Genomic DNA, 576716 nt, shown 5'->3' with positions numbered 1-576716 from the left:
AATAATGAGAACTGACAATCGATAGATAGATGATAGATAGATAGATAGATAGATAGACAGATGATAGATAGATAGATAGATAGATAGAGGAAAGAAAGGAGGAAGGAAAGTGGGAGGAAGGAAGGAAGGAAGGAAGGAAGGAAGGAAGGAAGGAAGGAAGGAAGGAAGGGGAAAGGGAGGAAGGGAAGAAGGAAGGGAAGGAGGGAGGGAGAGAGGGAGGAACACAAGTGATAAAGAAAAGGAACCACATGTTATCCAAGGCTGAATCTGGTTCAATAGTATACAGGTGCTCCTGTATTATTCTTGCAACTTTTCTGTAAGTTTGAAATTACTTCTGGATAAAATGTTGAAAGAGAGAGTGATTGATGGTCAAGCATTTGCACCCAAATGCCTCATGTGAAGTCAGAGGGTCAGCACTCCCTGCTTAGCAAGGCGTTGTGTTAGGGAAAGCCCCGTGGAGACACCAGGGCAGGCTCCACAGAGGACCCCACGAGTGAAAAAGGCAGAGTGGCCTCCGTGGCGGCCATATTGTGGGTCGGGCAGCAGCCACAGGTGAGATGTGAAGGTTCCCGATGGAGCAGGCCAGCTGGCCTCCCAGAACCACGTCTGTGCTCATAGAAGCCATGAAAGCCAAGCCCTGAGGGGAGGAATAGCCCAGCAGGATCCTCGCCTATTCTTTCCCAGGCCAGGAGACACCACCAGATAGCTCAGCCAGCATCACCCTCCTTCTGAGGTCCCATCTAACCAAAGGGCCTCATCGGCCACCCAATCATCCAAGCAGGAAACCTAGCCCCGAGCCCTGGGCCCTCTTCTCCCTGCCTCTACACCCAAGCACCAGCCCATCAGTCCCTCTCATTCTCCAATATGCAGCTGCCTGGCTGACATTTTTGCCTAATCTTATCTCAAACACAACAGGCGCAGAAGCGAATCCTTGGTTTCCTCCTGGATCTGGATCTCTCCCTGTTTTCCTCATTGATATTAATGCCTAAAAGCTGGGAATAATTCTCTGGGTTGTTTTTGTTGTTGTTGTTATATTGCTTTGTTCTATTTCTGATAAAATTTACTTACAATAAAATGCACAGATCATAAGTGTTAAATTTTATATATATTTTTAAGTGTATTTATTTACTTTGAGAGAGGGAGAGCATGAGCAGGGGAGGGGCAGAGAGAGAGGGACAGAGAATCTCAAGCAGCTCAGAGCAGAGCCTGATGACACAGGGTCCCATCCCATGAACAACCTGAGCCAAAATCAAGAGTTAGATGCTTAACTGACTAACCCACTTGGGTTAGTCACACACACATATATATATGTGTGTGTGTGTGTGTAGTATATAATATATAATATTCATTTAATTAATCTCTATACCCAACATGGGTTTCAACTCACAACCCCAAGATCAAGAGTCACTTGCTCTTCTGACTGAGCCAGCCGGGCATCCCAAATTTAATGTATTTTAATGTCTGCATACACCTGTATAAGCAACATCTCAGTCAAGGAATATTTCCAACACTCCATTAAGATCCCTCATCTTTCCTTCCAATACATCTTTGATTTTCAAATGTTAAACCAGCCTTGAATTCCTGTAGTAAATTATACTTAATCATGATGATGGGATTCGATTTGCTAATATTTTGTTAAGTATTGTGATAAGTTGAAGAATGGTCCCCAAAGAGGTCCATATTCTAATCCCTGGAACCTGCAAAAGGGACTTTGAAGATATGAGTAAAGTTAAAGATTCTGACCTGGAGAGATCATCCTGAATTGTCTGGGTGGGCTCTAAATGTAATCACAAGGGTCCTTATAAGAGGGAGGCAGAGGGAGATTTCACCCCCACAAGACAGGGAGATGTCACCACAAAGCAAGATGCTGCATGGCTGAGTGACTTTGAACGCAGAAGTAAGGGGCAAGGAAGGTAGTCTAGAAGCTGGAAAAGAAAAGCACATAGATTCTCCCCTTGAGCTCAGGGGAGTTTGGCTCTGCTGATACCTTGATTTCAGCCCAGTGAAACTGATTTCCTACTTCTGACTTCCAAGACTATAAGACAATATGTGTCTTGTTTTAAGCCATCAAGTCTGTGGTGATTTGTTACAGCATGAATAAGAAACAAATACGAGAATACTTCATTTAAAAAAAATTTTTAAAGTAATCTCTACACCCAAGGTGGGGCTCAAACTCATAACCCCAAGACCCAGAGTTTCACACTCTTCCAACTGAACCAGCCAGGACCCCACAAATATAAGAATTTTTATGTCTAAATTCATAAGGAATATTGGTCTATAATTTTCTTTTTCCCTCACACCTTTGTCAGATGTTGTATCAGGGTCATTCTGGCTTCAAGAAACAAGTTAGAAAGTAATTCCTGTTCCTCTGTTTTCTGAGTTTGTATCAAATTAGTTTTGTTTCCTTTCTTCATTGTGTTATGGAATTCACCAGTGAAACCTTCTTGACCCAGAGGGATTTTTTGTATGTGTGAAATAATGTTAAAATTATGAATATAATGTGTGACAGATACAGGGTTTATTTTCTATTTCTTAATGAGTCCATTTGGATAAGGCATATTTTCCAAGGAATTTGTTCATTTCCTCTGAGTTGTCAAACTTATTGGCACAGCGTTGTTTATAATGTTTCCCTTTTTATTCTTTTAATGTCTGTAGGATACACAGTGTTATGTCTTTTGTCCTTTCTCATAGTGATAATTTGTTCTCTTTTTCCCTTGATCATTTTTGTTAGGAGCTTATCAATTTTATTTATCTGGTCAAAGAACTTCTTTTCTTAAGAACTTAGCTTCTTCAGGAGAACACTTAGGTCATTGATTTTAAAACTTTCTTTTTTCTAATATATGTTTCTAATTTTTTTAAGTTTTTACTTATTTATTATTTTATTTATTTATGATTTCTCAGGCTCCATACATGGAGCCTGACGCAGGGCTCAGTCTCACAACCATGAGATCATGACCTGAGCCCAAATTAAGAGTTGGACGCTTAACGGACTGAGCCACCCAGGCGCCCCTGAGTTTCTAATGTTTTTAATAGAAATCTCCTTCTAAGTACTGGTTTAGCTTCATCCCACATTTTTTGATGCTTTTTTTCATTATTAAGTTAAAAATGTTGTTGGGTTTCCCTCGTGTTTATTTTTCTTTGACCTATAGGTTATTGGTTATTTACAAGGATGCTATATATCCAACACTTGGACAATTTTCTAGGGTTTTTCGTTTTGGGGGTTTGGGGTTTTTTTCTTTTCCCTCCTAATTAAATTCTGTTGTTATCAAAAAACATATTCTATAGGATTTCGATCTTTTGAAATCAATTGAGACTTATCTCATGGTCTAGCAAACGCATCTAGCTTTGTGAACGTTTCATATGCACTTAGGAACAACGTATATTACGCAAACTGCTCAGGCTGGAATCCAGGTCTGCTACTTACTAGCCGTGTGAGTGAAGCATTTAACTTCTCTGAGCCTCGGTTTCTCCAAAGACAAAATGGGAATACATGATGATATTACTGATCTAAAAGGGCTGTGGTGAGAATGAGCTAGAAAGCTTTGAGCACACTGCTGTTCTCCACCTCTCACTACTGTTGCGACCATAATCTTTGTTACTCTTGTGATTACATTGTTGCAATCCTCTCGAATTGAGCTTCTGAGGTTGCTATTAGACCCTGTCCCCAGGAGAGGACTTTCCAGTGGATTATTTGACAGTCACAGCATTGTTCTCTCCAGGATGATTATTCTCACCCTTTTGACTAAATTGGGTGCTTTAAGTCTCACCCAGAGGATATTGTGGACGGAGGCATCAGCCCCACCGGATTCTTGGAACCACAGCGGTGCACCGGGTGCAGACAGGCGAGGTTTGCGGGGCTGACCAGCCTTCTAGGAACACCTGAATTCTCATAGCACAACTTTCTCATTCCTGAGTTCTGTGATTTGCTACTCTGGGGTGGCCCAGAGGGCGTGGCTGTGGCTAATGATCTCTGGGGAGGGCACACAGACTGGAGGTCTGAAGTGCTTGCATGTTAGAAGGAGGCTGTGAGTTCTTTTCACTTGTGCCAGATGATCTGTCTGTAACATCGTGGGCCGTGAACCTTCTCTTTCAAAATGGCTTATCCACGGCTCCATTGCCTTCTAGCATTTGAAGCATCAGAAGAGAAATCTGAGCCTACACCTCTTCTTGTTCCTTGAGATGTAAGTCTTAATTTTCTTCCTAGTAGCTTAAGAAATTTTTTTTCAGGGCGCCTGCGTGGCTCAGTCAGTTAAGTGTCCGACTTCGGCTCAGGTCATGATCTCACGGTCCGTGGGTTCGAGCCCCGTGTCGGGCTCTTGTGCTGACAGCTCAGAGCCTGGAGCCGGCTTCAGATTCCATGTCTCCCTCTCTCTCTGCCCCTTCCCCACTCACGCTCTGTCTGTCTCTCTCTCTCTCTCTCAAAAATAAACATTAAAAAAAATAATAATTTTTTTTTAAAAGAAATTTTTTTTCATAATTTAATTCCAAAGGCTTTGCAGTGTAGGAGTATCCTTCCTGATTGGTTGATTATCACTTCTGAATGATTTTTTTTTTTAATTGACACACACAGCTCTTTAGCTGGGAAATCTTTTTCTGAGACTGTATTTGATCACTACTTCTACACTTTCACTCATCCAGAAATTATTTCTGTGTTCCAGGCACTGGGAATACAACAGTGAAGAGATTCTAAGAGAAACCGTCACTAAGCAAGTGAAAACAATGGACCAGGGCTCCGGGCAGCTGCGGGCAGTGTTATGGAGAATAATAAAGCAGCCTGAAGGGGGTGGGAGGAGGCAGTGGGCAGGGAAGGCCGGACATGGGGGGATTTCGGCAAAAGCTCCTTCCTTCCTTAGGAATATCTATTCCAGCTCATGATGAAATTGGCTCTGTTCTCTGCCCTCAACATGCAGTCTACTCATTTTTTATCATCTGCATCTATTTTCTCCCCTTTTTTCAGCATCCTGGGCAAACTTGCCAGGTTGGTCCTCAAAGCCATCAGTCCCATTGCTGTCCCAGTCCCCTGTGCCCTTTACTGCCCCCGGGGGAGGACTGTAATTCTCCAAGTGCCTTCCTCCTGCCTTCACCTGCCTTCTCCTGCACCTCGACCTCAGGCACAGACCCTCCCTGCCTCCAGGTTTCCTGCTCTTGTCTTATGGAGGCCGTGTCCCCCTGCATCATCATCTTGACCCTGCTAGGCAGTTTGCTGAGATTTTACTCTGACCATCGCCACGAACCATTTTCAGGAAGCTTCTTCCTCAGAGTCGTCAGAATGATTTTGACTTTCTCTCACTCTGCAGTATTTTTCCACTGGCCCCTTCTAGAAGCCTGCCCTCCTCAGCTCACCCTTAGATGTGGGTTTTGAAGTCCCTGTGTGTCCCCTTCAGTGATGGTCACTGGATAGAGCACTCCCCTTGCCCTGCTCTGTCCGATGGGCTGCAGGGCTGGCGAATCCCCCTGGGGCTGGCTGGCTGGTGTAGGTGAGGGACAAGGTGCCCCGTCCTTGCCCTGGATGCTCGGACAGCAGGACAGTTCTGTCTGGAGGCTCTCCATGCCTCACGCCATCACACCAAACAGATGGAGCCCATGGAAACTCTCAGGGGCCAGAAAGCGTTGCCGCCATGGTTCCTACCTCTGCCCTGAAACTAACGCTCTACTGGTGGGAGAGAATTTGGAGGGGCAGATAATTGCACAAAACCACAGACTGTTCTGCCTTGAAGTTTCTCTCCTCAGAGCCCCCAGAAGCCCCACAGCTGGAGAGGTTATTTATGTTAACCTCCTATTTAGAAATTAAGCTCCGATTTGGAAATTAAGGATTGTAATTTAGCATTAACCCAGATGTCAAGATATAATGAGACACTCTGTGGGGGAAATTGAATTCCATATTGCCAAAGACCCATTTTATTTATAATAACCAGCCACTCACATCATGCCAATATTGATGGATCATATGTTTAAAATTTTGATAGCTCATTCATTTCTATAATTACATTTATTTCAAATTAAATAAGTCTCGCACACCCTTGATATACAAAGAGACAAAATTAATTTGTGGATCAGAATTAATCTGCCATTCAACCCCCCAGAACTGTCCTTTCTGGAAGCCCTTGGAGAACTACATTCTGCCATTTCACAGCAGATGATTTGCATATGAACCACTTTTAACCTGGAAGGGCCTTCATCCTTGGGCTGGGAGGGAAGTGTCATTGGGTAGGGGTGGAGTTGCTCATCACTGGGCTCAGACACAAAGATGGGGACACTGGCCAACAGAGCTGATCTGCCCGGAAAACAGCAAAAGCAACCACAGGGCAGCTGACTGGTTTTGCAGGGGAAGGTGTGAACATCAGCATTTGTCCCCAGCCCACTAGTTATTGGTGAGTGACCTTGAACAGGACTCCTACAACTGCCCTTTCCCAAGCGGGGGGGTAGGGATGCCCACTACGTCCTGCCTGCCCACACCCCTTGCCCGGCCACCACTGGCTTAGCCAAGAATGGAGTCTGATCAAACGGGGCCGATCAGATGGGCATGGAGACCTTAAACAGCTGGGCCATGTGGGTGGTGTTGAGGGATTTAAACATACTTCTGGCCAGGTCAGCCAAAGTCAATGTCATGGGGACTATAGGGAAGCAGGTCCACAGACAGAAAAGAGTCACCTTGCAGACCCAGGCAGGAGCAGAGGCAGGCTGACCAAAGAGAGAAAAAGAGTGGAGTTTGTTCCTTCTTGATTCTCTGTCACTGGTTCCCGGGGGCATCAGTTCTCCTTAATTTCCCATGGTCCCAGCTTGCCTCTCTGCATTTGCTCAGTTCCCTCTCCTTGCAGCTAGGAGCCAGTGACACGTTTCTACTCTGCGCTAAGTCCCAGATTCAGGGTAGTGGCCTCTGCCTCCGTGAACTCATCATCTAGTGCAAGACCCATAATGGCTGCTACACAGTATTCTCGGGCTACGGCCCACCGTGTCCTCTGCTTGTCCCCGTTGGGATTACAGAGGCTCTCTGAACTCCCCGGCTGTCATCTGCAACGTGGACCTAACACAGTCCTGGCAGGAGGCATGTGACGATAAGGATAGTGGGTATGAAACAGCAACTTACTCCTGGTGCAGAACAGGTACTCTGTAAGTGAAAAAAAAAAAAAAAGAGAGACATTTGGGGAGGGGTAACGTGAGACAGAGACTGCCCTGAATCTGGGAGAGCTGAGGGCGGGAAGGTAAAATGCTTCCTCTGTGCAGGCAGGCCTAAAAGAAGTGAGCCGTGGAGGGCCTGGCATGACAGTTGAGTGTGGGAAAGAGTGGCAGGGCCGCGGGGAAGGTCCTGCCTGTGGAGCGGCATGCAAAGGCCCCAAGGTTTTCGCGGGCAGGTTAACTGTAAGGGCAGGCCCGGGGGACCCGTCAGGGGTCTCAGGTGCAAAAAGCACAGAGAGGTGCCCAGGAGACGCGGTGAGGGCTCGGCTCTATCCCAGGCCTGGAGTGGGGGGTCAGGTCGGAGTCCACGGACTGTGGCGAAGCGCTGGATAGGACGAGGCCCATTTTGGTCCTGGTCAGGTTCAAGCCAGATGACCTCTGAGAAGTGGAAATATCTTTACTCAGGACATTGGCTTAACATCCTCTCCTTCCCAAAACTCATCCTGGTCCCAGGGGTGGGGGTGCTCTGAATTGATGAAGTGTTAGACCCCCCAGGTGGCTAAGAAATCACTAATGGTGAGTCAGCAAGTAACTACGATCTGTCAAACAGAATGGGGGCTCAGCATCCGAAATTAAGTTAAGTGATGCAGACTGGGGATCTGCTTTTATGTACTTGAATCTGTTAGCATGAAATGTAGCCCTTGGAATCTGTATTTCAGGATAATGAGTGTCCCTAGACAGCACTGGGGAATGATGTTCAGCAGGGGAACCCTCCACAGGGGCACAGGACTGTCTTCAAAGGGTTACAGTTGGCACAGGGCAAAGGGAATTCATGCTGCCTTTTCAAAGGACCAAGGTGTTAGTAGTTATGGGAGCCGGTTTTAGCTCAGGCTGTGAAGAAAACGGTTCCTGGCCACTGGGCTGTCCGCCACTGGCTGGGTGGTCCCCCCATTGGGGGATGACCATGAGTTAGGGGCTGCAAAGAAGAAAGGCACCTGTTATGCAAAAGTTTGGGCAAAAGAATTTGTAAGGTTCTCTTGTAATTTAGGGATGGACAGTGGCTTACACTGGGCTGCCGTCCTTGGTGGGGCTCTAGAATGAAAAGGGGTGAACAAAATCCAAGGCCAGACCCTGGGGACTTCCCATGACAAATATGAAAAAGTTCAAATCACCTCAGGACCCTGAGGCCCTGTAGGAATGGGGGCGCAGAGCAGCAGGCCGGTGGGGAGAGGAAGTAACATTCCTTCTTTAGCTCTTGCAATCTCCACGATAATCCAGTGATGGGCGGAGGGATCATCCTGATTTTACAGACAATGGAACCCATTCAGTGGGAGTCGTGAACGCACCTAAGGTTACACAAGTAATGAACAGCAGAATCAAAATGAAATCCCATCCCTCCTGCCCTTCCGAAACATTCCAGACCTCTTTAAACAACCTGAGTTCCTGGGGCACCTGGGTGGCGCAGTCGGTTAAGCGTCCGACTTCAGCCAGGTCACGATCTCGCGGTCCGTGAGTTCGAGCCCCGCGTTGGGCTCTGGGCTGATGGCTCGGAGCCTGGAGCCTGTTTCCGATTCTGTGTCTCCCTCTCTCTCTGCCCCTCCCCCGTTCATGCTCTGTCTCTCTCTGTCCCAAAAATAAATAAATGTTGAAAAAAAAAATTTTTAAAACTTCCCTTTTGCCTTTGAATTAACTTGGTTCCTTGATCAAAAATTAATTGAAAAGTGGGACACCTGGGTGGTTCAGTTGGTTAAGCGTCTGACTTCGGCTCAGGTCATGATCTCACGGCTTGTGGGTTCAAGCCCCACGTCAGGGTCTGTGCTGACAGCTCAGAGCTTGGAGCCTGCTTCAGATTCTGTGTCTCCCTCTCTCTCTGCCCCTCCCCCGTTCATGCTCTGTCTCTCTCTGTCCCAAAAATAAATAAAAACGTTGAAAAAAAAAATTAAAAAAAAAAATAATAAAAATAAACAACCTGAGTTCCAAAAAAGAAAACGTCAGAAAACCAAACGTTTAAAATCTCTTGATTACATTCCGTGGACTTCAAAGAGAATTCTGTGTATGCATCAGCGCAGATAAAGCCTCAGCCGGCGACAGGCAAACGCCCAATTGTTTTTGGCAGGTTTCTGCAGCACCCGGAACGGGGCTCTCTGCGTCTTTCCTCCCCAGGAGTCTCCTGCGCCAGGACTGGGACGCAGGGGATGGGGCATTGGGGACCTCTCGCCTAGCATGCACTGTCTCAGCCGGCAGTTGATCTGGGGCCCCTGCTTGTGCCCCCGGGCGGCTCAACCTGTGATGAGGTCGTCCATCTGGGCTGACCCAGTGGCTTACTTACCCACTAAGGCACTTGGTGCTGTTCCTTAGAGATGCCGCTTAAAAGTCGGTGCTCCCAGAACGTTCCATGCACTGTAGACTCCAGGTGAATGTTGCCTATGAATTCCAGAGGGAAGAAAGCAGCAGAATCTAGGATGCATTGCCCACAGGGGTCAAGCAGAGAGCCCTGGGGGTGTCCAGGGGGCCCACGCGAACGGCAGATCCGGGGTCTCTCAGGGTCACCCAGACACTCTGAATTGGCTTTGTCCAATTCTGCAGGGAAGCAGCCGTAGCTTCAAACAATTAGATGACAAAAGTCCTCCTCCGTGTCTCACAGCATCCACTATTAACGGTGATAAAAACCAGGCATCAAAAAGGTCCCTCCCTGGATGGACACACCACAACAGTTTTGTGAGCCCAGACTCTCACCACGGACAGAAGGAAAAGTCCTGTCCTATATTACAGGCCCCAGGCAGGCGGAGGTCCTGGGAAATGATGTGACAACAGGGTTAACGTGGAACTTGTCACAAGCAACTTGGCACAGGTCTTATGTCCTTGGTTTCTAGCACCTTCCCCAAAGGCAGTACTTCTGAAAACAGGTGTCAGGTAGGGTACTTTTCAGCTATAAGAGAAACTCCAGCTCCATCTGAGTGAGACTTGTTGGAGCCCATACGGCACAGGCCCCAGTACAGCCGAACCCGGATGTGCGTCGGTCCCCAGCACAGAAAAGCCCAGCTATTTCCTTGCGGACACTTTTCCTTCCGCGGAGGCAGCTTCAGCCTTGTTGCTCTGTTACCTAGGGCTGCTGTAACAAATGATCACGAGTGGGGCGGCTCAAAATAACAGAGATTTAGTCTTTCATAGACTGGAGGCGAGAGCTGGGCAGCCAAGGCGTTGGAAGGGGCATGCTCCTCTGTGACCCTCCTTTCCTCGCCCCTTCCAGCTGCTGCTGGCGGCAGTCCTTGCAGCCCCGTGCTTGTAGCTGCACCTTCCCCACCTCCGCCTCCGTCATCCCTGTGTGATCTTTTCGTTTTTTTAAGTTTTTTTTAATGTTCATTTATTTTTGAGAGAGAGAGAGAGAGAGACAGAACACGAGCAGAGGAGGAGCAGAGAGAGAGGGAGACACAGAATCCAAAGCGGGCTCCAGGCTCCGAGCTGTCAGCACAGAGCCCGATGCGGGGCTGGAACCCACGAACCGCGAGATCATGACCTGAGCTGAAGTTGGTCGCTTAACCGACTGAGCCACCCAGGCACCACCCCTCCCCACCCCACCGTGTAATCTTTTCTTTTTTTTTTTTTAAGGTTTATTTTTTTTATTTTTTTTATTTTTGAGACAGAGAAAGACAGAGCATGAACGGGGGAGAGGCAGAGAGAGAGGGAGACACAGAATCGGAAGCAGGCTCCAGGCTCCGAGCCATCAGCCCAGAGCCCGACGCGGGGCTCGAACTCACGGAGCGCGAGATCGTGACCTGAGCTGAAGTCGGACGCTTAACCGACTGAGCCACCCAGGCGCCCCAACCGTGTAATCTTTTCTTATGAGGACATCAGTGATATTGGATTCAGGGCCCACTCTAATCCAATATGATCTCATCTTAACTTATGTCATCTGTAAAAACCCTATTTTCCAACAACATTCTGGGGTTCCAGGGGAACAAGAACTGGAGAGGGGACACTGTTTGCCTGCCCCCCTCCGGCCACCTGTCCCTCTCCAGCCGCCCGCCCTTTGAGATACAAGACAGCTGTAATAGCAAATGGGAACATAGGTCCCGGGTGACATCCGGGTCTCTCTGCTGACTGTGGAGCAAAAGCTCTAGGGTGGATATTCGGGGTGTGCTCCTCAAGCCCCCTTGGATCCTCTGCACTGATTCCCTGCCTTTCCTCTTAACGGTCTACACCTAACGCTCTTTGTAGAGCTTTGCCCTCGGGCCACTGGAAAGGTTCTGGCAAGGACTGGAGACACTTGAGAGTTGACATTCCCAGGGGGCCTTTGCCAAATTCCTTTGCCAAAAATTGCCTCGTGTGTTTTGGAAACCCGGCTCCGCTCGCTTCAGGTGCAACGTGACTTGTGTACTCGGACCTCCCCTGTAGAACCAGCTCCCTTCTGCGGGACCAGGCTGAAATCTCAGCCTGGTGTGGCTTCCCCATTCCCTCACCATCTCCCCAGCAGGCACTTCCTTAATTCGGCGCTTGAACATGAATCCTTCTTTCACAGTCTGTGTCTGGGTAGAGTTGCCGGGTTCAGCAAGCAAAGATACAGTTAATAATAGTAACAATAAGATAAATATTAATAAGTAAAATGAAAATATATAAAAGCTCAGGGAAATCTGAATTTCACCAAACAACAAATAATTTTTTTAGTATAAGTGTGTCCCATGAAATATTTGGGACATACTTACACTTATAAATTATCTGTTGTCCACCTGAAACTTAAACTTATTTAGGGGTCTTGCCTTGGGCAATCCTACTTCTGGGGAGTGTAATTTAAGACAAACGTTACTCTGATTGGACCAACCTAGGACACGATCTCGTTTTTGGAACCAAATCACTGTAACGGAAGGGATAGGACAGCAAGGATTTGCTTAGACCCGTCTGGGCCCAACCCTGTATCTGGGGGTGACATTAAGTCCACCCAAACTTTGAGGTTGATTGCTCCACATTGGGGGTGGGGGGGCGGTGGATGTTGAGGAGACAACCACAGAAACTATTACTAATGGTAACTAAGTAGTTTCCATTATTCGAGGTCATCAATGTCTGTAATAACATCATGGCGAACACTAAACTATTGAACACAGAACCGTTGCTTCTAGGGGCAAATACAGGACAGATTTCTTGTGAGCCTCTTGTCCCAAAATGTTGTCAACCGATCAATGCATAACCTTGTTCTATGCGTGCTTCTCTTTAAGCATTCTCTTATTTAATATCTACTGCCGACTCACGAACACCTCACAGTCCACAGCACCGTAGCTCACACCTGCATGAAGCTTACCTAACACATGAATTTTCTCTGCCCAGGAGCACCAGATAGCACTTCAGCACTACCCTTGGAGGCCGTTTGAAACTGTGAAATCACCACAAACCAAACCAAACAAACCAAGAACAAACCCACAAAAACGTGGGAAATGTGGCATTAAATAGATCACAGCAGGGACACTTGCTTACGGGATGAGAGCCCAAGCAGAAGGCAGGGTCACCTTGTCCAACTTCAGTTGGGAAGGTGCATATGGAGCCACTCAAATTTCTGCCAATCTGCACATGTCTCCAAATGAGCATGAAAGCACCGCGAGCATTGATTTGGGGGTTAGAAATAAATTTTAGTTGAGTTCACAGAGACAGAAGCCGCAAATAGCGGTGACCCTCTGGCCTGCAAAGATCCGTGAATGGCTGTGTTTGCAGAGCACTTCCGGTGCCGGCTTCAAACAGACTCGTATTACATTTACCTTTCGGAGAATCCCCTCCCACAAAAATAGAGGGGCTGGCTAGATAAATACAGAACTTGCAAAAACAGCGTCCTGCAAGGAATTCTGTTTGCCTAGCTATGAACACGCAACCTTTCCTTACTATGTAACCAGAGCAGCCAGTCACGTACTTACAGCGTGACTGCAAATAATTGGTACAAGCCATCATATTTGCCCGGCTATTTAGAACCTGTGTGATGTGAGATTCCTGAACTCGGCCCCGTGGCCACGTTAATCTGTAAATAGAGCTGCTTGCTTTTGAGAGCCAGGGGAAAGCCGTGCCCTAAGCCACTTTACATGACGCTGTTCGTATTTACACAGCCATCTGCTATAAGCCCTTCTCACACATCCACAGTCCTCGCTAGACTGTTTAACCAAGTGCCATTATTGTAAGTGTTGGGAAGGGATCATCCACCAAAGCCTTTACTTATCTCTTGAAAAGTTTTTTCTTTCAGATTGACCGTTTGCCCCCAAACAATCAAAACCTCAAAAAGTTCTCCCCGGCTAGAGCTGGCGGTCTCCTCCCCCAAAGGCTCCAGTCAGCTGTCCATCTTTTTTCCCAGGCACCAGAAGGGTAGGTTGCCAGATTTGGAGGGCCAGGGGCGGCACGATCTGATATTTTCATGGCAGGCTTCCTGCAGTAGGGTATCCATAATTCTTCATTTTCCCCGATTTTTAATTTGAATTCCATTGTGTTAAAGTTATTTTAACTTTTACCAAAATTATACATGTGTACAGTTTCTGAATCAACTATTACTTAAAGGTTTCTTCAGTGGTCTTCTAAGCCTCCTCCCAACCCCTATAAGGCAATGGCGTTTGTTTCTTAACACTCTTAGTGTTTCTTCTGGCGTTGGCAGCCTTAGTGCTTATGATATGATTCCACCGAATTTCTTTTTTTCTTTTTTCTTTTTTTTTTTAACTTTTATTTATTTTTGAGAGTCAGCGAGAGACAGAGTGTGAGCGGAGAAAGGGTAGAGAGAGAGGGAGACACAGAATCCACGTCAGGCTCCAGGCTCTGGGCTGTCAGCACAGAGCCCGACGTGGGGCTTGAACTCACAAACTGTGAGATCGTGACCTGAGCCAAAGTTGGACACTTAACTGATTGAGCCACCCAGGCACCCCCCACCTAATTTCTTGATTGATCCCTTTTAGTATTGGTTGTTGATTTCCTGTTAGGATAGCTAAGTTTTAGCTCTCTTCTACCCCACTGAGAATCCCTCCACATTTCCTCAATGTAATTATATATTTTTCCTGGTTAGGTTAATGGTTGTTATTTATATCATGATAACCCTGTAAATATTATTTGTTACTCAGCAATGATTTTGTTTCCTTTCTTGAACATCTTTTATTTTTCTTTCATTATTAACATATTTTTTCACTAGCTTAATTTTCTATGGGTTTATTCCTGTTTGGTTTTTTTTTTTTTTCATATACCCCACAGGCCTGTCATATGCCAGTTAATTTATTTATTTGTTTGTTTATTTATTTATTTATTTATTTATTTTGAATTTATTTATTTATTTTGAGAGAGAGAGAGAGCGTGTGCATGCAAGCAGGGAGGGGCAGAGAGAGGAGAGACAGAATCCCAAGTAGGCTCTGTGCTTGTGCAGAACCTGACGTGGGACTTGAACTCACGAACTGTGAGGTCCTGACCTCAGCTGAGATCAAAAGTCAGACGCTTAACCAACTGAACCACCCAGGCACCCTCAATATATTTCTTTTCAAACCTCAAGCCCAGTTCTAACATTCCCTTTCTACTTGGACCAGTCATCCTCCAGGCATCCCCTCAGCTGTCATCCTGAGACATCCCCTTCTCCACCCTCCTGTTTTGTAGAGCCTATCATTTCCTCATTCTCAGCCTAGACTCTTCTTTTGCCAAAGCACATCCTCTGTCAGTTTCCTTTGAAAGGGTGGCTGGGAGCTGAATTTTATGATGTCTTCAGGGATGACAATAATTGTGCCTTCACACTTAAATGGTCACTTAGCTGGGTATAGAATTCCAGGTTGAGAATATATTTCTTTCAGAATGTTGAAGCCACCATTCCATTTTCTTCAAGGATAAGGTGTTGCACTGAGTGGCCCAATGCAAGTCACATTCCCGGGTGTTTGACCTGGGGTTTTAATCTGGAAGTTCCAAGAGTCTTCTCTCTTGTCCTTAAGGATCATGGATTCGCTCTTTTCGTTGTCCAGGTGAGAAGGCAGGGGCCCAGAGAGGAAGACTTTCCATGCTATGCCCAGCCTGGATTAATGCAGACTTCCTCCCTACAGGTGTTCTGTGCCACCCTACCCTCCCTAGACATCTCCTGCCTCGGTCTCACCTGCTGGCATTTTGCAGCTGGGGTTCCAGCCTTGGGAACAATATCTTGCCACCTTGGAAGCTATTTTATAGAGCATGAGGCCAGGTCAGTAGGCACATTCCAAAGAACAAGGAGTGTGAAAGCAATGTCAGCAGGAAGGTGAAGGTACTGGAAGCTGAGTCCCAGGCAGGGCCTGACCTGAGCCTCCCAAGGGCTGAGAAAATTGCCCCACCATGGTATAGCCCCAGGCAGCATGTCCAGACTGGATTATAGTCCCCAGAATGCCCTTTGTAGTGTACTTCTGGTTACATTGAGCCACCAAGGGAAATTGTATCAGAGGCTGGATGGGGACAATAGTCACACTGTAGCACTTACACACCTTTTCCCAATTATTCAATCATACATCCATCCAAGTGCTGCTGTGAAAAGATTTTGCACTTATGAGTAAAGTCCCAAGACAGTTGACTCTGATTGTTGACCTTAAATTAATCACAAGGGAGATTTTCCTGGGTGGGCCTGACTTAATCAGTTAAAGGCCCTTTGGAGGACTTAGGCTTTCCCTGAGCCAAGAGACTCTAAACCATAGCAGGGTCTACAGTTGCTTTCCATTCCCCTGGGTCCTCCCTCCTGACCCTTGCCTGGGACCACAAGCTTCAGCTGGTATCTGTGGGCTCCAGCCGCCTCTCATCAGCCCTTCCTGACTACCTGCCTCTGCACTTCAGACTTGCTCAGGCAGCCCCCACCATGGAGCATATAGAATCTGCTTCAGTTCTGCGTCTTGAGCCCCAAGGATACTTCGGTGAAGGATCAGCGTCCGGTATTCCCCTGGCAACTGGGGTGCTGCTGTGCTCACGACTCCATTGTATGGCTTGGTCCTCAGGGGAACGTCAGGTGGGGGTGTCTCCCTGGGACTAGGCTCAGCAATGACCCAGGACACTGGTTCTCAGACTGTGGTCCCAGCCCACCCACACCAGCATCATCTGGGAACTTGTAAGAAATGCACCCATTTCCAGACACTCAGGTTTGAAAACTATCACTCCCCGGGGAAACCTGGATGGCCTGCCCTCTTTGATCTTGGTTCAGGTGCTCAGGGAAAAGAGGGGCACTAGGCCCACGTGGGTGAAGCCAACTAGACTGGCCGGGCTGGATACACTCTCAGCCCCTCATTCCTATCCAGGACTGGGCCCAGGGATCTGCCCCCAGAATCTTGTCCTTACAGGCACAAAATTGTAAATGGGGCTCCGGCTCTGGGGGTCAAACCTGACCCTGGCTCTTCCAGTGTGAGCAGGTGCACGCTATAGTTCTCAGAACCAGACCCAGCCAGTGGCGTCATCATCTGGCCAGCCTCTCCAGCCTCTCAGCCACCCACCCTGTTCTAGTCACATTGTCCTGCTAAACCCTGAGCCCCTTCCATCAGGGGGCCTTCTCACACGCTGCCTCCCTGCCTGGGGGCTCCCCATTCCACTCCCTTCACCTGGGCACTCCCATTCACCTTCCCTCCCAGCCAAATCGCACTCTTCCAGGTGATGGAAACCATCCTCCGTGATGCATTCTCATGGCGTCCTGTGCGTTTTCACAGGGCACACCACAGCATGGAATTCTACATTTATTATATGGTCTCGAATGTCTTACTTTGGTTAACAGCTATCTTCCCATTGAGTCGACCCATGAAGACGGAGGCAGTATTGGCCAGCTCATGAGAACTCCCCCCTGCCCACTGCAGGCCCTGGCACCCTGGGAAGCATTTCTTGAACCGTGAGATCACGACCTGAGCCGAAATCAAGAGTCGGATGCTTAACCCACTGAGCCACCAAGGCTCCCCCCTCGTGTTGTTGAGGAGGAAAGTGGGGCTGATGAAGTCCATCCTGCAGGGCTACTCTGAGGATTAAGTGAGAGCCAGTCCCCTGCCCTGCATGTGGCCTCAGTGGGTACTCGAGAACAGCAGCAGGTGGTGCGGGTGGTGGACCCTCAGCTAATGTCCACCCTGGGCCACCTTCCCCTGTGCCTGTCTCTCAGCTGCCCAAATTGCCTGCTTCTCCATTTGCCTCCACCACCCACGTGTGAGCTCCTCTGGCACAGGATCTCTTCCTTCATTGCTCCCTCATCCCACGTCGGGGTACGGGGCGGGCACAGAGGGACCCTCCGTGTCCCAGGTGGGGGTCCCCAGAAGCAGGCCCTGGGACCAGGGCTCCGGAGCAGGGATTAATTGAGAACCGCTCCCAAGAGAAACCAGTGGGGATGCCAGACAAGGAGGGCAGGGAAGGAGGCGGAGTCAGGGTAGAGCTTCACCCTGGAGTGTGAACTAGGCCACAGACTGTCCCAACCTGAAGCCACGGATTTGGGCTTTCCTTCCATCCATTGGCTAAGGGCAGGAAGGCCGGCTAGGGGGTCAGCTCCCAGGCACTTTGATTCTCTGCATTGGAGCCAAGGGACTCCAGGGGGCTGACAACAGGCCGTCTGCCCAGGAAGATTTGCACGTGCAGGTTGTAAATACAAGAGTACATAGCAGGGGTGGGGGTGGGTCCTGAATGCTAAAAGGACTCCAAGGGGACTGGTAGAGCGCAAGTCCTCCCGCCACAGCAGAAATTCAGCAAAATTTCCTCACGCTTTCCCGAATGTTTGCCCTGAACGCAGAAGGGTCTCTTGAAGACAGCAAAGCGACAGCACTCTTTCCGATGCTTCTGCAGATGTGGACGTGGCCAACAGAAGGGCAAGTCCCACGGGGGTGTCTGCGAGTCAGCCTGGAGCCCTGACAGCCTCCAGTGGGGACGTCTGCTCACCCTGAGGTCCAGCCCGACTTCTGGGTCGTGGCAGGTGCGCGAGGCGAAGGGCTAAGACCGACCTCCCCACCCCCGCACGGGCTGAGAACTGACCACTGCTGCTTAGGTGAGAGAAGGCTTGGCAGAACCTTCTCCAAGTGAGAGGGTGGAAAAAGCCAGATGGAAAGTCCTGACTTGGCCAATTAATACAAGCAGCAGGAAAATCCCTAAATTGGTTCCATAACAACCAACCTCTGTTCCCAGGTCCACAGGAAGGCAGAAAAAATGCATCCCACGTGAAGGAAAATTGAAGTGTGCCCAAAAGTTCATCAATACTTTTCTGTCTTCCCTCGCCAGGTTCCCGGCTAAAATTGTTAGAACATGCCTCTCTTTTTAAGCGAGGTAATTTGATGCGGGCAATAATAATCATAAATATTCATGGTTTTGCCTTAACATTAGGATAACATCTGTTTCCAAACATCTGCAATCTGTTTTCAATGCTTCAGTAAAATGTAAATTAGCTATAACTAATACAATAAAGCACTAATGGGGATAATGATAATGAAAGATGCCCATTAAGGCGGGAGTCCAGCTTCGTCTCCAATGGCCAGTTTTCTGGAGTTCTCCAGAACTTTGCTTAACACCGTCGGAAACTTCCTTCAAGTGAAAGGGGCTTTGAAAACCCTCTGCTGGCCCCTCTGCTTTGCTCCCTAAACCAGGAAGCATTTGGCCGGCCGGGGTCCTTTCTGTGCCTCACCCCTCTTCGGCGGATGCACACAGATATTTCTAGAAGTCATGTCCACCTGGGCAGGTCCTGTGCACAGAACCCTCCACTTCCTGCAGAAGCAGGGGCAGCCTCTTGGCCTGCAAGCCAGACTTGTGCTCCTGCCGCCTCCCACCACCCTCAGTTCCTCCAAGTCCCCTGAATACCCCCCTCCCTCTTATTTGCCCCACTACCATTTGGTTCTTGGTGCTACTACACAGAGAGCACCCACAACACTGAGGGAGAAGGCCAACTGGCGAAGTATAAAATGGACCCGGGAGATGAATGGGGCGTTCACAGAAGAAATCTTAATAGCCGATAATATCACTCTCACTAGTCATAATTAAAAAGCAAATGAAATCAATGACGAAAAATAAATAATACTATGATTAGGCAAAACAACTAAGTTGCAAAAACAATTTGCGTAAGATGATCCTGCTCTTATTTAAAAATATATTTAGGGATGCCTGAGTGGCTCAGTCAGTTAAGCGTCCGATTTCAACTCAAGTCATGATCTCATGGTTCTTGAGTTCGAGCCCCGCATCGGGCTCCCGGCTGTCAGCACAGAGCCTGCTGCGTATCCTCTGTCCCCCTCGATCTCTGCCCCTCCCCTGCTTGCTCTCTGTCTCCCTCAAAATAAATCAATAAACTTAAAAATATATATGTTTATATACTGGGGAGAAAACTCTGGGGAAAATATAGATGCAAATGCATCTCTTACGAGATTCAACTGTTAACCAAACTGTGGAGAGTGACCTTTGGAACACAAGATTGGACGAGTTGTCTTTGTTTTGTTTTTTGAATTTGTTACGAGGAAGATGCATTGTATTGTATTTTTTATTTTATTTTTTTATTTAAAAAAAATTTTTTTAACGTTTATTTATTTTTGAGACAGAGAGAGACAGAGCATGAACAGGGGAGGGTCAGAGAGAGAGGAAGACACAGAATCTGAAACAGGCTCCAGGCTCTGAGCTGTCAGCACAGAGCCCAACACGGGGCTCGAACTCACGGACTGCGAGATCGTGACCTGAGCCGAAGTCGGACGCTTAACCGACTGAGCCACCCAGGCGCCCTTGTATTGTATTTTTTAAAGCACACCCACTTACTCATTGCAAAAGGGGAAATAGTAACTTGACGGTGGACCAGTCTGGAGGGTATCATCCTAACCAAGTTATCAAAATGAACGTCGCCTTCAATGGGACACACTGACAGCACGTGCCTCCTGATAGGATGCACTCGGAAGGACACAGCCTCCTTGCTGCGGGATTCCTGACAAAATGTTGAACTACAGGGAAACGTCAGACAAACTCAGGTTAAGGAAAATTCTACCAAATAACTAGCCTGTGCTTCTCAGAGATGATCATGTTATGAAATGCATTACTGTCCCAGGTTAAACTAACGAGATGAGACACAAGGTCCTGGATTTTCTTTTTTTTTTCTTAATTTTTTTTTTAACGTTTATTTATTTTTGAGACACAGAGAGACAGAGCATGAATGGGGGAGTATCAGAGAGAGAGGCAGACACAGAATCCGAAACAGGCTCCAGGCTCTGAGCCGTCAGCACAGAGCCCGACGCGGGGTTCGAACTCAGGGACCGTGAGATCATGACCTGAGCCGAAGTCGGACGCTTAACCGACTGAGCCACCCAGGCGCCCCATGGTCCTGGATTTTCAATCGCTGTCATGGACATTTCGGGAGGGGGGCATTGGTAAAATCTGAATAACTTTCATAGATTATATGATAATATTCCATCCATGTTAATTTCCTGATTTTGATGATGGTTCTGTGATGATGCCAAAAAAAAAAAAAGTCTTTGTGTTTAGGAATACACACGATCCATTTCTTTGGAGAGAGAGAACCTTAACCTTCATGCTATGGCAGGGAACAGCCGTAAACATGCAAGGCCACCCAACTGGCAAGGTTCACACATGTGTAGACCCAGGGGAGCAGGCTTGATGATCATCCCTTCACCCAGTGAGAGTCTGAGGAAGAGGGGTGAGGAGGAGACCCCAGAAGGGAGGAGGCAGGACTGCAGGAAGTGAGGAGAGAGTGGGGAGGGCCAGGAAAGGGGGGGTTGCTGAGGGATGGCCCACCCCCAGCCCCCAAGGGTTCCGAAGACAAAACTCAAAACTTGCAGCGTCTTTGGCTCAGTCACCCAGACACACGCTGAACGTGTGCTTCAGGGAAAGACGCATGCAGCACCCAGAACGGACGGTTAGCCCTGGCCTGAGCAGATAGGGCAGCACCTGACCCTCTTCCCCATGGATGACCACCCAGCCCTTGCCTCACCTTCATCCCCTGCAGGTGGCTAGAGATACTACTCATAAGACCAGAGAAAAAAGGGCTCCCCACGCCCTTATCCGCACCCCACCCCCTCAACACACAGAGCACAAACACCATGCCATGCAGGCGGCCGTAGAAGAGACATGTGGCCCCAAGAACATCAACCCCAATGTGATGAAGGGTCCCCCAGTGTCTGGGAAACAACAGTGCCTGGGAAGATTAGTTGATTTTGCTGTTGGATGGCTTGGAAGGGTTTGTGGCACTGGAGCTAGAGTTTCCCAGGGTGAGAGGAGAAATACTCCTTTCTCTTCCTTCCCTGCTGGGAAAAAAGATTGTCACCCACCTAGCCTGCTCCCCCCAAGTGGGCTTCCTCCCTGCTCATGGGGATAAGCCCCCAGGAGATGCCCGAGCTGCAGGCCCCCGGCCCAGCCTGCGTATACTGCTAAGGGCTTCTCCCCTGTGTCGATTACGGGGGACCCGTGCACAGGACGGGACAGGGCCAATAATGCCCCGTGGGCAAGGTGGAGCCCTTGCGGGTGTGCGGTCTCTCTCACAGCCTGGCTGCTGTCTGGGAAATGTTCCTGCCCCATAAATGCCGCTACACTTTACAGGGAGGCACTGGGGCCAATGGGAATCAGCAATCCCGGGCCCTGGACCCCATTCCACAGAGAGCTGTCTGTTGCATATATGCTGGCTTTCTCCGCCTCGATTTAACTTTAGAACAATGGGGGTTTTACAAGTTAACAAATAACTGCTTAACTCACCTGACAGCTCCATGGTGGGGGTGGCAGAAGACCACAGCCTCCCAGGATGTCGGGATGGCTTCGAGTGCCCTCTTTGTACCCGTAGAAGGTCAAGTGTGTGGTTTATACTTGACTCACTTGATGCAGGATCGGAGATTCGTTCCCGAGTCGTGGGATTTTCCATGCAGTGGGTACCCGCTGGTCATTGTTTCTTGGTCACCCGGGAGCCCCCAGGCTCCTAAATCAGACTCCCCAGTGGGACACTGCTGTCCCCATCTTCACCAAGCCTGACGTGGACAGGTGTGGTGGTGCAGGGCATGTTGGGCCATGGACCGGCCTCCCCTTTGGCAGGACAGCTGGGAATGTGAACCCCAGGACCATTTTTAGGCGCAGGGCAGGACTCACCTCTCAGCTTTCCATTTTAACCTCGAGGGGGGACTCAGACCCCCTTGGCACAGCGTTACCTGAGAACCGCCTGTGTTGGAGTCACTGGCCACTCTGCAAATGGTTAAACTTGGATCTAGCTTTTGTCCGCTGCAAAGGTCTGTTTCCCACTGTGGACATCCTTTCTCAGCCTCCCCTGGGGACACTGTAGTCACCACATGCAAGAAGGACTGAGCAAGCGGGAGGTGGAGGATGTTCAGACCCCCTTTCTCGGACTCTCCTCCCAGGGTCCTGTCCCTGACAGCTCTTTGAGGGGCTTCCACTCTGACCCCTGGCACTAGGGACCCTGGGGGCTGAGGGCCCTTGGCTAGCCAAGTCCTTCTAAGTGGCAGCTGGAGTGAAGGGTGGCCTTGGCTTTGGCCCAGCTGCTGAGCCCCTAGAGGCCAGTTCTTGACCCTCTCAGGCCTCACATTCCCCCCAGGCTCCCATGGGTTAAAGTGTCATGGTGGCCAGCAGTTTCTGACACATTCTGGAAGCTCGACAACCCCTTTTCTACCTCTTGTCTTACCACCTGTTCTGGCCGAGATTCCCCAAAGCAGTAAAGATGATGTTAGGAGAGTCAACTCTTTCCCTCAGTTATAGTGGTTAGTAAGTGCAAATATGTTTGCAATTGGTCCAGTATTGCATGTTTGAATTTTAATTTTTTTTAAATTTTTATTTACTTAGAGACAGAGTGCAAGCAGGGGAGGGGCAGAGAGAGAAGAAGACATAGAATCTGAAGCAGGCTCCAGGCTCTGAGCTGTCAGCACAGAGCCCGATGTGGGGCTTGAACTCAAGAACCGTGAGATCATGACCTGAGCCAAAGTCGGATGCTCAACTGACAGAGCCACCCGGGCGCCCCATGCATGTTTGAATTTTGAATGATGTAATTCACTATTGAAACTTATAGTCACTAAGGACAGTTTTTTACAATTTCATTTTATTTATTTAATTTCTTTATTAAAATTATTTATTCATTTATCTTGAGACAGAGAGAGAGCAGTGCCAGGACGAGTTGGGGAGGGGCAGACAGACAATCCCAAGCAGGCTCCACACTGCCAGCACAGAGCCGATGCGGGGCTCGAACACACGAACCGTGAGATCATGACCTGAGCCAAAGTCAAGAGTCAGACGCTTAACCTTCTGAGCCACCCCAGCGCCCCGAGGACAGTTTTGTTTTTTTTTAATGTTTATTTATTTTTTGAGAGAGAGACAGAGTGTGAGTGGGGGAGGGGCAGAGTGAGAGGGAGACACAGAATCTGAAACAGGCTCCAGGCTCTGAGCTGTCGGCACAGAGCCCGACGCGGGGCTCGAACTCACGGACCGTGAGATCATGACCGGAGCCGAAGTCGGACGCTCAACCGACTGAGCCACCCAGGCGCCCCATCGAGGACAGTTTTTTAAATGGCAGAAAGAAGCGATTTAGTGAATGTTCCGCATAGGCATTACCAGCACGCCACGAGGTGTACATACTTCTTAGTCACTTTACCTGCATGAGTCATAAAGTCGGCCTTTGGTTTCTGTTCAGCTGTGGCAGGTGTGAGCAAAATACCCCTGGCTCTCCGACATCTGTACTTAATCGCTGTTCGGAACCCCTATTCCTCTGTTGGTGAACATGTAAGTTCAGTCCATTCGGGATCCCCGGTCCCTTTTCTGGGGCGCCGCCAGCCCACTCTGGCCTCGGCAGCGACATCCTGATCCTGGCTGCTGCCCAGCCTCTTGGAAGGCCCATTCCACAGCGACTGCCTTGTCCTTCTCCCACAGCAGGAAACAACACTGCTCCCCCGTCGCCTGGGCTCAGGAAAGCTCTGCGGGCTCGTGCCGAGCCCATCTGCCCACGCAGATATCCTGAGTAGCCTCTTCCCTGGGGCCTGGTCACCTCCCTGGAGCTCTGCCTGGGAAAGGAAACTCGGTGGTCATTAGCTCTGATCCCCAGAAGTTTCCAGTTCTTCTATGCACAAGGCAGGGTTGTACTTCTCTGCCCTCTTGAAACCAGGGGTGGCTTATGACTTGCTTTGGCCAGTGAAAAGTGACAAGTGACAAGTGTCAGATTGCAATTTGTTAAGCTTCTCTTTTCCTCTAGGGCTGTGCAGACTAGTGTGCTGGTGGCTGTTTGGATGGTGCTTCTCCATCCACCGGGGACCTGGGCAGGGTCTCCGGGCTAGGACCCGGTGTGAGAAGACACAAGGAGAGCTCCCAGTCTGCCCACAATGGAAGTGGAGTGACAGTGAGGACTTTACCTCATCTGGTCAAGCCAATGAGATTTGGAACTGCTCGTTACACTAGCAAAGCCTACGTATCCTGACTACTATAGGGCCACAAATTTCCTCTGCTCTTAACCTTCCAGATCAACCTGGGGTCGACCAGCCCCACTGCTGAGCCAAAGGGAACAGGGCAAAGGGAGTCAGGGATTCCTGCCTCCTCTGGGACTCCTGCCCTCCCAACCCGGGGGTTTCCCTCTGAGGACACCCAGCTTCTTACTGGTCTCTACTGTCCTCTTATCCTTCTCTGAGGCAGAGTAGGGGAAGAGAGGAAGAGGAAGGCCAGGGTAACAGTGAAATGGAGAACAGGGAACAGGGAGAGGGGTTGGAATAGAGGAGGGGGAGGCTGGATAATGACTCCAAAGAGATGTCTATGTCCTAATCCCTGAACCTGTGAATATGTTGCCTTAGGCAAAAGGGCCTTTGCAGGTGTGATTAAGTTAAGCTTTTTGAGACCCAGAGATCATCCTGGGTCACCTGGGTGGGCCAGATGCGGCCACTAGGGTTCCTGTAAGAGGGAAGCAGGAGGGCCAGTCAGAATAGGAGATAGGATGATTGGAGCAGAGGTCACCCTGGGGGACTTTGCAGGGGAAGAAGGGACCACAGACACAGGCAGCCATAAGAGGCTGGAAAAATCAAGGAAACCGATTTTCCCCTGAAGCCTCCAGAAGGAATGCAGCCCTGCCTACACTTTGATTTCAGCCCCGTGAGTTTGATGTCAGCCCCGTGAGATCCAAGCTGGATACCTCACCTACAGAAATGTAAATAACAAATGTGTGCTGTGCAAGGTGCCTGGTTTACGGTAATTTGTCACAGCAGCAATGGGAAACACTCTTGGTTGCCAGCTCAATATTGTCCTGTCCTCTATGCGGGCCGGGTAGGGTCACTGGGGTTGGCTTCATACAAGCCCAGCTGTGGTTTGCCCGGATGGACTCTGCTCCCAGTAAGCCACACCACTCCCTCTTGTTTGGTTTCTTCTCCTGGCATTCCAGGCTTCTGGACCCCTGTATCTTCTTCAGACTGAGGATCTGCCTACTTGTGTGGAAAGCCCAGATGAACTACTTCCTTGGCTTCTGCTTCCCCTCCTGTCTCTTCCTTCTCTTTTAGTTCCAACACCCCAGCCACTCCAGAAGGAGAGACCCTTCCTGCGACCCGAGCCTCAAGAATGTCATCCCCTCTTCAGTGTTTTCTACCTCCTTTGCTGTCTTCTACCTCTGGGCCTATCCAGACCCGACTGGATCCAGCCTCCAACAGAGCGAAGAAGTCGGGGTCCCAAGCTTGACCTTTCTGGGCCCTTCTAGGAGTGCACTGTCCAATATGGTAGTCACTCCCCCCATGGCCATGTACATTTCATTCTAAATGAATGAAAAGTCAAAACTCAGTTACCCAGTCACACTAACCACATGTCAAAGGCGTGATAGCCACACTGGGCTAGTGGCCACTGCACTACACAGAACTGATAGGAAAATTTCCATCATTGCAAGAAGTTCCACTGGACAGGCTGCCCTAAGACATTCTCCTTTCCCTTGCGTGCAGTTACAGCCTTGCTCAGGTTAGGGAAAGGAGCACTGATTTCCATTTACATGTAAGTCTGAGGAAGTCTTAGTTTTACTTTCCTCCTCCTTGGAGTATGTGCATTTTCTGCTCCTCTCTGTTGAGCAAATGGATTTTTCTAGCCCATGAAAACGGGGTTCCAATGCATAGGGGGCAGCCATGGACCTCAGCATCCATGTCTTCCTCCTTGAAAGTGTCTTCTCTTACTGAACGGATTGAAAGCTTAAACTACATTTCTCAGATTCCCTTGCAATTGGAGTCCTGGATTTGAAAATAGGCTCTTTCAGGGGCGCTTGAGTGGCTCAGTGGGTTAAGTGTCTGACTTCGGCTCAGGTCATGATGTCGCAGTCTGTGGGTTGGAGCCCCGCGTCGGGCTCTGTGCTGACAGCTCGGAGCCTGGAGCCTGCTTCAGATTCTGTGTCTCCCTCTCGCTCTGCCCCACCCGTTCCCCCACTCATGCTCTGTCTCTCTCTCTCTCTCAAAAATAAATAATAAACATTAAAAAAAACACACAAAAGAAAAGTGGAGGCCATCTTCCTAAAGCTTTGGGCTTTCTCTTCCGGCACAAGAAAGACCAGGGTCCAGCCTCCAGCTTCACTGTGTTGAGAGGCGGCGGTATCAGTGGCCAGATTCAGCATTCCAAAGCCCAGCCACCAGCTTCACGGGTCCCAGGGCAGCTGTCTCCATGACCATTGCTTAGGCAGTAGGGGTAGTGCTACCCTCCCAACCCCAGCTTTCTGGTCCCCGGATCGCAGCCAGGACAGTGTGTTTCTGGAATAACTTCCTGTTCTGTGGTGTGGTAGGCATCCCTGGGGACCCAGGCTGGAACCTCCTCTACCCCTTCAAAGGACTTTGTGAATCTTTATTTCCCTGTATTAAATCCCTTTCTGCTTAAACCACCTAGCATGGTTTCTGTTCCCTGCTCTAAACTCTAACTATTTCAGCAAGGAGCCACAGAACAGCCGGAACAGGTCATTCTAAATCAGAATGACCGCCTGGGCATCTCTAAAATAGAAGTTGCCATGATCCCACTGATTTGTCCTGGAAGTAGCAGTTCCTGCCCTCAATCGCCGTTGCTCTGCACAGCTGGCCCAGCGGACACCTGCCTTCATTTTATGCAATGGTTTTACATCCCAGCTCTTCAGAATTCTGGAACACCAGAATACAGGGGTCAAGGAGCCCAGACAACTTCAAACTGGCTGGCTAAAACAACAGGATTTTTTGTGTTTTGTTTTGTTTGGTTTTGTTTTTTTTTTTTTTTTTTTTTTTAAGCTACATTCAACACAGTAGAGTTGCAAGGTCAAAGGTTATGTCGGAAACATGATGTCGAAAGTACATAAAATCAGGGGCACCTGAGTGGCTCAGTCAGTTAAGCATCTGAGTCTTGGTCTCAGCTCAGGTCATGGTCTCACCGTTCGTGAGATGGAGCCCCGCATCAAGCCCTGGCCTGAGAGCACAGAGCCTGCTTGGGATTCTCTCTCCCTCTTTCTCTGCCCCTCTTTCCCATTCATTCCCCCCTCTCTCGCGCTAAATAAACAAAGAAACTTTAAAAGTACATAAAATCAGCCACATAAAATTGTGAAACACGAGTCACAGTTAAACTGGATCTGCAGAAATGGAAAACATGACAATTTTTTTCATCAAGATGGGAAAACCGCAGAAAGGCTGGGCGCTGCCGTCCGCGGGTGTCCCGCCACCTGTGACCATGGCGTCCTGCTGCTCTGTCGGCACCGTCTCGTTCTCTGCTGTCGATACTCTGTGGCTTTGGCTGCCTTGCCTGACATGCACCTGACCCTGCATCCGGACTTCAGTGATTCCGGCACAGTGAATTGTCCTTTCTTCCCAAGGAGCAGCAATTACTTGAAAATCACGTCCCCACAGGTGCACTTGTATCCCCGTGGCAAACTCTTCGCAGTAAAGATTGCCAAGACCTATGCCCATTTGACTTTCGCGCTTGCTTAGTGAATGCTTAGTGGAGACCGTTGTACTGTTGCAGGTTATAGAGTGACCCCCCCACCACTGTGCTGAAAATGTATGTTGGATTCTACAACCCCCAGTATCTCCAAATGTAGCCTTATTTGGAAATAGGGTCATTGCAGATGTAATTAGTTAAGATGAAGGCACATGAGGGCGGGGGGAGGGTGGGTCCATGTCTAATAGGACAAGCATCACATGAAAGTGACCATGTAAAGTCAGACATGCAGGGAGAGTGCCAAGGTAAAGTCAGAGATGGGAAGGATGAGACTATAAGCCAAGGAACATCAAAGCTTACTGGCAACCACCAGAAGCTGGGAAGACACAAGACAGGTCTTTCAGAGGGAGCGTGGCCCTCTTGGCGTGGCTGGGGCAGGAAGGTCTGGCTGTAGGAGGAGAGCATGACAGCCTGATTTGGGGGAGCTTGGGTAATGTCCCATGGGCAATGTGGAGCCCTCAGAGTGCTGTGATCACATTTCTGTTTATGGGCCACGCTGGCCACGATGTGGATGGCGGATGGGAAGACGAACAAAGTAGGACATCTGGGTGGGAGGTCATGGACGCCAGCCCGAGTCCAGGAGAGAAGCCTGGGCTGGAGACCAATCTGGCCATCAACAGCGGTGGCCAGGGGCGGCCAGGACCTCAGCTTGGGCCCCGGGAAGGAAGTAAAGGAGGCTTCGGGGAATCCATGCAAAGGGGGTCATGACAGAGTGGGGCCTGGAGGACCATCTCCCCAAACTGGAGGAAAGGAGCGAGAGAGCCTTGGTGGGGGTCTCAGAGGAAGACACTCAAAGGCTGGGCGCTCCGCAGTGGCCAGTAGGCCCTGGTCAACCTGGCCCTGACGTCCCTGTGGGCAGCCCTTGCTTCTTGGGCAGGAGCCTAGGGACAAGGGCAGCCAAGGCAGTCCCCAGCGTCAGGGATGGGCTCGGGCCTGGAGGAAACAGACGCCCACCTTCTTGGGCCTGCTTTTCGTTCGGTGCCACCATAAATTGCCTGGAGCAGCCCCCACATCCCCCGCCCCGGCTGCTGTTTTGCAGTCGGGGTGTATCAGTCATGATAAGACATTACTTAAAGCAGTGGTGACGGGGCCTAATCAGTCTTGTGAAATATAGACTTCTCCCCACACGGCGGGCAGGGCCGACATTAATACACATTTATGCAAAGCAAGAGCTGTAGCTGTCGGGGGCTAATCTTTACAAGTATGATAAATGATGTTTATTTTCCATGATGGAACGAAACACCCCAGCCGACAGTAATTGTAATAAAAAGGACAGATCAACTTCTATAAAGTGATTGAATTACCCTTCGATTGCATTAATGTCCACACTCGGTTGTGTCACTGGCTTCCTCGAGGTTCCGAGGACAGCGAGCAGGACAATTTCCCCTTCAAATCAGTGCCTGCCCTTCACCCGGGCTGCTGGGGCAAAGGGGCTGCCTGTCGGGAGTGTGGGCTTGGTCTCCTCCAGCCCAGACCTTTATCTCCTCGTGTGTGAGGAAACTGAGCTAAGGGAGCGCAGCGACAAGCGTCAGCCTGGGAAGCCTACGAGTGGTCGGGACGGAGTGACCCGCATGGCTGGGCTTTTGGCGCGGTCCACCAAGGTGTTACGTCCGATTCTCCCATGGCCCTGAAGGGGTTATGATTATTCTGTCTTTGCAGGTGAGGAGTAGGGACTCAGAAAGGTTAAGTGACTTGGCCAAGGTCACACAGCTAGAATGTCTCCCAGATGGTGCTCACACCGTGTTGAAGGCACTGTTATGGAAGGATCTCAGGGGATCCCTGGCTCCAGATCTTCCTCTGATGTGTTTCCGGGTCCCTGCCCGGCTCCACCGTGACCCAGAGGACTGGAGTGTCAGGCTGGGAAGAGTCTAGACACCGGGAGGCTTGACCAGAGATGCTGGTTACCATCTTCCGCCATCACGGCCTAGGGGAATGCATGGTGTTAACAAGTAGATGGATTGGAATCTGTCTTGGATCCCTTTCTTCTCATCTGTCTTATCTTCTACCCACTTCCCAGAGTTGGTGGCCAGTTCGGTGAGAACAGGGTCCCATGAAGTCTCAGCTGGGTCATCCCCTGACTCATACATCTCTTGGGAGGTCCAATGACCCTGTGGGGATGAGGGCTGTCAGTGACCCCCAAGGAAAGGAAAACGGCATCCCTGACCTATCATCCAAGGGATCTTTTCATAAAGTACATTGCTCTTCTCATTCACTCGCCTTAAGCCTCCAATGGCCTCTGTTGAATTCGGAATAAAATGCCAGATCCTTAACCCACACAGGTTTTCCCCCAGGTATATTCAATGTCATTCAAGCTACACAAATGGCAATCTCACAGGGGCCCGTTGAATAAGACTTTGTCCTGACCGAGCCTGGTTCTGGGTGATCCCTACTTACCCCTCACCATAGCCCGTTATGGGTGGGGAAACTGAGGCTTGGAGAGGGCAGAGCCTTTGCCAGTTCCCCTGGAGCTGGTTAGTGACAGAGTCAGGCTTCAAAGCCAGAGCAGTGGCACTACAGCCTGGAGTGGGGTCTGCAGTGTGCAGATCCAGGGGGCCTGGGGAAGCACGCTGGGGGGACAATGGGCCACCCCACCAGGAGACTCGGTCCCCAGTACTGCTGGGTGGTGCTTCTCCAAAGTGAGCATGCTTCAGAATCGCCTGGGGGCTGGTGAAAACACAGACCCGTGTGGTCTGTGCAGACCTCGGAATATTATTCAACCATATACCAAGGAATCTAGCTCTGATGCGTGTTGCAACATAGGCGAACCCCGGAAACCACGATGCCACGTGAAAGAAGCCAGACACACAAGGCCACACACTGTATAATTCCATTTACATAAGATATCCAGAACGAGCAAATGTATGGAGATGGCAAGTATTGACTTGTGGCTGCAGGGTTTGGGGCAGGGAGGGGGGATTGGGAAGTAACTGCTTGTAAGCGTGACTTTTCCTCTGTACATCCTTCCTTCCTTCTTCCTTCCGCTTAACCAGCTGAGCCACCCAGGCACCTCCAGAAGTACCATTTCTTTTTTCTTTTTAAATTCTTTTTAATGTTTATTTTTAAGAGAGACAGAGAGTGAATGGGGGAGGGAGAGAGGGAGACACAGAATCTGAAGCAGGCTCCAGGCTCCGAGCTGTCAGCACAGAGCCTGGATGTGGGCCTCGAACTCACGGATCGTGAGATCACGAGATCATGACCTGGGTGCTTAACTGACTGAGCCACCCAGGCGCCTCCAGAAGTACCATTTCTAACACGCTCCCAGGTGCTGCTGGTGCCCGGACCACACTCTGAGGACTGCCCGGGAGGTAACGCACAAGCTCTGGGTGGCCCCGGGGCTTGGGGGAGCCTCAGACGGGGGCCATCTGCTTGCAGACTACAGGACAGCCCGATGACATTACGTTCATGGAGGTTATCGTTCCCTTCACGCCAATCATTTGGGGTCTGGCGCTCATTCCCCTTTCAAGTTTCCAATTTGTGTCCATGTTCAGAGTTTGCTACTTGTTTGGAACATCCCTCATATTTCAGCTAAAAAACAACCGTCTTTCACAGGAGTGTTTTAAAAACAGGATTGCCTGTTCGTAGCTCTGATTTGGGATCTGCTCCTCTCCACCTGGAAGTCAGTGGGAGGCGGGAAGGTGCTGGAGAGAGAGGTGGAGTGAGGGCCTGGGGGCGTGTGTGTGGCAGAGCCCTGGACCCCCCCACTCTCTTCACCTATCGGCCCCTCTGGCCTTGACTCAGCTCCCAGCTTCAAGCCCAGGGACGCTCTGAGTGATACCACAGCCCCCACCCCTCTGCCTGGAGATGATTCGGTCAACATCATCCTCAAACCTGGGCCGGTCTGGGCTTCGCCTCCACCTTTTTTTGTAAGTCAGTCGGTCAGAGGGCATCCTCGACTGTGCTTTCTCTAGAACCTCCCTAGCCAACCCACCACCACTGCTGGCAAATTTCTTTACTCCCCTCACCTCCCACCAGGACTGAGGTGAGAGAGCCTTCCCACGCCCTCTGAATCTGCCCTTGCCCTCCTGTGGTTCTCTACCCCACCGCCAGCAAATCCCATCACGCTTCCCTTGTACCTACAGTAACGACCAACATCTTACAACATCCTGTCGGGCTCCGCTGCCTCCCTGCTTCCCATGAACCTGGCCTTCTTTCCATCAGGCTCCAGCTGGCCCCAGGGCCTTGGCCCAGACTGCTCCCTTTTCCTGGACCCTCACTTCCCACTCCGGCTGCCCCCCCACCCGGGTAACCCTCCACATCTTCCAGACTGTCGCTTTGTCGGGAACTCCCTCCCTGACCCAGACAAGGCCAGACCCCTTCCAAACTGTCCCAGAACAGGGACACTCTCCTTCGTCGCACTTGTCCCGGTCTGCAATTATCCTCGGACGTGTGTGTTTGTTTAAAGTCCGGCTCGCTTTCCTCCCTGGAGGATCCAAAGGCCAAGACAGTGAGCAGTTCCCCTGCTGTTGCATCAGCGCCCCCCTCCGCTCCGAAAATGCCCCCGGGAACAATGAATGATGGACTTCTTGTCGTCTTCTGAGAGGACAGGTGCTTTGCCACAGAATAATATTGAGTATTTAAAAATATTTTTGGTGCCTGAGTTTTTGCCCCACGTGTGTGCACGCTGTGGGCGTGTCCACACACCCGCATGCCTCTCCTGACCCTTAGGCGGAGATGAGACAGCGTGAACAAGCATCCTAGGCATCCAGCCCTGGACGCATGAGCCTGTGGAGGACAGAGATGGTGAGGATTCTTCTCGTTCCTGCATTCCAAGGGGGAGGGCCCTCTGTTTACTTGGGATCAGCCTGGCCCCTGGCACCCAATGAGACCAACCACCCAGTCAGGCTTTCGAAGGCCCCTTCGCCTTCGTTCCTGGCTGCCTGCACACGGACAGAGCACCCCCTCATCAGACTCTTCCCCACCTCTTCTCGGGCAGGAGGAAGGAAAACTCAACCCTTCCCCTCTTCAACTGAGAAGGGGGAGCCCTCACCCTGACTGCGCCCCCCCCCCCCGCCTCCTGTGGTCAGACAGGCCTGCAGATGACCTTCAAAGACTATGCAGACACAGAAAATCTACACAAAGCCCGCTGTTCTGCCCTCACCCGTGCTGTGCCCCAGGAGTATCATCAGCCTTCCACCCCGGCACTGCCCTTGGGGCTGTGGCCGGCAACATGGTGCCACTAAGCCTCTGGCCGTGTCTTTGCTGTAGGTAACGGCCACGTATAGCTCATGTCTTTAGGAAGGGGGTGCATCAGTGACCACCCCTGAGGCTCCCAATTCTGGGTGCGGAATTTAACATTTAGCCACATGGAAGATAGGAAGATGCTAACGTTCTGTCTATTTCCGAAATTCTCCTCTGAGCATCTTATGCATCACATGGATTCATGCAACAGACTCATAAGGCAACATGGTACCCGGCACTGTGCCCTTGGCCTCAGAGAGAGACACACAAGAGGACAATGGGATGTCCATCCAGGAGGCTATCGGAGGGAGCCCAAGGCGGCGGCTTGTGACTGCCACCAGAGGTTATTAGGAAAGGCGCCTAGAGGAGGGCAGCCAGAGCTATGTCTGGGGGGTGGCTGAGAGGGCCTGGCAGAGGGAATGGGCGGGCGACAAGGAAAGGTATTCCTGGGCGAAGAACACGGACCCAAAGGCACAGAGCGGGGCTTGCCCGGGGCTTTCCGGAGCAGAGGTGGTGGCAAAGCCTCCAAGCCACCCCACCAAAGCCCTTGAACTCCCAGGAACCACCAGCAGATGTTCGTCCGTGGGCGGGGAGCGAGAGGACTGGAGCCATTTGCCAGGGCGGCGTGTCCGGAATAAATCTCGGGCGACGCTGCAGGGGCCCAGTGCTCCTGGACCCGCGCCAGGATGGGGGGTGGGGGATGGGGAGCGGGGAGAAAGGAGTCTAATAGGTTGTTGTTAATTATTATTATTACTTTTTATTAGGAGGCCCGGCTGCCCAGACCATAAGGACGTGTGCCCCTACCTCTGCTGGAGCATCATTAGGGGAACATATTCAGGTGAGACTAATGAGGTTGGCTTAGGTAAGGACCGGAAATAAGCCGGGGCGCCTCTGGCTGGTGCAGAGAGGTTTCAGGCCACACTTTTATTTTGTGGCGGCGTATTGCTGCAAGCTGAGGTTCCTGTTAATGTGCCCCAGCCACCTCTGGGCTTTGGGCTCTGAAATGCTACAATTTATTATGATTATCAGGGCCGTGATGTGGGGAGGCTGTTTGGAATTTCCACCCTGATAATGAGGAAGGCTGGCCATGCCATTCTCGGGGGCCATTTTCCCTCAGCAGTGCAGGAAGAAGGTAGTCCTGGCCTCGTGCTACCCTCACACATCCCCCGGGGAGTGCATGTGGGAGCCACAGTGAGGTCTGCGAAATCCCTTCTCTCTTCTCCATGTGGCTGGACCTCTATCCAAACAAGGTGTCACCCAGCCCAGTCCAGCCCATCCAAAGAAAAGGAACTTCTGTCCTGAATGAAGACTTAAACAGCTATGGAACAAGACCACTACCTTCCTTTGAAAACCCTGCTCTACCCCCGCCTCCTACAAGAAGCCTTCCCTGATACGTGCACCCATTAGCATCCATCCTCTCTGTTCTCAATACCTGTATGCAGGGTGGCCCTGGTCCTACTTTACTGTCATTTTCTTGTCACGTATCAGTTTTTCTGAACAAAAGCAGGGTAGTGTGAGAATAAGCAGCACATTGAGGGTCTTTTCACAAGAAGTTCTCTGTGGGGCTGAGCAGGGAACCCTCCGGGGGGCTAGAATCTTCCCATGTCTCCCTGATCCACCCTTAGCCTTGCTCTGTCCTATGGGGTCAACCTCAGTGGGCTCTCTCACCATCCAGCTTTATTTGGCTTCGGGCAATGGCGAGCCCAGGCATGTGATGCGAGAGAGGCAGAAGGAGGACGCCAGGTGTTAATTCCCCCCTGCTCCCTTCACTGGGGATTGCTTCAGGCTACGATTCAGTGCAACTCTCCCTCTTTGGGTTTTTTTGCCTCTTTAGTCGGAGGGTGTAACAGCCCTCCTGTTGTGAGTCCTGGCATTTGCACTGGCCTTGGGGTACCTCTCAACTTCCCACACCCGTGTCGCCAGTCCCACTTTTACACCCTCTCTGATCATCCCAGTGTGGGCATGTCAATGCATCCATGCTGCGGGACAGGAGAATGGGGTGGCAGGAGAGAGATATGGGGTGGCAGGGCGAGGATTGGACTGGAGATGGCCCACTTGGACCAGTTGTAGTTTGGAATTCCGGGACATCGTGTCCTGAAGATTACTCCAAAGCTACCTCCTGGATTAGCAGAGGGAGAGTGCTGTGATCGATTAGTAATGCCTGCCGTGAGAGCAACGGCAGGGAGTAGTAACATGCGGGCTATGTATCCTACTACCCCCAGGACTGATCCCAGAGAGCTTCGAGCTGCAGGAAAAGGGCCTCGGATTTTATCCTCTAAGCTTTGGTGGAAGGGAAGGGAAGTGTCACTGAAGTCATTTTGAATAGAGAAGCACAATCTCAGTATTTGTGTCTCCGGTGGCCTGACCTGAGCAGTGGACAGATGGGAGAACAGCAAGACGGCCACTGCAATGGACACAAGGGAGTGAGAAAAAGGGAAATGCATAGAATGGAGAGATGGGGAGATATATTGGAGGGGGAGAGAGATTTTGAAGGCAAATTCTTAGGGCTTGATGGCTTACAACTTTCAGGGTTGAAAAAGAAAAAGATTGGGATGAATCCTGTAACCAGGATACAGGGATACTGGACCTCACCCAGTATGATGCTCTTATTGTCTTAGAAGAAACCCTGAGCCCTAACCACATTTTGACAAATGGGGGCTGGGGTGGACTGGTGGGCACTAGCTGGCCAGTAATGAGGCACCTCTAATTGGGAACATGGTGGTGGCACCATCTGGCTTCTAGGAGTGAGTGACAGCAGGGGGAGGGGCGGCAGCTGGCCAGGAAGGGGTGAGGGGTGTGCACATGCCACACAGGTGTCTCGGGTCTCTCTCCCTCAGGGCCAGTGTGGAAGCTACTCCAGGAGCCCCGTACCTCCAGTGACACCACTCTGTCCTTGTCCCCTTAAGCCTGGTCTCCCCAGGGCTGGTTTCCTGATTGCATTTTTTTTCCTCCTAATTTTAAAATTCACATCTGCTCATTGTAGAAAATTAGAAAACCGCAGCTCACTGTTAAGAGGAAAAGAAAAACCACTCTAACCCCACCTGCAGAGAGAGTGCTGGGTAGAGTTGGTATATTCCCTCCAGACTCTTTCCTTTATCCTTTCCTTTTCTGCTTTTCTTTTTTCAGTTTGTGCGATGGAGAGACCCCCTCTGGCCACCACCTTGAGTCTGCAGGAAACGGCTTGGCACTTTGGGCTGTCACTCAGCTCAGTGTGGGTTCTCAGCTTCCCCCAACCCCTGGATGGTGCCCTAGTTCTGGATCTCACCCAGCACTAGGGTGTGGTGAGTGGAGAGTGCTGTTGAAGGCCCCTGAGTCACCTGTCACTTACGTTTGTGCGCATAAGGAACCCTGGAGAGAGACCGGGGCTCTGCTTCTGCACGGACATCTCCTGGATATGGGGATCTTGCTGTGTTTGGAAACCGGCGCCTGTGGAACATTCCTTAGAGGCCCCCGGATGTGACCACTGGAGGGCCCTCCCTGATGTCTGGGGCCTTCCCTGGGGCCTCTGGGTCCCCCCCATCCAGCCCAGGTCCAGAATCTCCCCCTTGTTTGAGAGGAGCCCCTCCCAGCCACCTGCTTCTCCCTGCCCCATGCTCTACCCTGTCCCCTCCTGATGGACTTGGAGGGCCCTGAAATCCAGAGGCTAAATCACTCGTAACCAGAAACTAGTTCCTCCTATCCCAGGGGCAGGGAGGCTAAGCCCAAAATCCTCCCAGGAGGTGAAGGAAGATATTCTGGCAAAGAAAGGGAAAATGAAAAAACAACATCATAAATAAGTCTTCATCATAAAGCAATCCAAGCAGTTGTGCCCCAACCAATGCAGACACGTGGGATTTTCTGACAAAATCAGGATGATAATGTACATGCTCGACGGCGTCTCAGTTTTTCACTCAACGCTACACTACGGGCGTTTTCTCACGTCGCTTGAAAATGTGATTTTTGACGGCAGTTCCTAAGGTTAATTTAGTAAATGAACTGGAACCAGGGGGTTCTGTGGGTTAAAGATCCGTCACGGATGTGTGCAGACTTACATCAGTCACCGATCTCCTTCATTGCCCCGCCCCAATCTCACTCCCCCCACCCTGCCACTCCCTCGCTCAAGAAGCTGCTATGGCTCCCTATTTTTATCACATCGAGTCTAAACTCTGGTTTCAAACCGTGCAAGCCCCTTCTCTTCTCTGCTACCCATCCCTCTCTCGGGGACATCAGTGCCCTGAAACATTCAACCCTGTTTCCTTCTCTTTCCAGCAACCTCCTCCACCCCACCCCCACCCATTCCAGATACTCCACCTCTCCCTCTGCTGAGGTGTCTGCTGAGGATGCAAATCGCTGGGGTCCTTGGGGAAATGGTGGGTTCCTGGGGGGACGGGGCCCCCTCCTCTCGCTGAGCCTTGAGGCCAGGCCCCTTCAGGGGTGGGTGGGCTTGGGTCTGATGACAAAGTCCGTGAAAGTAGCATCTCTCCCAGGAAGGGCTGTGTTCCCTGCTGGCCTCAGGCCTCCCGGGCCTGGTCAAGACTGTTTTGCTGTCCAGGGCCAGCCAGGAGCTGACCCCCAGCACCACCTGCCTGGGGGTCCTGGGTTGGCAGAATGGGAAACTCGGCCTCAGGTTCTGACTTCTCACCTCAAAGAAGAATCTGTCACCGTGTGGGAGATTCTGAGGGAAGGTTCTGCTCCAGACTTGAGGTGGGGGGGGGGGGGTCCTGGCTCCACCCTTCCCCAAGATATGCCATCTTCCAGAGCAAGAAGGAAAGAGGGGTGAAGGTGCCCTCACCTCACGCCAAGCACCCCCAGTCCCGAGAGCAGCTGGATTTGTCCCTAAATCTTTCACCCAAAGTGCTCTTTCTGTACTGGCTCTGCTGGGGTTCAAGGTTAGCCCTGGAACCTTCCTGAATTCCCAATGTGGTTCTGAAAGCCAACGTCAAAGCCACAGTGAACTCAAAGCGGTTTTTCCGAAGTCTGTTTGAAATTGGATCCTGAGAGAATGATTGTTAGTTACAAGGACAGGGTCCTACAGAACCAGGAGGGGTGGTGACAGGGGTCCAGCAACTAGCCCACCAGCGCCCCCTGGCGAGAGAGAGCAGGCAGGGTTGTCGTGCGGAGCAGGGATGGCCTGCAGCGGGGTCGGGGGCAGGGGGGTCCGGGTGGCACGTCTCTGGGCTTCCCTGCCCTCACTCTGAATTGCATCCCAGAGGCTGCAAAACCCTCCACTCACTTCCGGTGGCTCACCCGTCCTCTGCACCTCATAGACAAGAAAAACGAGGCCTGGCAGGAAAGCTGCCTGTCCCTGGTCACAGTGGACCCTTCCAGAGCGGACCCCGCTGCCGTGTCCCTTGACCCTCACCGCAGCCTGAAGGGGAAGAGCTCTGAGAAGGGCCTTGCCGGAGCCAGATGGCTGAGAGTCACGACACCAGCAGCCTAGACTGTGCAACTTCAGAAGTTCTGAGATTTAACTGGGCAGCCACGGATGAAGCAGAGTCCTGATGCCAAGTGAGGGAAAGGGGAGCATTCAGGGCAGGCTTCCTGGAGGAGGGTGGCTGATCTGCGCTTGGCAGGATGGGAAGCATCGGGACCATGGGCAATATTCTGGGGGAGAGGGGGTCAAGAGGCAGTGCCTGAAAAAATAAATTTCTGTCTTGGGCTTTAGAAAAGGCAATGGATGAGGCGCCTGGGTGGCTCAGTGGGTTGAGCGTCCAACTTCAGCTCAGGTCATGATCTCACAGTTCGTGGGTTCGAGCCCCACATCGGGCTCTGTGCTGACAGCTCGGAGCCTGGAGCCTGCTTCGGATTCTGTGTCTCCCTCTCTCTCTCCCTTCCCCTGCGTGCACTCTGTCTCTCTCTCTCTCTCTCAAAAATAAATAATAAACATTAAAAAATGGGGTTTTTTTTTAAAGAAAAAAAAGGCAATCCATGACTGAAGAAAGTCAGTCCCAGGTCAAAGATTTTCTTTTTTAAATTATAATAGTATATTATTCTTAACCCATTTGTGCTGGGGTTCCCAAGACCACCCTCCTCAGGCTAGATGATTTAATAGTAGAACTTAGCATACTTATGGCTAAGATTTTTTTTTTTAAACAGCAAGAGGGTACAGAGCAAATCAACAAAGGGAGAAGGTGCATGGAGTGAAGTCCAGAGGAAACCAGATAAGCCTCCTAGAGCCTCTCCCAGTGGAGCCACACAGGACATGCTTAACTCCCCTGCAACGAGTTATGACAACGTATTTGAAACCCTTTCCACCAGGGAAGCTCCTTAGAATCTCAGTGCCAGGGTTTTACTGGGTCAGTCGATGGAGGCACCTCCGCCTGGCACAACCTCAAATTCCAGCCTCCCTGGAGAGAGACAAGGGGGGGCTCTGCATAGACCACATTGTTGTACAAATAGTCCAGACACAGTGAGCCTCTCGCATCATTTAGGAAGTGGTGGGAACCCCCCCGCCCCCCGGTTTCTAAACAATTGCTACTTACTTTTTTTTTTTTTTTTAGTGTTTACTTATTTTTGAGAGACAGAGAGAGACAGAGAGAGAGCATGAGTGGGGGAGGAACAGAGAGAGAGGGCGACACAGAATCCAAAGCAGGCTCCAGGCTCTGAGCTGTCAGCACAGAGTCCGATGCAGGGCCTGAACTCACAAACCGCGAGATCATGAACTGAGCCGAAGTCGGTCGCTCAACCGACTGAGCCACCCAGGCACCCCAATTGCTACTTACTCTTACGTGATTCCAGAGTATTTGCCATTAGATAAATAGCAAACCTCTAGACACTGGCTTTCTTGATTCCCCCCTGCCTTGCTGGCTATTCCCTTTGGATCTCCTTTGCTGGTGGCTCCCACCTCCTTGACCCCTAAATGTTGGGGACCCCCAAGGCTCAGCCTCCCGACTTCCTTCCATCCTGGGGGCTTTAAATACCATCCATCATATGAGCAGATGATGCCTTCCCTTCAGTCCTCCCGGCCCCGCAGGTGGATGTCAGATTGGCATCTGGACCCTAACATAACTTTGTTACTCCGCCCCCTCATCTCTCTCCCACCCCTTCAGATCCCCATCTCTGTCTGTGGAATCACCACCCACCCAGACACCAAGCCACACGCTGGAGCTGTCTGGGCATCGCCCTCCTTCCGTCGCATCAGGGCCGCTTGCAGTTCCTCTCACTGTTCTCAGCCCGTGTCCAAGTCCCAGCCACTGCCTCTGGCCCAGATGGCTGTGCTGACCTTTCTGGTCCCTCTGCCTGCTCTCCTGTCCCCTTCCAGACCATGGTGCACACGACAGCTAGAGGGAGCTCTCCAAAATGTGCCTCACTGGCTGTCTTCTGGCATCCGTCCCCTGGCAAGGCTGATGTGACCTAGCCCCGCCTGCCTCTCTGGAGTCCCCTTCTACCGGTGTCCCCTTGCTCGTTCTGCTTCAGCCAGCCGGGCCTTCTTCTGCAAGCACCACGCTCATCCGACCCCAGCACCTCAGGGTTTGCTGTTTCCTTGCTCTGCAGATGTGGACTGCCACCTTCTTGGGCAGCTGTGGAAGCAGGCTGGAGACTATGGCTGCTGTGCCTGGGGCTTGGGTCTGGAAGCAGGACAGGCCCAGGGAAGGGAAGATAGGGAAGATGGCTTGAGCCGGTGGCGGGGGGGGGGGGGGGGGGGAGGGCGGTAGCAAGCACACACGGAACTGGACAGGCTGAGCCGGAACCACCCGAGGGGGAAGACCCGACCCCGAGCCCATGTGTCCCCGCCTCTGTGCCTGCATCTCTGAGGCTGAGCTAACCTGCCGGGGAAGCCGGTGCCTTCTTCGTGGAGCTAACCACACACTCTACCCAGGAGTCTAGAAGGCTCGGGGAGGGTCTGGCTTGTCCCAGCACCGAGTCCGTTCCCTGCAGATCAGCCACACCCACGAGTGTCAGAGCGGGCGCCTTGTGTCCCACGCTGCCTTCCGAGGGTCAGAAGGGTACGGCTGCTTCTCCCTGTTCACCTACCCATCGCCTGCAAACTCCAATCGGAGCTCTGCAGGGAAGGGAATTCCAGAAACCCAAGTGCCAGCTGAGCTAAGGAGACCGGATACAAATCTGCCGTGTCACCGCAGAACCTGACACTGTGCCTCACCCCCGGGGCTGCACGGGGGCTGTGGGCACAGGTCCTGTCGTCTTGAGGGAACCTGTCATCCCTGGGAAGAAGGACAAGTCAAGAGACAAGTAAAACACCACTCAATACAACTTGGGGAAGTGTGGACAAGAGTGCCTGTGGACCTGAGGAGAGCTTGTCTCTGGAAGGGCCCCCGGGGAGGGACATCCGAGCTGGATGTGGGAGCGTAGAGAGGCTGACCGGGCAGGGCCAGCGTCCTGGGGGACCGGACACCGGAGGCAATGCCCAGGACCTACACTTCCGGACAAGGGACGGATGGGTTGGATCGGGCCCCTCGACGACCCCTGCCTCGAAAGGGCAGAAGGGAGGTGGGTCGACCGGCAGGCTTTGGGGGTGAGACTGACCTGGGACAGCACCACTAGGAGTGATCCTTGACCTCGCCGAGCCTCACATTCCTATCTGAAAAATGGGGTTGTTGGAGGAATCTGGGACAATCTATGTATAAATACTGCACTGCCCCCACCCCTCCTACCCCAATGTCAGGTATTCCTAAAATTGACGCTCTCATTATTATACCCCGAAAAATCCGAGAGGAAGAGGAGATTTCCCGTCTTCCCAGCAGGCACAGCTTCCCTTGAACTTGGAAATGCTCCCTCGGGAGCACGGAGGGGGTGGGGCTCAAGGTCTGCAGGGACACAAACAGGGCCTTCCTTCCAGGGACTCCTCCGACCCCTATTCCAATCCTGTCCTCAGCACCTCATTCCCCACGAGGGCCTGCAGCCGGCTCCTGCCATCTGCCGTGATTTATAGAAAAGAGGCCGTGATTAATCAGCCAGTCAGCGCCCAGTGCAGCCATTTTCTTTCATTTACCTGCCCCCTGACCCCCAACACAGTCCCAGGCAGCGCTGGGCAAGTATATTAATCATGCACTTTAAAAATATTTAAAGGAGGAGCTGGGCCTGGAGCAGAGTCTCCTTTAATGGACTCGTTTTCAGCACAGGGTGAGTATGCTAATTAGGAGATAAAACAAACTGGCTGTTTGAAATGCAAATGAGCTGGTGGGAGCGCTTCTGGTCCCTTCCTTCCTTGCTGCCTGCTTGGAAGGCTAAATCTTACTTCTCCCGGCCACTTCCCGCCATCAATTGCTAACCAAAAAAGATAGCGGTGAATTCGAACGCTGAGAGGTGCTGGGTCTTGCTTCCTCCCCACCCTTCTTCCTCCGTTAGCAACAAGGAGGAGAGAAGTCTCCTACCCGCCTGTGTGTGGAGAAACCCAAGCCAGGAGAGAAGAACAGCCCCCCCCCGCCCCAGCCCCCTCCCGCAGGTCCCCCTCTCCTTTCCATCTGTCTTTGCCTGGATCTGGGTTTCCCAACTTGTCTCCCGCCTGCCTGCCTTCCTGCCCAGTTACACCCTCTTCGTTCTGCAAAAGCGGCCAGTGCCGGCCTCCCAGACACAAATCTGAACATTTCCCGACTTCCAGCCTTTCCAGTGACCTCAGTGACCCCTCCTGCCCGCCACCAAGCCGAAACTCTGCCTCCAGTCTGGCCTCCCCGTGCCCACTCCAGCAGCACCCTGGCATGCTGCGCCCCCCCTCTAGTGTTCCTGCTTCCCCCACCCCTGCTCATCCTCAGGACTTAGGGCAAGCGTCACCTGCTCAGGGAAGCCCTCTCAGATCTCCTCCTTTTGCCTTTGTGGTCTCTGGATATGACACCTGTCTTGAGCCTGGCAAAGCACCTCTGTTCATGTATTTGTCGCCAACCCCCAGAACTGCGGGCTCCTTGGCACGGAAGCTCTTCCCTCCCACCATGCCCCACGCCTGCTGCCACCAACCTGGCATTTAGTAAAATCATATTGAATTGGGAGGTCCAGGGGCTCTCTCTATCCAGAGACAGGCCCTGGAGAAGCAGACAGGCACCTGCAGATACTTGGACTCCAAGTCTATCCCTGCCGATCGGGCAGGTCCCACTACAAGTGTCTGTTCTTCTAGAAGACAAGAAGAGCAACCCTGCGCCCCCAAGCACGGTCCAGACACAGCTTGTGCACATGCTCTGCTCTGCCTCCTGGTCAGCACAGGTGTGGAGCCTCCCTCTGTGGCCCTGCCTGGGCAGCCCTGCCCGTTGCCCTCCTCCCCCTCCCCACCCCAACTGCTCAGAATCTGGCCTCTGCCTCCCTGCGCACAGCTGAAGGATGCCCAGTAAGCATGTTAGGGTGTGTCGGGGCGCCTGGGTGACCCAGTCGGTTGAGCGTCCGACTCTTGATTTTAGCTCAGTCATTGCTGCAGTCACAGCTCAAAAGCTGACAGAGCCAACGGCTGCAGACTGTTGGGTAAGCCCAGTGCTCATACGTGGGCGGTGCTCTTTCTCGAAGGGGTCCCCGAGCAGCCCCTCCTCTGGGGTCTTAGCCTTAGTTCCCCTGAGAGCAGGTCCTGAGACAACAGCCGGTGCAGGGAGCTGGAAGGTAGGGAGAGCCAAGAGCAGAATTATCAATATTATCAATTATCAGCCAATGAATTATCAAGCTGGCCACCCCTCAGTGACCGGTGCTTGAGTCTGAGACACCCTGAAGAGCATCTCAAGATGCATCTCGGAACCAGCGCCTGGGGATGAAGGAGGGACGATCCAGCCAGCCGCTTCTGCCCCCACCAGACAAGGGTGGCCCGATGGGTATTAACCTCCCCCACATTTCCAGGGGGTTCAGGCTTGGGTGCGGAGCCTTTTTGCCAACCCCTTGCCCCATGTAGACCAGAGGCCAGGTGTTGTCCAATGGTACCTGTGTAAAGGTGGCCAAAGCAGGAAGGCACTGGTCACTGTGGCAGACAGGGGTGGGGGACAGCTGGTTGGCTAGGGCCAGGGGCAGCGAAAGTTTGTTTTGAGACCCTATTAAATTTGAGGGGCTTATATAAACATCCAAGAGGAGGAATCACATAAAGATGGATATTTACTAATCTCTAGTTCAAGGAGATTCCAGCTCAGGAGACATAAGTTTGGGAGCCTTCGGTTCATGGACCGCATGAAAAGACACTGACTGGATGAGCAGACATGACAAGTGCACTTGAGGGGAGAAAAGAGATGCATCCAGACTGAGCCCTAAGAACTCCCTCAAGGCTGGGAGATAAGGAGGACAAGCAAAGGAGACAAGAAAGCCAGGAGAGCAGCAGACCTGGTGGTAGGGGTCCAGAGGGAGGGTCTTAGATGGGGGCGCAGATAGTGCAGCCGCTTTAATAGTAGTCAAAGTGGAGGCTCTGCCCGGCCAGTTGACCTTTGGTGGTGGAGAGGTTGTCTCCCTCCAATTGCTCTCTTCTCAGTGTAATGAGAAGCAAAGCCATTAGCTGAGAATTTGGAGAAGGGAGAGTCTGGTGGGGGTGGAAGAGACAGTGAAGAGGAAAACATCTGCAGAATAAGGTGGGTGGTGGACGCTTTGGGGTTTCTCTTTTAATCAGCCTGAGTGTGTGCATGTGCGTACATGGACGTGTGTCCATCCCAAGGTCTCTCAGCTGTTTGGGCACACTTGTGAGTTCCCACAGGGTGTATGTGTGTCTGGATGAGGAGGGCAGGGTTAGAAGGTCATTCCCAGGTTGGAGGGGGGCAGGGTGCAGGTAGGGTGGTATAATGAGGCTGAGGGATGCAGTTCCGTTCGATAGAGAGAATCTAGGGAGGTATCTAATCGCAGCTGTGCTTCTCACTGACACAAGTCACTTTCACCTCTTTGTGCCTCAGTCTCCTCACCTGGAAAAGTCACGTGCTGGGCTGGTTGGGTCTGTTTCCACCTTTGCATGTCTAGGAGACCAAATGGTCAAATGCTGTCCTAGCTCTGATCATAAACAGTGCTGACTGTAACTGCCCTGGAGCTATTCACCCGGAGCATTTTGGGGAAGGGGGGGTGGCAGGGAGTGATTATGGCCGCAAAGCTCCAACTTGCACGAACTGACAAGACACCACCAAGCACAAAGGCGGTGGCTTTCTTGACTCCTCACTGAAAGGCTCCCGCAGCTCCAGAAGGCAGCACACCCACCAGCTAACGGCTCATTCTCCCCGGAATGGGGGCACGGCGGGCCCTGGCCGGTGAGCCATTTGTCTGATTAAGGCCAATATTGGAAAAGATGACTTCAGTCTGCACACTGCATTTTCCCCCGGCTGCTCACGAGTCCGGTGGGATGACCATCCGGGTGCTGTTCGTTGAGCGTCCACACAACCCAGTGCCGGGCACACGGCAGGTGTTCGGTGCCCGATCACTTAACCACCGAACAAGGACCAGGTGTCTGGGGGGTGACGCTGTGGAGCTCCCAGCTTTGTCTCTCTCCTTCTCTCTCTCTTCTCCCCTTCTCTGATCTTTGTAAGTACCTCCCGCCCCATCCCTCTGATAAATGGCCAGGCTCCTCTTGTGGAAGGAGGGGCATTTTCAGGGCACTGCAGCGAGCTCCATGGAGCCTTGTTCTGCCTGACACCTTTATTAATCGCTGGGCCGGGAAGATAAACAGCTTGTTAATTAAATTTGCAGATGTTGCTAAATTAGGAGGTGGTGTGCTTGTTCAGTCCTGGGAAGATAGAATGGTCCCACACTGGGCCTTGGAAAGGTCACTCCGGGCTGGGGCCGGGACAAGGGTGGTTAAGCTGAGTGGATAATAGTAATCACAATGGCCAGCATTTGCTGAGCACTTACTCTGTGCCAGTCACTGCGTGAGCCAGGAATTGGGGGTCTGGGTCCCATCTACATGCTGGGGGCCTTGAGCAAGTGTCTTCCCTCCTTCCAGGCTTGATTTGCTCATCTCTGCAAGCTGGGATCCTTCCAGCTGTGGCATTCATGCCTAGGTGCTCTGGTCCTCACCAAGTGCAGGGGGAGGCATCATGTTCCAGGGTAGGGGACGATCAGCACCCTCTGGCCCAGCAGAAAGCTCCCCAAGTGAGCCTCTGGTGGGAAGTGGCAGTCAGGGTACCTGGCTTTGGTGTGGGAACCTGGGGGCTCTGATGGGCTTGGGGAGGGTTGAAGACTGGGGGTCTGTGGCTGTTTGTAGGAGTGTGGAGGTCTAGAGGTCTGTGAGTCTGGGAGATAAGGAGAGATCTGGGGCGTCTGATAGTTCTCAAGAAACTGGAGTCTGCAGAGTCCGGAAAGGTCTGAAGACAGCGGACAGTGTGTAAGGGTTTTCAGAGTCTAGGTTTCTGAGGATCTGGGAAGTGAGGAGGGTCTGGGAGGCACGGAAGGCGGTCTGAGGATTGGGGGTTGAGAATGCTGGAGGTGCTGGGGGTCTGGAAGATCTGGTCTGAGGATTTGTGTCTGGGGTGGGGTGTGGAAGTTATCGACCCCTGGGCTGTCTGAGGGTGAGAGTCTCAAGGGTCTGGGCCCTGGGGTGGTTTGAAATTTGGGGATCTAGTGCCTAGGATGTCAGAGGGTCGGGGGGTGTCCAGAATTTAGGGACGTGGGGTCCGGGGAGACATATCGGGCCTGAAATCTCAGATACTCTTGGGGATCCTGGAAAGTCTGAGCTCTGGAAAAGCGAAGATCTGGGGGTCTGGCGTGAAGATCCACTAGTGCTGAAAGCCTAATGTGGCCCAATACCGCCACCCAGTGCACCTGCCTCCACATTACAGTCAGAAAAAGCAGACCGGGAGCTTCTCCGATCCTCCTGGAATCCCTCCTCCCTTTCAAAGCCTGGAACGTCCCGGGAGTTCACAGCACAGGGAGGAGGGAAGCGAGCAGATCTGTAGGTTTACAAACGCGTGGTGTTCTGCCCTGCTCAGCGGTGGGGAGTGCGTCCGTCTGGCTCACCGCTGTGACCCCAACACGCAGAACAGTGCCGGGCACACGGCATACGGGTCTGTTGAGCAGGGGGAAATGGCATTTTAAAGGTAGTTCACCTGACAAGGGCAAGGCTGACACACACCTGCATGTGTGCCCCACACACACACAACCCCAGCAGCTAACATCTGCGAAACTCTCTCCCATCACCCCTGTAAGCAGCCCTGTGACGTGGGTGCTATCATTAGCTCCTCTTACAGGGGAGGCAAGTGGGACTCTGGTGTTGTTAACCCAGGAGAACTGCACCGTTCAGTGCCGTGGCCGCTGGCCAGGTGTGACCGGCCCACGCAGAGACGAGCTCAAGGTGCAGGAGACACATCCGATCCCAGGGACTTACTATCAAAACTGTAAAGTGTCTCGTTAACAACTGTTAATGGCGATTGTTGCACGTTGAAATGACCACGTTTTGGACATGCTCAGTTAAATCAAATATATTCCAGAAACTAATTTTACCAGTTCGTTTTTTTTCTTTTTAAACCATGAGCGCCAGAAAGTATGAGACATGTGTAGCTGGCATCCTACTTGTTCTGGACAGCACTGGTCACCGATGGATCAGATTCAAGGTCCCCCGCAGGTGGGTGGATGGGCATGCAAATGGCCCCAGGGCACAGGTGTAAAGTGCCTTGTGAGGAACCTGGCACTGACAGGTGAGCAATGAAGTCTACCTCCGCTTCATTTTCTCTCCCTCTCTCCTTACCTAGGCCTTGAGGACAGGTAGAGCGATGGGTAAGGGCAAGCCATTCCAGGCAAAGATGCTGGATGTGGGAATGTGTATGACCCTCCACGGTGAGGGGACACTTCCCTTAGGTGAAGAGTAATGCTGGGCGTCTGGGCGGGTGGGGCAGTAGGGGTGAAAGATGCCTCGAGGCCTTGTCTGCTTTCCGGGCAAATGACAATAATGAGCTCGGGCTGCATCACAGGGGGGCCACCTGCTAGGTGCTTGGGGCCTCCATGCTTGACCCTGTTTGACCCTGGATGAGTGAGCCCCAGCTCCCACTGCTAGGTCCACAGTGCGAGCCGCTGGCCTTCAGGGAGGGGTCTAAATGCTTCGGATCTTAGTTGTTGCCCTAACATTCTGCCCTGATTAAGAACAGCCCTGGGGAGGGGCGCCGGGGTGGCTCAGTCGGTTAAGCGTCTGACTTCGGCTCAGGTCACGATCTCACGGTTTGTGGGTTGGAGCCCTGCATCGGGCTCTGTGCTGATGGCTCAGAGCCTGGAGCCTGCTTTGGATTCTGTGTCTTCCTCTCTGTCTCTGCTCCTTCCTTGCTTGCACTCTGTCTCTCTCTCCCTCTCAAAAATAAACAAACATTAAAAATTTTTTAATTAGGGGCGCCTGGGTGGCTCAGTCGGTTAAGCGTCCGACTTCAGCTCAGGTCATGATCTCGCGCTCCATGAGTTCGAGCCCCGCGTCGGGCTCTGGGCTGATGGCTCGGAGCCTGAAGCCTGCTTCCGATTCTGTGTCTCCCTCTCTCTCTGCCCCTCCCCCGTTCATGCTCTGTCTCTCTCTGTCTCAAAAATAAATAAACGTTAAAAAAAATTTTTTTTTAATTTTTTTTAATTAAAAAAAAAACTGGAGATAGTGCCTATTGCCATGTCCCCAGGGTGTTTGCATCCAGTTGAGTTCATGAGTTCAGAGCCTATGGCCCTGAGCTCAACTCATGTGAACATGACAAGTCTTAGTTCAAATCCCTCTCCCCTGTACAGGACCTGGGCCTCTGCCCTCCAAACACCGGGATGAAGGCAAACCTTGGTTGTGTCTTGGGACGGCTAATGGGCCAGCGGGAGGAGACAGGACCTGTAAGCCGGGACCATCCCACAGTGTGATCTGGGCTGTGATAGGGTCACACTTAGGGCATGTGGAAGAGAGGGGGATGGGACTTGGGGCACTTGAGGGAGACGGTCCCCCTTAAGCGAGGCAACGCCAGAGCAAGAATATGCAATCAAGGAGAGGCTGGGAGAGGCAACAGTGTGAGCAAAGAATCACTTGGAATCACACAGCAGAGCGCGGCTGGGAGTTTGCACCAGCTAATGGAGCAGGGTGCAGTCACAGCCCTCATCCCCCTGTCTCCCGAGGTGAAGAGGGAGGGACGCCTGGGGGGACAGCTGGGGCTGCCCTGTGGCCCTCTAGCACACGTGTCCCAGCCTTCCTTTCCCCTCATCCTGCCTGCCACCTCTAAGTTTCCTCCTATGGGAACAAATCCTCAGGCTTGTACTCAGAAATGTATTTAGAAGGACCTGCTTTCTGCGGAGGCCCAAAGCCCCCCCGCCTCCCGGTCCCCCCGGATTGACAGGGAAGGCCGTATTTCAGAGGAGTGGGGCCAGCAGCCATCTCTCTGTCACACAGGACAGACTGGGGATGGCGGATGATTAAATTTCTATGGGTGTAAAGTGTAAAATGCAAGTTAATTTCCTGCAGGAAAGGAAATCCTTGACACTTCAGCCAGATGATGAGTAGGGCTCTAAATCCCAGAGAGGAGGGAGGCGGGGAGTGTGAGCTATGGCCGGCTCGGCAGGCAGCGTGCCGGTGGAGAATTATTGCTCCCTCGGCCCGGGGTCGTGGCCCAACACAGACTTTTCAAAAGGTGGGACACGTGGGCCGAGCAGCAGGCAGGAGATGCTGGTGTCAGAGACCCACGCGTCACCCCCACCCCCCCTTATTTCAACCAACGGCAGCTGTCATTGGCATGGCCTCCACGAGATGAAGTGACTTATCCAAGATGCCGCGTTGGCTCCAAACGGTGGAAAAGGAAACGGCTGGATTTTCCCGGGTGCAGGAGGCGTGAGGGGGATATAACAGCACATCGATCCTACGTGAAAATATTTGGGAGGAAAAAAACCCTATTTTAAGAACTGGTGCGCGTGCACGTGCTGCAGACGTTTTAAAAATTGCTCTTCAGGGGCGCCTGGGTGGCGCAGTCGGTTAAGCGTCCGACTTCAGCCAGGTCACGATCTCGCGGTCTGTGAGTTCGAGCCCCGCGTCGGGCTCTGGGCTGATGGCTCAGAGCCTGGAGCCTGTTTCCGATTCTGTGTCTCCCTCTCTCTCTGCCCCTCCCCCGTTCATGCTCTGTCTCTCTCTGTCCCAAAAATAAAAATAAACGTTGAAAAAAAATTGCTCTTCAGAGGAAAACACAGTATTTTCCTCGCACAGAGATGGTGCACAGAATTCTCAGGTCGCGAAGGGGAGGGGAGGGGCGGAGGGAGAGAGAGAACCTTATAAGCCCAGGAGGAAGGTACTCAGGGGCTCAGAGAAGTTAAATAGTTTGCCTAAAGTTGCTCAGCCAGTAAATGACAGAGCTGGGGTTTGAACCCGTGTCCGTCTGACTCTGAGGCTGGAGCTCTTCCTTTACCAAGGGCACTCTGTCCCCAGAGTCAAGATCAGAGCAAAGATCTCTGGACGCATGGGCTTTCTGCAACGCAGTCATTTACCAAAATGTAATGCAATTGTACGTGTCACCCCTCCTCTTGCCACCCGGGGGCCAGCCTGGCAATGTCAGCAGGATCTCTGAGGAAAACAAAAGCCAAAGCAAGTTGCAGAGAGCAAATGCAATTCCGTTTTTTCTCCTTTTAGCAAAGCAGCCAAAACTGTGCTGACAGCACCACTGGCCCGTGTGCAAGGCTCTCTCGGGCCACGCCGACCCCTTGCCCTGCTTCAGCCACGACAAAAGGCCACGGCTGAACACCTTGTTGGTGGGGTTGAGTTGAGAGCAGGCCACAGATCCCCCCCCCCACCCCGAAATAAGGAAATGATGCCAGGATGGAGGGAATTATTTTCCAAGATCTCTTCTTAGAATTCTGCGGTGGGTCCCCAGTTTCTGTTAGAAGCAGCGTCCCCCCTCTGGCTGAGGGGCCTGGGGAGAGAAGTGGGGACAGTGGGGCTCGGGGTGGGGGGGGGGAGAGCGGGCGGAGCTGGGGAAAGGCCAGGAGGGAAGGTCTCCGAGTGAGACCCGTTCTGCTCCCCTCGTTTGGAACAAGGCTGAAGCAGGGAAAGGGCATGCATGGAAGGGAGCAAAGGGGAGCCAGGAGGGAGGAGAAGCTTCGCGCAGGAGAGGCAACAGCCACTCCTTAGGGACATACCTTCTGGCCAGCACTGTCCTGACCACCTCTCCCCAGAACGTGTGATGGGTTATCCCCATGTTACAGCTCAGAGTCCTGGGAGTCAGGAAGATGAGTGTCAAGGCCACGCAGCTGGCAGATGATCGAGGGGGGTGGGACGGGTGAGGCCCAGGTCTGAGCACGGTGCCCCCGCAGCCTCTGGCGTCCTCGCAGGCCCTGCCTGGGGCCCCCCGGAGCAGCCCAGCTCCCAAAGGCATGATTTGCTCTCCCTGATGCGGCCCGTCCCTGGCTACTGCTGACAGTGCAGATCAGACCTGGTGAGATGGGGGAAACAATGAGCCCACTCTGGGGGGCGGGCTTGTACAGACGAAACAGCCAGGCAGCATTTCCCCCACATACAAGGGCACATGTCAAATACGCAGTCCCGTTCCTGGTCCCGGGGGGTTGGGGGTCGACGGCTGGGGAGGCCTGGGAACCGGAATTGTACCACACGGGACGGCTGTCCTCCTGGCCAGAGCTGGGGCCACCCCTGGAGGGGACACCCTAACTTCCAAACACATTCATGTCCGCGGGGGCATCTTGATGGGTTACCGGCACCCACGGCCACGTGGGGGGTCATGCTCCAGGCCTCCAAGGCATGCGCAGGCGTGGGCAAGGCCCGAGGTCCACTGAGGTCTGCTGCGGCTGCCTGTGTCGGGGGCCACGGCTGAGCACCCTCTCAGGTGAGCGCCACACAGGAGGGGTTGACTCAGACACAAGCAGGGTGACAGAGAGCCACTGCATCCTGCCTCTTCTCTGCTACCTTCCAGGTTGCGGTCTTCAACCAAGCAAGGGTGTGAGGCTTTCTCTTCCCCTGCGGTCAGTTCTTTCCAGAAAATTCCTCAGGCCTTTATGCAAGTGGATCCTTGGTGAGCATTTTAAACACCTCAGAACATCTCCAAACCCGAAGAGGAAGGATACACAGAAAGCTGAAACTAGGTCTCCTGGTTCCAACCTCTCTCTCTCCTATCCCATCATCAGACAACCTGATGGGCCTCCTGCCAAGGTGGGAGCTGCCCGGGCCAGAGCTGGCCGCCCAGAAAGCCCCAGGCTCTAACTATCCTGTTCTGAGGCTGGGGTCTGGGGTAGAGGGCTTGAGAAAGGAGCACTCCACAGTGGTGAGGGGCCCCGTGAGGCTTGGGCATCAAGACCAGGGCTAAGGGGCACCTGGGTGGCTCAGTCGGTTAAGTGTCTGACTTCGGCTCAGGTCACGATCTCACAGTTAGTCAAGACCCGCGTCGGGATCTGTGCTGACGGCTTGGAGCCTGGAGCTGCTTTGGATTCTGTGTCTCCCTCTCACTCTGCCCTCTCCACGCCCCACCCACACCCCCGCACTCTGTCCCTCTACCTCTCTCAAAAAAAATTTTTTTAATAAAAAACACAGGGCAGAATTATGACTTCCAAGGGCCCCAGTCAATTTAAATAAGAAACGTTGTGTTTGGGGCGCCTGGGTGGCTCAGTCGGTTAAGCGACTTCGGCTCAGGTCATGATCTCGCGGTTCATAAGTTCAAGCCCCGTGTCGGGCTCTGTGCTGACAGCTCAGAACCTGGAGCCTGTTTCAGATTCTGTGTCTCCCTCTCACTCTGCCCTCTCCACACCCCACCCACACTCCTGCACTCTGTCCCTCTACCTCTCTCAAAAAAAATTTTTTTAATAAAAAACACAGGGCAGAATTATGACTTCCAAAGGCCCCAGTCAATTTAAATAAGAAACGTTGTGTTTTAAGACTGCACTGGCATAAATGTGAACAAAATCCAGGCTTGATTCATTAGTATATATTCATTATTAGTGCACTTTTCCCTCTGATTTAAGATACATTAAACTTGGGGCCCCTGGGTGGCTCAGTCAGTTAAGCGTCCGACTTCAGCTCAGGTCACAATCTCGCAGTTTGTGAGTTCGCTCCCCTCGTTGGGCTCTGGGCTGACGGCTTGGAGCCTGGGGCCTGCTTCGGATTCTGTGTCTCCCTCTCTTTCTGCCCCTCCCCCGCTCACGTTCTCTCTCTCTCTCTCTCTCTCTCTCTCTCTCAAAAATAAATAAACATTAATAACTAAATAATAAACAAATAAAATACATTAAAAGTTAAATGTTAAACACTTTTAGGGACCCCTAGAAGTGCCCTGACCCTCAGCCAGCTAGGACCCCAAGTGACGAGGGGCAGGAACCCGAGGTGGCAGGACAAGTCTGTGCTGGTTCCTTGGGCACCTGGCTGGGGCCACAGCCCCGCCGTGTGGCAGGTGCGGCCTGGGTGCATTTCTTACCCTCTCTGGGCCTCTGACTTTGTGAAGTAGGACTCATTACACCCACTGGACAGTTGAGGGTGGAGGTGACGGGAGGGGCTGGGGACACAGGTGGGCTCGAGAACTCCTAGGACCCTTCCCAGCACCCTGTAGAGGGAGAAAGTGAGCCGATGGCGAGAACGTTCTTTCCCTACGTGCCTTGGCAAGCCGGGGTGAGTAGGTGGCTCCTGACAGGGTGGACAGGCACACCCCAGGGACCGTCAGCTGTGGCAGCGGCAGTGCCCTCCGCAGATGTCTGCGTCACTGTTTGCTCCCCCTGGCCACCCCTCGGCAGCCCTGGGGGGCTCCCCGGGGTCTGCCCGGCTCTTAGCCAGATTGCAGGCCGTTGTAGCTTCATTCATCACGCTGCCCACGACACGGGCTCTCCGGGCCACTCAGGCGAGAGGCCCCAAGTCAGGTGCATGTGGGAGGCTGAGTCAGGCTTCTAACGCTGCCTCCACAGGGATGGCCTCTGGACCAAGGAGGCCAGGCTCAGGGATCTGTTTATGCCCCGGACCTCCGTGCCCAGGCCAGGGGCCTCTCTGCCCCTCTTCAGGAGCCTGGAGCCTGGGCAGGACCACGCTCACCAGAGGCAGGAACGGTTAGGGGGTCCTGCCGGAGGATGCAGTGAGACTTGAGTGAGGAGGAGGGGCTGTTGCCGGGGCAACAGGAGTATGTCCCCACCCCCCGGGCGGGGCTCCATCAATAAATGCGCAGGGAGGGCCTCCAGGGGGGGGGGGGGGGTGAGGCTGGGTCGTGCCCCTCAGCAGGCTTGCGTATGGGCAGAAACTGAGGACAGAAGAAACCGGCCGGTTGGAAAGCAGGGATCAAACAGAGGGGCTGAGACAGCCAATAAGCTGATAATAATAATGATGATGATGATAGGATTAAGAGAAATAACAGTAATAGTCACTGTTTATGCATTCTGCAGCATTTGCCAAGTGTGTATTAGGCACATGGCACATTTTCTCTCGTTTAGTCCTGATACTAATAACTCGATAAGCAGGAGGTTCATTAGCGTGTCTAATGCCAGAAGCGGGGCTCTAGGGAGGCTGCTTGTGCCCCTGTCCCTAAATGCTGCCCCCCATCCCCCCCGTCCCATGGCCTCTGGATCTCCGGAGATAGAGGGAAGGAAGGCGGGAGAGAAGGGGCCAGGACAGCAGGGAGATGGGACGGTAGAGAAAAGAGAAAGGGAGAGAGAGAGTTGCAGTGGCTTCAGGGGGGGGCAGGTGGTACATCACCAGATGCTGCAGGGGAACCGAGAGGGTGACAGAGAGGAGTGGCAGGGGGCCGTGAGGGCACAGGTGCCCACCCCATCGTAATCATCCCCAGATCGGCCTCCAGCTCAAGGTGGAGGGAGCCCGGTAGAGGCGGGAGGGCGATGCTCACACCAACGTCCTGCTCAGCGCCCAGGTGAGACAGCACGGAGGGGGGAAGGCAGAGGAGACCTGGCCCCGGACCCTCCCGACGGCCCCCCACCCCCATCTACAGTGCCACAGATGCCGGCACCCTGCCCACATGCGGGAAGGGGAATGAAGGTGAACTCTTACCGAACATCAGACGCAGAAATTAACCCAAAGACCTAAAACCAAAAAACTGTGAAGAAAACATACGGCAAAATCTTCACAACATTGCTGTTGGAAATGACCTCTTAGATGTGACACCAAAGGCCCAGGCAACAAAAGGGGGGAAAAACAGACAAAAGGGACTTTGTGAAAATTTTAAACTTTTACGCATCAAAAGACAATAGCAACAAGATGCAAAGCAACCCGCAGAATGAGAGAAAATATCTGCAAATCATGCGTCTGATAAGGGATTAACATCCTGAACACACAGAGAACTCCCAAACTCCAAACTGGGCAAAAGACTTGAACAGGCATTTCTCCAAAGAAGACATGCAAATGGCCAACAGAGACAGGAAGAGATGCTCACGGTCCCTCATCCTCAGGGAAATGCAAATCCAAACCACAGTGGGATACCTCCTCGCACCCACGAGGATGGCTACCAGCAAGAAACAAAACAGAAAATAAGAAGTGTTGGAGAGGATGTGGAGAAACTGGACCCCTTGTGCGCCCACTGCTGGTGGGAATGCAAACTGGCGCAGCCACTCTGGAAAATAGTACGGAGGCTCCTCAAAAGGTGAGAGATAGGACGACCCTACAAGCCAGCAGACCCACTTCTTGTATGTACCTGAAAGAACGGAAGGCAGGGTCTTGAAGAGATATTTGCACACCCATGTTCACAAGAGCCTTATTCACAGTAGGAAGCGAAGGAAGCAACCCAAGTGTGCACCGACAGATGAATGGATACACAAAACGTTGTATACACATATGATGGAATATTACTCAGCCTTACAAAGGAAGGAAGTTCTGACACATGCCACGGCATGGGTGAGCCTTGAGGATGTTATGCTGAGTGAAATGAGCCAGTCTTAATAAAACAACAACTGTATGGTTCCACTTATATGAGGTACTTAGAGTACTCAAATTCGTAGAGACAGAAGGAAAATGGCGATTGCCAGGGGGCTGGGGGAGGGAGAATGCGGAGTTATTTACTTAATGGAGCAGAGTTTCACCTTCACGAGACGTAAGGAGCTCTGGAGAAGGGTGGTGGGGGTGGTGGCACAACATTCTGAATGTATTTAAAACCACTGAACTGTGCATTTAAAAATGGTGAAGATAGTCAATTTTATGTAATGTGCATTTTGCCACAATAAAAACGTTGGAGGGGAAAAATTGGGTCATGGGGTCTAACAGTTCTGAGGGCGAAAAAGGGACAGACCGCTTCCCCCTCAAAACTGAGCAGTCGGGGCGCCTGGGTGGCTCAGTGGGTTCAGCGCCTGACTCTTGATTTCTGCTCAGGTCATGATCTCGCAGTTCGTGAGTTCAAGCCCCATGTTGGGCTCTGTGCTGACAGCGCTGAGCCTGCTTGGGATTCTCTCTCTCCCTTTCTCTCTCTTCCCCTCCCTGCATGCACTCTCTCTCTCTCTCTCTCTCTCAAAAATAAACATTAAAACAAAACAAAACAATAATTGAGCAGTAGCCACAAGGTAGGAGCAGAAACAGTGACAAGTAAATACATATCACAAGAGGAATCCCACCCAGAGGATCCCCAGGGAACAGAATAAAGGAGAAATCAGATAAATAGTCCTTCATATTTAAAAAATTAAAGACAGCATGGCTTTTTAGAAGGAAAAAAAAATTTATCTTTCAAATAGATGCGAAAGAGATTGGAGCGGAGATACAAAGTTACATCAGCAGGAGGGAAAGCATGAGCTAGAATAGCTCAGGAAAGAAACAGAAGAGAAAAATAAAGTTATCAAAGAGATAAAAGCGGGGCGCCTGGGTGGTTCGGTCGGTTAAGCGACCCACTTTGGCTCAGGTCATGATCTCGAGGTTTGTAAGTTTAAGCCTCGTGTCAGCTCTGTGCTGACAGCTTAGAGCCTGGAGCCTGCTTCAGATTCTGTGTCTGCCTTTCTCTCTGCCCCTCCCCTGCTCAAGCTCTGTCTCTCTCTGTCTCTCAATAACAAACAAATGTTAAAAGAATTTTTTTAAATAAAAAATAAAAAAGGGGTAAAAGCCAGACATACACAAAAAACCACATTAGAAGCTAAAAAGGGGATCGTGTACAATAAAGCAGACAAGAACAGAGGAATAGGAGTGATTGTGGAGAGGGGCGCCTGGGTGGCTCAGTCGGTTAGGCGTCCGACTTCAGCTCGGGTCACGATCGACTTCAGCTCGGGTCACCATCTCGCGGTCTGTGAGTTCGAGCCCCAGGTCAGGCTCTGGGCTGACAGCTCAGAGCCTGGAGCCTGCTTCCGATTCTGTGTCTCCCTCTCTCTCTGCCCCTCCCCCGTTCATGCTCTGTCTCTCTCTGTCTCAAAAATAAATAAACGTTAAAAATTTTTTTTTTTTTAAAAGGAAGTGATTGTGGAGAAAGTTAATAAATAGAAAGGGATGATTCTTCTGAAAAAGAAAACAGTAAAGGAATTTAAAAACCCAGTAAAATGTTAACAGAAGAAAGCCTTCCTGAAATGCGGCAAGGTTGAAATTACATAGCAAAAACATGTTATATCACATCCCAGTAAAAATTACAGCGATCAACCCAAAACACGTCCCGATGAGTTTGTTGGGCATGAAGTGCTGACCCTAAGTCTGTTCAGGAGGGGACACCCGTCTCCTGTCCCCTCAGGCGGGGGCGGCGAGTGGGGACCTGGGCTCGCCAGCCTCACACTCCCCAGAGCCTCGTTCAGGGCCTGACGTCCTGAGGGGTAAAATGTGACCAAGAACTTCGCACTCAGACCAGGTGTCCTCCGAGTATAAAGACACAGGGCAGACGTCTGCAGATATGCAAGAACTCAGAGTACGGTGCCCAGGAGGCTTCTTGTACCAGAAAGTTTACTGGATTGAAAATTCTGCCATCCAAGGGATGAATCACGATGAATTCTAGAACCGAGAGGCTTTGGTAGGAACACTGTGGTGTGTAGTAAGTAATTTAACTTTGCCCTGAAAGAGGTGATCCGTCAGCTGGAGTATCGGGACGGATAGGAGTGTCCTTGTTTGCCCGGGAGTCTTGGGTCACGCTGGAGCGTTTAACAATGTGACTTCCAGTAGAGAATGGCCATATATGATGGTCGTGGTGGGAGGGGAGCTGGCCATGCTGGGACGCCAGCAGTGTGATGGGAAGGGGATGGTGTTGGGGGCACACCCGGGGGCTGGACAGGAGACTGAACAGGCCACAAAGGCGATTGGTCATTCCTATATAATGGAGCCACAAACTGAACCCCGAGGCTGAGGAGCTTCCCTGTTTGTCAGTACGCCTGTGCTTTGTCACGTGTCGCTGCTGGGGAGGCAAGTCGTCCTGACCCCACAGGGAGAAGACAACAGAACTCCCACATGGGCTGCCTCTCGACCTTGCCCCAGGTTTTCCTTTCCTTGGCTCACGTTAGTCTGTGCCCACGCATAGACGTGGAGGGTGACGGCTGTCCGTGAGTCTTTCTGGCAAATTATCAAGCCTGAGGGTGGTTTGGGGAAACACCCCCCAAACTCACTGATGCTGGAAGGGGGGCTGGTCCTCCGTGTGGACTGTGATCCCCCAACAACACGGTTGTTGTGACTGTGTAACTCTTCAAGTGGAGCAAAGGTTGAATACGCTTCAGTACAAAAGTAGGACTTACATTTGGGACAAAAATTCCAATGCCAATACCTAGGCATGAAGACTAAAATAAGACCAACATGATTTTCAGTGTAAGGAAGCTGAATGTGTAAGGACGCCAGGGACCCCCAAGGACCAACAGCTAAGCGGTGGCTGAAAGCAAAGTGGCAAGTGATCCCCAAAGCTGAGGGCTGCCCTGGGGCATCTGGAAATACCTGAAACCCACAGCCACTGCTTCTAACAACCATACAGAAGAGAGGAGGCCGGACCCTGAGCCCAGGTAGACACGATGGAGAGTCAGGACTGAAACTTCTGGAAGAAGCTAGACTCCTCAAAGAGCTATGCCCTCAATGAATGGTGCCATAGAAAAGGAAACGTGTTCTGGCCACCGCTTTGTGTAAAGGAGACAGGAAGTGAGGGGAAAGAGGACAAGAAGAGGAGGAGAGATTGTGCCCCTCCCCTCCGCCAATTTAAATATGGAAACTCATGGTCACAGGGATTTGGGGTCTGAGTTTACACTCCTCGAACAATATCCAAGCTGAGAATTATTTTAGTGTGTTTCCAAGATGGCAGCCATCCCAAGGCTCCCGGTAGAAATGAACAGAAACGTCTACAGACCCCCCGACCCAGATTCCACAGACCGAATACAAACTCCCAGGGAAAAGAGGCCCAAACATGAAGAAATGATCGATCACGGGCAACTGTCAGCAGAAGCAGCGCCTGTTAGAATTACACCACCAAACACTTGGCAAAGTGGAATTATCAGGAACAGAATAACAAGTCACGTGTTTTCAATGTTCACAGAAACAAAGGGAGAAATCGAGCGTACAATCAGGGAACACAACGTGATCAAAAAGGACCAGATTTCACAACTGACTACAACGTCTCTAAATGAAAATATAATTATTAAACTCGTACAAGCCAGAAATGGTTTAAACATCAGATGGGCCACATCTGCAAAAGAATTAGTGAGTTGGGGGGTGGGGGGTGGAAGAAATTACCCATAATGCAGCTCAGAGAGACAAAGAGATGGAAAATAAGTCAGGATTCCTTGGGGGCTCCCACTTGGAAAAGAGCTGGATCCCGGAGAAGGATAGTGTGGACAGAACCCAGCAATGCTCCCTCTGCCCATGGAGGCCCTCTCCTTCCATCTTTGAGAGGGAATAGGGGATAAGTTGGGGGCGGGGGAGGAGACTGGTCTCTGCGATATGAAGCTCACATTTCCCCTTAAAATTCTCAGCGTGTCTGTCTTCCAGAAATTCCCCTAAACCTAAGCCTTTTTGGAAGAGATTCTGTTTCCAGTCTGTTCCATATGGGCAAATCACTTCCCAGATTTGTCTGTACCATAACCAGGTCTCTAAGGGCGCTGTCAGCTCCAATATTCTATTACTTCATAGCAGTCTGAGATAATGGACCCCAGATGTGCCCCACTAGCTTGATCTCTATACTCAGAGAGTCAGAGATCAAAATATGCTTAGAAAGAGCGCTGCCAACTTCTTTCTATCCAAAATGTCACCACAGAGCCTGAACTTCCACCATTAGAGAATCATTTCTTTGGAGATGAACACAGCCACACTTAGATTCTAATAGAAAATTTTCATTCTCCTATAGCTTGGGAAAGAGATAAATAATAATCAAAGCTGGCGTCAATCATGATGCCTCAGCGTGAGTTATTGTAGCAGATTTTTCTATCATCTGAGATGGGTTTGATGGTGGGAGGAAGGAGGTAAATGTGGCGGGTCAGTCACACTTCGGGACGATGGGAGGCCTGGCTCAGTCCAGCGGCGCAGGAGAAGCAAGTTTGGAAGAGAAATGTGACACGGCCTCGGTGGACCTGCCCTTGTGGTACCTTCCCCTCTACCACTGGCTGGGAACAACCCAGCCTGTCTGGCCAGCAGGTGGCAGTATAGGGCTGAAAATGAATGGCTCTGCTGGATTTCACGGGTCTGAGTTCACCTGGCTTCTTTCTAGGGTGACCTCGGTGTTCCTTTTAGAGAAGGGGACCACAGGTACCAGATAGCCAGATATGGGATACGCTGCGCAGGCCTCTGTGGCTCTGACCCTCAGCTCTTGGAAGGCGGGCATGGTAGTGGACCAGGGTGCCAAACTGTGGCACCCTGTGGGAGGGGTGTCCTGCCTGATTTGGGGGAGGGCCACTGTGAAGACGAAAGGAGATCTTAAGGGTATAAATGTTCTATAAACTTCTTGGGGCTGCTCCCTGGTGAGGGCATCACAGGGGGCCAGACCGTTCCACAAGTGGGAGACCGAGGCTGAGGTGGAGAGGGTCGGTCGGGCTGGGTGGGGGTGTCAGTGCAGCAGAGAGCATCGTGAGGCAGGTGGAGCCCCAGGACCCCAGCTCCCTGGGGGGAGGGGTGCAGGGGGACAGCTTGCCCCGGGGAACCAGCCTGAGGCTGGCTGACTCTCTAAGTCTCCTTTCTGAGACCGGCCAAATGGTTGTGACCCCTGCGTGGGCAGTCCGCTCCCCCCACCTTGGGCCACATCCGCATCCCACATGTCTGGCTCTGGAGTTACACAGGGCAGCCACCCTTGCCCCCACCTGCCCCAGGTAGCCCCCTTGATCAGGGGAGGAAAGTGAGATGCTCAAAGCAAACGCGTCTGAGGACACCTGCCCCTTCCCCCGGGAAGCCAGCAGAGGCTCCAGCCTGAAGCCAGCACGCAGGGCCAGCTGACTGGCTGGGCTCAGCCAAAGGGGGTAGGGGACTTGTTCTCCCCTATCGCATTAAAAATCCCCCCCACCCCCCCACCCCCACCGCCGCCTCACCTTGAGGAATTAGGTCTGTGACCTCATGCAGTGCCTTCCAAACACAGCTTCTCGTAGGATCTCTGGCCACTTATTAAACATTCATATTCCAGGGCCCTTCCTGGACTGGCTGAGGTGCACAGTCCGGGGGACAGTGGGCTTCAGTGTGTCCAGTAGCCCCCCCAGCCAGGAGGCGGAGGGAGAGATGGAGGCCGGAGCTTCTGGAGAGGTTTCTGGGCCACATAATTTAACAGAGAGGACCTAACAGGAAAAAAAAAAAGAAGGTGGGCAGGTGAACAAGTAGCCGGACTCAGCCCTACGGCTCCTTCCACCTCTGGACATTCCTACTCTTCACCTCGGATGCCCTCCCTGCCTTTTCCAGCGGCCTGGGAGGAAGCTGAAGCTCGCCAAGCCCCGGGACTCTGCTAACCCCCGGGGTCAGGTTGCTTGTCCGGGGCCCTTTTTCTAACCCAAAGGGTGATTGTGGTAGGGCAGAATGGCCCCCAAAGATTTCCATGCCCTAATCCCCGGAATAGGTTCCCTTGCACGGCAAAAGGGACTTTGTGCATGTAATTGAATTAAGGGTCTTGAGGTAGAGAGGACGCTGGACCATCCTGGAGGCCCAGTGTCACCACACAAAGGCCCTAATGAGAGGGACATGGGGGTCAGAGTTGGGAAGAGGGACTGGGACAGAGACAGAGAGGAGTTGAAGATGTGAGCAGTCAGGAGGCAAGGGATGCTTGTGGTTCTAGAAGCTGGAAAAGGCAAGGAATTGGGTGCTGTCCTAGATCCTCCGGGAACAGGGTAGCCCTGCAGACGCCTCGACTGAGCCCAGTGGGACTTCCGCTGTCAAGAATTGTAAGAGAATACGGGGCGCCTGGATGGCTCAGTCGGTTGAGCGTCCGACCTCAGCTCAGGTCATGATCTCACGGTTCGTGAGTTCGAGCCCCGCGTCGGGCTCTGTGCTGACGGCTCGGAGCCTGGAGCCTGCTTCGGATTCTGCGTCTCCCTCTCTCTCTGCCCCTCCCCCACTCGCACTCTGCCTCTCCCTCAAGGAAATAAATAAACATTAAAAAAAAAAAAAAGAATTGTACGAGAATAAATTTGTGTTGTTCCATGCCAGTAGGTTTGCGGTAATATGCTACAGCAGCCCCCGGAGAACGCCCTTCGCTTCTAGTCCTATTTTGTCCATTGGGACCCAAGTTCCCCGGGCTCTCTGGAAACAGATCTTGAGAAGACGGACGTCCCCAGGATCCCAGACCCCATTTCTGCCCTCGGTGCTGAGGCCCATGGGGCATTTTGTGGAGCGGTCCTTTGATTTCCTCCTGCAACCTATTTGCGGAATTGTCCGCTCCGTCACCCAACCTGGGGGGCTCCGGGTTCGCGCTTAAGGAACTGTTAACGACGGCATCACGGTGGTGGTTTCCGCTCTCAGCTGCAATGATGAGTCCATGGCTTGCAATGTTCTGCAACTTGTTTGAATCACTTACTTGTTCCGGAGTCAGTTTCATTTCCAAGGAGCCTCTGAATGAAGGGGGGCGTGAGCGTGCTCGAAGAGGCTTCCCGGACGGAGTGGTCAGCAAGGTTTGGCCCTTCTGCCACAAGGCAGCCGCGGGAGGGAAGAGCGTGGGCAGAGGGACCAGCCGGGAGGGGGACTGGCACCCTGGACAGCTGTGAGGGGCCTGTGGGCATGGCCTGAGTGACGGATGTCTCAGCGCTACCCCTCAGAAGCTCTACCCCTCCCTCTCGTGCGTCTGCCGTGCCTGAGACACATCCTTCAGCACCAGACAGAACAGCAGCCTTGATAAAAGCCCCTCTTTGAAGTCAGGCTGATCAGATTCAACCCCAGACCGTGTCGTTTGCCGGTGACCTCAGGCAAGGGAATTAAACTCCCAGAGCCCGGGTCCTCATTATACTTTCTTGGAAAAGCAGGCAAATCCCTCTTTCCCTTCCCGAGAACTGGAAATTTAGTCCCGCCCTTTCAGAAAGGGCTTATGATCGCAGAGGGAGGTGCATGAAAAGCAGCTGGGACAGTTCTCTGAGATCACCCCAGCCTCTTAGTCTACAGATGACACCGGGGACAGCATCAGCGTAAGCTCAGGCGGATGACAGAGAGCAGCGCCCTGCTGCCGAGAACTTCTCCGCCAGGCTCCTGGGGCCCTCTGCTGGCCGTGTCAGGAAGGCGGCTACTGCTGGAGGTTTAGATCAGGGTTTGATGGGGGCACTGCCCAATGGTCCTTACTCTGGACAGAGTCCTGGGATGACCGACTGCGGTAAGAAATAAGGATCTGTACTCCACTGGCACCCACAGTGTCTATCCCGCAGAGCAGGGGTCCTGGCCCCTCAGATTCCCCTGCCTTCTCTCCAGGCCATCTCCCACAGCATCCTAACCCGGCTTCCAGAAGTACGTATACTGGGAGGTGGGTGTGTGGCACAGGGTGGGGGCCTGCCCCTCCCCCACTCCAATCTCAGTGCCCTGTAATCAGTCGGCTTAGCCTTTGGGGCTCGGTGTAACCAGGGCGGCTCCTGCTCAGAGGGAAGTGATTTGAAAATCAAATTGGTGGGGCCAGAACATTCCATTCCTGAGCTGGGCACTTTCCAACCAGGGCATGCAAATGAGCTGTCTGCAGCATAATGGCCCTTGGAAGGATGGTCTGGGGCACTGCCGGGCGAGATGGAACAGCCCTTGGCAGGAACACCAACCTGACATTTCCTAGCTGCTGTGACAAATGCCAATGACCAGGGCCTCTTCTGCTCGACCACAGAGAGCAAGCATTTATGGAGCACTGACTGTGTGCTGTACATTTATTTATGTCACTTACTCTTGCTGATCAGACTGGATTTAGCATTCTATTTTACAGATGAGTGAACGAGGTTCAGAGAGGTTCAGGCGATGGCCCACGGCAACACTGCTTTGGTGGAAGCCCAGCGTGTCCGGCTCCAAGGCTGGCATCTGCCACCTGCCTGCAGAGTTCCACCCTCTGCCTGCTTCCGCCTGTCTCCGCCATCCTGCCGCATCTCACTCCTAATCCTCCCAGATGTCCCCCCCTCCCCCTCGGTCCTAATCTCGCTTGTCTCGACATCTCCCCGAGTCCCCAGTTCCCACACAGCAAACCTCCCTGATGGACGGGCACTGCTGAGACACCTTCCTAGCTCTCCATCCGTAAAACTCACCCCACTCTGCCAGTCCTGCCCCTGCGGACTGTGCCCTCCCTTCCCCCGGAGCCCCACCTGAGGGGTGCATCGGTACCAGCTTAGCGGGTGGTCCCTGGGCCATATGTTGCAGGTGCACGGCCAACACTGTTGCCTTTTCCTGAGGAGGTGGGGGAGCAGGGCAGCTCGGTGGGGTGAGACCCTCTCACCCCCCGTCCAGGAGCCGTCATGCTAACGTGTGCTCAGAGCAACCGTGATGCGTCTCAGCGTCAGGCGGGGATACGGATAGAAAGTTGGTGCTACCTCCAGGGGTTTACGTGGCATAGCCTGTTCCCAAGGGGAGGCCCCGGGGACTCCGGGGGCAGGGTTTATAGGCGTTTCTCTGGCCCCAGGAGCCCTGCAGTACTGTGGGTCCGTGAGAAGCGAGGCTCTTTAAAATCTGTGTTTGGAGAGTCACAGGGCAAACCAGGAACTCGGTTTTCTAACAAATGAGCAGCACAGACTTTCTCCTTCTCTCGTGCCCACGCTCACAGGGCACAGGTTTGCAGCCCGGGCAGCACGGTCCCCCAGGCGTCAGCCAGCCCTAAGGCAACAATCAGGGGTTGTTACCTCTGAACAAAGCTGTTCGCCACTGCTTTACCGGCCAATCCGGGAAAGGGGGAGCCAGCTGTCACGAGGAGGGTAAGGGAGTGCTAAAGCCAGAGATGTCACTGTGCATTCAGCTGCACTCCAGGCAGGAGAGCCAACAGGGTCAGCAGGTGCATGAGGGTCTGGGCACCCGGGGCAGGGGGGGTGTGCTTGGACCAGGGTGCAGCTGGATGCAATGTGGGGCTGCTGTCCAGGAGCCCCGGCCTGGGTTTTGTCAAAGCAGAACAGAAACAATTCAAGGACGCACTGAACAGCCACAGTGCCAACCATCTGCTTCCTTGGGCCCTGGTGCTGTTTTCTCTAGATTCTGCTGAAGCCATTCGGTACTTTGGCAAATGCAGAGCAGAGGCGTACGACGTCTTGTTGACTCCGGGCCTCCAGACGCAGAGGTGGACATGTGCTGTGATGGAGAAGGAGTCACCTCCAGGAACCAGCAGAGCACATCAGGACGAGGCCGAGGAAGCCAGCCTCGGCCCTGCTGGTCACTGTGGCAGCCCGTGGCCATGACTTCTATTTTCTTTCTGCATCCTGCTTTCCCAGGCTGTCATGTTTGACCTCATGGTCTTTAAGGTTTACGCTAGTTGTAAAGTTCTGTGATTTGGGGAATCACTGAGAAGCAGAGAGAAGGTGATAATCGATGGAACAGGGGTCAAAAATCTGGTGTTTTCTGTGATGACATCCCAAATCCTGTGCTCTACAGGAGGCCAAACAACAATACCCGCTGGCCAGAGGATTTGTCCAGATCTTAGGGGAGCTGGGAATAGACTCTACACCCAGAAGCAAGTGAATGGTTTGTGGGTGGGCCGGTCTGCTTGGCTCTCTGACAGGCGGTCAGAGCCCGAGCCTCCCCACAATGTTGGTGGGTAAGGAGCAGGGGGATGAGGACAAGGTCTTCGGATTCAGGGAGTTGCCCAGAGCTGAAAGACCAGGAATAACCACATCTCTCATCATTCCTGGAAAACTTAGCATGATGGAGCCCTCCATTTTTATTTTTTATTTTTTTTTCAAAGTTTATTTATTTCTGACAGAGAGAAACGGGGCGGGGGGAGTGTGAGCTAGGGAGGGGCAGAGAGAGAGGGAGACACAGAATCCGAAGCAGGCTCCAGGCTCTGAGCTGTCCGCACAGAGCCCGACGCAGGGCTCCAACTCACGAACCGTGAGATCATGACCTGGGCTGAAGTCGGATGCTTAACCGACTGAGCCACCCAGGCCCCCCGAATTTTTAGTGAAAAAACAAAACAAACCAAAAACCAAAAATGTGTAATGGAGGTAGCTGTAGCCAAGATACATTTGGAACACCTGGACCACCTTCAAAGCCCTTGATCTGTTCCAGGCTGTTCCACAATGTCAGGTATTCACAAGTCTCTCTTTGATACGTTCTTCAACCAACCCTGACCTCCAGGAGCCTGTCCCTGGCAAAACGTACACACACACACACACACACACACACACACATACACACACACCAAAATACAGGAAGCCTTGAGTTACCCCAGATGAATGTTCTAAATCACTGTGATCTCCTTTTTACCTAAATTACCCAAATGATTAAATTAGCCATGGAATGCAATGCTTCGGTGGCTCAGTCGGTTGAGCGTCTGACTCATGATTTCAGCTCAGGTCATGATCCCAGGGTCATGGGATGAAACCCCGTGTCAGACCTTATGCTGACAGTGAACTTGCTTGAGGTTCTCTCTCTCTCTCTCTCTCTCTCTCTCCTCCCCCCTCTGTCTCTCCTTTGCCCCTCTCCCCTGCTCATGCTCTCTATCTAAAAGAAATTTTAAAAATAAATAAATAGGCTATGGGAAATTTAGTAATTCCTCTGCCAAGTGAAAGACTCAGAAAATTATCCCTGGGACTAATAACATTTGTAAAAAGAGTAAACTTGAAACAATGCTTTGGCAATAATTAGGGGTAAGCAACGAGGAGCCCGCGAATCAACATTTGGAATATGTCCTTCCCGTTCTTTGATGCAAAAAGGGATGGGTCTCTTTCTCTTCCAGGCTGATCTTCTTTTTCCAAAGCCAACTGTAAGATAAACTCATGCCAGCAGCTTCGGGAGTATCTTCCTCGGTCGCTCAGTGTGTACACGTGTGTGTGCACGTGGCGACACGAGTGGATGTGCACGTGTGTTTACACTTAATCCCGATTCGAAGTCATGGCCCATTAATAATGTCTGACTGCACAACTAAGGAGCCACTAAATATTATGCTATTTATAAGTAATCTGTTGCCCAAGGCATTGAGCTACTTAATGAAGCCTTGAATTAATGTGTAACTTAAGAAATAGATCATTCCACAAATATAGGCTACCAGAAGCATAATTTAAGCTGTTCTATTGAGCTCACTACTCAGATGGGTGCAAGAGAAGGCACATAAATAAAAGGTCTGGAGTCAGGCATTGTGCAAATCACTTTGAATGCATCATCTCTTTTGCTTATCGTAATAGCCCAGTAAGAGAGACACTGCCAATATTCCCATTTTACGGACACAGAAACTGAGGCTTAGGGGCTCCTAGGTGACTCAGTCAGTTAAGCATCCAACTCTTGATTTCAGCCCAGGTCATTATCTCACGGTCCGTGAGACTGAGCCCCGTTTCCAGCTGTGTGCTCACAGTGCAGAACCTGCTTGGGATTCTCTCTCTCTCTCTTTCTCTCTCTCAAAATAAACAAGTAACCATTTTTTAAAAAAGAAACTGAGGCTTAGAAAGACCACGGTCATGCGGTGGGATTGAAATCTGAGGGCCTCCAACTCTTATAATAACTGGATAACGCATCTCTGGGCGGAAGGAGGGAGGCGAGGAAAAGAGCCAGTGTATAGCCTAGAATGTCAGCTGATGTGTCCAAATGCAAGGATGGAGTTTGCTTGAGAGGCTGATGCTCACTGGCTGGAGAACGCAGCCATAAAGGTGAAACTGGGGACAACCATGCAGGTGTCATGGCAAAGGCATTAGGAGAGACAGAGACAGAGAGAGAGAGATCACCGAGCGCCCAGCAAGCTGCCACTGATGACTGAGCTTTCTAAACATTGAGGTCTGGTAGCTGGAGTGACCAGCGGTGACATGAGGAAAGCCCAGCTCAGGAACTTCTTGGGGAATGTGTGTGTCCAGAGGACGTCCAAGCCAGACCCATAAGCGTGTGTTTGGATACTTAATCAGGGACATCCTCCCACGTTCAGCGGACCTGAGACCAGGGTCCCACGGTGAGGCTGACCCTCCGTGCAGGGAGAGCTGAGCCTCACCCACAGTCACTCCCATGACCTGGACGACGCAGAGAGAAGCTCTGTTCCGTGGGCCTCTGTTGCTTCCCTGTCACCCGCGGTCACCTATACAGCCCGAGAGTGAGTTCTGCCCAACCGTCTCCCTAATGCAAGGCTGGAGGTCTTGAAAGCGGACGTGTGCCCAGAGAACATCTGAAAGCCACGCCAGAGGTTGTGGGTGGGTAATGGAGTGTCAGGGACACGCCTGTGGATGGGTGGGTGAGAGCCTGCTTTACTATTCGGGACACTCTGGTCTCTGCTCCTCATTCTCCTGCACATCCTAGACTCACCCAACAGAGCTGGCATGGGGCTCAGGGATGCAACCCCCTCCAGGAGAGTGGGCCCACAGATCCACTGGCTGATGACAGAGCAGACTAAAGTTCAGCTCTCTTATTACTGGCGTGTGACCCTTCTTCCCCATTCGACCCATTTAGCCAGGCACTTGCCACACGGTCGGCACCGCCTTCTTACTTGGTGAGGTTGAAAGCTGAAGTCAAGCATACCCCAAGACAGAGGGGTCCATCAGTAGAGGACTCAGAAGAGACCCTTGTTTATTTAGGACTAGACTGCAGACTACCTTCTGGATTCTGGAGCACCTGTAGCCTCAGGTGACCGAGTGGTTCTAGAGTCTCGAATCTAGAGTTAGGGAGGACACTCCGGGGAAAGGGGCTGGCTTCCTGGATGGGGTGCCCCACCCGTTCCTCTTAGCTGCAGGTGGCAATTCCGGGCCTGGCAAGGGCTTTGGGAACTGTCCAGCCCACAGTCTCCTGAACTCCAGGGGCAGCCACCTCACCTAAGTGAGCTGGGCCAGAGGATGGCCTGCGGCTATTGAGTCTGAGACCTGACTGGAGAGGGAGTGAGTGGAAGGAGGAGGCACCAGGCTGGTGGCCTCAGACATCTGACCTCTAAGCTTTTGCATTCCTGATGGTTGGTTAATTAAAAATAAGCCCCAGGGCTTAAGGAGGCCCACGGTGAGCTGGGAACAGACTCCAGGTTTCAGACCAAAGTAATACAAAAGGGATAGATTGCTCGAGTACCTTCTATTATAGATGTGAACTTGGAGGCCCTGAAAGGGACAGTGACTAACTCATGGTCACAAAACTAGTTAAGAGTGTGGCCAGGAGCCCGACCTCATCCCCACCATAGCCCACTCTCTACAGGCAGTAGTTAGTATTGTAGTAAGACCCAGGTATTTTTACTACTAGCTTCTAGCATCGTCTTTCTGTATCATCATCTCATCTTAATAATGTTATTTAATATGTACCAACACCTGTTTTTAGTGCTTTACACTTATTATCTAGCCCTTTTAATGCTCTCAAAAATCCTAAGAGGCATGAAACAGGGGCACAGGAAGGAGAAGAGATGTCCCCACATTTGGCAGCGGGAGGACTGGATCCAGGAGCAGGTGGTCTAACTCTGGAGCCACTCTCGGCCGCTGCGCTGTGCGGCCTCTTCAAAAATCTGCTTGAAGGGCCATGGTGCACACTTGTGTTTTTATATTTGCAGAGAGTGAAAGAAAGAAAGAAAGAAAGAAAGAAAGAAAGAAAGAAAAGAAAGAAAGAATTTGGGGGAAGGGACGTTGGTGGAAGGTCTTAAGTATTCACCTGAAAGTTTAGCTTCTGAGCTCCTCAGTAAGAGAGTCCTTGAAAGGCAGACAACACCCATCTTGCACAGGGAGATCTCCCCAGCTTTGGACACCCGAGGTCTTTGGGGGCAGTTTCTCTTAGCTACCAAGTCTCCTGCCCCCTTTACCCCCACACAGGGATCCCCAAGTGTGACTCTGCTGGCTGTCCTCCCCAGACAATACTCCTGAGTTAGCAGAGGCTTTCAGGGAAGCGAAAAAGGCTCCTCTTTGCCTACAGATGAAAACTGGCCATGTGTTAATAATTGTCACAGTTGGGGGGGGGGATGTGGCTCAGTCACTGAAGTGTCCCACTTTGGCTCAGGTCATGATGTCATGGTTTGTGAGTTCAAGCCCCGCATCGGGCTCTGCACTGACAGTGTGGAGCCTGCCTGGGATTTTCTCTCTCCCCCTTTCTCTCTGTCCCTCCCCCACTTGCTCTCTCTCTCTCTCAAAATAAATAAATAAGCTTAAAAAAATTGTTGCAGTGGAGTGATGGCTACATCAGGTTTTTTATTATTCTACTTTACATTTCTATATTTTAAAATTTTCCATAATAAAAGGTTTTCTTAAAATACAATAAAACATGCCTTGTCCTCAGGAAAATGCCAAGGAGTGAACTCTAGCTTGGAAGTAGAAAGGTCTGCATGATGGGCAACTGGGGAAGCTGAGTCAGGTAGTGTCTGTAAGGATGCTTTCTTTCTTTTTCTTTTTTTAATTTTTTAACGTTTATTTATTTTTGAGACAGAGAGAGACAGAGCATGAATGGGGGAGGGGCAGAGAGAGAGGGAGACACAGAATCGGAAGCAGGCTCCAGGCTCTGAGCCATCAGCCCAGAGCCCGATGCGGGACTCGAACTCACTGACCGCGAGATCGTGACCTGAGCTGAAGTCGGACGCTCAACCGACTGAGCCACCCAGGCACCCCAGTAAGGATGCTTTCTGATGCAAGGCAATAAGAGGTCTCTTAGGTCCACTCAAGTGACCACTGCACTCCATTTCCCCCAGTACATCCTGATGGATGCCCATGGCCCATGGAATGCATGTAACTAATCAGGTACCCCCTTGGAGTCAGCAAACTGTGGCCTGAAGATCAAATTTGGCCCGCCGCCTATTTTGGTCAATAAAGTTTTCTTGAAACACAGTCATGCTCAGCTATGTACATATTGGCTATGGCTGCTTTCTCACTACAGTGGCAGAGTTAAGAAATTGTTATAGAGACCACATGGCCCACAAAGGACAAAATATTTGCTTTGTGACCCTTATTAAAAAAAAGTATCCTGGAGTGTTCTAGAACTTCATGTACTTCTGCTCTTATCAGCTGAGTTGTACGCATGCCAATCAGTTGTATCTGGCTCCAAATTTGTTTGCGCTAATTATATTTATTATTGTAAGTGTATATAATTTAAGTAAATAGTGTATAGATCAATGAGATCAAACCAACAAGCCAGCCAGGTGCCCCTAGATCAATGAAATAAGAGTGTGGAAAGAAAGTATTATTGCTATAAAAATTACATTAAATGTCATGGAAAGGCACATTAAATGCAAGTCACTGAAACCAACTGGTTTTACAAAGAGAGTAAATGCAAGAGAGTTTTACAAATCTGGGTTAAGGGAGGGGCGCCTGGGTGGCGCAGTCAGTTAAGCGTCCGACTTCAGCCAGGTCATGATCTCGCGGTCAGTGAGTTCGAGCCCCGCGTCGGGCTCTGGGCTGATGGCTCAGAGCCTGGAGCCTGTTTCCGATTCTGTGTCTCCCTCTCTCTCTGCCCCTCCCCCGTTCATGCTCTGTCTCTCTCTGTCCCAAAAATAAATAAACGTTGAAAAAAAAATTTAAAAAAAAACAAATCTGGGTTAGGGGAATTTCACTAATCTAGAATGATTTTGCATTCAAAGAGCTTTGCAAACACCTTTAAAGATCACTCCGAGGACATTGACACCCGGAAATTGTAGACAATGTCTTCTCCGTGTGGTTTACGTGTGAAAGATAACCCACATCGAAGAAAGGCCTTAGCCCTACATCAAAATATTGGAAAATAAAGACGTGTCTGCCGTTTGAAAGTTACATTAAAAGTTTAAGGAAAACATTCATGCATGTGGTTTTCGAAACATGTTTTATGGATCCCTACTTGAGCTTTTTCAAATTGGTCCAATTTCTAATCCCAATAGCATCAGGTAAGACAGCTTATCCTATAACAGAAAACCCAACCTCAGATTGCTTTAAAAGCAGGGGTCTTCTTTCAAATAATTCTGTAATTTCCACCTACCCATTGGTTCCCCTTCAAGCCTGGAGTTGTCTGCATCTGAGGGAACAGGGTGGCAGGGGGTGGGGTGGAAGGGGTACCTTGCAGAGGTGTGGACACCTGTGTTCTCCAGGCTCCAAGGAACTAGGGCAGGGGTGGCAGGTTGTGGAGGTGGCTGGAGTGAACAGAAGATTACTTACACTGAGCAAATAGTTAATGGATTGAGCACGTAAGTAAATATATTGAGGATATGGGAACCATATCTCTGAGTTACAAACGTGGGAACAGGGAAGGATGGAAAGAACCCTGAGGAGTTGGCATGGCATTGGAAGTACGATGTGAACTCCCAGGCTTATAAGTCCATTTACCAGATAGATGTAGAAATAGTTGTAGATATATGCATATGGGCATATCGATGTAGGCGTATGTTCACCAAGAGACCTGAGAAGCCGTGACCCCTTGGTGGCAATGAGCACACCCAGCATACAGAATACCACCTTCAGAACACAACCTACAAACGACAATGGAAACCATGACGCCATGTTGATACAAGTCAATAAACACATACATGAGTACATTGGAATGGGGAGAGGTCTTCCTTGCAAGAAAACGCAATTAATGGAAGTAGGGGGGGCTTATAGAAATAATCGCCACCTGGCAGTCACCATAGTGATAGCTGATACGGGGAGGAGCCGTAATGGATCGGAAGGCTGGCTGGTAGAAGTATGACGAAGAACAGTATATTGGCATGATACTGGACTGTCTCCCAACAACGTGCTAGTCAAATACAGAGCAACAACGTCGACGTTATTGTGGAGAAACCCGGCAGACACCAGCTTGACCAGATGATGAAGGCTGACATCTCTAGGAGCCAGTGGGTCGACATGCGTGCTTCCTGGTGTGAGGCCCTGAGAAGTTGTCCGGTACGTCTTTCGTTCCTGAACACCAAGGCTGCAGGCTGGGGTGTGGACATGTGCAAACACTGTGTGAACCGAGGGGGAGGTCATCCTACAGGATGAGCCATACTCTTTAAAACTCTCAAGGCAAGGGAGGCAGAGAAAGGTGGAAGACCTATCTCAGATGGAAGGAGACTGTGGAGACGGAACAACTAAATACAGTGGCTCATCTTGACTTGGATCCTGGACCAAAAATGCATCATGACTAATAGAATTTTTCCCAGAAATGCAGGGAATGGGCAAGATTGATATAAGTAAAAGTCTAAAACCACATAGAAGAACATTGGAAGACCTGAATAAGTGGAAACTTCAATGTTGTAGGATAGGAAGATCCCAATGGGTAAAGACATCGTCTCTTCCCAAATCAATCTATGTGTTTATAAATGTAATTCTAGTCAAAACATCAACAGGATTTTTAACGAGGTTTGACAAGATTACTCTTTTAAAGTTCATCTGAATTAGAAATGAATGAGGACGATAAAGCCAACTTTGAAAAAGAATAATAATCAGAAGGTATGTGAAACACCATTTATCAAAACATATGAAAGGTAAGTAACTAGGGGCACCTGGGTGGCTCCATTGGTTGAGCATATGACTCTTGATTTCAGCTCAGTTCATGATCCCAGGGTCATGGGATTGAGCCCTGCTTCCGGCTCTGAGTAGAGTGTGGAGCCTACTTGAGATTTTCTCTCTCTGTCTCTCTCTCTCTCCCCTCCCTCTGTCCCTCCCCCCCCACCACACACACACACTCTCTCTCTCAAATAAAATTTTTAAAAAAGATACTCTCTCTCCCTCTCCCTCTGCCCCTCCCTTTCTCTCTCTCTCTCTCTCTCTCTCTCTCTCTTTCAAAAAGATAAGTAACTAAAATATTGAGAGGTGCCTGGGTGGCTCAGTCGGTTAACTGTCTGACTTCGGCTCAGGTCATGGTCTCACCATTCATGAGTTCGAGTCCCACACTGGGCTCTGTGCTGACAGCTTAGAGCCTGGAGCCTGCTTTGGATTCTGTCTCTCTCTCTCTCTCTCTCTCTCTCTCTCTCTCTGCCTCTTTTCCACTTGTGCACTCTCTCTCTCTCTCTCAAGAATAAACATTAAAAAATTTTTAAATAAATAAAATAAAATAAAATAAAATATTGAAGTATTCATCAGGAACAGTCAAGTCATTCAATGAATCACAATGGAGTACAGAAATAAACTGATGATTAAAATATTCATTCATCCAACAAATGTTTGTTGAATACCTATTACATGTCAGCACTGTCCTCCAGGCAGGTGGTGTAGGAATAAACACAATGAATAATATCCTTGCCTTCTTGTTGGGAGACACAAACAATGAGTGAATGACGAGTGCTTTTACAAGATGGCAGATGGAGATGGGTATGGTGGAACCAGGATGGTGACAGTGGAGGTAGGTGGCCAGAAGTGGTCAGATCCTGGGTGTATTTTGAGCCAGCAAGATATGCTCATTGGTGTTGGTGTCCAGTCTGTGAGAGAGAGGAATCAAGAATGAGGCCCAGGTTTGGGGCTTAGGCACTAGAAGAGTGGAGTACCTATCTACTGAGATGGGGGTATTTGGGAGGAATGGTGGGGGGAGTTCATGAGTTTGCTTCTGGTCCCTTGATGGAGACACTCAACAATCATCCCAAAGAGTACCTCCAATAGGTAGTTGGGTATATGGACATAGAATGAGGTGGAAGTCTTGGGCTACAGGTATCGATGCGGATGTCAGTCAGTATAGAAATACTATTAAAACCCAGAGGATGGAAGGTCATGGAGAGGGTGTAGGCAGAGATGAGAAGGACGAAGCCCTGGGCCCTCCCACCTCAAGCAGACAGGAAGATGAGGGGGTAATGAGTGAAGGACGTTGTGAAGGAGTGGCCTGTGCAGAGAGAGGAAACTAGGTGTCCCGGAGCAAGGGAAGTATCTCAAGAAGGAGGGAGAAGTCCATGATCGTGGGATTTAGCCTAGTGTCTGTGGTCTACATACAAACATGCTCAGAGGGGCCCACGGCAACTGCCGGATAGTGGGAGAGAGGAAAACTACGGGGAAGGATTAGCTTTCTACATCACATTCCATTTCCTCTATTAAAAAAGAGCTCTGAAGCAAATATGGTTAAAATTGTACTTACTATCGATCTTGGTATTGGATTCATGACTGACTTATATTATTTCCTTTTTAAAAATATCTTTAAGGGGTGCCTGGGTGGCTCAGTTGGCTAAGCATCAACTTCAGCTCAGGTTATGATCTTGTGTCCAGGGGTTCGAGCCCCGCATCAGGCTCTGTGCTGACAGTTCAGAACCTGGAGCCTGCTTCGGATTCTGTGTCTCCCTCTCTCTCTCTGCCCCTCCCCCACTCACACTCTGTCTCTCTCTCTCTCTCGAAAAATAAATCAACATTGGGGCGCCTGGGTGGCTCAGTCGGTTAAGCGTCCGACTTCAGCTCAGGTCACGATCTCGCGGTCCGTGGGTTCGAGCCCCGCGTCGGGCTCTGGGCTGATGGCTCGGAGCCTGGAGCCTGCTTCCGATTCTGTGTCTCCCTCTCTCTCTCTGCCCCTCTCCCGTTCATGCTCTGTCTCTCTCTGTCTCAAAAATAAAAATAAAAGGTTAAAAAAAATTAAAAAAAAATAAATCAACATTAAAAAAATTAAAAAAAAGAAATAACCTAAATGTCCATAAACAAGGGAATTGATAAATTATGGCGTATACACCCTGAGAAAGATGTTAATTAGTCGTGTGTGTGTGTGTGTGTGTGTGTGTGTGTGTGCGAATTGATAGAAGCCATCTGGAAGGATCCACACTTAACTCCGGACAATGCTTATCTTTGGAAGGGGATTGATCAAGGTGAAGAAGTAGAGGGAGGAGAAAGAGGCATTTTTACTCTATATTTTGTATGCCCTCCAATAGGGTTTAATTTTCTTACATAGAAAGCATGCTTATGTAATACATACATAATCTTTTAAACAATTGAAAAAATCAATAGGTCGCTGCTGGGTGAGGCTGGAGAGAGTTCCTACTGACCAGGCCAGGGAGCTGAGGGTCTGGGAGAAGCCAGGTCCATGGGGTCTGGGAGGCAGCTTTAGTCTGGCATTTCAGAGCTGGAAAGGCCTGGGGTCCTTTGCCGGTACAGAAATGCAGCTAAAACACACAGACTGCAGCCTCTTGAGGTCAGGCCTGTGCCAGGCAGTTTCATAGACATGAGCCGGTACAGTCAACCCCAGCCAGCAAGGGAGACGTTCTCTTTCCACTTCCAAGATGAAGGCCCTGAAGCTCTCGGGGCTAACCCAGGGGAAAGCGGCAGAGTCAGCTTGGACTGGGGTCCCAGGCTGGGAGGAGAGAACCCAGGCGGCAAACCCTCCTGGGACGGTGGCCTTGCCTAGCTCTGGGACCACAAAGCTGGAGCCCGGCAGCACCCGGACACTTCTGTCGCCCGGAAGTGTGGCGACACGGTACGGGCCAGGGGCGATTAGGGGCACTCGTGTCCAGTGTTCAAGGACAGGTGTGGATTTCCCGGGATCACGTTTGTCCCAAGGCCTGATGATGATTTGAGTAGTGTCAGCATTAGGGTGCATGTGTGGGGTGAGTGGGTGAGGGTGGGGGACCCTTTAATGCAAACCTTTTGAAAGAGGGGGCCAAAGGACAAAAGGGGAAAAGTCAAGGAGAGCCCCAGGCTAGGTCGGTCCTGTGAGTCCCCACCACCCACAGTCCTGGGAAAGATCCACTAAGGTCACAGCCTCCGTCTGGGGCCCCTCCCTGCCAGAATTCTGTCCCAAAGAGGCAGCTGAGTCATCCCTAAACAGCAGCAACCCTGGGGAACCCTCAGCCAAGCTGACACCCAGCTCTGGGGCTCCTCGTCCATTGTGGCTCCCACGTTCCCATCGGTCACCCCTGCGTGGCCCCTGTATGTGCTGGTGTCCTCACCAGGCCGCTGACCAGAAGCGGAGGCTATGGAGTGAGGATGCCCAGGCCTGAATCTGCTCCACTTACCCGTGGACCTCAGTTTCCTCACCTGTAACAAGAAGTTTATAGCAGCTGCCCAGTAGGCAGGAGAGGGGTTGAGCAAGTTTATGGTCGTAGAGTGTGGAATGAGGTGCTTGGCAAATGTGTGCCCAGATTACCCCCACGGAATGGGGCTGGGTAGGGACATCCCAGCTGCGAGGTTCACCCGTTCGTCTGCAGAACAAAGCTCTAACCTCTCCAGGTGGTTGAGGATGGGGGACGAGGCTGGTGGTCCTCAGCCTGCAAACGAGGGGTCGGGAACGTTCCCAGGTCCTGGTGCAGATGCCCAGGTGCCCTGGGCAGCTCACCTTCCCGGGGGCCTCCTTTTCCCTGAATCGGGCAGCAGCCTGGAGGAGCCCATGCAACGGTGGGTCAGAACAGAGGATCTTTGAGCATGAGACACTCAGGCACACCGTCCCCATCAGCACAGACTTAGCCTGGGGAGCAGGACCTCGGGACCTCTCCGCAGAGGCTTCTAGCCTTGCCTGGTGGGAAGGGACACAGTCGCCCTGTGCTGGGGGTTACTGAAGCTCGCAGTCAGGGCACCCGGCCACCAGGAAGGTGAAATCACAAATGCCTACATCTTTCCTGCCAGGACTGTAGCCTCTGGAAAGCCCGGCCCTTGGTCTCCTGGCCTCTGTTCAACTCTGACCCTGAGCTGCCTTAATGGTCGAGTCAAGGTCCCGAGGCAGACTTTAAGGTTTCTCGCTCTCTCTCAGCCTTTCTCTCTCCTTCCCTCCCTCTGCGTCTCTTTCCCTCTCTCTTGCAGAGGAATTGGGGGGAAGTGGAATGCAGATAGATCCTAACACAAAATGGGAAGGCTAAATACTTTTAATCAGCTGGAAAGACACTCACCATAAGGGGCTGGCCCCAAAGCAGCCAACTGTGGATGCTGTTCCAGAATGCTTCCGTGTCTGGATTAACCGCTGGGTGTTTTCCCCCAGATGCCTCCCCCGGGTCTGTCCTCCACCTGGTCACAGGCACCCATCCCCCAGCGGGTGGGCTCCCCGTCGTGACAGGCCACAGGTCGTGTCACCATCGTCTCAGAGCTCACCTGAGTGTTCCCGCGGCGTGTCCCAGGGGCTCTCTGCTCCCTGCCCTGCTCTGTCTCTCCTCACCTAAAAATGACAAGCTCGCCTCGGAAATCTTGTCCTCAGTGTCCTGCCAGCCTGGGGCCGGACAACTTAGGGTTCATTTCCCTCCCCAGCCGCCACCAACCAGGGCATCATTGCAGGAGGGGGTGGCAGGCCCTGTGCTGGAGACTAGATATAGAATAGATCGAGCTAGCTAAGGAGGAAAGATATACTGGGGGGAAGCTTTCCAGAAGAACGTCCACGTGCATTTAAGAAGGGTTTGAGGGGCGCCTGGGTGGCGCAGTCGGTTAAGCGTCCGACTTCAGCCAGGCCACGATCTCGCGGTCCGGGAGTTCGAGCCCCGCGTCAGGCTCTGGGCTGACGGCTCGGAGCCTGGAGCCTGTTTCCGATTCTGTGTCTCCCTCTCTCTCTGCTCCTCCCCCGTTCATGCTCTGTCTCTCTCTGTCCCAAAAATAAATAAACGTTGAAAAAAAAAATTTAAAAAAGAAGGGTTTGAGCACACGGGCACATTTTAATTGCCCAAACAGGGACAGAGGTTTCGCTTGGTAGGGTCCAGGGTCATCTGGGGTGCCACAGGTGAGCTCAGTTTGAATCAGATCAGTGAACCTTTGCTGAACTGCCGTGAGGCACCCGGACTTGGGGGATTACCAGAGAAGGGCACCTCCCCGACCTGACATTCATAAGAATGACCCGGAACGTGAGATTTCCCCTCTCCAAGTTCTGGTGAGCTGTAACATTACCCAAACGGGGCCAGTCTCTTAGTTAAAGAGAACTAGGTTGTGGGGCGATCTCATTTCATTGTTGTTTATTACAGTAATGCCGGTAGGTGTCTGAGAAGATGTAGTCCCCGGGCCCCTTCTCCCTGCCAGTTCTCCCCAAGACAGTCCGCTTCCAACTGTACTGCTTTGCATCGGTCCCTCCTGGCCTGGGTTCCCTCCACTTGCGTCCCCACCCCCGGCCCCATCTCCACCTTCTACCCCGCTCTTTGCTCCAGGAGGCTGAGCAGGCTGACCTCTGGGTCAGTGACCGCTGGGGTCTGTGGCCACCGTCCCCGAGCCCCCTGGCTTCAGGGGGGCCTGGCCAGTCAGGAGCCCCATAGAACTGTGCAAGGGGGAACAGAGAGGTGGGCGATTACTTCCCTGGCCCCTCCCCGCCCGTCCTGGGTCGAGACGGGGGCTCCTGGTTGAAGCTGGTGGTAGGTGCATGGGTTCCTTCTGTGGTTCTTTCCACCTGCAGGTGCACTTGAACCTTTCCATAATGAAACACTGACATGCTTTTCAGTCATCTTCAAGACCGATGAAAACGTTCGTGATAGGGGCGCCTGGGTGGCTCAGTCAGTCAAGCATCCGACTTCGGCTCGGGTCATGATCTGGCGGTTCGTGAGTTCAAGCCCCTCGTCAGGCTCTGAGCTGACAGCTCAGAGCCTGGAGCCTGCTTCAGATTCTGTGTCTCCCTCTCTCTGCCCCTCCCCAGCTTGCATTCTGGCTGTCTCTCAAAAATAAATAAACATCAAAAATAAATGAGTAAACAAATAAAAAAGAAACCTCGCAGGATAAAATAATCCATGAGAAAAGCAAAATGCAAAATCGTATGTGCGTTGTGATCCCAAATGTGTGTGTGCGTGTGTGTGTGTGTGTGTGTGTCTACCCGCACAGGTGTGGAAAGATCTGGAATGAATGTTAATTCGACAAAGCTTGTCCCTGGGTGACGGGCTGATCATTTTTGTTTCCTTCTCTTACTTCTCAGTATTTCTCAAGGTTTCTAAAATGAGCGCGTACGATTTGTGCAATCAGAAAAGGGGTCGATATTCAAATGTTTAAAGTGTAATATGGCTAAACCAAGCAGCTGGGGCAGGCGATGCTCGGGTGACAGTGAGGCTGGGGGTCCTGGCAGCTGAGCCTGGGCCAGGCAGGATGGAGATGGGGACAAGGGCAGGAGTGTCTGTACCCACGGAAAGCAGAAGCAGCCAGACAGGTACCACGGCGCCCTTAGGGCTCTCTGGTTCCTCTTCCACTGGTGGATGCCAACCCCAGGAAGCCCAGCCCGTGCAAGCCCAGCCACCCTCCATGCCCTCGGCCTGGCCCTGCCCAGCTACCTTGGCCCTGTCTCAAAGGCCGGGTGCCAGGGGAGGTGAGCCAGGTGTCAGAGGCACAGCCTGTGTCTGGGGGAGGGTGGCAGAGAGGTACGTCATCCGGCTTCTCTGGGCTGGGATCTGGTTTCACCACCTGACCCCACCACAGAGGGCTCTGGGGCAGGAGTGTGGCAAGCTGTGCCAACCAGGCCCGGCCAGTAGAGCGCCACACCCTTGCCCTGGCCGGGAGGGCAGACACGATGACTGCCTCGTTGCTGAGGACCCAACATGTGCGAGCTGCATCCCACCAGAAAGGCAAGGATCTCTGTGTCCATTTTACCCATAAGGGAATAGAGGCAAAGAGTGCCACCTACTTGGTAAAAGTCCTCCAGTGCTTCCTTGCTGCCCTCGGGGTGGGTCCAAGCCCCTTCCCTTGGGTCCTGCCTTCACCCACACCCCACGTTTCTGCCACACTGAAATGTTCACAGTCTTTCCACCCACTTATCTCTAGCCCTGTGCTTCTTAAGGTTTCCCTTCACTCTGTTGGCCCTCCCTGCATTCCCACATCATCACCTCCTCTGGGAAGCCTCCCCTGATGGGCTTTAGCTATTGGAGCAACTCCCATGAGACCAGTGTTCATCTGTGCACAGCCCTGATTGTGTGTTGCAGGCATCCCTTCATGTCACTACCCCCTACTGTCCCTGACTGTGAACTCCCTGAGGGCAGAGTAGGGGTCAGGGCCACCACACAGAATCTGTCCTCCAGGAACCACCCAGAGGTTCCTGTTCAACTGTGTACAGTGTCCCTGGCCTGGGTCCTACTCATCTCTGGGCCCAGCACAGAGATCTCTGTGAATGAATGAATGAATGAATGGGTGGGGAGTGAGAGAGTTGCCCAGGGTCTCCCGGCGGTAATGGCACAGCCAGTGTTTCATCTCTGGCTTGAGGGACTCCAGATCTCATGCTTGGCACCCTTGCTGGAGGCTTGGCGACACGGGCATATCCAGGTGCTGAGCCACAGTGGGTCCAGAGGCCTGAGCCCTGCCCAAGATGGGCCTGTGACCGGGGCAGACTGCTGGGCCTCCCAGGGGATGAGCACCCAGCTGGGAGGGACGTGCTGCTGGACAAGGAGCAAGGCTGAAGTGACTCTTGCAGAACGCCTTGTTCCCACATAGATCTAGAATGTTCCATGATGGTGAGTTCCCTCCTCATTCTTACATCATGAAGGCAATTATTCCCTGATCCATTGGTTGAACACACATTACCAGCTTTCCCCCCCCCCCCCCCAAAAAAAAAGCGTGGGCTTTTCGACCTTTTATACACATACAAGGAAGTGTCCTCGTCGGATTTAGGTGACCATTTTTCTTTTTAGTTCTGGTTCATTTTCAGCCACCTATCCCTATTTTGAGCTGTAATTGTAAAACATTCAAAACAAAATGTCTGCCAACATGGATTTGATTTAAGGAATTGGACTGAGTTTCAAACAAGCACGTAGGATGTTTCGTTGCAGGGCGGTGTGTGCGTGTGTGTGTGTGTGTGTGTGTGTGTGCTCATGGGCCACAAGGTGTGAACAATAATTTCTCTGGGTAGCTTTCTCTGTACCCTGACCGTCTCTCATGCTTTCCTTGCTAGTTGATATTTTCTGTTCTCAGAAACGATCATGGAGCCCTCCAGTATTAAGAGAAAAATAATGAAAGAAGTATATACAAGCACATCTGTCCAGCCAGCACCCCTTTTCTGACCTGAGGCTGCCCCTAGCACCCAATGGCCCCTGGGCCCCAGGCTGACCCCCTTCCCTCTATGTGTTACTCTGTGCGACCCTCACAAAGTGCAAATGTCTGATCATATCTTTCTTCTGCTATAAAATTCTCAATGGGTGGCTCTGCCCACAGAGCAAAGTCTGATCCCCCTTGTGTGGCAGACAGGCCTTTTGCAGACCATCCCTTCCCATTCCCAAGCTCCGGATCTCACCCCCACGGCCCAGGCTCTGACTGGAACATTGCAGACTCTTTCTGTCACCAGGCCTTTTATACACAGGGCTCTCTTTGCTGGAGCTATTTTCCTGCCCTGGCACTTGCCCTCCTTCTGTCTTCAGCAACCAGCTCCTGATCCTGCAGATCTTGGGCAAGGCGTCCCTTCTGTCACGAGGCCACACCAACCCTGGGTGCTCCCCCAGCCACTGCAGCCCATCCATGCCGCCGTGTGTAACCCAAATCACTCATCCGTGCTTCCTGGTTTGGAGTGTGAGGGTCCCACCCATCCTTCCGCGTGCTGCCACTCCTCATGCACAAAACCTGCCCTAGAGAAGATGCTCATCAAAGTGTGGCTGGTGAATTAGTAACAAATTGCTAGAATGCATTAGCCTGAATCCTGCCCAAGTCCCTGTACCTCTACAGATGTTTTCTCAGCTCTTTTTGTCCCTGGTGATCTTGCCTTCTTCTGAACTTTTATAGAAACTATTGAAACACTGCTTATTTAACCCTTGTCCTATACAACCTGACATTCTTTCTTTATTTATTCTTTAATATTTTTTTTGTCCTCCTACATCCCTTAATGGTTGGGTATCACCTATAATAATTTTTTAGGTTTATTTATTTATTTTGAGAGAGAGAGAGAGAGAGAGAGAGAGAGAGAATGCAAGCAGGGGAAGGGCAGAGAGCAAGAGAGAAAGAGAATCCCAAACAAGCTCCACACTGACAGAGTGGAGCCTGATGCGGGACTTGATCCCACGAACTGTGAGATCATGATCTGAGTTGAAATCAAGAGTCAGAGGCTCAATCAACTGAGTCACCCAGGTGCCTCTCACCCATAATAATTCTTAAAAATAAATCTTAATACTTTGGTGCATCAAAGGACCCTATCAAGAATGCAAAAGACGACCCAAAGAATAGGAAAAAGTATTTGCAGATCATATTTCTGGTACGTTCTACCATCCAGCATATGTCAAGAACTCTTCAAATTTTTTTTTTAATTTTTTTTTTCAACGTTTATTTATTTTTGGGACAGAGAGAGACAGAGCATGAACGGGCGAGGGGCAGAGAGAGAGGGAGACACAGAATCGGAAACAGGCTCCAGGCTCTGAGCCATCAGCCCAGAGCCCGACGCGGGGCTCAAACTCACGGACCGCGAGATCGTGACCTGGCTGAAGTCGGACGCTTAACCGACTGCGCCACCCAGGCGCCCCAAGAACTCTTCAAATTTAATAGTAAAAAAGACAACACAAATAAAAATGAGCAAAGAGTTTGAACAGACATTCCCCCAAAGAATATCTACAAATGTCCAATAAGTACATAAAAATAGGCTCAACATCCTTAGTCATTAGGAAATGCAATTCAAAACGATAATGAGATAATTTCATATCCACTAGGATGACTTTAATCAAAAAGGTGGACAATAGCAAGTGTTGTCAAGGATGTGAAGAAATTGGAAAATTTGTACGTTATTGGTGAGAATACAAAATGGTGCAGCCACTGTGGAAAAAAATTTGGTGGCTCCTCAAGTTAAACCGTATGACCCAGAAATTCCATGTGCGTGTACATACCCAGCTGAAATGACAACAATGTGTCAAATCTGAATGTGTTCAAATCTGAATGTACATAAATGTTCGTAGTAGCATTATTTGTAGCAGCCCAAAATGGAAATAATACAAATGTCTGTCAACTGATGAACGGAATGTGGTATGTCCATACAATGGAATATTATTCAGCCATAAAAAAGAAGGACGTACCGATACATGTTACAACATAGATAAACCTTGAAAACAAGATTCTAAGTGACAGAAGGGAGACACAAAAGGCCACATATGGTGTAATCACATTTATATGAGACGTCCAGAATACGCCAATCCATAGGGACAGAAAGCAGATTAGTGGTTGCTAAGGACTGGGGGAGGGGAGGAATCGGGGAGTGGCTGCTAGTGGACAGGAGGTTCTTTCTGGGGTGATGAAAATGGTGTAGAATTAGATGATAATGAAGGCCACACACTATATGAATGTACTAAGAGCCACTGAATGGTACAACCTTAAAATGTTTTAAATGGTGAATTTTATGTTATGTGGCTTTCACTTCAATATAAAAATACATTGGGAGCCCCCGGGAGGTTCAGTCGGTTAAGCGTCTGACTTCAGCTCAGGTCATGATCTCACGGTTTGTGGGTTCAAGCCCCATCTCAGGCTCTGAGCTGTCCGCTCAGAGCCTGGAGCCTGCTTCGGATTCTGTGTCTCCCTCTCGCTCTGCCCTTCCCCCGCTCCCGCTCTGTCTCTCTCTGTCTCTCAAAATGAATAAACATTAAATATATATATATATATGCATGTGTGTATATGTGTGTGTGTGTGTATGTGTGTGTATGTGTATATATGTATATCATATTAGAAAAAATTAATACATTTAAAAATAAAAACCTGAGCACCGTAATCCAGTCTAGAAAGTCAGGGCCTGGAGGAGGAGAGCAGGATTAGTAGAATGGCTACATAAATCAATGGAACCAAACAAGGAGCCAGAACAAGCCCGTGCCCATTAGCCAACGGGGTGCCTGAGGGAAGGGCTTTCGCACCGCTGAGGGAGCAGGTGGACCAGTGAATGGCACTGGGGCAAGCAGCCACCTGTATTTGAAAACGCCACTACCCCCCATTCATGAAATTAAATTCAGATATGCAAATGAGTTAAGAAAAACCAAGCTTCGAAACCAATAGAAGAAAACATCGGAGTATATGTTCACATTCTTGCAGCGGGGAAGCCTTTGGCAGGAAGGCATACCAACCAGAAGCCACAAAAAAAATAAATTAATTCAATAAAACAAACAAAAACAAAACAAAAACAAAACAGACATATTTCACTGCATCAAAGTTGAAATTTCTGGGTGAAGGGGGTCTAACGGTACAAACTTCCAGTTATAAGATAAATAAGTCATGGGGATGTAACGTACCGCACGGTGGCTATAATTAATCATACCGCACTGCATATTTAGAAGTAGCTAGAACATGGGGCACCTGGGTGGCTCAGTCGGTTACCTGGTCGGCTCTTGATTCCAGCTCAGGTCATGATCTCACGGTTTGTCGGACTGAGTCCTGTGTCAGGCTCTGTGCTGACAGCACGGAGCCCACTTTGGATTCTCTCTCACCCTCTCTCTCTATCCCTGCCCTGCTCGTGCTCTGTCCCCCTCCCCTCCCTCTCCCTCTCTCAAAATAAATAAATAAACTTAAAAACATGAAAGAAGCTCCAAGAGTACATCTTGAAAGTTCTCATCATGAAAAAAAAAATTGTAACTATATATACGGTGACAGATGTTAGCTAGATTTATCGTGGTGATCATTTTGCAATATTTACTTACATTGTATACCTGAAGCTAATATAATGTTATGTCAACTCTACCTTAAAAAAAAAAAAAAAACAGGGGCGCCTGGGTGGCGCAGTCGGTTAAGCGTCTGACTTCAGCCAGGTCACGATCTCGCGGTCCGTGAGTTCGAGCCCCGCGTCGGGCTCTGGGCTGATGGCTCAGAGCCTGGAGCCTGTTTCCGATTCTGTGTCTCCCTCTCTCTCTGCCCCTCCCCCGTTCATGCTCTGCCTCTCTCTGTCCCAAAAATAAATAAATGTTGAAAAAAAAAATTTAAAAAAAAAAAACCAAAAAAAAACAAACCCTGAAACGTCTGGGTGCCAAAAAACCCACCATAACCAAAGTTTGATAAATTATAAAAAATGTTAAAAGACTAAGGGGAATTAGTTTACATATAGAATTAATATCCAGAATATGTGAATAACGCCTATAAGTCCACAACAATAACAGAAGACCACCAACCCAACAAAAAACGAACCAAGAATATGAACCACAATGAGCAAAATAGGAGAACATCTGACAAGAGACTCTTCCTCACTAGCAACCTGGTGAGCACCACAGTGCGATACGGTGTCCTTCATGTGAGATGCACAGAAATTAGCAAGCGTGGGGACCCCAAGCACGAAGACGATGTGGAAACGGACGATCTTATGCCCTGCGCGTGGGGCGTGTAAACAGCTACGACCACACTGGGAGGCGATTTGGCGAGATGACTTTCAAATCTCAAATCTCACCTACCGTGACCTAACTCTTCCATTTCGTGACACATACCGATCAGAAGCACTTTTTCTTGCATGCAGGGGGGTCTAGACACACTTGCTTATGACAGCATCATACACATATTTTTTAATGTTTATTTATTTTTGAGACAGAGACGGAGTGTGAGCGGGGGAGGAGCAGAGAGAGAGGGAGACACAGAATCAGCAGCAGGATCCAGGCTCTGAGCCGTCAGCCCAGAGCCCCACTCGGGGCTCAAACTCACAAACCGTGAGATCACCACCTGAGCCGAAGTCAGACACCTAAGCAACTGAGCCACCCAGGCGCCCCGAGACTGCATGATATATTTTTTAATGTTTATTTATTTTTGAGAGAGAGAAAGAATGTGAGTGGGTAGGAGGGGCACAGATAGAGGGAGAGAGAGGATCTGAGGTGGGGCTCGGATGAGTTCCATGCGGGGCTCGAACTCAAGAACTGAGCGACCGCGACCTGAGCCGAAGCCAGATGCTCAACCGACTGGGCCACCCAGGCGCCCCCATATGACAGCGTTATTTATAACAGCAAAAGCAGGAGACACAAGCTAAATGTCGCAGATAGGGGACTGGCCTAATAAATTATAAAATCGTGCAATGAAATCACACACTCCATTAAAGACACTGACGTAGCTCCTCTGCCTTCACAAGGGCAGGGCTCCAGAACATGCTGCTAGATAAAAAGCAAGTCACATAGTGAGACCTCCACGATTATACCACCTGCGAGGGCACGAGGTTACCCGCGACGACGATGCACTTTCTCAGACGTGTGTGCGTGAACATGAATTAGAAAAACAAATGAAAACCAGGAAAATATAAATAAGACACAGAAGTCAGGGCTGGTGGGGGGCATAAGAAATCGAAACATAAAACCCCGGGTCACAGTGATCTATGAAGTTATCGTAGTTGAAATTCGTATTTTGTTCCGGGCTTCCTGGCAGGCCCAGGGGAAAACAGAGATGCGTCCTGACATATCCCTGATTGTCAGAAAGGAGAACACCGCCTGGCATGGTTAGGGATTTTCTCATATGGTAGGTTTTAGCTTTCTAAACCAAACTAACACGGAATATCCTAAGTTTAGCCTTCTGTTACCTGCCGGGCCTGGGGTGGTGGGGAGAGGAGGCGGGGGCTGAGCTCCCACTGGGGCACCGCGCGCGTTTGTCAAGGGTTATGACGACTCTGATGAGTGAGAGACGCTCCTAGGTGGCTGCAAAAGCACCCGTAAACCGTCTGGGCTGAAACAGAACCGCAAAATTCTGTGACCTGCTGTTGGTTAAGTCTGGGTTCTATCACTCAGATGCTGCCCCCAGAGGCATAAGTCCGACCCCAGGGTCCAACCCAAACCCCCAGGTCACAGGCTGGGTAAGCCAGCCTAGGGTTTGTCTCCCTTTCCAGCCCTTCCAAACCCTCCATGGTAATTCATAGAAATCCCACGTAAGCTGTGTACACAGGCTTGGGGCCATGTTTGCCTCCCCGTATCAGCGGGACAAAGCTCAGAGAGGTGAAGCAACCTCCCCCACGTTACACAGTTGGCTGCACCAGCGTGAAGACCATAGACCCAGTGTCGTGACTCTTTGTGCTGCCCAACCCAACACCCTATAGACCAGATTCGACTATAAACTAAGCCTATGATTTGTCAGCAAGGTCCTAAGACACCCTATGTCCAAGTGAGTCTTTTCTTCACAGTCTTCACGTGGGAGGCAAAGCATTTCTCCCACACGGAGATTTTCAGATCGAGAGTGGAAGTGACTTTGGGAAATGACCCAAAACACCCCAAACCGAATGGGGCAAATGGCGCGGACAATCACTCAGAGATTGCTGTTTATTTTTACCTGGCTCTCGCTGCAAATGGATTTGAGGTGATTTTTTTTTTAAGAAAATATGAAGTGGGTAAATGGTCAGAGGGGGAAACGAACGTTTCAGCTGAAACGGGGCACAGCCCTAAGAGGCACGTGCTGTCGTGCCAGAAGTGGGCTCCATATGTAATCCTGAGCTTCCTAGTGGCCAAAGCAAAGAAGGAAAATGGTCAGCTTCAAGGCGCTCAGATTTCACAAGACATAAACAAGTTGATTGTCCAGATGTATGGGCTTGTCTGACTTTGAGGTCTGAAGGCAAGTTCTCTTATGGTTCCAAATAAAGTGGGTCTCATGGGATGAAGGGACAATATCCTGACAACATCCCCACAATAGTGAGGTTTCTGAAGCTCCTTTTTTAAAAATACGTTTTAATGTTTATTATTTATTCTTGAAAGAGAGAGACAGAGAGACAGAGCATGAGCAGGGGAGGGGCAAAGAGAGAGGGAAACACAGAATCCAAAGCAGGCTCCAGGCTCTGAGCTATCAACACTGAGCCCGACGCGGGCTCGAACCCACGAACCGTGAGATCATGATCCAATCTGAAGTCAGATGCTTAACTGACTGAGCCAACCCCTGAAGCTCCTTTTTATTTTTTTTTATTTTTTTTTCAACATTTATTTATTTTTGGGACAGAGAGAGACAGAGCATGAACGGGGGAGGGGCAGAGAGAGAGGGAGACACAGAATTGGAAACAGGCTCCAGGCTGATGAGCCCAGAGCCTGACACGGGGCTCGAACTCACAGACCGCGAGATCGTGACCTGGCTGAAGTCGGACGCTTAACCGACTGCGCCACCCAGGCGCCCCTGAAGCTCCTTTTTAAATAGCGCTCTCAAATCACTCAGTTGGTATCTCATCAAAAGGTAATTCAGTAAACTCACTCATCGAGGGTGGTGGGGAGGGCAGTCTGGGTAATACTGGTTTGTCACAAACAAGATGTGGTGATAAAGGAAGGAGCCCACGGATGCATGCCGACATTTGCTCCCGAAGAAGACCCAGGACAGTGAGTGTGACAGACACTTCTGGAGGCAGTATTGTCTTACCCATGGAGGAAGGACGGTGTGCATTTGGATGAGACGGGTCTGCTGTGTTTCTTTCAGAAAGGAAAAGAAACAAAAGGTCTTGGTTTGTATGACTCTGTGTCTTGTGTCTGGACAAGTGCCTCTCATGGTCGCTGCCCCCAAGGAACTTCAGGCTGTGTTGACCCAGGCGTCCTGGAGCGGTGAAAAACTCCTGTCTCAAAGTCCATCAGACCTGGGCGTGAACCCTAGGGCTGCAGGTCTGCGGCTTGGACAGGTTACTCTGCACCCGAATGTCCTCCTCTGGAGACTGCAGACTGGTAACAAAAATTCTTGCTCTGCAGGTTGTCTGGGGGGCCTAGAGATGGAGCCCAGCAACGCGCTGGTTCGTTAAGGACACCGAGACATGTGTCACAGAAGGACAGGAGATTGCATTGTGAATCTGGGGAGCCCTGGCTCGTGTCCCTGGCGTGGGTACAAAACACTCTTCCTGAACCAGATCCTAAACTCAGTCCCTAGGATTCTTCAGGTCCTCCCAGGCCCTACCAGGAACCAGCTCTTTGAGACCTGCAAGTTTCTTAGCGGTCAAGGGCCTGCCTGCCCAGACGGACGGGCTTGGGAAGGAATTTTAATTAAAGAGCATTAACATTTTTCTCCCACTTCTTGAGGATTTGCTTTGAGAGTTGGGAGGAATGTTATCTCTAATAAGAAAGTAGGGCCCCTTGGGGCGCCTGGGTGGCGCAGTCGGTTAAGCGTCCGACTTCAGCCAGGTCGCGATCTCGCGGTCCGTGGGTTCGAGCCCCGCGTCAGGCTCTGGGCTGATGGCTCAGAGCCTGGAGCCTGTTTCCGATTCTGTGTCTCCCTCTCTCTCTGCCCCTCCCCCGTTCATGCTCTGTCTCTCTCTGTCCCAAAAATAAATAAACGTTGAAAAAAAAAAAAAAAGAAAGTAGGGCCCCTGAATGAACAGAGCCCCCTTGCTTGGAGGGATCCTTGTTAAATGCTAGGCTTGCATACATGTACCCGGCCAGTCCCTGCACCCCATTTCCGAGCTGAAGTTGTTAGAGCCATCGGCTCAGGTCCCCCAAGAGCTAGCCTCTGGGAGCTATGGTTGGAAAATCCCAGTCTGCAGGGCCTATGGGTTTAATTTTTGAGACTTCTGTTTATAACTAACCCGCTGCGAATACTCAGGGTGCTTACTACAAGTCTGCACCACACTTGTCCCAATTTTACACATGAGGAAACTGAGGCACGCCCGCAGCCCAAGACTCAAGTCCAGGCAGGTGACTAGAGGGCCCTGTGCTGACCTGAGCACTCGCACTGGTGTTGGGTCCTGGGGGGTGCACTTCCGCGAATACGAGTGGGTCACGGCCATCAAGCAGATGAGCTGGGCTCAAGCCCTGCTCTGCCCCCTCCCAGAACTCGGGCCCTCCGTCCCTCCCACCCTGCTGATACCTTACGTGGCTACTTAAATTTAAATGAAATGAAATGAAATGAAAATTTCAGTTCTTCAGCCATACCAGCCACATTGCCTGTGTTCTGTCACTACATCGGGCTACCCCGTCAGACAGTGGAGATGCAAAACACTTCCGTCATTGTAGAAAGTTCTGTTGGATAGCCCTGGCTAGAGCGTTATGTCTTTCCGGCTGCTGGGGGAGGTCGGCGGGCTCGGTGCGCAAGCTCTTGGGAATTGGGGGAAGGGAACACACCTCCAGATGCACCGGCAGGTCAGGCTGTGGAACCCTAGGCGCATCGGGGCCTCCCCAGGCTGCTACCTTCCTGCCCTGAGTCAGGCTCGCCCTCTAAGCCCGTGCTTGCTCTCCCTCCCCCAGAGAGGTCAGAGGTGAGCACCTGGTTCCAGCAATACAAGGTCAGCAGTTTCCAGTCAAGCAGGTCTAGGCTGGGCCTCCTGTTTGCAGAACTCAGTGACCCCTGTGGCCCCACGGCCAGCCGGGCCTCCACCCTCTAGAGGCGGCCGGACATCCCAGCCCACCACATCGACTCCATCTGCCTATCTGGGACCCTCCTCTCTCTTCCCAGCCAGAAATCTGAAGCCAATAGCCAGGCCGGCAGCCCTCCCCCACGCTGCCCAGAGAGCGTCAGCATTTGCCTGTGCTAGAGGCCGGCAGAGGCCTCTGCTCCCGTAAAGGCCTTCACCTCCCACGTACACAGGTGTGCATGTGTGGGTGTGCATGCGTGTGCACATATGTGTCTCTGTGGGTGTCTATGCGTGTGTGAGTGCATCCGCGCACGTGCGCTGTGTGTGTTTCTGTGTGTGCACATGTGTGTCTGGGCCTGTATTGCCCTGAGCTGCGGCTGCGGGGGGCCGAGGACCCTCCCCTTCCTCCCCAGTGCTCATTGATGACGGGGAGAGCGTCTGCGTTCCCAGCCCAGGCCAGCAAGCTAGGACTTTAGAGGCTTCATGGAAGAATCCCCAGCATGTGAGAGATGATAATCCTGAACTCGGGCCCCGCTTGGTCACTCACCAAGGCTTAGTTTTGTGCCCTGTGAAATGAGGACAGCAAACGCACCCACCGCCTCTCGCCACGATTAAAGCTCTCAGCATGGTCCTCGGCACGTGGCTCGTGCTCAGGTAATTCTTAGCAACGTTGCCCTCTAAGATCGTAAACACGGCAGAACGTTCCATCACCAAGCTCCTACTGCGAATAGGAGCTCTGCGGGGCATTTGATATACATCGCCTCCTTGGATGACCCCTGCTCCGTAAGAGGTAACATGCTGTTCCTCCCATCAGGCCAACAAGGAGCCAGAAGCCAGAGAGGTTAACTGAGTGGGCTCATAGCCATGTGGCTGTCTGACCGCCCACCCCCAGCCCTGCCTCTCCCCGCTTCCCTGGAAGCATCAGGGGCCAGGGAAGGGAGAGCCCCGAGAGGGAAGAAACAGAGAGGTGACCGCCAAGGACACGGGCTGGAATTCAGGGTTCAGGTGTTCCTTTCTCAGCTCTGTGACCACCATGGAGCGCCTACTGTATACCAGGCTCCCTGGACTCCCTGCAGGGGTGGAGGGAAAAAAAGAATAAGATCCTCCAGATTGCCCCAGGAAGGTCACTGCTGAGAAGAAAAGGCAGTGGGAGACGGCCAGGACAGTCACTTGCGGCCAGCGGTGTCTCTCCATGGGCCGTGGAGGCCGACAGCAAGGACACCTGCCCGGCCTGCCATGGAAGAGGGACGAGGAGCAGGAGAGCCAGGGCCGGCCAGAGGGAGTGCGCTTCTAGGACTCGAGGGCTCCAACGACCCTTCCTCTGTTAAAAGACTCCCTACCTGTCTGCTACCCAGGACCCGGATTCTACCGCTTGAGACTCATCCATGCCTTAAGGGTGGGGAATTCTGTCTCTGATGGCTCCTGTCTCTCTAAAAGGCGACTGCCTTACAGAGTTGGAGCCACCAACGAGGGACAAGGCCTTGGGGAGAGGTGGCCCGTCCTGTGAGCAGAGCAATGGACCCCGAGAGAGTGGCACACTGGATGGATATGTTTTGGTGAGACGTGGGGGCAGGGGGGCGGGGGATGGTGGGCCATGCCAGCCGGGGGGGCTGAGCCCAGGAGTAGGAGCCCAGGGAGATGGGCCACAATGACCCACCAGACAGCTGCCTGGGGCAGCTGGGCAACACCGGCAGGCCTACCAGTGAGCACAATGACTTCATTTTCAGATTATTATTATTATTTAAACACGGAAAAATGAAGAAAGACAAAAGGAGTTTATTTTGGCAACTTGACTTTCACCTTCGGGACAGTCGTGGCCTAGGGTTTTCCCCCAGCATTTTGTTCCCCCTGGATCTTGGGCATCGCTTGGGGCGGGGGGGGGGGGGGGGGGGGGGAGGGGCGGTGGCGCGAGGAAGGGGCAGGGGCAGGTGAGACTGGGCGCAGGGGAGGGTAAAGTCACATGGACGCTTGTTTTGCTACAAGAGGCCAAATAACCGGGGTGGCTGATTTGTTTTCAGTGCACTACATGGTGGACTGAAATACTGCTTTGGGTTTTTTTTTTTTCTTCCTTTTGTTTGCTGTGATTCCTGGTGTAAAAACACTTTGAGCCCTGGCTCTGTCTTCACCGTGTGGTGTGGCCTTAAGCAACAAGTGTTCCTCTCTGAGCCTCATGTCATAGCATGTGCACAGTGAGGGCTAGCTTGCACATCATGCGGCCCGGCCCTGCAGGATCCTGGGGTGGATGGCCTGCACCTGCCCAGGGTCGGCCCACCTCCACGCCCTGAGCACATGCTTTCTTTCCCATCTTCTCACCTTCAATGAACACATTTCCCAAGGCTTATCCCCAGCACCCTTTTCCTTGGAGAGCTGTCCTGGATCCCTCTGGCGGTTCGCAATCCCTGTAACTCTATGGCGTGGGGCCACATTTTGCAAACAGGATTTTTGCAGAGGAGAGGATTTGAACCCTGCCCTGTCGCTTACCCGCTGTCCGTTCTCAGGCCAGTCACCCACCCTCTGTTAGCACCTGTCCTTTCATCTAAGGGCTGGGGGAACTGTCATCGCCATGAAGTGGTGTGGTAAGTCTCCAGGCAGTTCTGGTACAGCCTAGCCCACCAGCAAATGTAAATGTCAGCTCCCGTGAACATCGTTCCCCCACCTGCCTGTCATCGCTCTGATGGGCCTGTGTTATCCCCGGAAGTTCCTGGGGCAGCAACCGTGTCTCCTCATAGCCCTAGATCGATGAGAATTCTTCAGGAGGCCCAGTGCCTTCTCCAAAGGCTGCAGGCGTATTTGGCCAGGACTCAGCAGAGGCAAGCTGAGGCCCCCTGGGCACAGCATTTAGGGAGGCACCCATCCAGGTTCATGCAAGCACAAGGTGGGCCTCACTTGTCCCACCTGAGGCCCTGTCCTGCATTTGGGACCTGAACAAGGAGATGCAGCCATCTGTCCTGGTCGTTCACTTTGGCTCTGTCCCTGGAGGAAAGGGGGCTTTCCCTTGTGAAACGAGGGTGTGGGTCCCTCTGCTCATTCATCCATCAGCGGGACTGGTGGACCTTTAGAGCAGGCTCTGTGTAGTCTTATTCTCCCCCAAAACTGGAGCAGACCCTGCATACAGTAGGTGCTTAATAGAGGCTGAGACAAATGCATGGATGAATACCCACTCAACTATGCTTATATCCATCCGTCCATCTACCCATCCACCCAGAGCACATGGCAGAAATGCCTGACCATGTGCAGAGCACTGTTCTGGGAGCCCACAGAGAGAGAAGGCAGCCCCTCACAGCCCTCTCGGTCCCTCAGAGCAAATATGAGTGTGAGTGTGTGTTGCAAAGAGTAAGGGTGCAAGTGAGAGAGAGAGAGAGAGAGAGAGAGAGAGAGTGTGTGTGTGTGTGTGTGTGTGTGTGTATCTTGACCCCCTCCTCCACTGCCCTACAGAAAAGTGACCTGACAGCCAGGGGCCCTGCCATTGTCCAGCCCAGCAGATCCCAGCAGGGAACAGGGCAAGGCCACATCTCACACAGAGGAATTTCTCCATAAATTAAGAGTACCCGGCAGTGGGGCCTGGACAGAGACAGTTCTTTATCTGTGCCGAACATCTGTGAGGAACGCCTTCGTGTGAGTAGTCAGGCTTCAGCCTCCAAGGACTAAAGGTTTGTGAGAGGGAAGCTGGGCCGGTCCCCACGGATGGGGAGAGCTGTGATGGCTTTCTCCCGGCCTGGCCCCTGGCCAGACTTCATCACTGTGAACTCAGTCTCAGCAAAGCCACGCAGAGGCTGACCGTAGGGCAGAGGCCACCTCAGCCTATAATCAGGCTGCGTGTCTGATTGGAATCCCCTACGGCAATGAAACAGAGGACCGGCAAGGCCAATGCAAAGCTGTGTAATGATAATGACAAATTCTAGCACCAGCTATATTAACGGAGTGTCTACTATGTGCTAGGCACTGGGCTGAGTTCTGCCTACACCCTTCTCTCATTCAATCCAAAAACACCCATACAAGTCAGGTACTGTTGCCATACCCGTTTTACAGAGGAAGAGACTGAGGTTCAGAATGGAACTCATCCTCTCCAAGCCTCAGTTGCTTCCCCTGGAAAGAGAAACTATGATACCTTTTCAGAGGGGCTGATGCAAGAGTCTGGGAGGATCACACAGCGGTTTTAAGTACACTTAGCTCGGGGCGCCTGGGTGGCTCAGCGGGTTGAGCGTCCAACTTCGGCTCGGGTCATGATCTCACGGTCCGTGGGTTCAAGCCTCACGTCGGGCTCTGTGCTGACAGCTCAGAGCCTGGAGCCTGCTTCAGATTCTGCGTCTCTCGCTCTCTCTGCCCCTCCCCCGCTCACACTCTGTCTCGCTCTGTCTCTTAAAACTAAATAAAAATAAACATTAAAAAAATAATAAAATAAAATAAAATAAATGCACTTAGCTCAGCATCAGCATCAGCTTCCACAAAGCCAGAGTAAGTCAAGGGGTGACACGCAACGAGTGTAACTAACCCATGCCACGCAGCCGGCCGCCCTCCCCTGCGCCCTACGAGGTAGGCACTGCTACCGTCCTCGGTCCCAGAGGAGGAAACTGAGGCTCAGAGACACTAGGTAGCATCCCTCCCACAACAATATCAAGTGGCCTGCCAGGATTCAGAGCCACAGTAAATTCTGTGACTGCCTTGCTGTTTACTGTTAGAGTTACAGGCTGGGGATGGGGCGTGCTGCCCTGGGACGCAAGCAGCTTTGAGTTCAGACCCCAACTCCACCGCTGACAACCTGCAGGATTGTGAGCAGGGGTGGGGAGAAAAAAAACCTCTCTGAGCCTCAGTTTCCTCATTTGTCAACTGGGGCTCAGACATGACCCCGGGGAGGGCTGTGAGGACTGAGTGAAACACTGGGGACTGAGCGAATGTGCCCAACAGAGGGTCCAAAACATTGGCACGCTGAATCTGTCGGCACGAAGTCTCACCGTATGGAGCGGGAGCCACTTAGGGGGCTTAACTGGGTGAGGTTTACTTTTCCCCCCACGTCAAGAAGTCTAGAGGTGGGTAACCCAGGGCCAACACAGTGGCCCCACGCACTGTTGGAATGCGCTTTTCTTCTCTGCCACCCTTAGCGTGTAGCCTTCCCCGTCCTGCTGGGAGGACGGCTGCCCCATCTCTGCCCATGGCAGCAGTCCCAGATGGGGCAAGTGGGGAAGGGTGGAGGAGCTAATGGGTGTGTACCAGCCGGCCAGCCCCCTTGCGACACGAACACAAGAATTTACCCAAATGTCCCCCGCCCCCCAGCAGCACCCCCCCTGCTTACCACTGGCCAGACCTAAGTCATGTGATCACTCCTAGCTGCAAGGGTGTCCGGGAAGCGGAGAATGCCCCAAACCGAGCCCAGGTTCTGATGGAGAGGAGGAGGGAGAACGGGCCTAGGGGCACCCAGCTATCCTGACCACCCAGATAGCCAGGCAGGGCAGCCCCTCGCCCTTCTCTTCCGGGCACCCTCACACCTGCAGATCAAGTTTTCCTCTGGCAGGAGCCTGGTTATTATGAACATCCAGACCTGGCTATCTTGGTTGGCCTTGATTTTCATTCAGAAAACACCTGCTGCCCCAGAATCCAAACACGTGGGAAATCCAAATAGCCAGACACACTCCCTTTCCCAGCACATTCCAGTTGTCATATCGTGTTTGACTTTTCAGAAATGTCAGGGTGACGTGCCGCCAGGTGCTGGAATCCTGGGTGTCCCCTTATTTCCCGACACCATGGTCCACAGTGAAATCATGTAGAGCTGAGGACTTACAAAGCTTGAAGAGCCCTCTGAATGACCGAGAAAGCTTACAATTAGGGTCATCACAGCGGTAAGACTGCAACTCTGTGCCCCGGTGTCCTGGCTCTTCGCAAAGCCTTTCCAAAGAGATCATCTCGAGACCTGGGAGTCTGAGAGGTGTAGGGCTTCAGAGGCCCCAGGCTAGACTCAGGGCATTTTATCCAGTCCCAAGAAGGTTGCTTCAAAGAAACCGAGGCTCAGGGAGGTAAACACATTTTTCCACAGCTATCGTGTTAGAGAATGGAGGAGTCAGGATTCAAACCCGGGTTGTCAACACAACACTCCTCTTCCCTCTGTCCTAAAAAAACTCCTGAGCTTCCGGATCAACATTCGCATTGGACACACGGGGACACTGAGGCCCACAGGTGGGAGGTGATTTGGCCAGACACAAAGCCTGCTTGACAAAAACTTTGGGGCCAAAGAGCTTTGATAGGTTTCTTGTCGCTTCAGTAATTTTGATTTCTTTTAAAAGAAAGGAGAAGAAGGAAGGAGTGAGATGGTAGGTTCTGGGTCTTGCATCATCGTATTGCTGCATAGAAAAGAAAAATTGCTTTTCTTCTGCCTGGATTGGACTTCTCCCAAAGTGCCTCATGCTTACTTCTTCACTTCCTGGAATTTGCCTCCTAAAATGGCGGCCCTCTCCAAGTCATTTCCTGTTTATTGTCTTCCTAGCACCTAGAACTAAAGTGTTGATGTGCTATATTTGTGTTTACATGTTCCTCATTTTCTCTCAAACCGGGATGGGAGCCCCACCAGGAGCTCCATTTTCTGCTGTTTCTCCATTGCCTGGAACAGTGCCTGGCCCAGAGGAGACCCTCAAAAAATATATTGGTCAAGGGAAAGAATGGAATTTTATCCACCCAGTGAAAATCCTGTGCCTTTACCAGAATAATCGATGGCCAACACAGTGATGTCTGCAGTTTACTAAATTTCCTTGGACTGGTGACTGGTTCTAAAGCTGTGAGAAATTGCACAAAATATTTAGCTACAAATATGTAGATGTAAGACAACTGTCTTGAGGTAGTTTACTTCTTTTCTTTTTTTAAAATTCATTTGTTTATTTTGAGAGAGAGAGAGAGAGAGAGAGAGAGCAAGTGGGGGAGGGGCAGAAAGAGAATTCCCAGCAGGCTTTGCCTTATCAGCACAGTGCCTGCCTCGGAGCTCAATCCCGTGATCTGGGATCATGATCTGAGCCAAAATCAAGACTCAGACATTTAACTGACTGAGCCACCTAGGCGCCCCTTATTTCTATTATTTGAAGTTAAATTTCTGCACTTTGGACATTTTTCTCAGAATTGTGCTAGAAGGGGCTCTTACCAGCTCTTCTGTCTACATCAGGCAAAGTCTAAACACATTTTTGGTTGCTTCAACTGAGGCAGGGGTACTACCGGCAGCTAGTAGGTAGAGGTCAGAGTTGCTATCAAATGCTCTACCGTGCACCAGACAGCCCCACAACAAAGAATGATCTGGCCCCACATGTCAATAATACAGCAGTTAAGAAACCCTGTTCTACATAATCTTATGAGAGTCTTACTGAATCTTTGGTGAAAAAAGTCAGACTCAGACGTATTCATGAATAAATGCATGAATGTTTATTTGGCCCTGGCTCTATGCCAAGAACTGTGCCAGGTATTGGGGAAGATACTAAAAAAGTAAAAAGTAAAATATAATTTCATGTATTTTACCCTTGATACGTTCATCAATGCCCTATCTGGCCAGAGAGCTGAAGTCAGATCTTTCTCTCTCTGCATTAGCTTTCTGTCTGGATGAGAAAGTGGTATTTAGCTTTCTGGATGCAGAAGCCCCAACGTTTTCCTTTAAAATGCTTTCTAAGGAGCCACCTGGGTGGCTCAGTCAGTTAAGCGTCCCAACTTCTGATTTCGGCACGGGTCATGATCTTGCAGTTCGTGAGTTGGAGCCCCACATCGAGCTCTGGGCTGACAGTGTGGAGCCTGCTTGGGACTCTCTCTCTCCCTCTCTCTCTCTCTCTCTCTGCCCCTCCTGACTCGGGCTTGGTCTCTCCAAAAATAAATAAACAAGCATTTAAAAACATAAGATAAAATACTTTCTACCGGCATTATTCATGGGCTTTATTCTACCTCCATTACCAGGTCCAGCCATCTTGAAAAATGGCAGACACAATGGTAATACCTCAGTGTAGCTGTAATGAGTGGTATTATTGTTCCCAACTGTCCACACCTCCCATGTCAATTCCCTTTGTCCTTTGCCTTACAGTCGCTCCACTACAGAAAGGGTATGTTTCTGCCCCCCACTGTTGGTAGATTTGGCCCCATGCTCTGGCTAATGGCGCGTTAACATATAGGATGCAAGCAGTAGTTCTCAATGTGTCTGTGAAATTGAGCTTGTCCTCTAGCACTTCTGAAATCACCATGAAAGGCTGATCCAAAACGAATGGGAGACCTAATCCGACCCTCAGCTTAGAGCCAAGTCCAGCCAGCCTACAGTCTGGGCAAAGCCACAGCCAAGCTCACCCCAAGTCAGCTGAACCCTAATCAAGCATAGAACTGTGGCCATGAGACTAAATGCTTGTTTTAAGCCACTAAGTTTTGTGTTTTTCGTTTTGCTGTTGTTTTAAACAAGATAGAAGTTAATTTTTCTCACAGAAGAAGTCTAGGGATGGGTAGTATGGGGCTAATACAGTGATGCCATCCGGACCCACATTCCTATGTTTCTGTCCTCAACACTTATTTATATTTTTAAGATCACTTCATGGTCCAAAAAGGCTGCTGGAGATACAGCCAACAAGTTTGCATTCCATCTTGTGGCTGTGCCACAGCTGGTCAGTCATTCCATTGTTGAAGGGCATCTGGTTGTTTCCAGAACTTGGTGATTGTGAACAGAGCTGCTGTAAACGTTCACGTCCGGGTTTCTGGGTGAACAGTTTCCATCTCTCCAGGGTAATGAGTAGGACCATTGGGTCATGTGGTAAATGTATGTCTAACTTTTTAAGAAACTGCTGAGCTGTTTTCCACGGTGGGTGTACCATTTTGCACTCCCACCAGTAATGGAGGAGAGTCCTAGTTCCAGAGAGAAAAAGGTTATGTCGTATTTCTGCTAAGGTAGACTTTCCAGAAGCCCCACATGACATTTAGCCTTACATCTCATTGGCCAGAACTTATTCTATGTCCATAACTATCCGTTAGAGAATGGATAGTTATGGCTTCATCTATAAAAGGGGAATCATAACACCTTTCTTGATGCTTCTTGGGGGAACCAGAGATCGGGCATTATTCTAGTGATAATAGTGGCTGAACATTGGGAAAGCTAAGTACTTGTCACTCATGATAATCCTTAAATCCTTGAACAACTTCACATTCAATCTATTTTTTCCTATAAGAAAGCTAAAAATTAAAAGAGTTAGTAAATAATCAAGCTCAAATTTGAACTCAGATGGTTTGACTCCAGAGTCTTGCTTTCCACCTGCATTTCCATACCGCCTACGGAAGCTGGGAACTACTGATTGACAGATAAAAAACAACTTCGCGGTACACACCTATTAGATTGGCTAAAACAAAACAAAACATAACAAAACAAAAAAAACAAGTGCTGGCACAGATGCAGAGAAACGAGGACTCTCCTCCATTACTGGTGGGAGTGCAAAATGGTACACCCACCGTGGAAAACAGCTCGGCAGTTTCTTAAAAAGTTAGACATACATTTACCACATGACCCAATGGTCCTACTCATTACCCTGGAGAGATGGAAACTGTTCACCCAGAAACCCGGACGTGAACGTTTACAGCAGCTCTATTCACAATCACCAAGTTCTGGAAACAACCAGATGCCCTTCAACAATGGAATGACCGACCAGCTGTGGCACAGCCACAAGATGGAATGAATACTACTCAGCAATAAAAGGGAACAAACCACTGACAAATGCAGGAACATCAGTGAATCTGTCGTGCATTATGCTAGAAAGATAAAAGAAGCCAGACTCAAAAGGCTACATACTGGATGACTCAATGTATATGACATTTTGGAAAAGGCTAAGTTATAGGGTCAGAAATCAGATGCGTTGTCAGGGCTATGCTGGGGGAAGAGTTTGACTATAGAGAGGCATGAAAAACTTTTTGGGTTGACAAAAATATTCTGTATCTTGATTGTGGTGGTGGTGGCTACATAAAACTTAGCAAACCACACACACACACACACACACACACACACACACACAAAAGGGCAAATTTTATTAAATTATGGCTCAATTAAAAAATTAAAACTTCACACATATAGTCTCATTCAAATACCCCCAGAGAGGGGCTCCTGGGTGGCTCAGTCGGTTAAGCAACTAATTTCAGTTCAGGTCACCATCTCACAGCTCTCGAGTTCGAGCCCTGCATCCAGCTCTGTGCTGACAGGTCAGAGCCTGGATCCTGCTTTGGATTCTCTGTCTCCCTCTCTCTCTGCCCCTCCCCTGCTCATGCTCTTTCTCTCCCTCTCTCAAAAATAAATAAACGTTAAAAAAATTTTTTTTAATTTTCAAACACTCCAGAGATCATGTGAGTCAGCAACTGTGTTTTAAGTTTATTTTATTTATTTTGAGAGAGAGAGCATGTGTGTGAGTGGGGGAGGGGCAGAGAGAGAAGGAGAGAGAGAATCCCAGGCAGCCTCCTCACGGCCAGCACAGAGCCTCACACAGGGCTCGATCTCACAACCACAAGATCATGACCTGGGGGCGGAAACCAAGAGTCGGATGTTCAACCCGCTGAGCCACCCAGGTGCCACATCGCTGGGTTGTTTTAATTCAACAGGTAAGGAAACAGAAGCTCAGAGGGATTGAGGCTGGGGTCATTCAGCTGGCCAGGGGGTCAGGTCCTCTGGCTCCCAACATGTAGCTCTCCGGTCTCGGTAAGTGGCAGCAGCCATTGTCATCAGGCACCGTATCACAGCCAGTAGAAGACGCCCAGATGTACAGGGCAGGCCCCAGGCTCAGGGACGCTCCTGCCAACCCCTGCCTGCACCCACGCTGTCTGACTTGCCAGTTCAAACATGATCCAGAAAATGGACCGACCACCCCACTTAGAGCCCCGGCGCTGGGCCCTGCCACCCCTGGGACCCACTGGTCGCAGCTGTCCTCTGTGGCTGGTGAGAGGTGATTGTCCATTTGAGTGTCTGTCCTCTGGTTCACTGAAGGACAACCAGGCACAAGGCTTGTTTTGTGCCCTAAAAGCAGCATCCTTTAAGCACGGGGAGGGGCCGCTGCTTCAAGCGTTGTGTTTAGTGGCAACAAGGGACCTGCACGAGCAGTTCCCCTGAGAGGAGGGCCCCCAATGTCAAGGCCAAACGGCAGAATGAAGAAATGGAAACAGGAAGGGCTCTGGGTCGGAAAGCAAACACAGCAGTTACGTGAAACGTCACCAGCAAAAGCTGTGTGGAGTGGCTACAAACGTACGAAAATACTTTAAAGAGCGGGACGGCAAGGCGTGAAGTCCTAGATGTGCTCAGGGGTGTGCGTGGCACAGGGTTGCCAGCCACAGACCTGATGCATCTCAGCCCTTCCTTTGCCCGCTGACTTGGGCGCATGGACTGGCCTTTGGAGCGGCTCCAAGGAAGGTGCCAGATGGCGCACGTGAGGTGCTCAGCAAAGACCCGTATACTGACCAGGCGTTTGCTGAGGGTCTGCCACGGGCCAGGTGCTCATCTACGGGTGCCGGTGACTCAGTGAACCAAGCACACAGGAGTTTACAATGCAGCGGGGAAAACAAGTCACTGAAAACCACCAATCGAATGAATGTCAGGTGCGGTTGGATGCTGGGAGGGCAAGGGGAAGGCGGTGTTCTGGACCCGGGGGTCCGGGAAGGCTATCCAGAGATGACGTTGGGGATGCGGCAGAGGAGCCCGACGCGCGGCTGGGTGTGTAAGGGGATTCCAGGCCAAGAGAACAGGAAGTCGGGGTGTGCTTGGCGTGTTTGAGGACCCGCAGAGAGAGTGAATGGTGAAGCTGGAGCAGAGAGGTGGGAGAGATGAAGTCTGAGATCGTAATGGACCTTATAGGTCATGGGAGGATTTGGGATTTTGTGCCAAGAGAGCTGGGGAGACACGGAAGCGTCTTGAGCAAGAGACCGACACTGGCTGTTGGTTGCAGGGCGATGAGGCGCTGAGCAGAGCTTCTGAACGTCAGTTCTACTGAGACCTTGGGCCGGATGAGTCTTTGTGGGGGGCTCCCCTGTGCCTTCTACAACGTTTAGAAGCATCCCAGGCCTCTACCGGCACTAGATGCCAGAAGCACCCTTTCCCCTGGTTTTGACAACCAAAAAATGTCTACACACTTTGGCCAGGGTCCCCTGGTGGACAGAGCGCCCGGCTGAGATGCAGTGCAATAATGGGACAGGGAGGAAGCAGACGGTGAAGACAGTCTCCTTGTCCAGGCAGGAGACAGGCACTAGTCTGGGAGCTGGGGACGTAGTAAGTGGTTGATGTTTGGGGATTTGATGCCAGACAGGGGCACACAGTTCACCCCCTTCAACTAGCTGTCCGAAGTTGTGTCTAAATAGAAACTTAGGGACTAAGAATTGGGGGCATTTTGCAGTTTTGCAGAAGAGGAGTTGTATGTTTGTGTGGGTATAGAAAAGTTTAAAAGGAAACACAAGAGGGGCACCCGGGTGGTTCAGTCGGTTAAGCATCTGAGTCTTGATTTCGGCTCAAGTCATGGTCTCACCGTTCATGAGTTCGAGCCCCGCATGAGGCTCTGTGCTGGTAGCGTGGAGCCTGCTTGGGATTCTCTGTCTCCCTTGCTCTCTGCCCCTCCCCGCCCCCTCTCTCTCTCTCTTTCAAAAATAAATAAATGTTAAAAACAAGGGGGGGGGCGTGCCTGGGTGGCTCAGTCAGTTGAGCAACCGACTTTGGCTCAGGTCATGATCTCATGGTTTGTGAGTTCGAGCCCCACATCGGACTCTGTGCTGACAGCTCAGAGCCTGCCACCTGCTTCTGATTCTCTGTCTCCCTCTTTCTCTGCCCCTCCCTCACTCATGCTCTGTCTCTGTCTCCGAAATAAATAAACATAAAAAAAATTAAAAAAAGGAAATAAGAAACTATTACCAATGTTGCCTTTGGAGGGAGGACGGGATGAGAGGGAGACCAGGTATGACCTTCAGCTCTATCTAAATCTTCACTTTATATACACATCTTCCTCTTAGAATGGGGCCATGTCCCAATAAACCCATCCTAAGCTGAAAATATCCAAGTTGAAAATGCATTTAATCCACCTTCCCTACTGACCATGATAGTTCAGCCTTGCCTACCTCACATGTGCTCAGAAGACTTACACAAGCTCACAGTTGGACAAAGTCAGCTAACACAAAGCCTATTTATAATACAGCGTAGACTCTCTCAGGTACCTTACAGACCACGTACCGGAAGTGAAAATCAGAATGGCTGTCTCGGTAAAACGGTTGTAAGTGTATCAGTTGTTGACCCTTGTGATTGGGTAGCTTCCCAGCATGACGAGAGAGCATCATAGTGATCGTAGTGTGTGTAACCAGCCCAAGAAAAGATCAAATTCAAAATCTGAGGTACAGTTTCTATTGAATGGGGATCACTTTTGTACCATTGTAAAGTCAAAAAAACCGTAAGTCAGACCATTGTAGGTTGGACACGATCTGTATACACACACACATATATATGTTAAGTAAAAACAATTTTTATATTATATATTATATGACTCCATTTATATAGCATTTTCTTTTTTTTTTTTTAATTTTTTTTTCAACATTTATTTATTTTGGGGACAGACAGAGACAGAGCATGAACGGGAGAGGGGCAGAGAGAGAGGGAGACACAGAATCGGAAACAGGCTCCAGGCTCTGAGCCACCAGCCCAGAGCCCGACGTGGGGCTCGAACTCACGGACCGCGAGATCGTGACCTGGCTGAAGTCGGACGCTTAACCGACTGCGCCACCCAGGCGCCCCTATATAGCATTTTCAAAATGGCACGATTATAGTGATGGAAAGCCAAGAAACGGTTGCCAGGGGCGAGGGATGCAGACAGGGAGGCAGGGAGGTAGACGGCGTGTGGCCACACAGATGGAACAGTTCTGGATCTTGATGGCGGGGGTTACATGAACCTATACTTGTGGTAAAATTGCATAGATACACAGAGTCATGCACACACAGTCGCATCACATACACAGTATGCAAAAATGGTGCGATCTGACAGATCGGTCAAGTTGTGACCACGTCGATTTCCCAGCTTGGAGAACATCCTACAGTTATGTGAGATGTTGTCATTGGGGAAAACTGGGTGAAGGTGTCTCTGCAATATCCCATGAATCTATAATTATTTCAAAATAAAATTTGTTTTGTAAAACAAAATTTTTTTTAAAACAATTTTTAAAATTTGTTTTTTAAAACAAAGGTCTTGTCTTGTCCATTGGAGTGAGCTTCCAGGGGACAGAACGCCACAACAAAGCCTCGCCCGGGCTGGCCACACAACGAACAATGGAAAGGATTAGATGAAATGAAAAATAGGGGTCTGACATGAAAAGATGCCCAACGTCACTCGTCATCAGGGAAATACAAATCAAAACCGCGCTGAGATACCTCTTCACGACGGTCAGAGTGGCTAAAATGAACAACTCAGGAAACAACAGTTGCTGGCGAGGATGTGGAGAAACGGGAACCCTCTTGCTCTGGTGCTGGGAATGCAAACTGGTGCAGCCGCTCTGGAAAACAGTGTGGAGGTTCCTCAAAAAATTAAAATAGAGCTACCCTATGACCCAGCAATAGCACTGCTAGGAATTTATCCAAGGGATACAGGAGTACTGATGCATAGGGGCACTTGTACCCCAATGTTTAGAGCAGCGCTTTCAACAATAGCCAAATTATGGAAAGAGCCTAAATGTCCATCAACTGATGAATGGATAAAGAAGATGTGGTTTGGGGCGCCTGGGTGGCTCAGTCGGTTGAGCGTCCAACTTCGGCTCGGGTCACGATCTCATGGTTCACGAGTTCGAGCTCCATGTCGGGCTCTGTGCTGACAGCTCAGAGCCTGGAGCCTGCTTTGGATTCTGTATCTCCCTCTCTCTCTGCTCCTCCCCTGCTCATGCTCTGTCTCTCTCTCTCTCAAAAATAAATAAAGATTTAAAAAATTTAAAAAAAAGTAGATGTGGTTTATATCTACAATGGAACACTGCTTGGCAATGAGAAAGAATGGAACCCTGCCATTTGCAGCAACGTGGATGGAACTGGAAGGTATTACGCTGAGTCAGTCAGAGAAAGACAGATATCATATGCTTTCACTCATATGTGGAACTTGAGAAACTTAACAGAAGACCAAGGGAGAAGGGAAGGGGAAAAAATAGTTACAAAGAAAGAAGGAGGCAAACCACAAGAGACTCTTAAATACAGAGAACAAACAGGGTTGATACAGGGGGTTGGGGAGAGGGGAGAATGGGTGACGGGCTTGGAGGAGGGCACTTGTTGGGATGAGCACTGGGTGTTGTAGGTAAGTGATGAATGACGAGAATCTATCCCCAAACCAAGAGCACACTGTATACACTGTATGTTAGCCAACTTGACAAGAGATTATATTAGAAATTAATTAATTAATTAATTAAATTCCAAAAAAAAAGAAAAATAGGGGTGTGAATAGCTCTGAGCTACGCATGTAAGCTGCTGCTTGCATTTCGGCTTCAACGGCCAAGGGCATTTTTGGTGACAGGTGCTCAGTTCTGGCCTGAACGGCACTGGTGAATGGGGTCGGGATACGAAGCGATGATAAAGGAAGACAACGACCAGCACGTCCCCACAGGGGCCAAGGGCCCTGCCGCCGCGGTGGTCGTGGGAGCGGCTAGAACTCCCAGAGGATGAGCAAGGGCTGGCGGAGGTCAGGGCACCTGTGTGTGGTCGTTCATTGCTGGACCAAGGGCTCTGCACTCCACTCTTTCCCCTGCTCAGAAACTAACGGGCAGTAAGGTCGTGATGAGTCATAGAGCAGAGGGGGCCGACAGTCCGGACGACCCTGGCTGAGCCCTCAGGGCTGCGCTAATGGCACCCTCTCCAAGGTGGCAGGAGGGCCTGGAGAAGAGCCAGCCCCATGCTCCAGGGAGGCGAACAGGAAAGGGGGAACACTCCACGGAGGACAGAAGGAGAGCGGGGGTGCGCACCCTGGCCACCCTTTGGGCGTCGAGAGGCCTCGAGCTCTTCTGCCAGGGAAGGGACCAGAGGGCATTGTCAGCTGCACCCCCCAGCTCACACCCCCTGCAGGGGGAAGCGAGAGCACTGAGCGGTCGGCCACCCCGGGGCCGGGGTCAGGCAGTAACAGCTGACCCGTGGCTTCTCTGAGTTTCCTGACCTCGCGGGGGACAACGTGCTCAGTCACCTCAAGGGAAGTAAGTGTGCCTGCACCGTGGAGAGAGAGCTGCCACGACCACTGTTCAAGGACAGCCTCACCCAAGGCCATGGCCGCGGAGACCAGCTTCGTCCGCGTTCCGCCGCCTCCCCCGTGTGCCCCCCGGGCCCGCATGCAAGGGGAGCACTAGAGAGCAGGGGGTGCCCAGAAACAGTGGGGCCTCCAGCAGCTTTGTGGGCTTTTGTTTCCTCCCTGGCCACTGGCATTTATTGCACTGCCCCTTGCCAGGCTGTGTCCACGCCAGGGTGCCCAGCCTGTCCCTGAGTCCTCATGCCATACCTCTGAAGCAGGCACCCGTGTTTGCCCATTACACACACGAGGACACTACGTGACCTGCACAGCTTCCCGCACCCGTAAGAGGAGGCCAGGATTCTAGCACAGGCTTGTCTGATTCCAGCATCCCGGCTTTAACCACCAGCACTCCCTGCCCCGCGGCATTGTCCCGAGGGGGGACTGTGATAACACCAGAGCTTCGAGGAATCCGAAGGACACGTCTGGACCTCCAGACCACGGTAACACCCCACCGCTGCTGGGCGGGAATCCCAGGTCTCCATGCTCAAAGAGAACGAAGCCCTTCCCGTCCCTCCAGGTCAGGCTCAATCCCACCTCCTCCAGGAAGCCTTCCTTGACTTTTCTGGCTCAGGTGACCTCATCCTTCTCTCAATGCTTCAGAATGCCCGCTTGTCTGGCCCCTTCACCTAATGTCTTATCCCCCCATCAGAGAGGCAGGCCGGGGTGAGGATGAGGTCTGCCCCCAGAGCCAGACTGCCTGACTTCAAATGGGAGGATGTTTAAGATTCTAAGCACAGAGTTTGGCAGGGAGGGGGGAGGGACTCAGTAAACACCAGACATTAAACATCATTCCAAATATACATATATATACGTGTACATATACATAATTATATATATTTAATTAGAAATATATATTTAATTAGAAATAGACATATTTAATTATATATATTTAATTACATATATACTTAATTTCTTTAGCCCTAAATGTGTACATTTATATGTTTATGTACTGTATATTAACAAGAAAACAGGCATTACCTTAGAAGATAACTTTATGGGGTGTCTGGGTGGCTCAACTAAATGTCCTACTCTTGATTTTGACTCAGGCCATGATCTCGGGGTTCATGAGTTCAAGCCCCAAGGTAGGCTCTGCACTGACCATGTGGAGCCTGCTTGGGATTCTCTCTCTCTCTCTCTCTCTCTCCGCCCCTCCCCTGCTTGCTCTCTCTCTCTCTCTCTCTCTCTCAAAATAAATAAATAAACTTAAAAAAAGTTTTAATTAAAAAAAAAGAAAATAACCTTATATGGGATTATGTGTAACTTCTTCGTACTCCTCTGTATTTTGCAAATTATTAAATCAACGTTATGACTTTGATGTTCAGGGTGTGGGGGTGGGGAGGGGTGGAAATGAAGTAAAGAGGAATTAACGAATTAAAGCAACGTCATGTTTGCGGCAAACAAGTGCTTCCCTAAGAAATGCATTCACTGAGCACCCTCCAGGTGCTCCTTGGAGGTGCCAGGGAGCCGGAAACAAGCAGTACCTGGCCCTCACCCAGGGAGCCCAGAGGCAGAGGATCCCCAGCCTGACCAACCCGGGAGTAATTCTTCCCGGACGCATACAACCTGCCAAGTGTCCTGAGAACCCCAGGAGGTGCACAGGCTTATGAAATGCAGCCCGTGCCCTGAACACATTTGCAACTGAATAACACCTTGAAACTGCTTCTGCCAACCTCCAGAACCGCCCAGAACCCTAACCAGGGAGCCGAAACCTGCCGGCCACTTTGTCTCCAGTTCTCCAGCCTCGCAGTAGCTCCTGGCTCTCACTGCTTCAGCGTTTATTAGGGGCCTATTAGCCGAATACACGGCTAAGCCCTTCAGACTTTCCCCTGGAACCTTTTGCAACAGCATGTCCCCCTTTTACAGATGGTGCCACTGAGGTTGAGAGAGCTGGTGAAGGGCTAGGACTGAGATGCACGTGGCTGTTGACTGACCCGTCCAACAGTCCCTGCAGCCGAAAAGGTAGGTGTAGGCCTGACGCTCTCACCAGCTGGCCCCACCCCAGGCCTTCTAGCAGTCCTAGAAAAGCCACACAGAATGGAGAGGCAGCCCCCTCCTTTGCCCTCTGGGCCCCCACCCTCGCTAAACATGTTTTCTTTCGCTCTGGGAATGGAGTCTGGCTACTCCCTCCTCCTGCCTATTTCTTAATCTTTCTTTACAAGGATTCTTGAGTTAATTAACAGCCCTGATGTGGCTCTTCCGGGAAAGGAACACAAGGTGTGTGTGTGTGTGTGTGTGTGTGTGTGTGTGTGTGTGTGTTTAAAGACCAGAAAGAAAAGGAACAAAATGTAAGTGGTTTTAGAGTCCAAGGTAAGACTCTAGAAAGCCCCTTTGGAATAAGGAAAACTGGAACACATTTGCTTTCTTGGTCCATGAAAATAGTAGGTGGGAGGAGAGACCGAGGGGAAAATGTTGACCTTACTATACTCCCTCCTCTAGCTCAGGAACCATCCATGGCTCCCTATTGCCTGGTTATCAAAGACCAGGAAGCATCTGTTTCTTTTACCCACTCACTCCAGTTCTTTCTCCCAGCTCCCTTGAGAGACCCCCTCTGCAGGTGCAGACACACACCCACACAGCTTGTGTTATTTCCATGTGCCGGGAATTCTCAACAATGTCAGCAGTGAAATACTCCTCTCAACTTGGGCAGACCGGACCCACCACCCTGCCCCTTTGGTATTTGCCATTTCCTGTCACTGCGCCTTTATTCAAGCATACTCCCTGCCCAAGGCCAGTGCCTTGAGTCGTTCCCCCATCACTCAGAATCTTTAGAGTTATGTTTCCCAACCTGTGGTCCATGGACCACCTGCACCGGAATCCCTTGGGAGGGCCGAGGGGAACAAAATGCAAATTCCAGGGCCCTGGCCTAGACCTATCACAGCAGGCTCTCTGGAGGTGGGAGGCCTAGCATCTGCATTTTACTAAGCGCCCTTAGAGGACTTACATACAAAATAGTTTCCACTGACCCTTCCCCAGAGCCTCTCCGCTTGCCCAACAAAAATGCCCCATTCCCCTTGTGACTGTACTCGGAAATCCTCAGGGCACAGGCAGGGAACAGGCAAGCTTTTGTCTTGGGAGCCTGTCAATCTATCCTTGCTTCATTTCTTAAGCTTTATATACCCCCTGAGTCTTTGCTCTGTCTTGGAAATGCCTTTCTCACTGTTTCCTTCTTCAGTGGTATTGCATTCTCCAGTTACAGAATGAGAGACCTTGTCCTCTAAGGATTTGGGGGAATTTTCAGCATGTGGGAACAGAGGGGGAGAGAGAGTTTGAAAAAGAAAGGGCCTTCCAGCCCCTAAAATCAACAGCTACGTATGCTGGTCTCAGACAGTACATATGCTTGTACTTGCTGAAGCTATTGTAAATAACTGTGTCTTGATTGATGCATTAATGTAATCAGGTTATAATAACCAAATACTGGTGGCTGGTGGTTTAAAAAAACAGAAATTTGGGGCGCCTGAGCAGCTTAGTTGGTTAAATGTCCTGACGCTTGATCTCAGCTCAAGTCCTGATCTCAGGGTCATGAGTTCAAGTCCCATGTTGGGCTCTGTGCTGGGCGTGAAGCCTACTTTTTTAAAAAAAAAAAAAGTCCACAAGTGTATCTGCTCATAGTTCTAGCGGCTGGAAGCCCACAATCAAGGTGTGAGAGGGTTGGTTTCTCCCGAAGCCTCTGTCCTTATCTTGCAGAAGGGAACCTTCTCGGTGTGTCCTCACACAGTCTTTCCTCTGGGCACGTGCATCACCGGTGTGTCTTATTATTATTATGGACACCACTCCTACGGGATAAGGGACCCACCCTTCTGACCCCATTTAACCTTAATTATCTCTTGAAAGCCCTATCTCCAAATACAATCACACTGGGGATTAGGGTTTCAACATATGAACTTTGGGGCAAACACCAGTCTGCAAATAACAAGTTATAACAGCAAAAGACTGGAGAGAATTCAGATGTTGATCAGGAGGGGACAGTTGGCATAAACGAGAACATGCTGTTGTAAGCTGGAATGAGGAAGATTTCTATAGACCGTTAGGGAGGGATCTCTAAGATACGTTGTTCAGTGAAAGAAGCAGCCCAAAGTGTGTATGTTATGCTACCCTTTCATTAAGAAAAAAGGGGGATGCTAAATGTGTATGTGTGTGTGTGTGTTTGCCTCTATACAGAAAATAATGAAAAGAAAAAGCATACGTTTAGAAATGGCTGCCCATAGTGGAGGGAGGGAGGGAACAAAGTGAAAGAGATATGAGAAGTCAGCCTTTGAACATTCTTCGTCTTCAGGTTTGAGTATGAAACCATCAAAAAAAGCACTTCCATGATTAAGACACAAAATTGAATAAATAAAAGAACAACCCCCCAAATTAAAATGAAGGAGACCAACTTGTATTTAGCTGGTGACATCACCACACAGAGAGAAACTATTTCCAATGGTATTAAAGCTTGGTAACTTAACACACCTTCTTAGTGGGATACAACCTGAGGGCAAAAAGAAATGCCCCCCAACATCTTAAATGAGTTTTGGTCATCATAATAATGTCATTCTTCTGAGCCCACTGTGTGTGTAATAAAGGATAAATCAAATGAGTAACTATGCTGGAGTTCTCAATGCTGAGATTTTCAGAATGGTTAAAAGAAATCACAGAGGAAGACCACCGAAGTTTTAAGACTCTGGTCTAGAAGTTGAATTGGAAATATCAGTATGAATTTATGATGTATCGTATCTTTTTTTTAAAGTATATATTTTCTAGTTTTGTCCACTAAAAAGACCTGGAAATGTGAATAGTCCAGTACAACGAGCACCCCCTAGATCCAGATTGTGGTGTCTCAATACCATTTCCCACGAAAAGCAACCAGGATTCTCTATAGAAATGAACAATTCTATGTCGAGTCAAGAGATGTGCAATAAACTTGGAACATCCTTTCATATAGATACAGTAAGCTGCCAAAGATTAATAGAGTATACCGAAAGGACTCAGGAACCCATTCCAGTAACTTCTATTGGCCAGAGATGGTTTAATTTGGACATCCAGAAAGACAGTAACTATCATGAATTGAAATAAGTCAAATATGTTTAAATCAACCGGATCATAATATTATTAAACACACACACACACATGCACACAAACTCAGTGGTTACTTTTGGAAGATGCTAGGAAGCCAAATCATGGTAACTGATACATAAAGGGGAGGCATCAACATTTACTTGCTTTTACAGCCAGGATCTCAAAGTAACCATATGGCTGATGAGGGGACTCTTCTCTTTATAGAAGCAGTCCAGCTAAGAAGGAATGATAGAATTCAAGCATAACTCTTTTGCAAACTAAGGAATTAGTAGATCTAGGCAATGAGCATCATTAGCTGCCAACATGACAAAAGATACCCAGCTAGCCTTGCCAAAAATCCTAATCAACCCAGAAGATCTCACGACCAGTTCAGAGCCAATATAAGAGACAGAGGGATACATTAAATAATACCATGAGGCTGAAAAGAGAACGATCGCATTAAAGGAAACTCAATAGTGTATGCCATCTGATTTCCTCAACGAAAGAGTATAAGAAAATTAAAGATGAAGGAAGAACTTATAAATCAAAAGAAGCTTACGTGAAAAATCGATCTTCATATAAGGCCTCTATTTGGATCCTGACTTATAAAAACACACTTAGGTCTGCGTGGGTGGCTCAGTCGGTTCAGCGTCTGACTTCACCTCAGGTCATGATCTCGCAGTTTGTGAGTTCGAGCCCCACATCGGGCTCTATGCTGACAGCTTGGAGCCTGGAGCCTGCTTTGGATTCTCTCTCTCTCTCTCTCTCTCTCTCTCTCGAAAATAAATAAACATTTTTAAAAAACAAGCCACACACTTAAAATTTTTATATGACAATCAGGGAAATGCAAACACAGGCTAAGAGTTTGATTATATTAAATAATTGTTTTTAGTCTTTTTAAGGTGATAATAGCATTGTGTTTACTATTTTTTGTAAGAGCCCCTTTTTATGGACACACGGTAAAAATATTTACGATGAAGTGATATGATGTGTAATGTTTGCTCCAAAAAATACAGAAAAAGATTTTTCAAACATACAGGAAACTACAGAGAATACAAGTTCTACCTTCTGGGCACCTGGGTGGCTCAGTTTGGTTAAGCGTCTGACTTCAGCTAAGGTCATGATCTCATGGTTCATGGGTTTGGGCCCCACATTGGGCTCTCAGCTGTCAGCACAGAGCCTACTTCAGATCCTCTGCCCCCTCTCTCTCTGCCCCTCCCCTGTTAGCACTCTCTTTCTCAAAAAAAAAAAAAAAAAAACTTTTTTTAAACAAAAGTTCCACCTTCAACAATTAAAAATACAATCTTTTTTTAAATATCCCTGCCACTTCAGGTTAAAAAATGGGGTGCCTGTATGGCTCAGTCAGTTAAGTGTCTGCCTTTGGCTCGGGTTACAATCTCATGGCTCATGAGTTTGACCCCTGCATCAGGCTCCGTGCTGTTAGCACGGAGCCTGCTTGGGATTCTCTCTCTCCTCTCTCTCCTTCCTCCTCTCTCCTCTCTCTGCCCCTACCCTACCCTGCTTGTGCGCATTCTCTCTCAAAATAAATAAACTTTAAAAAAACTAATAAATAAATAAATAAATATCCCTGCCCCTTCAGGTTAAAAATCTATCTCTGCTCATTGAAAACTTGTTTAACAAATTCTTTTCTAATGTCTGTGCCTTATACCCTCAGTGCGACTGTGAACATGGCCCGGGGACTTTCTCTCTGTCCTCCACATTGGAGTCTAGCAAGGTATCATTATCCTCTTTAGGAGAGGAAACAGAAACTCAGAGATACAAAGTCATTTGCCCAGAGTCACACAGCAAGGGACCCAAAAGCCAGGATCTGAAGCCAGGTCGGCCTTGTCCCATGGCTGGTGCTCCTAGCACAATATCCAGATGCATGTGAGAGAGGGGAACAGTGAGGAAGACAAAGAAGGTTCCAGAAAAGCTGGGTGCTACTGTAGATCAGCCTGGGAGGCAAGAGTCCTGGAGGCTGCAGTCCTGGGTCTTCACTGCGGCCAGTGCCTCAGCTACAAGTCACGCTGGTGGCCCCATCTCGGGCAAGGGTCTCTGTAGCTCTGTGCCTGCAACTCCTGCGTGATCTTGACCCAGTCACCGTTCCCCTTCTGAGCTTCAAGTTCCTCAGGTGTAAGCAGGACCAGACGGGTAGTTTCCTGAAGTGCTATTTCCACAGAGACATTTTCTCCGACAATTTTCCTCAGCACCCCCAGTATCTAAACAAGGGAAGGAAGCTGATCTGGTAGCAGCAGGGGGTACATCCTGACACCTGGCAATTCTGCCTCCCTCCACCCCTCCCCACCCCACCCCTACCACCAGGAAACCCAGACGCAGTGAGGGGGGCTGGCCATCCCACCAGCTATGGGCTTGAGCTACCTTTTTTTTTTTTAAGATTTTATTTTTAGGAGGTGCCTGGGTGGCTCAGTCAGCTGAGCATCTGACTCTTGATCTCAGCTCAGGTCTTGATCTCCAGGTCGTGAGTTCAAGCCCCACAGTGGGCTCCACGCTGGGTGTGACACGTACTTAAAAAAAAAAAAAAGATTTTTTTTTTCAGTTCTCTATTCCTTTTTTTTATTTTTAAGAGAGAGAGAGCACAAGCTGGGGATAAGGACAGGGGGAGGAGAGAGAGAGAGAGAGAGAGAGAGAATCTTAAGCAGGCTCCACACTCAGCAAGGAGCCCAACGTGGGGTTCAATCCCATGACCTGGGATCATAACCTGAGCTGAAATCAAGACTCAGCCGTTCAATCAACTGAGCCAACCAGCTTCCCCCTCAAAACTTTTATTTTTAAATAATGTCTGTACCCAGCACGGGGCTCGAACTCACAACCCCGAGATCAAGAGTCGCACGCTCCACCAACTGAGCCAGCCAGGCGCCCCTGAGCTACTTTTACGTAAACGTTAAGAAGCGCAGTTCCGTCAAGTTGGAGATTCTGGCCACCTCCTGGGGAGTCTCCACGTGACAGAGGAAGTAGCTGGGGCACAGAGGGGTGAGTGCATTTATCTGGGACCCCCAGCTCAGGCTGCTGTCTTCCCCCGGCTGTATCCACCCTGACTCAACCTCTTTACCTCTGAGCCTTCTCTTCTGGTGGGCCTAGCTAGTCCCCGATGATTGTGTGTTTTCCTGGCACTCATAGCCCATAACAAATCCTTTCAGCAAGCTGCTCAGTTAATGATTGAGCTCTCAGCCTGGCGCAGGGGTTCTGGAATATAATCGGAGGCGAGCTGGCAGCGGGAGGGGCAGAGTGGGGCCTGTTCCTCTATAGGCCACCTGGCTGCTGTTCCCAGGGGTCCTGTCTCCAGAATGGAGTTTGCTTGGCCAGCCCCGCCCCCCCCCGCCCCCCCCCCCCCCCGACAGAGAATGTTGCAGAATACACGCCACCCCCATCCCCAACCCTCCGGTCCCCGGACCCTGCATCAGCCTGGGTGGCTCAGCCCCAGCATGAAGGACAGGTGCAGCCTGAGCACGCTTTTACTGAACCCCCCTTCCTTCTCCCTCCCCTGAGCCCAAATAGGTGCCTGAATGCTTCAGTATCCTCAAGTACTTTACCCACGAGAGTAGGCAAAATCGAGAAGTCAGTGGTCGTATTGACTGGTTGGGAAACCAGAGCCACTGTATGTAGGACCAAAGCCCGGAGAGCACCTCCAGGAAGAGACAGGAAGGACTCCAAAGGCCTCGGCGTGCCAACCGCTGTGCTGAAATTCTACCGCCCCGTGTTCTTTCCGTTGGGCAGATTAATCCCTCTCACGGGGGTCAGACTTAACACGCAGGCACTCAAGGCACTGGGTTACGTGGTTTACATGACTTTTCACCTTTCGATGTACTTCTCACAGCATCTCTATTAGGTAGATGCATTTATTAGCTTCACAGGTAAAACCCTGAACTTAAGAAGTTAGGGCACCCCATGGGCAAGAGGGAGGGCTGGATTCGGACCTCCAGTTCTGGCTCCAGAGGAGATACGGCCATGGTTTTCAAACTGTGACCCTCGGGGTTCCAGAGGGGATGAAGCGGGAAAAACATGCAAGGGGGGAGAGCTCTGGGCTCCTGCCCTGCCTCGGCTATCAAACTCCCGCTTGTTCTGTTTTACTTACTGGAGTTTGACAAAGATTTCATCTGAGGCAAATATCTTGGGATAACCTCTCCTCTGGCCTCACCCCCTTAGTGACTCAGGTAGAGAAGTGGCCTGGCCTGGGGACACCCTGCCCACCGTGCCAGGGCTCTGGTCCCGCCTGGGTCTTCTTTCAGTGACCCTCCCCAAAGTCTCAAAGACTGGACACGCTCCCCACTGGGTTGGCCGTTTGCTGAGCCCCCAGGGTACCTGCAGAACGCCTGCACCCAGTGACACAGTGGAGGAAAGGTAGGAGTGTTTCCAAACAGAGACATAGGTCAGGCCCGGGGATGAAGCAGGCAGCTCTCTCTGCCCTGTGTAGTGGCCAGCAGCCAGGTCGGAAGGTAACGTCTCCGCCTGAGGAGGAAATCTCAGTATCTGCCCCCCCGGGTCTCCTTCCTCCGTGAATTTCCGACATTAAGCACCACGTGCAGCGCAAGCCAGGCGCCCTACGCCTACATGCTGAATTGCTCTTGGAGAGCACTCACGTTTCCTAGCACAGCTAGTGTGACCCGGGGCTAGGGGGCTTTTTACCTACCCGGTCGGTCGTATTAACTGCAGCCCAAGAGTGTTGGATCGTCATTGTCATGACGCTTTCGGACCAGCATTTTATCCTCATGAAATGTTAGGACAGTATTTGCTGCTCACAAGGCAGGCCCTGGCTGTAAGCAATCACAGACTCCTTAGGCGTAGCCAGGAGTGGTCATCGATACAAGCTCTGAGAAAGTGTGCCAAGAAATCGCACTTTTGGCAGACCGTCACCGGGTTAAGTGTTCCCCGCTGGGCTGGGCCACCTACCTTCTGGCACGTGAGGGTCCCCATCCATACAGTGCCTTGGTGCCAAGAGCTTGCAGCCAAGGAGGCCACGTACTGACTGTTCTGAGAGATTAATTCAAGACAGTGAGCATTGCTGAGCGCTTACTGCGTGCATGGTTCTGCGGAGGACAGCTGTCTGTCCCAGACGGAAAACAAACATCACAGCGAGGAACCAAAGCACGAAATAAGCTGGTTTTGAAGATCCCCAGATACCGTGCAGAGATAGAGCAGGGCGGTATGAAGGAGGATGCTCTCGTGGGGTGCACATTAGAGGGGGTATTTGGGGAGGGTCCCTGAGGAGGTGGCGGGTGAGCACGGAACACAATGACACGGGGAGATCAAGCACATCCAGACTGGAAGATGAGCAGTCCATGCAGAGGAAGAGCAAAGGCCCTGGGGTAGAGGCGAGCTTGGCATGTGCAAGAGGCAGGAAACAACCAGGGTGCCGCAGTGGGTGGGGGAGAAGATGGGAAGAGATGTGGTCAGGACGCAGCCCACACCGCAAAGGGCCTTCTCTCCCACTGCAGGACATCTGGGTCCTATTCCGAGTGCAGCTGGAGGCCACTGAAGCAGAGGAGTGCCAAGGTCCGACTGACACTTTAGATCTGCTGCGCTCATGGGTATCGACCACCTGATGTGTAGCTGGTCCGCGGTGAGATGTGCTGCACTATCTCAAAGGCTTAGCACAAAAAGAAGGAAGACGTCTCATTGCATATATTCATTACATGTTGAATTAACAATACTTTGGATATATTAGGTTAAATAAAATATACTGCTAAGCTCACTTATACCTGTTTGCTTTCCCTTTTGGGGCGCCTCTAGAAAACTTTAAATGGCACACACAGCTCACGTTCCATGTGCCTTGGCCCGCGCCGCCCCGTGGAAGACCGACCCTACAGGCAAGAGCCGAAGGCAGGGTAGCGCACGCTTTGAAGCCAGAGCCGATCGGACTTCAGTCGGATTGAATGTAGGAATGCGGCTACAGCTAGGGGGGCGGTGGGAGACGGGGCTAAGGAAAGCGGTTTTTGTTTTCATTTTTGAGAGAGAGAGCGGGCGCATGAGCACTTGTGCACAATCGGGGAAGAGGCAGAGAGAGAGAGAGAGAGAACCTTAAGCAGGCTCCACGTTGGACTCAGGGCTGGACCTCACGACCCTGGAATCACGACTTGAGCCAAAATCAAGAGTCGGACGCTTAACCAGCTGAGCCACCCAGGGGCCCCAGGGAAGGCATTTTTAGAGACAAGCGACAATAAGGCGTGTTTGTGTGTTTGCAGGATGGTGCAACGTTGACAATGAAATCACTAATGTTGGAGAAAGAGGGAAGAGTACGGGGGCAGAGAGGGGTTACGGAGGCCAGAGGGGGTGGGACCCAGGCCCCGCGCGGAGGGCTTGGCCTCACGCAGGGCAGGGCGGAAACTCCGGAGCACCCAAAGGAAGGCAGAGCGCAAACCCTGTTCTGGGGGCCGGAGGAACCAGGAGAGCAGGGATGGGTTGGCGATCAGCAGTTTAGTAGTGACACGAGCCCTTAGTTTCCCACCAGTGTGGGGCGCTGTGCTCTTTACCGCCAACATCTGCAGAACCCTCCCACAGGTGGGGACATCCACAGGGTATGTTCTCCAGCGTCTCTTCCTCAGCCACAGCACCCCTGACTCCCTTCCGTGTGGCTCAATGGTTCCTGAATGTGCCTGTGACTGAGCCTGGCCGGTCAAAACCCACACCCCTCTGGCCGCCGTGATTGATGGGCTCGTGGGTGGGCATTTAACCCAAGCTGGGCCAATGAGCCCCGGCTGGAACATCCCCTGAGCTGGCTGCGGGTCAGCTGCCGCTGGCCACCCGAGCCATCACCTGGGCAGAGTCCCCCTGCAGATAAAATTGGGAAGTAGGAGAGCAAAGCAGAGACAGGCAGACAGAGAGATGTGCCTTGATAATGAGCCTCTGGATCGAGTCACAGCCGAAGACTGAAGGCCCTTGGGATTTCCCAGCTGTATCACCCCATAAATGCCACCCTTTGCTTGAATGAGCTTGAGCTGGATTTCTGTCGAGTGCGACCAAAGGACTCCCGACAAAGACAATGATTCTAATGAGGCTGATGGTGTTTGTCCCCATTTCACAGATGGGACAACTGAGGCTTAGAGAGACTCAGATGGCCAATAACCCAAACCAGCCAAGTGAGAAACTAAAGCTCAAAGCTGCAACAGTTGGGCCTAGCGAGTCACCATCCCGATCAGGTGAGATAGGAGGCGTCTTCAGGGCCCCACGCTGTCCCCTTGTTCCTCTGCCTCACCCCGGTCTTTCCCCACGTGCTCCTGCGTGTCGCCGTGTGGTGTGCCCCACCGTCCTGGGGACTGCAGGTGACGCACTCTTCTTTTGAGGCAGCTGTGTCTGTGTCTGTCACCTTACCACACCTGATTAAGAGAAAATCCAGAGGACATTCTAAGTAAGCAGTGCACACTGGCGGGCAGGGCAGTCCCCGCCGTGGGAACGGCTGGTACAAACCCGGAAAGGAGACAGAGCGGAGTCGATCGCTTGGGGGGTGGGGGGGGGCATCGAAGCACGTGCTGGAAGCTGAGGCAGGACAGGAAAGTCCTGCGTCCCAAGGAGAGGAGCCTGGCCCTCGTGGGCCCTGTGGGGAGCCCCTGGAAGGACGTGGGGCTGGGGGTGATGCAGCCTGGTGTCCCCACCACCCTGTCTGAACCACGACCCCTCCTGCATGCTCCCCCTTGCCTTTTCTTCCCTTCCTGGCCCCTGATCACTTTAAACTGTCTCTCACGCAATTATGGTTCATTCATTTAGCTCACTTACCATTTTCCCTCCCTCCTAGAATGCGAGACCCACAGGATCTCTTTGTTCTCTGCAGAATCCCTCATGCTTAGAACAGCGCTGACGCATGGCACGTACCTGGCAAAACACGTGTTGAATGAGTGAATGACGGGTGCTAGAAATCTCCAGCCTACAGCCTTGTGAAGCCTAAAAGTGGGGTGGCCTGGGAGGTCAAGGGCATCTGGGGGCGTAGAATTGTCCCCTCTGTCATGGGGCGATGTGTCCCCTGAGCATCCAATCTTACTATGGCCACATTCATGCAGTTTTCTTTTTATTTATTTTTTTTAATTTTTTTTTAATGTTTATTTATTTTTTTGAGACAGAGAGAGACAGAGCATGAACGGGGGAGGGGCAGAGAGAGAGGGAGACACAGAATCGGAAGCAGGCTCCAGGCTCTGAGCCATCAGCCCAGAGCCCGACGCGAGGCTTGAACTCACGAACCGTGAGATCGTGACCTGAGCCGAAGTCGGACGCTCAACCGACTGAGCCACCCAGGAGCCCCGGAGTTTTCTTTTTAAAGCATCGTTTTGCTTAATTCCTCTGAATTCACAGCATTAGCTCCCAGGTAGGAAAATCGAAGGCAGAAGTCAAGTGGATGGTGAAATTTAAGTTTGGAAAAAAAAAAAAAAAAAGTCCTCGGGCTTCTTCCCAGTGTCCCCAGCCCAGGGACAGACCCCTCCACAGAGACCCATGGGGGGATTCTGGAATTCCCACTTTCAAGTGGGGACAGAGAGAGCTCAGAGAGGGACAGGGGCTTAACTGGGGCCACATGGTTAGGAAAGAGACCTGCCGGGGTCACAGGCATGGTCCCAAGCCCGCTTCTCCCCTCCTCTCCTAGACATCAGACCCTGGGCTCTGCTCCGTCACCGATGGCTGGCTGAGTGACTGCACGCTGGACACCATCTTCCCTGTATTTTGTCTCCCGTGGAAAATGACAAGATAGCACCGGTTCCTTCCCCGGGTCCCTCAGATCCGGTGGCAAAAGCAATCAGCCTGTGACAGCTGTCCTAGCACAGAGGACAACCCAGCTTGGGGTCAGCGGGATCAGTGTGGGACTGCTACCTAGGGGCTGGATGACCACTCTGAGTTTCCGTTTCCTCGTCTGCTAAAAGGGGCAAAGAGACCAGATCTATAGGACTGTTGTGGTGGTTGGGTACAATATTGTACATAAAGTAGCTTGCATGGTGCCTGTCACGGCACCAGTGGTGACCTCCATACTAATTATTACTACTGATGTATTTATTCTCACTATTGCAGGTGGCGGGGCGGACAAGGTCAAAGGGCAGAAACTGGAAACCCTTGTACCCATTTTCCCTCCAAATCCACCTGTAGCATGGGGTCCCCACAGCCCCCAGAGCCTCTCCGCTGCTGGCTGGGTCCCCATTCACTTTTTCCAATGGCAGGGTCTGAGAGCTGACTCTGGGAATCTCGTTTATAAACACAGTAGCTAGTTTTCTAAAGGAAATATTGCCGTTGGTTGTTCAAATAAACCTGCCTGGTTGGGTGATGGGACAGAGGAGAAGGGTGGGGGCCAGAGAGAGAAACGTGAGAAGCAGGAAGTGACGGAGAAAAGGCTGCGGCGGAGGCAGGGGAGGTCAAGGCTGGGAGAAGAGCGGAGACACAGAAGGACGTAGGGCGGGCAACAGAGAGGCTGTCGGGCTGGCGGAAGACAGGAGGCAGCGGAAAAAGACAGGGAGGCCGGGAGATGGACCCCGGGCAGACCCAAGGCCAGCCAGAGGGAGGGGTGAGGGCCGGACCCTGCAGCAGCAGGCAGGGTGGGTCCTGCTTCACGCCAGGCCAGTTTGGTCCAGCCAGGCCCCACAGGCCCTCTGCTCTATCAGAGTCGTCAATCTGTGGCCAGGTGAGCTGAGGGAAATGAGCCTTGAACACGTTATTCTGGGTAGGAACAAATACCCTCTCGGGCAGCCTGTTCTCCGAGGGTGGCCTGGGTGGCGAGGGGGTGCAGGGGCCGGGTCTGCCCAAACCCTCGGGTGCAGCTTCATGGGGGCTCTGCCGAGCCAGAATGGTCCCTGTGAGTAGGGCTGGGTCCTCAGCCAGGTGTAGGGCCCGGGGGATCCTCTGCGGTCAAAGACACAGAGGGTCAGGCCCTGGGAGGGGAGAAAAATGTGTCCTGCTCAATCCTGGGTGGGAGCCTCCATGGGACCTGACAGGACCAGGCTGGAGGGTGAAGGGACAGCCCCTCACGCCCCTCCTAGTCAGGGGCCACAGCCCACTGCCCTGACTCCAGAACGAGGCCGTCTTCCTTACTGTACTCCAACCACAGGGCCAGGGCTGTGTCGGTACAGAATCACAAGACAGAACACGCCAGCCCGAAAATCAACCTGGTACTTCTCTCTTGAGCAGCACGAAGGCATATGACTCAACGCCCCCATCCCTTCCTGCTCTGCTTTCCGAGGCCTTCCCCAAGGTTTCTGGGAATTTCTCCGAGGTCGGTCCCCGCCAACGTGAGCTCTGGCTCCAAACGCCCCTCCCACGGTTCCGTTTTGTGACCGGCACCCACCTCCCGATGCGTGACACGCACGAGGACCCCGGGTGCGGGCTCAGCCCGCCCCAAACCAAAAGGGGGCAGCTGGCACAAGAGAGACTCTGGAGGTGGGGAGGGGCCCAGAGGACCCAGAGGGGGAACGGCTTCGCAGGGCCTAGTGCTGCGCTAAAGAGCCCGCCAGTCTCCCCTCCACCAGGAGAGCATCCCTGCCGCTCTATCCCACGCTGGCCTCAGGCCCATGCCACCCAGGCCCCTCCTGGCTCTCCCCGGTCCGTCTCAGTCCCTTCCAGCCCCTGCTCTGGTCTCGATGCAGCAAGACACGTCCCTTAACCCCACCCACCCGTCTTGGAAAGAAGCCGAAACCTCCTTCCACACAGAATCCCCACTATGGCCGGTCTGCAAGGCTTGGTTCCAGAAGGCAGGTACCTCACAGAAGGCGAGCTCTTGAGGCAGATTCTGAGCCGGAGTCTGGCGCGTCTGGGAGCGGTATGAAGGAGAAGGCCTGTAGCAGCCTGCAGCCCGTGCAGCCCCAACCCCGCACCTGGGGCCTTCAGTCTTGTCAGTTCCTGTCCCTCCTGATCCTGCGGCCAGAGCAGGGTCTCTGACATACAAGCCATGACCCTCCCTCACATGTGACCTGCGGTGGCTCCCCAGTGCTCTTCAGGAGGCTCCTTTGGGGAGGAGCCCTGGGGTCTGACTGGACCTCTCCACTTCCCTCATGTGCCCTGATCTTGCAGCACCTGAGGCTTTTGCAGATGTGGTTCCTTTGGCCAGGAGCACCGTTCCCCATCTCCGTGAGCTGCCTCCTCCCACGCACACAGGAACTGCTCCCTGACAACACTCCCTGCCCGGCTTCCCCGGGATCTCTCCCATTCATCGCAAATGGCTCTGGTGGCAAAGCGCAGTGACCCAGAGCCTGGACCCAAAAGTCCTAGAGGGGCTCACGGCCTCTTTCAGAATCGTCATTCCATTTGTAAAAACCAAGATGTTACATGATTCTTTTTCCAGACTCTATTTTCTCCGTGTTTCCCTTTACATTCGGGGAGTCTATACGGGGTCAGAAGTGCCTGGGTTGAATCTGGTCCTGACTCTTCCCAGGCAAGAAGTTTCCCTGACTCTTTAGCTTCTCAGTCTCTGAAGGGTCTGGGTTTCCTCACGTGTAACATGAGGAGAAACCATTCTCGCAGGTGCGGTGAGGTGCGAGAAGTGTGCGTGTAGCCCCTGGCACTGGGCTGGGCACTCACAAATGCTTGATCAATGGAGCCCTCGTCCTCTATCTTGACTTTGATGCAACAAGAACAATGTACCAGCTTTGGCCAGGCAGCCATCTTGTGTAAACAAAACACAATGTAAGGCACTTGAATTTGCCCTGGGAAAGAACCACCTGTTCTCTGTGTGGGCTGGGAAGGAGAGACCTGGGTGGAGAGGGGGGAAGGAGAATGAAGTGAGGAGAAGGAGCCTGGTTTCTAGAGTTCCGCACGGGTAAAAGATGCCACAAATGTAGCAGCTGGAACTCAGGGACCAGACAGAAGGTTCTGGTGCGATCCGCTTTTCGAACATCAGAGAGGCACCGCATGAGCTGAGAGCAGCCCACCCAAGTGCCTGCTCTGAGCGGCTCCCCGACTTTTCCCTGAAAGCTGTGGTTTCTCCTCTCCCACCCCTTCCAGCCCCAAGCCTCGTCTGGAGTTCCCACCCTGGATTCTCTGAAGGACCCCTTGCCTCTTGGCCCTGATGGACACACACACCCTGTCTCTCTCTCTCTCTCTCTCTCTCTCTCTCTCTCTCTCTTTCTCTCCCTCATTCACCCATGGACATTTACTGAACACCCTCCAGCACATGCTCCTAGGGAAGACCAAGCCCATGTTTAAGATGCTCACTCATGGCAGGAGGTGTCCTCAGAAGCTGATGCTGGAGAAAGCATGTGACACACCGCATTGCCCAGCTGCCCAGGAAGTGCCCCACGGGACACCTTCACCAGCGGAGAGGAGGAGGCTTCCCTGAAGGAGGCAACGCTGAGCCAAGTCTTAGGACAGGAGGCGCTCTCAGGAGAGAACTAAGTGGGAAGAGTATACAGGTGGCAGCGACAGCCTGGGCAGGCACAGAGGAGGTGATGGGAGGTGGATGGGAGAGTCCAGAGTCCTGGAAAGTAAAGACGGGCAGGCGGTGGTGAGAGCCAGGTGGGAGAGGAGAGCTTAGCCTCCAGCACGATGTCTGGGGGCTGTGTCAGAACATGGGGACTCTCTCCAGGAAGCAGGAGGGGCCCCTGCAGGTAACAGCAGAGGCTGAGACTCCCTTAAGCTTTCTTTTTAGGAAGAACACCTTGGCCACCAAGCGTGAAGGAAAATTCGAGAAGGACAGGTTCATTCCACAAACACCTAGATACTGCTCATGCCCATTGGAAACACAAAAATGAATACTTCCCTGGGCATCTTCTAGTCTTTAAATACAGCATAAACAATTTCCTCTACACTTGCCTCCCAATGCCCAAGACACTCTCTCTTTTCAGCTTAATGCACCTGCCCGGTGCTTGCAGCCTACTGGGGAAGACAGATATGCCCACGGAGTATAGTACAGTGGAACGATGTTCCGAAGTCATGCACCAGGGAGGGTGTGTGACAACGAGCACATCCAAGGAAAGCATCACCACTCAACCAGAATGGGGTCAGTGGAAAGAAAACGGGTGATGAAATAATATCTTGTGAGTCTCTATTATGCTGTGAGTCCAAAGTGGAATTCCCGCCTTGAAAGAGTTTCTAGCCTCGTTGTAAATATATGTACAATTGTTTATTTATGATTATATAGGATATATAATGGTTTACTCAGAATCATGTAATAGAAAATTTCTACTTACATTAAATATATATGATTTTTAAGCTGTATGATTCCATTTATATAAAATTCTTGAAATGCAAACTAAAATGTAGAGACAGAAAACAGCTTACTGGTCACCGAAGGACAAGGATGGGCAGGGAGAGGGCAAGGGAGAGATTATAAAAGGTCATGGGGACACTACGGGAGGGTATGGGTATGCTCACTGTCCTGATTATGGTGATGGTTTCGTGGGGGTCTACATATGTCAAAATTTATCAAATTGCAGACTCTAAATATTTTTGGTTTATTGTATATCAATAATTCCCTCAATACAGCTGTTAGTCAGGAAGATCATTGCCACAGGAAAGCCATCTCCCAGGGAGCTTCCGGGATACAGAGAAGTTCTACTCCTTGACATGAGTGGGAGTTGCACAGATGTTCTTTTGATGTGCCAAGGTTCTGTATTTTATCATTTCCTCTCCATTTCAGGACTTTCTTTGGCCATTCTTTTAGTGTAGATCTGCAGGTAACAAATTACCAGTTTTCCTTCATCCAAGAATGTCTCGATTTTTCCCTTCACTCCTGAAGGATATTTTCACTGGAGGTAAAATGCTAAATCGACAAAAATTCTAAATCAGCAGATCTTTTCTTTTGGTACATGAAAAAATGTTATATCATTTCCTCTGACCTTCATTTTTTTTCTCTTTCTTTTTGAAATAAAGTTGGTTTTTTAATGAGAAATTCACTGCTATTTAATTTTTTTAATTTAAAAATATAGTGTTGGTTCTCCCAGCTCTCAAGACTTTTTCTTTGCCTTTAGTTTTCTGGAGTTCGATCATGGGGCTTAGCGTGGGCTTCTTTGGTTTTATCATCTTTGATTCACTCAGCTGCTTGAATCTGCAGATTTACATGTTTTGCCAAATTTGGTAGAATTTCAGCTGCTATGTATTCTTTTATTTTATCCGTTCCACGCATTTTTCTCTCCTCTCAGAGACTGTGATCACATGTAAGGTTTTTTGTTATCGTTGTACAAGTCCCTGAGGCTCTGTTCTCTCTTTTCCTTTTCCTTTTTCAGTCTAAATTCTCTCTGCTATTCAGATTGAGTGATTTCTGTTTCTCCACCTTTATGTTCACTGGTTCTTTCCTCTGTTCTCTCCATTTTGCTGTGAAACTAATCCCAACTTCTTCAGGTCAATGAGTTTATCGCACACTTCTAAAATCACTATTTGTGAGATGTTTTTCTTTGCTGAGACCTCATTTTTGTATTTAAGTGTGTTTTTAATTGCTTGTTGAAACATCTCTATGATGGCTGTTTTGGGGTTTTTTTTTTAATTTTTTTTAACGTTTATTTATTTTTGAGACAGAGAGAGACAGAGCATGAACGGGGGAGGGTCAGAGAGAGAGGGAGACACAGAATCTGAAACAGGCTCCAGGCTCCGAGCGGTCAGCACAGAGCCCGACGTAGGGCTCGAACTCACAGACCACGAGATCATGACCTGAGCCAAAGTCGGACGCTTAACCAACTGAGCCACCCAGGCGCCCCAATGATGGCTGTTTTTAAAACCCTCTTCAGATAAGGGGTGCCTGGGTGGCTCAGTCAGTTAAGCGTCCGACTTCAGCTCAGGTCATGATCTTGTGGTTTGTGAGTTCAAACCCCGCGTCAGGCTCTGTGCTGACAGCTCAGAGCCTGGAGCCTGCTTCAGATTCTGTGTCTCTCTCTGCTCCTCCCCTATTCATACTCTGTCTCTCAATAATAAATTAATGATAAGAAAATTTTTTAGACCCTTTTCAGATAATTCCAACATCTCTGCCATCTCCATTTTGGTATCTGTTGATCTTTTTTTCATTCAAGGTGATATTTTCCAGGATTTTGCAATAATAAGGGATGTTTTATTGTACTCTTAGCATTTGAGTCATTATATTAGGATACTCTAGTTCCTATTTAAATTTTCTGTTTTAGCTGGCTTCCTCTGACATCTCTCCAGGGAAGAAAAGGGTCAGGGAAAGAATACCACCCATCACTGCCAGGTGGGGACAGAAACTCTGGCACCCTAGAAAAAAGGGGAGCCGTTTACTGCTAAATGGGGCTGGAAGGTCAGGCTCCCCATGAAACCTCTTCTGACACCACCCTGATGAGGAAGAGAGGGACAAACCATTACTGCTCCCAACATGATCAGTATGGCCTTTGCTGAAGGAGATGGGGAAGGGACCATGGTGTGTAATTTTTCTCCGGTGTTTGACTGGAGTTGGAGGGTTGTCGTCTAAAAGTTTTCTGTTGTTGGAATGCTTAGACGGCTCAGTTTGTTAAGCGTCCTACTCCCAATTTTGGTTCAGGTTGTGATCTCATGGTTCGTGGGATTGAGCCCCCAATCCAGCTCCACATTGAGAGTGGAGCCTGCTTGGGATTCTCTCTCTGTCTCTCTGTCTCTCTCTCTCTCTCCCTCTCAACCCCTCTCCCCAGCTCGCACACTTTCTCTTTCTCTCAAAATAAGTAAATAAACATTTAAAAATAATAATGAATAAAATGAAAGTTTCCTGTTGCCAGACCGCCCCATTCCTGGTCTTCAAGCTATATAGAACAGGCTTTTGTTGCATTTTTTTTTGTCTGTGCTTCTTAGCATTTTGGGGTGCTGGCAGAGCCAGGGTATATTAGACAAACAAACGAACAACACATCTGGGGACTCACTGCTGTCATTCCTTGGGTCCCAAGGTCCCTGGCTAGTGTAACTTGTACCTTCCTTTTCTCCACCTTTCAGAATCCTCTTAGGTTTGTCTGATGTATAATGCCCAAGGTTTTTAGCTGTACTTAGTGGGAGGAACATGAAGAAGTGCTGACGGGAAATATATTCCATGTGTGAGACAACATCTTTTTTGCCTTGTCCTAGACCTTCTGCATAGTTAAGTGTTTTCCATTTCCTTTTCTCACCTCACACTTTGATACATTCCTTATTTCGCCAGTCATCAGAGACATTGATGGTAGGAGGCAAAGACAGGGAGAACTTGTTTGCAGTTTGTTAAAAAAAAAAAAAAATGGTACCCGCAACTAAACCCCAGCCTTTCAGTACCCCCGAGTTGCCTGGGAGAAAAACAAATCCCAAACCCACATGAGTGGTGGCTCCGTGACACCTGCTTGTTTTCACTTGAAAATCCACTATCCCTTTTTGTCCAAGACGGTGTGTAGATCCAAAACCCATCTTCCTGCTTGAAGTGGGGAGGGTATGCAGAAATATGTGATGGTGTCATTAAATCTTGAAGAAAATAGGCCATTGAAAAGATTTACCTCAGCATGCTCGGCCAAGTCTTTGCTGGGTCGGCCTTTAGCAGGTGCAAGCCTTTGGGCTGTCTGGCATGGAGAAGCAGTGATGCCTTTTGTGAGCTTAGCTGCTTGGCTTCTGAACTCCGGCTGGCCCAGTTGGTCTGCAGAGTGGGGGCCTTGGAGCCCGCCCAGATGCCCCCTCACCACCCTGTTCCTTGTCTCAGCATGCCCTGGCGTGACGGAGAGAGAGCTTGCTCTGGCCTCATGCTGGCTGGGGTGTAAAACCCCATGAGGGTCCTTACTAGCTAATGTGACTTTGACCACAGTCTCTAAACTCAACCTCTGTTACTCCCTCTATAAAATGGAATAACAGAAGCTAACTTATGGAATTGTCGTAAGGGGTAGAAACGGTATGTGACGTTTCTGGTGTGTAATTTCTATTTGACGTACGTCAGCTGTTATTATCATAGAGAATTCTAGTGTAAGTGAAAGTCCTCCAGTGTCAATATTTTACACACCTTGAGAAGTGCACGTGTATGCATGTGTATGTGTGTGCACGTGCGTGTGTGTGTGCACTGATGGGTGGATGGCTATGTTTTCCAGCTGGGATGGTACCTGAAATACACATCTTGCATAAAACTACGAACTTCGCGTAGGTTCTATTCCTGAGCTGCTACTCCCCTCCCACCACCCTCCATAGAACCTTGAGGCGGCCAATTTTGTGACGAGGTTATATTGTCCTTGTTTTTTCCACATTCTACATTTAAGATGCTTAAAATGTCTTATGCCAAAGGAACTTTCTAATCTCATAGCTCAAAGCCAGGCACAGAGACACAGAGGCATGTTAAAAGGACTTCTTCAAGCTGAGGGTAAGCACTAATGGAGTATAGTTCTTAGCCACTTGTGGATTAAATGGTAAGCAGAAGAATTAACATATAAATAAGACTTCTCTGTCTTTATGACCACACTAATATCACTTTTTCCATTCACTTTTCTTAGGTGAGCTGTGAAGTTCCTGGGTACTATCATTTTGATGAAACAGTCCATCTGAGTTTAACTGTGGATTATCTTTGGAGTCTATGTCATTTGGCCTTAAGAAGATTAAACAGGGGCGCCTGGGTGGCTCAGTCTGTTAAGCGTCCGACTTCGGCTCAGGTCATGATCTCACGGTCCGTGGGTTCGAGCCCCGCATCGGGCTCTGTGCTGACAGCTCAGAGCCTGGAGCCCGTTTCAGATTCTGTGTCTCCCTCTCTCTCTGCCCCTCCCCTGTTCATGCTCTGTCTCTCTCTGTCTCAAAAATAAATAAACGTTAAAAAAAAAATTAAAAAAAAAGAAAAAAAAAGAAAATGAAGATTAAACAATTCATGGGGCACCTGGGTGGCTCAGTTGGTTAGTGGTTGACTTCGGCTCAGGTCATGATCCATGGTTCCTGGGTTCGAGCCCCATATCGGGCTCTGTACTGACAGCTTAGAGCCTGAAGCCGGCTTTGGATTCTGTGTCTCCCCCTCTCTCTCGCCCCTCCCCTGCTTCTTCTTCTCTCTCTCTCTCTCTCTCAAAAATAAATAAACATAAAAAATTAAAAAGCAGAAGACGACTGAACCATTCAGTCATATCCACAAAGTCTAGGGATGGCAAATAGGTTTTATCCCACATGCCAACTCCCGTTGATTTGGAATGGCTGCCTGGAGGCGGATACTAATCCAGGCCTAGCTGGGAAAAAGAGCGGTAATTGATCAGCCATGTCTGCAATGGGCTGAAAACGGAGGAGTGCTGAGCGTGCTAGGTATTTGCAATTCCTGCATACTAGAGCAGGGGTTGGCACACCTAAAATAGTAAACATTTTAGGTTTGTAGGCTAAATACAATCTCTGTCGTGCAGCCTTCTACCTCCTCCTTCTCTTTTTCGTCCTCTTCTTTTTTAAAATACAGCACTCATTTTATTTTTTAAATTTTTTTTTTCAACGTTTTTATTTATTTTTGGGACAGACAGAGACAGAGCATGAACGGGGGAGGGGCAGAGAGAGAGGGAGACACAGAATCGGAAACAGGCTTCAGGCTCCGAGCCATCAGCCCAGAGCCTGACGCGGGGCTCGAACTCACGGACCGTGAGATCGTGACCTGGCTGAAGTCGGACGCTTAACCGACTGCGCCACCCAGGCGCCCCTAAAATACAGCACTCATTTTAAAGCACACAAGCCATTTGAGCCTGTGGGACACACACACACAGACCACGTCCTAGAGCGGGCCCACAGGCTACAGTTTGCCAGCGTCTGCACTCGAAGCTCAAACACTGCACTATGATTCATATCCCTCACTACGCAACTATAACTACCTTTCCAGCACATACTCTGGTCAGAATTGCTTTCCCTGTGAACATATAACCCAAAGGAAACCAGTATAAATGTCTAATATCTAGCTTGTTCTTTATACAAAGCAATTCTTTTAAAAAGTGATATAAATATTGAGAAATTGACGTCGACCAAAGATAAAATTATAGAGCAAGTCTTAAAGCAGTGTAACATTGATACACCAATACCATTCAGTTGATCTAAACTTTTATCAATTTCTCTATTTATGAATGTTATAGGTATCTTTCTTTGATGCAAGAAAAAAACTGTGTACTTCTTCACTCATTCTTGCTTTGAGTTTGTCCACTGTTTTTTTTTTTTTTTTTAATGTGTGTTTATTTTTAAGAGAGAAAGAGCACAAGCAGGGGAGGGGCAGAGAGAGAGGAAGACACAGAATCCCAAGCAGGCTCCAGGCTCTGAGCTGTCAGCAGAGAGCCCAACATGGGGCTCGAACTCACGAATTGTGAGATCATGACCTGAGCAGAAGTCAGACGCTGAAACTAAGTCACCCAGGTGCCCCGGGTTTGTCCACCATAGTTGGTTTCTGTCTGTTTTGGTTATAGCTTTACAGACCTTTTGGCATCTTAGTGACAGCAGTTTGCTGACATGAAATGTCACTTGAAAAACCCCATTTAGCTCAAAGATTTTTTTTTATCTCTTCTAAATTCTTCCAAAAAGAAGCTTGTCTTTCTGTGGTTTTTTTTCCCCCACACTCATAATTAGAATAGAAAAAAGAAATTCTATGGTTTAGGGGATAGTCCACAGTTTACAATTCTCCATGACTCACTTTCTAATCAATGAAAATAGTATAAATATGTAACTTATACCTATATAAATAATTCCTCAGCTGAGCAAATTACTGGATATAGAGTATTCTCATTATTTCAGACTTCATGTCTGATCTGCTTCCTGTTCACCCTTAACCTTGATTTGTGCTCAAACGCTGAGCTACATAGAAAGATATCTCTAGGAGGAAAGAAAGAGAAAGAAAGAAAGAAAGAAAGAAAGAAAGAAAGAAAGAAAGAAAGAAAAAAGAGGAAGAAAGAAAGAAAGAAAGAAAGAAAGAAAGAAAGAAAGAAAGATCTCTCATGGGTTATCTCCAAACAGTGTTATTTACCACCCCCCCAAAAAAAATTCTGCCCCAAACTATAGGTCAACGTTTTTTGCTTTTTCAGTCCTGAACTATAAATAGCCCTTTCCAGTTTTTTTGAACAAGTGAGTTCTGGAAATTGGAGCTAAATCATGGAGGCCCTCAAAAGTACAGTGAGGAGAGTGTACTTTATCTATGGGCAGTGGATTATTTGGGTTTTTTTAGTGTTGAGTTGTATAAGTTCTTTATATATCTTGGATATTAATCCCTTATCAGACATATCGTTTGCAGATATTTTCTCCCATTCAGTCAGTTGGTTGCCTTTTCATTTTGTTGATAGTTTCCTTCACTGTGCAAAAGCATTTTATTTTGGAATAGTCCCTATAGTTTATTTTTGCTTTTGTTTCCCTTGCCCGAAGACACATACCTAGAAAAATGTGGCCATGGCTGATGTCAAATGGATTACGTAGGTCCTAAATCACATTTAGGTCCTTAATCCACTTTGAGTTTATTTTTGTGTATGGTATTAGAAAGTGGTCCAGATTACTCAGCACCATTATAGACAATAGACTGCCTTTTCCCTATCGAATAGTCTTGCCTCCTCTGTGTTGATTAATTCTATGCTCAGTCTTTCCAAAATTTAGCCATTCTAGGGTGCCTGGGTGGCTCAGTTGGTTAAGTGCCCAACTCGATTTCAGCTCAAGTCATGATCTCACAGTTCAAGAGCCCCTGCATCGGGCTCTGCACTGACAGTGGGGAGCCTGCTTGGGATTCTCTCTCTCCTCTCTCTGCCTTTCTCTCTGTCTCTCTCAAAACTAAAAATTAAGGGGCGCCTGGGTGGCGCAGTCGGTTAAGCGTCCGACTTCAGCCAGGTCACGATCTCGCGGTCCGGGAGTTCGAGCCCCGCGTCAGGCTCTGGGCTGATGGCTCAGAGCCTGGAGCCTGTTTCCGATTCTGTGTCTCCCTCTCTCTCTGCCCCTCCCCCATTCATGCTCTGTCTCTCTCTGTCCCAAAAATAAATAAACGTTGAAAAAAAAAATTTTTTTAAATAAAAAAAAAAAATAAAATAAAACCTAAAAATTAAAAAAATTTTTTAAATGAAACAAAATAAAATGGAGCCATTCTAATAGGTGAGAAGCAACGACTCATTATGGTTTTTATTTGTATTCCCCTAAAGCCTAGTGATGTTGAGCATCTTTTCACGTAATTGTTTGCCATTCATAGATACGTATTTTTTTTGGTGAAGTGTCTATTTCAATCTTATGCCTATCTTTTTTAATTGGGTTGTCTGGTTTTCTTATTATAGAGTTTTTCAATATAGTCATATATTCCTCAATATATAAATAGCTCTTTACATATTCTAAGTTCTTTATTAAATATATGCTTTTGCAAAGATTTTTTTTCTCCCAGTCTGTGGCTTGTCTTTGGTTCTCTGAAAGTGTCATACAAAAGACAGAGCTTTTTTAATTCTTGTGAAGTCCAATATATTAATTTATTTTTTTTCTTTTCCTCATGCAACATACTTCCGGTGTCATATCAAAGAAATCTTTAACCCAATGTCACAAAGACTTTCTTTTATGATTTCTGCTAGAAGTTTTATATTTTGTAACAATTTTACAAACAGGTGATGTTTGTGATCCACCTTAAGTTCAGTTCAAATACGGTTTAGGATTATGACTCATCCTGGGTGAATTTTTATGTATAGTGTGAGGTGTGAATCAAAGTCGATTTTTTCACATATGGATATCTCATTGTTGTAGCATTATTTGAGGCAGGAACTATCCTTTCTGCACTGAACTTCCTCGGCATATTTGTCCCCGATCAATTGTCCATATATTTGTGGGTTTATTCATGGGCTCTCCCTTCTGTTCCGTTTATCTGTTTGTCTCTCCTGAGAGCGGTACCACACTGCCTCGATCAGGAGTCTAAAAACGGTGGCCGATGGGCCAGGATCACAAATTGTTGATGCTTTAAAGTCATTCTTCTCCCACTGGTGTCTTTCCATCTGTGTTTCCAAAGAAGTAAATTACAAGGAGCCATGGACCACTTGCCATAAGCCCAAGGGTTGTGGTTTCTGCCTGCTGTGAACTTGGGGCTTTGACTTGGGCTGCACTCACCAAGTGAGACAAAGCCATACCCCAGAGGAGGGCCCCATCCGTGAGCAAAGCCCTCCTGCCAGCTGCCTCCCCAGCATGCTATTCCTGCACCCATGTCTGAAACCATATTCATCGTTCATGGTGAGCTCTACTGTGACCACCACCAGGAAGCCCTCTTTGACCTAAAGCTGGCTGAGGCGCCCCTCTCCTGTGCCCCATTCGATCCCAGCACTCACTGCACTGCATGATGATATGACAATGAGAATCTCCAAGTAGACAGAGAACTCTGTGACAACAGGAACAGGTCTCCATACACTTTGTGGCCCCCACACCTAGCATGGACCCAGCCCAGAACAAGCAGCAGAAAAGCTTTACTGGGTAGCTTGGTAATGAAATGAATGGAGGAATAAATGGCAGAGGTTGGCCTCTGGGTTTCCTGCTTCGTCCTATGCCTCCATCAATTTCCTATGGCTCTGAGCAACTTACCCATCTAATCCAACTATGTCCCTCGGACCTGATCCAGCCCTTTGTATGGTAGAAGGGAAAACCAAACAGTCGCTGGTTTCAGGGAAGTGACTAGAGTCCATGGGTGACTTTTTCCCTGTTCTTCTGGGAATGCCGAAGCAATAATGTCCTGACCATCAACTCGCCTCTGTAAAGTAACCTTGGCTTTTCTCCCTCCCCTTCCAAGGATGAGGGTTTCATAATGATGGGAGGGGGGTGGGGAGAGGGTCTATGATTTGTTCCCATCTGGAACAGTAAAAGAGGAGTAGCCGCTGGCCAGTGTTATGGCCAGCATCTCATTGTAGCCCTGAACCCCTATACATAGGTAAGAAGGAGAAAACTATGGCACACGGAGTCAAGTCACTTGCCTAAGGTCACCCGGAAGCTCAGGGAAGGATGCCACTAGAACCCTCTAATCTAAGACTCCTGGCCTATGGGCCGTGGACCTGGCAATGAGGTGGTATAAGCAGACACACCTGTAGCACTGGGGGAGGCTCTCCTCGTGAAGGAGTAGCTCAGAGGACCTGCACTTGACCTAGGAATCCATATTAACTTCCCCCAATGGTCTCCGTTCCGCATAACATCACACGCATTCACTTGGTGCCACCGTTTCCAACCAAAGCAGTTGAATGCTATTTTTTTTAATTGTTTTAATGTTTATTTATTTTTGAGAAAGAGAGAGAGTGTGAGTGGGGGAGGAGCAGAGAGAGAGAGAGAGGGAGACACAGAATCTGAAGCAGGTTCCAGGCTCTAAGCTGTCAGCACAGAGCCCGATGCAAGGCTCGAACTCACAAACCTTGAGATCATGACCTAAGCTGAAGTCGGACGCTTACCGACTGAGCCACCCAGGCGCCCCAGTTGAATGCTATTTTTGGTGAATAGGTATAAATTCATGTTTTTAAAAAACTGCATATTATGCTTTTTTTAATTTCATTATGTATTCTATCAAACCATGTATTCCAGAAGCCCAGCTGTTATCCTGGTCCTTGACATTTTGTTGATGTTCTTAATGGGGGTTTTCCCCCTACCTGGTGAAATTGTAACCTTCCAGGGTCGAGACCCGAGAGGGACTGTGCCCTGGGGTTTGTAGTTCGGTTTTCTTTCATCACGTCTGCCATACTAAGGAGTACTGAGTGTTGTGTGTAAGTGATGAATCGCTGAATTCTACTCCTGAAACTAATATTACTCTCTATGTTAACTCACTGGAATTTAAATAAAAATTTGAAATGAAAAAAGACATCATGTCTGCAAAAGGCATGCTGATCTGAGACTGGGGTTAAGCACTCCTAGTTTTGCCCTCCGTAGTGGAGACGGAAGGGGGTTCCAAGGGCACAGGGCACCTCCTCTGCCCCACCCCACCCCCCACGGAGGGCCAGACAGACTGTGCCCGGGCAATGCCTAGCACCCCAGTCCTGCTCCCCCAGCCCTGCCAATTCATGCATCAGGAAAACCACAGACTTGAGCCCTTTCCACTTTCTGGTGGTTCAAGCACCCTGGCTAAGGGCCTATCCTCACCTGCTTGGTTCCACCAGGCTGTCACCGAACCCCCGGGGAGCCGTCAGGATGCATCACGCTTGGTACTCCATTGCTGGGCCCTGCTCTGGAAGGTGAAGGGCCAAGGATGGATTGAGTTCGGGCCCCGAAAAGGATTTCTAGATTGTCCGAAGGACAACACGGAGCCCTGCTGCCACACTGTGCCCAGATCCAAACCTTCTGGGGCACTGGGGCACACAGCAAGACGGCAGGACATGGCAGTGGGGAAAGGGGTTTGTGGGTTGACATGGACGAGTCCCTTAACCTCTCTGAACCCCAATCTCCCTTTCCGAAAGCGGAGATGATAACATACCTAATGAGCTTAATGAGCCTCAGTAAATACTAAAGAAAAACATTAAAGTGCCAGGCCCCATGTCTGCTGTATGGCCGTCTCTGCTCTGACACCTGTTCCCTAGGCCTTCCTTTGCAGAACACACGCCAGATGTGTCCTCCTCTACTGGGCCCACTCAGCCACATTCCTGCTGGGGGGGTGGGGGGAGAGGGCCTCCAGAGGCAATAGGGACATAGAGGGGACTGCGGAGCCAGAAATGAGGACGGCAGGTGTGTGTGTGTGCATGTGTGTGTGCTCATGTGTGTAAAGGGGACGCCAGCCTACAGGATGCAGATTCAAGGGCTCAAAAGAGTTTCTGCCCCAGATTCTGTCATTCTTTTGAGCTAAGCAACCTTTTTAAAATGCGAATGTCCTCGGGAGAGCTAACAAATTGAGTCCCTCATGCTCTAATGTGAAAGTTTGTGCTGTTTTTAAGGGTTTCATCACCCTATGAGCGACGAAGTGGAGGGAGACAAGGGAGACATCAGGGTTGGGGGCAGGGAGGGAAAGGTCCAGGTGACAGGGGGTGGGGTACTGGAAGAAGAGAAGCAGGGCTGACCTTACAGGTGGCACTCGGGTGGAGGGGTGGGAATCCGGGGTAGTTTTTCCCCAGGAGATGTGATCAGGAAGGGTTTCACAGAGTAGACACCCCCTCCCCCGCCAAGCCTGGAAAAATGAGTGCCAGCAGGTGGCTTGGAGCCATGTGTAAACTGAGAGCTGCTCTCTGAACTTCTAGCACTTCTCTGGCAAGAGCAGCCGCAGGATGGCCCCAGAGCACATGCCTGCTCGCTGGAAGTCAGAGAGATGCCTGGACAGAGGGTGGATGGACCCCAGCGAAATCCCCTAGAAGGGGGTTGGCTGGGCTCCCCTCACACCAGCTTCCATGGGCCTTTGGACACGGCACTCGTTCCCTCAGGGCCCTCGCGAGGCTCTTGCTTCCTCTGCCCACCTGATCCTTCCAGCTCATTCCTGGACTCTTTTAGGTCTCAGCTCAAATGTCACCTCTTCAAAGAGACCATCCTGGTTCTTCTCCACATAAAACAAACTCCTTCTCTCGTCAAAGTGTTCACGGCTCTGCTGTAATTTGTAGGTAGGGATTTGTTTGCTTGTGGGGGGATCGTATTTCTGGGGTACTCACCAAGGCCCAGTGAAGAACAGGTCCAGGGAAGGTCTTGGGGAGTTGAAGAGGCATAGAGCCCACGGACAGAGCCCCAAGAGAGCAGCCGGGCCTGCTGGGCAGAAGGCAGACCCAGGGCCCCTGCAATATAAGTTGTCCATGAAGCTACATAAGCCTCCTAGAACCCAGTCATGACCCTGGGGGGTGGGGGTGGGAGGGAACCCCAACTAACCGCGATCATTAAACATTTGCTCTCCCGATGAAATGAAGTCTCAAAATAGAAATTGAGGTAAATTATAGAAAACTAAAGTTACAGTTTTTGCACCCCTGGGATTGAGTTCAGAATTCATGCCTGTCTCATTTCCTTACTCGGCCACGGTCTGTATCCTGCACTTTGACTCTAAGTTCCATAAAAGCAGAGAAGCTGCTCCCTTTATAACGACTGTATTTCCAGGGGTGCCCGGGTGGCTCAGTTGGTTAAGCATCTCTTGATTTAGGCTCAGGTCACGATCTCAAGGTTCATGAGATCGAGCCCCACATCTGGCTGTGTGCCGACAGTGTGAAGCCTGCTTGGGATCCTCTCTCTCCCTCTCTCTCCTGCCCCTCCCCTCCTCTCTCTCTTTCTCTCTCTCAAAATAAATAAATAAATAAACTTTTAAAAATGACTGTATTTCCGGGGCAAGCTCTGTGCCTGGCACCTAATACGCACAGTAAATGTGGGCAGGGGGCAGTTTGGGAGGGGACGAGCACCAGCGGCTCCCTCCTCTGCCAAACCCACCCCCCAGGGCAGGTCCCTTGGGACAAGTACCCCTTCCCTCGGCACTGGGGGCAGGCATGTCTGAACCCCCCTCCAGACCTGTTTCCTGGGAAGCTGCCACCGGGGGTTGCCCCGCCGTGGTGCCTGAGGCCTCTGAGAGGCAGGTGACAGCTTGGGCTAAGCTGATCTCTTTGTTCCCAGCATCCAGACAGGCTGAGCAGATGCTTGGCAATCAGCACTGCCAGGTTGGGCCTGCCAGAACAGGGGGCCGACGCTGAGCCAGGGAATGTGTCAGGAGATTCCGGGACTGGGGGAGCACAAAGAGAGCACTCCCAGGTCTGCGGGGAGCATGCCCGAGCCCCAAGTCCACATGTCGGGCCGTGCTGCCCAAGAGCTCCTGCCAAGGGCGGGAACTGACAGAAGCGGCCTAGGTCTGCCCCAGTGCTTCCTGGGAAATAAGCAAAGCGGTCCTAAAGACAGCCAGTACATGTAGAAGTTTGGGTGCTAGAGTGGAGAGCTCACGGTCCACCAGCCCTGAGACTTGAGGCAGGTGTCTCAGGCTCTCTGAGCCTCCATTGGCTCACAGCCAGAATGCTACCCTTCTCTCCTCTGCCTGCGCAGCTCGTCACCGTGTGGCCTCATTGGCCCCCTGTCCCCTGGTGAATCGGGCCGGAAGGGCCGGACCCACGGTGTACCAAGCATGAGTGAAGGCTTGTTTGGGTGGTTGAATATATACCTTGTGAGAGTGGGCGGTCTGCACCTACTATACCACATCCCTTCCGACCACAAGTCAGTCTTAACTCTACGGGCCACCGCTTAATGTCACCATTAGCCCTTATGTTAAGGGGTCCCCTGTCATCCTGGTTGTCTGAAACTCATTCCTTGAGAGACTTCTCAGGCAGGGCTCATGCGAATTATAGTTTCTGAGTTCCTACGAATGCCTGACAGTTCATGGTCTTTATAGTTGAAGGTCACTCGGGAAAGAAAGAAAATCCTTAGCTCACATATTATTCCTTTCAATATAAATATGTTTATCTAATGGCTTATGCTCATGAAATGCTTCCGACAAAATGTCTGGTGCCAACCTCACTTCTTTCCCTTAGAGAAGTGCTGCCTGACAGAACTTTCTGTGATGATGTAAGCTTTCTAGAATCTACGCTGTCCAGCGTGGTAGCCACCAACTACGGGTGCTCGCTGAGCACTGAAAACATGAGAGGAGTTGAATATTTTATTTTATTTTATTATTTTTTTTATTTTTATTTATTTTTTTTTTTTAGACAGGCAGAGACAGCATGAGCAGGGAGGGTCAGAGAGAGGGAGACACAGAATCCGAAACAGGCTCAGGCTCTGAGCTGTCAGCACAGAGCCCGACGCGGGGCTCGAACTCACGGACCGCGAGATCATGACCTGAGCCAAAGTCGGCCGCCCAACCAACTGAGCCACCCAGGCGCCCCTATTTTATTTTATTTTAAATAGCTACATGAGACTAGCCAACTCCCCCACTGGACATTGCAGCCTTAGACTGAGTGATTCCCAAATGACTTTTTCTTTAAAATCTACCAATTTTGTGTTTCAAAAGGATTCAAAGGCCAACCTGAATTAGATCCCACGTGGGACAATTTGAACATGATGTTGCCTCCCACGAATCATCATTAGGTGGCGAATTTTTCCCGAATTGCTGTGCGGCCCCGAAGAAAGACAAACATCACCAGGATTCCTGAGTGTGTTTCCTGAGCCATCCATCTCCAATCCAGTTTGGGGTGGAGGTTGAGCAGGAAACAGTCCCACCTGGTCCCAGAGTGGGCAAGGAGTGTCTACCTGAGGAGGAAGACGCCAGAGGCATAACTTTTACTTGGACAATCACCGTTTTAGAGGGAAGAAAGGTCTTCAAGAGTAAGAACGACTTCTTGCCCAACTTTGTACCCCAGATATTTTATACAGAAAATGGCACATCTAAGATGTTACATAAATGCTTATTAAGTTGAACTCAAATGTAAGGGCAGAACCATATGTTTATCCCTACTAAATTTAATCTCATTAGCTTTTGCTCTTAATTACTGTCTATTGAGGAGCTCATTGAATTTACATTCTATCATCCATTTTGTATTCCTAGGGCCAACCAGCCTTGTGACACACGCAGAGCTCACAAGCGTGCACATATACTAATCTCATCCCACTCATTGAAACGTAAAGAGCAGGAAGGGTGGGGGTGGTTCCCCGGGGTGGCTCAGTCGGTTAAGCAACCAACTCTTGATTTTGGCTCAGGTCGTGATCTGAAGGTTTGTGAGTCTGAGCCCCGCATCGGCTCTGTGTTGACAGTGAGGAGCCTGCTAGGGATTCTGTCTCCTTCTCTCTCTCTCTGCCCCTCCCCCACTCTCTCTCTCTCTCTCTCTCTCTCTCAAATTAAATAAAAATAAACTTAAAAAAAAAAAAGCAGGAAACGGACAAAGACAAAACATGGGTATGGTCTACCTACAGAGATGTCCCTCAGAATTTTCCCCAAGCCATTAGTCACACTTGCCTGAGCCGGGCCGTGACTCGTTTATATCTCCACCCAATCGTCAAGTAACAAAGATCACCGCTAACACATACCGAGCACCTGCTAGGTGTTGGGCAGTACGCTGGGTATTTTACACCAGTGTGATTATTCTATCCTCAAAATAATCCTATAACCTGCAAACAGAGTTAAATGTCTAAGAACAGAGTCTCCGAAATCAAACTACCTAGGTTCAAATCCCAGCTAGACCATTAACCAGTCCCATGACCGGGCACAAGTACTAACCCCTCTAGGTTCGGTTCCCAATTTCCTCCTCTATGAAAGCAAAGGATTAGCTGTACTAACCTCATTATACTTGCCGTGAGACAAAATCAGATCAGACAGATAACGTGCCTACCACAGGCTCCGGCTGGTGGTGTATGTCTAATACACAGAAGGTACTGGTTTGTTTTTTTTTTTCCTAAAAAATGTTTTTAACGTTTATTTATTTTTGAGACAGAGAGAGACAGAGCATGAACGGGGGAAGGTCAGAGAGAGAGGGAGACACAGAATCAGAAGCAGGCTCCAGGCTCTGAGCCATCATCAGCCCAGAGCCCGACGCGGGGCTTGAACTCACGGACCGCGAGATCGTGACCTGAGCCGAAGTCGGACGCTTAACCGACTGAGCCACCCAGGCGCCCCCAGAAGGTACTGGTTTTATCCTTACTCGGAGGAAACCGGAGGGTCATAGACATTGAGTAACTCGCCAAGGACATACAGCTAGAGAGTGGCATCCTCCTGGCACTTCTGTCTCCATCTTGTCCACAAGGAGACCATGAGTGATTTTTACCACAGTGTGGTTCCTATATGCTTTGTCTTCTACATTTCCTTGCTCACCAGGAAATTAAGAAGGAGGCTCAGAGAACTTTCCTTCTGGGTTATTCATCTTTTTTTTTTTTTTTTTTTCACCTAGCCTATGAGACCTGGACATCAGAACAGAAGAATGACCAGAACCAAGATGGGGTCATAAATATGCAGCAAATGAGTAGAGCAAGTAAATGGGTGAATGAAGAAATGGACGATTAATCTGAACACTGCAAAGCTGTCCAAAGCCCAGACCCTCGATGATGTGGGCTGTGGCCTGGCATGGTGACAACTTTCATTGCTACGGACATCCTGGGGAATTGTGTCCTCTGCTCCTTAGGAAGTTTGACTGTTCACGTGACACATGGGGACATTTCCAGTGCTAGAATCTATAACCATAAAACATTTTTAAAGTCCAATCAACAATCATCTCTGCTGTATATAAACATGCCAGGAAGGAAAATGACCGCCCGGGGACCCTGGCTATAAAAACCAGGGCCACCCCTCGCTGCTGCCTCCTGCTCGGGGGCCTGGCCCAGCTCTGTCAAGTCCCATGGCTCTGTCATGCACTGAGACTTTATGGGAATGACTCAGATTCTCATCCCTTGCCTAGAACCAACATTGCTGAAAGATTTAAGTCCTCACCCTTGAACCCAACTGTGTCAAACTGCAGTATTTATTTACCTACTGGCTGCTGGGGAAATCCAAGATCAGTGTGTCCCTTCATCTTTTTTTTTTTACCACCCGTCAAGGGGTGGAAATCCAAGGATAGGGAAGAATCATCTTCCGTAGTAAGTAACCCAGCTCCCGAGAGCTGCCCATAGCTCCAGCCCCTTCTTTCTTCATGCTGCCCTGATCACACTTTATGCTGTACAAGCCCCCCTAGCTGTGGGTGCCCCAAGACGCCACACGGCTGGCCAAGCCCACGCTCCATGAGGAGTCGCTCCCTACACTCTGCCTCATTTCTTAAATATTTAGTTCAGATTTTCTTTACTTCTGTGGGTGTTTACAAAACGTCCATTAAAAAGTTGGGCTTTGGGACGCCTGGGTGGCTCAGTCGGTTAAGTGTCCGACTTCGGCTCAGGTTATGATCTCACGGTTCATGAGTTTGAGCCCCGCGTCCAGCTCTGGGCTGACAGCTCAGGGCCTGGAGCCCATTTCGGATTCTGTGTCTCCCTCTGTCTGCCCCTCTGCAGCTTGCACTCTGTCTCTCGCATTGTCTCAAAAACAAATAAACATTAAAATAATTTTTTTTTTAATAACATAGACGGTAGAGAAATACAGATTTAGTTAGCAGGGACCCTGCCTGGGCTCCAAACCCCCTTCCAGGAGCCTCACCCCCACCCCTGTCCCCTTTCCCGGACCAGTCCCAGCGAGAGGAGCTGGCCTGTGCACAGCCGAAGGCCCATGTCTCCCTCCATCTGGGTAGGGGTCAAGCCTACTCCCAGGCCCTGGGAAGTACATATTTTTATGCCCATTTTACAGATGACAAATGCAAGGCTTATGGGGATCACACAACTACTCAGAGCCCCAAATTTCATAAGTGGCAGGACCTGGACCCTATTCCCTGCCCACCACCATGGCCCGCCCCAGGAGGTGTTGGGTGGGAGCTACACCAGAGTGAAATGCAGCGTTCCTGCCCCCTGGGGTGTGCAGCCCCGTCGAGGGGAAAACTTTTTGTTTGCCTGGAACAGTTGGTATCAGGGAAAGGAAACGTGTGTGCGTTGAGCACAAACAACAGAAACACAATTCTGCCTGCCGGGGAGCTCAGAATCAGCAGGAAATTGGGAGAACAAAGCTCAAGAAAGGGGCAGAGCTAAGGGAGGCCAAGAGCAAACAGTATGGCCAAGTCACACCCCCGGGTCCCCTGGGCAAGGTCTACCCCCAGCACGGCCTCTGGACACTGCTGCGGGGAGTGAAGTGCAGCTCTCCCTCTGCGTAATGTTACCACTTCAGATTCTGAGCCCTGCGTGGGAGAATCCTTTTCGTCGAGCCTGGGTCCATCTGCCCAGGAATGGGGTGATAGAATGTCTGCCCCCTTCTGCTTCTGCAGTGAGGGGCTTATCTGCTGATACTCATGTAATGGGGGCCTTACTCTCAGAGAAGGAGGGGGTAGCTTTGCAGGACAGTCCCCTCCCAGCCTAGTAACCAATACCCCTGCACTGCTTAAGAGCTTAAAGAGCGGAGTAGATGACACGAGGTCTAGAAGCTTCCAGGAGGGGCCACGATGAGGGCTGGAAGAACTCCAGAGGGCTTCATGGAAGAGGTGTGTTTTGCCATTGGCCTCTAAGCACAGAGCAGCCACGGCCCCTGCTCTGTCCGTGGTGCTCGGCCTGACCTGGGCAGCCGCCTTGCAGGTGGTCCTCGGAGAGCGGCCAGAGCCCGCGTCGTCGCATCACCGTCGCCATCCCTGGCCCCCAGCACGGTGCCGAGAGCCAGGCGTGGACATCCTCCAGTTCTCCCAGCTATCTTGCCGCCTAGCTTCACTTAGCTCCATTCTGCAGGTAGGGAAGCTGAAAGGTAGAGAGAGAACGTGCCTCGTACGGGGCAGGCCAGTGTCTGACCCGTCTGACCCGCACTCCTCGCCCCAAGCTGGAAGCCTCCCAGCACGACTGGAAAAGTAGCAGGAACACTTTGCATCTCGTTGCTGCTAGATGACGTTCCCGGGAATCATTCTTTCTTTCATGCCAACCCTAGGAGACAACGCGGGCCACCTATTATTACTCTCTTGAGCAGTCGAGGAACCCAAGGCCAAGGTCAGCCAGCTTTCAAGGACTAGAGTGTGGGTCAGGTCTGGTGCCGGCTCTCCGCCCTGATCCAGCCTGGTAACTTCCTTAAGCTCCGTGACTCTGCTGTGGGAGCTGGGAGGGGGTAAGGGGGGGGTGGAGCCAGCCGGGGAACAGATCCCATTAAGCTGTGTCCATCGCATGAGGTAAGCCCACACCTAGCCATTCCCCAGAACACAGCGGTCGAAAGTGCAGAGAGAACATTTGTCTGGAAGAACAATGGGTATTGATTACTCTGGCAATTGCGGCTGGCACGCTCCGAGGCGGTTTGGTCTGGGGTTTGGGGTGGTTTTTCTTGGATGCTGAAGCCCAGTTATTCATCATTCTTGCTCTACCTGGGCCCCCAGGCTGTCTGAGGACCCAGTGGGAACGGCTCCACAGCGCGGGACCTGTGCTGTGGCACGTCCTCTATCCTCCTGGGAGCGACTGGGGTCACTGCACTGGCTGGGCTGAGGTTGGCCTGACATCCGTCCTGAAGACTGGGACAGGGGCCTGGACACTGTGAGCTGTGATGCCCCAGCCATGGAGATGGGGGGCATCCTTCTTCATACTGGAGCACACATCCCTGAGAACGTTCTAGAGAGGGCTGTGTTCATGCTCCATTTCCTGTGACATGTCCCTCTAAATACTTTCCCTCTCCCTCTCTCTCTCGCCCCCCGCCACACACACACGTGGACTCTACATACACACCCCGGGCCAGGCCACCCCTCCACCACGGTGATCACCTCGGTGGTCTGGGAGTCAGGTGATCTCGAGCACGTGTGGCTTCAGCCAGCCCTGCATGACGCATCGACCACGTTGCACCCCCTCAGACCCTCTGGCTCTCACCTGCCTCTTGCTCCAGCCACCTGGGTACCTCTGCAGGGACCAGCTCTGTCTTCTTGCCCAGCTGCTTCTTGCCCCCCTGGCCCGGGGGACGGCACAGTCACAACCTGAAAGATGGGATGCAGGCGTGTGTGGGTCGGTTCTGCTCCCTCCCCTGGGATGGGTTTTCCTCAGAGCCGGGCCCGGGAGCCCGCTGTCAACCCCGTGTTCTCCGTCTCTCCCGCTTCACGCCCTGTGCCTCGCCCCGTCCCCCTGGAGTCACACTCCCTAACACTCTGCTTCGGTGGACCCAGGTCCACAACAGTGGGGCTGAGAACTTCACAGGCCTCTGTTCTGTGATCCGGGAAGGATGTTCTTTTAGGGAAAACTGCCGAGGCCTGGGTCTTACTCATCTCACCGCTGGCTTGCCTCCCTGCCTGCTTTACTCACTGGGTAACTGAGTCTCGCTGACCTTCATTCTTTCCTCTGTAAAATGGACTGAGCCCTTGCAGAATTTCTCCAAGGATGAAACGAAACAACACATACAATGCACTCTGTGCAACGCCTGGTGTCCAGCAGGGGCTCGGTGATTGAAACACAAATGAACAAAAACAACCCTGGGCTTGAACAGAGCACGGAGCGGCCTTGGCTGGAAGCAGGGCCCCCGGGAATTTTCCAGCTGTCCCTCAGGAGGCGCTGCCTCGCTGCCTGGCCATGAAGGCACAGGGACCCACGTCCACCCAGATCTCACACACACTCCAACCTCGCCTCCCTCCTTTGCAAACCCCCAGGTCCAGTGTTCGCAGGCTGGATACCGCACGCCCTGGGTAGTGAGCCCAGAACCGGGGCCAAGATTCCGGCGGGCGCTCAAGATCAACAAACTTCAGGTTTCCTGGTTGAGGTCATGCACGTACAACATGTTCCCTCTTTCCAGAAGCGGGGAGGAGCGCCAGAACCCAGCCTTCACGCCTCTCTGTCACCCTGACCCTGTTCCCACCCCTCAGCCCTCGGTTTCCCCTCAGCTGCTCAGCGGGCTGATACCCCTAAAACGGAGCTCGGAGCAGAGGCAGTTAGTGAAGCAGCCCCCACCCGAGCACGACAGGCTCCAGGGATAACCATCTGCTCGCCCAGTGCTTCCACTCCGCACCTGAGTCAGCCTGTGACCCGGGAGTCACACGGCCCCTGGGGACTTGGCTCTCAGGGGACCTCTGACAGCATCCCCCTCACGTCCAGCTGTCCCGGAGGTCAAGGCAGGGTTAGGAGAGGGAGAGGCTGACAGCAAAGAAGCAGGGGGAGCGAGGACCTATCTACAGGAGGCAAGTGTGCACGGCCAGATTGCCACGCACGGGCACTGGAGGTCGCCCAACCCTACCGTCTAGAACCACTAGCCCAGGATGGTCCCTGCATCGGCTACAAATTCAGCCCTGCCTACACATATGCTCCTAGCAATCTTCCCACCCTCCCAGTTCTCCCCGCCGACTTGCTTAGCGCATGTGAGGGCCTGGGAGCTGGGGCTGCTGTTTGTCACATCCTCTGTGGCACCCCCTCTTGCAGGCATTCCACAGGTGTGCCAAGGCCCGAGCTCATTCACCCTCCACAAGTCCCCAGGATGACGCTCCAGAACATAACTCACATCAGGGTGATCCTTCACTCAAAATCCTTCCAGCCTCCCCAGGCTTTCAGGATAAAGTCTCCAAGACGCCTTGTGTTAGCCTCCTTTGCTCTGCTACCTTACCATCTCTGTGCCCACTCTACAGAGTTCCCCCAACGCTGTACCATGCTCTCTCATGTGGACCTTGGCTCATTCTGTTTCTTCTCACTACAATGCTCATCTTTCAAGACTGGGACTTCTTCCTTAGGAAACCTTCTTACCTGCCCAGGCTGGGAAGGGTGTCTTCCTCAGGGCCCCACACAACCTGGGCTCTTTACTGTCTTCTGATACCCATACCTGCTCACTATTCTGATTCCATCTCTTGTCTGACTTCCTTGAAGACAGTCTCAATGTCTCTTTCATCCTTTGTAGGCTCAGCAAAGTTCCAGAATATAGTAGACCTCAAAAAATGTTTGAGATGGATGGATGAATGGATGGATGAATGGACAGATGGATGGGTGGATGGATGGATGGATGAGTAGATGAATGAGTGGATGGATGGATGGGTGGATGGGTGGTAGATGGATGGATGAGTGGATGGATGGATGGATGGATGAGTGGATGGATGGATGAGTGGATGGACGGATGGATGGATGGGTGGATGGATGGATGGGTGGATGGATGGATGGATGAGTGGATGGATGAGTGGATGGATGGATGAATGGATGAGTTGATGGATGGATGAATGGATGGATGGATGGATGGGAGGATGGATGGATGAGTGGATAGATGAGTGGATGGATGAGTGTATGGATGGATGGTTGGATTGATGGATGGATGGATGGATGGATGGATGGATGAGTGGATGAGTGGATGTATGGATGAGTAGATGAGTGGATGGATGGATGGATAGATGGATAAGTGGATGGATGGATGGATGGATGGATGGATGGATAGATGGATGGATAGATGGATGGATGGATGGATGGTTGGATGGATGGATGGATGGATGAGTGGATGAGTGGATGTATGGATGAGTGGATGAATGGATGGATGGATGGATGGATGGATGGATGGATGGATAAGTGGATGAGTGGATGAGTGGATGGATGGATGAGTGGATGGATGGATGGATGGATGGATGAGTGGATGGATGAGTGGATGTATGGATGAGTGGATGAGTGGATGGATGGATGGATGAGTGGATAGATGAGTGGATGAGTGGATGTATGGATGGATAGATGGATGGATGGATGGATGGATGGATGGATGAGTGGATGAGTGGATGTATGGATGAGTAGATGAGTGGATGGATGGATGGATAGATGGATAAGTGGATGGATGGATGGATGGATGGATAGATGGATGGATAGATGGATGGATGGATGGATGGTTGGATGGATGGATGGATGGATGGATGAGTGGATGGATGGGTGGAAGGATGGATGGATGGATGGATGGATGAGTGGATGGATGGATGGATGGATGGATGAGTGGATGGATGGGTGGATGGATGGATGGATGAATGGATGGATTAGTGGCTGGCTGGATGGATGGATGAGTGGATGGATGGGTGGAAGGATGGATGGATGGTTGGATGGATGGATGGATGGATGAGTGGATGAGTGGATGTATGGATGAGTGGATGGATGGATGGATGGATGGATGAGTGGATGGATGGATGGATGGATGAGTGGATGGATGGATGGATGGATGAGTGGGGGTGAACAGATGGATAAATGGATGGATGAAGGATGAATACCTATAAGCAGCAAAAGGTCCAAAGTTTGTTTACATCCTCCACAATCAATAGAAACATGAAAAATAATTAGATTAAATTGAATTGAAAAGTTGCCACCAGGGGGAGGGTTTTGCCCTTGGGATGCTGACTTTATTTCCTGTATTCACTAAGTCAGCATTTATTGCCAGTCTCCTGGGTGCCCAAAGGAGGAAGAAAGCCCATCACGTGGAAGATCAGGGTCCTGCCTGCAGGAAGTTGTCGTCATCACCAAACAGACTAGACACATGTGGGAGTAACTCACAAGAGACGGTCAGCCCCGCACTGAACAGGTGCATGAGGTATGGCCAAGGAGGGGTGGTTGGAGGGGGTCCGAGGAGGTGACCCCAGGTCCGCTCTATGGTGAGCAAAGTCCTGTAAAACTCTGACTCCAGCTTCCACGTCTCTTGAGATGGACACCAACGTGACCCCAACTTTGCAGCTGACCCTCTCACTCTGGCTCTCGTATTACCCTCAATCTACACTTTGCCCTTATCTGGGAGACTAATGTGGCCCTGATCCGAGCTTGGACCGAACCCTAACTGGGTCCGGCGGGAACCCAGACCTCAGTCTTTACCCACATGGAGGGCTCAAGAAGCCCTCGTGTGACAACTAACCGAATTGAACTCAGAGACTCGGAGACAAAGGCTCCGGCAAAGGCAGAGCAGATTCCAAGAGCGGTTCCACTGTAGCAAGCCCACCTGCAGCCCTGAGCACGGCCCAGGGCCCTATGCCGGTGACTCGGGTCACTGGGAGAGGCACAGCCTTGTGTGGGACCCCCCAGAACCTGGGGTCACTTACAGTGTCCGGGAGCAGAGGAGAACAACTGGACTCTGTCCTCTGGGCCAAGCCCCAAACTGGATACTCTGGAATGAAGCACATTCAGACCTTGCCCTCAAGGACACAACTCCCATTGGGAAGGCAGGGTTTGGTACTTCCTTCATTCAACATCTATTGCACATCCTCTGTAGTCTCCAAGCTCACAGGGTAAGTGTCCCACAGCCCAATGGGTTGGAAACCTGATTTAGGGGACACTCCATTTGCATGTCTGAGAAGGGACTCACATGTGTAAATGTTCAGGCTGATGCATGGCATGGGCACTGCTGGCATTCGCCTCTGTGACACTCCCTTTCTGAGTGGTGGTGATAGAAACATTTCTTCTTTAGATGTTGTAGCCATTAGGAGAGCATCCGGCTTCAAATACTTTGCAAGCCTTTCCCTTTATGCTTATCGACTCGTGGTGGCAAAATGGCTGCTGCCACTCAAGCCTCACAGCCGCATTCCAGTCAGAAAGGATAAGGGGCCAAAAGTTTCTTCCCGGCAAAACTTTGCCCTTCCCTCGGGACTTTCAGCCATCTGCTGGGCTCTGGAGCCCAGGGGAGGGGAGATTGAACAATTGAGTAATTTCATTTTTGTAAAGGAAAGCAAGGAGAAGTGGTGGGGGATGGAGGCTGGGCAGTGTCTGTCAAGGATGGGTTATAACTTTCCATCAGAGTGCAGCAGAGCTGGCTGGTCTGGGAGCTGTGTGTCCTCTTCAAGGGACTGTGTTCTTCTCCCTGATCTATGCTGTCAACCTCACATCTAAGCACTCACAAGCTGGTCTGCTCCCGCATTTTTTTTTAACATGTATTTATTTTTGATGGAGAGAGAGAGAGAGAGAGAGAGAGAGAGAGAAAGACAGAGTGCAAGCAGGGGAGGGGCAGAGAGAGAGAGGAGACACAGAATCCGAAGCAGGCTCCGGGCTCTGATCTATTAGCACAGAGCCCAACGTGGTGCTCGAACCCACAAACTGCGAGATCATGACCTGAGCTGAAGTCAGACGTTTAACCGACTGAGCCACCCGGGCGCCCCTCGTTTTTAAGGCTTCGTTGGGGGTACCACATTAGGGATCTCAGATACTTAAGACCTCTGCTCCGGGCAGGCACCCTGCTCTGCTCTGGGGATGCATGCCAAGGCAGGTGTCAGTCTCCCTCCCTCAGAGCTCGCCCTGGGGCTCTCCAGAAACGGTGCTAACAGTCCTAATGCCTGCATTTGGTCTCTCGGTCTGCAAAGTCCCTGCTGCTGCTCAGCCTGGGCACATCCACCCACCCTTCTCCACTCGCTCAGGTCTACCTCCTCCATGAAGCCTTCCAGGATAGCTCCACTCCTTCCCCAAACTCCTCCTCGGGCCCCTCACAGCTCTGCCCCTCCTCAAGACACAGAGGGTCTGCCCCGCTGCCCTGAATCTCACGTTCATGGGCCTCCCTCAGTAGAATGCGAGTGACGGGCAGAACTCAAGGCCCCACATATCATCTGCTCGGACCAGCTAGCATTTCCTTCAGTGTCTCCAGGAGCACAGACCCAGCCAGGCAAACACTCCTCCTGACCAGCTCCCCGGTGTCTGTCCCCATACAGCCTGTGTCCTCACCTCAGGGTGATATGAGAAGGCCGGGGTCTCTAGCAATTTCTCTTCCGCCCTTGGGAGACAGGGCAGGACCAGCCATCCCTCAGTCTGGGTGCCCCCGGCTGACCTCTGCTGCCAGCCCCGAGAGACCGAGAGACGTGCCTAAGGCCAGGCGTGGGCTTGCCCCCTCTCTTTCCCTCCTCCAAACCCCTTCCAGTGGAGAGAAACAGCATGGACGCATGCGTGAACCCGGGCAGAGAAGGCACGGCCAGGTGTTCAGGGGAGCCAAGGTGATGGGGCAAAGGAGCCAGGGAGGGTGTCTCAGAAAAGTGAGGGGTATCTCGCTGGGGTCAAGGGCGTCTGGTGAAACCTGTCCCCAGTCTCTCTCACATCAGTTTGCCACTCCGCCCTCAATGTGCCCCACAGAGCCTCCTACTGGCCACCCTCTCCCCGGCTGATGTCCTCGGCCTAAGGGGCGGTCCAGTTCCATGCAGGGTGGCCTCTCCCCCGTCTCTGTGCTGGCGCTCGTTCCCCTCTCCTCTCCCCAAGCAGATGTCTGACTTCCCTGGTAGGACGGCCTCTAATTCAGACTCTCAGATCGAAGCAGCAAGTCCCAAGATGTTCGTGGCGCACTGGCGTTGGTGAGTTGCCAGTAGGGGAAGAATAAATTTGGCGAACGTTGGCTAACGCGGGGTGGAAGAGGTTCTTCACTGCGGACCTTCTCAGAGCCTCAGTGTGCTCTGGCATGGGATGACTCTTGCCCAGGAAGATCCCACAGGCAGCGTTTCCCAAACTCACTGAAACACGGGGGACACCTGTGGGTCTGGAGAACTCACTCACTCACTCATTCAACAAGCGTGTCTGTCCCTTGCTGGGCACCGGGATGAGGCAGCAAACAAAAAAGGCAGGCGTGGCCCTGCCCTCGCTGGGTTTTCATTCCAGTGGGGACAGGCCTAACTGCACTTCGTTCATTTACTCACTCGATGCCCACTGAGTGCACCTCAGTCCTCAATCCAGCGCCAGACCCCGGAGGCAGAGATGAATCAGCCCGGACGGCTGCCCTCCGGAGTTCTGGAATTAGCTGACCTAAGAGCCTCTCCCTGGTGCGAGGTCTAGGAGGCATGGTGTTTTGCAAAGGAGGCTTCAAGTCTTTTTCCCTAATCCAAGCCACCCTCACAACCACCGCCCCCCCCTTCCATTCCTGAATAAATCCACCCTTCACACACTCCTTGAGTCCCTCCGGCGTCCCCACTGGTCTGGGGACAGCACAACAGAGATCTGGTGTCCGGCCTGGAGCCCAGCCACAGTGGTGAGGGAGTATTTGCCCACAGCATCCTGGATAGCCTGGTAGTGTTTCCTGCTGTGTAGCCCCCCAGCCTGGCCCCTCGGGGCTCTGGGGAGCCCCTTAATCCCTCTAACCAGGTTAGGTGCTTACAACCAAGAACCTGTGGCAGGCCAGACTGCTGGAGGCAGACTCTGGGTCAGAGAGCAGCATGCAGGACTTATTAGGGAGTGCCCTGGGGATCCATATGGGGTGGGGAGGGAAGCCAACGGGGGGCGGGCAGAGGGAGAAGCTAGGCTGTGCCGCGGTCTCGGTGGAGGGCCTCAGCCCGTCCCACAGGCAGCTTGGGAGCTCTCCTGAGAAAGGCAGTGTCAGGAGAGGCTGGAAGTTCCCAGCACTCAGGGACCAAGCCTTCCATCTTGAGTCAGGCTCGTGCCAGCGTCCCCTACAAACCCTGCCGGCAAGAAGCAGGACGCTAGCGGGAACAACACCAGCTTTGGAGCTGGCCAGGCCTGAAGCACCGTCCAGGCTCTGCTTCCGCAGCTTAACCCCCTGGGGCAAGCGGCCCCCTGTAGGACCTTCAGGCTTTGGTGAGGTTAGCCTGTGACGGTGTTTAGTGGAAGGCTTCCTGGAGGAGGGGACGCCGGAGCTAGGTGGTGAGGGAAGTGGAGGGAAGGGTAGGAAGCTGCCCCTGGAGGAGGAGGTTCCTTGGAGGCCCGAGGGAGCTCAGGGAAGGCCCCGTGGCTCTCTGTGGCTGCAGTGGAGGGAGGGGAGAGGTTAGAGGCGAGGCTGGGCAGTGAGCAGGGGCCGGGTCACAGCGAGCAGGAGGGGCAGGCGAGGGAAGGCTGGCCTCACCCCACCCCCAGGAAAGGGCTGCGGATGTTTTTACAGCCTCGTCATAGATTCCATGTTTGCCAGACTGCTCCAAACAGCTCAGCTGCATCAGTTCCCCAGACCTTCACGGACTGCTCAGAGGCACGGACTCCCACCTCCTCCACTTTACAGAGGAGAAAACTGAGACACAGAAGGGCCAAGTCCGTTGTCCAAGGTCGACACAGCTAGCGAGTGGCCCCAGGCTGTCTGGCTCCAGAGTGCACGCTCTTAACCTCCACCCCGCTCATCACAGAAGCATCTTTGAGTGGTGGTGGGGGGGGGGGGGGCCGAGCTGCGTCCTCTGACCTTGATTCTGCTTGATCCCCAGGGCACGCACCTCCCCGCTGCCAGCAGGTGACAATGCCGCCGACCCAGCCCTCCAAACCAAAGCCCTCAACTCTGCAAACCCTCAGAGGCGGCTTGTCTTCCAGGGATAGTGTAGCCTATGCCGAGCCCCGGGGGACGGGCCGCAGGCCAGGGACACGATTTGGCTCCAGAACATCAGTGAGCAATTTGCAACACCTTCAAACCTCCTAGAGCAGCCAAGAGAGGCAGGTGATGTGCAAGCCTGCAGGAGGATGGCCGGTGTCGGGTTACCCCGGGTGGGGTGGCAGAGGAAAGGCCCCGGCAGGAGGGAGGGCGGCCGACCCCCACCCTCTGCCGGCGCACCCCCCTTCTCCCGCATGCGGAGCACCGCCTCGGGTCCCCACATCTAGGTGCTCAGGGCCTCTGGGCTCCTGTCTACCAACTCCTTCAGTTCCCAGCTCCTGCCTCTCCCCTCCTCAGCCTCCGTCACTCCACGTGCAGTGGGCTTCTCCGCCCGACGAGAGCGCACACTCAAGCGGGGAGGCTGGCCGAGGCCTGGCCTGCCGGGCGCACACTGACCGGGCTCCCTGAGCAGGTGCCGCGGGTCATGACAGTGGCCGCGTTGAAGCCCTCGTGTAAGACGGCTGATACTTCCCGTGCACGCCAGGCACTGTAGCGGCTTCATGTCCCTTACGGCTTCCACAAGCGTCTAGGCAACCCCTACTCAGCACCGTGTACCCTGGCAAGCGTGCCCAGGTAGGTCAGACCCGGGGCTGTCCCCGGCAGACGGGAGCCCACCCAGCAGCCAGAGCAGAAGAGTGAACACTCACCACTCCCACCCCAGCCTGCAAGGTGTGGGCTGCTATTCCCACTCTGGAGACTTAAAACTGAGGCCCGGAGAGGTCAAGCCACTCGCCCAGGCTCACACGTCAGCCCCGGTAGGATCCGAACGTGGTTCTGAATAACTCCAAGTCGTGGGCCCAGGCTGGGAGCATGGCAGGCTGAGAGGGGACGGTGCCAGCGGCCAGACAGGTAGAGGGGAGGCGACACGGAAGGCAGGCCGCGTGAGCGGGGTGATGACTCACTGGGAGACACTGTCGCGGTTACACAACAGGCCCAGCTCGTGCCAGACACGCACTCTCACTCACTTTTTCCCTTTCCTTGCCTGTCCTTCCACTCCCTGATCCCCGGGCTCTTGGAGGACATTCTATTCTTGCTGAACTTCTTACTAACAGGGCAACCTGGTTCTCCTGTGGACAGAGGGCCTCAGGCGACTGGGATCATGGGCTCCAGGACCCCGCCTCCGCAGGACCCGAGAGAGACCGACTAGAGTGCACATGGAGCCCAAATCTGCAGGGGTCCCTGGTGCTTCTCGGGTCAAGTTCAACCCACCCTCACCTGAGTCCCGGGCCTGCACGAGGGATCCATCAGGCTTGCTGTTCTAAAGTTTGGTCTCCACCAGCCCTCCCCGGGGCTCAGCACAGAAGCGCCACAAACACTTCTCTACACACGGCCCAGGTCCACGGCCACGGCCACGGCCGCCCGCATTGCTGTCGCAATTGCTTAATGTTGATCTTTGTACCGTGGTTATGTCAAAGAACGCCCTTGCTTTTAGGAAATACGTACTGGAGTATTGGAAGTGAAAGGGCATCGTATCTGCAACTTATTCGGACACATTTTAGACAAAATTTGAGAGAGAGAGAGAGAGAGAGATAGGTAGATGATAGATGATAGGTGACAGATATGGGGGAAGGGAGAGGGAGAGAAAGCAAAAGTAAAATATTACTATTTTAAGGAATATGAGGGAAGGATATTAAGCACTGTACTAATTGTGCAACTTTTCTGTAGGTCTAAAATTGTTTCTTTAAAAATGCAGAAATAAGGGCCCCTGGGTCAGGCAGTTAAGCAAGTTAATCAAGCAACTTCGGCTCAGGCCACAATCTCACAGTTTGTGAGTCTGAACCCCATGTCTGAACCCCACTTGGGATCCTCTGTCCCCCTCTCTCTGGCCCTCCCTCGCTCGTGGTCTCTCTCTCTCTCTCTCAAAAATAAAAATAAACATTAAAAATAATAATAAATCAGGGCGCCTGGGTGGCTCAGTCGGTTAAGCGTCCGACTTCAGCTCAGGTCACGATCTCGCGGTCCGCGAGTTTGAGCCCCACGTCGGGCTCTGGGCTGATGGCTCAGAGCCTGGAGCCTGCTTCCGATTCTGTGTCTCCCTCTCTCTCTGACCCTCCGCCGTTCATGCTGTGTCTCTCTCTGTCTCAAAAATAAATAAACGTTAAAAAAAAAATTAAAAAATAATAATAATAATAAATAAATAAATAAAATGCAAAAACTAAGTTAAAAACCCAGTAGCTTTAAACCTCATCTGCAGAAAACAGCCCCGACTGTGGTGGCCGGGACCCAACCTCAGTCCTTTCCCTACCTCTTCGTGTTCCCTGTCATACTTCACTGTGACTGTCTGTTTCCCATATCAGACAGTTGAGCGCCTGGGAGACAGGGGCAGTGACTAACTCACATCTGTGATCCAAATGATGTGCGTGTCGCAGGCACTAGGCTCAGGGCCCTGAAAATTACTGGAGCAGGATGGGACATATCGGTCTTCAGAGCTCACAATCGTGCAGGAAAAGGAGAGGAGAGTGTGAGCCCCGCTGGTAGGGGTGAGCCGGGTCCTGAACCTCCGGGCCACCCCTCCCCTGCCACTGACCCACTGGCGGCTGACTCCCACGAGCCTGGGGCCAAGCTCTCCAAGACCTTAATGTCCCTCCAGGGAAGCCAAAAGGGAACAAGCAAGAGTAAAAGGCCAGGCAGCTGGGAGCCAGGGGCTAAAGGTAGGATGTCGGGCAGGGCTCTCAGTGTCTCTGTAAGATAGTGTTGCAGCAGGTGTGACATGGGAGGTTGACCAGTGGAGAGATGGAGTGTCAGAGACACTCGGAGAAGCCCAGGCTTGTCACCCTGTCACTCAGTCCTTGTTCTTCACAGAGCATCTGCCCATCTGGGCTCTCCTCACATACAGGCAATACAGCAGTGGGCGAAACACAGTTCATGCCCTCCGCCTTCCCATGTCCTGCTGCGGGAGACAGTCAGTCCCGTACAACTGCAGGGGTCTACAGTGTATCTGGCCCTCTTTGGTATGGTGAAGCATAGGACAGAAAGAGTGAGGGATTGGAAGGGGGCGGTGTGTTCCTGCGCGAAGTCATGGGGGAAGCCCTCTCTGCTCGGTGGCCTGCAGGGGGCACTATTCCCACGAGCCCTGCCTGTGGGCCCTGAGGGAATAGGGCAGAGCTGTGCAGATACTGGGAGGAAGATCTTCCCAGGTGGGAACAGCAAGTGCAAAGGCCCTGAGGCCAAACAGCATTCCAGAAACAGCCCAAGAAGGCCATGAGGCGGGAACAGGAAAAAGGGGAGGACGGGAAAGATGCTGACATTAGAGACACCATGAATCTCGTGAGGGAGACCTAGAGTCCTAGGAGGGTTTCAGTAACACGATGGGACTTACAGTTTTAGAAGGATCATTCTGGCTGCTTCACGGAGGATGAACTGTAGTGGAGGGTGGGAGCAGGGACACCCGTCAGGAGGGGACTGCAGCAACCCAGGGCAAGATGATGCTGTTGGTCAAGGCCACATCACGGCTCTTACAGGCCCCTTCCTCCATTAAATAAATTTTTAATTATATTTTAGGACTACTTGGTATAAAGATAAATATATATTATATATTCATTATTATTATATTCATGTTTTCTTGTTGATTTCAGAAGAAATTGAAATTATAAACGCCTGGGTGGCTCAGTCAATTAAGCGTCCGACGCTTTATTTAGCCTCAGGTCATGATCTCACGGTTTCTGAGATCAAGTCCCTCGTTGGGCTCTGTGCTGACAGCAAGGAGCATACTTAAGATTCTCTCTCTACCTCTCCCTCTCCTGCTTGTGCTCTTTATCTCTCTCTCTCTCAAAAAAAAAAATTTTTTTTAATTAAATTAATAAAAATAAAAAGAAGATAGGAAAGCAAGCTGGTGCAACCACTCTGGAAAACAGTATGGAGGTTCCTCAAAAAACTAAAAATAGAAATACCCTACGACCCAACAATTGCACTACTAGGCATTTGTCTAAGGAATACAGGTGTGCTGTTTCGAAGGGACACGTGCACCCCCATGTTTATAGCAGCACTATCAACAATAGCCAAAGTATGGAAAGAGCCCAAATGTCCATCGATGGATGAATGGATAGAGAAGATGTGGTATATATATAAGGGAGTATTACTCGGCAATCAAAAAAGAATGAAATCTTGCCATGTGGATGGAACTGGAGGGTATTATGCTAAGGGAAATTAGACAGTCAGAGAAAGACAAAAATCATGTGACTTCACTCATATGAGGACTTGAAGAGACAAAACAGATGAACATAAGGGAAACAAAAATAATATAAAGACAGGGAGGGGGGCAAAAGAGAAGAGACTCATAAATATGGAGAACAAGCAGAGGGTTACTGGAGAGGGGTGTGGGAGGGGGGATGGGCTAAATGGGGAAGGGGCACGAAGGAATCTACTCCTGAAATCATTGTTGCACTATATGCTAACTTATTTGGATGTAAATTTTTTTTTTAATTTTTTTTTCAATGTTTATTTATTTTTGGGACAGAGAGAGACAGAGCATGAACGGGGGAGGGGCAGAGAGAGAGGGAGACACAGAATCGGAAACAGGCTCCAGGCTCTGAGCCATCAGCCCAGAGCCCGACGTGGGGCTCGAACTCACGGACCGCGAGATCGTGACCTGGCTGAAGTCGGACGCTTAACCGACTGCGCCACCCAGGCGCCCCTGGATGTAAATTTTTAAAAATAAAAAATTAGGGGCGGTTAAGCGTCCGACGCTTAACCGACTGCGCCACCCAGGCGCCCCTGGATGTAAATTTTTAAAAATAAAAAATTAGGGGCGGTTAAGCGTCCGACTTCAGCCAGGTCACGATCTCGCGGTCCGTGAGTTCGAGCCCCGCGTCGGGCTCTGGGCTGATGGCTCAGAGCCTGGAGCCTGTTTCCGATTCTGTGTCTCCCTCTCTCTCTGCCCCTCCCCCGTTCATGCTCTGTCTCTCTCTGTCCCAAAAATAAATAAAAAAAAAAAAACGTTGAAAAAAAATTTTTTTTTAAAAAATAAAAAATTAAATTATAAATAAATAAATAAATAAATAAATAAAATAAAAATTAAAACATCTTTGTGGGTCTTTGGTGCTGTGCCCATCATGCCTAGTGGAAACATTAGCCTGGGAGCAAGTGGGCAGATTTGGGATGTAAAAGAGTCCAGGCAGACCCCTTTCTGACCCTTTTCTTGCCCCTGGCTCCAAGTTGTCCTGGAAGGTCACCACGGAGACAGGAGCAGGCGTTTCCTGGACCCAGGACAGCACCTGGCAGGGAGGTCCCATCCCTCTCCGCAAGCCCACGAAAAGCCCACTTTTGCCCACGCTTCTGGAGCCGCCCTGAGCACTTCTCTGCTCCTCGCCATCGAAGGACTTAGCCAATCCTAAGACAGGGCGCGAAGTTTAGAGACAGGGACGCTAGACCAGAGTTTCAAAGAGCACCTCATGAGAGAGGGGGGACTCGGAGTGGCCCTTGAAGGAGGAGGAAGACATGGACAGACGGTGTGTAAAAGGAGAATTGTCCACCAGAAGGTGTCACGGGGGAAACAGTCCGCTTGCCCCAGGGGCCGAGAGAAAATGACTCCTCGGTGGGATCTGGCCCGAGCCGGTGGTGGGATAACAGCCCTCAGCAGGGACACTGGGCCCGATCCTCCCCTCAAGTGGCCACCAGGGAGCCTCCCCAGCCTCCTGTTAAAGGCACCACACCCTTGTCAGGAGGGAAGTCACACGGGCCTTCGGCCACCGGTGCAATTTGACACCCCAGCCCCCATGAAGAGGAAGCAGCCTTGGTTAAAGGCCAGAGGGGGTCTTAGTGGCACAGCCCCGTGACCACTCCACACCCTGCAGGACTGTCTTCTTCCCCCAGTCACCCCACTGTTACCACCACGAAACACAAGCTCTCTGGTCGGCCCCAGGGTCACAGCCAAGGTCAGCTATAAGCATGGTGCTTTCCTCAGTGGACCACCCGGTGCTGGCCTAAGTCCCTTCATCAGATCATCATGCAGGGATTAGGGTTCAAAGCTGGGACGAAGGAAAGTGAGTCAGAGACCTCTGTTCCAATTCTGACGCTCCAGGTTTGGTGGCCTCGAATGACCCTTAGAACTTGGTCGCCTCCATGCAAAAACGGGCCTGAGGATATCTGCTTTGCAGGGTCTCCAAAATGAGCATGAGCCATGTTGACTCCCAGTACCTAGCCCGGCGCCAGGCACACGGAGCCTTGCGACAGATGAGAGCCATTTTCATTTCCGGGAGATTTACTGCAGTGGTTCTTTGGTTGGCTATTTTCCATCACTTTCTTCCACTACTCCGGGAGCCCTCTGAGGGATGATGCCTCACTTTTCCTGCCCCCCGCCAAGTGCCAAGCATGCTTCTGTCACAGTTTAAGGGCCCTGTGTCTGTTGCATGGATGTCCTTACGAGTATGCCCATCACCCCCAGTCTGCAAACTGGCACTTGCATGGGGCAGTTTCCAGGGGAGACTAACTCCGTCCATCTGACCCTGGGTTGTATCAGTCTTGCCTTGGCTCTGCCCTGCACCTCTTGCTGGGCCCTGGACCCTGGTGGTCGGCCTCTCAGGGTCTCACCCCAGGCCCGGCTTCTCGTTCGCCAGGACCACGCCTGAGTGCTGCTGGGCGAGGCAGGGAGGCAGGTGCATGGCCCTGTGAGGACGCGGTCTCTGGACAAGCTGCAAACCTACAGCCCGTCACGGGGCAAGCCAGGAGAATGTGGGAGGCAGGGAACTGGCCAGCAGGAGGGTGGGGAGTGAAGTCCTGACACTCTCCTGATAACTGACCTTTTTTCTCCTCTGTTTTCTCACCCGGAAAATGGGTGTAATAATACCCACCTCGTAAAGCCTTTGTGAGAGTTTTCTGAGAGAATGAAGCACAGGGCCTGGCACACAGTAGGCCCTCAAGAAACAGCAGTGCCCTGATGTTTCTTTGCAAAAGTTGCACGTGACAGGGTGTGGTGGGTACTGACGAGCCCCCAGGTTCCCCTTCAGGAAGAAAGACTCTGTCCTCAGGCTGCTGGGGGGGAGGGGTGCCCTCCACTGTCCCTGTGAGGACTGTCCCCTTCCAAGTCACACCCCTCCTGCCCCTCCTTCAAGTGACTGACTGATTGGCAGGGTATATAAAGGCCTGGCCCCCTCACCCCATGGGGAGACAACTCAAATGTGCCCGTGGAGGCCCCCACTGAGACTACAGGCAGCCCAGCTTCTCCCGTCCCTGCTTTCCAGGGTTGACCTCAAGAACATTCCTATTAAATGTCCTGCATGAGAATCACTGTCCCAGAATCTGCTTCCCTGGGAACCCAGACCTTCCAAAGTCCAAACTCTGAACGTATATAAGGAAAAAAAAATTAGGTGGGCTTTGCTACATTACGAAAGACTCCCTTCACTCTCCCAAAGAGCTAACCCATCATAGGCTTTCCCCTCTTTTTAAGTTTATTTATGTCTGAGAGAAAGAGTGCACACACGTGCGAGCTGGGGGAGGGGCAGAGAGAGAGAGGGAGACAGAGGATCCAAAGCAGGGTCCGCACTGAGAGCGGAGAGCCGGATGCGGGGCTCGAATTCACGAACAACCGTGAGATCAGGACCCGAGCGGAAGTCAGACGCTTAACCAACTCAGCCACCCAGGCGTCGCTCAGCGGTTTCCCTTAAATGGTGGGTTCCCCCGATGCCTTTAAAGGAGCGCTTGATTGACTGGCATTCCATTTGACCTCAGCAACGGGGATACTGCTAGAAGTGAGAGGGATCCAGATTAATCTGCAGAACCAGAGGGGTCAAACTGAGCGGGGGGGATTGCTCTGGAGAGCTGGTCAGCTGCCTTCACCCGCTGGGGCTTCTGGGTGTCAGGGCTTCACTGTGGAGAGAGATCCATGGGCCATTCTCCTGCTGTGTCCAGGCCCTGGGTTGTTGCGGGAGCACCTGGAACGTGGGACTGAATGAGACCACTCCCTGTGCTCCAGGGGCTCTCGGCGCAGTGGGCGCCCCGCCTGGGTTTGGAGGCCGTCAGGAGTCCTCCCTGCAGCCAGCGAGGGGACTGGAGAGGTTAAGCCCAGAGTGAAGTTGGGGTTTGGACACTCGGGAGGCCTGCAGAAAGGAAAAGCAGTCCTGCGCAAGGGAGCCACGCCGTGGGGCCCTGTCCACGCAAGCATGCCGCCGCGTGCTTTTCCGATGGCGTCGCAGTGAAACCAGGCAACCACCCCGGGGGGTGGGTGTGATTCTTTTTATTCTACGGACTCAGAAGCCAAGGCCCGGGGGCAAAGTCAGGGCCAGGTCTGCCCGAGCCCTTCCAGCTGGCCAGGTGCGGCTGGCCCCCCCACCCCCCGATTCAGGCCCTGCACGGAGCTCCCGTGCCAGCGGGTGGCCGGGGAAGCCGAAGGGTGGCTTCTGCTCCCACCCATCGTGAGGCCTCCTCTCTTTTCAAAGCTGTCGGCCGGAGCGGCTTAGATGGGGAAGAACAGGGGAGGCTGCCAGGGTGTGGGCTGGCGACGGGGAAGTGGTAGGAACACGGACCTGAAACCAAGCACTGCCAACACGGGTGTGCAGAGGAGAGGCGGAAGGGTCTCCGGATCCACACGCGCTGTCCCCCACGGCTGGCGGCTCTCCCAGCAGTTGCGGGGGGTGGAGAGAGCCCTTTCGCGGGTGGCATGATTCATTTACTCTCTCTTTCACACCTATTTTATTGTGAAATGTAATACGCACACAGAGAAGGGCACGGAACACACAGCTCAAGGACTTATCACAAAGCGAACCCAGCTCATCAAGTCACAGCCCGGGGCAGGAAATGGAGCGCTGTGGTCCCTCAGAACCAGCCCCAAACTTGAATCCTCTCCCACTGCCCTTCCCTGCCCCCACCCCAGAGTTACTCCGAATTCAGGGCAATCACCTCCTTGCCTTCCTCTCCATGCAATGTTACCACCTAACCATCCCGAAACACTGCTTAGGTGTCCCTGCTTTGTGACGCCACGAAGTCAGGCAGCGGGCTTTCTTTCTGGTTTCTTCCATTCACCGTCATGTCTGAGACGCAGGGGTGCGGTCACGTGCCGGTTACTGAAAGCTCTTTACCGACGTGCGCATCTAGAGCTCCGGTTAAACGTCTCTCTAGAGCCAGGCTGGCTGGCTTCCAGTCCCAGCCCCACCGCGTCCCCATGGCAAGCCACCTAGCCTCCCGCGCCTGGGCGACCCATCTGAAATGTTGTAAACAGGCTGAGGCACGACCCGTGCACTGGCCTGGCACAAGAGAGTGCCACCCAACTGAAGATTTCCACAACTGGGTTTGCGTCCAGGCTCCACTGTTTCCAATTGAGTTTTGAACAAGGTACGTATTTTCACCGAGATTCATCTTCTCCTACGTAAAAATAGTGATAACTAGTATTCACTTTGCAGGATGGTTTGCAGAATTACGGATGGCAATTCTGGGTAAAAATAGGCACACGGTAAACATCGCTTCTTACAAGCTGTGAACATCCCAATCTCATGTTACATAGACCATGTTACTTATAAAGCAATCACTTGTGGGGTGCCTGGGGGGCTCAGTCAGTTGAGGGTCCGGCTCTCTTGGTTTTATGTCGGGTCATGATCCCAGGGTCACGGGATCAAGCCCTGCATTCGGCTCTGCACTGAGTGTGGAGGCTGTTTAAGATTCTCTTTCTCTCTCTCTCCCCCTCTGTCCCTGTACCTTGCTCACTCTCTCTCTCTAAAAAAAAAGGGGGGGGTGGGAGAATAAAAATAAAGCAACCACCTGTAAGAGGAACCTTTTCTCCCCTTATGTGCAAAAGCGTGATGCTACAAGATGGTACCATAGCATCTCGCTTGGGCCACATTCTCTGCAAAAGTGCTCTTGGCCCCTGACCCTTTCCCTGGGCTTAAGGGAAATGGGAGGAAAAGGTCTGCTGCTCTCGGGGGAGCCCTGGACCCGAGCAGCTGTCCCAAGTCCTGAACTAGCAGCAGCCTCCTAGGGGCCTCTGGGTTCTGCCTACGCCCTCGGGATTCCCCTACCTCAGAGTGCAAGGGTGTCCACTAAAACCGTTACAAAACTCTTCGTGCTCTGCAAGCTTTGCCTTTTCAAACCAACCCAGCAGGATCAGAAAGGGCATCTCTCTGTAAGCACATGCACCAGTGTTAGAAAGAAAGACAGAAGGCGACATCTCCCAGACAAGGCCGGCACACCAGGAATTGTGGGCAGGAGGTGGCTGGTGGCATGTGGGGTGGGACTCTTGAATCTCTCAGGCTTTCCCCAGTTGGCCTCCTTTCCCTTCTAGGCCACCTTGTCAAGGCCAAGGTACCTCCTAATTTAGAGGCCAGCTACCCTGGGGATGGCTATGTCCCTGCTCCCTGGCCTAACCATGACCCCCGGGTCTGTCCTGGCCATGATGCCCCTTTGAAGTCCAAGTGTTAAGAATCCTGCCCAGGTAGAAATCAACTTTAAAATACAGAGAACAGGAGCACCTGGGTGGCTCAGTCGGTTTACCTTCCGACTTCAGCTCAGGTCATGATCTTGTGGTTCATGGGTTCGAGTTCCACGTGAGGCTCTGTGCTGACAGCTCAGAGCCTGGATCCTGCTTTGGATTCTGTGTCTCCCTCTCTCTCTGTCTCTCCCCCACTCGCACTCTGTCTCTGTCCCTCAAAAAAATGAATAAATGTTAAAAAAAATTTTTTTTAATTATAAACAAAATACAGAGAACAGGAGCAAGAATGAATAAACAAACATACAAACAAACAAACAAACAATAATAAATAAAATAGAGTAAAATAAAATAAATTTAACATACTCACTTAAACGTGAATGCTCCGTAACTGTATTGTTGAGTCTTTTTACAACTTCACCCATGGATCAAGATCCCACTGACTTAGAGAAATAAAACTTGCCCTCAGATCCCCAAATGTCCCTCTTGGTCCTGTGTCACCGCTGGATCCCAAAGAGGACAGGCTGGAGGGGACAGGCTTGGGTCATTTTCCTTCAACTGGAGACCCGCAACATGGGCCCCCCCACAGTGAAAACTAGCTTCACTCGAGCACTTTCTGCTCAAATCCCTCAATGGTCACCGCACAGCTAGTCAGGCCACTGGTCTTGAGCACGGGCCGTGTCCCTGATGGGAGAGATGGTGTGAAAAAGCAGAAGCCCCGGCTATGCAGCCAGGAACCCCGCGTTTGGGGCATCGGCCCACACTTTCTGGCTGAGCATCTAGCCACAGCGTGTCGACATGTCAGCCTGAGGTCTGTCCTTGGAGAACAAGGACAGTAACCCTCACTCACGGGTGCTGCAAGCGTTAAATGGCCAGTGCCCACAATGTGCCCAGTGAGGTACCTGAACCATGGTGCGTGCATTCAGCAAGCAGTGGTGACAAATGACTGTAACAGAGACTCTCCCATCCCCAATACGCCTGGGGGAAGGGCCTGAATTTAAGGGCAGAGCCCTGGCCGGGGTAACACGGGCACCTGGGTTCCTTCCCAGTCTGGATGAGCCACCGGATCACCAGGGGACCTCGGCATGTCGCTTCCTTGTCGTGGGCCTCAAGTTCCCCAGCAGCAGCAGCAGCACAGAGGCTAGACATGCTCTGAGATTTTCACACTCGGCACCTTACACCTGGGCCTCCTCAGAGCCCCCATCATGGTCTGTGGCCCCCGGCCACCTGCAGGGCAGCTCTTAGTTTGGGACACATTGCCACATACTATTTCCTTTAATGAAGGCTTTGGGGGGACCGTTTGCAGACCACTGGCATGGGCCATGTCCAGGGTTGCCCACAGCATTGCCTCGAGGGCCGTGTTCCCCACGGTCTGGCTGGGATTGGGCCCCACGGTGCCGTAGCCATCAGGCCGGGGCAGTGTCCTCCCCACCGCGTCTTCTGTGCCAGAGACAGTTGGGACTGAAGCAAGCCGGGTGCCTCGTTCCCGCCTCACAGTGGGCCCTGTGTGCCACCGGCCACACCCGGCCTCTGTTTTGTACACAAACACCCTTGATGGGACATTGGGAACCTGCAGGCAGATTTCAGCTTTCCAACAACAATGCCTTTTTTTTCTTAAAGGCACCGCAGAACGCTCTCGGGTTGGGGAGGCGAGTAGAGGCTGTAAGAGGGTCTGGGGGACATGGGGCTCCTCTCAGTGACCACGTCTCCCCTCCGACTGCACATGGTAGCAGAGGGGGGCGTCCCCTGCTCCACCCCATCCAACAGAGTGCCTGGTACATGGTACCATGGGCTCAGATTGCTGGCTAAGAAAACAAAATGAATGAATGAATGTTGATGCAGCCCACTTCAACCTGTCTTTTTTAATGTTAATTTACTTATTTTGAGAGAGAGTGTGTGTTCGTGAGCAGGGGAGGGGCAGAGGGAGAGAGACAATCTCAAGCAAGCTCCACACTGTCAGCACAGAACCCGACACGGGGCTCGATCCCACAAACCCTGAGATGATGACTTGAACTGAAGTCAAGAGTCGGACGCTTAACCGACTGAGCCACCCAGGCATCCCTCAACCTATTTTTGTGAGCCTATGTCTCCACTAAGGCAGAATCCAGTAGTAGTTGAACGCTGACTTGAGTCAAAACATCTGGGTTCAGGGGCTCCTGGGCGGCTCTGTCAGTTGAGCGTCTGACTCCTGCTTTTGACTCAGGTCGTGATCTCGCAGTTGGTGAGATTGAGCCCGCGTCGAATCCCAAATTGCGTTCTGCGTCAACAGCACGGAGACTGCTTGAGATTCTCTCTCTCTTCCTCCCACTCTGCCCCTCCCCTGCTTGCTCGCAATAAATAAATAAGCAAACTTAAAAAAAAAAAATCTGGATTCCGATTCTTTCTTGGGCAAAGGAAATGAACCTCTCCTGGCCTCAGTTTCCTCCTTCGTACGGTAGGGTCAGTGAGGGCTGACCCGGAATAGGGCTGTTGGGTGCATTGGTATCTACAAACTCCAGATGATGAGGGTGGGGCGGGCTGAGGACAACGTGAAAGCCGGCGCCCCCCCCCCCCCACCCCCCCACCAGCCAGGTGGGATGTGTGTGATATTCCTCAGGCTCTCCTAGCTGCCCAAGGACAAAGGAGAGGAAAGAAAACAAATGACCAACTGATAGAGATCACAGTCATACAGGACACGGTCTCCATCAGTTTACAAATGTCCTGGTTAATGACAAGAAAAAGGCAATCTTATCAACAGCCTAATCTCCAGAAACCTATAGACTCAGTTTCCTGGAGCCCCAACATCACCCCTCAATAGTGATGTGGGGAACAAGGGCAAGAAGGGAGTCGCAGGGAAAATTAAATTTCTTCATAACCTGCAGCCCATTGACAGATACTTGAGGCAAATACAGACTGTGACATTTCTCCAGGAACCCCCTGCTGTCCTAATGTTAATGCCTTACTAGAGGGGAAACAACCTTGGCTTGACCATAGCAAGGCCTCAGGTATCTTCGGAGTCCTCCTTAGGATATCCACGTCCTTCTGGAGATTTCCCACTTGACTCTACCTCCCCAACTTCATAGCATAAAACCAACCACACACATATCCCAGTGCAGCTCTTTCTGCCCACGGGTCCTGTGCCTGCGCTTTAATAAGATCACCTTTTTTTCACCAAAGACGTCTTCAAGAATCCTTTCTTGGTCATCGGCTGCGGACCCCCCACCGTCACCCCAAAACCTCATCTCTGAGAGCTGTGTGCCCCCAGGGCACGTAGATTGTGTGTGCCCCCAGGGCACGTAGTCCTGTGGTGGCTGGATTCTTCGGGAGCCTCAGCTTTCAGGCAGGTAAGGAGTGTCTTAAGGAACACACGCGCACACACACACACACACATACACACATACACACACCTCTCCATAGCAGTGTATTCTGGATCCTGTGTATTCAGCAGCCTGTGAGCCCTCTGGCACGTGGCAGGTACCCAGCGGGAGGGCCCCTGCCAGGCCCTGGCCATGTTCACGCACCCAGGGTCCCTTTGCCACGCACTCCGTACTTTGCCCGGTTCCCTACTCTCCCACCCAAATTCGCCTGTCCCCTGTCCCCTGCCACCGTAGCCCTGTTCTCAGGGCGCTGAGCTAACAAACTAATCTGAAGTCCTGGTAAGAAGGCACAGCCGCTGGCTCCCTGCCCGGTACAGGCACTCTTTCACGAGCGCCTCCGCTCCCACTCCCTTGCTGGCCAATCCCCTATCATTTACTCACCTGACAAACACAGCTGGAGTGGCTTCTCCGGGCCAGGGCCCAGGCTGGACTTCAGAGTGGCGACGGTCAGGCAGACCCACCTCTGTCCTCCAGGAGTTCTGCCCAGTGAGAGGGGCGGACTGACAAACGGACAGTTCAGCCTCTTGGTTACTTGGTTATGGGAGCTCAGAGGATGAGCAGGGCTGGTGAGCTCTGTGACCTGTTGGAGCCAGGAAAGAGCTGCGTCCGCAGAAGGAATGAAGGGAGTGGGGAGGGAGGGAGAGCTGGAGGGAGCAAAGGAGAGGTAGGGGGAGGGAAGGAGGGAGGGAAGGAAGGAAGGAAGAAAGGGAGGAAGGAAGAGAGGGAGGGAGGGAGGGAGGGAAGGAAGGAAGGAAGGAAGGAAGGAAGGAAGGAAGGAAGAGAGGGAGGGAGGGAAGGAAGGAAGAGAGGAGGGAGGAGGAAGGAAGGAAGGAAGGAGGAAAGAAGGAAGGAGGGAGGGAGGGAGGAAGAAAGGGAGGGAAGAAGGAAGGAGGGAGGGAGGAAGGAAGGAGGGAGGGAGGAAAGGAAGGAAGGAGGGAAGGGGAGGAGAAGGGGGGAGGAAGGCGAAGGGACGGAGGGAGAGAGGAAGGAAGGAAGGAAGGAGGGGAGGGAGGGAGGGAGGAAGGAAGGAAGGAAGGAAGGAAGGAAGGAAGGAAGGGAGGGGGGAGGGAGGGAGGGAGGGAGGAAGGAAGGGAAGGAGGGGGGGGGGGGGGAAGGAAGAAAGGGGGGGGGGAAGGAGGGAGGGGGGGAGGAAGGAGGGAGGGAAGAAGGAAGGAGGGAAGAAGGAAGGAAGAAAGGGAGGGAAGAAGGAAGGAGGGAGGGAGGTAGGAAGGAGGGAGGGAAGAAGGAAGGAGGGAAGAAGGAAGGAAGAAAGGGAGGGAAGAAGGAAGGAGGGAGGGAGGAAGGAAGGAGGGAGGGAGGAAAGGAAGGAAGGAGGAAGGGGAGGGGAAGGGGAGAGGGAAGGAGGAAGGGACGGAGGGAGAGAGGAAAGAAGGAAGGAAGGAAGGAGGGAGGGAGGAAGGAAGAGAAGGAAGGAGGGGAGGGAGGGAGGGAGGGAGGGAAGGAAGGATGGAAGGAAGAAAGGAAAGAAGGAAGGAAGGAAGGAAGGAAGGAAGGAAGGAAGGAAGGAAGAAGGGAGAGAGGGAGAGAGGGAGGAAGGAAGGAAGGAAGGAAGGAAGGAAGGAAGGAAGGAAGGGAAGAAGGAAGGAGGGAGGGAGGGAAGAAGGAAGGAGGGAGGGAGGAAGGGAAGGAAGGAGGAAGGGGAGGGGAAGGGGGGAGGGAAGGAGGAAGGGACGGAGGGAGAGAGGAAAGAAGGAAGGAAGGAGGGAGGGAGGAAGGAAGAGAAGGAAGGAGGGGAGGGAGGGAGGGAGGGAAGGAAGGAAGGAAGGAAGGAAGGATGGAAGGAAGGATGGAAGGAAGGAAGGAAGGAAGGAAGGAAGGAAAGAAGGAAGGAAGGAAGGAAGGGAGGAAGGAAGGAAGAAGGGAGAGAGGGAGGGAGGGAGGAAGGAAGGAAGGGAAGAAGGAAGGAGGGAGGGAGGGAGGAAGGAAGGAGGGAGGGAAGAAGGAAGGAGGGAGGGAGGAAGGGAAGGAAGGAGGAAGGGGAGGGGAAGGGGGGAGGGAAGGAAGAAGGGACGGAGGGAGAGAGGAAAGAAGGAAGGAAGGAGGGAGGGAGGGAGGGAGGGAGGAAGGAAGGAAGGAAGGAAGGAAGGAAGGAAGGAAGGAAGGAGGGAAGGAGGGAAGGAAGGAGGGAGGGAAGGGCAGGAAGTTGTCTGGTTTCCCTCCATCCACCTTTTTCCACTCTGGACGTGTTTGAGGCCCAGCCCCCGCCCCGCTCCAGATCAGCCTCTATGATGATCAGATATTCCAATAGCCGCCTTCTGCTCGATAAGCTCCTCCAGATAACCCCTTTCCCTTGTAATTGAGTTTAAATATTGATCCACCCAATCAAGGCAGGTTAATATACAACCCAGCTGAGCTCTGGAAACCTCCTAGCCACCAGGCTCCCTTCCCTGGAGTAAAGGGATGAGGGGCTGGGGCAGGGAGGCACGGGGGCCACGGCCTTCCGTGGAAAGCACGTGTGGCCCTGGGCTTACACTGGGGAGTATCTAATCCTGGCTCTACCCAGATGGGCCGAGTGTCCCTGGCAAGTCCGAGGACTCTCCCCTGGCCTCCATGAGGGCGCCCGCAGCACAGAAGCCCCAGTAACTGCCCTTCCCTGCTGAGGACCGAGGACAGAGGTGCTTCGGGAAGTGTAAACTGCTCTGGCCACCGAAGGAGGCAGAGGCAAAGCCAACTCTCCACCGCCGTCCTCCGCTGGGAGAATATGTCCACACCCCCCCCTGGGGATTCTGTGTTACGGGCCCTTGGCTGACTCCCTCGGGCTCCTGGAAGTTTGGTCCTTGGGAGTCAGTCTCCTACAGCCTACCCTGTTGTGACACACTCCCGGTGGAATCTCCAGCCTGCAGGACAGAGGCCCAGACACCGGGCGCCCCCACCCCCACTGCTGGCTTCATCTGGTCTCCCATGTGGGCTGCCACAGCCAAGGACGTGCGGGCAGCCGCAGCTCGGGACCTCGGGCTCAGGGCTGCTGGGTGTGGCCGCCGTGCCTGGCCCAGAGCGCACAGTGGGGTCGGGGAGCCAGCAGCCTGCACCCGGGAGGCCCCGCTGCCTCCCCCGAAGGCCGAATCAACAGGTTGCAGAACCAAAATCAGCTTCCTTTACGGTAGGACGGGAGGGTCCCACGGCTGACTGACGGCACCCCTCAAGGCTCTAGACGACCTTCCCATCAGCTGACCCTAACCTTCCCCAGTCCCCCTGACCCCACCACCCACCCTTAGCTCACACCTGGGTCTGCATCTCGAATGACTCATTTCCCCTCCTGGATGTTTCTTCAAGAGAGCAAGTTCCTCCAGGCCGTGGTTCTCCAAGCACAGTCCTCTGCCCGCCAACAGCCCGCTTCTGGGAGCCAGTTAGATATGCACATTCTCAGACCCCAGCTCAAACCTCTGCTAGGTTTCAGAGGTGGGCGTGGGGCCCAACAGTCTGTTAAACAAACCCTCTGGGTGATTCTGATGCTGTTTGAGGACCACAGCGGCTCACCCCGATGCCTGAAAATGGGGCTTCTAGCGGGACTCATCCTGGAAGCTTCATGCCCACTGCAAGGCCATCAGAATGTTTGCTGGAAGCAGACCAGCTTCCGGCGTGGTTCTGCGTGGGAAGGCAGCTGGGCCACAGGCTGTGCCGCAGGACGTTTTCTGACCAGTCCCCATCTATTTCTACTCCAGCCCTCCATGATGTCATTCTCCTTTGGATCCTGGAAAACACCCAGCTGTTTCCCCCTCCCCCCCACCCCGGGAAGCTGCTCCTGGGTTCTGTTGGGAACCTTCTTCTGTGTGACCCGGCTCATTCTCACGGCTCCCCACGCATGGTCTCGAGGCAGGTGACATTTCCGGGTCACAGATGAGAAGATCGGTTTGGGGAGGTTGACGAGCTTGCTCTCCATCATGTAACCCCACGGTTCCACGCCACCATCAGCCCCCCGCCACGCACACCCTGTGCACAGAGAAGCCGGGAGAAGGGGACTTTACCGGAGTGTGGCGGGGAGCGGAACGGTGACCCCTGGGTTTGGGAGGCAGGAGGCTCCGACAGGCAGCAGCCCCGGGGCAGTGGGGGGTTAAGGACACAGCACATGTACACGATTGCATGGAGCCCCGGGGGACAGGTCAGCTTGGGAGAGGTGTTGGCCCGGCGTGGAGAAATGAGAACCCCCGTTTGCTGCAGGCGGGAATATAAAGTGTGGAGCCACCGTGGGCACAGTAGGACCACAAGACCGGCAAATCCACCTCTGGTGTCTATCCAGAAGCCGAGGCAGACTCAAACGGACACCTGCCTGCCTGTGTCCACAGTGGCAGGATTCATGAACGGCCAACAGGTGGCAGCAGCCCAGGTGCCCACGGACGGATGAAGGGATCAACACAATGTGGCGTGTACATATGGCGGAGTACTACCCACCCTTAAAAAAGGGGAGCCTGTTTAGGGGCGCCTGGGGCGCTCAGTCGGTTGAGCGTCCAACTTCGGCTCGGGTCATGATCTCCAGTTCTTGAGTTCGAGCCCCACGTCGGGCTCTGTGCCGACAGCTCGGAGCCTGGAGCCTGCTTCGGAGTCTGTGTCTCCCTCTCTCTCTGCCCCTCCCCTGCTCGTGCTCTCTGTCTCTGTCTCAAAAATAAACATTCAAAAATAAAAATTTTAAAAATAATGAATTAAAAAAAAAAAAAGGAAACCTGTCTCGTGCTGCAATGTGGATGGACCTTGAAGATACTATGCAGGAGTGAAATAAGCCAGTCACAAGGGACAAATAAATACTATCTATATGATTCTACTCGCGTGCAGTACCTGGAACAGTCACAGTCATGGGGACAAAGTGGAACAGTGGTTACAGGGCGCTGCGTGGGGGAAAGGGTACAGTTTCAACTGAGGAAGACGAAACGGTCCTTGGAGTTGGAAGGTGGGGGTGGTCGTACTTGATGCTACTGACCTGTGCACTTCAACATGGTTAAGATGGCAAATTTCGTGCTATTCTGCATTTGACCACAATTTTAAAAGAGAGAAAGAGACTGCAGGCCTGAGCCACAGGGGTTTCTTACAAATGAGTTTTATTTGCATTCTGACCCAAGCACAGATCCCACAGGCAGATTTCTCATCTGCACAATGGTTCAGTAACAAGTGCAAAATATGCTTTATTCCAGGTACAAAAAACAATGTGGCAGTATGACAACTTCCGACTCGATGCCCACCTCCCCACGACCCATCACACCCACTTGACCCATCCAAAGCCCACGCCACCCCAATAGACTCCCGCCACCTTTGGGAAAGGGTCACCCAATCTGGAGAACGCTGGGGAAGTTACATCTTAAGAAAGAATCACATTACATACAGGAACATTCGAGGACACAGTCATCAAGTTTTTACCCAGCATAAAGGTAATAAAAGGGGAGGGTTGGGAGGGGGGGGAGGGGGCACACAAAACAATCCCCTTCTCTTGTAACAACCAAGCCCCGCAAATGTTTCCCCACCGTCCAGAACGCACCAAGCCCGGTGATGCAGTCTCAGGATGAAAGCTAGCGCTGGGGAAGGAGCTAGCCCCCCAAATCTGGCGTGTGAGAACGTGGGGTGTGGATGTGGGACCCAGACTCGGATTCTCATCCTGGCTCAGTCCACCAGCAGCTGTAGGACCCTGGGCCGGCATCTGATCTGTCTTGATTTCCTCACCTGCAAAGCTGGGTCACAGCGGCCTCAGAGCAGAGTGGGAAGGATGGAAAGGGACAATGGCAAGAGTGGTGAGCTCGATGCCTGACCCAGGAGAGACCAGACAGCATCTGCCACTACTGTGTTGGCATTGCTGCTAACGGGAGGCTGAATGCAGCGTCTGGCCGCTGCACCTAGAGTGAGAAGCAAGGGGCCCATGAAGACCAGAGTCACCCCCCAGGAAGACAGACCCCAGCATTTGGGACTCAGCCCATAAGGTTAGCTGTTGGCCGCACTCCAGCTTCTCCTGGGGGCAGAACCAGAAGTCCAGGCCCATAGAACCCTTCCTCGGAGCCAGAGAGTGGCCTCTCTCTGTCACCAAGCTGAGGCTCCCACAAGCAGTTCCCTCGGTTTGAAAAAAGAGCAGAACGTGCAGGGAGAAACTTGCGGGACCCAGAGAAGCCAAGAGGTCCTCAAGGCGCCAGTTGGAGGTGAAGGTCAGGCTGTGAGCTCCAGGATAGGAAAGCTCCAGTGACCTCAGTCAGGAGGCCACCGCCCTCCACAGCTTGCCGACCTGTTAATACCAGCAAAGGACCCTTCGACACACACGGCCCTCTGACACCAAGCCCTGGCACGTGCCCAGGGTGCAAAGGCCCACCAGGTCTCCAGGAGCAGGCCAGCGGCCAGGAAGAGGAAGGAAAACCCAGACGGCTGGGGTGAACCCTTCACAAGCGAGGGAGCGACAGGCAGGGGAGACCAGCACTGCTCAGCCAAACACATCTCTTGCCTCAAAGCTCAAAACAAGTTAAGTACTTTTTATTGTTACTATTGTCTGAGAGTCCTTACTTAATGGGATTTCCGGTGGGGACAGAAAGCAACAGAAAGCTTGACCTCCTCAGTGGGTTGGCAAAGTTTTTCCATAAAGGGCTAGATGAGTCAGCTGCCCTGCACAGAGCAGCAAACCCACCTCTCCAAGAGCCACTGCTCGGGGACGTTGCCCCTAGACGGCCACTAAAGCAGGAGGGGCATGGCAGGTCTAGCGCTGGGCCACTGGCCAGGGTGCCACCACTCAGAGCTACTGGCTGTCCCCCACGGGAGGAGGGGGAAGGATGGTACGAGAGAAGGCTTCGCAGAGAGGTCTGGAGAACTCAGAGGAGGCTTCAAGGAGCTCGCAGGGTGCCCTGGGTGGGGGGCCTGACCAGCACCTTGCTGCTCGCAGACCCACTGCCCTGCCCCCAGGGGGTAAAGGGAGTCCAACCATCTCCTCCCAGCCGGCCTGACTGATGGTATCATACAGAACATGTGACCGTGAGGCAGCTGTGTGGCAGACCGACTCCATGAGCCCTGTTTCGGGGGTCCTTGTCAGAGGTCAGCTGCCGGCACTGCTCCCCTCCCCGGAAGAGGTGGACTTAGGGTGTGCATTCCCCCCAAGTAGGGCAACTTTACCCCTGACCGGTTCCATCAGAATCTGAACCAGGGTGCCACACAGGATCTAAAAGCAAGAGCATCAACCCCCACATCCAGCTGAGCTGAGAATATCCAGAGCTGCACTCAGGCCAGATACAGGGGCGAGGAGAGGGACCCACGTGTGCACATGCGCGCGAGTGCACGCGCGCGCGCACACACACACACACACACACACACGCGCGCGCGTGCACGCATCGGTAGTGTAGACGTGGCGCTGGCCAGCACAGAGTCTGGGCTCAGGCTGCCGGGGAACCCTTCTTAAAGAGGCGCACACAGGGGCGCCTGGGTGGCGCAGTCGGTTAAGCGTCCGACTTCAGCCAGGTCACTTCAGCCAGGTCACGATCTCGCGGTCCGTGAGTTCGAGCCCCGCGTCAGGCTCTGGGCTGATGGCTCGGAGCCTGGAGCCTGTTTCCGATTCTGTGTCTCCCTCTCTCTCTGCCCCTCCCCCGTTCATGCTCTGTCTCTCTCTGTCCCCAAAATAAATAAACGTTGAAAAAAAAAATTTAATAAAAAAAAAAAAGACACGCACACAGCGGCCTGAGCAGGAGCACTGGTGGTGCCCTGTGCGACCAGGATGCGTGCCCCGACCCGTTACTGGCCCGCCGAGGACTTCACGTAGGGGACAAAGGGAAAGCCCTGCCGCCCTTCACATTCACCTCACGACGGAGCCGCCCACGACTCCAGACAGGCAGACACTCAGGCCAAGCGAGGGTCTGGGGGCCCTGGCTCCCGCCCCCCTGCGCCTTCCACTTCTTCCTGCACCTCGGGCACTGTCATGCCACCACCCTCACCCCTCATGCTCTGCTCTTTCACCTTCCTAGAGCCTCCGGGCTCACTCCCTCTGCTCCACCAACAACAGCACAGGTTTTCCATTTTCCTCATCAACTCGTTAATGATTTTCAGAGCTTAGGTCACTCAGGCCAGGCCCCGGAGCCACACTGGACTTGGAAACTTGTGACACACTGCTCGGCCAGCCCCAGTGTGCTCCCAGTGAACCCCCCTCTAGGTTCAAGCTCTTCCCAAGGGGCCACAAGCTGCCCGGGGAAGGAGGTCTGTAGGGACGCTGTCTGGCCTTTGCTTAGGACCCGAAGCCCCAGGCTTCAAGCTCCCTCCCCTATCCTGCTCTTTCCATCCGTCCCTTTTTCCCTGAGAATCCTATTGTTCTCCCTCTGTGTCGTCAAGTTAAAGGTGCAACCTGGTAAACAGGAAAAGATTTATCACAACCCTGCAAATGGAAAAAGAAACGTGATGGCCTAAGAATAAGGACCTCAACTCGAAGCTTCTGGTTCAAGATGGTGGACTGAGCACTTGAGGAGATCCTTTCTGTCTTCGGGGGGGGGGGGGGGCACCTTTAAAAACTGCTGCTGCCGTGGAGAAGCCACAGCCTAGAATCATGGGTGGGGGGGGCCTGTGGGTACAGTTCCGGGAGGGGCTGCCCCACCCCCCAGGCCCAGGTCCTAGCCTCAGAGCCCTTGGGAAAGAGAGTGGACAGGAGTGGGAAGCTATGGCTTCTCTGCTTTGAAATGAAAAAAATAAAATGGACAGCTAGCTCATCTGAGTTCCAAGGAAGGAGGACAAGCTGTCGAAACCAAGCAGCTGAAACATTTTAGTGCCAAATTAAGAAGCGTATTTATTTCCTACTTCTTTGCAAGCTACAAGACTCCACTAGAACCACAGGGAGAAAGTGAAAGGGGCATCTGGATGGCTCAGGCAGTGGGGCCTTGGTCTCGGGGTCATGAGTTCGAGCCCCACGTTGGGTGTAGATATTAAAAATAAAATCTTTTAAAAAAGGAGAAGGTTAAAAACAAACAAACACAGACAGCAGTGGGGGGTTCCAGAAAATGGAAGCTTCCACTAACAGCAAACTTAAGGTAACAGATCTTTATCAGACCCCCATTTGGAACTAAATAAAAAGGAGTCTGCCACAATTAAATAATTAAAATCGAGGCTGTCATCGCTTGGCCTAGGGAGTGGCATCACTTAGGTCTAGTGACTGACAGACCCCTTGAAAGGCTGGAAGTCAGAAGACCAAAGGTCTAGTCCTGACTCTTGTGACCTTGGGCAAATTATTCCACTTCCTTGTGGCTCACTGTCCTCAAAAAAGGAAATGACTGGTCCTGACTTTCCCCTAGGACTAATGTGTGGAGTTAGAACATGCACCAAGAAAGGCCACCGAGTATCAGAGCACAATATGACCCCGTCCTGTTGAGGTTAAGGGGGAGTAAGGGTGAGACACTCAGAGGAGAACAGAAAGCCCGTTATAAAAATGGCGGAGCCAGACATGGGCTGGGGACGGGAGAGGAGGTCAACCACTCGTGCTGGAACAACTGGGTGCCCACAGGCAAAAGAGTGATGCTGGACCTCTACTCACACCATGTACAGAAATTAACTTCAAATGAATCAAAGGCCACTACTGAGCTCAAACTATGAAAATTCTTAAAAAGAAACATAGGTACAAATTTTCTTGAACTTGGATTACACCATGGTTTTTCAGATAGGGCACAAAAAGCACAAGCAAGGAAAGTAGGGGATCTTGGACATCATCGAAATTAAAAACTTTTGTGCTGTGAAGGACATCATAAGAAGGTGAAGACAATCCACAGAATGGGAGAAAAGTTTTACAGATCACAGAGCTGACAAAGGACCTGTATCTAGAATATACAAAGAACTGATGCAACTCAGCAATAAAAAAAGACCAGTGACCCAAATAGAAATGGGCAAAGGATCTAAACAGGTATTTCTCCAAAGAAGACATAGAAATGGCCAATAAGCACATGAAAAGATGGTCAACATCAGTAGTCCCTGGGGAAATGCAAATCAAAACCACGGTGAGATACCACTTGACACCCATTAGAGAATGTTCTAATCAAAAAGCAGCAAGTGTTGGTGAGGCTGTTGAAAAACGAGCCCTCCTACACTGCTGGTGGGAGGCTAAAATGGTGCCACTGCTTTGGAAAACAATCTGGAAGTTTCTCAAAAAGTTAAACATAGAGTTCCGTAGGACCCAGCAACGCCAGGGTATACGCCCTGGCGAAAGGTGTATGTAGGGTATACATCCTAGGTATATACCCAAATGAAATGAAAACATTATGTACGCAAAAACCTGTACAAATATGTTCGTAGCAGCATCATTCGAAACAGCCGAAAAGTAGAAACTCGCGTATCAATCGGCTAATGAGTGGATAAACAAACTGTGACACATCTATCCAGAGAATGAAATACTACTCAACTATAGAAAGGACTGAAGTATGAATACATGTTCAACACAGATGCCCCAGAAAACATTACGCGAGAGAAAAAAAAAAAAAAAAAAAGCCAGTAACAAAAGGCCACTCACTGTAATTCCATATCCATGAAATGTCCAGAATAAGTAAATCTACATGGAAAGGAGACTTGTGGTTGCCTAAAACAAGGGGAGCTGGGGGGAAAGTGGGAGGGTGATCGCTAAAAGAAACAGGGTTTCTTTTGGGGGTGAGAAAAATGTCCTAAAATTGAATGTGCTGATTCTGTGAATTTACTAAGAACCATAGAGCGGTATGCTCTGAATGGGTACACTGTATTGAATGTGAATTATATCTCAATAAAGCTGTTACCTGCTCCCGCCCCCTCCCCCAAAACAGGAAAGGAATCAGGAGCCTGTTTTACTCTGTAGGAACACCATACCACCTGTGGTCCCAACATAACTCTTACTTAGAGAGCCCCTTTCACCCTGAGAAGTGTCTTGATTTATATAATGAGTTTATATCATCGCCCTGTCACTGTGTGTTATCAGGCAGATGGCTCTGCCCCTCTAGGTTTCATTTTCCCCAACTGGAAAGCAAGGTCTACCCAGTTCGGATCATCTTTGACCCCAGCGCTATAATCTCCTAAAGCTCTGCTTTAGAAGTTGTAAACTCCTGCTCCATTGATCATAGGGCTTCTCAATGCTCTGAAAGTTAAACCTAAGTTAGCGAAGAGTATAGATCACTGCGTGCCGGGAAACAGACGCAAGACAAAGCCTAATTGCTGAGTTTACTGGTTACTGATAATCAGAGTTCCCCAGAATTAAGCCACTAACAAACGTGATCCGACCACTCCAATGCAGGCAAAATGCCCTAAACACTCCCTCCATGCATGAAAAAAGACAAACATTTAAATTGGGGCCGCACAGAAAAGATGAACCCTAGGAAACTTGTTAAGTTTGGCAGTCGTCAGCCAAGGTCTTCTTTAAATGGGACCTGGTTAAGTCCATCCAACAGGGCCTGCTATCATGACCATCAAGGTCATCTGATCATACAGCCGAATACTCATTTCCTAATCTTCCTTACCCATGATTGCTTAGGGCATAAAATTACATAAAAGGGGCTCAAGCAAAATATCATTCTGTTCTCATCCCTTTCATACTCGTGAGAACGTACCTGAAAAATAGTTGTTCTATCCTCTCCTTCTTCCTTCCAAGGGCACAGACCTAGGTCTACGTGGCCAGTCCTACACAAGCATCGTGGTGTCTACCTCACCAATGCAGAGACAGGAGCCCATTGCTGGGCACTGCAAAAGCAGGTCCTTAGAAACGGAGTCAAGGTGAAAGCAGCAGAAGGCACAGAGAAAGTCCCCTTCCCACCGATCCATCCAAGAAGCAGAAAGACAGATGCCCACCAGGGTCGCTGAGAAGGGGAACCAACACGAAGACAGAACACTGGCAAGCCACCTACATCCAGTCAGCAGTCCTGGTCACGGAGCCGGTTTCCAGAAAAGGTGAAGGTCGGGGGGAGGCACAGCCTTCCCGGGAGGCAGGGGAATGGTCAGAAGGCACCGAGACACTCAGTGAACTGGCCTCCAACTAGGGAGCAAGGGGTTTCAGAGAAGATGGCCCTGCCATTTGCCTCTTTAAGATAGCAGGGCTGGGAAAAGAACGAGGAACATTCAAAAGCTGGAGGCCAAGAGGAAGGGAGAGAGGAGCCGCTGGCTTTCCGTACACCAGAGACTGCATCCGCAGGGTTCTGCTGGTTCGTGGGCTGTGATCTTCCTGGACTGGGCCAAGTCCCTCCCAGCCACAGCCCGCCAGGGGAGGCTGCGGCGTAGAGTGGTGCGGTTTCTACATCCGAGGGAATCCACTGGGCTGTGGGGTGGGGGCCGTACTTCACACGCTGGACTTTCACTCAGAGGCCACATTTCAGGATGACGTGGTAGCCATCATTGCTCTCAGCTGCAAATAGAAACACTGGACATTTCACAGGAAGAAGGGCAAGACAGCATGACCTTGGGGAAGGAGGGAGGGCACGGTACGGGTGTACCGGCAGGAGTCCCGCCACGGATATTGGCTCCAAACAGATGCATAGAGCAAAGGGTGCTAACAAAACCAGGCATTTTAACACATGTTTCATGGCAATGAGCCTTTCTACTACAGCCCTGGGCCCAAGGACTGAAGGCTCTATGTCCAAGAAGGCTTTGAACAAACTGTGGTTTTCGGGGTGTTATGGCCCCCAGCTCTCTGAAGGCAGCTGCTGGCTAGATCCAGAGAACAGGGGGGAAAGGAATGGCCCTGTCAGAGTCCAGAGTCTGTGACCCGGTCATAGGGCATTCATTCTGATATACTTCATACATTCACCTGCCCCGGGCCTAAGGAGGGTCACAGCTAGTCTTTCTGTCTCCTGGCACACGAGTTCCTTCTCAGACACCTTCCCCAAGTGGAACCTTCATGTCCCACCCCAGCCCCAGATCCCTGATCCCTGATCCACCAGGCCTACAGGCTGAGTGAGGGAGTTCATGGAGAACACATCTCCTGGCAAGGATTTCCCCTTCAGAACAGACTATGGGGGCCAATCTCAATAGTTCTCGCATTTCCAGGGCAAGGCTTCACAGGAAGTCTGCGTTCCTTTTCCCCAGATGATGTCCCCAGATAACGCTGTCTCCAGGGACCCACCACGCAGGCAGGCCCCACTCACCCTATTACCCAGAGAGGAGGCAGGGGGCACAGCCAGGAGAAGGGGTGAGGGGGCTTTACCTTTCAAGGTACTGAGGATAAAACAAGACTCATCCTGGAAATTCTGCACCATCTGAAAGGCAAAAGACAGACCATGTCCCTTCAACAAGGACTTCCTAATATGAAAAGCCTCAGGGACACAGAGCTAAGCCACCACAGCTGGCGGAAATGACGGTCACTGTGTTTGCACAAATGCAGGAGAACGGTTCCACTAACACTTACTAAGGAAACATGAAACAAGATAAATGTACAAAATGATTACCATTTTAAGTAACAAAAACTGAACAGAAAGGACAGAAAGGAGCCTGGCAGGGAAGCAAAATGTGCACATTTAATACAGAACTACATGTTTGTTTGCTTTCGTTTTGCGTTCTCCTAGTTACTTGGTCCTCCAATCCCTACAGTGGCCACATTACAGAAGCGTGTGTGTGTATAATAGCAACAACGACAAAAAAATTACAGTGCTTAAAAAAAAAAAAAAATACCTTGGTGATTGGTAGCCTCCGTATATCAGAGTCCCAGGAGGACCAATATAAACACAGCGCCACCCCCTATGTGTACAAAGTGGCAGGAATGGAAGCATTACTCAGCCAAGTCTCTCCAGTTCTCATTCTGATTAACTACCAAGTGACCTTGGGCAAGTCAACCTTTTTCCTGCTGGTCTCCATGCCCTATCTGTAAAATGGGGCCGTTTCCATAACAGAAGAACAGAACCAGGGTGTAGAACAATGGAAACTGGCACCCGCTGCTGGTGGAGTGTTCAGCCATATGACCGCTTTATGAAACTTGCCCGCAGGATCTAGGACATTCCTCCTACAGGCTGGGGTTCTAGATAAACTCCGGCACGTGGACACACAAAGCGCACCTGAGAATGTTTAGAGCAGCGCTGTCTGTTAACTAGAGGGGGCGCCTGGCTGGCTCCGTGGGAGGAGCATGGGACTCTTGATCTCAGGGTCATGAGTTCGTGCCCCACGTTGGGTGTGGAGATTGTTTAAACAAAAACTTAAAAGAAACTGCTAACTGGAGACCGTGCCTGTGTCAGTCAGCAGAAGCACGAACAAACTGTGGCCTAATCATGCTACACCATTCAGTGCACCACTGGCCTCCAGCAGCATCTGACCTGTGTGAAATCTCAAAAATATACAGGGAATCGGGGCGCCTGCGTGGCTCAGTCGGTTAAGCGTCCGACTCCGGCTCCGGTCATGATCTCACGGTTCATGAGTTCAAGCCCCACGTCGGGCTGTGTGCTGACAGCTCAGAGCCTGGAGCCTGCTTCGGATTCTGTGCCTCCCTCTCTCTCTGCCCCTCCCCTGCTTGCACTCTGTCTCTCTCTTTCTCAAAAATAAATAAAAATTCAAAAAAAATTTTTTAAATATACAGGGAAATGAAAGAAAGTCACGGAAAAATATGCTATTATTCCACCTATATCAAGTTTTAAAATAGGCAAAATTAAATATGTTGAGGAGGAACAAAGGAGCGATTAACACAAAATTCAGACCAGCAGGTGGAGGGATGGAGTGGAACAGGAAAGGAGCCCACAAAGGGGCTAACACAATATGGCACTAACCTGAGTGCAGGTATCGGGCACTTAAGCATACATCTGCCATATTTCACAATATCAACAGAAAGAATATTAAAAATATACTTAAACATACCCCCAACAGACATAGACTAGCCAACACGATGGCAAAACCCCTTTCCAAATTAAAAAACTCAAGCTACATTTTATTGCCCCCCAAATCCTGCAAATCCATCCACCTGTCGACCCCTGCCCCTCCCTGCAGGGCCTAATGATGCATGAAGTACATTTATTCTATACTACTGGCCTGTGCCCTCTAGGACTCTTGGCGGCCCAGCCACTTGGGCATGCAAAGCCCTAAGCAGAGCCCACTTGGGCTTAATCAGTAACTCCCTTGTTTAATTAAGTGCCCTTGCACCTCAGGGGCTGGCTCCGCGGCTGGCCAGGCTGCCTCCAGCACTCTGGCAATTAAGAACCAAAGGTTTCCAATTGATTCAGGGTTAAGAGGCAAGGAGACTTCAGGGGAATAAGAATCGCCTACTTAGCTGAGGTAGCTTTTGAGTTCTGTTCTCTGCTTCACTTGCTTAACTGCTCACTCTGGAGGGCACAGGGCAAGCTGGGGAAGGAACTTCCTGCAGGGACCCGTGAAATTGCAAGGGTTCCGCACATTCTTGGCTTTTGTCTTCACCAAAGAAATTCATTGTGAAATGCAAAGTGACACATTTTCCGTGCCACTACAGCAGTCCATCGCTCAGGGTGTCTCAACCTTCCTGGCTACTCTAAAGTTAGTGCTCAAGTCGGGAACTCTGGGCTTCATCTTATCTGTGAAATGGGGGTGCAAAAATAGCTGCACTGGATTTGAACGTAATGACACGGAAGGAGTTCTGAACCGGTGACAAAGACAGCAAGTTGCAGAAAATGTACAGCTGGACCTTTGGGATGTGCGCGTGTGTGTGTGTGTGTGTGTGTGTGTGTGTGTGTGTGTGTGTGTTAAAGATTTTATTATTTTTAAGAAATCTCCACACCCAACATGGGACTTGAACTCACAACCCCGAGATCAAGAGCTGCGTGCTCCACTGAGCCAGCCAGGCGTCCATCTTTGTCATGTGTTTTTAAAACCCACACCTACACAACCTACACAACGCTCGGGCACATGACGGACGCTCGCACAAAACGTCGTCTGGCAGAATCCCTTCCAAGCTAACATAAACTCTGCTAGGAAAAGAGTGGGGAAGATAAGGACCCTTCACATTTGCCTCCAGCTGGTTTACACTTTTTAAATTTTTTTTAATGTTTGTTTATATTTGAGGTGGGGGGAGAGTGGGGGAGTGACAGAGAGAGAGGGAGACACAGAATCCGAAGCAGGCTCCAGGCTCTGAGCCATCAGCATAGAGCCTGATGCCGGGCTCGAACCCACAAACCGTGAGATCATGACCTAAGCCAAAGTCAGACGCTTAACCGACTGAGCCACCCAGGCGCCCCGATTTACACTTCCTGACTTATACTAATTGTGAATTGCTTTTGAGTTCAAAAGGAAGGCAATCGCTGCCCCCTTGCCAACCTCCAGGACCAAACTGCCATGAAATGGGGGGCTCTCACCACCCCTATCTGGGGTCTCCTGGTGCCTGATGCTATTTTCTCATTTTATCCTTACTCCAACCTCCTTGGTGGGTATACTTATCCCCATTTTACAGATGTGTAAACTGAGGCTCACAGAGGTTACGTAAATTTGCCCCGGGTCACTCCGCTCCTGGCAGCAAGGTCCAGGTGGGGACGCGCATCCAATCCCAAAGCCCACATCTGCTCTGCACTCCCAGCCACCATTCGGGTGCCATGTCACCTACAGTCCTCTCCAGATGCTTTCAGAGTTCTCACAGGGGGCTGAGGGGGCTCCCCCTGCCCCCATTAGCCCAACTGTGTTTATAAAGGCCTCATTTCAGGGGAGGTGGCACAGCCTGTTGTCTACGAGCTGGGCTCTACAGCCAGACACCAGGGTTCCCATCCCCTTACCAGCTGTGAGACCTGGGGCAATTACTCAGCCTCTCTGTGCCTCCAGTTTCCCATTTATGAAATGGGATCATTTTACCCACTTCACAGGAAGCTGTTGGGATTACACGAATCACTACACGGGCACTTAGAACAGTAAGCAGCAGATAAATACCGACACTCCTTACTGTTATTATCAAGAGGAGGGACCGGGATAGAACAGGCCTGAAAGCTCTGTTCTGCCGTGTGCAGGAATGCCTAAACATCCCGGCAAACCAGTTTAATTAATAACCCCCTCCTTAGCCGTGAGTGCGATCAGATCACCGTGTGCCCTCTGCCAGCGGCCGCTTGGGCCGTGTACAGGTCTGTGCGGCCAAGGACAGACCCAGGAAGGCTGCGGCGCCTCCACCATTCAGCACAGGAGGGCTCCGTTCTCTCACACGACCTGCATCCTCCTCTCCATCACCCAGCCCCCTGGGACCGCCACCCACCCTCCTCCCAACTTCTTCCAGCCCTGACCGTAAGCACCCTGAGGGCAGGGGTGCAGTCTGTGCCGTGGCTCCTGCATGGCGCCTGGCTGAGGATGGGGCCTGGAGTGGATACTAGAGAACTATTTAGAGCCACAGAACTCTCTCCCCCTGCATTCCGGGTGCAGTCAAGGGCATGTGGCACGCGGATGAGACTTAGCGGCCATCTCTGGATGGAAGTCATCCCCAAGCCCCAGGGGGTGCCTCCCCGCAGCCCCAAGACCCGGGCCACAAGTCGGGGCTGGGCAGCGCTCACCTCGTTGCTGACCACCACGTGGATGCCGGTGGGGCCCTGCCGATAGACTCGGTGGATGTGCTGGGGGGAGATGCTGTACAGGTTGGCAATCTTCTCAACCAGCTCCAAGGTGGTCAGCTCCTCCAGGAAGATGGCGTGGTACACTGCAGGGTGAGGGACAGGGCCTTCTGTAGAACACACGCCTGCTTTCTAAGGAGCCCACCCCTGTGCCCACCCCCCATCAGTCACTGGGTTGTAAGGATGCCCATGCCCAGACTGATTCGCCAGGACCTGGCTGGAACAGGCACAAAGCCCCTGCACGGCCCAGTGACAGGGGAACCGCAGCGAGGCTATGGGTCCTCATTCCCGTACCCGTCTCTCCTGGGGGGATCTTCCATAGAATGTAGAATTCCTGCGTCTGCCCCACACCCAGTGACACCCATTTAGGGTTGGGAGCTAGAGCGAGAACAGCTGGCACAACTCTGTATTTTAACAAGCTTCCAGTGATTCTGACGTGCGGCCAGACATGCACCCTCGCAGGAGAGAGGAGAAATCCTGTGTCCCCTTTCCTTCCTTTCTGTTGCACAGAGGGGCCACTGGATGCCTTTGGGGGAGCAAAGAGCAGGATTTAAGGATAACTGCCACTTGACAGCAGGCGAGTCTCGTCCTTGCCCTTCCCCGCAGCACAAATACTACTCGGCTCCAGCACTGTGACCACAAAGGGAAGGGGGGTGCTGGGAGTGTCACCAGCCCGCTGGAAGACAGCAGTGACCCCGAGGCTGGAAACGCTTCCTTATTCGAAACCCAAACCAGCCAGGCAGGCGCCAATTCTGGGCTCCCTGCGGTGGACTACACGCTCAGGGGTGAGGGGAAGGGTGCACAACCAGATTAGAGGTTCCCAAACTCCTACCTCAACCGAGGAACCCTTGGTTCCAGAAAGTCTGATCAGAGATCCCATTCTTTCAAAAGCGTGTGTGCGTGCACGTGCAAACGCACACACCTCGGCTCCCCCTGAAGGGGTGCCAGCCGGGCAACAGATCCGCCGTCCCAGGACGTCAGACAGGCCGACTGGCCGTCCGACTCCGCAGAGGAGGTGGCCGCTGTGTGCTGCCCCTTCCCGTGCAGACAGCAGCTCCAAATGCCAGCCTCTCTCATGGGAGTCCTTTTTATAACACTTCTAACCTACCTGTGTTTCTTTCCAACGTCAGAACCTGCTCCACTTTTTCTGAGTTCACTCTGCCAACAAATCAGGCTGGCCACAAACACCCAGACGGCTCGCAGGCCAGCACCCTGTGCTGTAACCTTTTGTCGCTGGCCTTGCCTGCCCCCAGCTGAGTGTGGTGCCCACCAGGAGTGCTTGGAGCGGCTGACAGGATCAGTGGGACACTCCCCTGAACGCCTCCCAAGCCACTTCTCATCCGGGGTCTGGTGGGGGCAGCCTGGGGAAGCACGAGGCTCTAGAGTAGGCAATCCCAGGTTCAAATCCCAACTCGGCCACATGAGAAACAAGGCCGCGAACGATCTCTACACGTCCCAGAGCCTCGGGGCACGTGCAGGGTCAGCTCCACGAGCTGAAATCCATCCTTCACAGGCTGACAGTTGCAAAGCAGGGGGAGGAGCCAGACATCCTCCAGAAGCATACAGGCGCCAGACCCAGGGCTCAGAAGCCAGTTCCTGGGGTCCAACTGTTTGGGTTCTGGCTCTGCCTTGTACGACGCTGTCGTTTTGGGGCAGTTACCCACTCTGTGCCTCAGGGTCCCCCACAGTGAGACAACGTTCCCAACAGTTCCTACTAGAAGCAAATAAGTGAGCACACGGAGCCCTTTGGACAGGGCCAGAGCGATCTGGAGGGACCCACAGAGGCACACAGGGTGCTCCCTTGCTCCCTGCAGACACACACAGAGCACAGACTCTACTGACACTGGCAAGCGCCCAGAAGCAAAGCGCTTCCCCTTCCCTGCCTCGTCTCGCTGAAACCGCACGCCCTGGGGGTTGGGTTGCTGTCTCTATTTCACACATGTGGAAGCTGCGGCACAGGCCCTGGTACCCTGCCCGAGGCCACACGGCCAACAGGCCACACGGCCGGCACTGGGCCTGACCTCAGCCGTGTCCTCTCACCAAACTGCCTCCAGACTAGACTGCCGACCGGAAAGAGCCACGTGCCCCTGAGGTGCTCCTCAGCCCTCGTGCGGCCACCAAACCACACGGGAAAGACTTATCCAGCTGGGGGAAACCACAGGAGGCCACACTGCGGGAATATGGCCACTGAGTGTCACCTGTCACCAGCCTGGGAGCCAGAAGGCCCCACTCCCAATACCACAAGTGGCTAAGTGGCTCTGGGGGAACACACCCCCTCCCTGGGCCTGTTCCCCAGGTAGGAAGGAAATAAGCTGGACCACACGTTCTGCGGGATGACCTCCACCTTAAAACATTTCGATCCCAGGAGGAAGTTGAACAAAAACTCCTCCTGCACGAAGCCGGAGTGAGATGGGTTCAGTGGCAACGTTCTCTGCAAGAGGACTCAGGCTGCTGCTACATCTTCCTGTTACTCTGCCAACCCCTATAATCGGCCCTGGGTTGGGGAGGGGTGCCCACAACTCACCACACAGACTGCTGTCCCCACCGCCATCCCGCTTCTGCTGCAGGGGCGCTCGGTTCTGCTCCAGCTCTTGACAGACGTAAATGGTCATCTTCGGCCTCACATTCCTGGCAGGAGCAGAGGAAATAAATAGCGGGGAGGGGGGAGGGGGAGGGGGAGGGGGAGGAGGACCAGGCTCTGTTGTTCCGGAACGTTCCAGCATGCAGGGGCCCATACTTGTGCTGGGCCTCTACGGCTGCACGCGGGCTCGCCTGCAGGCAGGAGGTCCCACAACAGGCCATGAGGGCACTCTGCCCAGAACACGAGGCTCAAGACACAAGGCGTTTTTCAGGGTGGTAACAAGCGCAAACACCTTCTCTGGCTTTCCAGAACTCAACATGCCCACCGCCTTCCATCCTCACACACCCAGCGAGCTGGAACCTCATTTTACAGAGGAGGAAACTGAGGCTCACAGGGATGAAGGCTTTAACCCCGTTGTAAAACCCGTAAGAGGCAGATCAGATCTGAGATTCACACCCCGGCTCTCTCCCTCCCTCTAAAACTGGGCTGTTCACGTGTGAAAGTTAAATGAAATTTAAAAGTCACACGCTCAGTCGCATTAGCCTGAAACCAGGCACTCCACGGCCACACGAGGCCGGGGCTGCCGTACTGAGCGGCGAGGCCCAGAACGCTTCTGCCGCAGTAGGTGGCTCCCTCAGACCCAGCCCCGCCCTCCAGTCTGCCCAGAGAACCAGGCGCTGCGGCATGAGGCTGAGTAGCCAATCTAGGCCTCCCTCTGGGAGGAGGCAGCTGGAAACCCAGGACCATGCAAGCCGCTGGGCACCCAGGGAGAGGCTGAGGGGCTGACATCCAGAGCCAAGGCTCGTGCCAAAAGAGAGAGAGCGAGAGAGAGAGAGAAAGGGGAGGGGCCTCCGGGCAAGATGAGCAGCGGCCGGCCGGCACAGCCCCGCCCCACTCCCCATGACCCTGATTCCCCCCTCAAAGGGCCTCCTTCTGCACCTGCCCCCTGAGGAGCCCTGTCCCTACCAGCCAGCCCGCCGGGATGGGGCCTCCTACCACCCCCTGTATCCAGCTGGACACTGACACCCACCGGCCTTTGATGGCATTAAAGAGCCGGATCCCATCGGCAGGGCCACAGATCTGGACCAAATCGTCTCGAGACATCTTAAGCAAGTCAGCACCTACGTAGGTAAATGAGGCCGCTCGTTAGTGGGACATACAGAAAAGGTTCCCTCCCTGGGCACCTGCAGATGCTGCGCCATGGGCGGGGAGACAGGGAAGAGTCTGCCTCATCCTCAGGGAGCATCAGACATTCCAGGGAGAAAGAAACAGCAAAAAGATAAACATCAGAAAACCACCGCACAAGAGAGGAGTAGTGTTCTCAAAACTCGGCAGAACAACTGGGCATCTATGAGAGCTGAGAGGTCCTCACAGCCTGTGCCTGCCTGCCGCTCCCTCCACACCGTTCACTGTCACGTAACATATGGGCATGGCACCCAGCACGGGACGCCGGTCGCACATGCACTTGCCTGAATACAAAAGTACATGGCTCGCCCAAGGTGGCCGCTCTGAAGGCACCCGTGTTCCCGGCGCACAGATCAAGAGGCAGAATGCTCCCATCCCCCACAGGCCCCTCGTGCCAGCCAGCCCCCCTCCCTGCCAATGGGGAACTGCTGTCCTGATTTCTCACAGGCAGGAGTTTTGCGTGCGTCTTTGAAACTGACATAAGTGGAACTGAGTCGGCTGTGTCTTCCGATGTCTGCTCCTCCCTCCAAGCTCTACTTAAGGGCTCGTTCATGCTGTTTGTGGTTATACATCATTCATGCCCTTTCTTAGACATTACTGGTTGGGTGCATACACCACACTCACGTGTCCCTTCTGCCGACAGGCACTGGGCGTGCTCCCAGTTGGGAGCGATTATGAATAAGGTCTATGAACATCCTCGTCTGCAGATACAGTCTCTTCCTCAAAGCTCAAGGAGTCCTCTACAGGCTTGTGCCCATGTGGACTCTCCGAGGCACAAGTATGCTATGAGCCTTCTGCTGAAAACCGGCCAACACCCACATGGCCAGGAGTGACAATATCCATATTCCCCTTTTCCTGCCACAGTTAAGATACAGTTTCAGGTGTATTTCTGTAGGCACAATGGCTCCCCGACACGGAGTAAAAGCCAAACTCCCTCCACTCTTCTACCAGGCCCCTCAGTACCTCTCTGACCTCACCTCCTTCCCCAGTTCCCTTGGCCCCAGTCACCTGGGTGCTCTGCTCTGTGGTCACACCAGTCAGGCATCCACCTTGTGGCCTCTGCACTTTCACCCCGCTTGGAAATTTCACTGCCCCCCTCCCCACTTGGCTCACGTCCCTCCCTTGGCCCAGCCTCTGCTCAAGGGCACTTCTCTGGTTCTGCACTGACTCGAAGCTGCAAGGAACCCTGAGGACAACGTCCCTGTCCCACCGTCCTCGTACTTGCCCCCCAGCACAGAGGAAGGTCTTAACAGAAGCTGGGCTGAAAGATGACCACGTGCGGTGCTCCTTCCACTGCCACAGATGCCCTTGGGGGTCGCTCCTCTAGTTCTGGCCAAAACTCTCCTCTCCCCGTCACTCTGAGCTGACTCGGCTTGGTGGCAATGTTCACTGCTCACTCTACCCTTACACCCCACAGCCCTGGCTCTGGGTCTCTAACAGCCCTGTCAGCAAGGGCTTCAACAACCATTTAGAGAAGGAAGGACCAGATTCCCCTTCTCACCTGTGGCTTCACCACCATCTCACAGTTCGTGGCTCTGGAGACCGTGTGACCGACAGGCAGCATTACCAGGAAGGCTTGCTGAGTATGCAGCGGCCTCGTTTGCCTGGCCAAGGGGGCCCTTCCAGGTAGACTAGAGCCCGCCCCATGGGACCCACATGGTCCACTCTAACAGCCACCCTCGACTGGAAGCTTCTAGGGGCAGGATGTCCTAATTTAGCACTTGGCCCAGGGTCGGCAAATGTGAGTGAGTGACCAATATGCTGGGTCCCCAGGACAAAACCACGGCCCTGCAGGCACAGCGGGAGAGTCCTGGAAGGTAACTAGCTTTGTTAAGTGTTTCTAAGATCTAAGACGTGGGTCTTAAAAACAACATAGGGGCACCTAGGTGGCTCGGTTAAGCATCTGACTTCGGCTCAGGTCACGATCTCATGGTTCATGGGTTTGAGCCCCACGTCGGGCTCTATGCTGACAGCTCAGAGCCTGGAGCCTGCTTCAGATTCTGTGCCTCCTTCTCTCTCTCTGCCCCTACCCTGCTCGCACTCTGTCTCTCCCTCTCTCAAAAATAAATAAACGTTTACAAAAACATTTTTTTAATAAATAAATAAATTTTAAAAAATAAAAAATAGCGGCGCCTGGGTGGCTCAGTCGGTTGAGCATCCGACTTCGGCGCAGGTCATGATCTCGCAGTTCATGAGTTCAAGCCCCACGTTGTGCTCTGTGCTGACAGCTCGGAGCCTGGAGCCTGCTTCGGATTCTGTGTCTCCCTCTCTCTGCCCCTTTCCCGCTCATGCTCTCTCTTTCAAAAATGAATAAACGTTAAGGGAAAAAAAAAATTAAAAATAGATAGATAGATAGATAGATAGATAGATAGATAGAACGAACACAGAGATGCTCTCACCCGAGAAGCTGGCAAAGAGCCGGCAAAACTGTGAGAATCTGTTTCGGTGCAGCCACTGCTGGGCGTCCTGGATCGAGGCCGATGGAAGCAGGTGCTGCAGGCAGAGAGAAGGGGCCTTGAAATGACCAGGCAGGGTCTACCCAGGGACACGCGGCCAGAGAGCCTGGTTGCAGACACTTACATCATTGCCCAAGGGCAGGGTCTCCACTGGGTGGGTCGGAGAGCTGTTCCTGCAAAGGAAGAGAACAGGTCATAAGGCGTGAGGATGCCTTCCGGGACACAGGAAGGTCCCCAGGCCAGGCCTCTCACCTCCCCTCAGGTATGGTGTTGGCTGCAAATGCAGCAGGGCGTCCAGAATTTCCCAGGTCAGAGAGTGTAGGCAGTAACCACCTGCACAGCCCCTCAAAATCCCTGACCAACCGTTCAGGGTAGACACGATGTTCTGGCTGGCAACACAGCCGGGCCAGCGATAACCCCTCCACCCCAAGCTCAGGGTCTGTTTGCATCCGATTCTCTCCCACACCATTTCCACCCCAGCCTCAGCCCCAGGGAAGGACACCTGCCCTAAAAGCCCCAGACACGACTCTGCACAGTGACTTGGTGCCTGGACAGCGGCAGCTAAACACTTCTCTCTGCGGAGACAGGACAGGGCTGGGGGCTCCCCAGGGAGGCATCCTGCAGTGAACGACAGCCACCCCGGGACGTCCGTCCACGAGGAAAACAGTCTCATCATTGGAGGCACACCGACCTCCTTTCAAGGGCTTGCTACAGAGAAGGCACAGACCTAAATATCTGGATTTTTTTTTTTAATTTTTTTTTCAATGTTTATTTATTTTTGAGACAGAGGAAGATAGAGCTTGAACGGGGGAGGGCCAGAGACAGAGGGAGACACAGAATCTGAAACAGGCTCCAGGCTCTGAGCTGTCAGCACAGAGCCCAACGAGGGGCTCTAACTCACAGACCGCAAGATCATGACCTGAGCAGAAGCCGGACGCTTAACCGACTGAGCCACCCAGGCACCCCTAAATATCTGGATTTTTAAGTTGAGAGAAAAATACACTTTATTTTTTTTTTAAGTTTATTTATTTTGAGAGAGAGCACAAGCAGGGGAGGAGCAGAGAGAGAAAGGGAGAGAAAGGGAGAGAGAGAGAGGGAGAGAGAGAGAACGAACCCCAAGCAGGCTCCATACCGTCAGCGTGGAGCCTGACACAAGACTCGATCTCACAAACCATGAGATCACGACCTGAGTCAAAACCAAGAGTCGGACCCTTAAGTGACTGAGCCACCCAGGCACCCCAAGAGAGAGATACATTTTAAAATGACCCTCCCTGAGTGGGAGAGAGCCAAAGCATAAGAGACTGTTAAAAACTGAGAACAAACTGAGGGTTGATGGGGGGTGGGAGGGAGGGGAGGGTGGGTGATGGGTATTGAGGAGGGCACCTTTTGGGATGAGCACTGGGTGTTGTATGGAAACCAATTTGTCAATAAATTTCATATATATATATATATATATATATAAAAAATAAAATAAAATAAAAGTTGGTTGAAAAGTGAAAAAAAATAAAAATAAAAATAAAATGACCCTCCCAGAGGTGCCTGGGTGGCTCAGTTGGTTAAGCATCCATCTTCGGCTCAGGTTATGATCTCGCGGTTCGCGAGTTCAAGCCCCCCGTCGGGCTCTGTACTAACAGCTTAGACCCAAGAGCCTGCTTCGAATTCTGTGTCTCCCTCTCTCTCTGCCCCTCCCCCATTTGCAGGCATGCGCTCTCTCTCTCTCTCTCAAAAATAAGCATTAAAAAAAATTTTTAATGATAAAATGATAAGTTTCAATTTGTGTGTACCTTATCACAGTAACAATGAAAAAAAGGCCCTTGCAGGGATGACCCTCAGACCAGTCATCGGTAACAACAGCTACGCTTTGTCACGTGTCTTTGAGGCCCGGGGCACCTTACACACGTTCCCCTGACCCTGCATGGAATCCTGACTCCCTTGGTAGTGGGGACAGCAAGACTGAGGGAGGTTAAGGAACTGCCCCCACAAAAGGTGGGATTTAACACACGGTCCGCCTGATTCTGAACATGACATCTTTTCTATGCCCCCCCCCAGCCCCCCTCACCTTGTGAAATCAAGTTCATAGACACTCTTGTGTGACAAGCACGAGTTTTGAGGCATCCCAGGTTCCACGCCCACATCTCCCCCTGCCCCCAGGAACAGGATCAAGATGTGCACAGCCATCACAGGGCGCAGTGGGCCCTTCCTGTGCCACAAACCCCGGGAAAGGCCGGACCGACACCCGCCGGCCCCTGCACTACCGTCACCTTAGAGTCAGTGTGGCCTGTGCATTTGCAGAGCTGGGTGACCAGTAACGAGGCCACTTCTGGGTTACAAGCCCTGAAACCCGGGGCCAGGATCACCCTGGGCTGACCCTGCTACCCAGAGAACGTGCACAAGGATCGCAGAGAGAACCAAGAAGGCCCCTTGCGGCCACTGCAGCCACCCAGACAGCTGCCTCCCAAGGCCCCATCTGTGTAGGGGGCCATTCTGCCCTGGAGGGCCCCTGCAGACCAACCTGCTTTTACCGGGGGAAGGCGTGGGCAGGCAGGTTGTGGGCTGTTGCCCCACAGATGGGTGTTTACAGACACATGTCCACGCACAGAAAGCTGTGCAAATATTACAAACACCTCCCCGAAACCCAAATCAATGCCAAGGTACTAAAGGAGGGAAAACGCAGAGAAGAAGATCCAGAAAGGAGCCTATACCCACGATCACTCCATGGACTCTTAGAGGGAGAAAACAGCAGACGTACCCTTCGCCGAGGCCAAAGCTGTTTGGAGAGCCATTGTAGCTGGGAGATGGGGCGCTGTTCACCTGATAGGCCATGTCGGGCCACGGGGAGCACTGCAGAAAGAGCACAGGGCAGCGGTGACTCGGGGGCCATTGTACTCAGGAGGAACTCGGGCAGCAGCAGCCATCGAGGCCGGTGCATGCAACCACCGAGCCCTCAACACCTGGCCCACATTCTCCCGGGGCCCATGTGAGCCAGCAAAGCATGGGTTACTTGGGCCACACAGAAGAAACCAAGCATGGCAGAGAAGACACCTGCCATTCAGTCATACCCAGAGCAAGCAAGGTGTGGCATGTGTCTCTCTGAGCTTCCCAGAAGTCACACCAGCGAGGGCAAGAAACATCATCCATCACCTGGGTCCACAAGGAGAGAGCCAGCTGCCCAGAGGCAGGTTTCCCAGGCACAGACAAATGTGGGTGAATGCACGCAACAGGGAGCACTGGACCCAGGTAACTCCCAAACAAAAATAATCAGTAAAGCTCAGAACTAAAACCTGCACTATTTGAAACCAGAATCAGCCGACGGGCCCTGGAGAGCAGGAGGCACTTGCTCAATCTCCGGGGGCAGCCCCCCTTCACCATCATTCTGTGCGTGCTTAGTGTGGGTCAGGTGTCCTGCTAGGAGCTCAGGGAGACAAGCCACACGGAAGATGTGATCCTTGGCCTCCGAGGAACTTCTTGTGCAGAAACCAAAAATGAACATATGTGAGAATCGCCCAGAGAAAGCACAGACATACAGGTTTTGCCTGTTGGGGCAGCCAGCAGACCCAGTATTCACTTCTTCCCTTCCCGGTGAGGACACCTCTTTGGAGAGGGCCAATTTGAAGCGTTCCTGAAGATTTACTATCAGCCGCCGAACCACAGGTTGGCAAATATTTAACTCTGTGGTGAGCGTGGGTTGGAATTTGTTGGTGCTAAATCCGGGAGCCAAGGAGGAAAGCCGACAAACTGTCACCTCACAAGGTCATAGGCCAGGTGGGGGTTTTGACCAACCACACTGCTCTGACAAGGACTTGGGGGGTTTCTGAAGCACCCCCGGACCTCTCCTCCCCTGGGGAAGTCAGGAGATAGCCCAGAGCAGAGAGGTTGAGGCTCAGCCGGGAAGGAAGAGGTGTCTGTAGATGCAGGGCAGTGGGAGCATGGAGGCCAATCCCGGATGGCATCACCCACAGGGGAAGGGATCGAGGCCTGGGGAGAACCCACCGGTCTGAGCCCTAATTCCTAAATGCAGGGCCTTGCACTGCTTTGCTGCCGAGAGTAAGGCAGGCTCTTCCTGTCCCAGGGCTCACTGGCCACTGTATCCCGAGTTAGATGAAACACCAGTACGTATCGGCCTGTGCCGCCAAATTAGCTTCCAGACTACCTTGTTGCAGACAGCCTTCTGCCCATGGCTGAATACACGTGCTCATACACACACCCCATCAGCCAGGACCAGGACCAGCCACTGTTCTCTTAGATGCTCTGTAGCCGGGCCTCACCCTTGACAACGCCTTAACCCCACCATGGCCGGCGCTGGGCCTCATGCGTGTGTGGAGGGCCTTTCAAGTTATTCGGTGAACAGACACCCACTGGCTGTACTGATTACAGAACACAGTGGGGAACAGCTGTTTAAACAAACAACAGAGCCCACCCAGGAAGAGGTGGCACCAGCGGTGACCTGTGACAGGAGGAAGGAGAGCCTGTGACGGCGACGGTCTCAGACGTACCCTGGACAGAGAATGGCTACAGCGGGTTGCTGTCGGTGTCAGGGTTAGGAGGAAACCCATTCCAACACCTGTCCAAACCACCAAGCAGCAAGCCCGCTGAGAAAGGAAGCCCGCGGGTCTTTCTACCACATGCAGAACCTCACGTGCACGGGGTCATCCAATGCTCCCGGTCTCAAATAGCCAGAGCCTGGAAAGAACCCGATGTCCTCCAGTAGGCCATCCAGCTACACAACGGAGGCCACGCCACTGGATAAAGTACTAGAATGCTCTTTGTGAACAGATGGGGAACAGACTCCCATAGGCTATTAAATACAGTTACAGAACAGCATGTCTGTGCGTGCTGTTGGTGCAAAACAAGCAGGTGTGGAGCAAATGTGTGTGAGCTGGCTTCCTTTGCAGAGAAAGCTGGGCCAGACACAGGTGGACCCAGAGACACCAGCTGCCCTTGGGGAAAGCTCGAGGCTAGGGCACCTTTGGGAGAGGTATTTTCTGAGGTACATACACTCTCTTCTACCTTTCGGATTTAGGGCCTTTACCGATCAAAAAAATAATAATAACCCGATTCTGGAAAGTGCAAATGGCAGCCCAGAGCTGGAAGCTATTTCTGGCCACCCGGCCTTATCACACGAACACAGCTCTGGACCCGGGAACCTACCACAATCTAATGGGCACTTTCAATAGAAGCATTCCCTCAAGGTGGGCGATTTCCCGAGAATCTAGACCAACAGTGCCATCGTCCTGCTCCCGGCAGAAAGGCCTGGGCCCCGCACCGGGCACCCGGCCAGCTCACCTCTGTGAGAATGGTGGTCTCATAGGACGGCTGGTACTTCTCCTTTTCTTGGGCAGTTCTCTTCTCCATCTTTTCCCGGTCGGTCTTCTGTTTCCGGTCAGCTCCCTTTGGCTGCAAGTGCAGAGCACAGAGGTCCAATTAGCCCAAAGTGGGCAAGGGCAGCTGTCAGAGAAAGACCCAGGGCTGAGTGACAGTCCCCAAGGCCTGCACACGACCCACCTCACCCGGGGCCCAGAAGCCCAGGCAGGATCTCTGCACAGGAGAGCGTCTCCCTCGCCTCCCGGGCAGCAAGCACGCAGTCCTCTTCCTGGAGCCCTTGCACTTCCCCACCCAAGGGAACTCACAGCCTGCCAGGGTCCTGCCACTTGGCTGCTCAGGGGGAAGGTCAATGCCACTGGCCCATGGACAAACCCTTGGGAGCCACGGCAGATCCCACTGGACTCCCTGGGTTACCGGTGCGGGAAGTGTGGTCCGCACCTGCAGGCTAGGAGCCCCTGGACACTCGTGAAGGCCTCCTGACCCCCAGCTCCTGGGACTATGCTGCAGCTCCCCACTCCCACGCCCCACCCACACAGGGTGACACCCCCATCCCGACAGAGCCTCGCCTGGGCGCCAAGCACCCGTGAGCGACTTACAGAGGGGCCCAGGCCTCACAAGCTCCATCAGTTCTTTCATTTACAGGTAAGGAAACTGAGGCTCAAGTCACTTGTCTAAAATGAAGAGGAACCTGTTTGGCTGTTCGGTCTTTAAAAAAAAAAAAAAACTGAAGCAGAACTAAGTGTCGACCAGGTGAAGAATCCAAGAGAGCGCGCCCGGGTGTGTACCACCACCAGGCCGGCCACAGCGGCCCTGCCCGCGGGGGTGCTCTGGACATTCACAGCCTGGTTGGTGGCTTCAGACATCAAGACTCCAAGCAGCCCCAGAACAGAGCAGTCTCACCGCATACACAGTGGACTGTGCCTGGCGTGAAGCAAAACCCGCCCGCTCCCAAGCTCAATGGCACCTTCACAGACTCTCTATGCACCTTCCTCAGGCTACAGCTTTTGGCTCCCAGCTCAAGGGCATTTTAGGAAACAGCTCTCAGGGGGGATGTGATACCCATGTTAGATGGAAATGGGTTTGCAGGGAGTCGGTCACCTGGGGACAGGAACAACAGATCCGGTGTTCAGAGAAAGAGCTGGGCCTGCGGGACCCATACCCCGCTTCGTCTGCCTCCCGCTCCTGTCCCTAACAGGAGGGATTCTCCACTCAGGAGACATGGGGCGAGCCTGCGTGTGGGGCTGGCACTCGGCCCAGCGAGGCCTGGGGGAGGTAGCTGGACAGAGAGGGGTCCTGCCTGTCTCTTCAGAGGCCCTGATGTACCCAGAGCCTCAGGGCAAGGCTCCAACAAGCAGGAGGCTTCCCAGTGATGGGGGCGAGTAGGGGTGGAAGAATGACGGAAAGGTTGGCAAGGCTCCGCCCGGTGCTTGCGCACACCTGCTTGAACTGCTTCTGTGATGGGGCTGGATGCATGGGGTGGCCACACCTCCTCAGGCATTCTGAGAAGCCAGTTTCAGGGGACAGGGGCCCCTACACCCCTGCAGGAGATGCCAAGACCTTTCTTGAGTCATTCAAAGAAGCTTCCAGACCAATTCCTCAATAATAGCCGGTGTATGGTCCAGGAGTGTGGTGGGCAGAGCCCTCGCCACTGAGCTTCTGCCTCAAGGTGTAGAAAGGGGAGCTGGTAGGGGGCGTGGGGAGGCCTAGGTGCTCCAGGGGGGCAGACACTGTCCCTTCTCTCCTGCTGCCCAGCACAGCCTCTGATCCCTAGGAACTCCACTGGATGCCACAGGACCTGAGGACAAGTACGGCTAGAAGGACCACAAATGTGGTCTGTATATGACAAGGACAGAGGATGACTGGGGACAGGCAAAGACCTCCAGCAGCACAGCTGTGGAGCTGTCCACCGGACCCAGAACTGTGAGATCCTAGAGCAGGCAATAAGACCAGAGGCCGCGGCACCCGGTGCACCAGTGGACAAGGTCAGCAGAAGCGTGTTCTCCAGAGACGGCCACGTCCTGATCCCCAGAGCCGACAGGCTGTCGCCTTATGTGGCAAAAGGGGTAAGGCTGCATGTGGAGTTAACAGAGCTAGCAGTGTGAGATGCAAACAGGAAGGTTATCCTGCATCATCCCGGGGGGTCCAATGTAACCACAGGGCCGCAGAAGTGGGCAAGGAAGGGAGGAGAGGAGGTTGGAGAGGTGTGGCGAGAAGGGCCCGGCCACTCTCGCTCGCTCTGAAGACAGGTGGACAAGTCACAGGCCGAAGGCAGAGGCCTCTAGAAGCTGGAAAAGGTACGGAAAGGGATTCTCCTCCCTTGGAGCCTCCGTAAAGGAATTGAGCCCAGGGAGACCCTTTCAGACTTCGGGCCTCCAGCACTGGGAGATCGTGAATGTGTGTGGCTTTAAGCCCCTAAACGTATGGTAATTTGTTACAGCAGCAATAGGCAACCGATAGAGTGGGTTTGATTTCAAGGAGTCCCGATCCTGAAGCAGGGTTGCGAAGGGTGCTACCGCGGCACCGCTAACTGACCAAGGTGTCCCAATCCACACGGCCCGCCCGCCCTCGCCCCTGGGGGTGCCACAGGCTCCGTCGTGACCCTGCATCTCCCCAGGCCACGCAGGACCTTCAGCTGCATCACCGGCCACGAATCATCGTTGGGAAGTATCAGTCCAGACCGAGGAGATGAAAAGTAGTAACGGGCAACTGCAGGGGGTGAGCAAGGAAGGACAAGGGAGGAGGTACCTCCAAAAACATTTCTTTCTCTGACAGGAGGCCACTGCAGACAGCGACATGGCCTTGGGCCCTAGATAAGAACATCTGTGGCCAGGATTCCTGCAAGGGGCCTCCTGGCTTGAGTTTAAGGAGAATCGAACTACGGAATCTGTGGCCAGCTACAAAGTGCATGGGAGGAAAACAAAAACCTATAAACGTTCAAGTCCAGACATTCTTACAAAGTAGAGCTGGGCACGGCCATCTGTGGTGACGGGAGATGGAAGGTGCCACACGCAGAAGGACGCCCACAGCGGCCAGGCCCATCACCCCAAGACATACTGCTCGTGCTCTTCAGGAATCCAGGAGGGAGCCCCGGGCTACAGGGACGCCAAGCCCCCTGCTGGGCCTCCAGGGGGACTGCACAGGTCAACGTGCTGGTGTCACTGTCCAGCGCAGGCAGGGACCTGTGGGCACGTGTGACCCCGGGCGGAACGTGGCAAGGATGTCCTACCTTGAACACCTTGATCTGGCAGCTGGCCGAGTGCAAGTGCTCTGTGTATTCCCCATTGTCGTTCTGCTTAAATGTGTCAATCTGCACTCGGAAAGGCACCCCCTTCTCACCCCCATGCTTCCTCGGGGTGAATTCTGTGCTGATACAGTGCACCTGGAAGGGGAAACGTGGGCAAGAAGCAAGAAGAGGGACCAGCCCTGGGCTCCGCAAGTGCCCCTGGCCAAATGAAGGTTTCCATCCTGCCTGGTCAGGTGCAGATCTGTGTCAGCCTCCCTGCTCTCCCCAGGCCAATGGCCCTCTGTCCCGCTTTATAAAGGACATGCCCTCCCACCTTTGTCCCTTGACCTCGGGGGCCCTGCCTGACCAGCAAAGTCCTTGCCATTGCTCAGGCCCATGGACCCCAGTAGCCCCACCCTCACTTCTCTCCGCAGGCAGACCCCACAGACTGCAGAGCAGGTGGGACCATAGCTAAGCCCCCAGTGGCCCTGGTGTCCAGGTCCTGGGGCCAGGCCAGAAGCATGACCAGGGGGCTGGAACCATCTCTGTGTTTCTGCTAAGAACCTACCACACTCAATGTATATTAACACTATAATACTATAATAATGTATTACTGTGGCAATACAACACTATTGTAATAGTGACTTTAAAATACAGTAAGAGGGGTGCCTGGGTGGCTCAGTCAGTTAAGCAACCAACTGGGTTTTGGCTCAGGTCATGATCTCATGGTTCATGGGATTGAGCCCCCTCTCTCCCTCTCTCTGCCCCTCTGCTGCATGCATGCATGCTCTCTCTCTCTCTCCAAATAAATAAACTTAAAAAAAATAAATTAAATAAAGTATGAATATTGTAATTATGTTTTAAAACAAAAGTCAGGGGCGCCTGGGTGGCGCAGTCGGTTTTAAGCGTCCGACTTCAGCCAGGTCACGATCTCGCGGTCCGTGAGTTCGAGCCCCGCGTCGGGCTCTGGGCTGATGGCTCGGAGCCTGGAGCCTGTTTCCGATTCTGTGTCTCCCTCTCTCTCTGCCCCTCGCCCGTTCATGCTCTGTCTCTCTCTGTCCCAAAAATAAATAAACGTAAAAAAAAAAAAAAATTTAAAAAAAAAATAAAAATAAAAATAAAACAAAAGTCATAACTTTTACTGAGCAATTACTATGGACCAGGTACTGCAGTAATGACTTTATGCTCATTGTCCGATTTGTAAGACAGGTGGAAAAACAAAGAGGCTCAGAATGGGACATATAGTGAGTGAGACAGCCTGTGCCAGCCCAGAAGCACAGCGGCCCTGCCATGCCCCTGAATGCATACCAGGTGCCTGACCACTAAATAATTTAATCTTAGAAACTATCATGGAAAAAAAATCTTATTTCATATTCTGTACGCCAAGACATGCTTATTTTGTAGCAAGCTTATATATTGATAAGCAAACCCCACCCAGGATTCTACAACATGCCAAGTCCTTTTCCAGCCCCAGGGACCAGCTAGCTCTGTGCACGGGCAACACTCCTGCACCCCCTCCCCTTCGGGGTATGTCCCTGCAAAAGAGAACAGGAGTCCAGCAGGGCCCTGCAGGTGGACTGTTCTGAGGAACTACACGTGGGCCCTGAGATTCCTGGCTTCCCCAGAGGACAACCGCTCCCCCGCCTACCTGAATGAATGCAGAGGCTCTCTTCGAAGGCTCCCACAGAAACTCGACAGCGTTCAGCTGGGTCGGGCTGGCCCTGGGGTCCAAGATACCAACAGACAGTGGAATATCTGCACACACATACACATACACAAAAGTGCAAGTGTCAGCCACTCCCAAGTATTTAGGGAAGGACTCTCATTACAGGTCCAAATGCCTTAACCACCATTTGAAATGCCAAAAGTTCTGAAAAGTACGTTTTGCGTGACCCATTTGGCAGAAAGCCAGACTTGAAGTGCCACGAAGCTATTTAGAGTCTTTGTCCCATTTCGTGTGACCAGTCATTCTATTCTGCTGCAGAAATATCAGTGTGCTTGATTGCCTGTTGGAGGCATTCCGTGCAGCTTGGGGGTCTACACACCCTGGTGTCATTCTAAGTTCTAAATTCCAAAACCCAAATGGCTGCCAGGGTTATAGATAAAAGACCCCGGGATCCGTGCCTAAGACTCCAAAATTCAGTTTCTGCTCCCCGTCTCCGTGATGCCCAAGCTTCCCTCCATCACAGATCACAATCCTTTAAGGCAGGACCCTCTGCAAAGCCTCCGGGCAATCCCCGACAACAGGCCTTCTCATGCCACTGAAAGGGGAAGTCCCCGAGGGCAGGCCTGAGGACACAGTCACCTGTGCCAGCTCCCACAGCATTCTGCCCAAGGCAATAGTGCACTAAAGTGTCCCCCACAGGCATGAGTCCGATAGCATCCAGGAAGAACCCCAATGTGCCTGGAGTGCCTTGGGCCCTCCTAGCCCAAGGGACTCACCGATGTCCAGGATCCGGTCCCCGGGCCTGCTCCACCGCCATCCTTCCAGCTGCTGGTGCTCCGTGTACTGCAGCCGGCGGTCGTGGAAAACCACTCGGATAATGCTCTGGAGGAGGGGAGGCCGGGAGGGGACAGCCAGGTGTGAGGCCAACAAGGACCCAAGAGGAAGCACCTACCAGGGCAAACCTCCTACCCTTCAAGACCAAGGCCCCTCCTGCTGCTGGAGCCTCCCTTCCCTGCTCGCAAGCTCTGCGTGCTTCTCCCCGCTCAGAACCCAATAACACAGTGAAAATGATGACGACCCCTTTTTCCAGAATTACTAAGTGTTTCACGTGCATATATACCTTTTTGTGCAGATGAGCTAACGACAGCTCAGGGAAGTTCAGTAAGTGGCAAAGCCTGGCTCCAACCTGAGTCTGCCCAACCCAGAGCCCGTTCGATCAGCCCAGGCCCCTCTGGTCCTCAGTGCCACCGGCTTGCCCCTGGCCCCTGAGACAACACGCTCCAGGGAACAGGAACCCATTCCCACTCTGGAGCTTTCCCCAAACCTCCCAGCCACTCCTGAGCCCCATCCTCGGCAAGCCCAGGTTCCCAGACCCCAACCAACCCCTGGGGAGGGAGGGCGGCCCCAACAGCCTTGCCTTGACATATTTCGTGTTCAGATCTTGAAAGTCTCCCAGCTTCCGATTCTCCAGCAGCCTGATTTCATAAGACTGACCTAGAGGGGGGTTAACAATACATTTTCCATTTCTGAGTGCTTTCAAATCTGGGGTTCATCCAGACAGAGGCCTTCTTGACCTCCTGAGTGGCCACACAGGCCTTATGGCCCCAGGCGACAAAGCAGAGGCGTCAGTCCGTGGCCAACTTAGATGGACTCTCTGGACTGCACACCCCAGCTTGTCCACTCAGCCTGGTTGCACCTAGGGCACCCCAAGTAGCACACCATGTGTACCCCAAGACACAGCACTTCTACAATTTTCAAAGAAACAGAATTCAACAAAATGGAGTTAACATTAAATTTATGGAACGTAACTTAACATTTCTTCATAAAGGACGCCCCCCCCCCATTCACTTGGATGGAGAACATATCCACTCACCCAAATCCACATTACAGTAAATAACTGACCATACCGTTCCCGAGAGCAGGTTAAAGGAACGAGTAAAAGCCTGTTAAACATTGTCTTTAATTGCAGAATGAAAAGCATTTTCCCAAGTTAAAAGAATTTCATGTATTTAAAGGGTGTGGGGATTCCAACCAGCACAAGCTGGTTAAAGAACATACGTGGAGAAAAGACTCATCCACAGTAACAGAGAGAACTTGAATCTATGAATCGCATTTACAAATAATACGTGTACAAATACGTGTGAAGGAAACTATACACGTTTTATTAGGAAATAATATACAGTCTGAATAAATAGGACATGCCATATTCATTGACAGGAAGACCATATATCAAATGATGTCAATTTTTCCCAAAGTAAATAAGCGTAACCACAACTCTAAAACACCCTAATATATTTCACAACTAATAAAGGATGTTTTACAAATTAACAGAGAATAAATGATTTCATGATTGGAATTGGTAAATCCGATTGGCAGTTTGATTTTTTTTTTTTTTAAGATAAGGATAGACCCACAAGAAGTTACAAATGTAGAACAGAAAGATCCTGAGTGCCTGTCCCCCATTTTCCCCAGTGGTGGCATCCAGGTAAATACGGTTCATTAGCAAAACCAGGAAACTGACCATGGCACATGCAATTCACCAAACTACAAGACCTGACTCTGATTTCTCTGGGTTTTATAGGTATTCACCTCACAGCAAATATCAAAAGAAGTTACCACTGGACTAAACAGTAAATTTCTTAAGGTTGGTTTTTATTTTACTTTTTTTAGAGAGAGTACGAATGGGGAGAGAGGGAGAGAATCTTAAGCAGGCTCCACGCTCAGAACAGAGAGGCTCAATCCCACAACCGCAAGATCATGACCTGAGCCGAAATCAAGAGTTAGGCGCTCACTCAACTGATGGAGCCACCCAGGAGCCCCCAATTTCTTAAGGTTTTATGTGAACATAAATCATACATAGCTAACACTCAATAGGGAAGGACTTTCTGAAACTAAAACTGGGGAAGATGGAAATCTACCTATATTAAAACCCACCTCTCCCTCTCTCCCTCTCTTTATACACACACACACACACACACACACACACACACACGAAACTTGACTGCAAACAGCACAAACCCAGCAGCTAGCAGCTTTAAAATAGCTAAAACGGCCATGATTTGAAAAACCCTAAGAGCCCTGGGGGTGAGTTGAATGCTGCCACCTCCCAGAAAAGGCCTGTCCATACCCTCATCTCCACAACCTGTGAACATTATCTTGTATTTGGAAAAAGAGTCTTTGCAGATGCAATTAAATTAAGGATACTGAGATGAGGAGATACTCCTAGATTATCCGGAGGTCCCTAAACCTAATTACAAGTGTCCTTATAAGAGACACACGGGGGAGACAGAGAGGAGACAATGTGACAGCAGAGGCAGCAAAGACTGGAGACCTAGGAACACCTGGAGCCCCCGGCAGCCGGAAGTGCAAAGACTGGCTGGTCCCCTAAGGCCCCCGGAAGGAGCACGGCCCCATCAGATTTCCCACCTCCAGCCACCAGAACTCTGGGAGAATAAACTTCTGTTGTTTCGTTTTAAGCCAACATGTTTGTAGTAATTTGTTAAAGCAGCCACAAAGTTGTTCATCCTCCTCCCTGCCACGAACAACAGAATGGGCGAAGGACATGAGATTAAATCATTGCTTCCAAATATTCCCCTACAAGTACTGCCCGACACCATGTGAATCGCAGGGACTCGGAAGTGAGCAGGACGGACACAGGGCTGTGTGCCACGGGGCTCCTTCCCACGGCTCCCACCAGGCCTGGAAACGAGGCCGGCCAAGCACAGAAATGCCCACTTGGTATTTTACCAGCCTCTGGGACGGGACCAAGGGGCACAGTGATGCACTAAGCCCCAGTTACCACTCAGGACGATGTGCCCTTCGCATCAGAGGGCGGAGGCGCAAGCCCCAAACTCTTGTCCTGCCCACTTACCAGTCCGGGAGATGCCACTTGCTGACCTACCCAATGCTTCTAGCTTTCGGAAAGAGCCAGATTTTTAACATACGTTTCCGGGCTCTGGAGCCAACACTCCCTTAACAGCAACATAAAATGGAGCCTCACACACCCTAACTGGTTTTTCCAGCGTCCTCCACCTTCTCCGAGGGAAAGCGGAAAACGTAGCCAGCTCTGGCATGAGGCCTGAGGCCCAAGCGGTCATCACTATGGGTTTACAGGTGCCCCAGGGCCCAATTAGCACTGACCCCAGGCTCTGCGGGACAGCCCCAGCTCAAGCAAACCGAGGCTCCCCTCCTGCCCCATGCAGGGCAGTTTTGAGCCTGAACAGAAGGGGCAGCGAAATCTGGGCTCAGAGCTAGTAAGTGGGGCCCTGGGTCTGGGGCTACAGCCTCTTCCACCTGCTGCGAGGTCTGACCCACGTGCTTCCCCAACCGCCTCTCCAATCTCCCGTCCTTATCCCTTCCTCCTGCACATACACACACTCCGGGGCACCTCCCTCCCATGCCTGCCTGGACGCCAACGCTGGGGCCAGACCGACCTCCCCAAGCCCAGCTCTCACGCAGCGCCATCAGAAGGCCACTGTCCGTGGTCTCACACACCAATCAGCGAGGTCATGAAAGCTGAACTGACCTGAGCACAGGGGCACCTCTCTGCTTGGCCAGCATCATTTCAGGGCATGAGTGAGAGCCAAGGGAAGCAGGCTCCATGAGGGCACAGAGTACATCTGTTCCGCTGGTCACTATATTGTTTGACACACAGTAGATATTCCGCAAGTGTGTGCTTAAATGTCATTTCATACTCTTTGCGATGCTGTTCTGTGCCAGAACTACATACAGGGTTTGCAAAACTAAGACACACTCTTGCCCTCGAAGGTTAGCAGTCTTCCAGGCTACATCACACCGCGTAGGAAAAGTAGTCATATAAGGCAGAATTTGGAAAATCTCCTTAAGAGACAACAGAGATCCAAAGTTGAGCAATACTCACAGAGAATGAGGGTGTGACGGGGGGGGGGGGGGGAAGGGTGACAAAAGATTTGGACTAGGAGATGACATTTAAGATGGACTTAGAAGAGTGCACGGGATTTCTAGAGCGGAGGGGATGAATGAATGAGAAAGCGATCCCAAGCAAAACTGAGGCAAGCTGGCAGGAGGGGAGAGGCGTGCCTCGGAGGACAATAACTGGCAGCTCCCAGTCGCTGGGTGCTCCCGTGGTGGCAGCATCTGCTCAGGTGTTCACTCACCTGAATCTCAGCACAGGTCAGACAGCCTGTGACTCGGGCAGCTTGGGGTCGTGGACCCCACTGACAGGAGGGGGCAGAGGTTCCCTGACTTGGGCACAATTGGCACAGCCAGGAGCAGACACTAAATGTTTCCATATCCTACCGCATCCTACCCGGTGGGTGTCATTCACTGGGCGGGGGACATCTATAGTTCTACAGGATTCTCTCTTTCCTGGGAGGTACCAGCTTGCTACAGCATGTCACAGTATATATCCCCATCCCAAGTTAAGATGGGGTTTTTTTCCCCTTCCTTCTTCTCTCTAGGATCAACAAGAGAGAGGATTCCTAGGATGACCAAATCAACTTGGAGGGTGGATTCTGCATATAGCATGTTGGCCCCAATTCCTGGTCTATAAAATATTCTGTTTCCCACATTCTAAACAACCTGGGAAGAAAAACAAGCACTATAGGAAATGAAGGTAAAAGCCTGTTCTAATTCCAGAATTGTAAAATGTGGCAAAAGAAAAAGAAGTTGGCCCTAGAATCAAGGAAATAGGATAATAAGTAACTATCATTCAGTTTCTGTACGGCTACATGCCAGGACATGGCCAAGCCTGTCACATGCATTATTGGATTTGGTCCCCCCAACGGTCCTATGAGGAAAACCCATCACTGCTCCCATTTTACAGATGAGGAAATTAAAATTAAGATCCAGAGATGTTAAGAATCTTGGTGAAGATCAAACCTGGGCTTATCAGACTCCAAAGACTGATCACTTAGCCAAACTACCGCATACAGTCTCTAGTGGCTTCAAAGGTCCCTTCTGGTTCTAACATTCAAGGAGTCCACTTTATGTTTCCTCCTGAATTTCTTTATATTCATCTTATTGTATGACCTTCTCCCACACACCTAAACCCTCCCCTTCCTTGAAGGCTCAAATCCCTAATATCCTATACACCTGCTAAACCAAGATGCACCTTCAAAGTCTAATGGACATGTGACCACACTGTTGCATGAGGTCTGATATTTGTTTCCTCATGACAAACTAGTCTCCCTGAAACACTCCATTTAAAATACCACTCCATTTAGGGGTGCCTGGGTGGCGCAGTCGGTTAAGCGTCTGACTTCAGCCAGGTCACGATCTCGCTGTCCGGGAGTTCGAGCCCCACGTCAGGCTCTGGGCTGATGGCTCAGAGCCTGGAGCCTGTTTCCGATTCTGTGTCTCCCTCTCTCTCTGCCCCTCCCCCGTTCATGCTCTGTCTCTCTCTGTCCCAAAAATAAATAAAAACATTGAAAAAAAAAGGAAAAAAAAATTAAAAAAATAAAATAAAATACCACTCCATTTAAAATACTCCGGGGGCACCTGAGTAGCTCAGTTGATTGAGCACCCGACTCCATTTCAGCTCAGGTCATGATCCCAGGGTTGTGGGATTGAGCCCCGTGTCAGACTCTGCTCTGAGTGCAGAGCATGCTTAAGATCCTCTCTCTCTCCCTCTGCCCCTCTCCCCCACTTGTGCTCGCTCTCTCTCTAAAAAAAAAAAAAAAAAAAAAATAGGGGTGCCTGGGTGGCTCAGTCAGTTGGGCATCCAACTTTGGCTCAGGTCATGATCTCACGGTTTGTGGATTTGAGCCCTGCATCGGGCTCTGTGCTGACAGCTCAGAGCCTGGAGCCTGCTTCGGATTCTGTGTCTCTCTCTCTGTCCCTCCCCTGCTCACGCTGTCTCTCAAAAATGAATAAACGTTAAAAAAAATATTAATAAATAAAATTTAAAAAATAAAATAAAAAAAAATAATAAAATAAAATACTCTGAAGATATAAGGTTATAATCACTAAAATCATGTAATTTGGCATGGAAACAAACGGACTAAAAGAATAAAAAAGCCAGAAATAGACTTGTAGACACTTGGAAACCTGATCTATGACAGCGAGAAAAGACACAGACTTTTTAAGAGTGTGGAATAACTGGTTATGCATATGGAAAAAATACATGGCTACCTCATACCGTACGTATATAATAATTCTAAGTTAACGAAACCAAAATAAGAGCAAAACCTAACATTTCTAGAAAAAAATATGAGATTATTTTATGACTATGAGGTAGGAAAGGATCTTTTTTAAAGTAGACACAAATATGGGGCGCCTGGGTGGCTCAGTCAGTTGAGCGTCCGACTTCAGCCAGGTCACGATCTCACGGTTCGTGAGTTCGAGCCCCGCGTCGGGCTCTGGGCTGATGGCTCAGAGCCTGGAGCCTGCTTCCGAATCTGTGTCTCCCTCTCTCTCTGCCCCTCCCCCGTTCATGCTCTGTCTCTCTCTGTCTCAAAAATAAATAAACGTTAAAAAAATTAAATAAATAAATAAATAAAGTAGACACAAATACACAAAGGAAAAATGATGCCCTTTATATTATATAGGAAAACCATGGTAACATTTATACCCAGACACTTTTGAAAACGCCAAGGGTGCTGTTAATAATTACACGGTCTCTACAAGTGGGGACTGACCTGGAAAACTGGGTCATAATGATCACTCTCCGGCAAGAGAAAATGATCAACGTGCACATGAAAAGATGCTGGTCTCTGCAAGTGTGCAGGGTGATGCAAAGTAAGGTAAGATACCATCTTCCGTCCATCGGAGGGGCAAAAATTACAGTCGGACGATATCAAGTGCCGATTACAAGGTAGAGAATGGGTACTCTTGGGCATTGCTGATGGAAGTATTACACTGATACCACCATTTTGGAGAAGGGTCTGGCAACAAGGTTTCATTAAAGATGTACAAACCCTTCAGTCAGGCAAATCCAATTCTAAAAGCATATCCTAAAGAAGCTCTTCATGTACATCAGGAGACAGACAAAACTTGCTCACTGTGGCATCGCTCATTACGGGGAGAAACTGTCAACAACCTATCTATCCAGCACCACGAAAAGAGATACGTTGATTCTATTATTTGACTTAGAATGGAAGTGCACACAGCACTTAAAATGAGCACTCTAGTGACACACACCAACATGGAGAAATCTCAGAGTCATAATAGTAAGCAAAAAAGGTATATGGTAAGGGCACCTGGCTGATTTAGCGGGTAGAGCATGCAACTCTTAATCTCGGGGTTGTAAATTCAAGCCCCATGTTGGGTGTAGAGATTACTTAAAAATAAACAAGTTTTTTCAAAAAAGGTATCTGGTGACACATAAGAAACTACTTAATATTAAGTTTAAAGACACGGAAAATGATGGGGCACCTGGGTGGCTCAGTTGGTTGGGGGTCCGACTTCAGCTCAGGTCTATCTCCCAGTTTGTAAGTTCGAGCCCTGCGTCAGGCTCTGTGCTGACAGCTCAGAGGCTGGAGCCTGCTTTGGATTCTGTGTCTCCCCCTCTCTCTGCCCCTCTCATGTTCATGCTCTGTCTCCCTCCCTTTCAAAAATAAACCTTAAAAAAATTTTTTAACAAAAAAGACACAAAAAATGATGCCATTAATTTGGTAGCTAACTACGTAAGGCAGTAAAAAAATTAAGAATCTGCGTAGACATTCAAACCAACACCAACATTTCAAACCAATGCCAATTTCACAAGTGGTTTTGCTTCTGAGGAGGGAAGAAAGGCAACAGCATTAGAAAGAGGGACAATCAGGAGCAAATTTGGCAAGGTTGCAAACTGTGTTGGGCACACGAGTATGTGTTCTCTTCTTCTCTGTAGTCCTCAATCGATCTGAAATTAAAACACACACACAACAACGGGGTGGAGGCAGGACACTTGGGAGCCAGCTGTTATCTGCACTGCATTTCGGTCATGTGTGTTCTGACTCCCCACCCCCACTTCACAGGGAGGGTCCCTTGGACTCCGTTACTCAGCAATCACCCTTGCATCCCCCACGGCCACCCGCTCTGTGCCCAGTGACACGCTGGGTGCAGGGCGTACCAAGATGCTAGCGGGGACAGCATTCACCACCCTCATTTACCCCACAATTCTGCCACTGAAATAAACTGCCTATAAGTGACGATGCTATTTGTTTAATCAACTCACTTTTTAAACTTACTTTCGAAAAGTGTGTCAGAGCTGCATACAGAACAATCATAATCACATACCGGAAATAAACAGTAACTGAAAAATTACAGAGATAAGCATCTGCCAGTGTTCTTCTGCAAGCTCCCAAAACTACTTTGGGAACGTGTCTGGAGCCTGGGGTCATAGGTGGACCCACCACTGACTAATGGGTAAATCACTCCGTTTGTGAGTCTCAGTTTCCAGGTCTCCAAAATGTGGCCGACACCGGTATTTAAGGGGCAGAAGGCTGTTGGCGGATTGAAGGCGCACCTAATGGAGAGCGGCAAATAGGTCTCTGGCTGGATCTTAACCCCCCCGGCCCTGCAGTGAGAACACAGGCAGACATACCAGGGCCCTACCAGGGGATGGTGGTCCTTCCTCCCCCAAAGTCTTCAGGGCAATGCCCTCTACCATCCCCAGCCCCCACCCTCTACTTTGGAGCAGTTAAAGGTCTTTTAAAGGCTAAAAGGGAAGGAGCCCCAGGGTTGGCACTTGGTGATGTAAACTAGCAGTCAGCAGGTGGCCACCAGGCCAGGAATGGCCTGAGCTAGAGGAGGGGCGGTCACAGTCTTCACATCCACCTCCCCACCTTAACCAGCAGAGCCCTGGTGACCCCTAGCACCTTGGCACTCCAGCTTTAGCTCCCAGGAAGCAGCGGGGGGCCCCCAGCTGAGGCTCAGTAGGGAACTGGGCCACCCTCCCCAAGAATGGTTAGGACCCTGCCCAGTGGGCCCAGACGCCATTCCAAGGGGTGTAGAACCCTCCCTCTCCCCCACCCTTAAGACTGTGTCCACCCTCCGCCCTGCCCCTTTGCCCTTGCTCGCCTCCACCCTGCAGGAGCACTACCAGGAATGGAAGAAGGAGGGCAAGGACTACATGGGATACAAGAGCAACACCTCTTCCGAGGAAAACATACATTGGGCACTTTACACTGCACCCACTCCAGACAAGTGCTCAACAGACCTTCATTCCCTCTTCCCTCACAACCCGTAATATCTAACACCTTCTAGCCCAGGCATCAGCCAACTTTCTCCCTAAAGGGCCAGACAGTAACTATGTTCAGCCTTGTGGCCCATAAGGTATCTGTCACAACTACTCGACTCCGCCACTGTAACAAGGAAGCAGCCATGCACAACACATGAGTGAATGGGTGTGGCTGTGGTCCAATAAAACTTTATTTATAGACATTGACATTCAAGTTTTTATACAATGTTCACTCTTTCTGCTGACCTCTCCCTCTCCCTCCCTCCCAACTTCTTTTGATGCTTCGCAGCTTTGCCCCTTGGCTTTCTTGCACAATGCCTAAGTTGGAGGTCCTCAGCTAGACCGGAAGCTCTTGAGGACAGGCCAGCTACTGGTTTACCTGAACCAGAGTTGCGCGTGCACACACACACACACACACACACACACACACATTCACATTCCACTCTCTTGTACAGTAGTGGCATGTGACAGGCTCAGAATTAATGGTGGCAGAATTTGATATTAAGTTCCCTTACTAAAGCAGGGGTGCCTGGGTGGCTCATTCGGCTAAGCCTATGACTTTGGCTCAGGTCATGATCTCGTGCTGTGTGAGTTCGAGCCCCACATCGGGCTCTGTGCTGACAGCTCAGAGCCTGGAGCCTGCTTCGTATTCTGTGTCTCCCTCTCTCTCTGCCCCTCCCCTGCTCACACTCTGTCTCTGTCTCTCTCTCTCAAAAATAAAGATTAAAAAAAAATTTTTTTTTAATTCCTTAAAGCAATTAACAGAGCTGGAACTAGTCAGTCACACCAAGAAGAACATGAACAGATGCCCAGCCTCCCTGATGGTCAAAGAAATGCCAAATGGCAATGATGCAATGCGAGTTTCATCTATCAGACTGGCAAAAATTTAACCGACTGCTAGCATCCCCAAAGAACAAAATATGGGCGTGGACTCTCAAACACACTAGAGGTGGGACAGATAACATCACAGCCTATTGGGTATTTTGACAATACCCATCAATACTGAGGATACGCACAGTCTATGATGCAAATACCCCATCAAAAAAGTTGCTGAATAACATGTTCACGATGTAACTGCACTTTTATTTTTAAATGTTATACATGCCCCCTTATATTTCTGAGTCTAATATACGTACCTAACAGTTGACAGAAAAGGACCTTTCCCTCTTAAATTATATACATCTTCAGCATTAACGTTGTTGAAAACTAGAAATATATTACATGTGAATTTGAAAAACATGAAACAAACAGTAGGGAGTGTTTCATATTGTTCCAGGCATGTAACAGATGCCCAACAATGATTGGTATTCTTTTTCCCAGTGCCAGGCCAGCACCCAAAACCCAACCAGACAGATGGGCATTTGGGGAAAACAGACTTCATCCAATAAACAAAACACCAAACACGTGCACACAAGGGCAGACACAGGGAGTGCCCAGCGTCTCTCTGAGAGCCCACCCTGACAACCCACAGTGCATTATGACTGTGCCCATTTTAGAGGGGAGGATACTAAGGCCCAGAGAGATACTGATGTACCCAAGGTGACGTTGCAAGTGAATGGCAAAGTCTCAGCAGCCTGTGGCCTGGCCCAAGACAAGAACGGGGAGGGCAGCCGGGGTCAGGTCAGATGCACTGGCGTTGAGCCTAGACTTTCCCATATCCTGGCAAGTTCATGACTTTCTCTGAATCTTCCCCTCCTCATCTGCAAAATGTCCTTTGGAGAGTGGTTGGGAGACTGAATGAGATAACGTACTTGCAGCCTGGCATGCAGTAAGTGTTCAACCAGTACCAGTCACAATTAGCACTTGCGAAAGGGCATGAAATGCGCTCAGGTACTGAGCCCGACTCATGCACTGACCACTGCACTCAGTGCTGCACAGACGGACTCCTGCAGCCCTCACAAGAGCTCTGTGCGCCGAGTGACCCGGCCACCCAAGGTCACACAGCCAGGAGGCAGCCACACTGGGACACGCCCTGGGGTGACTCCACCAGGGCTACCTGAGTCTCTCTGCCACCGTCTGGGGGTGGGGGGGTGGCAGGTGGAGGACACCTCTGCTGCCCAGAGCAGGCCCAGCCCTGCTGGCCTCCCCCAGGCCGTGCCCACCAGGCGCTCCCTCAGGAGCGGCTGTGCCCAGTGAGCGGAACCCGGTGCAGGGCCTCCTGCCCAGATCACAGTGTTCCCAAGAACAGGAGGCAATTGCCCGGGCCGGCCAAGATTTAAAGGTTGTTTACTTTCCAACAGTTACTGCTTTGGGTAATTAATACCATATAAAACATAATGGAGGCCGTCATTACCTCCAAGAAGGGAGGGCTGACCGCCAGCCGTCGGGTAGCACGAGCAGGTGGAGGAAGCATTAACACCGCACACACCGTGTCCCGCACAGGACTTTGTCTTGTCACCGGCATGTGGGCACTACCATGCCAATGTGTCGACACAAGGCAGGCTTCTGCGAAAAGGCTTTGCCATCAACACACCCAGGTCCTGATGATGGCCTGTCACCTGTGTGACCTTGGACAGGGCACTTAACTGCCTCACAGCCACTCGTGTCAGGGACTAGGCATCATGCCCGGCACACAATGGATCCCGAACACACACACAGGAAGTATGTGTGCGTATGTACAAAGTAAAGGTGTCCGTGTCCTAGAAACTCTTTAGAGAAGGGGCTGTTTCCAGGGCCAGAGCAGGCAAAATGCAGGAGGCTCATCTTGCAGCACCAAAAGTGAGAGCAGGCTCAGAAAAAGGAGAGAGGTGTGTCAAAGTGTCACGGAGGCCCATCGGAAGGAGCCCCCACTAGCCACAACTGGCACAAATTGGACAAGAACTCAGAAACAATAATGCTGAATTTTTAAATTTTTTTTTTCAACGTTTATTTATTTTTGGGACAGAGAGAGACAGCATGAACGGGGGAGGGGCAGAGACAGAGGGAGACACAGAATCAGAAACAGGCTCCAGGCTCTGAGCCATCAGCCCAGGGCCTGACGCGGGGCTCGAACTCACGGACCGCGAGATCGTGACCTGGCTGAAGTCGGACGCTTAACCGACTGCGCCACCCAGGCGCCCCAATAATGCTGAATTTTAACCCAGAGAGTAAAATAAACATCCACAGGTCCGAACTCATGCAATAGATCAGTGAGTGCATAAATTAACGGTCGAGAAGAAAAAGCTCCTTCTGACAGTAGCATTCCAATTACTAAGTGTAGAAAGAGAAATAAATAGAAAATCACCACTAAGCAAATGCTGCAGTAGAAATTGGTGCAAAAACGATCAACCAAAGGATCAACTAAGAGTGGGCGTAATTTTGAGGACAATCAAGGTATCAGCATAGTCTCCAACCATCTCCTCCACCCCAAGATATCTATTAATTACAAAGGGGAAAATACCAACTTCACAGCCGAGGAAGCTGGCCAACGTACTAACTTATCAAGGCCAGCACTACCAGCAATGAGACAAATCAGCATCATGAACCCCTAATAGAATACACTAGCCTGGGCACAATGTCACTTCTGTGGCATTCTTGCCAAAAAAACAAAACCTCAATCTCATTATTTAAAAACATCAAACAAGGGGCGCCTGGGGGGCTCAGTCAGTTAAGCATCTGACTTCGGCTCAGGTCATGATCTCGCAGTTCGTGGGTTCCAGGCCCACATCGGGCTCTGTGCTGACAGCTCACAGCCTGGAACCTGCTTCAGATTCTGTGCCCCCCCCTACCTCCCCCCCCACCTCTCTGCCTTCACTCTCCCCCACTCACACTCTGTCTCTCTCTCAAAAATAAACATTAAAAAAAAATTAAAAAATAAAAACATCAAACAAACCAAAACTGAGCGCATTCTACCAAATAACTAACCAGTAAGCACTCTTTAAGTCTGAAGGTCATAGAAGACAAGAGAAGACTGAGGGACTATCACCAGTTGCAGGGGACTAAGAAAACCAGACAAAAAAATGCCACGTGGGATCCTGGATTGGATCCTGGAGCAGAAAAGGTCAGCAACAGAGGCAGTGGTAAAATGCAAGACGAGTAGAGGTGTAGAGAGCATCACAGCAATGGAAGTACCTGGTTTCAATCACTGTACCATGGTTCTTTTTTTTTTTTTTTCACTGAAAACTATAGAAAGCTTATGAGGTTCTTTATTTTTTAAAATTTATTTATAATTTATACACCCACTGTGGGGCTCAAACTCACGACCCCGAGAGCAAAAGTCGCATGCTTCACTGACTGAGCCAGCCAGGTGCCCCACTGTACCATGTTTATATGTGATGTTAACATTATGGGAAGCTGTATAGAATATCGGTACTATTTTTGACACTTTGTATCTCTTAATCCCCTCGGACACTTTTCCTTAAGTCTAAAATTCTCTTCTCCCTCCCAAAATGCTCTGGATTCCCGAGTTCCACCTACAACTGTGGACAGCAGACCTCGAGGGGACCCAGGAATGGTCATGCTCATAAGCTAGGAATTAGCTTATCTTCTTCCTATTTTGTCTCCTGTGTGTTTATTGCTGGTTCATAGGAAATTCACTGATTTTTGTATGTTGAACTGGCATCCAGCCACAGTGCTAAACTGAATCTTTACTCTATTAAAATGAACAATAAGTAACTACAGATTGTCAACCCATTTCAATTTAACTGGTGAATTTAATGGTAAGCTAAAGTAAGTGGTAACTGCTTACGGTTCAACTTAACACGATGGTTCTTGCAGAGCAACAAGCAAAATGGCAACAGAAAAATGAGCAAGGGATACAAACTGCCAGTCTTTTGTAAAAGAAACGTAAGCATATAAAAAGATGTTCGATTACACTCATAACAGTTATGAGAAATTAGGTGGATGCCAATTAAAATAAGGAGCTTACTTTCTATATGCATTTTAGAAAGGTTTAAAAGGCTAACAACATAGAGTCCAGATATGGGTGTGGAGAGATAGGTCCCCTCCTGCTCAGGCAGGGGTACGAATGGTAAACTACTAGGACAAAGAACAGTAAAGAGTAGAAAACCAAATCTCAAAGATCAGGTCAGAGCTGTGACTCACTCGGTCCCCTCCCCTCCGAGACCTGCCCTGCACCATATCCTGGGCTGACGTGTCCACTTGCCCTTTACTGGCCAAGATTTTGGAGGTAGGAGCCAGAGTTCCTGGTCACTCCTATCCCAACCCCCAACATTCTGGCCCTGGGGCAGCCCCACTTTCTCTCTCAGCCTCTGGCAAGCTGAAGGACTTTGTAGTCCCCATCTGTGCTTTCCCCTCACCATCAGGCCTTCCAGAAGAGCAAGCACCTAGGGACCATGTCGAGGAACTGCTTGAGGGTGGAGAAAGGGAGAGGGTGGGAGCAGCCATGCTTACAGAGGGCCCGGCTCTTGGCCACATCCCGGCAGGTGAGCATGCGACCTGGCCTGGCCAATGGTTCCCACCCTGGGAATGCCAAACCACAGGCAGGGAATGAGAACACCAGCGCCTCTGGGTGGCTGGGCTGAGGGCCTATGTTCTCAGGAGCTTTTGGTGGCCTTACTGTCTGCCCTCTGGCCACAGAAGCCGGGAAGCTGGTAGGCAGAAAGAGTATAAAGCAGGGGCGCCTGGGTGGCGCAGTCGGTTAAGCGTCCGACTTCAGCCAGGTCACGATCTCGCGGTCCGTGAGTTCGAGCCCCGCGTCAGGCTCTGGGCTGATGGCTCGGAGCCTGGAGCCCGTTTCCGATTCTGTGTCTCCCTCTCTCTCTGCCCCTCCCCCGTTCATGCTCTGTCTCTCTCTGTCCCAAAAATAAAAATAAAAAACGTTGAAAAAAAAATTAAAAAAAAAAAAAAAAAAAAAAAAAAAGAAAGAGTATAAAGCAGATCCCCAGAGAGGAACAGGCAAGAAAGGCGGAGAATTCTCATTGCGTTCGAGCCTCTGGCTTCAGTTTGCTTCTGCGGCCAGGCTGTGGCCATGCCTTGAGGTCCCCTGCTCCATGTGATGCCAGCAGACAGCCACCGTGGCCACCAGAAGAGGCCTCCACCATCCCATCCTTACACCATCACAGAGATGGATAATAACCAGTGCTGGAGGTGAAGAAACTAGAATCCTCCTGTATGCTGCTAGCACATGGGGCAGCTGCTTTGGAAAACAGTCTAGCAGTTCCTCAAATATTTAAATGGAGTCCCCATATGACCCAGATATTCTGCCCCTAGATACATTCATAAGAGAAATGAAAATACAGGTCCACGCAAACACTTGTACATGAATATTCATAGCAGCATATTCATAATATGCCAAGAAGTGGAAACAACCCAAACGTCTATTAACGAAAGAATGGACAAATAAAATAAGGCCCACCCACACACCAGTGTTACATGGCAATGAAAAAGAATGAAGTTCCGATCTATGCTACAACACAGATGGCCCGTGAAAACATACCGGGGGCGCCTGGTATGAACATGCGAGCCCTGATTTTGGGGTTGTGAATTGAAGCCCCACATTGGGTGGAGAGAGGACTCAAAAATAAAATCTTTACAAAACAAAACAAAACAAAACAAAACATTATGCTAAGAGAAGGAAGTCAGTCACAGAAGACCACCATTTGTATAATGCTTTATACAGAAAGTATCCAGAACAGGCAAATTTTTAGATAGAAAGTAGATAGTGGCTGCCTATGGCTGGAGGGGGGGGAGGAAGGAGAAAATGGAGACGGTCTGCTTGCTAACAGGTGCAGAGTTTAAGAGGGACAAAAGCATTCTAAGATTAATAGTGGTGGTGGTATGATCCATTTAGTTGAATATATTAAAAAACATGGATTGTGTACTTTAAGTAGGTGGATTATATGGTATGTGAACTGCATCCCAATAAAACCGTTTAAAAACAGAGAGGCCAGGGGCACCTGGGTGGCTTAGCTGGTTGAGCGTCTTGACTTTGGCTCAGGTCATAACCTCGAGGCTCGTGATTTTGACCCCTGCGTCAGGCTCTGTGCTGACAGCTCAGAACCCACTTCGGATCCTCTGTCCCTGTCTCCTTCTCTCTCTCTCTCTCTTTCTCTCTCTCTCTCTGTGCCCCTCCCGCGCGCACACACACACACACACAGACCCACACGCACACTCTCTCAAAAATAAACATCTAAAAAAACAAAATACAAATATAAATCAATCAATCAATCAATCAATACAGAGACCAGATTAAGCTGGTCCTACCCTGACCTCCCTTCCTGCTCTCCTCCCTTCCAAACAGCTGTGGAAAACAGCCAAACTTAACAGAAGGGAATTAACGTTTATCGAGACCCGGCAATACACCTAGCATTTAAGTATGACGTACCATACAAATTATAAACTTTTGTCCACCTGTGCAGTGACCAGAGTTTATTCATTCTGGGTACCCTGTCCCCTCAGCCTGATGGTCTGTCCCGGTTGCCTACTGCTTGTTTGGTTTAGGGGTAAGACACTCAGGGCCCTGGCCGGCAGCAGTGCCCTTTGGTGCCAGGGAGAGCCTGCTGATGACCACATAAATGTCACTGCTGCTGACCATGTGACAGCTGCACAGTGCTCTGATGAGGCTGTCTGAATTATGGGCACTAGGATCAAGTCTGTTTGAGGTTTCCCCCGGGAATTTGGGTATATGCTGGTTTGACTGCTTTTACAGTAAAAAGCCAAGATATTTTGCAGGAAAACAAAAGACTTTCTGCCCAAGTTAAAGAATACGTCAAGGCAGTGAGCGGACTAGATGCATTACAGAAGCCCCCAGAGCCTCCCTGCAACGGGGTGCCAGTCCTCTGGCATTGCAAACTCTGTGCTCGGCAGCACACAACAAAGATACGAACGAGTCCACCTTTTCACCGGGGGTACGGGAGACCTCCTCGAGAGAGAACAGAAAAGCGAGTCCCCTAAAATTTCATTCTATGGAGTAACGATGGCTCGTCTGCGAGGACAGACATGGTCGCTGGAAGAGGCATCAAAACCCTTCTGGTCTCAAGTGACTGAGGCCAAAGACACCTCAAAAATATCCCAGAAGAATGCTGAATACTGACAGAAATAGTAATTGGTTTTGAAGAAAATGGTCAGCTTCAGGAGAGCCTAAAAAGCTTCTTGCCCACAAAGATGCTCAAGAGGGCAGGTAAAAGAATAAAGTGACTGACTGCACCCACAAACGTATGGCCAACTAATCTTTGACAAAGCAGGAAAGGATATCCAATGGAATAAAGACAGTCTCTTCAGCAAGTGGTGCTGGGAAAACTGGACAGAGACATGCAGAAGAATGAACCCGGACCACTTTCTTACACCATTCACAAAAATGAACTCAAAATGGATGAAAGACCGGGGCGCCTGGGAGGCTCAGTGGTTAAGTGCCAGACTTCGGCTCAGGTCATGATCTCACAGTTTGTGGGTTCGAGCCCCACGTCAGGCTCTGTGCTGACAGCTCAGAGCCTGGAGCCTGCTTCAGATTCTGTGTCTCCCTCTCTCTCTGCCCCTCCCCTGCTTGTGCTCTATCTCGCTCTCTCAAAAAATAAACATTAAAAAAAAAAAAGGGGGGGGGGATGAAAGACCTAAATGTAAGACAGGAAGCCATCAAAATCCCTAGGAGAAAGCAGGCAAAACTTCTTTGATGTTGGCCGCAGCAACTTCTTACTCAACACATCTCTGGAGGCAAGAGAAACAAAAGCAAAAATGAACTATTGGGACCTTATCAAAAATAAAAAGCTTCTGCACAGAGAAGGAAACAATCAGCAAAACTAAAAGGCAACCGACAGGATGGGAGAAGATATCTGCAAACGACATATCAGGTAAAGGGTTAGTATCCAAAATCTACAAAGAGCTTATCAAACTCAACGCCCAAAAAACAAATAATGCAGTGAAGAAATGGGCAAAAGACATAAATAGATGCTTCTCCAAAGAAGACATCCAGATGGCCAACCGACACGTGAAAAAATGCTCAACATCACTCATCATCAGGGAAATACACATCAAAACCACAATGAGATACCACCTCACACCTGTCAGAATGGCTAAGAGTAACAACTCAGGCAATAACAGATGTTGGCGAGGACGCGGAGAAAGAGGACCTCTTTTGCATTGCTGGTGGGAATGCAAACTGGTGCAGCCACTCTGGAAAACGGTATGGAGGTTCCTCAAAAAATTAAAATAGAACTACCCAACGACCCAGCAATTGCACTACTTGGTAATTTATCCAAGGGATACAGGTATGCTGTTTCGCAGGGGCACATGCACCCCAATGTTTCTAGCAGCACTTTCAACAATAGCCAAAGTATGGAAAAAGCCCAAATGTCCATCGATGGATCAATGGATAAAGAAGATGTGGTATATATATACAACGGAGTATTACTTGGCAATCAAAAAGAATGAAATCTTGCCATTTACAACGACGTGGATGGAACTAGAGGGTATTATGCTAAGCAAAATTAAAGAAAGATATCATATGACTTCGCTCACATGAGGACTTTAAGATATAAAACAGATGAATATAAGGGGAGGGAAGCAAAAATAATATAAAAACAGGGAGGGGACAAAACATGAGACTCTTAAATATGGAGAACAGAGGGTTCCTGGAGGGCATGTGGAGGGGGCATGGGCTAAATGGGGAAGGGGCACTAAGGAATCTACTCCTGAAACCATGGTTGCACTAGATGCCAACTAACTTGGATATAAATTTAAAAAAAAAGAATAAAGTGACTGCAGAACAACACACAAAGGGAACAGGACAGTGATGACAAAGGAAACCAGCCAAAATCTCTGAGATGACACACTCCCGGCTCTGCCTAGAGATTACCCGAATGACAGCACCTTGACATCAGACAAAGAGTCACAGGACAGATACCAAGACGATGAGAGGTCATTTTGAAGAAACGCAGCGACGCTCTTCGCGTTTCCCTAAAAAGCCTAGAGAGAGAAACAGAGGATTTCATAAGTGACGTAACAAAAATTAAGCGCACAAAGCACCTGAGGTTCAAATCAAAGGTCTGCGACCAGAGCGGGCAGCTCTCCAGTGCGGAAATGCACAGGTAGCAAAGGAGATTCAAAGAGCCGCTGCTCAAAGTCTACACTGCCCGAGTGCATGTAGAGCAGGACATACAACCCTGTAGAAAACCATGGGGGAGGAAACTTACTGCTGAGAAACAGGGAGGCTTCCCCAGGTGCATGGAAACATCAGGCTTGCACATCCAGACTGTGGCTCCTAAACAGATGGTCAAAGGCCCGGAGAGAGCAAAGGGAGACCAGCTCCCGTCAGATTACGGCTCAAGAAAGTTTGCGGTGGTTGTGCAGACTGAGAGGAAGCTCAGACAACTAAGAAAAAACTGTCTGACTCTAAGTCTGAAATGTAGCTTTTCTCACATAGCTCCTTTGTGCCCACTATTCCACTTGCAGCCCAGGGCAGTGCCCAAGGTCACGTATTAAATTTACCATGTTTCTGGGGCCCCTGAGTGGCTCAATCATTTAAGCGGCAGACTCTTGATTTCAGCTCAGGTCCTAATCTCAAGGGTAGGGAGACTAAGCCCTGGGTCTGCCCAGGGCGCAGAGCCTGCCTGGGATTCTCCCTCCCTCTCCCTCTCTCTCTCTCTCTCTCTCTCTCTCTCTCTCTCTCTCTCTCTCTCTCTGTCTCTCTCTCTCTCTCTCTGCCCCTCCCCCCCAAAACATAAATAAACATTTTAAAACTCAATTAATTAGTTAACCATGCTTCCGGCTGCTTTGGTATCTGGGGCCTTGCTGACGCAAACCCTCCTAGGGCTAGACAGTTCTCAGATTATAAATAACTAGTCTTTGTGTGTGGCTTTCATATGCAAACCGAGCAAGCCACAGACCACACCCCAACCACCTCCTCCCAGAGCTTTCCCTCCAGGCCACTATTCTCCTGCCTAGGCCACTCCAGGGCTGGGTACCAGAGTTGGGAGAGCCCCTACGCCCCAGAGCTACTCCTACACATATTTATTCTGCCTCGCCCATTCCTTCTCCTAGAAACCACTGTAAAGGCTCCCATCCAGATTTTTCCCCTTAATCTCTCTGCCTCCTGAGGGATTCTGGTACCCCCCTGCATGGTGGGGTGTGCCCCCTTCTCTTGAGGAGTAGGAGCTATCTTTCAATGGCAATTGTCTCCTTATCTGTTGGCCTCCCAATGCTTGAAAAACAAGAACACCTACATTTTAAATAGATCAGGACATCCCCTTAGTCATCAGGCCCCCATCGGAGCAGGAGGGGTTAGCTGTGAGGGAGGGACACGGGGGATGGGCAGATTGGATTCAGATTCACAGAAGCCAATCACTAAACATCTACAAGCACAGCAGGTCACCTGAGGTGTCTTCTCTCTTTAAATTAGCTCTAGAGGCCCTGGATGGCTCAGTTAAGCAGCTGACTCTTGGTTTCTGCTCAAGCCATGATCCCACAGTTGGGTTTGTGAGCCCTACATCAGGCGGCAAGCGGGCAGTGCAGATGGGTTGGGATTTTCTCTCCCCCTCTCTTTGCCCCTCACTCATTTTCTCTCTCTCAAAATACATAAACTTTAAAAATTAATTAATTAACTCTGATGGAGGCCTGTTTCATTTACCAGGTTACTGAACTCGTGTAGAACTGTTCTCATTTCTAATATAGTGTTTCCAGAATATAGACGGTATTAAGAGAATTCTTATGACTATATCATTCCTAGTTCATGGGACGCTCTGGAAGTAGACTGTACAGTGTTATATTTTAACTTAATTGGTCCACTAAAGTTTGACATGACCAGGAGACCTCTGAAACATTAAAAATCATTTCTATATGCTTTGAGCTGAGATGAACAATCTGTCCAACTAACCTTGTATTCATGTCAATAAACGCCGATGATTTTAAAAACAATGAAGAAACAAAGAACCAATCGACAACAACCATACCCATTCATTGATTAATCATGGAGAACTGACTATTGGGAAAGCATTTGTTCCGTAAGTTTTTTTTTTCTTTTTAACCTATGTTACGCGGTTTATAACATTCTTCGCCGTTTCTAAATTTTATGTACCCAAAGTAAAGTACCCATGCATGGCAAGAACAAAAAACAGCAACAAATATCTCATTTAATTCTCCAAACAACACCCGAAGGGGGTGTTCTGTTTTTTGTAGAAAGCACAGGCTGAAAATAGGTTCAGTAAGCTGGGAAAGAATAGAGAGCCAGAACCAGAACCTGGGCACATCCCAGCTTTTCATCTGCCACCCAGGTACTAAGAAAGGATAACGAATAGAGTCATCCAAACTGATGTTACCAAGAAGGGGAAAGACTTTATTAACCTTGACACCACATGCTGGCTATCTTTCATGGATGAATACACGGATCTGCCTAATGCTTTTTAGGGTTGCACAGAGCTCTACTATGTGAAGGCTCCATATTTATAAGTTACGGAGGGACAACGTGATGTCTACCTGGGAAGTAATGGAGGTGGATTCCTACTTCATTCCTTACACACCTGCACAAATGCCACAGTGCCAAAGACTTGGGAAAAACATTTTTTAAAAACAGGTGAATAAATCAAAATCTTGAGGTAGAGAAGATATCTCCTAAATGGGATATGAAGAATGGGACAAAACGAATCAAGGCAAAATCCAACAACCTGGTCCCACAAAAAAAAAAAATTTTAATGTTGATTTGTTTTTGAGAGAGAGCACATGAGCTGGGGAGGGGCAGAGGGAGAGGGAGACAGACAGGCTCCGTGTTAGTGTGGAGCCCAATGTGATGCAGGGCTTGAACCCCAGAACTGCGAGATCATGACCTGAGCCCAGATGCTAAACCAAATGAGCCACCCAGGCACCCCCTGATCCCATGAAAACTTGTAAAAACCTATATTGCGTAGAAGAAAGAACAAGCAAACAAATAAATGAAGAATGAATCAACAAAACGTGGAAAATATTTCTAACGCGTTATCCCAAATATGCAAAGAGCCTATACAAATAAATAAGGATAAAAAGCCCACTTGACAAATAGGTATATAGCACATGAAAAGCAAACAGAATAGTAAAAACCAAATAACAAAAAACATATATACAGATTCAGGGGCACGTGACTGGCTCGGCCAGTGGAGCATATGACTTCTGATCTCGAGATTGCGAGTTCGAGCCCACATTGGGTATAGAGATTACTTAAAACAACATTCAAAATAAAATACATATTCAGTATCATTAAGGACACAAATATTACAGCACAAATACCTTATGCTTTCCCCATTACTTTAAGTGGGTTTTTCGGTGCGTTTGGGGGGGGTGGGGGAGAGAGAGTGTGTGTGTGTACATGCACTCACAAGCAGGGGAGATGGATAGAGGGAGAGAGACAGAGAATCTTAGCAGGCTCCATGCTAAGCATGGAACCCAAAGCAGGGCTCGATCCCACGACCCGGGGATCGTGACCTGAGGCAAAATTAAGAGCTGGACGCTCAACTGACTGAGCCACCCAGGTGCCCCTACTTTAAGGTTTTTGAGGTGAAAACGTTTTGGCAAAGGTATAGAAGAATGGAGGTTCCTCATTCACTCAAAGAAGTCATGTATTCCAGGCACTGAACTAGGAGCAGCAGTGAACCAGGGCTCTGCCTTCGAGGACTTTATATTCCAGGTGTGGTAGAATCAAGGGACAGATGATACGGCAGGGAGAACTAAATTATTCAGTACTTATTGTTCATACAAGTACAAATAAGTGCACCTTCACTGCAGGGCAGTATGGCAATACCTGTTGAAATTTTGTGCTGGCAATTCCATCTCTGGATATTTATCCTGCAGATAGTCTCACCCCTGCTTAAGCACAAAGATATGTGAACATGAAGGCTCACTGACGTGTTGGGTAGAATTATTTTAAAAAACGGAAGTAGGGGCGCCTGGGCGGCTCAGTCGGTGAAGCGTCCAACTCTTGTTTTCAGCTCAGATCATGATCTCACGGTTTGTGAGTTCAAGCCCCGCATCAGGCTCCTTGCTGACAGTTCAGAGCCTGGAGCCTGCTTCAGGTTCTGGGTCTCCCTCTCTCTCTCTCAAAAATAAACATTAATAAAAAAAATGTTTTTAATAAAAAAACTGGGGACAGGGGACACATAACTCTGCTTACCACTTGCCAGATTCTTGTTGCTCATTAATTCTCAAGAGCAACCCAAAATGAAACGTCTCCATCCCACAGGTGAGGAAACTGAGGCTTCTAGAGATTAAGTGACTTCCCCTAGAGCAGAAGCTGGTCAAAAGACTGCGGCCATCATCTTGGTCTTGGAGCTGGAAGACAAGACTTCCCCGCCCTGAGTTCTTATCTCCCTGGCCATTCCCTCAGGTCACTGTGGGTGGGTGGAGAGCATGAAAGGGGGGGGGGGGGCCGGGAAGAGCAACTGATTATGCTTTCTGCTCAAGGAGGCATTTTCTACCCCCTTCCATTCCTCCACAAGTTGTCTCCCCTCCAAGTTTCACACACTCATCCTGAGAACTGCATAAGGAGTACCAGGTGGCAGGTATCGCTCCCGGAAGTGCCCAGCAAAGAATCCTGCCTTGTAGGAAGTTCCAGGCCAGGAAAAAAAAAAACAAAAAAAACACCTCTCTCCTTCCAGAACTCCATTCATTATCACACCCCTGCTCAACCACTCCCCAGACTTGCCTAACTGCCTAACACAGGAGAGGGAAGCAGATTTAGCCTCTCTCAGCCTACCTGTAATATGGGGATCATACATTTTGGGGGAATTATTCAAAAGAGAACATCAGAGTTTGTAAATTCTACAGGGCTGAACAAAGTATCACACTAAAGGCAGAGGTCCTCCACAAAGCTTCACGTGGTTGAGGATCCAAGCAAAGCAATCGTCGACACAACAGCTGACATCACCTAGGGAGGGGTCCAATACCTTCTGGAATCACAAAATTAAAGACGGTATTTTAACAGCCTGTGTAGGAAATGTCTGCTCCAGGTTATGTCTATCATCTGGTTGTACAGTGAATGTAGAAAAGAAAAGTTCAGCAGGCCTTCCTGCCTTTAATCTGTCCCAAAGCTCCCACCTTGCAATTCTTAGCTCTAGAACCAACCTGTGTTCATCTTTGAATTACAAAAAGGATAAAGGGCGCTGGGGTGGCTCAGTCATTAAGCTTCTGACCTCCACTCAGGTCATGATCTCATGGTTTGTGAGTTTGAGTCCCACATCGGGGGAGCTCAAGCCCTGCTTCAGGTGAGCCCCACTTCTCTATCTACCTTTGTAGGAGTCTCTCTTTCTCTCTCTCTCTGTCCCTCACTCAGTTGCACCTTCTCTCTCTCAAAAAGAGAATTAGGGTAAAGAGGTTTCTATTTATTAATAATGGCCAATTTTGAGTGCTAACTATGTGCCAGACACCCCTTTCAAGGCTCTACAGGTATTAACCCATTTTGTCCACATAGTAGCATTTTCTTTGTAGGGACTTTATTTCCTTCATTTTATAAATGGGGAATTGAAGGCACTGAGAGGTTAAGTAACTTGCCCAGGTGGCTGCCCAATGGCTCAGCCTTCACAAGGCAGCTGGAGAACTTGGCCATCTGGTCTACCCCTCCAGCCGTATCATTCAAACTCTTAGTGTTCCCCCAACCTTAGTTAACCTAAACCACTTAGGGTTCTTCAAGACAGTGTACTTAACTGCACCCCCACCCCACCCCTGCAAGCACACACACACTTCGTTCTGCCTTTGCTTGTGGCTTTTTCTTTCTTTGCACTAAACCACCTCTCATTCTGAAGGACAGGAAGTTCATTCATGACTCCCGTAAGAATCTATTACTATATTTAAGATTCAAGAGTTCTTTATAAGGAAACACCAAAAGCCTTCTCCAAAACAAGCCAGTCTTGCAAAGCTGTTCCTTATCTCCAAGCCAGAAATCCCTACACAAATTGCCCGGGGCTCTCTTTCCTCGGTTCTCCCTGACTCCTCCCCCTACCCCAGCCTTCTGGCTCCAGCCTTCAGGAAAGATCTGGCCACTGACAAAAAGGTTGATCTGGGACTTTGCAGACCTCCATGCAACAGCTGTCCACCCACTTCTTAGGACTCCATGTCAGAGGAAGAAGACATACATTGTTTACAAATCATTTCTACCATATATAAAATCAGCCATTAGGCTTGGTGAGAAGACACCCATATGGAACACACTGTCCTGACACTACAGCGAGAAATGAGCATCTGATGGTTTAAATGTCTTCCAGACAGAGCATCCCTTCATGTTTTCAGAGCTTTAAAAATACCATTTTAAGGAAGAGGATATGGCGTGGCCTCAGAAATAGTACAACAGACATCACAGAGCCAACGCAATAAACAAATCCTGTTAATAGCAGGGCACCTGGCTGGCTCAGTCAGAAGAGCAGGTGACTCTTGATCTCAGGACTGTGAGTTTGAGCCCCATGTTGGGTGTAGAGATTACTGAAAAAAATAAAAAATTTTTTTAAAATTAAAAAAAAATACCATTAATATCTAACTTTTCAATTAACCAAAAAGGTTTTAAATGACGTATCAAAACCATTGTTTTTAACTGAATCAGTGACAATGTGTCCTATGACATAGAAGTATAGACTACTTTAAATAAAAGACACTGAAAAAGATATTCAGTTCAGCATTATTAGTAACAGCAACAAAGAGAGAAGAGGGGCGCCTGGGTGGCTCAGTTGGTTAAGCGTCCGATGTCGGCTCTGGTCACGACCTCTCAGTTCGTGAGGTCGAGACCCACATTGGGCTGTGCGCTGACAACTCGGAGCCTGGAGCCTGTTTCGGATTGTGTCTCCCTCTCTCTCTCTGCTTCTCCCTGGCTCTCACTGTCTCTCTCTCAAAAATAAATACACATTTAAATTTTTTTTTTAAAGAGAGGAGAGAAAAATAGAATGGAAAGTAAATCATGCCTACTGTTTAATTTTCTAAATATCAATTAGAAACCTACTTCAGTATCCAGGCACCAAGCTTAATGGCAGGGATACAGCACTTAAAAAGATAAAACATGGCTCTGTCCTCAGACTTTCCACTCTATTATGGGAAACATGGTAAAAAAAAAAAAAAACAAAAAAAAACAAAAAAAAAAAAAAAAAAAAAACACACTACATTGTATATTTTCTTCAAGCAGTGATGCCACTATGCTATCCTAAATAACAAGAAAAAAATAGCGAAATAATATGCAAACATTTTAAATGAGGTTAAAGAGGCTTTAATGACAAAAAAATGTTATTACAAGAAGAGTATTTAATAAAATCAAGAAACAATTTCATAAAGTGTATCATCTCATCGCTGTGAAAAAAAAGAAAAAAGGTATACCAAGCAGATTCAGTGGTTGTAAAATCCATCTGTAAGAATATGATCAAGAGCAACTAAGGAAAATGATTAAAGGGACTTCTACACTCAAATAGGGAAACAATTTCCAAGCCACGATAAACAGGTCAGTGTGAAATGGGGCAAGAATCAATGAATATCTGGGCTACAGGACAAATACCTATACAAGGGGCGAGGCATTGTTTCTGGACCAATACCCTAGAATACAGCTTTTTTAAATGTTTCCAAAGCGGCATTTTAAGCCAGTGAGAAAAGGATAAACTAGGCAATAACTAGTAGGTTAACTATCTAGAAAAATAAACAAAGTTAGACCTTTATATCACATCATAAATTCCAAATGTAATGTGACAGTATAAATCTCACTGGTAAGGCTGAAAAAATATATATATGTTAAGTAATAATAATCAAAATATCATTAATGCCTAATTACTAAGTTTCAAAAAATATTGCAAATGCATTTCAGTGTTACAGCTTGGAAACCATGAAATGAAATTTAGGAAACTACTAAGTGATTTTGGGGTGGGTGGGCATTCTTAGCATAGAAGAAAAACTGTTTTAAGAGACTGAAAGATTTTACAATAGACATTCCAAATAAATTTTTACACAGAAAAAAAAATTATGACACAGATCCCTCAGCATAAATATAATTGTCACCCAATAAATAGAAACGGCTGGCAGCCAACAAGGGAAAATGTTTGCAACATATAGCAACTAAAAGTTGATACTTTTCTAATATGATGTGCTCTTACAATCAGTGAGACATAAACCTCCCAATAGAAAAATGGACAAAGAACATGAACATTATTGATGGAGAAATGTAAAAGATCAAGAAACCTATTTTACAATAAATATTTGACCACACCGACTGACTGATACTAGCTTACGATAACAACAATGACAGAAATTCTGCTTTAAGTTCCATGTTTCACTATTCAGATGAAAGCCAAACATCCAATATTGGGAAAAAGACAGTAAACTGTGCCCTGCTGGGACATTCTGCTGAGAAGGCTTCGATCCAGTAATCCTACTTCGAAGGTAATTTATTAATTTTTTTTTGATCAACATTTCACACAAAGATAGCAACTGAAAGCTGAGTGTCCATCCATGACACTGCTCGAAGCAACAGACCTAGAACATGTGATATCTTGCAACCATTACAAAAATTTAGGTTCTCAAAGCATTTCGAATGAAATGAGAGAAGTTCAGGGGCACCTGGGTGGCTTGGTCGGTTAAGCGTCCGACTTTGGCTCAGGTCATGATCTCACAGTCTGTGGGTTCGAGCCCCACGTCCGTCGGGCTCTGTGCTGACAGTTCAGAGCCTGGAGCCTGCTTCGGATTCTGTCTCCACCGCCCCCCACCTCCCTCTGCCCCTTCCCTGCTCACGTGCACGCAGGCTTTCTCTCTGTCTCTCTCTCTCTCTCAAAAATAAACAAACATTAAAAAAAAAAATGAAAGGCAGACATACTTCTGGAGTAGGGTCACAGTTCTAAAAGATGCATTCACAAATACACATGGAAATCAGGTTAGCAGGGGTTCTCAGGTGTAATTAGGAGATTTCACATTTTTTCTCTTCCCGTTTCTTCATATACTTGTCTAAATCATCCAAACTGTTTATCATGAGCACGTGTTATTTAATAATCAGGAAAATGCAACTTAAAAAGTATCTAAAGTAAATACACCAAACTGACACAGGATAGTAAGACCATGAGGCAACTCTTTTCCCCTCTTAACTTTCTGCACTGAACAAAGGAGAAACTCTTAAAAAAGGCCCGGTATGCAGACTGCCAAACATGGTCCAAAGTCGGCTGATTAAAGGGGGAGGGGTGCAGGGAAGGCAGGCAAGGCAGGCAAAGGCCTTGCAGACGGGGCAGGGAGGCGGGTGCACACTCAGTGTCCAGGGCCAGACTCGTGGCCCCCAACCACTTACTCCTCAGCACCGCAGGACAAGACCAGAACAAGACCAGCCTCGGGCCTCAAACTCAGCAAACAGGAGCCAATTTCTCCAGGCTACCTTGAGACAAAAGAGCAGAGGCCCAGACAAGAAAGCAAAGGTACACAAGTTTGTAGTGTTTGACCTTCTCTGAAAGAGAAAGGAAAATGGCAAAAGCCCCTCCACAGACCAGCCCAGAGGCATTCTTCCCCATGGACACCTCATACTGTCAGAGCCTGAGTCAGGCCCCCTACTGCTAACTGAGTTTGGGCCTGGCAACCAGCTGAGGCCAGGGAGTCACCCAGGGGGACAGGCATGCCCTTCCACTGGGTCATGTCAACCATGGGAGGGGGCTTGCTTCCTCCCGGAGAAGACGCAGAGCCACCTGCTAGCACTCAGCTGGTCCCCCCGGCCAGAAGCTGGCCAGCCAGCAGAGGACAGCCGACGATCCGGCTGCATTTCCAGCCCTGGCTGGCCCTCCAAATTCAGGACTCCCAAGTTTTCCAGAAAGGAGGCAGCCCACGTAAGACAAAAGTGCCGTGGCACCCTGCAGGACAGTGCAGGCCCACCGGAACGGCTGTGCTCCCTGCCCCTCTGCTCTCCCCACGGAGAAACACGGGGTCAGCGAACCCACCTGATGCCGGGGTGTCTAGGAGGTGACCCAGGAAGGAAGTTCAATGAACACACACACAGGCTCACACAGAAACCACAAAAACGCCATCTGTTGGGACACTGATCCACGTGTCCTGATAAAGGCAATCAGCAGCCCAACAGCCGTTATCATCGCAGACACTTAGAACAACTTCATTCCTCTCGAACGTCCCAAAATTGCACTTCTCGGTTTCCATGTGAAAACGCAGAGGCACAGAGAAGGCAGCTCAAAGTCACGGACCTGAGATTCAGACTGCAAAGCCCACGCCACTTCTCCCAGGACACGTGCACGGCCCTACCACCAGCACCACACAGGGCTTCCGTCTGGCATGTGCGGGGTCCAGCCCCCGTGGCGCATTAGGACGGGGCCAGTCTTCCCGCCACGGCCTGCTGCGGCTCCAGAAAGGACAGCAGGTCCGCTATACCTCACGTGCTCCATCTACGTCCAGGCAAGGACATCGGTCGTGGTCACAGTCAACAGTAATCACACCAGTGGCCACGGATCGCTGAGCACCTGCCCCACGGAGGGCGTGCACAAGAAACCGCGCGTACCCCGCGGCTGGCCTGAATAACAACACAGCTGCGGCGTCCACTCTGCAGATGAAGACACAGAGGCTCAGGGAGGTCCCACGGCTGGGAAATGCATGTGTCTGACGCGACAGCCTCCCTCCCGACTAACCCCACTGTGACAAGGTAAGGAAGCCGGAAGGGGGTCATTCAGGCCGACTCCCCATCCCTCCCGGGAGGTCGCGCCGGCCCCCAGGCTCTGCCCCGGCCCCCCCGCGTTCCAGCCACTACCTTGGTTGAGATAGGTCAGGGTCTCTTCGTGCAGCTTCACGGCCGGGGACGTGGCAGCGCACAGCACGTACTGCAGGGGCGGCAGGCGGGCCTCACTCTCGGGGGACAGCTGCGGCTCCTCTTGCTTGAAGATGGGCAGGGCGAGCACATCGCTGCAACACACGGAGCGGGCAGTCAGGCATGGGGCCCCCCCGGGAGCCCCAGGGCGAAGACACAGCCTCGATGGACAAGCGGATCCTGACCAGGGGCACCCAGGGCAGCGCAGCGAAATGCAGGGCAGCGTGCTGGCTCAGCTTTCTGAACCCCGATCACCAACGCTCAGAGAGGCAGGTTTCCAACAGAATACACCTGTCCCCAGTGGCCCTGCAGGGATTTACAGAATCGAATCAAGGAGGCAAAAATGCAAACTTATCTACTATCTACAAATTACAGAAGTCTTCTCTGTGTCACAGGGACCAGCGGCAGTGGGGTAAACTGTAAATGCCACATGGTTTCCATCCACAGGAGACTGCTCCTTAGGAAGGCTGGCTTTTAGTTAGCATAAGAATCTGAACAAAACCTGTAACTTTTTAAGTCAGCCATTCTATTCACTGGTGGCTTCTCGGGCCAATTCACCCCTGTCCTTAGGGTTCCGTAAACTATGCAAACACGTAGGAATTGCATTTCACTCACTCAGGTGACACCCTACCACCACCACTCTTCAAAAAAAAAAAAAAAAAAAAAAAGGACAGTCGACTCATAATTTTAAGGGTCATACAGTATCTCCTAAATGCAAAACAAGCAGGAAAGACCTTGGCTTTAATTCAGTTTTCTTTATCCAACCAGAAAACATCAAGATGCTCAGAGATTCTTTTCCTCCACCTCTGAACAAATCCCCCTGACATTATCCAAAAAAAAAAAAAAATCAGTCTCACATCAGCCTAGGACTTGTATCTAGATGTACTGTTGAAGTGTCCTCACAAGGGAAAAAGAAATTCTTGAGAACGCGAATGACCTGTGAGCAGGAGTGGCTTTAAGACCTCTAAATTACAAGCAGCTAGGAAACCAGTGCCAAAAAAGCGCTGGGGCCCTTATCTTGATCACCCTCCTCCCTCTGAGTGTCCCGGGTTATGAATCACATCCACTGACCCCGCTTCACTATATAAACCACAGAGTCACTGGTACAATCTGTTCCTCATTTGACACAATAAACCAGTAGTCTCTAAAACACAAACCCGGCACACACCCGAGCAATGCCAAACCATTCGCGGGAATTAAAGTCTGGCTCAGAGCACACCTGGAAACTCTCCTGAGCAGGGGGGGGGCCTCCCGGGCCACCATGTGCAGCCCAAAGACAGGAGCGAGTGCTGTCCTGGCCCTCCGAACACCACACTTTCCTTCTGCCAGACTGGCGCTCACTCCCAGCCCAAGTGGTTATCTAGGAACATGGGAGAAGTAGGCAGGCCTGCTCACCTGGGGATTGCATAAGGTCATGTTTGCCCAGACCATGTTAAGTTAATAATCCATGCGCCTGCTGCCTTTAAATTAAAAAAAAAGGAAGAAGAAAAGGCAGGGGTGGTAAGAACCATCACTCAACAGTAACTTGTTTCAAGCCTGGCATCCTTATTTGCCAAGGAATAAAAGTCACGAGAACATCAAACAGAAAAAGGAAGAAAAGAGTAAAGGCCACTACTGGTAAGGTCAGACGATTTGCACAAGTGGTGCAGCGTGAAGAGACCAAAAATAAAATATAAAAACCAAGGAAAAGGACAAGACGCTCACTCTGGAGTTGCGGGAACCAGTGGCAATAGTCACTAACCCTCACCTTGGCCTTCACCGAGGTCAGCCTCTATAAGGGTGAAAACCCTAGCTTCCAAAGAGTGAAGTAAAAATACAGAAAATAAAATAAATACCATGCACCAAATGTTTCTTTATCCGTGCCCCCAAAATGACCCCAGAAACCAATATGGCTTTGGGGCACCTTGCACCCCAACTCCCACCCCACCGCCTGACCTCCAATACAACACCAAAATCCTAAAAAGGTATCTAAGGAACTCCACAGACAAATTTCCATCTCAGTAGAAGAGCCTCCTACACAGTGGGGCGTTATTCCCTAATGGGATGACATTTTAAGTATCCAGGAAGTTTTAAATACACTCATATTCCACTCAAGGTCACCTTCAAACTTGTTTTTAAGATACGGCAACATATTTAATGGCCACAAACTAAAATTTGGCCAAAACACCACAACCGTAACCACATGGCACAGTACCATAAAAAGGGACTCCACTGTGGCAGTTCATACAGGTGAACGGATACAATTTTGCAGGGTCTAACAACCCCCAGCGGACTCCCGACATCCCCCCACCCTCCCCAGCAGCTTCCCTCGGATGACATCACCGGGGTCTGCAAGGAAGCCATCCCTCAATTAAGAGGCTACACTCTGCCACCTTCTACTACTCAGACCCAGGAATAAGGAACAGAAGACACATCAGTTAAACCCAATCATTTCCTTGCTTCCCGAAGGGTGATGGCTTCAGAGAGGACTACTGGACGCATACTTATCAGAAGCCAGGATTTCCAAATAACGTGGACTGCTACATCTGAGTGAGAACTTCTTGGGGCAAAAAAGTGGGGGAGGGGGGGGTAGGGGGGCACTCAGAATGGCTCTCACTTCAGGGCTACCAGTGCCAGCGACTCCCTCTCCCTGGGTCTCACGACTCACTTTCTCTGAGCCCATACCAAATGCCCTTTGGGTTAAATTAGGCACATTTCATAAACCGTGACTAGGATGGAAATAAAGACAGGCTAAAGCTGGTTCAGGCGAGTTCAGAAAATGAAATGACTGCCCATTAGTGCCCAGCCAGCTGCAGAACAGGGAAAAACAATCCTCCAGGAACCGAAGCTAACGGGGCTCGTACTTCCTCAAAGGGGATGGGAGAGAACTTTGAAAAAAACAAGCACGACTTACTTTTCCCTTTGAAGAGCACTAGTCAAGTCCCTGCAGAAGAAGAAAGATTTCCATCAAGGGTAATAAACGTGCGGGCCCCAGGCCGATAACGCAAGACCACCTGGAAGGAGGGGGCCACCTGTTCCTCGGAGCCCCCGCCCGCCGGCGCGCGAGGCAGAAGCGCGCCCTCGCCGCTCACTCGCCCCGCGGCCCAAGGTGACTGGAGAGGGCGCGAGGCTCAGAGAAGGACCCGGGCAGAGAGGGGCAAAGAGCAGGGGACCAGACTTCCCCGCGACGGGCACCGGACTGACGGCAGGAAGTTTCCTCTCTCTTCCCGCGCGAGCGTGGAGAGGAGAGACGGGGGAGGCGGCCGGACTGGGCGGCTGCGGCCAGCAGGTGTGCGCTCCGCGCCCGCCAGGGTCGTCGAGGGAGGACGGGCCCCGCCGGGGTCCGTCCGTCCCTAGGCGGGACCTTGGCGACGTTCCTCCCAGTCCCCAAAGGGCGGACAGCGGGAAGGCCGGGGCGCGGCGAGGGCCCTCGGGACCCGGGGCCCTGCGGCTCCCGCCCCGCCCCGGGACGTCCGACGGCGCGTCGCCCGCCGACCCCCCGCGCCCGCGGGCTGCGCCCGTAAAGCCGGGGCGGCGCGGCCCTTACCGCAGGTAGCTGCCGGAGCTGTGCTGGTTGTAGTGCTCGGGCTGCGTGTGCCAGAACAGCATGGCTGCGGCTCCGCACCCGCCGCGACCCAGGCGTGGCAGCAAACCAGCCGCGGCCGCGCCGACGTCCGGCCGCCCGCTGGAAACCGCGCTCGGAACCCGGGGTGCCGGCCGGCCCGGCCATTTATGGACGGCCCGGGGCGGGGCCACGGTCGGACCCGCCCCCCCAGGCCGCGCGGCGGGCGGTGGCTCCCGGAGGCCGCGCACCTGGGTGACCCGCTCCGGCTCGCCCTTCCCGGGAGCGCGCGCGGCTGCGTCGGCGTGCCTTTATCCTTTTTGGGTCCCATTGACCCTCTCCGCCTCCCCTCCTACCTCCCTTTCTTCCTCCTCTCTCCTCTCCTGACCTCCGTCTCCCCAGGCGGGTCCGCACCTGCTCCACCTGGTTGGTGGGGAGGACTTGTATGTGACGGACCCGACCGGACACTCTTCGCCCCCCTTACCTTGTCTTGTTGTGTGTGTGTGGTGTGGTGTGTGTGTTTCAATAGCACTTTACACTCTGAAATCGTGGCACCTTTATCTTCGTGATTGATGATTGTCTTTCCACTAGCATATAAGCTGCAAGAGGGCAAGGCCCGGAGTCCAACTCCTCGAATATCCCCTCTGCCTGGAAAGTGCTTGGGACATAGTGAGTGCTCAATAAATATTTGTTGAATAAATATGAAAAAAAAAAAATGCATCGAGTGTGTAATCAGAGAAGGCTTCCGGAGGGGTGACATTGAACCTGGATTACAGACTTGGAAGAAGCCTCTGAATATCTGGAGGGAAAGTGGCCGAAGGCAAGGGCAGCAGTAATTGCCAAGGCAGATCCACTTTAGCATGTCTGGGTCCGGGTGACCAAGGGGATAAGGAAATAAGGTGAGAGAGTTGGACGGAGCAGATGACAGAGGGCCTGGCATGCCCTGGCCGCGCCGGAGCTGGGATTTCTAAGTACGGTTAAGGAGGAGAGTTGAATACGTGATTTGCTTTTTGGAAGATCAGTCTGGAAGAAGTGTAGACAGTGGGTAATGGGGGACGGGGACGTGGTCAGAAAGGAGGGAGTGGAGGTCATAGAGACAGATTCACACCCAAGTGATACCCAGACCCCCCCCCACTACAAGTCACAGTGCCTGGCACAGAAGAGGTGGACGTTCTGAGTGTGATGGAATGAAGCCCCATGAAGACCTGAGAAGTGAAACTCCAGCTCCCCCAGGCATGGATGTCAGTACTCTGCTCTCACAGCAACTCTTCCCAGCACAGGTCACAGCTGGCAAGGCATTTCCTCTTAGCTCTCAGGGACTACTACCTGCCCCCCCCCCCACCAAGATGTTCTTCTATCCCAAGAGGAAAACAAAAGCGTGTCATTCCAATCCCCCTCCAAAGAAGGACTTACTGTGTGAGCCACAGAGAGGGCCGTAGCCGATAGCCCCCCAACCATCAGCCCCTTCTGGGATAGCCTCCACTGCAGACAGCCTCCTCCCCAAGGTCACACCCAGGTAGGGGTGGTCTACATCCCAATGACTACTGAGACAGGAGAATGAAAGTCTGGCCATCTTCTGCTGATGGGCTAATTTAGCCCCAGGACACGCCTAGGGCAGGCAAACCTGTCCTGGGTTCCTCCCAAGGGATCTCCCTCAGTCCACTCCTGCTTCCTTCCCATACCCTTACACGGTATTAATCTCAAGGAAACTTCCTAATAAACATCCTGAACACTAAGCTCTGTCTCAGGGGTCCGTGACAAGTGCAGCATCTAAATGGGAGGCTCTCTGGGGTACTGTGCAAAAAGCACACCCTTTACTGGATACTTTCACTGGACCAAATATGCCCAGAGCACCTGCCATGTGCCAGGCATGGCGCGGGATGCAAGTTTGCATTCTAACCTGGAGAGCCTTTGGGAGAAGCAACAATTCCAGGGCAGTGGTGATCAAGGTCAGTACAGCCACTGCGCCTGGGAATATGAGGGAGGGCTTTGAGGTCCCCGGGGAAAGTGATGTCTCTGAGGATGGGTAAATGGAAGTTAGGCCAATCCGTGAAGTGGGGGTTGGAGGAGTGTCTCCAACGGAGCACACAGCATGGGCAAATACCACCGAAAAAAACCCCGCAAAATGCAGTGGAATATCCGGGCCCTGTTCCATGCTGGCCCCTAGAGGCCAGGCAGCTTCTGCCTCTGGTTTTCTGGAATCCTGAACCAATCGGGAGTCCGTGTAGAGCGTCCAACCTCGTGCCCACTGTGAGATCAAAGCCCAGCCAGCCCCCGCCATTCCAGCCACCAGCAGATGACTGCAAGAAGGAACTGAGCCCTGCCACCGAGCCTCGCCCAAAATGCAGATTCGAGAACCCGTGCTCTTTGGCTACCATCATTCCTATCCTAAAGCCCTGCATTCCTTTCTTGGAACAAGACTGGCCAGTGTGCCAGGGCCCCGATGCGTGTCTGTTCCTGAGGAGTAGCAGCCCGGGGCCCCACAGAGTCCTCAAGGGGCAACACCTCTTGGCAGCTCCACCCGGGATTCCAGCTGCTCTGGGAGGAGGTCACCCTGAAGAGTCCGGGTCCTGATGCCTGCGAGGATGGTTTGACAAATGCATAGGAGTTTCTGGGCAACCGAGGTTGGGGAAGGGAGGTATGCTAGCCAGAGGGAAAAGTCTGTATAATTATATGTATCCCAGTATTGTTTGTAATAGCAAACAATTGGAGACAACTAAATGTCCATTAATGGGAGGCTAGCTACGCCATCTGTGGCCTGTTCACGTGATGAAGGACTCTGGAAGCCTGCAAGTGAAACTAGAACTCCGTAGATGAAGCCCAGAAACCTAAGGGCAGAGCAGGAGAAAGCCAAGTATAAGTTGCACATTGTATAACATGCTTTCTCAGGTTTAGAAACATGTAGAATAACACTAGATACTGCACAGGAGTCTTTACTTATGTGGCCAGGAAGTAATAAACAGCATCCTCAGAGGAGGACTTACCTCTGGGAGGCGGGCTCACCTCTGGGGAGGCGGGCTCACGTAGGGGCCTTCAACTCACCGAAGGCCATTACCATCATTTATGGAATCATTTCTCCCTTAGGCTGGATAGTGGGAACATGAATGGCCATTAGAACACTCTTTATGGGGGCGCCTGGGTGGCTCAGTCGGTTAAGCGTCTGACTCTTGATTTCGGCTCAGGTCACCATCTCACAGTTAGTGACATCGAGCCCAGCGTTGGGCTTTATGCTGGCAGCACAGAGCCTGCTTGGGATTCTCTTTCTCCCTCTCTCCCTGACCCTCCCACAGGCTCTCTCTGTCACTGTCTCAAAATAAGTAAATAAGCATTAAAAAAAAAAAAAAAAAGAACACTTTATGTATTTTGGCAATCTGAAATATTTCATTTAGAAATAGATTTATTTCTAAGTATACGTAAAAGCCAGAAGCCTCAGCAGCCCGTGTGGCACAGGAGAGAAAAGAAAAGGATCACGTTTGCCCGGCTCCAGAATTCAAGTTTCACAGGCTCTGCCTGGAGAGGACAGAGCCCCTTCTAAAACAATTGGAAAAGGCAGGTACGGATGCCCCCAGGTATTTGCGGGTAGCAAGCAGCTCGCATCTGCCCAGACCCCATGACCTTTCCTTGCACAGGCCGTGCCCCATGCCCCGATGTCAGCCACTCAGGGCCCACACACACAGGAGGGACTGCTCGTTTGGGGGGTAGGTAGAAAGGAGGTGCCCACCCCAGCTGTCCACATACTGGGAGGACAGGGCTAGTGGACCTCAGTGATGTCTCATACCAAAAAGCTGTTGATTTTCCTGACTTGGACTCCCTGAAGGGGAGAAGGACTGAGATCCTCCCTGTTATTTTGGGAATACCTACTCTGGGCTGGACACTTCCCACAGTAGCCCTGGGAAGAAGGGGCTGCGGGCCCTTTGGCAGATGGGGAAGGAGGGGCTCCACCAGAGTAAGGGAGCAGCCACAGTTTGCAAGACCACGAGATAGAAGGAAAAGGCCAAAGGGCCAAGAAGAGGTGCAGACCAGGTGTCTGCCTATCCACCCCTCACTAGAAAAAAACGCGCGGTCTGCCCCTGGGCAATTTCTCTAGCAGGTTCGCCTAGGTAGACGCCTCTGCAGAGCTCAGAGGCAGGGATTTCCTCCTGGGGGGAGAGCCTCTCCGGGGAGAGAAGGGACACTGTTACCCCAATAGGCTAGGTGGACAGGGGGTTACCCATCCTCTCCTCCCCCAGGAAGCCTGCCTGGGTTAGCCAGCTCTAAAATCTCTAGATGGTTCTAAATCCTAGTGTGCTTCCTGTAATCTATGGACACACATGTGCAGTAAGAGCCCATGGGAATTGTTAAGCCTGAAGAGTCGGATGAGTAATTTGAGCTTCCTCCCCCCCCCCCCACTCTCCACCCTCCCAAGGGGGGGAGGATTTCTATGGTGAAGGAACAGAAGTGATTCCCCAGGCATAAGCAACAATGTGTGCAAAGGTGCAGAGGGAGGAAACAGTGTGGTTCTCTGGGGTTACAACAGCGGGGAGCCATAGGGCAGACCCCTGGAGTGAGAAGGGGCCAAGGGACAGTAAGCCCTGGTGAACTCTGACTTCCGGGGAGTGGACGGGTTGGTTGTGTCACCTTGGGCAAGTCACTTAGCCTCTCTGTTGCCGATTGCACGATGGACATTTACTGAGGAGTGCTCTTGGGATCAGCAAGCTGTCTGGGAGTGAGTGAGGGTCGGAGTGGGCAGAGGAGTGAGATGAGCTGTGAGGTCTTCGTGGATCCTGTGGGAGCTCTGGGGCTGGGATGGCCCTCAGAATTGTCCAGAATTTGGACAAGGGATACATCCCCACTCGTCAGTGCCGGTCAGACACAGGTTGCCCCTGGGGAAAGGACATGCCCTTGAGCAAAGTGACTCAGCTGGAGAGGAGTCCTGGAGAGGGACCCAGTAGGTGGCATGAACTGCCATCAGGGGCCTGAGTGCCTTGGCAGGGAGGGGACCTCGGCGGGGCACAGCACCCACCATGCCCTCTGACCTGAGTCTCATTGTTCAGTGGAGAGGATGACACATGGGGGGGGGGGGGGGGGGGACAATGCCTGGGGTCTACAGAGTGCCCTCTCCCTCCTTCTGGAAAGCCTTTTCCCTTTCTCAACTGCACATCACCGATCTCGCTTTTAATTACTTCTTGAATGTTACTATTGTAACACCCCGGTGTTAAAGGTTTTGTATGAATAAAAGAATGCAATATAGCCTGGCAACAATTCTTATACCAATCCTGTAGTAAGTGACAATAATTTTGTTCTTTTAATTTTCTTTTTTATTTTTTTAAATTTACATCCAAATTAGCGTATAGTGCAACAATGATTTCAGGAGTAGATTCCTTGAGGCATTCCCTTAACCATTTAGCCCATCCCCCCTCCCACAACCCCTCCTGTAACCCTCAGTTTGTTCTCCATGTTTATGAGTCTCTTCTGTTTTGTCCCCCTCCCTGTTTTTATATTACTTTTGCTTCCCTTCCCTTATGTTCATCTATTTGGTCTCTTAAAGTCCTCATATGAGTGAAATCATATGATTTTTGTCTTTCTCTGGCTATTTTCACTTAGCATAATACCCTCCAGTTCCATCCACGTAGTTGCAAATGGCAAGATTTCATTCTTTTCGATTGCCGAGTAATAGGCCATTGTATATATATACCACATCTTCTTTCTCCATTCACTCATCGATGGACATTTGGGCTCTTTCCATACTTTGGCTATTGTTGATAGTGCTGCTATAAACATGGGGGTGCATGTGTCCCTTCGAAACAGCACACCTGTATCCTGTGGATAAATGCCTCGTAGTGCAATCGCTGGGTCGTAGGTTAGTTCTGCTTTTAGTTTTTTGAGGAACCTCCATACTGTTTTCCAGAGTAGCTGCACCAGCTTGCATTCCCAGACCATAATTTTTTTAAGTTTAGTTATTTATTTTTGGACGTTTATTTATTTTTGAGAGAGCCCAAGGAGGGGAGGGGCAGAGAGAGAAAGAGACAGAGGATCTGAAGCAGGCTTCGCCCTGACAGCCGCAAGCCCTACGTGGGGCTCAAACTCACGACTGCAAGATCATGACCTGAGCTGAAGTTGGATGCTCAACCGACTAAGCCACCCAGGTGCCCCAAGTTTATAAATATTTATTTTGAGAGAGAGAGAGAGAGAGAGAGAGAGAAAGAGCGAACTGGGGAGGGGCAGAGAGAGAATCCCAAGCAGACTCCGCTGTCAGCATGAGCCCGATGCAGGCTTGAACTCTAAAACCTTGAGATCATGACCTGAGCCGAAATCAAGAGTTAGACGCTTAACTGACTAAGCCATCCAGGCACCCTGACAGTAATTTTTTTAAAATATTTTTAAACATTTATTCACTTTTGAGAGGAAGAGAGAGACAGAGTGCAAGCAGGGGAAGGACAGAGAGAGGGAGACACAGAATCCGAAGCAGGCTCCAGGCTCTGAGCTGTTAGCACAGAGCTTAACACAGAGCTCAAACCCACGAACCATGAGATCATGACCTGAGCCGAAGTTGGATGCTTAACCGACTGAGCCACCCAGGAGCCCCTGGCAGTATTTTTAATATATTGAGTCAAATACACTACATTATTAAAACTGATTTCACCTGTTTATTTTTACTTTTTCTGATGTAACTACTAGAAAATTTAAATTTAAATATGTGGTTTGCATTTGTGACTATTCCTATTGGATAGAATTGCTCTAGATCAGAGGCTCTTTTTTTTTTTTTAAGTTTATTTATGTATTTTAGAGGGGGAGGGGGGGGGGAGAGAGAATCCCAAGCAGGCTCCACGCTGTCAGCACAGAGCCAAACACGGGCACTATGTCATGACCCTGAGATCATGACATGAGCCGAAGTCAAGAGTCAGATGCTTTACTGACTGAGCCACCTAGGCGCCCCTAGAAGAGTGGTTCTTAACCAAAAGTGACCTTGGCAGATGGCAATCTCTAGAGGCATTTTCAGTTGTCACACCTTAGGAAGTGGGGTGCTACTGGCATCTAGTGGGTGGAGGCCAGGGAAGCTGCTAAACATCGACAATGCATAAGACAGCCCCCCTCGCCCCCACCAAAGAATTACCCAGCACAAAATATCAGTAGGGCTCAGGTTGAGAAAACCCTGGTCTAGAGGTAATTAGCCCATGGAGTTCTACAGTTTCAGGAACCTGGCCTTCTTACACCTTCTTTGCCATTCGTGCCTTCTACTGGCAAGATTGTGGCACGGTCTAAAAGGGCTGCCGGAGCTCCAGCCATTATGACAGCATTCTACCCAGCCACAAAGAGGGAGGGCAGAATAAGGGCATACTTTCTGTCTTCAAGGAAGACGTACATACCCCTTCTGCTTACTCCTCATTGACTGGAACCTAGTCACCTGGCCTCATCTTGCTGTATGGGAAGCTGAGAAATGCAGTCCTTGGTGGAGGGACACGTGCCCAGCTTAAAATCAGGAGTTTCTAACTGAGGAAGATGGGAGAATGGGTGTGAGGGGGAGACTGGTATCTGCCATGCCTTGCCAGGGGCCCCAGGCAAGGAATATTATTCCCATTTTACAGACGAAGGAACAGAGGCACCTGGGTAAGGGGAGCTGTGCAGACACAGATTAAATGGCAGACTCAAGCACGCACTGAGGCCTCCTGATTTCAAGTTGTCTCTTCCTCACACCCTGCTACCTTGCAAGCTTGGCTAAATCACAGTTTGGTCCCTTTTTTTTTTCTTAATGTTTATTTATTTTTGAGGGAGAGAGAGAGAGAGAGACAGAGCATGAGCAGAGGAGGGGCAGAGAGAGAGAGAGGGAGACACAGAACCCAAAGCAGGCCCTAGGCTCTGAGCCATCAGCGTAGAGCCCGACACGGGGCTCGAACTCACAAAGCACGAGATCATGACCTGAGCTGAAGTCGGACGCTCAGCCGACTGAGCCACCCAGGTGCCCCTCATTTTGTCCTTTGAACCCCATTGGCCGATTTTGCACATTGTCACCCGCATGCCCGTGGTGCCAGTTTCTCTGTCAAGAACCTCACTCGCTCTCTCAGGGAAGAGAGTGACTTCTCAGAGATGCTCCTTCAGATTCAGACAGAGTCTGGAGCTTACTTAATAGCCCTGTACCAATCTCAGTTTCTTAGCTTTGACAAATGTACACAGAAATCTAGGATGTTAATGGTGGAAACTGGGCAAGCAGGATATGGCAATTCTCTGTGTTAGACTGGCAACTTTTCTGTAAGTCTAAAATTATTCCAAAATAAAAAGAGCCTTAAAAACAAATTCTTCCGGGGCGCCTGGGTGGCTCAGTCGGTGAAGCATCTGTCTGACTCTTCATTTTAGCTCACGTCGTGATCTCACGGCACATGGGTCGAGCCCCACATCGGGCTCCACGCTGAGAGCACAGAGACTGCTTGGGATTCTCTCTCTCTCAAAATAAGTAAAAATACACCTTTCAAAATAAAAAAAATAGTAAGTCCCTCTTCAGAATTGAAATAGTCAAATTGATATATTTGGGCAGGCGTGTTTTGGTTTTCTTAAAGCAAAGCTCGTCTCCACCACTAACATTTATCATTCGCCAAACAGCCCAGATGGGCGGATATATTCTAACACATAACTAGTGTACTTCAGCCCTTAGCGTGTTCCAAGAGGTGGATGGGAACATAATGCTTCCGAGCTTGCCTGGTTCTCACAAATGGTCCTGTAAACACCCTTGTGCCCATTTTACAGATGAGACCGTAAAGGTCTGAGACATCGGGTGACCTGCACAGGGGCTCATGGCTAACAACCAGAGGAGCTTGGATATGAGGCCCAGTCCCTCCCACTCCAGAGACGCGCTGCCTTCTACCGACTCTCCTCTCTCTATCTAGATTCTCCCACCAGTCCTTTGGGCCATCAAGTCTCCTCATTCTGATGAGAAATCCCCTACTCCCCGTTCAGCGAGTTGCCCTGGGCAGGGTCAGCCGTACACACTTTTGGCACAGTGCCTTGTGTCCAGGGACCGGACAAGAGTCCTGTCATCTGCTCTATGCCCCCTTCTGCCAACATCCCCGGTTCCAAGTGCCAGCCTCTGCAGGGAGGCCGGATCTGGTGCCTCTTTGCCAGGGGGCTGTTAGTCCAGAGAAATGGGGAAAGCAAGGAGTGGCACTCAGAGAGCCCCTCCCACAGGCACAGCCGAGGTGTTGACACCCCACTCCCCACCCCTGCTCATGATGGCCTTGAACTCTCGCAATGTCTTAGGGAGGTGGATGGCATCACACCCACTTCACTGATGAGAAAAACCAAGGCTCAGAGCTTCAGCCACTTGCTTAAACTTGTACAGCTGGAGTCTGGATGGGGCTCGGGGTTTCTGGACAGAAAGCACTGGGCTAGAAGGAGAGTACCTGGCTGGGACCTGAGTCAGGTTGGCTCCTCAGGGAGGCTGGAGATGTCCGACAGGTTGTGGAGCCTTAGCTCCTGAGAGAAAGAAGCAGGACTCAGGCTCCGAGAACTTTCTTATCCCCCTGCTCTCCTTAGACAGGCTGTCCCTACTGCCTCTGTGCATTTACACCCCGGAGTCTCCTGTCTGAGGGGCTCTCTCCCTCCTACACATACATCCCCACCGTGCCCCAGAGAGGATGGACCTCCCATTGTGTCTGTCACTGTATCTGCCAGAAACCCTCCACACTGGGAGAGAAGGCTTCTTCTTTTAGGTCATAAGTGCATAAAGACAAATAGAGTGGGAAGAGATGGCAGCCTCAAGGGTTTGGGATCTGGAAAGCAGATGGTTGAGGCCATCTGACCCTTCTAATAAGAGATGCTTTCTTGACTTTGTAAGGAAGTCCCACGAACATGCAACAACGCCAATGTCATTACAAAATTGCCAATGGCCAAGAGCCAGTACTGATGGTCAGAAGCAGCCTAATTTTTTTTTTTTTAATTTTTGACGTTTATTTATTTTTGAGACAGAGAGAGAGACAGAGCGTGAGCAGGGGAGGAGCAGAGAGAGAGGGAGACAGAATCGGAAGCAGGTTTCAGACTCTGAGCTGTCAGCACAGAGCCAGACGCGGGGTTCAAACCCCCAAACCGTGAGCTCAAGTGTGACATTCAATCGTCTGAGCCAACCAGGCGCCCCCAGAAGCATCCTAATTTTAGAGACATGGAAACATGAAAAAGTTATGTGTCTTGAATCAATGAACTGTGCTGGCTTTACACAGCGGTGAATCCTACCATGTTAAGGCCTGATGTCAAAAAAAACGACATTTCCCAGCCTCCCTTGCAGACTGTGACCTCGTTCCCACCCATGAGATACACCCATCGAAGGCTCTGATTTGGACTTGACAAGAAAGCTGGACAAGGAGTGACAGGCTGGGCGGAGGTCATCCATTTTCCTGGAATGGGTGGCGACAGAAAAAGTTAATTTTCTGAGATTGATTGGACCAAATAAGCCACATTGCTTCTGAGAGCATTGCCTTCATTTGTTTCTCCATCCCTTCTAACAATTCTGCAGGAAATAGATTCCTTTTGGTCCCAGCTTGTTAGGATTGCCCACCTGAAATATCTTTTCTTTCCTTATTTGTTAAAAAACCCAGATTTTGTGGGCTCTTGGCAACTTGTGCCCGGCTAACAACTCCATTTCCCAGGGTCCCTCAAAGAGAGAGCTAACCACATGACTAAGTTCTGGCCAATGAGATGTAAGTTGAAGTTGGTGGGTGGGGCTTTTGGAGAAACTCCTCGGAAGGTGAGCTGACCTCAGTCCGGCTCACAAGGTCATGTCTCTTCCGTGGCGTGGCGTGGGCCAGCTCTTCAAAGCTGGAGTTTCGTTTATTATTGTTAATTGTGACCATAGGACACCTACTCAAGGTGGTGAGATTTTGTCTTCAGAACAAAATCACCTTAAGATGCATATTTGGAATTATGGTAAGACAACAAGGATAGGGAACCTTAGGTCCCCTGCTGCCTATTGATAACCCCCCAGCGGGCGGGGAATGCTCATTCTCAGCTCGGTCCACGCGTTTAGACCTAATGTCTTTGTGCCTGAACCACAGTCATCGGTAAAAGGAATCGCTGGGCACAAATTCACAGAGTGCGTCTGCAGCTAATGTCATGCAAGAAATACACGACAGGCTAGACTCTGAGTTTATTGCCTCGCCTTTTTTTCCAGGTAGATTATTAATTACCTGACCGCGAAATTGAGTCTTACTTTGGATTTGCAGGGTTTGTCATTGAATAATAATTAATGTCCTTAACTAAGTGAGGTGGTGGATATGTTAATTATGGTGATTTGGGTGATCATTCCACAGTGTGTATGTATACCAGATTATTACTTTGTATTCTTTAAATATATACACTTATGTTTGTCAATTACTCATCAATAATGGCGAGGGGGAAAATGGATGTCTGTCTTAGGTAAAACTATTTATAACTTGACAGATTCTAATTTTCCATCTAGTTCACCCTACATCCGTTTGGTACCTTCAGAAGCTGATTTGGTTTTCCTGATGGTCCTATTTCTTAGTGTTTTCAATTGGAATAATCCTGCTTGATGAAGTTTTAAATTACTATTAGAAGTTTCTTTTCTTCAAATTTATTTTTGAGAGAGGGAGAGAGAGCGGGTCAGACAGAGAGGGAAAGAGAGAGAGAATCCCAAGCAGGCTCCACACCCTTAGTGCGGAGCCTGACTCGGGGCTCTATCTCACGAACCGTGAGATCATGACCTGAGCTGAAATCAAGAGTCAGACACTTAACCGACTGAGCCGTCCAGGTGCCCCACTACTATAAGCTTCTTTGTGGATTAAGTGTTCTTTCACATTTGTTTCGATAGGCCGCTGCCTCCCCCACACCGAATATAGCATTTTTCCACATTATATTCTGTTGAATCGAGTACTGAAATCTGAGTATCATCTTTACCACCTAAAAGTGGCTCAATGCTCATAGAAATATATACATATTTTTAAGTTTATTTATTTATTTTTAGTGAGAGAGAGAGAGAGAGCACATACACGCTGGTGCATGAGCAGAGGAGGGGCAGAGAGCGAGGGAGACAGAGAATCCCAAGCAAAGAATAAGGGGAGGGAGAGCTGAATCAGTTAACCAATCTCCTTTGCCCTTGCCTTTTGCTCCTCCCTGCTGCCTTGAAGGCAGCTGTGAAGGCCGACGCTCAGGCAGCCATCTTGTGAAGGCTAAATGTCCATTTTAATGCCGTCTTAGCAGAAATACAAAAGGAGCCTACGTCCCTAAAAACCTCATGAAGACACCATTTCAGTCCTGGATTGCGGATCAAATCTTCATTGATATTATTAATTGATCCTAATCTGATACCTCAGAGTGAGGACTGCAAATTACAGAATCTAAAGTTTTGGAATCGGCCTAATGGAGAGGGTCAGGTTTGGGGCTGTAAAGGTACAGATGTGAGAGGCTGGAAGACTGAGAGTTGTTACCTTTAGGTATGTGGTAGTGAAATATTTGGCCGAATCGTTGCCTGTGATGCTTTGGAAACCGGACTCTGTGCCACCAAGGCAGTAGGTCAGGGCACGTGGTTGGAAAGGGGGCAGAATGTTGGCATATGTAGGCCCAGCTCCTTCTGACTGCTTTGAACTACGTGCTGCAAGAAAGAGAAAACCCAGGTGAGAGCCAGCTGGTCAGAGATGAGGGAAACACCACTCTGCCTACAGCCTGAATTCTAAGTGTTTAGTTTGAAGAGAGAGAGAGAGACAGAGTACAAGCGCACACACATGAGTCGGGGAGAGGCAGAGAGGGAGGAGGACAGAGGATCCCCGGTGGGTTTCGAGCTGACAGCAGCGAGCTGGACGTAGGGCTGGAGCTCACGGAGTGTGAGATCATGACCTGAGCCGAAGTTGGACGCTCAACCGACTGAGTCACCCAGGCGCCCCGATTTAAAAAAAAAAATTTTTTTTTAATGTTTTTATTTATTTATGAGACAGAGAGAGACAGAGCATGAGCAGGGGAGGGGCAGAGACAGAGGGAGACACAGAATTCAAAGCAGGCTCCAGGCTCCGGGCTGTCAGCCCAGAGCCCTACGAGGGGCTTGAACCCACGGACTGCGAGATCATGACCTGAGCCAAAGTCCGACGCTTAACCGACTGAGCCACCCAGGCGCCCCGCCCCAATTTTTTTTTTTTTTTAAATATACAGCCTGAATTCTCAATTGATTGAGGGTCCTGTAATTTGGAGACTTGTACAGTTGAATTCAGCTGCTCCCTTCCGTAGGGAGTGCAGCGAAATGAACGTGAAGCCACTTTAGCAGAGTATGAGAAAATGCACCTTCCTTCGAGCCTTTTCAGTTTCCTTCCAGTGAAGACAAAGTAGTTTTCTGCCAGAGGAACTGGAAAACCCACCGGGAAAATCAGATTACGGCTGAACCTTCCCTCCCAAACTGATTGTTTTAAATGACCTCAAGGCAGGGGCACAGGGGGCTGGGCCAAGGAGGAGGGGCCACAGGGGAAGGACTGAGCCAGCACAGAGGTCAACAGATCAGGGCCCGCATCGTTCAGACTTTTAAAAAAAGCCCATTGCAGTAAGTGTAATCATGACGATAAGGGTCCAGAATATATTAAGCATTCCCATAAATCAATGAGAATAAGAAAAATCTTTCAATTGAATGATAGGCAAAGGAAGTGAGGCAGCATTGCCCAGGAGAAGAAACACAGATGGCCCTTCAACGTATAAAAACATCATTGAATCTAATTAGTAGTCGGGAAAGTAACAATTTACACGGCAAGAAAATTTAACAGCCCGGGGGACAATTTTTTTTTAAGTTTATTTATTTATTTTGAGAGAGAGAGAAGGAAAGTGGGGGTAGGGGGAGAGAGAGGGAGAGAGAGGGAGAGAGAGAGAGAGAGAGAGAGAGAGTCCCAAGCAGGGTCTGTGCTGTCAGGGTAGAACCCAACAAAGGGCTCGATCTCACGAACTGTGAGATCAGGACCTGAGCTGAAATGAAAAGCAGGTTGCTTAACCAGCTGAGCCACCCGGGCGCCCCAGCCCGGAAAAAAATTTAGAGTCAGAAAACACTGAGTGTTGGATGGGATGTGGAACAGGGCAGAGGGCGGTAGGAACCTGCAAACCGCTGTAGAGGAGGGTGGCAGGAAACAGTTAAATTTGTCCACATCCCACTCCCCGGCAGTTGCCTGTAAGTATTTTCCCTGCAGAAATTCTTGAACTCGTGCACCAGAACTCGGTCACAAAAAAGCCTTGGGAGGGGGCAGCAGTGTTCATAAAAAATAGGAGTGGGGCACCTGGGGGGTTCAGTCGGTTAAGCGCCCAACTCTTGATTTGGGCTCGGGTCACGTGTCACAGTTCATGGGTTCAAGCCCCGAGCTGGGCTCCGTGAGTGCAGAGCCTGCTTGGGATTCTCTCTCTCCCTCTCTCTCTCTGCCCCTCCCTCCCTCGCTCCCTCCCTCACACCCACACACACAAAGTAAACAAATAAAACCTCAAAGAACAAAAATGTCTGTGATACCAGATGCACTCTTCTACGTAGGACACGTCTCGCAAGAAAAACAACACAAAAGGCCGTGGGGAGGCAAGTTTCTGGATTGGGGTCACACATGGAGCTGACCAGAGGAACAGCAGCCTCCAAGTAGAGTGCGTGACCATGCCGCCAAAAATTGGAAAACAGAAGGCTTGCCATAGGGTCTCGCGCCAACAGGAAGCAGCTGTTAGGGCCCTAAGCACGGTTCCTGGGAGGGACATGTCCCCGGTATCCACAGCAGCTGTGAGGGTGGAGGACGAGGGCTTCTGAAGACGCTCGCAGAGGTCAGAACCCGGCCCGAGGAGGAGATTAGGCGGACACTGCTAGGCCCCCACCCGTAGAAAATCCCCTTTCTTCCTTATTTCCCAAACCCTAATTTTGTTCGGGGAACAGTGTCGCACTACAACAACAAAAACCGCGTGCAGCAGCCTTTCTGACAAATGGCATAACCGTGTGACAAGGTTCTGGCCCGCGAAGTGAAAGGAAATTTGAGTGGCACTTTAGGGAAAGCTTCTGAGAAGGAAATCTTACTCCGCTTGCAAGTGCCTGTTCGCCCTGGCCTGTGCTCTGTGCCTGGATCAAAGAAGTGAATGATGGAGCAGCAGCGGATACTTTGTGACCATGAGGTATTCTTTTTTTTTTTTTTAATTTTTTTTAATGTTCATTTTATTTTTGAGAGAGAGAGAGAGGTAGAGCATGAGTGGGGGGGGGGGGGCAGAGAGAGAGGGAGACACAGGATCCAAAGCAGGCTCCAGGCTCTGAGCTGTCAGCACAGAGCCCCACACGGGCGAGATCCCCCGAACCGCGAGATCATGACCTGAGCCGAAGTTGGCCGCTTAACCGACTGAGCCCCCCAGGTACCCCAGGACTCTATCTCTTAAAGGGAGGAATATCAAAGATTTTATGGGTGTATTTTAAAACCACAACTTAAGGATAAGACCAAGTGTATTTTTGTTTCATTATAAAACTACTTCTCTTCTGACATCAAATTACTGATACCAATTGGCCGGCCTACAATTTCATTTCATTCTGACGCTAACTGCCCGAGTTAGCACAGACTCCACAGGTTAAGGGCAAAGTTGTCCACCTCAGAAGCTTCCACGTCAGATGTCAGCTGCAAGTCTCAGGGCCACTTGCACTTCTGACTGACCAGTTAAAAATGTTGGGGTTCCCATGTTCCCCTCAGCTTTCGTACCTCACTACAACAGTTCGCTGGAACTCACTGAAGGCACCAAACGTATGATCACAGTTTTCTTATAAAGGATACAACTCCTGGGGCACCTGGCTGGCTCAGTTGGTAGAGCATGTGATTCTTGATCTTGGGGTCATGAGTTCAAGCCCCTTGTTGGGTGCAGAACTTCCTTAAAAAAAAAAAAAAAGGATACAACTCAGGAAAAGCCAAGTGAAGGAGACACACAGGGCAACGTCTGGCAGGGTCCCCTGTGCACAGCCTCCATGCCCTAACCCCACGAAGTTAGGCCACACCACCCTCCCAGAACATCAGTGTGTTCACCAACGAGGAAGCTCCTTGAGCCTTGGATATCCTGAGTGTTACTGGAATCTTTTGCATCATTGGCCATTTGAGCTCAGTCTGGAGCCTTCAAGAGATTGTGGGGTCAGGCTGAAAATTCCAACCCACTACTCACCTGCTCGATCTTTCTGAGGGAGCCAGTTCCTTCCTTTGGAACTGAGGACCTAGTTAGTGTACCTAATTAGCATAAACTCGGTTATGGTGGAACGGGACTTGTTACAAATAAAAGATGCTCTTATCACTCAAGAAATTCCAAGCGTTTTCGAAACTCTGTGCCAGGAACTGGGGGGAGGGGGGGACGGGGAAAGACCAGATATATTCTTTTTTTTTTAATCTTTATTTATTTTTGAGAGACAGAGTGCAAGTAGGGGAGGAACAGAGGGAGAGGGAGACACAGAATCCGAAGCAGGCTCCAGCTCTGATCTGTCAGCACAGAAGCTCATGCGGGGCTTGAACTCATGAACCTTGAGATCATGACCGGAGCTGAAATCGGCTGCTTAACTGACTGAGCCACCCAGGAGGCCCTCATCATGGAATTTTAATCCTACACATTCAATGAGGCAACATTTTCAGTAAAGATAGAGGTAATTAAATAAATAGGTCCGAGAAAACATTTCAGTAGTAGCCTAATTAATAAATACAGGCTTCCTGTATGAACTCATGAGGATGTAAATGAGGATGAGGATGTAAAAGTCAAGGGTGTAGGAGTGCAAAACCAAAAGTTATCCTTAGCACTCAGTTCCTGCAAAGACTTTTTAGAAAAAGTGAGAAAGCAGGGGCACCTGGGTGGCTCAGTCAGTTGGGTGTTTGACTTCAGCTCAGATCATGATCTCACGGTTCATGGGTTCAAGCCCCACATTGGGCTCTGTGCTGACAGCTCAGAGCCTGGAACCTGCTTCGGATCCTGTGTCTCCCTCTCTCTCTGCCCCTCCCCAGCTCATGCTCTGACTCTCTCTCTTTCTCAAAAGTGAATTAAACATCAAAAAAATTTTAAGGAAAAGGCAGAAAATAAACACTAAGTGGTCAATCAAAATTAGTCCTTAACTCTCACATTTTGTGGTTCATTTTAAGAATTGTCCAATAGAGGGGCGCCTGGGTGGCGCAGTCGGTTAAGCGTCCGACTTCAGCCAGGTCACGATCTCGCGGTCCGTGAGTTCGAGCCCCGCGTCAGGCTCTGGGCTGATGGCTCAGAGCCTGGAGCCTGTTTCCGATTCTGTGTCTCCCTCTCTCTGCCCCTCCCCCGTTCATGCTCTGTCTCTCTCTGTCCCAAAAATAAATAAACGTTGAAAAAAAAATTTAAAAAAAAAAAAAAGAATTGTCCAATAGAGGTGCATGGATGGTTCAGTCAGTTAAGCGTCCAACTTCAGGTCAGGTCATGGTCTGTCAATCTGTGAGTTCGAGCCCCGTGTCTGGCTCTGTGCTGACAGCTCAGAGCCTGGAGCCTGCTTCAAATTCTCTGTCTCCCTCCCTCTCCACCCCTTCCCCGCTTGTACTCTGTCTCTCTCTCTCAAAAATAAATAAATGTTAAAAAAAAGTGACCAATAATTTAGCAAGAATGAATGGTATTCTTTTTGAGTTTGCAACTTTAATTTTTAGTTTCTTATTTTTTTTAAGATTTTTATTTGTAAGTAATATGTGCACTCAATGTGGGGCTCAAACTCACAACCCTGAGATCAAAGACACACACTACACTGACTGAGCCAGCCAGGAGCCCCAAATTTGCAACTTTTAAAAGCATTCTGCAATATTTGGGCGGAAGATGTCAATGCTTTTTATAACAGTCTCTATGTTCCAGTCTTCTAGAGCAAATCAGAATAATTTAGGGGTGCCTAGGTGGCTCAGTCGGTTGAGCGTCCGACTTCAGCTCAGGTCATGATCTCGCGGTCTGTGAGTTCGAGCCCCGCGTCGGGCTCTGTGCTGATAGCTCAGAGCCTAGAGCCTGTTTCAGATTCTGTGTCTCCTCTCTCTGCCCCTTCCCTGCTCATGCTCTGTCTCTCAAAAATCAATAAATGTTAAAAAAATTTTTTTTTAAAGAATAACTTAGATACAGGGCCAGGAGTACATCAGATCTGAGATACAGGAGCCTAGGAAGCTCTTTTTTCTTTTAACTGACGGTAGCCCAGAAAAAGGAAAGTGGCCACAGGTGCGGTAACTGACTGCTCCCCGTCCCCTAATATCTCCGACCTCTCGCTGCACACATGGATCTCCAGAAGGCAGAATACGTTTTTCCTGTGGCGGGGTGAATCCACGTGACCGAGTTGTGGCCAATAGGACGTGCAGGGAAGTGACGTGTGTCGTTACTGAGGCATGCCCTTAAATACTGGGGCATCTGTCCTTCCCTGTTTCCTCCATGCTCCGCTTGGACACGTGTTGGCAGGCACTCCGTCCTGGATGAAGATAGGCGGTCCAGACACTGGGCTGTGCAGCGGGATGTTGGAAGCAGCCTCATTTCAGATGACTGTGCAGCCACAGCCAGCCCTCCGGCAGGTAGCGGGGGGGGGGGGGGGGGGGGGGGGAGGGGGGGGGCGGGACTTCTGCACAAGAAGGGCATCAACTCCACCTTCTATAAGCTTTTATTTTTTGCTTCCGTCACCTGCAACATGTGCAAATGTAAAGCCATTTCACTTTTTTGGTAATTTTTTAATGTTTATTTATTTTTCAGAGAGAGAGAGAGAGAGAGAGAGCGAGCGAGCACGAGCAGGGGAGGGGCAGAGAGAGAGGGAGACACAGAATCCGAAGCAGGTTCCAGGCTCCGAGCTGTCAGCACAGAGCCCGATGCAGAGCTCGAACTCGTGAACCATGAGATCGTGACCTGAGCCGAAGTCAGACGCTTAACTGACTGAGCCACCTGGGCACCCCAAGCTGTTTCATTTTCCAATGAAGATTTTTTTTTTAGAGCAGCTTTAGGTTTACAGTAAAATGAATATTTTGTAAAATGGAAATTAGTTAATAAAATACAAAATAAATTAATAAATGTCAGCCCTTAATCCTACTGCTTAGGGTAAGTGGGGTAAGCAGAATTGAACATGGCCCCCAGATTTCCACTTGAGTGTAAATGAACGTGACCTAATCATGTGAGCCCTTTAAATCTGGGTGTAGCCACGGGAGACCGAGGAAATGAGAGAGATTTGAAGCCGCAACAGGTGCTGTCTGGTTGGCCTCGGGGAAGCAAACTGCCGTGTTGTGGAGAGGGCTACGGGGCAGGACAGGCGACGGGAGAGGGCAGCCCTGAGGGCTGAGAGCAGGGGTGTTAGTCCTGCAACCACAAGGAATTGAACTCTGGCAACATCTGTGTGAGCTCGGAAGAGGACCTGAGCTCCACAAAGGAATGTGGCCCAGCTAACATGTTGATTTCAGCTTTACTAGACCCTGAGCTGGGGACTCATGACCCGAGACTGGACTCTCGATCGTGGAGACCGAAATAATACATGTGTGTTGTCTAGAGCTGCTTGCTCGTGGGAATTGGTTACGCAGCTGTCGAAAGCTATTACGGTAAGCATGGTGTGTTTATTTCCTATATGAAAACATACAAAATAAACCTGGGCTCATATCATGTATACTCTTTTACAAACGGCTTTTGTCATTTAATATGTCAGAAGCATTTTCTCATATCACTAAATATTTGTCTAGAGCCTGACCTCCAGTAACCGCACAGAGTATGGGCGTATCATCATTTAGATCCCAGTCGCATGTTAAATCACATTCTTGTATATGTATCTGTGGACCCTTGTCCTATGATTTTGTTAGGGGATTGTCCTGTAAAATAGATTTCTTTTGTGTTTGTTTTTTTTTCAAATTTTTATTTGAATTCCAGTTAGTTAACGTATAGTGTAATGCTGTATTCTGGAGTGGCATTTAGGGATTCATCACTTACATGTAACGCCCAGTGCTCATCACAACAAGTGCCCTCCTGATACCCATCACCCGTTAACCCCGCCCCCACCCACCTCTCTCCATCAACCCTCAGTTGGTGCCTTATTGCAAAGGGTCTCTTATGGTTTGTTTCCCTCTCTCTCTTCCCGCCGCCCCCCCACCCCGTTCCCACATGTACATCTGTTTTGTTTCTTAAATTCCACATATGAGTGAAGTCATAGGGTATTTGTCTTTCTCTGCCTGACTTATTTCACTTAGCGTAATGCACTCTAGCTCCATCCACCTCGTTGCAAATGGCAAGATTTCACTTAAGCCACGTGGTTTGCACTTCAAGATTTCTCCTTCGTCGAGCTGAATTGTCCCTTAGAAAGGCTGTACCGGTTTACACTGCCACAAGCAGGGTGTAAGAGTGCCCCCTTGCATACTCCCTCACGCCCCTTCCCATCGGCTACCATTTTGATAGCTTCGTTTTTAAACTGGAACTCTTGTGTGTGTTTATGTGTCATATGTGTTGACACACACGTGTTGTGTCTGGATTGTGCTGACACAATCCAGACAATGGGATATGTCTGGATCCTACAGTGAGGTCAACTCCTTCCAAAAGGGGGGTTTTCCGGGGCGCCTGGGTGGCTCAGTCGGTTAAGCGTCCGACTTCGGCTCAGGTCACGATCTCGCGGTCTGTGAGTTCGAGCCCCATGACAGGCTCTGTGCTGACCGCTCAGAGCCTGGAGCCTGTTTCAGATTCTGTGTCTCCCTCTCTCTCTGACCCTCCCCCGTTCATGCTCTGTCTCTCTCTGTCTCAAAAATAAATAAACGTTAAAAAAAAAATTTAAAAAAAAAAGGGGGGGGTTTCCTTTAGGAACTAGACCTTCATTTTCTTTTGGTGGGAACCTGGCAATTATTTCACTAAATGCCCTTTTCTCTCCTCAGTAAAACTGTAGACTCTTTGAAGGCAGGATTTCTGCTTTTGTCCCTTCTGATCTTTCTTGGCAATTAACTCAGGGCTGAATTCCCTCAATGAAACTGTGGTGTGCTTGTGGCGCAGAAACTCCTAGGGGTATACGTTGAAATATCTCCCTGCGGTTTTAATTTGCATTTCACTGGTCACTAATGAGGGTGAGCACCTTTTCTTGGCTCTCATTTGGATATTTAGTTTTGTAAACTGGTAGCCTATGACCTACTTGTCTTCTAGTGTCTTTCTGTTTGGTTTACAAGAGTTTTATTCTATATGTTTTGATATCGAGCCCTTTGGTGGTTAAACTTTCCCACTGTCTAACTTACTTTTTCAGTGTGTGTGTGTGTGTGTGTGTGTGTGTGTGTGTGTGTGTTTTAAGATTTTTATCTCTAAGTAATCTCTACACCCAGTGCAGGTATAGAACCAACAACCCCAAGATCAAGAGTTGCATGCTCTACTGACTGAGCCAGCCCAGAGCCCCATTTTTTCACTGTTTTAATGATTGTTTTGATGAGTAGGAATTGATGTTTTTGAATCAGTGTTTCAATCCGTTTCCTTATGACAATTTCTCTTTGTGTCTTATTTAAGAAATCTCCTCTACCCCGAGGTCATGAAGAAATTCTCAATGATCTTCTCAAAGATATTTTGTTTTGCCTTTCATGTGTAGATCTAAATCCCCCTAGAATTCATTTATGTGCATGGTGTGAGGTGGGGGTCAAGTTTCTGTTTCTCCACATGTGTATCTGGTGGGTCCAGTCCATCTATTGAGAATACTTGCCTTTTCCCACTGCTTTGCAGTACACCTTTGCCATAAATTAAATGTCCGACTATGCCTGGGTCTCTTTCTGGTCTCTGTATTTGTCCTCTTCCTGTTTGTATATTATGCAGAATACCACACGATCTTAATTATTGTGAGCTTTCTTAAAAATTCTTGATTTCTGAAAGAACAAATTCTCCTACCTTTTTCTTTTCCTTTTCTTAATATTATTTTTAATGTGTATTTATTTTTGAGAGAGAGACAGAGCATGAGTAAGGGAGGGGCAGAGAAAGAGAGACACAGAATCCAAAGCAGGCTCCAGGCTCTGTCAGCACAGAGCCCATGGGGCTGGAACCCACGAACCATGAGGTCATGACCTGAGCCCAAGTTGGACATTTAACTGACTAAGCCACCTAGGTGCCCCTATCTTTTTCTCTTCTTAAGCCTCTTGGCTATTTTTGTCCTTTTGCATTTCCAGATACAGTTTGAAATCAGCTTTTTCAAGATATATAAAAATACTTGGAAACTTTATTAGAATTTTGTTAAATATATAGATCATTTGGGGGAGAATTCACAACTTTATAATGCTGTATCTTCCAATGAACATCTCTCTCCATTTAGTTAAATATTCATTTTTCCCAAGACTATTCGTATCGTTTTTAAAGAAGTCTTGTCCATTTTTTTTTAGGTTTATGTCTAGGTACTAACAATTTTTATTCTGTTGTAAGCAGTATCTATTTAAATTTTTCATTTTCTGTTTGTTGTTGACATAGAGATGTGGGTTTTTTTTCTACTGAATTTTGTCCAGCAGTTTTGCTGAACTTATTATTAATTCAAACAATTTATCTGTAAATTGTTTGGATTTCCTGTCTACATAGTCATTTCATCCTCAAATTTGTGACAGTTTTATATCTTCCTTTCCAATCTTTATGACTTTAATCTCTTTTTGCCTTGACTTTCTACATGTAGGTCTTTTTTTTTTTTTTTTTTAATTTTTTTTTCAACGTTTATTTATTTTTGGGACAGAGAGAGACAGAGCATGAACGGGGGAGGGACAGAGAGAGAGGGAGACACAGAATCGGAAACAGGCTCCAGGCTCTGAGCCATCAGCCCAGAGCCCGACGCGGGGCTCGAACTCCCGGACCGTGAGATCGTGACCTGGCTGAAGTCGGACGCTTAACCGACTGCGCCACCCAGGCGCCCCCATGTAGGTCTTTTCAGGGCTGTAATGCGACATTCACTGGAGGTAGCAATCACGTGCACCCTTGCTTTGTACCAGATCGCAAAGGGAAAGCTGTCAACATCTCGTCATTAAGTATGATATTTGCCCTAAGTTTTTAAGGCAACCTTGATCAGATTAAGAAAGTTTCCTTCTATTCTGAGTTTTCTAAAAGTATGTTTAACATCATGAATGGATGTTGCGTTTTATCAAATGCTATTTCTATATCTATTAAAGTGATCATGAGTTTTCCTCATACTCTATTCATGTAATGAATTTCATTATTGATTTTCTCATGTAAAGCCAACCTTGGAGTAAACACTACTAGACATTGTATGTTGCAAGCTTCAGTTTGCTAATACTTTGCTTAGGACTTTTGCGTCTATGTTAATGAGTGAGATCGGCCTGTAATTTTCCTTTCTCATAATGTCTTATCGGGTTTGGTATCCAGGTTAGGCTGACCTGATCAGGTCTCATTCTATTTTCCAGCAGAGTTCATGCGGGGCTGGCATTTTTTTCTTCCTTACGTGTTTGGTGAAATGCACAACCGCAGCCCTCTGGTCTTGGAGTTTCCTTTTCCTTTTTTTTTTTTTTTAATGTTCATTTATTTTTGAGAGACAGCGAGAGAGCGAGAGCACAACTAGGGGAGGGGCAGAGAGAGAGGGAGACGGAATTCAAAGCAGGCTCCAGGCTCCAAGCTGTCAGCACAGAGCCCGACACAGGACTCGAACTCATGGACTGCGAGATCATGACCTGAGCCGATGGTGCACGCTCAACGGACTGAGCCACCCAGGCGCCCCTATATATTCTGGATAGAAGCTCCTTATCGGACACATGATTTGCAGATACTCTTTTCATTCTGTGGGTGCTTTTTCACTTTCTTGATGATGTTTTTTGAAACATAAAAAAATTTTCAGGGCGCCTGTGTGCCTCACTTAGACAAGCGTGGGACTCTCGATTTCAGCTCAGGTCACGATCTCATGGTTGTGAGAGCAAGCCCACATCCACTCCATGCTGGGTGTGGAGGCTGCTTAAGATTCTCTCTCCCTCTCCCTCTGCCCTTGTGCTGCTCAAGTTTGCTCGCTTTCTTTCTCTCGAAAAAAAAATTTTTTTTTTTTTCAAGTTTTTCATTTTGGGCAAGTCCAATTTGTCTATTTTTTCTTTTGTTGCTTGTGCTTTTGGTGTCATATTGCCTAATACAACAGAGTGAAGATTTCACAGGTGTTTTCTTCTAAGAGTTTTATAAATTTCGCTTACATTAGAACTTTAACTTATGTTTTTATTTTTTTAATGTTTATGTATTTTGAGAGAGAGTGCGAGTGGGAGGAGGGGCAGAGAGAGAGAGGAGAGAGAGAATCCCAAGCAGGCTGCAGGCTGCCAGTGCAGAACCCAACATGGGGCTCAAACGCAGGAAACTGTGAGATCGTGACCGGCCGGAGATGAAGTCAAGATTCAGACACTTGACTGACTGAGCCACCCAGATGCCCCATTGTTAATTAATTTTTAATTAATTTTTGTATATGGCATGAGGTAGGGATCTAAATTTATTCTTTTCTTTTGCACGTGTCTTCCAATTGCTCCTAATTCTTTTATTTTTCATTTAAATTCAAGTTAGTTAACATACAGTGCAGTCTTGGCTTCAGGGGTAGATAATCTTTTTAACATCTGTAGGATTTCTGAAGATGTTTTTCTTTTCATTCCTGATAGTGTTAATTTGTACCCTTTTTAAATCTCAGTTAATCTTGCCAAGTATATATTGATTTGGGGATGATGTTAATGGTATTAGTCTTTCCGGGTGCCTGGGTGGCTCAGTCGGTTAAGCGACAGACTTCAGCTCAGGTCGTGATCTTGCAGTTCGTGAGTTCAAGTCCCGCGTCGGACTCTGTGCTGACAGCTCGGAGCCTGGAGCCTGCTTCCGATTCTGTGTCTCCCTCTCTCTCTGACCCTCCCCCCATTCATGCTCTGTCTCTCTCTGTCTCAAAAATAAATAAACGTTAAAAAAAAATTAAAAAAAAATATATATAATAAACATTAAAAAGAATGTTTAAGAAATGATATTAGTCTTTGCAAGTAATTAGCTTTTTGCTTTATCGATCTTCTCTATTACATGTTTTTTATTTAATTATTTTCTGCATTATATTATCTCCTTCTACTTTGTGTTTACCTTGCTATGGTTTTTCAAACATCTTGAGATAAATGGTTAAATTGTAAGTGTTCAGTTATTTTATCTAATGTATGCATCCAAGGCTAGAATTTTCCTCTAAGCTTGGCTTTAGCTGCATTCCACACAATTTGTTATGTGATATTTCCATTCTCATCCAGTTAAAAATATTTTCTAATCCCTATTGTAATTTCTTCCTTGTCCATCGGGTTTCTTGGAAGTGTATCTTTATTTTTTTTTATTTATTTTTTATTAAATATTTTTTTTTCAACGTTTATTTTTATTTTTGGGACAGAGAGAGACAGAGCATGAACGGGGGAGGGGCAGAGAGAGAGGGAGACACAGAATCGGAAACAGGCTCCAGGCTCCGAGCCATCAGCCCAGAGCCTGACGCGGGGCTCGAACTCACGGACCGCGAGATCGTGACCTGGCTGAAGTCGGACGCTTAACCGACTGCGCCACCCAGGCACCCCTGGAAGTGTATCTTTAAATATAGTACGTGCATAAGTATATCTTTCCCAACCTATTCTCACCTTACCTATATCCTGATGTTGAGATGTGCCTCATGGAAACAGTATATAGCTGTGTGTGGTTTTTTTTTCATCCAGTGTAATTTTTCCCCCCATTTGCTTGATATCTTCTGTCCATTTGTATGTAGTGTAATTGGTAAGACGTTGGCTTAAATCTAACATGTCACTATGTGCATTCTATTTGTTTCATTAGCAATATTTCCTTTTCTATCTTCTTTGCCTTCTTTTGGGTTCATTATTTTTTTTTGTTATACAGTTTTCCCCCTTTTTATGAGTTTGGAAGTCACACCCTCACCTTGCTTTAATTTTATTTTTGGTTTTCTCTAGAGTTTCAAAATGCAACGTTGGCTTTTAAAATCCTAATGTTAGTACTTCTTTTCCTCAGAACACTTGAACCTCAGTTGGCCCCCTTTTTACTTACATATCATTGTTACAAATTTTTTTAAAAATTTTTTTTTTTTAACGTTTATTTATTTTTGGGACAGAGAGAGACAGAGCATGAACGGGGGAGGGGCAGAGAGAGAGGGAGACACAGAATCGGAAGCAGGCTCCAGGCTCTGAGCCATCAGCCCAGAGCCCGACGCGGGGCTCGAACTCACGGATCGCGAGATCGTGACCTGAGCTGAAGTCGGACGCTCAACCGACTGAGCCACCCAGGCGCCCCTCATTGTTACAAATTTAAATTCTATATATATTTTACACTCCACGGGACAGTACTACTGTTTTTCTACATAGGCAGAATTATTTAGATTTGCCTTCATAATTACCATTTCAATTGATCCTCATTCCTTTCTGTAACAATCACCTGGTATCTGGGATCATTTCTTTCTGCCTGGAGTAGCCCACCTAATACTTTTTATTTTTATTTATTTATGGCTTTTAAATTTTTTCATTTTCACTCTTTTAAGTAGGCTCCACACCCGACGTGGGGCTTGAACTCACAACCCCGAGATTGGAGGTTGCATGCTGTGGCCAGTGCCCCCATTTAATACTTTTTAAATTCAGGTCTGCTTATGAAGAATTGTATTGTTTTTGTTTGCCTGAAATTTTATTTATTTCACCTTCTGTCTGATAAGATGTTTTCCTTGGGTATAGAATCCCATTATCTTCTATTTTCTATTGTTTCTGCCGGGAAGTCAGCTGACAGTCTCATCATTGTCTCTTCGAAAGTGTTTGTTTGTTTGTTTTTGTTTTTTTCCCCTAGCTGCTTTCAAGATATCCTCTTTGTCTTGTTTTTGTGAAGTTTTACATGATGTGACCACCTGGGAGTATTTTATTTACCCTTATCAGCAGGAACAGGACTAGAGCAGGGTAATGAGTTGCTCAGAGCACAAAATTTAAGGATGCAGTCAAGTTCAGGGCCATGCAAATTCCATCTTCATTTCAGCCCTGCTTACTGGAGTTCACTGGAATTTTTCATTTGTAGTTCGATATGTTTAGTCATTTTGAAAAATCCTTGGACATTATCTTTTAACACATTGCTTCTACTCTCTTCTCTGGTCTCCTCCCCTTTGGGATTCACATCGCATGCATTTTACATCTTTTTATGGCTTCTATGCTCTTTACCATTCCTTTTGTATTTGCCATGCTTTTGATTCTCTGTGCTTCATTTTTTTTTTTTTTTTAATGTTTATTTGTTTTTGAGAGACAGAGACAGAGTGAGAGCAGGGGAGGGGCAGAGAGAAAGGGAGACACAGAATCGGAAGCAGGCTCCAGGCTCTGAGCTGTCTGCACAGAGCCCGACATGGGGCTCGAACCCACGAACTTTGAGATCATGACCTGAGCCGAAGTCAGTCGCTCAACCGACTGGGCCACCCAGGTGCCCCTCTGTGCCTCATTCTTAATACTGTCTTCTGGCCTGCCTTCCAGTTCTCTGATCATCTTGTTAGCTATGTCTAACCTGTTGTTAAATTTACCCTGAGTTTTTTGTTGTTGTTGTTGTTTTTTTTAGTGTTTATTCATTTATTTTTAGAGAGAGGGAGAAAGAGAGAGAGAACATGCAAGAAGGGAGGGGCAGAGAGGGTGTGTACCCAGCAGGCTGCATGCTGTCAGCGCAGAGCCTGACATGGGGCTCAAACTCACGAACTGTGAGATCATGACCTGAGCCAAAATCAAGAGTCGGATGTTTAACGGACTGAGCCACCCAGGTGCCCCAATTTCCTGAGTTCTTAATTGCTGTGAGTTGTAGTTTTCAGTTCTAGAAGCTCTTTTTTTTTATTCTATGATACCCTTTAAAAAAATGTGGTGGATTCTTAAAAGTTTCCAGTCCTCTGTGGAAATTCTCAGTTTATCTTTTAGCTCTTTGAACATGTTACAGTTAAAATCTGTGTTTGATAACCCCTCTTGCTGGAGTGCTTGCAAATATCATTACCCATTGTTGGTTTTATTCTGTTGGTCTCAGTTCATGTTGTGTTGCCCCCTCGTGTGGCAGGTTATAATTTATTGTGTGCTGGACAGCGTACTTGAAACACTAGATGAACGTGTTCATGGCCCACATGATGTTGTCTTCCTCTAGAGGAGATTTTGTTTGCTTCGGCCAGGAGCTGGGGCATTAGCGATTTGGATCATATTACTTCTACTAAAGGGAATCGGGCTGTCAAAAGCCTTCCTCCAACATCTCGGTTGCCTTAGCTTTCTCTTCTGGATCAGCAAACACGCCCAGGACACAAGTTGCCCTAAATGCTACGCTCATCTCTCCAGATTTCCATCTTCTCGTTGCTAATTCCTAGTAATTCCCAGGAATTTTTCATTACTTTAACTCCCTGATGCGTCAATCAATTTGCAAAATATATTGTCCAACTTTTTTTTTTTTTAATTTTATTGTTAACTTAACAGGTTGGTGTTCTTCCTGGTTCGCGTTTTTATTTTTATTCTTTTATCATTTTTATTTATCTTGAGAGTTAGAGAGTGTGTGTGGACACGCTCCGTTTGAACACCCCCCGAGGCGTCCACGCACAGGAACCCTGAAGGCACTTGGGCGTGTGAGTCAGGAGCTCGGAGGAGATGAGGTGTGGCCACCGGACACGGCGGCCGTGCGGAGGTGCGGGGGGGGCCGAGTGCCCTGTGGAGAGGGTGCCCAAGGAGCCTGGCGACAGGAGGTGCAGCTGCCCCCCTCTCTCCTCCCCCGACCCCCACCAAGCCCTCACTCCACTCCCAGGCTTTTGCAGAGAAAGAAACTGAGGTCATCCTGAGCCGGAGTCATCTGGGGGAGGCCATAGACCCTGAAACTCTCCAGTTGGGTTCAAGATCCAGACTCCCAGACCTCCTGCCAGCCGGGGGTGGGGGGCCCTTCCCCGCCTCGCCAGGCCCGGTGAGCCGTGCCCCAAGCGTGGCACCAAAAGGCTCGGGGTGAGGAAACTGCAGGCCCGCACACGGGGGAGCAGGAGGCCAGAGGAGAGGCGCTGACGGGTGCTGGCGTTGGGGACGCCCATGTCACCCCCCCAAGCCGTCGAAGGTGGAGACGGCCAGGGAGGCACAGAACCAGAACCACGGCTGCAGGAGGCGGTGGTAGTGCCCAGGCCCGGGTGGGGGGCTGCGGGCAGGGCACCGGGGAGGTGGGGGCACCCCAGAGCCTCCAGGAATGTGCCCGGGGACGCTGTGCCTCCGGAGCGCACAACCTCTGGGGCCTCGGCACTGGCAGCGGGCCCGCCGTCTGAGGAGGGCACTGGTGTGGAAGCGTTTTCATGTTTTTTAAATACATAATCTGGGATTAGATGCCCATTCACATGACCTTTGTCCGCTCTTGCCTGCAGCCACTTCAGGGTGAGTTAATAAATACCGGAGGAAACCGAGGGGCCGAGAGGCCTGGGTGAAGGCTCTGCGGGAAGAGCGTTCCCCTGAGCAGGGGGCTTTGTGCCCGGGGGGTCCCGTTTGCCCCAGACGCTCCCGGCTTCCCTCTGCTGACGGCACCCCATTCCCTTCCGAAATCCCAGTCGCGAGGCTAAGTCAGACAGTCACCACCCATCACCTGTGATGTCAGCAGCCATCTGGCCGATGCTGCTGCAGCCAATGCCGTTTCCTGCAAGAGCTTCTGTCAAACCGTTGGAAAGCTGGGGACCAAACCACCCGCCGTGTTTCAAGGCAAGTGCTCTGCAGTGGTTCTCCAGCTGCGATCCCAGACCAAGCAGCGCTGGCATCACCGGGGACCCTGTTAGAAACGCACCCTCCCGGGCCCCCCTTCAGTCCTACAGAACCTGCCGCTCTGGGGATGGCGCCCGGCTGTCTGCTTCCCAAGGTTTCCACCTTGGGAAGCTCGGACAGGTTCAGGGGGTCCTGGAATCTTCTACGATTGAGTGCAAGCCTGAGTGGAACCGTGTACTTTCTGGACAGATGATCATTCAGACCCAGAGCCAAGTGCTGCAGACTGCAGCAGGTCTCTGTGCCCCCCTGCCCCACAGCTGTGGCGGTGACCCTCTTCGAGATGGGGAGGACTTACTAGCAGCCCTGGGAAGGGCAGGGCAATGGCACCAGGGGTTAGAGACCCAAATATGTAAAGCCGTGCTGCCTGCCTTGGCTAACGGGACGATGGATGGAACATGCAGGCCTGTGGGGGTGGCTCCGTCCGCGGTTACTTCCCTCCTGACCACGGGAGGCAGGGCGGGGTGTCTGCAGCACCTACTCGACCCACCCACCCATCGGCAGCTTCACTGACATCACCCCAATTAACCCTCACAGCCCCTCCGTGAAGTCGTTCTTGTTCCACGTTACAAATGGAACCACCAGGGGCGCCTGGGGGGGCTCAGTCAGTTAAGCGGCCGACTTCAGCTCAGGTCATGGATCTCCTGGTCTGTGAGTTCAAGCCCTGTGTCAGGCTCTCTGCTGACGGCTCGGAGTCTGGAGCCTGCGTCAGATTCTGTGTCTCCCTCTTTCTGCCCCTCCCCTGCTTGCTGTCTCTCTCTCTCTCTCTCTCTCAAAAAAATAATAAATATTAAAAAAAAAAAAATAGGAACCACCAGGGCAGGAAGAGTAGTGACTTGTGGGGGCTGGGGATGGGGTGGCTGGGACTTGAGCCCAGGTATTTTTGATTGCGATCACCATGCTGTCACATGTCAAACAGGGGTAGGAGGTGGTGGGCCACAGGGAGAGGGGCTCAGAGTCATGGGGTGGCGGTAACTGAGATGCATCATGGGCACAATGGAAAACTCAATCTTGTTTTAGTAAAAGTAAAGGAAGGCTTCGAAAAAGTGGATTGGTTCCAGCTCTGTGCTGACAGCTCAGAGCCTGGAGCCTGCTTCTGATTCTGCCCCTCCCCTGCTCACGCTCTCTCTCTCAAAAACAAACATTAAAACCCCCCTTTTTTTTTAACCCCAAAAAGTCGATTGGTGCCCTTGGTGTCCTAGACCTGTTCCTCCTAAGCCTGTGGTCCTGTCAGCTGTCAGGGGACCCTCTCCATGTCCTTCCCCGAGGTCCAGCTTGCTCACAACAGCCCCCAGGGCGGGGGGAGGGGGGGGGGCACGCCCCCTGGAGTGTGACTTGTGTATGTGTTAGAGGAAGCTCCCCTGATGGAATCCTCTCCAAGTCCCCACAAGTGTGGCCACATTCTGGCTTTGGGACACGGTGCAAGCGATCTACAGGGCCCGGAGAGGAAAGAGACTGCTCTCATCAAGAAACTGAATTAAGATTCATTTATTCTAGGGCAAACTCAAAAGGGTTTTTTTTTTGTTGTTTTCTTTTTTAGCAAATCCTAGCACATTATTAACAAAAAAAATCTGTACATTTGCCATGATACACTTGAGAGTGAAACAAATAAGATATAAATACAGATATGGATGTAACATGAAAAGCCCCCCGAAAACGAAAACGAAACCCAAAAACCCAACCTGGGGGTGTGGGGACCATGCGTGTGAACACAGTGCCAACAAAACTATTTTGGTGGCTGCTAGTTTTCAGAGCGTTTTTTTTTTTTTTTTTTCTATTTTCCAAATATCATTGTTAGCAAAGTCCTGGTGGGATTCTACAAAGTTCTTATTTGCTGTTCTTTCACGTGTAGTATTATGCTCGATAAATAAAGGGCGGCAGGGGAAAAAAAACAGACTGATGAGACCAAAATTGGTTGCATTACCTGCGCAGGGTAAGACAAGCCAGTGAGGAGCCACAGAGAGGCCGTCCTGGGCTGCCTGCGGCCCGCGCGGAAGCACACACAGTGGACTCGAACTTGAACAAAGCTGCGTGCCCGCGCCCACCGCAGCCTGCGGGGCGCACCGAGGCCTGCAGAGGGAGGGCACGGGGCGGGGGGGGCGGGGCTCTTCGGGGTCCCCCGGACTGTCGGGTAAACAGGGGAGGCAAACACGGTTTCGCAGTTTTGGGTGTTTCGTCCAAACAGGAGCCCTGCAGGGAGGCGGCGGCAAGGCGAGGCAGCTGTCGGGGCTCGGGGGGCGGCGGCGGGCGCGGCTCCCTCCCGGTGAGGTGGTGGCGGCGGCATGCGAGTCTCCCAGGTGGCGGTGCCGGTGCCGGCGTGGGCAGCAGTTCTGATTGAGGCCAAGAGACCTGTGATTGTATCCCTCTCTAGGTGGGGAGATTGAAGGTCGGGGAAGTGACATTCGAGGCTAGCCCTTTGTGAGTACAATGAGGACATTCGGCAATGTTCAAGCTTCTTCCCAGCTGCAGGCGGGGGGGGGGGGGGGGGGGGGGGCCCATGAGGCAGGGAGTCACAGAGTTCAAGGGGCAAGGTCTTTCCAAACGCATGAGGCATACAAGAACTCATAAATAACCTAGCAGAACGCACATTTCTACAACAGAGGAGTAATCAAAAGGTGCCCTGACTCACTTGTCGAGTGTAAAAAGAAAATCCCATTAGTGAGATATTAACAAACGTCATTTATCAATGAAAGTAAGGCCTGGTCCTGCTATGTTTTGAGCCAAAAATAAGTCAATAATATTCAACCACTTAAAATGCACCCCTGAAGTTCCTTCAACAGCAGCAGCGGGGTACTTCCCTCCAAGTGCAAGATACCCCCTACACACACACACACCACACACACACACACACTCGCGCACTCTCTCTCTCTCTCTCTCTCTCTCTCTCTCAGTGAAGGCACCCTGGCTTCACTGTTCCTGGACCTTTGTTTTCAGTGCCTAGTTCCAAATAAAGTATCTAAAAATACCTTCTGAGTGAAAATGAGTTGTGTGTGCTACAGTGTTGCAACTTCCAAACAAGGCGGGAGGGTCAGAGATTGGGGGGCAGTCTGTAGGTGTCAGCGGGACCACCGCCCAGTCTCTGCTTCTGGGTGCTTCTGGCTGCAAGGGGAGTTCTGCATCAGAACAGCAAACACCTCATTACAAAGTAACACCAGAACAGGCATTTTCCTCAGGGAAAACCCAGTTCAATTTAGAGAGGATAGAAGGCTTCACGACTGCAACAAGAATTTCCATTTCACTTGAAGAATTTTACTCAAAACTTATTTTAACCAGACTCTAATCTTTATAGTCCCTTTTATTGGAGAGTGAAACCCTTAAGAAAAATGTTTAGGAAGGGTAGTTTCTCTGGTAATTTCTCAGTGAAGAAACGTTAAAACTGGGTTTCAAATCTTGTTTTCCCGCAATGTGCCACTCACCATTGCTTTTTGCTCAAACAACTATTTCAACAGATGATCAAGGAAGTACTTCCGTCCATAAAATTAAAAAAAAGGATTCTGATACCTGGTCTCTCTAGATTTTCCTTCGATCCTAATCCCAAATGAAACCAAGAAGTCAAAACTGGGGTGGCAGAGTTATCATTTATCAGACTGGCCAGAACACTTCGAACTGAGCAGCTGAGGTGGAGGCTGGGGGACAGGAGAGGAGACGGTGCGGAATCGGAAAAGCCCAACCAAGCAGCAGGGCCACAGGGGAGGCCCTGTTAACATAGTGTTTCCCCAACATCTGCGTAGTGAAATAAACACACACACCCCTTCTCTTGGATCTTCCAGGCTTCACGAAATGCCACTTTAGGCACTCCCCCTAAGGGATGCTATACATTTACCTGGACTTTTCTGTTTGGATTTAAACGGAAGAAACCATTCTTTCGAGTAGAAGCTCTGGGTGGGGATAGCACGAGTGGAGGGTTCAGAGGCGCTGGGAGCCCGTCCTGGAAGGGGCCTGAGGAGGGGGCCCTGGGCCTCCAGTCCAGAAAGTGTACAAGCAAAATCCCACGTGTTTGTTAAAAGACGGTCTTCAGGCTTCTGTTTGTTTCTTGCCGGGATTTGACTCACGTTCTTAGTAGGTCTCACAATCCAACTGAAGGACGTACGACCCTTTCCTGGTGTCACAGGCCGTGTCCAGAAGAAGTAAGCGAAGATGAGATAGAAACAGAAATTAACACACCCTCCTCAATGTTATTAACTAAGAGAAAATGCTACTTTCTACCAGTATTGGCTAGAGAGCTCTGATTTGCGAAAACTGCACCCCACACACATGGTTTTATGATCTCAGCAGGCTGTACAAGACATGGGTAAGTATGGCTCTTTTCTTATTCCGCTTGTTGCGTACGAAGACTGCAAAACAGGCCTTGCTTCCTTTACATTCAATACCAGTAAGATTCTACACAAAAGCTGGAAGGGACCAAAATACTGATTGTAATAAATATCTGCGGGCCTCCGTGTACTGACTGGGCAGCCGATGGGGGGGCGGGGGGCGGGGAAGGTCTCTGAGAGGCACCACCGATTGCTTCTAGGGCGACAGAAAGAGACTCTGGCGCTGCCATTAGCTGTGTGTGGACACGTCGGAGGAGGAGCTGCTGTTGCTGTTTGTGGTTTGGGCCCTCTTTATGTATAAGTTGAGTAGCTTCATCTGCAAAGAGAAGACGTGACAGATTAGCAGGAGGAAGACAATCAGGGAGCAGGAGATGAAAAACCCCAGGTGACAATCAGAAGAGAGCACGTCCCTTCGTTGAGAAGTTCAGGACACAAACACTGAGTGCCCACCACGCATTCGGCGCACACCTGCCAGCGGGGAGGGCCACGAGTCTGGGGGGGGAGGGGTCAGAGTCTGGGGGGGGAGGGGCAGTGGGTTCTCAAGAAAGAATGAAAGCGTCACTCTAAGCACTCTAAGCAGGGGCACAAGGGCTCCCTGGAAGCAGCTGTGTGAAGGGGCGACGGAGGCCAGTGGCTCCACGCGGTCTGGCAGGGAAAGAAGGGTGTGAGCCCAGCTCCACAGGGACGAGGTCCGCTAGGCAAGGTACAGGTCGGGTCTTCTGACCTTCACCCCTCGGCTGCAGCTGTGCCTCCACACGGACACCTCTCTCCTCCCCCTTCTGGGCCCACCAAAGTGCTGCGGCATCGGAGACCTATCCAGAAGGCGGCCTCCATGGCCTTCCCCCCACCTGCTCATCAGCTCCTGTGGCTCGGGCACCTGCCTCATGGAGTTGGCAGTGCACTCGCTTGCTCCTTCCCGTAAGATGAGAGCTCACTGAGGCCAACGGCGTGTCGTGAAGTCACATCACCTCGGATGGGCACAGCGCTTCATGACGAAAGTGGCTTTCATTTCTGAGATCTCCCATGCTTTTAACGTAAGCCCCCCTGGACCCTCCGGATACGCAGAACACCGTGTAACACTGTAGGTTCTTAAGTACTCGTTCTTAAATACTTGTCGAAATCATAATGCGTTATGTTGATAATTTGCCTGCTCATACTAAGAACCAAAAGAAACAAGCGTTTGTGGAAGCAGAATGCCTATAAACGTCCACGTAACACACAACTTGCAAGATGAAGGGGACTGGGAAGTATTTCCTATCCACGGCTCTTTACCTGCTTTCCTTGCTCTAAGCAGGCCACAACGAGGCTGAGTCCACGGGAGGAGAGGCTGGTCTCCAGGGGGACCCAGGAAGAGAGGCCCAGCGTGTGGTGCATGGGAAAGCAGGCCCTCCAACTACCTTCCAGTGGGGGCTGGAACAGCAATGGCACAGAGCTACTGAGAGAGGCTAAGTCTCCCTGACCGCTCACCCAAAGGTAGATATACAGGCTGAAATAAACACTTGTGCTGTGTGTCTTCCCACAAAGGGAGATCCATCCCTGGGATCGCCACACACACGGTTCCAGAACCAACTCCACCACCAACTAGTTGTGTGACTACAGGCAAAACATTTTCTGAGCCTCAGCTTCCCCTCCTGCAAAATGAAGACCGAAAACACGTCCACGTGCCCTCCGTAGCTCCTCATCAGAAAACATGTCCTCCAAACACCCCTCCTCAGTTGTTCTCACGGTCCCCTCCTGCAGTCTGCTCCCGCCTCCCTCCCTCTGCAGCTCAGCCCTGTGCTGCCAAGCCCCACCCCCGTTCAGTCCCAAGGGACTGTTCCACGCAACGGGCCCTCCTGGGCTGCTGGGCAGGCTTCCTTGTGGGTCAGTCCTGTCCTCGGACACATTTCATGCCACTCCAGGGCAGGACGAAGTTTTGCTTTTCCCACACGTCTTAGTGGTACAGTGAGGAGAGCAAGTATTCCTAACACATACTTGTTGAATCAAAGATTTTTTTAAAGAAGAAAAAACGTTCTACAAGGCAGTTATATTTCTGTGAAAGCCTGATTAAAAATGAGGTGCAAACACCGTTATACTTATTTGCGATCAAAACCACTGATGTGTCCACCAGTGTGGTCCAGAATGTAAGCACAAGTACAAGGAAATGATGGTAACAGAGTTAATGACATGGCCGTGGTTTCACAGTTTACAAGAAGCTTTTACTGACGATCATATTTGAGCCTCACAAAAATCCTCTGAGGGAGGCAGAACAGGCTCTCTTGTCTTACAAATGAAATGGCTGGGGTTCAGAAGCTTGCTCCATAAGCTGGTATAAATTCAAATTATAGAGTGTTATAACCGTAGGATGTCCAATGTAATCCCCCCAGCAACTACCAAGAAAACAGCTACAGAATATACACGAAAGGAAATGAGGAGGGAACTAAAACATTTCAGTACAAAAAGCAAACACTGCAGAAAAATGAGGGACAGAAAAACTCTACGGTATACTGAAAACACACCCCAGCTTGTGACGGCGGTCTCTCCTCAGCGGCAAGCAGTCTCTTCAAATGGAAACGGTGGACCTCTCTAGTCACAAGACAGAGACTAGCAGGATGGGTAAAGAAAACACGGTCCAACACTACGCTGTCTACAAGAGACTACTCACTTTAGGTCTACTAAGACACAAAGAGGTTGAAGGTGACAGGCTGAAAAGAGCGACTCCACACAAACAGTAACCAAGGGTGTAAGGGTGGCTGTACCAATTACACTGAGTAAAACAGAGTTTAAATTTGGGTTTTTTTAGTGTTTATTTTTGAGAGAGACGGAGAGAGAGAGAGAGAAGGAGTGACAGAATGCGAGTGGGGGCGGGGCAGAGAGAGAGGAGAGGGAGACACAGAATCAGAAGCAGGCTCCAGGCCCTGAGCTGTCAGCACAGAGCCCGATGTGGGGCTCGAACCCACGCACTGTGAGATTATGACCTGAGCTGAAGTCGGACGCTTAACCGACTGAGCCACCCAGGCGCCCCAGGCAAAACAGACTTTAAATCAAAGACAGCAAGAAAGTCGTTATATATTAATAAAAGGCCAATAACACCAAGAAGATGCAAGCACAGACACGTCTGTATATAATAACACGCCAGCAAAATAGAAGAAGGAAATGTTGACAGAACTGGAGGGTTCACTTGGAGATGTCAGTACCCTGTTCTTAATAATAGACCGAAGACCCAGAGAGAAGACGAGGACATCAAAAACTAACACACCACAATAAACCAACTCGATCTAACAGTCACAGCAAAACACTACCCAACAACAGAATACACGTTCTTCCTAAGTGGATGTGGCCCATGCTCCAGAAAAGACTAAAATAAGGCCACATATGAAGTCTCAACAGATTCACAAAAATAGATATTATGCAGCGTGTCTTCTCTGACCACGACTGGATGAAGTTAAAAATTGGTATCAGGGAGAAAACGGAAAAATTCACCAATTTGTGGAAACTGAGCAACACGCTGGTCAAGAGCCCATGGGTCGAAGAAGAAATCACACGGAGAATTAGAGAGTATCTGGAGACAGAGGAGAATGCAAACAACATACCTAAACTTACGGGATGCAGCAAACGTAGCGCAAAGAAGGAAACGTGTAGCTTAGAATAAAAAAGGAAGAGCCCGTATCAACCACCTCACCTTACGTCTTGCACTAGAAAGAGAACAAATTAAACCCAGAAGGAAAGAAATAATAAAGATTAGGACAGTGATAAATGAAATAGAAAAGCAATAGAGAAAACCAAGGAAACCAAAAATTGGTGCTTTGAAACGATAAATAAAATCGACAAATCTTTAACTCAGTTACCTAAGGAAAAAAGAAGACTCAAATTACTAAAAGCATTGATGAATGTTTGGACGTTACTACTGATTCTACAGAAATAAAAAAGATTAGAAGAGAACACCATGGGGGGTACCTGGGTGGCTCAGTCAGTTAAACATCCAGCTCTTGATTTCGGCTCAGGTCACGGTCTCACGGTTCGTGGGATCAAGCCCCACATTGGGCTCTATGCTGATAGGAAGGAGCCTGGAGCCTGCTTTGGATTCTGTGTTCTGTCTCTCTTCTCTCTCTGCCCCTCCCCTGCTCGCATTGTCTCTCTCTCTCTCTCTGTCTCTCTCAAAAATAAACATTAAAAAAAATCAAAGTAAATAACTAAACTTAAAAAAAAACCCACTATGAACAAATGTACACCAACAGATTAGGTAACCCAGATGAAATGGACAAATTCCTAGAGACTTCATGAAAGTTAAAAAAAATTATGCAGCAAAAGACAGGGGGTTAATATCCAAGATATATGGAGAACTTCTAAAACTCAACAACTAAAAAAATAAAAACCTAATTCAAAAATAGACAGAGGACTTGAACAGACATTTCTCCAAAGAAGATATACAACTGGCCAACGTGAAAAGATGCCCCACATAACAAAACTACACTGAGGAACCACCTTGTATCAGCCATGAGGACCGCTACCGTCAAAGAGAGAGAAAACAGTGTCGGTGAGCAGGTGGAGAGACTGGAACCCTTGGGTGCTGTCAGCGGGAACGTAAAAGGGTACAGCCACCGCGGAAAAGTTATGGAATTCAGCAATTCCAGTCCTGCTATAGACACAAAAGAACCGAAAGCGGGGTCTCAAAGATGCACTTGTACACACACCCTCATAGGCAGCATTGTTCACAACAGCCAATGATGGAAAGAAGCGCCTGTCACCAAAACACGGACAAGCAAACTGCAGTACGTACGCACAACGGAGTAGCACTCAGCCTTAAAAAGGAAAGAAATTCGGACAAACCTACGACATGGACGAACCTCAAGGACATCATTCTAAGTGAAATAAGCCAGTCACAAAAAAGACAAATGGTGTCACTTCTACGAGGCCCCTGGGGAGTCAAATCCAGAGACTTGAAGTAGAATGGTGGTGGCCAGGGGCTGGGAGGAGGGAGTTCTGAGGAATTACTACTTAAGGGGGTGGGGTTTTGGTTTTCCACGATGAGCAAAGTTCTGGAGGCGGATGGTGGGGATGGTCCCACAACAATGTGAATGTATTAACACCAGTGAAAGGTACACTCAGAAATGGTTAAGACAGCAAATTTTATGTGATGGGTATTTTGCCACCATGTTTTAAAAACTGAGAGAAAGAAAAGAAAGCCTGTTCAGGGTCACACGACTAGGAAGTGGAGGGCAGAGACCAGAAGGCAGGTTGTTTGACCCCAAAACTGGTGTTGCTGCCATGGCAATGGGACACTCTCAAATGCCCCCCATGCATTCCTTCCACGACTCTGCATCAGGCCTTTCTCCGCAGAGCCTGGTATCACTTGTTAAGCAACAGGAGAGTGTTCTGATCGGCCGGGTCACACAGAGCAACGGGAAGCCACAGCCAGAGTCTGCCTATTTCCGGTCTAGGAAACTGAGGCTGTCTTGGCACCACGTCCATCAGCGACTGATGTCTGCTGGTAGAGAGGTGTATGCGAGTCTCCGAAGGTCCTGCTAACACACCAGAGCTATCGCGTCCAAGGACTGGGGCAGCGGACGAAGTGGGCTACCGAGGAAGAAGGGTTGAGGCCCAGCCTCCCTACGCCCTCTGAGCGGACCGATCAGGACGTGGGCTCCAGAGCCAAGGCCACCGCTGAGAGGAATGGCAGCAGGTCAGCTGCACAACAGGGATGAGGAAACACCTGCGTCTTCTCAGTCCCTGACTAGAAGGGGCAAATGAGGTGATGGCACAGGGCAACTGCCAGACAAAACTGGGGTCTGTTATCTGGGGATGAGCCTTAAAAATTGAACCCCCTTGGTGAATATAGTTTTCTAGTTTTCACTGCTGCCAGGAACCACCGACAGAAAGCCAGACAGAGGCCAGAGAGAGAGGCGGCTTCCGGGCCTAGCACACTGCTGGTGACTCTCGGCTTGGAGTTTCCAGATCATGGCTGGGGAAGGGGTCAGTGATGAGAAAAGGAAAGGAGAAGGGGAAAATGCAGTCAGGCGAAGTAGCCCCCAAACCACCCTTCAACCCAGCCGCTGACTTCTCAGGGGTTCTCGGCCAGCGGTGATTTGCCCCCCAGGGGTCATCTGGCTGCGCGCAGCCTTGACGGTGAGTCTCATGACTGAGGGGTGGGTGCTACCGGAATCTAGAGGGCCATCAGGGGTTCTGCTTATCCCCCTACAATGCCCAGGACAGCCCCCGCCAGCACAGGGGGGAATGCCCTTCTGGCTTTGCCAGAACTCTGGGGAGGCAAGGCTCTGGCTAGGATGCCCCGCTGGCCGTGCCAAAGGAACAGCTCTATGTGGAAAGAAACGCGGCCTCACTTGCTGATTCTTCCTTTCATAAGGAGCATGTCAGGCACCTCTAGCTTCACGCTTTTTTACCCAGACCACCACCAGGGCGTTTTGAACTCCATGTTGCCACACTACTCCCCCCAGGCAGCCCCTGGGGTCGCCTTGTCACACGGCCGGCCAGACGCCTGCAAGGCCCCAGCGGTCAAGCGGCTGCTCCGGCCGTTGCCTCTCCTGCCAGAGCTCCACCTGCTGTCCCCCTGCAGGCTCATCAGACTGAAGGTTATTTTTAAACCAGTAAGCACTCTGGCCACTCTCAGCTGCAATGAGCCAACAGGCCTCTTGTCCCATTTTCTGCCCCGCATTCTAAAACACCCTGAAAGGAACAAGACAGGCAGCGTGGCCTGGCTTCTGGCGTGAGAGCTCTGTGTGTCCCTGCGCAGCTGAATGTGGATGAGTGTCCTCATCCTACAGGGACATCGTCACGAATGAAGGCACCGACACACGCAGAGCGCGCACAACAGCGCCTGCACGTTGGCAAGGCCCAGGGGGAGAGCCCGCGGTCTTCACCGTCGATGCCCACGAGGGACCCAGCCCGTGTGGAGGCCAGAGCTGCAGACAAGCAGATTTTCGGCGGCTGGCAGAGCCCAGGCGTGCCGTCGGCCTGTGTAACACTATACGTACCTTGCTCCCCGTGAGCTGTGCGAGGTGAGGTTTCAGCTCTTCTCCGATTACGGAATAAATCGCCACTAAGCAAAACACGCTGGCCTTACGCACACTGCTTTCGGTGTTGTCATAACCCTACAGAGTCAGAAGGGACACGAAAAGGAAATGAGATCAAAGATCTGCTTCACGGTCAATGTCTCGTCAAGGTTTCTGCAAATACCCTCACAGTTCAACACTGGACTTGGCGCTAACAACCACCACACACCCGAGACCGGCCACTGGACCCAGGGAGCTTTTGCTCCAGAGAGGTCAAAACTCAACAGTGTCGAGAGTGAACTGGTTCCTGCAGGTGGAGAAGGGAGGCTGGCAAGTAGCAGCGGCCCTCCCCTGCACTATGTGCTGCTCAGCGTGAGCTGCCACAGTAGCGCCACGCAAGACACGTGGGAGAGAGAGAGAGAGAGAGAGTGAGAGAGAGAGAGAGAGAGAGAGAGAGAGAGAGAGAGAGAGGGAGATGGGAAAGGAAATTAAGGGGGAAAACAGCTCGGTTCTTTCATATTCTCCCAATGGCAAAGCAAACCTTGTGTGAAATGAGACTTTCAAGAAATGAGACTGCCTCCCTCGCTCTTGTGGGCAGAACCTCTGTACCACCCAAAGCGGGTGGGAGACATCCGGGCCCGGAGCCTGACACCTGTGCACTCTACATCCGGGCCTCCGTCTACCTGTCGGCCTGGCCCCTGCCCCACTCAAATGAGACAGCCTGCTGCTCTGAGGATGCTTCGGGCTTGCTCTTTCCTCTGCCTGGAATAATCCAGTCTCAACAGTCTGTACTTAAATTCCCAAGCCGAGCGCTCAGCGAGCAGCAGCATTTCTTCAACGTGAAGCTGGTTTCTCTCCACCTTCCCCACTGAAGTCGCTCTCTCCCTCCAGGGCCCAACTCTAAACCAGCTCTTCTGTGAAATCACCTCTTGGCCTCTGATCCAGGAAACCCCCACTCGCACCTACAGTAACTCTGCAGGTGGTGCCCTCATCTCCGGCTGCCTGCACAGCTGTACTGTGCCCCACGCAGGTTGAAACACCCCTGTGGTTATGCCGTGGCGCAGCAAAACATCTTCCTGAGTCTAACTCAGTGCCTTGCACTTAGAAGGCTCTCCATGAATATGTGCTGGATAGCAGAGCAAGGACCATTATCTGATTTTGCACTCCCACGGCCCACCCTGCCCAGGGCTGGGGCCCACAGATGTGCAATAAGGGTTTGTTGAAGGCATGAACAACGACGACCAGGAAAGGACCAAAATATATTTAGAGTAAACAGAAAGTTCACTTTGGGAGCCACAGCTCTAGGCTGCCGGGAAGCTCTTCCGGCCACATTCAGGGGAGGGTGCGTTAGAAAACAAGAGAGAGAGGACCCGAGGTGTCTGAGCCACACAGCTGCGCGGGTTCTGAAACAGGTTGGCGCCTGCCCTTTCCCATCCGCCCCTCAAGTGAGTGAGGGGGGCAAAGCCCCAGGCACCCAGGTTGGGCAGCACCGGCTCCCGGCCTCACAGCCCCACACGACAGGCACCGGCCAGCTGCCCAGGGGGCCCACCTGCAGCAAGCCCGGGATGATGTCGGCGAGGAGCTGCAGCAAGGACTCCTTGGCGATCCTCTCGACGACTTTGGTCTGCATCTTGATGGCGGCGAGGTTGATGGGGTAGTCGGCCGTCTGGATGATGGGGCAGAGGACTTTGATACACTGCTCCGGGTGGATGGAGCTGGCCAGCGTGGACGCCGCCTCCTCGGCTGCTCTCACCACCTGAAACACCAGTTCCCCCAAACAAGTGAGCTCCTGGAGACCAAGCGATCTGCTGCCTAACTTCGGGAGCCAGAGGACGCTCGCCACCTAACGCCTCGGGCTAATTCTGTACAAGACAATTAAGAGCAAGGTGGTCTTGAGGGTGATTCTCCAGTGGATGGGGGGCACAGGAAGGTAGGAATGCGGCTTCCACCAGAAACCCCGGAGAAGCGGTTCTCCAAGTGTTACCTCCCCTGCAGCAGCAGCGACATTCCTGAGAACGTGCTAGAAATGGAACTTCCCCGGCCCCACCGTGGACCCGCCAAATCAGAGACTGGGGCCTGGAGCCCAGCAAGCTGTCTTAATAAGCGCTTCAGAGGGTCTCCCGTACGGGAAAATCTGAGAGTCTCTGTCCTAGAAGATTAGGACCTAAAAAAGAAGTAAACATAAATGCTTTCCAGCAGCTTGGGGGACAGCTGCAATTAAAGTAACTGGAGAGAAGCTGGGAAGAAAAATCAGTGGCTTCAAGACTTATGATTCCATGAAGGCACCTAATCGTAAAGCAGTTGGAGAGGCTTTTCCAAGGAAAGCCTCCGTGCCCGGATCACCACACCCTGTACTCTGAAGGAAGTGCACAAAATGGCCACCTCACAGCCAAAGGAGCGGCCTCTGACCTGTGAAGAGATCCCAGCGCACTAGGATACACTGAGTCCTTGTGCCACAGGTCACCAGGAGCGCCACAAAAAGAGCCTCTGTAATAAAGATAGAAGCTAAATGCAAAACCCGGCAAGGAACAAAGAGTGCAGGCTGCGGCCTTTGAGGACTGGAAGCAAACGCCAGCCGTGCCATTCACAAGTGCTAACCCCCATCTCCTCTTCTGTAAAATGGGGATACCTCACAGAAATCATTTGTTAAGTGGTGTCAAAATGTACTACATGTTCAGTAAATGATAGTTACTCCTATTCATGACACAGGGGTATGTATATCAATGATAAGCAAAAAACACCAGGCTGTAAACATGTACGTATTTTTTTTTTTAGTTAGAATTAAAAAAAAATTTTTTATATATTTTTGAGAGACAGAAAGAGAGGCAGAATAGGAGTGGGGGAGGGACAGAGAGAGGGAGACACAGAACCCCAAGCAGGCTCCAGGCTCCGAGCCGTCAGCACAGAGCCCGACGCGGGGCTCGAACTCACAAAATGTGAGATCATGACCTGAGCTGAAGTCGGAGGTTTAACCGACTGACTCAGGCGTCCCTGTGTATGCATTTTCTCATAAAATATAATGAAAATCTAATCCTTTTTTTCCGACTGCCAGCCCTGGACTGTTCATTCCACCCAGATTCTTCTCTGTTTTGTGTTCTGCTACTGAAACGAGGCAGCTGTCTTTAACCCAGCAACAAGACCAAGGTTACCAGCTTAAGCCTCAATCTCCCCAGTGCTCTTGTGATTGAAGCAGACTGACCAACAAAAACAGCAGACAGACTACCTGGAAAGCATCTTCTAGATGTGGGCAAGGGTGGGCTAAAACGTCCATGCATACAAGCCAGGGAGGACAGGACACACAGAGGGGCACCCTGAGCCATATGGTGGACACATGGACTGCAGGAGGTCACTGTAGGGCCCTGACCACTGTGCCCTCACTCTAGGAGGGACAGGGCCAGATCTTGGGGCTCTGCAGTCATGGCTTTGGGACAAGACGCAGCTCAGTTTAGCTGGGGCTACACCACCCTGTGAACAGGACTGACTTCCCGGAGCGTGCCTCATCGGTCCGTGTGTCTGCTCTGCTCTCTGAACGGTAAAGCGGACTCCTTCCAACACAAGGGGGCTGAATTCATCTCACTTAAAAATCATTATATTTGGGGCGCCTGGGTGGCTAGTCTGTTAAGCAGCTGACACTTGACTTCAGCTCAGGTCATGATCTCACAGTGCGTGAGGTCGAGCCCTACACTGGTCTCCGTGCTGACAGTGCAGAGCCTGCTTGGGATTCTGTCTCCCCCTCTCTCTGCCCCTCCCCTGCTCACTCTGTCTCTCTCAAAATGAATACAAATAGATGTAAAACAAAAGCCCGGTATTTTTAAGGCTGGTCATGCTGCACTGACAGTTGGAGGTTCTCCCTGGGCTGCTCATGTCCCAACACTGGGATTTAACGCGGTGGAAAACCTGGAAGGAAACACACAAAACGTTCCCTCATTATCTCAGGGGGTTAGATTATGGGTACTTTTATTCTCCTCTTCGTATTTTTTATATTGAAAAGTTGCCATGGAAAACTGCCGTAGTAATGTTCCTGGTAAGGAAAATGTATTCATAAAAATTTAAGTGTGCTTTTGAGATCAGGGAAAGTTCACAGTTCAGCCCTTGGTTCACGGAGAGCAGGGAGGACAGGGTGCTGCACCCCAGAAGCAGGCGGCCCTTCGTCGTCCGGGACAGAATTTGAGCCCCGGCATGGAGTTGCACTCCCTGGGTGTTGGCTGAGAACGTTACTATGATTATAATAATCGCTGCTATTTCTGCTTACTGCCTACTGATTCCATAAGCTCTCTTCTGCTATTTAGGAAACTCGCTGTCTCTCACACAAACGTGGCTGACCACGTCCCCTCCTTGAACAGCGGGATGACCTCTCCTTCTCAACTTATAGAGCTTTTCTCTATTGCTGGCACCTCATGTCGGTTGCTTTACATTCTTGCCAACATTTCCACATGTGTCTCCTTCCCAAACAGGCTGCAAGGCCTAGCAGACGGGCTGGGGCACTTGTTTTGTACCCCAAAGTACACAGCAAGGCTGGGCATTTACCAGGTGTTCAACATTTACAGATGGACTGAACTTCATTCTGTCTGCCTGAGGGTATGTTCCTACTTAAAGCCCTGCCTTCCTGAACTCTCAAAGTTCTCTTATTTCTTGTTAGAGGCCTCTTGAACTTTCCCTGGAAGGACCTGCTATCTCCTTAAGGCACTGACGAAGTCTAGGGGTCTCATTAAGTAAGCTCACACCCCCGTCACCTGACCAGCGCGTTTGTGGACACAATGCATACACCTGTGGGGGCATACATCGGGGATTATGGATTAATCCTTCCGAGAGTCAAAATGGGAACCAGGATCAGCATGGTTCAAGAGTAAATACTGTGTACACGAGAGAAGACAGGGGTCAAGAACATCCAAGATTTGCCTGCACTTATTATACACGTGCAAAGTCAGGCTTGGGTGCAAAGCACTGCAGAGAGCTCATTTTACTTTCAAAGAATCCTATTCTCGGTAAGCCCGTAAGAGCAATTTTTCTTTCATACCACGACTGGCCCTGCCTTGTTGTGTACAACATGCACACACTCATTCATTCCTGTGTGTCAGGGACTGAGCTCAGGGCAGGCCACAGGAGTGAGGATGATGGGTGGGCCCAGATCCCGTCCTCACGGTGCTGGGCAGGATGGGCTGGTCTGTGCAGAGGGTGCAAAGCCCCAGGAAGTGGGGAACCAAGCCCAGAGGCAGGTGGGGGCGGACGGCGGGGAGCTGAGGAGTGTCTGCAGTTGGCCGGGGTTAGATGAAAGGAAGCTGATGAGGGGCGGGACGCAGAATGAATGTCTGCACAAGGTTTCCCAGGTGTTCTTCGGGGGTTCCTGCGGCTCAAGGACCCTTGGCCATGTGAAGCCAGCCCTCCCCGCCTCTGCCTCCTCCACAGAAAGTGGGTGGTTGGGGTCAGCCAGGCAGCAAGCATGACCTCAGTCCCACTGATGGCATCGCCCTCCACTTCACATACACACGAGAATGAGGCTACTTAAAGAAAACTCACTGTGATTTTTTTTCTTGCCAACTCAATCTGCTGCAAAGTGCAGCTTTTTCCACACAGGTCCCCTAAAAGCAGAGTACTGTTTGGCCCTGGTGTGCATGCATAACCTTTAACCTTTCACCCCAAGAAAGGCAGCTCCAAGTTGCATGGGCACAGACAAATCGGAATTCAGTCCTCTGGCAAGACACTCAATCGGTCTGAACCTCGATTTTTTTTTTTTTAATTTTTTTTTTTCAACGTTTATTTTTGGGACAAAGAGAGACAGAGACAGAACATACAAATAAAGGATTGCTGGTAAGGGGTCACAGGGAGACACAGCGGAGAACCAGGGAGTTCTGAGTCTGCCAGAGAGCAGAGCTCCCTCCAGGGGACCCCTCCGACCCAGTCTAGTGCCCACATCAAGTGGGTCTGCCCTCGCCAAGAATCCCTCTAAACAGCTATCCTGGAACCAGGCCCACATTTGTCGATACGGCGTGGAAGGCCAGCATGGCCTGGCCCCTGCCTGTGTCCAGCTGTGGTTTTGCCCTCCCTCTCCCCCTGTGCCCTCATCACACTGAGCTGAGGGCAGGCCCTGCACATGCCCCACCGGCCCTTTCGCAGAGCCCCTGACTAGCCCCTCCGTTCCTCCTCAGCGTCGCTCACTGGTGCTCCTCACCTGGCCGGGCCAGGTCTCCTTCAGGACCCACTTGCTGCGGTACGACTCGGGGGAGCCTGTGTGCACACCTCCACCACTGCACTCAACACCTTGCTCAAATGGTCTCTCCCACTAGACAGAAAATTCCTCGAAGGCAAGCTCCCACCTCAGCTACCTTTCGATACCCCCTACGCCTGGCACAGCGTCCAATATACATGAGCTACTCAAGAAATGTTTGTCAAGCACATTCTCCCGTGTACATATCTTGTAAAATGTTCGTGACTGGCAAAGTCACCTCTGGGGCATGCCTCACTGAACTGCACGGACGTGTTCCACCCGAGGAGCTGGCCCAGAAACTGAGGGGGAAGCAAGATATCTGCAGGCGAGCCACCTGGCCCTTGGGCAAAATCAGCTATAGGAGGCCCGGAGGGTCCCATTCCCGGTGACAGGGCGGAAAGGCGACACTTCTGTCCTTTGGAAAAGAGACTTTAGTTCAGGTTGGTTTTTTTCCCTAGCAACCCGCTGTTTGAAGAGGGGTGGCGTACCGCTTTAAAAGACTTCCATCGTGCAACGAATTACTCTAAGATGAAGTGCTTTTATTCCTCCTCAGTTCATGCACGTCCCTCCGGTCGCCGCAAGTCCACGGTGCACTCGGGAAAGCCGAGCACCGGGCACGTGGCTGAGTTACGTACAGCTGGGCAGCCAGTGGACAGTGGAAGAGGGGGTCATCTCTTCCCTAAGCGGGTCCCGCAGTGAAGGCGTGCTCCGAAGCCAATGCCTTTCTGCTGTGCGAAATACTGTTTGCAAGTACCCTAACATATGGCTCAGAAATCTGAGCCATACTGAGGAAAGTCTGTGACTTAGTTTTGTTTTGTTTTTTTTTTTAATTGTTTTTAAGCTTTATTTTATTTTTGAGAGAGAGAGAGACAGAGCGTGAGCAGGGAAGGAGCAGAGAGAGAGGGAGACACAGAATCCGAAGCAGGCTCCAGGCCCCGAGGTGTCAGCACAGAGCCCGACACGGGGCTTGAACTCACGATCCGTGAGATCATGACCTGAGCCGAAGTCGGATGCTCAACCGACTGAGCCACCCAGGCACCCCAGTGTGTCTTAGTTTTTAAAGAGATGGGGTTGGGGCACCTGGGTGGCTCAGTCGGTTGAGCGTCCGACTTCAGCTCAGGTCAAGATCTTGCGGTCTGCGAGTTCGAGCCCCGCGTCGGGCTCTGGGCTGATGGCTCAGAGCCTGGAGCCTGCTTCCGATTCTGTGTCTCCCTCTCTCTCTGCCCCTCCCCCGTTCATGCTGTGTCTCTCTCTGTCTCAAAAATAAAAATAAAAATGTTAAAAAAAAAAAATTAAAAAAAAAGAGATGGGGTAAAACCAGAAGGATCAGAAAATACTGGATAACCTTGTGGGTACATCCAAGGTAGAAGACTCTGATGTACATGTTTAAGACCCAGCTGGGAAACGGGAGGCAGCTCAGTGGGAGGGAAGACAGGCCTGGAAACAGACTGGGATCCAAGTGCCAGCAGTGCCACTTAACAGTCCTGACAGGAACAAAAAACTTCCCCACGCCCCTCGGATGCGGAGAGCATCAGTGAGACAAGGAAACATACTGGCGGGCTCGTGGTGAGAGTCCCATGGTAAGGTTTCCTTCCTTGCCTCCAACCTGTTTGTACTCTCCTGTCATTCGGGTGAAAGTGAGTTGCCCTGCAGTGAGCTGTGGGTCAAAGGACTTCCAGATCTGCCGAGCCAAAACCCACACCCAAGGAGAACTTCCTCTTCTAACCCCAGGAATTCTTGATGTCACCTGCATGAAGCATTTAATCCAATGTATCTAACACACAAAGGTTTTCCGAAAAACGTCTGAAAACGAAAAGCCAGAAGGTATACTTCGAGGCGGCAAGTTTGAGGCCCTCCTGCTTACGGAGGTTACAGCAAGTTTCCCAAGACAGACACCCGCTTCTGCCAAGGCAAGTAGGTGTTCTGGACTTCCCTCTCTGTGCCAAGCCCCCGGCTTTTGGCGAGCTGCCTGAATCAGGGTGAACTTTAGGTTTTGCCCCTGCGTTCTATGTAACCGAAGAAGCAAAGATTATAAATGTAAGCAAGCAGAGAGCAAAAGTAAACACGGGCACCAGAAAGAAAGGAGAACAATACTGTTTGGTAGACAAGGTGGCCAGAAGCAGCAAGGATTTTAAAAAGGAGGGTGGGGTGGGGCATATTTATGAGACAGCAGCATCAAGCAGGTTATAATCTACCTTGAAGTGACCAAAATTGTCCCAAGTCTGCTGATTTTGCTACTCTGATTAGAAACATGGGGATTTTTCCCTTTCAAAGCCAGTGAAGCTAGCTAGGAAAAGTACAATTTCCTCACCGAACTTTTTAAAAAATGAGATCATTACTCAGAATATTGATGAGTGTTTGCTTAAAGATAAGGTTTCTTTTAGAGCACAGAACTTGTCAAAATTTGGATTGTGTGTTTTAAGTCCAAAGTTTGATTTGGCTCTGTCACAGACACACGAGAAAAATTGGTTGAATAAGAAAAGATTTTTTCTTAATGCAAAAAAAAAAAAAAAAAAAAAAAAAAGGTGGAGGTCGGGGGGTGGGCGGCAAATGTTCCTAAACAATGACTGGAATCAAAGAACTCTTCCCAGTCTGGCAAACCTAGTTTATTTAGTGCCTCAATCATGTGGAAGCTAAGGAAAAGGTTGGCGCCACCTTCTGGGGAAAAACTGGAAAGACCTTATACAAATGGGATCCGGATCCACACGGAGTTGTGGTATCCACGGGTATCCTGGGGAGATTCCATCCTTTGGAAAAGACTGGCACTCCTTTAAATTCCAGGATTTAAGCTGCATGTGAGCCCTCACTTAACTAGGCTCAGTGCCATACTAGAGGGAGAAAGGGAGGAAAGAAAAAACAGCTCCCGGTTCAACGTCCACAGACCCAAGTTTTGGAACCAGTTCTGTCATCAACTAGTGAGGTGGTCTGGGAGGACATTTCTTCTACTTTCAAGGCCTCAGTTTCTCTCATCAGAAAAATGAGAGGGAGAATGTGAATCAAGAATTTTCACATTCTTGTTATAAAATCTTATCTCTGCCCCTACTTAAGGAGTGCGTTCCCCTAAAAAGATGCACGTGGAATTTCCAGAGGCAGAGTATAGACATGATGTCTAACAAGACAGCCGTCACATCTTTGCCTGCAAAAGCAGATTCAGGGCAACACTATCTCTCTCAACTGCATTACGGCAGCCAGGTGGGAGACAGGCCTGGGAGGTGGCTGTGTCCCATCCTGGAGGACACTGCAGATACTGGGCTGGCTGGCCTGTCGGGAAGGGCAAAAGAGACAACCTAGGGGCCCCTGGGTCGCTCAGTCAGTTAAGCATTTGACCCCTGATTTCAGCTCAGGTCATGATCTCATGGTTTGTGAGTTCGAGCCCTATATCGGGCTCTGAGCTGACAGTGTGGGGCCTGCTTGGGAGCCTCTCTCCCCCCTCTCTCTGGACCTACCCTACCCCACTCGTTTGCTCTCAAAATAAGTAAACTTAGGGGCGCCTGGGTGGCTCAGTCGGTTAAGCGTCTGACTTCGGCTCAGGTCACGATCTCACGGTCCGTGAGTTCGAGCCCCACGTCGGGCTCTCTGCTGACAGCTCAGAGCCTGGAGCCTGTTTCCGATTCTGTGTCTCCCTCTCTCTCTGACCCTCCCCTGTTCATGCTCTGTCTCTCTCTGTCTCAAAAATAAATAAACATTTAAAAAAAAAAAACACAAAAAACTAGAAGCTGTACTGTTGGAGATAACATCAAACCCTGCAGTCAGTAAAGAAGGCGCTAGAGGCTTTTAAAAAGAAAAAAAAAAAGAACTTAAAAAAAAAAAAAAGAAAAAAAGACAACCTGAACCTCCTCAGATGGGAAGCTGAGCGGCACACAGAAGCCTCCTCTTCTGCATGTCTCAAAACTCAGGGTGCCCTCCGGCTTGGAGGTGACAATGTAACAGCTACTCCAGTGTGGACATGGATAGATTCAGCCAGCACAGCAGCCAAGACAAAAACTGTTTTCCATTGGTGTTTTACAGTTTCCTCAATCGAATTTCAATAGCCCTCTTAGATATATTTTAAAAAGTACACTATATGTGCTTTGTGTAAAATCTATAAAGCTTGTCAACAATTCTATTCAGAATTGGTCTACTTTCTTCGCTGGAAGAGGGCAGAGGAGACAGTATCTTCCGTTTTCCACAGCATGAGCCCTGCAGGGTATCACGCTCTCTGCTCCCCCGGGCTCACCCAGCGTACGAGCGTTTTAGAGACCCAGAGAGAGAGCTCCTGTGACTTGTCCTCAGTCGTACAGCCAGTGAATGACCAAAGTAGGACGAGGATCCACACGTTCACACTCCAAACTCAAAGGTTGTGACGTTGAACACTGGCCCTCTTGCTTGTCTCTTTGTAGGAGCTGTTTCTTAGTAGGATGCCTTTTCTGAAGCCACAGGAGCTAAAAGGCGGCCCGGTGTCCTATCTGCCTCCCAGGAGGGCCGGTTCACCTGAGAGGAGGAACCCGTCACTTGCCCCAAACAGTGGCACAGCAGCGGCACTGCCGTTCAGAACCGGGCTCTATGCTTGGCACTCTACAGCGAGCCAGTAGGGTGGGGACGCGGCATCTCCACGTGACATATACAGCATGAAAGCAATCTTGGTTTCGTGCAGTCAGCCCAGGGTCTTCTAAGCCCATGCTCCCTCCTCCAGGCCAGGCCGCCCCGGCTCACTGTTACAATTCTCCCCGTAACTACTCCTCGCAGCCAACCTCAGGTTCTCACTTCCTCAGGCAGCCTTCCTGGACTCTTCCAGCCCACTCCAAAGTCCTAGTGCCTCTCACTCCGAGCGCACATGTGCTTTAACCTCAACTAAACTATGAGCTTCTTGAAGACTGGAGCCCTGCCCCTCACTTCCAACCTCCTGCCTCCAAAAACAAAACATTTACCAGAGTTTGTGCTCTTGGTGTCAGACAATGTTGGCTTGGCAACTTTTAACCTTTAGAGGATTATATAGGTTTCTGGTTTTGCCTTTCCGTTAAAAAGAGCAAGAACTTGCAAAGGAAATCGGGTTCCTAGCCACCTCCCAAGATTGGGTGGGCTCAGGGAAAACTGGATACTTAGGACCTGTGAAGGTAGGTTTGTTACTTAATAGCAACTTCTAGTACCTTGAGGCTGGATGAGACACAGATAATCACTCAGTCCATTCCCTGGGGTAAGAGATAAGAGAAACCAAGGTCCGGGAGGGGTGAAGTAATTTCTCCAGGTTCACATAACACACTGTCCTCCAGAACCACTGATATGCGGGTGGTCACTGCCCCCAGGAGGCTTCTAAGGACCATTCCAGAGCGCAGCGGGGCTGGCTAAGTCGTGGTCAGACAATGATTTTAATTGGTATGTGAAGGAGAATTATCAGCTTGCTAAAATCAAACGTCCTCCCCGACACACCACTGCTCTTCTCTGGCCAGGACGCTTGTCAAAATGACTGTAGAAAACACACCATGCCAGCAGGGCGAAGCCCAAGTCAGAAAACAAGCGCCCGAAACCTCCTCTTTTATTGTTTAAAATAATTTGGTGTAGCTCTACTTGTAATTCGTTACAGTATTAGAACGTAAAATTAACTTTCTATGATTTAAAATACAGCCCCCAAAGACAAACAATGGTTGTTTCATAAGAATCCAACTTCCCCAGACTGCCTGAGGCTGGACTGTGATGCCTCAAACACCCAGATGAAGAAACATCTGGTGAGTCAGTATGGGACACAAAATGATGCTGACATTTCCTTCTTTTCATAGACAAATACAACTGAATACTCACTAATGTGGCCAAGTTCAGAAAAAGCTACACCCAATGATCAAAAAGTTTCAATGACAGGGGCACCTGGGTGGCTTAGCTGGTTCAGCATCTTGGGTCTTGCAATCAAGCCCCTGCATCAGGCTCCCAGCTGAGCTTAGAGCTTACTTGGGATTCTCTCTCTTTCTCCCCCTCTGTCCCTGCCCAGCTTACACACTCCCTCGCTCTCTCTTTCTCTCTCTCTCCTTCTGCCCCTTCCCAGCTTACGTGCTCACACGCACACTCTTTCTCTCTCTTGTCTTTTTCCACACTGTCCTGTATTTGAGTCTCACGACAGTCAAGCTTTATAACAGGCTCACCCAGAGGTGATGAGACCCAACAACACAGCTGGACAGCACACACAGTGGACTGAAAATCAGGTTTTCTGCCTCAGGAGTCACACCCCATGCTGATCCTAGAATCTTATTCATACCATGGATTCTCTTATTAAATCCCCTCCTCATCGATGAAGGAGAGATTCTGCGCCAGTCCTAACAAACAGATTGCCAATTCTAAGATGAGAAGAGTTAAATGAATGGAGTTTTCTTTTAAAACAGAAAATGGGCTTCAGATTTCTGAAGGTCACTAACAAGTCCTCAGCCCTTTTTAAGATGCTTGCTATAAGCTAACACTACTGTAAACCGTGGTGACTTCATTAAGGAGACACTGAAACTCTGTAGCAATGTTTATTTACTAAACAGATAAAAAGGAGTCAGACTGAGAACAAACTGAGGGTAGATGGGGGGTGGGAGGGAGAGGAGGGTGGGTGATGGGCATTGAGGAGGGCACCTTTTGGGATGAGCACTGGGTGTTGTATGGAAACCAATTTGACAATTAACTTCATATTAAAAAAATAAAACTATAATAGAACACTAAAAAAAAAAAAGGAGTCAGATAATGAAGGAGATGTACTTATTCAAATAAGGAATATGAAACCATGTCTTAGCTGACAAACACCAACTTCTTCAACAGAAACTCTAAATTGGTATCCAAATCCTCTATGGTGCTTACTAAATCTGTGTTGGCTTAAGATGAGGGACGCCTGAGCGAGATCTAGTGCCTGGTATGTTTCCAATGTGTAACAAACATGTTTTGCATGCACGGTTCCTTTTAAAAGACCCTGAAAACACAGACCGTGGCTTAAAGGATGAGATATTCATCTCCCCTGAGAGCTTTTATGACAAATTTCAACTTCTAGAAATGGCATTTCAGTAAGTTGTCCTTCACTGCTACAGTCCCAGAGCCACTGCCCAGTGTGCACCATAGTGCAGCCACTGCCCCAGCGGGCAAGGAGGGACATCTGGGGCTAAGGTCCCAGAGCAGCCTTGTGTCACCCTGTCGCGTCCTGCCGAAGCCTGGGTTCTGTCTGTGAATACAAAACCAACGAGTTTCCTAAGAGGGAAGTTCCAGGAAAGCTCAATGGAATGAACACGCTTTGGAAGTACCAATTAGCTAGGAGAGTAGACTCTGCTTCTGCATGACTGACACAGTCACTGGGTTTAGAAACATTTTAGATCCTTCCCAATAAATGTCAGAACCATGTCTGAATGTAGTGACAAAAAAAACATAACACTAGAGAACTACCATGTGCAATATTCTATGCCAACAAGATGGCCACAGCATGAACTTGATGTGCGTCTAACTATTCTGCCCTAAAAAACAAACAAACAAACAAACAAACAAACAAACAAAAAAGGGAATGATGGATGGAGACAGTTTGGGTAAAATAAGAGAAAGACTAGAAGAATTTCAAAAGAAAAGACAGACAAAGAAACCATACATAATCCTAAATATACACAAGTGCCCAAGGCTGGGAGCTTCTGGCCAAGTGACAGAGTGAAGTTTCACAAGGAAAATACAAGGGCACTCAAGGTGAGTATCAAAGTATGCAAAGCAGGGCAGGCCTGCCAATAAAGGCACTCCTTTACTGGGAACAGGATGTTTTCCCCACCTGCTTGGTCAGGTGATCAGTGACGGCAGTGAGGAGACCCTGGGTCACAGGGATGCCACAGGACAACTAAGGGCTGCTAAGCTTACTTTAAGCAACAGGTATTTTCTGCTTCTGTCCCTCAGGCAATTTAAAAGAGTTCACGCCAAAGAACTTTCTCTACTGAATTTCTCATTTTGCAGGAGGAAAAACACCCCAAAGAAACAAGATCCCTCAAGAAGACAGCTCAGTAAGAAACGGACTATTTAATTCTGCTCAGCTGTACTTCTTAGGGTCCACTGGCAAAGTTTCACAGTTTAAGATCAGGATGCCAGCTTTAAACACAGACATCCTCCAAGGGGATAGTCAGTAAGCGCCACACACTACGGAGGGCTTAGTGTCACCTCGATGCCACATTCTAAGTAGGTCCTCTCCAGAGGAAACAACATCAGGTGCTTCCAAGAGAACAGTTTTACTTCGGTTTTTGGTCAGGTATTTAAGAAGAGGCTATTAGGGTTTAAAAAAGAAGAGAAAAAGGTCAGCACAGGCCAGGCCACTTGCCCTAAGAGTCACAAAACCTGCTTCACATACTGGTTCTGCCAATACCTGCCATGCGTCACCTGACAAATGACAGCATGTTCTGGACCCTCTTCCCTCACTCAGGAATAATGGCGTTGGCTACGTTAGCTCACGGGTCCTCACATTTTACATGAGTTATTGTAACAGGAAAGCGTTCTGTTCAAACATGAGTGATTTGTACTAGCACATGACGAAGCCAGATTTCTGAAGCGTCAACAGGTTAAAAACGTATCTATCACTTAGGGCGCCTGGGTGGCTCAGTCGGTTGGGCGTCCGACTTCAGCTCGGGTCATGATCTTGCGGTTTATGGGTTTGAGCCCCGCATCAGGCTCTGTGCTGACAGCTCAGAGCCTGGAGCCTGCTTCGGATTCTGTGTCTCCCTTCTCTGTCCCTCCTCCACTTGTGCTCTGTCTCTCAAAAATGAATAAATGTAAAAAAACAAACAAACAAAAATGTATCTATCACTTTATGAACCCGCGTTGTGCCAGGCCCATCAGGTGGAGATGCCTAGACAGAGCGCGAGACCCCTACTCTTGTTGAGCCTGCAATTGTGGTGCGGGTTTCAGGAGATCAAACCTGTCACCACTGGGCAGCCACATAAGCTGCTAAACAGAGAAACAGCACAATTTGGGGTCCAGATTCTTTTTGTTGACATATTCTTGCCGTTCCCTTAATCCACAAGTGTGCCCGTGAGAATCACATGTGAGCCACGAGACTCAACTAAGCAGGTTATTCTCACTTGGGGTCCAATCCATTGAGGTTTTCTAATGTTCTAAGTATACAGTCCAATTTCCCACAGTGCCTTTGATTGGAAAGGCGTTACTGAAACCATCTGTATTTCACTGTTCTCTGTAGGTCTCTAGGCACTTGAAGGACTGGTGAGCCCCAGGGGCTGGACAAGGCAACGAGCAACCGGCTGGACTTACTGCGGGTCCAATCTGGGCCTGTCGTAAGTGTGCGGGGCACAGAAACACATTTTTCCAACTCTCCAGTAGGCGTCTGAGGTGCCAGGACAGTTGTTAGCATTTTACACGTTCAGGAGCGAGGAAAGGCAGGACATGGCTGCCTCCATTCATCCTGAACTTGCAGAGAGGGGCACACTGAGAGGGGAGGGGAGGGAGGAAGACCAACAGGTATATGTAGCACCTCTGTCATCACTGGCCATGTCATTCAGTTCTCACAAGAAACTGTGACAACGTCCTCCTCCACCTTATCCACAAGCACACTGAGACGCGGAAGCTGAAAGAACCTGTCCGAGGTCGTGGAGCATGTTCCAAGCGTGGGTTCCAGCACTTGCACATCTGTTTCTCGAGCCAACCTCGATCTCCCAACAACAGTCTGGCAGGTGCCGAATGCCACCAGGAAAATGGCAGCCCCCTCCTTCTGACCACAGCAATTGGGAACCACCGACCAGGAAATCCCTGAGGACAGGTCAGGCCTGCTGTACATGTGGGAGTCAGGAACCTACCAAGTGGCACCAGGCCCTGAATGGCACCTGGGCTCAGCCGCCACACCAGCACTGGGACTGTCACCCTGAACCACGGCCTGGGCCGAGCTCTAAGGGAGCGACTCTTTTTTTGTTTCACGTTTTTTTTTTTTAAGCTTACTTATTTATTTTTGAGAGAGAGAGAGAGCAAAAGAGAGAGAGCAGGGGAGGCACACAGAAAGAATCCCAAGCAGGCTCCATGCTGACAGCAGAGAGCCTGACGTGGGGCTCGAACACGAACTGTGAGATCACGACCTGAGCAAGAAGCAGACACTTAACTGACTGAGCCCTGCCCCCCAGGTGCCCCCCAAAGGGAGCGACTCCTAGTCAGGCTGCACACTGATCCACACCCCTCTCTCCCCACACCCTCACTGCACCCCCAGGCCCATCTGCTCGGCACTCCTGGGCCAGAGGCCGGCTTACCTCCTTATGGGAGTCTTTGTGGGCTTCCAGAGTCTTCATAATCGTCAGCTCGGCATAGTTCTTAAATCTTGCGGGCTGGTTTCTCAGAATTTCCCGTAGAACTCTCAATGCTAGTGCTCGGATGGAATGCTGGAGTACAAGAGGAAAGGAAGACATCAGCAAACAACACAGCGCTTCACTGAACATACTAGCCAGAAGCGCCCAGCACGGCCAGGCACCCAGCCCTGGGCTCCCCTGGCATCTTGCTGGCACCCAACGCAGGTCACATTGCAAACGTGGCACAGGCTGAGGCAGCCAGTCCCATGAGGCGGGTGCTATGCCTACGCTGACATTCCCAGGACCCAGCACCTAAGACCTGAGGAAGGTTTCTGGAATGAGCCAAAAGAGGACCAAATGAGACCGAATGAGGACGATACATCTAAGTTAATTATCAATCTCCTGGAGGATTTCCATGTTTTCTGAGATGTCGGTATGCAAATTACCCTTTGGTAAAGAACAGGTAACAAGCATCTAACCACTTCATCAACACGGCCTGTAAGACAGCCACAGACCTGTCTTTACTCCCGACCTTCTGTGTGATGAGATCACAGGGGAGGGTCGTGTGTACACGCCTCGAGGTGTCTGAGGCCCAAGCTGCGCCGTTTGGAGGAAAACCGTTCCACACGGGCTCCTGATCTCAGTAAAAGAAAAGGGGTTTACACCAAACTGAGCCAAAAACTACATCCTGATTCTTCATCACTCGCCTGTGCTATTGGCTCACTAATGGACCATCTACCTGCTCTCTACGTGAGATCACTCTATCTCCCAACACAGCCTGACCAAGCAGGCTGTAAGGGAAGTGACTGTAGGTCCTCCATCACTGTACTTCTGTCTGTCCCCACCCTCCTCCATCACTGTACTTCTGTCTGTCCCCACCCTCCGCCAAACCATTAACCCGAAGCATCAGAAAGCAATCAGAGCCACAGCATTCGCTGGCCCCCTGTGCACCCGTCTTCCATCAGAGTCACCATCAACGTGACCCCGAGAGGGACCTTCACCGTGGGCTGTGTTGAGCTTCCTCAAAATCCACCTGGTCCTGCCCTTGAGTTCTTCATCACACCTGCTTCGTTGTTTCTGCGGCCTCCACAAAGCCCAGTGCACAGGTGGATTTTTACTTCTAGAGTTTCACTCAGACAATTCCCAACATCTGCTGCTGTCTCCGCACAAGGGACCGGCACACAGATGGGAGAAGGCAGGGCTCTGACTAGGTTACTCCCCCCGTTAAGAGTCATCTACGTGGTGCCAGGTGTGGATTACGGACCGGGCACGGCACAAATTCCTGGTTGGTCACACTCAAAGGTCACAGGGCAAAGAGGGCTTTTGATTTAAAAAATAATACAGAAGATAACAGAAAACAACCCACGCTCCAGAACTGCATGCTTAACCAGTTAAAATCACTGTTGCTGCTCACAGATGCCGGCTGCATCTACACAGAACTTCAGGGAAGGCAGCATCTAGTAGGGTCTCTTAAAAAATGAACTTTTCTATTTCTCAGTTACGCATGAAACCTAAAACTCACACAGAAAAAAACCTCATTGTAAAAAACCATTCTGTGCTAACAAAGGTTTAAGAAATTCTGTGTTAAACAAAGTAACCTGAAGCAGGAACAAGTTTCCCTCAACTCCTACAAACCCAATTACAGAAGAAAACACACATATAAATAAGCTAGGAACGGGGCCCGTCTCTGACAGAAACATGACCTCACTAGCTGGTACTCAGAAAATATTTGGAAAACATTTTGATGTAAACAGCAGGCACAGTACAGAAATAAAGCTGAAGCCAAAGTCCAGAACGACAGGACTTAACAGCCCGTCACATGGGAAGGGGGGAACGCAAGGACGAGGAAGGCGCCTCACGTCTTTGTCTCCGAGTGTCTCCAGCAGCAGGAGCAGAATGGTCTTGAAGTGCTCCTCCCAGACACCCAGGCTGTCTTCCCGGGTGATTTTGAGCAGCTCCAGCAGGGCGCCTTTCCGTTCCTCCACCCGCTCGTTGTGGTTGGACAGCTCTTTCAGAAGGTCAGCCACCAAGTCAGAATGGTCAATGGGCACTGGAGAGACACCGAGACAAAGTCACCTCACGAGGACACCGGGCTGTGGACGCGCCCTCCGCCCGCTCTCCGCTCCCAGAGGCAGCCCCCCTCCATCATTCCTGCCCCGTGCCCTTCACCCTTCTCTGCTGCCTGCTTGTGACACCCTCAGCAGGCCGTCTCACCAAACAGGAAAACAGAGATGTGGGAACAGATGTCAAGTACCAATACCAACATCCTTACCCTCCCCCACCATCGTTTTCCCCCTTCGAGTTCGGACAAACAGGAGAAGCCATCTAAAAGTCTCTCCGTGACTGTCCTCCTCCCCCCAAATCTATCTCCACTGCAGCAGCTCCAAGTCAGGCCACCCCTGGACAGTCCCCTCCCGCCGTCACACCCACTGACACGTGCACATTTTCCTCCAGGCCCTCCTCACCGACCCGTCTGACATTCCTTCCCTCCCCGAATGTCCAGAGCTTAGTCTTAGTAACTAGCACAGCAAACAAATACTAATCAAGGTGTTGAGCCTGTGCGTGGACTGTCCATGCACAGACTGTACAACGTGCCAAAACCACTTAGCAAAAGGGCTTCAGCCATGAAACACCTATCCTTTCTCTTCCCATGAACTTAAGAGACCTCAACTCTGAACACTTCCTTTCAATAGAAAGGACGAAAAGGCAAAGACAAATCATTAGGAACTACTTAAATTTGTATTTTCATACTTTTTTTTTTTTTTTTTTTTAGCTTCTAAGGTGCGAGGGAACAAACACACAGGAAGTTTGAAATGTTAAAGAACTCAATCATTTCCCCCCTGCCTTTCCACTTTTCTCTTTAGGCCTTTTAGTAAGTTGGTAAGCCTTACATAAATTTAGTAAGTTTAGGAAGCCTTTTACGCAGTTCGTAAATAGGGAACAACCAACACCCCAATCTCTGTTCTATCTTAAACAAGACCAACAAATGGGTAAGTTAAATGATGTGTCAACTGTCTGAACAATAAAAGGAAACAGCCCACTACTCCTAAAAAGTGCAATTCATAATAACCACCAAGCCATTAGCCTTGGGCCCAGTGAACAGACACTGGGAATCCCTGGGAATTTACAGGGTTGCTACCCACGGCAAGTAACCACCTGGGCACGTGCCTTCAAACGACTGCAGGACTTCATTTCTGTCTTAGGATCCCATCACTGTTGTGGGGCTTGAACTCACAGCCCTGAGAGTAAGAGTCACGTGCTCTGCCAACTAAGCCAGGCAGGCGCCCCCCAGTTCCCCTTCTTTTGTGTCCCCACTGAAACCAGCATCTGCTCTAGCGAGGCGCCCTCTCTTTCCAGTGCCATTGTGTTAGGTCTTTTTTCTCGGACAGGCCATGAGTTGCTCTGAGGCCAAGGACTCTGTCTGATTTGCCTCCTTGTCCCCAGCAAGCTATACACTTCATGACACACAGTGAATGCTACCTGTCTAGGGTTCTAATTTAGGGTTCTGATTTAATTCTTCGTTTAAAACTGAAAAACAAAACAAAGGCTTGGAAACAAAACGGATATATACGTATGTTTAAAAAAAAAAAACAAACCTATTATGTGAACGTGACAATCAGGTGAAAAAAGAACTAATTAAGTTCCAGACAAAAACAGCATCATTCCAATGCACGCTTACTCACCGGTTACTCAGTAATGGACACTGGTCTTAACACAAGTGTCAGAAAACAAAGCACGTCATCAGACTAGTTCTGTTCGTGCCAAGTATGTTATATTTGGGGCAAGTAACTTAACCCTTCTGAATGTTAGTTTTTTAACCTGTGAAATGGGAATAATCCCTTCTATCTCATTAGATATGTACAGAAAGCAGCTGAGCGGAAAGCACATGGTAATGCAGGAGCTCAGTATATGCCAGATCCCCTCTCTCTGAACTACGAGACAGAAGTCAACCAAAGCAGCTCCAGGAAGGCCTGGTCAAAACGCTGGTGTGAGAGAAAAGCGGGGGGCTCTCAGTGGTGCTACCGGGCCCTCCTTCCATAGCTCAGGGCTGGGAGAGGACACACAGACGCGGAGCCTGTGCTGGGATGGCTTGTGCCTCTGCCTCCCACCCGCTAACTGCTACTCCCCTCGCGCTTCTGACCTCCACTCAGGCCCTTGTGCCTCGCGGAAGCCTTCCCTGAGGGGCACAGCTGACCTTCCTTCACAGCACAGTGTGCAGCCCTAAGTTTGGGTCACCGGTAGTTCCTGGTTTCGTGACTGGCTCTACGAAAGCCAGGTTGCTGGCTTCCAGAGGGCAGGGACTGTGCACGCTTCTGTGCACAGATGTGCTTTCCATGCCTAAGCACATGGTGGGGACTCAGTAAGTGGCTAAACGAAGGACCGTCTGCATGTGTGTTTGCCCTCTACACCCAGAGCTGCTGTGCCCAGGGAGAGCCACAGAAAGCTCTTCTGGATGGCGGTGGGGGGGGGGGTTTGGATGGGGGTCAAGCAAAGAGGAACAAACCATCTCGAAGCTGCTCCATGTCATCATCGAACACGGCCTCCTTCAGGGCTGTCTTGTCATAGGCGTTGATGGTGTCCGAGTAGGGGTAGGGATTGTAGTCTCGCGCCCGCGGCCCAGGGAAGGCGCGGGGGGGCTGGGTGTTGAGGAGGGACGTCTTGTTGTCCAGGGCCGTTCTGCCTCCTTCCACCACATCACTGCCTCCGCGGCCCTCCGTGGCAGGCGATGCAACTCCACCATCGCGGGACACCTAAGGCACGGCACACGGTCAGTTCCTTTTTAGGACTTTTAACAAACTCTTCCTTTACATTTTCAGAAGTATTGGGACAGCCAGATTTCTCCCTTGAAATCTGGCCACTGACGAAAGGATAGTTACTAGGTTTCAATCTGTAAACCATCCAATTCATAAACTACCTGAGCAGGAACTGAACACTTATGTTTTCCCCGCTCCACTCGCTAATTTACATGTAAAGTCTGTTAATTTACATCTGAAGTCTGTTTTGTAGGTGGTGATGACTTTTGACTTAAATGTTTCTTTAAAAAAAATTTTTTTAAATGTTTATTTTTGAGAAAGGGAGAGAGAGAGAGAGAGAGAGAGAGAGAGAGAATGAGAGAGGACAAGTCGGGGAGGGGGCAGAGAGAGAGAGAGAGAGAGAGAGAGAGAGAGAGAGAGAGAATCCAAAGCAGGCTCCAGGCTCTTGAGCTGTCAGCCCAGAGCCCGATGCAGGGCTTGAACTCACAAGCTGTGAGATCATGACCTGAGCCAAAGTCAGATGCTTAACTGACTGAGCCACCCAGGCGCCCCCAAAAAAAATTCTTACTTTCTAAACTTGTATATTTAAACCAGTCCTTATCTTCACACAGACTTTGCAGAGTGGGAATCACAGCACACATTCTGTCATATATTTTGCTTTTCTCATAGTGTAAGAATGTCCCATGTAAATAAAGTGTTTAATAACATATTGTTTAATGGGGTGCCTGGGTGGCTCAGTCGGTTAAGCGGCCGACTTAGGCTCAGGTCATGATCTCACGGTCTGTGACTTCGAGCCCCGCATCAGGCTCTGTGCTGACCGCTCAGAGCCTGGAGCCTGTTTCGGATTCTGTGTCTCCCTCTCTCTCTCTGACCCTCCCCCGTTCATGCTCTGTCTCTCTCTGTCTCAAAAATAAAATAAACGTTAAAAAAAAAAAATTAAAAAAAAAATAACATATTGTTTAATCACACCACTATTTCTACTTGTGTTCTAGTAAGATTTACTCAACCATTCCTCTTCTACTTTTTTTAATGCTTCTATTTTTTGCTATTATAGACAACTCTGAAATAAACTACACTGTAACATAATACCTTTCTTACCTTTTGCTGCATTTGTTATCTAGCACAGATTGCCAAAAGTTACATTACTTGATAAAGGATATGAAACTTAAAATCACCTATGCCGAATATAATTTTACTTAGCTCCAAAGAACTGTATCAAGTTCCCATGCCACCAATATTACACTAGTTCCCTCATATCCTGAAGCATTAAATATTCTAATTTTTACCCGAAACAAAGTGGAACAATTTAGAAATAAAGTGGAGCCTCAAATGTATGTTTGCTGCATTTCTGTAATCACCCAGAAGGATGGACTTTCTCCTGCACGTTGAATGTTTCCATCTCTGCTTTGGGGAACTGTCTTCCTAGTGGCTCTGACATTCATCCTTACGGAGGTCTGTCTTATTACACTGGGTCACTTTGATCAAACCAAAGAGGTACACTGGCTCCCGAGTCTTTCACACATAATGCGTTTTCACACCCAGCCCAGCTTCTTCGCTCACACTCCGGTAATCAGCAGCTAAGATCGTGAATTTCGAACCTGTTCAACAATTTCCACTTCGTCCTCTCATGTTCCCCTATCCTGCCACCCACCCTGTTGTCTGGCCTGGGGGGCTCCTGCACCCCATCCTGCCGATCCCACCAATGACAATCCTGCTTCCATGCCTCGCCTGCTACCTTCACTCGGCAAGCTTCACCCCTTTCAACTTCGCCAGAGAATTTTTATGCTTTGAAAAAGCAGAAATCACTCAAATGTTCCAAAATAGGGCACTGAGTACATGACTGTGGTATCCATGTGACGAATTCTCACCTGACCATAAAAATTCCCACAGGAGAATGCAGACGGGGGGAAAGTGCTCACATGCTACACTCAACAGAATGCACACCGTGATGTCACTTGCATCAAAAACAAACAAAAACATGCTACAGCCTACTCCAAGCATACAGATGCATAAATACATATAAAGAAATAGAAAAATACACACGAAAGCATCCACCTTCTCTTAGGGCCTCTATTGTTCCTAGCAGGGCTTCGGATTCCCTAATTTGAGCCCCTTGCTCCCCACAGGTGTTCTGGAAGCCCTTTTCCACTCTCCTCACCACAGCTGAACTCCCGGAGTCAGGTCGGCCTCTTTCTGCTGCCCATAGAAAGTGGGAGCGGTCAGTGGGGATGCCCTCCACTTCCTGGCCCCACATCAACCCAGCCCACCCTGCTTCCCAGCTACGGCCACCAGTGCCCAGACTGCCTCCTCTGCCATGTCCTCAAGGACCCGTGTCCACCAATCACCCACGCCCTGCCACGGCATTGTCCACACTTTTCTCCTAACTGGTCCCATGTGCATTCAGACGGGGCAGGTCTCCCCGGGGAAAAGGTCCTGAATGATCCCTCCTCAATGTCCAGGTTGTTACTCAAGCTGGTCCTCAACCCACTGCACTCTGCTTTCCACGCTCAGCTCTGCTCTGAATGGTGCTCACAAAACAGATGGGGCTCCTGGAAGAAACTAGATCTGGAAACCGTAGACCAGGACTGTGGGTAAAGTTTATTTGAGAAGAACATGGAAATCCAAACCGTGGGTCCATCCTCCAAGAGGAGGTCGTGGCTCTACATCAGAACAATGGTGAATAAACGTGTGTTTTATATACTTTCAGCTAAAATACAATATTTGATGCAGATCGTAAAAAAAATAAAAATCCAGCGGAGTCCTTTCCCTTCACGTCTGGCTGGTCGCTGTCTTTGCAGCATCACCTCTTTGGCTACAAGGCCTTTCCCAAAGTTTCCCTTAAATTTTCTGATAGCCCACTCTCCTGGTCTCCCATGCAATAATAACCTGTAGCCCTTCTCCCAAGTCCTCTTCTTCCGTCTTTCCCTTTAGTGTTGATGCTCCCCAGGATTTTGTCCTTACCCTTTACTTGGTTGATTTCACTCACTTTCTAGTTACCATCAGGCAACCAGTCAATGTCTCTCAATGTTTCATCTCCAGGCCGAGCGGCCAACCTGAACTGCAGACTGGTATCTGCAAAGGCCTAAGGAGTATGTGTGCTTGGACACTCCCTATGTCCCCCAAGTCACACACATCCAAAACTGAACTCATTAAGTTCCAAAGGGGTTAACACACATTTATTCTCCTTCTGTGATATGATCTCACTGAACGGCATAAGCACCTAACAGTTCTAGACAGAGACTTCGGACTCTTGTTATTTCAGCTCATGCCTTACCGACCCCACTTCCTCCAGAGTCATTCTCCATCTCAGAGGGGCAGCAGGTTTCCTAAAATTTTAAGTGTGACCACGCCACTTCCTTGGTTAAAAATCTCCAGTGACTCCCGAGTGGAGTCAGACACCAGCAGGAAAGGGAGTACCCTTCCTGAGCCACCCTTGCAGCCTCCTCCCCAAACCTGGCCACCAACACGACAGGCCCGCTCTCTGCACGCCAGCCACCGCAAAGAGAACTCATGCCATGCCCCCTGCCGCCTCTCTGCTTTCTCCCAGGCCCGTCCTCCTATCTGCCCACACACTCCCCTCGAACCCTGCTTCACGTGGCTCCGAGGACAGCACCACCTCTGAGCACCGGGACCGGCCAAGCCTGACTCATCAGTACTGAGCCCTGCCCGCTCCCACCGCATCGCCACTCCCTACGGATCCGCCTGCCTCTGCAGGAACTACAGCTCCCAGAGAACCACGCTGCTGTCTGATTCAGGCCTACTATTTTCATCACGTCACAGGAACAAAAATATGTCCAGGATAAACAAAGGCAAACGGGGGACAAGATAGTTTACAATCTTCACAAAGAGAGCTGAGGGTCACTCAAAATTTTATAAAGTTGCCTCGGGCCTCTTAAGATAATACTCTTCTAGCTACAAGACACAAATGATGATGAAGCTCAGTGTTCACGTGGTCAGTCCTCAGAGTTCTCACTTCACCGAAATACAGTTCTCTGTTAGCCCGGGGATACTTACAATGTCACAGTCCTTTTTGCCATCTCGCTTAATTGGCTCGTTCAGATCCTCTTGGCTTCGAAAACTAAACTTTTCAATGGCTTCTGTAACTCCACGCAGAGAACTGTAAATTTCTTCAGAGTTCAGGTTCTCTGTATCATATTCCAGCATGCTAAAGGATCAAAAGATATTGTATTTCTTAAATTGAAGCACACGCATAAATTTGAGGCATGGGTATAAATTACTTCCAACAGTTTATGGAGTGAGGTATAATTACAATTTCGTGTCTTTAGGCGAGTTGGAATGAAAAGGAGACACCTGTTAGAGTGCCACCACTGGACAACTGCACGTGTTCCTTGTCAAACCAGGCCCCAAACACATCACATCAGCACTCGGTAAGACCCGGTGGGGGGCACAGCAATAACCACAAGAATGCAAGAACTCAAAGGGTGACAACTGGTGACAATGCACGAGGTAATGAAAGTGGAAAAATAACTTTCGTATCTTGAAGATGGAAACAAGGAGTCTGGTTGTTACTGGTCTCAAATGTACAAACGGGTAAGAGGGGTGGGCATTTCAAAATAAAGCTAGTGTCACAAGCAAGTTTCAGAGGGGCAAAGCTAACGACCTCACAAGACTGGGTAATGCTCACTGGGGTTAGAAACTTGTGAAATAAAACCCTACGTTCAAAAACGATTCCAAGTTAGATCCACCCTACCGAAAGGCTCCCGAGAGTCTCTCTTGTGCCATCTAACCCAGGAGCTTGCTGTGAATATCAAACTCTTCCAAGGTGCTGACATTTTGCGTTTTACAATAAAAACAGATCTTATACAGATGAGTCACGTTCCTAGATGGATGTCTAGAAGTATTTGAAAAAGCAAGAAACATTCGTCCCTTACAGAAAAGTGATGCCAACGATTGTTCCTTTAGTGGGCTGAGCAGAGCAAAATCAGAAACTAAGCAAAAATCCCAAGTAGCCTTTGGGTGTCATGTATAGGGTGTCAACAGGCAGCCTTTCACGGTCCGGAGAGTGCACGGAAGCGGGTCCCGAGAATAGCCCGCCGTCCCTCACCGAGAGTATCCAAGAAAAGCACAGGATAAAGCACAGCATAAAGAAGGCAAAACATGAAGCAACAGTCAACCAAGGGTAAAGGCAAAACAACTGTGTTCATTTGAGTGTCACGTGTTTCAAACAAACTCGAAGAGAAGATGAGTTGGTCTAAGTGAACTTCCACAAAGTCTTGGAGCTACACTGAGGATTGCTAGGGACAAAGAATCCTTGGGTGTGTTTAAGTGAGCATTCGACAACATCATTCAGGACTAAAGACATACAGTCTTTCGTTCTTCAAAAGAAGTAACTGAAACTAGACCATCGCTGGCAGGAACCTTTCCTACGTGCGACACAACCAACCCTGTACGTTCTCACAAGAGGCTGTTTCCTGTAGCTTACAAACAAATGATATTTACTAAGCCCCCCTCGCCACCTTTTCTTTTCTTTCTTCTTTAATGGTTTGGGCAGATGAGCAAGATAAGAGGTCGACGGTCCTCACTTGGGAGGAGCCAGACCTCTACTGGTTCGCGGTTGGAACCATCCAGGTGTTTTCTGTGGCTGGACACGTCCTGCTGGGGCACAACATCTGAACTCACCTTTGGAGATAGGAGCTATTTGCCTAAAATTGCAAAACTCGCCCAGATAGAACTTTCTTGTTTTCTGATGAATGAAAGAAAATCTATACCCCAACTGTGCTTGGAGAGCTCACAAAAATACATGCCAACTCAAAGACGGGCTCTGGCAGCAAACACAAAGAAATGTGAATGAACATGTTAACAGCTAAAGTCCCATGTATATACTGACGGGAAGTGGAAGGAAAAACCTGAATGGAATTCAAGATGTCAACCCCTGCTAAGTTCATAAGTTTGTCTATGGGGCAACATCACTTTAATGTGAAGAAAGCGTGACTGAGGAGCACAGGGGGTCGGTCCCTGCCCCTCCTTTCTAGAACACCACAATACCAGCTTCCGTGGGAGCAAAGGCATTTATACATCTGGCCAGTACACTATTTTTTATATATAAAGACTGAGTATGACTCAAACAAAAAATTATGTATACGAGATGTAAAAAAGATGCCTTAAAATACTTTTAATCACAACAACCAAAAATAATAGCATAGCCCATGCAAAAAAGGAAAAAAAAAAACAACTGAAAGAATGACAGATGGACAAGAGCAAGTCTGGCGGAACGTTCAGCTTTTTAGGGATGTCACAATATTATTTTCCATATGTCGCTTCAGATAACATTAGCTTTCACTTCATTCATCTCATTATTCGTAACCTCAATGGCCTTAAGATATTTCACTTCCGTTCACAGAACTTTATAGCCTCGTCTCAAAATAAGACAATAAAGGATTCTGCCAGTTAATGCTCCTCCTTCTTACTTTCAATTAATAGTGAGGAGTACACGTGCGTGACCGGCTGCAATCCGGGGTGACACTTCTTTTAGACTTGAGGTTTGAAGTATCTCCTTGGTACGAAGCTAAAACTGAGCGGCAGGTGAGAGACGGCATTGCTTTTCTCCAACACGAACCAGATAACGTTACTTTCTTTGCTAGTTCATGTTTTGGCATTTGTTTTTTTCCGAATCGATGCCTACGAGCCCTCATTTTGTAGGGAAAAAGGAAATTCCCACGAAAGCTGTCATCGGGGAATCCCAGATACCGGGGCCCCGGCCAGCAGAACATAAGAGAGCACAGCAAGAGGGACGCAGTGGCTTTCTTAGAGGAGGCTTTGCTTAGGTAGACCCTAGTCTGCCACCTGCCCCCTAGCTCAGAGACGTAATCCTTTAGTTACAAGCCAGCTCCCGGTCTTCTGTAAACACTGTGATTAGACCCCAGAGGGTTTCCTTAGAATTCTTCAGATTAGGAAGAGTTGCTCAATGGGTCAATATTCACTGGCCTAAGGTCAGGCCATGCCACCCAACACTGGGGCAGAATAGAGCTCTGGACCTGCCCTGTTGTAAAGGGTCCATATCAAGGGTGGGGAGAGGGGTGAGGTCAGGTCTCCAAGAACAGAGACACCAGAGGCAGGAAGGTTGCTTTCTCAGATTTTCCTCTTTTGTCATTTTGTAGGGAAAATATGTCTGCAGTGGGAAGGACACTAAGATTCTAGGTATGGAATTAGGATAATCATTCCGTGTTATGCCATCAACACAGTTTTGACAGAGAGCAAAGAGACAAAGGTTTCCTCTTATTTTTATGTAACGGACAGGTTTTTCTAAATGTAAAAGTCTCTTGTCAATGCTCTCTCCCTCCGATGGCCAACAAAAGTTATGGGTATTTATTAGCATCAGCTGTGTTACTGTGTGTGTGTGAAGGACGATTCTGGAAATGGGGTCTTGAGAGTGGCTGGGGGTGAAGCTTAGTGCCCATTAGGGCACACAGGTCAGTGTACTGGAAGACAGTCATAAATGGGACTTCTACTTCGAGGCCTGGCTCATCTTTTTTTTAAAAAAGGAAGTAAAGTGACACGCTTCATTAACATTGACCACAACAGTGGTCACGTTGTTGCTGTACCTTTTCCCTAATCTTGCGTATCTAGTAACAGTCATTATAGGATTCTCTCAACACTTGGGAAGCTACTCTTAAACCTATAAGAGTTTCCAAAGAAAGGTGTTGTTAAAACCCGACACAGCGGACTTGTTCATATGTACAGCTTCATTGTGCTGAGGACACAAAAGTAGAAATGTAAAACTTCTGTGCAAAAGCTATCTGTGAAGCATTCAGAAGTAGCAGACCTTTTTCTGTTTTGTTTTTACCCCATCCTATCAGAGGGTACAAACTCATTTTGCACAGCACAAAGATGGCTGAACTGCCCTATGCTCTGCTCATGCAGTTATAGGCTTCAAGGGAAGGGGTCCTCTGATCTTTGGACCTTTATAATAAGCACCTAAAGGACTCTCAAGCAGTAAATTAAAGGAATCCATGGGCCCTACTTTGTCCCACTGATTTACCATCTGTCTTAAATCTGACTAGCCTTCTTCTAGATACCGACCCCTCCACTGCCTAGAGGCAAGGGCACCTCAGTGAGATGCAGCAGTGAAAACCTCCTGACTTCCCCTTATGGATCAGACTATCGCCACTTGAGGGTACCTTATGCAAGAAAGCAGTCCACGTCATCAACAGCAGGACGAGCGCTACAGGTACGGTTTGGGACAGGGCAGGTCTCATTTGCTTCTGGGTGGGAATGCCTTGTCTGCTTGAGAAGAATACGAAGGAAACTGTGCCCCTCTCGCCTGCCTCGACTGCACGGCACTGCCCCGTCACCTTTTGGGGTGGGGGCTCAGCTCTGCCTGGGCCACAGTGGGTGCTGACGGATTTGGCCAGTTGATGAAACAGTCATCTGTCCCTGGGCCACGGCAGGAGCTGCACTCATGCGGGTCCAGAGACCATGTGCCTGCTCACACTTCTCACCAAGGCTCTACTCCTGCTCATCTAAGCCAGAGGCTTTCCACAAGACCTGAGACGACCCTGGAAAAGCAATAATATTGTGACACCTCGGACAAGGTTAACAGGTAGCTTGTTACCTGGGAGAGTAAGAGCGCCTGAGAGTCTTGTGGGAGGGAGCGGTGGGAATGGAGTTAGGCTGAGAAAAGGGAGGTGGGTGCTTCGATAGCCCATCGGCACTCCAACCCCATAACCGACTGCAGTGATCAGAAGAGGAGAATCAGAGAGAGACAACACAAGGCAACGGGGAGGGGAGGGGGGAGGGGACAGGAAGACACGATGTCCTGAATGTCTTCCGGTCTCCTCCTTCCTTGACCAGGCTCTGTCAGAGTTAACTGCAGCAAAACGTACACTTCACCATACAGAGGAAAACTGAACAAATTTTGTTTTACAGTTTGGCCCCTGATGAGGCTGCTTTATTCCTTCCCCTCTCGATCGTGTGTTACATGTTTAAATCACGTGAGATTCCAAGGGTAAGACTGGGGGGGTGTGTGTGCACGGGGAAGGACACTGTGAGCACTTACACACAAATAGGCACGGATGTTCAGTTTCGGGTAATGCAACCAACTGTCTTACAAAGAGCCAGACAAGGAATTTCGGGCCTTAATTCAAACGAGAACCAAGGGACCACAGCAGGAAGATTCAGAGAACGTGCCATTCTGTCCAGAGCACTCAAGCAGGGGGCAAGGTGCTCCCTGAGGCCAGGATCCAATCAGATGGGAGCTCAGAGGCCACCACAAGCAATTTCCTTCTGAAAGAGTAACAGCACCACTAGAGGGTTACAATTCCCCTACTCACATCACCTACTATGAGAATTAAAATGCATCTGAGAACACAGGCAGCCCTCTTCACTTCGTGAATGTCACTCAGTGGCCTGGGTCTGCAGAGGCCCTGACGGACAGTTCTAACAGCTGCTGCGATTCAGAAGAGCCACACACACTGGGAAAGGCGTGCGCTGACCTGGCAGGAAATGTGATCTGAGGCCCAGGATGGAGTCGTGGCATCAGAGACCGCGTCCCCAGGGGGCAGCACCGCCTGTGGCTGGCATTCATCATAGTCCTGAGAACTAGTCTCCACCAAAGACAGCTGTGGCCTTATTTTGGAAGGCAAGTAAGTGGAGAGAGGAGAGGTCACCACAGCATAGGAGGGCCCACAGACCTTCTCTAAGTCACACACTGAATCGGAGCAGAGGTACAAGAAGAATCCGGGTGACCACGTCTCCTGGAGTTCTGCTAACAGGTGCAGCGGAAAGCAGAGAGGTGCACCAGCCCCTCCACAGCTTACGGAAGGCTGAGTTTCCCAGTTAATCCCCACTTGGCTTCTATGGAAACTGTTGATCCTCTGATGCAATGGCTGTAAAATCCACCTAAAATTACCCTTTATTGCTGGGGGTAACAGAGGGGATGCTCTGTTATTAGTGTCATTCTGCTCTACACCACGTTTGTCAAGAACGTTCAGCAGACCAGGGCGAGGAAGCCATCCGCTTTCTCATCTCAAAAGGAATGGATGTCCTGTTATTTCTGAAGCCCCTTGCAACTCGGTTTTTCATTTAACACAAATCACACTGGGTAAAATGAGCTAAAATATACGGATGTGTTTAAAGACAAAACTCCAGGTTACAAATCTCTTCAAATACCCAGCAGTATTTGTTTACTAGCTAGGGGTAAGGAGTAATTCTTCCTTCACACAAAAAAACAATTAATGGAATGTTTCACCAAGGTTTAGTGTTAGCTCCGGCTTCTCTAATACTATTGCAGAAACAACTTCCTCGTTAGCAGTTTTTCTGTAACTATCAAATTAGATTTTTTCATCATTTTAGAATATTTGCCAATAACACACCATGATCTGAGCATTAGAATTTTGGGACTAAAAAAAAAATACTACGGTTTGTTTTGATACAAAAAAATTAGATTAAAAAGCAGTAATTGGTAATGACTTTTTCCTGTAAGAATAACAAAGCTAACATTTTATGGTTAAGATGATTCAAAAGAACTGCAGGTCACAGAAAATAAATGCCTCAAGAGCACAGCTCAGAAAACTCTGGGATTATGTGTGGTGGAACTTGTCTATCGCCTCCCTAGGAATGGGGTAACCTCGTCCATTCTCCTATTTAATGCAAGAGTTCATTTCTTTTATAATTTTCCTGGTGAAAGTATGAGGCCTATTTGAGTATTTCCAGTGATATGACAGGAAGCCTTGTTTCCCACTTCTGGACAGTTTTGGTTGTGAGTTCAAATTGGCTAAGGCCATCTGGCTACGTACGCACTGACGGAGGGCACATTCTTTTAAAAAATAAAGAAAAAACACAACTAAATAATTCCCTAAAGAGTAATTTGTTGACAAGAAAACATTTATGCCACCACTGGCCTTAATCTTGAAAATGATATTAATATTGAAAATTAATCCCTTCCACTGATCTGCAATCCTGACAATAAAAATTATGACCAGACCAATTAAAAATTAATGGTGAGCTGGAAAAATAAATTAAATTTTTAATAATTTGGGGATCCATGAAGATTAACACCCAGCCAATTCTTAGCTCTGCTGGATTATGCTAGCAGCCGCCACTGATCCTTTACTTAGACTAGTAGCACATATAATAATAAAATACTTAACTTGCATTTTACCTTTTGCTTATTACCTAAGGAATGTGCCACCCTAATAATGAAATAAAAGATAAGGAATATGAATCGTGTATTATGGAAGAGCAGATTTCCCAATTAATGGTGAAGTATTACTTCTAGACAAAAGAAACAATTTACAGAGAATACAAGTTTTCCATAAAACCCTCCCCACTCCGCTGCCCCAAGAAAGAGAACTCTGATTTTACCGTTAACACCAGACCCTGGTCATTTAAGACTAGCCATATGCTTAAGATACAGATGTTAACATAGAAAAAAAAAAAAAATAGTGGAGCTTCAGTGACACCTGGGGAAATTCAGACATATTTTCACTCACTTCTGATCTCAATTGTCTGATCATAACAGCCTGCCAAAATCATGACAACACAGACCAAACTTGGAGACGTGACATCATTCTTCATTCTACCTAAACATGGCACCAGGGGCATTTAGAGAGATTATAAGTAGGGCAATACAAATGGTAGGATACTGTAAGTATACAAAATACTTTGTGTCACCAAGAGAAAAATACAAATTTGGTATGCTCCAAATACTTAGATGACAACTTGAGAAACTCAAGAGGACTTCATTGGTCATGACAGAAGATTTGGGGAGACTCTTGATCATTCAAAATCTAAATTTAAAGGCACTTGTAATATTTTCCTACTAAAGAGGCAACCCTTGAAGGGAAGATGGCATATACTTGCAGTATCTTCTTGTCATCCTGGTGTCGGCAACCCTGAAGACACAGCCCCCGATCCTCGCGCCCAGAGACCTCAAAGATGTGGCCTTCTTGGAGACAAATACAGCATGTACGTACGACCCTCACACGTCTGGGCACTGTCAAGTCTGGTCTCTACGGCCACTACTCAGTATAAGGCCATGGAAGGTTCCAACACACACCGGCGGGGGGGGGGAGTGGGGGGGGTCACTAAAGTCATCATGCAGAGACTTCCACAGGCTCTGGCCAGATGGAGAAGTCTACAGATGCTGGGACAAGGCATTTTTCTTATTTAAAGCCACTGACTCAGAGTCTGTAAGACCAATGCTTGCACAGTCCCAACAAAGTCTGAAAACGATGATCTAATTTCAGTTCTCAGGTTCTAAATACCTCTCTGGAGCAGGAGTCTGCTTCAAACGTGAGCCCGTAATTACAGCAACTATGCCTGGAATGACTGACTGCTGGTTTGGAAAACTACCCTAGGCCTTGTGTGGGACTACAAGGGATTTATTTAGATGACAAATACCATAAGGCACTCCTACCACTTACAAAATAGGTGATGAATTTCTAAAGCGTTTCTACGTGAAACAGTACTAAATGTGGCTTTTAGCCTTAAAATCTTTAAGTTACTAGGGAGTGCTTAGAGCTGGAAGAATCTCCAAGAACATTCAGCACAAATTGGCCATTTTGTCATAGAAGTCAACTGCTTTGCCCAAGATTATACAGACTACTAGACCCCATGATCTCCTGATACCCATCCATTTTTTGGTGTTAAAGCTTGGTCTAAAAACCTAGGAATGGGGTGGACAGACATTGGGGTGGTTTCCTCACTTTTGGGGAAATGGCATTACCTGGGAGACAGGCCCCCGTGGGAACAGTTGGTGGGTGAGGTCAGGGGACTGGTCCTGCTGCTGGTGTGTCGGGAGGGAGTCCGGCCAATTGTATTGCTTGGAGAGCCCTGGGGTGAAAGCAGAATGAAGTAAGATAAATACTTGCACAATCGGGGTAACTTTTTTTTTTTTTTTTTTAAAGAATGATAAGGTCAATTTTAAGTGCAGATACACCCCAAACGGATAGCTGTCACGCAGGGGTTCCTCAAGTTGAACTGTCTGATGTCACCTGTGCCAGAGTCACACACACAATTGAGTCCTTCCATCTTTATAGCATGAAAAACATAAGTAATTCAGTGAACAAAGGGCTAAGTGACCAAGTAAAAATTTAACGGATTGAACAATCTCACTTAAGAAAAAGGGTATGTTTAAACACTAGGTTCGCTCATTTGTTGGGACTATTGCAGGGGCCAGACACACCCCCACCCTCCAGACACCCACAGTTTACTGAAAGAGAACAAGAAAGCTGGCCATTCTATCAGAGCAAGTCTAGACAAGGGACTCGCAGAGGTCACGGTCAGTACAGAGGCACCAGTCGTGACTGAGGCACTCACCACACTGGTGTTACTAGAGTTCTTGAGGTGGTTATGCAGGAGTTTGGTGGCACCATCCTGGAAGGTTTTTGGCAAGGCACCAAGTAACATGGTAAATTCGGGAGTGTTCAATTCAAACAGAGAGATCAGCACAATTTGTGCTGCCTGGAAAAAGAAGATGGGATTCATTATGTAACGGACAACAGCATATTCTGGTCAAAACATTCATTAAAATGGTCTCACCAAACTTTCTTCATATGAGTCAAACAATAGTAAGAGGACAGCTTCGTCATAAAACACACACACAAAAGGCATTTGGAGAAAATAGGATCACCGGTTATAAACAGCCTGACTTCAATCTGGAAAATACGCCCCCGTTTCACCTTCACGCCCTGGCCTGGGATATCCACAGCATGTTCATATTCAATGACCTTCCCCATGCTGTCTAGCACGAGGGACAAAGCTGCTAAGTAAGTTAAGTAAAACAACGAGAGGACATGGAAAGGCTGAAGATGGTTCACTCTACCAAGTCAGCACTGGACAGGGCTCCTGGTGCCCCTGGAGGGAACAAGTTTCTACAGGAGCTGCCAATGGGCTAACCTGAGCAACCACTTTTCCTCAAGCCCCACTTTGACTGAGAAAATCTAGAGAAAGAGTTTAAATACATCTGAAAAACCCCTGTTGCACCTGCCAAGTGAGAAAGGCCAGTCCTTGGGAAGCAAACCAGACTTAAATGGTACAAATTCGGTGTTTTGGCAAACGTTCTACTTTATTAACTGAGACAACGTACTGCAGCGAGCACTCTGGCAGCAAGGTGGGAAAGCAATGAGCTGAAGCAACAGTAGCCCTATGAGACTCGGATTTCTCCAGCAAGTCTTTCTATGGTTCTAAGTAGCAGCAGGCACAGTGAGCTTAAAAAACAATGCCTGAGGAATTAGTTCCAAGGGTTTTGATTTAGAACAACTGCCAAGAGAAGACTTTGGTATGTAATGGCATCTCTTACAAATTTCTGAGAGTCAAAAGAAAGAAAAATGCATCACATACTCTTCTGACTAAAAGGATACATTTATTTTTCCAAAGATTCAAAATTTCTAGGATTGTAGTAATTCTTTGGAATATTTTTACCCGTGACGTAAGGTGTTACAAAAAACATATTTGCTGGAGCACCTGGGTGGCTCAGTCGGCTGAGCGTCCAACCTTGACTCAGACCGAGATCTCGCAGTTCGCGAGTTCGAGCTCCATGTCAGGTTCTGTGTTATCAGCACAAAGCCTGCTTTGGATCCTCTGTCCCCCTCTCTGTCCCTGCCCCACTTGCTCTTTCTCTCTCTCAAAAATAAACAAACATTAAAAAATACATATCTGCTTGAGAAATGCTTTGGAAGTAAACACCGCAAAATATTTCAATGCTTTCACAACGTTAAAATTAATCCTGGGCCCAGTTAAGACAAACCTACTATTTGTGTCCGAAGAAAGAAAAACAAAAAAATCCAAGGACCCAAATGTATTTAACCAGAAATAAAAATTATGAATTTTAAAATATCAGAATGTCTTTCACAGAATCAAAAACTAGATTTTAGACCTATCAAAAGCATTTATTAAGCACAGACTGGACAAAAGTATCTTACTTTCTTCCCTTGACCTCCAAATACAGTCATCAGTAGCCTTTCCATCCAAATTAAACCCCAAGGGGCCCGTGTGCTTTCATGACACAGGCAAAACACACTATTACCGATTGTACTACACATTTTCATATTATTGAAACATACTTAATAGTTATCTGAAAGAATCTTTTTCACCACCAATGTAATATACGTTAACTTGACCTTTATATTTGCATAAGATTAAATTCCAAAAATCATGCAAAGTAACCTGTGCATTGAAAAAAGACATTTTTGTTAGATGTTAGGGAAAAAAACGCATGCAGAAAAAAATGCACTTCAAAGAGAAAGAAAGAGACTTGAGTTTTAGCAGGGAGAGAAAAAAAGAAAATGTTGCCAATTTAGTAAGAAAGTTTAGGGACTTATTTTTTAATGAATGACAATGGCATTTCAAAATTATAAAATGTATCAGTATTTTTATGTGAAATGTGCCACTACCTTTACTTAAAAAAACCGTGTTTCTTCCCAGAATGATAGGATATCTAATATCACAAATTAACTTGAGGTTTTTCACGAAGCAAATTATAAAAATCAGCGGGATCTTTCAGGAACAAAAGAGCCGCAAGACGATAGGCCTAGAAATTGTGCTAACTAGTGGCCATGTGCTATCAGTGACTTAGTCACGTGGGAAAGCCATTGCAGCAGACTTTACATTTTGGCCCACTACAGAAACTTCTCTTTCAATAACCCTAACGGTGAATTTTGATACGAAATCCAAAAGAGAGATGGAGGAATTTTGAAAATATAACTCGTTGGACAGATGGTACGTGTGGTGATTTATACATATAAATGGATGTAACTTATTTTTACATTTTCCAAAATATGAAATGTAAATGATTTTATACATTTTTCAAAAGTCACCCTTGGGGATTTAAAGCTGTTTTCAAAGTAAAATCCTTTCTAATGAGGTCCAAGCTCCAGAAATGGGTAGAAAATATGATTTAAATCCGTTATTTTAAAAATATTTTATATCACAGTTTTAAAAGGAATGAGACTGTATGGTCCTAAAATATTTTATCTACAACCCTCTGTGTTAGTGAGAAGTCAGAATACTAGAATCCAAACAAGGAAGAAAACTGGGTTATATTTATCATTATCATCAATACATTCTCTTTAAAGGAGTAACTCCAAACATAGCGATGAATTGGAGAGATTCATTTTAAAAAGCTTGGGGCATAGCTCGTGTTTAATAATGGATCAAAAAGTGGAGTGCACCACTGTTCTTGTTCCATCATTGAACTCTTGCCTTTCATAAGAGGCAGGGCCAGTGAGCAGCCCGACCAAAAATGCAAGGTTGCTGCTGACTTCTCTTAACGGACAACTCTAGGGTCATTTATTTTAAAGACCAAATGGCAACTTAAAAGGAACTGACTCCCACTCACGCCCACTCAGCAGTAGAAACTGGTAGATGAGGGCAAAAGGTCCTTCAAATCTTACAGTCACTCTATGGAAAGAACCCCCGGGGCTATCAACTAACTGCCTTGAAGGCAGGAAAGAGTTCTTTGAGACAGGAGATCAATAAAGCTTTTGACAAATGCTTCAGCGCTGGTATTAACTGGGGAAAACTTAAACTTTGGGAGAAAGAGAAGGTTTCTAATTTATTAAACAATTATTGCTTCCCTCCAGATGGTCATTAAAATTGCTTTAGAAAATCGCCGAAGAAAGGTTACTTCAAAACCTCCAGACATTCCTTATTTAGTATCTTGCATATGGTAGGGGACTACACTCAACATAGCTTTTTGTTTTGGGCAGGTAGTTAATCATAAAACACATCAAAACACAAACATTTACACACACACACACACATTCAACATAGTATTATATGAATTTTAGGTTTCTTCACAATCTTTTCAGTGTCTTGCCAAGGGTAATCAGTATTAATAATCTACAATGCAAACAGTGAAGTGTCTTTTTTCAAATTAGTACATAGTTTAAAATCTACCTGTTTACAATTTTCTTCCAAGTTTCCTTCTCCGGGCCCAGAGCAGGTGGAAGCTGACCTAGTGGGGAAATCCTCACCTACTCGACTACGCTGAAGAGGGGACTGACAAACAGGAAAGGCGGCAGGATTTAATGAGAGAAGAAGCAAGTGCTAAAACCAGGGTTATTTGTAAGCTGTGAAAGTATGTGGCTTCTTTTGCAACATCACCTGGACGTATATGATCTAGCAGCTCTAAGAACAGGAAGACGGTAACTACTGGTTTCAAACCTCTACCATTTGCTAGGTGCTCCCTACCCAGCCTTGTTGCTGGCAGCAGTAGCGTTCCTGAGCAAAGAGATCAAAAAAGTCAACTCATTTCTGGAAAGAGCCAGTCACAGTTAAGCTGAGCCTCAAATCCTGTTTGATGGGAAAATCCTGAGCTTTGTGGCTAGGCCACACTGCCTACCTGTAAGTAGACATTAAAATTTTTCAGCTGGAAATTTCAACTTTTGAGGGCTATTTCTATTCTCTTCCTGATCCAGACAACAGCATCTTTATATACCTTCCAGGTTTCTTTGCCATGACTTCATTTACGGCATTTCGGGGGCTAAATTTGCTATCTCATCTGACAAAGCAGGCGCTCAGTGGTAGAAAATCATGTATGCTACGCAAACCCACAGGGATTCTGAATCCTGAAATGTAAACATAGCATTAAAAGTTCTACTGCATTTACATTCCCTTTGGTTGACTGGGGGAAAAAAAATCTTCCTAATGCTGGAAAAAACCTGAGTTCTCCATGTGCTTCACAAATAACAGAGCAAAACCAAAACAAGCCTCCCACGGGGCTGCAGAGGCTGCAATAGCAAATGAAGGAGTCTCTACCTATGTTTTCTATACTGCATTTAGGCCCCCCAATGAAGCCTGAGGCAGGGGTGATTATTCCCATTTTATGGAGAACAAACAAGAATTCTGAGGTTCAGCTGCCAGCTCGCACCACCACCAAGTGGCAGGGGCAGAAGTCAAAGGACGGTCAAACTCTAGAATCCACTTCCTCCTTGTTAATACATTATATGAACACAAAACACAGTTCCTTCAGAAAGGTACAGTTTAGGAGCACCTGGGTGGCGCAGTCGGTTAAGCGTCCGACTTCAGCCAGGTCACGATCTCGCGGTCCGTGAGTTCGAGCCCTGCGTCCGGCTCTGGGCTGATGGCTCAGAGCCTGGAGCCTGTTTCCGATTCTGTGTCTCCCTCTCTCTGCCCCTCCCCCATTCATGCTCTGTCTCTCTCTGTCCCAAAAATAAATAAACGTTGAAAAAAAAAAATAAAAAAAAAATAAAAAAAAAAAAAGAAAGGTACAGTTTGGCCAACAGGACAGACAGCGCTCCCGCACCTAAAACAAGAACAAGGTTACTCTGGGAACAGATTGGGCCAGTGAGGGTCTGGGTGGGGCTTTTCCTGCTGGCCCCCATCAGTCTTGGTCTGGTAAGCCCACTCCACTGCTGACTGGCTTGGGTTCTGGTTTTGGCCGTGCTTCTTCCTTCCTCTTCAAAACATCTTAAATATTTAAACACCTCTCTCTCTCCAACAACAAACACCCAAAACACAGATAAAAAGGGAAACAAAGTAAATATCAAAATATTAAAAATGCTAAGTCAACAAATTAAGAGTTCTATTAGAGTTAAGTTGTTTTCCCAAATAGGACCTTATAGGATGAATTATACTGTCTGCAAACTCCCCAAGTATTGTTTGCAGAAAATTAATGTTCTCTAGAGTAGGGCCAATATGAGGGTTTACTGCACAAATTTCAGACTGAAGGGTTTTTCTAACATTTAGAATATAATCTTGCCCTACTCTTCAGAAATTAAAGCAGGACACCAATAGGAAAACTTGGTTCATGATCACATAGTGCTTTTTTAAATCACCAAGGTTTTCCTAGCACCTGATAGAAACTTTTAGTAACTGCAAATGAAAGATGGTGCAAAAACATTAAGTTTATTTAAAAGAGACAGGGTGCTTTAATTTACCCAGATAAAAATAGTTCCTGTTTTACTTTTTTACAGCCTTAAAATGATAATGACAAGTTCAGATCTTAGAGCAGAGTGATATATATCACATCCCAATTTTTAAGTATTTTAATTTATTTAGGTGCTCGGTTCATTTAGATAAGCTTTCAAATATGGTCCAAATTCTTGTGCAAGGCAGTTTGCATTACTTACAATAGCATCTGTATTTATATAATGTCCATTGGATGGCACATCAGAAGAGAGCATTTAAATAAAAGTGATGCCGTCTCCATGAAGGATTAATCTGCAGTGCCCTAATGTACAGTCTGTGGGTAAGCAGTTAAGGGGCAAAAGAACACATATCCAAATACCGTGCTTTAATGCACCTATTTTAATCAAACAACAATGCTGGATGTGTATAAAGCCAAGTGATCTTGAGTCACAGACATTTAAAAAAAACCTTTGTTTCACATTTATTTATTTTTGAGAGAGAGAGAGAGAGAGAGGAAGAGACAGAGTGTGAGCAGGGGAGGGGCAGAGAGAGACGGAGACACAGAATCCGAAGCAGGCTCCAGGCTCTAAGCTGTCAGTACAGAGCCCGACGCGGGCCTCAAACCCACGAACCTGCGAGGTCATGACCTGAGCTAAAATCAAGAGTAGGATGCTTCACCGACTGAGCCACCCAGGTGCCCCTCCAGCCACTGACATTTTTAATGATTAAAAAAAAATAAATAAATCTAGAAGTACCTGGGTGGCTCAGTGGGTGAAGTGTCCGACTCTTGATTTCAGCTCAGGTCAGGATCTCACCGTTCATGCAACTGAGCCCTGCACTGGGCCCTGCAACGATAGTGCAGAGGATTCTCTCTCTCCCTCTCTGTGCCCCTTCCACCACTCGCGCACTCTCTCTCCCTCAAAATAAATAAATAAACTTAAAAAAAAAACAAAACCCTACAGGGTACCCAGGATACAGAGATGCATCTTGACCCTCACCACAATTTAAACAGTGAGATTAAAAAGCTCCCTATTTAAGTAAGAGTTAGTGAATTAACAAATAACTGTGGAAGATTCCTGCCAACTCACTGAAAGTGAGATAAAGCCTTGGTAGGCAAAACACTTAAGACGCCCCCGAGACTCCCATCTCCCACATACAATCCCTGTACGATCCTCTCCCCTAGAGTGAGACTTGTGAATGATGGAACATCATTCCACTAATTGTTACGGCAGAAGGGACTCTGCAGGTGTAATGAAAAGTCCCTCCCCAGTCAGTTGACTTTCAGGTCATCAAAGGGGAGATTATCCTGGATGGGTGTGACCTAAACCCTTAAGCAAGGTTGGAGGTGCAGGCTTCATTTTAATTTCTCCTCCACTTTGGAAGAATAGTTTTGCTGAACAGAGAATATTTGCTTGGCAGGTTTTTTCTGTCAGCACGCTGAATGCCATCCCATTGCCTCTGTCCTCCACGGTTTCTGAGGAGAAACCAGCTGTGTGTTTTACAGAGGGTCTCTGGGGGATGCCAGGCTGCCTCCCTCTTGCTGCTTCCAGGATTCTTTACTTGTCTCTGTCTCTCAATTGTTTGATTACGATGTGTCTATCTGTGGATCTTTTCTTATCCTACTGGGAGTTTATGGAGCTTCTTAGATGGGTAGACTTAAGGTTTTTCATCACATTTGGGAAGTTTGGGGAAATTTTTTCCCCAAATATTCTCTTGCTGGCTTTGAAGAAACAAATTGCCAAGCTGGGGAGAGGGAGGTGTGGCAGGGCTGGCAGGTGGCCCACGAGCTGAGAATGTCCCCTACTGACAGCCAGAAAACAGGCCCCTCGGCCCTCCTGTAAGGAATGGAATTCGGCCAAGAACCAGTGATTAAGAAAAGACTAGGCCTCAGATGAGATCAAAGACCCAGACGACACTGTGATTTCAGTCTGTTAAGACCCTAAGCAGAGGACCCAAAGACCATGTGCCAAATTCCTGAATCAAAGAATTACAACACAGGGGCGCCTGGGTGGCTCAGCTGGTTAAGTGTCCGACTTCAGCTCAGGTCATGATCTCAGTCTGTGAGTTCGAGCCCTGCGTCGGGCTCTGTGCTGACAGCTCAGAGCCTGGAGCCTGCTTCGGATTCTGTGTCTCCCTCTCTCTCTGCTCCTCCCCTGCTCATGCTCTGTCTCTCTCGTCTCAAAAATAAATAAAAACATTAAAAAAAAAAAAAAGAATTACAACATAATAAATGTGTGTAGTTTCAAGCTACTTAGTTTGTGGTGTTTCAGTATACAACAGAAAACGAACACAGAAGTCAAAACGGGGCCTCTGACATTATGGTTTTAAAAATAATGGTTTCGAAATGCTACTTAAAATGAGATCACCTCTTTCTGGACATTTATCATTCCCTTAATTCATTCAAACTATTTATGAAATGTTTACTTTGCTCACACAGGTATTGTGCTAGGTGCAGAGATACAGGGCGAGAGAAAATAGGGAGGGTGAGAAGTCCCTGGGGAATAGCAAGTCTAGCCCCAGGCCTGAAGATACTGCAGATGAAGGCTCGGACCAAGGGAATCGATCGCAACCAGGTCAACACTGTACCAGCAGCTTGTATGTCTTGAGGTGCAACTCCAGGGTAATGGTCTAAAACACCAGGTCGCAAACTTGTGCGTTAAAAAACAGCCAACAGTGGAGGGAATCCCAATGAGACCCAAAACAATGTCCATACTTTACACTACACCAATTAGGTCAAATTACCTGGGGTAGAGCCCAGGAACAGAGGCAGATTTTAACCGTAGCCAGGACTGAGAACTACTGATGTAATAAAAAAGCTTTCCAAATTTCCTGAAGATCAGGATTACTGGCCCAGAACCTGGATCTGAACTCAGTCTGAAGGCGAGGTGCTGAGCAGTCCTCGACACGGGAAGGGGAAGAAGTGAGGGCAGGCAACAGGAGTGGAACACCAATGGAGACCAGGCTTTGTGAAGTAGCACCGCGTGACCCAAAATGACTGACATTAAGTGTTGAAGATCCAACAGTAAACGATCCACATGATTTCTGGCAATAAGTTTAATATCCTAACCATAACTGACTCAAGCCTTGGGAGCCTAAGGCTAAATAACTCAAGGAAGAAAGTTCCTATAACATCCTCCTTAGAAAAGTTAGGAAAATAAATTGTAGTTCAAGTTTTTAATGCGCACATCCAGAGAAAGTGATACGTAAGTCTATAATGTTTCAGTCCTACAGGAAGGAATACTTAAGTAACATTCAATTACAAAAGGCACACACATAGACACACACACACACATTTACATGTTATGACTAAAGACAGAAAGCTACCCTTAAGGCTTTTGTATTTTGGCCACCGTTGTGATTCTAAAAACTACAACAGAAATATCTGTTTGTGACTTACACACCAAGCAAATCATTCAACCACCTCCTATTGTACCTCCCTAATCCCAAACTGGTTTAATGGCTAAATCAGAGGTTGCCAGTGAAATGCCTCTTTGATAACAATTTTGAATGAGTGCTTTAATAGGATTTGCCCTTGTTCCTTGTCCTTGGACAACTTAGTTTATGACTATACAATGGACACAGGACTTACATGATCCGTAACCCTTCTAAAGAAACCTTTCACAGAATTCTTCTGTTCTTGTCTTTGAACTTCAATGGAAGAGGAGCTAAGTGTTTATTGGCAATTGGAAATTTACCACTCCTGCTAACTATTGCTTGGATTTCTCCTTTCCTTTTTTCCTGCTGGACCCAAGTGGTCCACATTATCAACTCTGCTTAAGGCCAAACAACTCCACTGGTAGGGCCAAGGATGGAAGGAATGTGGTACAGAAGAAAAAATGCAAGGCTCGTGATTATACACAAATAACCAAAATCACGTACCTCCAGTCTGGAAGCAGAACTGAGAAAGCTGGCTTTTAAGAGTACTTCATGAAGGCTACTTAGTTTATACATAAAGTGAAAAGAATAATGGCCATGTGTCAAACTCAAGCAGTGGGAAGCTCAAGCACAGAACGACATCAACAGGCAGAGAGTAAGAGAGACAAACACAGTAATTTACGCTTGCGGTGTGCTTACAACTTGTCAGGAACCGACAAAGTGTTTCACATGTAATAATTAATCTTTGTAATGGTCCTGATGCAGAGTACTATCTTGAAAGAGAAATAATAGTACTCTGTGCTCTTTCCTATGTTATCTGCTCCTCAATGTGTCATTTCTGAAAAAAGTAGCCAATATTCTTCAGCTGATAAACTAACAAAACAACACCTTGATATCACGGTGCATCCAAAATCTGAATTCTATCTCCCCATGTCACTCCCCAAGTCAGAGTGTGTTCCAAGTATGGTATGTAATCTGAAATTGTTTGCTCTTTTTAAATTCAGAAATTCATTTCTTAGCAAATTTTCAGCCACCTTTTGCTATGAGGCACCTTGTGGCCAGGCAGCCTTAGATTTTCAATTCTGTCCTCAAAGTCCATGTCACAAAACTGGTATGTGGAAAACCGACGGCCTGAAGAGACACTAAACCATGAGTGATTTCTCACTTAAAAAGAATAAAATAGATGCCTAAGAAAACCACAAACCAATCATACACGATTTCCGATTTTCATTTTGATGCTGGAAGACTGGGACTAGGTGGAACTGGAGAAAGATAAGGGGCAACAGCAAAGTCTTGGTTTCACAGAAAAGGAGTAATAAAGGATCCCATGTAGGTGTGTGGGATGGTGTGCAAGTTCCCAAGTACATTTCTTTTCCTAACACATGCCTGAGAACGGTGTGTTTAAAGCTGCACTTGAGCTCTCACGGACATACCTTTCTCACGTCTGAACTCTTTGGTTCTGTTGTCCAGGTTATAATTCTAGAAACTGCAAGCCTCGTCTCACTAGAGTTTACAAAATCCGTTGGATCCATCTGCCTAGCGAGGGACTCGATGTACTTCAGGATTGCAACTTTGACCTGAAAGATCCAATAATTATACTCATTAGGTACACTTATGAATCTCTGAATAGAATTCTGATCAGAGAAAAGTAAATACAATTGAGGGGACCCCTTCTTTCTCCTGGATCTATGTTTTCACATAGAGCCACGTCCATCAGGGACAAAAGCATGAAATGGCTGACAGGTTAAGTTTGGGAACAGGAAGACTGGCATACAGATCAACCTTCTTCAGTTTTAGATCACCGTGCCTGTGGAGGAGGCCTGCTCTGCCTCCTCACATACACAGCAAGACACCTGCAGGGCATGAGCCCCCATGGGCAGGCCACGGGATTACCGACTCTGCCGCTTGACCAGGAAGCACTTAGTATTGTTTTTTGGGCATCCTAGGCCACGTCTTGCAAGGTAGCATTTTTAGCAATCACGCTGATATTCTACCTTAACTTCTCCACTGATGCCTCAATTGGTTTTGACCTTAGGAGAAGAGGGCGGTTATTGATTGCAGCTATCCTAAAACCCCAACAAAAGCTAATGAATAAAGAAGAGATGACGTACGCGACCTAATTGAAATTAATACATATCCTCCCTCAAATTCAGTCTTATAGTTATGATTTTCCAAAATACGTGATAATTAATTTTCATGTGTTAGAACGTTAATATGGAAAACATTTCAGTAAGATACCTTATATCAACACACCAGAATTTTCTAGTTTAAATACGGTGGAAAACAGCAAAAATACTCAAATGTTGGTGAGGATGTGGAACTACTAGGCCTGCCATTATATTGCTGGTAGGAATATAATATGGTACAACCATTTGAACAGTTTAAAATAACATTAAACACGACCCACCCAACGAACCAGTGACTCTTCTCCTAGGTACTCAAACAAGAAAAATGGAAACATGGCCCCAAACAGTTGTGTAAGAATGCTCACAGCAGACTTATTCCTAACAGCCAAATACGAGTCATATACAAAAAAGGACATTTTAAGCAAATTTGACTTCTAGAGGTTGAATTGTAATGACAAATAGTCACCAACCTTGAGGTTAGGAGTTTGAGTTTGATCCACAATAAATCTCATCAAAATGTTAAACTGTTGGTCAAATGGAAAGGAGTCCCTAGGTTTAAGAGAAGAAAGAAAGTGCTCATTTTAAGGAAAGATACGTTACAAAAAATAATGCAAAACCATCTCAGAAACAAAAATATACCTCTAGAGATAAGTCTGATGGACACGGAAGCAAGCCTCTACACAGGTAATTGTACTTTCCATTTTATATAAATACTAGAGTAATATACATTATATATAAAATTAAGAAGATGGAAAATCTTTTTTTTTTTACTTATTATTTTAAAAAAATGTTTTATTTATTTTTGAGAGGGGGAGGGGCAGAGACAGAGCGGGGCAGAGAATCTAAAGCAGGCTCTGTGCTGATAGCACAAAGCCCGATGCGGGGCTCAACTCACCAAGTGCAAGATCATGACCTGAACCGAAGTCGGACGCTCAACCAACTCAGCCACCCAGGTGCCCCAGAAAATGGGAAATCTTGCTATAAGTCCCAAAACACACACGACACTTAGAGTTATGTATGCTATTTTAGAAATGAAGCCCAAAACGATAAAAGAGATTCCTACCTGCCTTCTAGAATGTGCTCATCTTCTTTCCAGGTACCTTTCTGAAACTGCTTCATGAGAAAAACTTCCAATTCCGAAATCTTAATTTACATCCTGACGAGGCTGCCTACAGCTGCCCTTGCTTAAGCTAACCATGCTGTCCTCCTTGGTCCTACTGGGCAACTGCTTCTGGTCTCTATGTTGTAGGGTGACCACAAAGAGTATGGGAGACCCAGCAAGGGAATCCCCCATCCAGCTACAACACATATGCAGAAACCAGGGCCCTCCTCTTCTCACCTGTTCCTGATCTCATTTCTTGCAATCATTTCACATCTTTGATACATCTGAGTAACCCCGAGGACTCTTGGCTAGCCAAAGTCCATGCTCCTTCCCTTAAAATGCTGCAATTACCAGCATTAGTTTAAAAGTGCATAATCGTGTCCATGTAGGAAGACGTAGACGTATTTTCCACACTAATAGGAAAGATGGTGCAATGCAAACATCTATTACAACTGAGGCTGAGTGACGGCATTGTTTCCTTTGGCCTCTCTAAGGGACTCTTCCCAATCTACAGAAGTATAGTAACAAGAACGGGGAAGCAGGTTCAGATCTGTGAAGTCACAGGATGAACTTGAAATTTTACTTTTTTTTTTTTAATGTTTTTATTTTTGAGACAGAGAGCATGAATGGGGGAGGGGCAGAGAGAGAGGGAGACACAGAATCGGAAGCAGGCTCCAGGCTCTGAGCCATCAGCCCAGAGCCCAACGCGGGGCTCGAACCCACGGACCGTGAGATCGTGACCTGAGCTGAAGTCGGACGCTTAACCGACTGAGCCACCCAGGCGCCCCTGAATTTGAAATTTTAATGACATAATGTAAAGAAAATGCAAAGCACAGAGCACATCCTGGGTACTAATATTACTACTGTTATAATTACTAATAAAAAGTAAACGTGACCCAATAGCACATGTATTTGTACCCAGGAAGCCAGGAGGACCACTTCTGCAAGCAAAGTACGCTTTAGCATACATGACTTAAGTGACTCACACCAGCTATAAATTAGAGAAACGAGCTTGACAAACCACACACAAAACTTCTGTCTCCTTCTGCAGCAAGGGGAGAACGGAGAATCCATTTCAGTATAAGCTGGCATGTTTAACCTGGAAATGTGTCTGTGGCCAGGCACGGCCAAAGGAAAGGAAGTAGGCAGACTCACAATCAGACCTGTTATCTTAGGAACCCCCCTCAGCCATTACAAAGGCCCTCCCCTCCCTTCCCCGCCAATACTCACTGATGGGTCCTAAATATGCATAAATAGCTAGGCATCTCAGCTGCTGAGAAAACTGAATAATGAACGTGCTCTAGAGATTTGGATCGAATCTACCCAGGAGAGGATTCTTAAAGGAAAGGGGCATCCAGGAAAATAACCAGAGGGTTTTCCTTAATCAACAAAGTTTAGGAGTAAAATGTTAATATTCCTGCCATCCCTAAAGATCTGAAAGTTTTTGCCCTTCACAAATTCACCTATATGAAGGAAGAGATCTTTAGGCCAAGTCTGATTCACAAATGTTTTATCTGGCTTTCAGAGTGTCATTTAAAAATAGGGGCGCCTGGGTGGCGCAGTCGGTTAAGCATCCGACTTCAGCCAGGCCACGATCTGGCGGTGCGTGAGTTTGAGCCCCGCATCGGGCTCTGGGCTGATGGCTCAGAGCCTGGAGCCTGTTTCCGATTCTGTGTCTCCCTCTCTCTCTGCCCCTCCCCTGTTCATGCTCTGTCTCTCTCTGTCCCAAATATAAATAAACGTTGGAAAAAAAAAAAATAAAGCTCAAATGTGTTGCCTTATTCCACATTTCTGACCTTTCTTGGGAAGTCTGGGACCACTGGGCCCACATGCCAACATGGCCACCTCTCTCTACGGAAGTTCCCTAGCCCACAGCGTCACCGTCCCTCCTGTCTACTTCACTCAGTTACTATCAGCTGGACCCGCCTCGCCCTTCTAGTCAATCCCTGGCTGACCCTTTACAAATCCAGTAATACACCGGCATGCAGGAATGTTCCTTAATTTCACTAAACTCGCTCATCCAAAGGAGGGACGGCATTTGAAAAGCTTATTGTAAATATAGTATATTATACTGAGCTCACTGAATACCAAGGGAGAGCTCTTTGGATAATAAAATTCTATAGCAGCACAAATTATACAGATCTACAGGGTCAGGAACCAAAAGAAAACAGTTGGCACCAGAGCACAGAGGAATAAATGCATGTTTCGCAGTCACAAACAACTAACAGACACATACATGGGGGATGATGGCAGGGTGACGTGTGCTACTGCTAGTGGAGGGAGCCAGAGAGGAAAGAAAAAGTGCAAATACTATCCACATTCTCCTTCAGGAGAGAAAGTCGCACATCCACAGACCAGTCTGCAGTAAGGGGAACACACAGCGGTGTAATAACCAGCAGTCCTGGATTCCAGTTCCCAGATGGCCACTAACACGCACTGTGACCCGGGCAAGTCAAGTAAAGTCTGTTTCCTCATTAATAAAATGAAGGTGGGTCCTTCTGTTTTGGACATTCTATGATATATAGTAATATTCCAGTGTGTAGTAACTGAGTCATATAAAAGTTACTCTACTGAGGATAATTAGTTGATCTGGAGTCATTGGCTTATTCTTTTAAAAATTCACTGATCTGACCTATAACCCTCTATCTTCCACCAAATGGCAACTGAGTCATTACAGCGAGGTGTCTTCTGAGGCTATTTAATTTCTAATACTCGTATGTTGCGAACTTACAACTGCAGACACAGTAGATAAGAGGTTTCTGAAAAATGACAGCACACAGTTTTTCACATGTCTCTGAATCTCCACAGCTCTTCTTTCTTTCCTTGTAACAGGTCACAACTGTTATGCGTTATCAACCTCTGAGCCAGTGAATGCTAACAGAGATTGTACCTGGGCGAGTGGGAGCCCTACATCATATGTGGCTAGCAAGATTTCTAGTGTGACTTGTAAGAAGATGGAAGTATTAAAAATACTGAGGTCTTGAACTATTGGGACCTCATCCAGATAAAAAGTTTCTGCACAGTGAAGGAAACAATCAGCCAAACTAAAAGGCAACCAATGGAATGGGAAAAGATATTTGCAAACGACATCAGATAAAGGGTTAGTATCCAAAATCTGTAAAGAAATTATCCAACTCAACACCCAAAACACAAATAATCCAGTGAAGAAATGGGCAAAAGACATGAAGAGACACTTCTCCAAAGAAGACATCCGGATGGCCAACCGACACGTTAAAAAATGCTCAACATCACTCACCATCAGGGAAATACAAATCAAAACCACAATGAGATATCCCCTCACACCTGTCAGAATGGCTAACATTAACAACTCAGGCAACAATAAAAGTTGGCGAGGATGCAGAGAAAGAGGATCTCTTTTGCATTGTTGGTGGGAATGCAAGCTGGTGCAGCCACTCTGGAAAACAGTATGGAGGTTCCTCAAAATTAAAAATAGAACTACCCTGCGACCCAGCGATTGCACTACTAGGCATTTACCCAAGGGATACAGGTGTGCTGTTTAGAAGGGACGCATGCACCCCCATGTTTACAGCAGCACTATCAATAATAGCCAAAGTATGGAAAGAGCCCAAATGTCCATTGGTGGATGAATAGGTAAAGAAGATGTGGTATATACATAAAATGGAGTGTTACTTGGCAATCAAAAAGAATGAAATCTTGCTATTTGCAACTACGTGGATGGAACTGGAGATTATTATGCTAAGTGAAATAAGTTAGAGAAAGACAAATATCCTATGACTTCACTCATATGAAGAATTTAAGATACAAAACAGATGAACATAAGGGAATGGAAGCAAAAAGAATATAAAAACAGGGAGGGAGTGAAACATAAGAGACTCTTAAATACAGAGAATAAACTGAGGGTTGCTGGAGGGGCTGTGGGTGGGGGGATGGGCTAAATAGGTAAGGGGTTAAGGAAGACACTTGTTGGGGATGAGCACTGTGTGTTACACACAGGGGATAAGTCACTGGAATCTACTCCTGAAAACATTATTGCACTATATGCTAGCTAACTTGGATGTAAATTAAAAATGAATAAATAAAAATACCGAGGTCTTAGGGTGCCTGGGTGGCTCAATGGGTTGAACGTCGGCTCAGGTCACAATCTCACGGTTTGTGAGATTGAGCCCTGCATAGGGCTCTGCGCTAACAGTGTAGAGGATGCTTGGGATTCCCTGTCTCCCTCTCTCTCTGCCCCTCCCCCACTCACGTATGTGTGCATACGTACATGCGTGCTCTCTCTCAAAATAATCATTTTTTTAAAATACTGAGGTCTTCAGAAGGATGTACATAAATACTCTAAAATGTCTTTTAAAGATAAGAGGATCAATTTGCAAGGTTTTATACTTGTTTTTACATTTGTCTTGAGCATTCACAAAAATAACACCAACTTTTCATCTCATGGAAAGCAGGGACATTTCAACAAATCTGTTAACAAGAGAATGTGGAAATGGTGTAAGAGAGGACTTATTCAAGCAGCTGACAAAAACAAAAGAGAATGCCAGAAAAACACTATAAGAGTCTTGTAACATCAACATTGTCTAGCCTACGTGAACAGATACATTCCCAAACGTGACATCAACAAATGTCAAACAAGTGTCAAGCAAATCCATGAAAAGGTGCCCAACATCACCATGAGGGAAATGCAAATCAAAACCACGGTGAGCTATCACCTCACACCTCCTAGTTATTATAAATGTTGAGGATGTGCAGAAAAGGGAACCCTTGTGCACTGTAGGCAGGAATGTAAATTGGTGCTGCCACTATGAAAAACAGTATAGATGTTCCTCAAAAAATTAAAAATAAAGGGGCGCCTGGGTGGCTCAGTCAGTTAAGTATCCAACTCTTGATTTTGGCTCAGGTCATGATTTCACGGTTCATGACATCAAGCCCCACGTCGGGTTATGCATGGCAGTGCAGAGCCTGCTTGGGGTTCTTTCTCTCCTTCTCTCTCTCTCTCCTTCTGTGCCAAGCCCCCCCCCCCCACCAATAAAGAAACTTGAAGACATAAATTAATTAAAAATTAAAAATAGAAACATCATATAATCCAGTAAATTTGACTTCTGGGTATGTATACAAAGGGGATGAAACCACTATCTTGAAGAGACCTCTGACCTCATGTTCACTGTAGCATTATTTACAATAGTCAAGATACAAAACAACCTAAGTGTCTGTCAACAGATGAACGAACGGACAAAGAAAAATAATGGCATATTATTCGGTCATAAAAAAGAAGAAAATGCTGCCATTTGGGACAACATGGATGGACGTTGAGGGCATTATGCTAAGTGAAATAAGCCAGACAGAGAAAGATAAATGTTGCGTGATCTGACTTATACGTGGAATCGAACAAACAAAAAGAAACAAATAAAAAACAAAACAAAAAAACCCTAAATCCATAAAAACAGAGTAGAATGGTGGTTGTCAGGGGATGCGGGGGTGGGAAGCATGGGGAGATGCTGGTCAAAGGGAACAAGCATACGTAACACGCAGCAGCTCTGGGGATCTGAAGTACAGATGGTGATTACCAGTTACCAGGACTGGATTATAAACTTGACAGTGGCTAAAAGAATAAGCCCTTACATGTTCTTACCACGAGCACAATAAAAGAATGGTAATTATGTGAGGTGAAGAATGTGTCAACTAACACTGTGGTAATCATTTAGCAATGTACACGTGTATTAAACCATCATGTTATACACTTCAAATTTAGAGGCCGTTTTATGTCAGTTACAACTCAAAAGCTGGGGAAAAAAGTGGTCTGGTCCTTAAAACTTACCTTGTGACATCTAGAGCCTTTTGAACTTTTGCTTGCACAGATCCAAGTAAATCTGCCCCCATTTTCTTAAGTAATTGTGTGAGAAGAACAAAAAGCCAGTCTTGTAAGTCGTCCTTATGAATTATTATAAAATCCACCAGAGTCTCCAAAAACATACTGAAAACCTAGACGGAAACATTTCATATATGTAATTCAGAATTGTCTCCAAAGTCTCTAAAACACGGACAGGTCATATTAGAGAAGACAAATGTATTTAAAAATAAAGGAAAAAGGATTGGAACTTACTCTCTGTTGTGAATTCCACCGCAAACCAGGCCATGCAACAAAACAAATTCCATGTTAGTCTACAGTGAATTAATACCATTTTCATGCAGTTTTTTAAAAGACCTGAAAAGACTACAAACTGATCTCTGATACTCTCCCCTCCCTCAATATGTCTTCGAAATACAGTATTGAGAGAAATTAACTTTACTGAAAAGTGTCAGTTTATTCCTGCAGGCTTTTCCTCCTTCCTTCCTTTCTCTTAAAAAAAAAAAAAAAAAAAAGGTATTTTAACCATCATAATTCTGTACTATTACTGTTCGTTATCTAGCACTCAACAAGTACTATTTGGATGTTGGAGGATGAGGGAGGAAAAAACACTTGTGCACTGTATGACTCCAATTCAGATACTGCAAAGGAATATCTTTATAAGGAGATACTGTAAAAGTGATAATAGTCTTCACTGTAAAAAAGTATGGTACACAGTCCGCATAATTCTTATGCTGCCGTGCAGTCATTAACGCTGTCTAAGGTGAGATAAGAGTCCACAGTGGACTATCCTGGAACCGATTTCAGAGAGAGAAGTACCCCATTTGGCTAACGAGTCGTGCTCTACTGGGACAATCCAGCCATTATAGACCTGCTCAGTTCTAGCACAGCAGCTATTAACCACCAGGGGTCTCCAGTGAGACAGCTCAGAAATAACTCACTGAGCCCCAGGGATTCCTGACTTAGCTCAAAGGCAGCTAGCAAATATGAACTAAACTGAGACCTCCAAACTCACTGTACAAGAGCCTTCTGATGGAAACAAATTTCCTTCTTTATCCTCATATTCTGGTTCTGAATCAGCAATCTAGAGGTGACAGGTAATAGAAATTTCATCAATGCCCCATACCACCTAATACCCCTTATGCCTTAAGTCTTATGAATCTTATGCTTATGCTTAAAATCTTCCTGCTTTTAAACACTACCTTAGAGAAAAATCATGATAATTAGATCTTTGGATATCTGTGTGGCCCTAGAACCCAACCTTTCTTGAATTTTATGAATGTTGTTAATGTGGACTTTGCTGTGAGGATCATCACAGGACTTTTAAGACATGCTTCAAGACCAGGATCGAGGAAAAATGCTGTCCCCAACTCGCCCCCCCCCCCCCCCCCGTAGAGACCAGAGAACCCACACATTCATTCTCCTAGGCTCTCATGAGCATCTCAAAGGACAGGACCCATAAGTTGTTTCTGTCCTTTATCCATCCTTTAAACTTCCCCAATAAACTCATTCCCCCTGTTTTCTTTCTGTAAAAGCACCCGACAGCCTCTAGGACTCCTCCCCAACTGATGGTATGTGCTTCAAATCTGGACTCCAAGTAAGCTTCTGGAAAGACCCCCTCTCGGCGCCACTCCTAGAAAGGGCCTGGGTCACACTCAGTGTTGTTTCCCCCCCAGCAGGGATCCCCTCACGCTCAGCACTCTCCTTGGACCCCGGGAGTGTGGACACCTGCTAAATGGCCGCAGTTCTTAGGGACAGCAAGTTCTTAGGGACAGCAAATTCTATTTGGAGAAATAGTTTAACCGGGTTTTTCAACAAATCCGTTACATAAATGCTTCTATTTTTCTGTCCTGTCCTATATAGACACATTCTACGTGGGATACAAAAAAAAAAAAAAAAAAAAAAAAAAATCATGTATTTGATTATCTTCTTTACTGTAAGTTAAAAAAAAAAAGGGGGGCACTACATTATAATACAATGTTTTATTCTAGCACCACTGTTTGGCTAATAGGAGGCACCCAAAAGTATCTGAATGAGTAAGAATACATCTGACTCTTTTCCATTAACTCTTAAAACATACTTTATCCAGCCCGAAGTTTTATGGACATTTTAAGTTCTCCAGAAGTCATTTTTAAAAGATATAACGGGGGGGGGGGTGCCTGGGTGGCTCAAGTTGGTTAAGCTTCCGACTCTTGATTTTGGCTCAGGTCATGATCTCACTATTCGTGAGACTGAGTCCCTGCTTGGGACTCTCTCTCCGTCTCTCTCAAAAAACAGAAACAAAAACAAACAAACAAACAAACAAAAAAACAGCTTAAAAGATATAACATCAACTACTGCAGAAACTGGTGTTAAATTGGAAGGTCTAAACTGCACTATGGGGAACTGTCTCTCACTCTTAAGTAGTGTATTATACAGCTCACGTGGGCATGCAGGGGGGGCGTCAGCAGGCAGGATTCCCAGGCTTACCTTGCTGTGAGGGTCAGCAAACATTCGAGTGAAGATCTCACACAGTCTTTTCAATTCTACTCGACTAGAGGAAATAAAATGGAAAGAAATGAACTTGGAATTTCATGAGTCAACACTGAGATTAGTGACAGCTTTTGTTTTTTCTGTATTTTGAGAAGGGGGAGGCGTAGAGAGAGGGGGCGATTGAGAATCCCAAGCAGGCTCTACACTGTCAGCGCAGAGCCCAGTGTGGGGCTTGAATTCACAGACCATGAGATCATGACTTGAGCCGAAATGAACAGTCGGAGGCTTCACCGACTGAGCCACCCGGGCACCCTGTGACAGCTTTGTAAAAAATAATTTTTATGTAACAGGGACGCCTGGGTGGCTCAGTTGGTTGAGCGTCCAACTTTGGCTCAGGTCATGATCTCGTGGTTCATGGGTTCGAGTTCCACATGAGGCTCTGTGCTGACAGCTCAGAGCCTGGATCCTGCTTTGGATTCTGTGTCTCCCTCTCTCTCTGTCCCTCCCTTGCTCACACTCTGTCTCTCTCTCTCTAAAAATAAATAAACAGTAAAATTAAAAAAAATTTTTTTAAAATAATTTTTATATAACAAAGTTTTTTTCACAAATAAATTAACTTATTTAAGTCATGATGAAATTAAGTAGAAATATAAAATCATGATAGTTGGGCTCTCATCTGAAAACGAGGAAACAGTCTTCCAGAGTGACTGCTGAAGTTCACACACATGGGGGAGGCAAAAGCCATGAGCTAAACCCCACTCATTTGAGGTCTGTCTTCCACCTGCCACAGATGAAACTCAATGAGATAAACTAGGAAAAGCACGGTGGTTTGGGGTCAGACAGACCTGGATTAATCTCAGTTTTGCTACAAAGTACTCAGATGTCTTTAGATCTGTATCAAACAAATGACTACAGGGAGGGTTAAGGAGAGAACACACTTCCTTCCTACAGCTACTGAGACAAAGCAAATGTTCATTTCCTGTTAGTGCCCTTTTGCTTTTTCTTATCCTTATCTATACCACTGAGGCCGATTTTACTTCAAGGCTTGAGTATAAGGATCATCATCTCGCCCCCAAATTACCCCCTGAGTAATCCCCCTTCACACATATGAGACAGCTGGTTTGATGATCTACTTTAACATCAGTAACACAGCGCTCTAGATTAGACCAATCCCAATCAATAGATTTCTAGAGATTATTCAACGGATACTTGGTCAACATTAAAATATTAAGAAAGGGGACCACCAGATTAAGCAGATTCTGAGGAATCATCATCTCAATAAACCATCCTCATTTTGTTGTTGACAGCTCACTAGTGAATGTCAGAGGCTACCTGAATTTCAGAAGGCATAGGACAAAGCTGCTCAAGACCTCTTCGTGACCAGAATGGAATAATGGGGGGCTGGGGGGAGGTAGGAGGACAGCACATAACAAGTCCGAATATGGCAGGGCGGAGTCTGACTGACTGGACGGGCACACTTAACAGCATGGGGATTCATCAGTCAATGTTCACTTAGCTTCGCAGGGCCCACCTGTGACCATAAACTTACACACGTTCAAAATTTATCTTAGAAAAACCATCCAGGGGCACCTGGGTGGCTTAGTCGGTTAAGTGTCCAACTCTTGGTTTCGGCTCAGGTCATGATCTCACAGTTTGGGTGGGATCGAGCCCCAGCACTGGGCTCCACGCTGACAGCTAGGGGCCCACTTGGAATTCTCTCTCTCTCCCTTTTTCTGCCCCTCCGCCCGCATGTACGTGCTTGCTCTCTTTCTTTCTCGAAATAAACTTAAAAAAAAAAAAATTATCCAAAGAATATACTGCATTTCATGGATTCCAACTTTCTCAAATTCTTCACGTTGTAACATTTCTATAATTTTGAGCTTTGTCTTACAATCAAAGACATATTAGTATTGCCATGGTTTAATAAGCAAGCATTTCTTCTTAGAGGGATGTAAAATAACGGTGCATCAATGGTGCCTTAGATTTGATGAAGTATGGTATAAACACATACTTTTTTGGTGTAATACAAGCTCATTTGAGAAAATTTATGAAACACAGAAACAAAGGCAAAAACAAAGTAATCACTTCTAGTGATAATACCGTTACAAGTTTAAAGTACTCTTAGTATGTCATCACTATACACATTTATAAGGTATATATGTGTTTGCATATTGAAACATTTTAGATGGAGACTGCTATCATTTTACCCACAATCCCAAAGTGTAATGAACCATATCAACCTGCAGAGTTGATTTTTTTACCTAAACTGCAAACTGTACCAAGATTTCTCAAACAACACCTACCTGATACATATGAACTGTAAGGGAACCAAATGTTTTACACACCTAATAAAGTACAGAGTATTTGCCAGAGGTTTCAAAGTCTCTGGAAGGCAAAGACCATGTCTTAGCCATCTTAGCACTCGTAGTGCCTGACCCCGAGCCTTGGAACTCTGGAAGGACTGCACGAATGGCAAGGAATCGATTCCATTTAAGGTGCTGATGAGCAGACCATGAGACTTAGAACTTGGCTCACAGCCTCGGCCTTCTGTCCCCTCACCTCAGTGTTCTTTGGCTCTTCAGCAAGTTCTGCAGGCCGAGAAGCCCTTCTTTCCTTTCCGACCAGTTGGAACTGGCACAGTGGTTGAGAACTTCTGCTACGTCCTCGGTCTGCCGCAGATAGTGGGGAATGCCGCCGTTCCTGGAGCCGTACGAGCGCTCAGAGCAAACGCTTGAGGCATCGCTGTTGGCATCGTCATCAGAATACATCCCGTACGGCTCATACCTCCTCCTCACCGGCTTCTTCTGTCAGGTCCAACGGAGGTGGGAGTGACGGAGGAAGAAATGGGAAGGCGAAATGACCGCGAGTCACGCCAAACAAAATCGGCAACAGTTAATGGTAAAAAGATACACGCACGCACGCACACGGGCACGCACGCACACAAGCACCGCACTTTCCTGTGCTTACAGATTAGGGAAATAAAAACAGAAAAGCAGACGTCCAGTCGGGATAGGATAACAAGCAGAGCAATCCACAGCAGAGACGAAAAGAGTACGGTCTCTAGTCCGGTGTGTGGACTTTGCAGTAAGACAGAATTGGGTGGTCAGCCTGCAGCCGCTGATGGGCTGAGGAAGCCCGGAAAGCCTCCTAACCTTCCTGCTTCACTCTCCCCATCTTTGAAATAACAGTAACGATACCTCTCACACGCTTGTTGCGAGGATATAACGGAAGGATATGCTAACTAACCTGGGCCAGCCCCTGCCACACTGCAAGTAAGTGTGCCCACCGGCCCCTTTCACAATCAAAAACAATAGATCTTGAGCACGGTCAATGGGAAAATTTGTTTGAATATTCATGCTTCCTTAATAAAGTCTAAAACTGAAATGTCAGAGCAGAGTAGCCCCTGTCAAAGGATTCTTAAATTATCTGAACACAAATAGGCTTCCTGTAGATCCTTCATTTGTTTCTCTTACCCTGAATATAAAACTGGAAGTTAAACCCATAAATAATATAGCAACAGCTAGTAAACTGATAAAATACAATTTTCCCTAAAAGAAAAAAAAAAAGTTATTGGCCAAAACCATACAAATGTAATCTTTTTTCTTTTTCTCCCCCCAAATGTAATTTTCTAATTAACACGGCTTGTCCATCCATCACAACTTGCTCGGGACAGTTCTGTCTTATGCCTCTTGTCCCAGCATAGTTATGAATAGTCCCCCCTTTCACAATCATCCTTGTTAGGGTGGTAAATTACAAGATCATCTTATTTATGTATAAACTAGATCCATAAAATAAGAAAAATGTTGAATACATCCATCCATGAAATAAGAACATTAACAGTAGACACAAGCTGGGTTAATAAATAAAATAAAACACTGATAGGAGAAGGAGCAGAGCTTGACATAAAAAAAACAAAAACCAAAACCAAAAATCAAAAACCAAAAAAAACCCAAAAAACAAAAAAGAACTAGAACAGATAAGAGAGGGGACTGATTCCATCGCTAACAACAGCTTCACTAGACTGGACAAATCATAATTCAGATCAGGATTTCTACATTATACTACACGCTTTGTTGCTTTCACTAGCTCCTAAAGGAAATATACTTGCAACAGAAAAAAATGAAGTTGTAAAACAAAAGTTAAAGCACTGGTACCTTGCTCCTGGAGTCTCCTAACAGCTGTAGGCAGGAAAATATTGAAGGATGGGGAAAAAGCATAGAGAATTATGTCAGAAGCATATGTGGGGATTGTTCTTGCAACAAAAGTGTACAGCAAAACATATCTTAGCAAACCAAAAATACAGGTTAGCAAGCAATTCATATCAAGCGAATAATAACAAAGAACGCTTTCACAATGGCATCTCCTAGCCCTTCCTACACCTCCTAGAAACGCCTTCTAGTACTTGCCATACTCCTTTGCTATGCTAAAAACTCCCCACCACCGTGGTACATCTCTAAAGTCACTGTTAATTCTACCTATTCCCATGCTAGCTTCTGTCTGCCCTGGGGCTTCTATCCTGGGAAGCACATCTGTGTACCATTCCTGAGCTCTCTCTTCTGCAGCGGGTCACTCGGGGAGACCAGGCAGTTTGCACAAAGAGTAAATAAGGGCAGCCTGAGTGGGCTGACGGCTAGAGCTCAGAGAAAAGCCCAAGCCAAGGAAAGCCCAAGCTCAAGTTCTCAAGTCCGACTCTGGCTCCTAGCACTTGGTGCACAGTCCCTTGCGCAGCTCTTTAAAGAGCGAGGGAGGGAACTCCCCCACCTTAACTGGAAGTCCCATTTAACTAAGGGTTTTGCACATCCATCATTTCCCCCCACTCTGACCTCCAAATAGGGTCCCTGAATAAGTAAGCGATTCCCAGTGCTGCAGCTTGGAAGGAAGAATCTCTTCCCAGAATTCTGTTCCAGCTCATGACTCTGAAGTCAAAGCCATGGTTAAAGCAATTATCCTGAACTCCAGTACCTGCCAGGAAAAAAGCCCTTCTGCACAGAAGGCCGATGAATAGAGCTGGCCAGGCAGCCCCTGCTTACAGGAAAAGCATCGGGAGAGTGGCACACTGCTTGCTCACAGTCGCTTGTCAAAGCACTCTGACTGCGCAAGAATAAATGAGGGCGACACAGGAAGGGGTGAAAGCGAGAACCCGTGCAGCCAGGGGCTGTAACAGTTTGATCAGATGCAAAACACGGCTGGGTTTAAAACTTCTGGTTCTGAAACCAGATACTTTTTTCCCTTAGAAAGACAATGTATCTTAAAACAGCACAAGTAAGGCCAGAGATCAGACAGTTCTAAAGAGGATCTGTTTTAAATGCTGAGCACATCAACCAGAATATGCTAGAGGCAGTGTCACTGCCAGCTGAAATGCATCTTTAGGAGGCAATCTGACCACAAGCTGATTCTACCAGGGAGTGTTTTGCTATAACCACAAACTGAAGGATCTCTAACTGCTTTATATTATTATTATTATTATTATTATTATTATTATATATTTTTAGGAACTACATTATACTGAGGCAAAAACATTCCACCAGCGCTTTATGTCCTCAGAGTCCATCGGCATTAACGTTTGGCAAAGTTCCCTTAACAAGGACTTAATGACTCATTTTAAAAGACGAAACAAATGTAAAATTGTACGGAACAACTAGTGTGGTCATCGAATACGTGTGAGATTTCCAAACCACTCACACTGTTACCTACTATTATAATGATGTGTTTAGGCTATGCCATCAGAGCCTGTAAAGCAATAGAAGCCACAGAATGAAAAAAGGAAACGCTGAAAAAAAAAAAAACATGGAGAAAAAAGGGAAAAAGAAGCAGCCCAATGACATCAAAATTTCCTTGACATTGAAGAGCACAGAAGAAATGCTTGATGCTAGTGTTTTCTGTAAGGCCAATCTTCACTTCTGTACAGGGATCCAAGTTTCAAAAGAAAGAGATAATAATACAAGTTTACACGTTATTTACACAGGGTGTACACAATATTTACACAATTCACACAGTGCCGGGGATGCCTGAGGACGCTGATTTGGAGGCGATCTTCTGTGAGGAAAATGGCGGATGAGTAAGTCAGAGAGACTCCGCACGCGCCGTGACTCTTACCAAAGCATCAGCGACAGCAGCTTCAAGGTCTGTACTCGTGCTCAAAACCCGCATGGCATTCACAGAGCCAGGTATTCTTCCTGCCTGGCCAAGCCCAAACCGGTCTATTCAAAAAACAAAACCAAAGATATGTCACTTTAATTCACATTTCCTCAGTTGTTTGCAGGGGCTCCTGCCTCTTCCCACCTACTGGACAGAGGCACTGGAAAGTCTCTAGCCACACGTAACTACACTTCCCTTGCAGTCCTAACTAGACCTGACTTGTTCACCAGCGGCAGAGGTCAAGTTGTTCGCGCTGAATGCTATCGTGCCACAAAGCGTCCTGACAACAGAAATGGCTCTTTAATGATGTTTTGTTTTGTTAAAGTGTTAAGACTTGGGAGAGAGGGGAGCTTATTCTAGAAGTGAGCTGGGCGGTGGCATTGAGTCTTTTGATCTATTTAGCATTCCCTCTGGAGGCAAGTGGCCCTGATGTTCCCGTCAAACTAATTAGGGAGCTTCGTGGTTTGACAAGTGAGTTCTAATGAAATGTGTAATAAGAAGTTAAAATTTGAAACTAATGTGTTCAATTGATCTCTGCAAATTTTCGTCAGTGCCACTACTGTTTAACTGTTCTTATTAACTGAGCTCAATTAATTTTGGGTACTTGTTCATGATGCCTGTGTCACCAAAAGTTATTTAAAATTCAGTTTATTCAAAGTCTTCAATGATCATCAGAAAAAGCTAGTATCTCCACTGCAAACCATTAATCATTCAGATAACATGAATCTAAAATTTTCCTGAGTCTCTCAAAGGATTTGAATTTCAAATGATAGTCTTTATACATGTAAACAAAATGGATACAATCCAAGGAATTTAAAACAAATTCCAGCAGTTTAATTATTTTAAGTTCCATTATGTTAAGGATCATGGACAAAGAAGGCAAACTTTTTACAAGTCCCATTATGTTAGGTGAGCAGCCTTCCTTGAGAGGTGCTGAGCTTGGAGCTACATACAACAGGAGAAAAGTTCATATAAAAATCACACTTCCTAAGTGTCTCACACCTATTTACTGGCAAACGTTTCTTATTTAAAACACTAACGTGTAAAAAAAAAAAATCTTTGAAGAAAAATGTTAGATAAAAAAATGCTTTCTTTTTATGAACAAATAAGACACTGTTTGGACTATATACAAACATATATATATATTCTCATAATGAAGCATTTAGGGGAAAAGGAAAGCTAAATGTTTTACATGAGTCGATCTTTCTTGTAAAGTGATATGTTTAAAACTCTGGATATGTAACGAGAGTTCTTTAGGAAACAAGTTTCAAAGTGAGGTGTTCCTTAACTCATTAAACATGTCAGTTTCAAAATTTTCACCTTCCAGCGCCACAGAAAGGGGAAAAAATTTAAACACCGCTAACCAAAACGTTATACACTCATGAATTTTTATAAAGAAACAAAAATTGTATGTTATACTATCCCCTTTTTTAATGTACTTGTTGGTCAGACTGCATGATGTCTTAAGTCATTATGTAAAAGATGATTAAATGTGCCATATAAGAGACCACAAAACAATAATATCTAGATGTCTCCCTATATGTGTGTGTGTGTGTATATTATCAGTTGAAATATAAAACTCGTGTAAATTTGAAATTTGCTGTGCATATAGTTTTATACATCATCTTTGTTCTTTTTTCCATTAAAAAAGGGTAGATAGTAAGGGATTTATGAGTAACAAAATGAAAGTAATTCAGTTATAAGCCATTTAAAAATTACCCAGCATAAACTTAAATAAAACGGACTCTAAAACAATTAAAAAACAAAAAGTATATCACATGCCAGCAATTCCTGCTCCAGGGATAATACTGATATTTTGCTTTTAGACACAAAATTAAAGCTGTAAGAACAATGCAATTACTTTGTGCTTCCCAGATGCATCCAGCTCCGCCATACACAGTGACTGCTCATCACTGGATAGATGTCACAGATCATTTGAATTTCAAATCTGAGGGGGAAATGCTTGTCTGGATTTGAGCAAGGTTACAAGCCTTTTGTTTTCACCAGACCACAATCTCTTCTACGCTCTCACTGCTCTTGTGTTATCGTGAAGCTCCGTTCCCCGAGACGGATGCGTGTGCCTGTGCCCTCATCTTCTGGAGGGTGTACCCAACAGAGTGTAAGTAATAAAATGCACAGCCCGCTTCACTTCGAGGAAGAACAGAGAAAGTAACTCCGTGAACGGGTGACAGTTGTCACCATCAACAGTCTGTGACTTAATACATACTGCCGTGCTCAGGTGAGGAACTCTGACTCAGGTCAGTAGGGACTGTTAGCGTATAAAAAGCCAGCACACTTATATATTTCTGTATGCTTACTTTTTGCCCCAAATGGCTAACCAGGGGATTTTTGGTATCGTTAAAGCGGGCTGGGATGAAACATTTGGGGACCACAGGCTGCAAAGGCTACCTTCGGCCTGACCTGATTATCTGAATCGTGACCTTGCTTTTCCGTAAGTTTTAGGACAGTATTTATACCTGTGAAGTTATGTATTCTGTGATTTGGGACGTCTGGTAACTAGATAGTTCCTCCAGATCACCAGAACCTGACACTAATAATTAACATCAGTAATCACCACTTTTTGGGAGCAAACACTTTGGAAATGCAAGACTGTTGGATGACACCCATACCCTATTTCCCCAAAGGGACTTTTCATGATACCTATTTTGGGTGCTTGTTCTCCTGAGGGAGGGACTAAAAAGAGGGGGAAGAAGCCCTTCCCCATGTTTCTGTTTTGTTTTCACATAAACATGAGCACTGGAGAGATGATGTTGTCAAACAGGCGATAAAGCATCTACGGCCTATTAACAGAACCATAAACATTCAACAACGGAAAAAAACCAAAGCACACTGGGGAAAACAAACATGAAGTGCATACATGCCAAGTGCTAGGCGACACTGACGGAAACAAATGCTAGAATGAGCGTGAGACGGGACGTATGAAGAAGCCGAATCATGCAGTTAGCACTTGTTCACCTGACTGCCCAACAGACTCAGCAGTGGAGAGGGCACTAGTGGACCTGGAATGACGTCGAGAGGCTGCAGGTAAAAGGAACGGCAACACCCACAGGATTAACACACGAGTACCCGACACAGAAAATGCCACAGTCTGAAGGAAACGCAGGGACTGCTCCCAACAAGGCCATGTTTTCTCATGAACGGAAATGGCGCTGGAGATGAATGGATAGCAAGTGCCGATCCCCAAGCTCCGCGGCAGCCTGCTGGCTCTCACACGGCTGTTACACACACAGGCACAACGAAGGCACTGTCTGCGGTGCCTAAGCTCAGACTCCACGTTTATATTCGCACCGCGAAGCCTCAGTCAGCCGTTATGGAAGTATGCAACATGAAGGACGTCAGGAGTCACAGAGCACCGTCTATACCCGGTGGAGCATCAGGAGAATGGATTATTTACTCAGCTCACAAGATGCCTCATCGGTACATGATGCATATGTGACCGTGCACCAAACACAAAAGCATAAAGGTTCATAACGTTATTTGAACAGAAATGGAAGGAAGTCACAAGAGAGGGGGCTCAACAAATGAAATCCTGTGTTCCCCCAATTTTTGCTGTTTTTCTGCACGAAAATCCTAACGATTAACGAACTTGTCGTTTCACTGTTGGGAATTTAGTCGGAACGGGTTTAAGGAGCTTTCTTGGCAAGGCATTGGCAGTACTCTGGCTAACCGCGCACCAGCTCCGCACGACAGCCGGGGGCGAGTCCTGCTTTGGTCACAACCAGCGGGACCACCTTGGGCGAAGCTCTACATCTCTGTGTCTCAGCTTCCGCATCTGGAAATGTGCTAAAAAGGGTACGTACCTCTTGGGAGTAGAGACGGGTGCGGGAGATCTTATATAAGGCACTTAAGGCAGTGCCGGGCACTGAGTAAAATGGTGGTAGCGGTAGCAGTGGGGGCCGGTACGCTGCTGGTGCTGGCGGTGGCAGCGATGGTTACGAGTAAACTGCGACTTACATGTCTACGTTAAATATCACTTGATTAGCAGATATTCACAAGCGAATTAATTCAGCAATTGGAGGAATTACATGCTCAACTCCGTCTTCACATAGAGAGAATAACTCTCAGAAATAACCATGAAACTGACTTGGTTCGAATCACCAATTTCTGGAGCAGAGTGCCATGCAGTATATGGTTCCTTACCTCAGGGAAAAAACCCCAAGAGATAACACGCTTACACTCCTTACTCTGAAAGGAACCCGGTGGTTGCATCATGGGAAATTCCCAGGTTTGACAAACAAAGTACTACCCAGCAGTGCTACCACTTCTCACATATGCTAACAGAGTGCAGTATCCTGTGCACGTGAACACTTCCGTCTCGTTGTAAAATACCAAAACCTCAAACTCTTGGACAGAATTTAAAAAAAAAAAATTTTTTTTAAAGTAATCTCCGCACCCAACACAGGGATCAAACTCACGACCCCGAGATTGTGTCACATGTTCTACCGACTGAGCCAGCCAGGCGCCCCCATAATTTTATTTTTTTAAGCTCATGTCACTTGATGAAAATGCACGTATCTTCATAAGTGGCACGAGTGGTATCAAATAGCAAAGGCTACCTCATGGATAAGGACAAATTTCTACCAGCTCACAAAAAGAGAATTTCTAATTCCTCAGGATGCACAAAAATAAATTGGCAATCTCTAAAACAGATATAAAATAATCACTTTCCTTAAACAAACAAACTGGCAAAATACGTTTTAAGACTGAAGCATACCATTTACTGTGCAACGTATCAGTGCCATATCCTGGTAGTTTAAACTGGAAATACCTTTTAAGCAACGCCTGAAGGTTGCTTAGAAAGTCGTCCTTTGGTTCTGTTTCAACAGGCTATTCTACAGTAAATCTGTCATGGAATGAATCCTTTGTTCTCAAGTGAACACCCAACAATGGAATCCGAGGTGGACCCTCTTACAATCAGAGCCTGATTTACAGCTGAGCCCTTACTTTCATTTTGATATTGTCACTGTAACCATATAAACATCCTTATTAAAATGGTCCAAGATAACTTTGTAACAAAAAAAAAAAAGCAAACTTAAAACCAGTATATAATCACCAAAATGTAATTATTTTCACACACACCCCCCCACCGACCTTTTTTTAAACAAAACCTGGCTATATAAACTGACCCAAAGGGGCACTAACACAAAAATCTCACTAATTTACAGAGAGGGTGGGAAACAATTATTAACGTGAATAAGAAGGAAACTTCATATTGTCTAAAGGGCACAGTGAGCTCCCCTGGACACCACCTTCAGGGACTGAGCTATGAATTCCCATGGCTTAACTCCAAACCTGGAAATCGTAATTGAGAAACATTACCAGACACTTTCTCTGTGCTTAAGCCTGGAGAGAAAGTATTTAATACACTTCCGAGGAACAAATGAAAGATGCTAAATTATCAGAACTTTCAAATGAGGCAAGGGAGCAGCCAAGGTTTGAAGTCAGACTGGATTCAAAACCTAGCTCCACCATTTAGCTGTGTGACCTGGACAGCTGGCTTACTCTCCCTCAGTCTCTGTTCTGTCATTCATAAAAAAGGGATAATGGTAACACCCGTCCCAGAGTGTGAACAGGTACCTGCTCAGATGGGGGGCCGTGCGCACGAGGACCGCTCTTGTTCTTGCTGGGTAAAAGTTTTACAGACAGATTTACCCCAAGGAGGAAAAGAGGGCATGCCTACAAACTCAGCTGACAAGATGTTAACTCTGCCCTGACCAACAGAAAGCACCTGCTGATGCTAGTTTGTTAGGAAAGGGAAACGCCTCATCCACATCTTCTGTCCTGGTAGGAGCGACTGCACATTTCACCATTCTGGGTTGTCACCAAGACCCTTATGCAGATCAATTTCACCAAAGAAAGTGAAAACCAGACTGGATCACTCAAGTACTCAGGGTTCAATTAGGAACTCAAGAATTCAGCACACCTTGCCTGGTCCACTGACCACATCCTGGATTACAAAGGCTGCTTCCGTAGACAGTAACAAAAATACCAGTGCATATAGGAAAGAAAAACACGGAACTGCCTCTAAGAGACCGAATAACCAATAAGCAGATTGAATTGTTCACTTATAGAACAGGTTGTTTAGAAGGCCAAATAGTCAGCAAGGACGCAGAGATATACAGCCTTAACTTAAAAGGAAAAATCACCAGTTCATTCAGAAAAAAAATCATCACTGCTGCCCCTGATTTGTTGAGAATTCTGTTCTGCTGCTTCAGATTGCTGTGGAGTAGCTGGTGTGTTCAAGGTGAGTCGCTCCACTTGGGATCTCATGCTAATCAGGTAGACTATCTCACAAAGGCGTCTTCTCACTAAGTCAAGTGACCCATGTGGCCTGGCTTTAAGTTCATAAAGGACAACAGGTCATAAGGAAGTATTATTGCTACTGATGGGATAAAAGGATATTAGAAAGAAGTGTATGACATCAGGAGAAGAACGAGGCAAATATTAAGACTGTGTGCTTTTGATCTATCATCCAGCTTCTGGAGTGACATTTTTTATATTTGAAAGACCTAATGTCTAATGTTACATAGAGTCAAAATAACAGACTGCTGCAGTCCACAATTCCATATAACAACGTCAGGCCTAGGCCTAATCTTATAATTTCCACCTGTCATGCTTATCAGGAGGAAAATATACAGCTTTACAGCAATTAATGTGGCGAAGAACTGAAACACAGATACTGGAGAATACAAAATGTTTTTTTTGCAAACGTATGTGCTCTTTCTAGAGGTCTTGGGGGATTAATAATTTGCACTAGGTAAAAATATATGTCCATTTTAGACTACTGAGCCTGAAAAGAAAAGGCAAACACAGTATTTCATAAAGGAAATATGTTTCTCTTTTGTCTGTTTTTCTCGAATCTTAAAAACTGTGAAAATACAAATTCTGGCTGTAAGAGAGACGGAGCGTTGTGGATAAGCAGCCCCAAACCGGGACGTGGCTCGTGACCCGAGATAAGGTACTGACACCACCTTATGGCGACCAACTGTTGTAAATTCCTGCCCTGGGATGGCATCAGGTCACAGACATTGCATAGCCTATTGAGCCCAAGAAGAATGAAAATCTCTGATTAACAATAAATGTTGTAAAGTCGTACACTGTGCTGTACACATAAGCAGTTTATCAAAAAGTTACTGTGGGCTTGCTTTAAAGAAAGCACTGAAATGACTCGCTTAGCCAAGGCATGGCTAGTACCTTCCGCCACAAGGCTTTTTAGATTAATATTATCAGCCCTAAACTGAGCACATTTCATTTCCTAGCCATTCTCATGATTTTAATTTTTTTCCGTCTTTCAACTGAATCACGTGTGTCCTGACCTTTGGTGAAATTAAACACAAACTGTCGAAATTCAATGACAGAGGATAAATTTTGGATTAACTCTACTGTTAAGAAGCAATTGACTTTGGCTGAGCGTCCCCTTAGGTTAGAAGTGACCACAAGACGGGCTTGCCTGTCTGCCAACCTGGATGCTGGCAGGTGGTCACAAATGGCAACAGTACAGAGTGAAGTGGTGTTTTTTTCCTCCCATATATAAAAACTGGAAACTGCCAAAATTCAAGCATGCAGAGGGGGGCAACAGAGGGTAACTAGGGAGGAGGAAAGAAAGAAGAAAGGACCACAAGGACAGGAGAGGAAGGACAGCAGGTCATTCCGCCTCGCAGTGTGTGGGACAAGCATTGGGAGCAGGGCAAGGAACTCTGCTCTGAGAGCCAGCGCCTACGTATGTGTACTCACCGAGTGGAGGAAAGCCCCGAGCGGGGCTCGTATCGCGGCTGCTCTCACAGCTGGTATTGCGGCTGCACCCCTGACTCATGCTGGGTCGAGGGATACGGCTGCTCCGTGCTAGTGTGCAGCATGAGGGGTTTCAGAGAAGGTGAAGAAGTTTAATGAAGACAGAAAAACTCACAAAACGTCAGTTACATTCCGTTAACGTAATCATGACATTGCCCGCGCCGGGGGTTCGTCGTGAGGACTCTCCCCGCTGAGGCCTCACTGACTCGCGTGCTGACAACAGGAGAGGGTCTGTGTAAAAACTCGATTATGCTCAATGCTTCGGAAAGCTGTGGGGGTTTTTTATGGAGGTGAAATAACACCTAAATGTAAGAAATGAAAAGAAAGCTTTCCAAAGAACAATCAGGAAATACAAGGTCAAAAGCGTTTCAGAAAATGATCATTTTTTACAGCTTTAGCCAACTTCTCATCAAGATGATAAAAGACTGAAGCCATTTTCATATACGTTCTGTTGTTAGAAAGATAATTTACTTTGGGTTAAAAAGCAGAATAAAGGCTCTGGTCACTGAAATACATGAACTTACCTAATTAAAAGGAAGGGGGCTCATCTTTCTAGCCTGGGCTTCTTTACAAAGAGAAGTCCTAAGGACTGACTCAGCTGGAGAACCTGCCCACTCCAAGTAAGTATCTAGATGCTTCCAACATACTTAATTATCTAAACCAGCATAAACAAAGGGTTGGGATTGCTATCCCTTTATTTACTGGTCCCAACATTTAATCTCTGCTTTTTCTATGGGAACCCAAACAGGTTTGCCTGTGGTCCCCTACTCAAGCACTCTTATCCGGCACGCCTTACACGAGTCGACAGCATGTGACCTACAATCCCAATATTCGTGCTAAAAGATCCCCCCACTGACCTAAGAACAGCCAATTACTGTATGATTATCCACGGATAACTTTATTATACTCATTCGTTATACTGCAATAAAATCATCTGTGGATAATGGATTAACAATGACTGTATTGTCATGTTATAAAATGCTGAGAAGACAGAGACACATGAATAACTGAAGGTCTAACATAACTGGGCGGTAAAGCTCAGAGAAGGCCATGATGTTTTTGGTTTTTAATTTAATTTGAGGAACAAAGACACAACTGGCAAAATACTCAGAAATGATCCTGCATACTGAATGTGGGGACAATAAATATGTCCATCCCGAAATGTCTTCCCGAAAACTTTGGAAAAAATAAACTTGATTCACTGATGTAAAAGCAGCCATGTTTATTATATGGTAATGAGTATAGCGTATGATTTCAGAGCCAAGGTGGATTTACTACATGAGCAAACTGGAACAAGAACGTCTTACAAACCAGAATCATTAAATTCCTTGACAAAGGAGAACACGGAAGTGAGAAACCAAACCAGCTCCCCACTGTGGTCTCTGTTCAGTGCTAGAGTTGAATCAGACCCTACAGTTATGTGACAGACGTCCCAACGCTTGGTCTGCACGGGCAAGCAAGGAAAAACTCAAGCGCAGGAATGCAATCTGAGCAAATCCGTCAAGACGGGCCTCATTGGGACTCGCCAGTGCTTCCTACATTCTCCTTCATTTTGCCACAGTGACATGGAGGCACTCAAAGTAGCAGTGACTATTTGATCAACAGATTCTTCCTGATAATTCTAAACCAGCTCCTGTGATGAAGGCAAAGGCACATGGCCTGAATGTTAAAAGCCTCAAAAAACGAGGGAGCACCCACTGATACCAACACATGGGAAGTTGCCTAGAACCTATGAAGAAATGGTGCTTATCCCTAAGAGAATCAATGCCACATCCAATTTGTGAAATGACCTCCCTGGTCCAGCCACTTTGCCTCTCCTGTATCAGCCGCCCTCCTAGGAATGTTGGAAGAAAGAACCCAATCAATTAAATGAGAAGGGTACTGTGACATAAGGTACCTACATGAGCACCTCCGAGTTCCCTGCTGAAAGGCATAACAAAAATCTTATCTTATTCCACCACCCACTCCAAAACAAATAATCAAAAACAATAAAAACAGTCCTGATGGTGTTTCACACATGCACACACTTAAGTTGAGCATTTTCTTATGGTTCTTGACTGATTACTTGTTACTCTGCTTCCACTCCCTTCCTTCAATTAATGCACATGCTAGAACAATGGGAAATCCCTGCTCTCTCCCAGGCTGAGCCTGCTTTGTGAAGGCAAAAAAGAGCATGAAAAGGGATAAGCAGACATGCTCAGAAACAATAATCTGCATAATTCTTAACAAGGTTTACCCTCTTACTATTTCAGCCAGAGAAAGTTTAGTCACCCATTCGTGCTGACTGGCTTCTTCAACATAGGCTAGTAGTAACATATATAGAGAGAATTCTGTTTACAATTTTCTAAACATCTGCCCACAGTTGCCCCATGCGTCATTAACGGGTATCAGTGATGACAGGAATAGTTCAAATGTTGGGTAATTTAAAACACGAGAGGAATAACGCCTACTTCTAATACCATTTCCAAAGACCACTCTACACAGAGGATTTTAAGAAGTATATCCATAAATGATTTTTATAAACCCAATTAACTAGGTGGTCAAAGCTAAAAAACATCATACCAAATTAACCTCATTAGGGAGTGCCAAAACTGTTCTCTGGGAGAATACGTGATGTGAAGGCATAACAGAAGAGGGAGACACGATGAAGAGACGCTTGCTGTGTGACTTTCTGGAAGCAGTATTCTTAGGTGATTCTGTGGTGCTGTGCTTACAGGAAAGGCCGGGAAGCCTTGAAAACCCATTTGATGGGCTTTCATTTCTTAAGAGACACTATACTTCTGTAGAGTTTTAAGGGAATCCTGACTTCTGCCCTTTAAGGCAGAGATGAGTCCTACCTGAACTCCCATCAAAAGCAAAAGTCCAAGAGGAATAATGAGAACTACCCTGAAGTACGTCTATAGTCTGTTATTTTCATGTTTTGGTCTTGCACACAGGAGTCTAATTTAACAGGGGACACTGACACCCGTAAATTTTTGTTTTCAAAATATTTTTAACCAGAAAATCTGAAAACATTTTAAATGTATATTCACAGGATGTAAGCTACCAACAATCAAAAGTTTTTATTGCCTTCTCAAGACATGAGTGGAAGGAAACTAAGCTTCCAAAATATAATTGCTATAGATATTACCTATTTGTACGACTTTATTATTAAAAAAATTTTTTTAACGTTTATTTATTTTTGAGACAATGCGAGAGACAGAGTACAAGCAGCGGAGGGGCAGACAGAGGGACACACAGAATCTGAAGCAGGCTCCAGGCTCTGAGCTGTCAGCCCAGAGCCCGACATGGGGCTCAAGCTCACGAACTGTGAGATCATGACCTGCGCCGAAGTCGGACGCTTAACCGACTGAGCCACTCAGGCACTCCAATGTACAACTTTATTATCCATCAAAAACGGAGTAAAACTCCAAAATGAAACAATTTATAATCTATTCTATTTGGCTGAACAGTTTGTGAAGGAATAAATTGCCAAGAAAAAAGAGAGCAGCAGGGTTTTATTCTGTTTCTTGGTTATATAACAGGAATTACATTCTGTTTTGCTTAAGAAACCTTACATGCTGAAGAAGAAGAAATTTGGTGTCATTTTTACCACAGATGAAGCATAGCTGAACCAAACATAATTTGTAGATAATTTGTAGAATTAATTCTCAGTGCAAATTCCAAGCCTAGTTTAGCAATGATTAAAACTATTAGTTGGTTTGGGCACAAAAGGAAATACTCTTAAAAGTTGCTTACCCTTTTTCCCTAAGTATTTCTATTTAAAGTTGCTATACAATGAACCAAATGTTTATAGACACATAGGCATACACCCACTACTGACTAAATGATCACAACAGTGGACAATCTACTGCTAAAGATACTAATATATGCGACACCGTATAAAATGGAATCTCTCAGAAGTACTATAGGAAGAAGTGGAAAGATTTACTCATTTATCTACCTTTGTATCTATGTATGTTCTCACCATGTACAGAAATTTAAATAAAATACCTTTTTAAGTCAGAATGACATATATGACCTCTAAGCTTTACACATAACTACTCCCCCTTAATGGGCATCAAGGTGAGAACTTTCTTCAAAATATTGTTTCAAAAAAGAACTCTTCAGAAGAAAATAGGTTCCTATTCAGCTTTTACTAATGGATGATGTTTCACAGTACCTCTTGTAAATGCTTATTAAGTGTTGTCTTTTCAACTATCCATAACACAAAATTCATAGTTAAAACCATGAAATACCAGGTCCTAGAGTTATGTCAGAGAACCTAAGGTGGTTTCTTTCCAATTTCAGGAAGAAGGTAAAAATGGCACCTTTAATAATATGAAAAGTAAAATCCCGAAAAAGCAAAGAATTTTTAAAAGGATGAAACTACTCTGGATTGCCAAGAGACATTCCATACATTTAATTAACTACTGAAAAAGGACAGCCAAAACCTCACCACCAGGTATGAAATCAAATGCATTTTCCAAACAAAACTAGATCCAAACATACACGTTACAGCCTCAAATCTGAAATTTAGACATTCCAGTCATGATATTTTCTCTGGTTGTATCCATGTAACTTGTAATCACTGGATCCAAATAATTTGTCAGCTCAGGGACCATGCTATGTAACACCCAACAGAAAGCTGAGATCATGTACAATTAACAAAACCACTGCTTGAATACGTTTCAAATTTGCTTTGGAAATGTTAGTCAAACCAACTCCTACCCATTCCACTTCTTAAATATGTGCCCCTGCCTTCTTGTAGCTCAGGCGGCCTGTAAGGACTTTCATGAGCTGGACCCTCCCAGCCCACCTGCCCTCCTCTTGCACTCACCCTGACCAACTCCCTTTGCTGTAGCCAAATGAACGACCTGTGCCTCTCACAGCCCATTATGCTCCCTCCCATCTCACTGTTCCGGCACACGCTCCTGTCTGCCCTAGAACACCATTCTCCTCATCTCTGTCCCCCGCCTAATCTTACCTTACTCACCATCAAAATGACCTATTCTGGGAAGCCTCTCCTAGCAGGCAATCTGGGAGAAGTGGGGCAGACAAGGGCACTCCGTTTCTGTGGTCCCAGAGCAGGGCAGACAAGACACTCCGTTTCTGTGGCCCCAGAGCACTATGTCACAGTATCTACTGTACTGTCTCTCACGTTTCCACCCTTAGGACCACAAGTTCTTCGAAGTCAGAAGCTACATCTATTTTATCTTCTGATCCTAAGGTGTAATAAAGTGCCTGGTGCATCACAGGAAACGTTCACGTGAAAGTTGCTGATGAGATAAATAAATGAGAACAAGAAGCCGACAGGACTTAAGAATACAGCAGTACTCTGATGTCACATTAATAGATTTTTATCCTTAGGAAGCAGGTAGAAATATAAGAAAGAGTATGAACATAGATTTCTCATAATATATTACAAAAGACTTCTTAGTACTAAATAGGTGGTGTATAATTTAAAAGATTTGAATAGAATAACAGGTCTCTAAGCTGCTGAGAGTAATTCACGTAATTCTACTCATTGTCACAGAGAAACTAAATACTGTAACACGAAAGTATCATATATTTGACTTTAATTTATTCCTAGGTTTCATGTTCGAACAATACTATGTCAAAAGTAACTACTCATGTTCTTTTGATCATAAGTTCCACCAAACAGGTTAGAGAAGATCAAAATCAAAATAAACGTGGACCCTACAAATTGCTTTTGAAAACATACACAGATTAATGGAGACTTAGTGCTAATCCATGAAAAAAAGGATGAAAAGCAGCAATGCTGCTAACTGTGAAGAGAACAATCCTGCCCACTCCCCCAGTTCTAACATTCTGTGAGAGCTCTCAGGTACAAAAGCCCAGAGGGATCTAATTCTTTCCCGTCAATCTGAATGGTGAGGCCCATGTATTTTTTAGTTGTAACTCAAACCTGAACAGGCCATAATCTGTAAAAAGCGCAAATCGGAATGTCTTTTTAACACAGGCAAAGTGACACCCCCAGTTCAAAAGTAAATCTCTACTTCCAACATTAGACAAAGCCATTAGATTATAATAAAAATTACCACCAAGTTAGGAATGATATTTCAAGGTCTTTGAGGATCCTTACCTAATCCTATCCGGTTTGGACTGGTTTCTCGGCTACATCCCTGACTCCTGGGGATCTTGCTTCGTTTCTCTGAAGAGGGAGTCACGGGCGGGCCTCTTGAGGAACCCCCGGCAAGGCCACCATAACTACTTCCCAACAATTTTCCTGGGGAACTTGACCGGCTGCCAGCTAAAAATGAAACAAAACAAAACTGAAAAATGGATGTAAATCAGGGAATACAACTATAATATTACAATTTCAGAAGTCAGCTTACACATTAATTTGGATCAAATACTAAGAATTTCATATAAAAATGGCTTTCTTGTGGGTAGTAGTACTGATTTTTTTTTTTTTTTTAAATACAGAAGCATAAAAGAGCTTCAAATAACATAAGAGAAAGTATCCACAAAGAAGAATTACTGGCAGAGTTCTACGAAAATGACAGCAAGATTTCTGATTCAAAACAGTGGACTAAGTATAAACAGCTCCCCATTCCACAGCAAATTTCTACAAACAATCACAAAGGTGTTTACTGTTTTGCTTTTTTATTCTGTAAGAGTTGATATGCTGAAAATTTTAAGTATAATTGCGAGAATTACAATAGAAACTTCCTAAACATTAAGAAAACAGACCCAAGAACACCCCACTAACTTAATAAATGGAAGAAAAGAGGGCATGAAGAAGAGGCAACTAAAAAAAAATAATAAATAAAAATCACAAATAAAATGGTAAGAATAAACTCAAGCATGTCAGTAATCATAATAAATGTGGCTGGACTAAATTAATCTCTTAAAATAACAGCGATTCTTGGATTGGTTTAAAAAATAAAATGAAATTCAACTACATACTGTTAGTAAGAAAGAAACAACATACCTAATACAAAACAACAAAACAGAATAAGACAGCATTAAAAAAGGACAAAGGATATTTCATATTGATAAAAGAATAACTGTCCATAAAGATATAATTGTCATAAACCCTTATGTTCCAAATAACATAGCTTTGAAATATAAAACATAAAACTGATAAAAATATAGGGAGAAATTAAGAAGACCATGATTATTAATGTACCTCTAAGAAAGATACTAACTACTGAACCTAGTAACTAATAAAAACCTTTAAAGGAACACAACCTGGAAATTAGACACACACACACTCCATCATTCAAATGAATCACTAAGGTGACGAATCATAAAATTAGGACTTTATAATGACTTAGCTACAATTTAAAGTGAAATTCATTATAAAAATCACCAGTACGCATCACCACAAAGAACCTGTCTTAGGACTTAATAATCTTGCCCATAAACTTTGAGCACACAAATGAATTATTAAACTGTGTAAAAAGAGAAAAATCCATTTTAAACACTAGAATTTGAACATAACAGAAAAAAAATGCAGAAAGATTAAGCTCATAACAGGGAGAGAAATTAACATTGTGCAAGGAACATGGGGTGAGGGAAAACACTAAAAAAAAAAAAAAAAAAAAAAGCAAGAAGAGAAACGGCTTACCACCAGCAGGATTAGCAGATCTGGATCCTTGATTATGAGAGCAGACCAAAGGACAGGCAAAAAGTGGATTAAAAGACAATAGCACAATACAGAAGGTCAGCATGCAACACAACACAAATGTCTTTGTTCACAAACACATTAACAAATTAGCTATTTCTTCTAGGTCTCTTTCCTTTTTGTCCACTTTTGTACTTATGTTGATTTTACTCATATCATACTCTATTGGCACTGACTTCAGGTCTGTCCATGTAACATTTAGGAACCTACATGTGTCAGGTGCAGGAGATGCAGAGAAGACAAGTGTCTTGTCCTCCAGAAGCACATCTATACTCTCTAGTTCTGAGCAACCGAGAGAAGTGACCGCATCCTACTCGTTTATGTGTTACTGCCGCCTTAAGTGGTGCTGCTTACTTACCTAGGAAGTGCTCAGTAAACTTCAATGAATTCAAAGAAACTGCTATTAACTAGTTTCACCTGAATGTCCTATGCCAAATCCTCAAATATTAAAACATTAATTTTCACATACTTAAGTCCTCAAATATTTAAAATATGCTTGTTAACTCTTAAGGGCCCTAAATCTAATGTTAACGAAATCTACTTAGTACTCTACTGGCACTATGAATGCTAAGTATACCTACATTTGTAAAACATATAAATATGCTCATATTTACTTCCTATTAAAATAACTGTTTAAAAAATACTTAATTTATATGACTAAGCTTGAGGTCCAGCCTTGATCATTTGCTGGTGTTGTCTCCCTTCCTAGGAGGGGAATTCGGTGAGTAAAATGAAACTGAAGACTTTTAAAGTGGAGCCCCAAGACAGAGTGCAGTATTTCTATAAGACTGAGGAACGGAAGCTCTAATCATCGAGACTATAGAAAATTCCTCTGCAAGAACGTCATCTTCACCACCTGCTAAGCAGAGGAGCCAGGCTAGGGGCAGGAATCCCTGCAGAGGCCAATGGCAATAAATAGCAGACACCGAGAACTGTAAAGTACTATCCAACCTCACTCCAAGAAAGGAAATAACACTTCACAGCTAAAGAACATTTTTTATTAAATTCAATCTTAACATACTATCTCAATATGGAGTCTTGAGTATCTTTTGTCAAGAAAAATTTCTCTGTAAGAAGACCTGACTCATGACCAGAGTATCAGATCCATCTGTGACTCCAGGCATCGCTAGGGTTCAAGAGAATAACCAGAGCCTGGATATTGTTCCCAAGGTAGAAGCTGCTGGGCCACAGCTGTACAATCCGTGTCGTGTTGTACGTTGTGATACGCCAGATGCGTGGGCTTCTGCTTCAGACAATCCTGGCAGGAATGTATGACTGACATTCTACTTTTCTTTTCAGAAAGGAGATACGCTTGTTTAACACGAGGCCTGGAGTTACCAGAGGGACATGGGAGTATTCACAAGGAGCTGAGAAAGCTGAGAAAGGCATTCTAAATACTAAGGAGAACCGAAGGTTTGGCCACAGATGGAATATTCTTGACACAAACCAGACAGCTCCTCGGGCCATGAAGGAAGCAGACACACATCTACTAGACAGTGCTGTGCTGAGGGCCTGTGTGCAGCTCCCGGGGAAGGAGAGCCTTTCTCGGCCACACTCATCCTGCCCAGGAGAACTCGGACCCCCAGCACTACTCTACACGCGCACAGAGGGAGTGGGAGACTCAAAAGCCAAGTGTGGCTGGGGAGTGAGACACCAGGGTGGTTCCTAAGAGCGATCTGAATACATTCCTTCCATCTACGGCTGCTTTCGTGGCTGATGCTAGCAAGCCAAGTGACTCGACACGTACAGACACGCAGTAACGGAAGCGAGGGTAGCTGGGCAAAGCGGGGCCTACGCTGGCAGGAAGAGAGGAGCAGGCTGCAAATGTTAGAACAGAGGGTTAAAGGGGACAGCTGTTAATGGATTTGCTTATTACCACTCGAAAGAGAACTCCACATTAAAATAATCCCCAGGTACTGCTCTTAAATTATATCAGAGGGAGTCCTTATCGACAGTTAAATGGGTCATAGCCCAGATTTATCTCAATTTGAGATGCTTGAGGAAAGGCAGAGAAACCACATTTTAATCATTAATGCTTAATAAGACAAAATTTAAATCACCTGGCAAGGAGACAAAAGTACACTTGAATACTCCATTTTGTGAGCTTACTCAACGAACATCAAGACTACTCACGGTATCTTACAGCCACACAGATGTGGTTTTCTCCTGAAGTACTGAAAATATTATAAATCTTTCAACTGTAGAGTGAGCTGATTGAACAAAACTGACACAACAGAGAGTATAAAATATACTTCTTACGCTGGGACTGTGAAACCACTTTGGCGCGACTGCGGCCTCGGTTATCAGGTGTGGTGGCGACACTGGTGGCACTCCCGGAGCTCTGCCGTCTCGTGCGGATCCGACCTGGAGGATGTGCAGCAAAAACGGGGTTTCCATAATGTTTTCAATCAGTGTGACCTACTCAAGAACGCAACCCACACCACGAACAAGAGGCACCGACGGCGCCACCTACAGGGGGCGCGGGTCTTCCTCACGAGCAGTCCTCACCCATTGCCCTGTGTGCACGCCCGTGTATTTGACCGGCACCCAGAAGTTCTACAGATATGTTAGTTAATCCTGAGAGTAAGTCATGAACCCGGAAGGTGCTTCTGTTTTTGTTATTCTAGCATATTATATTTTCAGATGAGGAGATGACAGCTATTTGAGGACTTTTTCCCCCAATTTTTTACACATGACATTTTCTAGTTTATCATCTACAAACCTGTCAAATTTTCAAAAGCAGAAAATATGAGCAGTCATCTTAAGAAAAATACTACAGAAAAAAGAATAAATGCAAACACACAGACACACCAAAAAAACCCTTAAAACTCAGCAAGCAACAAAAGCTACAGTACCCTGGAGAATAAATAGGTTTTGACAGGTAGCAATAAACTTCTATTTTAAAGCATGTATGCCAACAAGTTTCTAGGCTGCAAAAGATGAAGAAGGCAGAATCAATATTAGGAGTACCTAGAGAAACACCACCTAAAAATAACGCAATGTCATAGGCAGGTATGAAAAAAATTTGCTATTGTAAGTAAAGCAATCTGTTAACTCCCACTATTAAACCATGAAACCATAAAAACAAAAATGAATTCAGAAATGCAAAATCATTGATGATCAGACTAGTATGATTAGAGATTAAACTTTTTGAAATTCAGGGTTTCTTTGGTTTCAGAGGAGGCAGAAAATGTCTCTCCTGGCGTAATTCAATCAGAACAGCAGTCTATTAAAATATGGAGAACAGAGGGTTGCTGGAGGGACTGTGGGAGAGAGTGTGGGCTACAATGGTAAGGGGCATTAAGGAAACTACTCCTGAAATCATCGTTGCACTATATGCTTGTATGTAAATTAAAAAAAAAAAAACATGAATAAAAAAAAGAACAGCAGTCCGATACGGAAAACACAAACCAATGGAACTCACGTTGGCATCTTACATTGTTCAAAACCACTTATACCTCATCATCGGAGAAAGCTTGCAGAACAGTAATCCAGAAAAACAAACCCTAAGGCTTGAACAAGGTTCAAGAAGGGAGGGGAGGAGCAATAAAAGTACTACATTAAGAAAAAAAAATTGAAACTAGAAGGAATCCATGGCTTTTAACAGCAGTTTAAGTAAAAACACACAAATTCTAGAAACTGTACTAACAGCTATTATATGGTATTATATTAAGAGCTGTATGTATGTGAACTCGGAATCCTCATAAGAACATATCATTATTCCCATTTTACAGATGAGGAAACTGAGAAATGGGGATTAATTAATTTGTCTAAGGTCACACCACTAGTTTAGCTACCTGTGCCTGCCTGGCCAACTGGCTGGCCAACCTGAGTGAGGAAGTAACCACACTGAATCAAGGGGGTCACCAAGGCAACATCAACATGAAAACCAACTGAATCTCACTTCCTATTTCAAATTTACTACAAAATCTTTAGGTCACAAAAAACATATTTTAAGTGAACATCCATACCCATTCAGCTTAAAACATACAAATCTTTGCTGGTGTCCCTGTACCCCCTACCTTCTTCCAACATTTGGTAACCTGATCCTAAACCTAGCATTCATCATCCTCTAGCATTTCTTTAAACTTTTAATACATTTAGTTGCATAACCAAGCAACAGATGGCATCGTTTTATATATTAAAATGCTTTTAATTATATCATAAGGTATGTATGTTTCTAAAACTTACTGTTTCGCTTAACATTTTATTTGTGAGGTCACTTATGGAATTGATTCTTCTCTAGGAGGTACAGGGAAGATCCACTTTATTTTTTCCATATTACTAACCAGTGTCCAAATGAACTTTCTTACCCCCTTTCTTACTGACCTACAAAGCTGTCTTTGTCATTTACCAAGTACTTAAAATACATGTGTGGACTTGTTTCTCAATTCTCTAGTCTGTCCCGTTGATGTGCGTGTCTACACCAGTAAACGTCACAATGTTAGTATTAGCATTAAAAAAAAAAAAAAATCTTGCTAATTGGCAGAGAAAATCAACCCACTTTTTCCTAAGGCCCTTTGCTCTCTTCCAAGTGCTTATAAAGATACAGGTTAAAATGGCCTCTGTTGAAATCTTAACTGGCATTATGTGGAATGCAAGGTTAATTTGGGGAGGAAAGGAGACAGCTTTATGATATTGATATTTCTATGTTTTTTTTCCTTTACTTATTTCACTTTAAAGTCTTACTCAATTTTTACAGACTTATTCAAAGGTGCCTTATTTTGATGACACATAAATATGTTATTAAATTATATTTTCTAACTTCTTGACAAATATGAATTAATCTTTGTATTTTGATCTTAATTCTGGGAACCCTGCTAAACTTGTGTTAATTTTACTAACTTGTACGTAGATCATTTGGGGTTATCTAAATAGAACACCATCTACAAATAAGACTTCAGTTTTTTCCCCTTAAAACTCTACCCCTTCATTTCTCTGCCTTTATCCTGCTGTCTTAGGACATGTAGTCCACGCCCACATGGGTAGGATTTGTTCCTTTAAGCCACATTAAAAAAAAAAAATCTGGAATTTCACAAAAAGTATGGTATTTCAACATGCTAAGAAAACTCCTTTCTATTCCTAATTGCTAAGAATTTGCCAAAATGTTTGTAATTTTTTTTTTTTTTTTGATGCTTTCCATGCATCTTCTGAGATAAAAGGATTCTCCTAAATGTGCTGAGCTCCATCAGGAAGTTTCTAAGCTCTGAAACCTGAGCTAAACCCCCACACTCACGATGTACACACTCACATACACAGGATGTCTTGACTGTACCTTCTCTGGTTTATTACTAAAGGCTGCATTAAATGAGTGAAGAAGTATTCCCACTTTTTCTTCTCAGAATGTATGGAAGACTGTGATTCTCCAATGCCTCATACAATTTGCATTTCTTTATCCTGTCAAGTGAATGTTTAATTCCTATTTCATTAACTTGTACTCTTATCTTTATTATTTCCTTCCTACTCTCCTTTGGGTTTATTCTGTTCTTTTTCTAACAAATTGGAAAGAAACTCCTAAATCACTCTCTTCGAATATAACCTTAAGGCTATGAATATTCCTCCAAGTACTGCTTTTGCTTCATTCCGTAAGGACTGATATAGTTCAACATAATATGTTGATTTAAAAAAACACATTACTAGATCTTATTTGCTAATGCTTTGCTTTGGAAAAATAAGTTGGATCCATATTTCACATTCACTCTTTACACTAAGAAAAACAGCAAATGAACCTAAGGTTAGAATGTAAAACATGAAACCATAAAAGTTCTAAAAGAAAACATGGGAGAAATCCTTTGTAATTTGCAGTGGAAAAGTCCATTCTAGCTATGAAAGCCATTAGAATCAAAGATAGGTAAATCTGACTACTTATTTTGTAAAACCTCAACATGACAAGAAAATAATGAGCAAGTTAAATTGGGAAAAATTACTTGCAATTCATATTACAAAGGGTTAATTTCTTTAACGTATAAAAAGTTGTAAGAAGTCCACCAACCAGTAGTGTGCTGGTAAATGTGTAACAATTGGCTGTGGGAGAGGATTCCTCACTGATTTGTGTTTTCCAATTTCCCTGGTGTCAATATTCCCAGGCCAAGTTCAGGCTACTGACATGAAATCAACCAGATTACAAAATGCCTGAAAATTTAACAATTAGCTGTCATGAACTAGTTCAAGACAGCTCCAGCACACCACTGGCACAACCCAATATAGAATGGACAAAGTCTAGGAACAGACAGTTAACAGGCAATAGAAATGGCTCTTAAGTGTATGAAATATTGTTCAGGCTCACTTGTAAGAAAACAAAATTAAAATGACACTGAGAATGCCATTTATCACCTATCAGACTGGCAAAAATCTAAGAATATGCTAATATTCTGGTGTGTAAAAAGAGAGGCACTCTCCTTCATTGAGGAGTGGAAATTAATGTGGCCCCTACAGAAAACTACTTGGCAATATCTATCACAATTACAAATGCATGTGCTTCCTAATCCAGTAATTCCACTTTTGGCAAATAATCCTATCAAATATGCTTGCAAACATGCAAAAGGATGTATATAAAAGTTTATTCATGGCAATGTTACTTGTAATAGCAGAAGTCTGGAGGTAACTCCAATGTCGGTCAATAGGGAACTGGATGGTTAAGGTAATAGCAGAATGCAGTACAGTGGTAATCAAGAATGACGAGGTCCTCTCTAATATGGAAAGTCCTCTCTAATACGAAGATACATAAGTGAAAATGCAGAATAGTAAATATGCTACCTTTCTTGTTTTAAAAGGAGAAAATACAATTTTTGTATTGCTTCTATCTGCAAAGAAACTGAACAAAAATGAAACTACAAGTTGTAAGACTAGGGTTGAAGGGAAAGACGTGATAACTAGGCAAATGAAAGGATGGGAGGGGGACTTTTAACTGTATACCTCTTCCTATTTTCTGAGTTTTGAACCACATAAATGTATTACCTATTAGAAATTTATATTTTTACATATCGTTCACTCCAAAGGAGAATTTGCAAATGTTTTCTTTATATATTTGTAGGCTATTTTTATTAGACCCATAAAAACAGGATAATTACATCTCTGCCACTTACTCATTTTTTATTACATAGCAATCCACCTTTGTAAAGGTTTTGCTTTATTTTCTGTTTGTTATTAATAGATCTTCAACAGCTTTCTTTTACATATTTCTTATTCTTTGTCTTTTACTCTATCTGCAGCCTTGTATTTTAGATTTGTCCCTTTAATTATCACATAGCTGGATCTTTAAAAACAATCAAGTTGGGACGCCTGGGTGGCTCAGTCGGTTAAGCATCTGACTTCAGCTCATGTCATGATCTTGTGGTCCGTGAGTTCGAGCCCCGCGTTGGGCTCTGTGCTGACAGCTCAGAGCCTGGAGCCTGCTTCGGATTCTGTGTCTCCCTCTCTGTCTGCCCCTCCCCTGATCATGCTCTGTCTCTCTCTCTTAAAAATAAATAAACATTAAAAAAATTTTTTTCAAGTGAATAAAATAAAAAAAATCCAGCCTGGAGTGCCTGGGTGGCTCAGTCAGTTAAGCGGCTTACTTTGATTCAGGTCATGATCTCACAGTTTGTGCGTTTGAGCCCTGCATCAGGCTCTCTGCTGTCAGTGCTGAACCCACTTCAGATCCTGTCCCCATTTCTCTCTGCCCCTCCCCTGTCTGCACACACACTCTCTCTCAAAAATAAACATTTAAAACAACAACAACAACAACAACAACGGAGTCTAACAAACCTTCTATTTTAACTGGAAAGTGTAGCTGATCTGAGCTTATTTTTACTATTTTATATGCATGGCTACTTGTTTTGATTTTTCATTTTCCTTTAAGTCTGTTGTTTCCTTCTTTTGCCTTAATTAAAAAAATTTTTTTTTATGTTTATTTAGTTCTGAGAGAGACACAGTATGAGCTGGGGGAGGGAGAGAGAGGGAGACACAGAATCTGAAACAGGCTCAGCTCAGAGCCTGACACAGGGCTCGAACTCACAAGCTGTGAGATCACAACCTGAGCTGAAGTGAGACGCTCAACCGACTGAGCCACCCGGGCTCCCCATCTTTTAATTTTTTAAGGATATGATTTACTATCTCCTAAGATAATGGTCTCATAGACTCAAATAACATTACTAAAAACACAACTTCAATTAAATCATACTTTTGGGGAGATGGGAGTTTGAAAAGCCGTCCCTTTTCAAATTAAACTTTTTACTTTGAGGCAATTGTAGCCTCACATGCAGCTATAAAATGGAATACAAAAAGAGCCCGTGTGCTCTTAGCCCAGTTTCCCGCTATGGCAGCATCTTGCAAAACTGCGGGGGACAATCAGAAGCAGGACGTGGACGGTGGCATGCTCCATCCATCTCATCCAGATGTTCCCAGTTTTATTTGTATGTAAACCCTGGCTTTCTTTTGTGGGTAGTCTCTTGGTCCCTCTGGCTGCTTCTATTACCTTCTTCCTCAAGCTGTGGTGTCACCATCTGCCTTGCTTGGGATTTGCTGGGTTATCTGAGTCTGTGGTTTAGTGTCTTTCACCGATTCTGGAGAACTCTCAGCTACCACCTCTTCAGATGCCTCTGTCCCGTTCTCTGTTAAATGTCTTTACTGTCTTCCACGTGACTTGATGTCTCTGTCACATTTCACAACTCTCCCCTTCTGCGCTGTGCTCTGGACAGCACTTCCTGTCTTGAGTTCAGGAGTTCTCCCTTCATCTACATGGATTCTGCTGCTCAACTTATCCACTGAGTTGTTGGTTTTAACAGTTTACTATATTTTCATTTTCAGAAGATCCAACTATTCTTCAAAACCTACTTGGTCATTCTTTATAGTCTACAGCTCCTTTTGCTTGTCTTTCCAAATTTTTTTTTAATTTCGTGAAATGAAAGGATTCCTTTTCTTGGAACCTTATAGGAATTCTTTAAGATCCAGATTGAAGTTGAATTCTTCCAAAGAGGATTAATGTTTGCTCCTGCTAGTGTCCTGTGGACACAAGCAATCCACAGCCACTTTAATATCATTTATCTATTTGGGTTTTTCGGATCACAAAGACCACAGTGTAAATTCTGATCAAAAAACTGTCTGAAGGTGTAATTTACGGTTGCAAATTATCAGGGAAGATTACTTTCCCCCTGTAGCCAGTATAAAGATTGAGTTAACTTCCTGGACACCAGTGATGGTCAGGTCTTGGGTCTGTCCTTCACCTCCTGTCCTCCCATGTCCTGCATACCCATTGCAGTAAATGCCCCAAATCTCTGACATTCAGTCAAAGACCTCAAGGTACAAGCCAGCTTGGACCCTCACCTGCTAGGGTTTCTGTTTCTGCTTAGGTCTGGGGATTCACTGTTTTTATTCCACATCAGTGATGTGTCCTCAACAAGGAGGATCATTCAGACTACTCAATTCTACATAATGCTAAAAAAAAAAATTCTTATTTCTCTTTAACATTTAATTATTTCATATTACATAAAAGGTCCTTAAGTCTTGAAGGACTAAATATGTTTGTATTCTTGGGGTGCCTGTGTGGCTCAGTCAGTTGAGTGCCTGGCTTCGGCTCAGGTCAGTCTGTGGGTTCAAGCCCTGCATCGGGCTCTGTGCTGACAGCTCAGAGCCTGGAGCCTGCTTTGGATTCTGTGTCTCCCTCTCTCTCTGCCCCTCTCCCTTTCGTACTCTGTTTCCCTCTCTCTCTCAAAAATATATAAACATTAAGAAAAAAAAAATTTTTTTGTGGGTAAGGGGCACTAAGGAATCTACTCCTGAAATCATTGTTGCACTATATACTAACTAATTTGGATGTAAATTTAAAAAAATAAAAAATTAAATAAAAAAAAATTTTGTTTTAAGTATGTTTGTATTCTTTTTCTCTGCTGCTTCTCACTCATTATAGATGCACTTATAGTGTAAGAGCTCACACTTGGCAGGTTTTAATCTGTGGGAACCCCAAGGAACCAGATTTGAGGGTCTTCCTCTGTAGAAGTTCACCGTTCCTGTCAGGCGCCCTTGAGGGCTAGAAACGCAGACCACTTTACTTCATCAGACACCACAGATAATAAAAACTGAAGGTACAGCTTGCAGGAGAACAGAGCTCAGTTACAAATTGGGGGGCTGGTTTTTTTCCCCTACCTAAAGCAGAGTCAAGAGCTACCATGTCAACCTGAAGATAAAGAGGTTTTGCTCCTAGCCCACCTTGTCATGGATTTATAGCACCTTGACAATGCTGCCTCAACACCAACCTTACCTGTCACCTGGGGGAACACAGCGGCTTGATTCCATCTGTCCCAGGGACTCACATGAGTCACTAAGACCTCAGGGCACCCTTAAAATCAATTTCAGGGAATTAAAAGGGCCTTTTTTGTGTTGTATTCAGATACAGATTTCTTTTGTAAAGAGAAGGCTGTCGGTTCATTTGGTCCACTGTATTAATTGATGATCTTATAAAGAGATGATACAAAATACCCTTTGGTCTTTAAGAAAAACAAAGTCTATTCAATAAATGCAACGAAGAGTAAAACTACACTTCTACATTATGACCTGTTATTGACATTCATGTTCATTCATACTGTGTTATGACAGAGACAGAGAGTGAATCGACATGGAAGAAAAATAATGTTAAGATAGACAGAAATAAGAGATAGAGGCACCCAGGTGCCTCAGTCAGTCCATCATCCGGCTCTTGATTTCAGCTCAGGTCATGAACCCAGGGTTGTGGGATCAAGCCCCGTGTTGGGCTCTGTGCTGAGCATGAAGCCTGGTTGAGATTCCCTCTCTCTCTCTCTCTCTCTCTCTCTCTCTCTCTCTCTCCTCTGTGTGTGTGTGTGTGTGTGTGTCTGCCCCTCTCCTCCTCCTGCACTCTCTCTAAAATAAAATAATAAGAATAATAATTTTAAATAAAATGAAAAAGAAGAGTTTAATAGAGAACTGTCCAACAGAAAAAAAGTTCTGGAGCTGGACAACAAACAAACTCACCCACCCCAAGAAAAGCAGACCTAGAGGAAAACAAAGAATTGGAGGAGGACAGCCTTTGACTTTCATGGAATATGTGAAACAGAACAGCCATACTGAGTGGCTTTTTAATAAAGCTGCTGGAGAATTCCTTTCCATCACACTTCCATTCTTCCAGAAGAGCCCTCAAAATGGGAAACAAAACCTGTGCACCCGGTTTAACTTGCAGGCATGGTTTTCCTACATTTAGTCCAAGGCAATTAAACAATCATGATCAGGGGGGTCTGTATGGCTTAGTTGGTTGGGACTCCGACTCCTGATTTCAGCTCAATTCGTGATTTCACGGATTGTGAGATGGAGCCCCATGTCCGTGTGCACTCTGAGCACAGAGCCTGCTTGGGATTCTCTCTCTCCCTCTCTCTCTCTCACCCTGCTTGCATGCGTGCACTTCACACACGCTCTTCCTCAAAGTAAACAAACATTAAAAAAAAAAAAATCACCTATCAGATAGTCTCATGTCACTAGGGTTTCTGTCCCCCTTATGATAGTTGCAAAATTTCAGGCAATTCTCAATTTAGAGGTTATCCAGATTGAAAGGTCTTCTAGGTAAATCTCCATCATCACACAGGGGCATTCTGGCATATGTATCCATTTTACAACTCACAGCTTCCAGGCATAATTAAACCGACCTCAACTTATTCATAAGTGGTATTTTTGATAAAATCAAAATTTGGGAAGTTGACCACTTCTAAATTCTCTTACCTACAAGCACTTCTCCCAAAGGAACAACTCTCCTCATATTTTTTACCGATAAAACTAAAAGAATCTTAGCACTCTTTTACTCCAATAGACAAACACATATTTTTTTCATTGTGTAAAAAAGCCAATCACTTGGAAGTCAGAGTTCTTGGAATAAATATATAAGCGATACCAAATGTTTGATTTTCCAATGAAACTGAACTAAAATTTAAAGTCCCTTTCCTAAAGAGCAAACAAGGCTACATCCCTTTTATTCTATAATCTTAAAATCACTGGTAGTTAAGCATGGCCTTTGACTTAATAACATCGGATCATCTATCCTCTGAAACGATCAATAAGTCATCAGCTCCCACTCATTGGAGCCATTGGAGCCTGATGACTTTTCATTTAAAGGTATGTGTTCTGGGAAAAAAATATGAACAAGGCATTTCCAAAGTACAATAGCTAAAACAAAAAGTCCTCCCAAAACCCAAAAACAAACAACCACAAAAAACAGTAGTAGATGGGAATGTACTCATTTACCATAACTGTAGCATCTCATCACAGACTCATCCCACGAGCGCCAAAACCAATGACATGAATGCTGCTTTCTAAAATCCCCCAGATTATTCAAACGTGATGGGGAAATAAACTTTTGTCCAGAAGATGAGGTTCTGTGGGCTCTTCCCCAAAAATGTTTTCTGACTAGTTATAAACGTGAGAAAGGCTACTTGATGTGTATGATTAAAAAAAATCCTCCCAAGTAGATGTATTTTTCTCCATTCCCACACTAACAAAGTTGCTGGAATTCAAATGCATTATCTGAATTTTGAATTTAGAGCATCCAACTATTGATTCCAAGTCATAGCTTTGTCTCCTAATGATGAAAGCACTTGTCCCTTCTTGCTCTGGGAGCTAGACAGGAAAATAATTTCATAGGCTTATTAACAAATTTAAAAAAAATTTTTTTTTCAACGTTTTTATTTATTTTTGGGACAGAGAGAGACAGAGCATGAACGGGGGAGGGGCAGAGAGAGAGGGAGACACAGAATCGAAACAGGCTCCAGGCTCCGAGCCATCCGCCCAGAGCCTGACGCGGGGCTCGAACTCACGGACCGCGAGATCGTGACCTGGCTGAAGTCGGACGCTTAACCGACTGCGCCACCCAGGCGCCCCTAACAAATTTTAAAAAGGACCACAATGATTCCAAAAATTCAGATAGGAAACTCAGGCCCAGCGTGATATTTACTGCTGCCTTTTTCTAATATCTGTGTGCAGCTCTTTTGAGAACCACCACTGGGCCTCACTGCTCAAACAGCCAGGGCGTCTGTAGCGCTGGAGTCTGCGGCCCACCAGCACTGTGTCCTTCCCGTCTCACGGGCACTCCAAGCCCGAGGCACTGATGTCCGGCTCTCAACAGCCTGCACAGCCCTGGGACACAGAGAAAAAGGCTCACCGGCTCCCCTCACTAAGCTTGTCTTCCGTCAGATTCTGAACCGTCTACAACGAAGGCCCCCATCTCATTCTCCCACTTCTACTGGAAGGGGAACCAGAAGGAGACTCCTCGTTCTTGGTCTCCTGCACAATAATGGAGTAGGTAATCTCCTGACCTTGCTCTGCACTGGTAAAAAGAAAACTGATAAAAAGAAATAAAAGTGAAAAATTCCTAGCGCTGGGGAGAACAGCAGGCTGATTTCAAGTCTTATCACACAGGCATATAAAATTAGAGCATCTGGAAAAAAAATACAACCCCCTTGAAACATCTTCACTTTCCACTTCATCTACATTACAGAATTCCACCCTCCGCCTCTCTTCCACCTAGGCCGAGGATAAATACGTACGATCATGTCGCTGGGAAGGAGAAATGTAAGATCACTCGTTGCAGGCTAAAAAATGAAGTCACCGCCAGCCCTCTGTCGTCTGCTCTCACAAAGGAGGTCCTCACTGTGACAGAGGCTTCTTGTCCACTTTCACCTGGGAAACTTTTCACCTCACACACTTGTCCAACCCAAAGAACCACCACTGACTGGGGCTTACTGAAAATTCAGATTCTGTTGCCCCTTCCAAACTTGATCCGAATTTTCAGGGGGAAGGACCCAGGACTCTGTTTCTTTAGTACGTTGCAGGTAATTTTTATGAGGTAAGTTTGAAGAACACTGACCTTGGGACTATGCCCATCTTTAAAAAAAATTCCATTCCGAGTTTTTCCTTTATGAGTCCCTGAAGAAGTAGTGTATTGATTAAAAGTGCTCTGAGCTGCACACATAAGGATAAAAGCCAACCCACTGCAGGCTAGCCTTTTGGAGCTGCTAAATAAGGTATGACAGTAAACTAGCAACTGCTAAGTGTTAAATCTCAGGCTGAGGGTTGGTGGGTCTAAGCCACTATCTTAAGCACATGAGGTTCCTCTAAATTTCGATGATTTGAGGCATTATCCTGCTCTCCGGGTAGAGGCTGCACAAAGGGATGGTGTAGCCTAGCATGTGCTAATCCAAGAGCTAGACAGGCCAAAATGGTTATGTCTTAAAGTCAAAAGACAATGCAAAATCAGGAGAAAACTTCCGAAGAATGGCATAAAAAGAAACCAAAGGGGATCTGGATGTGTGTGTTTCATTCACCATGCCAGAGCCCGTGTGGAGCGCAGAACGTGACACATTTAATACATGGAAGGCATTTAATACACGGTTGATGAGGGGAAGACTGAGGGTCAACGAATGAACGGGTATGTGTCAGTGATACAAATAAAAATGACATCACGTGACTCAGTAGCATCTATAGGAAAGAGAAAAGTTATTTTTTAAAAATTTCGATCAATTACCTGGTAGAAAACCTTTACCGGCCTTTTGACCTAAGTAAATGACACTGAATTTATTTTCAAAACAGGAGAGGCCCACAGAAGCACAAAGGTAAAGAGAGGAAGAAAGAGAAGGGAATGAAAGCTGCGAAGGGGGTGCTTCGGAAATACCAAGATCTGAGAGCAGTAGCCCCCGGGCACGGCAGCACTCAGCACCCGGACAAGGCTCCTCCCTGGGGCAGGCCGGGCGCCAGAAACCACGGACAGCACACGAGTGACAGATTCACCAGAACCACGACAGGACAAGGAGGGCGAGGAGAACTCAGGTAGGGGGGAGGCAGAGAGGCAGGGAGACAGAATGAAGAAGAGCGGAGGGAGCGTGCAATGCGTCATGCAGGGACCTCGGTGGGGGCGAGTGGGCACCAGGCAACACTCAGTGAGCACAGAGGACGGGTGAAGGCGAGACACACCCCAGTCACAGAAACAAACCGCTTACCCTCCGCTTTAGTGGAAGTACCGTCTTTAAGCAAATTAAAAAACAAGGGAGGGGATAACAGGGAACAGTTAGTAACATTAAAAAAAAAAAATTAAAAAGCAGAATGTTATTAGCTACTAAAAAAGCAGAAGTACAATTTAAAATAAAATCAAAAAAGAAACAAGTTCAACAGCAAAGCAGATTCTGAAGCAAGTACGTGTGCCTCCGATTAAAATCGGCTTAGAAGAATGTTGCTTTTGCTTTTGGAAAACAAGCTAAAAAATGTCAACCCAGGGTAGCGCCTCAGTTGATACACTGTTGGGCTTTTGTTTTAGCCAACCCTCATCCTCTCAGAGTTTCTTTTTCTTAGAACCAAGTACCAGCAGAATAAGGGCGGGGGGGGAACCAAAAGCTAAAGTACTGAAGAGTCCCCCAAAGAACAGAGGCAGAGAGGAAGCTGAGAGAAGCTAGCTCTAGCAATGACGCCTACCCAACTACACGGTGAGCGGCAGAAGCTGTACAGCAGGGTACCTGAGTCATGGCCTACGGACTCCATATCTTCCCTCATGTGTCTGGACTCTAGAAGTTCGGAAAAGGATCGTCAGCTTTAATGCTACACTTCCACACGGATATAATGTGCCGACCTAAGTAGTCATCGTTAACAATTTCTCAGTAGGATTATGCTCAACTTCCCAGGTTTTTTGTTGTGTTGTGGTATTGGACACGAAGCAAGTGGAGGCAGGGTTCTCAGAAATGCTGAGAGAGTGGGAATATTCAGGCCCTGTTACCTGAAGAGCTAATGCTGGGCTGAAAATGTATCCTCAGTTGCTTGTAAAAGGTGCATTTGTATCGTCAGACCGAAAGACCTGGGTGCTTTTGCTAGCACTGAGGGAAGTCTACATGGTCCATATTAAAATATCCAAGATATGTACAGAAAAAACAAAGACTACAGAGTCCTCTAAAAGACAGTTTTTACTCAAGTTCTCAAGCAGCGAAACAAATTCTAACTACAGATACTCAAGGTGGATCAAATGTATTGAAACACGGGTACGTATTTAAAAACGGAACTCAAATGAACAGAGCTACCCCACCCTGGGAGAGAGCTGTTCTGACATCCCCCTTACTGGATGACTACATACCAACCTAATGTCATAAACACTCCAATGTAGTGAAGCGATGGGAAGGGAGAGCACTTACTGGGCTTCTTTCCAATCAAAAGTACCCGTGTTTGAGGGGTTTGCCGAGAGAAAACAAGACCGACTTAACAAACATTCCAGAACACACTCCTTTCACGTTCTCACGTGCTTAGCACAATCCGTTTTTTTCACCTTACGGGGCAATCGCTTACAAAGGACTTTTATTAAATTATTTAATTTATCCCTCTCGTGTGTCTGAGCTGGGTGACGATTTCCACAACTAATTAGGTAGAGAAACCAGATGCAGAGACTGCATGGCCTGTTCAAGGTCAGCAAGCTAATAAACGGCAGCCCAGTAATCTCCCCTTGGCGCTCTAGCCTGTGACTCCGTGCTCGGAACACCTTGAGAACGTCAGTTTTGGAACAGACTTTGGAATCGGTTTGTGAACCAATTCAGTCTCAATGTTTCATGAAATTTTAATTGTATGCATTCAGTCTCCACCAGAGTCCCCAGGTTCTGGCTTGAACGACTTTGCTCTAACAAAAATAAGATGAAGTCAACTATCAGCCCTACACACAGGTGTTCATTTGCTGAAAAAACTGAGCAACTGACCTACCATTCTGCCAGATATAAATTTTTTTAATAATGTTTCAAAAAGTCCTTTGGGCTATTGTTAAGAGTAGGTACAGTCTCCTCCTGGCACTCTTCTGAGGAATATGGTTATGCTGGCCAGTAAGTCCACCACATTTCTCTAGAGATGCCCCTTGCTCTCGCCCCCCAATCCTGCACCTCGGCCACTCCGGTCAGATTCCCGAACTGGGAAATACCGAATCACAGTGACTGTCTTCAGCGAATCCCTCAGGAAACCGTTCTGGCTCTGCCCCACCCACGTCATGAGGCAATGTGGGAGGTGACAAGGCGCTGGCTGGGCTGCCACGAAGGGGAAAGTGAAGCTGAGGGGTGGCTCTGTGTGACGCACCACGTGAGCACCTAGGTACTTACTCGTCCAGAGAAAGGGAACACTCAACAAAGGGTGGCTGGTAACCACCAGGAAATGCACAGAGCTACTTATACTTAAAAATCAGGCCTGCAACAGTGAGAATTTCCTCAATGATGGTGTTTTGTAATTTGCTAAGCAAATCTGAGCAGGGCTAAGTGTCATCTCAAACAGCAAAACCGGGGGAAAGGCGGTGGGGGTCTGGTTACCTAAGGATGCGTAGGACCCCGGAGGCAAGGCCGCTGCAGAGCTGAAAGGCGTAGCACCCGAGGCCGATGAGACCTTGGACTTGGCACTGGCTGCTGCATTCACGTCAATATCACTTCGAGACCGCTGGAGGGACCCGGTCGTTGACACGGATTTGGTGCTGACCGTAGAAGCTTGAGTGGGGAAGGAGGAAACATCAGTAAGGACCACACGAGAACTGTAAACATACATCGTCACAACTTGTTTGGCTTTTCCTATCAAATTTTAAGGAAGGCTGGAGTGTGTGCACACTGACCACAGTTTCTCCTGGTCACCGAAGACAGAATTCAGCCACCGCTGAAGAACCACAAGCACACACACCCATTACATTTATTTTCTTGTGATCGACTATAAACCCCAAAGAAATGGACCCTATCTCTGGGTAATGTGAGAAGTGAGACCATGAAGAAGCGCCCACACGTGGATAGTTCCTGCACGCTGTGGCCTAGGCATGCACTCTCAGACACTCTCCCGCTCCCGGGGAACATTCCACTCTCCCACCTCGAACAGCCGCTATACTGCTGCTGTTGCTCAAATCTTCACCCATTGTCCCCAGTCTCCTGTCAAGTGACCAGAGCAAAGCAGCAGCACTATTTGGGGAGGGATCCACATGCTGGAGGGAGGTGGGAGAGGAAAGGTCACAGGGCTCCACTTCCGCCTGCCCAAGGCATCCTCAGCGTGGGTTCCTCACAGCCCTCGGCCCCTGGGACAGCGGGGCTCTACTCAGTCCAGCAGGAGCGCCGCGAGAGTGCCCTCTGCAAACCTGAGGGGCACCTGCAAGCAGGTCACCGGCTTCCAGCAACCAAGCAGCCTCTGGGAGCCGCACAGAAACAGGCCTCCCCGAGACCACCTTCTCCACGGCCACGGCCGTCAGTCTTACCTCTAGAGGTGGTACTCCCGGTAGGACTTCTTTTGGCAGAGAGTGGCCGACTGAAAAGTATACACGCATTTATTATTATCCAATGAGCACTCCATCTGCGTTCACACAAGTACAGTCTACAACAGGAGACTAGGAGGATGAAGGAATCATTGCAGACTTATCAGGATTTCTCAGGTAACTGGGACCAACCACAATCTTATCAATCCCCAGTTTTGAACAAAGCTTTAGCATTATAGACTGGACTATCTTCCAGACATACAGAGAAAAGTCATGGCTAGAGACAGAAGTTAGAAACACAGCGCGAGGACGGTAATACATTCACTCCCAAGTGCTGAACGCCCTCCCTTTCCAGACTTGTCTCCAAGTGAACATTCACATTCTCTTAGAAGACCCTTTCAAGAATTCATTTATTCGACTCCAAAACCGTATTCTGGGACTGCCATATAAATTTCACTAAACACGGCTATGGCAGAGACCGAGGCGCCCTACTCCTTACCCTTCCCCCAGTATCTTACGTAGCAGAACCTGTCTGAAGTAAGGGGAGATTAGCACAGGCACGTATATATAAAAACACAGCTGGCATTTGTGTTCTCATGTAGCAAACCTTTAAACCTAAAAGCTCACACTAACGAGAAGCACGGCTGAAGTGCTTACTTTAGACTCTCTTGAGAGCTTGAGGACGAGCGGTCGGACTGCGGCAGAGACACGATGCTGTCCGAGTTCTTCAGGTGGGACTGCAGGGCTTTCTGGTAGGAGGACTCCAAGGTGTGGTACAAATGTTCTGCTTCTCTGCTGAAGTGACTGTGGAAACCCCAGTAGCACCTAGGGAAGACACGCAGCGTGCCGCATGGTCAGGATCACGTGGGGCTTGCGCCCAGCTCTGCAGCCCACCACGTGACACGGTCAAGGCCTAGAATCCTCGGGTCGCTGCTACCAGGAGCGACACAGGACCAGGAAGGGAGAGTGAACAAAGGGGGCCGGGTATGGGTCCTGCCCGCACAACTTACTGGCTCTTCTGACACTGGACAAGTTACCTGACTTCTCTGAATCGAGTCTCATTTACAAAATGCAAACTAAAGGGCTGAACCTTAGAGAAGATGGAGCTTAAACACCCAGAACTAGACCCAGAACATGGAGGGCACTCATCAGTGGCAGTTTTTCCACACGCCGCTCGACACTCATCGACTGGAGGTGTTTACAGTTGCCTTAGATGACGTACAACAGAGAGGCGCAGAGATGCCCGCAGCTACTTGAAATCTGTATTGCAGTGTGACTAAAGAACCAGAAAAAACCAGGGAGGGAATATACATGCCAGGATAAAAGCCACTGAAGCGGGTGACTAACAAATCCATTCCTAATAGTTGTGAGCAACTATTAACGAGGGCCCTTATTTTGGCAAGAACTACCCAAGCTGAGATTATGGTAAGCGCTTCAGTGATTCCAGGAGGTCCTCCAAAGACCTCAGAAACCAGGAGAATGGAACGTGACTGAGGGAGCAGTCACGGAGCAACACAGACTTGAGGAGGATGTACGAGTGCAGCTAAATAGAACAGTAACGTTCCAGGTAAGGAATAACAGACTGCCTGTGTCAAGGAGAAGAGCCGGGCACCGTGAAGGCACAGAGAAAACTCCACGGGTGCAAAATTCACAGCACTCACCTACACACTGCCCGAGACAGAGAAGTCTCAGCATCGGACCCGTGGGTCACAAGGACACGATTCTGCCCAGGGGAGCATGGAATGCACGGCCACAGCCACAGGACGGGAGCGTTACCAGCCCTAATGGCAAAACTGCCTCGATCGTGGGATGGTGAGTGTGCGTCCCCACTGCGTCCCATCACCCGCCTGCCCCTCACCACGCTCACACTTCCAGAGCAGCCACCTGACACCTGCAAAGATGCCCTCTCAGGTGAAGGGTCCCAGGGCCCATAATTTTTCAAGGGAAATCAAAAGGTCCCTGGGGATTATGACCTGGCTTTTAACAGAGCCTAATGAGTAAGTCTGAGCATGCAAACAAGTGCTTTGCAGATTCATGTAATAATTTCTCATAAATTTAAAAAGGAGCATTTTATTGTGTGCCTCAGTCCTGTTTATACTCAAATAATATCACTCAGTCTCTTAGGTCTGGGCACCGAGCAACCTTCTAAGCACAAAAATAGAGAAATATTGTGAAAAGGCTTTTGGGGTCATATTTAACAGTCATGAATAACAAAACATTATTCATGTAACTTAACAAATTTTTTTTTTAAGTTTTTATTTATTTATTTTGAGAGGGAGAGCACTAGCAGAGGAGAGACAGAAAGAGAAGAAGGGAGAGGATCCTAAGTAGGCTCCGGGATGTCAGTGCAGAGTCTGACGTGGGGCTCGATCTCAAAAACTGTGAGATTATGACCTGAGCCAAAATTAAGAGTCAGACTCTTAAACAACTGAGCAACCCAGGCGCCCCATTTAACGAATTTTTAATAAGGCAATCTAGGGGGCTCCTGGGTGGCTCAGCCGGTTAAGCATCTGACTTTGGTTCAGGTCATGATCCCAAAGTTCACGGGTTGGAGCCCCACGTCAGGCTCGGTGCCGACAGCTCAGAGCCTGGAGCCTGCTTCGGATTCTGTATCTCCCGCTCTCTCTGCACCACACCACCCCTCAGCTTGTGCTGTGTCTGTCTCTCTCTCAAAAATACATAAAATTTTAAAAAAAAATAAGGCAATCTAAACAACACATCTGAAACATAAAAATAGTGAATTAAAAACAAATGGTATACAACAAACACTTACTTTCTGGCTTCTATCCTTGCTTCAGAATCAGCATCGTGTATTCCCTTCTTTATTGTTTCGGCTAATACTGATATGTGTCTAGAAATTTAGGAGAGAAAGCAGTGATCGTCATTAACATGTGGTTTTATGCAGATGAAATCAGGTGTGAAAATTACAAAATGGCATCGTGGCTTTGTGCCCAGTTAGCCAACTATCACGCAGAGTAGAAAATCCAAGCACTCCCTTCTCGGCAGCTCTAACCTCTACCTCTGTCCTGGTCCCCCCACCTCCACCCTCCACCAGCTGCCCCTATCTACCTACCCTGTGGGCGAGTTTGTTAAACAATGGCTGACTTTTTTCACATCACACTTATTTAGCTCCATCTTTTATGAACCCAACCAGTAAGACTCTACTTTTCCACGGTCAGAACTAGTTTCTACGGAAATCATGAGGTAATAATAACCTTAATATGAGGAGGCTACCCACATCACATTTCTATAAACACAATGTTTTCTTCAAGTTCCACTGTGTAAAATGAAATAATTTTATAAAATCATGCAACAATGTTATAAATAGGTATTTTCTTTAGTTACATTCTGCCCTAGCAGAGAAGAAATTAGTAAAGTATCTCTTTGAATGTCTAACAGCTTTTTAAGAAAAGAAAAAAAGGCTGGAATGAATTAGTCTCCTAGAACAAAGAGTAGTTACCAATCTGCCTCATGCCTCGTTCATTCAGTAAGTATTTGGCGAGTGTCTGCTAAGTGGTGGATACTAAGCAAGGAGGGGAATGAACAAATACACAAGGCCAGATCTGAGTTCTTCACACGTGACTGTTCCTACTCACAGGTCCTCACATCAGATTCCTCATTCCGATTTCCACCTCTCAATTCTAGAACTATCACTGCCTATCAAGAGATTAAAGAACAAGAAAGTACTGAAAAAATGTGTGACTATCCTCTAGATTCAAGAACTCTGCAGATGAAATTTTACCTCTGGGAGGGATGGCTTTGTTTCCTCTCTGACCCCTGCAGTATAGAATGGGACTCCCGTAAGTACTCACTTCATTAAAATTCCACTAGTAAAATGATTAGTATGCTGTAAGCTTCTTGACAAACTAAGTAACATGAAAACATGGGTGGCAAAACATCATCATCTATTCTCTCCAAATGTAATGCAGAAAGAGTAACAGGCACCTGAAATTCAAAGGAACTAAAAATGGGAAAGAATGAATCTTAAAATTAAGAGACCTGTTTCTTAAGAATTCTGCCATAATCCTGCCTTTTATCTTCATGATGTGAAACTTACCACACATCAACCTGAATAAAGAGAAAACTGCTAAGTGTCTGATACAGGGGGATCAAAAAGAAAACCTTCAGATGAGTGGAACTCCTTTAAGGACCTAAGAGTTACACCTGGCCTACAAAGAGCAGCTTGGAACATTTACTTGGTTGGAACTGACACGAATGTCAGGCAGCTGGCTGAGAGGCAATAAGGAGTTAATTGTGGCTGACTTCTCGGGAAGATGGCAGAGTAGAGGACCCCAAGATCACCTCCTCCCACAGATGTAACTAGGTAACACCCACATCTGTGGAAATAACTCAGAAAACCACCTGTAGATTGGCAGACAGACTCTCCACAGCTACGTGTAGAGAGGAGGCCACCCTGAAGAGGGCAGGAAGGGCACAGATGTGGTAGGAGCTAAACGAGCTCACCGGCTTTCCCCAAGAGGGAGAGACACTCAAGACGCACGCAAGGGAGAGGACCAAACCCTGACACCACGCACCCCAGGCACGAGAACCCACATGAAAACCAGAGGAGCACAATTCTTGAGTTCTTACAATCATGGGGTTACCACCTGAAACTTTAAAAATCAGCAGGAGGTAAACAGGAAACTGAGGCACCACCCTTAACGAGTACAGCAGCCCCTCAGAGATACAGCACAGAAGCAACACTTTGAAAAATGCCTGGGGTATACAAGAGGGACGTTTCTTTACTAATCTCTAAGCATGTGCTGGGGGGCAGGAATCCTTAGGCACAAAGGAGCTAGTGGGTCCCCTGCCTAGACACACCAACACTTGCGGGAACCAGCTCAGCGCCAACACGTTCCACCCAGCTTGCTCACAGCATGTCTGCCTTCTCCTGTGGACACACCCTCTCCAGCCAAGCCTTTGGTTCCAGGTCTCTCCCCACAGCAAACCTATGCAAAACTTGTACCATAAGCCAGGCAGGAGGAAAGCAGCCCTGATAGGGATCAGCACCTCTGCAATGTGACTCCTGTCCTGGGGAAGGAGGGGAAGAAGGAAGATAAGCACACACCCAGCCAGACTGCGGCCCCAGCAGTGGGCTGGAGTCAGCTGGTCTAATGAACCCGCTAATGAAAGCTTCTCATGGGAGGACACAAGGAAAGTGCCCGGCAGCTCGGTACCACCACCTCTCTAGCAGATGCCCAGTCCGACGTGACTCAAGCCCAGGTGGCCCTGGACCGGCCCATTAACAACACAGCAATCAAATGCTGCCCACAACAGGCAGAGAGCCAATGCAGACGACTGGACTGAAAGGAAAAGCGGCTCAGCCCCAAGAGCAGGGCACACACAACACACATGGAGACACCCTTGAAGTGCCAGGTTCTGGTGAACTGGGGACACGGCACTGCAGGGCACTACAGAACCTCTTCCTCATAAGGCAACTACCTTCAAAAGCAGAAGATGCAGCTGACTTCTCTAACACAAAGAAACAGACACAGAGTTAGACAAAATGAGGAGAGAAAGGACTATGTCCCCAGTGTAAGAACAAGACAAAATCAGGCAAGAGACGTAAGCACAATGGAGGTAAGTAATCTGCCTAACAGAGAATTTAAAGTAATGGTCATAAAGATACTCACTGGACTTGAGAAAAGAGTGGAGGAAGTCAGTGAGACCATTAACAAAGAGAAAGAAAACATTAAAAAGAACCCATCAGAGATGAAGAGCTCAAAAAACTGAATTAAAAAATACACCACAGGGAATAAATAGTAGAATAGATAGAGCAGAAGAATGAATCAGCAACTGGGGACAGAATAATGGGAAGCAATCAAGCTGAAAAGGAGAGAGGAAAAAAAATGAAAAGACTTAGGGCACCATCAAGCATAGTAACATTTGTATTATAGGGAATCCCAGAGAAGAAAAGAGAGAAAAGGGGTTAGAAAATTTATTTGAAGAAATAATAGCTGAAAATTGCCCAAATCTGGGGAAGAAAACAGAAATCTAGATACAGGAGGTATCAAGAGCCCCCAATAAAATAACATAAGGAGGTTCACATCAAGACATAGTAATTAAAAAGTCAAAAAGAAGTGATAAAGAGTGTATTTTAGAAGTAGCAAGATAAAAGAAAACAGTTACATACAAGGGAGACTCCTTAAGGCTATCTGTTGATTTTTCAGCAGAAACTTGGCAAGCCAAAAGGGAGTGGCATGATATATTCAAAGTGCTGACAGAAAAAATTCTTCAGCCAAGAGAGAGAGAGAGAGAGAGAGAGAATATCCCAAGCAGGCTGTGCGCTGCCAGCTGGATGTGGGGCTTGAACTCATGAAACCATGAGATCATGACCTGAACCAAAACCAAGAGTCAGATGCCTAACTGACTGAGCCACCCAGGAACCCCTAAAAAACAGACTCTTTAACTAGAGAGAACAAATTGATGGTTGTCAGAGGGGAGGGAGATGGGGGAAATAGATGAAGGGTATTAAGAGGACACTTATGATGAGCACTGAATAATGTATAGAATCACTGAATCACTATGTTGTACACCTGAAACTAATGTAACAGTATGTTACCTACACAGGAATTAAAAAATAATTAAAAAAAAAAAGTTAATTGTGGCTTTGTAGTTGGTATGGTGCACAATGGTCCACATCTCTAGGCACACAATATTGTAATCAATGAAATTCACTAAAAGTTTCTGCCAATATTAAGTGCCTCGCATCAGTAGAAATAACAAATGTAGCCATGCAAACAAATGCTTAGATTCCTTTGATTCCTACAAAAAAGCAGGTTGGACCACTTGTTGAGACATTAAATCTCAAGATTCAATTCAGAGGGGAAAAAACAGCCAAAGAAATGCTTACCGTTCCAGTGAATGTGTCTGCCATTCTTGTAAAAGTAAATCTAAAAATTCAAAACAGCGCCTAAAGATTGTAAAGAAAAGAATATGTAATTTGGTCATTTTTATGTTAGTGAAAATAAAAGCTTTTTTTCTTCCCATGCTACTTTTTAGAACTGGCAAATTCCTTCTAATTAATGGGCTTCAAAAAATGGAACATCGAGTTGGAATCAACAGTGACTGAAAACCTAAGCAAGTAAAAGTAATCAAGCATCAATTGTGATCAGAAAGGAAATACACAAGACACAGAAGAGACAGGATACAAAAGTTCCCCTCAAATCAGGAACCGCAGCCTTGTGGCAACATTACCAAAAGGGCCTATCACTGTCATTTGTTTTTATACCACCTCAAATAATATGTTAATATAAGATGTACGAGTGCAAAAAAAAGAAAAAATCAGCGTACATTATTACAGAACCAGGCGATTGCTCCTTGCATTAATTTCACAGAATGCCTTGTACAAAAGAAAAAAAAGTAAAAAATACCCTGAAAAACAAAGTGCTTTCCAAATTTTCCTAAGAAGATCCTAGGTAGTGCTTAAAATGGATTTTTCCCTAATCTACTCATCTAATTTCCTCTCTTTAATCTTTCAACATCCCTTCTCGTCAAGCCTTTTCACCTTTGTAATCTTTCTTGGTCTGATTTGTGCACGAAAACAACTCTGGTCTCATCTCCTTTGGATTACATCACTCCTTTGGATCCTACCTCTTTAGAACTTGTCAAAAGCCCAGGGTCTTTATCTCCGTGGGGGTAAATCTTAGTAGTCTTAGGAACTCATTCAAGGAAACGAGTAAGAGGGTAATTTTTCTCTAATGACCAGACTGTCGTTCCCATGATCCTCTCAATTCACAACCTCAATAACCCATATAATTAATTACTCAATAAATCTTTAATAAACCTACCCTCGATGTTAGAGATAACAACGGTAACCAAGACATAAACCAGCAAACAAGACAGACGAGGGACAGTTCCCATGTGCCACGAGCACAAGGGGGCTCTTCTTAGAACCACACAGAGCTATTCAACCCAGTCCTGGAGCTGCCAACAGTGTGCGTGTCTGCGCGTGTGTGCATGTTGGTTGTGAAGCAAACTTTCTCCAAGGAAGGACACTTACCCATACCTGCATCCTCTCTCCTCTGTCACTCTCCCCACACTGGTCCCAACCTAGGCCATGTTTATTCTACTTCTCCTCCGTTCTTCATGTCATTTCCTGGTCTGATTTTTCTTGTCTCTCTTTTTTTCTTTAACATGTGTGTATATGTTTATATTTATCTATCTCTTAGTGAATACAGCCATCTTTGGTGCTAATTTTGGTCTTAAATGCATGTTAGAACAATCTATTTAATCAAAAATATGACCTTTAAGTTAGGTTTTATTTTTCACTTTTCAGACTAACATTCAAAGAAGTATATCAATGTTGACTTTGTTTAACACATCATTATTTAAACACATCAGGTTAGAACTCGTCTCTTTTCTTTACCAACTCCTACTCATCATTCAAAATGCAACTCAATTTTCAACCTGCCTATCAAGTGTCACTGGAATATACCAGTTGGTTTTAATCACTGCTCTCTGAATTCCTAAATCCACGATACAGGTGTTGTTAACTCACTCTTACACTGCTCTGAGTTACTGTTTTTAATCTCCCTATTTAACGATATAAATTTCTCAAAGGCAGGGAGACTGTACGATCCATTTCTTACAAATTCTACGAAGCCGAGCTAGGTACAGGCTGAGGACCTAACAGAAGGACCTAACCTTTCTGAAGGCAAAGGGACGAGATGGTCCCTATTACTTCTTTCAGCATTAAGACCCATGGTTCTGACTGATACACACTCTGACTAAATGTAAGAACAGTAATCTGAGTGTGTGACTCAGAAAGTGGTTAAGGGGGAGACACTTCTACTGTCACAGTGAATGTAGGTTACTCTTCGTTTAGCAGCAAAGGCCAGAATTGCTCAATTCTGTGGACTGAACAGTGTTCTCCCCAAATTCCTATGTTCCAATGCCCACACGATAATATCTGGAGATGGGGTCTTCAGGAGATCATTAGGTTCATGCGAGTTCATGAGATGGGGGCTCTAATGATTGGGCTGGTGCCCTTCCAAGAAGAAACCCCAGAGAGCATGAGATCTCTCTCCGCCACGTGAAGACACAGCAAGAAGTCGGCCAGCTGCAAGTGACCCTCATTAGAACTCAACCATGCTGGCACCCTGATCTCAGACTTCCAGCCTCCAGAACTGTGAGAAAATACACTTCTGCTGTTTAAGCACGCAGTAGATGGTATTTTGTTGCCAGTTAATACACTAAACATCCTACAACAAACATCCGTTTCACCTCATCAGAGGACCTTGGCCTTGCACATTCTGAATTTCTCCTGGAAACCTAAAACAATAGTGACAATAACATCAGCAGCAGCAACAAATTCTAACAGCTGGCATCGTTTATTAAGCTTACACTAGATGTCAAACTCCTTTACCCAATGACTGAACCCCCAGAACAGCTCTGCCCCAGGGGTACTCTCGTTCCCAGCGGGTCAGAGGATTAGTCAGTGGGAAGAGGTAATGCTTCAGCTGCAGTCTGCCAGGTTCTGAAGTTCACTACCATCGCTCTCTCCTGCTGACTTCACCCTCTCATCTCTAGAAGGAGACGCTGGACTGCAGGTCAAGGGTAGACTGCATTCCTCAGTGATATACAAGTGAGCCATGCGGTTAGAGATGAAGCTTTTTCAGTGGAAGGTGCCAATTTCTTCCTTCCTGGCTTTACAAAGGTGGATGATTCCCCTCCTCCCTCATGACTTTCACAGAGCTGTTAATAAGATGGCTATGGGGCCGCCTCACGCTTAGCAGGCTCCCCTACCGTGGAAACCCAGCAGGACCAACGTGACATACCAGAAAAGGAGGGAAATGGCGGGCAGCAAAAGGAAGCTGGGTTCCAAGCTTAGACTGAAGGGCTCTTTCACTGGGCTAGGATCGGACAAAGAACTCCAGGAATGTGGTCAAGAGACTGCTGCCCAGGCCAACCACGAATTTACCCTAGGAAGCTCCTGATACGGTCCACTGAATATCCACTGGTGTCCATGAATCCCTTCAAAATCTACATAAAATATTCTGTGTGTTTACATTTTCTTGGGAAGAGGGGCCACAGATTTTATTAGATTCTCAACAGTCAAGAACCCAAGATCCCAGCTAGAAGAGGCCCTACTCCTGGGATGTGATCTATGGCAGCTCATGTGGACACAAGACTAGGCAGGGACTTGGGAACAAAGGGCTAGCTAGCTACGGTATCTCCTGGATAGTTGGTCTCTCTCTTGGTTGGGATTCAGAATCTCAGAAATCACTGTCAGAAGACAGAGACAACATATACCTCCTCCTACCCATGTCAATAGTAAAGAACTACCGTTAATTTTTATAATTTTTTTTTCCTTGTGTGCAATTACCACTTTCATTCAGAGAAGGGGTATACCAACAATTTAAGTAGAGGGACTATCTTAGAAAAAATGTACAGGCCATCTTCTACCCCACTCTCTCCAGAGCCCCCTTTCATAAACTCACACACAGACACACGTGTTCTCTCTCTCTCTCCCGCCCTCTCCTCTCTTTCTCACATACACACAAAATAATGGAGGTTGTCCAAATTTATTTTCCAGACTATGTAGATCATGATCCCTCAATCCAAAGCCATTTACTGCAGTGATCTTAAAATAATTTTAACATCTCAAACATGAATTTGTTTCCATGGACGGAAGTTTGGAACTTATTTTGCTTTTTAAACAATTCAAAAATAATGAGGAAGCTGTTTAAAAATTTACCTTCTAACTGCGACAGACTTAGAGGTACAGTTGCTTGTTATGACAGGTATTAGCCTAGGGATGTGTGTGTGCTGCAGAGAAGAACAGAAACGGAGGTGAACACCTGAAAATACAAAACTAAAAACTAAGACACCCACTTCATTACTAAACTACCTAAAGCACATAAATATTCAGATTAGAATGTGGCTGAGCTTAAAAAGGAAAAAAAATTTCACTGGATATTACCAAAGGCCATGACAAAATTCACAGAGCCTGAACAGACCAGCCGATGATATGTAAATAAATCTAACAGCAAAACAAATGACTGGTGGGAAGTCTAAATAATCCGGCAGTGGAGATCTAAGTGAGTTCAATAGCGGTCAGCAGAGCAACATGTTTTGATGCTGTTTCAATGGGAATGTTCAATGATGGCTTTGGGTTTAATATTTCAAGTAGGCAGTGCAAACAGAACTAAAAATAATACAAATAAGTAACCCACAATGATTTAATCAGGAATATTCTGGATAGGTTTTAGCATCACCACGTCCCAGTTTCAAGAGTTGCCTCTGGGGAAAAGGGACTTGAAGGTGGGGAGAAGGTGATGTGGAGAATGTTCATTTTAAGCCTTTGTGAGCTATTAGGTTTTACTGGGAACGTGTATATAAATTACTTGGATAATTATTTAAATTTAAATAATGAGTGTTTAGAAACCTGAAAAGAGTATCTTGTTCCTGGGCTTAAACACAAGTAATTAAATAAAAACTTTAGGTGAGTAACAAAGCCACAAACACAAATACCTAAAGTGGAATGACTGGGAGTAAAGAACCAAGTGTAACCCCAGAAGCAGATACAGATATTCAAATATTTAAAGCCAACGATGAGTAAATAATCAACACATGAGTAGGTACACCATATTCATAATTCACATTATGGAGTATTAAAAAAAAAAAGACTCCTATAGATAATTAAGGAGGGGGGAGGCTGATACGTATATACAACATGGTTCCAACTGTACATAATGTTGCTAATGAAAAATGCCTCTAGTACTGCTTATCAACCATCATTTATTACCACTTGCTTATTCTATGTATGGCCCCAAAATATACTTACCCGAATGATTAACCTAACAGCTACAACACCGGAAGTGGCCATAATTTTGGCACTGTTTGGAATTAAATTAAAGATAGTTGGCATAATGGCTTCAGCTCCATGGTCAAATTTATTTCCCAGAACTGATGACAGATGCCTACAACAAGAAATGAACACTGCACTGTAGCTGTATCCCTTGCAAACAGTGAAACAATATAAACCTCTTAACATTCTGTAAGGCTTTCCTTTAAAGTTATCTAGAGATAAAAGGCAAGTGTCTACATAAGACACTTTAAAAACACTTCCCGTGTGCATGCTGTGGACTTGGCCAAAAGACATTAGCCCATGAGCTCGTTCCTTTCATTTCTTTTAAATAAATCATTTCCAACTAATTAGTCTTAAAACAGCAAAAGACAGGGGCGCCCGGGTGGCTCAGTCGGTTGAGGTCCGGACTTTGACTCAGGTCACGATCACTCGCAGTTCGTGAGTTCGAGCCCCGCATCGGGCTCACTGCCGTCAGTGTGGAGCCTGCTTTGGATCCTCTGTCCACCTCCCCGCCTCGATGCCCTCCCCCCACGTGAGCACGCTCTCTCTCTCAAAAATAAATATAACGTTAAAAATTTCTTTAAAAAACAGCAAAAGACAAATTGGTCATATACCAATTAAGTGTAGAACTGAGAGAGCTCCCTCACCCTCTTTTCCTTTTGCCCTGTTAAAAACCTTTCACGTTTCACGTGTATTATACACGCTTCAATATCTGATCCCAGCCAAAACTGTAGACAGCTGCAGTACCTCCTTGCTGTTGCTGCTTCTTTGACATTCTGACATACTTTTCAACACAGAAGTTCCAGCTGCAAACACTGATACAGTTTTAGCTAGGGTAAAACTTTACTGTCCTATCTGCCTTTGACTTGTAACTTTATAGATACAGTACTCTTCTAGAAACAAACAAAAACTTTGATAATCATGCTATATCCTGCCAGCAAAATCAATGAAAAAGCCAAGAGACAGAAGTTTATATTATTTCTTTTTTCTGTATTATTAATAATAATTGTGCTCGCTTCGGCAGCACATATACTAAAATTATTAATAATAATTGCTTCGAGTTTCAAATAGAGGCTTCAGAGGTAAGTCACTGAATAACATTTAAAATCTGTCAAACTTTATGTAATTGGGCAGGAAATATTGTAATACTATAAAAGCACCAACAGAAGAATAAATGGAATAGGTGCTGGAGACTAGTCAGAAGGTACATTAAAGGGACCTGCTGGGCACATTCAACGAACCATCTCTGAAGCGCTGCAGTGAGACTATTTTAGGATGTGTGAGAATCTAAAGCGTGGCAGTCCTTACCCCAATGTGATGCAAGCTTCCCGCACTACCTGAGACCGCAGGTCCTTAGCAGATAGTTTAAAGGCTCCGTCCAAAAGACGCAGATGTTGAAAGAAGTTATCGTACTCGGCGGCACCAGCCAAAAGTAAAGATCTGATCTTTTTCAGCTGGTGGAACGGAAAAAATTAAGAGATACACACAACAATCCTTAAAACAGGATATATAAAACAACTGAAGCCAACAACTGTGAGAAATCAACATCAAAGTTAACTTGACTCAAAAGTTTTCCCGAAAGAATTCAGCCAATTCAGTACCCGCTACCATACTGAACAAATCCACCTATCACAAGTAAAAAGTTTTAAATGTAGTATATCTCACAATTCTACAAAATAGATATTTTACTTGTAAACATTTTTGCTCCTCCCCTAAAGCTTACCTTCCCCAATACCCAACTCCAACTGCTATCCGTTAAATGACTCGAAGGAAGAAGCGATCCTACAGTCTTTTATATAGTATCCTCCAGTGTATCATTACTAAAAGGTTAGTCTGAGTTTGAATGGAACGTAGCAGTCATTTCACAGCCTTGCTTCCTGCCCAGCCAACCGCTGTAAAACAGCTTTCCTAAGATATACCTTCACTGTAATGCTCCCCTCACATTTCATTAATCCACTTTTTTAAAGAGGGAGAGAACTTTCCAACAAGTGATAGGAAGAAAGAAAGGAAGAGACGGACACACCCTGAAAATGCCACTAAGAAAAGCCAACTTACTGGCCAACAGTCACAATTAAATCTGGACTAAGGCAAGAGTGGAGGCTGTCTCCAGACGTTCCACATTACATCTTTTTTAAAAGTACAGGATATACTTAAAGGCACAGGTTGGCCCGTTTTAGAAACAGGAAGAGAAATGAGGTACTCTACTAAAAGGGTAAGTGTAAATATGGTGATTTATATTTAAAACATTTACTACTTAAAATTCATCAGAGCTATACCCCAATTGCATAATTCAGTATTTAGAACATTGAAATAAATCTAATGAAAATGTAATCACATGAAGTCAACGGCTTACAGCATTTACTCTTTGTTCCCAATCATGCTTGTCATCAGATAATATTTCCCTAATCTTGTTTATGGACTCCTCCAGGTCTCGGCTGGAATAAATCTGTAAGCAAAATTAATTTACAACCAATGTAAGAAAATTTACAGAATCAACAAAGATTAGTTTTTAATTACAGAAAGTCAAGAATACTTAGTAATTCCATTTTTCAGAAGGACTTATGAGATAACCTCCAGATACATCTGTCTTTGAATGAGCTTCCTTCCCATTGGGAATATATACCCACTAGATTTGATGCTCAAGTACAGATAACCATGCTTTGAGCACAGCTTCACCGTAAACTTAACAGATGATCTCATGTACAGAAGAGAAAGGAGCCGACTGGGGAATTGTCAGTGATGCACAAGGCCTTTATTACTCTTAGTATTATTTAGAATACCACATTTTACACGTAACTTCAACACTCTCTTCAAATCTTCTTTCTCATTTACGCTTACATCTTACTAATAAGGTAGGTAGGGGAATAATCAACCAACAGTGATGCAAGCTTGGAAGGTCAAGGACTTAAGGTAAGGCTGAACCCAAGCTGAGCCTATGGTGCCGGTTATCTGACTTATGGTACTTATGGCAACCAGGCAACAGGTAACAAGTGACTCACGCAGGCAGAGCACCACATTCGATGCAGGCTGAGGACAAGTGTTATTAGCCCCCAGTCAACAACAAAGGACACTGAGGCACAAAGCACTTAAAATGTGCATACTCCAAACGTATAAGTAATCCCTGCTTCGTCTGTTAGGCACTTAAATGAAGCATCAAGGTGGCATAAACTTGAGCTTTTATTAATCTGTTCTTTATAGCTTTTCAGACATTGCAGTCCTTGAAATTTAAAAATTTTTCTAGGCATGCTTCTTTGTTCTCACACCTAGTCATTGATTTTCTTTTTCATTTACGTGACCTAAGCCACAAACGTACTACTAGATCAAGCAAGCAACTTCTCTCCAGTCCCTACTGAAAGATCACTTCACTTCTGCTGTGCATTTTAGCGATACAAGGCACCGATGTCCTCTCATCTGCAAGTGCAGACCTGCAGTAGGTCTTAAGAGGTAAAAATACCTCCCCTAGAAGGGGGCCTCACATATCATGTATCTGAAAACTAAAATTTGACGAGTAAGCTTACCTGTTTTTAATCAAACTCGAATATTCTCACTCACCTGTACTACAGGTACGTCATCAAATGCTTTAATAAAGTCCTCTTCATCAACAGCACCAGCTCCTTCTTTTGCAGCTATAAATAAGATTGATTTTCAAAATGTGAATGGTGCGCGCAGGGGTAGTCTGAACACACACAATCCCCATTACATTATGGAAGATTTGTGGCTTTTTTACAAGCCTTAATAAAAATTTAGAGTGTTGTGGAACTGACAAACATTACTAACTCTGAATATAGAGATGAAATGTCATGATTCTACAATACTACATACGTTAGTGTAAAGTCACTTAAAGAGACTATGTGTTAAGGAGGACAGTTAGCCTTTAAGTGACATACATCAATTATACTGCAGTCATATATTAATCTAATAAACAGGTATATAATAGAAAATTTAATCCTTTGGGGAATAAATTAGGTTATGTTATTTTTAGGCATCTAGTATAACAAATTTGTGAAATATTCAAATAAGTGCTCAAGAATTTAACATTTCATTTCAACTTTGTATTACTCTCAAAACATTTCCATTTCCTTGAACACATGGTAACTGGGTCAATTTTTTACTTATGCACTAGTAAGAATTTTCCCTCCTAAAGGTGTTGTAAGATGCTCTGTATACTTAAAGGTTAATTGCTATCATTTGAGAGAGAGTTTTTTCTTTCGCTAACATGAACTCTACTTCACACATGAAGATCATGTGGCATTTTGTCAAATCTTTTTTTGTTTTTTCAGAATAAAGGTTTTAAAATTGGGGTTTAAGATCACCCTTGAAACCCTCATTGTTAATGATTCACACTGACAGAAACCAATTTGACAATAAATTCCATATTTAAAAAAATGAATTACACTGATTAGTCTGAGTGCTTTTCTAGTGTTTCTTTGCAGACAAGTTATTTGGTGTTTAGGGTCCTCAAACGTAGACAAGGCTTTAAAGACGATTCTGGGAGCAACAAATGCGTGTCCTCACTTTCAATGAAGATTCCTCACACCGAGTTCATAGCTGTGGTCACATGACAGTAACATCACACCGTCACTTGGTGCTCAGTACCTGTTTTGGTACAAAGACTGAATCCCCCTGAGCAGACAGGTCCGGAGCGCTGCCCTGGATAAGTGCTGCATCACGTACCCACATACGTTAAGGGACTCAGAGACCAACCATGGTCCATGAGCCCCAGAATCAGACAAGGAGGAGTCAACAAGGAAATTCATGACTGCGGTGTTTAAACAAAATAGAAAAAAGGGTAAGAGCAGGGCCAAGATCTCTACATAATCTAGAGCTGGGACTTTTGGAAGGGGTATGGGTGCGGGATGGGAAGGAAATCAAAGGGGTCTAATGATGTAGAAATTTCTAAGCCTCATTTATGGAACTGATGCCTCCCAAGAATAGATTTTTCCAATGAAAGATGAGAAAGGTGGTTCAGTCATAGAGGAATGAAATACTGGGTACATGCTGTAACACAGATGAACTGTAAAAACATTACCCTACATGAAAGGAGCCAGACACAAAAGATCACATTTACATGACTCCATTTCTCTGAAATACCTAGAATAGGCAAATGCCTAGAGGCAAAATGCAGACTGCTGATCACCAGGGGCTGGGGGAAGGAAGAAATGGGGAGCGACTGTTTAAAGGGTCCGGGGCTTCCTTTCAGGAGTGGAAAAGCTTTTCTGGAACTGGACACAGGTGGTGGCTGCACAACACTGTGAATACATGAAATGCCACTGGATGGTTACCGTTAAAATGGTTAATTTGGGGCACCTGAGTGGCTCAGTCAGTTGAGCATCTGACGTTTGATTTTGGCTCAGGTTGTGATCTCGCAGTTTCATGAGTTCGAGCCCCGTATCAGGCTCCATGCCAACCCTGCAGTCTGCTTGGTATTCTCCCTCTTCCTCTCTCTGCCCCTCCCCTGCCGGCATGCCTCTCTCTCTCAAAAATAAGTAAGTAAACTTTTAGAAACTTATTAAAAATAAATAAACGGTTAATTTGATGTTTTGTGAATTTAAACTCAATTACAAAAAAAAAATTTTAACGCACCAAAAACAAACAAAAACATAAACAAAAACACAGATAGAAAGGACTGAGAACACCAACAAAGGCACAGCTTTTTCCTCCTGCCATCTGTGGTGTGAACACCCATGTCAGCCATCAGCACAGCTACTTAACATGGAGAGAGAAGCTGGCAGCAGAGGCACCAAGCTGACAGAGGCACGACCCCAACACTCTAGGGCCAGTTCAGCAGGCCAGAAAGAACACCAGGAGGCGGCATTCTAAGTCAATCCTTCCCGCTGTTTTAACTTAGCTCATCCAGCCAAGCTCAAAAGCCTGACGCTAACAACCAGTTCTAAAGGCAGAGGCCACACAATGTAAAGCGAAGAGATCTGTGTGTCAATTTTACATGTGACAGCAAAATGCAAGTTGTATATAACAAGGACTCAAATCGTCTGCATTGCGGAGTGGCAGAGGAGAGACTGAGACTAAGGTATCTTTGTAAATCAATGTTCAAAGCTTTAGGGAGCTGAGCCTTACCATTTACTTAGGTCAACATTCATTCCGGTTTCACAAGGAATAATGCTACTCGTAGGAACAAAACACAGAAGGCACACCATCTGACTTCTGGGAAGTCTCAGTGTTGGTAGACAGAAACTGACAAAAAAGTCCCCACAGTAATTGCAGGCCATCGCTGGAGCCTCATGGACGAATAAAGCCATCAGGGTGCACTCCTGCCCTGGCTCCCAGCTATGCTGGCCTCTGAACTAGCCATATTCTCCTACCGGCTCCCCCCTTACCAACCCGTGGCAACACAGCGGCTCAAACTTCTACCCTATCAGCACGGACAGCACAGTGCTAACATAAATCACAGTGAGTAGAAACATACTGCAAACAGGACCACTTCATCCCGAAGGACAGACACGGAAGGCAGTAGTACATCTGGTTTTAAGAGCTGGCAGAGCTGACTCTACAGCACCCCACACGGTGGTCTTACCTGAAGACTTGGATCCAAGAGAGGAGGAACCAAGCCGGCGGGTGGTCCCCATTCCAACGTTTCTCCTTGAGCTGGGTGGAGCTTTGGATGATGTAGAACTAGCAGAGGAAGGTCTATTACCATCCACAGAATCTTCATCATCAAAATTTTTATCTGAAGAGTAAGCAGAGAAATCATTGTTTTAAAAAAAAAAAAAAAAAAAAAAGGTACTTTTTCCACCCGAATGTAAAACAACAAACTAGCCTTAGAGATGAACGGTGTGCCTACTCTTGGGATGTGAGGTGCCAGTCCGGGGTCTAGAAAGGCCTTAGGTAAGTCCAGAATGCAGATACAAACATCATGTTTGCTTTCACATACCTAGAATGCTCTCCTGGCTCCAATTTTGGAAAACAGAGAAAACATAAAGAAGAAAACAACCTCTCATAAAACCACCACCTCATACAATTACTTCAACATTTTGCATATTTCTGACCTTTCTTGCATGCATTTTTTTTTAATAACAGCTGATGCGAGACTATACATCATTTGGCATTTTGCTTATTTCAATTATGCACATTTTCCCAGGTGATAAAATATTCTTTGTAAATGCTGTCTTAGTGGTTGCATGGTACTCTGTGATGAGAAAATATCACAACTGAAATGGTCTTGTTAGGCATTCAGGGTGGTTCCAATACGTCACCATTAGAAATAACATTGCAACAAACACCTTCCTACCGGCATTTCTGTTTAAATTTATCACAATTTTAAGAAAAAAACCAAAACCTAGAAGCAATACCTACTGGGTCAAAGAGTATTAAAATTTTTAGTATACACTGCCAAATTTATTTTCAGAGAGGTCATGTATTTTTTTTTTCCCTGGAAGTTCAAAGAAGTGCCCAACTGGTCACACCTCTGCCAACACAATATGACCATTTTTAAATGTCAACCAGTTTGACAGGTGGAAATAAATGCTTCCTCGTCAATGTTTCATTTCTCTTTTGTTGGAGTTGAGCACTGTTTCTTCATTAATTCCAAAATTTTCTAAGCATTAGTGGATCCAAGGAATATTCCTTAGGTTGCATTTAAAATTAAAAAGAAAAAAGAAAAGGGCGCCTGAGTGGCTCAGTCGGTTAAGCATCCGACTCTGGATTTCGGCTCAGGCCATGAGCTCCTGGTTTCCTGAGTTCAAGCTCTGCACACTGACCACATTGAACCTGCTTGGGATTCTCCCTCTCTCTCTGCCCCTCTCCTGCTTGCGCACACTCTCTCTCTCAAAATAAACAGACCTTTAAAAAAAGAAAAAAGAAAGAAAAAGAAAAAAACATCTTTGGGCTTTTAAAATAATCAACATATTTAGGAACAACATTCGGATGACACAATTAACGCTATCATGGCGCACTTATACAGAGTACCATGGGCTTATACAGCAACTGTGAGTCATTCAGGAGGCTTAAACAGAGAACCAAGAGTAATTTAAAATAAAGGAAACAAAAATCTGTAACTGGCAATATTCATGATTTCTGAATAAGGGAGCTAGATCTTTTCCAATACATCTGAAGTAAATAAATGTCGAACAGAAAACACAAATACAAGCCTGTTTTCTTGACCTGTTGGCTGCTTGGTTCAACTATCAACAGTCAAGTCCGGTGTCTAATCATGACCCTACTGTTTCTCACAACTCACCAACAATCCACTTCAAACTACACGGCTTCTTTTATTCGACACTGTTGGGAGCTGATCCATCCTTCTAAATGCATATCCTTGTGCAAATTACCTGCCTTCAACATTCCTTTAAATTTCCTAGATCACCTTATCAAGCAATCCTCTTTCACAGATGGTTCCTTTAATACACACATCACTTTCCCACTGATTCAGATGTTCACTGGTCTATTAGTATCGACTTACCTATGTGGATTCAAAAGGTGATTCTTGGACTGTAAGCATATTAACAAGGTCCCTTCCAAGAGTAAAACTGAGTCTGATGTAAAGAACGAAAACAACCCAAAGGGAAGGTCAACCATTGAGCGCTGCCAGTATTAGCAGTGACAAGACCTGTTCTCAGCCCATCCGCCCTCAGGGGAGCTCTAATCACTACAGGAACAGTTCCAGTCTGTGGGAAAGGTGCATAATGAACAGGGGAAGTGAAGACACCATCATGCTTCACTCAGAAATTCATGTAAAGTCTGTGTAATTTTTCTAACGTGGGCAGGCACTCCACTGAGAACTATATTCACTTAGTGGAAATTATTTTCAGAGGGCCCATGTCACTGGATTTCCTGGGATTTCTCTATTGAAGCAATGATGGATTTTCAAGGACCAAACTCAACCTCTTTCAGCAAATAGCCAGAAACCAGACAGGGTACATAAAACAACTATTTCAGATGGGACAAGGGACAGAGCAGAACTGTGAGCCCTGAGAGGGAAACAAACCAGGTGAGCTACATAGTTACCCAACTTCCCGCCTGGAGATAATTCCCAGACCACCAAGTACAAGGAACGAGACCCTAAATTGAACCTAGAAGCCTCGGCAAGTTGAGAAAACGGAAATCAGAGCTCAGGGACGCTGAGGGGCCGGGCCGTAAGGTACAGGCAGAGTGCTAGGAAACAGGAAGCTACACAAAATGAGAGCTCTAGAAATGTACCAAGTTCTAGGCCATCATGTGGGAGTACAATTCCGCACACAAGGGAAGGCGAAAAATGACCAGGAAGCTATAAACTGAACAATTCCCAATGTCTGCACAAAGTAGGTCAGTGTTCCAGTACCAGAGTAGAATGTTCTTGGAGACTCACCCAAGGCACTCAGTGAGACCCTGCAAGGGCAGGCCTTAATAGTAGGGTTGAACTATTTCTGGACGGAAGGTTACATTAAGCCTACCCTATCAAAGTTTAAAAACAGGCCTCAAGGGGGTTAGACGTGCAAGTAACTTAAAACCGCTCTGCCAGGGGCGCCTGCGTGGCTCAGCCAGTTGAGGTCTGACTCTTGATTTCACCTCAGGTCATGAGATCCCAGGTTTGTGGGATCCAGCCCCATGTAGGGCTCCATGCTGAGTGTGGAGCCTACTTGGGATTTTCTCTCTCTCTGTCTCTCTCTCTCTCTCTCTCTCTCTCTCTCTCTCTCTCAATCTCTCTTTCTCGCTCTCTCTCCCTCCCACCACATGCCCACATGCATGCGAATGCTCTCTTTCTCTTAAAACAAACGAACAAACAAACGAAAAAAAACTGCTCTGCCAAAGCAAAGCAGAACATTCTTTAAAGGAACATAACAAATGCAAACACTTGACAATATAGCATTCACAATACACAACACCTAATCAAAATTTCATCAAGAGAAGGAGAAACAGAAAAATGTGGCACACAATCAGGAGGGGAAAAAACATCAGAAAATAGTAACCAATTAAGAAATGACAAAGATGATGGAACCAGCAGGTAAGAATATTAAAACTGCTACAACTGTGTCCAAATATTAAAAGAACAAATAGATATAATGAGAAAGAAGGTTTTTTAAAAAAATGTCTTAACATTTTTATTCATTTTTGAGAGACAGACACAGAGCACTAGCCAGGGAAGGGCAAAGAGAGAGGGAGACACAGAATCCAAAGCAGGCTCCAAGCTCTGAGCTGTCAGCACAGAGCCTGATGCAGGGCCCGAACCCACAAACTGCGGAATCGTGACCTGAGTTGAAGTTGGGCGCTTAACTAAGCCACCCAGGTGCTCCTAAGGCTTTTTATTAAAAGGACCAAGTGGAACTTCTGGAAATTAAGAAAACACAGTATCTGAAATGAAAATTTCACTGAATGGGATAAATGCAGATTAGACACAATCAGCTGGAAAAAAAACAAACAAACAGGGAATTTAAACACCTGGCAATAAAATTTAACCAAAATTAAGAAAAGAAGAAAGCCTGAGAAAAGTAAATAAGAATAGAAACTCAGACCTGTGGGATAGTAACAAGCATCAAACACACACAAAATTGTACTTCCCGCAGGAGCCAGAGAGAGAAAAAAGACACAATACTTACACAGGAACAAAATGACAGTGGGCTTCATCAGAAACTGTGTGTGCCAAAAGACAAAGGAACAGCATCTTGAAAATGGTGACAAGAAAGTATTAACCTAGAATTCTCTATCCACCAAAAATTTATCTTCTAAAAATAAAGGCTAGGGGCATCCTGGTGGTTCAGTCGTTCGGTTCAGGTCACGATCTCACAGTTTGTGAGTTCGAGCCCCACGTCGGGCTCTGGGCTGACCGCTTGCTCAGAGCCTGGAGCATGCTTCCGATTCTGTGTCTCCTTCTCTCTCTGCCCCTCCCCTGCTCACGCTCTGTCTCTCCTTCTCTCAAAAATAAATAAACATTTTAAAAAATTAAAAATAAATAAATTTTTAAAAAGGCTAAATAAAAATGTACTCAGACAACACCAAAAAAAAAAAAAAAAGAATTCATCACCACGACACCTGCACTCCTAAGAAATGTTCAAGGGAGATCTTCAGGCAAAGGGACAATGATACCAACCGAACACGTGGATCTACAACAGAATGAAGCGCACAGGAGATTGTAATCAGATGGATAAGAAGACTTTCTCCTCATATTTTAATATCTGTGAGGGACAACTGGCTGTGTAAAGCAAACATAAAAGCCCTCAACATTTAGTTTCTATTCTTTTGACATCCTCCTGTCCTGGGCAGGTAACCTGGCAGCCACAGGAAGGATGCCTGTTGGCAAAGGAACGCGGGGCTTGGGCTAAGGGCTACAGTACGGGGATGCCACGCGGACACTGGCAAAGCGCGAAGAGAACGGAAGCAGTGCAGATTCGGCCCTCAGTGGGCTTGTATTTCTAACAGTGAATTATAACTTGGCCAAATGTACTCAAGAGGTCCCATAATGATGTGATGCCCCGCGGAGGAGTGTGTTTCTTCACCAATGTCTGCATGGAAACGCCTCCCTAGGAAGGGAGGTGGGGGAAAGGGTCACCGAGCAGCCAGTGTTGAGTTTTTTTTAAATGAGCTTTAAGAGTCCCAATCAGTCTTTTTATTTACTCCCTTTGGAAATAAAATCTAGCACACTTTCTTATCGTTGTTCCCCTCCCCCCACCCCCAACCAGATTAGAAGCAACTAAGTATAGGAACAGTGAGAAGGGGGCATGGGTGTTAAGCACAGTGATGTTAATGACAAGTGACAGTTGAAAGCCCGATAGCTACACAGAAGGTAAAAAAAGCAAACACGCAACTAGAAAAACCCCCGAACCCAAACTGCTCCAAAGGCCAGCATCGGCACAGAGGTCGAATCACAGTCACGCAGCCTGAGAGCACAGCAGCGGTTGCTCCCAACCGCAAGCCTGTACCATCAAGATTCAATGGTCTCCATGTGACCTGTGTACTAACAGAGAAAGTAATTCACATGTTCTGTTGGAATTAGGAATCCAGGGGGAAAGGGAAAAGAATGTATTCGTTTTCCAGATTAGCAGCTGGACACACTGCTTTACATTGAGATACTTCACCCGAAAAGGTGTTTGGAGAATAACAGCCAGCTGGGCCTCTCATTTGAAAACCAACACAAAAGAAGTCTGCCCTGTGCTTCCCAGAGTTTTGAACACCCAGAAATTAAAGTCAAATTAAAAAGGAGGTTAGGCCCTCGGAAAAGTACCAATTCCAATTAACTAGGAAATTCTCTTCTACAGAACATGTTCTTCCTTAACTGGACAGAGAAGCTGTACTCGTATCTGTGTCTGGCTGTGGTCACAGAGCGGATCCACTCTGGATACAGCCCCGGAGGAGCCTCAAGGCCCAGGTTCCGACAGAGTGCTTTCTCAACAACTAAGCAGCCCATACAGAACTCTACTTGTCATTTAAACCCCCTTTTTGTTAGGGTTTCAGCTGAGCAGACAAACATTAGGATACAACCTTTTTTCCTACCTTTAAGACAAAAACATGTGAAAATGAGTATTTTTAGCTATGCTAGCTTGTGCCACTTACATTAGTTTAAAATTTTTTCACACTGTTATGACAACATATGTTACACAGGAAAATGGTCTCCCTGAGCCCGAAGGAGTAACTAACTGATTCTACCTCTAGCCTCCACTGCAAAGAGTATCATCTGAGGGTCACTACTGTCACTGGACAGTCTGCGGCAGAAACCTGGAACAGGCTAATTGAACCTTCAGTTCCTAGCCTTTTAATCCTTTCTATCACCTGGGCTCCATTCCCCGCCGCCCTGCACCCCCCCTTTTACAGCACTGGGACAAGACGTTTTTAAATGACTCATCAAGTTCTTACGGAGTGACAGTGCAATTTTCACCTAACTCTCTATCACCGCATCCCTGGCAACCCAGTTAGTAGGCACAGTGGAATGAAAGACAGCAGCAAAACAACACGCCCAGAAGGGCCACTGGCACCAAAGAGATTTTAGAACACAGAAGAGACAGGACCCTTTGAAGAAACAAAAGGCCAGAGAACAAACACAGTCATCCATGTACCCAAAAGGAAACCAGCAGATTTCTAAACATGTCTGTGAACTTGTTTTGCATGAGTCTTGAACTGTGGTCAAGGGGCTGGGTAGAGGGTAGAGGGTGGAGGGTGGAGGGTGGAGGGTGGCTGTGGACGGCCTGTAAGGCAGAAGCAGTCCAATGAGCCTCAGGGACTCAGGTTCTGAAATCCCTGAAGAAGCCCAAGTAGAGCCGCAGCTGCCTCAGAATTGAACTTGAATCGCGCTGGATAGGGAAAGGCATCAAGCGGCGAGCCGCAGATTCTAGGGGTCAAAAATGATCAGAAAGACCAGTATATGCACAACTGTGACTACAGGTTTGGGAACAGGAGTGGCAGAGAAACTCTCAGTCTAAAGACAAGACTTCAAGTTTAGTGTCTGGAACCTAGAATTACAAGCTTTGGATTACATGGCCCATTTAGAAAATTTATACACTCACCTATGAGGACAAACAAAATGTCACAGAAACTAAGGAATGTCTGTTCCATTGTCCACCTGCCAGGAGGGCTAGGACCTAAACCACTTCTCTCCAGAGGCAGGCTTTGACTACTGGAAGCCTGATGGGAAGGAAGCGTCTCATTTTCGAAAGCAAAGACAACTAACTCTCTGTTTCACTGAATCAGGGTCACTTTGTGGAAGCTCATATTCCTGACAGGCTTGCATTTTCACCCACTCCCTTGTTACGGAAATTCTCCTCCAAGGGGGTAAGAAATGTGGCAGCCTGGTAACTAGAATATAATTAGCATTCCCCAAAGAGGCTGCACAGAGACCTGATAATAAGCCCAAAGGCTGGCTGCTATTGTAAATATCCCAAAATTTCTTGCTCCTTGATCTTTCACAGATCCAAGGCTTTGCTTTCTGCAGTCTTGCTTGATGTGCCTGATATATTCCTAGGTTACTCCTGAAAACACTCGTCTGCTGCTGGCTGATGCTCTGGGTTCTTGCCCAGCTCCATCCAGGAAGAGCCAACCGTGCCCTTCTCCATGCTACGTGGCCGTGTGTCTTTCACCCCATCTCACCCTATTACTGGCTATGTGCACAAGTGCGTGCCAGGCCCTGCGCTTGCTACTTTGCACATTCTCATCAAATCCTCCTGACAACTCTCAGACTATCATCACTCCACTCTTGAAAGTGAAAAAACTTAAAGCATCCAGGCATAACGGGCCCAAAGTCACATGGCTAACTAGAAGGAGGAATAAGCCCATGTCTGTCTGACTCAAAATCGGAGTCACGATAATAAATGACAATCAACCAAAAAAAAAAAAGCAATTCATATAAACTGGCCACTTACTATGTGCTGAGCACTGTGCTAAGTGCTTTCTGTGCATTATTTTAATTCTTATAACAGATGTTTGCTTACTTAAAAAAGTTATTCACTTAAGACAATTTCTTAAACACAGAATCATTAATATCTCTTACAAATATCCACATAAAAATCCTTCACAAAGTACTAGGCAAACCAAATCCAGCAACGCAAAAAGAATTATCATCATAGCCAAGTGGAATTTATCTCAGGAATGTAAATTACAAAAATAAATCAGTTTAATACATTGTATTAATGGAATAAAAGACAAAACCACATGCTCAGTAGATGCAATAAAGTATTTGACAATAACCAAAATGAAACGCTTTCAAGCTAAAAACACAACAAAGATTAGAAGGGAAATCACACAAAACACACTATTAACATCGTATCTAATGGCAGAAGACTAGATACTTTACCCCCAAGATCAGGAACAAGACAAGATGCCTACTCTTGCCATTTTTATTCAACGCTGTACTAAAGGTTCTAGCCGGGGCAATCAGGAAAGAAAGAAAAAACCTCAAGATTACACAGAAAGAACTAAAACTATCTCAATTCACAGATGACATCTTTTTTTTTTAAATTTTTTAATTTTTTTTTTTGAGAGACAGAGATGGCATGAGTTGGGGAGGGGCAGAGAGAGATGAAGACACAGAACCCAAACAAGGCAGGCTCCAGGCTCTGAACCATCAGCACAGAGCCTGATGCGGGGCTCAAACCCATGAACCAGGAGATCACGACCTGAGCCAAAGTCAGACGCTTCACCGACTGAGCCACCCAGGCACCCAGCACCGCCAGAGATAACATGATCTTGTATGCAGAAAGTTCTAAAGCGTTGCCTGGATAGTTCAGGCAGTTGAGTGTCCAACTCCAGTCATGATCCCAGGGTCATGGGATAGAGCCCCATGTTGGGCTCCACACGGAGCACAGAGCCTCCTTAAGAGTCTCTCTTTCTCCCCTCCTCTTCCACTGTCCCCCCCACTCACGTGCTCTCTCTCTCAAAATGAAAAAAAATTTTTAAAAGAAAGTTTTGGTGAATTTATTTAAAAAAACTATCAGAATCAATAAATAAGCTCAGCAAGGTGCCAGGATACAAGACCAATACAGAAAAATGAATTGTATGTCTGTACCTCAACAATGAATGATCCAAAAATGAAATAAAACAATTCAATTAAAAACAGTAACAAGACATGTAGGCTGGAAACTACCTAACATTGTTATGAGAAACTAAAGACCTAATAAATGAAAAGACATCCCACGTTCAGGGATCAGAAGATTTATAAAAAGTTACTTTGCTCATTATCCAAACTATAGTTCTTGCCCATTTGTCCTCACTAGCTTTTAATTTTAAACAAAGTTGGATGACGCCTAGAGAGGCAAAGAAATGCAAGCCACACTGTCCAAACCGGGTAGCAGGGCAAAAGACTGCTTTCCTTCCAAGTTTCTACATTCCCTTCCCTTCAAAATATGGCAAGTGTGGTGCGGGTACCCTCCAAGTCCAGTCAGTATGTATCCGTATTAAATAGGATCAGTCCTTTAATAATGCTCTCTGAAAACACCCTTCAATATCCATATCCTGAACCCAAAATGCCATTCCTCTCCACTGTTAATAGTTAATAAATGCTTTTGTCAGAGCACAAGGGATATAATAAGCCTGAACCTGACTGGAAACACTGGCCTAATTCACAGTACAAAATGGAAATGGCAGGGGGCACCCGAGTGGCTCAATCAGTTAAGCGTCCAACTCTTGGTTTCGGCTCAGGTCATGATCTTGCAGTTCGTGGGTTGGAGCCCTACGTCGGGCTCTTCGCTGACAGTGCGGAGCCTGCTTGGGATTCGCTCTCTCTGCCCCTCCCCCGCTGGCACTCGTTAAATAAACAAACATTTAAAAAATGGAAATGGCATAATGGAAGCTACAAGGGTGCTAACAAGGGCCACTTCTGCCCTTCTGGCACTGGTAACCCACTCGCTACCACAGAAAAGGCGAACCTGAAACACAATCATGCTTCATGGCAAGAGATCGTTTCCACTCCTTCAGCCAAGAACACTCTGCCAGAAAGCTAGGCTGGCATTTAAGACTATCTCAGCCATAACACCTCTAGTGCAGTTAAAGCAAGAACAGGCAGGATGAAGAGGCAAAAATTTGTTTAGTTTTACTAATCCTTTACAAAGAGCTAAGAAAGGGAAAAAGCGGGGAGAAGGCAGGCAAAGAAAACACCATTGGAAATCGGAAAGGGAAACAACGTAAGGAGGTCATGGGGCAAACCTGCTCCTTAGAGGCCCTGGCAGAAGTGAAACGTTCACATGGTGTAAGTGACACGTGCCTTCTGCAGATTCAGATGAAGGCCCATTTTTCCTTGGGTCTCGGACGGAAAGCGGTCTGGCCGCCGCTCTCTGGTCTATGCGGTGATAATGAGCTCACAACAGACGCAGGTATGGGGACCACAGAGAGGCCCCAGGATGATTTTGTGGGAGCAGAAAGGCACCGCTGGCAGTGAGCCCGTCCAAAGGCGGGGCTATCAGTGACTGGCCTGCACTTTCATTAAGACCAACTTCAAGGTTTGTAAAGAAAATGGACACATGCTTCTGTTTTCCCGTCTGGAAAAAAAGGGATAATACTGCCCACCTACAGGGAGCATCCCAAGTGTTGGCTGCCCAGTACAACCTCCTTCTTGTACAGAAGGCGCTCACCCTTCTCCCGCCCCCCTCAGAGTGACCTCACCCCTGCCTCAGGGAGCAGGCCGGACTCGGGTCTGGCCAAAGCTTCAGGGCTCTGCCCGGGGCCTTCGCAGTAAATTAATTCTATAGCCTCCCTCTCCTGGACCGGGGCTGTGTAGATGCAAGCCCAGAGGTGCCGGGGCCAACGAAATGGAGGAACCCGCCTATCCGTGAGGCAGACCAGAAGAAAGCAGGGCAAGAGGCGGAGGGATGGCAGAGAGGGCACCACCAAGCCTGTGCCCCAGAGGCCACAGCGAGCCCTCCCAGAGCACACCCAGTGACATGAGCCAGCTGGTCTCCCTGTCCGCACAATCGGAGAGGGGCTTGCTTCACCTGTCCTTGCAGCCCACAGGGTCCCTGTGCTAGACTGAAGGATCTCATGCAGGTCAGGCAATACATGTAAAGACAGAAAAACCACAGGCACACAACAAAAGGCGGCTATTTACACCGTCGTTGCTTGTGTTATGCTGGGAGTACAAAAAGTAAGCCCTGCAAAAACATATGCATGGGGCTAAAGAATCAGGAATCGGTTTTTAAATTTATTTACGTAGGTAATCTCTATACCCACCATGGGGCATGAACCCATGACCCTGAGATCAAGAGCCACACGCTCTTCTGACTGAGCCAACCAGGTACCCCAGGAGCAGATTTTTTTTTTTTTTTTTAATGCTATTCAGAGGCATACAACAATTCAGGTTACACAGCAGAAAAAACTATATGGGCATTTCTGAGAAAGGCAAGGCCCAACCAAATCACCTTCCCTAGAGTTCATTCCAAAAGGATTCATCTGCCCCCTTGTCAAGATGACTTGGGGATGGTCTCGACAACGGTGTTCTCAGGGTCACAGGAAAGAAATTCAGCATTTACAAGGAAAAGAAAAAAAGCCGATTAGGGATATGCTTCCACTGAGTAGTATCAGTTTTTAAAAATCTCCCTAAGTCCTCTACAGCCTCTCTGTAACTTAGAAGTTCAAGTCCAGGGCACAGGGTCAGCCGAGAGGTGGTTTGGTCTCAAAGTAATCCCTTTGTCACTTCTAGAATAAAGTTGGACGGATGCCCAGAAGCATCAGCCTCCTCTCGCTGGAGGCTACTGGAGAGGACGCCTCCCCCGAACACGGAGAACACAGCATGCGCGTTCTCCTTCCTTCACCTCTCAGCAGTTATTCACCAAGCACAACTGTGTGCAGGTGCTCTGCCCGGAGCGGAGATCCAGACAGAAAAGTCACGGTTCTCACTCTGGAGCCCACAGTCCAGCACAGGGAACAGACATATAGAACCAGCAGCCGTTATGACTCAGTGTGATGTTTTGCTAAAGGCACACACGGGATATGCCACATGAATAGAGAATAGGAGTAAATAGCAGAGGGCCAAATAAACTCAGAAAGGATCCACTGTGCCCTCCTACGAACATGACTCACTCTATTACTGGTGTCCAATACTGAGCAATTTAACAATGACTTCAGATGTGAGAGGTTTTAAATGTGCACACATCAAACATAATTCAGGAACACCTTGGGCTACCATACAGAGTGAATCTACAATGAGAAAGAACAAATTCCAAAGATGACTCCGAGGCAGAAGTAGGACAGGCAAGGAATTCCTGACAGGAATAATGAAACAGCTGGCCAGCTGCTTTCTGCACACACAGGGGTTTAGAAGCCCCACTACTCTGGGACTGTCCCATCTTGGGCACCAAGGAGCAGAGGATTGAAGGCAAAGTCCCCAAGTCATACCCAGCAGTTAGGGTTATTAGAAGTTAGAATTAGAAGTTAGCACCTCTTGACTAATCTGAAAGTCCAATTTAAACAAAAACCCTGTTAATACTATACCTTCTCAGGAGAAAAGAACCTGTAACAACACAACAATAATCAGGTACAGAAAAACCTTGAGGAAGAATATCTCCGAACACACCTCAGAAAGACTATGAGCTCACCCTCAGAACTAAACCAAAAGGAAGGGAACACAAAGAGACTTCTACTTTAATACCCTGAGCATCAAAGACATCGCCAGAAGGGGCACTGGGGAACATGGGAATGAGCCATCCTTACTGCTGGAACAGCGAGCCACTGAGGTCTGTGAACACCTGACCTGACTCCATATTAATATCTTTGGGTGAACCACAGGAACTCTTAGGCAGACTGAAAACCTGGTTTTACATGGCTATTAAGGGCCATCATTCCCAGACACCTGTGTGTTAGTGCCTGAAACTCTGGAAAGGTCCAGGCTTCAGACAAAAGCAGAACGAGACTTCCCCCAGAGAGCTTCTCCTGCTGCTACTGTCTGACAGGTTCTCAGAGCTGGGACCATCCTTTTGCCCCCCCACAAGTCACCTAACCTGAAGTTTGTTGGCTGGAGGAAGAGAAGGAGGGGAAAGGAGGCTTCAATAAGTGGTCATTTGTAGAACTTCCTCCTCTAGATGTCAAAGGTGTTCTGGGAAAAGTCTTCACGCCTAATCAATTCACTACTGACTCATACTCTCTGACCATGAGCTTTTAGCCACTTTTCTCCTCCGAAACAAGGTTATCAAAATCTCTACCATATCCTATGAAACATGGATCAGTCAAGCTCAGGAGACCTCAGAAGAGATGCTAAGGAAAAATTAACCACTGTGTGAAGAAATAGTTGTCTTGTTTAAAGAAAAAGAGATCTCTCCTAGCAAATACCTCTGAGTAAATGCATCAAGAATTTGGGTCTGTTTTATTTTCTCCAATTATTACTGCTTCTTTGTTTCTTCAGTCCAACATTCATTCAAGTCTAAACAATTCCAGTCTTATAATTTGAAAAGTGAGAAGCCACATATTACAGCTGATGGTTTCCTACGTCCATAAAAAATAGGGCTTTTGGATAACTACAACACACACACACTTCAAACAGATCTACTGCTAAGGCAGTAGTGTCTTTTATTAAGCCTGCTCCAATAGCTACCTGGAGTTCAGGTTGCTGTAATTATTTACATAATTACAAAGCAAAAAGAAACAGAAGTCAAGAATAACTTGTTTCAAAATTTCAAAGTAGTTAGCTTTCTAAAATTCTTTTAATTACAGTTGGGTACCGTGAACTGCAAATCGTACTCAGGTGTGTTGTTATTTGTCTAGAGAATGATGCAGATTGAGTATCCACCAGCTAAGAGCTTCTAAGACATTCTCACCCATGGCCATGTGTAGAGGCCACACAACTATAGGCTCAAGACAGGAAACAAGCAAAGAAAAGCTTAGGGAGGTATCAGTATCACAGGAGGTTGGGAGCAAGTGTATTTCTAAAGGGAGAAAGTGCAGGGAAGTAGTTATGCTACATAACGTACAGGATATCCTCAAAGAGTTTTTTGTAAATTATAGGAGTATGACTGAAATTATGTGTTTGATAACTGTCTTTTCACACTGATCACTTGCTTATTTTCTAGCCCTAAGAATAAGGTCAACTGAGTACACCACACTCCACATCTCCATTACCTTGGCCAACCTCTGAGGCCCACTCACCATCACCTTCAGCTCTCCACCGCACTCCCCATATAATAATCACGTTGCCCAACTTATGCCAAAGAAGACCAGTATTTATTTCACTGAGCATTGACATCCTACACTCCCCTCTGTCTGCCTGTCAAAGTCGGCCTTGTTGGGCACAAACTCTACCTGATGGGGCACTGGTGAGCACACCAGACAGGGCTTGAGTCCTGAACCCCATAACCCATCACAGACCCTAAGTCCAGCTCAAAACCATGCTCTGACCTAAGAGACAAGGGTTCTCTTCCAGTAGACAACGGGCCCCTTAAAAGAAGTAGGAGGGGAAAAGGGAAAGTTATAGGAGGAAATCGTGGGGAGCAGGGAAGAAAAGAGGAAGAAAGAAAGGGATGAAAACAGAATGGGAAAACAACAGATTCTCTTTCTGAAGCTCTAAGTTCGGGAGCAAAGTATTAATTTGCTTGAAGAAAGAACAGCCATGGTAATTTATAGAATGAGCAGAAGGCTAGTTGCCACCTGTCTTGGGTAACTACCTCCTTCCTTTGTCTATTCATTCAATAAATGCATGAGGATCTACTACCTTTCAGGTACTTTGCGAGGGCCTAGGAATACAGCAGGAACAAAACACGCATGCTAACTGCCCACAGGGAACTTCCAGCACAAAGAGCGATTTTGTTAACACAAATATAACAACAAACCCGTGAAAAGGGGGATGCAGGAGAAGAACAGTGTCCTGGAACAGAAGAAGGAAAAAGATGGGGTGGTGAGAGACCTTTTGGACAGGGTGGTTCAGGGAAGGCCAAATCATTCCGTAGGGCTTTCACCAAAGCCATGACGTTCATCTACAAAGGGGAGGAGGATTACTCAGGCATCTCTGTCATGGACTGGGAATTCAAGAGTAGGAGTTGGGGAAAGGGTAGAAGGAAGGTTCCAACTTACTATGAACAATGAAGCAAAAGAATGCCTTTGATTAGACACTAGGGTTGATGTCACTCTTTGAACAGGAAAAGGGGCCCTCCCATGAAGTTACGCTTCCTCTTTGAAAAGGTGCCACGAATCCATGACCCTTATAACCAGCCTCAAGGCCTCTGGCATACACAGGCAGGGGCTCCATCGCTTGTTATTACGGCCTGACCTGCAGATAACTGAATACAGTATGAAGCGCGGTTTTCATTTATGGACAAATAAGCCCAAGTAGCCGCTAAAATGAATTTTTAGGATACAAAAGAGGGCCTTTCAATTGTGGCTTTTCCCCCAATTTCATTTTTTTAAAAATCAAATGTATATGCCTATTCAACCTTGAACCTGGTTATAAGAATTCATGAAGCCCATTCTAACTATGTTACAAGAACTTTTCATCTGCCTTGCTCAATCAGTTCTCTTAAAGATCTGGTCTCAATGACTGGGCACCATGCCAAATGGGACCCTGTAGGTAAGTGGTCACATGGCGTGTGGCTGGGTTATGCAGCCGCCTCAGTTCCTGTGTGGGTGGATCCTGGGAGCAGCCTCTATGCATGTGCATCATGGGGGACAGACCAATGAAAGCCTCCTGCTCTCAGGGCTGTCCTCACTCATGCTGAATAAACGTTTCGGCATTTCGAGCACTGGGGGTAAATCAATTTGTGTGCAGTCTCCCTAAGAAAATGAAACAGTAATTGGAGTTCAATCTTCCACACGAGACTATAACCTTGGGAGGCAGCAAGGAGAGTGGTGCAACGTATAAGAGACTCAAAAACACTCTCCACGCTTCAAAAGTCCTGGCCAGATTTCTCAGTCTAGACAAGTCACTGAACTTCTCTGAGCCTGTTTCTCATTCGTACAATGGGGATCATTCATGTAACTCTTATCTGTGTATTTAGAAGGTGTGTTAAATGCTCACCCTGTGCCAGGCCCTGAGCGGGATGCTGACAAGTCAGAGAACAGAGCAGAGCCTCCTCCCTACTCTCTGAGCTGACAGCCGGGCAGCACGGGGAGCCTTCGGAAAGTAAACTCCTAGACGCCCCAGCCGTCCAGAGAAGGCATTCCTGGGGACGCTTGTGCATCAGGAAAAATGGTGCCTGCAAACTGACACGGGAAGTGGGGTGATGAGTAAAGTGTAGTCCAGGAGGATCAATGTATCTGAAGACGGTGAACCAAGAAAGGACGCAGCGGTAAGGACTGGCACCGCTCTAGTACCCGTACACAGACATGCCTACCAGGAACCTGTCCCTGTTAATAACACCAACTGTGATACTAACCCCAAACGTCCGTGCGGTAGTAAGTTAGAGAAAAGTAAGGCATCTAAACTGTTATTTACTTCTCACGAAAGTACTCAAAAGGTACAGTGCAGACGTTTATTTTAAGTGAACATACTCAAGACTTAAAAAAAATTAAAAAAAAAATTTTTTTAATGTTTATTCAATTTTGAGAGACATAGAGCATGAGCAGGGGAGGGGCAGAGAGAGAGGGAGACACAAAATCTGAAGCAGGCTCCAGGCTCCGAGCTGTCAGCACAGAGCCCAACATGGGACACGAACACACGGACACTCAGACTTGAAATTTTACTCTCACAGGAAAGGGGAGTTTTAAGCAACTCTAAGAGCTGTGAACAAAGTCTGTATGTTGGTGATGAGAATGAAAACTGAACATTTATGAATCAACAACTAGTATTTCAACACCTTAGAAAAATCTGAGTGTCTCAGTAACAAAAATCATAATGTATCCTTTTACTGGTGAAATACTCTTTTCTCCTTTCCACGGCAGTATTTACTTTGCTCTTGAACTTGCCCTAAAAGGGCAATATACATAATAATGGTCAGATATTGGATCCACACTCTGCATTCTTACAAAATGTCATATTATAACTGTGTCAATTGTGCCCCAATTCTTCTTTGTGACCAAAGGCACAAAAGTGAGCCAGCTGGAAATATTCAGAGCCAAATTTGGAAGTTTCCCACCACAATGTGACTGCCCCAAGAGCTATTTGTGACTCTCGTGCAATAACCCTTCAAATCAACCATTCCCTGCTCTAATGACTTCATTCTCAACAACACAACAGAGGCAAATTATCCTATTTCTGCATAAGGCAGAGAAACAAAATGACAGTGGAGAATAAACACCTATTCTAATCTTACTCTGGATACCAGCCCCATGCCTACTCCAAGATATAAACCCACTTGAATCAAACCCATGCACAAATCAAAATTCTAATTCAAAACATCCAAAACTATAATCCTCTCCCTACTCTCAAAACCTGCGACCGTGCAAGTCCCCTCCTTCCGCTGGTCCTCCTGCCACCATTCAGCCAGTCGGCCACGCCAAAATGCGGCATTCTACTCTGCTTTTCCTCTGCCCTCCCCATCTCCCGCCGCGTCCTTCTCACCTACCACCCAAATAATCCCCAGTGTGGCCAGGGCTGCATCCGACCATCTGTCACTGCACTCTCTCTGGTCCCACCGAAGCTGTCCCCAATTCAGGTCTTCCTCATCTCTTAGCTGGATTTCTGCTGCCGACATAGTCCTCTAACTGGTCTCTCTGCCTCCGATTTTGTTTTTTAATAAATAACATTAGGTGTTCTAAATATACAGAACATTAAAAACATAATAAAAGCAATAATTCCACTGCCCAAGTAAATTATGTAACCTTTTGCAGAGAACAGTATTAATGCATGCAGAAGCATGATTAAACAATTCAAATATCACCAGAAGAAAACAGAATAAGAACAAAAAGTTTCTCTTCCAACTCCTTCACTGGTTTCTGGGTGTTTTGTTTTGTTTTGTTTTGTTTTGCGAGAGAGAGAGAGAGAGAGAGAACACACAGGACAGAGACACAGGGAGAGAATCTTAAGCAGGCTCCACACGCAGCACCGAGCCCAACATGGGGTTCAATCCCATGACTCTGGGATCATGAGCTGAGGTGAAATCAAGAGTTGGATGCTTAACCAACTGAGTCACCCAGGCGCCCATGGGTTTCTCGTTTTTAATCAAGTTTTTATTTTGGAATGGTATCAGGGTTGCAGAAAAGTTGTGAAGACCATACAGAGAGGTCCCAATACCCCACATTCAATCTCCCTATTATTAACACTTAACATTAGTGTATGTATAATTAATGCATCAATACTGACACATTATTATTAACGTGAGCCCATAGTTTATTCCGAGTTCTTTACTTTCCCCATATCCCTTATCTGTTCCAGATTCCACCCAGGACGCCACACTACAGTTAGTCATTATGTGTCTCCGGGCCCCTCTAGGTTACCACGGTTTCTTCTACCTCCCTTGTTTTACATGACCTTGACAGCTTTGAGGAGTCCTCGTTCTGTAGTTGACAGCATAGCCTTCAATCTGGGTTTACCTGGGGTTTCTGTCATGTCCGGACATAGCTTATGGGTTTGGGGGAGGGAGACCACAGAGGTCAAATGCCATTCCTACCACATGGTATCCAAGTACGTGCTCTCAACAGGCCTGCCGATGTGGACCCTGATCACCCAGCGGAGGCCAGGTCTCCCCACTGTCAGGCTCCTCTCCTCCCCTTGTGCACACTGTGCTCTCTGGAAGGATGTCACTCTGCACGCCCACGCTGAGCAGGAAGCAGGCTTTCCTCCTCTAGCACGGCGGGGCTGCACGGATGGTACGGAGCAACTGTGCCGAGGAGATTTGTCTCTTCTCCTCCATTTACCTATTTAGTCAGTCATTCCTTTTTTTTTTATCAGTATGCACTCATTTTATACTGTGAACTATCATCCAACACTACATTATTTTATTGCTCAGTGTCCCAGCTGTGGCCAGTAGAAATCTTTCCGTTGACTCCTAGGTCCTTCTGTCATAACCCCATCATCGTTTTACTTTTGCTTTGCGAGCGCTTTCTCACTTTCTGGCACTACAACATGCAACAGGCTCATCCTGCATAGCCCCTGCTCCAGCCCGAGAATCGGCCATTTCCCGAAGAGCCCCAGTGGCGGTGGAAACTGAGATCTGGGCACTGGATGGCACTTTCCTTTAAAAAGATCTTATTATACATCTGATTCCACATCTTGTTTTGTTTCAGAGTTTTCCCTATAAATGCAAAAGGATCAAACATATCATTTTAAACCTAAATCCAACTTCTATCTCCCATTAGATCACACAGTGGGCGGTGTCCCTATACCACACGGCACAGTATTTCTGGGCCAGGTCCTGCACCAAGCTATCCATCTCGCTTTCTCCTCCCACTGCTGCAGGAAGTGGTATTCTCCCAACTCACCCAGGAGGCAATCGAGGCTGACACACAGGGAGCCTGCCCCGGGTCACACAGCTCAGACGCAGCATTCACGCTTGGTCTGAGGGATTCCAGTGTCCACGGGCTTACTCATTCCTGCCCCAAAGTCACTTGTGCACTTACAGTCCAGTCACCTTGACCAGTAGTCCCCAAAGCCACTTCAAGGACCGGTGACACTTCTGGATAATTCACACTAGTCTGAACCAAACTGACAACTACAAGGGAAACTTGTAAACTCACAGAGCTTCATTTTTGTCACTTAAAGAACTATCCTTTATTCTAAATTACATTTATTTTCCTTATTGCTGTGCTGGCCCTGATTTTATGAGATACCACAAGATGAAAAGGATTGGCTTAAATCCTACGTTCTATTTTGTAAAGTTAAAATTGGTCGCCCTGTCATTAGTCTCTCTCCCCACAACCCAATTTTTAAAATTTAACTCTGAGCAAGCAGTAAATGGCCTTCACTAAAAATCTCAGTTTCTCGGCTCAGCATACAAGGCACCTGTCCATCTTCTCCTGGGTCTTCCCCCCGAGCCCCCAGCATACCGAACTGCTTTAAAAAAAAAAAAAAAACTCATCATGTTCGTTGTATAATTTCATCTCCCAGAATTTCCTCCCTCATCCCCTCACTGGGCAAAAAAAAATGACTAGGAACATCACATTTCCGAGGCATCTAACACTTGGTTATGGAGTGCTAATTGCTAATGCCTGTTTTAAGATCTCCTTGAATGCTTTCACTTTTAAATTATTTCCTAAGACAACTATTGGAAACTGCACAATTTGAGGATCAAAGAAAAACACAAAGCCAACGTTATATCCTGACGGCAGGAAGGAAGCACTGAGCTTGCGGGAGGAAGAGTGGTCTAAGAGGGCAAAATCCAGGGCTCTGCTGTCCGCCCGCCACCAAGCCAATTATAGCCAACCCCAAACCTCTTGTATCCAGGCTGGAAAGCCACCCTGCCTAGTACTTGTTAAGGAGCTTCACGAAGATCATAAAAACCACCAAAAAACCTTCAGGAAAATGCTCTGAAAATACTAAAATACTCTATACACAATTGTGGTAAGATGGCTGGTACTCTGTTTTGCAGACTGTTAACGGGCCCTTTATTATTCGTGGATCAACACAGGAAAATTCAAACAAGCCACAGCTCCAAGAGGCAGCTTGTAGTAGGTCCTTATCTCCTACTGCCTTTACAGTTTCTCGTAAGGTCGAAGTTACCAATCCTTTAAGGCTGCATTTCTGGTAACAAGAAGCAGGCAACTTGAAAGGAATCATCAAGCAAAAGAACAATCTTATTTTAAACTCAGATCCACAGGCTTTCTCCGTGGCCTTTAATCTAACACAGTCAAATCCCATCCCGTAATTATTTCGTCCTGTTAAAAAAATAATCCAAAATACAACGTCCTAAGATAAATGCTACTTGCAAAAAACACGCTTTCAAATCCTCAAATGAAGGGAACTAGAAAAGGTCACTTCAGAACGTGAATTATTTAACTCTCCTGCACAGGTATTGATTTCCCACAGCGGCTTAACCTGAATATAGAGTACTGTAATGAGGGACAAAATGAAAAGGAATACCGGCCCTGTATACTTTAAACTCTCAATTTTAAAATAGAGCAAGCAGAAATTTTTCAACAAACTTAACCAAATTTAGCTTCAGATAGACACATGTACACACCGCGACCGTCCACTACAAAATAAACACAGAATGAGTGAGCTGGATGTGTGCCAGTTTCCCTGGAGTGGGAGGCAAACGAACACCTGTTATCATGCACGGTTTTACTCTGTGTTAATACCTGTTTCAGCTGAAGGGTTTGGGAAATATCCTTCAGAGACAACAAATTAAAAGCTCATCAGCAAGACCATCTCACAGGAAGGCAGGCGAGCATTCAGGCTGTTCCTATCACATAAATTACACTTTCTTCAAACACAAACCTGTGCACATAGAGTTCTCTCAAAATCATTTCAATGCTGCCAAAACCTGGGTAAAACCTCTGTGCAAAGACTGAAGGCTAATTAGTAACACTTTAATAAAATAATTCTTTTGTAGTTTTTCAGTTCCTTTTCTGCATCCTTAAAATGCAGTCTTTAACAGGAAAGGAAAAATCTGAAATAATGATTCTCAAGACAGAGGCAGCATCCCTGATCTACTATGAGTTCTATCCTTTTTCTCTATCCACTGTTGAAAAATCTTAGAAATTTCTGGCCAGCAGATTCCTTTCGAGACAGGGCTTATACTCAGTAACAAATGTCTTGTAACTGCAAAATAATTTATTTTCATAACCCACGTACTGTGAATACAAGAGCTGCAGAAAAAAAATTTAAAGCACATGAAATAAACAAAGGCTTAAGAAAGAAAGAAAGAAAGAAAGAAAGAAAGAAAGAAAGAAAGAAAGAAAGAAAGAAAGAAACAGAGGCTGATGAAATGCATCTAACCTCATCCTTTGAAGCTCTCTCCTAGTTCTTGAGGGTCAACATTAAGGCTAATACATCTATCGGTTTCACAATTTTTTCCCTGCCCAAATGCTCACAGCAATTTTTTTCCCTAAGTTTCACCAACAAATTTTTAGTTATCAAAGAAACTGTAAAATATCTTAAATATGTTATTTACTTCCTAGCAAAGCAGTAATAATTACAAATGCATTTCAAAATATATAAGAATAGCCTACCTTTCCCAGTAGTCATGATCGTCAGGGATCTTGGTACAATAAATACAAACACTGCTCTGAAAGCTATACCTACTCACAGCAACTTAAGCATCAGCCAACTCCCCACCCACACGACTCCAGTGTGATCTGCACCAATGGCAACTGCCACCCTATTCCAAAATAAAAGCCTGGACTATATATAAGTGATTATTTTAAAAGGGGGACTGCGTAGGAGGTGAACCTTCTCCATCTGACTTTACTCATGTAAGAGAGCTTTCTTTAAAGCTGTTATTAAATTTCTCTTTAACTATCTGAATTTTCCCCTTGAAAAAAACAGGGAAGAACATTCCTAGCACAAACCTTAAAAATAATGTCAAAAAGCAATCTTATTTCCACACAGAGGAGCTGTCAGGTGCAGCATAAGCTGCTTGAACTGGTATCAGGAACAGTCTCTTCCAGGCTATTTTAGGTGGTCTTGTCCTTATAACAGCACAGCATACTTGTTAGTCTTGTAACATGTTATCCCTGGACCTATGACTATGGAAGCACTTTCCTAAGACACTTAACCAGAATCCCAAACCTTGTCATATACAGAGTCTAATAAACAGGCAGGCGAGAGGATGGGAACCCATCACCAGCACCGGATACACTTATTCACAATCACTGTTTTGAAAGGCTACACAAGATAATAATGGCTTGGCTTCTTAAGAAAGAAGACACTCAGTTCGGCTTTAAATGGATGCTTTGTCCTAGCTCCTCTGGGCAACAATTCAAATCTTACCTAACAACTCAACGTTGGTCTTTTCGCTTTCAGATTTGCACAGGTATTTCTCATTTCCAACAACTTAGAAGAGATATCGAACATTTTGCAAATTATACGTTGTTTTAGTAAAAAAAAAAAAAAAAAAAAAAAAAAAAAAAAAAAAGCAGGATGCATTTGGCAGCAAAATGGTGCCCTAGATACATGCATGTGTAAGAGCTGATAATTTCATGAAATTTTATGATCATCTGTTATCTGGTTTACAGTTTGTTAGCAACCAATATTTTGTCTCTTTCTCTAGCTGCAGATTCATTATGGAATCGTCATGGATTTAATCAACATGGTACTTTCATTCTCTCCTCATAAACAATGTTAGCTTTGCTCAAGAAACTCAAAAGCATGCACATTTTTAACCAAATTAATGTCCATGGGCCTCGCTTCAATCAAATCCAATTAAAGATCATTAAGTGGCCACAGATAAAGGACACTGACTAGTCTATAATTACTGGCTCTTTCATGCTTAAAATCCAATTCTCCCATGAGCATAAGCACATCTGCATGATTAAGAGAAAAACTTACATAGAAAATAATTTGCTTTTTGAAACCCATGGGAGACAAAACTGTAATTTTTGCTTCAAGGGGTTTGCTAATTATATGGAGATGGAAAAAAAGAAAAAGAAACATCTATAAAACAACATATTTTTAACTCCCATACTCCTGCCATTCAAAGCTGAATGGCCTTCGAGTAACCTAGCAACAAAAAAGAATCCTACAAAGATGAAATGTTCTATTAGAGATAGGACACTCCTTTCCAATTGCTACTCAGCTGCTTTTCCATTACTGTTTTAGTCACAATTCTGCACTTAAAAAAAATTAAGTCCATGGGTTTTACATAAACACACTCAATTACGTATCTTAGAACAACCTACTTTTGAACATGTCAAGAAAGAGAACCCAAGATGAAACCCATCTCTTCCCTACAAGTACTGCTATTACATTAATAGCTTCTTTCACCTTAGCTCAAATCCAGAGTTTTTATTTCTTACTCAAAAGAGCATTATTATTCACAGTTAACAAAAAAAGATGATAAATTTCATCAAAATTTAAACACAAGAAAGCAAAAAAACCCAAACAAAGAAAAAAAACACACCAAGAAACAAAAAACAAAAAAGCCCCAAAGAATGGGGGGAAATATTTGCAAATCATGTATCTGATAAGAGTCTTATATCCAGAACATACAAAAAATTCTTATAGCCCAACAACAAAAAGACAAATACCAATTTAAAAATGGGCAAAGCACAACAATCAGACAAGATGGGAAAAAAAAAAAAAAAGGCATCCAAATTGATAAGGAAGAAGTAATGCTGTCACTGTTTACAGACATGATACTATACATAGAAAACTCTAAAGAGTCCTCCCAAAAAACTATTAGAACTTATAAATGAATTCAGTAAAGTTGCAAGATACAAAATTAGGATACAGAAATCTGTTGCACTTCCATACACCAACAACACAGTAGCAGAAAATGAAATATGAAAACAATTTCATTTAAAATTACACCAAAAAGAAAAAAATGCCTAGGAATAAAATTACAGAGGTAAGAGACCTGTACTCTGAAAACTATAAAACATTGATAAAAGAAACTAAAGGGCTACCTGGCTGGCGTGGTCAGGGCAGTATGTGACACTTGGTCTCAGGGTCATGGGTTTAAACCTCATGAAAGAAAGAAAAAGGATAGGGTAGGGTAGGGTAGGGTAGGGAAGGGAGGGGAGGGGAGGGTAGGGTAGGGAAGGGAGGGGAGGGGAGGGGAAGGGAGGGGAAGGGAAGGGAGGGGAAGGGAAGGGAAGGGAGGGGAAGGGAGAAACTGAAGACAACACAAATGAAAAGATATACCATGCTCATGGATTGAAGAATTAATTATTAAAATGTCCATTCAATCCAAAGCAATCTACAGATTCAATGCAACCCTTACCAAAATACCAATAGCATTTTTCATAAAATCAGAATTATCTTAAAGTTTGTATGGAACAAAGATCTGAAATGCCAAAGCAATCTTGGGAAAGAAGAACAAAGCTGGAGATCTCACAATTCCAGATTTCAAGATATACTACAAAACTACGAAAATCAAAACAGCACAGTACTGGCACAAAAACCGACATACAGATCCATGGAACAGAATAGAGGGCCTAGAAATAAATCCATGTTTATAGAGTCAATTAATCTCTGACAAAGGAAGAATATACAATGGGGAAAAGACTATCTTTTCAATAAATGATATTGGGAAAACCTGACAGCTACACGCAAAACTGGACCACGTTCTTACACCATACACAAAAATAAACTCAAAATGGATTAAAGACCTAAAGGTGATACCTAAAACTCGTAAAAGAAAACAGAGGCAGTAATTTCTTGGACCTCAACCTTAGCAGTATCTTTACTGTCTCCTTAAGCAAGAGAAACAAAAGCAAAAATAAACTATTAGGACTACATCAAAATAAAAAACTTTTGCACAATAAAGGAAACCACTGACAAAATGAAAAGGCAATTTACTGAAGAGAAGATATTTGCAAATGCTATATCCAACACAGAGTTAATATCCAACATAAAGAACCTACACAACTAAACACCAAGAAAACAGTCAATCCAATAAAAATATGGACAGAGAACCTGAATAGCCATTTTCCCAAAGACAGACAGATGGCCAACAGACATATGAAAAGATGCTCAACATCACTAATCATCAGGGAAATGCAAATCAAAACCATAATTAGATATCACCTTACACCTGTCATATAGACAGAATCAAAAAGAAATAATAAGTGTTGGCAAGTGTTGCAGAGAAAAAGGAACCCTTGTGCACTGTTCATAGGAATGTAAATTTGTGCAACCACTGTAGAAAACACTATGGAGGTTCCTCAAAAAATCAGAAACACCATATGATCCTAGAGTATTTACCGAGAGAAAACAAAAACACTAATTTGAAAAGATACATGCACCAATATGTTTATTGCAGCATTATTTACAATAGCCAAGATATGAAAGCAATCCAAATGTCCATTAATAGATGAATGGATAAAGATGAGGGGTGTGTGTGTGTGTGTGTGTGTGTGTGCGCACGCACATGCATATTCCGCATAATGGAATAATACTCAGCCATAAAAAGGAGTGAGATCTTGCCATCTGTAACAACATGGATGGACCCAAACGGTACTATGCTAAGTGAAACAAGCCAGACAGAAAAAGACAAATATCATATCTTACTTACATGTGGAATCTAAAACACAAATGAATGAACAAATAAAGAGACAAGAAGCAGAAACAAAGCCATAAATAGAGAATAAACTGATGGTTGCCAAGGGGAGAAGGGTAGAAAAACAGCCAAAATGGGTGAAGGGGAATGGAAGGCACAGGCTTCCAGTTATGGAATGAGTAAGTCTCATGGATGAAAGGTATAGCATAAGGAATACAGTATTAACTGCAAAAGCACTGTATGATGACATATGGTGGCTACACCTGTGGTGAGCCATAACCTATAGAGTTGTTGAATCACTATGTTGTGTATCCAAAACTAATGTGACATTGTGTTGAATGATACTTTCAAAGAAAATAAAAACACAAACAACACTTAAGAGAAAAAAAGGGAGGGCAAAAGACTTCAATAGAGATTTTTCTATAGAAGATCTACAAATGAGCACATGAAAAAACACTCAACACTGTTAGTCATTAGGGAAATGCAAATCAAAACCACAATGACACTTCATACCCACTAGGATGACTATAATCAAAGAGACAGACAACAACAAGTATTGACTTAAATGTGAATAAATTACAACTCTTATACGTTGTTGGTGGGAATGTAAAATGGTACACACTTAGAAAATTATGTGCCAGTTAGGCAAAAAGTTAAACACAGAGTTACCACATGACCCAGCAATTCCACAGCAAGGGAATTTCAATTCCAACATAAAACATCTCCACATAAAAACATTCAGACAAATTATTCACAGTAGCATTCCTTACAATAGTCAAAAAGTGGAAACAACCCAAATGTCCATCAACTGATGAATGGATAATATAAGGTCATATCTACACAGCAGTGAAATATTATTCAGCCATAAAAAGGAATGGAATACAGATACATGCTACTCCACAGATAAACCCTGAAAACATTATGCTAAGTGAAAGAAGTCATATACAAAAAGCCATAAAATCTATGACTGCACTTATATAAAATGTCCTGAATAAGCAACTCCCTAGAGACAGAAAGCAGGCTGTCAGGGACTGGGAGAAGAAAACAGGGAGTGCTAACGATCATAGGTCTCCTTGGAGGTGATAAAAATATTATGGAATTAGATAACTGCACAGTTTCGTAAATATACAAAACAACACAGAATTATACACTTTAAAAAAGTAAATTTTTGTCTATAGATTATATCTCAGTATTTATTACGTTTTAAAAAATGTTTGTTTATTTTAAAGAGAAAGAGAAAGCATGAGCCGGGGAGGGACAGAGAGAGAGGGAGACACAGAGTCTGAAGCAGACTCCAGGCTCTGAGCTGTCAGCACAGATCCTGCCGTGGGGCTCAAACCCAAGAGTGTGAGATCATGACCTGAGCCAAAGTCGGACGCTTAACCAACTGAGCTACCCAGGCACCCCCATTATATCTCAATATTTAAAATAAGCTGATGATTTCCCCTCCAAAAATAATCCAACACCTGCTTGTGATAAAAACTTAAATAGGAATAGATGAGAACTGCCTCATCTTGCTCAAGAATATCTACAAAAACAACTACAACTAACATCATGCTTAGTTGTGAAGGACCTAAGACTGGGAACAATGTAAGGATGTCTACTCTCACCACTTGTACTTAATGTAGTGGAAGAAATTCTAGCCAATGCAATAAGGCAAGAAAAAGAAAAAGTATACAGATCTCAAAGAGATAAAACTATTCCTATTTGCGGATGATTTGTTTATGCAGAAAATGCCAAGGAATCTACAAAAATTCTAAGAACCAATAGAAGAGTTCAGAAAAGTCAGAGTCTACCTATATAAGGAGCAAACTGGAGAAAGCAGTAAGCAGAGCAGTCAATGGTCTGATGTCCAGAGCAATTAAAAAACTGGTTCCACTGGGAATCAATGGGCAAAAAAACCCAAAAATTAGAAGGGGGGATGGGTTTTATTATGTTCTGACTATGGTTTCTCTATGCTATCAGGATGTTCAATGACTCAAGAAAAGAAAGAAATTAAGTGGTTTGCTTTTGACAGCTACTGAACATCTTACCTAAGTCTCTCAAAGTTACAGTAAAGAGACTAAACTTCTCTGGGTTAAGAATTCTAAAATCTTAATATATATGCCTTATTCTGTTTTGGCCCTAACAATTAAAAAATAATATTACATATATTCAGAAGAAAGCTGAAATTTTAAGGCCTTCAGGAAGTTTTGAATTAAAATTTCCTTACCATCTATTATTTTTAACACAAATGCCTAAAAGTACTGTTTTCATTCTCAGTCCTTACTGCTTTACCACATATACATACATATAGGGACATGCAGGGGCAATATTTACATGTGGACGTTTAGAATAAAATGTTGCTATGATGCACCCAATACCACAGGATTTTAGTATTCTTGACGATTAAATCCTGTGTGTCATGTTCATGAAAACTCAGTATACACACACTTTCCCAGACAAGCCTCCAACATGGGTGTGGTCCTTCTCCCTGTGCCAGCAGCATAATGGGATTCTGTTTCATAGCTATAATTTATAACACAGGCTATAAAGCACAAACTCACTTTTCAGCCACCGCCCTTACCTCTTTACCTGGTACTTTCTATCTTGGTACCAACAAGTTTTAAACTGGGAAAACATACCAACTACGTGCACGCACACACACACACACACTTAGGAGCCCGTGTCTTGCAACTGGCTGGGCTGCCCTGCCTGGCCACACCAGCAGTGCCACTCATCACTGGATGGCCAGAGTCCTGGTCCTAGCTCCACCACAGATACATTGTAAAGCACATATAAAAGTATATACAAAAGCAGGGGATGGGACATCTGGCTGGCTCAGTCGGGAGGTCAGGCAACTCTCGATCTTGGGATTTTAAGTTCAAGCCCCATGTTGACGAGAGATTACTCAAAAAGAAAATCTTCAGGGGCACCTGGGGGCCTCAGTCAGTTAAGCATCCAACTCTTGATTTCAGCTCAGGTCACGATCTCACAGTTCATGGGATCGAGCCCCACATTGAGCTTGGCACTGACAGGGTTGAGAGTGTTTGGGATTCTCTCTCTGCCCCTCTCCTGCTTGCGCACATGTGCTCTTTCTCTCTCTCAAATAAGTAAACTTTAAAAGAAAAATGAATAGGGTGCCTGAGTGGTTCAGCTTGTTACACATCTGACTCTTCATTTCGGCTCAGTCATGATTTTGCGTTTCATTGAGATGGAGCCCCATGTCAGGCTCTGCACTGACAGTGCTGGGCCTGCTTGGGATTCTCTCCCTCTCTCTCTCTCTCTCTCTGCCCTTCCCTCTCTCAAAATAAATAAATAAATAAGTTCTTTAAAAAAAAAAAAAAGTAGGGAGCAATGTACAGAAATTATGCCATAATAAAATTACATACAAATTATATAGTTACAGAAAATAAACTACAAGTGAATATGAAATAAATGAAAACTGATTTGTTGGCGATAGCATAATTATAGTAAATATTCTTTTTCCCCTCTTAATATTACGTTTTTACAAACATACGAAAGAGAAGTTAAGAGGGATTAATGAAAGTATGTTTAGAGGTCTTTAAGCATTTTATAAGAAACATACTATCCAATGACAAATTCCCTACTGACATGGTAGATACACAGCTGAGCAGAGGTCAAAAGACCTGGATCCTGTTTCTGCTCTGCCTTTATTATGTACTAGGAGGAACTTTCCTGAAAGTGACAAACTCTTTTTTACAACCTCAAGATATTCAAAACGTGAAAGCTATGCGGTGATCTAAGAGCCCTGAAATCACCATGATGCAATGAGCTATCTGAGAGTTAGAAAAAGTCCTTGTTGGCAACTGCTTTAAGAGGACTTCACTCATACAGTGATTCGCTTGTCTTTTCTTCCTCTTCTGGAATCACAAGAAATATCCACTTGTCCTCAAACATCCTCACAAGGTATAGTAAAAGGAATACAGGTACCAGAAACAGTACGTCACAATTCAAGTCTAAGTTATTTTGTTTATTTATTTCACAATATTTATTGCACACCTATACCAAATACCAGGGACCTTTTGAGGCACTAAAGGTAAAGAAAGGAATAATACAAAGTCCTTGCCCTCGTGAACAAACATTTTGCAGTGATATGCAGTAAGAAGGAACATTAAACAGGATGAAGGCACAGAGTACCCTTAGAACACTGGATATGCTATACTGGCTGACCTCGGTAATGGAGTGTGTCTGCAGCCGAGATCTGGATGGAATGAGAAGGAGAGCCACGGGGACACCCAGGGGACAAATGTTTCAAGCAGAAAGAACTGTAAGCACAGAGGCCCTGAAGCAGGAGAAGCGTGGAATGTTCAAAATTAGTAAGGAGGCCAATGGAAGTAGAGCCAAGAGAACCTTGGAGAAGAACATCTCATGATATCAGAATGGTAGCCAGCGTCAGATCGTGTCAGGGCCTGGTGGGCCATGGTGAGCCACCGAACTGCAGTCTCTGTGTGATGGAAAACCTCTGGAGGATTCTGAACAGGGGATTAACACCAGGAGAGTTACATTCTAAAAGGATTACTCTGGGGGCGCCTGGCTGGCTCAGCTGCCAGAGCGTGTGACTCTGTCTCAGGGTCGTGAGTTCGAGCCTTATGATGGGCGTGGAGCCTACTTAAATTTCAAAAATTAAAAAATAATAAAAACAGAAGGATCCCTCTGATGGCTGTATGGAAAACAGGCCGTGGGCGCCGGGAGAGAGTAACAGCAAGGACAGTGGTTGCGTGTCTACCGTGAGAGCACAGGGAAAAGAGCACGACAGCTCGGTAGCAGGAGAAGGGCAACGACTGCGGCAGAGGCCCAGGGAGTCCAAATGTGCTTGTAACAGTAAAGCCAACAGGATTAGTTCCCGAATTCAGTGTGAGCTAGAAAAGAAAGCCAACAACCTCATAGCTTCTGGCCTGGGAAAGGGGGAGGGTCAATGGAGGTTAAGTCTTCAGACCTAGAAACTGTTCTCAAGGTATCAAATTCAGCTGTTCAGAAATAGCACGAGCATTTCGGACCTAAAACTGAAAAGGCAAAAATAGAACAACTGCTTTTTCTACTCACCGTTTGCTGATTGGATCATGTTTCCAGATTTTTGGACTTCATCAAATTTTGTAAAAATTACATTCAACCTGTATGAAAAAAAGCACACATATATGTAAAGACTGTTAACAATCACTGTTCACAGTCAATTATATTAAAACACTAATGTGAAACTGAATCACACTCCAAAAAAAAGTCAATGATATAAACCCACTTAATAACAAAAACAGTAACTACATTAATAACATTAATAACATCCAATAATAATCAAGCACTTACAGACCAAGCACTGACTTAGGGCTCTCTCTGAAAAATCTTGTTTAATCCTTACCACAGCCATGTATGAGATTATCATCCCCATTTTACAGATGAAGAAATCAAGACCCAGTAACTTGCTTAGGGTAACACAGTCAGGGTAGAGATGCTAGCCCGGAGAGTAAGAATCCAGAGCCCGTGATCTCAGACACTGCATTAAACTGACTACTCGACACAAAATGTATACATTATGAAAAGCCTGTATTTCTCCTATTTCTAAGCACAGACTGTTATTGTTCAAATGCACCAACATTACAATATAAAGGGTTTTCTGTGACTTACGCTTAATTCAGAAATGCTTAAGTAATTTCTCCAGAAACAAACAGTGACTAGGTAATCTTTAATTGAAAAAAATCTACATGACGTTTTCTATTAATGGATCATTTTCACCTTGACACTTTAATTGAAACAAAATCCCTTAACCAGTCAAAATATTCCATCCTAGTGACACCAATAATGAGAGGAAAATGGGGTGGGGTAGATGGGTGCTAATCTCGCCTGGTAGAAAAAGTCAAGAAAAAACTAGGCTTTCCCAAGCCAAAACAGATACACTGGAATAAGCGTAAAGGCAGAGATTCGAAAGCAATATATTTTTGCGTTCAAACCTACACCACCCATTCCAGGGACCAGGCTAGAAATTTTAGCACATGTTTACAAACCATTCTGTCATACAAGCTCTAATCATTTCAAACATGCTTGTCTTTTCTTCGCAACTAGAATGGACTCTTCTTCAGGACAGGGATGGGAACCAAGTACTTTTGGTATTCTGTACGTCATGCAGCAGAGTTATTACATCACGGCGTGAAGACTGTTCCTGCCCTCGCTACAGAAACTGCACACATTCTGGCCTCCGTTCCTTCAGAGTTCATTCACCGAGTCTAGTACTGAGCTAGCCAGACGCTGAGGTGTGTAAAGTCCCTAATTTCTACAGCTTCTACTTCATTCTTTCCTACTTAGGATGCTACATTCTAAGTCACAGGGGAGCCAAAACTACGCATCAGCAAAGAGAGGTAAAATGGAGGGGATAAAGGGGCCTGACACCCTGCCTCTCCCCCTTCCCACACCAGGGCAGAGATCAATCTTCTTGGACCATCTTTCCATCTAAGCCCAGATGTAGCCTCAAAATCCTTCCCTGACCTGCTCCAGGCAGCCACTACCAATTAATCAAAGTTGGCACCACTGAATTACACAAAACTTGTGTCACCTGAGGACCAGATATGAGTAAAACTCACTTTCAAATCCAGAGGCTACTAAAGATCTGGAAAAATGTCTTAGAATCAATTTCCTATGATGTTTCCATCACCTTCCCTTTTATGAGCACCAAAGACCTCCAGTGGCATAAAAAAGCGCATAAATAATATCACTACACAGGTTGCCAGGGCATGCCCTGACCAACTTACCGCTTTATTGTGTCACAACTACACCCTCTGACGTGAGCATGCCTACAAGTTTGCAAGGTAGGGACAAGGTATACCTCTAGCCTCGCTGGTCCTAAAATTACTGCGAGGGGCAAGTATTTCATCTGTTCCTGGTAGAGTAGTCACCTTGTCAATGGCAACTGAGAACAAGACTGTAGACGCTCCATCTGGGGTAATGTCCACTCACTGGGGCCACATTACCCCCAACCAGCAGGCCCAAACAACTAGGGATGAGAAGGCTAAAATGATTGCTGCCTTTTCGGTACCTGCACATTCATGCAGAAATCCCTCGGGAAGGCATGCCTTCCCTCTACCCACACCCGTCTCAGTAGCTGCACCTCATTCTCTACTCAGCGATGCCTATACGGCGGCTCCTAAGAAGGCTACCACGTCAAGAGACCAGTAACCTGGCTTCAGGACAGTCTAACCCCAACAGAGCATTCCTTAGGAATGGCTTTCGTCTGCTAGCTCTGAACACAGCAATACACAACGCCTCCCTGGGACCAGCGAATTTGCACAAGCCAAAAAGGGTGAGTTTTATACATTCAGAGACACTGAATGATGTGTCGAAGTAACGATTACCCTCTGAAGCCACCAAGTGTTTTTCATTTTTGTCTGTGAAATCTCTGGATCTCAAACCTGAATTGAATTTCTTTACTATTCTCACAAATAACTGGTACCATTTCTTCCTGGTTTTTCTGAATTCAAAATTTATATCCAACTCCTCAATCCCAACTGGCATTGCTTTTTTTTTTTTAGTGTGAGATCTAGTTATTCCTTCCTAGAATATCTTATAATATAAATTTAAAATAATTTCCTAAAAGCACTAGTAAGCTCACAGTCAACAAGCTCCACTCATACACTCAGAGCTAAGTGACTTTTTAGTCTACTACTCTTAAATGTGAGCAGACAAACCAATTCAAAGATGCGTGAGCAAAGCTTCTAAAGTGAAAAAGGGAGTCCCAAGATGAACAAACGTATACCCCAGAATCCCAATTCAGAGGAAAGAAGAAGAATGAGAAGTTTTTAAAAAATATCATTAATACTCCCAAAGAGATAAAGAAAATAGTGCGATTATAAAAGCAAACAGGGAAGGAGACCTTCAAATGACAGAAAATCTGCTCCTCCAAAGAGCAAAGCAAACATTCGCAAAATATGTCAAAAATCAAGTTTTTCAAAGCTCTGGAAATTAAACAAAGGTTTGCTACAGTCCAAGGAGCCCTCTTCAGAAAAACTGCTCAATCTTGGTAAGGACAGCAAGCTTTTCACTGTTTGGCTGTGTCTTATTTCCATCACCAACTCACCAGCTGAAAATCAACAGCGTCACAATCATAATAGTTTGAAAACCAGCAGCCTCAAAGCCACTGGGAAGAGCTGAGCAAGTCTGGAGCACCATAAAAATCCCCATTCAAAGAGAACTGTAATGATTTGACCTGTCTGGCACATCCTAGAATCCCCATTCGCAGGGTTTTATTTTACATGATTCACAGCACATTCAGTAGGAGAGACTCTTACGCCTGAAGCCAAGATCAAAAAGAATCAGCAACAACTGCTTAACATGGCAACTGCCTAAGATGATTGACAACTGGGGCAAAGACACCGACCAAAAAACTTACAAAGAAAAATGGAGAATGAGATGTCCACAGGGGACTTTGAAAAAAATCTGACACATTCCTGGGAATCTGAAAGACTATGCATAGGTGCAAGACTGTAGGAAAGTCTAAGAAAAGACCTGAGAACACACTAATGTCTCATCGCTGGCTGACCCTGATGCTCTGCACAAGCAGAAAGAAAGGGGAAGGCAGAGATGCATAAACTGCCCACCAGAACACCGAAAACATTCCCCAACATACACAGACAGCACTTCAGCAAAGGCTGCGAGGCTGACTGGTTGGTTTAAGGCATCCAAGGAAATGTCTATCAAATCATTAGCTGGACACTATGCTAACCAAGTAGAGACTTCAGTAGCCATACACATAAGAAAAAAATATAGACTTTATGGAATTAGTTCAGGAAAATTACTAAACAAGCAGGGAGGAACAAACACCAAGAACAACAAATCTGCAGAGCAAAACAGACTGTGATGTCCAAAGGTGCACAATATATTATTTTAAATGACCTGTTTCAACAAAAAATTTATACATGTAAGCAGCAAGAAAATATGGCCCATACGGAAAAATAAAAAAAAATCAGTCATCAGAAACTATCCTTAAAGGAAGCCCAGAGACTGAACTTATTAGATGAATATTCGAAATCACTATTATAAGTATGTTGAAAATAAGTAAAGGAGATTATTTCTAAAGAACTGAAGGTAAGTATAAGAACGTCTCACCAAATAGAGAATATCACTGAAGAGACAGAAAACATAAGATCCTATAGAGATTCTACAAATGAAAAGTATAAAACTGAAATAAAAAATTCACTACATGGGGTGCCTGACTGGACTGGTTGATAGAGCAATGCAAATCCTGATCTCTGGGTTGTGGGTTTGAGGCCCCACGTTGGGCATAAGATTACTTTAAAAAAACAAAATCTTTAAAAAAAAAAAAATTCACAAGAGGGCTCAACAACAAATTTGAGTTGAGAGAAGAAAAAAGCTGTAACCTTGAAGAGGAGTCAGTTGACAATATTCTGTCTGAGAAACAAAAGAAAGGAACAGGGCATAAACAAACAAACAAACAACAAACAAATCAGAGCCTAAGAGTTCATGTTCTTATAATGTACCAACATATATACATATATATGTACCAACAAAACATATAATGAAATACCAGAAGAAAGAAAAAAGGACAGAATATATGGAGAAATAATGGCCAAAAACTTCTCACATTTTATATAAAATTTTAACCTACATATTCAAGAAGCTCAACAAACTCCAAATAGAATAAACTTAAAGAGATCCTAACTAAGACACATGAGAAACAACCTGCTGGAAGAAAAGACAAAATCTTGAAAGCAACAACAGGGAAGGCCTCTTTGTGTACAACGAATCCTCAATAAAATAAATAATAATTTCTCATTAAAAAAAGGAAAAAAAAAACAGTGGAGATCAAGTGGCAGTGATTTCAAAGTCTTAAAATTTTAAATCTGAACCAAGTATACCTCAATAATTTGAAAATACATACACCATTAAAAAACAACAACAAAAACAACAACAAACCTAAAAATCTCAACCAAGAATTGTGTATCCAACAAAATTATCCTTCAAAAATGAGCAGAGAAACCTCTCCGACCAATGATATTTCAGTCTCTACATGAACGAATTTTAGGCTCTGGGTAGGGGAAAATGAAGAATTTGAGACATTCCTAGATCAACCAAAAAAAACAGAGGAGTCCTTCAGACTGAAATGAAAGGAGACCATACATTAGCCCAAATCCACATGAAGATATAAAAAACACCAGTAAAAATAACTACAAAGGTAAACATAAAACTTAGGTAAACATAACAGACAGTATAAATATATATATATATATTTTTTTAACTCTTCTCTTACATAACTTAACGGAAACTACATAAAGCCATAATTATAAAACTGTGTGTGTTTGGTGAGCTGTAATATATAAAGACATATAAATAAACACGACAGAAGAAAGGAAGGGAGAAAACAGATCTACAGAAAAGTAAAGTTTTTAATACTGAAATTAATTAAGGGTAATAATTCTAACTAAGCTTCTGTAAATTAAGATGTCAACTGAAATCCCCAGAGCAAACACTAGAAAAATAATTCCAAAAAAGAATAGTAAAAGAAACAAGAAAATTAAAAATGGTACACAAAAAAATATTTTTCACATAAAATAAGGGAGTAACAGAGAAGAAACAAAGGAGTCATGACATACAAAACACAAACAGCAAAATAGCAGAAATAAAATCTATCTCACTGATACTACATTAAATATGAATGAATTAAACACTCCATTGAAAAGGCAAAGATGATCAGACTGAATAAATACACTCACTATATGCTACCTACAGAGATTCAGGGTAGATACAAAGACAGAGACAGAAATAATAGGACAGAAAAACATACTCCATGCAAACAGTGCTCAAAAGAGGTCTGGAGGTGGCTATACTATTATCAGACAGCATAGACTTTAAGACCGAAAATTGCTTCCAGCGACAAGGACATTTAACAATGACAAAAGGGTCAACATATCATGAAGATATATTAATTTATGTACCTAAGAACAGAGCCCCAAAATATATGAAGCAAAAGGTGATAGAACTGAAGAGAGAAATAAATAATTTAGAGCGGTATTATTGGAGACTTCAATATCACACATTTCAATAATTAACAAAATACAGATACTTCTCAAGTGCACATGGAACATTCTCCAGGGAAGATCACACGCCAGAACATAAAAACAAGCCTAAAACAAAATTCAAAGAAATGAAATCACAGAACATAGAAAATTATGATCTATAACCGCAGTTAAGATAAAGTAGAAATCAATGACAAAAATGAGAAAATCACAAATAATGTAAAAAATTTAATAAACACAAATAACACAACAGCACTTAAATACATTTAAATAGCACTTAAAACACTAACAAAACACTTAATAACAAAGAGGTCAAAGATAAAAGCAAACAGCAAATTAAATACTCCAATACGAATAAAAAATGAACACAATATGCACACACGGTATGCAGCTTTAGTAGTACTTACAAAAGAAATTACAGGTGTAATTGCCTACATTAAAACAGAAGATATTAGGGGTGCCTGGGTGGCTCAGTCAGTTAAGCGTCCAACTTTGGCTCAGGTCAGGATCTCACAGTTCCTGAGTTGAGCCCCATATCAGGCTCTGTGCTAATGGCTCAGAGCCTGGAGCCCGCTTCAGATTCTGTTGTCTCCCTTTCTCTGTGCCCCTCCCCCACTCACACTCTATGTATGTGTGTCTCTCTCAAAAACAAATAAACCTTTAAAAAAAAATTTTTAAAGAAGATATTAAATCAATAACCTAACTTCTATCTAAAACTGGGAACTCAAACCAGGGCAAAAGAAAGGAAAAAATAAAGATTAAAGCAGAAATATATGAATAGGAAACAGAAAAACATAACAATCAAGAGTCAAAACTTAGTTCTTTGGAAAAAAAAAAACAAATTTGACAAATCTTTAATCTGATCAGAAAAAAAAAAAAAAAGACACAGATTACTAAACTTAAAAGATAAAGGAAGGCACAATACAACTATCCTTACAAAAAAAAAAAAAAAAAAAGCCTATGAACTGTGTGTTAAAAATTAGATAACCTTAAGTGGACAAATTCCTAGACAGTCACAAACACCAAAGGGACTCAAAAGGAGACAAAATCTGAACAGGCCTATAACCAAATAAAGAGACTGGATTATACACCTAGGGGTGTCCGGCTGGCTCAGCTGGAAGAGAATTTGACTATTGATCTCTGGGCAGTATTCCCCAAACTCAATGTGAATTCAGTTTCTACCAAATTCCTAGCTGCCCTTTTCCCAGAAATTGACAAGTACATCCTAAAAGTCATGTGGACCTGCAAGGCACCCAGAATAACCAAAACAATCTTGAGAAGAACAAACTTGGATTTCAAAATTTACTACAAAGCTGGTACAGTGAGGTACCAGGAGGACAGACATACAGATCAAACGAAATTACAAAAAGAAATCCTTACATTAACGGTCAAGTGATCTTCAAGAAAAGGTAGAGAAAATTTCTAAAAACCACAATGAGATACGCCTTGGGATGGCTATTATCAAAAATAAAACAACACAAAAACACAAAAACCACCACCTTTGGCACTGCTGGTAGGAATGCAAAATGGTACAACATCTCTGGAAAACGGTATGGCGGTTTCTCAAAAACCTAAACCTAACAGGATACGATCCAGCAAGTCCACTTCTAAAATCTAACCAAAAGAACTGGACGCAGGGAACGTAGGAGCTATCTGCGCATCCATTTCATAGCACATTATTCACGATAGCCAAAAGGTGGAAACGAGTGCCCATCAACAGAGGAATGGATAAACAACAGAGGAATGGGTAAGGACACACAGTGAAATCGTATTCAGCGATACGAGGGAATGACTCATGCTACAGTGTGACTGAACTCTGAACACACCGTGGTAAGTGAAAGAAGGCAGTCAGAAAAGTTACACTTTGTGTGATTTTATCTGCAAATCTCAAAACAGGCAAATCCATAGGAATAAAAAATAGACGAGTGGTTGCCAGTCTGGGTGGAAGGAAGGAATGGAGAGTGACTGCTAATGGAACAGGGATTCTTTTCAAATGTTCTAAAAACTCGATAGCAGTGATGGCTACGTAACTTTCTAAATACAGTAAAACTGAACTGTTTACTCTAAAGGGGAAATGGTAAATTATGAAAAAATACGAAAGTTATGGTATAAGAATATTTCAAGAAGGCTCTTATTTTAGAAAACCTGAAACAATGCTATAAAAAGGGAACGTACAATTATAACAAAAAGGAAAAAATTTTAAATCAAATATCCAATAATGGAATGGCTGGAAGATAAATTTGAGAAAATCTCCCAGAAGGTAAAGCAAAATTATGAAGACAGAAATGGGAGGAAAAAATGAAATCAGAGGACTGGTCCAAGTCCCTGCCCAGACTGAAAGTCCCTCCAAGCACACTGCACAAAAAAATGAGTATAGTCTCGTAAAAGCCCCCTGACATAAAGTTTCAGACAAACTCTGGGTGCAAAGAGAACCAAAGTTATCTACATAGGATGAAGAATCAGAAGGACTTTGGAGTTCTCAGTAGAAAACACTGAAAGCTGGACACAATGGGGCACTGGCTTTAACATTCTGGAAAAAGCCTTCCAATCTGGAGTTCTAAACCGCAGCACACTATTAATATCAAGATAGAACAAAGACACCTCAAAGTCAAAAAAGTTTTCCTTCTCCATGTCTCTTTCTCGGACAGCTACTGAAGAATATGCACAACTCAAGTGAGAGAGAAAACCAGGAAAGAGAAGATGTGTCTTTGAGAAACAGGTGCACCGGCTAAGAAGACAGAAGTGAAGCCCCAGGATGATGACAAGAGAGAGACGTCAGGACGATAAAGGAAGAGATGGTGAGGGCAGCCAGTCCAGACTGGAGCAGGTTCAAGGGCAGTGTGCAGACGGTACTAGCACACGGTACGCATGGAGACAACTACTCAAATGAAAGTAAGACCATCATTAACCCAGGGAAAACAAAAGGTTGTGCAGAAAAAAAGGGTAAAGCCATCAGTTCCCTGGGTACAGTGGGCTGTAAACAGCACACACGGTCATAATATAAACAAAATGCTGTCATAACCACAAGTAAAACATAGCTACAACTGGTGGACAAGGAGATGTCAAGTGGCTTGGCATGGTCAGGAGGAGCTGAAATTCATCCTCCGTCATGCAAAGTACAATTCTTACAGCGACAGAAACCACATAGGACAAACACGTGCACAGTATTTACAATCACAGAGACAGGGCAGTCAGCACCCAGTGTTTGCCTCTGGGGGGAGATGGCAGAAGGGTAAGGGACTGCCTTTCTTCCGTGTATCTTATAAATTGAGTCACTCTGTGTAAATGCCTCGCATATAAGATAAAAGTTAAAAAATGAAGGAACATCACAGAACACATTTCTCCTCTGCTTTTGCCTTGGGCCCTCTCTATACCACTAAAGCTTACACAAGCAACTTAAAAATAAGTTTCATTCTTCCCTTAGCGACACAACTGTTAGTAATGACTAGTGGATGTTCATAAATTTTTTAAGTTGAGGTAGCACAACAAACACACTGACAGAGCCATGCAAACTATAGGTGTGCGAGGCCAGGTGCTAACAAATGCATCGGAGGACCAGGCCACAGCTCCATCTACGAATTAAAGGACCTTCAGGTTTAAAGCGCTACTGTTTGAGGAGTCTGGTTCCCAAATGACGGTCTCAGAAGCAATTTAACACCATAAACTTCGTGAACTAAAATCTGTCATGGTGGATAAAGATATTTTCTGGAACGTGCCATGGGGTGACAGTGAATGTCAAAGTGGGCTAAAAGTCTGTGTCTAGGAAAGTAAGCCACAAGGAACTACAGGTGTGCCACACATGTCTCACAATACTGCACGACAACACGGCATCTTACAAAGTCAGGCAGAAATTTCATCACGTTACTTCCGACCACACCATGTGCACGAACCTGCGAAGACAATGTGTGTAAGACTGTAAAATGCTATACTGACCAAACTCAACTATGCTGAGACCTTCTGATGTGCAGAAGATGTTGTTGACTATCTCCACGTTATCTGGTTCCATGTGATTTTAGCCACCAGATAGATAACGAGACCCAAATCATAACTGAATACATGACCCAAAAGCGAAGGTCCAGTCCCCCCAACATGAAGCTGACGAAAGGCAAGCGTCTGCCCAGCTGTGAAATGGAAAAAAGAAACCGCACCTCAAAGCACATTATGGCTCTTATCTTTAAGTCACTATCAGCTGATGTGAAGGCATCTTGTTGCATCATGTATTTCTCAGAGATCGAATTAATCTTCTCAAATACAAACACTTACTCAATGGACAAACTCTTAAGAGTACAGCATTTCTATTTCAGGATTACATCCAAAGCGTCAGAAAGCACTGCGCACATCCCACAATATTTTATTAGTCCTGTGGCATCTTGCTAGGCTGAAAATCAACGATGCTCACATAACAGCAAAATAGGTGTATGTCAACGATGTACCAGAAGTCTAGAACGTTCAAGTACTCCCGTCAGCCACTTGGAGCCACATATAGCAGACAAGTGAATTTTCTGAACAACCGGAGGATTCTTTAAAAGAGAGGAATTTCATTCCATTCGTACGTATCACCGGCAAAATCGAAATAAAGGTGGCAGCCAGGGCCGCGGACCGTCACAGTGCTAGTGAAGGGTCTTGTAATCAATACAAGAAACATGAAGTTTTGGCTTCTTTCACCGAATGATGCCGTTGAAGCACCAACAGCCTCCCTCTCCAGGCACTGTGTCCACCAGTTTTACGACGACAGCCGTGAAGGATGTGGGCCCGTTTCCCTAGGACTGCCCTCTCCGTGTGGTCTACAATTTGTAGGAAGTAATTTAGGTCACATGAAATATCGGCAAACCTCATTCTCATTCGGAGGCCCCAACTCTTCTGTAGCTTTTCAATATTAAAAAAAAAAAAAAAAAAAAAAAAAGGAGGTGGTAGTGGAAAAACACCAGTACTGGGAGTCTGGACAAAAAGGTTCTAGCCCCAGCTCTGGCTGGCATTAAATGCCCCTAGAACCTTACCTAAATCGCTCTCTGTGTTGGGGTTGCCAAGACCAGCCCCAGGTTTAATGACGGACTGGAAGGACTCAGGACTCGGCACACAGTCACACTCAGAGCAATCACTACCATACTTAAGGACTCTCTGAGAAACCAGCAACGGGAGAAGGTACGTGGGGTGAGGTCTGGAGGAAACCAGGCACAAGCTTCCTAGAGCCCCTCCCAGTGGAGGGGAGTCACAGAAGATGTGCTGAATGCCCCCAGCGAGCTGTGACGACACGTGTGCCGTGCTGTCTCCCCGCTCTCTGCCGGGCTGGTCACGCAGACACCCCCTGCGTAGCACTTACCAAAATGCCGGACACCCAGAAGGAAAGCAGGTGTTTGGCATAACACCCACTGCTGGGGCACCGTGACCCACTCTTGCCCACTCTTTGGGAATGGTGGGAAGCCCCCCAGATCGTAGCTGCCAGCTGCCAGCTGCCAGCCCAAAGCCAGCCTTGCGAGAAGGCCTCCCCAAGGACAGTAGTCTCCTTTGCACCTTCGCCTCTCGAGAGCTCCGTGTTCCCTTGTCACCTCCCGGACCCAGGAGCAGCCTTCAGACAGGATGCAGGAAGTCCCACTGGGTGAGATGGTGTGCTCGTGGCCTGGGGCCACCGCAAGCTACATAGCCTGGTGAAGCCATCCCTGGAGAGCAGGGAAGGGCTTCAGTGCTCATAGCCTGTCTCCCAACGGTGATGCTGACGTCAGGGCTTCAGTAAGAAGCCCTTTCCCTCCAGCCCTGCTCTCCCTGCTCACCCGGGCCCTCCAATTTTCCCTGGGACACTGTGCAGTGCTTTAATCTTTGGGTTCGTCTTTCTCCTAAGTGTTCTCCCATATACGCAAAGACCAGAAAGCTGAGGTTCATAAAACACAGTAACAAAAAAGTCTATTCTCACAGCTGACATGTTATACAAAAACATGAAAATAGTTTTATCCCCACCTAATTATCTTGCACGCAGCTCAGGTGCCATGGTGACAACCTGGGGTCAGACAGGACTCACGACAACAGAGTAGAGCCCCACTTGACTGCTCATGGAACTCCTACTTTAGGGTAAAAGGTCCACTTCCATCACATCCAATCAAGGGACATCAAGACAAAGGACTCCTGTATATTTCAAAGTCCCATTCCATATTTGGACTCCCAAGACTCTCTAACCTCTTGTGAAACAGGGTACAGAAAATTAAAAGGGGATTCAGGAGACAGGGCTTCTGTGTACTCTCCCAAGACACTTCACGTTTCTGGGCTTTTGGTATCTCCAGGGATGCAGTGACAGGCTCGGATAAGCTACTCCATAAGCTGAGGCCACGTCCAGCTTCCCAGGACTCACGCATTACTCTCTCACTTAAAGTAACGGGGCACCAAAAGGTTGAAGGTTTGTCCATCACACTTAAAATTATGGATATCCAGTTGTTCACTATTTTTTACAATTTTGACTACAACAGAGACATCTATGGACCCAGGCTGTCTTGGACCTGATGAGACGCTGAGCTCCTTGCATTGGTCTCGATGTACTGAGATTGACAGAATACTACCATTTCAAAGAATTACTTCTCTATTTCTATCCGGACTCATTCTGGAAAGGCTTCATTAATTCAAACAAATATATTTTAAGCACCTAGTCCATGAGGTGCTTTGTGCATACAAGATACAGAACTACAGGAACCACAAGAATGGTGAATTTTTCAACACCACTCGATTTTAAATATACTTCTAAAATCAACACACAGCATGAAACATGGCTAGGTGTCTGGGTGATAATCCTCCTTTTGAAGAAGTAGAATGGGAGGGGCCAGGACACAGGATCTGGACAAGATCCCCAACCACCAATCCTCCAACCATATATTCTTTCATAAAATTACAACAAATTAAGTAGTGCAAACCAAGATGTTAACTGAAAAAAAGAATAGGGGAAGACGAGAAGAAAGGAAAAAAGTCTGAACTCACCGGGACTGTGGTAATCCTTTTTTACTGAGATCTGCCCTCACACGTTCTCCTACATGTCTGTAAATTTCCACTAAGCTGTTTATTGCTGCATCTCGAACCTAGATGTAAAGAAGAGATCTTACAGCTGCTCTGTGTCAATCCACAGCACTCGCTGCTGGGACACAACAGACTATACACCACCCCGAGTGTATCACCGATCTACCAAGGTGACTGTGATACAATCCCTTATAGACATTTGACTAGACAGAGCCATGTTTGACAGGCTGACGTCGCTGTACAATTCCAGTGAGTAAATTCAGGTCCCATCCCGGTAGACATGTAAAGTCCACATCCCTTCGTTCTTTCAATTCTTTCAGATGATGTCAGGAAACCAGAATTTTCAGACCATCCTCCCCAAACAGAAAACACTACAAATAAGTGAATTATACAAAAAACAAAATACCATGTAAAAAGCATTCTAGATTTAACTCAATAAAATAATACTTAAGGAGCAACAAAAATGGGTAGTAAATTCTACACAGAGCCCTGTATTCAAGAAGCTACAGTCCTGAAAGGAGACAGGGGTTGGGGGGCCGGGGGGAGCCCATAAATTCCTATATTTAATACGAGCACGATCACTGTGAACATTATATAAGAGTACAAAGAGCTCCCACAGTTTAGGGAAGGGAGTAAGCACACAGAAGATACCAAGAAACATTTCCTGGAAGAGGAAGGGACCACTTAAAATGTGCTTGGGGACCAGTGCTTTACCAGGTAAGTAGACGGAATGAGACAGGTTCCAAACAAGGTACAGCCTGGTGTCAAGGTAGGAGAGCATGAGATGCAGGCGCGTGCTTCAGGAAGAGCAGGTGAGTGGCTGGCCAAACCAAACATGACTCATAAAGCAGCAATAAGCAAGGCTTAAGAAACAGAACAGATATGAAACAAACAGAAACAGGGAAATTTGAATGTGGACTGTCCTGTCCGTCAAACATGATCATTGTAGCAATGTTGAAATTTCTTGAATGAGAAAATAGCCGGCAGTTGCACGACAAAATACCCTTGCTATTGAGAGATATCCACTGAAGTATCTCAGCGTCAAACTCTCACACGTGTAAGATACTTTCAAATGGCTCAGGAAAAAAAGAGTGCATTTCTGCGGTGGGTGTGTGTATGCACACGGAGAGAGAGAAAACCAATGTTAACTGGTAAATATGGAGGTTACTACTGGCCCTACCATTTTCTTTAGATTGAACATTTTGCAAATCAAAACATGGGGAAAAAATTTTAGTATGCTGTGCCCTGGAACCAAGGCCAACCTGTGAGGGTTGGGGAGGAGGGGAGATGTGTCCTTACTCCAGCAGGCCCAGACAGGGGAGCAACATGATTTTGGACTGGGTCTCAAGCAATGAAAATCAAAATAACAGAGAAAAGACAGAGGAAGGAAGTAGGGACACAAAGAACAATTTACAGTCCTCGATCCTGCACATACTCCTGAACAGTGTTACAGACAGGGAACCTCACTGAGAACTTTTCCCTTTATGGTGGAAAAGGGAAACCTCACGCCATGGACCGAATGTCTGTGTCCCACCCCCCCACCCCCCCCACCGTATGCTGAAGCCCGACCTCAGAATGAGTGCATTTAGAGACAAGAAACCTATGTAAGAGGATAATTAAGGTTAAATGAAGTCCTAAGAGTAGGGCCCTGGCACAACAGCATTGGTGTCTCGTAAGAAAAGACAATCCATGAGCTGGCTCCCTCTCCACTCGTGTACAAAGAGGTCAGGTGGAGCACACAGGGCGGGAGCAGTCTGCCACACCCGGAAGAGGCCCCCCTCACCAGAACCAGACCACGCCGGCACCCTGATCTCCAACTACCGGCCTTCAGAACTGTGAGAAATAAATTTCTGTGCAGGCCACCGGGTCCATGGTATTTTGTTATGGCGGCCCAAGCTGACTCAAACAGACTATCAGTTTATTTGGGAAAAGAAATACCTACTGATGTCAGGCAGCAGTGTTTATATGGAGACACGTAGTATCACACAAATAGTTAATGCCACTGTGTCCTGAGGATCACTAGTAAGACAATTGCTTGGCTCACTTTCTAACGATGGCATTTGTTCACAGCCAATCACCTTAATGAGCAAGCAAGATCTTGTCCTACTTAGAAAGTCTGGACCATCAACAGGATTTAGTGGAAATACTAGCCTGAGAGTAACGTAGATCTGGGTACCTGCTTGGCCTTTTAGGGGCTGAGTCATCCTGCATAAAATACGTAAACTATTTTAGTCCCAAAGTCCTCCTCTGTGAGCTGAAGGCTGCTTTGAAGGCCACAGGAAGTAACAAACTCACTCAACAAATTTGAGTGCCTGCTAGATGCCCAGCTAAAGTGCCTACATGGCCCAGGCAGGGAGCATGATAACCGAGCGCAGCAGGGTGGGTGTGTAACGACAAATGGCACCGGCCGGGGCCCCACTGGCAGAGAGGAAGGGAATATGGAGGGTCGGGCACACAGGCTGCCATCACCCAGCCTTGGAGGAATACAGGGCAGCTCTGTCACATCTCCTCATCTCTCAAGGGAAGTCGGAAATACGACAAATGTAAAAACACCAAGACTCTAGGGGCGCCTGGGTGGCTCAGTCGGTTTAAGCGCCCGACTTTGGCTCAGATGTGATGGCACGGTTTGTGAGTTCGGGCACTGCATCGGGCTCTGTGCTGACAGTGTGGAGCCTGCTTTGGCTCCTCTGTCTTCCTCTCTCGCTGCCTCTTCCCCAGTCACGTGTGTGAGCCCTCTCCCTCTCTCAAAATAAACGTTTAAGAAAAAAAAAAAACACTAAAACGCTAACGTAAAGCTAAAACGTTGTGCAGACACGTGTAACAGACAGGTATGCCAGGTCTGTTAGAATGCAATTCGGTTTCAGGCCAGCAGTCTGTGACCTACACTCCTGTGTGTACAAAACACTCAACACAATGGCTAGTGGAATGGAGCTATCTACATGTTCAAAACCAACATCCTAAGCCTTTGAAACCATCATTCCTCAGGCCCACAAAGCTACAGGGTCAGACAGCATTTGAGGGTCTAAAGCACCCCGGATGCAAGAGATACAGAGGCACACGTTTTCTTTGGCACTACAAAGTACTGTACTCCAACAGAGAAGCAAGTTCTGTAAAAGTAACTCGCTCAGGATGAAGGCACAACGTAGTGCTCACTTGTACACGCAAGCGAATGGGTCCCCTATGGCTTCTGCCACCCTCAGGCTCACCAGAAAAAAGGAACCCCAACATCTGGGGCCGCTGGGACTCCAAGAGCCCCATATATTAACGCTACCTGGCAGGCCCACGCTGAATGCTTTATGGAATCTGAGGTCTTTCAGATCTATGACCTCCCTCACTGGACCACTGTTTACTGGGACACAGAGGAGGCGGGCCACCTGCGGGGCCCACAGCAGGAAAGACCGATGTTGAAGGTTAAAGTAAGGGCAAGAACACAGGACCTGCAGCATACTCACACACCCCAGGAGCAGGACTGATGGAGTGCGGCGGTGCAGAGAAGCGGGTGGTTAAAGTCTCCTGGCGGGAGGGTTCTGGGAGACGTGGACCGTGCGTGTCTGTGGGCGCACACATACGGGTGCAGATGGCCATTGCCAAGGCAGACGTGAGGCTGCAGTTGGTCACCTGAGTGTGGTTTCAGCCACTCTGGCTCTATCTGGCTCTGAGGCAGACTGCCGAAACCTGCCACTGAGCGCCAACCTCATTCTGCCCCAGGGCCGGGTGTCCCAGAGGCCCAGCTCGCATATTCCACGTCACCCGTGTGGCCAGTGGCAGCGCCTGAGTTAGGAACAAGGAAATTCCGCCAGCCAGGCTGGCTTTTCTGCTGGACTAAAGGATACCGTGTGATAGCAGTGATCAATGATGGACTTTTCTCCCCCGGGAAACAAAAATGGAAAGAAAACCAAAAAGACAGAAAGACAAAATAACCCATTTGGTACTTAGAACTTTTTTTTTTTTAGTTTCTTTCAAATTAATGTTGAAACAGAAAGCATAATTCAGTAAATTAAAGCGTTCTAAAAATCCCAGGGCGCCTGGGTGGCTCAGCGGTGTGAAGCAACTGACTCTTGATTTCGGCTCGGGGTCACCATCTCACAGGTTCCTGAGGTTCAATTCCCCAGAATGAACTCTGTGCTGATGGGGTGGAGCCTGCTTGGGATTCTCTCCTCTCTCTCCCTCTCTCCTCCTCTCTCGCCCCTCCAGTCCTTGCATGCCTTCTCTCTCTCTCTCAAAATAAACATTAAAAAAAAAAAATCCAAAAATCCCACTTCCAGTGTCATATACTTTCAGTGAAGCTGGACAAAGGAGGGAGTGGCAAGAGGAAAGCAGGTGGGGGATGGGGGGGATCGGTCAGCACACATGCCCAGAGGAGGGGCTGGGCACCTGAACGGAAGCAGCGCTGCGTGGCGGAGTGAAGGCCTGGAGGTGAGAAAAGGCAAAGCCAGAAGAGTGGGGAAAGGGGCTGGAGCAGGGGTGGGGTGGGAGGTGGAGGACAAGCTGGCACGACCTCTCTGGGGGGCACGTCAGCGATCACCGTCACAGCCTAAAATGAGAGGCCGCTTACCACATGTATTTCTTTGGGAACTACTGTTGCAATTTTCGGCCCCTTTATCTTTGAGGTGTTTTTCTGATGAGCCCCTACGAGCGAACTAATGTAACACAAAGGACTCTCGGTGACAAACAGACTGACTGGTGGGGAAAAACTGGCACTTCTGAAGCCCAGGCTTGGAAAGTTCTGGGACCTGCCTGTTGACTGCCCAGACTGCCGGCTCTTCTCCCTCCCTTACACAAAGGAGGTGGTGCTCGGGTGTTCGGTTTTTGATTTATGGAAGATTACATAAAACACATCCAGAGTTTGTCCGGGGTCAAGGAATTTGCAGCTACATATACCAAAGGGGTCACCACCCACACAAAATACAGGGAAGTTTCCATCCCCTCAGAACACACTGCTCAGGCCCTTTCCATCTAATCTCCCTTCCCCCCAGAGTCAAACCCTATCTGACTTCAATCAGCACTGATCACTCTCCCCCGAGCTCACCCCCTCTTGGCTGGAGAGGGAGTGACTCCAGCACCTTATCTTGGAGGCTGGCACAGAGGATGTCACTTCACAGGTAGTGAGGCCTCAGCCACACACAGAACAGGGCAGAAGGGCCACCACGTTCACCAGTGATACCTTATTAATGCTAACGGGCTCTAATGCTAGTATCTGGAACGATAATCAGAGCATTACAAACAGGAATGAAGTCCCACCCGCCTACCAGGTATACACAGGACCCCAAAATGCATTCCTGATGGTCTGTAAGCAGGATACTTCTTCCTCACCAAAATATACTCACCTGGCTGTTGGGGTCTCCAAGTAAGTTACATATATGTGGCACAATCTTGCTTAGTGTTAAAGTGTGTGCTCCAGAGCTGAAACAAAAGGAGTGCTTTAGTGCTGGTGAGAACAAAGGGAAGAAACACTCCCCCCCTCCCTCTCCCTCCCCAGGGCCCTATCGCCCCCTCCACCTAGGCTCTCCCTCCTTCCCATCTTCCAACTCTTCCGCCCACCTGGTTTCCAAAATCGGTGCACCACAAAGGCCTCCTCTGCACAGAGTTCAAAGCCGTCCGTGCTGCTCGCTGACGCGCCTTCTCCCTGGCACTCAGGGCTCTCCCCGATCTGGCTGCCAGCCTTTCCCACAGCGCTGCCTGCCTCCCACATGGCTGCCCTGCGTTAGTATCCTATCACGCACTTCCTATTCTGCCCAACTCCGTGTTCTCAACGAAACCGCAAGTCCCTGAGGGTCCTCATTAACTCTCCACCTGCCCAGGCTGACGTTCGGTTAATGACCGCTGGATGGAAAGACCCAGTGGCCGCGGAGGGTTCCAGCTGAACACCGACCCAGCTGGGCAGCACTGACGTCCCTGACCGCTTTCCACCGTCACAGGACATGGCCCCAAATAGCCCTTGCGAATACAACTCTCTGGTAAGCTCATGTCTTCCTTAGGGCACATTCTCAGAAGTGAAATTACTGTGATCCTAACCAAGAAGTGCTTTTTTAAAACTCCAGACACGTTTGGGCAAACTTAACGGCACTGAAAAGGCTAATGAGAAGGGGAAAATTTTACGAGGTGACATAAATGTCATCCCGTTTTGTTTTTGAAAATAATATAACTTTACAGGCTGGACTACAATGTGCCGCGAGGTGACAGTGATTGCACGAAGGTGGCAGAAAGGTACGTAATCATTATTTTCTTCCTGATGCACGTTTCAGACATATACAGTGTCACTTTATGATCAGAAGGAGTGACATGTAACTTTTCTGTTTTAAAAATCTTTGCCTCTCCTACAAATAAGCACATGAAAAAATATTCCATGTCGCTCCGTCGTTAGGAAAGTACAAACTAAACTACAATGAGGTATCACCATACACCTAAGAACATGGGTCAGATGAAAAACAATGAGAACATTCACTGCTAACAGAGATACGAAGAACTAAAATCGTTCATACACTGGCTGGTGGGGATGTAAAATGGTACAGACGACTCTGGAAAACAGTTTGGCAGTTCCTTTTAAAACTAAAAAAAGTCTGGCAGCTTCTTTTAAAGTTAGTTAAAACCTACCAAACGACCCAGCAATGGCCCTCTTGGACACCGATCCAAGAGAAAGGAAAGCTTATATTGATGGCGGGACGTGTACGTACACGTTCACAGCACCTGTATTTGTACTAGCCAGAAAGCAGGAACTATTCAAATAGCCTTCAACAGGTGAATGGTGACGCGAGTGGCTAAGTCTGTAGCGTGGAATCTGCTGGGCGATGAAAAGAAAGGAACTGGCTGTGTAGGCGATACCCCATACCAACCCTCAAAGGAATTATGTTCAGTGGAAGAAGTCAATCTCAAAGGGTTACATTCTCATTCTGTATGATTCCATTTGTATAACACTCTTGAGCGACACAATCACAGAGATGGCGAACAGATTAGTGGTTGCCGGGGGTTGCTAGCGTGAGGGAGCCTGGGGTGCTGTGCAGGTCTGTACCTTGCTGGAGGGCTGGCTCCCCAGAGCTACACACGTGACAGAAATGGACAGGTTAGCACCCACCACGCCTGTGTGTAACCAGAGGAATCTGTAGGAGCCCTGTGCGCTGCATCGATTGGTTTCCAGGTGCTGGCACTGTGCTATATAAGATGTAAGATGTTAACACTGAAGGACTATGGGAGGGGTCCACGGAACTTCCCAGGATGTTTCTCTGAAACCTCCTGAAACCTATAGTTACCTCAAAACACAAAGCTAAAAATAAAATCCTGGGCACCTGGGGCACCTGGGTGGCTCAGTCGGTAAGCGTCCAACTCTTGATTTCAGCTCAGGTCATGATCTTGTGGTCTCACGACCACATGGTTCAAGCTCCATGCTGATGGTGCAGAGCCCGCGTGGGATTCTCTCTCTCCCTCTCTACCCCCTCCTCCCTCTCTCTCTCTCTTCTCTCCTTGTCTCTCTCCACCCCTCCTCCTCCTCTCTCTCTCTCTCTCTAAAAATAAATAAATAAACTTAAAAAAAAATAAAATGAAAATAAACATGCTTGGCCAGGGAAACCCTTAGGCCCCACCCAGACTTACGCATTGAGTGTGGCAACAAGGCAGAGGCACGTGCCTTCCCGAGTCCGAAATTCTTGTGCTTGAAGCCTCCCAGCATCCGGTCCCACACATACTGTAGGTGACAAAGGACAGAAGAGGAGAGGAGAGGAGGAGCCTTCATTTAATACAGGGCCAACAGGAGAGGGACCTCTCGCAGGTGCCAAGTCAGCCCAGCCTCAACTCACCCATTTCGTCCTCTCCAGAGCACACTGAAAAATAGTGACTTATATTCGTATATCAACACACAGCTTTTCCAAACACATTCCTTTATATAACTGCATGTGATTATCCCAAAAGCTCTGAAAGAAAGGTGTAACCAGCCCCCGTTTCGTGGTGAGGAAATGAAAGCCGAGAGAGGTTTGGGTGGCATGCAAAAGATCACATACTCCTACACCGCTCTCCCCGGTCCACAACAGCGGTCCCCGCTGTATCTGCAAAGCCACGCATCCATTCACCTCGTAACACATTCTGGGTACTACCCTCCCTGGATGGCTTTTCTGATCCCTCCACCACCCCGTCCCACCCCACCCCCTGAACATGACACAACGGAAGCCTGGAAGGCAGGGCTGTGTCCTCTCTGTCCCCTGTCCCCGCAGCCCCAGCTCACTAGCAGATCGGAATGAGGGCTCCAGCCAGGGCTCCTGACCCTCCAGACACCACAACCGCCTCTTTTCAGAGAAACCGAGTCAGTTACACACACGAGCTCAAGAATCTAATGGATTCAACCAAGCACTCGATACTCATGTTTAAGTCCACTAATTTATTCAAAGTATAACCCTTTGCTACTTATTACTTATTTAACCATCCTGTATGGGGCGTGGGGGCGCAGGCTTAAATGCTACGGAAATTTTTCACATGAAACACAACAGCTGTAAAAGAAATTCTTTTTATATGGAGTCACCAGGGATGCTGAGTGAGGCAGACGCACCGCCCCGCCCTACCTGGGATTAGCAGCTTGATCCATGATCTTCAGCAGCAGAGTCTGGTCTTGCTCTCGCACAGAGTCTTTAGCATCTCCCAGTCTGTCTATTAAACTTGGCAACACTGAAAATCAAAATGCAAATTCATCAAATGAAAGCCTGTGGGGGTAGGGGGGGGCCGGGGGGGGGGGGGAAGGTCAGGTCCTGCAGTCACCAACTGGGTATTTCAATCCCCAGGAAGACAAAATCCTGGCCTAAATGATGTGCGCCAATCTAAACCCACGGATCCGCGCGGTTCTACTTTCCTCACTAAAATCCACAGGAGCTGGGTCTGAGAATCCGGAAGTCCTTTGCTCGGACATCCTATACCAGTCTTCTTCCTTAGCCCACCCTCCTCCAGCTAGCTATCAACACAGTTTTAAGCTGGCAAAAAAATTAAAATGGATGTCAGTGGCAGATCCTGGCAGGAAAGAGTCAACACAAATTGAAATCTAGGTAAAGGAGGGGGTCCAGCATATTCACCGGAGGTAAAAGGAGCGGGCACTCAAGACTCCATCCTTCTTTCATCTACAACTTGTGAATTCTACAGAGTGTACATGCACGTGCTCTAGAGAGAGTCAAGGTCCCCACCCATCCTCCACACACCCAGGTGTGGGCCACCTGCTAGCACTCCAAGAGCATTCACCTAACAGAAATCGGCTTACTTGCTTCTCCATAAACTTTCTTTTAACGAGAGCTATCCCTGAATAATTCAGTTAATTAGGAGGAAACTATAATGCTATAAGGATATGAAATGTCTAAAAGTAACAAGGGTTTGGGGTGCCTGGGTGGGTCAGTCAGTTAAGCGTCTGACTTTGGCTCAGATCATGATTTCACAGTTTAAGAGCCTCGTCGGGCTCTGTGCTGACAGTTCAGAAACGTGGAGCCTGCTTTGGATTCTATGTCTCCTTCTCTCTCTGCCCCTCCTCTGCTCGAGCTCTGTTTTTCTCTCTCTCAAAAATAAACATTAAAAAAAAAGTTTTTAAAAACAAACAAATAAATAAATAAAAGGGAAGTTTTTATTTACAGATGGACAGTTAGTGCCAGAGTGGGAAAGAGTTCTTGACCTTGTCTGAAAGAGCATGCTGACCAGGAAGTTAGCAAAACAAATAGTAATAATAATAATAACAAATACACATGCAGCACTGAAAGGGAGAAGTTCTATAAGGAAATGTGTGTACAAACAGAGCTGCTTGGTGCTTATACTACCATGAAATCCCAGAGGTCAGGAATTGAGAAATGACTGTGTCATCTCTAAAACGAACCTGTGCTTATTTTTTATTTCATTTTTCTGACATACTGTTTTCCCTCCAAAATAAAAAGTGGTCATTTAAACATGCACTTGTAACATTTACGATCAAAGGGAACACACTAACACCAACGATAATGACCTGGAAAGAATATAACCGTATTAGATTTGCAGGCCTTCTCCAGTGAGAAAACACAATGCCCCTCAAAAGGGGCAAATATGATTTGGTTGGCACTAAAAATGTGACAGCTAATCTGTAGAAGAAAGAACAGCAGTGACACTGTGTATGAAAACACGAACACAGAAGAAGCCGGCGGAAAGGTATGGTAAAACCAGAAACAGTGAACATGCCAGCAGGTGCGGTGAGGCCAGCGGTTGTGGGTGAGCTCAGGAGGGGAGAGGGAGCAGTGGTGCCGGCGCCAGCAGGGGGAGACTGAAGAGGAGACGAGGGTTGGTTGGCTGGGAGGGGGTTTGGCTAGGACAGCGGGAGGTGGGGGGCTCCAGCTCTAAGGGTTGGATACAGCTAAGTGGAGGCGCTGGGGAGACAGAGGGAAGGCTGGGGGCTGGACGGTGGAGAATGTGGGGGCCCGCTCCACACCTACCCACAGCTCACCTGTGCCAATCTGCGCCTTGAACCGATCCTGAGCAGCCGGGTGACCAGCGCAGACAGGATGTCCATAGCCGAAGAAACCACCTTCAAGGGAAAACAGGCGGGAACCCGTTAGCTGGCCGGCCTCGGGGCCTAGCTCGCGCCCACCAGCTGCCGGATGCCCCCTCATTCCGGGCTCAAAACGCCGTCCGTGAGCCCGGAGAGTGCATGTCGAACGGCAGAAAAAACTGGTTATCAAGAGGGGCTGCTCTGGTACGCAAAGAGCTGTTCACAGCTTAAATAAGAAAACAACCGGTCACTTGAAAGGAAATAAAAAGCCACGGCGGGTCCGTATGCAGAACGCGAGCGGACCAGCGTGTAAACCGGCACCGCTGCCCCGCCCCCTACAGCCCCGCCCCGACGAGGAATACGTTATGCAAATTACCCGCATCTGGCGCGTGGCCTTCTGGGTAAAACTAAGCGGGCCACGCGCGACCTTCAGAAGCCTCAGGAAACAGGGAGTTGGTGGTTTCCTTCGGAAGCTGTGCTCAGTATAAAGGGACACTAGCTACCAGGGCTGCAAGGGCCAGTTGAGAATTAGTCACCCCAACCCTACCCGGTATTGGCGCTTCCTGCTAGCAGCGCACGAACAGCTTTCGCCAACCATCCTTTCTTGGGGTTGCGCTACTGTCCAATGAGCGTATAGTGAGGGCAGTACTGCTAACGCCTGCACAACACACCCGCATCAACTAGAGCTCTGCTTTACCTTGGTGCAATTTTTGGAAAAACGAAAAACCTTTTTTCCACGACTTTTGAGTTCAATAAGAGCAAAATTGGACACACACTGATTGTTACGCCTCTCTCAACCTACAAGCGGCGCTCGCTCCCTGCCACTTTCGTTCCCATAGTTTCTTTACACTTTCTTAGCAGCTTTCCCCGCTAATTCAACTCAACTGCATCAAGCTCACTTCGCAGATCTATCGGTGTAGACCATAAATGCTCCCCCAAAACGCAAGCTTAACTCACGAAATCCGCTTCTGTGCTTCAATACACGATCAGAAATAAGCCTCCCTGCTCAGTAGGAAGCAGTGTTGCCTTGTTGTAAGAGCTTTAAAAACAAACCAGGGACACCTAGGGGGTTCAGTCGGCTAAGTGCCCGACTTCAGGCCATGATCTTGCTGTTTGAGTTCAAGCACCATGTCGGACTCCGTGTTGATAGGCTGGAGCCTGCCTTGGATTGTGTGTGTGTGTCTGCCCCTCCTCCACTCACACGTTCTCTCTCAAAATAAACATTAAAAAAAGTCTATCTTATGGTTTGCCTCCTCTTAAAAAAACAAAACAAAACAACAAAAAAAACGAAGTCCGGTATCTTACAGACCACGTAAGACTGAGGCAAAGATAATAATCCTAACATCAGGGAATATAATTATGATTCCGAATTCTCATCTGTCTGCCCCTGCCCGTAGGAGCTTGAAAAAGCAAAGACCGCAGGCTTTCTATTCAGCTTGGAATTCACTGCTTCAAACTGCCCATTAATCAGGACACAAACATGTCTACTACATGCCCTATGAAAGGGGCTGGCACCTTGGAGATATTAAAGGAGTAATTCTAAAATTCTTTTACAAAGAACAGGTTTTTTTTTATATTTTTTAAATACGTCATGGTATAACACATTTTAAAATGGTGGCTTTACTCGCAGGGCTAAAGAGGATTAGGTATTACACTCTGACTTCCTTCCAAAGAGTACAGTATGAAAGCAGAGGGAAATAACTTTACAGTGGAGAAACCTGACAAACATGCACCTCAACCAGATGATCAGGGTCAATAACAACAGTCACAAATCATGTTGACATATCTATGCTTGTGATGTGTGATTAAAATGACACTTTACATCCTCAAAATCCATAAGCCCATTTATCATGAAGAAAACGTCAAATTCCCATAGAGGAACACTCTACAAGATGCCTGACCAGTACTGATAAAGTCATCAAAAACATGGAAGTCCAGAAACTGTCCTAACCTAGAGGAAGAGTCTGGGGACACATGACAACTAACTGTAGTGTGTACCCTGGGTGGGATCCAGGAACAGATAAAGGACGGGGGGGGGGGAGGGGAGTGAGGAACTCTGAATAAACTTTGGACTTGAGTTAATAAGAATGCATCAATATTGCTTTATTAATCGTAACAACAATACCGTACTAATGTTAATATTAACGGAGAGTCTGAGTGGGGGGTATACCGGAAATCTCTGTACCATCCTGTAATTTCCTGTAAATCCAAAACTGTGCCAAACATTAATGCTTGTATTTAAAAAAGAGCAGCCCATTAATTAAATGGAATTGGCTTTTCCCTGATGAATCCTAAGCATGAGTAATGGTTGCATAACTTGTTGGAGGTGGGGAGCATTATTCATTACAGAAATACTAATGTTGCCGCCTTCGAGTTCTCACCACATCCCTTCATCACTCATTCAACACTAAAGTATAATAATCCTTATTCAAAGGATTCAAAATTCTGTCAGATACCACAGCACTTATCATCAGTTAAGCTACCTGTAGAATTGGAGGGAGCACAGCCTTCATCCTTTCCAAGATGGAGGTTTACTTGGTAGGTTGGACCAGATCACGCCTAGCTAAACCCTACAGAGTAAATTTCAAAAAGTCTAGCCCAGATGGACTGGGAAGTCCAGAGACCTCCCCCAAGAAGCTGGCTTGGCAGCTAAGACCCAGGGAAATAGGACAGGAGAGGACAGAACAGAATCACAGCAAAACTTGGAAGGGAAGCGGGGTAGGTGGGGGGAGGGGGGGTTCATATATAGTTGTCTAGTTCACCCTGAGTCACAGCCCCAGTGGGCAAGAAAGGGAATCGTCACCCACAAACATTTATCTTCGCAGCTCAGGCCTTGCTCCTATGTTTCCATTTCCCTACTGAAGAAGGGGATACATGAATAAAGCCACTGCCTGGAAGACCACAATTATTAGCCGTGAAGCCTCTGTACCTCAGTTTCCTACCTGTAAAATGGGACAACAGTAACAGCTCCCTCATAGGTCCGCTTTGTGTACGTCAAGTGCTTGAAATAGTGCTTGGTGCATGGTCAGGGCTAGAACCACGCACACACGCTGGCTGTTATAGCCAGCTCACCGTCACTGCCATTACCATGGCAACAGACACTGACCGTGGTCCATCAGAGATTTGTGATTCCCGACAGCAAGGGACTCAGACAGCAAGAAGGCTTCCCAGAAAAAAGTCACGCGGGTGTGAAGCTAAGTTTTGAAAAACCAGCCTTGCACCAAAGGAAGCAGGCCGAGGGAAGCGTGCATGCAGACAGACGGCTGCCACGATGTGGACAGCTTAAGCACACGACAGGGCCGAGAATCGCAGGGGAGGCAGCTCCTCAAGGGCTTCAGACACGTCTTGAAGACGATGGGACAGCCCCTGATAGCTGTAATGGCAAAGAAGAGGTGACAGGGGGCTGGAACAGGGGGCACAGTGACCAGCATGAGGAAGGCAGCCTGGGAGAGAGAGGGCAGAGGCAAGGAGGAGGTCGGGCTCACACCCAGGACTTAATGCCTTGGTGTTCACTAAGCCAGTGATTTGGCATTACCTTGAGCACCTCCTTTAATATTCTATTCAATTTTCTGAGTTTATGCTTGTTTTCACAACTAAACTCCTTACATGTAAGGAATATTATGCCTTGTTATTTTTTCAAACTTTCCATTACACACACACCACGCACACACACACACATAGGCACAGTAGTGGGTACATGGTGGGTGGTCATCAACCCCTACTTTACCAAAAGCAAAAACAAAACACAGCTATCTAACTTAGTAATGAATTCATTGACAGATGAGAACAGAGGAGAACAGGAGGCTTCTCGAGGTCCAACACAATTCCTTTATCCTACAACTTTAAAAACATGCGTTTAGGGGCGCCTGGGTGGCTTGGTCAGTTAAGCGTCCGACTTCGGCTCGGGTCATGATCTCACGGTCCGTGAGTTCGAGGCCCACATCGGCTCTGTGCTGACAGCTCAGAGCCCGGAGCCTGTTTCAGATTCTGTGTCTCCCCGCTCTCTATGCCCCTCCCCACTCATGTTCTGTCTCCCTCTGTCCTCAAAAATAAATAAACATTAAAAAAAAAATGCTTTTAAAAGCAGGTAATAATTGCAAAGTAACTCAGACTCACCCTCATGCTGAAAACAACTAAAATTGCTAGCTAAATTATAAAAGAACATCTGGTTGGAAACATCAAAGAACTAAGAAGGTAAAGAGTAGTTACCAGGTCATGAAACATAAATAAAGTAAAATCCAGAGGGAGGAGCCTGCAGCAAATGCCCCACTTCTGCCCTCGGGCCATTTAGACACTGGAAGGGGCAACCAAAACACTGAGAATCACTCTCAATATCCATTTGGGTCCAGGAGAACAGACTGGATTCCAGAGCCCCCAAAGGTTGGTGGCTTGCATAGCCCCCTACAACTTGAGTTAGAAATCCAAATGGCTAGCTAGACCTCAGAAGAGTGAACGAAAGTAAAACAGCCTAAACAACCACAGATTAGCTTCTAAGAATCTGGGTGGCCCCAAAAAATAGCAATCCTTGACATCAATGGAAATGATCTTGGCTTAGTGGTGCCCTAAAGCCCTAGGCAGATGAAAACACAAAGCACTTCTGGATGGAGAGACATCATCCAATCTAGTCTTCAATTTACTTCTTTTTTAAATGGTTTATTTATTTTAGGGAGAGAAAATGTAGCTGGGGAGGGGCAGAGAGAAAGGAAGACAGAGAATCCCAAGCACGCTCCACACTATCAGCACAGAGCCTGACTCAGGGCTCGAACTCATGAACTGTGAGATCACGATGTGAGGCAGATCAAGAGTCAAACGCTTAACCAATTGAGCCACTGAGGCACCCCCTCATTTTACTTTTTTAAACAATTTGCAAATACAATGTCCAAAATACACCAAAGATAACCAGCACACATGATACCTAGAAATGAAAACTGACAGAAACACAGACACACTGAACTATGCGCATGAAAATAATTAATATTTAAAATAATAATTCTGGGGCACCTGGCTCAGTCAGTAGAGCATGTGATTCTTGATCTCAGAGTCATGAGTTCAAGCCCCATGTTGGATATAAAGCTTACTTATAATAATATGATAATAATAATAGTAATTCCTACTATACGTAAGAAGATAAAACACGATTAAAATCTGGGGGAGAGAAATTACGAACTTTAAAAAGTGACATCAATTTCAAAAGCACCAAATAATACAATATCCAAAATTCAGTATTCAATGGATGGGTTTAAAAGCACACTGGAGGGTGGGAGGGAGGGGAGGGTGGGTGATGGGTACTGAGGAGGGCACCTTTTGGGATGAGCACTGGGTGTTGTATGGAAACCAATTTGACAATAAATTCATATATTGAAAAATAAATAAATGAATAAATAAATAAATAAAGCACACTGGACACTAGTCTGCAGAAAAAAAATCCACAATGAAAAGGCAAAAGGATGAAATCTTCAAAAAAAATAGGTAAGAGACAAAGAATAGACAGAAAAGAACGAACATAAGTTCAAATGGAGTTCAAAAAGGACAGTCAGCAACAGCAGGTAAAAAGCAATAGCTGTGACCCATTTGGATCACTATTATAACAGAAGGGAGGAAAGGAGGAAGGGAGGAAGAGGGGTGCCTGGGTGGCTCAATCCGTTAGGCATCCAACATCTCACGTCAGGTCATGAACTCAAGGTTGTGAGTTCAAGCCCCACACTGGCTCTGCACTGGGAGTAAAGCCTGCTTTAAAAAAAAACAGAAACAAGCAAAAGGGGGCACCTGGGTGGCTCAGTTGGTTGGATTTCGGCTCTGGTGATGATCTCACGGTTTCTGAGTTTTGAGCCCTGCATCAGGCTCTGTGCTGGCAGTGCAGAGCCTGCTTAGGATTCTCTCTCCCCGCTTCCCCTCTCTCTCTCTGCCCTCCCCTGCTCTCTCTCTCTCAAAATAATAAACATCCTTTTAAATGAAAACGAAAATAAGAAAGAAAATAATGCTGGTGAGGACATGGGGACATTAGAACTCTTGATACACTGCTGGTAGGAATATAAACAATGGAAAATGATACAGTGGGTCCTCAAATAATTAAACACAAAATTACCATATGATCCAGCAACTCCACTTCTGGGTATATACTCAAAAGGAGTGAAAGCAGGATTCCAAAAGATACTTGTACACTATGTTCCTAACAGCATTATTCAAACAGCCAAAGGTGATAGAGCCAAATCTTGATCCAAGTGTCAAATCAAGCATACTTCATGATGAAATACTGAGGGGAAAAAAACCAAAACAACTGGAGGTAATAAAACTCATAAAGAAGCAAAACTGCCATTATTAATGGAAACTATATAAATAGAAGATCTAGAAGATCTACAGGTATATTATAAAATTAAAAAGTTAGCTAAGCAGACTGAATAATCCAAAGTCAATAGATAAAAGAATCAACTACATTTCCATACCAACAAGCCAAAAAGAATTTTTTTTAAGTTTCCATATTTAATTGCATAAAAATAAACACCTAGGAATAAAGCCAAGATAAATATCTACCCAAAAAGCTATGGAACAATTAAAAAAATTAAAGAGCACTAAAATAAATGGAAAGATAAACTATAGGTTGGAATATTCAGTACAGTGAAATTCTCATTTTTCCTCAATTGATCTACATTCAGTAAAATTTCACTCAAAATTCCAACTGTGTATTTTTTTAAATTTTTTTTTTCAATGTTTATTTATTTTTTTGGGACAGAGAGAGACAGAGCATGAACGGGGGAGGGGCAGAGAGAGAGGGAGACACAGAATCGGAAACAGGCTCCAGGCTCCGAGCCATCAGCCCAGAGCCTGACGCGGGGCTCGAACCCACGGACCGCGAGATCGTGACCTGGCTGAAGTCGGACGCTTAACCGACTGCGCCACCCAGGCGCCCCCAACTGTGTATTTTTTTAAGAAGTTCACAAATTGATTCCAAAACCTATGCGGAAATGTAAATGGTGAGACAAGAGGTGATAAAACTTGCTTCCACTGGATATCAAGATTTATTACAAAATGGTAATGATTAAGGCAATGTGCTATCAGGTCAAGGAGAGACAACTGTATTAAAAGGACAGAATAAAGAAACAGACTCACACATATATGGGCACTTAACTTATGAGAAAGTGGGTACTACAGACCAGTGAGAACAGGGTTGTTCTTTTAAATAAATGCCCCTGAGTCAATTGAATATATGGAATAAGAAAGAAACTGACTCCTACCTCACACCATACATAAAAATGAATTCCCAGTAACAGATGTAAGTGTGGAAAGGCAAAACCATAAAGCTTTAGAAATTGACCATAAGAAAATAGCAGGGCACAATAAACACAAACCCTAAAGGAAAAGACCGATGAACTGGATCAAACTAAAATTAAGAACTTTGGCATATCAAACACTGTAAGAAAGTAAAAGGCAAGTCACACTGAAAGAAGGTATTTATAAAACAAATAAGCAACCACAGGCCTGATTCCAGAATATACAGTACATATATAGAGATCTTCTACAAACCAATCAATAGGCAACCCAGAACAAAAATGGGCAAAATAGCTGAACAGACACTTCATAAAAGACAGCAACGGTCAGAAGTATATGAAAAGTTGTTAAGCCTCCATTAATCATCAAAGAAATGGAAAGTCAAATTATAAAGAGACACTGATACATACTCCCCAGGATGGCTAAAATTAAAGACTGACAATACCAAGTGTGACAAGAACATGCAAACTCTCATACGTGCTGGTTGGAATGTAAATTGGTACAAACAACACTTCAGAAAACATCTTTGGGGGCACCTGGGTGGCTCAGTCAGTTAAGCTTCCGATTCTTGATTTTGGCTCAGGTCATGATCTCACAATCATGGTATCAAGCTCTGTGTCATCAAGCTCTGTGTCGGACTCTGCTTTGAGTGCGGAGCCTGCTTGGGCTTCTCTCTCTCCCTCTCTCTGCCCCCCCCCCACACACACACATGCTCTCATCTTTCTCTCTCTCTCTCTCTCTCAAAATAAATAAACATTTAAAAAGAAAAGAAAACACCCTGCTATTATCTACAAAATTTGCAGCAATTCCACCACTAGGAATATGCCCAATAGACATACCTGCACATATATAACAGGTGAAATATACAAAATTCATCAAAGCAACACTATTTATAATAGCCTAAATCTATAAATCCATGTGTCTGTCCATCTACTATAGAATGTATGGGTTGTGGTTTTCATACCCAAGAATAAAAATGAATGAATCACAACTATGCTCAATGGTATAGATAAATCTCGTAATAACGAGTGAAAAGGCCAGACACTAAGTAATGAAACTTTTGTATGAAGTTCAAAAACAAGCAAACATAAACTATAATTTTAAAGTGCATATTTAGGTGATAAGACAGAAAAGAAAAGAGAAAAGAAAAGAAAAGAAAAGAGAGAAGAAAAGAAAAAAAGAAAAGAGAGAAGAAAAGAAAAAAAGAAAAGAAAAGAAAAGAAAAGAAAAGAAAAGAAAAGAAAAGAAAAGAAAGAAAAGAAAAGAAAAGAAAAGAAAAGAAAAGCGATTACCATAAAAGTCAGGAGAGTGGTTACTGTGGGGAACGCTGGCAATGTTCTATATCTGTTCCAGAGTGGCAGTTAACAACTATTAGTTTTATCACAACTTATAAACTGTGTCTTTGTGTTCCATGCACTTTCTACAGATAGTTTGTAATTTTTTTTAAGTTTAAAAACTAAAAAAGTGGCAGTGCTCCTTGGACCCCTTGACCTGTAAGTCTGTGACTAGTCTCTGCCTCCCTTACTTTCCAAACCACCAGTAAAAAAAGCACCAAAACAGAAACCACCACAGTTTTCGTCCTAGAGCATGACATCTGTATGAAATACTAAATTCTTTTCTCCAAAAAAGTCCGTAAGGGACAAGCTAGGTAGGAAGACCACTACATTCCTTAAGCCTCAGAAGACTGGAGTGGCTTCAGTAAATATAATATTTTGCACTCGTGTTGTACTTTATTGTTTTTAAGGCACTTTGGGGTGAATCTGAATAATCTCACAGTAACCTGAGATGCAGACTATACTATCCTGAATTTGCAAATGAGGAAAATAAAGACCAAAGAGTTTGCCAAAAGATTTACCCAAAGTTACAAAGTTTGAGCAGTGACTGAACTGGAAACAAACCCAAGCCTCCTGACTTCATCAAGACCATCTTCAGATTTGTGAACAAACTCCCAGTATCCAGAACCCCATGTTTATCGTCTTTCTCATCTCTCTCGAGCTAGCTTATGTATGACCTCAAGCAAGACACAGTACTTCTCTGCCAGTTATACCAGAAAACCTCTCGGGTGAGCCTTCGCTCAAACTTCTCTGCTGCCCTGACAGCGCCCACAACAGGACAAAATGCAGGGCTTTGTCACACAGATCTGGGACTCAATACCTGCTCTACCAACCCTACTGGCCAGCTGGATGGCTCCGTCTCCAGGCTTCACATGCTTTATCAGTAAGATCACGACAATAATACCTTAAAGAATACACCTGAGGGTGAAGAGTCTTAAGAAAATGCCTGGAATACAGTAGGTACTCAGTAAGTGATGAGAGCACCATGTTAAAAAATAAAAAATGAAACAAGCCAACAAACAAACAAAAAAACAAACAAAAAAAATGAAACAAGCCTAGATTACTAGGGGGAAAGAGGACCAGAAGTCTGAAGAAGAAAATAAGGTGCTTCAAGGATTTGATGCTCCAAATCCCATCACTCGATAATAACCTTATTAACACTTTGATGGCTGTCCCCACAGGACATCTCTGCAGGAGCATATCTGCATGTGAATTTTACATAAACGGGGGGGGGGGGGTGCGGTTTCACTCAATATGCCACGAAGTCTTCCCAAATGAACAGACAAGGACCTATACCCTCATTTTCAGTGGCTATCTGATACTGTATTGTATCCGAGTACCATAACTACTGATCCAATCTTCCAAACCGATGCTGGCACTCAGGGTTGGTTAGAATTTTTCATTACTTCAAACAATACTGTGATGGGTGCCCAATTCCACACTTGTACGGCTATCTCCTTAGGACAAATTCTGAAAAGGACAAACTGCTGGGTCAAAGAGAACACACACTGTATACTAGATGAGCTCTATTTTTAACATAATGCACTTGGTGCCCTGTGGGGCTACAGGCTGCTGACTTCTACAAATTTGTTGGTTATTTTAAAAGACTCCACGTTGCAACCTTATTAAGTAAGGAAGAAGTTCATTAGCACTCTACGCTGTACTCACTTTTAATCCCAAGAATAACAGCACAACACAAATACCAAAAAAGAGTGCGATAAAGTCAGTGACTTTTGTGTACGGACATACAGAATGGGAGAATTATTCACCCAACCTGGCTGTCCTTCAAAGTAGTCACCGAGGGAGTCCCTGCGACACTCATCCCAAGGGTAATGTCACTGGGTATTCCTCTGGAAGGGCTTCCGGTCTGTTAAAGGATGGAAGTCTGTTAAAACATCAGTAATCCAGAGATTAATGGGACTAACCAAGTTCTCGGCGTGTTACCTGTCATTGCCCATATACAAGGATTTTACTGTTAGAAAGGAACTTCGAGCCATCACATCACCCAACCACTTGGTTCTACACATGGGCCGCAATAGGTCAGATGAGGCTAGGAGGCAAGGTCTGAATACAGACAGAGGCAGTTGGTAACCGCTACAGATCTACAACTTTCAGGGGTCACAGAAACGTTCTGTGTCCGCTAGCCACACGTGCCTAGAGAGCAACTGAAATAGGAGTGTGAATGAGAAACAGAACTTTAAATTTTACTTAGAATATGAAGTTACTCGGGGCGCCTGGGTGGCTCAGTCGGTTAAGCGTCCGACTTTGGCTCGGGTCATGATCTCGCGGTCCGTGAGTTCGAGCCCCGCGTCGGGCTCTGTGTTGACAGCTCAGAGCCTGGAAACTGCTTCGGATTCTGTGTCTCCCTCTCTCTCTGCCCCTCCCCTGCTCGTGCTCTGTCTCTGTCTCAAAAATAAATAAAAACATTAAAAAAAAATTAAACAAACAAACTAACATGAAGTTATTTAATTTTAAATAAGCCACAGGAGGCTCACGGCTATGCTGTTGGCCAGCACAGCTCTACATCAGTGGTTGCAAACACAAGAGGTAAAAACCCAGGCCAGCGTGTAGAGGGGCAAGGGACCACCTCTTAAGCTCTGCTCACTTGACACCATGTAAGAAGGTCCCTGTGGTCAGATCTCCAGATTCAAAAGCTTTTTTTTTTTTTAATGTTTATTTATTTATCTTGAGAAAGAGAGAGAGAGCAAGGGGAAAGGGCCGAGAGAGAGAGAGAGAGAGAGAGAGAGAATCCCAAGGAGGCTTAGAGGCCGACTCAGAACCCCACGAACCGTGAGATCATGACCTGGGCTGAAATCAAGAGTCGGACGCTCAACCGACTAAGCCACCCAGGCGGCCCCCTTTCACAGTTTTTTTAAAGCTTTTTTCAAACATTTATTTATTTATTTTGTGAGAGAGAGCGCACGTGCGCACACCACATCTCCAGATGTTAAACACTCGCAACTTACTGAATGAATCTTAAGGGCCTGAGGAGCCCAAAGAAAACACGTCGTGGCTCAAATCCAGCCAAAGATCCCTAAATCTGCCACTTCTCTCTTCCAGATACAACTCATCAATGGGAGACAGGCACCAGAACATTCACGGTTGTCTGCGGGACGAAACCAAGACCCCAGTTTCCCTCCGGGGCCACGCAGCCCCAGCCAGCCAGCAAGGCTTACAGCTGTGGCCCCTGCCCCCGACTCTCCCGTGGGTCTCCCCAGCTGGCCCAGTCTAGGAGGCCTTCCAGCCTCCAAGTCCACCCAGGCCAAGACCTGAATGTGCAACTCTCCAAAATGAGCACTAAACACCCAAAGCAGGCCAGTTCCTTATGTCCTTTCTCAGTCCCACCCACTTCCCCAGAGGTAGCGGGGTGGGGGAGGGGAGAGGTACAGGGCCAGTCAACTGCTACCTTGCATATATCCTCCTCTTTATAATATTACTTAATCCTTACAACGACACCTTGCGCCAAGTACCACACCTATAAATACCCCTACTTTACAGATAAGGAAGCAGGCAACCGGGCAGAGTCACTCAGCTATTTAGTGGCTCAAATAATATCCATTAATCAATCAGCCTTACAAAAGGGGCAAACCAAGAACACCAAGACTGTAATAACAAAGTTGGTTACTCTCGTGTGCTTATCACAGAGAACCATCTGCCCACTGGCTGCCCTTCTGGTAAAAAGTGGACATTATTCCTCACAGCCAAAAAGTGGTAAGAATCCAAACAGCCATCAACTGGTGAACAGATCAACAAAAAATGTGGTATATCCATAAAATTAAATACCATTCAACAATAGTTGTTGAACAAAGTACGAATACATGCTACGATATAGATGAACCTTGAAAACATGATGCAAGAAACCAAAGTCAGACACAAAACACGACATACTGTATGAATCTACTTATACGAAATGTCCAGAAAAGGCAGATCTACAGGGACGGGAAGTAAATGATTGCCTACAGCTGGGGGCTGGAAGGGGCCTGACTGCAAACGGGCATAAGGGGTCTTTTCAGAGTGATGGACAAATGTACAACTTGGTGAGTTTACTAAAAATAACTAAATTATACACTAACAGGTAAATTGTATGGTATGTAAATTATATCTCAATAATGCTGTTAAAAAAAAAATCAGTTATTAGGCCGAACAAAACTCTGATCTTTCCAGCAACTGGATCCTGAAGAATTGACGGCATCTGCCAAAGGCAGGTACTGGTTATTCATCTATCCGGAAACAGTGCCGGGTGTAGAAGGAGAGCAAGGCCAGGGGTCGGGCCAGAGCTTGTGCGGACCAGGAGTCCTCCCGGCTCCCCCGAGAACTCTCTGAAGAGCTCACGGCATGCACACACCTCAACAGTTCCGCTTGTGGCCCACCGTCCACCTGTGGTTTTCCTGAATGTGCTGTGTTCTTCCTTACGTACATTTTGCCTTCCCTCTTCTGCCTGATCTTCTCCCCTTGCATGAACTCCAGTGCCTGCCCGTATATATCCCCTGGGCGTAGACAGAAAGCTGTGTTTCCAGCATGCCCACCATACCCAGTTCTTCTAGCTGTCACACTCATTTCCGGATCATCTATTTGCCTAGTACCTGGAGTCTAGACTCTAAGCTTCTGTAAGGCAGGCTCCAGATCTTCCCCATCCCTATGTCGTCAGCATCAACCATACTGCCAGCAAATTTGAGGGCCTGCGGGTGGATGGGAAGTGGCTGGATGAGACAGTAATAACAGTGTAAACTGTTATTTAGGTCATGTTTGCACTGGGCATTCGGATTAACAGTCCCAGATACAATCACCGGCGTGAAGACACTCTCACTGTCCCCTACTTGTACTCTTCCTTCCACACTTGTCCTCATTCCATCCATTCCCACCACACAATCAGAAGGCCCTTTTAAAATGTGACTCCTGTAATGTCACTCCTCTGTCCCAAAGCCTCCAATGGCTCCCCACGCTGAGTAAGAGCTGGTCTTCACAATGGCCTACAAGCCCTCAGAGCCTGACCCATTCCCTCTCTGAGCTCACTGCCGCCCCTCTCACTTTCAAGTGGCCTCCTGGCTATTCCTCAAACGTTCCCTCCTCACCCCTGAGGCTTTGTCTCTGGAATGCTCTTCCCCAGGATATTCATCTTGCCTGTCCCAGCACATGATTCCTGTCTTTGCAAACAGTCGTCTTCTCGGCCAGGCCAGCTGCGACCACCCTACTCAATACCGTGGGCGTATGTGGGCGTGCTGTCCGACGTGCGCCCCTCCACCCACTCGGCTTCATTTCTCTCCAAAGTGTTTATCACTTTCCAGCATTCTAGAACATTCACTCACTCAGTTAACTTGCTCGCGGCTTCTTTCCCCCAAGTAGAACACAAGTTCTGTGAAGAAAGGCATTTTTATCTAATTATTCATTGCTGTGTTCTAGAACCTCATTTGTTAAATAAATACATGAGTCCCATTTGACATGCCTTAATGCTCACCTGGAAAAGTGTCTTTCCTCTAACTTCAAAATTACAGGGGTGCCTGGGTGGCTCAGTCAGTTAAGCATTCGACTTCAGCCCAGGTCATGATCTCACAGTTCATGAGTTCGAGTCCCGCATCGGGCTCTGTGCTGACAGCTCGGAGCCTGGAGCTGCTTCGGATTCTGTGTCTCCCTCTCTCTAACCCTCCCCTGCTTGTGCTGTCTCTCTCTCTCAATAAATAATAAACATTAAAAACTAAAAACTAAATAAATTCAAAATTATATTGAAAATAAACAAACTGGGGCACCTGGGTGACTTGGTCAGTTAAGCATCTGACCCTTGGTTTCAGCTCAGGTCACTATCTCACAGTTCATGAGCTCAAGCCCTGCATCGGGCTCTGTACTGACAGCACGGAGCCTGCCTGGGATTCTCTCTCTCCCTCTCTCACTCTGCCCCTCTCCAGCTCTGTCTCTCCAAATAAATAAACTTAAAAAAAAAAAAAAAAAAAAAAAGAACAAACTGGGGTGCCTGGGTGGCTCAGTTGGTTAAGCGTCTGACTTCGGCTCAGGCCATGATTCCACAGTTTGTGGGTTCCAGCCCCATGTCGGGCTCTGTGCTGACAGCTCAGAGCCTGGGGCCTGCTTCAGATTCTGTTTCCCTCACTCTCTGCCCCTCCCTCGCTCGTGCTTGCTCTCTCTCTCTCTCTCTCTCTCTCTCTCTCAAAAGTGAATAAACGTTAAAAGAAAAATTTTTTTTAAAAAGAACAAATAATTTGACATAACTTGCTCCTTTTATACTTCTTGATGCTAAAAAGGGAGGCTAAAACATAATTAAGTAGAAACTAGTACAGCTGAAGCATCAGGGAAGTGTTGATCCCACGTAAGAAGCCCTGCGCTGGGTCACGAACCTGCATTCTAGTTGTGCCACCAAGTGACCGTGTCAATTCTCTCTGGGCCCTGTCTACGAAACTAAAATTAGTGGTCCCCAAGGCCCTGAATTCTGTTCTTTGTTCACCCCCTTCTGAAGTGGTGCTCACTGTGGATGCTGGGCCTTCCCCCAGCCCTCAAGAGCAGGTGCCGGAACAGACTCTGTCCTGGTTCTCAGTGCAGGTAATAAATTCTGTTGGTGCCCGTCTTAGCCGATACCTTAGAGCAGCGGCCCCTCTACTTTCTTGATTGAACATCCTTATTAGAATACCTCATATGTATCAATGATAAAATACTGTTAGGCGGATTTAATGTAAAATTCTAAAATAACATGGAAAATACAATACTTTCAAAGAACAGAATTAGGGGCACCTGGGTGGCTCAGTCAGTTGAGCGTCTATTGATTTTGGCTAAGGTCATGATCCCAGGGTCGTGGGATCAAGCTCTGTGTCAGGTTCTGCACTGAACGTGGAGCCTGCTTGGGCTACTCTCTCTCTTCCCTATTCATGTTCTCTCTCTCTCTCTCTCTCTCTCTCTCTCTCTCTCTCTAATAAAAAAATAACAAATTTAAAAAGTAAAGAACAGAATTAAAAATCAATTTAACAGGGGCTCTAACTTGGCTCGATGGCCTGCCCCAGCCCCACCAGGAAGCCCACTTACAGGTGAAACAGCATTAGCTGTGAAGTTGTACTGAGCCCAAGTGGAAAGGAGAGAACATCACCACAACAAAAAGAAATCCCCCAGGGTCCCATTTCCTAGGAAGCAACTCACTGCCAATAAGGGGAAACATTATAATCCCAAGTCCCTCAGACTCCAAATTAGAACGAATTTCAGAGCTAGCGAAATTCTGGCTCACTTTGTTCAGATAGTTCACGAGAATGATCTTGCAAACCAAAGCTTTCAACATGGCTTGGGTACTTTAAGAACATTTTATGAAAAATCAATCCACTGAACTGCAGCAATCAGCAAAACTACTGCAGAATATACAGAGTCATCCTTTGTCTGAACTCAAGGAGAAAGCTTTACTTAAGGTCACTGTGATGAAGGCAGGCAAGGTGTGGACCACATCTGGTGAGAGGTGTAAACCACACAGTCAGTGTAAGACAAACCAGCAGAATGCTCAATCTTCAGAAACCCAGTACTTGAGGACGCGGGGAGGAGAAAGGTCCAAGCAGCAGATGGAGAATAGTCTTTGGAGGCAGACAAAATGGATTCAGAATGTGACACCACCAACCACCACTCTTACTAGCTACAGGACCCCAAGAAAGTGAACATTTCCAAGTCCACATATGTATCTGTAAAATGGGATACCTAATATGCCCTTCTGCGGGTGACTGGGAGAATTACTGAAGCAATCTACTTAAATTACCTGGCACAGTGAGCCACACACACAGTAACCATGGCCCTAGCATGTTAAGCTTTGGGGCTTTATGGGATCTCAAAATAGAAATATCCTGTAGGCAGATGTCTGCTAGCCAAACCCTGCTGCATCTGAGATGCAGATACCAGTCTAAGAACCATATATATGGATGAGTTCCCCAGTAAGGACATGCCACAAAAGATCAGAAATATCCTACTAGAAACCAACAGCCGTCCAGCAGACTGGAAACACCAGGGCATTACCATAGTCAAACAGGGTGGGAACAGAAATATTCTGATTCGCATTCTGACAAGCCTTAGCAGTACAATAAGAAAAGAGAAAGAATAAAGAGATAAGAGCACTAAAAAAGAAAAGGCATTATTACCATTACTTGCAAATAATAATTGTCTACTAAGAAAATCCAAGGCAAACACTTGAAAATTAGAACAAGAGAGTAAGTTGGCCAAATCTCATGCATATATAGAAAAATCTATGCCTTTTCACTATATCAATCAGAACCAGGAAGAAAGTCTAACGGGAAAAAAAATCAGATTTACAATTCCAACAACAACAACAAACACATAGTAATGAGGACTGAACCATAAGACCTATGTGAAGAAATTATAAAAATTTTACTAATGGATATAAATAAAGTACAAATATATGAAGAGAAATGTCATATTCCTAAAGGAAAAAAAACAAGAACACACACAAATAAAAGAGAAATAACAAACTGGACAAAAAAAAAATCTGTAAAATATGTAGTGAAGGATCACGTCCATGACTTAAAAAAAAAAACCTACAAATAATTTTTAAAAATAAACACTTATTTTTTTAAATGGACAATTCATCCTATAAAATATCAATAAACATACAAACTTACTCAGTCTCATTTATATCCAAAGAACTGTAAGTCACGATACACCATGCACAACCTACTGGGTTGAGATATGTTTTAAAAGATCAGTAATGGCCTATGTGTTTGGAGGGTTCTGGAAAATAGACACTAGCATAAGCTGCTCACAATCTTGGTAAGTGTAACTGATACAGGATTTGGGCACACATTTGATGGCTATGAAATTTTTAATATGTATAAACTTTGACCCAGCAAGTTCATCTAGGAATCCATTTCAGAAACATTAACACAAGTATGCAAAGCAGTACAGTGTGCATACAACAGTGATCACTACAGCATTATTTTGTGAAAGAAAAACATTAAAAATAATTCTGGGGGCGCTTGGCTGGCTCAGTCAGTGGAACATGTGACTCTTGATCTCGGGGTCATGAGTTCAAGCCCCAAAATGGGTGTAGAGCTTACTTAAAAAAAAAAAAATAATAATAATAATAATAATATCCATCAACAGGTAACTGGGTGTGTGTATATAGTTATATGTGGTTGTGTGCTGTCTGAATAATTAAAAACAATAACAAATACATTCGCAATGAACAATCCAAAAATAAAATTAGAAACCAATTCCATTTACAACAGCACCAAAAAGAAAAAAATGCTTAGGAATAAGCTTAACAAGAAAAAAGTGCAAGACTTGCACACTGAAAACTACAAAATACTGTTGTTGAAAGAAGTTCAAGACCTAAATAAATGGAAAAGAGATCCTTTGTTCATGGAATAGAAGACGACATTGCTAAGGTGGCGATACTCCCTAAACTAATCTACAGATTCAATGCATTTGCTATTAAAATTCCAGCTGCCTTTTTCTGCAGAAATTGACAAGCCACGCTGTGGAGACAGAGAGAGAGAGAGAGAGAGAAAGCAAGAGAGAGAGAGGGAGGGAGGGAGGGAGGGAGGGAGGGAGGGAGGAAGGAAGGAAGGAAGGAAGGGAGAAAAGCCAAGCTGCAGCACTGTCATATGTAGAGTGTGACCCTCTCTGGTTTGTTTTTTTTTTTAAACTTACATGCAGTTTTTATGTGTGGGTAAGTCTGCATTGTGAGGAAAAGGCCTTTTACCCTGCCTCATACGTGTCTGTATTTGCACAACAAGCACATATAATTTCATAGTGTAAGAAAATCACAATAAAAAACTGTTTAAGTTTTAAACAAATAAATTTCAATTCCCTGCCAGGCCGCCTGCCAGGAAGGAATGGAAGGCGCCTTCGGTCCAGGATTGGTCTGCACAGGGGAGAAGGAATCCGCATCCAAGAACGCCCCTCTGCGCCAGGTTATTCCACCTCTGACAGAAGAGTGTCACTTCAGTGACAGGTATTCTAAGAGCAGCCAGTGACTGACGACCACTGAAGCGACAAGGTGAACGTGGGTTCGTTATACATTCTCTCTCCTTCCACGCGGGTGTGAAATTTTTCACAGTACAAAGTGAAAGAAAAATACGGGTGCTTAGATCTTTGATCTTCAGGGCCCAGCTCTCCCTAACTAGTAGTCAAGGTTCGGGATCAATGAATCACTCACTATCTAACTGTATCCTGAGGTCCTCTGTCCCTCACCCCACATGCTGCAGTGACTCGGAACAGCATCTTGCAGTACACTGACATCAGACAACCACTATCAAAGGAAAACTCCCGTGATATGAAACAGTAAGACAAGTATTTAGAGTTGAGGGGAGGGCAACTGGGTCTCCTAAAAGATTTTTAAAAACCAGTGAAAATTAGTACGTTCACTCTTCTCTCTTGTGGAAAACCATCAGTTTCCTCCCACAGCCAGCCTATCTACAAGGGGCGTTACAGGTCTGAGGGCACCAGGATGCTGAAACCGGAGGTAAAGGGAGCCAGCAACTCACAGGAAGGGGCTCAAGGTTTCATTTATATTAGGACTTAATGTCGGACAAGGTGTTCTTGTGTTCCGTGGTTTCTCTGGAGACAAAACTTTTTCCTCTGACCGCGGCAATAACGTGTTCCTGTGAGTTGCACGTAAAATAGATTTCTTTACTATGGACCTGAGCGAAAGAGCCTGACAGGCCGATTGCCTTCTGTCTCTTTAGAGCAAAGCCCAGTGCTGAACAAAGCCCAGAAACCCAGGCAGAGAGTCTACCTTCAAGGGCCTGAGTGTATGCTGAAGACACATTTGCTGACATCGAGTTCCTGGGAGCTGGGGGGGGGGGGGGGGGGGGGGGGGGGGGGGGGGGGAGTGGGGGATGACTCAGGGCAGCCAGCCAGCACACAGCCTCAGAGAAGGCATTCAATACAGTATTCGGTTCTCCCAACTACATCTCTCCTCCCTCATGCTATATTCTGCCTTTCACTGATCTCCCTAGTCATCCAGCAATGAATAAAGAACTCCAAAGCCCCATCAGGCTAGAACACAACCGAGGTGCCCGAACACCAAGGGAGTCCTTTTTTCCCCTCTACTAAAAATCAACTGGACAGCTCTTCCAAACACTTTCAGATAAATACAATTTGGAAACTTTTCAGCTCTGGAGCCATCCCAAACTCTTCAATTATTGACGAGGAGATCAAACACCAGCACCGAAACACAGCAGGCAGGTTTTGTTTAAGCTGGGCTTTCTCCTCTGGGGTTTTGCTCACGTTTTTTAAGTTCTGTCTTTCCACAAGGTGGCTGGGTACAGGAGATCCTCCCTGCCTTTGTTTGACTTTGTTCTCTTTGATCTGGAAAGGGAGTCATCAGGCCCTTCTGGTCTCTGTGCCTTCATCTGTACAACGCCTGCGTGATGGTTTGGGGGAAGCGGCTACATCACACTGAAACACCGAGGCAGGGAAAAGCAGTGTGGTTTTATCAAAGGGAGCAAGTAACAGTTTGAAGAGGAGGCAGGCAGAATCCGCAAAAACCTCTGTCGTGGGCTGAGCCTCTCCTCTTCCAATCCAGAAGTTCATTCATGCTTTCAAACACACAATGCATGGTGGCCTTGCCAGAAATGAAGAACATCATACACGCCTACACACTCAATGAATTCACTTATGAAAAATAGCCAACTTGTTCCAGCACAGAAAGCTTAAAGGCAGAACAGAGAGATCAAAATAAATTTGCTGTTCTGATTTCTTCTAACTTCCAGCCCCTTGGAAAACAAAAAGGCCCTGTGAACTGGGAATAAATTCTCAGCTATGGGGAAGCCAGCCTTTCCTGTACTACTTCCTACTCAATCTAATTCTGACCTCAAACCTCAAAAGTACGCAAGACTGCATTTGAAAGAAATAAGACGGAGCATGGGATGAAAATGAAAGTTCAAGACAGAGTTATTTCATAATCTTTATTTTTGAGAGCGAGAGAGAGTGAGCAAGCACGAGTGGGGGAGGGGCAGAGAGAGAGGGAGACACAGAATCCAAGCAGGCTCCAGGCTCCAAGCTGTCGGCACAGAGCCCAACGCAGGGCCTGAACCCATGAACCGCGAGATCATGACCTGAGCAGAAGTCGGACACTTAACCGACAGGGCCACACAGGCACCCCACAGTGTAGTTATTTCAAATGAGGAATTCACTAGCTAGTCCAGGGCAATGCTGGAAAGCAAAAGAAAGAGAAAACCTAACATTTACCCATTCCTCCATACGTGCCCATTAGGACCCCACTCTGCTCTGGGCTGTGACTTCATGTCTCTAGCCTAGCAGTGGATGATCTGTCAACCCCGAAAGTGGTTTGACTTCTGCAGTTTGGGCTTCTCCCTAACTCAAAACCACTTGAAGAGGAATTATGGAATTATGGAAGAGGCCCTGGACAGAAAGGGCCTTGGATATGACCCTGAGTGTAATGTTTCCATCTTAGTGACGGCCTTGTCACACAGCCTCACATCCAAGTGTGAAGGTCTCCAAAACCCAGCACTCTCAATAGAGCAGTCTTCCTCCCGGGGTGCAGAGAAGTCCCGAATCCAGAGTCCAGAGGCATGCCGGTTGCAGATAGGAAACAAGCACACATTTACATCATCAACCTTTCCTCCTGACGGCCCATGAAAATGATAGTACAGAAGCACAGAAGATTCTTTCCAAAACAACCCAGACAACTTGGGGTGGGGGCAGAACTCAGGTGGCCACGTAAATGCCATTTTTCCACAAACACAATTCTGGGAGAAGGGAAGCCACACCCCAGAATATGCTCCAAGGGGGCTGCAGGGAGAATGAAAGCTCAGCCACTGGACAGCAAGCGGGCTCAGGGCTCCTGAGTGCAGCTGTGAGGCACCAAGGGACTGGGATGCCGGGATGGAGCAGGGGAACGCAGGCAGGTGAGGGGCTGCCGAGGGAAGAGGAGGGAAGCGGTGTCAACAGGGAAGGAGGGCAGGGAAGGAGCATCTAGGAACAGGCCAGGCTGGGTCCCCTTTGCACATCAGGCTCAAGTCTGTGATAATTCTCTGGTAGGTGCTCACATGTTTCCCTGGTAAGGTAAGGTAACCAAATAATTTATCATCCTCACTGGGGAATTCTGAGGTTCAAAGGGAGGGCTACTAGTAATTATACCAGGACAACAGGCATAAACTGCAACATCCCAGGCAAAAAGGACAGGCTGTCTCAGAAGGCATGAGTCCCCAAGGGCAGGAACCATGTCTTACTCTGCTCTGTATTCACAAGACCAAATAGGCCCTCGGTAAATGATGACTGCACAACTGACCTGACTACTTGCTTCAACTCTGAATTTGCCAAAAGCAACTTGAGTGTTATTGCTACCCGGGCCTCCTTGTTGCAAACTGCAGGAGGCCCCGTCCAAGTCCTCGGCAGCAGGTGCGCTCCTCTAAAAGGAGACACATGCTGTTTTCATTATTGAAGTACAGCTGATGTACAGGGTTATGTTAGTTTCAGGTGTGTAGCACGGCGACTTGACAAGTCTGTACATTACTCAACGCTCATCTGTCACCATACGTGATTACAATATTACTGACTCTAATGCCCCATCCTGTACTTTTCATCTCTGTGGCTTATTTATTTTATAACTGGAAGTTTGTACTTCTTGCTCCCCTTCACATATTTTGCCCATTCCCCGCCCCCTCCCTCTGGCAATCATCAGTTTGTACTGAAGAGTCTGTTTTTCCGTTTGTAGACTCCACATATTAAGTCAAATCATAATGGTATTTGCCTTTCTCTGCTTTATTTACTTAGCATACACATTTTTAATTATAAAACCAAAGAAACTCAATGATCTTTGAAATGAACCTCCTCAGTATCCACCGCCAACCAAATTCCTGCCTTAAAGCTGCCTGCCCACTGAATTCACTGTGACCTTCCACGTTCACCCTGTCCCAGGCTGGGAAAGGCTGTCAGAGCCCTGGGAGCTGCCACGACAGCTGATGCCCCATGCCCGGGGCACAGAGCCTTTTTCCAGCAGGGCCGCTCCCCCTTTAACCACTCGCTGGCTTAGTAACTCCAAACAAAGGTCATCAGTCGTGACCAGCAGACTCGCACGCTCTGGCCTACGTGTTTATGGCAATACCAAGAGACACGATATGCAAAAAAAAAAAAAAAAAAAAAGGAAGATTCTAAAACGTGTTCTAAGTTCCTTTCTTCCCTTTTTGAGTCCGTTTGCCATAAGTCATCCACCAGGAAGGTTAACAGGAGCCCTGGAATCTGCTTCTTTTCTGAGAAGAAAACACCAAGAAAGACAAGTGAAGATTTCCTGCAGGGGAAAGGTTTCGGGGAAGGCCACAAACAAGCTGGTGGGAGTTAGCACAGGGCTCTGGGCCTTCACTTCTCTTGGAGATTGACAGCTGTGATTCCTATTAATGGATCTCTAGCACTCCTCTTAGATTTCACTGGTTTAATCCAAGCTACCAACTAATTGAGACCAGCCCATAAGCTATTCAGGTGCCTCTGAAGCAACTGTTTCAAGGTTCTCCCACAACAGGGGGCTAGGAGGTGGGGGGGGGGGGTGCAAAAGAAGGGGAGCAAACCCCATTTCCCCAGGGGAAACTCTGGCCAGGTCTCAAAGGCCTTGCATTTCTTGCATCCCATTATCACATGCCAAAGGTATGATACGAATTCTCATTTTTATAAATCCTGAAATTATGTTACAAAACAACACAATTCTACTGCAGTGTAACATGTTCCAGGTTCCACTATACTTTGTGTTTCAAAAAAAACTAGTATCATCAATGTTAAGTATTTCATGGAAATGACCTGGGCCTCTTTCTTTTCCTGAAAGGCTCTGTTTTCAAGTAAAACTATGACAGCTTTAAAAAAAAAAAAAAGAAAGAAAGAAAGAAAGAAAGAAAGAAAGAAAGAAAGAAAGAAAGAAAGAAAGAAAAGAAAAAAAAGAGGTGTCGTGTAGAAGCCTAATGCCTCTGATGTCTGCAGCCAGAAGTTCCTTAGGTCGGGGAGACTCAGAGTTCCAAAACAGCAGGCATTGTTGAGAAAAGGCAATCGATTTATTTTATTGAGGATTTACTTAGTCTTAGATTACTCTCAGACACCATAGGAAATGCTCGTATCATTCCCCAACTTTCCCTCAACATCCCAACAATCCACCCCCAGTCTCACTACCTCTCATCGCACTGGACTAGCTTCTGGTTACCTCCTATTCATCCCCAAGTGAGCTCAGACACCATCACAATTTTCTAACTTCTCAAAGAACACTCTCGGGGGCTGCTCAAACATCTTCAGAGCCTCCTCAAGGCCTGTGAGAAAACAACTTCACTGCCTTGGCGTGGCATCCATCCTCTCCAAGGCCTGGCCCCAATCGGTCTTTCTAGAGAGCAAAGTTCAGGAGGAGGGTTTGGGTTCTGAACCCAGATGGCCCATTTCAGACGCCAGCTCTACCACTTATCTTCACTTACTAAAGGGGAACTGTAGCAGTAACTGACAAAGATGGTCATGAGGGTTAGGTGCTGATTTGCTTACGAGCCCAGCACATGCCTGATACACAGAGCTGGTGAATGAACGCGAGCTATTTTCATTATCCCCAGCCTCCTTCTTTCCCTGAACAAATATTTGAGTACTACTGTAGGCCAGGCCCTGTGCTGAGTGCCAGGCTTACAGAGTGAACCAAATACAGTCCTGCCTTCCTGGAGCTTCTACGTAGATGCATGGGGCAGGACAGTGCCCATGGCTTCATTGACCGACCCAGTCAAAGTGGGACCTTCCCCAGCCTGCTGCGGCCACCACCACTTTGCTCAGACAGTTTCCCCCATAAATGTGCACTCCTCCCTGCCCAAATCCTGCCATCTTTTAAGACCCAGCTCCCAGGCCACCACTTCTGGGACGCTTTTGGTTGTCTCTGCCCACCTGAAAGGAAACCGACAGTCAAGCATTGTTTCCAACAGGTCAGTTGTGACATAAAACATGGGGTCCTCGTACGCAAATCTCATCTACTCTGTTACAATCCTGTTTGAAGGCAGAAATATCCTTTTTCTCTCAACAACTGGCACTTCTTACCGTCTCAAAAAATAGAAAAAAAACTGGGAAATGAACAAAGAAATTTCCAACTTAATTACCCTGCGGTCATCTGTGACTAAGGGAACCCAAAGAGAAATGTGATGGTAAAAAGGTATTAGGAAAGAAAAGAAATACCTTTAGAGGCCCACAAGACTCAGAGTTCAATTATCATGGCTGAGAGTTACAGTGTCTCTCCCCTTACGTGACTGCCTGTGTCTTCTCAGATGGGGTTGGTAAGCTGGAAAAGTTTCTGTGGACTGATAACTTCTAAGACTTGCCTGCTTTTACACCAGTGAAACAAAAGAGAAAGATTAAGGCTTTCCTTTTCTTAGCAGTAAATGCTCACTGAAAGCTGAGAGGGAGAAAGGCCCAGTACAGAACAGAAGGATTTATACACCTGTCCAAAGGACTTCAGACCAATGTGGAGCATGCCATCCGGCTCAGGGCCAACTGGCAACAGGAGAGGGGTGGCTCATGAAGCCCAGCCTGAATCTGGTCAGGTCCAGTCTCTGCCCAGCAGGCTCAGTAAGTCCCAGCTTCCCTCCCTCGTGAGACCTCCCAGCTTCCCTCCCTCGTGAGACAGGGGCAGGGGTGACCAACGCAGAGGGGGGCTCTAAGTGGCCTTCAGAGCCTCTGGGCCCTCGTGCTGCCCTCTGGGACAGTCCAATCAGATACCAAATGACCCATAAAAAACTCAAAGTGCCTTTGATTTCAGATAAGGAACATGTTGTATTCTAGACCGACAGGAGAACATATGAAAGAGACATTTGCTTAATAATCAAAACGCAACCAGGGAGCCTGGGTGGCTCAGTCAGTTAAGCGTCTGATTCTGGATTTCAGCCCAGGTTGTGAGCTCACAGTTCATGGGGTCAAGCCCTGAGCTGGGCTCTGCACTGACAGCTTGAAGCCTGATTGGGATTCTCTCTCCCTCTCTCTCTCTGCCCCTTCCCCACTTGTGCTTGCTCTCTCTCTCGCTCTTTCTCTCAAAAAAACAAACTTTAAATAATTATAACACAACCTCAGAGAAGGCTCCCCAGCACCAAGCAAGTAAGGAGCCCACAGAAGGATGGAAGGGTGAGTCTGCCTGGAGAGAAGTTTTGCTAAATAGCTAAGGCTGATCCCAAGTATCTGAACTTTCCATTTAGCTTCCAGAAAGCTCAGAAAATGGACTGGACATGTATATTACAGAGAATATTCAGGAACTGAGCCTTTCATGATGTCTCAGGGTCACCATTACAAACACAGTCACTGTGAGAAAGTCCAAGAGTTTCTATCCAGGATCTTTACAAGGCCCAGCAACAAATCCGAGGAAGTCTTCTGTGCCATTCAGGCCCTTGCTGGCCTTCTCCTACCTTCACTGAGACACTGGAGGAGAAAACCTCTCTCCACAAGTCTTCTTTTGGGAGGTGGTGGAGTTTGGAGGGACAGAGTTGATAAAGCAGTCTCTAGCTGTCCTGGGATGGTGTCACCTGTCCCTTAAGTCATGGGCCTTCCAGAGACATCTGTCCAACCTCTCATGATGTTCATTTACTCAATAAATATCTGAGTGGCCACCACATCCCAAGCACTGTTGTTCTAGAAAATGGATATTCCGTGGTTAAACAAGACAGGCAAGCGCCCTCCAGCCTGGAAACACACACTCAAGTGGGGGGAGAGGGATTTCAGATAGGGTAAAGGTAACGGTGAGGGTAGAAACTACTTAGGGAAGTCAGAGAGGGCTGAATGGTAAGATACGGGTCACAACACAAAGAACCGGGGGAAAGCTGACCTGCCATCAGAAAGGCCTCAAAAGCATGTTTTAAAGGCAGAAAGACCAGGATGGCCCAAGCACAGTAAGAGGCAAAGTCAGCAGGAGGGGGGAAAAAGGCCAAGAGACAGACAAGGCCAGGCCATGGGCACAAGGTCATTTACACTATGAGGCCAAGTTTTAGCTTTATTCTAAGTAAATTGGGAAGACACTGGAGACGGGCTGAAAAATGAGAAAATCCGAATTATGATTTTAAAAAATTACTCAGAACGCTGTATACACTGGAGGCTGACCATAGCCAATCTTGTTTTTAAACTGTGTTGACACGACAACAGTGTACTTAAGCATACAGATTCTGGACCCAGACTCTGACACTTACTGGTAACTTTGAGCAAATTATTTCCTATGTATGCCTCAGTTTCCTTACATGTAGAATGGAGATACACATGAATATCTCATAATTATTGCTCCAGTTTCAGTTGTAAGGACAAAGGCAAAACAAAAAGGTATCAAGTGTCTAAAGTCCCTGATAATGCAGGCACTTATGACCAAGCAGCCTCTAGAATATCAGTCTTCACACACACACTCTCTGAAAGAGGAAACGGACGGTTCATACCGTCTTGTTCACAAAGGAAAAAGTGTCCTCCTTCCTTTTCTTTTTTAACATTTTACTTTTTATTATTATTTTAACGTTTATTTATTTTTGAGAGAGGGAGAGGGCGAGTGGAGGAGCGGTGGAGGTGGGAAGGGACAGAAGATCAGAAGCAGGCTCTGCACTGAAAGCAGAAAGCCTGACTTGGGGCTCGAACTCATGAACCATGAGATCATGACCTGAGTGGAAGTCAGATGCTTAACCGGCTGAGCCCCTCCAGGCGCTCCAGTGTCCCTCCTTTTCACTGTCAGAAGGTACTACTACGGTGGGGGAAGGAGTATCCCCAAATGTGAACTAGAATTCAATGCACCACGCAGTAGGACATTGTTTCTTAAAGATAAAGACAATCTTCTCTTGTCTCGAAAAGGTTTTCCTTCTCTCCATGAAAAAACAGCTCTGTGGCTACAGTTATTCACGCTGAGCATCTGAGCAACATGATAGAGTCCCACATGCCTGATTGTTCATTTTCTAACAGCTGCAGACAGAATCTAATGAACTCTTAATGATCCAAGAGGCTTCCCGCCTGCCAGGCATCCTCTGTCACAGAGCCTACGTAGTTTTCAGTATAATCAGAAAGCCCAGCTTCCCCCTTCCGGGAGGGGGGTAGGGGGGAAGGGGACAGGATGAATATTTCGATTTCTTTTACAACGTCAAAACTACACTTTGTATTTCTAGATTTTCTTCACTAGGATCTTAAATGTTACGACACTCATGATTTTTCTATATGGAACTTTCTGGGAACAAATCATAATTTAAAATCAACATCTTAAATTACTAACAAAGGTTGGGATGGATGCCAAGGCATTCATCCAACTAACCCATTTTCCAAATTTATTGGCTAGGAAGGAAACAAGGAATATTCCTGGCTGATACCCAGGTATCTACTCCCACTGCCCTACAACCCCACCTCACTTTATCCTCATGAGAGATCAAAGTCACCCATGGGATTTGGAGGCCCATCAGAATCCTCCTACCTTACATGGAGCATTTCTACAAATTCATCCCAAAGCTAGCCCCTCTCATAAAACTACACTATGTTAGGACACAACTATAAGAGAGCAAGTTTTCACGGTGACATTTATTAAATGACAAGGCAGATTAACAGAAAATACAAAGAAAAAGAAAAAGCCATCTCAAATACAAGCAAGCAGGAACTACTTATTACACAGCTGAATATAATTGCATTTAATAAGCCATTACTATATGCTGGTCCTTCTGTGCAAACAAGGGAATCAGAGACACCCCTTGACAGATAAAATGTGGTCCTCACCTGCAAGAATACTGACTATACAGTTAAAACAAGTGGGCAAAGGGACACAATATAAGGCACAACATGGTCTGGCAAAAGTGCCACGTGGTCCAAGGGCTCTGGGGGCACCAGCCATTGTAGTATTCTCAACTGGGGAAAATCAGCACAAACTTTACAGAGGTCACAGCATTGAAGCTGAGCCTTCAACCATGTAAAGGGGTTTGGCAAGGCCAAGAAGAGGTGATCCATACCGAGCAAAGGGAAGAGAGACACCAAGTCAGTGTGGCCACAGTGTGGAGGGAAAAGGGTGGAAGGAAAGCAAAGAACGGCATGTTTGGGACAAAAAATATTGCAAGGTTTTGAACACTGTGCCCTGGTGTTCAAGCTTTCTTCTGCAGACAGCAGACAACTCAAGGCTTCCAAGCAGGGAGGGACACAACAGATCTGTGTTTTAGAAAGCTTACTTGGCCCAGACAGGCAGATCAGTCAGAAAGCTCCTTCAACAGCCAAGGAAAGAGGAAAGTGGTGTCTGAGACCTGTGTTAGAGACAGACTACAACGAAAAGAAAGCAAAAGCTTGGGAAGATACTTCAGGTTAAATAATTGTTAACATTTTCTTTATGCTTTTCTATTTTCCAGCAGGCACATATTCTTAAATATGGAGGGGAAATACAAAAAGGATTACTTCAGAAAAACACTACCACAATTGATCGATAATTGGGTCGGGTGTGTTGGGGGAGGGGGCATTTGAGACCTAAGGAGTAAGAGTCAGCCCCAGACCTCCACGGATGGTGTCTGGTCATGCCTCCAACCTGAACAAGAACAGGGGAGGAAAGGTCCTCTAAGGAGCAGTCCTGTAAGGTTTATCCACCATCTTCTTCCAATTAATTAAAACAGAAAGAGGGAGCACCAAACATATTAAATCTAGTTCAGGTTCCACTAACCCAGGGCTGGACGTAGGTAAAGTACTCTATGGTGCTCAAGAAAACATGGTTTTCAAAGCAGAGGACCAATGTACACAAAGGACAGTGTAAACAAAGTGAAAATTGGGGGTGCCTGGGTGGCGCAGTCGGCTAAGCGTCCGACTTCAGCCAGGTCACGATCTTGCGGTCTGTGAGTTCGAGCCCCGCGTCAGGCTCTGGGCTGATGGCTCGGAGCCTGGAGCCTGTTTCCGATTCTGTGTCTCCCTCTCTCTTTGCCCCTCCCCCGTTCATGCTCTGTCTCTCTCTGTCCCAAAAATAAATAAAAACGTTGAAAAAAAATTTAAAAAAAAAAAAAAAAAACAAAGTGAAAATTGGGTACTGATCATCAGTTTTCAAGTATGTATTCCAAAAAAATTTTTTAACATTTATTCATTTTTCAGAGAGACAGAGTGCAAGTGGGAGGAGGGGCGGAGAGAGAGGGAGACACAGAATGGAAAACAGGCTCCAGGCTCTGAGCTGCCAGCATAGAGCCCGATGTGGGGTTCGAACCCACAACCATGAGATCATGACCTGAGCCGAAGTCGGACGCTTAACTGACTGAGCCACCCAGGCGCCCCATAGTTTTCAAGTATGTGTTAAGTCATTTTCAAAGTGTGCTTGATGTGCAAGAATGCACATGCAATAAATTAGTTGTCTACTCTTGAAAAAAAATTTTTTTTAATCCTTTTATTTATTTTTGGGAGAGAGACAGAGCGTGAGTGGGGGAGGGCAGAGAGAGAGGGAGACACAGAATCTGAAGCAGGCTCCAAGCTCTGAGCTGTCAGCACCCGGCACGGGGCTCAAACTCCTGAAACTGTGAAATCATGATACGAGCCAAAGTCGGACACTCAACCGACTGAGCCACCCAGGCGCTCAGCTATCTACTCTTTAAAACATCAGCTGGATAATATTATTGTACTATTTGGCCCAAAACTATCATGGTCTATATTCCTACATTCAGTAGAATTAAAAGGAAGGATATCATATGTCATCTTAATCTATAAATGAATTCTCTCATATTAAGTGTGATATCTCTATTACCCTGGCATCACAAACCTGAAATGCTAGATTAAAAAAAAACTTTTCAGGTTGTAAGCAAAGGATACACAAAAATGAGTACAAATAAAGCTGGATATTGTGAGTCTGACGTTGGGTTGTATCGATGTCCATATCCTGGTTATATTCAACCACAGTCTGGCAAAAAAGTAACCATTTTTGGGAAACAACATCTGTATAAGGGATCTCTGTATTATGTCTCATATGAATTTATAATTATCTCAGTTTTTAAAACAGGGATCTTTTTAAGAAAAAAAAAAAAAAAACCCAGGGGCAGCTCTGTCCTGTGAAATGATATTTATTTTGACCACACAACAGACTAAAAACAAAAAAGAAGTTTTAAAGCTAAGTGCTTAGAGCTTATAGGTAAGAACATACAGATGTGTCAGATTCTAAATCTCAAGTGGCCACAAAGTAAAAGGGAGACAGTAAGAGGAAAATAGTGAATAACAATCCTCTGTCCCCAGCTTTACATACAGTAAGCAAGGCCGGGACCATCATTGCTCTCCATTTCACCCATCTTCCTTGGGAAGCCACGGCTCAGAGGGAACACGATCTGCTCCAGACTACACACCAGAGTGGAGCTGAGCAAAATCAAGTGTTCCCAGCTCAGCATAAAAATGCCAAAGGAAAAGTCTTAGTTCCTACTTCCAGAGGAGTGGGGGTGGAGGGGGAGGAAAGAGAAAGGAACGTGGAAGGTTACATGCACCCAAACTGATAATAACCGTGCAGTATCCCAGCAGTACCGAGATGAGTAAGCCAAGGTGCACGACCTACTGAGCCGCTTCACGTTATGAGCTATGGAGAAAGAGACACAGCTAAAACCCTGCCCAACACCGGAAGGTGCAAATTCCCACCAACAATAGAAAAATGGCCTACTTAAGAGCTACCACGAGCCAAGACAAAGCCCTGAGGCCCTGACAGACAGGTCTCTATAACGGCAAGGCATTATGGAATCTGGTTCACATCCATTATTCTCACTTGACTACCACAAAATCACATGGAACACCATGCACAGGAAGGGTCAGGGTTTTTTTTCATTCATTAGGCAAATTCTATTGAACAAAAAGTATGTGCTAAGACGGGGGCAGGATGCAGAACCTCCGGCAGGGACAGATCTGAATTATTAGACCCCCAAAACAAAACACAGCCCCTGCCCTCCAGAAGCTCATAATCGAGTGGGGGGAGCCCACATGTGAACAGGTGACTTCGATATAGTGTGAAACCAGATAAAATGCTTCCCCGTTTTCAAATCTGACAAGTTGTCCCAGGCATATTGTGGATAATTCCTGCCTAGACCTGCAATTAGCCACTTCTCTAAGGTATCCCAATTCCTTTTACTGGAAAAGTTCATTTAGAACTGGCTCTGTGCCCTTTGACACAACTTGAAAGGGCTCCTGCTGGTCAAGCAGGGGACATCAAGAAGATGGTCAAATGTAAAACAAATATGTTTAAATCCCTTGGTTATATTAATACTAAAAAGACCCTCCTTGGTCATCTTTGGAAGCTGGTAGGTACCACCTCATGATCTGAAAATTGATAAACCAAAGGAAAGAACAAAGCAGTCTAACTGCTTTCCTATGCAGAATGTAGTTCAGAGTAAGCAACTAGTTGATGAGTCAAAGTTCTTCTTTATGGGAGAATCACAAGAATCTATTAATAAATAATAGAATTAAAAGGAATGCAGAATTAGAAAACTGTCCTGTTGCCATCTAATAAAATAATCTTGGCAGCAATCATCAATTTCTACTAAAACCTTTAAGTGTAACATTATGTAACAGAAGGATCAGTGAGGACACCTGAATCCACTGGTCAATCTGAGCATCACCGAAAAGTGGGACAGACAGACAATACAGGCCTGCTAATGTGATGCCAATGGATGAACATACTACCTAAGCAGCACTGGTTACAAAAAGAAAAACTGAAGCTAATAGAGCTTCTAGAATCAGATCGAACTACCAGCTTTCCGGAAACAGAAGAATGTGCTAGATGACGCAGTGCAATAAAAAATGCAATCATTTAAATCCTGAATAAGGGAGATTCTACGGGGCAAATAATATAGTTCCTCCAACAAATAAACTATATGGAAAAAAAGTTGGTCAGGGAGAAACCATTGCCAATTTTAACAAAAACTTAAATGTAACGAGACATCATCTGGATACAGCTTCAAACGAATCTCCCATAAAAAGCTATTTTCAAAATAATGGAGGATAACTGAACAGAGTGGCTATTAGATGATATTAAGGAATTTGGGGTAATTTTGCTGGGTGTGATAATGGTATTGTGGGTATTTTTTTAAGCCCTTATTTACTCGAGATGCATACTGAAATCTTTATAGGCAAAATGATACGACGTGTGGAGCATGCTTTAAAATCCTCCAGGGGGTGGGGCGCCTGGGTGGTGCAGTCGGTTGAGCGTCCGACTTCAGCCAGGTCACGATCTCGCGGTCCGTGAGTTCGAGCCCCGCATCAGGCTCTGGGCTGATGGCTCAGAGCCTGGAGCCTGTTTCCGATTCTGTGTCTCCCTCTCTCTCTGCCCCTCCCCCGTTCATGCTCTGTCTCTCTCTGTCCCAAAAATAAATAAACGTTGAAAAAAAAATTTTTTTAATAAAATAAAATAAAATTAAAATAAAATAAAATAAAATAAAATAAAATAAAATAAAATAAAATAAAATAAAATAAAATAAAATCCTCCAGGGGGAGAAAGTGAAGGGAGAACAGATAAGAATGGTAGCATGCCAATAGCTGTTGAAACTGGATGGTGGGTATAAGGGGACTCACTGTTTTATTCTCTTTACTTTCGTGTATACTTGAAAAAATTCCATGACAAAAGGTTAGAAAATTAGGCACAACCCTTATGCATAATCATCACGATATGGTTTAAATGGCAAAAACTTGCAATCACTATATTGCACACCTGCAATTAATATTATACTGTATGTTAACTAACTGGAATTTAAATAAAAACTTGAAATTATTTAGGACAAGTTTTCTTATCTGTAAAACAGAACTAATAATTCCATTTCTCTCATAAGGCTCTGAAGGATAAGATAATGCATGTATTGTGTTATTAGCACAGTGCCTGAAAAAAGTTAAATACTCAATAAACATCAGCTGCTGTTATTAAAAAAAAAAAAAACTTAAAAAAAGTTTGCCAACAGCCTAAATCACTAACAGTTAAGAGCAAATCACAGCACACGTAAAAAGGAATATCATAAGGCTATAGAAATGACCATCTTCTAATAACAAAAAAAAATTCTACTGAAAGAGGGTTTCTACTACAGTAAAACCTTGGATTGCGAGTAACTTGTTCTGTGAGTGTTCGAGAAGATGAGCAAACATTTCTAATAAATGTTAACTTGATAAGCAATGTCTTACAATGGATCGTACATGACGACTAATGTCATATGATCACAACTGAGCCAATGGATCTTCTCCCCCGTCTCTCTCTCTCTCAAAAATAAATCAACATTAAAAAAATACAGTATATGACAAGAGTTTATTAATACTGTACTGTAGTCAACATTCATGTGAGTGTATGCAATGGCCCCCATGCTGAAAAAGGTTGAAAAGAAATGAGGTAAAAAGAAGGAGATGACTATGGTGGAAGTTAAGAAGGAAATCAAGAAGTATGAACGAGGTATGCAGGTGGCCGATTTTCCGAGATTTTGTAAGAAGTCTACGTCCTCATCTCGTCTGCAGAGGAAGAGGAAAAGGTGGAGGAATCCCTCATTTCAAATGAGATTAGGGAGATGTGTAAAATGTGGCAAACAGCACAAAATTTTGTAGAAAAGCACCACCTGAATAAGGCTGTAGCAGTGCTGGCAAGGAATCTGTTTAATGACAATGCAACGTCACATTTCTGCAAAATCCTCAAAAGGAGGCAAAAGCAAGTGTCATTGGAAAGGTTTCTTGCTAAAGGTGCATGAAAAGAAAAAGATTCCATTGAGCCAACAGAAGTGATTCCGTTAGGGATAGTGTAAGTCATCTACACAATAACCCTCCTCTCTCTTGTCTCCCTCACACCAGTCACGAAGGTTTTCAGAGGTAAGTGTAGGTTAATTCATTTTTCTTTATATTGTGTATTTCTTAATTACTTTCTGTGTATTATATTACAGTATTGTAATCATTTTTATATGAATATTTTTGGGTGGTGGAACAAATCATCTGAGTTCCCATGATTTCTTATGGGGAAATCTGCTTTGATAGAAAAGTGCTTTGGATTACAAGCATGTCTCCAGAACAAATTATGCTCCCAAACCAAGGTTTTACTGTACCTGCATTTTGACATCAAACTTTCTAATTAAGTTCCTCTTTCCAGCTTATGTCTGAACTCAGGCAAAAGTCCCTAAGGGCAAAGCATCCCTGATGGGAACCAAAACTATGCCTTCAAACAACAGGGACTGGCCTGACAACCCCACATGACTGACCCCAAGACAGGCAGACTGGGCAGATACTGGCCACCTGCATGCAGTAACAGACCTTTGGCCCACACTTTCCTTATATAAATCTGGAAGTATTTTCAGCACTTGACAGACAGTCTTGGGGACGCTAGTCTGCAGTCTTCCTGGTGCTGGCCTCTCTGAAATACTTTCTTGTATCACCACTGCTCCTCTCTGCCTTTAGACGCTGTCTGCGACAAGTGGCCAAACCTGGTCTGTTTGGAACCCCCAGGGCCAGGTGTTCTTGCAGCCCTGAGCCCAGGCTACACTACTCATTTTTCACATTGAGTAAAACAAAGTAACAAAGAACCAACAGGCTGTAGAAATGTGATAATATGCAAAGGGAAATGGCCAGGAGGAAGTTCACCGAGGTGCGGGGCATCTCTGGGTGGTAAGTTATCAGGTAAGTTATTTTCCTCACTGTTCTTTGGGAACTTTTTAGGAAGGCATTCACTCATATAATTTTAATTTATCAGGGGGGGAAGGAGTGAGGAATGTTAGTTGTTAGTTTTCCAAATTTAAAATGGGTTGGAAATATGGCTCTTCTGGTAATCAAATGGCATAAGATATGGAAAGCAATGATCAAAGGATCTAACGTATAACCAGACATTCAAAATATGTTAAGAGTTCTTCTTTTTAGTTTTTTTTTTCATTTAAAAATCATAAGAAAGCAATTGTTTCTTAAAACAAAAAATAAAAAAATAAAATAAAATAAAGAAAACCCTCACTTTTGTGAGCCTTTAGAAAACCTACCTACTTCCCTCCTTTTCCTTCATGTAATTATTTGTTGACACCTAACATGTTTGTTTCATTTCAAAGTTTAAAACAGTTCAGTCTACACTAACACATCCCCATAATGTTACTTTCGAAACAGATCTTTTGTTAACTACACCATTATCCATATCCTTAGATTGTCTTTGCATAGTTAACATTTTAGAGGTGATGGATCATTGAATCACAGAGGGTTTTTTACTCTCATGTCAAAAGCCTGTGAAAATTCAACATTCTCTCAGAACTAGCCATCTCTGTAATTTCCTATTGAAGAGTACTGACGGGGTTGGTGGGACGTATATGGGACTTCTTCACATATGGAATCCATTATCCTCTCCCCCTTTTGTAAAAATTAAGATACTGTAAACACGCCATGGAAATCATCCTTTTCAAGTTTCCAATTCACTAATTTCCAGTATATGCAAGATTTTGCATCTGTATCACCACTGCCTAATTCCAGAACATCTTCATCACCCCACAAAGAATGCCATTACCCATTAGCAGTCACTCCCCAAGCCCTGGGCCTCTCTCCTCGGTCCCTGACAGCCACTAATGCAATTATAACTCTTACTAAGGCTGTTTTTTGTTAATGAAAGGGATAAGATTTAATACATTCCTTCTAAACCAAAAGATCTCCATTCTACGAGGCTTGCAATATATTCAGAACATGCTTCAACTCCACTCACGCCATCATTAGGTATCAGGGAAGATAAATAAGCATTCTCCTCTTGAATTAGTGCTCCTTCTATTATAAAACAGAAATCAAATCACCCAGATTTGGCTTACTCTGACTGCATTGCTAATCAACTCTGAACATTTGGCCATGACATATTTCACCATCTCCTATCTCGAAATTGAGGCAAAAAAAAAGAAAAAAAAAAAACCTAGCAATTACCACAAAAATGTATATAAAAAAAGCAGTAAATCATTAAGATAAGCTAAATTTATACCAATGTTTGCTCATTTAGCTGGCAAAACTTATCAAAACAACTCATGTATTAAATGCAGCAACAGATTTTCTACAGAGTTTACTTCTTTTTAGAGCAACTATAAGCACATTTATGGGGAAAAGTGGGGCTGAAGCAGTTGAATATGCTCAGTGGTTTCTTGATCCTGACTACAGTATTGTTTGGGCATCATGTATTTTAAATTTGAAAAGTTACTTTTGTTGCTGCCTTAATTCCAAGAGAAAAATGAAGGAATCACTCTAAGTTACAAAGGCAGTGCTTTCTGCAACAAATCCAAGTTCTGTTTATTTCTTCATGTAACAGAGAGTATTGATCTCATCCCTATAATTTCCTGACTAGTACACCTTCTCAAAAGCAGGTATAGAAGAAAAGTTTTAAATTCCTGTTTATAAAAATAATATGTGCCTCCTGTGAAAAATTTAGAAAATACGAGAACACAGAAAGAAACCCTATCCTCTATAATTTCATCATATAGATTAATACCATTAAAATTTTCATTATCTCTTTCCAGATCACTTTTTCTATACATTCGTACATAGCTCTCAGTGTATATAAATTTTGCACCTACCTTTTTTCATTTTACATTATTCCATCAGCATTTCCCCGTGTCACTGAAAACACTTTATAACCATACTTGCTGCAAAGCACACCATCTTCTGGACAAATGTGTGGAAACATTTACACGCATGTATCTTTTATTCTCCTAATGCCGGACAGTTGAGATTTTCCCAGTTTGAAAGCCACTAGTTCTAATTTCAAGTGATTTTTTTTTTTTTTTAATCAACGGCCACACTTTTCTTTCATGGACACACATCACATGCACAGAGGCCTTGGTTATTGGCACCAAAGGACTTGTTTATTTTCAAGCAATTGTGATGCAGAGTCACTGCCAAAAGCCACATTCCCGTCTGAGAAAAAAATATCACCCATATCATTAGGACTTTGGAATGAACAAACAATGGGGCATAAACTCTTTAAACCATTTAGAAATGAGAGGCCATGCCCTCAATCAGTCAAAAAGCATTCTCTCCTACCCTAAACTTGCAATGAGACCCCTGCGCTGACCTCTAATACCAAGAATGGGAAGAGGGAAGATTCATTTTGTGTGCTTGTATGTCACTCTGGCAATGGCTATCTTACATAGCTGACCTTGAATTTCCACTTTAGACTCTCTTCTCAGGCAGACCAGCATCACATAAAGGTGACCTCGGAGCAAAGGATCCGCTTCAGAAAGAAGGCTGCCGCAACTCCAGGACGGCCAGCCAAGCCCTCAGGACCGCAGGGCAGGATGTAAAATAGAACCAAAGACCTACAGGGCCCATTTGCAATTACTTCCTGGGCCAATAAATATGAGCAGAAACTTGCAATTCTTTGCCTCAGTCCAAGAGCATGGTACTTTTGAAAATTAAAACGCTCCACTGAAAACTTTCAGAGACTCCAAATCAAATATTAAAACAAAACCAGCCAAAAAGGGAAATGAATTTGATCCTGACTGCCCCTCATTTAAAAAATAAGATTGCTTATTGACTTTACCTCATCTGCTGCTCGACCATATCCAGCTAGATTTCCTTCTGATGCACGGTACTATTAACTAGTGCCTAAAAATCATTTCTCTCCCTCCCCAAAAGCCCTTATTGTTTTTAGTAAGAAATTCGTGTTTTCTTTCTTGGATCTAAGGTTATCGACATTGTTCTGGCTGTTAAGAGTAGAATGCTAGTCAACCTATAGTCTTTATATTGTGGGTTCTTTTTATTCACCTGTGGACACCAAGCCAGTTCCCATCCACTACGATAAGAGATGTTGTTCTTCTAAGCACCTGCTGAATTTTTTTATTCCTTCCATTGAAAATTTAAACTCACTACCCACTACTATTAGCCCAGCAGGAAATCCAAGACTTGTTTTATTTTTCCTACCATACTCCCGAAACAACATGACAACAGGGCAAAAAAGTTAAACCTACCAGCCATAGGCTGAATGGGCCTAAAAGCCTTGATGTTCTACAGACTTCCACTCAAATTCTAGTCAAAAGCTGACTATGTGCCTAAAGGGGATATTACTTCACCTTGAGGGGTCTCAGGGCTAACTAACCTCTGGGAAGTGGGGTTAAGATTTAAGAATAATCCAGAGAAAAACCTATTATTACCTCTAACTCTCAGTGGGAGAGCAGATGTCTGGTGACCATCTTTTCCACAATCTCCACCAGCATTTATTCCTTTTGGCAAAATATGAAAAGCCCACACTTCTCTAGTTCACTTTTGACTTCACTCAAGCAAAATCGCCTTCCTCTTTTCTCAAGTGCCCACCAGGCTAGTATCATCCCACCCAAACCCCTTCCCATTCTTGCTACCATGCATACTCATGCCCTTCACTGTGATCTGATTCGTGCACGTCTGAGTGCAATTTCCTCCAACACTGGAAACTCTCCACGGCCTTCCATGGCTCCCTGACACACAGCCAGTCAAACTGCGTGCACACGACTTGAAACTTCTCCCTCACCGCAGCCTGGTACGGAAGCAAACACCTGAAGTCACACTCTAACCCTGTGGTTTTTCTCCGGAGGGAGGTAGATAAATGAATGACCCCACAGTGAATGTGACTCCCCCCACCCTTAAGATGATTGTTTATTTGCTTCCAAAATAGTTTTACAAACAAAGAAAGAGAGAAAAGGTAAGGAAGGTAGGGCGTACACCCCACAATCCATTTTAGTGTTTTGAAGGCAAAGAGACCTGGGCAGTAAACTTTCCGCGCTACTCCTCCCGCTTCCTCCTCCTCCTCTCCCGCCCCCCCCCCACCCCTTCAGCCAGTGCTCCCTCTAAGATCTGTTGGAATGAAGCTGCTCTGCAACCTGACAGACTCCTCTGTGGCCTCTCTTGCTGCCACTGTCTGGTTGTTCTGGACAAGTTAAATCTGTAACAGTAACCAAAGGCAGGCAGGGGTAGTGCCGGATCAACCACAAAGAAATGAAGAAAGAGTACCCCACTGGATGCTATGAAATGATCATAAAGCTAACAAGTCTGCAGTCGTGTATAAACTCCTTCACCCTCATGATAACCCTGTGAGATCAGTATTGTCCCCATTTTGCAGGTGAAAACTGAGACCTAGAGAGGTTAAGTGACTTACATAGCATCACACAGCTAGCGAGAGGAGCTCTAACCCAAGCAGTGTGGCCCCAGATTCCAGGCTCTTAACTTTTCCATGAAAAACTGCCTATTGTGTTACAGAGTTGGAGCCACCCCTCTGAAGAAGGGACTGATACGTGGGAGCCCCAACATTACCAAGGGCTTCCTAAGCATCCCTGTAGCTTGGGAGCATCTGCCCACAAGTTAACAAAAAAGCAGTGGCTGGAACAGCCGGAGGTATATGAAAACAAGCGCCAAAGTAGGATTCTAGAGCACAACTCCCCAGAGACTAAGCCCGTCAGCTCTCCTTTGTCAGTGTTCCTGTTTCCAGAAGGGCATCCCTTGCCCTAACAGGGTGTACCTAGTTTGGGGGATGGCAAAAAAAAAAAAAAAAAAGATCTACTTTCCCTAAAGAAAGAAAAAAAAAAAAAAAAAAAAAAAAAAGAGGTGGGGTGGATCAGGATCTCATTCTACAAAAATAAATCCTTCCACCAAGGTTTCTCTTCAGAGCACAGAAAAACACGAGGAGTTCCAGATGGCTTCCTGTTCTGCCACCTTCAACCTGATCGCTCCGCTTCCTCCTCTGTCAAGGGTAACAGTCTTAGGGCGCCTGGGTGGCTCAGTTGGTTAACGCATCCAACTTGGGCTCAGATCATGATCTCACAGTTTGTGGTTCAAGCCCCACGTCGGGCTCTGTGCTGACAGCTCAGAACCTGGAGCCTGCTTTGGATTCTGTGTCTCCCTCTCTCTCTTTGTCCCTCCTCGGTTCGTTCGTGCTTACGCTCACTCACTCTCTCTCTCTCTCTCTCTCTCTCGCAAAAATAAAAAATAAAACAATTTAAAAAAAAAAAGGATAAAAGTCTTGGGCAGAAAGTACAGTCATGTACCTAATACAAATAAAGCTGACATGCATAGAGAACGAGCCCTTTTGAGGGCCCTACAGTATTTTTTTTTGAGGGCCCTACAGTATTCCTAAAAAAGAAAAAATAATAATTTTAATGCTAGTTGTATATATAAAAAAAATTCCAACAATGAAAAACATAAGTAGTAAGTACACATTCGCTTATAACACTTCCCCTCCCCCTTAAAAATACTCTATTAATAGTCTGGCACATGTCATACTGGATTTTTCCTTGGAATTCTAGCATCAAAATGCCAGTGTTTTTATGGTGTAATACCATCCTTTCTGTATTTTAAAAACGTGAAGTCTGAACTACTGATGTATTAATGTAGATACAGAGTAAAAGCATAAATGTTAAAGCAGCATATAGCTCTCTATGTAACATCAATATATACATGGTGCACATACATAAGGTTTTCTTGAACTAAAGCAGGCTTAGGAAGCATTAAGGAAAAGAAGCCCATCTTTTGTCAGCTGTCTTCAGTGTGTGTGCATGTTTCCATTGTGCCCATACCACCTGTGCTCTGGGGCCCCGTGAGTCTAAATCGTCCTCATCCATTTTACATGAAGAGCTGCAGAGTAAAGCGGCAGAGTCACAAACACAGTCAGTACGGGCGGCCCCTCGGGGCTGGGTTGGTAGCGTGCGGCACAGTTAGTCCCCAAGCGGTACTTAGTGTGAGGAACACTGGCTTTCGCCCACCTGCTCCGAACACACTGCTCCCAAAGCGGCATCATTGGGCAAGAAGGCTGATTCTGGCTAACATCAAGTTACCCAAGAGGAGGAGAGTTCTGGCCCTGAGAGAACAGATCTGGACCTGAAGGGACAAGAAGGGGGCAGGGGATCTAGTCCTGAGAACAAGGAAGTGGTCCAGATCCAGGGGAGGGCTGGAAACGAGGCCTGGAGCTTTCTCCACCTCCTCCTCTCAATACCCTCAGCGTCCACCCTTCCTACCTCCCATCCAAGTACTAACCAGGCCCGACCCTGCTTAGCTTCCGAGACCAGACGAGATGGGGCGCGTTCAGGGTGGTATGGCCATAGACTTCCCTCCTAAGTTTAAAACGACTTAGGAGCTCTAACAGAGGTAAATGCCCCAAAATGGTTCTCAGGAAAATATAAGTGATGAACAGACTTAAAGGCACAACTTCACTAGCTGTTTTAAAGTCCCATTTCCTTAGTTACTACAGGAGACCCCAAGAAAGGTTTTAAACAGGACAGGCAGGTGGTGGTAAGAGCACATGTGAAATGTTAAATGCAGCATATCGCTATGTACATCACACATAAATGATTCGGACTTCAGGTTTTTAAAATACAGAAAGAATGGCATGATACCCCTAACATCATGGGCATTTTGGCACTGTGATTCCAAAACCCACAATGACAATCACAAAGGGTAAAGTGCTCAGTTTAAAGGGGTCGGGGAAAGATAGAAAAGCTCTCGCTTGAAGATAGGTCTAAAAGCTCAAATAACACAGGTCTTCGGAGAGAAAAGAAGCAAAGAGAGGTACATTCGCAGAGAGAGAATTCTGCCAAGCACTGTGGAACACGTCGCACACTCAGGTTATTCACACCTGATCTCAGGGAGCACAGCCTCAATGGCGGGGCTAATCCACACAAATGGTAAAAGGAGCTGTGATACAAACTCGGGCCTCTGATCCCAATGTCTGAGACTTCAGTAGAGCCCTGCAGCCTTTCAAGCAATCTAAAATAGAAACTTCTGGAGTGCCTGGGTGGCTCAGTCGGTTAAGCATCTGGCTCTTGATTTCAGCTCAGATCCTCATCTTGTGGTTTGTGGGATCCAGCCTCACATCAGGCTCTGCACTGACAGCAGGAAGCCTGGTTGGGATTCTCTCTCTCTCTGCCCCTCCCCTGCTCGCTCGCTCTCTCTCTCTCTCTCTCTCTCAAATAAATAAACTGTAAAATATGAGTTTCTCTGACAAACTTCATAATTCCCCCAGTGGTCACATCCAAGCCACCTGCCCTGAGCCAAGCTTCATTCCTTTAGGGCAACCTGTCCTCCTTACTCCATCCCTTGACATGAGGTTTACTGAGTGGGGGCCACCATTTTCTTACACTGCCACAACTACCTGGCCACCATGAGTGGGTCAAGGGTTTGGGGACTCAAAAATCCCAAGCTGGGGAGGGGGAGGGGTGTGGTTGTAATCCAAGCTGGAGAAAGAGAGACTCTTTCTTCTGATGGTGAAGCTACAAGATGTGAACTGGACCCACAGTGGGACATGAGTGCAACACAGAAAAGAAGGCACTGGCCAGACAGAAGCAGAGACCTCCCCCACCCGAGTCACCAGTGCTGTCTCCACAGTAATCTCAATCACCACTGTGGGTGTGACTTGCCCCAATAATGCCCCTTTACAGCTTAAACTGCTTTGAACTCAAATCCTGTTCAACATAAAGTTTATCTGACTCCCTTCCCATGATCAGAAAGGTTAATATCAGTCCTTTTCTTTGCAAAGCTGTTTAAAAACAAAAAATTCCTTAGAATCATATGAAGAATCAAATAAGATCACACACCTATCCCTCGCTGTCCAACAAAACCAAAATTACCATCTACTTGACATTACTTAGTGTCTCCCAACACAGAACAGTTAAGATGAGCTGACATTTAGGTTACAAGAGGTGTGAAAGCACTTGGGAAAAGGAAAGGAACATTCCAAAAAATGGATTATGATGGTTCCCCCCACCCCACAACTCTCTTGGGAGATAAATCAATATTGTTCTCATTCTGTGTAGAAAAAAGATAACCTAATGGGAATAAAATGACAGAGAGACCTAATTTCTTTAATCCAACAAAGTGGACTTTGTCAAGGTATCAGGGTTTCCTTCTCCGAACTACAGACATTTTCTTCTCTGCTCATGTTTAAGAAGACAAAACCTTTTTCCGTCAATCTTTTAAAGGGGAAATGAGATTGGGGTGCCTGGCTGGCTCAATCAGAAGACCACACGACTCTCGATCTCGGGGTCCTGAGTGTAAGCCCCACACTGGGAGTAGAGAGTGCTTACATAAATAAAACTTTAAAAAAATAAATAGAGGGGAAATGAGATTAACAAAAATAAAATGATTTGCTTCACATCCTCTCTATCAAGTGCTGCTCTAGCTACACAGAGATATTCTGCCCATGAAAACGGAAGGCTGTCCAAAGAAACGGTAATACCCACGGGTGGTACTGAAGCATGCACTCTTGCACCACTGCTGGGCGTGCAATCTGGCCCACTCTGACCCAGCAATTCAGGCTGAAAGGTTTTCAGAATTGTCAACACACACGCATGCACGCACGCGCGCACACACCCACGAGCGTGAACATATGTACACTCAATGATGTTCAGTGCTTATAACAAACAAACAAAAAACAAACCTACAAACTGCCTATGTGTTAGCAACCAACTATGGATAAAGAAATGATGGCTAACCATTCACAGAAGAGAGTAATACATTAAAGTTTTATTAACTCATAAGTGATCTGATTTTTTGATGTGAAAAAATCGTCGTGACATACACGTAACCAAAAAAAAAAGCTCACAAAATAGCATGTGTAGACTAAATGAAAGAAACTAGACACAAAACACACACACACGCATACAGAACATGTATAGTATGAGCAGTCTTACATAAATATTTTTTCCATCTTTTTTCTACCAATATAAAAATAAACTAGTTATGGCAATAGACTGTGACTGATCTTCAATTTTTTCATTTTAACTTTATATTCAGAAATTTTATTAGTTGGTTCTTGTTCATATAACAGGCGCATATCACTTTTACCATAAGAAAAACAAAATTATTTTTCTAAATCAGCATTTGCAAAAATACTTCAATTAGGCAGCCTCAAGAAAAGTGTTTGACAGGGGCGCCTGGGTGGCTCAGTCAGTTGAGCACCTGACTTGGGCTCAGTCAAGTCAGTGATGACTGCAAGTCATGATCTTGCAGTCTGTGAGTTCAAGCCCCGCGTCGGGCTCTGTGCTGACAGCTCAGAGCCTGGAGCCTCCTTCAGATTCTGTGTCTCTTTCTCTCTCCCCCCACCCCTCCCCCCCCTCTCTTTCTCTCTCTCTCACAAAAATAAACATTAGAAAAAAAAAAAAGAAAAGTGTTTGACAGAAGAGATTCATAAATATGGAGAACAAACTGAGGGTCACTGGAGGGGTTGGGGGGGGGATGAGCTAAATGGGTAAAGGGCATTAAGGAATCTACTACTGAAATCATTGTTTCACTATATGCTAACTAATTTGGATGTAAATTTTAAAAAATAAAAAATTAAATTAAAAAAAAGTGTTTGAAAAAAAGATGTTCCCAAGATACATATGTAAATGTACCAAAGCATACAAGGCTGCCCTCTGCCAAAGTAAGTCAAAGACAAAAATTTTCCTAAATGTTCCTCCAAATTATTTGGTATTTTTTTCTTAAAATGTCTTCTCCAATTAAATTTCTTTAATGTTTATTTATTCTTGAGACAGAGAGCGAGAGCGTGAGCAGGGGAGGCGCAGAGAGAGAGGGAGACACAAAATCCAAAGCAGGCTCCAGGCTCCGAGCTGTCAGCACAGAGCCCGATGAGGGGCTCAAACTCACAAACTGCAAGATCAGACCTGAGCTGAAGTCAGACACTTAATCGACTTGAGCCACCCAGGCGCCCCAAAATGTCCTCTGTAATTAAAAACAAAAAATGCATCATGCAGGAAAAGAACCTTTTTCCATAAGGTTACCCACAGTCAATAAATTGCATCCTGAAGCCTGAAACCTTGAGGACTTCTCAAATTCACCCCAGTCCTTCATATACCCAAGCTAACAGCAAAACCCCCTGACCCTGTCCTCCTCTCTAATGCCCTTACTCCAGTTTGCTTCTCCCCTCTCCCCCTGGTATTAGCCCACGCCACTTTCATTACATCCCTAACTCCTAAGGCAGTCGTTAGCACCCAGCAGTCCTTCGATGTCTTCCACTGCCCCTAGAGTCAGTCCCAAGGTCCCACTATCTCTCCAGGCTCCTCTACCCAGGACCTTGCTCAGCCCCACTAGTGTAGGATCTCAGAACACTACCTCCATTAATGTCACCTGCAACATGCTTCCTCGTGGAGCCCACTGAGTCATCTCTCTTCCCTCACCCAAGAGTCCTAAGAGATGCCTGGCTGGTTCAGTCGGTAGAGCGTGAGACCCCTGATCTCAGGGATCAATATATATTAAAATACACCTTACAAATATATATTGTAATATGAATGTGTACCAATACCTATTTTTTAAACAAAGAATCCTAAGGGCCATTCTTCCACAAAGCGCTTAAGGATGATTAAACAGAGATGGGGCGGATGCCAGAGATGAGTGGTTATGTGTTCGTCTCTTGGTTTCGGCCCAGATCGTGGTCTCGCAGTTCATGAGTTCAAGCCCTGAGTCAGGCTCTGCACTGACAGTGTGGAGCCTACTTGGGATTCTCGACCTCGCTCCCTCTCTCTCTGCACTGCCCCCCCCTCCACTCGCACTATCTCTCTCAAAATAATTTTTTTTTAAAGGATGATTAAACAGACTCCTACCAGCCACTGAACTTGGCACGAAGCACTTCCTCCCCATTTATGACATTTTCCCCCTTAGTCCAAAGCACAAGCTGGTGGATTCTGTCCACAGGAAGTACAGCAAAATAACCTAGATCTCACTCAGTACTGTCTTCTGTTTCATGTTTTCTATGCTCTGCTTTTTCCCTCTCCTGCAAAGTGTCCTTTAATATCCTAAATCCAGGAAGACGTCTTGCTATTATCTGCCTTTCTGTATCCCGTGCACAATCGTTATGAAAACGTAGAGCCGACCATCTCTCCATTACTGCTAGCCCAAACCAAACTTCATCACATCATGCGTCTTATAGGTTCACAAGTCATTAGACTACCTTAAATTCTTTATGAGTATAAATGTATCTAAATGAGACTAATTTGAAAAAGTTTTTCTTTCTTCACAGTAGTTCCTTTTGGGGATAACTATCAAAATATACCCTTAATTCCTGCTATACAAACAGACATAGGATGTATATTTCAAAAATATTTGGAGCCAACTAATAAATGAAGAAGAAATGATCGAATCAGAAAGTCACCCTATGGCAGACAACACAGTAATAATTATTTTTGGCAAAATATATCAATGGATGCTAAAACTGGTAGGTGAAAGTTTGGTCAAAAACAGGGTATTTACATAGTCGCAAAGGACCTCCCCATAAGATACCTATTCATTATAAAACACAAATCAAAAATAAAAATAGCAACTTTCGGAAGCTACCTGGCAAAGACCTCTTTCACCAGGGAAGAGAAAGACACTGTGTCTCTCCTGATATGATGCACAGAGTACACCTGCATGGTATTCGGCCCAAAAGGCACAACCTCAATCTAATCATGAGAAACATTCAAGCTCAAATCGAAGGGCTGTACAAAATAAATGTGCTCTTCCAAAGTATTAAGAGAGACAAAGGCAAGACTGATGATGAACCACCTCAGATTTAAGAAGACTATCCAGATGAGAACCAAATTCAACTGTGGTTCTGGACTGGATTGTGGACAAGAAAACTGTTCTTGCCTTTGCTACACAGGACGTTAGGAAGACAACAGGTGAGATGTGAATAAGGCTCACAGATGAGACAGATCTTCCTCTACTGATCCTACTACTGACTTAAGATAACTGTGCTAAGATGACATAAGCAAATGTCCTTGTTTTTAGGAAATACATGCAAGTGTTTAAGAGCAACAGAGCACTGTGTCTACAACTCACATTCCAACGGTCCACAAATGATGGTAATATGCGTGCATACACAGACAGAAAGACAAAACAAATGTGAAGGGTTAACACTGGGACCTGGGCGAAACTACATGAAAATTCTTTGCACTATTTTCTGAAACCTTCCGATACGTCTGAATATTTTCCAAAATAAAAGGTTTTAAAGAGTATCTATTTATGGTCATGAGTCTACTAGGACCAAAGAACTGTTTTAAATATTAACCTTAAATATTTTGGGTTTCTCATTAAAGTACAAAATGAGTTGCTTATCTCTCACTCAGGACCCAGTCTCCTAAAGCAATCGCTGTGAACTCCGGGGTGAGTCCTTACACTCTATTCTTTACGCTCCAGTAGAAATTATTAATACTGCTGCAACATTACAAAAAAGTGGCATTGCACATGGATTCAGATGTGGGCTCTAAGTCAAACTACTCAAATTAAATTAAAATCCGCCTCTCACACTTTCTAGCTATGTGACTCTCTTCACTCTCTTAGGCGGTTTCCCCAACAACTGCAGAATAGGACTAATCACAAGACTTTTCACGTAGTACCTACGTCATAATTTGATGAGGTAGCAGATGCGAAGCATTTAACGGTTTCTGGCCCATAACGGGCACTTAAGAAATGTTAGCTATTGGGGTGCCTGGGTGGCTCAGTTGAACGTCCACCTTCGGCTCTGGTCATGATCTCATAGTTCATGAGTTCGAGCCCCACATTGGGCTCACTGCTGTTAGCACAGAACCTGCTTCAGATCCTCTGTCCCCCCTCTCTCTGCCCCTTCCCTGCTTGCACTCTCTCTGTCTCAAAAATAAATAATTCTTATAAATAAGTGAATAAATAAATGGATAAATAAATAAATAAATAAATAAATGTTAGCTATTAGTAAACATTAGCTGTCATGTACGGATTCATCCGCCTCATTTTTGGCTCCATTTTCTCACCCCAGCTGTTTCTTTTTCTTTCTGCTGTGACATTCAATTTAAGATTTCTTCTATTATACATATCCTTATTTAAATTTTAGCTTTCTAAATTAGCAAGGCAAAGTATTAGAAATAAAAATAAAAACACCCCTGCTAAACCCTCCTAAAAGGGGTCCTCAACCGGTAGGTTTTAAAGTTGTGGGTTTTTTTTTTTTTAATGTTTATTTATTTCTTTTGAGAGAGACCAAGAAAGCCGGGCGGGGGAGGGGCAGAGAGTAAGGGAGAGAGACAGTCCCAAGCAGAGGGATTCTGACCGCACTGAGCGCAGGGACCAATACAGGGCTCGAACCCACGAACCACGAGACCATGACCTGCACCAGAATCAAGAACTGGCTACTTAACCAACTGAGCCACCCAGGCGCCCCCACCAGTAGGCTGTAAACTCACCCTTGGATTTCTCCAACAGCTGATGCTCTGCTCTTGGTTATCAATAGTGCACAGCTCTTCACTACAAAAGATCCAAGGCCGGCAAGGACTACGGGAAGGTAGGCAACCTCAGCCCCATGAGCAAGTCCACTTTCTACATATTTCCTCTCCATAGCTACATAATGTCTGCACTGTCTTCCTTTCACTGACCACATGCTACACACTAATCACTACCGGCACCTTATGTACACTGGCTCACTGAATCCACATGACGCTGTGTACATGAGGGAGGTTACCTGCTCAGAAGTCAAAGCTGCAGAGCCAGCACAGGAATCCAGACTATTCACACTCAAATCTGAATTATTTCCGACACACTCTGATGCTCTTGCATATAATATAAACACGTATTTTGAAAGAAGTGCATTAATTACATACATCAAACGTACCATTTTTACTTGACGATCCACGAAATTTTCTTGAAATAACTTTTCCTAGTGTTTCTGCTTTTGCTTAGTACTGCTCACTATAGCTTTTCTACTTACAACACCAGAGCCATCTATCTTTTCATTTTGTTTTAATGTTTATTATTTATTTTTGAGAGAGAGACAGAGACAGAGACTGAGACAGAGACAGAGACAGAGACAGAGTGTGAGCAGGGGAGGGGCAGAGAAAGAGACAGACACAAAATCCAAAGAGGGTTCCAGGTTCTGAGCTGTCAGTGGGGCTCAAACTCATGAACCATGATATCATGACCTGAGCCGAAGTTGGAAGCTTAACCACCTGAAGCCACCCAGGCGCCCCGAGACATCTGTCTTTTTAAAACATACCCCAAGAGGATTAAGAGTACACTTATCTTGGTAAGCGCTGAGTAATACATGAACTGCTGAATCACTATATTGTACACCTGAAACTAATGTAACACTATGTTAATTACACTGGAACAAAAATAATAAATGAATGAATGACTGCCAGAAGCGTGGGAGCAAAATGGGTGAAGGGGAGTAGGAGGTAAAGGTTTCCAGTAGTGGAATGAATAAATCATGGGAATAAAATGTATTCATGGGGAATATAATCCATGATGTTGTAATAGTGTTGTATGAGGAGAGTGTAGCTACACTTGTCATGAGTACAGCATAGCATATAGAGAAGTTTAATCACCATGTTGTGCACCCGAAATTAAGATAACATTGTGCACCAACTATACCTTTTTTTTTATTTTTGAGAGAGACAGAGAGAGAGAGAGAGAGCGCAAGTGGGAGAGAAGGGCAGAGGGAGAGATTGAAAGGGAATCAAGCGGGCGCAGGGCTCAGTCCCACAACCCTAGAATCACAACCTGAGCTGAAATTAAGAGTCAGGTGCCAACCAACGAGTCACCCAGGCTCCCCTAAGAAGATTTTTTAAATAAATGTTTCATAAAACGTAAATGCTGGAAGGAAGGAAGGAAGGAAGGAAGGAAGGAAGGAAGGTAGGAAGGAAGGAAGGAAGGAAGGAAGGAAGGAAGGAAGGAAGGAAGGAGAGAAGGGAGGGAGGCAGCCCCAAGAAATGCAGATCTTACAACCAATGAACAACACTTGCAGGGACAAACTCTGGGAGAAATGAACAGCCTCTGAACGGAGGCATGGCTTAATGGCAGCACCCAGCAGACTGCCAGAAAAAGAAACAGAAGTCACTTCATCTGAATCCAATAATCTTTTCTGGCTCTCCCCTCAAGGACACACAGGGGGAAGTAAAAACCTCAATGAAAGCCAAGGTTGTAGCAACAGAGGCCAGGGAAACGAGAGGAATCTCCCTTACCTGTCAACACCTTCCTTCCCTCACGCCTATCAAGGGCACCTGATCCAGGGCAGAGGTAAAGAAGCTTAAGGCAAGACTAAATCTTCCATGGTCTACAGAGATGGTGCTGCCCAGACAGGAGGAACAAGAAAGGAAGTGAGGCTTCTCTGAACGCTAGAAACATGTTCCTTTCTTTTAGGGGCGCCTGAGTGGCTCAGTCGGTTCAGCGTCTGACTCCATTCTGGCTCAGGCCATGATCTCACAGGTCATGCTGAGTGTGGAGCCTCCATGGGATTCTCTCCCTCCCTCTCTCTCTGCCCCTCCCCAACTGTGCTCTCTCTCTCAAAATAATTTTTTTTTTAATTATAAAAGAAGAAAGAAAACACGTTATTTTTGATTCTTCATAGCCCTGTGTAATTCTACCTCACCATCATGGGCTCTCCAACTAAGCAAACCCTAACATTTCTTTTCTTCTCCACCCTACAGCATTTATAGACACTCCTATGATAGACACTCCTAAGATATCCTAATATCTTATCCTACACTGTCCATTGTCCTCTCACCTGCCTTACCCCTGGTCCCCAGTTAGACCATAAAGACCATTAGGGCAGAGACAAAAGAAGCCCTAGGTTAACAGAGAACCTAAAATTTCAAATACAAAGCAGTCTGGCATGGGCCTTGAGACAAGAGTGCACTGGGATGAAGTCCGCATGTCCCAAACTTAGAGCAAGACTGCCCAGGCACCGGTAGCACGGTCTGGGTGCAGACGGAGCCCGATGGTCCCCACCTGGACACCCAGCCCCCACCGCAGTATCTGGCACATCATAAGTGCTTAATTAACTTCCGCTGTTGCATAAGCACCTGGGGTCAAGTCCCAAAAACCTTGGTTACTAGCTCTGTCACCTTGAACAAGTGATTTGACTTCCTTGAGCATCAGTCTCCTCATCTGGAGAATGCAATCAACAGTATCTATCTCATACGGTAACTAGAAGGTAAAAATGAATACACATTTAACACAATTTCTGGTACACAGTAAATGTCCCATAAACACAGATTACCATTATTAGTCTACGATAATATATACAGGTCCACAAATCACTTATCCAAAACTCTGGCTGCCAGGGGTGCTCTGGAATACAAAATTTTTCAGGTTTTACACGGGTAAGGTAATACACACAGCTACACATACAAGACAGGAAATATATATAGAATGTATAAGGTGGGGAGAGAATATATATATATATGTGTGTGTGTGTGTGTGTGTGTATATACATATACATACACACACACACACACACACACACACACACACACACACACACACACATATATTAAACAGTATGTAGGGCAGCCCACAATCAAACATGAGTATTTCTACTGTGAAACACGCCCTGAGCAGGTGAATCAAGACTGCACGTAGTTTCAGGTCAGTTGACTTTGGGTCAAACAACAAAAGAAAATCACTACGTTTGGGGGCTTCAGGGATTTGGGAACTGTGGAGAAAGGACTGCGGGACTGTACTCACAAAAAGCATGTGGTCCCCACCAAGCCCACTAAACGTGCAGGTGCCCGCAAATGTAAGGTGTGTGGGGCTGCCCGGCTGAATGGAAGGTGTCAGCACCAGGGAGGGGTGCACAGCATCGTGCTCCCTCATTCCCCCCAGCTGCCGGAGCCCAGGCAGCCTCTCTGGGTCAGATCGCTCTTTCCTTTCATCCCTTCTCACCTACACAAGAGAGAAGGGGAAGGAAAACTCAACAGTGGCTGGAGGTTCGGGCAAAAATCTACTCCGCCATCTTCCTCGTTCTTCAAGTTTTACTAAAGGAAGAGACCAGATCAAGGAGGGTGGCTGTATTCAAAGTTTGGGGATTTATTTTTAATGTCCGAGTAATCTAGAAAACAAACAAGAGTCTCTCCTCTCCTTCTGTGCCTCCCACAGTCACTGTGACAACAAAGAACACTTAGTAAATGCTTCCAGGTTGAACAGCACCCTACCGTGTAGCCCTGGTGTTCTGGATGTATGAGGGCCTTATTCGGATAACCAATTCCTCAATCCCCAGGATGACTTCTATTACCAAAGAAAGTCCAAGGCCAACTCACAAAAAAATGATCAGTGATAGGCTAACAGAATGCAAACTGATCGTAACAGGAGTCTGAGTGAGAAAAGGCTACAAAGGGCAAGTTTTCTCAAAATTCAGATAAGGCGCTTCAAAAACAAACCTGTAAGAATGCTCTCCCCATTCCAAAAATCACATCCAATCATAAACTTACTCTTCCCTCAGATGAATCATGAATGGTTCCCACCAGTAAAGAAAAAGCATTTATACATAGTAGGGGCTTGATGCTTTAGTTTGGGGGCTGGCAAATTACGGTCCATGGGCCAAACTGGCCCTCCATCAGTTTCTGTAAATTAAGTTTTATCGGGGGGTGCCTGGGTGGCTCAGTTGGTTGAGTGTCCGACTTCAGCTCAGGTCATGATCTCGGTCTGTGAGTTCGAGCCCCATGTCAGGTTCTGTGCTGACAGCTCAGAGCCTGGAGCCTGTTTCAGATTCTGTGTCTCCCTCTCTCTCTCTGCCCCTCCCCCACTCATGCTCTGTCTCTCTCTCTCTGTCTCAGAAATAAAGGTTAAAAAAAAATTTTTTTTTAAATTAAGTTTTATCGCAACACAGCCATACCCATTCATCTGCGTGTTGCCTGTGGCTGCTGTCACACTATACTGACCCAAACTATTTACATATTTGTGAGAAGACCATTTGGCCCACAGAGCCTTAAGTATTTACTACATGGCCTTTAAGAAAATTTGCTGTGTTCTTATGAGAGGGGCAGAGGCTAGGAAATCAGGGAGACCTACACTGAAGCCCCAGTTCCATAATCGCTAGTAGAAATTATACCTCAAAATTCTGGGTGACCTCAGTTACTTCATGTACAAAATCAGGGTACCACCATCTACCTTGCAGGGGTGCTGCGAAGATTAAATAGGTACCATCCCAGACACACGGTAACTGAGCAATAAATAGCAGCTATTAAACTGCAATTAATGCCAAATACAAATTTGCTTACCACTTTAAGAAATAATCAAATGCTGGGGAGCCTAGGTGGCTCAGTGGGTTGAGCATCCGACTTCAGCTCAGGTCATGATCTCACGCTCTGTGAGTTCAAGCCCCGCGTCCGGCTCTGTGCTGACAGCTCAGAGCCTGGAGCCTGTTTCAGATTCTGTGTCTCCCCCTCTCTCTGCCCCTCCCCTGCTCATGCTCTGTCTCAAAAATAAATAAAAACATTAAAAAAATTTTTTTTTTTTAAAAAAGGAAAGAAATGTAAAATGATTCAAGCACCAGCCAACTATTTTTTTAAGTGAGACAATGTGCTGACATTCAACTACATTCTCTGTTAAGGAACAATAATACCCGGGGCGCCTGGGTGGCTCAGTCAGTTGCGCGTCCAACTTCAGTTCAGGGCATGATCTCAAGTGTCGTGAGTTCGAGCCCCACATTGGGCTCTAGGCTGACAGCTTGGAGCACGGATCCTGCTTCAGATTCTGTGTCTCCCTCTCTCTCTGCCCCTCCCCCACTCACAGTCTATCTCTCTCTCTCTCTCTCTCTCTCTCAAGAATAAACATTAAAAAAAAAATTCTTTTAAGAAATAACAATACTCAAGTACTATTGTTTTAAAAGACTAAAATTGTTTCCCTTTTCTCCTATCCTTTTAGTCCTTAACTTAAAAAAAAAAAAATTCAAGAAGCCAAGCTGCAAAATTTTAACATAAAGTGAATCCTTTCAATCCATAATATATAAAACATGTCAAGGGACACCTGGATGGCTCAGTTAAGGGTCCAATCTCAGCTCAGGTCATGATCTCATGATCCGTGGGTTCGAGCCTCATGTCAGGCTCTATGCTACCAGCTTAGAGCCTGGGACCTGCTTCAGATTCTGTGTCTCCCTCTCTCTCTGCCCCTCCCCGGCTCGTGCTCTGTCTCTCTCTCTCTCTCTCTCTCTCTTAAAAATAAATAAACATTAAATTTTTTTAAAAAAAAAACATATCAAATAAAACTGAAAATGCACATCAGGCTCTGAGAAATCCTGATATAATTTTAAAAGGGTGGGGGAGAGGTCTAAAAGGTAAGTTTCCAGATTTTGGTAAAGCCCCCAGGAGTACTTGCAGAACAGTCTAAGCTCCCAGGTTCACTCAAGAAACCAGTATTCATTGAGCACCTACTGTGTTCCAAGCTCTGGGCACCAGGTGTGCAAAGGGCACTGTCATCACACTCAGACAGTTTATAAAGAAAGGGGGTGCTCACTACCATGTAACGTTAGAACCATATGACATGGCCCAGACCACAAAGCCATCAGTATGAAGTCATAAGGTATTAGAGCTTGGAGTCCCGATTACCTAGTCAAACACCTGCACTGCAGAGACAGGTAAAGTGATTTGTCCATGATTACATGCAAGTCAGTAGCAAATGTCATCTCGCTGACTTCTTCCCACCAAGCTGTCTTCCTTAAAAATTCCTTTGTGAAAGGTCAAGTCTTAATCTTTCACGCTTTTGCGACCCGGAAGACGCTATTCTGAAAAAACTACCCAACCTTCAAGCACCTTGGATTCCTCCAGGCAGTGTTACCATGTTCTTCTGGCTTCCCACCCAGTCCGGTGGGTCTCCCACCTGTACTGTACTGCTCCCAATCTACTGTACTGTAAAACCCTTTGCTCGTTGATCAGTGCCAGACTATGAGCTCCTCGGAGGCAGGATCCAGTCTTGACACCGACTGCTAACGTCTGAGTGCTTGTTATGGGGCAGGAGCGGGACAACTTTATACACTCCTTCATTTAGTGCTTATAATAATTCCGTTATCCCAACACCGTAGATGAGGGAACCGGAGCCCGAGAGGTTAAGAGCTCACACAGTACAGCAGACTCTGTGGGCTACTTATTTAATAGCCATATTACCCCAGTCCCATCCCCAACTTCCTCCTTCAATCCATAATATATATAAAACCTGAGTTTTGTACACCAACAGCAGTCTGCTATTGCACAGTCAGTATAGTGCGGTTGGAGCCAATCTCTGTTTCACTGTCTGCCTTTATGGAACTGAACACTTAGGGAGTGCTTGTTCACTCACCGACCCAGTACTTGTTGAGCAGGAGTCTGACAGGGCTCAAATATCCCCCCTCCTTCACATGGCCACATGCTTCACTCCAAGGAGGCTGGACTCTTAAGATCAGGAGGTCAAGCATGATGGTAGACAATAATCATGGACACCCATCCACTTTCCAGTGATGCTGGGGTGGGCAGGCAAAGCCATTCTGGCCAATTTGATGTATAAGAGTCTGCTGAGGAGCTTCTGAGAGAGACACAAGCAGACACTCTCCTTCCCTGGACATTGCTTTAGCTACTGCAGGCTTCTTAAATTCCTACAGAAAATCACCCTACGTCCATACAGTGGCTTTAAGCCAATGAGTCAGACTTCAGTTACTCTCACCCAAAAGCATCATAATGTGCACACAAAGCAGCGGAACTGTGATCCAAACACAGATAAGGTGTCTCTCTTTTTTTTTTTTTTAATTTTTTTTTTTCAACGTTTATTTATTTTTGGGACAGAGAGAGACAGAGCATGAACGGGGGAGGGGCAGAGAGAGAGGGAGACACAGAATTGGAAACAGGCTCCAGGCTCTGAGCCATCAGCCCAGAGCCCGACGCGGGGCTCGAACTCCCGGACCGCGAGATCATGACCTGGCTGAAGTCGGACGCTTAACCGACTGCGCCACCCAGGCGCCCCGATAAGGTGTCTCTAGACTAGACCCTCCACACCTCTCCTGTAACACTCCCACCATCCAGCACCAAGGCTGAGCACATAAGCAGCACGTGTAACTTCAGCTAAATGAATAAATAGGTGAATGAAATAGAAGTTAAGCTCACCTTTCAGAGACAGGATAACTTTTATGTGCAGTTGTAAGTAAAATATGGTCCTAGGTCCCTTAATGAGTATAAAGCCTACTGACTCTTAGAGGAGAACAAGGTTTAATGCATTTGGAAAACAAGAGTCTGTAAACACCAGTTTCCAGGTCCAAACCAATCTCAGAAAACCGGGTCAATGAAAAAGGCACAAGAGATTCTGTTTCTCATGGGCTCCCTTCACAATGTTTACAGCACTTATTAGGAGTCATGCCGACGCCCCAGTCTTCCACCCCAATCTTGACCCAAAGGGTCAAACTGAAAGAGAGAGGAAGGGGGAGGGGACAGGTAGAGAGAATGACATCTCTTCAGTGCTTCAAGTCCCATCTTTATTCATGAAAGCTCAGTCCTTGAATGGGTAAAACGGTCATTTGGGTCTTCAGACCCCTGCCTCCACCCACTACCCACCAAAGGCACATGCCCACCTTGATCTTTAGAAGCTGAAGGATCGCCTCCAGGTCATTGCATACAGGCTGCAGAAGAGTCCTTGGCAACCCATACTATTTCTGGCCAGGTACCTAGGCCAACTTCAACACAATGACCTGAAGGTAAAATGTTCCACGTACTATAGCCAATTCTATCCCTCACAGGAAACCAGTGAATACATCTGCTTTTCCTGAAGGGCCACTCACCAACATCTCATGACCCATTCACTGCAAGATACAGCATTCGCTTTAACTTCAAGGCTGCAAATGCCTGTAAACTTTCCAACACAAGAGCCTCTCTTTACGTGTTCACTTGGCCTTCTCTCAAAGTGCTAAAGCATAAGGATTCTTTCAATCTCCAACAAGAATCAGAGTAAACTCTACTTGCTTCAGAATGAAATGTCCAAAAGCCACAACCAGAGTGTCCTACTGGAGGCCAAAGAATCCTGCTCATCTCTCCCAGAGGAATCCTTTCTCCTAAGGACCAATTCGGACCCACCAAGGCAGCCCGGCCACCTATACAAGTGCCTCCCGGAGCACGACTTACCTTGTAATTGCTAGAGTTCACCCAAGAGGTAGCGAGCCCATCCACAAGTTTATCTAACATGGTCTGGTCATGCTCAAGGTCAGCAGACTTCTGTTTGTCTGAGAAATAGTCTATAAGTTCTTGGCCAACCTGCAGTCGTTTCCCCACATCCTTCTGCAACACCTGTGCCAGGCAGGACTCCATGCGAGGCTCCATGGTGGAATTCAAATCCAGATCCAGCAGAAGCTAGAGGGCAGTCAGGGTGACACCCTCCCAGTAAACGTACCCGGGAGGTTGCCTCTTTGTTCGCTGAGGGTTACTAAGAGCCTGTGTTTCAAAGATGCAATCCGGGGAATGGCAACAATGCACCATGTGTGTCTGAAGAGCAGCTGGTAGGATATTAAAAGTCCAATTTAAATAACTAGCAGGAGATAAAGGAGTGAGTGGCAGAGCGAGGTTCTACTCTTGGGTCTGAAATTCTTCATAATTCAGCAGTCCATTCTGAAAAGCAAAAGAGAGAGACAAATCAGCACAGATAACGTAACATTCAAATGTTTTGAAACATTAAACCACAGACAAAGCAATTCACGCTGCAGAATCATTTACAATCACAAGTGGAGTGAGAAGCATGAACGTTTGGCAACCATATCAGAATAACATCATTATTATTTTTATCAGGAAGAACATGGAAACCCAAAGCAAAGAGCCAATGAGCTACACAGTTGGTAGGTTGACAGTTTTCACAATTTTCCAGCTTGTAAACGCACCAGTCAGGAAAGCAGTCTTCTGCTTCAGCTAGCATATTTATTCATGGCTTAAATTTTGCTTCCCACCAAAAACTTAACCCCAGTCTGCGTGTGAATCACTGGAGGTACCGTAGCTTACTCTTACTGCCTTACTCTGAGTTTTCTAAAAAACCCACTGCCGGAAATGGGGTGGGCGCCATAGAAAGACCACTGACCAAAGTGGCTGGCCTGGTAATGGGAACCAAAGACAGCATCTCCATCAAACTTCTTGCTCAGGAGCTTTACAACAGGGTGAGCAGTCATCCCTGCCTCGTCATCCTCCCTCCAAGAAAGAAAAGGGAGTGATGGGGGTGGGGGGACAGGGACAGAAGAAGAGGGAACAGGCTCAATTCTGATCACTTACGGACAGTATCCTCAGCTGACAACAGCACCATTTGGACCTGGTGTTTGTTATAAAATCAGGAGATCTCAAAATCATGTTTGAGGGCAAAACACATGATTCGAGAAAAGTTACACTAACACTGTTTTCATCAGACTGAACAAGTTGAACAGTGAATCTATAGCTGCTGCAGCAACTGTACACATTTATTTCTTATGCAATTTCTCCTTGCCTTCCAACCTAACAAGAGCCACAGAAAACCTGTCTTCCAGATGCAGCACCTCCCTGACGCTGCAGGAACGAGAACTGTTCCGCACATCAGCAGTAAGTCCCAGCTCGCAGGGGTTCTAGCAGGCAAATAAATCAAGTAAAATTAAAATTCTGCACAGAATAATTCTTCCAGTCTGAGCACAGAGATTCTTTTCCTTTCTGACATCACCTCATCCGTCCCTACGCTCGGTATAAAAAGCACAATGCAATGGGGCGCCTGCCTGAGTGGCTCAGTCGGTTAAGTGTCCGACTTCAGCTCAAGTCATGTTCTCATGGCTCGTGGGTTCGAGCCCCATGTTGGGCTCTGTGCTGACAGCTCGGAGCCTGGACCCTGCTTCGGATTCTGTGTCTCCCTCTCACTCTGCCCCTCCCCTGCTCATGCTCTGTCTCTCTCAAGAATAAACAAACATTTAAAAAACAAAAACAAAAAAACAGCACAATGCACTTTCTGAGTTCTAGAATCAGAGACTTCTGACACCGGCAGTAATCATTCAAGTCGAGTCATTCAGTGAGGAAGACCCTCCTTCAAAGTCCCTGACACATGACTGATTACCCATCTTCTACATGCATGGTGCTGGGGGCAGGATGGCCCTCGAGAAGACCCTGCTTCACACGGCGGAGGAGACAGCCGCTCTCCATCACTTCCACACCGTGGAACTGGTCCCTCCTTCATAAGAAGGACCTTCAAATACATAAAAGTGTCTATTACCCTTTATTCCAATTTTTAAGCCAAACAAAATAACCACAGCTCCTTAATCAGCTATGTTGAGCTTTATAAAGGAGGCATCAGTGATACAGGAAAACTGGACAAACAGAACCTTTTCTTTTCTCTGTCCAATATCAGCCCAAGAAGCAAATCAAACAAGACTGGGCTTGTGGTGGATTAAAAATGGCCACAAATTCTTTGCTTCTCTTCCCTCATCAAGGTGGGGCCTAAGTTCTCTCCCACAGTGACTCTGGGGTTGGCCCTGTGACTTGCTTTGGCCAGTGGGGAACCAGCCGCTGCAAAAGGAAGCAGAGATTTGAGAGGCAAGTGCTGCCGCCCACCCTTAGAATGCTGCCCAGGGCCCGCCATGCTGGGAGGAAGCTCCTGGAACCTGAGAGGCCACGTGGAAGGCAAGCAGCACGCTCCAGCCGACGGTCAGAAGCAGCCGCCATACGTGGGAGTGAGTCCGTCAGGGACCGCTTAGCCATTTCAGTCATCATCTGACTGCAGCTACACAAGTCTGAGGAGACAAGCAAAAAACCACCCAGCCAAACCACAGATTCTAAGAGGTAACATCTCGTTGTTGCTGTAAGCCACAGGTCTGCAGTGGTTTGTTACACACCCGCAGATATCAGATGCACTCTGCCCTCCCCCAAACATCTATCTTTCCTTCTCAGTGACAACAATCTCCTATCCTTTACTCCTCCGAGGGCCTAAAATCAACGGACACTAACCAATAATGATAATGATCACACAACTTTGAAGCCTCTACTTGAGGTGTCAAGTTCAATGCCAGATGATGTATATGGACTGCCTTTAACTCTGCAACCAACTGTAAAAAGTAGGTATTAGCATCCCTATTTTACAGATGAAGAAACTGAGGAAAAGTAGAGGTAAGTAAATTTCTAAGGCCACATGGCCACTTAGTTTCCTCTCCCCACCTTCAAACCCTTGTGATTACAAGCGTGGCCTAGTTCTGTTCTCACTCAGGGAAAGGAGGTCAGACATCATGCTCAGCTGGGAAGTAACAGGCAAGAGAATGCGGTCTCCATTGCTGGGAGAGGAATGATTCTGTTCATTTCAGCCTCTCTACAATTTTTAAAATACGTATTATATATAAAAAGCTCCCCTGCCCTAAGAATTGTATAGGATTTCCAACAAATAAAAGTATATGCTTCTTGAGGGTAATTATGCAATAAAGGCTTAAGATACTCAAAAGTAGGTCACAAACTCCTATGTACAAAACCCACAGAATGAAAGACACTGTTAGTCCCTAAGCGTTAAGCAGATTGGGTCCTCTCTACTCTTTTTCTCCTTAACTTAAAAAAAAAGGGGGGGGGGGGGCGCCTGGGTGGCTCAGTCGGTTGAGTGTCCGACTTCGGCTCAGGTCATGATCTCTCGGTCTGTGAGTTCGAGCCCCGCATCGGGCTCTGTGCTGACAGCTCAGAGCCTGGAGCCTGCTTCGGATTCTGTGTCTCCCCCTCTCTCTGCCCCTCCCCTGCTCATGCTCTGTTTCTCTGTCAAAAGTAAATAAACATTAAAAAAATTAAAAAGAAAAAAGTAACTGATACTCTCAAGCATTTTCTCCATCTCTGCTTTCACATAGTCCCAAATTCACAAGGTACAAAAGTATAAAACCTCCCTCCCACTCCTGCCCCCCAGCCACCTAGTTTCCCTAACAGCAAATAATGTCACCAGTTTCCTGTGTACCCTTGCAGAGATATTTTTAGTGACCCAGGTAAATAAATATGTGCCTTTCTCCCTGTACCCCCTGGGAATTTTCTAAACCAACAAAAACACCAGCAAAACTTCATACAGCAACAGAATTATACAAAAACATTCTTAAAAAAAAAAAAACACGTTATATTAAAAGATGCAGAAAATAGAATATAAACAAACGGGGGGAGGAGGAGGTAAGACATCTCTTCCTTCCACCCACATCCTGTCCAGGCTCTCTACCAGGGAAAAGCCCAACAAGGAAACACGTCTCAAGTTAACCTGCAGTCCCAGAGGTGACCTATGGTTAGACCAAATAAAAACCAGGTCTGTTATGTGCAAGGCATTGCTGGAAGGCACGGGGACGCGATAAACAGGACTCAGCACTTGCCCAGAGAGAGCTTACGAACCGGCACAGCGTCTGTTCACGATCGGTTCTGAAATCATCATTTGAGGGCGCGGTGTTGCACAGAGGACTACCTGACAGCAGTGCTAGTGTTAGGAATTACTCAGACTGTTGGAATGAGTAAGTCACGGGGATGAAAGTGACAGCACAGGGAATACAGTCAGCAGCACTGTGTGGAGACAGACGTTGGCTACCCTTGTGGGGAGCACCAGCATAATGTACAGACTTACGCAATCACTATGTTATACACCTGAAACCGATGTAACATTGCGCGTCAACTGTACTTCAATTAAAAACAAAAACAAAATGACTCAGAATGTAACACTATTTGTAAGTTTAAAAAAAAGTCCCACTTGCACACGTTTTCCAAAATAATACGAGAATGTAAAAATGATACAAAAGAAAAGGCAGGTGAGGTTAGAATGGCCAACTACCTTTCCTCCTCTTGATGTATCACGCTAAGTGCTCTCCTTGAGCAAGATCTCACCACGAAAGCCATGGAGCCACTAGACCTTACTGTATCAGTTCCTGGGAAAAGGGACACATGCCAGGTGTTTCCAAAAAAATGCCCCAACTCCTCTTAAACTCCTCCTCCCCAACTGCAAAGGGCTCTTCCATTCCCCAGCATCACCCTTCTCTGCCCCCCGCTACGGTATAAGCACCTCAACCTTTTCCTGCCGCATCATCTTGGTCTAAACCCGGGGGGGGGGGGGGGGGGGAGTAACAATAAGAGGTGAAGCCCATGGCCCTACAGCCATTCTCCTTTGCAGTAGCCAGGAAAGTGGAAATTAACAGAGCAATGTTTATCAGAACAATAGCCCAACTGTGAGCCCAACTCTGCCAGGGACTAACAGGAAGAAGTTAAAAAATACCAGCTTCAACAAGAATGAAGAAACACACAATTACACAGCCTGAGGTAATGAAAAGAGCAACAAAGTTTAAAATTCCAGCCTCTAGTCTTGACTCTGCCACTTCCTGAGTGGCACTGGGGAGAATGTTGGCTCCTCATTCATTAAATAAAATTAAAAGTGGAAAAGGTTTGCACGGGAATTTTTAAAAACTGGCTCCTATCTCTATGCGGTGCCTGGGTGGCTCAGTTGGGTAAATGTCCAGCTCTTGACTTTGGCTCAAGCCATGATCTTACGGTCATGCACTCGAGACCCACATCGGTTTCTGCGCTGGCAGTGCAGAGCCTGCTTGGGATTCTCTCTTTCTCTCTCTCTCTCTCTCTCTCTCTCTCTCTCTCTGCCCCTCCCCTGCTTGTATCCTCTGTCTCTCTCTCTCTCAAAATAAATAAATAACCTTTAAAAAATTAGTTATCTCTATCCCCTTAATTATCATAACTACTCTACAGCACCTGCATACACAACCATGGAGGTGTATTAACAATGGAGGACTGGTGGCCAGGGATGGCAGAGAACCGAACCAACTCTAAGCTCTGCTCCGTAGACTTCTCCATAAGAGAAGTTACAAGCAGGGCCATTTTTACCTAGTGGCTCAAAACAAGTTAATACTTCTCATGAGTCTGTGGGTTGGCTGGGCCCACCTAGAAGGCTCTTCTACTAATCTCGCCTGGGAACATTCATGCCAGCTTCACCTGGGTGCAAGAATACAACAGCATCGGGGCGCCTGGGTGGCGCAGTCGGTTAAGTGTCCGACTTCAGCCAGGTCACGATCTCACGGTCCGTGGGTTCGAGCCCCGCGTCGGGCTCTGGGCTGACGGCTCAGAGCCTGGAGCCTGTTTCCGATTCTGTGTCTCCCTCTCTCTCTGCCCCTCCCCCGTTCATGCTCTGTCTCTCTCTGTCCCAAAAATAAATAAAAAACGTTGAAAAAAAAATTAAAAAAAAAAAAAAAAGAATACAACAGCATCACTCACATGGCTGAGAAACTGAGGCTAGCTGCCGGCTGGACTGCCTGCCACATATGATCTCCAACCATTCAGTGACAGAGGCTGCACCTCACTATAGAGTGGCTAGAGCGTTTTGAGGTAGCAAAGGGGGAAACTGCCAGGCCTCTCAAGGCCCAGAATCCAGAACCTATAAATCACTTCTGCTCCATCCGGCTAGTGAAAGCAAGTCACAAGGCCAGCCTAGATAAGTGTGAGGAAATCGATTCTACAAATTTATAAGGAGGAGCTACAAAATATTTTGGCCACGTTTTTCAGTCTAACACAGATGTATTCAATGGGTATTTGCAGAATAAATAAATGGATAAATAGATGGGATGAATACATTTGTACTGTTTATCCATTACCAGGCTAATCTCAATTACTTGCATTGATTCAACTTATCGTATATCACATCTCACCACAGAAAATACAAGAGAAGTTACTACAATCCATGAGTTGAAAATGCTTCCAACTTACTTGGAGAGAATGAAATGCACTCACAAAAAGCGTATCAACGTAAGAAGTCAATACAAACATAAAATGCACATTACAGTTCACAGGTGGAATGTTACACGTGCAAAATAAGGCATATGAAGGGGCACCTGGGTGGCTCAGTCGGTTGAGCATCCGACTTCAGCTCAGGTCATGATCTCGTGGTTCGTGAGTTCAAGCCCTGCTTCAGGCTCTGTGCTGACAGCTCAGAGCCTGGAGCCTGTTTCAGATTCTGTGTCTTCCTCTCTCTCTGACCCTCCCCCACTCTGTCTCTGTCTCTCAAAAATAAATGAACGTTTAAAAATATATAAAAAATGAAAAAAATAAGGGATATAAGTAAGTTCTGTGGTAATTCAGAGGGGTAACTCAGAAGGCGTGGAATGACCAAGTTAAAACTATATATGCTCGTTAGGTAATTGGGTGCACTTAATAGGAGAAATGATAAAACTTAATGGGAGAGGGGTGCCTGGGTGGCTCAGACAGTTCAGTGTCCGACTCTTGATTTCAGCTCAGATCATGATCTCACGGTCTGTGGGACAGAGGCCCGAGTCAAGGCTCCACGCACTGACAGCGCAGAGCCTGCTTGGGATCCTCTCTCTGCCCCTCCCCCACTCGCACTCTCTGCCTCTCTCTGTCAAAATAAATAAATAAACATTTAAAAAAACAAACCAAAAGAAAACCTTAATGGGAGGGGCGCCTGGGTGGCTCAGTGGGTTCAGCGGCTCAGGTCATGATCTCATGGTTTGTGGAGCTGAGCCCTGCTCACATGCGCTCATGCTCCCACACTCGCGCGCGTGCTCTCTCTGGCTCTGAAAATAAATAAGTAAACTTAAAAAAATAAAAACACTTAACAGGGAAGAAAAGCATAGGCAAATGAGGGCGGGAGATACTTGTGAACAGGTGAGGGAAGAAGTGTGCTAAGGCAGAGACAGTGAAACACTGTGAGGTACATAGGCCTCGTTATGCCCATTTCAAAGACAAAGAAATGAATGCTCAGAAAGGTTAGGTAAAAAAATACAAACACCTGCCCACAGTTTTAAAGCTAATAATGTCAGGCAGTAGTCGAAAACCAGAGCTGCCTCGCCTTACGGTTTGTATTCTTTTTTTTTTTTTAACTTTATTTATTTTGAGAGAGAGAGAGCATGAGCAGGGGAAGGGCAGAGAGAGAGAGAATCCCAAGCAGGCTGTGCTCTGTCAGCACAGACCCCAACGTGGGGCTTGATGCCACGAAAAATCGAGACCATGACCTGAGCCAAAATCAAAAGTCGGACACTTAACAGACTGAGCCACCCACGCGCCCCTTTTAAGTTTGTATTCTTTTTTTAATTTAAAAAAAAAAATTTTTTTTTTTAACGTTTATTTATTTTTGAGACAGAGAGAGACAGAGCATGAACGGGGGAGGGGCAGAGAGAGAGGGAGACACAGAATCCGAAACAGGCTCCAGGCTCTGAGCCATCAGCCCAGAGCCTGACGCGGGGCTCGAACTCACGGACAGCGAGATCGTGACCTGGCTGAAGTCGGACGCTTAACCGACTGAGCCACCCAGGCGCCCCTGTTTGTATTCTTAACACTTCACTACGACCCTCTACTACCACGCTGAAAATCCAAGGTACAGGCATTTAATAACGGAAATGTGAAAATGTTCAACAGCTATAGCAGGTGGGGCATAAAAAGTAGAGGAGTAGGAAACAAAGAATCAAACCACAAGTACTTAGGAAACTTTAGTAAACTAATATTCCTCATTACAGTATCAAGAGAGACAATTCAAACTAGCAGTACAGCAAAATAAATAGCCACATCGAAACTCTCCCTGGAAAATATGTAGAAAGCAGGCATGATATTTAAAAAGCCAACTCTAGAAGCGAGAAAGTGGCAGAATTTTACTCACATTAAGTCTTTAAAAGCAGTGTGTGTCTATCTATAAGACAACCCTTTGAAATTAGCAGAATTTTATTGACATTAAGTCAAAAGCAGTGTGTTTCTATCAATAAGACAACCCTTTTTGGCGTTATAAGATTTTTATAACATGGTCTGAAATTTTTAAAAGACACTCTGCCTTGTCCTGCCAGCAGTGAATCTCTGTTCTCACTCTACCTGTGCCTTCTCCTCCCCCCCCCCAGCCCCACCCATTTCTGAGCCCACACAGTCACTCAGGGAACACTGAGTCCGTGCCTACGATGTGGCACGCATTGTACGGTGCTAACGACAGGAAAGCACAGAACGTAAGGCTTGGTCAAGCCTTCAAGGAGCCCCCTGCCCAAAAGAAGGAAGAAACAGAAACACAAACAGCCGCGATGGTATCAGTAGGAGTCTTTTTTTTTTTTTTTTAATGTTTTTATTTATTTTTGAGACAGACAGAGACAGAGCATGAACGGGGGAGGGGCAGACAGAGAGGGAGACACAGAATCTGAAGCAGGCTCCAGGCTCTGAGCTGTCAGCACAGAGCCCGACTCGGGGCTCGAACTCACAGACCGTGAGATCATGACCTGAGCCGAAGTCGGACGCTCAACCCACTGAGCCACCCAGGCGCCCCTCAGTAGGAGTCTTAAGCAGGATGTTTGTAGAAGGTGCTGCAGGTAGCAGAGAAAGGAGACAAGATGGTGCCTGAGGAAATTCAAGTGGGAATTTCGGGGACGGGGCAGGCAGGGCAGCTCACACCATGCCGGTAGAGCACCCACTCTCCCAGCCAGCCCCACCTTTTCACTTGTCAGCCTGCGGTCACTGGCTCACGACCCCTCGGCCTCCAGCCTCCCTGTCTCCCTCCCTCCCTCCCTGCCTCAACATCCTGCAGTGGCCTCTCTCTTCAGCCACCTCAGACCTCTACCCTTCCAGGTGTCTGTTCTCAGGTGTCAGCAACCCCTCGTCTCTCAGCCCCCCTGACGTGTTCTGCAATCCCACTTTCCAACCACAACTGACCATCCTTCCAGCCCTTAGGCTCAAGCCCCTGGCTCCAGCCTCAATTCCATAAAACGCCTTCCCAATCTGACCTTCCTTAGTCTGGATTCAATTCCGTGGGGATTTTAAGGGCTTGAAACTTTCGACTTTCTCTCCTGTGATAGCTGCCTCGTAAATCTGCACCTGGAAGAATCGGACACACTTAACCAGCTGCCTTCTCACGCCTGCGGCAAACAGTCCATCACGCGGAAGGGAACACACACACGTGCCCGATGGGTGTCATTTTACACTGAGCACCTCAAACTTCACAAAGTGTTCCAAACCAGCATCCTAATTCATGTTCTCCAGTCAGCTGGCCCACCCTTCTCTCCAAAACCACTTTCCCATCTTCTCCCCAAGCGCCCATGTACCCTGTCCTGCAGCCTACACCCGCCGGCCTCTTCGGATGTCAACCAGCTGCACTGACGTGCTTCCTGCTCACCCTGAAGCCCCTCTGACGCAGCTTCACTGGCCCCTGCCCCACTGGAGCTGCTCTCGTCAGGGTCACGGATAACCTCCATGCCGGCAAATCCAAGCAATACCCTTTCTAGACTTTCTAACTCCATCTCTCGGGAGCATTCCAAAGCTGGCCCCTCCATCCTTCATAAAAAATTTCCCATTTCCGTGAAAATAAACAGTCGTGCCTTCCTGCCACTTTTCTGGGCACACCTACTCGAATCTCTCTAACCATCTCTGCTCTGCTTCCAGAGCTGCTGACGGGCTCAGACCGATGCCTCTCGTGCTCTACCCTTGCTCACTCCAGAACACTCAACATCCGTTCCCAGGAGTTTAAAAGCTTCCCGTGAACTGACGACTTCTAAATTGGCATCTCCAGGCCAAGTATTTGTGGACTCCCGTTGTACACCCTGACTCCTGCTCTTCCTTCTTCTGCCTTAAACCCTCTCCATGTGCCTACAGTGGTCTGGCTATGGGCCTCAGGGCTTCAGCTTAAAATTCACCTCCTCAACAAGTCCTTCAAAGACCACTCACAGGAAGCCCCTCGTCACGGCATCCCATTCCCTTCCTTCAAATCACTTGTGACAAGTCATAATTCTACTGCATGTTTCACTATTTTCTGGCCGTTTTCCCCAGGACTGTCAGTCTGGCACAGGAGGGGATCTCGTTTGTTGTGTTCACCTGAAGCCTGTAACCATGTCACACACAAGGCACTTGAGAAGTGTCTGCTGAATGATTCAAGTTTGAGCTGAAAATCAAAAGTCACTGGCGATCATTAACTGAGTTCATTATCTTCTTGAGGAGTGGGAGGAACGGGGTGGTAAGAAGAATGTGAAAAACATTCCAGGTGAAAGGATTGTGCGAATACGTATGAACAAAGCACAAACACGAGAGACTGGCTCACCAGAGGAAAGGCAGCGATTTGGAAAGGCCAGGGCACTGGCTCCCAGCCGGTAAACACTGACCCCACCCCCGAGATGAGAGCGTACGGTTATTACAAGAATGTCGGAGAATTCTTCCATACACACACCAGACACTGTCCAGATGTCCCCATGTCCACATTTTTCAAACTCACATACACACTGAATTGTTCAATGTGATGGTAATGTAAAAAGCAATTCTAAATTCTTTCTTTTAGTTTGATAATTTTTCTCAATTAACAGACACTAGAAATTCCACTTCTGTAGAGCTCTGTGATTTGGACACTAGCCTCAAAAACTCTGGAAACAATCAGTTAGGCATAGAGCAGGAAGACTAGACACAGTGCCCAAGAGTCTATTTCCAGCCCTAAAAGTCAACAGGCCTTCAGGGAGCTCTTTACAAGTTATCTATGAACAGCAGAATCAGACTTAGGGTGGGCATATAATTTACCTTGAAAAGATCATTAAAATCTGGAATTATACAAGTGATCACAAGATCGTAAGATTCTGTGGTAAGGAGGAAAAAAATCAGAGTTAATCAATCTCTCTCTCTCAGAGAGAGAGTGAATATACAAATATATATATATATATATATATATATACAGTCTATATATATATAGTGTCTCTCTATATATAGTCTATATATATACATTTATATACAGTCTATACATATATAGAGATGAACAATAATTAAATACAGTGAAGTCAAGAAAAAAACAGTTATATAATGCAAATCCCCAAAAATGAATAAAAGGAGGTTCACCATATTATATTAAAAGGCCAGACCAGGGGCGCCTGGGTGGCGCAGTCGGTTAAGCATCCGACTTCAGCCAGGTCACGATCTCGCGGTCCGGGAGTTCGAGCCCCGCGTCGGGCTCTGGGCTGATGGCTCAGAGCCTGGAGCCTGTTTCCGATTCTGTGTCTCCCTCTCTCTCTGCCCCTCCCCCGTTCATGCTCTGTCTCTCTCTGTCCCCCCAAAAATAAATAAACGTTGAAAAAAAAAATTTAAAAAAAAAAAAAAAAAAAAAAAAAGGCCAGACCATATGAACAGAGGGGAAAAAAATCATTAACAACGGTTAATTTCTGGTGATCAAATTATAGATTTTTTGTTGCAATTTTCTGTATTCCAGAAATATTTTTTTCTTAGTGTTTATTTTTAACAGAGAGCGCGCAAGCAGGGGAAAGACAGAGAGACACAGAGAGAGACAGAGGATCCAAAGCGGGCTCTGCACTGACAGCCGTGAGCCTGAGGCATGGCTTGAACTTCTGAACCGCGAGATCATGAAGCTGGATGCTTAACAGACTGAGCCAACCAGGCGCCCCTCAAAGTATTTTCTGTAATGAATATATGCTACTTTCGTAATTACAAACAGGTAAGTACTATTCAAAAATCAGGCACTACCATTTCATAATGGAGGAAAATCTCCCTTCCGGTATCATGGGATATAATGTGTAACTGTCAGTGAAGCGTAGAACAACAAAGTCTCAAATTGATAAGAAGATGGACGTATGCACCAATTACTTCCACAAAACACGTGGCGAAAAACCACACGCTGGTGAAGAAAAATAAGTGCAAAGAAAAGAAAAAAACACACACACAAACCCAGCACCGCCACATTACTGTGCGCAGACTGTGAGAAAAGGACAGAATGTACTGCACCGGCACCGAATAAGTGATTCATAGCAGTCAATACCTGCCTTCACTAGCATTTTAACGTTTTCTCTGTTTTCTCTAACTGTGAACTGTAAAAATAGGAGATAGCTCTGTTTCTGCTTCTCCTGCAGCAGGTTTAAAATAAGAGGAATGGCTTCTATTTTTATTCTGCTCCTCAAACTTCCTCAAAAATGAAACAAGACAGATAAGCACTGAGAACCGCTGAAATTCAGTGATTATCACATGAGGGTTGTTATAATATTCTCTTTACTTTTGTAGGTGCTGAAAATTGTACATCATTTTTTAAGGTACTATAAAGCTTCAGTCCACTTGGTGGAAAAAACTATGAATTACCTGTAATAAAACTGTCCATTAACTAAACAAATTAGAATGTGAAACTGTATTAAAGTACACACATATATAGTACAGTATAGCCTAAATGTGGGGAAAATTACAGAAAAAAACAGAGTATATAAAATATTAATGTGTGACCTCTGAGTAATAGGCTTATGAGGGCTTCTGTCCTACTTCTTAAAAATTTCTTTTTGGGGCACCTGGGTGGCCCACTTGGTTGGGAGTCCAACTCTGGCTCAGGTCATGATCTCACAGCTCATGGGTTGGACTCCCACCTCGGACTCTGTTCTGACAGCCCAGAGCCCGGAGCCTGGCTTCGGATTCTGTGTCTCCCTCTCTCTCTGCCCCTCCCCAGCTCCTGCTCTGTCTCTCTCTGTCTCAAAAATAAACATTTTTTTTTTAATTCTACTTTTTGTATTTGTGAAACAGAAAAGATTGGGGTGGTTAGGTGGCTCGGTTGCTTGAATATCTCTTGATTTCAGCTCAGGTCACGACCCCGGGGTCATGGGATGGAGCCCCGTGTCAAGCTCTGAGCTGGGCATGAAGCCTGCTTAAGATTCTCTCTTTCTCCCTCTGCCCCTCTCCCCTGTTCGCACTCTCTCTCTCCTGCTAAAGTAAAAACATGAAAGAAAAAAGAAAAAGAAGAGATAAAGATTTTAAAAGTCTCTGAAGAGAAAAACAGAACGGCACCCAATTTTATTCATTCAAGAACTATAAGATTAAAACTAATCTCTCACTCTTTATTCACTGCTGACTTTTTTCCTCTCAACGCAAATTACTTAACGTATACACAAGACTGGCTCTCAGCATTAGCATACCACACTGTTACCTTACCAAGGCAGTGACCCCAGATAGGAGAGGATAATAACACAGATCACAGCTTTCCACAGAAGGATCTTACATGAAGACAAGACACCCGAGTAAAGGACCAGTTTATTGGGGTGAGGAGCCTTATGAGAGACAGAGTGTGACTGATAACGTTGGCTCATCTAGAAAGAGGGGATCTAAATTTCCACTCAACCTAGCAACACTTGACTTCTATAGTATTTTTCAGAGAGTTTCATTTATAGTTTCACTCACAGTCCTGGTCAAATAGTATTTCTTTTCTCATGTGTTTACTACGCCAACACAAAATAGATCACTGAAGCTAAGCTGCTTACATGACTTTTTAGTAACCGCTTTCCTGAGACCTAATTCACTTACCATTAAGTTCACCCTTTTATACTGGGTGTAACTCAGCAGTTTTTATTATATTCACAAGGCTGTGCAACCATTACCACTATTTAAGTCAAGAACATTTTTATTATCTCAAAATAAAACCTTATGTCCTTTAGCAGTCCCTCCCCAAACCCCTTTCCCTAAACCCATGAAAACCAATAATCTACTTTCTGACTGAATGGATTTGCCTATGCTGGACATTTCACGTAAGTAGAGTCATAAAATACGTGCCTTTTTGTCTGGCTTTCACTCAACATACTATTTTCAAGGCTTATCCATGTTGTACCATGTATAACACTCCTTTTTATGGCTGAATAATATTCCATTGTACAGATATATCACATTTTGTTTATAAGCTCACCTGTTGATGGACATTTGGATCATTTCTACTTTTTGGCTATTATAAATCTGCTACTATGAACATTTCTGAACAAGTTTTGTTCAGATATGATTTTAATTTACTAGAATATAGGATATGGTACTGTTTTAACTCTTTGAAGAACCGTCAAACTATTTTCCAAAATACACCATTTTACATTCCCACAAGCAACATATTTATTTTGAGAGACAGCACGAGTTGGGGAGGGGCTGAGAGAGAGGGAGAGAAAATCCCAAGCAGGCTCCTTGCTGTCAGTGCAGAGCCCCACTGCAGGGCTCAAACTCACAAACCATGAGATCATGACCGGACCCAAAATCAGGACTTGGATGCTTAACCAACTGAGGCCCCCAGGTGCCCCACCACAAGCAGTATATGAGGGTTCCAATCTCCCTACATCTTCAGCAACATGCATTGTCTATTTCAGCCATCCTAGGGGGTGTGGAATGGCATTCCACTGTGGTTTGGACTTGCATTTCCCTGAAGACTAAGGGTACTGAGCTTCTGTTCATGGGCGTGGCCACTTGGACATCTTCTTTGGAGAAATGTTTAATCAAATCTTTTGTTTATCTTTTAATTGGGTTATTTGTCTTTTTACTGCTGACTCTTAAGAGTTTTTATATGTTGCGGATAAAGGTCTTTTATTATATATATGATTTCTGAGTATTTTCTCTCATTCTGTGGAGTGTGCTTTCATTTTCTTGATGGGTGTCATTTGAAACAAAGATCTCAATTTCGATGAAGTCCACTTTATGTTTTTGTATTTTGTGGCTTATATCATACCGAAGAAATCATTGTCTATTTTACCACAATAAAAAAAGAAAAAAAAACTATTGCCTAATGCAAGGTCATAAAGATTTACATCTACATTTCAGAGCTTACATTTAGGTCTAGGAATAATTCTGAATTCATTTATACATACAAGTGAGGAAAGGGTCCAAATTCATTCTTTTGCATGTGGATATCCACTTGTCCAAGCACCATTTGTTGAAAAGACCATTCTTTCCCCCACTGAATTGTCTTAACACCTTCACTGCAAATCAACTGACTATAAATGTAAGGTTTTATTTCTGGACTTACATTCTATTCCACTGATGTATATGTTTATTCTTATTATCAGTACCAAGCTGTTGTGATTACTATAGCTTTGTAGTAAGTTATGAAAGTCTTCCAACTTTGTTCTTTTTCAAGATTATTTTGGCTATTCTGGGTCCCTGGTACTTCCGTATGAGTTTTAACATCAGCCTGTCAATTGCTACAGAACAGGCAGCTAGGATTTTAAGTGAGGGTACCAAATCTGTAGAAAATTTGGGGAATATTGCCATCTTTAACATTATTAGGTAATCTGATCCATGAACATAAAATATCTTTCCATTTATTTCATTTTTTAATGTATGTTTATTTTGAGAGAGAGAGAGAGAGAGAGAGAGAGAGAACATGCGCACACACGCTAGCAAGGGAGGAGCAGAGAGGGAGAAAGAGAATCCCAAGCAGACTCTGCCCTGCCAGTGCAGAGCCCAACGCGGGGCTCAAACTCACAAACCGTGAGATCATGACCTGAGCCGAAACCAAGAGTCCTCTTAACGGACTGAGCCACCCAAGCACCCCTTTCCATTTATATAGATCTTTATTTTCTTTCCATTTATTTAGATCTTTAATTTCTTTCAATGGTGTTTTATAGTTTTCAGAGTATAAGTTTTACACTTTTTGTTAACTTTATTCTAAGTTTTTTTTTTTATTCTTTTTGTAGCTATTGTGAATGGGATTGTTTCTGGTTTCATTTTTGGACTCTTCATTGCAAGTATACAGGAATACAACTGATTTTTGTTTATTGATCTTATATCCTGCAACCTTGCTGAACTCCCTTATTAGTTCTAATAGTTCTATAGCAGAATCCTTAGGATGTTCTACACACAAGATCATGTCATCTGCAAATATAGTTTTACTTCTTTTCCAATCCGATGCATTTTATTTCTTTTTCTTGCCTAACTGCCCTGGTTAGAACCTCCACAACTCTACAATGTTGACTAGAAGGGGCATAAAAGGACATCCTTTTCTTGTTCCTGATCTTGAGAACACACTCAATCTTTTAGCACTATGACATTAGCTATGGGTATATGGCCTTTATCACATTAAGGAAGTTCTCTTCTATTCCTAGTTTGTTGAGGGTTTTTAATCACAAAAAGGTGCTGGATTTTGTCAAATGCTTTTCCTTCAGCTATTGAGATGATGATGTGGTTTTTATCCTTTATTCTATTAATATGGAGTATTATATTCATTTTCAGATATTAGACCAACCTTGTATCTCTGATATAAATCCTACTCGGTCATAGTATATAATCCCTCTAATACGGTGCTGGATTCAGTTTGCTAGTATTTTACTGATTTTTTATATCTATATTTGTAAAAGAGACTGGTCTGTAATTTTCTTGTGATGTCTTTGTATGGCTTTGATTAACAGAGTAATAACATGCTCAAAACATTTCATCGTCCTCTTTATTCTGAAAAAGTCTGAAGAATTTGCATTTGGTAGCTATGGTAGAATCAATGAATGTGAAGTCATCTGAGCCGGGCTCTTTTTTGTGGGATGTTTTTTGACTGTTAACCTGTTACTTGCTATTGGTTTATCCATATTGTCTGTTTTTTCTGCAGCCAATCACAGTAGAGTGTTTTCAGGAATGCATAATTCCATCTACATTAATTTATTTATTTTGAGAGAGAGAGAGAGAGAGAACTCGAGCAGGGGAGGGGCAGAGAGAGGGAGAGAGAGAAAGAATCCCAAGCAGGCTCCACACTGTGAGCATGGAGCCCAATGCAGAGCTCCAACCCACAAACAGTGAGATCATGACCTGAGCCGAAATCCAAAGACTAATCTAGTCTTTTCTTTTTTTTCTTCTGCTTACTTCTGGTTAAGGATGTTCTCTCACTAGTCCCTTAAGATGGAAGTTTTGGTTACTGATTGAAGATCCTTCTTTGTTAATAAAAGCATTTAAAGCTATAAATTTCCCTCTGAGCATTGCTTTCACTGCATTCCCTAGGTTATGGTACATTGTTCTATTTTTGGCATGGAGTATGGATAGTAGGTGCTCAGTATTATTGTGGAACAATGAATGACTGACAGTCTTTTTTTTTTTAATTTGTGGTAAGACATACATAAGATTTAGTATTTTTACCGTTTTTAAGTGTAGAGTACAGAGGTATTAAGTGCATTCACACTGTTGTGCAACCACGGCCACCACGGTATGGTGTGTTTTTGTTTTCAATCATCTCAGGATATTTTCTAATTTTCTTTGTAATTTCCTCTTTCACTTACTGATGACTTAGGAGGGTGTTAATTTCAACAAATTTGTGAATTTGCCAGTTTCTCTCTCTATTATTGATCTCTAACTTCATTCTATTATGGTCAGAGAGAGAACATACTTTGTGTGATTTCATCCTTTTAAATTTGAGTCTTGTTTTATGGCATAATATACGATCTATCCTAGAGAATGTTCCACATGCACTTGAGAACAGTGTTACTATTAGGTACAGTATTCTGTATATGTCTGTGCCTTAATGATTTAAGAGTCTGTCTGCACCTAGACCAACCAGGTTTAAGAAAAAAATTCTCCATTATCTAAATCTTAGATTTTTCATGGTATCCCCTACTTTTTATTCTGGCTACATATCCTGTATTTACATATTTAAAAACATCAGGTCTCCCTTTAAAAATAAAAATCTCAGCTCTAGAACCATATTAAGAGTTAGTTTCTAAGAGCAAAACCTATGAAAATGGTAAGCCAAAAAGATATTTGCATGAGAGATTTTTTAAAGAGGTTTCTTAACATGAAATCCCCAGACTTAGGTGAATAAGAAGAGGGGCAAGCATTCGATATGTCATTTGATAGCATGACAGCTGACAGGGCCATCCCAAATTTCTCAAGGGAGCTGGGTTACACCCAGTTGAAAAAAGAAAACCCTATTAAGTACTGGGTATTCAGTGTGAAGACAGAAGTACTGGGTATTCAGGGTGTAAGAAGGCTTGGGATACAGAAGCAGGGAGAGTTTTTCCTGTTACTGCATAAAGTCAAGCTCTAAAGAAGTAACACAGCAGTAGTTTAAAATTTGGCTTTCATTTTAGCAATTTAGAAAAAGCAAGGCCACTTCACATTTGAAACCGCACTTTCCAAGTGATTGTACAAATGCTACTTTCTTTATCCACCCTCAAAACCTCTGTACGTAACTGTTACTCTCACACTATTTTACAGAAGAGGAATCAGATTTAGAAGCAAAGTAACTCCCAGGGTCACCCAGCAAGTATGAAACAGAATCAGGATTCGAACCTTGGCTTCTAACTCCAAATCCAGGGCTATTTCCACCAAGTCACAGCTCCTGCTTCTCATTGTAACACCCACAGGTCGCTGGGTGCTTTAGACATGTACGTATATATACAATTTAGGAAGAAGATCCACAAAGGAAGGATATATCCACCATGCTTATTGTTACCAAACTAAGAGCACAAGAGCCTAAATCAAGAGAAGCAACTAGAAACTGGCACAGCACCACGCACTAAGCAAGTGCTCCATCAAGAACAAATAAAGAGGAAGAACCATATGCATTGCCACAAGTAACCCTAGGAGGGTAATCAGCAATCTTTAGTTCAGAGGGTTTAGTATTTCCCATAGATGCTGATGGCAAGCCAAAGGCATGATCAAAAAAGGAAAAAGAGAGAAAAAAAAAAGGGTAGTGCATAACCAGGGGGAAACTAGGTAAAGGATAAACAGAAACTCTGTACTATTCTTTCAACCTCTTGTAAATCTGTAAGTATTTGAAAATGTAAAGAAGAAACAAGTGAAAAGCTACACACAATGTGGACAGGCTCGTGGTGCTCAGTTCCTAAATTCACTAAATACATATTGTGTCAGCCAATCTGCCAGGCTCTGCCTTCAACAAGTTACAGGTTCACCAGGGAAAGAAATAAAAGTGAGCACTCTATTCTAACACGGTATATCAAGGTGCTTTCCTGGAAGACTATCTACTTTTCTGATGACTCCCTAGTAAACAGGGGAAAAAAGAAAGACTGCGACAATGAAACAAATGTAAGGGCAAACCTCTGTCTTCAGGGCTGGCATGAAAACACATGCTTTGCTCATTACTCTCACCCTCCAAATCATTTCCCTTGCTTCCATTCCTGGCTCCAGCAAGATTCATACTGAAGACACAGAATCTGATCGACTAGGAAATCTCACATAGTCACAGAGCCTTCAATGATAAGGAGTCTTGTGCTTGCTGAAGATAGAGAACTGAACGGAAGGCTTTAGAGATTCATTTATTCATTGACAAATCAGATGGTATTAGGTTTAACTTCACATCTTTTCAATGCAGTAAAATGAAGTGGCAAAGAAAGATAATGTGGAACAGCAATCAAGCAATGACAAAGACTACTGCAAAGTCTCATATACAGCTTCCTACCCACCCCACTGAAACCATAGTTCAAGCATACAGACTTTTAAATCTGTACTTTCCACAAAGCTTACACATAAAACTAGGGAAAATTCTCTGTATTTCTCAGGTCAATTAGAACACTGCTATTACTAAAATGATATTTTTACATTCATATTTTACAGATTCAGGGAAAAAATCCACAAGAAAAACATAAAAAGAGATCTGTGCATTAACCATGTTAGTATATACTGAATCATACCTACAGTTTCCAATCCGAGTTGTTACTGCCTCTGTATTTTTCCAACGTGACTTATTCCTACCCATCACTAACATGGTTTTCTCTAAAATGGCAGAAGATGTAATCTTCCATTTAAACAAAAAGATCACTTGAGAATGTAACTGTATATAATCACACACACACACTTTAATACGCTGATGAGAATGAAATCCCTAACTATCCAGGACAATTTGGAAAGGTTATCTATCCAAATAGATGTTTTGATCCCACAAGTACAAATCCAAGAATTCACATAAGGAAATAATTTGTCAAGTCCACTGAAATGTGCACACAAAGTTGTTCCTTGTGACTGTTCATGCAAAACTTATGTTTGTTTTTTAAGATTTTATTTTTAAGTAATCTCTGTAGCCAACATGGGGCCAAACTCACAACCTCAGGATCAAGAGTCACATGCTCCACCAACTGAGCCAGCCAGGAACCCCCAAGAAAATTTTTTTAAATGAAAATAACCTTAAATGTACAAGAACAAGGAATTAGGAAAGAAATTACCATATATCCAAACAATAGCATACCATACAGTCACTCTATAGTAAAAATATGTTCTTCGTGGCCTACGAAAATATCTATGGTCAATTTAGCGAAAAAAGCAAGCTAGAGGGGCACCTAGCTGGCGCAGTGAGTAGAGCACGTGACCCTTGATCTCGGAGTCATGACTTTAAGCCCCATGTTGGGTGTGGAGCTTACTTTAAGAAAAAAAATTTTTTAAGCTTATTTATTTATTTTGAGAGAAAAAAGAGAGCACAAGTGGCAGAGAGGCAGAGAGCAGCAAAGAGAGAAAATCCCCAACAGGCTCTGCACTGTCAGCATAGAGCCCGATGTGGAGCTCGATCCCAGGAACTGAGATGCTGACCTGTGCCGAAGTCGGATGTTTAACTGACTGAGTCACCCAGATGCCCCCCAAAAATTTTTTTTCAAGCAAGCTAGAAAATAGCATGCTTATGACATCATGTTTGTTTACAAAATACAAAATAGTCACATTCTGCATGCACAGAGAAAGTATGCAGGGAAACAGCATACCAAGATGTTAACACTCTTTTCTAAAATTAAAATATACTATTTACATAAGTTAAAAAGTACATGTTAAAACTAAGAGTGGAACTAAATAATAATAATATAATAATAATAATAGTGGTATTGGTTGCAGAACAATGCTGCAACCCATTCATACATATAAAGGCTTATATATGCACAGAATATATAGAAGACCATCTAAGAAACCAGAAACAGTGGTTGCCTCTGGGAATAGGTTGTGGAAGAATGTGGAGAAAAGGTGGAGGAAGACTTACATTTCACCTCTAGCTGTGCACACATTTTGAACTTTTTGACCATGTACATATTATCTAGCCAAAGGAAATATAAATTTTAAAAAAATTAAAAAGAATGACAATATTCTTTCTAGTTGAACCACAGTTTATACAATAAATACCAAAAAGCTGTTTATAAAGTCAAATTTAATTACCATCATGAAACCACAGGCATCACCAGTTATTACAAGAACTGAGAACTACAGGGACTCCTGGCTGGCTTAGTTGGGAGAGCATGCAACTCTTGATCTCAAGGTCAGGAGTTCAATCCCTACATAGACCTTACTTTAAAAAAAAAACAACCGGAGGGGTGCCTGGGATGGCTCAGCTCAGCTGGTTGAGCATCTGACTCATTTCAGCTCAGGTCATGATCTCACGGTTCGGTTCATGGCATTGAGCCTTGTGCTGACAGCGGGGAGCCTGCTTGGGATTCTCTCTCCCCCACTTTCCCTCTCGCTTAAAAAAAAAAAAAATGAAAACTATAAAAAGAGGCAGTTACTCAGCAAATTGCCCACCCATTTCTGGCACTCCTCTCTAGAAGGAGCCTTGGTAACGTGTATAAGGAAACAAAGCTAATTTCTGAACCTCATCCAGCCATGTAATACGTGCAAAGTCAAAAACAGAAAAACAATGAGAATTAGTGTTGGATTGCTTTTTTATCACTGAACTATAGCCACGTTTTAACTGAACAATACATATGACAAAACAGGGTCATATGCTTTTACAAAATTATATTTTTAAGTGTTTTAACTACAGGAACTCTCATACTGCAGGCTAGGTTTTTTTTAAACCTCGAAGACGGATAATTTAGCAATATCTCTCAAAATTTTAAAGGTACATAACTTTCAACCCCAAATCTCAACGTATGGGAATTTAGTCATACAAGTGCAAAATAAATTACAGGATTAATCTTTCTAGCATTATTTATAAAAGCAAAAGACTAGAAAAAACTAAATGTTCCTCAATAGATGGCTAAATAAACTATGGCATCCTATTCAGCCATACTCTTCATTTTAAAAAAATGGGGAACACTTTACATGTACTCACACAGAATGATTTCCAAGATACATAAAGTTAAAAAAAAAAAAAAAGGCAAAATACACGGTGGTCTGTAGCAGGATACCATCTGTACAAAATAGGAGGAGGGGAAGGTGTGTCTATACATATGCATTTTTTTTTCACATATATATTTAGTATACTACACTGTTGCTTCCAGGGAAGGGGTCTGGGTGGGTGGCAAACAAGAGAAGAGGAAAACTTAATTTTTAAACCATGTGTACGTAGTACCTGCTCAAAAAATAAATACTTTATAATTTAAAAAAACTAATGCATTTAACTAACAGTTCTATTTCTCCTTTCTAGGGAATTTAAACAAGATGAAAAGGACCTTCATACAAAGCCACAACAGATTTAAACTCGCTCATAATAAAAAGGGACACTGGGGCGCCTGGCTGGTTCAGTCACTAGAATGTGCAACTTCTGATCTCAGGGTTGTAAGTTTGGGCCCCACGTTGGGTGTAGAGATTACTTCAAAATAAAATCTTTACGAGTAAAAGAGGAGCACAGACTATCCCCTAGGCATCTTTAAAAAAAATTTTACAGCCAATAATGCATGCAATAAGCTTGTGACTACAATAAAAATAACATATTTTTAATAATGCCATCACTCTCCAGAAGCAATCTCAATAGCAACCAATTTCCCAAAAGCACAATGTCTAACCCCCGCCCCCCAAAATTGCAAAATTGTATCGCTGATCTGTTGATGATTCAAGTAAAGATCTGAAAATAATCCTGATTTTATGGAGACTTAGGGCTCTCGAAAGATGCTAGTTTTAAACAGTCTTCTCTCAGCAAGGGTACTTTCTTGGCCATTGTCTGTGGCCACTTCACAAAGTTAGACCATGGAATTAACATGGCCAAGAGTCCGGGTCTTCGCCCCATGGTCACAAGCTAGGTCCCCAGCCAACAGAGCTCTCATAAATGGAAGGCAACAAGCAGGCCCCAGAGTACCCAACCAGGCATGCGGACCTGGTTCAGGGCCTTACATAACTTTGGGTTAAAACAGGGTAAGGACACACCTCTTCTCCTACCCCCAGATTAAGAGCCCTTCCCTCTTCAGTCCTCCCACAGTAGTGCACTTAACTCAGGAATCCTGTCTCCTTACTTGTCTGACTTCCCTCTTAGGGGTGGAGCTCTTTGGGAACAGGGCTAAGAGCCTTTCTTTCAGGAGCGTCTAGGTGGCTCAGTCAGTTAAGTGACAAATTTCAGTTCAGGTCATGATCTCACGGTTTGTGGGTTCAAGCGCTGCGTCAGGCTCTTTGCTGACAGCTCAGAGCCTGGAGCCTGCTTCAGATTCTGTCTCTCTCTCTCTCTCTCTCTCTCTCTCTCTCTCTGCCCCTCCCCCTTTTATACGCCTGCGTTCACACGTTCTCTCTTTTTCAAAATTAAACATTAAGGGGTGCCTGGGTGGCTCAGTCGGTTAAGCGTCCGACTTCGGCTCAGGTCATGATCTCACAGTCCGTGAGTTCAAGCCCCGCGTCGGGCTCTGTGCTGACCGCTCAGAGCCTGGAGCCTGTTTCAGATTCTGTGTCTCCCTCTCTCTGACCCTCCCCCGTTCATGCTCTGTCTCTCTCTGTCTCAAAAATAAATAAACGTTAAAAAAAAAATTAAAAAAAAAATTAAACATTAAAAAAATTATTTTAAAAAGAGCCTCTCTCTCAGTCCTGTGGCACAACAGTTAACGTGTGTTGAGCAAAAATTCTGATCAAAGCACATAGTTTGTGCATTCTTTACTAATTACCCAGGATACACCCTAGAATAACTCTCTTAATTAAATGGGAGCAGTTCTCATGAAGGCTCTGTGCTTTCAGGTCCATTTCTCATGAACATCTATTTATATACCCTTTCTGGATCCCCTCCATTCACCTTACCCCACCCCAAAAGAGGTCTACCAATCAAGTGATTGTAAGATGTTCTTTATCTTCCCCAGCTGTCATCCTTTTGTGATTCTGTAAAATCATTACTACATAATTAGGCTAAGTACCGTTACTTTGTCCAAACAAATGTTCCTTTGGCAATTTCAGAAACTTCCTCCAAGTTCTAAAAACCATGAGAGAATGGAAAGTTTTTCCCACCATGTTCACTTGCAAGAATGCAGTCACAGTGGTGCTGGGGGGTCTCAGTCAGTTGAGTGATCGACTTCTTGGTTTTGGCTCAGGTCATGATCTCGCGGTTCGTGGGTTCGAGCCCCAGGTCGGGCTCTATGCTGTCAATGCAGAGCCGGCTTAGGATTCTTTCTCCCTCTCTCTGCCCTTCCCCTGCTTGCACTCTCTCTCTCTTAAAATAAACAAATAGACAGAAATCTTTTTTTAAATAATAAAAAAATAAAACCCCAGTCACAGGCCATAGGAAATCTACTTGGCATGCCAACAGGTAAACACAATCGGCATCTGGCTAAAATACCACACCCATTAGCCCAAATCAGTGCACAGAGGGCACCCGGGCACTGAGAACATTTGTTTTTAAAGAGCCACCCCTCTCAGCATGGGATCCCAAGTCTGAAGGGTGATTTATTAAATAACAAAAACACTTCTTGAATCAAATTTTGTGTATAAAGATACAGCTATATACTACCTCTGGCCTTATTTACGAAGAAGTTGGGTCCATCTTTGTGCACACAGATGCATGGCTACAGATTCAGATTCTTACCAGGCCAACTTTGCCAGGGGCAGTTAAGGAAAACAGTCTGCATTATCTTCTTCCTACTCTCCCTGCAATAAACCTTTATTCTAACTAAGGGAGTTCAAGCTCTTTGTGAATCATTTCACTGGTTGACAATTACCTGAAAGCAAGTCAAATACTGGATTTGCTCTGACCTCTCATGTTGTTATGTTGCTTGAAACAGAAAATAAAAGAACAAAATAATTCCTTTTCTGTTTTCACTATTAATAATAAGGAACTGATAAAATAAACAGTAGAAGCCAGTATCTCATACGATGAAAGTGTTTATATAACAAGATACTAAGAGTCAAAACCTAGTAGAAAACAAAACACCAAAGGCCAGCCTTCAAACTGAACCTTCCCTTCGCTGACATCTGGATGGTAGGTTACAAAATGGACTCTTACAGGAGGTCTGATCACTTAGCACAAGTAATATTAGACCCTAAGGAACACTAAAGAGTGTGATGGAAGGAAATCTGATAATACAAACCCAGAAAGATCAGATAATTCTGCACTAGTTAACTTTGGGGATTTCTAGGCAAAAGAGCTTTTTAATGAGATTTAATATTTTTGTTAGAAAAATAATACACGCTATTGCACAAACTCCAAATAATTTTTTTAATTTTTTAAATTAAACATTTGTCAAAAATGCAAATCGAGGGGCACTCGGCTTTGGCTCAGTTGGTGGAGTGTCTGACTCTGGCTCAGGTGATCACCTCACGGTTCGTGACTTCAAGTCCCACACCAGGGTCACTGCTGTCAGCTCAGAGCCTGCTTCAGATCCTCTGTCCCCCTCTCTCTCTGACACTCCCCGACTTGTGCTCTCTCTCTCTCTCTCTCTCAAAAATGAATACACATGTTTTAAAAACTGTAAATCAAAATGGCTCAATCTAAATAAATCAGCTAACACTATAAAACTAGATATATAAAAATCACCCCTAAAAGGAGTAAAATTCCCGATACAAAACTTACCATAATCTTAAATAATGAGTTAAAATTTTTCCAGTCATCCATGAAATGAACTCTGTATTATGCAACCTAACTGAGGTTTATCAAAATATCTTATGTCACATACAAAAAAACTCCCAAGGAAGTTTCAAGGCTTAGATGCTATATCAATCCTCACGTGTGAAAAAATTGCTTAAAAGGACCTGAATTAAAAACCTTGAAGAACCTTATAATATACTGATTATTGATCTTTCAAGAATTATCCACAATTGGGGGTCTGGGTGGCTTAGTCAGTTAAGCATCCAACTTCAGCTCAGGTCACCAACTCACAGTTCGTGAGTTCAAGTCCCGCGTCAGGCTCTATGCTGGTGATGGAGAGCCTGCTTGGGATTCCCTCTCTCTCTCTGCTCCTCCCCTACACTTGCATGCTCGTTGTCTCTCAAAATAAATAAACTTTAAAATTAAAAAAAAAAAAAGAATTTCCCACAATTACCTAACTGTACCCACAAAGATCTATATTCAGCTTCACAATTCAGCCAATAAAAGGTAAGGACATCACTTGCATCATTTGCCCCAAACTGGACACTAGAGTAATGGGGGCAGGGGGGACAAGAGAGAGGCAGACATGGGGAAACAAAAAAATATATAATATACACCCTACCCTGAAGGTCCTCACAATCTATTTTGAAACACAAACCACAAGCAACTATACAAGGGCATCTGGGTGACTCAGTTGGTTAAGTGTCCCAACTCTTGATTTCAGCTCAGGTCATGACCCCACACTTTCATGAGTTCAAGCCCCACATCAGGCTCTGCGCTGGAAGCACAAAACCTGCTTGGGATTCTCTCTCTCTCTCTCTCTCTCTCTCTCTCTCTCTCTCTCTCCCTCTTTCTCTGCCCCTCCCCAATTTGTGCTGTCTCTAGCTCAAAATAAAAAAATGAACTTTGGAAAAAGAAAGTAACTATACAAAATTAGGGGCGCCTGGGTGGCCTAGTCAGTTTAAGTGTCCAACTTTGGCTCAGGTCATGATCTCAGGGTTTGTGAATTCGAGCCCTATGTTGGGCTCTGTGCTGACAGGTCAGAGCCTGGACCCTGTTCTGTGTCTCCCTCTCTCCCTGCCCTTCCCCCCTCACACTGTGTCTCTCTCAAAAATAAATAAACATTAAAAAAAAATTTCGAGGTAACTATACAAAATTAAAAGGAAGAAAGGGAACTCACATTTATTAAGTGTCTCTCATATGTCAAACAGCAAAGCTGTAACTCACACAAAATATACATGCATCCTGTTTCAAAGGAAGAAAACAGGGTAGGGGTATGGAGTAAGAATGAAGGAGGGTAGGCAGTGAAATCAAATACCTAAAGCAAAATATAAATGCCAGTGAATGACACAGAAAATAAGTAATTAAAACATTTACATCAGTCTTCAACAAATGTTACTCGGACAGCTGGATATCCACATGCAAAACAACGAAGTTGGATCCCTACCTCACACCATATAAAAATAATAATAACTTTAAATATATTAACAGCCTGAATGTAAGAGCTAAAACTATAAAATTGTAAAAACATAGGAGTAAATCTTCACAACCTCAGATGATAATGGATTCTTAGCTATGACACCAAAAGCATAAGCAGCAAAAGAAACAGATTAGTTGGGTTCCATCAAAATTTAAAACTTTTGTGCATCGAAGAACATTATCAAGAAATGTAGGGGCACCCGGGTGGCTCATTCAGTTAAGCATCCAACTTCAGCTCAGGTCATGATTTCATGGTTCGTGGGTTTGAGCCCCGCATCGGGCTCTGTGCTGACAATGTGGAGCCTGCTTGGGATTCTCTCTCTTCCACTCTCTCAAATCAATAAACGTAAAAAAAAAAAAAAAAAAAAAAAAAGATATGGAGAAACTGGAACCCTTGTACATTGCCATTAGGGTTATAAATATACGGCCACTGTGGGAGAGTTCAACAATTCCTCAAAAAGCTAAATGTAGAATTACCACACAACCTAGTATTCTAGTCCTAGGTATATCCCCAAAAGAATTGAGAACAGAGACTCAAACAGAAATTTGTAAGACAAATTTGTAAGACAGCATTATTGACAACAGTCAAAAAGTAGAAACAACTCAAGTTCTACCAACAGATGAGTGGATAAACAAATGTTACTATACACATACAATGGAATATTATTCACCAATTAGAAAGGAATAACATGAATGAACCTTGGAAACATTATGCTAAGTGAATAAGTCATAGGACAGATATTATGATTCCACTTACATGAATTATCTAGACTAGGCATGCCTAGAGTTATCTAGAATTATCTAGACTTGCCTTGTCTACTTAGACTGAAAGTAGATTCTAAATTATCAGAGACTGAGGAAGAGGGAGGAACAGGGATTTATGGCTCAATGGTTATAGGGTTTCTGTTTGGGGTGATGGAAAAGATTTGGAAGCTGACTCTGATGATGGTTGTACAACAGTGTGAATGTAACTAATGCCACTGAATTATAATCTTAAAAATGGTTAAAATGGCATATTTTATGCTATATATATTTTAACCACAATAAAAAATAAAAAGGTTTATATCATGTCTTTAGTGACCTGGATTGTCCAAGGGTAGATTTCAAATCGGGGAATCAAATCTAAAAGAGACTGTATATCACCTGATCTAACCCTCATGGAAATGCCAGTGCCAACCTGCATCTCTATGTCCTTCCTGACCAGTGAGGAGGCAACTCCAGATGCCACCAGACGCTGGGAGCAGACTTTCTCCCAAGACATCCCCACTGACCTTTCATGAATGAGGAATAGCCTGTGTGCAAAAAACAGAAATAAATGGAAAGGAAGCTGAAGAATCTGAGAACCGACTCTACCACTTTCCAGCTGCATGACTGTGGACAAATTATTCAACTTTTTATTTATTTATTTATTTATTTTTTTAACGTTTATATTTATTTTTGAGACAGAGAGAGAGAGACGGAGCATGAACAGGGGAGGGGCAGAGAGAGAGGGACACAGAATCGGAAGCAGGCTCCAGGCTCCGAGCCGTCAGCCCAGAGCCTGACACGGGGCTTGAACTCACAGACCGCGAGATCGTGACCTGAGCTGAAGTCGGACGCTTAACCGACTGAGCCACACAGGCGCCCCATTATTCAACTTTTCGAGTAAGTTCCCCAGCTTCCTCTCATTATAAAATGAAGACAGCATCTGTCTTTAAATATTGCTGTAAGAAAGGGTGCCTGGGCGGCTCAGTTGGTTAAGTATCTGACTCCAGCTTAGGTCGGAATCTCACGGTTTGTGAGTCTGAGCACCTCATCAGGCTCTCCACTGTCAGTGCAGAGCCTGCTTCAGATGCTGTCCGCCCCACCCCCCACCTGTTCTCTCTCTCTCTCTCTCAAAACAAATAAATAAACATAAAAAATATTTTTTTTAATAAATGCTGCTTTAAAAAATGGCCAAAGCATACCTACAAGAAGTTGGGTGTTCAATCCATGGTGGCCATTGCCATTGGGATGCTAGGTCTACCTACCATCCTCGGGCCAACCAAAGCCATGTCCTCATGGCTTGGGTCTGGAAAGCTCTAGGACTTACCAGAACTGAAACAAAACACAGCCACCAGCACCACAAGGAGGCTTCAGAGAAGGAGCTGTTTTTATGCAGTTCAACTGCTCTTAGAAAGACTGGCTTATTGTTCCTAGAATGAACCCAGCTACTCTACGTTAGGAAGGACACTGCTACACAATTCATTCTCTCTATACAGCAGGCCTCTGTTAACATGTCTGAGCAACCCTTCATAACAGAGTCTGCCTCTACCCACAGGAAAGACACACTGCTGAGAAACCGAGCAAAAAATTAGCTGGAAGGTAGTCCCGAGGCAGCTCTCAAACTCTGGTGGCTTCAGAATCACTTGGGAAATCTGTTTAAAAAGCAGCTAACTCGCCCCCACCACCAGACATTCTGATTACTAAATATTTCAGGCAGGGCCCTTGAGCGCGTGCGCGCACACGCGTGCATGCGCACACACACACACACACACACACACACACACACAATATGCTTAAAGGTAGGCCACAAACATGTAATAAGATTACATTCTGATGTCGACAAATAGGCTATTCTGTCCCACAAAGCAAAGGCTGCATTTTCCTCCACATCGATCTGGAAATGCAATAGCTTTAGCCACACAGGACAGGAGTGAAAACCAGGCAAGTAAGACAGAGCACCTGCACGTAATGTCCAATACAAATTGCATACAGTTGGTTCATATAAAAGCCCATCATTATTCCTTGCTCTTTTTTAAAATAAATGAAAAATAATGTACGATTCCACGTCTCTCACTGTAACAACAAAAAAAAAAAACATTTAAAATATATTGCCAGAAGTTGGTAAAATTTCTGTGAAAGTGATGGATTCTTAGGGTGCTGGGAAAATTATTAACTGGTACAACTTTGTGGTCAGCAATCAGGCAGTATGTACCAAAAGTCACCCAATAATCTCACTTCTTTGAATTTATCCTAAGGAAACAACACCAAAGAAGCAAACTATGTGCAAAAAGACAGTCACTATTACAGTATATGTAATTTAAAGAAAGGGGGTGAGCCTGGCTGGCTCAGTTAGAAGAGCACGCAACTCTTGATCTCAGGGCCATGAGTTCAAGCCCCAAGCTGGGTGTAGAGATCACTCAAATAAATAAATAAACTTTAAAATATATATATGTATATATATATTTTATATATATATATATATGTATATATATGTATACATATTTATATATGTGGGTATATATATACACACACACATACACCTACTTGTCAAGGATCCCAGTTTACCAAAATTCGCCATGTCAACTCAAATATGAAAAAGCTATTAAAAATTTAAATGATGCATAATATGTCATTACACAGAAAGTATTCACAAAACATGCAAAACCTAACATTACTTACTGAAAAGTACAAACATACAGACAGGGTGATACATTAAGAAATGATACCTTGTGTTAGGATGGTTTGATGTAGCTTTTCCCCTCTGGTCCCTCAAGTTTCTGTGCTATCGCTATATTATTATAGTAAGACTATAAATAAATTTAACTGATTCCGCTTGGAAAGTTAATAGGGTAACACTTACAGAGACAGGTGCAAAGTGGATTCGGCTATCCTAAAGAAACATAAACTCACCCAAATGTGCCAGAGTAAAAGACAGCTACAAGGCCAGTTCTGAATGTTTTTCACAAAACAATCAATCTTCCCAGATACATGTTAACTATTAAACCCTGAATTTACATTTTTTTAAAAGCAAGTATAAACACACTAAAAGACAGGAGGAAACCTGGTTTGGCAGCTTACTGACATGGCAAAGAGATCAGAGGATTTCATGAACCATAACTTCAGTAAGTCAACAAAATTATGTAGCTAAGAGGCAGCTGACAAGAAAAGAACACTTAAGTTTGGAAACAGAAGGTCCTGCTCTCATCCCAGCTCTATCTCGGACTGGGATTTAACCTGCAGGTCTTAGTTTCTCATTTGTAAATTGAGAGGACAGCAACATTATCTTCCCCGTCTACCTAACAGGATTCTGAAGGGAGCAAAGAAGATTATGAATGCAAAAGTGATTTAAAAATCGAGGGGTTTTTCCCTTACATCTGGCTATTATTTATTATTATGAAGACACTCACATACACGTAGCTACCAAAACGGGCAACACTGTTTAGGATACATTTCACACTGATAAGTGGATACGCCTCCTAGGGGGCCTGAGGTCTGGGGCCAAGCCTTTCCCTTATCTGCACTGTTTGTATCTGTCAGGAGCATCTACTCATCTATTACTTGGGGGATTTTTTTAATTTGTAAGAGCAAACGCAATCACTGACAAAATTAACATAAAACGCAAGGTTTTCATTAGGGTTTTGTTTTAAAGACTCACCAGGGGACTGTTAGAACTGTGTCTACCCAGGCCTCGTAGGCTTAACTGACCAAAAATCTCTGGGTAGATGGGGAATAAATAAGGTCAGACCATTTGTATTTTAACAAGCTCCTCAAATGACTCTGGTGACTTCATTATTGCTATGTATGCTACCTTGTCATTAATATTATCAACTCCTACCACAAATACATAGTGGGAATATCATGTATATAGCCACTTACGATATGCCAATCACTATTCTCAGCACTTGACACATCTCATTTAATCCTTACAACCCTGTAAGTAGATATTACTTTTAACACTGCCTTCCCTTCCCCTCACATTTGTTTTATAGGTGAATTCATTAAAACATGAAGAGATGACTTAACGGGCCCACGGCCCAAAGTCATAGGGCTAGCAAGTGGCATAGTCAGAATGTACAACAAAGTCTGAACCCTTGATACAGTTCCTAACCTAAGACAACAGCTGTATGCTCTGGTCAGGTCACAGCAAGTTGTTTCATTTCAGACACTGCATTTAAAGGACACTAACGGGGGTGCCCGGGTGGCTCAGTCAGTTAGCCGATGGACTCTTGATTTCAGCTCAGGTCATGATCTGGAGGTTTGTGAGATGGAACCCCGCCTTGGGCTCTGCGCTGACAGGGCAGAAATGCTTGGGATTCTCTCTCTTTCTCTCTCCTTCTCTGTCTTGTCCCTCCCCACTCACTTCTCACACTCACACTCTCTCTCAAAATAAATAAATAAACTTTAGAAAGAAAGAAAGAACACTAACAAAACAGAATTGCCTAAAGAAAGATGGGGAAATCTGATTAAACCATGAGGGGATGGGGCACCTGGCTGGCTCAGTCTGTAGAGCATGAGACTCTTGATCTAGGGGTTGTGAGTTCCAGACCCATACTGGGTGTAGAGATACTTTAAAAAAATAAAACCTTGAAAGAAAAAAAAAATAAAAACAACACAGGAGGGGACAAAGGATCTAGGGCAGGGTTATTTATTTACTTACTTACAGCCTAAGTGGCATCAATGTGTAACATTTTGTCTGTCTCCCTTATTAGACTGTGAGCGTTTGAAATGTGGGGACCACGCAGTCTTTTCAACTGTACCCCGTGGTACCGAGCTAAAGAAAGGGTTTAATAAATTAATTCATCAATAAATCTAGAGAAGGCTTGATGACTGTCCTAGGAGATGAAAAGCTATTACGTGTATTACATGGAGAAGAAACAGACTTAATACATGTTGCTTCAGGGTTATGCCCAAGAAAAACAGGCAACAGGGAAGGGGCAGATTCTGGAACGGTCTCAACTAGCTTTCTAGCAACCAAGACCTGTCCAGGAACAGAAAAGCAGATTTGCAGTGTAAGACTGAGGACCAGAATACAGTAGACAAAAGGTAGGAGAATGGTCAATGGAGCCTCTAAGAACTCTGCCCAAACTCAAATTCTACTATTCTAAGTTATCTTTCATATTTCATACGTTAACCATGACTAGCTACACAAGTCCCTAGTTACACAAGTCCTGGTAGTTAAGTACAGAGGATACCACAGTGTTCTACAAACTCCCAGGGCCCTCAAGGATCTAGAGGAGACTAAAAGCAGAGGCGTGAATCTTCCAAAGAGGAAGGTAGTGGATAAAACAGGAATCAGCAAGGAGTGAGGAGATTTCCAGGCAGGAAACAAGAGGGAAGTCAACACAGGCATTATGAAAGAAAGGCCTCATCTGAGCCACAACTTTAGGGACCCATGGGGGGAGGTGGATTGGGGCTGCCACAACAATCTGGGGAAGAAAAGCATTCAGTATGGCAGTAATGGTCTGAGCACAGAGTAGGCAGGAAAGCCCTGGGGCAATGAAGACCTACTAGAAATAGTAAACTCCGGAGCTTAAAAAGAAAAGGCCTTTAGAGGTCATTTAGTCAAACACACACACATTTTATGGATGTTGCCCTGATCGCACTGGGTTAAGAAAAATTCATTTACAGGGTGCCTGGGTGGCTCAGTTGGTTGAGCATCCGACTTCTGCCCAGGTCATGATCTCACAGCTTGTGGGATCCAGCCCCACATCGGGCTCTGTGCTGACAGCCCACAGCCTGAAGCCTGCTTTGGATTCTTTGTCTCTCTCTCTCTCTCTGCCCCTTCCCTGCTCATGTTCTGTCTCACTTTGCCTCTCAAAAGTAATAAATAAACATTAAAAAAAAAAAAAAGGTTCATTTACTTTCTTCTATTACATTTTACAAACCAAAAACTCTATCATCAATGACTTGTTCTTTGCTTAGTTTTGTGTTGGGTTTTTTGTTTTTTGTTTTTTTTTTTAAGACTAACAGATCCTTCTCTTATTTTTTAGGAAATCTTTTAGATGATTCTGTTTTTCTTGCAGTTGTTAAAACTGCCAGTTTTAATAACTCAGCTCTAATATTTACAATCCCTTAAATGGTCATAATATTTGCTAATAGTACTAAATTAAAAGTATACTCTAAGAACTATGATTTTATAAATAGAGGATTGTTAAGAAGAAACGGAGTCTCAAAGATAAATTTAAGTCTCAGATCCAAGAAACTATCTCTCACTCAACTTATAAATTGTGAGACTGAGCCACTCAAGAAAATAGAGTTAACAGACTACTGAAGCAAAAAAATCTAAATCCAAACCAATGAACGAAACCTAACACATATGAACAATAAACCTAACGTTCTTCTGGCCAATCATTTCTCAACATCCCTGTCAAACTATTTTAAGGATCTGAAATCTTGCTCTATAAAAAGTAAGTTCCCATCATCCGAACTACACTTAAGAGATTCTATCACAGTGGTTACTGAAGCATAAACACCAAGCTTCAGATTTTTGCTTCCCATTAGCACAAAAAATGCTTGCCTCTTTTACATAAGGTTGAGTCTGTGGCCAAAATCCTGACTTACAGGGAGATCCAGGTTTTCAGTTCCAACACTAATTTAAGGTGTAAGGTTAGCAAAGGCCTTTTCTCTATTTACCACTTAGATTGTAACATGGAGATACAATATTTGACACCTCCACCACCAACTGCCACTTCAAAGGATGTCTGACTTTGGTTACTTTAGTCGAGAAGATATAAAGCTAGGGTTGAAAGCTCTTCGGTAAAAATTAAAACTTAAAATTCAAAAATAGTGCTGCACGTTAGCTGATAAACTATAAATTACAGAAACAGATTTTTAAAAAAAAGGTGCAATTGCACGATTTTACAAAAATGAGTAAGTCAGCGGCTCACAAAAATTTAAATCTTTCTTAGCAAATGGAGAAGATACACAATATTCAGTAACTCTGGGACATTGTGGTTTTGTTTTTATCTATAAGGTCTCTGCATCAATGTTACTATTCTCCCAACTCCCTTTGAGTAAAAGGAGCCCGCTGTCCAGGATCCCTCTTACCAAGAGTTCAGTAAATGTCACAAATAATAATAGAAATAAAAGCAACAATCTCTAAAGCTAGAATTTATACCGGACTGTGGCACCAGAATAGGGGACAAGGCACATGGCAGCCTGCAACTATTTCTCCCTTCTGACTCTTCTGCATCACTGCCTCCCAAAGGAATAGAGAATCCGAATCTCTCACTGCCACATCTACAAATTAAAGTATCACGATTAAAGAGCTCGCAGGTTCTACGAACGGTCACTATTTAATCATCGAACCCCGCAACAGAGAAATTCATCCAGATGCAACAAAACATGCTTCAAGGATCTACCTAATTTTTTTTTAATCTTAGAAATAAACACAACTATTTTAATAACATTATGTAATAAGTTAGACCCTGGAAAACCCCATATTCATCTGAGCGGCTCGAAAAATGGAAAGCAAAATTCGATTAGCTCCATTGTACCCAACCAGGCTAACGTGCACTCCTCTTCGTCAGAGCGGCTCTGCCAATACCAAAGAACAACAAAGGCAAGTTGAGGAGGCTGCACAAGGCTTAACTCAGCACTTGTCCGCTTTCCCAGCTTCGGAAAGAAGCTCTCTGCGGGCCTCAGGGACCAAGGGACCCTCTGCATCCCGCCCGGTCCCCGGCTCGGCTCGGCGCCGCTCGCTCAGCTTTTGTCTAGCCCGGCTGGGAGCCCCGGCCGCCCGCCTCCCCGGCACCCCTTCCCTCTGGATCTTTCTCCACACCCATCACTCGCCGATGACTAGTTGTTATGGGTTTCTCTCCCTCGCCCCCTCCCCTCGCAATCCCGGGCTCTTTTCAAACGCGACTGGCTGTTCGCTGGCTTCTCCCACCGGGCCGGTAAGACTCGGGTCAGGAAGGGGGCCCGGGGTGGGGTCTGGGAGAGGAAAAGAGAGAGGGGCACACAAAGCCGGGCTGACCCCACGGTCGCCCCCTCCTCCCTCTGCAAAGCAGCCTGGGATCAGCGACCTACCGGTGGGATAAACAACCCACCCTCCCATCCCGCTCCCCGCCCGGCTCCCACCTAAGGGCCGCCCCCTCCCCCCAAAGTGCACCCAAGAGCCGATGACAGCGCTGGACATCGCCCTCACCCGGACCCGGCGTCTGCTACCGCAAGGCGAAGGGGCAAGGGCCTCGGAGGGCTGGATCTAAATCTCCTCTCCCCAACCGGGTACTTACAGTCGTATTATTCGCTACTGTTGCCGCTGCGGACCAGACAGCCGCCGCCTTCTCCTCCACCCCAATGAGGTTAAGCGCTTGGTGCGGGGATTAAAAAAAAAAAAAAAAAAAAAAAAAAAAAAATAGAAGCCGAGAGCGCCTGCGCAGTGCAGTCTCCCTTTTACCGCCACCGACCCGGCTGGACCATAGAGAATGTAAACCGAGACCAGAGAGGCGGCTGCTCTCTATGGTAACGCCCCGCGCAGGCGCCAGCCGGCCTGTACTGGGCTTCTGGAGCTGCAAGTCCCAGGAGCTTTCGCCTCCTCCGAGAACGTCAGTTGACCCCGATAGGGACCCGTAGAATAAAGGTTCTTTAAGGGAAGGACGGCGAAGGTGCTGCGAAATTGCGGCGAAACTCAGGCTAGGCCAGGAGGGTCGGATACAGTGGCCACGGCGACAGGGCACCACAAAGCAGGGAGTGTAGTGAATAGAGCTGAGGGGGGAGTCGCGAAAGCCTGGATAAAAGTCATCTGGCCGGGACTTCCTGCGGTCGGGGTCTAATACCTGAAGGAAACGAGCTTTCACTTCTGGGTTACGCGCGTCCCGCCCGACCGTCGGGCGACTCAGATGAAGGAAATTGTGCCCTGTGACTTTCCGTACCCGGGCTTGCGTTGGTTCCCCCTTCCCTTTTCGACAGGGCGCGGACACTTGAGCCGGAAGCACAACTTTTTAACGGTTCTCTGGCGTTCTTGAAGCGAAATCGGCCCGGTTGAGGCCTCGGAGACTGGAGACGGCCAGCCACAACCCCTTTTTTACGTGAGCGCCTGAACAAATAACGCTGCCTCTGACCTCCCTCTCGCGTGACTTTCGGCTGACACGTGAGAAAGTGTTTCGGAGGGTGCAAAGCTGTGCAAATGATAGGGCTGCCATTAAGGATCCTGCAGGACCCAGTTTTGCGGCGTCGAACCCCTATGTTCGCAGGTAATTTGACACTGAGAGCTTGTGTGTGAAATTAACACACTGCCTCAACGAGATCACCCCGTGGGAGTGGGAGTTGACTTCCCTTCCCTCTCGATGTTCAGTGCGTTGAGTTTTCACCGGGAGCTCTTGAATGCCGAGCTCCGCGGTGGTGGAGTGTTCTGTGTTAGAAGACGGGTGCGGGAGAACGGTGAGGTAACGCCCCTGATGCTCAGGGCTTAAATGTTAAGGGTCGGCGAGACTAAGCGGAAACAAAGGCACTTGTTCGCTCCTATGTGCAGTGCGGGAAAGAAGAAGGACCGTGGTCTGAAGGTGTAAGTAAGGATACCTGGAGGATGTGACTCCTGGTTGCATCTAGAAGAACTAGCATCTTTGGGGGCGAAAGCACCACCCAAATGGATGGGTGTTGATGAAAGCATTCCGGAGAGGAAACTCCTTGGAGCGAAGGCTGAAAAGGGAGTGTTTTACTGGGAGTACAATGAAGGCAGCAGTCTAACTGAAAGGCGGTAGTGGGGGATACAGAGGAAGAGTGGAAAGTAAGGTTTGAAAAATAGGATGGGGGGGGCCGCCTGGGTGGCTCAGTCGGTTAAGCGTCCGACTTCGGCTCAGGTCACGATCTCGCGGTCCGTGAGTTCGAGCCCCACGTCGGGCTCTGTGCTGATAGCTCAGAGCCTGGAGCCTGCTTCAGATTCTGTGTCTCCCTCTCTCTCTGCCCCTCCCCCGTTCATGCTCTGTCTCTCTCTGTCTCAAAAATAAATAAACGTTAAAAAAAATAAAAAAAAATAGGATAGGGAATTTTTTTAACTTTTAATTATGGGAAGGTACACATAACAAAATTTACCGTTTTAACCACTCTTAAACTGCGCAGATCAGTGACGTACCATTGCATTGCTGTGCAACCATCTCCAGAACTCCTTTCATCTTATAAAACTGGAATTCTGTACCTTTGAAACAGCTCCTCAATCCCCACTCCCCCAAGTCCTGGCAACCACCAGTCTACCATATGTCTCTGAACTTGACCCCTCAAATACCTCACATAAGTGGAATCATACAGTATTTGTTTCTTTGTGACTGGCTTATTTCACTCAGCATAAATGTCAAGGCGCTTCCATGTTGTAGCATGTGTCAGAATTTCCTTCCTTTTTAAGGCTGAATTCTGTTCCATTGTGTGTATATACCAGGATGGATACTTGGGTTACCAACATCTTTTGATTGTGGCGAAGAATGCTGCTGTGAACGTGGGTGTGCAAATATCTCTGAGACCCTGCTTTCAGTAAGATGGGGAAGACTTACAAACTAAGTAGAGAAAGCCATCAAAAAGAACTGTTTTAGAAAGTGACCCTGGCGGTAGAAGCCCAATACATACCCTATTTATGCAGAGCATTTACGGAGATCTCCCAGGCATTGTCCTACTTTATGTAAAGTATTGGTATGCCATTGAATCCATCAAAATAAACATGACCTGATTGTTATTCACCACATTTGCCAGTGAGAAAATCAAGGCTCTGGGTTACAAATGGGCTGTGGAGAGACTCACCAACCACACATACACACAAATGATTAGGAAACAAAATTCCCATGGGAGCTGGGCACCCTTGGGCACTGACTACTCACTGATTTGGACATGGGAATGAAAGAAAACAATTCAGTTGTTAAGAAGAAAGAATAGGGTGACATCAAGAACTATCACTCAAATTACTGGTATGTGTAAGGGCTTAACACAGCAAAACTGCATCATCCAAGGTCCCTAAAAGAACTCAGAGGTTTGATTCCAGGCATGTTCGTGGCCTTTAAAAAAAAAAAAAAAAAAATCCCAGGTAAGTATATCTTTGCATGTACTGGAGAAATTAATAAGACCTATCATGTCCTACTCAACATTTCATCTTTCATTTTACATTCTCAAAAATCCTATGGATCATTCAAAGCAATGATCTATTTGGCAGCTGAGGAAATTAATGGCCAGAAAGGAAAAATGATTTGCCCTATGCCACCTGACTGCTTAGTACCAAGGCTGCAACTAAAATGTGAATGTTTCTGCTTTGATCACCCTTGCAGAGATAGATAGCATAATCTTGAGTGAGTGGATAGTGTTTCTATTCAATCAGTCTCATCTTCCTCAGAGATACATACGCAAACTTAAGAAGCTAGCGCCAGTTAAACAATGAAGCAGAGAATATAAGTGCATTTTTTTTTTAATTTTTTTTTCAACGTTTATTTATTCCTGGGACAGAGAGAGACAGAGCATGAACGGGGGAGGGGCAGAGAGAGAGGGAGACACAGAATCGGAAACAGGCTCCAGGCTCTGAGCCATCAGCCCAGCCCAGAGCCCGACGCGGGGCTCGAACTCACCGACCGCGAGATCGTGACCTGGCTGAAGTCGGACGCCTAACCGGCTGCGCCACCCAGGCGCCCCTATAAGTGCATTTTAAGTAGCATTCATACACTCAAAAAATACTGGGTACCAACTATGTACCAAACACTTAGCAAAGCAGGGGGAAAGAATCCCTGTACTTAGATAGAAAATAAAGTAGTAAGTAAAATATAAACTGTCAGGTACGGTAAGTATTATGGGGGAAAAAATGAAGCAGTAAAGGAGAAATAATGAGTGCTAAGGAAGGGAAAGAGATTTCTTTTTAAATAGGCCGGGGCGGGGGGGGGGGGGGGGGGGGGCGGAGAGGCACTAAGCAACCAACTCTAAGCACTGATCTGAAGGAGGAAGGGAGCAAGAAATGTCCTTTATCTGGGAGAACATTCCAGGTAGTAAGAACGGCAAGTGCAGAAATTCTGAGCCTCCAGAAAGATGTCTACTACATTCTAAGAGCAGAAAGGAGGTCAGAGCGAAAGAAGCAGAGTGTGGGAGGGGAAAAGTAGGAAATGAGGTCAAAGGTGACAGGATGCCAAATTGTGTAGGGATTTACAGGGTATTGTAAGAATTTGGGCTTTTACTGAGAGGGAAAACCATTGAAAGATTTTGAGAAGTAAAGTGACTAATATTTTTAAAGAATCACTTTAGCTTCAATTTTGAGAATATTCTGTTGGGGAGTAAGGGAGTTTTGAGAATAGATTATAGGGAAGCAAGAGGGACAATTTAGAAGGCCATTGCAATTCTGCAAATGAGAGACAATGGTGGCTTGGGAAAAGTGCAAGCAGTAGATTGATGAGGTGTCTGGATATGATCAGACAGGATGGCACCCAGGATTTGAGTTGATTGTACAGGGTATAAGCAAAAAGGAATTAGGGGACTACAAGATTTTTGGACTGTGCAATTTAAAGATAGAGTTGTCATTTACTGAAATGGCAAAGCCTGGGACGGGCAGGTTGGGAATTGAAAGCGCTACGAAATTCAGGATGGGAGACGTTAAGTTTGAAATGCTTATTACCATGTAAAAATATCAAGGCAGATATTTGAGTCTGCAGTTGAGAAGAAAAGTCTAGGCTGGATTTGGGAGACACTAGCATGTAGAGAGTTTTAAAAGCCATGAGATCATCTAGACAAAAAGTGTAGACAAAAATTTGTAAGAGTTATCTAAAGACTGAGCCCCGAAGCATTCCATTCTAGCATTTAGGGATTGAGACAGTAATGAAACTAGCAAAGGAGACAGAAAGGGCAGCCACTGAAATAAGGGGAAACCAAGAAAGTAAACTGGGAAGAGCAACCAAGTCAATTGCTAATGGGCTAGAATTGACTGTTGGCCACAATATTGGAGTGGTGAGGATGGAAGCCTGATTGGAACGGGTTCAAAAAAGAATGGTGGGAACAGAACTGGAAAGAAGGGGGAGAGATCATTTGGAGGAGGAGTTTGATTGTAAGGGTAGGGAAGCAGAAAAGGGGAGTGATACTTTTAAGGGACAGGTGGGCCAAAAGAACTTATTATTTCATCCAAAATATTTTAGTATTCCTAAAAGATAAGATTCTTTGTAATTTTTTTTAAATGTTTATTTTAAGTGGGGCGCCTGGGTGGCGCAGTCGGTTGAGCGTCCGACTTCAGCCAGGTCACGATCTCGCGGTCTGTGAGTTCGAGCCCCGCATCAGGCTCTGGGCTGATGGCTCGGAGCCTGGAGCCTGCTTCCGATTCTGTGTCTCCCTCTCTCTCTGCCCCTCCCCCGTTCATGCTCTGTCTCTCTCTGTCCCAAAAATAAATAAACGTTGAAAAAAAAAAAAAATTTAAATGTTTATTTTAAGAGAGCGCATGAGCAGGAGAGGGACAGAGAGAGAAGAGATTCCCAAGCAGCCTTTGCACTCAGTGCACAGCCAAATGTGGGGCCTGAACTCACCAACCTTGAGAGCATGACCTGAGGGGAAATCAAGAGTTGGGACACTCCAGGGACGCCTGGGTGCCTCAGTTGTTAAGCAGCGAACTTCTGCTCAGATTGTGATCTTGCAGCTGGTGGGTTCAAGCCCCATGTCGGGCTCGGTGCTGACAGTTCAGAGCCTGGATTCGGCTTTGGATTCTGTCTCCCTCTCTCTCTCTCTGTCAAAAATAAATAAACATTAAAAAAAATAAAAAGAGTTGGACACAACCGACTGAGCCACCCAGGTGCCCCAGGATTCTTTTAAATATAACCTCTCCGTTGTTAGCACAGAGCCTGCTTCAGATTCTCTGTTCCCCCCTCTCTCTCTGCCCCTCGCTGGCTTGTGCTCTCTCTCTCTCTCAAAAATAAATAAACATTAAATTTTTTTTAAATATAACCTCAATACCACCATCACACCTAAAAATTTAATAATACCTAGTCTCATGATCTACCTGGTCAATCTTCAGACTTCCCGAATTGCCTCATAATTTTTTTTTGCTATAAGGTTTATTGAGATATAATTCATATACTATATAATTCATCCACTTAAAGTATATAATTCTAGGGCACCCTGGGTGGCTCAGTCGGTTAAGCATCCAACTTCAGCTCAGGTCATGATCTCACAGTTCATGGGTTCCAGTCCCATATCAGGCTCTGTGCTGACAGCTCAGAGCCTGGAGCCTGCTTCAGTTTCTGTGTCTCCCTCCCTCTCTCTGCCCCTCCCTCACTTGCATTCTGTCTCAAAAATAAACTAAAAAATTTTTTACATGTAGCTTTCCAGTTGTCCTGCCATCATTTATTGAAAACCCTATTCTTTCTCCATTGCCCTGCCTGGGCACCCTTGTCCAAAACCAACGGACTATAAATATATGGGTTTATTTTTGGATTCTAAATGTATTTTCCATCGATGTATATGTCTATTTTTATGCCAGTACACACTGTTTCAATTACTATAGCGTTGTAGTTTATGAAATTGGGCAATGTGAGTCCTCCAACTTTGTTTTTCTTTTCCAGTTGTTTTGGCTATTTAGAACTCTTTGAAATTCCATATGAATTTTCCAATCAGTTTGTCCATTTCTGCGAAAAAAAAATTTTTTTGGTTGTGATTTTGGTAGGAATTTACTGAATCTGTAACAACAATCAATTTGAAGATTGTTGCCATCTTAATAATATGAAGTCTTTTGGTTCAAGACCATAGAATGCCTTTCCATTCATTTAGATCATCTTTAATTGTTTTCAACAATGTTTTGTAATTTTCCTAGTATAAGTTTTACATTTCGTTTATTAAATCTATTCCTATATATTTTCTTTTTGATGTAATTATAAATGGAATTATTCGTTTTATTTTCAGATTATTCATTGCAAGTGTATAGATATACAATTAATTTTTGTATATTGATCTTGTATCTTGCAACCTTGCCAAACTCATTGATTATTAGTGAATTCCTGAGCATTTTCTGTTTACAAAATCATGTCATCTGCAAATAGAGATTGTTTTTCCTTCTTCCTTTCCAGTCTGCATCCCTTTTATTTCATTTTCTTGACTGATTTTTTTCCAGCTAGAACCTCTAATACAATGTTGAAAAGAAGTGGTGAGAGTGGACATCCTTGTCCCTGATCTTAGGGGGAAAGCATTCAGTTTTTCACCATTAAATATGATGTTAGCTGTGCGTTTTTCACATATGGTCCTTTTTTTTTCTTTCTTTTTTTTTTTTTTAAGTGTATTTGTATTTGAGAGAGAGAGAGCATGTGCGAGGCAGAGGAGGGGCAGAGAGAGGGAGATAAATCTTTGCTATGCTGTCAGCAAAGAGCCTGATGCAGGGCTTAAACTCATGAACCACAAGATCATGACCTGAGCCAAAGTCAGATGCTTAACCGACTGAGCCACAGAGGCACCCCAACATCCATTCTTTCTTAAACGTCTTGTAGAATTCACCAGTGAAGCCATCTGGGCCTTGGATTTTCTTTGTGGGTAGTTTTGTTTTATTTTGCTTTGTTCTTTTATTACTAATCTCTTGTTATAGATCTGTTCAGGTTTTCTGTTTCTTTTTTTGTAAGATAATTTATTGTCAAATTGGGTTCCATACAACACCGAGTGCTCATCCCAACAAGTGCCCTCCTCAGTGCCCATCACCCACTTTCCCCTCTCCCCCACCCCCCCATCCACCCTGTTTGTTCTCAGTATATGTGCTGCCAAAGCGAGCACTCTGTTTTTTTCTCAGTATCCAAGAGTGTCTTATGGTTTGCCTCCCTCCCTCTCTGTAACTTTTTTTTTTCCCTTCCCCTCCCCCATGGTCTTCTGTTAAGTTTCTCAGGATCCACATATGAGTGAAAACATATGGTATCTGTCTTTCTCTGACTTATTTCACTTAGCATAATACCCTCCAATTCCATCCACGTTGCTGCAATTGGCCAGATTTCATTCTTTCTTATTGCCAAGTAGTATTCCGTTGTATATATAAACCACATCTTTATCCATTCGTCAGTTGATGGACATTTAGGCTCTTTGCATAATTTGGCTATTGTTGAAAGCGCTGCTCTAAACATTGGGGTACACTTGCCCCTATGCATCAGCACTCCTGTATCCCTTGAGTAAATTCCTAGCAGTGCTATTGCCGGGTCATAGGGTAGTTCTGTTTTTAATATCTTGGGGAACCTCCGCACTATTTTCCATAGCAGCTGCACCGGTTTGCATTCCCACCAACAGGGCAAGAGAGTTCCTTTCTGTTTCTTCTTGAGTCAGTTTCAGTACTTTGTGTCTTTCTATGAATGAATCCACTTCATTTAAGTTGTCTAATTTGTTGGCATTCAATTGTTCAGACTGTTACGATCTTTTTTTATTTCTGTAAGTTTAGTATTAATGTACCTGTCTTATAATTATTTTATTACAGTTTGTGCATATCAGGATCCAAATACCAACACATGTCATTTAAGTTATTTTTCTCTTAGGTCTCTTTAGGTCCCCCCCACCCCATCTCATTTTTCCTTGATACTTATTAATTGCAGAAACCTAGTTATTTACCTTACGTATTTCCCACATTCTAGATTTTCCTGATTGTGTTCCTGGGAGTCTCTAACATGCTCTTCTACCCCCTAGATGCTTGATAGTGCTGTATGCCTTATTCTGATTCAAGTTTGAGTTTTTTGGCACAACTCCCTCATGCATCCATCAGAAGGCACCTAATTTCTCTTTGTCTCTCTTTGTGAAGTTGGCAGTAATTAATGACCGTTGCCTAAGTTCCTTGTTACAATTGAATAGTTCAACTGAAGTCAGAGTAAGTGGATACCCATCAATCCAGAGTATATGGGATCCTAGGTAAACATCTTTAGTAAATTATGTTTCCCCTTTGGCCTCAGTGTTCTTATCTATAGAATGGGGGAGCGCCTGGGTGGCTCAGTCAGTCAAACCAAAACTGATTCTTGATTTCAGCTCAGATCATGATCCCAGGTGTGTGGGATCAAGCCCTGTGTCAAGCTCTGTGCTGAACGTGGAGCCTGCTTAAGATTCTTTCTCCCTCTCTCCCTCTGCCCCTCTCCCCGCTTGCTCTTTCTAAAAAATTTTCAAAAAAAAAATTTTTTTAAGAGAGACAATGGGGATATAAACTATAAGGGACCTCTAAGGTTTCTTGCTATTCTAATACACTCTGACTAAACGCTTAAGTAGTGAACTTAATCCCTAGCAGATACAATTTTGGTGGGTTAAAAAGGATCTGCTAACATTGTATTATTCTTCCCATCAAACCACTTCCCATCAAAGCCTAAGTTTATCAGTCATTAAATCCAATCATCTATATAACAAAGTCAGGTAAAATCATTGTGAGAGTAGGGAGACTGTCAGAAGCCTTGGTTCCTGGATTCTAGGTCGGGCTGTGCCTGCTCTCAGCGGGTCACATTCTCCCTCAGTGTCCTATCCACAAAATAAAAGATTATGCTAGTGTTCTCTAAAGGTGTACAAGCTTTATGGTGTTATGTCCTTTTTAAAAATTTTCCCCACAGTTTTTGAGGATGATATTTTTATTAATATCTTCAGCCCTACCCTTTTTTTTTTTTAATGTTTATTTACTTATTTTGAGAGAGAGAACATGCATGCATGAGTAGGGGAGGGGCAGAGAGAGAGGGAGAGAGAATCCCAAGCAGGCTCCATGCTGTCAGCACAGAGCCCAACGTGGGACTCTGTCTCACAAACCAAGAGATCATGATCTGAGCCAAAATCAAGAGTCAGGCGCTTAACCGACTGAGCCACCCAGGCACCCCAGGCCCTCCCTGTTTTTATCTGTTTTATATTCCACTGAGCAACTGATTGACAGGTGCCTGCCCTAGGTATCAATTCGTGTGTGAAGTGCATCTTTGACATAGAAAACTTTTTGGAAGTGAATACATTCAAATATTATTAGCAAGTGGTTGTCTGTGGGTGGTAAAATTGTTGGTCATTTTTAAAATTTATGTCTGTATTCTTCATTTTGTTCTATCAGCGTACATTTTTGCAATTTTTCAAAAGTCATTCTTAAAAGATTTGATAGCATGCCCTAATGAACAAATCACCAGACCCTGGATAAGAAGATTTCTTTCTCTTCCTATGATTCCATTAGGTAGTACCCTCCATTGTAGGTTAGCCTAAATACTTTAGTAATAGGTACTTACATTTAATTGGATGGCTTTACTTAATCTTCTTTGATAATCTCAGTGGAAAAAAAAGGTTTTTATGCCGACAGAAATTAAAATTCAAGAATAGCAACAATGCATATTGTTATCATCTGCCATCACCCATATGGAATCTGAATTTGCACTTGGGAAACAGACAGTCTCTTGGCTAGGGAAGTAGCGACTGTTACAGAAATATTTGGGCAAAGGCAGGGTGTGTCTTTTGTATGTGATGAAAACAGGAGATCAGAAACTAGTTTGCTAAACTGTTCGTAACCACTCCCTGTCTCAGTATTTGACTTACCTGCTAAGTACCACCCACCTAAAGGAGGCAATACAGGTGTCTGACTTCCCTGTCATGGGTTTCCTCACCTGGCAAGGTCTTATGCTGCTCATATGCCCATCTTTTTTTAAATTAATGTTCACTTATTTATTTTGAGAGAGAGAGTGCAGGAGCGCAGGGGAGGGGCAGAGAAAGAGGAAGAGAGAACTTCAAGTAGACTCCATGCTGTGAGCACAGACCCCAGTGCAGGGCCCCATCTCACAAACCCTGAGATATGACCTGAGCTAAAATCAAGAGACGGGTGCTTTACCAACTAATCCACCGAGGCTGCCCCCTTTTTTTTTTAAGTAGGCGCCACACCCAGTATGGAACCCAACACAGGGCTTGAACTCACGATCCTGAGATCAAGACCTGAGCTAAGACCAGAGTCGGATGCTTAACCAACCCAGGCACCCGAATGCTGCCCATATGCCCATCATTAGACACCACAGTGGCAGTTACTAGAGAACTGCCCTATGGCCATCAAACTCACTGTGTGACCTAGACAAGTCACTTAGCCTAGTCTCAAGCACCAAGGACACTTCATCTTTAATGAAGAGGACAGTCCTAGTTTCCAATATTATCATAGCTAGTGAAATTGACATTAGAAAAACCCACTTGTCAATAACAATGGCAGTATGAAAGCCTGTGTACTTACCATCAGAAGCATGACAAATCCAGGTGGTTCAATGATGGCTCTGATGCAAAACAAATGATTAAATAGCCCTTTAAACATTATCCCATTGTCCAATATGTCATAATCTGGATTTGCTCAGGCTTTTTGGAGACTATTCCTCACACTTCATAAGAACAAAGGACAAATGCCAAAGAGTAAGTAACCAGACATATTTGTCAGTAAGTTGACAGTTTTGGGATTTCAACTGCCATCAGTGAGATCTCTCAAGCAACATTGGTCCGTGCCAGTTCTCAGATGGACTCCTGTGCCAGTGGCCTAATCAACCCATCCAAATAAGAGCCTTTTACAGACTTTCAAAACCAAGTGAAGTGCCTTTATTTTTACATTATCTAATAGCCTCTCCTTTGCCAGAACTTGACCTGCCCTTGGGTATGCATAGCTGAAAAGATACAATTTTTACAGTCTAAGAAGCCAGTTTAGTAAGGAAAAGAAATTACTAGACTATATAATTACTACAATGATGGAACATAAAAGGGGGCACTTAGCAAGTGTGGATGGGTCAAAGCTAAGGAGGAATGAGGGGAATGTTCTTGAGCTATACCAAACAAAACACTGAAACTCACCATTTTGACACTCAGGATCTCAGAGCTACAATGATGATTTCGACCAGTTCCCACTTGAACAGGGTTTATTTATTCTAATAATTTCAAGCAACTCGGGGTGCCCGGGTGGCCCAGTCGGTTGAGCGTTCCACTCTTGATTTCAGCTCAGGTCATGATCTCATGGTCCGTGGGATTGAGCCCTGCATTGGACTCTGTGCTGGTGGTACGGAGCCTGCTTGGGATTCTCTGTCTCTCCCTCTCTCTGCCCCTCGGCTGCTCCCTCTCTCAAAATAAATAATACTAATTTTGAGCCACTCTAAATCTTTCCATTTTAACAAGGTCGTTTAGAGTTTCACAGATAAAGTTTCCAAAAATGGGCCTGTTCTGACACGTGGACCGTCACATACATATACACACTTCTCGGTCATGGCAGCAAAGTGAGAACAGAGTTCGTTAGCTAGATCAGAATGTGTCAGTGAAGCCGCCCCACTACGTCTGCTTTAACAGAATAACAGCTCCCTGCCTACATTTGTTCATTTGTATTAAGGATTAAATAATTCCAACTATCTCTTATAAATTGCAGGGTATGCCTGGTTGTCATGCATGGGAATCTTTACTACCCCCAAATTGCACAATTGTGTTTCTTCTCGTTTTGTTTTTGCCACATTGATTATATCATGTAGTACTTGAAATAGAGGTGGAGTCTGTCACTCTGCCAGCTGGCAATTTAAGAGTTAAATGATGTAGGGGCGCCCTAGGTGGCTCAGTTGGTTGGGCGACTGACTCTTGATTTTGGCTCAGGTCATGATCCCAGGGTTGTGGGATTGAGCCCCATGTCAGTGTGGAGCTGAGTGTGCTGAGTGTGGAGCCTGCTTGAGATTCTGTCTCTCTCTCCCTCTGCCCTCTCCCCTGCTCATGTTCTCTCTCTCTCTCTCTCTCTCTCTCTCTCTAAGATAAAAAAATAAATAAAATTTAAGTGACGCATTAAGAAATCAGCAAGTTTTTAAATTATAAGATTTGTGTTTGCCGTATTTCCTAGCTGGTGTTATTTATTTAGAGTTTTCCTGTTCCTGGATAATTTCATCTTGCCTTCTGATGTTTGCAGTGACTCAAATCCTTTTTCTCCTTTTCAGATAATCTCCTTCTATTCATGCCATGTGTTCTAGTTTTCCTTATTGCTTCATCTAATTTCTAAGTAAATCATAGCATACACAATATGAGTTGTTAACAGTCACTAAACCAGTATCCTCAAATGTATTTTGATTTCTCAGTTCCCCAAATCTGCCTTTGCGCGTGTGTGATTTAGGTGTAGAACTCTTCTACGAACTCCTCTGTCTCATGCACTTGACTGCACTTCTCTGGTCATCTACCACACTGCACTGGCATTCTGAGTCATCTGGGGTTAGGCACCCTCCCTGCTATTAACTGTGTAATATTTAAATTGCACTTACCAGTCTTCTTTTGAATTCAAACACCACGTGAATTAAACTGACGGTAGTTGCTTTCAACCTGTAATTCCTGATTGCCACAGGTAGTTGCCAACTCTTGAAACTAACAGGTTTGACTAGAAGCCGACAGTTCTTAACTCTCACAGAACTTAATATTTTACACTTATATAAATTAAGAAGGCAAGATCATACCTTATCAGTCAGGACTCTTTGTTCATCGATAACACAGTATCTCAATTTAAACAAAAAGTATTTGCACCATACCTCAGAGAATAAATTAGATTCCTCTTGGTGCCAAGCAGGGGGAAAGAAGGAAAATTTTACTACAAAGAGATTACCAACCACTTCTAAGGGATTTACCAGACAACTGCTGGTATAAATTACAAAGATAAGGCTCATCTGTAGATGAGAAGCCAGGACATTTGCCTAATGGCAAGTGGGGTAATCTAACCCTGAACTTTCAACTTGGGCATATGAAAAATCTAGCATCCCTAAAAGCTGTCCAGAGATTTGAGTTCGTCAGTATTTATCCAACCAGCTTGGTGGAAATGATAGAAGAGAAAAATTTTAGAGCCAAGGAATTTTTTGACAAAGCTTCAGAATCTGCCCGAGAATCACAGAAGGTTGGATTGAGAAGGTACCTTACAGATCATTTCATCAACCACCCTTATTGGACTGAGAAAACCGGAGGCCACAGAAAACCGGAGATTCACTTACAGTCTTGCAGTCCTGGTTAGTGGCAGATTCAGAACTAGATCTGGGTGATCCTGACCCCATTTCAGTAGTCTTACAGCTAGCAGACAAGAACATTTGGACCCTCTTCCAGAACCTAGCCTATAGCCAGCTACTGAATACCCCTTCCTCTGAAAATTGGGCAAACAGGCTGAAATATTTTGAAAAGAAAACACTGATTTATAAAGTGGGAAGAAATTCCTGTACAGACTTGCTAACTGGAAGCAAGTCATTGGCTTCCCCAAGACAAAGGAGAGTCTTAGTCATGAGGTTAAAGTTCAAAACTGATTGTGTCTCCAGCCTGAGAGCTGACAACCTTTTTTAGAAGCAGTACACTGAAATTAGAACCGAAGAAAGCAGTTTACAGAAACTTGAATTCAGGGCTATTTCACAACACTGGGAGTTATTTTGTAATTGTTTGCATTTAATGAAGTATCGGGCATACAAAAAAGAATAGAAACTATGATGAATTTCTCGTGTTGCCCCACCTGACCCCATTTCTACCTCTCCCTCCTGAATTTGGCACTTATATGTTCATACCTGTTCTTGTGTTTTTCCTACATATGAACATATCCATAAGTGATACTAATCCTAACATCCGTAAGTATTATTTTCATATTTTAAGTTTTATATAAATGCTATCATATTGTATATATCTTTCTGCAACTCACCCCCCCTTCTCAACACTGTGTTTTTGAGATATATCTTATGGATAAATAGGATAGCTGGAGTGTTAGGTTATTTTAACTACTCTATGGTATTCTACTATATGAATGTTTTGACATTTCTCTAATCTATTAATGGACATCTAGTGCGTTTGCAGGATTTTAGTTTTGTTTTATTTGCTGGGTTTTTTTTTTTAATTTTTTTTTTAACGTTTATTTTTGAGACAGAAAGAGAGAGACAGAGCATGAACAGGGGAGGGTCAGAGAGAGAGGGAGACACAGAATCTGAAACAGGCTCCAGGCTCTGAGCTGTCAGCACAGAGCCCGTCGTGGGGCTTGAACTCATGGACCGCGAGATCATGACCTGAGCCAAAGTCGGATGCTTAACCGACTGAGCCACCCAGGCACCTCATGGGTTGTTTTTTTTTTTTTAACCTTGCTATATAAACATTTTTATAAACCCCTCTATTGATGCTTATATGCAAGAGTTTCTCTAGTGACATTTACGAGGTCTTACCATATGCTTGTCTTCAACCTGACAAACATATCTCAAAAATAACCAGCAGAATATGAGCGTGTCCAATACTCGCACTATGTATTTTCAGAGTTTTTAATGTTTTATGAATTTTTAAGAGTCTCAAATGGTATTTCCTTAATGGTGTTAAGTTGTTTCCCTGATTCCTCATGGGGCCGAGTGTCTTTCCACGTGTTCACTGGTGATTTGGGTCTCCTTTTCTGCCTGAACCACTTTTCAGGTGAGCTTTGTCTTTTTGTTACTGATTTTTAGAAATTCTTCCATAGTCAGGATATAAATCTTTCATGGTTATATGTGGCCAATTTCTTCTCTCCATCTGGAATTTGATTTTTTAGTTTTTTATCATGGTATCTTTTTATGAGCAGGTTTATCAATCCTTTCTTTTTGGTGTAGACTTACTGTTTTGTTGTTTGTTTGTTTTGTTTTGTTTTTAGAGAGTGAGAGCACAAGCCGGGAAGAGAGGCAGAGAGAGAAAGAGAGAAAATCTCCCCTCAGTGTGGAGCCTTCGACGCAGGGCTCAATCCCACGACTCTGGGATCATGACCTAAGCAGAATCGGACATTCAACTGGCTGAGCCATCCAGGTGTCCCGATTGTTTTTTCTTCTAAAAACAAATCTGTCCCCATCCTAAGGTCTTAAAGATATTCTCCTTTGGTTCCCTCTAGTTTTTTTTAAGTGTAGGTGGGGTTTTTTGTTTGGTTGGTTGGCTTTACAACCTTCAGGCCTTTTACACACGTAGAATTTACTTTGTGTTTTTTGGATATGTTTTTGTTTTTAAGTCAACTCCACACCCAATGTAGGGTTTGAACTCATGACCCTGAGATCAAGCTTCACATGCTCTATCAACTGAGCCGGCCAGGCACCCCTCACATAGAATTTACTTTTATATGTGGTGTGAGGTAGGAAACTAATTTTATTTTTTCCCAAATTGACAACCAATTGTTTTGAAACCTTTTATTGACAATGCTATCCTTTTCCCAAAGGTGGGTAACGCTACTTTTGATATATATTCTGGATTCTCTTTTCGTTCTGTTAGGTTATTCTTTCATCCCTGTGCCTTAATGCACATCTTAATTACCATACCTTGTTGCTAAGTTACATCGTCTGGAAAATAAACCCCCACCGTCAAGTAAACCCAGTGGCAGCTACCAGTATTTGAGCCATCTCTCTGGAACCCTCCCCCCCCACCCCCCTGCAAAGAGGATGCATACTGCAAGAAGGAAAACCCAGGAGGAGGCAGTGGGGTAGTGGGGCCTGCCACTGGGTAGTGAGTGGCAAAGTTGGAACCCTGAACTGGAGATTGATATCCTGTACCAAGAGACCATGCTCTGTGGAGACCTGTGGGGCACTTCAGCAGCACACATAGCAAAACCAGAACGATACAGAGATTAGCACGGCCCCTGCACAAGTATGACACGCATGTGTCACAGAGCTCACACGTGTGTCCCATGACAGATCCGCACTTTGGATAACTGCCCACAGAAGGCCTTGTGGTCGGTCAGCGTTACTAAGTACAGCAGCGGCAACCGACAGAGAATTCCAGTTGCTCCTAGTGAAGTAAAAAGACATTTGTTGTGAAAATTGAGTAGAAAACAATTCCATTTTTAATAGCATCAAGAATAAAATACTTAAGGGGAGCCTGGCTGGCTCAGTCTGTTGAGCGTCCGACTCTGGCTCAGGTCATGATCTCGCAGTTGACAAGTTCGAGCCCCGCGTCGGGCTCTGTGCTGACAGCTCAGAGCCTGGACCCTGCTTCGGATTCTGTGTCTCCCTCTCTCTCTGCCCTCCCCCACTCATGCTCTGTCCCTCTCTGTCTCAAAAATAAAGATAAACATTAAAAAAATAAAATACTTAAGAACTGATTTAACAAAAGAAGTAGAAGATTTGTATACTGAACATTGTTTTGGTATTTTTAAGTTTATTTTACTTATTTTGAGAGAGAAGAACATGGGAGGGGCAGAGAGAGAGAGGGAGAAAGAATCCCAAGCAGGCTCCACACTGACAGAGGGAACTCCGAATACTGAACGTTGTTGAAAGAAATTAAGGAAAACCTGGGGCCCCTGGGTAGCTGAGTCAGTTAAGTGACTCTTGATTTCAGCTCAGGTCATGATCTCACTGTTGTGGGATCAAGCCCCACATCGGGTTCTGTGCTGACAGCATGGAGCCTGCTTGGGATTCTCTCCCTCTATCTCAAAAATAAATAAACTTAAAAAAAAAAAAGGACTCTAAGTAGGTTGAAAACCTACATGTAAGATCTAAACTATAAAACCCTACAAGGAGGAGCACCTGGGGGGATCAGTTGGTTGAGCATCCAACTCTTGATTTCGGCTCAGGTCGTGATCCTGGGGTTGTGAGATCGAGCCCTGCGTTGGGCTCCATGCTGAGCATTGATCCTTGAGATTCTCTCTCTCCCTCCCTCTGTCCCTCTCCCCCACTTGTGCTCTCTCTCTAAACAAAAACAAAAACTCTCCAAGGAAAGCACAAGAATAAATCTTTTTTTTTCAATGTTTATTTGTGTTTGAGAGAGAGAGAGAGAGAGAGAGCATGGGGGGGCGGGGGGGGATGCACAGAGGTTCCGAAGCAGGCTCTATGTCGATAGCAGAGAGCCCTATGAGGGGTCGAACTCATGAACCATAAGATCATGACCTGAGACAAGTCAAGAGTCAGATGCTTAACCGACTGAGCCACCCAGGTGCCCCAAGAATAAATCTTAATTTGCTTTTCCTCAGATTAAGCAATGGTTTATTGGATATGACACCAAAAACAGGCAAGAAAAGGAAAAACAGATAAATTGAATTACATTAAAATGTTAAACTTTTGTGCTTCATAGGACACTAGAAAGGAAAAAAAAAAGGTAACCCAGAGAATGGTAAAAAAATATTCACAAATCATATGTCTGATAAATGTCTAGTATCCAGAATATGTAAGGAACTCTTATAATTCAATACTAAAAAGACAAGTAACCTAATTTAAAAATGGGCAAATGATCTGAATAGACATTTCTCCAAAGAAATGTGCAAATGGCCAATGAGCCCAGGAAAAGATAATAGTCGTTAGGGAAATGCAAATGAAAACCATATTGAGATACTACACACACTCACTAGAATGGCTGTAATTTCAAAACAAAACAAAGCAACAGACAATACCAAGAACTGGTGAGGATGTGGAGAATTGGAACCCCTGGGTATGTAAAATGATGCAATTGCTTTGAATAGCGCTCAGCATGGCAGTTTCTCAAAAAGTTAAACAGAGCCGGCATATGATCCAGCAGTTCTAGCCCTATGTATATACACAAGAGAATGTTAAGCATTTATCTACACAAAATATTGTACACTAAGGTTTGTAGCAGCGGTATGCATAGTAGCTAAGGAGTGGAAACACCCCAGCTAATGAATAGACAAGTAAGATGTGATGTATCATTACAATGGAATATTATTGAGCCATGAATAGAAAACTGTGAAAACATTATGCTAACTGAAAATAGGCAGAAATAAAAGGCCACATATTGTATGATTTCCTTTATATGTAATGTCCAGAAAACGGGGGATTACTGGTTGCCTAGGGCTAGGGTAGAGGGAGGGTTGGGGGACTGGAGGCATTCCTTTGGGGCATGATGAAAATGTTCTGGAATGAGGGGTGATAGTTGCAACCTTGTGAATATACCAAAAACTACTGAATTGCACACTTTAAAACGGAGAGTTAATTGCCTGTGAATTATAACTCAATAAAGAAAGAAATTACCTCAAAAAAGATGTTTGCATCTTTTTACCCTCTATTTTCCATCTCCAATACCCAAAGAGCTAGAACCAAAAGTGGGACAAGGAGGAGAAAGTCAATTAGCAGACCATGCTGCACACAAGGTCCCAGTAGCCTACTCTATGAAGAGGAAGATTGCTTTGAATTAGATATGAAAAATAAAAGAGTTAAACCAGACTGGGTTGTTTCACTGACCAAAAGTGATGGAAATATGATAGGTGCCTCAAACATCATTTAGGCATGAGAGGGGAGGCTTATCAGGGCACAGCGGAAGGTGGGGATGACTCAAGAAATAAAATCATTTCACGTAATACGCGTGTGAAACTTCTCCATAAACTAGTTACACTAACGCATGTAGAATTCCTTGTGTGTAAGCAACACTAAATAAACGAAAGTTATAACTGCTCTTCTTGTTTGGAGAGATGGAATGAGCGCACCAAAAGAATGAGAGGCGAAAGAGCAAGCCACACCTAGATACCATTGCTTACAAAAAGAAACCAGGGACTCTTGGAGAAATGGCTGGTTCCAGGTTTGGAGCTGGGAACCTACAAGGCACGCTTGGGAATACTTATATTGAAAAAAAGCAAAGAAGCCTTCAAAGACGGGGTTACATCAGAGGGACCCAGGAGAAAACTGAAAGGGGCCCCCACCACCCAAAGTTGAGATGATTGCCATTAATCCATTATTAGAAAATTGTTAATTAAAGGGAAAGAATTAAGCATTTACCCTGCCTTCCCAGTAAGAAATGTATCTCTGGGTAATGAAACATTCCCAAGTGATGAGGGAAAGCTCTTTGGAGAACGATGCCACCTAATTAATTTAGAGCAAATGAAGTTTACGTTTTGTCAGCTTTTATGAAATGGTTAATTCACACAATTATCAGCAGATACCAAAACTATTAGTTTAAAAAGTCTGATGGAAAACTTTGTATTTGCATGGTGTCAAACTATGATCCCATCATACACAAAATTGTCCAATGGACACTATTACCGCCCTTTGCACAAGAATCATTGTCAGTAAAAAGGGGCAACAACCACACACCAATGTGGTGTGTAATATGTAGCAAACAGCATGACCTATGAAACATTTCTTGTCAAAATATTTAAAATCAAGTCCAATCAAGATTTCAATCTAACTTCCAATTTACAGGGGGAAAGGACCAAGATAGATATTATCAAGAGGAAACAATCAGATGAACCTAGAAGTTGAGAAATTCTGTAAGATAACTGTCCTGACCTCTTCAACAAGTCATAGTCCTGCAACTGCTGATCTTGGGGTCATGAGTTTGAGCCCCACGTTGGGTATAGAGATTACCTAAATAAATAAACTTTAAAAATAATAATAAATCAACTCTAGAAGCCATATCGGGAATATTACAGTATTCTGAATATGGACCAAGCAGTATATTTTTTTTAATTTTTTAAATATTTATTTTTGAGAGAGAGAGCACAACAGGGGAGGGGCAGAGAGAGAGAGGGAGGGAGAGAATCCTGAGCAGGTCCCACACTATCAGCACAGAGCCTGATGTGGGGCTTGGACTCAGGAACCGTGAGATCATGACCCGAGCCAAAATCAAAGTCAGAGGCTTAACTGACAGAGTGATCCAGGCACCCCGTGCAGCGTAGTTTTTTAATTCTTTAAAAAAAAATTTTTTTCTTAACATTTATTCATTTTTGAAAGACAGAGAGAGACAGAGCGCAAATGGGGGAGGGCTAGAGACAGAGGGAGACACAGAATCCAAAGCAGGCTCCAGGCTCTGAGCTGTCAGCACAGAGCCCAATGCGGGGCTTGAACTCACGGACCGCAAGATCATGACCTGAGCCGAAGTCGGCCACTTAACCTACTGAGCCACCCAGGCATCCCTTTAATTCTTGTTAAATGTGTTAAGTGGAACAATTTTATTATGGTTGTATAGTAAAGATCTTTATTTTTTGGAGATGCTTGCTAGACTATTTAAAGAAATTATACCTGTAACTTACTCAAAGTATTTCAACAACAACAAGAGATGAAGCATGGTGTCCAAACGTTACCTGTGAAATCTTAAGTGTTAGTTTCATGAGTGTTCATTATACTCTTCTTTTCTATGTGCTTGAAAATTTTCATAATAAAAATTTTTTAAGGAAAATAAAAATAGGGACCTGAAACAACTATAAAACCTCTCTCGGAGGCCATCTTTAATTCTTCAGTCCTCCCCAACAGTTAACCTTAAATTTGTATCATCTGCTCTGTTCTTTTTCCTGTGATCTAAACACTTAGTACATTATGCTAATTGATTCAAAATGTGATTACTATGCTTGTACAAATAATACATTAAGAAGTAAAAAGGGGGCGCCTGGGTGGCTCAGTCGTTGAGAGTCCGACTTCAGCTCAGGTCATGATCTCGCAGCTTGTGAGTTCGAGCCCCGCGTCGGGCTCTGTGCTGACAGCTCAGAGCCTGGAGCCTGTTTCAGATTCTGTGTCTCCCTCTCTCTGACCCTCCCCCATTCATGCTCTGTCTCTCTCTGTCTCAAAAATAAATAAACATTAAAAAAAATTTAAAAAAAGTAGAAACTCGGGGCGCCTGAGTGGCTCAGTTAAGCATCCAACTTCGGCTCAGGTCATGATCTCGCAGCTCGTGAGTTCAAGCCCCACGTCGGGCTCTGTGCTGACAGCTCAGAGCTTGGAGCCTGCTTCAGATCGTGTCTCCCTCTCTCTCTTCCCCTCCCCCACTCATGCTCTGTTTCTCTCTGTCTCAAAAATAAATAAACATTAAAAAAAAGAAGAAGAAGAAGAAATGCATTTTAGGGGCACCTGGGTGGCTCAGTTGGTTGAGCATCTGACTTCAGCTCAGGTCATGCTTGCGGTTTGTGAGCTCAAGCCCTGCTTTGGGCTCTGTGCTGACAGCTCAGAGCCTGGAGCCTGCTTTGGATTCTGTGTCTCCCTCTCTCTCTGCCCTTCCCCTGCTTGTCTCTCAAAATAAATAAATGTTAAAAAAGTAAAAGAAAAGAAATGCATTTTATATCCTAATCCAGCACACAAGTGCATGCACACATACACCATACATCAAAGGCGTGGGTTTTTTTGAAACAAGGTATCTTACTATGTTTAATGCTCTCTGACATTTTTCTATCATAATTCCTTTTTTTTTTTTTTTTTCTTTGAAAAGTGATCATGATGCAGGCTGACTGGCAGGATAGAAATCAAACTCAAGCCAGTAGGAAGCAACAGCCGACTTCATTGAAGACATAGAGAGAATGTGTAAATACAGACAGAGTGTCCAGGAGACTAGGAAAGGAAAGAAGAAGGAGTCTTATCTCATCTTTGCTTGGGGTCTGGGGTTTTTACTGAGGATTGTGGTTCGGTACCCGTGATGTGTCTTCTCAGGCATCCAGGTACAAAGTTAAGTGTGCTGGTGTCCTTCTGTCACTTATGCCCTGGAGCCAGAGGTCTTGGTCAATCAGTGTGAAACAGGGTGATATCAAAAAAACCCCACCAGATGCCGAATAGAAGTGAGGCAAGATTTTATTCACGGCAGGGCCAAACCTGATCTCCTGATCTTAAGGAGAAAAGTGCAGAAAATGGCCCCAAACAAAGGCAACAGTGGGCTTACATGGATTTTAGCAAGTCAGAATACATCATTTTTTGGTTAACCAATTACAATCTACAGCATTTCATGGTAGCCAATTATATTGTGACACAGACGTTAGTTTTGGCGGGAACCCATAAATTTTAAAGGCCTTTGTCCTAAGAGGGTTTAAAATGACCAAACATAGTTAGACACCCGAGATGCTGTAGGGCAGTGAGTACATGACTTTTTACATGTTGGTCTTGCCTAGGCCAGATCTTGGTAGAGGGGGTGGGGGAGCGTTTTGCATCCTAAGTTATCTATTTAGCAAGCAGGCGAGGTCACAGAAGTGAGATAGGGCGGTTAGCAATTTCTGATAACCCTAATAGGGAACTACATAAGCCTTTTATGTCAACTATACATGAAAGGTGAGTTTAAGCCAAACTTATATACAGTAAGCTTTCTGATATCTTATAAGTTGACCTATTACACAGTGGTCTGGGAAAATGTTCATGACAACCCCACCTGGTCACTCCTTAGATGCCATTGGGCTGGAAAACTCCAAAGACATCATTAACTCCTTGACCTTTCCAAGGAGGACATACTGTAAGGTGTGTGTAGAGTGGGGGTAGGGGTCTTGGCAAGAATAGAAGAGGAAAAGGAGCAAAAAAGGCAGTTCTTCATGGGCGCCTGAGTGGCTCAGTTAAGCATCCAACTTTGGCTCAGGTCATGATCTCACAGCTCGTGAGTTCAAGCCCCACGTCGGGCTCTGTGCTGACAGCTCAGAGCTTGAAGCCTGCTTCGGATTGTGTCTCCCTCTCTCTCTTCCCCTCCCCCACTTATGCTCTGTTTCCCTCTGTCTCAAAAATAAATAAACATTAAAAAAAAGAAGAAGAAGAAGAAGAAGAAGAAATGCATTTTAGGAGCACCTGGGTGGCTCAGTTGGTTGAGCATCTGACTTCAGCTTCCCTATCTCAATCACAATTCACTAAATTAATTTTGCAACTCTTTGGTGGGTTGGAACTCAATGTTTGAAAAATACTGATTTAAACAAGTTATTTTGGGGAAGAGTAAAGCTGTAGAGAAGGTAAATTTCAGAGGTGAGAATAGTTATCAGAGAAATGTGGATACTAATCAGCAGAACTTTAAAAAGTAGGTATAAATCACCAATTAAAATGGGGGTGGGGGTGGAGGGGGGAGATAAAGAGCACATTAATAAAATCCGGAGGATGAAAAGGAAACAGACTGAATTCTCCCAAAGAAAGACAAAAAGCCAAATTGCGTTAAAAACCAAACCTAGCTATATGCTGATAACGAGTAAGGATAAAACAAGGCGATAAATGTTGAAATTAAAGGGACAAAGAGGCACCAAGAAATTACAAGCAAATAAAGCAAAATTAGTAAAAATTAAGGTAAAAAACATCAACCTAAATAGAGGGGTGTTATGTAATGATAAAAGGCACAATTAATGAAGGCGATCTAACAGTAATAAACCTGTATACACTACACAACTCAAAGAGCCAAAAACTAAAAATATTTTTAGTTTTAAAAACTTAAAAACTAAAAATATGCCTGGGGTATCCAAGTGGCTCAGTCATTTGAGAGTCCCACTCTTAATTCAGCTCAGGTCAAGATCCCAGGGTGGGGGGATTAAGCCCCATGTTGGACGCTGCACTGAGTGTGGAACCTGCTTACTATTCTCTGTTTCTCCCTATGCCCCTCACCCCACTTGCACTCAATCTGTCTCTAAAATAAATAAATAAAACTAAAGATATGCCTAATAGATAAAAATTAGTGAACCATGTAGAGAAAGTAGATAATACAATTTATATACAATTTAACAGAAGTATGGAGAAATGTCCCTCATGTAGAAAAAATCATATGTCCATGGAGCATTTCCAGAAATTGATCATGTCTTTGGCAAAAAAAGTATAATAATAGTAACAAATTTTAAAAAGCGGCAGCCTTATTTTTCTGATGATAATCCAACATGGTAAAAATAATACATAAACAGAAAATCTAGGGGCGCCTGGGTGGCTCAGTCGGTTAAGCTTCTGACTTCAGCTCAGGTCATGATCTCACGGTTTGTGGGTTCGAGCCCCCGATGGGTTCTATGCTGACAGCTCAGAGCCTGGAGCCTGCTTTGGATTCTGTGTCTCCCCCTCTCTCTGCCCCTCCCATGCTCATGCTCTGTTTCTCTCTCAAAAATAATTTAAAAACATTAAAAAAAAAAAAACAGAAAATCTTAACTACTTGGAAATTAAGACATATACTCCCCAATAATTATTAGATCAAAGGACATGAAGGGGATCAGCCTTGTCACCCCAAAATATGCCCCTTTGGCATAAGGATTGTTTGGAATTGAAGGCAAATAGCTTCCTGCCCTCCATCCTTCGGTCAGAGAGCAGGGTGTAAGTTTCCCTTTGGGAGGGTAACACAAATTTCCATTTGTAAGGGTGTCTCCCTCTCCTATGGGGGGAAGAGAACTACTAAGAGGCGACTCTTTTTTTTTTTTAATTTTTTTTTTAACGTTTATTTATTTTTGAGACAGAGAGAGACAGAGCATGAACGGGGGAGGGTCAGAGAGAGAGGGAGACACAGAATCTGAAACAGGCTCCAGGCTCTGAGCTGTCAGCACAGAGCCCGACGCGGGGCTCAAACTCACGGACCTCGAGATCATGCCCTGAGCCGAAGTCGTCTGCTTAACCGACTGAGCCACCCAGGCGCCCCATGAGGCAACTCTTATCATCTGAGATGAGTCTTATTTGCATAACAAACCTTACTAATCAGCCCTTATTTATCATACATTGTCTAGTCACTTCCCTATAACTTACCCTCAGAAGCCCCAAACCACTTTTTCTTGGTTTAGCCTCTTCTCCACACTTTATCGCCTTTTGTAAAGATGATATATAAGGTCCAAATTATAACTGCCTCCTTTGTTGGAGAAGTGGATAAAGTATACCAAAGATGGCTGATTGGACTAAAACAAACTCTGGTCTCTAGCTTAGAGACCCCTCCTCCGGGTTCTTCTTCCTTTGTTTGCTGCCACATGAAAACCACCCCCCCCCCCACACACACACACAAATATGGAGGCTGATAACTATAAATTACCCTTCCTGCTCGCATTCAGGGCTCAGATCTTTGGAGAAACGGTCTCCTCTGAGGCCACCAGTGTTAAATAAATCTCCAATCCACCAAGGTCTCTGAGTGCCACTTGGTTTTTCCACCAGTGTTCCAGACTGATTCCGTAGCACCTTGAGTCATGTTTCCTTGTGGACTTCTGTGTGTAGGTATGTAATTAAATCTGTTTCCCCCCCTCATGTTAATCTGTCTTTTTTTTTTTTTATGTTTTTTTATTTATTTTTGAGACAGAGAGAGACAGAGCATGAACGGGGGAGGGTCAGAGAGAGGGAGACATAGAATCCAAGTCAGGCTCCAGGCTCTGAGCTGTCAGCACAGAGCCCAACATGGGGCTCGAACTCACAGACTGAGAGATCACGACCTCAGCCAAAGTCGGCCGCTTAACGGACTGAGCCACCCAGGCGCCCCTGTCTTTTATCAGTTTGATTTACTGGCCCCACCTACTGAACCTAAGAGGTTAGAGGAAGAGTTTTTTCCCTCCTCTACAATGTATCAACTGTGAAATTATAAATTACATTGTAAGTAATATGCAAGGAGAATACCTTTACCAAAACCTGTAGGATGCACCAAAAGTGGATTGGAGCAGGGATGCCTTGGTGGCTCAGTTGGTTAAGCATCCAACTGCAGCTCAGGTTATGATCTCATGGCTCATGAGTTCAAGCCTCACATCAGGCGCTAAGTTAAATTTATTTCATTGCTAAAGAATGACAAAGAAGAAAAATCGCATGGAAAATAACTATCATGATAGGGGGAAAAATCTGTTATAAAAGGGCCAACAGTACTGATAGGGAAATTCCAGTCCTTGCCTGAAGACTCCCCTTCTGGGTTCTTCTTCCCACCCTGCTTGCCACTAGTCCCAAATTACTACTAATGAGGAATGCGGAAGTAACAGATTATAAATTGTCCCCTCTGTTGATGCTTTGGGCTCAGACCTCTGGAAACTGATCTTCTCTGAGCCCACCATTGTAAACTAAACCTCCTGCCTTCCAAGATCTCCAAGTGCCGCTTGGTTCTTCCACCGGGTGATCCAGACCACCTTCCATAACAATCATATTAAGAAAAAAAAAAGAAGGAAAAAGGAGGAAAGGATTAATAAATAATAGGCTGAGAATAGAGCGGAAAACAAACCAAAGAAGGAAAAGGAGGAGAAAGAGGAGGAGGAGAAGGAGGAAACCAGTGATCAATAAATCCAAGCTACAACTATGAAAAGACCAATAAAATAGGTTAACTTTTTTATGAGCCCAATTAAGGGGGAGAAAAAGAGCACATGTAAAAATAAGCAAGAATAGGAATGAGGAAGGAGACATAACCACAGAGATTGTGTGACTAGAGTGGTGTGAATTAGAAAAAAAAAAAAAAAACTGCAGGAAATGGGGTCATAGAGACAGGTGAGGGTCCTACCACCTAGGGCCTTATAAGCCATAGTACCGTCCTTGCCTTTTACTCTGAATGAAATAGGAAGCCATTAGAGGGTTTTGAACCAAAAAGTGTTATGCCCTGACTCAGGACCACTTTGTTTTCTGTCCTGAGAATAGACTAACTATAGGTGGAATAGGGGTCGAACTGGATGCAGTTGCTGGGATCCAGACGAGCGATGATTGTCGCAGCAACGGGCAGAGTGAGAACTAGTCCTTTTTTGTTTTTACTTTTAAAAAGGAAACTCTATGCCCAACATGAGGCTCAAACTCACAACCTGGAAATCAAGAGTAGCGTGCCCTGCCAACGAGTGCTCTACCAAAGCGCCAGCACTAATCCTTTTTTTTAATTACGTGAATACACTATGTAATATGGGTGGCTCGGTCAGTTAAGTGTCCGACTTTGGCTCAGGTCATGATCTCACAGTTCATGACTTTGAGCCCCACATCGGGCTCTCTGCTCTCAGTTCAGAGCCCACTTCAGATTCTCTGTCCCTTCCTGTGTGCTCTCTCTCTCTCCCTCTATCTCAAAAATAAATATAAAAAAACAAAACAAAACAGGAAAACCTATGGAAATAGAGGTCAGAATTGTAGTTCCCTTTGGGAAGGTTAATGTGTAATAAAGAACTAACCTTACCTAAGGAGAGATCTGGCCTTGGCCCTCAGCTCCTGGGAGGTGATCTCTAAACTCTTAGAATGTCCTGCCTAGTAAAAGCATATTTGTTTATCTTGAGGGAGCCTTGGGCTAAGCCATACTGGCATACTCTAACGATGTGATTTATGCTGGGGGCTTTTGGCTGTGCAATATCAGATTGACCTTGGGAGGGACTGGAGGCTAAGGTCAGCCATGCAGGTGGTCAGTCAGTCATAACAACATGACCAATCCCCTATACAAACTCTCTGGACACCAAGGCTCAGGTAAGATTCTCTGGTTCGTGAAACTCAGTGTGTACTGTTGCCCATTGTCCCTGGGAGAAGTTAGCACTGCCCATGACTCTAGGGAGAAGACAGCCGGAACTTGCCATACATGGAACTCTCCTGGGCTCTGCCCCATGTGTCTCTCCCTTTGGCTGATTGTAATCCGTGTCTGTTGGCTGTAGTAAACCATACCCACGAATATAACACCTTTCAGTGATTTCTGTGAGTCCTCCTAGTGATTTATTGACACTGAGGGCTGTCTTAAGGACCTCCAAACTTGCAACTAGTGTCAGATGTGAGGGTGGTCTTGATTCCCCAACGCTGCAGTGAATGACTGGGATGGGACACTGCACTGCCTTCTGGAGTGCTAGAAATGTTCTGTAGTTTGATCTGGGGAATGGTGTCTTTGTCTTTGTCTTTTTTTTTGACAGAGCACAAATAGGGGAAGGGCAGAGAGAGAAGGAAACAAAGAATCACAGGCAGGCTCCATGACATCAGCTCAGAGCCTGATGGGGGGCTCGAACTCATGAACAGCAAGATCATGACCTGAGCCAAGATCAAGAGCCAGATGCTTAACCGACTGAGCCACCCACGTGCCCCTACAGCAATGCTTAAGTTACCCCCTTGCCACCCAAAAATTCAACAACCTAGGATCGTTTGGAGTCCTTGAAGCTGAGTGTTGTGGGTGAATTGTGTCTTCCGAAAAGGTATGTTGAAGTCCTAATCCCTAGTACCTGTGAATGTGTGATCCTCTTTGGAAACAGGGTTTTTTTCAGATGTAATTAAGATGAAGTCAGCCTGGGTTAGGGTGGGCCCTAACCCAATGACAGTATCCTTTTAAGAAGAGAGAAATTTGGGGCGCCTGGGTGGTGCAGTCGGTTGGGCGTCCGACTTCAGCCAGGTCACAATCTCGTGGTCCATGGGTTCGAGCCCCGCATCAGGCTCTGGGCTGATGGCTCAGAGCCTGGAGCCTGTTTCCGATTCTGTGTCTCCCTCTCTCTCTGCCCCTCTCCCGTTCATGCTCTGTCTCTCTCTGTCCCCAAAAAAATAAATAAACGTTGAAAAAAAATTAAAAAAAAAAAAAGAAGAGAGAAATTTGGAAGAGAAAGAATAAGATATAAAGATGAAATCAGAAATAGACGTCATGCTGCCATAAACCAAGAAATGTCCCCTACAGTCATCAGAGAGAGAGCATGGTCCTGCTGACACCTTGATCTTGGACATCCAGACTCCAGAACCGTAAAAATAGATGTCTGTTGTTTAAGACACCGGGGCGGGGGGGGGGGGTGCGCCTGGGTGGCTCAATAGGTGGAGCATCCAACTCTTGATTTTGGCTCAGGTCACGATCTCATGGTTTGTAGAATCAAGCACTGTGTCAGCTCCCTGCTGAATGTGGAGCCTGCTTGGGATTCTTTCTCCCTCTCTCTCTCTCTCTCTGCCCTTCCCCTGCTTATGCTCCCTCTTTCTCTCACTCTCTCAAAATAAATAAAATAAACATTAAAAAAAAAAAGACACCCAGTCTGTAGAACGTTTTTACAACACCCCTAGGACGCTAATACACGTGTTTACACGTAGCAGAGGAGGAGAAAGAGGGCTGTATTCAGGCAATTACTAATGGTTACCTCAGAGGAGTGGTTACCTCAGAGGGCATTTGATTGGGTATAGATTTTTAGCTTTACCTTTATATTTGGGCACAAAGACTCCTTAAAGGGTGGTTCGTATTTCTTTATCTTAAAAGTTTATTTGGTGCTTTTCAAATTAACAATCGTAACACATTATTACTGTAACAAGTGAAATGATTCACTATAAATATTTGGGTTTCAGACAACCAATGAATAATTTTTGATGTGTGTCCCGTACGAAATGTGGGACGTATTTATACCAAAAAAGGTATTGAACGTTCGTCTCAAATTCAAATGTACCTGAGCAGCCTGTATTTGATCTGGCACACTCCTCCACCAGATTGCCACATAGCTTGCCCTATTAACCGCATGCAGGTCGTCTTTGCTCAACCATCACTTTCTCAGGAAGGTCTTTCCCAACCATTTTATTTCAAATCGCAGCCCACCTCCACTGCTCCCCAAAATCCCTTTGGCTCTACCACCAACTTAAAACAATGTTTCCTGTTTATTTGCTCGGTCTCTATCTCCCTCAGTATAGAATGTAATCTCATGAGGGCAGGATTTTAAGTGTATGTTCACTGCCTATGCAAATCCCAAATGCCTAGAATAGTGCTGGCACCTGGGAGCCTCTCAATGAATACTTATTGAACAAATGAAAGCATAAAGACACTAGTAAGGCTATGCTAGCTTTCTCCATTGCCATGAGAGCAGATGGTTTTTAGCAGTCCCAGAGAGCATACCGGAAAAGGCACCCACAGCCCCTGTCCTCGGGTTGAGCAGGCGGAATCAATTACTTTCATTTATTCATCTAATATACTTTGAGCACTCACTATCTGCCAACGCAATTCGTTGCCAGAGATGTTAGGTGAATAATCCCACAAGGTCCTGTGGTCTGGAGGAGGAGACACATAATAGTAACACATAACAGGTAGATGATTATTTGTTACAGTGATGATCTCTCTATGGAGGAAAAGAACAAAGAGAGCACAATCTGGTCTGGGGGTCAAGGAAGACTTCCCAGAAGGGAGCTGCTGTTGAGATCTGAAGGCTGAGCCTGAGTTTACGGGAACAGAGGTGTTTAGACTGAGGGATGCAGGAGAGCAAAATTTTCCACCCCAAAACATATCTTTGGCATGTGGATTATTTTAGGCTGATTATTTTTTAAAAACAGAAGGCTTAGGAAAAATATTATGTACCATTGTTTCTGGGTGGCCCAGAAAACATTTGTTTACCACACACTTATTCTTTCCATTCTTCCTGTGAATTACCTTCCTTCCCTTTGAGCCCCTGGACCCCTACCCCTTCTCCTTAGTCCAAAATGGCATATATACCTCATTGCGCCTGACTGTCTTTGGAATATCTTACGTTTATGTGGATTCCCTGTACGTACATAATTAAATTTTATTTTCTTCTGTTAATCCATCTCATGTCAGTTTAATTGTTAGGACAGCTAGAATCTTGAAGGATAGAGGAAAATGTTTCCTCCCCAACAGTTGGTATAGTCCACAGGATGAACTTCCCAGGCTGGACACTGTTCATTTTGAGGCACTGCAGCTGAAAGATATTGGGATATCTGATAAAAGCTGGCAGAAAATAACATTTCTTACCACATTGGCCTCCCAGATCTCTGTCTATGGGGTCTGATGGAAATGAAAGTGGTGAGAGTCCTTTTCTCCTCTAAATTTAAAATTGCAGGGGCGCCTGGGTGGCGCAGTCGGTTAAGCGTCCGACTTCAGCCAGATCACGATCTCGCGGTCCGTGAGTTCGAGCCCCGCGTCGGGCTCTGGGCTGATGGCTCAGAGCCTGGAGCCTGTTTCTGATTCTGTGTCTCCCTCTCTCTCTGCCCCTCCTCCGTTCATGCTCTGTCTCTCTCTGTCCCAAAAAAAAATAAATAAACGTTGAAAAAAATTAAAAAAAATAAAATTGCAGGAAAAAAAATATTTGTACACTAGTTTCTTGGGTATAGCAACTTTGGTAAAAATTTGTTATGAGTATTCTTGTTTCATGTTGATCCTTTTCCTCCCAGAGACGGTCATCGTTTTCTTTTGTCTTTGTCTTTTGTGTCATTTCTCATGAAACATGGAGAACAATAGGGCTCATTAGGTTTTCCTTTCATCTTGTTCTGTGTCTTAAGAGTGTGGCTTTATGACCAGTGAGAATATTCTTTTTGGACTCTGCCATCCAGAGGATGCATGTACCGACCGGCATGCGTCTGGCAGACAGCCAAAGAGGCTGTGGATCCAAGAGTTATCTATTTAAACACACTTTGCTCTCTTTGTCCAACTGTACCAGCTCTCAGGGGAATTTGCCACAAGGGGTCCTGGTCCATAAGGGACCTTTGTCACCTCAATTTTCACTGTAAATATGGGTTACATCTCATTTGTGGCTAGATATGGCTGGACAGAAATGTGGGTCACACCATTTGCTGCTAAATCTTTCTTAGGTTAAGTTTGGGAATGAACTTTCTAGATCCTGTGAAAGCTGCATTTTGCACTTTATGGTTCCTTTTCTTACCAAAGATAGTCACTGTTTTTCTTTGTCTGTTGTGTTGTTTGCCATAAAAAGCAAGATGAGGGGCACCTGGGTGGCTCAGTCTGTTAAGCCTCCGACTTCGGCTCAAGTCCTGATCTCACGGTTTGTGGGTTCAAGCCCTGCGTCGGGCTCTGTGCTGACAGCTCAGAGCCTGGAGCCTGACTTGGATTCTGTGTCTCCCTCTCTCTCTGCCCCTCCCCCTTTCATGCTCTGTCTCTCTGTCTCTCAAAAAGAAATAAACGTTGAAAAAAAAATTTTTTTTTTTAAAAAAAACAAGGTGTGGGGAGCCTGGGTGGCTCAGTCGGTTAAGCAGCCGACTTCAGCTCAGGTCATGATCTCGCGGTTCCGTGAGTTCGAGCTCCGCGTCGGGCTCTGTGCTGACAGCTCAGAGCCTGGAGCCTGTTTCCGATTCTGTGTCTCCCTCTCTCTCTCTGACCCTCCCCCGTTCATGCTCTGTCTATCTCTGTCTCAAAAATAAATAAACGTTAAAAAAAATAAGAAATAAAAAAATAAAATAAAAAAAACAAGGTGATAGGGCAGGACGTAGGCATAGGTCCTATAAGCCTGTTGTTTGAGCCAGGCTCACAGAGTGGGGATTTCACAGTTCTCACCAGATCGGTGTCTGTTTAGACAAACTTTGCTGTGGGTTAACGTGCACATGAGGTAAAGGCTGTTGCTAAAGGGCATCTTGCAAGCCAAAGCCACAAAATGGGTGGACACAGGTCAGGCATTTAAAAGCTGTTAGAGTGCTCACCCCCTAACCCTAAGACTCCAACTTAGGATAAGTTGGTTATGGAATGGGTTACATTGACACCAGGTCACCTGCCAACCTCAAGAAAATTTTTTTACAAGATACTCTTGTAAAGAAAACATCACATAATACCCAACCACACAACATATTCCTCTTAGGTATTAGTTTGGCTCCAAGAGCTACAAGGCTTAGCTCAAGCTATTGATGTGCATATAAGAAAACTCAGGGGGTGCCTGGGTGGCTCAGTCAGTTAAGTGTCTGACTTCAGCTCAGGTCATGATCTCATGGTTCGTGGGTTCAAGCCCCACATCAGACCCTGTGCTGACAGCTCAGAGCCTGGAGCCTGCTTTGGATTCTGTCTCTCTCTCTCTCTCTCTTTCTCTCTCTCTGCCCTTCCCCCACTTGCACTCTGTCTCTCTCTCTCTCTCTCAAAAATAAATGAACATTAAAAAAATTTTTTTTCAATAAAAAATAAATCTGTGGTCTTAACTAAAGCACTTAACTGAAAAAGACTTAACTGGCTTATTTTTTCCTTAAAATGTAGGCTTATTGGGGCACCTGGATGGCTCAGTTGGCTAATTGTCCAACTTCAGCTCAGGTCATGATCCCATGGTCCGTGGGTTTGAGCCCCTCATTGGGCTTTGCTGACAGCTCAGAGCCTGGAGCCTGCTTCAGATCTGTCTTCCTCTCTCTCTGCCCCTCCCCGACGTGCACTCTGTTTCTCTCAAAAATAAATAAACATTAACAATTTTTTTAAGTAGACCTACTGTTGTTTTTCCAATTCTAAAAATAATCCTGAATAATAGACAATTTGTAAAATACAGAAAAAAAGAGAGGAAAAAGTCTTTTCTGTCCCCCTTCATTCAAAGATAACTAGTATTGGGGACTCCTGGCTGGCTCAATTGGTAGAGCATGTGACTCTCGATCTCGGGGTTGTAAGTTTGAGCCCCATGTTGGGTGTAGAGATCACTTAAAAATAAAGCATTAAAAAAAAAGATAACTCGTATAAAATGTTAGTGTGTTCTTCCCCTTTTCTCAGTATTATATTACTTTTGTCTTGACAGCCATCATCAAATTTTATATATTATCAAATATTTATACATTAAATATTGGGTTTATCTGTTTTCACTAATTTCAGTAGCAATCATTTTGGTCATATGGCAATAAACTTCTCACAAACAGTATTCGTGAAACCATTCCCTTATTGTTGGGCCTTTTGGATCATATTGTTACCATTTCTGGCATTACCATAATGCTGCAACTGACATTCTGGTGCAGAACCCTTGATTACATTTAGATTTCTTGCGTTGAAGTCCCGTAAGTAAAATTATTAGATCGGAAAGTGTAAACATTTTCAGCTTCTTAATGCTACTGAAAAACTACTTTCCAAAAGCATCTTGCCATTGTACAACCCCAACAGCAATATAATACATGAGGATACATCTCCTCATTTTTCCGATTCGCATCTCTTTGACTTTCAGTGTAAACATTTTCCATATTTGGCCCAAGGTCTGAATCCAGAGCTTCAGTGTGTTAAGTCTCAGGTGGTGGGTCATTTTTGGCTCGGTGGATTAAACAGCCGTCCATTCATAGGATGACCCACCTTCTCCCAAACCAGTGACTCCCAAGGAATCCCCAAATTCCCCATTAGGGATCCCCAAGGGCCAGACAAGGGCCAGGGGCGCTGGCAGGCGACTGTGGAATGCCGTGAGGTCACTGCAGGTGGTTTTCTCTGGGTTCTCTCTCCCGGCAGAACATTCCCTGGGGATGACAGGGTTGGGAAGGACACTCCTCACGCTTATCACCCTCTTCCTGGCACTGAGGTGAGAACCGTGATTTTGACTCTTGTAAATGACTTCATATGGAATTGGACAGTGCATACGAAGGGAAATGGGGTGTGATGGAGAGAGGCACCAGTCATTGTAACAGTGGATATTTGGGGTGTCTGAGCAAGGCTTGGCAAGTGCCTCCCAATAATAAAAGCTTTTGGTAGAGCCAGTAGCCCCGAACTGTCAGCATCAAATTCAAGAAAGCAGAAGAGAGGTGACTTTTTCTCCTTTAATTTTTTTTTTAATTTTTTTTTTCAACGTTTATTTATTTTTGGGACAGAGAGAGACAGAGCATGAACGGGGGAGGGGCAGAGAGAGAGGGAGACACAGAATCAGAAACAGGCTCCAGGCTCTGAGCCATCAGCCCAGAGCCCGACGCGGGGCTCGAACTCACGGACCGCGAGATCGTGACCTGGCTGAAGTCGGACGCTTAACCGACTGCGCCACCCAGGCGCCCCATCTCCTTTAAAGAATATATATACATGTGGCGAAATGTTAAGGGTGGTTATTTCTGCATTTTGGCAATTATGAGTGATCTTTATATTCTTCTGAATGCTTCTATATTTTTCCAAATTTCTAAAAACAAATACTATCTCATAACTCAAAATACCCCAAATCCTTAAGTCGTTGCAAAAATATTCCAAGGGAACACTTATTTGGAAGGAAATTCTAGTTAAATATGGCAGCTGCAACAGCAGAATTTCTGTCTACTTCCTACTGGAAACACCACCAAAAGTTAATGAAAGGATCAAAATAAGCATAAATCTAAAAGACAAAGAAATGGGGAAAGAACGTGACTGTAGATCAGAGACGTCCACAAGATTTAGGAAGGCAAAAAGCAAGAGACCAAAGAGAACTGGCATTATTACCTAGAGAAAGCTAGAATCTAAACTCTGGAGAGAGGGGCTGCTGGTTGAGGGAGTAGGAGCATCTAGGCTCAGGAGGCACCAGACAAGGGGGAGGGTTGGATGGTCTTGGCAACGGGATGGGTTGTGTCTGTGTAACAGCAGGCGATACCCCACAGGACAGTGCCTGACATCTGGTGTTTCATAAACATTGTTACTGGGGCGCCTGGTGGCTCAGTCAGTTAAGCGTCCGACTTTGCCTCAGGTCATGATCTCGTGGTTAGTGGGTTCAAGCCCCGTGTCGGGCTCTCTACTGACAGCTCAGAGCCTGGAGCCTGCTTCGGATTCTGAGCCTCCCTCTCGGCCTATCCCCCACTCACACTGTCTCTCTCTCTCTCTCTCAAAAATGAATAAAACAATTTTTTAAAAATTAAAAAAATAAACATTGTTACTGAATGGGTGAATGGTAAAAGAGTAGATTTCCTTTTTTTTTTTTTTTTTAAGTTTATGTGTGTATTTTTTTTTTTCAACGTTTATTTATTTTTTTTGGGACAGAGAGAGACAGAGCATGAACGGGGGAGGGGCAGAGAGAGAGGGAGACACAGAATCGGAAACAGGCTCCAGGCTCTGAGCCATCAGCCCAGAGCCTGACGCGGGGCTCGAACTCACGGACCGTGAGATCGTGACCTGGCTGAAGTCGGACGCTCATCTGACTGCGCCACCCAGGTGCCCCTATGTGTGTATTTTTAAGAGAGGGACAGAGCACAAGTGGGGAAGGGGCAGAAAGACTGAGAGAGAGGGAGACCCAGAATCCAAAGCAGGCTCCAGGCTCTGAGCTGTCAGCACAGAGCCCAACTTGGGGCTCAAACTCATGAACTGCTGGATCATGACCTGAGCTGAGATCTCACGCTTAACTGACTGAGCCACCCAGGCACCCCAACTTTCCTTTTTGTTTAAAAAAAAATTTTTTTATGTTTATTTATTTTTGAGAAAGAGACAGAGTGTGAGCAAGGGAGGGGCAGAGAGTGAGGGAGACACAGAATCCGAAGCAGGTTCCAGGCTCTGAGCTGTCAGCACAGAGCCTGAAGCAGGGCCTGAACCCATGAACTGTGAGATCACGACCTGAGCCAAAGTCAGATGCTTAACAGACTGAAACACCCAGGTGCCCTCAGAGACCTTTCTAAGGAAGGAGACATTAGTACCAACTCTGGTGACAGTGAGAAAAAGGTCTCTTCAGGCATTTTGGGGAGAAAGCAGCCTCAGCGTTGGGGACATATGCTATATTGGTCAGCCGGAACCAGCTGGTGGACCTTCTCGAAGGCCACTTGCAATGAAGGGAGGGGGGGCCTGCCTTAGGACAGCTCCTCTGGTAGTGTGTGCAGGACGGCTTCCAGAAGGCAGAGTCTGGGCAGTGGGCACATAAAGGAAGGGGAATTGGAAGGTCACCACTGAAGGAGACTCAGGGGGCTGGGTACTGAGGGGTTAGGAGGAGACAAGTTTCTGTATACTCTTCTGTGATGTGTGTTTACGTTTTTTTGTTTTGTCTTTAATTTTATTTTAGAAAGAGTGTGAGTGGGGGAGGGGGCAAAGGGAGAGAGAGGATCTTAAATAGGCTCCTCACTGTGTGCTGATGGACGGGCCCCACCCCACCACCCTGGGATCATGACCCTGGCCGAAATCAAGAGTGCAACGCTTAACCGACTGAGCCACCCAGGCGCCCCTATATTTTAATGTTTTAAAACTCTGTGCATTAATTTCCCTTCCAAAACCCCTTTTGGAAAATAGACCAATGAGTGGATTGCTTAACTGTGGTTTATACATAGAATGGAATATTATTCAGTCTTCACTATTATTCAGAAGGAAATCCTGACATGCTCTACAACCTGAGTGAAACTTGAGGACATTATGCCCAACCCAAAAGCACAAATACTTTATGATTCCCCTTGGATGAGGCACCGAGAGTAGTCAACTTCGCAGAGACAGATGACAGTAGAAGGGCGTTGCCAGGGACTGAGAGGAGGGAGGAACGGGGAGTTGTTTGATGGGTACGGAGTTTCCGTTTGGAAGGATGGAAAAGTACCAGGGAGACATGCACAGCAATGTGAATGCCCCCGAATTCTACCCTTACAGACAGTTAAGATGGTCAATGTTATGTCTGCTTCACCACGATTTAAAAAAAAAAAAACAAAACAGACCAGTGAAAGACGTACAAGAATACTGCCGTGTCATCCAGTCTGAGTGACTAAGAGTGATGAGGCCATTAACGGAGACAGGCAGGAGGGGAGGGTGAGCAGGTTTGTGGGGAAACAGAGTCAGCTCCTGGCGGTCAGGTCGCGCGTGCCTGCCGTGCACTGCGGCTGGGCGGTCCTTTGTTCTCAGCATCTCCAATCTTCCCCAAGGCAGGTGTGCTTGTTTTAATTTCTTCACAGGTGGGCTCACGGGCTCGGGGCCAGGTGACCCCAGGCCGGTCGGTCCCACCGTGCCATGCTGGGGGTGGCGCGGAGCTTGGAGGATGAGAATCGGAGGGGCATTTTCCTGAGCGGAGGTCCTGGTAAGGCCACCGGCGCGGTGAGGCGCCGGGGAAGGGTGAAGGAGAGCAGAAAGCAAGCTCTGGGGGCGGTCCTACGTTCATGACCGCGCCCCGGCCGCGGGGTTGCTGTGATTACCACTCCTCCCGCAGAAGTGTCCACCCCCAGGGTCCCCGGGTTAAGACCTGGGCCTTGTAGTGCCCGCGCCCGGCCGCTGAGCCCGGGCCTTCAGCAGCCACAAGGAGAGGAAGCAAAGTGATCTCAATCCTTGTCAACACTCTGGACCGCACTTGCCAGCGAGGAGCCAGCCAGGAGGAGAGGGTACACGCTGCACTCCTCCCAGACAGCAGGAGCAGGAGCGTCTCCCCGGAAGCAAAGGTGCCAGCCACCCTGAGCCCGCTGGGGAAGGCGCAGGGGCAGGCAAGGCCTCCTGGTGCATTTGGTGTGCTGGGTGGGGGCCTAGGGGGCGCCGTGCAACTCCCCAGCCAGCTAAAACACTGTAGAGGTTGCAGGGGGGAGGCCACTGCCCACCTCTGAATCGTAGAAGCATCCAGAAGGAAGTAACCAGAGGCTTCTGCCAATTGATCCGGAGACTGGGAAAAGGTCCCACAGTTATTAATAACCCCTGTGTTCTGGGAACTGATTTCATGCGCCAGACAAAGGGATTAAAAAGTTGCTGTTGAAGGCAAAGTGGTTTTAGCCAGGGCTCCACTCTCTGCTCTCCCCATAATGAACATTTTTCTCCTCGGGAACACGCGGAGCTGATTGGCCTCTTGACACATCTGGTGAGCTGGGAGCCGCGCGGTTGATTGGCACGCTTTGGTGACCGCTGCGTCTTCCCGGTGTGCTTGCCGCGGCCACCCCCGTCTGAGTCCGCCCTGAGAGTGGGGGTGAACTCGCCTGCTCGCGGGGCTTCTGGGGGACAGCCGAGCAGGGAGCCACTCAGGACCTGAGGCCCCGGCAGCGGTCCAGCCACCACCCCGCAAGATGGAGACCATGTTAATCGGTCCTTGCACAGATAGTGCGATGAACTTCACC

At 46.8% G+C, this 576716-nt stretch overlaps 3 protein-coding genes, 1 long non-coding RNA gene, 1 other non-coding gene and 1 pseudogene across 6 annotated transcripts; 3 read left to right on the top strand and 3 right to left on the bottom strand.

Annotated features, from left to right (window-relative positions):
- Nucleotides 1-177605: 177605 nt before the first annotated feature.
- Nucleotides 177606-235826, bottom strand: TFCP2L1 (transcription factor CP2 like 1). 2 transcript variants are annotated; one of them, XM_030327062.1, is made up of 16 exons: nt 235719-235826; nt 235086-235115; nt 232136-232287; nt 202834-202910; nt 202193-202298; nt 201399-201505; nt 199754-199906; nt 196489-196599; nt 193955-194046; nt 191330-191378; nt 191149-191242; nt 188595-188685; nt 187508-187611; nt 184927-185069; nt 180660-180711; nt 177606-179861 (listed from the first exon to the last, which is right to left on the bottom strand). In XM_030327062.1, the coding sequence occupies exons 1-16, from the start codon at nt 235778-235780 to the stop codon at nt 179815-179817; spliced, it is 1470 nt and encodes a 489-aa protein (XP_030182922.1). In that variant the 5' UTR covers nt 235781-235826; the 3' UTR covers nt 177606-179814. The 2 variants fall into 2 exon arrangements, with proteins under 2 accessions (XP_030182922.1, XP_030182923.1); XM_030327063.1 differs by lacking the exon at nt 235086-235115.
- A 31000-nt stretch (nt 235827-266826) lies between these two features.
- CLASP1 (cytoplasmic linker associated protein 1) lies at nt 266827-437148 on the bottom strand. The gene is made up of 36 exons (XM_030323685.1): nt 437020-437148; nt 433528-433625; nt 420599-420666; nt 389722-389874; nt 386742-386815; nt 385543-385635; nt 384498-384643; nt 383166-383301; nt 382077-382147; nt 378231-378290; nt 374151-374228; nt 372035-372202; nt 371381-371430; nt 370464-370634; nt 368652-368699; nt 368142-368165; nt 355432-355536; nt 353116-353142; nt 351625-351792; nt 345483-345590; nt 337686-337789; nt 335744-335767; nt 334149-334393; nt 331587-331650; nt 329088-329251; nt 322659-322737; nt 321496-321639; nt 311135-311278; nt 310542-310648; nt 301871-302021; nt 297607-297853; nt 294962-295152; nt 293067-293195; nt 278206-278412; nt 276639-276755; nt 266827-269983 (listed from the first exon to the last, which is right to left on the bottom strand). Exons 1-36 carry the CDS (start codon nt 437146-437148, stop codon nt 269897-269899), a joined length of 4179 nt encoding a protein of 1392 aa, XP_030179545.1. The 3' UTR covers nt 266827-269896.
- On the bottom strand, nt 433542-538037 carry LOC115522035 (CLIP-associating protein 1-like). Its single transcript, XM_030327622.1, is given in 8 exon segments — nt 433542-433625; nt 438891-438966; nt 441151-441244; nt 442112-442212; nt 443990-444020; nt 444023-444070; nt 501282-501761; nt 537966-538037. Coding segments are annotated over 6 exon segments (489 nt in total). The 5' UTR covers nt 501477-501761; nt 537966-538037; the 3' UTR covers nt 433542-433625; nt 438891-438946.
- LOC115522664 lies at nt 444628-444752 on the top strand. Its single transcript, XR_003971550.1, has one exon. It is a non-coding gene; the product is annotated as a U4atac minor spliceosomal RNA (small nuclear RNA).
- LOC115522036 lies at nt 537365-553270 on the top strand. Its single transcript, XR_003971233.1, has 3 exons — nt 537365-537626; nt 537837-538925; nt 553232-553270. It is a non-coding gene; the product is annotated as an uncharacterized LOC115522036 (long non-coding RNA).
- Nucleotides 553271-554142: 872 nt separating this feature from the next.
- Nucleotides 554143-554242, top strand: LOC115522592 (annotated as a pseudogene).
- Nucleotides 554243-576716: the final 22474 nt, after the last annotated feature.

This window comes from Lynx canadensis, chromosome C1 (assembly GCF_007474595.2).
Source record: "Lynx canadensis isolate LIC74 chromosome C1, mLynCan4.pri.v2, whole genome shotgun sequence".
NCBI lineage: Eukaryota > Metazoa > Chordata > Mammalia > Carnivora > Felidae > Lynx > Lynx canadensis.
This window is presented reverse-complemented; position numbering and strand designations above follow the sequence as displayed.

Bases quoted from the DNA above. Each gene is read 5' to 3' on its own strand.
- TFCP2L1 (XM_030327062.1), bottom strand. From the start codon at position 235,780: ATGCTGTTCTGGCACACGCAGCCCGAGCACTACAACCAGCACAGCTCC. The intron at 232,288-235,085 runs GTAAGTCGTGCT...CGTGTGTTGCAG, and splicing joins AGTGCTCTTCAAAGGGAAAA to CGATGTGCTCGCCCTGCCCA. The intron at 180,712-184,926 runs GTGAGCGCTGCC...TTTGCCTTTCAG, and splicing joins ACGTGGTGGTCAGCAACGAG to ATGGTGCAGAATTTCCAGGA.
- CLASP1 (XM_030323685.1), bottom strand. From the start codon at position 437,148: ATGGCCATCTGCACCCGTATGTGTGCGCCCACAGACACGCACGGTCCA. The intron at 368,700-370,463 runs GTAACCAGACCC...CCGAACTTCTAG, and splicing joins GGGGTCCTACGCATCCTTAG to AGTCCAGACACATGAGGGAA. The intron at 331,651-334,148 runs GTGAGGGGACAG...TATTTCCTCTAG, and splicing joins AAGAGCCAAAGAACACTGAG to TCGAGTAGAATTGAAAAGAC.